This window comes from Nyctibius grandis, chromosome 10, assembly GCF_013368605.1.
Source record: "Nyctibius grandis isolate bNycGra1 chromosome 10, bNycGra1.pri, whole genome shotgun sequence".
NCBI lineage: Eukaryota > Metazoa > Chordata > Aves > Nyctibiiformes > Nyctibiidae > Nyctibius > Nyctibius grandis.
In genome coordinates, this window is record NC_090667.1 from 24,823,800 (window position 1) to 25,336,760 (window position 512,961).

General features: G+C 54.4%; 37 protein-coding genes and 1 long non-coding RNA gene across 55 annotated transcripts; 25 read left to right on the top strand and 13 right to left on the bottom strand.

The window, feature by feature from the left end:
• The first annotated feature begins 6,741 nt into the window (after window positions 1–6,741).
• PLXNB1 (plexin B1) lies at window positions 6,742–55,891 on the top strand. The gene is given in 39 exon segments (XM_068408614.1): window positions 6,742–6,765; window positions 6,767–6,881; window positions 6,884–7,050; window positions 7,053–7,877; window positions 12,489–12,671; window positions 13,097–13,225; window positions 15,051–15,151; window positions 15,826–15,958; window positions 16,664–16,820; window positions 19,711–19,819; window positions 19,913–20,021; window positions 20,296–21,156; window positions 21,586–21,711; window positions 22,830–22,952; window positions 23,942–24,035; window positions 24,281–24,447; window positions 25,500–25,651; window positions 27,554–27,659; window positions 36,271–36,407; window positions 37,041–37,217; window positions 37,415–37,583; window positions 38,727–38,969; window positions 40,316–40,492; window positions 40,816–40,964; window positions 41,353–41,453; window positions 42,271–42,488; window positions 42,687–42,865; window positions 43,608–43,674; window positions 44,257–44,403; window positions 44,886–45,063; window positions 46,594–46,697; window positions 47,393–47,477; window positions 48,203–48,369; window positions 49,439–49,599; window positions 49,848–49,995; window positions 50,705–50,769; window positions 50,860–50,935; window positions 51,311–51,385; window positions 51,915–55,891. Coding segments are annotated over 39 exon segments (6,609 nt in total). The 3' UTR covers window positions 52,020–55,891.
• Window positions 55,892–57,527: 1,636 nt separating this feature from the next.
• Window positions 57,528–69,589, top strand: LOC137668115 (SRSF protein kinase 3-like). The gene is made up of 12 exons (XM_068409409.1): window positions 57,528–57,568; window positions 59,915–60,041; window positions 60,208–60,316; window positions 60,807–60,894; window positions 62,812–62,899; window positions 63,151–63,257; window positions 65,412–65,574; window positions 66,782–66,864; window positions 67,298–67,405; window positions 67,827–67,896; window positions 67,982–68,074; window positions 69,339–69,589. The coding sequence occupies exons 2-12, from the start codon at window positions 59,996–59,998 to the stop codon at window positions 69,524–69,526; spliced, it is 1,143 nt and encodes a 380-aa protein (XP_068265510.1). The 5' UTR covers window positions 57,528–57,568; window positions 59,915–59,995; the 3' UTR covers window positions 69,527–69,589.
• Window positions 69,590–71,189: 1,600 nt separating this feature from the next.
• Window positions 71,190–140,744, top strand: SETD5 (SET domain containing 5). The gene is made up of 24 exons (XM_068408955.1): window positions 71,190–71,351; window positions 97,655–97,829; window positions 101,583–101,688; window positions 102,547–102,758; window positions 103,079–103,137; window positions 103,545–103,732; window positions 104,778–104,816; window positions 106,338–106,580; window positions 112,045–112,193; window positions 112,520–112,637; window positions 113,071–113,180; window positions 113,466–113,712; window positions 113,921–114,001; window positions 116,316–116,579; window positions 117,471–117,791; window positions 119,390–119,632; window positions 123,230–123,359; window positions 124,574–124,827; window positions 127,337–127,393; window positions 128,857–129,324; window positions 131,117–131,403; window positions 134,424–134,557; window positions 138,269–138,342; window positions 138,534–140,744. The coding sequence occupies exons 2-24, from the start codon at window positions 97,759–97,761 to the stop codon at window positions 139,125–139,127; spliced, it is 4,449 nt and encodes a 1,482-aa protein (XP_068265056.1). The 5' UTR covers window positions 71,190–71,351; window positions 97,655–97,758; the 3' UTR covers window positions 139,128–140,744.
• A 1,448-nt stretch (window positions 140,745–142,192) lies between these two features.
• On the bottom strand, window positions 142,193–153,360 carry LHFPL4 (LHFPL tetraspan subfamily member 4). Of its 2 annotated transcripts, none has more exons than XM_068409026.1 (4): window positions 152,955–153,360; window positions 144,419–144,655; window positions 144,300–144,316; window positions 142,193–143,493 (listed from the first exon to the last, which is right to left on the bottom strand). In XM_068409026.1, exons 1-4 carry the CDS (start codon window positions 153,358–153,360, stop codon window positions 143,320–143,322), a joined length of 834 nt encoding a protein of 277 aa, XP_068265127.1. In that variant the 3' UTR covers window positions 142,193–143,319. The 2 variants fall into 2 exon arrangements, with proteins under 2 accessions (XP_068265127.1, XP_068265128.1); XM_068409027.1 differs by having other exon boundaries at window positions 143,416–144,045.
• Window positions 153,361–154,984: 1,624 nt separating this feature from the next.
• Window positions 154,985–187,411, top strand: MTMR14 (myotubularin related protein 14). Of its 2 annotated transcripts, XM_068408944.1 has the most exons (19): window positions 154,985–155,136; window positions 155,210–155,349; window positions 160,493–160,601; window positions 161,639–161,714; window positions 161,946–162,006; window positions 162,569–162,691; window positions 163,220–163,293; window positions 165,810–165,880; window positions 166,487–166,561; window positions 168,998–169,064; window positions 169,830–169,915; window positions 170,217–170,293; window positions 170,545–170,581; window positions 172,044–172,114; window positions 172,745–172,794; window positions 173,015–173,153; window positions 175,874–176,050; window positions 183,650–183,805; window positions 187,045–187,411. In XM_068408944.1, the coding sequence occupies exons 1-19, from the start codon at window positions 155,017–155,019 to the stop codon at window positions 187,220–187,222; spliced, it is 1,887 nt and encodes a 628-aa protein (XP_068265045.1). In that variant the 5' UTR covers window positions 154,985–155,016; the 3' UTR covers window positions 187,223–187,411. The 2 variants fall into 2 exon arrangements, with proteins under 2 accessions (XP_068265045.1, XP_068265047.1); XM_068408946.1 differs by lacking the exon at window positions 183,650–183,805.
• A 430-nt stretch (window positions 187,412–187,841) lies between these two features.
• CPNE9 (copine family member 9) lies at window positions 187,842–194,900 on the top strand. Its single transcript, XM_068409730.1, has 21 exons — window positions 187,842–187,919; window positions 189,483–189,523; window positions 189,645–189,691; window positions 189,960–190,063; window positions 190,278–190,317; window positions 190,483–190,485; window positions 190,904–190,980; window positions 191,191–191,254; window positions 191,371–191,474; window positions 191,556–191,660; window positions 192,043–192,084; window positions 192,194–192,269; window positions 192,346–192,399; window positions 192,516–192,577; window positions 192,859–192,905; window positions 192,982–193,163; window positions 193,333–193,460; window positions 193,579–193,681; window positions 193,759–193,816; window positions 193,960–194,033; window positions 194,149–194,900. The coding sequence occupies exons 1-21, from the start codon at window positions 187,843–187,845 to the stop codon at window positions 194,299–194,301; spliced, it is 1,641 nt and encodes a 546-aa protein (XP_068265831.1). The 5' UTR covers window position 187,842; the 3' UTR covers window positions 194,302–194,900.
• Window positions 194,901–195,405: 505 nt separating this feature from the next.
• On the top strand, window positions 195,406–208,862 carry BRPF1 (bromodomain and PHD finger containing 1). Of its 5 annotated transcripts, none has more exons than XM_068409726.1 (13): window positions 195,406–196,142; window positions 197,892–198,851; window positions 201,261–201,417; window positions 202,531–202,662; window positions 202,986–203,132; window positions 204,062–204,374; window positions 204,989–205,303; window positions 206,551–206,838; window positions 206,944–207,091; window positions 207,652–207,788; window positions 207,876–207,994; window positions 208,114–208,268; window positions 208,358–208,862. In XM_068409726.1, the coding sequence occupies exons 1-13, from the start codon at window positions 195,547–195,549 to the stop codon at window positions 208,539–208,541; spliced, it is 3,651 nt and encodes a 1,216-aa protein (XP_068265827.1). In that variant the 5' UTR covers window positions 195,406–195,546; the 3' UTR covers window positions 208,542–208,862. The 5 variants fall into 5 exon arrangements, with proteins under 5 accessions (XP_068265827.1, XP_068265828.1, XP_068265829.1 ...); XM_068409727.1 differs by having other exon boundaries at window positions 204,992–205,303; XM_068409728.1 differs by having other exon boundaries at window positions 202,986–203,114.
• Window positions 208,863–208,990: 128 nt separating this feature from the next.
• On the top strand, window positions 208,991–211,189 carry OGG1 (8-oxoguanine DNA glycosylase). Of its 4 annotated transcripts, none has more exons than XM_068409236.1 (8): window positions 208,991–209,020; window positions 209,406–209,544; window positions 209,627–209,889; window positions 209,956–210,135; window positions 210,221–210,399; window positions 210,473–210,620; window positions 210,695–210,744; window positions 210,832–211,189. In XM_068409236.1, exons 2-8 carry the CDS (start codon window positions 209,435–209,437, stop codon window positions 210,934–210,936), a joined length of 1,035 nt encoding a protein of 344 aa, XP_068265337.1. In that variant the 5' UTR covers window positions 208,991–209,020; window positions 209,406–209,434; the 3' UTR covers window positions 210,937–211,189. The 4 variants fall into 4 exon arrangements, with proteins under 4 accessions (XP_068265337.1, XP_068265334.1, XP_068265335.1 ...); XM_068409233.1 differs by lacking the exon at window positions 208,991–209,020 and adding an exon at window positions 209,021–209,101; XM_068409234.1 differs by lacking the exon at window positions 208,991–209,020 and adding an exon at window positions 209,021–209,101 and having other exon boundaries at window positions 210,473–210,614.
• Window positions 211,141–214,765, bottom strand: CAMK1 (calcium/calmodulin dependent protein kinase I). The gene is made up of 12 exons (XM_068409237.1): window positions 214,680–214,765; window positions 214,261–214,374; window positions 213,372–213,503; window positions 213,069–213,143; window positions 212,839–212,977; window positions 212,621–212,747; window positions 212,459–212,534; window positions 212,250–212,362; window positions 212,056–212,134; window positions 211,873–211,960; window positions 211,645–211,771; window positions 211,141–211,569 (listed from the first exon to the last, which is right to left on the bottom strand). Exons 2-12 carry the CDS (start codon window positions 214,344–214,346, stop codon window positions 211,514–211,516), a joined length of 1,098 nt encoding a protein of 365 aa, XP_068265338.1. The 5' UTR covers window positions 214,347–214,374; window positions 214,680–214,765; the 3' UTR covers window positions 211,141–211,513.
• A 239-nt stretch (window positions 214,766–215,004) lies between these two features.
• TADA3 (transcriptional adaptor 3) lies at window positions 215,005–217,987 on the bottom strand. Its single transcript, XM_068409232.1, has 8 exons — window positions 217,425–217,987; window positions 217,070–217,320; window positions 216,827–216,932; window positions 216,537–216,678; window positions 216,268–216,371; window positions 216,060–216,169; window positions 215,747–215,932; window positions 215,005–215,672 (listed from the first exon to the last, which is right to left on the bottom strand). Exons 1-8 carry the CDS (start codon window positions 217,629–217,631, stop codon window positions 215,480–215,482), a joined length of 1,299 nt encoding a protein of 432 aa, XP_068265333.1. The 5' UTR covers window positions 217,632–217,987; the 3' UTR covers window positions 215,005–215,479.
• A 206-nt stretch (window positions 217,988–218,193) lies between these two features.
• Window positions 218,194–220,294, top strand: ARPC4 (actin related protein 2/3 complex subunit 4). Its single transcript, XM_068409238.1, has 6 exons — window positions 218,194–218,441; window positions 218,596–218,714; window positions 219,154–219,265; window positions 219,346–219,441; window positions 219,580–219,750; window positions 220,114–220,294. Exons 1-6 carry the CDS (start codon window positions 218,439–218,441, stop codon window positions 220,117–220,119), a joined length of 507 nt encoding a protein of 168 aa, XP_068265339.1. The 5' UTR covers window positions 218,194–218,438; the 3' UTR covers window positions 220,120–220,294.
• Window positions 220,295–220,541: 247 nt separating this feature from the next.
• On the top strand, window positions 220,542–224,612 carry TTLL3 (tubulin tyrosine ligase like 3). The gene is made up of 11 exons (XM_068408340.1): window positions 220,542–221,003; window positions 221,077–221,195; window positions 221,315–221,665; window positions 221,813–221,941; window positions 222,024–222,138; window positions 222,253–222,360; window positions 222,505–222,742; window positions 222,818–222,966; window positions 223,041–223,287; window positions 223,366–223,801; window positions 223,875–224,612. Exons 1-11 carry the CDS (start codon window positions 220,580–220,582, stop codon window positions 224,610–224,612), a joined length of 3,054 nt encoding a protein of 1,017 aa, XP_068264441.1. The 5' UTR covers window positions 220,542–220,579.
• Window positions 224,613–224,983: 371 nt separating this feature from the next.
• Window positions 224,984–226,856, bottom strand: RPUSD3 (RNA pseudouridine synthase D3). Its single transcript, XM_068408341.1, has 9 exons — window positions 226,792–226,856; window positions 226,392–226,459; window positions 226,271–226,315; window positions 226,076–226,172; window positions 225,885–225,992; window positions 225,731–225,815; window positions 225,532–225,658; window positions 225,315–225,454; window positions 224,984–225,232 (listed from the first exon to the last, which is right to left on the bottom strand). The coding sequence occupies exons 1-9, from the start codon at window positions 226,854–226,856 to the stop codon at window positions 225,053–225,055; spliced, it is 915 nt and encodes a 304-aa protein (XP_068264442.1). The 3' UTR covers window positions 224,984–225,052.
• A 37-nt stretch (window positions 226,857–226,893) lies between these two features.
• Window positions 226,894–228,175, top strand: JAGN1 (jagunal homolog 1). Of its 2 annotated transcripts, none has more exons than XM_068409432.1 (3): window positions 226,894–227,016; window positions 227,267–227,373; window positions 227,478–228,175. In XM_068409432.1, exons 2-3 carry the CDS (start codon window positions 227,285–227,287, stop codon window positions 227,938–227,940), a joined length of 552 nt encoding a protein of 183 aa, XP_068265533.1. In that variant the 5' UTR covers window positions 226,894–227,016; window positions 227,267–227,284; the 3' UTR covers window positions 227,941–228,175. The 2 variants fall into 2 exon arrangements, with proteins under 2 accessions (XP_068265533.1, XP_068265534.1); XM_068409433.1 differs by having other exon boundaries at window positions 227,271–227,373.
• Window positions 228,176–228,285: 110 nt separating this feature from the next.
• On the top strand, window positions 228,286–232,769 carry IL17RE (interleukin 17 receptor E). Its single transcript, XM_068409055.1, has 16 exons — window positions 228,286–228,403; window positions 228,486–228,501; window positions 228,994–229,149; window positions 229,242–229,348; window positions 229,422–229,545; window positions 229,618–229,757; window positions 229,844–229,912; window positions 230,027–230,093; window positions 230,175–230,362; window positions 230,534–230,581; window positions 230,687–230,732; window positions 230,850–230,998; window positions 231,072–231,140; window positions 231,229–231,280; window positions 231,357–231,458; window positions 231,676–232,769. Exons 1-16 carry the CDS (start codon window positions 228,305–228,307, stop codon window positions 232,242–232,244), a joined length of 2,001 nt encoding a protein of 666 aa, XP_068265156.1. The 5' UTR covers window positions 228,286–228,304; the 3' UTR covers window positions 232,245–232,769.
• A 328-nt stretch (window positions 232,770–233,097) lies between these two features.
• IL17RC (interleukin 17 receptor C) lies at window positions 233,098–237,146 on the top strand. Of its 2 annotated transcripts, none has more exons than XM_068408898.1 (17): window positions 233,098–233,284; window positions 233,359–233,380; window positions 233,460–233,824; window positions 234,014–234,125; window positions 234,195–234,239; window positions 234,386–234,525; window positions 234,723–234,782; window positions 234,943–234,997; window positions 235,097–235,281; window positions 235,362–235,412; window positions 235,496–235,541; window positions 235,651–235,766; window positions 235,845–235,913; window positions 235,983–236,040; window positions 236,185–236,280; window positions 236,360–236,398; window positions 236,873–237,146. In XM_068408898.1, the coding sequence occupies exons 1-17, from the start codon at window positions 233,183–233,185 to the stop codon at window positions 237,136–237,138; spliced, it is 1,827 nt and encodes a 608-aa protein (XP_068264999.1). In that variant the 5' UTR covers window positions 233,098–233,182; the 3' UTR covers window positions 237,139–237,146. The 2 variants fall into 2 exon arrangements, with proteins under 2 accessions (XP_068264999.1, XP_068264998.1); XM_068408897.1 differs by having other exon boundaries at window positions 233,100–233,284; window positions 236,531–237,146.
• A 921-nt stretch (window positions 237,147–238,067) lies between these two features.
• On the top strand, window positions 238,068–241,519 carry CRELD1 (cysteine rich with EGF like domains 1). Its single transcript, XM_068408772.1, has 10 exons — window positions 238,068–238,268; window positions 238,710–238,792; window positions 238,896–239,006; window positions 239,081–239,172; window positions 239,276–239,452; window positions 239,581–239,676; window positions 239,788–239,871; window positions 240,002–240,097; window positions 240,181–240,324; window positions 240,436–241,519. Exons 1-10 carry the CDS (start codon window positions 238,068–238,070, stop codon window positions 240,654–240,656), a joined length of 1,305 nt encoding a protein of 434 aa, XP_068264873.1. The 3' UTR covers window positions 240,657–241,519.
• Window positions 241,520–241,676: 157 nt separating this feature from the next.
• On the bottom strand, window positions 241,677–245,761 carry PRRT3 (proline rich transmembrane protein 3). Its single transcript, XM_068409682.1, is given in 7 exon segments — window positions 241,677–243,421; window positions 243,880–244,020; window positions 244,106–245,245; window positions 245,248–245,521; window positions 245,524–245,684; window positions 245,687–245,716; window positions 245,719–245,761. Coding segments are annotated over 7 exon segments (3,534 nt in total).
• A 4,273-nt stretch (window positions 245,762–250,034) lies between these two features.
• Window positions 250,035–271,209, bottom strand: IHO1 (interactor of HORMAD1 1). Its single transcript, XM_068409724.1, has 7 exons — window positions 271,154–271,209; window positions 264,106–264,265; window positions 262,595–262,752; window positions 260,723–260,771; window positions 259,983–260,070; window positions 252,071–252,174; window positions 250,035–251,357 (listed from the first exon to the last, which is right to left on the bottom strand). The coding sequence occupies exons 1-7, from the start codon at window positions 271,207–271,209 to the stop codon at window positions 250,035–250,037; spliced, it is 1,938 nt and encodes a 645-aa protein (XP_068265825.1).
• A 4,502-nt stretch (window positions 271,210–275,711) lies between these two features.
• KLHDC8B (kelch domain containing 8B) lies at window positions 275,712–279,387 on the bottom strand. The gene is made up of 5 exons (XM_068409228.1): window positions 279,015–279,387; window positions 277,988–278,152; window positions 277,547–277,771; window positions 277,197–277,298; window positions 275,712–276,343 (listed from the first exon to the last, which is right to left on the bottom strand). The coding sequence occupies exons 1-5, from the start codon at window positions 279,385–279,387 to the stop codon at window positions 276,147–276,149; spliced, it is 1,062 nt and encodes a 353-aa protein (XP_068265329.1). The 3' UTR covers window positions 275,712–276,146.
• Window positions 279,388–280,739: 1,352 nt separating this feature from the next.
• LOC137668181 (uncharacterized) lies at window positions 280,740–284,852 on the bottom strand. The gene is made up of 5 exons (XM_068409501.1): window positions 284,690–284,852; window positions 284,228–284,613; window positions 283,479–283,639; window positions 282,941–283,073; window positions 280,740–281,357 (listed from the first exon to the last, which is right to left on the bottom strand). Exons 1-5 carry the CDS (start codon window positions 284,850–284,852, stop codon window positions 281,151–281,153), a joined length of 1,050 nt encoding a protein of 349 aa, XP_068265602.1. The 3' UTR covers window positions 280,740–281,150.
• Window positions 284,853–285,142: 290 nt separating this feature from the next.
• CCDC71 (coiled-coil domain containing 71) lies at window positions 285,143–295,676 on the top strand. Of its 2 annotated transcripts, none has more exons than XM_068409446.1 (2): window positions 285,143–285,222; window positions 287,769–295,676. In XM_068409446.1, exon 2 carries the CDS (start codon window positions 287,830–287,832, stop codon window positions 289,024–289,026), a length of 1,197 nt encoding a protein of 398 aa, XP_068265547.1. In that variant the 5' UTR covers window positions 285,143–285,222; window positions 287,769–287,829; the 3' UTR covers window positions 289,027–295,676. The 2 variants fall into 2 exon arrangements, with proteins under 2 accessions (XP_068265547.1, XP_068265548.1); XM_068409447.1 differs by having other exon boundaries at window positions 285,163–285,222; window positions 287,776–295,676.
• Window positions 295,677–298,267: 2,591 nt separating this feature from the next.
• On the top strand, window positions 298,268–313,276 carry LOC137667558 (laminin subunit beta-2-like). The gene is given in 36 exon segments (XM_068408342.1): window positions 298,268–298,281; window positions 299,632–299,681; window positions 300,275–300,450; window positions 300,544–300,667; window positions 300,785–300,858; window positions 300,947–301,135; window positions 301,215–301,278; window positions 301,355–301,560; window positions 301,642–301,762; window positions 302,090–302,278; window positions 302,387–302,566; window positions 302,960–303,072; window positions 303,207–303,286; window positions 303,555–303,711; window positions 303,921–303,977; window positions 303,979–304,074; window positions 304,183–304,341; window positions 304,418–304,539; window positions 304,907–305,027; window positions 305,545–305,737; window positions 306,003–306,146; window positions 306,658–306,889; window positions 307,498–307,661; window positions 307,753–307,977; window positions 308,413–308,627; window positions 308,714–308,810; window positions 309,365–309,743; window positions 309,827–310,011; window positions 310,086–310,315; window positions 310,430–310,633; window positions 311,353–311,497; window positions 311,583–311,794; window positions 311,885–312,022; window positions 312,342–312,518; window positions 312,611–312,767; window positions 312,945–313,276. Coding segments are annotated over 36 exon segments (5,523 nt in total). The 3' UTR covers window positions 313,079–313,276.
• A 146-nt stretch (window positions 313,277–313,422) lies between these two features.
• LOC137668278 (laminin subunit beta-2-like) lies at window positions 313,423–323,965 on the top strand. The gene is given in 34 exon segments (XM_068409681.1): window positions 313,423–313,726; window positions 313,879–314,042; window positions 314,139–314,274; window positions 314,456–314,529; window positions 314,637–314,825; window positions 314,901–314,964; window positions 315,894–316,096; window positions 316,183–316,303; window positions 316,606–316,794; window positions 316,881–316,993; window positions 316,996–317,062; window positions 317,139–317,251; window positions 317,379–317,458; window positions 317,537–317,672; window positions 317,827–317,982; window positions 318,094–318,221; window positions 318,304–318,421; window positions 318,535–318,727; window positions 318,800–318,943; window positions 319,059–319,290; window positions 319,366–319,529; window positions 319,608–319,832; window positions 320,377–320,591; window positions 320,673–320,769; window positions 320,838–321,210; window positions 321,282–321,466; window positions 321,543–321,784; window positions 321,852–322,055; window positions 322,144–322,288; window positions 322,694–322,901; window positions 322,984–323,125; window positions 323,216–323,392; window positions 323,468–323,627; window positions 323,704–323,965. Coding segments are annotated over 34 exon segments (5,337 nt in total). The 5' UTR covers window positions 313,423–313,683; the 3' UTR covers window positions 323,841–323,965.
• A 500-nt stretch (window positions 323,966–324,465) lies between these two features.
• Window positions 324,466–344,311, top strand: USP19 (ubiquitin specific peptidase 19). The gene is given in 28 exon segments (XM_068409455.1): window positions 324,466–324,575; window positions 328,471–328,715; window positions 330,563–330,616; window positions 331,716–331,844; window positions 332,406–332,539; window positions 332,876–333,283; window positions 333,612–333,879; window positions 334,013–334,169; window positions 334,275–334,346; window positions 334,857–334,972; window positions 335,294–335,508; window positions 335,823–336,024; window positions 336,111–336,157; window positions 336,159–336,245; window positions 336,422–336,580; window positions 336,659–336,769; window positions 336,934–337,044; window positions 337,200–337,301; window positions 337,641–337,781; window positions 337,934–338,052; window positions 338,278–338,415; window positions 338,505–338,869; window positions 339,505–339,615; window positions 340,127–340,343; window positions 340,652–340,804; window positions 340,918–341,081; window positions 341,162–341,340; window positions 343,180–344,311. Coding segments are annotated over 27 exon segments (4,302 nt in total). The 5' UTR covers window positions 324,466–324,575; window positions 328,471–328,606; the 3' UTR covers window positions 343,414–344,311.
• Window positions 344,312–346,947: 2,636 nt separating this feature from the next.
• Window positions 346,948–353,202, top strand: SLC6A8 (solute carrier family 6 member 8). Its single transcript, XM_068408560.1, has 14 exons — window positions 346,948–347,233; window positions 347,525–347,743; window positions 348,123–348,254; window positions 349,084–349,357; window positions 349,435–349,567; window positions 349,834–349,968; window positions 350,059–350,162; window positions 350,246–350,370; window positions 350,455–350,567; window positions 350,647–350,784; window positions 351,256–351,358; window positions 351,438–351,538; window positions 351,738–351,908; window positions 352,696–353,202. The coding sequence occupies exons 1-14, from the start codon at window positions 347,140–347,142 to the stop codon at window positions 352,825–352,827; spliced, it is 1,974 nt and encodes a 657-aa protein (XP_068264661.1). The 5' UTR covers window positions 346,948–347,139; the 3' UTR covers window positions 352,828–353,202.
• A 117-nt stretch (window positions 353,203–353,319) lies between these two features.
• Window positions 353,320–355,720, top strand: LOC137668021 (epidermal differentiation-specific protein-like). Its single transcript, XM_068409291.1, has one exon. The coding sequence runs from the start codon at window positions 354,471–354,473 to the stop codon at window positions 355,527–355,529; it is 1,059 nt and encodes a 352-aa protein (XP_068265392.1). The 5' UTR covers window positions 353,320–354,470; the 3' UTR covers window positions 355,530–355,720.
• A 940-nt stretch (window positions 355,721–356,660) lies between these two features.
• On the top strand, window positions 356,661–362,921 carry QARS1 (glutaminyl-tRNA synthetase 1). Its single transcript, XM_068408849.1, has 24 exons — window positions 356,661–356,832; window positions 357,068–357,215; window positions 357,297–357,406; window positions 357,513–357,588; window positions 357,881–357,945; window positions 358,161–358,214; window positions 358,405–358,462; window positions 358,585–358,656; window positions 358,826–358,911; window positions 359,156–359,242; window positions 359,363–359,462; window positions 359,586–359,664; window positions 359,788–359,896; window positions 359,979–360,109; window positions 360,237–360,329; window positions 360,501–360,638; window positions 360,712–360,799; window positions 360,879–361,022; window positions 361,094–361,198; window positions 361,575–361,667; window positions 361,945–362,072; window positions 362,270–362,336; window positions 362,530–362,655; window positions 362,754–362,921. The coding sequence occupies exons 1-24, from the start codon at window positions 356,686–356,688 to the stop codon at window positions 362,802–362,804; spliced, it is 2,355 nt and encodes a 784-aa protein (XP_068264950.1). The 5' UTR covers window positions 356,661–356,685; the 3' UTR covers window positions 362,805–362,921.
• A 946-nt stretch (window positions 362,922–363,867) lies between these two features.
• On the top strand, window positions 363,868–388,781 carry QRICH1 (glutamine rich 1). 2 transcript variants are annotated; one of them, XM_068409737.1, is made up of 11 exons: window positions 363,868–363,963; window positions 365,047–365,155; window positions 368,734–369,063; window positions 377,888–378,907; window positions 382,477–382,654; window positions 383,274–383,428; window positions 384,218–384,332; window positions 385,651–385,759; window positions 386,108–386,259; window positions 386,967–387,057; window positions 387,849–388,781. In XM_068409737.1, the coding sequence occupies exons 3-11, from the start codon at window positions 368,755–368,757 to the stop codon at window positions 388,039–388,041; spliced, it is 2,322 nt and encodes a 773-aa protein (XP_068265838.1). In that variant the 5' UTR covers window positions 363,868–363,963; window positions 365,047–365,155; window positions 368,734–368,754; the 3' UTR covers window positions 388,042–388,781. The 2 variants fall into 2 exon arrangements, with proteins under 2 accessions (XP_068265838.1, XP_068265839.1); XM_068409738.1 differs by having other exon boundaries at window positions 365,095–365,155.
• Window positions 388,558–394,561, bottom strand: LOC137668309 (uncharacterized). 2 transcript variants are annotated; one of them, XR_011048916.1, is made up of 3 exons: window positions 394,094–394,561; window positions 392,350–392,614; window positions 388,558–389,487 (listed from the first exon to the last, which is right to left on the bottom strand). It is a non-coding gene; the product is annotated as an uncharacterized lncRNA (long non-coding RNA). The 2 variants fall into 2 exon arrangements; XR_011048917.1 differs by having other exon boundaries at window positions 392,267–392,614.
• Window positions 394,562–395,143: 582 nt separating this feature from the next.
• IMPDH2 (inosine monophosphate dehydrogenase 2) lies at window positions 395,144–409,399 on the top strand. Of its 2 annotated transcripts, XM_068408535.1 has the most exons (15): window positions 395,144–395,284; window positions 395,387–395,435; window positions 395,522–395,623; window positions 395,968–396,042; window positions 397,603–397,809; window positions 399,968–400,055; window positions 400,657–400,856; window positions 401,961–402,051; window positions 402,792–402,887; window positions 404,280–404,351; window positions 406,590–406,733; window positions 406,952–407,096; window positions 407,182–407,325; window positions 407,706–407,789; window positions 408,114–409,399. In XM_068408535.1, exons 1-15 carry the CDS (start codon window positions 395,187–395,189, stop codon window positions 408,133–408,135), a joined length of 1,617 nt encoding a protein of 538 aa, XP_068264636.1. In that variant the 5' UTR covers window positions 395,144–395,186; the 3' UTR covers window positions 408,136–409,399. The 2 variants fall into 2 exon arrangements, with proteins under 2 accessions (XP_068264636.1, XP_068264637.1); XM_068408536.1 differs by lacking the exon at window positions 404,280–404,351.
• NDUFAF3 (NADH:ubiquinone oxidoreductase complex assembly factor 3) lies at window positions 409,322–411,143 on the bottom strand. The gene is made up of 5 exons (XM_068408538.1): window positions 411,083–411,143; window positions 410,606–410,798; window positions 410,449–410,515; window positions 409,990–410,090; window positions 409,322–409,794 (listed from the first exon to the last, which is right to left on the bottom strand). Exons 1-5 carry the CDS (start codon window positions 411,136–411,138, stop codon window positions 409,699–409,701), a joined length of 513 nt encoding a protein of 170 aa, XP_068264639.1. The 5' UTR covers window positions 411,139–411,143; the 3' UTR covers window positions 409,322–409,698.
• A 4,089-nt stretch (window positions 411,144–415,232) lies between these two features.
• On the top strand, window positions 415,233–419,922 carry DALRD3 (DALR anticodon binding domain containing 3). Its single transcript, XM_068409480.1, has 13 exons — window positions 415,233–415,577; window positions 415,701–415,990; window positions 416,069–416,343; window positions 416,588–416,646; window positions 416,745–416,867; window positions 417,188–417,258; window positions 417,793–417,851; window positions 418,194–418,276; window positions 418,378–418,501; window positions 418,618–418,676; window positions 418,787–418,900; window positions 419,097–419,165; window positions 419,403–419,922. The coding sequence occupies exons 1-13, from the start codon at window positions 415,248–415,250 to the stop codon at window positions 419,520–419,522; spliced, it is 1,776 nt and encodes a 591-aa protein (XP_068265581.1). The 5' UTR covers window positions 415,233–415,247; the 3' UTR covers window positions 419,523–419,922.
• On the bottom strand, window positions 419,840–424,865 carry WDR6 (WD repeat domain 6). The gene is made up of 6 exons (XM_068409479.1): window positions 424,794–424,865; window positions 422,325–424,719; window positions 421,883–421,978; window positions 421,577–421,693; window positions 421,257–421,375; window positions 419,840–421,136 (listed from the first exon to the last, which is right to left on the bottom strand). Exons 1-6 carry the CDS (start codon window positions 424,858–424,860, stop codon window positions 420,646–420,648), a joined length of 3,285 nt encoding a protein of 1,094 aa, XP_068265580.1. The 5' UTR covers window positions 424,861–424,865; the 3' UTR covers window positions 419,840–420,645.
• Window positions 424,866–425,093: 228 nt separating this feature from the next.
• Window positions 425,094–442,894, bottom strand: P4HTM (prolyl 4-hydroxylase, transmembrane). Its single transcript, XM_068409000.1, has 9 exons — window positions 442,631–442,894; window positions 442,478–442,559; window positions 433,004–433,194; window positions 431,856–431,952; window positions 429,598–429,760; window positions 427,794–427,979; window positions 427,296–427,386; window positions 426,626–426,749; window positions 425,094–425,318 (listed from the first exon to the last, which is right to left on the bottom strand). The coding sequence occupies exons 1-9, from the start codon at window positions 442,892–442,894 to the stop codon at window positions 425,101–425,103; spliced, it is 1,416 nt and encodes a 471-aa protein (XP_068265101.1). The 3' UTR covers window positions 425,094–425,100.
• On the top strand, window positions 435,335–438,754 carry LOC137668204 (secreted frizzled-related protein 5-like). Its single transcript, XM_068409544.1, has 4 exons — window positions 435,335–435,660; window positions 436,403–436,575; window positions 437,478–437,567; window positions 438,420–438,754. The coding sequence occupies exons 1-4, from the start codon at window positions 435,335–435,337 to the stop codon at window positions 438,752–438,754; spliced, it is 924 nt and encodes a 307-aa protein (XP_068265645.1).
• Window positions 442,895–445,482: 2,588 nt separating the features above from the next.
• Window positions 445,483–478,446, bottom strand: ARIH2 (ariadne RBR E3 ubiquitin protein ligase 2). Of its 3 annotated transcripts, XM_068409626.1 has the most exons (16): window positions 477,882–478,446; window positions 475,841–475,891; window positions 473,532–473,878; window positions 460,602–460,669; window positions 458,818–458,881; window positions 456,322–456,469; window positions 455,486–455,607; window positions 454,455–454,564; window positions 453,308–453,425; window positions 451,775–451,825; window positions 451,651–451,672; window positions 449,972–450,123; window positions 448,770–448,913; window positions 448,352–448,420; window positions 447,329–447,412; window positions 445,483–446,854 (listed from the first exon to the last, which is right to left on the bottom strand). In XM_068409626.1, the coding sequence occupies exons 3-16, from the start codon at window positions 473,778–473,780 to the stop codon at window positions 446,783–446,785; spliced, it is 1,473 nt and encodes a 490-aa protein (XP_068265727.1). In that variant the 5' UTR covers window positions 473,781–473,878; window positions 475,841–475,891; window positions 477,882–478,446; the 3' UTR covers window positions 445,483–446,782. The 3 variants fall into 3 exon arrangements, with proteins under 3 accessions (XP_068265727.1, XP_068265726.1, XP_068265728.1); XM_068409625.1 differs by lacking the exon at window positions 475,841–475,891; XM_068409627.1 differs by lacking the exons at window positions 473,532–473,878; window positions 475,841–475,891; window positions 477,882–478,446 and adding an exon at window positions 471,904–471,909 and having other exon boundaries at window positions 460,602–460,671.
• On the top strand, window positions 478,215–489,196 carry SLC25A20 (solute carrier family 25 member 20). The gene is made up of 9 exons (XM_068409628.1): window positions 478,215–478,517; window positions 479,481–479,573; window positions 481,481–481,608; window positions 483,799–483,889; window positions 484,870–484,987; window positions 486,176–486,248; window positions 486,820–486,929; window positions 488,402–488,526; window positions 489,050–489,196. Exons 1-9 carry the CDS (start codon window positions 478,413–478,415, stop codon window positions 489,110–489,112), a joined length of 906 nt encoding a protein of 301 aa, XP_068265729.1. The 5' UTR covers window positions 478,215–478,412; the 3' UTR covers window positions 489,113–489,196.
• The last annotated feature ends 23,765 nt before the right edge of the window (window positions 489,197–512,961 follow it).

The following is a 512,961-nucleotide window of genomic DNA, read 5'->3' on the forward strand; positions in this document are numbered from 1 at the left end:
CTACACATTAAAGGCTAGAGAATGGGATTATTTTTTTTTTTTAACGAGTTGCCTGGAAGAATATCTGAGTCACTGATGGTATTCAACTGGATACAAACTTGACATGTAATGTGGCAGCTAGAAGAGCAAGAGGTTCTTGGGCAGGTGAATGGAGGGCTGGTGGGTCAAACTGGAGAAAGTAATATTTGCTCTGTGTGCATCATTAGAAAGCCAACGTAAAAGCCTGTCCGGGTCAGGTGCTGTGAAAAGGGGATGCTCATCCAGGTCAGGTACCTTAAAAAAAGGATGCTGACAAACTGGAAAGGGCTCAGAGAGCTACAAGAAAAATTAATTATTTCTGACTGAGGAGGCTCAGACCAGCTGATGTATCCATCCAAAGGATTACACGTGGCTGCAATCTGTGATTCAGGAAGGCCCAAAGCTGGCAGGATGTACAGGGGAAGGATTGCCTTATGCTTGTCTGCCCTTATACTTCTTCATAGGCATCTGATATTGTCTGTTGCTGGAGCCAGGGTTTCTGTGTAGGTGGACCTCTGTCTGAGTTAGAATAGCTGTCAATATCTTCTTGCCCAAGGAGGATTAAGAAGAAGGATTAGTTTTCAAACTGTTCATACAAAAAGTGACTAGAAGCTTCTTTGACTTGGGAGATCCTGTGACAAGCCAAGTTAGACAAAATGACAGGGCATTTTACTTGGGGTAAATTACCCTTGGGGATCAACTTGCTGAGTTAAGGTGGTAGTTTCTGTAATTTAGGAGCCCTAGGAAAAAATTCTGCTTTCACTGTGAGACTTTAATCAGGAGCTCATGGGCTTGGAGATTGCTTAGTGGTGTTCTGTGAGTTGATTACGCAGAAAGTTGGAGCAGAACCTAAAGGACTCTAATCTTCAAATGTGTAACACTGGCAGGAAGTTATCCTTTGGTTGTGTTAAGATACTAAGAAACTAACAGCTGACTTGATTTACCCTTTTAAAAATGTATAAACAACATGGTACTTGAGTTCACATTTTGTTAGTGTTTGAGAGGATGGTAAAGTGAAAAGTAAACCCTCAATTTACAGTGACAGAATATCTATGAAGAAAGTTTCTTTTAACAGCAAGCAGCTTGTGGTTGCTTTATGGTCCTTGTAAATGTTTGTGTAGTTTGTCTTGATTTATAAAAAATTCACTATTTAACATTGTGTTAATCATTAACTCTTCATTAACCATTTGCACTGGAAGCTTAAAGTAGTGTTTATAACACGTTTTCACGTGTGCAAGAGAAAAGATCGGTTGTGCTAGAGCTATTATGGGGAAATATCTGTCCACTACCATTAATCAATTCCCATACGGCTAAAATTAATATTTAGGTACGCCCAGGGGTGAAGGAGCGCTTTCGACAGTGTTTCCAAAGAACCCTAACAATGCACAAGCATCATTTAAATGGCAATAGTATCACAAAGTTGACAAAGTATTTTGTGCAACATTGTTTTAGTGTAACTTCTTCAACCCCTATCCAGAAAAGTACGTTGTAATGGTCAGTGGTAACTATCAAGGGTTTAGAAAACATAGTTCTCACAACTGTTTATCTAATAATGCTGTTAATTCTGAAAGTGCAGGTTTTCTGCCACCTTCCCTCGTGGTTTCAGATTTGATATTTTGTCTTTAGAGGTTTTCTTTTTAAGTTATTTTGACCTCAACTTTGGTGTTCCTCACGTCTGGTATAACAGAGCTCCCTTGTCTGTGCCACTCCGGCTCCGACAGGATGGCTTGGACTTGGGATTCTCCTTGGGCTCAGTTCTATTTGGAAAACAGAGGTTTGTGTTCATCTCTGCTGAAGCTGCTTGCTGCAAGTGTTCTTAAACAGCAGAGCAGGGAACTGGCCTGGCAGTAGTAAATAAGACTCCAAAAAAGCTGTATTTATTTAAAGGGAATGTCATCTTTCACAGCAGGAAACAGCAAGTCTCTGTTGAGCATATGATACTGAGAAGGGGGGCTGTAATTCAGGGCTTTTGTGCAGAAAACACAGCAGTGGTCATCTTGCTGCTGCTGGGTGATTTGAATGTGCTGGAACGTAAGGTTCATCGTACAGCTGGAAGAATTATGCTTATAATTTTTAAATCTTTCAGTGCTCTCACTGTGGGTTGGCTCTGCAAATGATATGGTGGAAATTGCAGGTGCAAATTTCAGGGACTGACTTTTTTCCAAGCGTAATTCTGCTGGGATTGATGGTGAGGAAGAAATCTAGCCTAGAAGTTGGAACATTGTCTGACCTCTCCGTGTTTGGGGGATAGGATGTGGTATTAGGGAAATAATCTGTGAGGATTGTAATAATCTTTACGTGTTGATATGCTGCTAAAACGCGTCCAAATGAGTTCTGGGTTTGTTTCTTTAATAAATGAGTAAAGTCTCTGAGAGAGATACGTGAGGTCAGAGAGGTAAAAATAGTCCTACAGAAAACACGGTCTTATTTCAAATTTCAAGTAACAAAATAGTGCCATTGCTTCCACGTTATTGGTTGTTGTTTTGTGGATGTGATATAAATATTCTGTGGCAGAACTGACTAATCCTCTAGCCCTTCTGTTGTGATCCAGATTAAATAAGTGAAACTCAGAAGTATCATTTGGATATTAATATTTTACAGTGCGTTAGAGGCAATGTTCAGAGTATTGTCTGTCTGGAGCATTTTCCTATTTAATGGGAATTCATCAAAAAAAGGGAATATTTAAAAATAATCTTTAAGCCTTGGCAGTTGCCTTCAGCATTAATTAAAGGCTACACACTTCTAGTGCAATCTGTCTGTAACAGCTGTGTCATACACTAGCAGTGAGCACAGGAAGCAGAACGGTTCAGTAATCCATAAAGAGCTCAGTAGTGTAGCTTGTCATGAAACCATCAGATTTAAATGTAGGTTATCCTCCTCCTTCCTGTCCTCCCACAGAGGTTGTGATGGGCTTAACTGAAGAGCAAGAACTAAAAAAGGCAGTGATGCCCATGTTTGAGAAACAACTTGGAAAATTAAATCAGAAGACGCTGCTGGCTTTTTATCTCAGTTTTCACGTAGAATGGGAATGCTTCTAACTGCTGATAGCCTCACAGACTCATGCTTATTTCTAATGTGTGTTTGCTCACCTAGCAATAAATACAAGTTCATTTGCTAATGGCTCTTCAGCAAAGAGCAACAAAGAGTACTATATTCGATGTTTACCCATTGCTCAGAGCGATTAGAATCAGCTTGCAGAACATGCTGTACTACCTTTTATTTTTTTTTGTCTTCTCAGCTGCCCTCTGTTTTCCCAGAGTCGTGAGGACTAGATAGGAGCTTCTTACCTGGAACATCTTTGAGGACTAGCTCTTAACAAAGTGACTTCTAGGGGGATATTGGTGAGTGAAAGAATAATAGCTTCAGGTCAGAGATTTGACCACAGCAGGATCTGCTTTTGATTGTGATCTGCTGGAATGAAGGGCTAGTTGCTTTTCTATCTCTCTTCCACTACAGGCACTCCAACAGGCAAAATGCTTTCAGTGAAATATTAGGGATAGATTCAACTACAGATCAGAAAGCTTGTAAAAAGGTCTGCGTCACTAGAGTGGTGTCATGTGCTGGGTTTTGAGTTCAACCACTGGTGGCATGTATGAGCGTTAGTTCTGCCCTAGCAGCTGTCAGGGATGGCACATGGTGGACAGAGCAGAGTCTTTGCAGCTTGTAGGCATGACCTCTAGCCACAAAGCCACTATTTCAGAACTCATAACTTCCAAAGACACATGCCGATTTTACTGTGTAAGTATGGGCATAGGAAGGTTGCATGAGCTAGAAAGAAGATTAGAGATTCCTGTAAGTGGTGTAGTGTAATGATGTCTTGTGATCCTCAGCTGCTTCCAGATCAAAGACTCTCTTCTCCATGTCAGTGTGGCTCTGTCACAACATAGTCAAGCCCCTGCTGTTGGATCGTCATCAGCCTGTTGTCTTGTTTGGAGGCATTTTAAGCTTTGAAACTGAGGAGACTGCAGACAGAGTTGCACAACAAGCCATCATGATGGCTGCATGATGGTTGTGCAGAGGTACTAAGGCAGTTGTGTGATTAAGAAGTTCCTTGAATAAAGTTTTTGCCAATAAAAATGGTGAGAATGCATAAAAATAACTCAGATGTTGAAGCTGGGGCAAGATATCCTCTACTGATATAAACCTGAGGTGATATAGTTAAGTTACAGCCCTATCCTTCAGTCTTCATGTATCTACTTGCCAGCTTTATAAATACCCCTCATCACGCTTCACAGATAACATCTCCTGTGTGATAAGGACCTCTGTCAAGTGCTACAACGCACTCTCTCAGCACCCTGGCAGGAGACTCCAAGGCTAGTTCAGGGCTGTTTGTGACTCTGGGGGAAGGAGAGTGTGTTAGTAGCACTGAGAGCAGAAAACACTAAGTGTCCATTATCAGGGCAAACAAAAGCCCTAGTGTGCACGTAACCTAAACACAGTGCTGGTCCGGTGTGAATCAGCGGCTGTGTGCTCTGGGGGAAAGCTGCCAGCCCAGAGCCAGCATTCCTGCGTGTGGGTATATCCTGACAGTCCTACGTGCTTACCTACAATAACCGTGTGAAGCGGAGCTTTTCCAGAGCTTCACAAAGCCTATATTTAATAATGTGTTGTATTTATAATACCTTCCATCCGCTGGATTTCACAAGTAGACTAATCCTCTCAGCTGGTCATTTGGTAGAGCAAAGATGCCTGGTTTACTGACAAGGGAGCTGGAAAGCGGACTTTTGTGGGCGTTTTTTTTGCAATAGCAGTGAAATAAAAGATGTATCTAGAGTCTTACAGTTGTTGTTCTCACTATTGCTACTGTGTTTTCTGCATACTGTGTGCTGGATGTTGTACAGAACGAGTGTAAGACACAGTTTGTATGGTGAGAAGTTTGTGCCCTAAATTGGGTAAGTCCTGCAGCAAATGCTGGGGTAGTCTTCTCTTGAGATGCTGCAGATCTTTTTTCACCTCTGTGCTCTAAGCGCTTCTGGACTAACAGCACTTTGAGCTTACCAAGAAGATCCAGGAGGGATGATGCTGTAGGAGGGAAGTGACGATAGTTTTCTTAGCTTTAGCTACAAAATTAACATGAACCCTGAGGAGCTGAGTTGCCAAAATGAGCACAGCAGATTACTGTCCGGTTCTGTAGGAGATACTGCACCCATCAGCTCTGTTGAGCCTCTGGCCCAGCTTGGCATCTGGGTAGCTGTATGTAGCTTTTATACCTTGTCTGCAAGAGGGAGGGAAGGGAGTAGATTCACAGCTGCATCACCACCTACTTCTCAATTCAAATAAAGTGGTACTCATAGTAAATTATGAGTACTTGCAGCTGCTGCCCTTTCTCTGTGGGGAAAGCATTAATCTAAATGTTGCAGGTACTTATTACCACATTTCCACCATGCTGTGGGATTCCCCATGCTGTTCAGGACAGTTTTTCCCATCTTTGGCATGGCTTGGGTGGGTCATGGTGGATTTCAAGAGGGGTTGATCTAAAGATCCTCTGGAGAGGAGCAGAGCAGGTCTAGTGGTTCCCTGGGTCTGTCCAACACCCACCCTATCTGGCCTTGCCTGCACTTTGGGCCATGGGACAGGTAAGGAATGGAGCATTGTCCACAGAGCAAGTATGTTTAGATTGCCTTTTTACAGTACTGGTAGAGGTGCTGTGGAGAGATAAGTGCCAGCAAGAGACCGCTCCCTCAAAGAGTGCAGTAACAAGCAGGCAGGATAAGGTGGTCTCCCCCTCACCTGGACATGCTGCATCTGCCCAAGGAGATGGGGGCCCACGAGGGCTGGCTTCACAGGATGGAAGCAGACTGGTGGCCCCAGGGGGGTGTCTGGGAGCTGCTATGACTGACTCTCTGGAGGCGGAATCCTGGCATCAGAGCAGAGCAGTCCTGCTTGGGTGGGCCATGCTCAGTGGCAGAGATGGCATGGGAAGGTTCCTTCTGAAGCACTAGTGGAAGAGCCTTAGACCTGAAAGAGGCTGTTGATAGCCATAAGTGATAAGAAAGAGAAGGATTAATTATGATATCTAGATCAAATACAGAGCAAAGGGGTTATTAGTTTGCTCTGAATTGGATCCCAGCTACAGTTTATTTAAACAATGGTCCTGCAGGTTGTGTTTGTCTTGGACAGTGGTTTGTTTTACTGTGGTATTGCTCGTTAACAACGGATGTGATGTGCTGGCTGCTGTAGGAATGTGGTCCTGTCCTGGAGAACTTCCAGTGTAGCATCATAGGAAAGAGCTGTGCAGGAGTCTGGTTAAACATGGCTTTTTCTGATGTTACAACAACAGTGATCAGCTTCACTGCTTGAAACACCTTCTGTCCCTGGATTGATGAATCTTGTGCTTTGAACTGTTTCTTCAGCAAGTTCAGTACAAGTCCTGGGCTTGGGAAGAGAAGCTTTCCCCAGTACCACCTAGCAGTCTCTGGGAAAGCCCTCAAGAACATTACGTGCAGTATTGCAGCTTCTCCTGAAGATGCTGTGCGTGTCATCTCAGTGTGGAGGTGATTGAGAAAGTCCTGATACTGCTGCAGGCCACTTTCTGTTGGTGTTTCTGCAAATGTCCTGTGTTGGCTCTTTGTGTCTAGTTCTCTGCTTTCTATGGTTATTCATGTCCGCTTTGCCCACTTCTCATAATAAGAGTGCTGTTGAAGGATTTTGATGAGTGTTAATCTTCACTCTTGGTTTACAAGGAGTTATAACAGCTTTTCCTCTCTTGCAGAGTGGTTTACCATGCCTCTGGGAACATTCCTCCTTTCCTGTTCTGTGTTTCTTGGGAGCAGCGATTCCACGGGGACTGCAGTATGTCACATTCTCACGCATGCTACAAAATTCCCTCCACCTGTCTATGGACATGGAATCCGGGACCATTTACTTGGGGCCACCAACTTTCTCTTTCAGCTGACATCTGACCTGCTGCTGAAGAACATCGTTCAGACTGGACCAGTGCTGGACAGTAAAGATTGCCTCCCCCCAGTCTCAAAGCTGGAGTGCCCTCAGGCACACCACACTGACAATCACAACAAAGCTGCTGCTGGTGAATTGCGGTGCAGAAGGAGCTCATTGTGTGTGGCAGCGTGCACCAGGGAATCTGTGAGAAGAGGAGCCTCACGTCCATCGACCACATCCTCTTCCGACCAGAGAGCCCTGGTGACACTCCAGTATGTTGCTGCAATGATCCCAATATCACCACTGTGGGACTCATAGCATACTCAAAGGATGAGGTTCCCTTGCTGTTTGTGGGACGAGGGTACACTAGCCGAGGAGTTGGCGGAGGGATTCCTCCCATCACTACCCGGAATCTCAGGGCCCATGGAGGGGATATTCAAGCAACAGACTCTCACTCCATTTTCTCCTATGAAGAAACAGCAAAACTGGCTGTGGGCCGGCTCTCTGAGTACAACCACCATTTCATTAAATCCTTCACTTATCGCTCAAGCGTCTATTTCTTGTTCTACCGTCGGGACCTCAAGTCTCAGTCACGTGAGTACAAGACCTACATCTCGCGGATCTGCCTGGATGACTCTCATTATTACTCATATGTGGAGTTACCTCTGCTCTGCCAGAGCAAAGCCAATACGTACAGCCTCCTGCAAGCAGCCTATGTCACCCGGCCGGGAAAAGACCTGGCCCAGGGGCAGCTGGACACCGAGGGAGAAGTGCTGTTTGCAGCCTTCTCTGCCTGGCAGGCTTCTTCTGGCAAAGTGAGCGAGGAGTCTGCACTCTGTGTCTACGCAATGGAGGAGGTGGATCGCCTGACTAACTGGACTAGGGATGTTTGCTACATGAGAGATGGGAAGTCGGAAGAAGGGACAGAAGTGGCATATATTGAATACGATGTTAGTTCCAACTGTGTCCAGCTGCCAGCGGTAAGTGGCTTTGCACCTTTGCTAGGGTAGAGTCATCTGCCAGCGTGTTTTTTGTAGTTGCTTTGTGTTCCTGAACTCAGCCCGTTTCCCACAGATGGACATTGAAATCTGTTTGGGTTAAAAGCCTTTGAGCTCAAGCTGTTTCTTTGCTACTGCAGCGATGCGATGCAAGAACCGTTGCGTCCTGTTTAAGTACAGTCTGTCCTCATTGCTGCTGCAGCTCTCTGCCCTCTGGCAGGTTTCCTTGCAGAGGGAGATGGGACTGTGTGTGGAAATGAAGAGGCGCATCTGGTGTGACCTGGCCCTAAGGCCTGTCGCATGGCAATACCAGGCAAGAGCACTGAAGCTGCAGTTCAGGTTTGTTCTTTATCGACATCTTCATCTCCTGGTCTGCACTGCAGGGAAGGAGAGGAGTATGTGCATGTGCATCTGTGTGTTGGGAAGGGAATTTCAGGGGTGTGCTGGGTCCCCGTTGCTTACAGTGAGGTGCGTCTCACAACAGCTGCCTGCAAGGGCACCCAGGAACAAAAAAGGACAGAAGCAAAACCAAGTTTCAACAAAATCCGAATTTCCTATATACTGTGTTAGTCCTGCAGGATTTTGTGCCCAAGGAGGACCTTTTCCTAACCTGGCTTTTCTTTGTCTCCAGAGCTGTAAGAGGTGATAATCCTTCTTTAAATTCTATGACAAAGGCACGATGGGATGTTGCAGGTTAAAAATGTGAACTAAAGTGGCTGTGACCCTGAATTCTTGCAGTCTGTCAGCCACGTTGGCTGGTGCTGCGATATCGGGGACGGTGACAAAAACACAGAGCAGCAGCGTTCTCCTGGGGCGGTGCTGGATGCAGCGTCCTGGCATGAGGCTCTGTGGTTGAGAGTAGCCTGTTTTCACTAAGGGCGTTGCTAGTCCTTAGCAGAACAGCATGTTATCTTGGGTCTTCCTTCTACAGAACAGGCTGTCCAGATAATTGCTCTTTGTAGCACAAAGCTGGGAAGAGGCAAAGTGGTACCACAGAGCTTTGTGAGTCTCTGGGTTTGGATGTGTGATCCAAAACTAGTCTTAAAATTATGGTTTTCCTTTCAGTAGCTAAAGCTGATTGTAGAATACTTGTGGGACAAGGGAAGGGTAACGAGCAGGCTTGGTGCAGGATGAATATAAGGTCAGGAGGAGTATGTAAGAGTTGGGAAGCAAGAGACTGCCCAGCTTGAAGTCCTGCTTTTCCTTGTATCTCTAAGCAATGCCCCCATGTGTCCTTTGAAGGGCTGCATGAAAGGGATTGTCACAGGTGATTTTTAGGGCAGCTTGGCGGAGTTAAATGTCAAACTGGTGTGAGTACTTTAGAAAAATCCTTTGTTCAAAACCACGTAGAGGCCCCCTGTACCGTTTGATCCAGTGGAGAAGCGAGTGCCCAGGATGGAAAAAAAGGCTAGTCTCTGCTATGTGATTCCTGGCGCGTGACCCTAGGGTCCAGCTGCACAGTTTGGCACTAGTGGGCTGACTAAAGTGTGGCATCTTATTAACCAAGTGTGTCTAATGATATGTAAATGTCCCTAACAAACTTCATCCTTCACCATTCAGTACATGGTAGCGGTTGTCGTTAAGATTGTATCTAACACCACGTAAGGGTCTGTGCCAGCTCCAGCCTTCTCCATTCAGTGCTGAGTGGAAGCGGCTGTCAATGAACGTTTTATGCAGGAACAGCTTTAACTCGGTTTCAATGGTGGCAAGCTTGTGCTGTATGTAAGGATAATGCTCATTAATTTCACGTTTTTCTGCCTCCCAACCCGCCTCTGCACAAGGTATTGCTCTTTACCCTAGTTAGCACTTGCCTCTGATTTTAGCCCATCAAGAAGAGGCTAAGATTGAGTTTTACAGTTCAATATGATCTCTTCAGCTGGAAAAAAAATGCTTGTTTTTATAAGAATTTTTATAAGAATTTATAAGAACCAGTTCATTTGTTCTAGCGTGCTAGAGATCTGTTAGTCTTGAGACACAGGAGTCTATGTAGATGCTGTTAGTGACTTGATAATTGGAAGTGTGAAACATGTTTCTGCAAGGCTTGGGAAGGCTGCATATCTTCTGTGGGTGTAGTTTTCAAGGTATGTAACTTGTCCTTTTGCACCAAGCTTTCAGTCCTCTTCATGCATAGGTACAGATTTGTCGTGTTGTTGCTTCTAACCAGAATTCACAGCAGCAGCTTCATCCGAACTTGCTGCATCACACTGGATGATCCCTGAAGTGTATTTTCTGCCACGTTGCCAAGATGTCATCCACTGAAAACAATTCAAACAGCTTCTACGTAAACTCATATAAGCACTTTATACAATTATCATGGTCTTAATCCTGTAGAATGGAACAAGTTTCAGCTCTTGACTGTGATTAACTACGCTGCGGACTGTCACTGCGAGGCCGCAGGTGGGCTGTGCCTGTGCGGGGAGAACTTGCACAGGTCATGTTGGTTTATGGGAGGTAAATGGTGAAGAGACTTGCCCTTGGCATCACATATAGGCAACGGCAGTGCTGAGCACAACTGGGGTACAACGACTTCTGACCTGTATGCATTTTTTTTTAAGCAAACTTTCAAAAAGCGGCCTCAGCAGTGAGGTCATTGGGCTCCAGGGTTTGTCTAAATTGATACAAAGGTTGCCAAAGATAGCTGGAATCCCATTCAAAATAAACAGTTGATGCTTTTGAGTATGGGAATTTGTCTGTGACCCGCTTCATAATAAACCTTATAGGAACTGGACAACTGGAGAAATAAAAATCTCTAAGTTACAAGAAGGTGGCTGGAAGAAGCTTAAGAATCAAGCGACAGAGCTGATAAGAAAAATACATCTGTCACTAAAAATGAATGATAGCTTGGAAGATGGTAAAAACTAACAATCATTAAAAGTTGTAACCTCCTCTGAGGCTGTAAGTCAGAGCCTTACACCTGGTATGCAGAAAATCACTTGAATTAGTATTTGAAAGGAAAACAATAAAACATCAGAATAAAAGTAGTGCTGCTCTAACTAGCATGGTTTCTTACGTGGAACTGCCATGTCAAGCCTTGCTTGCTTGTTACAGCAGTAATACATTTGAGAAGTGAATAGAAGTCAGCAGGTTAAATATATTTTACTGTGGAATTTCCATGGACTTTGTCAAAGCTCCTGATCACTTTTAGTTTCTCCGGGAAGCAATCAAGTTTAAAACAAATCAAAACAAACCCAAACAGACAAATGGGAGGAGAGGGGGGGGGAAAAAGGTTTTCCACAGTGTTGGCGAGGGGTGATGAGCGGATGCCTCAAGAATGCCACGTTGTGCTGTTATCACTGACCTCCAGCGGGAGCAGCTCCGTTGCCTGGTGCCGGATGGTACTGTGCAGCTCCGTGCTGCCAAATGCAAAGCCACGGCCGTCAGGCAGAAGGAATACAGGAATACGTAACCCTGCTCAAGAGGAGTCTGAATTCAACCACGTTGCCCGAGGGAAGAGAGGGAGCTGGAGTCGTGAACTGCGCAGTTACTGGCTCTGCTCCACACACAGCTTCGTAAGAGTAATGAGGGTGAAAATGTTATCCATAAGGGATTTCATGATGCAAATCATTAGTTTACACAAGCCACTAATCGATAAAAAATGGTAGTTTTAATAGGAATTGTTAGGTGAACAATCCTGCATTCAGTCTCCAAGTGGATACTGTAAAATCAACGTGGACACAGAACAAGGTGCCAGGAAAGAGAGAAAGCAACAGAGAAACTATCCTAGACACGACTGGGTTTGTTACTTAAGAAAAAGATGAATCATAATGGAATATCTTCTCTCTACACACACAAATAGTAAATAAGTTGGCAGCTTTCATTCCCTTTCCTTTAGAATTCAGTAAGTGGAGGTTTGGTGGGACTGGGAGGGATCTCACTGGAACAGAAGGATGACTGTTTTTGCACAGTGCTGTGGAGTTAATGTTCAGGAATCTCGCAAGACTCAGAAGAATTGAAGCAGTGTGCAGAGATGAGTCTTGTTTTGACGTTTTTGTGCATCTCTGGTTGTTTGCGCTCTGTGATTTTTTTATTTTTTTTTTTACGTGTAGTTAGTAAGCTCTTTGGAGCAGGTTGTGCTCCACCCTGTGTTTATGTATGTCCCGGTGCTTTGAGATTCTACTTCAGGCTTAGAATTTGTAGGTGATACCACAAAACTATGCTAATTGCTGGAGGCGACCAGGTGGTTTTGCACTGGAAGCAGGAATTCTCATCTTTTTGTTTTGTTCTGAAAAAATACAATGAATCTTCCCCAAAGCTGTATCATGGCAGTGCAGAGCCCGTAATGTTTTTTTGAGAACTTAAGAGTTTAGTAGAGTTTCGATGCATTTCATTACTGATTATGGATGGACTTGCCAAAATGTCTGCAGGATTCTGTGAGGGTACAAACAGCCAATGTACCTAAACTAATTATTAAAAGCTGATTTTTTTTTACTCTCAGTCAAAAAGCTTAGAAGGGTTCAAAGCTGAATTCACTGCTGGGGCACCTGCTTAAGGAATTTGGGTGGAAGGGGATGGCGGGAAGTGTTAAAGGTGTCAATGTTCCTTGTATCCATATTTTTTTACTGATTTCCCTGTTCTTTCCAATCCCCAAAAAAGGACACCCTGTATGCATACCCCTGTGGCTCTGACCACACTCCCAGCCCCATGGCCAGCTGGGTACCATTGGAAGCATCCCCCCTCCTGGAGAAAACAGAGGCCCGTCTGACAGCTGTGGCAGTGAATGTGGAAGATGGCCATACCATTGCTTTTCTGGGAGACAGCAGAGGGAGGCTGCACAAGGTATGATCTGGATGTGACAGGAAGCAAAGAGAATAAAACTAATCAGGGATGCTCAGGTGGAAGGGGGAAAAAAGGCAATTTCTCTTGTCCCTTGGGAAATGAGGTTCCTACTAAAGATCATTACTATCAAATGGTCTCTTCTCATACTGTACTCACTGTTGAGAACATGAATGCCCCGAACAGCGGTCACATTGCCTTTGGTTACCTCTGTGCTGTGCCAGCATCAATGTTGGTGCATCCTGCATGGCTTCCACAGGTATTGCTGGGCACATGCTTCATGTGGCTGAAGTCACTGCATTGAGATTTTGGTGGGAGGTTGAAATCCTCGCACACAGCAGTGGTTCCAGCTTGTTCCTGATGTAGGACTAGTGCCCCCAACTCCTGCTGTGATACTTTGCCTGCATACAACTGTGAATCTCTTGCAGGTGTACTTAGGAGCAACGGGAGATGTGCATATATATGCTTCTCTAGTTATCCAGTTAAATAGCATGGTGAGTGGAGACCTGCTGTTTGACCAGTTGCAGGAGCATCTCTTTGTCATGACCCAGTCAATGGTAAGAACAATAAAATCCCTTCTACAGAAGAGCTGAAAGCATTTGAGGTCCAGACAAACCACTGACGGGAGTGGGGGAGGCAGAGGAACACTGTGTATAGCTAAGCCTGTGCTGGGCAGGAGCTGCCTGCCAGTCTGGCTTACAGGGATGGGGACTGGCCTTTTACAAAAGCCGGAGGAAGTGTGGAAGAAGTCTTGTTACCCTAAACCGTGGCCTGTTTGCATGTGCATTTCCCTAAGTCAGTCGGGCTGTATCAGCAGTGATGGAGGAACGTGAACTGCAGTCTATAAAAGGCTGGTCCCTTGGCATGAAGACAAGGGACTGCAAATTCCCAGGTTCCTCTGTGTTGAGCAGGAACTGTTTGGACAACAGTTTGCATGTCCATCTGAGCAGAAGAATGTGAGCCTTCTGGGTTCACAAGTAATGTGACTTGTCTTGGTTTTGCAAAAGATTAAAAAATGAAAAGGGAGGTTTTGTGTAATTAAAACCATGGCACTTCCTCTGTTTTTAATCAGTTAAAAGATTAAGCTTTTCTTCTGTAGGCATGTAACCTACAAAAAGCAGAAATGTGTGGGAAATGTCTTCAGATAGCAGAGGTGTGCTCTGACCAGGTAAATAATAAGTCTTGCAGATGAAATCAAGCTGCGTAAGGAACCATGCGAGGCACCTTTCCCTCTCTTCCTGCTTTCTGTAACTGTTTGTGCCTAGTGGCAGTTGGAGGAGAAGAGGCATTGTCATGCCTCAGGCTCATAGGGTATTGGTGTCTGCTGAGTAGGAAATCCAGCTATGGATACTTTATTTGAGAGGATTTGTACACCACCACTCATATCAGCTTCTTGAGCTGGAAAGAAAAGGATCCTCCTAGCAAAGGAAAAAGCAGCCCTTGAGTTAGTCTGAAGGAAAGAACAAACAAAAAATGAGAGCGTGCTGGAAAACCACCACTTCCCTTCACATCCCCCCCCAGTGCACTTTGAGATACTCAGAAATTTTGTAACACTTCAAAGGAGGAGTTGAAATCTGTGCGTGGAAGAAGATTAGGGAAATCTGAAATATAGCCTTAACAGTAATTGTTCTGTCAATTAAAAAATGCAAATTACATCATGTACTTAGCAAAAGTAATAGGTCGGGGATTAGAAGTTGGTATTTTAAAGTAACTGACAGTGTAGTAGCTGAAGTGTAGTATTGGATTAAAGAGAGGGCAAGAGGCTGAAATCAGCAAGGATAGTAAGTTAAAGCAGAAGTGTTTTGCAAGTAAGACTTACCCCCAGATGGCAGAAGGTTTTTGTTTCACCTTGATCAAAGCTTCTTGGTGTACTTTCAGTCAAAATGGTAGTTCTGCCAGACAGAGGGGGGCAATAGTGCAGATGCATTCAGAGGCCTCGGCTGGAGCTGCTATCTCCAGCTTCAGTCACCTGTATGTCAAGAGAGATGATCTCCCATGACAGAGTCCAGAAAAGCGAAAGAGTGAATGGTATTCAGTCTGCTAGTCCTTGATCCATTTTGTGAAAATATAATTTTATCACTAAATAAAGTCTCCTTCTTACCAAAAGTGTCACAGGTAGCCCGTTAATAGCAATACACTTTGCTTGCCTCAGTGCCTCTGTACAGCCTGATGTTTAGATGTCCTTCACCAGTATGTGAAATGGCCATTTAGATGCGGTCTGGAAACCTGTTCCTTTTTTTCTTTATTTTTATGCAGGATTGGAGATTAAGAAGTTGTTTCAGTGAGTATGCAGATGATGGGACTTGCTAGTTAGGCAGAAGAAGCCATAGACCTGGGGCCTGTGTTGTGTGTGCTGTTTTCACTGAGTTCTTTCTCTGACAGGTGGCAAAGGTTCCCATAGTGGAATGTTCTCTGTACTTGGACTGTGAATCCTGTCTGGCACTGAAAGATCCCTACTGTGGCTGGTGTGTCCTTCAGGGGCGGTAAGATAGATCCCTGTTCATCTGCAAGGATTTTGGAGTGATAGTGTTTAGGGATTATCTCCACTTATTCTCTTCCTTATGTCTGTGTGTCTGGATTTAGTTTATTTTTAGTTCCTTTATGGGATATTCTAACTTACTATTCCTCTGTCTGCCTCTCTAAAACACCGCCAGCAGTCACAGTTGCACACAAGGGCATCTTTCCATTGCTTTTTGAGTCTTTGGTCACCACTTGCGATGCTCCTATCCAGTGGATTTCAGCCTGGTTTTAGTGTGACTGCAGCTCAAACTACCTCATTTCAAATGTAGAGAAACAATCTTATCTCTTCTTCTGGTGTCACTCTCTTATTAGCACTCTTTTTCACTTCTTGCTCCCCTACTGATGTTGCTTAATGAGACATGGTTTATTCCAGCATGTCTGCCTGTTTGCTGGCTCTGCCTCCTGTAGAATGCCATAGGAACTAGTTTATGACCCTTGAAGCCCAAAAAGTGCCTACCCATCTATATGCTGGCAACAGTTCATCCTATTATTGAAGGTGCTGGGAAGCTGGGACTTCCATGGCAGCTTCCCCAGGACTCTAGCAAGGCTTCAGACAGCCAGTGTCGGCTTGGAAGCCAAATGTGTCGTGCTAGGGCTGCACAGATCTCTCATAGGGCTTCTTGCTATTTCCCTGCAGGTGCAGCCGTCGCTCTGAGTGCTTGCGGTCCAGGTTGAGTGAGCAGTGGCTCTGGAGCTTTAACTCTACACAGCAGTGTCTGTCTGTCCAGTCACTAACTCCAGCCAATATCAGCAGAGAGGAAAAGAGAAATGTGAGTGGTGATGATCCTCTGATGATGCTCAAGCATGGAGAAAGTCCCCTGCAAACTCACAAGTCACAAGATATCGTGTTGATTTCAGTGGAGTACTGAATCACTGAGCCTTCAAGCACATGTTGTCAGCCTCACATAAGGCACTTAACAGCTTGGCTGTACCAGGAGATAATTTCAGTGTTTTTTTCCCCATAAAAATAAATGTCATTGCCTGCTAAGAGTTGCTGGGTATTCTTGAGTATTTGAGGGCTGTTTGCGTGGGGTCCCTCCTTGGCTTAGTATCTATAAGGTGCCCATGTCTATGGTTTCACAGTGTTTCTGACACTTGCTGTCAGGAAGATCTGAAAGAAGCTACCCAAAATTATGGCTTCAGTCCAGCATTGAGAGCTGGCAGAAAAGCTAAGCAGGTGCCGCAGTGTTTTGAAGTCTGTCATTGTGTCAGGAGGTGGCAAGAACCTGTCTTTTCCTAGAGACTTGGGCAGAGGGGGAAGTTGCCAATTGCTTGGTGGCTGCCAAGTTCGGTTTGGGAATGGCAAGGGATGATGAATGGAACAGTCAGTCTTAGGAGGCATTACAGGAAAATGTGTGTATATGTAGATAACTACTTTATGGGGCTCTTTGAAAAAATAGAACCAGAAAATTAGATTAAATAAAGAAGAATGTGTTAGAGAGCAAATTATTTACTGGATATTATTGAATTGGTAGATATTCCTGGCTATCTCGGACTTAGCTTCTCTGCGTGAGGAAGAATTTTACTCATGTTATTTTGAAGATTACGAAAGCCCAGCAGTTCTGACAGAGTCAGGAATCATGTGTCCTTCTCCAGATCCCAGCCAAGCACCAGCTTTGCCAACAGGAGCAGGTCAGTGAAATGCTTTAAATGGAGCATGATAGCTCTGATAACATTGTTGGGGAAAAGTACGTTGTAGGTCCATCGGATTGCCAGGATTAACAGCCATGAATGTACGTGGTCTGTCAGCAGGTGTTCATTTCATTCTGTCATAATATCTGTTTGCTTTCTACTTGTGTGTCACACACATCCTATGCTATTTTGGGCTGTTGCCAAATTCCAATGCCAAATTCTGGTAGTTGGAAAGAAGATCCCACTTGACAGGTTGTATGCAAACCTGAATATGATCTGAAATGCACTCCTGGAGTGGCGGCTGGTTTGGCAGTTTTATCATAAATCTGGAGAGAGAACTCTCTTAAATACTGCTTTATTATTTAAATGAAACAAAATGCAAACCTCCTCAAAATCCACATAGTAGTGGGAGAAGGAAGTACATGTAAGGAAAGGCAAGAAGACACCCACAGTCCTTAAAGCTAGAAATGAATCTGCAATGTGGCATAATCTCAGAAAATACATAGCCTTCTATTACCATGAAAAATAACTAGCTGAGTATTGCTAATTGGCCACTCTAAAGAACCTGGAAAGTTCTCAGTTCATAGTCTTTGCATTGGATTTCACCCAGCCTGTCAGTGTGAGCTCTGATGAGCTGATCTCTTCAAAGAGCTTGTTCATCTGAAGTAAAAGGCAGGTGCCGGTTGGGAAGCTTTCCACACGATTCACCTAAATGGCTAAACAGATTTTCTGTGCAAGTATGCAGCTGGCTAATAGGTCTGAAGCAATCTCCATGGACATAACATGACAGCAGAACCCAGCTAACACACTCATTCAATCTCAAACTCCTTCATTTCTCAATATTATTTACAATATTATTATATCTGTTGGCTTTCACACTGCCTTAGTCTGGAACAAACTGACCAGGTCTCCGTTCAGGGTGGTCAGGCACAGAGGGAAAGGGCTTCATGTGCTACCGCTGCTGGCAGTGGGCAGGGTTGGCTTCCCTGTTGAGTTCTGCAAATGTGAACCTGAATTTAAGTACAGTTGTGAAAAATCAGTGTAGATAAAGCCACAGTCTAGTTCTCATTATTCCAGGCTTCAGATATTCTTACTGACTCCTTTGTAAGTCAGTCTTGCTTTTATTTCGAGACTCCACAGATGCTTTACCTATGTTACTTTCACATTGCATCTCTGAGGCTTAACAAGTTGCTTCTGTTTTCCAGCCTAAACTTGCTCATGGATGGTTTGTGTCCGTTTGATCTATTTGTGTTGTCCTTTTGCTTCCACAGCTCTTCTCCCACTCAGTGAACTATGGCCGGGCGTTCTTAGCACAGACTTTCCACGTGTTAACTGTGCCAACTTCTTCTTTGTGTTCTTTTGTTACTCAGACTTCCTCTCTCCTTCACTGTATTGCTAGCCCTTCTTTGCTTGGCTTCTGTGCTCTGCTAAGATTAATTTGAAGCTGGTAACCAGAATCATACGCTGTTTTTTTTTTTTTTTTTAAATGAGGTCTCATCAGGGACTTAGATACCAGCACTTTCCTATTCCTACTTATAATACTTTTCCCAGATCGCTAAAATATTTGCCTTTTTTTCAGCTTTGTTTTAAAGGTTGCATACCAGCTCATCTGTCACTTTAAGCTGTTGAGCTCCAAACTGATAGCAGAAACCCTTGTTCTCAATTTGCAAGCACTCGACCTCATCTTCTGTACTGTTGAACAGCATTATTGGCAGTCACGGGAAACAATGGCCTTTTTGGAGAAAAGAATATTTATAAATATGGTGTCATAACCCTGAAATCCTGGGAGGTGTTAGCCCTTCCACCACTGCCAAATGCAATCACCTCTATGATGGTGAGGGGAGTTGACAGTGCTGCTGTGACTCCTGCCTCCAGCTGCATACTATACCCTTCTTTTCTCCTAATTGTGGGTTTTCATACACACCTCATCATCAGCTGTTTTACTAGCATACTACTTCACTTGTCAGCCTATCAGGAAGCCAGCTTAGGCCTGACTGATCCTCCACCAGACATGTTAATTGCTTTGTTGTGAATAGAGCTTGCTTGCAAGAGGAGGTCTGAATTCTGTGAGAGGGACGATGGACAAGCTTCTTGTTACTTATTTTTATAGCAAACTGTCTTGGAGAAATGGCAGCTCCTGGAGTTGAGCAGAGCATGCAATGTTTCCGTTATTTGGAGAACTAATGCCCAACTCTGGGGTTGAGGGCATTTGTCTGGAACAAGATTAATTAGCTGGTTTAGTACTGTCATATGCAAAATATCTCCTTCAGGCTCATGCTATCAGCTGCAGTAAGTTTTGACCATCTCTGCAGTTATTTGGTCTATCAGAAAACAGTGGTAGTCTCTTCCCAAAGAGAACTGGGGTGTCCTGAGGCTTGCAGTTGACATGAGACCTGGATTTAAAGCAGATAAGCCTTCAGTCATTGCAAGTGAGATTACAAGTCTTGTAAAGCTCTTCACTGACTCACTTCTCAGTCTGGACATAGAACAAAGGTCTCGAGGTGAAGGCAGTATGTGATGGGCGTGTCAGTTCTAAGGATTTGGTTTTCCTTTGGATGACAAAGGAAGACAATCAGCTTTGAGCCTGGAATGTTACGTCTTCCTCTAATACAGAGATGACAGTGGAATTATAGCAGATAAAGATGGAGGGATCTTCAGACTAGTCTTCCTTCCCATGGGTTGGCAAGAGCTGTCATAAACTACTCCTGACAAACTCGTCCAACCTGTCTTTGATGTCTGTAGGATAATCCACTGATTGAGATGCTAGAAGCATGGAAGGGAATCTGTCTCTGTGTTTGACAGTGTCTTTCCTAGAGCTTGCTGTGTCTCTTAAGAATATGGCAGACTTATAGTTGCTCCATTTCTAAGAAATTTTTATTTTAATTTTCAGATCATGTCACCATAAAGCTCGTAGTGCGTTTCCATGACATCTTCATTGCTTCTGTGGACTTCTCTTTCTATGACTGTGCTGCAGTGGCCCTGCTGTGGAAATCGGCACCGTGAGCACCTGCTTTTTCTTGTCTGTAGTTACAGGGAGGGTGGCTGTCCCTTCCTGGGTTGTCTTAGCAGCTGCTTTTCTATCATTGTTCCAGGTGCCAGAAGTGTGTGAGCAGTCTCTGGGGATGTAACTGGTGCATCCAGCAGCACCTCTGCACCCACAAAGCAGCCTGTGAGGAAGGAACTATTATCTACAATGAAAGGGTACGTCTCCTACTCAGTCCCAGACCTCCCTCTGAGTGGAGGCAAGTGCAGGCATCTCTGGGAAGAGGGAATGTTGCTAGATCTTCTGCAGTGTAAGCACTCCTCAGTCCTATCCCAAGATAAGGTGACATGAGATGTAGTGCTCATTGAAATCCAGAGGGTGAAGCAGCCTCGTGTGAACACTGCTGTGGGAAGTGTTCCAAGTTTTTCTGCTTGGGTTTTCTTCTTTTTGTTTCTTTCTCTCTTCTCACCCCACCATGTTGTTTTTCTCTAGGCCCAGATCCCAACCTCAAGTGTGTTTCCTTCTTCGGCAGCTCCCCTCACCAAGTCCTCTACCACAGCCCCAACTGTGGCCACAAAACCTGTCACTCCCGCCGTGCGTGTGGTACCGAGCACTGTGCCCCCCACAGAACCCAACTACGTCACGCTCTCTGCAGCCTCGGATATGACAACTGAGCCTACAGATACCCTCAGCTACACGTACTTGACTCTCTCAACCGAAGCAGCCTCTCTCCAGGCCATCACAGAATCCCCTCTACCACCACCAGCAGACAACCCTGCTGTCACTGTGCCAGAGACAACATCTCCCGCTGCATCTGTCCTCACCAGCACATCCAAAAATGTGGATCATGCAGCCTTGCCCACCGAAGGACCAGCCACTGCCCAGGAGCCACAGCACACCGACCCACCCACCACCCTAGTGGGTAGCCCTCTGCTCACATCTGCAGCATCAGTGACACCTTCCCCTCATGTTACCAGTTTCAAGTGGCCTCTGAGTTCTTTTCCTACCACAGAGGCACTGACATCTGCCATCCCATCTTTCCAGACCCCCAGCCAGGTGCCGGGGGGTCCTGCTGCCTCTGATGACTCTCCCGAGTTGCTGGGAACTGAACTACCTGCTTCAAACCTCCCGCCGTCAGCTCCCCCAGACTGGCTGATGGGGGAAGGCACAGAGCTCCAGGACACAGAGGACTGGATGGATTTGCTGCAGGCTGAGAATGACACATCTTCCTTCTCTGCTTCTACTCTTCTGTCGGGTGATGGTGATTCTTCAGAGAGGGATGTCGCTGACTTTCCCAGGATCCTCCACCCTGACCTCGACTATCAGTATGATGCCCCTGAGTTTTGGGAGGAGGTAAGTTGCTGGGCTTTGGAAACCACACTCTAAGGCTGAAACACTTTGAAATTTTGATACAGATTGTTGATCTGGTATTTCAGCACACAGGAGAGGCTGTGCCCTCTGAGAGTGTAGAAGCTGACAGCTGTAATGTGTGGAGTGAGAAGTGGCAGCCTGAGGAAGAAAAAGGTGTGCAAGGTTCCTAGGTCTTGTAGAAATGCTCCTGGCCTGAAGGTGGCAGCTGCTGTGATGACCAGCGTATTCACAGCTTTCTGCTCTTCACCTCTTTGGGCTCTTGCATTGCTGTCTTGTAACTTCATGGTAAAGAAGCACAGCTGTGTCTTTGTTCAGGCAGGGCTTGTTCCTCTGTTGGCATGTTAGGCTTTGATTCCCTGTATCAGAGCCATGGAGGTCTCTCTCTCTCTGAAGACCTGTGTTTGTTTTCAGAATGAAGAGCTTAGCTGGGGTCCAGATGCATGTCCCTGTGTGCAAGGAATCCAGGGATCTTCGCTGTTTCCAGTCAACGTGGCAAGGAAGATAACCCTGGTGGGAAGGAACTTCCACCTCTATCAGGTAGTTAGCTCAGTGCCATCAGCATTGAGAAACTGTATTAGTGCAGAGCACTGTTTGGCCAATCTGTCCACTGGACTGCTAAAAATACATGTAGGACACAGTTGTGGCTCTGCCTAGGTTCCTCCTGTTTGCAGAAACCCCTAGAGGAATGACCTACTTCTGTGAATGAGGAATTACATAGCTGGATTTATTGGTGAGTAGGAGGTCAGCCAGAGCAAGGGAGAGTACAGGTGTGCACCAACCTGCTGGAGAAGATCTGCATGCGTTTGGATTAAGTTGCACCTGTGCTGCGCTGTAGATGGTAGTTCTTGGAATAATGTCCTGCTGAATCTCTGCTGATTGTTTTTGTCTCCGTAAGCCAAAGATAAGTCATCTGTTCCCTTTCCTTTCTGGCATGCTCATGTTAATGTGGCTATTCCTGTCATACCTGAAACTTCTGCAATGGGGAAAACCACCCTTGAAAGCTATGTTTCTTGGGTGTGTCTCTGATAAAAATTCTATTTGCTTCTCAAGACAGAAGACTGATTTAGTAAGCTTTTACAAACAACCGCCTCAGAACATGCAGCCCACAGACTAATTGTTACTTTCTGTGTTAAACCTGATATACTGCACTGCTCGGAAGAGCAGCACTGGTTACAGATGCATATCCATCTTTTTTACAGGAAGTGTCTAAGCAATTCAGTGGAAGATTTACAAGAGAGAGAGAGAAGGAAAATACACTTAGTGTTTTTTGAGGTGCACTGCCCTAATCTGTGCACTCCACTCCTCATTTCCAAGCTAGTGTTTCATAGAGACATACAGGCATAACTTCACAGTCCCACTGTTTTTTCTTTAATTCCTCCTCCTGTGCTGAGTTCTCCCTGCACTGATATGCACATGCTTCTTTCTAGGTGTTTTGTTTTGTGTTGATTTACCTTTTGTACATGGAGGCAATGACAGCATAGAGAGCCCTTGAATATAGCGTAGAGTTGGCATAACAAAAGGAATGAGAGGAGCACGCTGCTTGCACAGTTAGGGGCCTCATAAAAGGTACTGAATTGGAGAGGCAGGAGTACACTGTTGTGTAGTGGGAAGCTCCATGTAGCTGAGAAATGATGCCATATGTATCTTCTCTGCAGGACCAGCAGTGGGACTATGAGTGTGTCCTGAATTTAGAGGGGAGGACAGTGGTGATGGATGCTTATGTGGAAGGAGAAGAAACAAACCAGTCCCTCTGTTATATCACCTGCCAGATGAACCAGGTGAGTGCTTGGGATACGATGCCGTTTCAGATTTCACACTGGTGCTGTTTTTGCTCAGCAAAACAGTAGGCTGGAGGGCAAGCTCTTTGGGGAAAAGAGCATATTTTGCAAATATTTGTAGAATATTTAGCGTTACGGGGCCCTCATCTGTGATGCTGATGCCTGGCGGTACTGGTATCTTCAACGTGCAGAAAAATTGTGCAGTCTGAGCCACACGAGCCATTGCTGCCTTTGCTGTAGTACAGGGTGATGCTGTCTCTGAATCACCACTCATTGCAACCTGCCAGGACAGTGCCACTTCTGCTTTAGTTTGAGGCACTGTTGTTCATGGTTCTCTGAATCGTGACTTCTTCTGTGATGGTGGTTCTTCTGAGAAAAGAAAAATACTGTTAATACCAATTTTGTTCTTAGTGGTGGACGCAAGCCTGTGGATTGTGAGATTAACAGGCAAAATTAAAACAGCCATGTAAATTTCTGGATGATGTGTGGATTTTACTTAGAGCAAGATTTGCAAGCAGAGGCTGTATTTTTAGTTCACAAACTCATATAGTTAAGGGAGAGAAACAACATAGGCTCTTGTGCACCTGAGCCCTGCAGACCAAGTGTAGTCCTGCATCTTGAGCTCTAGTGGAATTGCAGAAAAGCCAGCTTGGGCAGTTTTCTGAGCAGGTGGCTTGTGGATAGGAATTAGCCATTTAGAAATGCAGGTAGGAAGTTAGACGAGTATTGCCGTGAGCGCACGTTTGTTTTCAGTGTTCGTCCTAGTGAACCAATGCCTGCTGCTCTTTCTAGAGCAGAATTGTGGCTGCGTGAACCAGTGAGGACAGGGCTGTGCTGCCATGCTGCCTTGTCTGCATTCACGGGAATCTCCGTATAGACTGTATATGCCGGTGCACTATGCAGGACAGATGCTGATGCTTTTTGCCCATTCAGCTGGCTTGTTTGTGCCTCAGTTAAGTCCTTTGTCTTGATGGTCTTTGTCTTTGCAGTACAGTTACACAGCACCTCAACTTGAATTCAATGCTGTGGTGTTCGTGCAGAGGCGGCGACACCTTCGAGTGGACAGTGCTGCAGATCTTCACGGTAGGAGTGCAACACCTCCCCAGCAAAAAGACAGCAGATGAGGTGGAAAAGAAATCTTCCAATGAGGCTTTTTGCATCTGTAGTAGTCCTGTCACAGGGAAAATAAGGAAAACATGCAGCCTCATTTCTGTTGTTTGTCACAGGGGAGGGAGGAGGAGAGGGTTCTGTGCAAGATGCCGAGTTGCTGGATTATTCTGTGCCCTAGGGGACATTTGCAGGTGCCTCTGAATATTTCTCCTTTGCAGTGACTTTTTACAACTGCTCTGTGGGACACACTGACTGTAGCCGCTGCCAAACAGCTGACTCAAAGTACAACTGTGTGTGGTGTGGAGGTGACAACCCCAGCTGTATCTTCAGGGGCTCCTGCAAGGAAGAGATAGAAGACCTGTGTCCAGCACCTCTCATTCACTCTGTGAGTAATTTGCTCGCTAGTGTACTGCACCCGGGCAAGGAGGGCTCCATTCTCCAGTTGAAATCAAAGGGCTGTGAACTCAGAGTGTGAACAGTGCAGCTCAATAATGCATTGGCCATCTGAAGAGCAAGTTAGTCCTATTCGACTGTGATCCCTCAGTGTTGTGAGTATGCTAGACTAGTGTGCTGGGCTTTCAGTCTGCTGATAGAGAACAGTAGGGAAAGATGCATTTGTATCTGATGTGAGCTGAAACTGGCATGCCAGAAGGAGCAGAATCATTCAGGAGCTGGGAAAGGGTCCACAGATTGGATCTGCCAACTGTCCCGAGCCAGACTCTGAAACAGGTTGGCCCAACTGAGCCTGGGGCAAAGGAGGGCAAAACCTAATGATAACGGCACAGCAAGGATGGGAAAGGCATGACAGGTTCCTGGAATTAATTATTTTTGTCTGTTTATTTTAAATGTTTCTTGCTAACTGCCACATGACGAGTGTCTGTAGCCATGTGTCCCTTTTGCTGTCAGCTTGTCCTCCCTCCAGTGGCACACAACATCCATGTGCTGCATCTTGTCTTAGTTTATCTTGGATGCTGCTCAGGGACAGAGCTTTGACGTTTGTGCAGCATGCAATTCATTGTCGTATGGATGCTGAGGGGGGAATGGCGCTTGCTGCTTCAGTACTAGTAACATGTATTGGCTTGTGCGTTCCCACTCTTCAGCAGAAATGCCCTGTGGAGTGGCCAGCATGTTGATGACAAGGCAAAGCAGGGCAGTTCTTGCCTTAGAAGTCTATAGTGGATTATCACGTGTGGGGGGGGACTGCTGGCAAGAGAGGTATGGGAAAGAAGGCTCTGACAGTGGTGTTCTTTATGGCCTTTCTTCTGATGAGGGTGCAACCTGGTACTAGCCCAAGCCAGTAAAAGGAATCCATAGCAGTGACCCGACCAGGCAGAGTTTGTAATGGGGCAGCTGAAGGGCCCTGTGCTGTAGATCAGTTGCCAGACTGCAGAGGTCTGAGATACTGTGACATTTACACATGCGCGGATGTCTTTGCAGGTGTACCCCCTGTCTGGACCAGTGGAAGGTGGCACTAGAATCACCATCACTGGCTCAAACCTCGGGCAGAAACATCAAGACATTGCAGAAACTGTCACTGTTGCAGGAATTCCCTGTGCCGTAGATGCTCAAGAGTATGAGATCTCTAGCAGGTAGAGTATCTGTGAAACCTCCTCCCAGAGGCAGGTGCTGGCTTTTCCCTTGGCTGTTGACACCAGCCTGAGATGTCATTGCCTTTGCTGTAGCAGGTACTGAGCCTTGCCCTCTCCCCAGGGAGTGCCCCTGAGTGAGGTCGCTGTCTGATTAGTTACTCAGGCAGTGACTTTAGAGAGATAAGGTTGTGTACAAGGCCATGGCCAAACAGTGCTGCTGTATACCGACCACGCTGCCAGTACAGAGCCTGCAGGGCAGCCAGACCAGGGAGTCACAGGCTCGGAACCATGCAGTTTCATGGGTGTCTCTCCCAGCCACAGGATGATTTCAATAAAGTGAAGGACATGGCTTGTGCAAGTGTTAGTGCTAGGAAAATATCCTGACCATGTTAACACAGGGTGAGGATGGGAACACGTGGTTGGAGGTACGGCACAGATTCTTACCTCTGCTTGAGTGGGCACACCCCTAGACTGTCATTCTTCACTTGCCAGCCAGACTTCCACCTCCCAGGAACAAACCCAACGAAAGGACACTCTCAACCAGGGACAGACCAGGGAGTCCTGGTGGGCCCTATACCACACTTCTGGTGGCTAGAAGTGCCTGGCAGGTCACAACACAATGCTTCTAAAAGTAGTGGCTAGGAGGAGGGTGATAAGCAGAAGGACCTGTCCTGCTGAATCCAGGTAATGTCAGTGATAGAGAACTGGGTAGCTGGTGTGTCCAGCCAGGGCAGAACCTATAACAAGGCAGTGTAGTCAGGTGTTGAGAGGTGTGATGGGGGTAGCTAGGAAACAAGGAGAAAGGCATATTTGTGTAGTTGGCCTGTGGCAGGGCAGGTAGGTGGGAGCCTTGGACAAGGGAGGGAGAGGAGCCAAGCAACCAGCAGGAGAAGAGGAGAGCAATTGTGAGTAACCTCTAATCAGAGCTATCACAAACCCATTTTTCCATTCCATGGTAGCAGTAGTTGTAGCACCCTTCCCTCTGGGAGCCAGGTAAGATCCTGCTGGGAAATGGCCTGCTGTGTTGAGCAGTGTTGTCCTGTCCGTGTGCCTTGTTTGTCTGGATCCATCTGCTTTCTGTTTTCATGCTAGAATTAGAGCATAATCTTTCTGGGGTTAGCACTGTCTTTGTTCTGTATCTGTAAATCACCTGGCATCACAGGGTCCTGGCTTGGGACTGCACTGCCTGAGTTCAAATTCCTGAGCCTTTTTGGTTGAGGGGATATAGATGTGAACCTGGAACCCACTCCTGAGCAAGGCCCAGGCAAAATTAATCTCCTACTGTGTAGGAAGGCTGGGAAGTCTCCTGCAGAGAAGTTTTTCTGTTAGCAAATCAGTGTTGTAACATGGGATTCCTCGCTGCCCTGTTCTAAGTACAACCTGACTTCTCACCTTGTCAGCATCTCCCATACCAGGTTATGGCTGGGAAGAATGGGTGGTGCAGATCAGGGGAACTGGCTGGTCCCAGAGGCCACTGGCTGAAGACCAGTGCCAGCTAAACCTACAGCCTTGAGCTTCCTTCTGCATCAGACCCAGTGCTAATGTGTGGATTGACCACTGCTAGCTTGGGGACTCTCCAGATGTGACTAATTTGATCAGCTCTGGACAACAGCAGAGTCCTTGGACTCTTCGCGTACTTGTGATACAGTGGGCTTCATCCTGTCTGTCCCAGAAAGAATAATCTTGGATAGGATGAGCCTGTTTTGAACCACCCCCTGCTTTTTTCTGCTGCACCTAATCCAGCTTTTAGAAGTGTTTCTCAATGTTCGGTTGTATATTCTGAGCATGTGATAAAGCTGAAAGGAGGGAGCTGTGGCTGCCAGCTGGTTTTAGGACACGATGCAATGGATTCATCTCATCTGCTCTTCCATGGCGTGACACTGTTCTTGGCTTGCCCTGCAGTATCGTGTGCGTCACTGGCGGGAGCTGGACAGAGAGATTTGGGCACATTGTGGTGGAAGTGCCTGGAGGAGGACGTGGAGTTTCTGGGCATATTTTCACCTATCAGGTAACGTAACTATCGCTTCTTCAATACCTCCCCCTGTTCTTCCAGTATCTCTGTTAAATGGCTGTCTACTGCATGAACGTATGGGACTTTACCGGGCACTTGCTGCTGGTATTTTTATCTGATTTTTCTGGTGTTTGTGTTGTGTGCGTTGGGCTTTTTTTGATTTTGTTCTGGTTTTTTTTTCTTTTTCCAACCCCATTTTGATTATAAGAACAGCTGTACTGGGTAATACTAAAGATTCTGTAGTCTAATGGTTTTTCTTTTTGGACAATGGTAACTATTAAATGCTTAAAGAAAGAGGAAAAATACAGAGTATCTTTCTGATTTGGAGATTTTTTTTTTATTGATGACTTAACATCTTACTAAGACTTCTGACTTTCCTTTTATTAATTTGCAAATTGCTGCTTGAACAGACTTTTAGCTTCTGACCTTCAGCAGCTAGTGGCAGTAAGTCCAAAGTTACCATGCATTGTATGGAAAAATGTTTCCTATTCTTTTTAAACATGCTTCTGGTAACTTTTTGATATCTTAAACCCAGCAACTATGAAATAATATTTAAGTAGTTTTTCGATACAATTGCTCACTTTTCATCCTTGCTGTGCAACTTACAAGTTACGTACCTAGTTGCATGTCTCCCTCTCCCATGGGAAGGGGAAAGAGATGCCTGAAAAGTCTTGGGCTATTCCATTTCTGACTGTATAGAACCATTTTATATACTGGATTATGCTTGTTGCTCTTCTCTTGGTTTTGGTTCTGTTATTGCCATTTTGAGGCAGAGTGATGAGAACTGCATACTGTGTTCAAGATGTGAGTGCAAAAGGAATTTTTACTGTCGCATAAAAATCTTTTTTCTTAATTTCCTTCCCACTAATTCCTACCACTTGGGGTGTTTTTGTTGAGATCTGTGCTTACAGCTGGTAGAGTTGTTCTAGGTACCAAAGCACTCTTGAATGGGCAGGAGCCATTTTGAAACTCACAACTGCGTACCTGTGCTTGGATTGCTTTTTTGCTCTGGTCTCCTGGCTCCTTCTCACTTTATGTATCTGGTTCTTCATTTATCAGCAGTGACTTACTTGTGCCACTTTGCCTGGTTCCTCTAAGTTTTGCTGCAGCTCCTCACTGGTACTAAGTTTTTGTTACTCTGAATAATTTGTCAAATTTCATTTCCCTTTCCCAGGTCACCTACAAGTATGTTTAACAGCACAGGTCTCAACACAGATTCTCAGGGCTCCCTGCTGGTAATCTCTTCAGCTACTAGACAAACAGACTATTTATTTGCTACCTTGTTTTTCCTAACCTGAGTTATTAATCCAGTGTCACGGTTTAAAGCTGGGCCAGCTATTAACCAGGTGGCAGATGCTCTCTGTTAACCCTCTCCCCCCCCCCCCCAAGGGAAAGGGAAAGGGAAAAGGGAGAGAGACTTATGGGTTGGAAAGTTAAAACAGTTTTAATAAACTAGAATAATGAAAAAGAATATAATAACAATAATAATAGAAATAACCAAATATATACAAATATGTACAAAACCAAGATCAAGAGCTTGGAAATCCTCCTCAGGCAGAGTTGCTCCCCCCAGTACAGGCAGAGGGGAAAAGGCAGTACCTCCCCCCAGCACAGACAGAGAGCAAAATGCAGTAGCTCCACCCAGCACGGGCAGAGGGCAAAATGCAATAGCTCCACTGCCATCACACCTGCAGGCTTTTAACTGGAGATTTGGCAAAGCTGGTACCAATCAGTGGGAGACAGGAGGGCCCCTCCCTCCTGGGCCCCACCTCCAGGAGGCAGTGGGTTAGTGATAAACAGGAAAGTGAGAATGACATGTATGGGATGGAATACCTTGCTGGTCAATCCTGGGGCACCTGCCCCGTCCACTACTCCCTGCAGGTACAACCCCCTTCGGCTCTTTACTCGTAAGCAGTGACCTTGGGTTCTCTAAGACTATTTGGCCTGGTTTGAGCCAAACCAGGACATTCCACCCCTTATTCCATACCATTCATGTCATACTCAGATCACCACTACCTTTTCATTTTCAAATATATATATACATATCACTAGTCTATGATTCATCTTTATGCAAAAAGTCCATCAAGTTCATTTGGTTCAGGATTGTGGGTTTGCATCTGGTTAGCAGTCTCTCAGCAGTCTTTCTGGCTAGCAGTCTCTCTTTTGTCATGGTTCGTGCCCACGGGTTGCAGGTTAAAGATGTCAGACTCGAGGAGGTTACTGGACGCCACTTGATGAAGCTAGCTCCGGTCGCATCACCACTGTCTTAACCTAAAAGACACTTATGCAGCAACAACATACAGTTCAAAATTAAGTAGTCTCACCCAGAATCAGATCACCTTCAGGGACACATCGGACTTCACCATCTTGCAACATCACCCACCAAGTACATCCAGGTCCCTGAGCAAAAGCAATCCCACGAATGGGTTTACCTTTGCCCGTTACAGGAAGAATCCAGACAGTTTTTCCCAATAGATTCCTTTCATGCACCACAGGGACTTTATCTCCTTCTACTGTATGTAGAAGGTCTGACTGAGCAGGGCCAGCTCGATTGATAGATCCCCTGGTGTTAACTAACCAGGTAGCTTGTGCCAGATGTTTATCCCAGTTTTTAAAGGTTCCACCCCCCATTGCTTTCAGGGTAGTTTTTAACAGCCCATTATACCGTTCAATTTTCCCAGAGGCTGGTGCATGATAGGGGATGTGATATACCCATTCAATGCCATGCTCTTTGGCCCAGTTGTCTGTGAGACTGTTTTTGAAATGAGTCCCATTGTCCGACTCAATTCTCTCTGGCGTGCCATGTCGCCACAAGATTTGCTTTTCGAGGCCCAGAATAGTGTTCCGGGCAGTGGCATGGGGCACAGAGTATGTTTCCAACCATCCGGTGGTCGCCTCCACCATGGTAAGCACATAGCGTTTACCCTGGCGGGTTTGAGGGAGTGTGATATAGTCAATTTGCCAGGCCTCCCCATATTTATATTTCAACCACCGCCCCCCATACCACAAAGGTTTTAACCGTTTGGCTTGCTTAATTGCGGCGCATGTTTCACAATCATGGATAACCTGTGCAATAGAGTCCATGGTTAAGTCCACCCCTCGGTCACGAGCCCATCTGTATGTTGCATCTCTCCCTTGATGACCTGAAGTGTCATGAGCCCACCGAGCTAAAAATAGTTCACCTTTGTGTTCCCAGTCCAAATCTATTTGGAACACTTTAGCAGCTTGATCCGCTTGTTGGTTGTTTCGATGTTCCTCAGTTGCCCGACTTTTAGGTACGTGAGCATCTACATGACGTGCCTTCACGACTAGTTTCTCTAGCCGAGCAGCAATATCTTGCCACAATTTAGCAGCCCAAATAGGTTTCCCTTTGCGCTGCCAGTTGCTTTGCTTCCACTGCTTTAACCACCCCCACAAGGCATTTGCCACCATCCATGAGTCAGTATAAAGATACAGCCTTGGCCACTTTTCTCGTTTAGCAATGTCTAAAGCCAGCTGGATGGCTTTTACTTCTGCAAATTGACTTGATTCACCTTGTCCTTCTGTGGCTTCTGTGACTCGTCGTATAGGACTCCATACAGCAGCTTTCCACTTCCGATGCTTTCCTACAAGACGGCAGGATCCATCGGTGAACAGGGCATACTGCTTCTCACCCTCTGGTAGTTCATTATATGGTGGGGCTTCTTCAGCACGTGTCACCTCCTTTTCTGGTGGCATTCCGAAGTCTTTGCCTTCTGGCCAGTCCATGATTACTTCTAAGATTCCTGGGCGATTAGGGTTTCCTATTCGAGCCCTCTGCGTAATTAATGCAATCCATTTACTCCACGTCGCATCAGTTGCATGATGGGTAGTGGGAACCTTACCCTTGAACATCCAGCCTAGTACTGGTAGTCGAGGTGCTAGGAGAAGTTGTGCTTCAGTACCAATTACCTCTGAAGCAGCTCTAACTCCTTCATATGCTGCCAGTATCTCTTTTTCAGTTGGAGTGTAATTGGCCTCGGAGCCCTTGTATCCTCGACTCCAAAATCCTAGGGGTCGACCTCGAGTCTCCCCTGGCACTTTCTGCCAGAGGCTCCAGGTAGGACCATTGTCCCCAGCTGCGGTGTAGAGCACATTTTTAACATCTTGTCCCATACGGACTGGTCCAAGGGCTACTGCATGCACAATCTCTTGTTTAATCTGTTCAAAAGCCTGTCGTTGTTCAGGGCCCCACTGAAAATCATTCTTCTTTCTGGTCACTTGATAAAGAGGGCGTACAATCTGGCTGTAATCTGGAATATGCATTCTCCAGAAACCCACAACACCTAAGAAGGCTTGTGTTTCCTTTTTGTTAGTTGGTGCGGACATTGCTGTTATTTTGTTGATCACCTCTATCGGGATCTGGCGACGCCCATCTTGCCATTTAATCCCTAAAAACTGGATCTCCCGGGCAGGTCCCTTGACCTTGCCCCTTTTTATGGCAAAACCAGCTTTCAGAAGAATTTGGATTATTTTCTCCCCTTTGTCAAAAACTTCTGCTGATGTATCACCCCACACAATGATGTCATCAATGTATTGCAAATGTTCTGGAGCTCCACCCTTTTCTAGTGCAGTCTGGATCAGTCCATGGCAAATAGTAGGACTGTGTTTCCACCCCTGGGGCAGTCGATTCCAGGTATACTGGATACCTCTCCAGGTAAAAGCAAACTGTGGCCTGCACTTTGGTGCCAAAGGAATAGAGAAAAAGGCATTAGCAATGTCTATGGTGGCGTACCACTTGGCTGCCTTTGACTCCAGTTCGTATTGAAGTTCTAGCATGTCTGGCACAGCAGCACTCAGCGGTGGCGTAACTTCATTTAGGCCACGATAGTCCACAGTTAATCTCCATTCTCCATCAGACTTTCGCACTGGCCATATAGGACTATTAAAGGGTGAGCGAGTCTTGGTAATCACTCCTTGATTTTCTAATTGTCTAATCAGTTTATGAATGGGGATCAGGGAGTCTCGATTGGTGCGATATTGTCGTCGGTGCACCGTGGTAGTAGCAATTGGCACCTGTTGTTCTTCAACCTTCAGCAACCCCACAACAGAAGGATCTTCTGAGAGGCCAGGCAAGGTAGACAGCTGTTTAATGTCCTCAGTCTCTACAGCTGCTATACCAAAGGCCCATCTGTACCCTTTTGGGTCCTTAAAATACCCTCTCTTGAGGTAGTCTATGCCAAGGATGCACGGAGCATCTGGGCCAGTCACAATGGGGTGCTTTTTCCATTCATTTTTAGTTAGGCTCACTTCGGCCTCCAATACAGATAACACTTGAGATCCTCCTGTTACTCCTGAAATGCTGATAGATTCTGCCCCTTTATGATCCGATGGCATTAGGGTGCACTGTGCACCAGTGTCTACCAGGGCTCGATACCTTTGTGGTTTTAATGTGCCAGGCCATCGAATCCACACAGTCCAATAAATCCGGTTGTCCCTCTCCTCCACCTGGCTGGAGGCAGGGCCCCCCTAATTAAGAAATGGATTCATGCTGCTCACAGGGACTGGACCTTCATTTCTCCTATTCACACTTGGGAAAAAGTGATTTGAGGCCCATCTCCCCTGACTGGGGTCCTGCTCACTGGTAACTGGAGCAGCCATCCTCCTAGAAAAATTCTCTCTGGTATTTCTTTTAGCTTGCAACTCACGTACTCGTGCCTGTAGGGTACTGGTAGGTTGTCCATGCCATCTGCTCATGTCCTCCCCATAACCACGCAGGGCAAACCACAGGATACCTCGTGATGTGTTCCTTTTCCTTTGAGCTGGTCCTGTAGGAGAACGTTTTCTCTTAACAGCTGCAACGCGCGCCTGTGTAGGTAGAGAGTCAAGTTTATTCTCGATCATGGACAGTTTGTCTGACAGTTGTTTAAATGAGTCCTTGTTCTCCTTAGTCAGTTTTTCCACAGCCGAGATGCGTGCCTGCAGTGGGGAAGAAATACTATCTTCATACTGTCGCATACAGTTAGCCATTTCGCCCACACTAGATCGTGCCATAGCATCTTCTCCCCATACTAATATTGACAATGTATGGGTATATGTCGGTGGAGCATTCTTCACAACCTTCCGGAACATGGATCGGTTGCATTCCACTTCATCAGGATCTACAGGATCTACAATGTCCCGTGGGTGTCTATAAATGATCTCTTGCACAGCCAGTTCTCTAAGGTAGTTAATACCTTTTTCTATAGTGGTCCATTTGCTTAGGTGGCTCATAACATCATCTTTATAGGGATACCTGCTCTTTACAGCTGACAAGAGTCGCCTCCAGAGACTGACAGTGTTTGACTTTCTTGCGAGCGCTTTATCAATACCACCATCTCTGGACAGGGATCCCAACTGTCTGGCTTCTCTGCCATCCAATTGCATGCTGTCTGCCCCATTATCCCAGCATCGGAGCAACCAGGTAATAATAGGTTCACTGTCATAACGGCTGAAGTCTTTCCTTATATTTCTCAGGTCCTTCAGGGATAAGGAGTGGTAGGTTATCTCTACGTCCGAGTCCTCTTGTGATAGTTCTGCTTTAGAAGGGCCTTTCTTCTGTGATGGGTCTGCTTTAAAAGGACAATCAAGGGAACCCCCATCTGTGTCGGGCCCTAACTCTGCCTGAGAAGGGCCCTCACCTGGGTCATATGATGGCTCTGTCTTAGAAGGCTCTGAGTCATCATCCTTCTCTTCACGAGCTGATTTCTTTTGGTATTTCTTCCTGGTTACAGGAGCAATTGGTACAGATTCGATAGATGCTGGGGTCTGAGTAGATGCAGTGGCTGTCGTGGGAGTGCTGAGAGTCTGAGTAGCTGCAGTGGCCATCTTGGGGGGTGTAGCAGCTGTGGTACAGGCTGCCAAGGTTTCAGTGGGTTGAGTGGCTGTAGCAGCAGTACACACTGTAGGATCTGAGGTGGCTGCATAACACCTACAACTGTCCCTGCATCGATATTTAATCTTATCCCACATCAGAAACACATTCAGGACAACCAAAAATAAAAACATGCCACCTAGACAGCACCATCCTAATTTCGCAAAATCTAGTGGAATCAGCTTGGCAGAAAAGGAGAAGGTGCTATTTCCCAAAGTAAAACTGGAAGTGTAATCATTAACAGAATCAGCTAAAGGACGCTTGGAGCGTGCAGATGAAGTTGCTGCTACTGATTCGCGATTAAAGCTGCCCATCATTGTGTCATAGAGATAAGAGATCGGAATATTAACTGCCCAGTTTATCACAGCATAAATCAGTATCAAACCCCATACCAAAACAATACATTTCGACCAGCACCCACTGCTAAACTGCATGTAAACATTCATAAGAAGCAAGCAATAACACAGTGCCCACGGCAGGTAAGGCATCATTGCAATACTCAACTGTGAAAGAAACTCCATAAAAAGATGAGATAACACAGCATTCAAAAATGACATCACCATCTTCACTATCTGTTTTAACTTTCCAACCCCTCATAAATCTCAAAGGAAGAAATGTGATATTCTCTCAGCTGAGCTCTCTGTGTCTCCTCCCACCAGAGCCAGGATTCAACTTATCAGAGTAACCTGTTGGAGCTTCTCTCGAGCCCCACGTTGGGCGCCAATAAATCTGTCACGGTTTAAAGCTGGGCCAGCTATTAACCAGGTGGCAGATGCTCTCTGTTAACCCTCTCCCCCCCCCCCCCAAGGGAAAGGGAAAGGGAAAAGGGAGAGAGACTTATGGGTTGGAAAGTTAAAACAGTTTTAATAAACTAGAATAATGAAAAAGAATATAATAACAATAATAATAGAAATAACCAAATATATACAAATATGTACAAAACCAAGATCAAGAGCTTGGAAATCCTCCTCAGGCAGAGTTGCTCCCCCCAGTACAGGCAGAGGGGAAAAGGCAGTACCTCCCCCCAGCACAGACAGAGAGCAAAATGCAGTAGCTCCACCCAGCACGGGCAGAGGGCAAAATGCAATAGCTCCACTGCCATCACACCTGCAGGCTTTTAACTGGAGATTTGGCAAAGCTGGTACCAATCAGTGGGAGACAGGAGGGCCCCTCCCTCCTGGGCCCCACCTCCAGGAGGCAGTGGGTTAGTGATAAACAGGAAAGTGAGAATGACATGTATGGGATGGAATACCTTGCTGGTCAATCCTGGGGCACCTGCCTCGTCCACTACTCCCTGCAGGTACAACCCCCTTCGGCTCTTTACTCGTAAGCAGTGACCTTGGGTTCTCTAAGACTATTTGGCCTGGTTTGAGCCAAACCAGGACATCCAGTTACTGATGTGAACAATCCCTTTGAACTGTTAATCCTTGGGTTTGTGTGTGAGGCTCACAGCTCTGCTGTTTGTAGCATCCATCTGCCTTTTGCAGTCCGTGGAAAGACTGGTCCCCAATTCGTGGTTCTTGCTGATGTGATTGATCCCTCCGCTGTTGCCTCTGCTCCGTAAGGTAGCTGCTGGAGCCTAGCTGGGGCCTGCCTGTGATTGGGATCTACAGCTTCTATTTTCAGAGCGCTGGAGGTCACTGAACATGTTCTGCTGTTACCTTGCCTTATCTTTTGAGGTCCTTGTCACTCACCTCCTCTTTTTTTTTTCTTTTTTTTTTTTTTCCCCTATTCTAGAACCCAGAGCTGAAATCCATTGTTCCAACTCAGGGGCCCAAAGCAGGAGGAACCTGCCTTACCCTTCTGGGCTCAAAGCTGCTGACTGGGCATCCTAGTGAGATCAGTGTCCTGCTTGGAGACCTCCCTTGCCACATGTAAGATCAGAGCCTGCCTATGTGCTGCCTGTGCACTGCCCTGAGTCCTTCCAAGAGCCCTGCAGGGTGTGATGCTGCCTGGCTCAGCCCTTAGCACAGGCTGTTGGAGCTCTGCTCTCCTCTGTTCTAGGAGATCCTCCCCTTGAGGGTCACGGCAGCAACCTCGACCATCTTACATTCCTGCCCACGTTCCCTTGGACGTGAACAGTGCCATATGGCCTCTGTTCTGCATGTCTCTTGGCAGGACTGTACCCCATCTTGACAGCTCTGCTTTTACTGATGGGGAACTGCAGTTGGCTCCTGCAAACTAACGCTAAGAGCTGCTTGTTCTCTTGCATCCTCGGACACACACACCTGACAGCACTGCTGGTGAGAAGGTGCACGTGCCTTGGTAGCATGCTTTCTCTTCAGTCTGCACAGTGGCTGTACCTGCTTTTTGTCCATGTGCTGCTCACTGGCAACTGCCGGGCAATTATTACTTGCTTAGACAAGGCACAAGACCTTTCAGCATTAAATTTAGGAAAACAACAGAAGAGGTTTGCAGACTGTCTGCAAAGAGCAAGGCATAGTACTATAAAATCTGTCTCTGCAGTGGCTGTGTTAATCCCTTCTTCTCTATTCTATCTCTCCAAGCCTCTCTGAGATGACTGAGGATCAGTTGGCATGCCAGACAAGTCCCAGCAATGTGTCCGCAGAACTCCCAGTCACCATCAAATACGGGGACCAAGAGCGGAGACTGGAAGGATCCCTCTTCAAATATACTCTGGATCCCAACATCACTTTTGCAGAGCCACCTAAAAGCTTCCTCAGGTAGAAAGACTGAGTGCACCTTCCCCAGGGCTGTGTGCTGGGGCAGGTACTACAGAACCACTGACATCTGTTTGTTGAGTTGCGCTTTGGAGTAAAGCCAGGCTTGTAGGAATGAGCATAAGCAGAAGGGTGGGAGCATGGGCAAGACAGAGCAAATGAATAATAGGAGGGTGAGATCAGCTACTTTTCTCTTTCAGTGGAGGGAGAGTGCTCAGAGTTCATGGCTACAACTTGGATGTTGTACAGAAACCGAAGATTCGAGTTACAGTTTCTCCATCTGAACGCCGGCGCCGAGGACTGGGACGATGGCGCAGAATCATCCCAGACAACGAGTGCCCTGAGGATGCTCTGTGCAGCGTCCAGCAGGTAGCATGGCAAAGTGCTCAGTGGAGCTGAGGGTGCATAAGGGTTGATGTGTTGTTCTGGAGAGGTGGACCTTCTGCCCATAGGGCTTTTCCCCCCGCCTTGCCGTTATCTGCTTGGATCGTACCAACAGTCTTGGCCAACTGGAAGTGTTCTCTGCCAGACTGAGAGGTTAAGCACTTTCACAAGCATCTCCATGAGTTGAGTCTGCCTCTGCTTAGAGATGTGCAGGACTTGTGATGTGGGACAGAAACAGCAGGGCAGCAGCATGGAGATAAAGAAGTGTACAGCTGAGCCAGAGAGCTTGCGTGGCTCAGCATGTCCATGCTCCAGACTCTTCCTTTTGCATAGTTCAGTCCATCTCTGTAGTCCCTGGGCTCTCTTTCACTCTCAGGTACAAAACCAGGCAGGGTTCAGTGACATTACCAGTTCCACCAACATTTTCTGCTCTACTGCTGCCAGTGTCCTGAGATGGGTCACTACAGAGGTATTGATGTGACCATCAAGGTCACAGAGCATGCAGCAGGATTTGCAGAGATCAAGGGTGTTTGGCAGCTAAAGTACAAGAAGGATTTGCATTATTAGTGCAAATGATGGAGGGCTTCCTGTACAAAACTGGGAGAATATGCTCCTGATGCATGTGCATCAGTAATAGCTGGGTTTGCCCGTGTTCTTAGGAAGGTATTTGTGGCTGTAGGGGAGAAAAAAAAATTGACTCTAATGCTTTCACCAAATGTATAAAACATGTTGAACCGGACAAAGGAACACTTCTTTCACAGAAACATTCAGGCTAGGAAATCAGCCTTGCTTCAAAGATCTTTGGTCCTGTTCTGTCAGAGCAGGGAGATCTAAAGCTGATGTTTCTCCAGAATTTGCTGCTGGGGGGCTGTCAGAGCTGATTCCCACTGCTGAGACCTAGGTACCTGCAACAAAACCAGGGCTGTGAAAACTTTCTTTAAAAGAATGTGGGGAATTCCTCAGATCTTGGACTTTTCCCTCTACAACTAAGCAGAGTTCCTCTGGCATTGCTCCAGATGAGAGGAATGCAGACTGGCCCCAGATTGCTCAGGGCTGGGAAGTGTTGCAAAGCTGCAGGAGAAGCATTAGCATTTCACTACTGACACTTTTTTTGCCTTTTGCATTTAGTTTGAAGAACCATGTCTCGTTAACTCCTCCTACCTGATCCTGTGCAAAACTCCAGCCATTAACCTGCTGTTGCGGAGTGTCCGTATCAAACTGGAATTTATTCTGGATAATCTGAGCTTTGATTTCAACTCATTGCATCCCATGCCCTTCTCTTATGAAGTCAACCCCATCCTAAAACCACTGAATGCTGAAGACCCTGCCAAACCATATCGTCACAAGCCAGGAAGCGTCATCTCTGTGGAGGTAACACAAAAACTAGTTGGAAATAATGTTCCTTGTACAAAGTTGTTTCTAACCTAAGTGTTTTAAATTGGTGTCATGCAGCATCTGAGGTTTTAAAGCATTTGGCAGGCTTACAGCCTGTCATAGCACACCTACTTCAGCCTATGAGAAATGGTACATAAGAAGAGGAAAAGGAGTGCATCAAAAAAGCCTCTTGAGTCCATAAATCATTGTTAAGGGCTTGTGGAAACTTCCGTGCTTTTCTATTTTTAATCCTAATAAACTATTTGTGTATGAGACATTAGTATGAAATAAACCCCACATCCTATTCTCAGCTGCCAGCTTTTTCATAACTTAAGATTCCTCTAGAAGTAACTTAGGAGTAAAAGAATCCTGGCAGTAGGGAAGGCCTGTTACTAGGTGGAGGTAGGAAAATCACTCTTTAAAGATGTTGTGGAAGGGCAGAGTGGCTAATGGTTTTTTCTGCACACGTGAGAAAAATCTCTGAGGTATTTCTTTTGTATGGAAAGGTACTTTCTGGTCCAGTACTCATTAAGAAAGTTAATGACTGCAGCTGGAGATGCACTTTCTCCACTTGTTCTTTTTTCACATATGAGTAAAAACTGTGAGAACGCACTAGTCTAGAAATGTCTAGGCTGCTGCTATTGGGATCTGAATGCATCTTGGAGAAGTAGGGCAATTTGAGAAGCCTGAAAGAGAACTAACAAGGTGCAAGCTTTCGAAGAGCAAGGAGGTTGATCTACCAACCTGTCAGGATACCCTGACAGAGCTGCGGGCAAAAGCATGAAACCGCTGCTGCAGGATTCAGCTTAGAAAGCATTGAAACATAAAAATGTAATTAACATCAGTCAGCATGGTTTTATTAAAAAGAAAAGGTCTTAATCCCCCAAAATTAAAGCAGATTTGTGTAGCAGATAAGAACAATAGCATAAATGCGTTACACCTTTGAAAGGCATTGATTGACTCACCTGAGTGCTTAGGTTGACTGACATGAGACACTGCCTATTTAAATAAACACACATCACATGGATGTATCTGCACATGCACACAGAGTGAAGAGTTGGGCTTAGTCGTACTGTGGCTGAAGAGCCTTAAGACGACAGGCTATTTATAACTGTAATTATGCAGCATGGTACGGGTCCTAAAGCTATAATTTAAATCGTATGCAAGGGAATTTTTTAGCTTACAAAATGAACTTCTGCAGCCAATGCAGATGCGAGCCTAGTCAGAGAAGAAAAAAGGCTGCTTTCATCCTATGGTGTTGGTCTCCTCCATCTTCTCTGGAGCCATCGAAATGCAGAGTTGTTTTGTCCCTGATTTGATGTGCTGTTCCACACCTGTTTCAGGGGGAAAATCTAGATCTGGCTATTTCCAAGGATGAAGTTATGGCCATGATTGGGGAAGGAATCTGTGTGGTGAAGACACTAACAAGGCATCATCTCTACTGTGAGCCTCCCTCTGAGCAGCCAGCTCCACGGCACCGCACGAAGCGGGAGGGCACAGACTTGCTCCCAGAGTTCACGGTAGGGAAGCAACGGGAGTACTGCGGGAAATCCTGTTGTTTGAAGCACAAGCAAGAAGTAGTGGTGGAAGCAGGGGGTGGGAAGGGAAGTGAAAGAAAGGCAGAAGCCCTGGTGGGAGACAGGGGAGATACCAGGGGTGGCAAGGAGCTGCTCTTGTTCTCTACTCTACCCTTATGTGCCAAACATTGCCTGAAAGCAGATGGTATAGCTGGATTCAGGAGTTGTTGCTAGAGAGCTGTATGCCACCTGTACCCATTCTGGAGAAGCCCTGTGGCTTTGCATTGCTGCACTGAGCTTACGTCGTGGCACATGCTTTCTTACAGGTACAGATGGGAAACCTGAACTTCCTTCTGGGCCGAGTGCAGTATGACACAGAAAGCCAGCTCACCTTCCCACTGGAGGCACAGATTGGTTTGGGTGTCGGTGCGTCCTTTGTGGCACTGATTGTTCTGGTCATCGTGTTCATATACAGGTGAGAAACTCTGGCATTGTATGAAGCCTTTAAGTTCCTCTACAACATTATTCAGTGCGTGTGGCCAAGTGTGTACATCTTGGGCCTAAACAAGGTCCCAGTTTTCTTTATTTTGTGCCAAACTCTGAGCCCCTGGTATTGTTGGATGTGTGAGGCATGTTGCACCTCCTGGTCACAGCCTGCACTGTGGTTCATTCAGAGCCCCCCACCTAATGGGTGCTCCAAGAGACATGTCTAGTTTACAGAACACTGTTTGGTATCCTGTAAAGATGTTCAGCAGAAATCACCTTAACGCCAATTGCCCTGGAGTCTTTGGCAGCAACACAAAGGTTGGCAAGGACAATACTTGGGCTAGGGCCACTGGGAACAGTTCTGCTTCTTATTGCAGGAGGAAGAGCAAACAGGCTCTCAGGGATTACAAGAAAGTTCAAATCCAGCTGGAAAATCTGGAAACAAGTGTTCGGGACAGATGCAAAAAGGAATTCACAGGTGAGTCACAGAGCTCCTAGGTTCTTGCAGCTTCAGGGAAGCTTGGAGAACCACTCTCAGCCCTACCTCTCTTTCCCTTCCTGCATACTTGTTTGGGTAGCTCAGAGCAGGCAATAACTTTATCCTGTGCTAATGTGTTGAAACAGATAGCCAAGTTCTTCCATCTTTAATTCTTCTCTTTAATTCAGAGCACAGTGATCTATACTGACCCCTCTGATTCTCCAGTTCATCCTCCAGACTCAGATGAAGAGCTAAAGGTCAAGACAGTGCACTTGGAAAGACCTTAAGGACAGCTAGTCCTGTCTGTGTAGGGCAAGTTGAATTACACCCCATATTTGGGCCTGCAAACCTTGTACTTCAGCTGCTTACAGCAGTGAACCCTTATTGGGAGACCTGGGGTTCTAAAACTGCATGTGACTCAGACTGTGATCTCCAACTAATGTGGGAAGCAGTGAGGAACCAGGAGTTCTCTGATACTCTGTCTCTGATGTAGGTAATGCCTGTAACCACAGATCTGTGCTGAACAGTGCCTTCCTCTTTAGAAAGCTGGAAGCCAGCCCTCAACTGTAAATGAGAATAATCACCAAATTCACCTTCTGGTTCCTCCCCAAGCCTGGAAGCTTCCTAAAGCAGTTTCTCCCAGTGCCTAGTCTAGTTTTAAATGTTCTAGGAGTGGGATCCCAATGTGCCTCTTCCTGACAGACAACATTCTTCCTCAGTCCCATCCTGCTGGCCCTAGTCTTGCATTCACCTCATGCTCTGCACAGTCAGTTTTGTCATCATGTAGTCAACCTCATGGGTATTTCCTTTCCCTCAGACCTGATGACTGAGATGATGGACCTCACAAGTGACCTTGTGGGCACAGGAATCCCCTTCTTGGACTACAAGTCCTATGCAGAGCGCATTTTCTTCCCGGGCCACCGTGAGTCACCACTGCAAAGGGACCTGGACATCCCTGAGTGCCGGCGGCAAACTGTGGAGCAGGGCTTGGTCCAGCTCTCCAACCTGCTCAACAGCAAGCTCTTCCTCACCAAGGTATTGTCCCTCTCGCTGCTTGCAGGCTGCTCTGGGGTCAGGGCCATGTCAGGTGCAGCTGGTGGCAGGAAGCGGGCAGTGTGTGTTAAAGTTGGTTCCTGAATAGCTCCCTGCAGCACTGCTGCTTCCCAGAGCCAGCAGCTGTGACTGCCTTGTTTTCAGCAGATTCACACACTGGCTTCTCTCTCCTCCCACCAGTTCATCCACACTCTGGAAATCCAGCGCACTTTCTCCCCAAGAGACCGGGCCTATGTGGCATCATTGCTCACTGTGTCACTGCATGGGAAGCTGGAGTACTTCACTGACATCCTTAAAACGCTCCTGAATGACCTTGTGGAGCAGTATGTGGCCAAGAACCCCAAGCTGATGCTGCGGAGGTGAGTGAGCCAGCCATGGTTCCGCTGCTAGCTACCCGAGGAGACAGAGCCTTTGTGTCCAGCTGGAAAACTCTGAAACTCCTGTGAGCAGGATAACATCATGGCATGGGCTGCAGCTGTAAGACCAGCGTGTGTCCAAAAAACATGCATCAAACTGGAGGAAGCAGTAACAATGATACCCCTCTCTCCAGTCAGCAATTGGCAGGGATTATAGCAGTAAAGGTGCAGAAAGAGCAGGAAGATGGAGTTGCCCACCCCAAATTCCTCTTCTTTTGAAGCTGCTGTACATTAACTCTCTCCTTGTGTTCAGGTACTAGGGCTTTGCCAAGTCTGCTAATCTCACTTTGCTTTTTAGAGGTCCCTGGGCTTGCAGTCATGCCAAGTTTGGAAGCTAAACTGAAATATCTCCTGTGTTTGGATCCCCATTAGCCTCCTGTCTGGTCCATCCTTCTGATCTGGACAGATTTCCCTTGTTTGAGACCTACTAGAGGCTTTCCTCTGTCCCCTGCTTGCTTGTCTCTCTACTTCTGTAATTTGGTGCCTCCTTCAGGCTGAAAAGTGCCTCAAATAAGTGGTATCAAAAGCATTAACCTTACTGGTCTCTAAAGTCCTTTCTTCCCCCCTCTCACTCGATCCTGTATCATCATTTAGTGTGCCCTTTTCTCAAGGGGAGCGATCTTTATGTCCAAATCCCTCCCTACTCTGCACCGTATTCCTGTGACCAACTCATGCTCTCTTTCAGGACAGAAACAGTGGTAGAGAAGCTGTTAACCAACTGGATGTCCATCTGCCTGTATGCATTTGTTAGGGTGAGCTCTTTGTCCCTTTGTGGTGTAGAGGGGCCGAAAGAGGGGAGACAGCCACAGCTTTGCTCTGTGCCTCGCTCATAGCTGACAGAGTGCCAGAGTTATCCCCGTTTCAGGGTGGGGAATGGGAGAGCTGGGCTGCTCACTGGGGAGAGGTATGCGTGAATCAGCGTTAATACCACTCGGTGTTTCCAGGATGTTTCGCCAGATCGTGGAGGGCTCAGTGTAGCTCCTTTATCCTGAGACACGCTGGCCATAGGCTGATCTGCGCATGGGGAGGACAGATTCTGATCTAATTCCTTTCCTGGAGAGGGGGTGGCAAGGAGAGTCTCTCAGATCAGTGATGCGAAGGCAGGGCGATGCCTTGGTCTTGTGCATCCACCTGGTGTTGGCCCATGCTCTTTCCCTGTGCATGGAGCAGGAGCTGTCAGCAGAGGCTCTGTCTTTGCCTGCTGTGGCTTAACTTGTGGTATCCTCAGTCCTGCTCCTCCTCTGCTTGGGTGTCCGTGTTTCCAAGCCCTTGGGCTCTGCTGGGAGGAGCAAGCTGAATTTCTCTCAGGTGAAACTCCTTCCTTTCTGTGCCAGGATTCTGTTGGGGAGCCCCTTTACATGCTGTTTCGAGGAATCAAGCACCAGGTGGACAAAGGGCCAGTCGACTGGGTGACAGGGAAAGCCAAATATACCCTGAATGACAATCGCCTTTTGAGAGAGGACCTAGAGTATCGGACTCTGGTAAGCACCAAATCTTTTGTTCCCTCTGGGCTCTCCGATGTGACAGGGCTGAATGTCTCTGCTCCCATTATTGAAGCAGAAGTGCAGCATCCTGCTGCTGTCTCCTGGGAGCCAGGTTCATCCCAGCAGCACAACTCCACACGTGAGCAGGAGCTCTGGTAAATCAGGCACTTTTACCCTAGGCTGATAGGAGCCATCACCACAGTAATCTGGTGTATGTGCTGTGCCCTGTGTCTAGAAATAAGGGGGTGAAATTGCTGATGGCACATCGAAGCCCTTCCCCAATGCTGTTGAACTTGCTTCCAGCTCTTGACAGGAGACTGAGAACATGGTGTTTAATATCTGTGATGTTTTCTTTTCTAAAACTCTTCCAGTGAAAGGACTAGCTGTTAACGTGCCCTAATGCCAACCATCGAAGGTGTAAATGTGCCAGATGTAATCTTACCAGCTGAGTAGCTGTGACCTTTTCTTTTCTTCCCCAGACCTTAAATGCTTTGACACAAGCAGGAGTAGCTGCAGGAGGGGCAGAGGACTCCCAAGGGATTTCTGCGAAAGTGTTAGACTGTGACACCATAACACAGGTGAAGGAGAAAATCCTAGATCAGATCTATAAAGGGACGCCATACTGTCACCGACCAGACCCAGACACCCTGGACCTCGGTGAGCAGCACTCCTTGGTGCCAAAACTCAGTGAGGAAGTGGAAGAGTGGTCGTTTGCTATCTGTGCACAGCACCCTGGCATGCATGACGTTTGTCATTCTCTGCTGAGCGTGCAGAGTCACTGACCGAGGATCTTGCACTCTGGCTGGACCCAACAGGGCATGAGGCAGGAAAGAGGCTAACAGCGAGAGGCAGAGGTGGGAAAGCAGCAGCTGGGTCCAGCCCCTTCCATTTCATGGTGTTCTTTGCCAGACTTGGATGAGGGCAATGGCTTGGGCAAGGGGACACAGGAAAAAAAACCCATGGAGAACATGTAGGCGGGGAGGATGATTTGAGTGCCGTGCAGAGATGCTATAGTCATAGACTGGCTCTTCCTGCCAGTGCAGTCCATGGCAGCATCTCAGTAATGTATGTCAGGGAGGGTTTTGCCCATAGTGGTTAATGAAAGGTAGGACTTAACGTTGTGGGGGAAACCACTCAGTTTTCCATCTTCTTCATTCTTTGGCTGTTGCTGAATAGTGGTGACATTTATAGATGAGCAGGTATTGGGGCAATAGCAGGTAATAACGACTATGGGTGCATATTTGTGGTTGGAATCACCTGCTTGAAGGGGCACAATCTGACAGAATTCATAGGAACTTGGTAAGTGTCAGGTGAGAGACCTCGGTGGCCAGGCAGCCGCCTGCCCTGTGCTCTAGGAGACTGTCCTGTGGCTGCAGGACTCTGTTATAGGTACTGGCTCAGATTATGCTGTCTGTGAAACAGCACAGATAAAGGTTGACCAGGATCAGCAGGTGTGTAACAAGGGATATGGCAGGTCAAAGCAAGGCAGTGATCTCACAGGTGCTGTGCTCTGAGGCAGGACCACTACTAGAACCAGATTTTGCTGTTCACTCTCAAGGAGAATGTGGAAATAACAGGGACAAATGCAAAGAACTTAGAATTGTCCTGGGGATGGAAAGCAAACCTTGAAAGGGTTTAAGAGCTTAACATCTTCAGCTTGTTGAAGAGAAGGCTGATGGGCGACTTGATGCCTTTATAAATGGAGAAAAATATCTGACATTAAAGGCTTTCTGGCCTTAAGTTCTGAGAGGCTGCAGACTTTTCTGTTAATCCTCTTCCTTCAACGTGGTGGATAGACTGAATTGGCAAATCATGCCCCTTTTATTCAGGACAGTCAAACCTGAAGTGGTCTCTGAAAAGCTGCAGAAGAAAATGTTAGTTATTTGGTAACTGGGTAAAAAACTCAGTGCCAGTAGGTGCAAAGGATTTATGTGCAGAAAATTAATCCTGGGTGTTTCCATACACAGATGATTTGGATGCATGCATCACAACAGTGTGTCCATGGGAACTTTCTCCTATTCCCTGACTGTTGGGCTGATGAACTCCCAGCCCTCCCATGATGCTGATGTAGCTTGAGCATTAGTCTTCTCTGGCATAGAGTTCCACTAGTTCAGATTGAAGCGCAACAGACTTCAGGGATGCCTCAACAGTTTATCTTTTCATTTTTCTGTGTTTTAATGGCTGTAGAGTGGAGATCAGGGCTGGCAGGTCATCTGATACTGTCTGATGAGGATGTGACATCTGTTGTTCAGGGAACTTGGAAACGCCTGAACACTCTTCAGCATTACAAGGTCAGAACTCAGTCTACCATTGCCTTGTCTCCCCTCTCCACACTGTTACACTCTCCACTCCCTCTTCTCACACTGTTACACTCTTATTTGTGGCTCTGGCTCCTGGTGGATCACTGTCAAAAGATTGGAGATTTCTTGCAGCAGCATACTCAGATTAACAGCATGCTGTGGCCTGCACTCTGACTTCAACAAGCATAGCCCTCTCCTCAACCTGTACCTGAGACGTGGGCAGGTGCAAAGCTTGGGAGGAGACACATGAGTTCATGCCTGGTGGCTGTTGCAATGAAGGTGGTGCTGCTAGATCTGTTAATATTCCAGTCCAAACCTGTTAGCAGGTGATGGCACACTGATCCGCAGATAGCTTCAAGGAAAGGAAAGAGGGTTTTTTTTTTAGCTACCTTGCACCAATGTGTCATATCTTGCACCAATATGCCATATCTTGCTGCAACATGTTCTAGATATGAATGACCTCCGTCCCTGAGTGTTATCATCTTCATTGTCCTCTGCACATCAGTTTAATTGGTACAAACAAGATTCTCCCACCATCAGGAAAGGCAGTGATTGTGCCCCAAAATCCCTGTTCCTATCCCTATTTCTAGCAACGGTACAGTCTGTTTTGGTCTACAAGCGTTTGCCTGTTGTGCTGATGAGAAACATGCCATTTGTCTTGAATGCTGATTTTTGCTTGTGTGCAGGTGCCTGATGGAGCAACAGTAGCACTGGTGCCACGCTTGACCAAGCACATCCACAGGGAGAACCAGGATTATATCCCAGGAGAGAGTGAGTTTGATGTCCCGTTCTCATAAAATGATTTTATAGCATTTGCCAGTTAGTGGGGCAAGACTCTTGCCACAGCCCCAGCTTTCTGGTGCTACAGAAGGCTGATGGGTGATTTAGACCCTCGTAGGATTGTCAGGAAATAGAAAACCTGGGCAGATGAGATGAGAGAAAAGCAAAAGAGTGTAAAAGCAGAGGATAGTGAGGCTGGGCATGACAAATGCAGGATAAGCACAGTTCTCTCATTCTGACTCTAGGGGAGAGTGCAGTCTGCAACTTGTAGGAATGTACTAACCTCAGGTGCTGAGCAAGGCCTGAGGGTGGTGATGGGACCCCAGGCAGTTACCTCACTGCCTGGCACAGTGAACAGCTCCATGGATATTCCTGTGGCATGAAAGGCACAGGCTGCAGCTTAACACGTTCAAATTGGACGTGGAAAAAAAACTTCAGCAAAAGGGTGGTGCAGCCCTGGAGCAGACCATTGGGGTGGTGGGGGATCTCTGTCTGGGGAAGTTTACAAGACCTTGAAGGTTTTGGGTGGACAAAGGCCACCTGATGTAGTACTAGCAACAGTTGTGCTCTGTGCAGAAGGCTGGACAGAGGCCTCCAGAGGTTCCTTCCCATTTGTGTTTCTAACATACTGTGAAGTCTTGCTTCCTTGGGGCTCACCTGGCCAAGCTCTACTGTGACAGAACCGACACTCACGTCTAAACAATTGCTTGGTTTAGAAACACCAATGCTGGAGGATGCCGATGAAGGTGGGATCAAACTTTGGCACCTGGTAAAACCAACAGAAGAGCCAGAGCTTCCCAAGCATCGGCGTGGGAGCTTAAGAGATCGGGAGCGAGCCAAGGCAATCCCGGAGATCTATCTGACACGTCTGCTCTCAATGAAGGTGAGAAGCAGCACAGACTGTGTTGTGCTTGGGATCCTGCCTTCCTCCATATCCCCCGGCAGATTGTAGGGATATGTATGAAGATGAAGAGCCCCTTTGCCTGGGTTGATGCATGTGCTGGTTGTTTCCCCTCCAATCCCAGCACTGCAGTGCCAGACTTATACTCCTACTAATGGGTTAAGTTTTGCAGAGCCTCTGGGAGAGTGAGAAGTGGTTTTATCCCTGTGTCCACCCCATATTTGTCTTTGTGTGTCCCACAGAAAAAAGCAGGTACCCTGTGCTTCACAGCAGTTTCTTTGGCAGCAGTGTCCACTGGGCTGCCATGTCTGCTCACCTTCCACGCCACCCAGGGCCAAGCAGATAGGACTGACCTGTTACCTGCTGCAGCAAGGTGATGCTAATAGTACACACCAGCCATGTACAGATTCAGCTGCAGTCATAAATCAGGCATAGCACCTGCTGACATTCTCCTTTTTGCTTTATTCCAGTGTCATTGTTTAAAAATTGACCCAGAAACTTGTCTCTCTGCTTTGTTCTCAAGAAAGGATCAGCTTTTGGCATCCAGGTTCCCCAGCAATGCCCCACTTGCAGTAGTACCATTCCTCAAGGGACAGCCCAGGCACTTTGCCAGGCAGTGCCTGTGTTCTGCCTACATTTACTGAACTTCCTCTTGCTGCAGAGCAAACCCCTTCTCCTTGTCCCTGTCCGGCTGAACCCAGCTGCTGGCAGCCAGCAGCCCCCCTCCCCTAGGCAGTCTCTGCGGTTCAGTGCCATTCCATCACGTCACAAGCTCCCTCCCCTGTAGCCATCCCCCTTAGCTGCAGTGGCTCTGAGTATATCTGACTCCCCTCCGTGTTTTGCTTTGTTCATGAGCTTCTCCTGTCCTCAGTTCTGAAACTGCTGGGGCCTCCTTTCTCTGTTGCTGCTGCTCCCTGCAGTGGAGGGGAGGTAGCTTTGAGGGGAGGGGAGGTTGCTGAGCAGGAGAGAGGGTAACCTCTCATCTGCGTGAGGCTTGGGCTCTCCGCTGTCCTCTGCCTGTGCTGACTCTGTCCTGCTCGGCTTTCCACAGGGCACTCTGCAGAAGTTTGTGGATGACTTGTTCCAGGTGATCCTCAGTACCAACCGCCCTGTCCCCCTGGCAGTCAAATATTTCTTTGACCTGTTGGATGAGCAGGCAATACACCACGGGATCGCAGACCCTGAGACCATCCACATCTGGAAGACAAACAGGTATGGTGTTCCCGTGGGCCCCAGGGGAGGCACTGCTATGCTGTCTAGAGCTGATCGCTTGCAAAGTGACAACCACCTTTGCCTACTGAGGAGCAGCAAAATGGGAGTGCAAGGCAGCAGAGCATGGTGTGAAAAGCTGGTTTTGCTGGGAGGGCAAAGCTGGAAGATGTGGTAACGTGCAGAATATCTTTAAGCACCGTAGCTGCTACCTTTGCTGATACCCTGTTGCACTTCTGTCTTCTCAACAGCCTGCCCCTGCGCTTCTGGATCAACATCATCAAGAATCCCCAGTTTGTTTTTGATGTGCAGACATCAGATAATGTAGATGCTGTTCTCCTGGTCATTGCGCAGACCTTCATGGACTCCTGTACAATAGCTGACCATAAGTTAGGGCGGGTAAGTACAGAGGGAGAAGGGAGCATGGCTGGCACAGATAGCTGAGCAGTGCTGCCTCAGGAAGGCAATAATGTTTGTGTAGCACCACTGGGACAGCAAGCCAGGCCCATCCTTGCTCCCTTGTGCCACTGGAGAGTGATGGGGACTCCTGGGAAGAGAGGAAGGAGGAGCTGATTTTGTCTAGCATACAGAAGTCATTGAGGGGTGCTTTTTATTTACAGCTTACAGCTACTTGGGGGACAGAGCTAAACTCTAGTTGGCTGTGGCAGATGGTGTAAGTCCCAAGATGCATCTTGGGAGATTCAGGTTGGCCATTAGAAAAACTTTTTACCACCATTACCTGCCCCATGCTGAGGGTGGAACAGTCCTGCACAGGTCACCAGCAATGGGATGAGTGGATCTCTGGAGGATTTCAGGAATCAGCTGTGCAAAGCCATAGCCAATGTGATCTCATACTGGTCATCACCCAGCTCCAGGTGGAAGGCTGGACTAGGGATCCCAGAGGTCCCTTCATCAGCACGTCTCACAGTTCCTCAGACTGCATTACTAGAAGGGAGCGTGGTATTTGAAGTGCCTCTCCATGCAGAGGACAAAATTCCTGATCCTGAATGAATGACAGAAAATAGCGGTGATGGTGTTACCTGCTAAGGTTAGTCCACAGCATGATGAAGGAGCTTTTTGTAATCAATTCTGGTTTTGGATGTTCAAGGACTCTCCGATCAATAAGCTGCTCTATGCCCGGGACATTCCTCGCTACAAGCAGATGGTGGAAAGGTAAGCAATGAATGTGAGGAGTCATTGTTTAAGCAGTAAGAAGGAGGCTGGGAGGAACAATATGCTAATCGCCTGTGTACCACTGTGTAGGTATTATGCGGACATTCGTCAGACCATCTCTGCCAGCGACCAGGAGATGAACTCTGCCCTGGCTGAGCTATCACGGGTAAATAAAATTACTTCAGAAGTCACCCTGGCCCGTCACCTGTGCATCTACCAAAGTTAGTAATGCAAAGATGAGACACTCCAGCTGAGTGCGCGGTCCTGCTCAGACATACTGACCGTTCCCAGTAGCCACTCTGCTTTGTGGCACCACCAGGAGCGCGAGGGCCTGCCCAGCTAGCGCTGAAGAGAAAAGGGTAGTCAAGGACTCAGGGCAAGGAGTACGTGTGAGTTTTCCTTTGCTAGGAACCATTGGTGAATTCCCTTTCCTGTTGCTTTGTGCAACAGGCGCATTTCCTAGTGAGCTGTGAGGACGCAGAATTTAGAAGAACAATTGTCAGGTGTCTCACGGTTTTGACTAACATCCTCTCTTATTCAGAATTACTCAGGTGACCTCAATTCCCTGGTGGCTCTACATGAATTGTACAAATACATCAATAAGTACTATGACCAGGTGAGTGCGTGTTTCCAGCAGGTTTGAACATGCCCTTCTCCTTTTACCATCCAACCAAAAAACCTCCAAAAATTAATAATTAAGAGCAGCCAGACTACTACAACGCTCTGTGTTGTTTCATTGGCGTGTGTAACTTCCATGTCATAAATTTGCTTTATTCTTATCAAAGAGGGAGGGAGGAAATCACAAAAAAGGGCCTCTCTCTAACTTGGAGGCTGTTGGGATTTCATGTGCACTTCTTTTTTTTGACTCTGGTACCCAAATACGCTACTTAAAAATGAAATGCAGTTAGTTTAGATCATTTACTAAAGATACCATTTTCAGGTGAGAAGTTTAGCATTCTTTTTGCACTGTGAAGTTTATAAGTTATTAGGAGAAATCTAGAATACTTATTTTATGGTTAATAGGAGATGAATTACTATGTGCCCACTGGATTCCAGCTTGGGCTTCTCCACTGTGCATGGAGCTGAGCTGGTTGAGTGTGTTGGGTGCTGGAGAAAGGCTGCCAGTGAGCTCTGTCTTGTTGCAGATCATCACTGCCTTGGAAGAAGACCCAACGGCACAGAAGATGCAGCTCGGATACAGACTACAACAGATTGCAGCAGCTGTGGAGAATAAAGTCACCGATTTGTGACAGGCGCAGACAGACTGCTCTCCCCTGGCTGAATGGGGACAGTGCTCGTCCTTGCTGTACACAGGGTGTCCTGCTGCCATTGGAACCAGACTCTCCACGGAACCCGCGGGTGACATGAACAGGGATGGCCAAGGCAGTACAAAGTACAAGCGTCCTTGCATCTCAGAGAATATTTTTTTACAGTTTTTTCTTTTTAAAATCAAAACAAAACAAAAAAACCCAAACTTTGGTTTTCCTCTGGCAGACTGTCTGGGGGACCACACAAGTCCTTCCTACAGATGTTACGTGAATGTGCCAAGTTGCCAAACAACGTTGTTGAAGAGCCAGGTGCCAATGCCGAGCACCGTGTCTGTGGAGTCCTCGGCCTTGCTCGGACGCCCTTGCCAGCGCTGGAGACTCCCCTGCTGCAGCTGCTCATTTCAGCGGGGATGCAGGACGCTTTCCCCAGGCTGACAGCTGTGCTAACCTCTGTCCCTGGCTAGCGAGCACTCCTGCCGTATCCCACCGGAGAAACTTCCTTGCAGCAATGTCCCCACTGGTTCCACATGTTGGATGTAGAAAGGAGAGCACCCGATGGTGAAGGTCTCCTGTTCCCCAGTGTTCTGGTCTCTGACAGCTCGTGCACGACACCTGCTTGGATGTAATGTGTTCACCAGCATGCACGTTTGCCCAGGGGCCTACTGTAAACGGACAGCACCCCTCACCCTTTCCCTCAGGACAAGTTCGGCATGTGAGAGTCGCTGCCTGGCTCGCCCCAGTCTCTGCTGACCCAGCTCGGGATCCATCTTCCTGGTTCCTTGTGGTCAGAGGGTGCCCTGCTCTTTGGAAAAGCACAACAAATGCCTTGTGCCACTTCCCCTTCCTCCGGTGTCTAGCTGTTCTGCTGCTCTGAACTGGACTTGTAAATACCCTCAGAAAGTTAATGTATTTAAATGCTAAAGGAGAATGTTTAATTTTGTGGCTCTGAGACAAAGCTTTTCTTGGAGAAGCATCTCTGTGCACTTCTACTGACGAACGTCTGTCAGCACTGGAGCAAAGTTTTCTCCACTGCTTTGTCTGCAGGGATAACTCATAGGTGTCTCCCTTGTCGTAACAGCAGTTTGCTTTTCCCCGCAGTTTGGTTCAAGGCTTAGCTCTGGGTTCTTCTGTTAGGCTTGCCTCACACCTTACTCACAGTTTCACTTCCCAAACTCTCCTGTCGTGGTACGTAGCAGGGTGATCTGGCGAGCTGTGAAGCCACGAAGCACAGCTGCGTTGTTCCCGAGGAGCATCGGGTGTCCTGCAAGTGGGAGTGATTCATGCAAGGAAGGAGAGGCTGGAGCAGGCACAAGCACAGTTAATTCCCAGCTGTCCCTGGGCAGTTCCTCGCTGCTCCCTCCTGGAGAGCGCTCGGGAGGGCTCCTGCGCCTTGTGAACAGTCCGCTGCCCTTCTGGGAGCGAATTCCTCTTTTTAAGGGTGCCCTACTCGTTCTCACCCCCTGCTGCTAATTCCACGCTGATGTCCTGCGTGCCCGGGGCAGGTAGACATGTCTGACTCCTCTGGCACTTCCCTGAGGGTGGGGATTGTGTGGGCCAGGAGGAACCAGAGCTAAACCAGGGCAGGATCGTGTCCCTACCTCTCTTTACATTGCATATAGCAGTAACTCCAGGCCTATCAGATCGGCCCTGTGGCTTTGTGTGAGTGCTGCACAGTTGCAAAACTGTTCTGTGAGCAATATAACAACAAGCTAATGTGGCCTCTCCTCCTACGAAGGCAGCTCTCCCCTGCGGCCCTCTCTCAGCAGTATTCCCAGGTACTCTGTGTGCCCAGAGCACAGCCAACATCCCTGTGCCACCTCCCGCTCCTGTCCTGCTGCACGGAGCCGCAGGCTCTCCTGATCACCCATTTCTATGAAACTTCTGGGAACTTAGCATCTCTGAAACATCTGTCTCCACCAAATCTGATTAAATCAGCCCCAAAAAAAGCTGGGTGGAGGGAAGGACTGGCAGATGGGAAAAAGGAGATACAATGCACGTTTGTAAAGCCCATTCCCTCAGGAGCTGCAGGAGGTGATTCCTTAGTTTGGGGCAGGTGCAGGTAGCTGAAGGAATGACGAGTAGTGGCAGAGTAGGGTTGTCTCCTTATGCATCAATGGGTGGACTTTCTGCTCCAGGCAGCAAGACGTAGTTTGTGGCCTCCAACTTGCTGAGTGTCTGCCAGGAGCCCCAGGTTCTCTGCTGTGGATTTACGGCTCTGCAGACCGTTAATGTCTGCCCCTATTTTTGCAGAATTATCTCTGCGCTCTCCCAGAACAGCGTGGCTTGGGGCTTAATTCTGGATCCACCTCACATCGGCAAAGGGAGGGAGACTTGGTGGCTCTCCTGGAATCGTAGTGACAAGAGTCCAGGTGCCTGCTGAGAGCGTAGCCCCTGCCCAGGTGGGTGCCTTAGGCCGTGGGGTAAGTGGGCTCCACATCCTCTTTGCTCCTCAGTGGTGCTCCTGGGTGTCGGCAGTGATCTGCTTTGAGTGTATCTGTGACAGTCTGCGCTTGTTAGGGCAATAATCAAGACTTAAAAATAGAGCTAAACAGAGGTGAGTGACTTACTGAACATCTTGAGCTTGTTCTTGCGTAGCTGGACAGGAGGCACTGCCCAGCGCAGGAGCAGCGAGGGTGGGAAGCTGGTAGCGCCTGTCTCTTCCCATTGGTCTGTCCTTGGTGGTGTAGATACCAGCGTGCTCCTCCCCTCGCGGGGATCGACTCCGGTGTTCAGGCACAGCCCTTCTTCTCTCCGTCCACGCCCCTCTCCTGTGGCAAAATCCGTTACTACGACAGGGTTCTGTTGCATTTAAATTTGCACAAAACAGCTTTTAGTATAAAATTCCCTAGTGCAGGGAAGACTTATTTATTTCTCACCATCCTTCCAAGTTTCTTCCCGTCTCTGCCTGATTCCATGACCAGCTTGTCAGACACTCCGGAGACGGCCGTTCCTTCTCGAGGACGGGGAATCCTCTCTGGATGTTCCTGATTTCTCACAGGTAGCAAGTTCTGCGGGCACCAGCCGAGTGCCCTGCCCCAGTGACCGTCCCCCTTCTGCGAGACGTGAGTGCAGCGAGGGGATGTCGCTGCTTTAATCGAAAGGTGACGCTCCTGAATGGCAGGTATTAAGATTAATTTAGTGCTGCGGTCAGAGAAAGAAACTTGCTTCTATCATGGTCTGGATGAAATGCCGAGAACTTGTCAGTATTAAGATAAATATCTGTTAGTGTGTTTGAATGTTTCCCCTGTTGGCACGACTAAGAGCAGCTGGCACCCACGCGATGTAGATGTGCGAGCGCACGCTTTCATCTGTCTGGTGGCAAATTTAGGCTGTACCTGGAAGCTTTTTTTTTTTTGTAGAAATGATGGCTAATTTTTTTTTTTAAATGAAAATAGAGGGTTCTCGGATGCTGCTGCCTCGGTGGAATGCCATTTCTTTTTCAGGGTGTGCCCCGGTTGCAGCGAGATGCTGCTTTTTTGGTGCCTTTCTTGGCAGGATGATTGTTTTGGTTTCCAGAACACCCAGTGCGTTTGCTCTAATAGCCTTTCTCCTGGTCCTCTGTCCTGGTGACTCTGCCCTCTCCCAGCCTTGTGACTTGGTGTCCCTCTCTCTGTTATGGTATGGCCTGACCTGCATTTATGCCCTGCCACACCTTGAGTTCTGCTCAGAGCACCCGAGGTACTGTCTTTCTCAAATTGGAATTAATAATTAATATAAAAAGCTTGAAAAAAAAGTCTGAATTTTGTTACATAGTGTAATAACTGTTTGTAGATACTGTTCTGAGATGTAGGAATCTATTGGTGATATAAGAGGCTTTGTCTGTAAATAATCAGTTTAGAGTCCAAATGATTTTAATAAAGAGAATTCTTACACAATAATTCAATAAATTTTAATATACAACCTGTGTGTCATGCTCGTGTTGCATGATGATGTAATTGCCCAGAATCTATTTGCCTCTTTTTCCTCTGAAGTGGAAACTCTGCACTCCTGAGCACCAGGAGCTGGGTGCTGTGCTGGGAGTGTGGGGCTTTTCCCTCCTGCCCCGTCCTCCGAGTCTGGGAGATCCCGACTGAATCGCTTTGAGGTGACCTTGTGCCACCTTCCCCGGCCCTTCCTAGGCCGTGGCACTTCTGCATTTTCCCGAGCTCAAACACCATCCCTGCCCCGGGAGAGAGGAACCGCCTTCCACAGCCCTTCACCTCCCCTGCGGCAGGAGCGGGGCTGGAAGGGGGGACACAGCTGTGGCCTCTTATGGCTCTGGTTGTGGTTGCCCACGGTGAGAGCCGGTTTATGTCGATGGCTGTTGTCCACCAGTGTGAGGCAGGAACCAGCGTTCCTAAATTAGCAACACAACTTAATTCTTAACCTAATTGCTCAGTTCTCCCCAGCTGGCTCCTGGCCCATCTATCCTGTCTTTCTCACTCAGCACCCAGCTGCGTGCAGCCTCTGCCCCCTCCCCTGTTATTTTTGGTGCGGGGAATGCAGGTGAGAGGAGAGGGGCGCAGACAAGGGGAGAAGGGCTCCGGGAGGCCCTGACCCTCCTTTGGCAGCCTGGATCTGCAGCAGAGCTGCTGCTAGGCAGGGTTAACCCTTTGCTTTGGGGCTGGGGCTCTGCAGTCTCAGCAGGGAAACCTGAGCTGTACAACAGCAGGGCCCCAGCGAGGGGGAGGCCGGCGCTCGCCCCGCTCTGGTGTGAGGCTGCAGCACTTGGCAGCAGGGAAAAATGTGATTGTGACTGTGTGTGGCCATCGGCTCCTCAGTGTCGCGTGGGTGCTGGGGTGCCCAGGTCCCACCTTGGTGGGGCAGGGCTGCAGGGAGGATGCTGCTGTCATGGTTGTTCCCCACAAAAAGGGGATGGAGGACACGTGGGCTCCGTGGTCACCAGCACCACGCTGCACTTGTGTCTGGCTGCCTGCAGCGCTGCTGGGGGAGGCTGAGGTGCCTCGGGATGGGCAGCATGGCACAGGGGTGGGCTTGGGGAGCCTGTCCCTCTGCCACACACGGGTTGGGGATGGCTGTGCCAGGCAGGAGACGGTGCCACAGCAGTGAGGCTGGGCCAAAGTCCTGCTGACACGCTGCCAGGAGCAGTGGGAAGTGCCAGGCAGCCCCACGGTTTCTGGGTCTGGGGACAGTGGAGCAGAGGAGAAGGATTTCTCTGTTTCCATCTCAGCAGAGCTGTGAGTTTCCCTCTATAAATAGTTGCTGTGGAGACTGGAGCTGCAGCAGGCTGATGGACCTGCTGCCAGGGAAGCCGGGAGAGGCCGGCAGTAAAGTGAATCCACCGCAGCTGTCCTGGGTCTCCTGCTATCCCAAAGCCAAGGTTGTTCCCAGAAGCGGTGCTGTGATCCGATACCCTGCCCCGCTCCTCACCACGTCCATCCAGCGATGCAGAAGAGTTTGGTCTGCTCAAGGACACCCACCCGGGCACGCAGACTAAAAGGAGAGCAGGACCAGCTGGTATCTCACTTCGGGGAGCTCCAGCATGAGCCAGATGAGGGACGGAGCGGTGTGCCCTGCCTGCGAGCTGCACGGTGAGTCTGCGCAGGGCCCCAGGGCTTTTACGCTGCATGTTGCGACTTGCGGGGATGCTGTGCTCAGCAAGGGCTTGCCAGGTCTGTGTGCGTGCAGAAGGTGAAGGTGTGCGTTGCTCTGGTGAGCTCTGGACTCCAGAGGTCCGGGTGCTATAAGGCATGACTGGTGGTGGGCAGCTCCGTACGCCGTTCCGTGCAGGTCGGGTGGGGTTGTCCAGGCAAGAGGTGAAGCACCGCTCCTTGCCCATGGCCCTCGCAGACCAGGCAGGACCGGTGTGGTTTTGGGGTGAAGTTGTCTGGCCTGGCCCAGACCTGCAGCACGCCAGTAGGTTCTGCACAACATAGCTTTGAATGACAAAAGCAAAATGACAGTAGTTTTTAAGGTAAAGACGTCAAGCGATGAAGGACTTTAAAGCATTGATTGTCCTTTATCACAAAGCTTAGAAAAGTACATTTCTCTCTCCTGTACCAAGTTGCATAGCAACGCTCCTCATCCTTTGCCAGTGCATCCAATCTAACGGGGTGGATGGAGGTAGTTTCACACGCCTAAGGACAAGGACAAGCAAGAAGGACACCAGGGCCCGGTGAGCTGCCCAAAAGCTCCGTCAGCCCCAGCGCTAGGATGGGTTTTACACTATGAGTCTGTCTTTGGGTCCTACTTCCCCACCGAAGTCTCCTATGTCCATAACAATCCACCTCAGGACGGTGCAGTTGAACTCCCATCTCCGCACACGCCTGACTTTTCCTTTGGCGGGTGAATGGGGAGCGACATTATAACATCTTTACGGCTGTTGCCCGGCTCTCGGATCAGCCCATGCTGTCCCAGTGATGGGAATGAAGAGGACTGGGGCAGGCTCTGGGGGTGCAGGAGCTCGTGAGGTTACTGAGGTGCTCAGTCTGTGCACAAATAAGGAGAATTTTGATCTCACCTCTGTTTCATAGCTAAGACATTAGCAAGTGTTTGCTGAAAAGAGCGGCCGTACAGATGTGCAGCATCCTGGAGGTTTATGCCTTAAAGAGGCTGATTCTGACCAGCGTAAATGCCATGGTTAGAGGTGTAAAAATATAAGGAGGGGGAGGGATTTTGAGCTCCTTTCAGACTGCTGTACGGGCTGGGGTGAACGGAGCAATGTCCGCTTTGGCAGTTCGGGCTGTCCCTGACAGGATCGGAGTCTGGAGCCCAGTCTGACCCTTCGCACGGTGCGGGAGCTCACTGGGTGCCCAAAGGCAGGCTGCGTCTCTGGCTGCTGGGCTGGGAGAGGAGCATCCGCATGTGGAGAGAAACCTTTGTCTTTTGAGGAGGTCACACCTCTGTCTCAGCACCTGGAAGATGTTACTGTCCCAGAACAACTCCCCGTGCCGTGGCTCCCGCTGCCACCACCACCGCCAGCCCGCTGTAACTATTTCTGAAAATCCTCCAGTGCAGATGAGCTCGTAGCTTTAGCGACCTGATTGGGAGGATTTAAAGGTCAATATTTATACCCGTGCTAATGGTCTATTGGGATTATCATCACCTGTCGCAAGCTCTGGCAACGCACGTTAGCCTGAAGCTTCGGCCGTACAGCAAGTGACATTTCCAGCTGACGAACGTCTGGGCTGGGAGTACCCCAGCCCCGGCAGCTCACATGTATATTTCCATTAGCAACACGGGCTCTGGGCGGCTATTTCAGGTGGCCGGTGCTGAAGCCAATTCTATGCCAGTGCTGCAGGGCGGGGGGACAGCAGGTGCATCAGTCTGTCTGCACCATCTGGGTGTTTGTACCTCGGGCTGTCATAGTAACAACCCCCGGGCACAGCCTCCCCCTCCACCACAGCCTCTCGCACGGGTGACACGGGACAGTCAGTGATAAACCTGTGCTCCGGCCCAGGGCTGAGCTGTGAACAGACGTGCAGCACGGCAGTGTCCAAAATGCGGGTTCTGCTTCGCACCCAGCTGCAGCATGAGGCTCCTCCTGCCAGCGAAAGCCCAGACGTGCCCCCTCCTCAGCCGGGACGGGGAGCGGGTGCTTTCCCTGGCCATGGGAGGGAATCCCGCAGCCCCTGCTAAGCCCCAGAAATTCCACACTGTGCACAGGGAAACCAGAGACACCCACCTGGCCTCAGCCCTGGCCCGGCCACATACCACCACAATCCCTGCCCAGCCCCAGCCTGCCAGCTTCCCTCTTCTGAACCCTTAAAATAATCCCTGTCTCTGTGAAGTGCCAAAAGCGTTTGTACCAGCCCAGCTCCAGGGGCTGACGAAGCGGATGGGAAGGAAAGGGGCGAGGGGAGAGCAGGGGCAGAGGAGCGAATCGATGTGCGCAGCGGGGGTACGGCTGCCCTGCAGCTCTCCAACACTTTTTAAAGGAGAAAAGTGCTGAAGATCCCACAGCCTGGTTCCCCACTGCCTCCATCCCCTCGTGCCAGGACCTGCTGTGACGCTGGGCCATGGAGGAGCGGGTGCAGGAGGAGGTGCTGGCAGCCCAGCACACAGGTCAGTCCTCGGGCACACGGAGATCATGCCAGGCTCTTCCCAGGCCAGAGGTGGCCACCGGGACCTGTCTGGCTGTTCCTCCTGGAGGATGGCTGTCCTCAGCTGCTCTTTCAGTCCAGGAGCATCTAGGGATGTCAGTAATGTCTCTTATCGATGGTCCCCGCAGGAGGCCACCACCCCGTGCGGGATGGAGAGGTGTTCAACACACGATACCAGGCTCTGCGCAAGCTGGGCTGCGGCGCCTTTGCCACCGTCTGGCTGTGCCAGGACATGAGGTGAGGGGCTGACCAGCTTTCGGAGAGGTGGGAAGGGGTGGCTGATCTCCTGGGCAGGACTTGCCCCTCTCGCAGAAGCAATAGAGCGCAGCTGCCTGCCCCGGAGCACATCGGCATCCCCTGAGCACATGGTAAACCTGGCAGGGAGACTGGTGGGGTGCGACAAGCAGAGCTGGTCCCTGGAAACCAAAGAACATAAATGAGGTGGAATCAGCCCTTGCTCAGCATTTGCTCTTCTCATTTAGATCCTGCAGTATCTATGCTCTGCCTTTTTCTCCCCAGTTCCTTGCTGGTCTCTCGGCCAGCAGCGCTGACAGATGCCGGCAGCATCGCAGGGGAGGATGCCCATGGGGCTGGCACACGGGGCTGGGTGCAGGAGGGCAGCACCCTCCCCACGCAGCCCAGGGCTGGGTGACTGGGTGAAGGGGAGGTGCTGCTGGTTAGGGCTGCGCTGGCGTGCATTGGCTGGCAGCTGTGATTCCTTTCCCAGGAGGAAGAAACACGTAGCTGTGAAGGTCCTGAAAAGCAGGGAGAGCTTTGCTGAGGCTGCCCAGGATGAGGTCGCGCTCCTCCGCTGCGTACGTACATTCTGGGGTTCTGGGCTTTGCTCCGTGGGGATGGCCACTGGGTTCAGGGCTGAGTATCAGCCTCATCGTCCCTTCTCCCTCCAGGTCTCAGTCCGAGGAGCTAGGTGGGGAACAGAAAGAAAACCCCAAAAGTTAGGTAATTCATGGAAATCACCTTGGCTTGGTGCTGGCCTCTGAAATGGGCACCTTCTCCTTCCTCCTCTTGTCCTGGGACATGCTGGCTGTGTCCTACTTGCCCTGTCAGCCCGTTTCTTTCTGCTGAGACTGAAATCCAGTAAATAGGAGGAACCTGCAGAAAGATAAAGTGAATAACCAACAGCAAAGAGTGGGAATGTTGTTCTTCAGCAGGAGATGGGAGTGTGTCCACTGTATCTGTGTCATTCCCAGCTCAAAGGGCATTGCATCACAACACTGATACTGAAGTAAAAGGAAATATCTGCAAAAAAAAAAAAAAAGCAGGATGTAGCAAAAAATATAATAAACCTCTGAAGTCAGAAAGCTTTCTCCTGCCTTTGCTAACGGATGTGCTAAGTAGGTGCCTGTATCTGGGTCTCAGCTAGTTGCCTTTGAAGGTGGCTTGACCTGCTAGTTCTAGAAAGCTCATGGTTACAATTCTTCAAGTTTGCCTAAATACAAAGTTACATCAACTTTAGATGAGTAAAAGCCATTAAATTTTGCATTTCAAATTACTCGGAGGCCTTTCTCCAACAGGTTTCAGAACGGTTTAGGGCACACCTGTAGATCTGTAGGCCCTGTCCAAAGGGACATGAGCCAGACTCAGTGATGCAAGAGCAAGTACCAAGTGGCACTCATTTCACGTAATCACAGGGCTGCTTTCCTATGCATCAGCACAATCCTGCGTACAGACTGAGCCTTATCCTTGATTTATTACTAATTCTCTCTGAAAGACACACCTCCCGTTCAGCAGAACGCAGCTGGTTCCCAGGGCCGTTCCCACCAGCGCAGGGCAGTGGGTGCCTGTGGAGCTGCCGGCAGAGGCTATCTGGTCTGCCCGGCTCCCAGGGCTGCTCACCTCCGCCGTGCCAGCACAAACCTCCCGGCGCTGGTGCAGGTGGGTCTGGCAGCTGCACAACGCGCCAAACCAAAATCCCGACAGTTACGGCTGTGAAGAGAAAACACCTCCCAAGTGCTAGGTTTGATGCCCCCTGGTTCCTGTACAAAAGACGTATGCTCATGCCCGCTGCCACCACTCTGTGTCTTATAGATCTCTGCAGTACTTGCCCATGACCAACCCTTTTTCAGCCCAAAGAGACCTATTTCGCTGGGTTCCTCCAGACCTGGAAGCTGCTCTCTACCCGAGTAGGACAGGTAGCCTTTGAGTGCCTGAAGACAAACCACAAGGTCTCTGCTTCTCTGCAACCTCTTGCGAGAAATTGTGGAAGGGAAGGTGTGGATTTTAAAAGGCAACGTCCCAGCCTGCTACTCAGCCCAGGAGGAAAAGGGCCATCCCCTCTCTGAGGACAAGGAGCAGAGGCTGCAGAAGGGCAAAGGAAACAGCCATTCCTTCTGGGAGCAGGGAGCTGTGGTCTTGGGGGAATCCCCTTCCAGCAAAAGCAGGAGCACTTTCTGGGCCTGCATGGGGTAGAATGAGCGGTGGGAAGTGTGCTAGACACTATTAGCAGGATCGGTTTGAGTTATTTGGACATTGTGAGGGTGATGGTCCCACCTGGTCAAGAGCTAGACAACATACAGAAACTCATTCCTTGGTAACAGACTCTGCTTGTGTGTTTGGAGCCTGGTTTTCCTGATGCTGTTTTTGTGGGATTTGTCATGAAGTGCCAACTCCTGGAAGAGAAAGTCTGTAGAACGGGATAAAACAGGTGCAAGATGTCCTTGTGCGTATATATATGTCTCTAATTGCAGCTTTCTTGTAATCCTCCCCCTCAGGTGAGCAGTATGAAGAAGAAGGACCGGGCAGGAGAAAACATTGTCTGTTTGTTAGACGACTTCAGAATGATCGGAGAGAACGGCTTCCATATCCTTCTGCTGAAGTGCTGCAGCTCTGGCTCAGCAAAGCCTGGGCTTGCCTGGGAGAGTCACAGGATGGTGTAGAACCGAGCACTGTGCTCCTGTGAGGAGGATGAGCAGGGCAGTAACTGGACCGGGGCACAGGGAGGTGGCTGGAGGGAAGAGGTTGAATAAGGAGACACTTGGCTGCTCTGGTGAAGGGCAAAAGGATGGTGGCAGCATTTTCTCTCTGTTAATGAATCCCTGACTCTTTCCCACATGTGTGCTTGGTATTTGAGGCGCTGGGTCCTTCCCTGCGGTGTCTGATGGGTAACTACGCAGCCCAGGGACTGCCTTTGCCTTTTGTGAAGAAGTCTTTACAGCAGGTGAGAACTGAGCTGGGACTGGGTGAGGGCACCAAGGGAGGGTTGGCTGGGGAACATGCCGTTGTCTTCATCCGGGGGTCATCTGCCATGAACTCCATGACTGCATCTGCAAAGAAAGGGACAACACAGAGTGAGTGCTCAAGACATGCTTTTTTTTCCTTTTAAGGCAAACAGTAACTATTTCTTTTGGGTATAAGGAGAGAAAACATTAAATAAAATGCAGAGCGGGAAGTCATCACATTCCCACGAATACAGGGGCACTGTGCGTTACTGCCCAAGCCTGCAGTGTCATCAGTCAGGACCCCCACTAGCCTGCAGCCCTGCACCAGGGATTCAGGGGTGGCACGTGTATTCCCACTATCTCAGTAATCACTGCATTCTCCATCAGTTCCGCTGCTCCCAGGAGTAGCTGGGGATGGAAGAGCCTGCCATAGTTAATGCTTCCTGTGGGCACACCGTGTACCGCTCTGCCCTCCCGCTGCCCTGAGAAACCCCTGCTGGCATTCGCCTCGGCATCCAGCCGCGGGTAGCACTGGCAGGTCCAGCAGCTTTCTGCACGGCACCACCGAAGGCTGCTCGAGGTCTCCCCCAGCGCTGATGTCCTTCCAGGGCTTTCTAAATTGCGGGTTCGGTTGGCTGGTCCTCCACCCACGCTGAGGTTTCCCTGCTCAGAGCCAACTCTTCCTCCATCCCCTCTAAGGATGTGGTGTGCTGATCAAACAGATCGTGAAAACTGAGTTCCTCCTGCGTTGGCTGGGAATAGCTGAGGAATGGGAAACCTGAGTGAGGCCTCGGAACAGTTAAAATCACATTTTGCCTCTTATGCGGAGATTTATCAGAAGTCTGCACGCCTGTCAAGAGGAAGATTTGCTGCCCCGATTCCTGTGCCCTTCTAGGGACACTAAGAAAGAAAACCGCTTCCTCCTCCATCCTGTTTTCTGGAATAGCCTCTTCTGCCTCGAAAGAAGCTCCACTAACTCCTGAATAAGTTACACAAAAATGTAGTGGCGTTAGTCCCTGTGCCCTATCTCACACCCGAGCCTTTTGCTTGATCCTTTCCCTTATCTGCTTTGATTGTAAAATCTCAGAATCTTTTTTCCCCCTTCAGAACAGCACCAGGGCAGTATTTACTTCTGATTCATTCCAGTTTAGCTATTTAAATCTTTCCTTGTGTTTCACAGTTACCATTTAAGGTTGGTATTTCCTCGGGGCCGGTGTTCATCCCAGAATAGAATTTGATAATAACAGAGAATATTTGCCAGCCCTTTATGACTGACCAGAGTGTTTAAAAAAAAGTTACAAACCTCACAGCAGCGTTTTCGCTGTTATTGATTTCTGATAGCAGCTCTTTCTCTCTGGTAGGCGTTGTTTATCTCTCCCCCATGACAGGCCAGACTCCCTGCTCCATCGTAAGCTGTTCTTCCCCTACATGGCTCTCCTGCGCTGCCCCTAAGGCCTCTCTACACGCACTCGCTCATCGCCTCTCCCTCCTTCTGTCTGGGTTACGCTGCACCTCCTTTTCTTTCCTTGTACGATGGGATGCCCTCCCATGCCATGTCACTCTCTAACCAGCCCCCAACCTCCTCTCAAACGATGATCAGCAGGAAGCTGTGGTGGTCCGAGGATGTAACAGCCATACGAGTGTTTTTTCGGCAGAAAGTTCAGCTTTGTGGTCGTAATCCCTCCTCGTAGCCCTGTCCTCTTTCCATCCCTCCCAGCTTGCCCATCCATGCGGATATCTCTGTGTTTTCACGCCGCTTTCTGCTGCGTGTCACCCCCACCTCCCTTAGACAGCCCCTTCCCTGCCGGGCTCCCCAGGACCCCCCTCGCTTGGCATGCTGGGCACAGGGGGCTCCGGCACCCGCTTCTCCTCCATTGTACAACGAAACCCCTTGTACCCGCTCCCACGGGGCCACCCCAGCCAATGTCACTGCGCTGCTGGCTGCACCTCCAGCTTGGCACAGGGCGCTCACCACACAGAAACAATTCACTGCAGAGTTATCATCAGCTCCCCCTTCCTTCAACACCAGAACGTCCACAGCTTGCGTTATCTACCGCGCCTGACTGCTGTGAGTGCAGTGGGAGTGGGGCAGGGAAGGCGGTGGGGACCCTCGTGCTGCTGGCGCTGAGGTGACTCGCCGGCTGCTCGCCCAGGTGCTGGCAGGGCTGCACTTCCTGCACAGGCGCTGCCGCATCATCCACGCCGACATCAAGCCGGAGAACGTCTTGCTGTACGGACGTGACAAAAGCCTCCAAAGGCTCCTGCCTGATATGCTTGGCTGCAGCCAGAGAACAGATCTGAGGCTAAAGGGACCAGGTGAGCACTCCAGGGTTTTTTTTTTAATGAGAAAAGGGACTTACATGTTTATTGCCATGAGGGAAACAGAGAGGCAGCAGGTACAGATATCTTAGGAGAAGTTCCCATCTCCTGCAATGGCCAGTACAAACCAGCACAGCCAGCTTTTGCTGCTGAGAGGCCTCTCCTACCTCTGCTGAATACAAACATCAGGCTGAGCAGCTACAAGCTACTCAAGGCACCTACAGAAACGTGGTCTTGCAGGTAGGTCTGTGTGGAGGACAACTACAAGCGACAGGCATCTGTTAACAGCCCCAGCACAACCTCGGAGCTCATCCTTACAGCTTTAGGTACAGGATCGTCCCCTCGTGTCTGGTGTTTTCAGCCACTGAGAGGTTTACATACAAAACGGTTTGATGAGAAAGCTGTACGACACTTCTGCTCTTTATTTCCCATATTTCTGAGGTTTGTGGGAGGCTTGTATGTACTGCTAATCTTCAAGGCCCTTTGAGACATAATCTATTCGCAGAGAATGGTGTGCATATAGAATAGGACACAGGGCTGGAGAGTTTCTCGAGAGATCAGCTCATCTCCCAGCAATGAGACCCTTTATATTTCCCTCGCACAATGTTCTCCCATGAGTATTTCTCCCATGACGGTGCTGTTTTGTCTCTCAAACTCTGGGGCAATGGGGGAATGCTAAATTAGTGACTGAGTCTTGCTTGGAGCAGAAAGGCACAATATTAGGCATAGACTGACAGCTCACTGCAGAGCAGTAAACCAAAAATTACCCTTTTCCGGGGTCATGTGAAAATGTCACCTTTCCGGTGCTCACCAAGCAGGCTGTGCCCAAGGTCCGTGACAGCCAGGGTGGCTGAAGGCTGAGGAGGCATTACAGATGTTTTGTGTCTGACTAGTGCTGGTAGGATGTGATTTCCTCCAAGCCCACAGTAACCTCAGCGCTAGAGGAACCTTGCAGCAGGACAGGAGCACAGGGTCACACCGCTTCACCCCAAGCTACTGTCCTCCCAAACGTCCTCTTAGGTTTTTGACTGGATAGCAGCTCTTCCTTTGTGTTTCCTCAAAAAACAGAGGTGGTGATAAAAAGCAGTTTAGGACCTTTTAGGTTGAAAAACCTTAAAGGCAGGTATACATCCCTCTCCTGTGGTAGGTGATGCATACCTGTTGGTTTGGAAAGACCTGCTTTCTCTCTGTCCTTTCCACCTAGGTGATCTTGGCAACCAAGTGGAAGAATCCGATTTAATGAGCATAGAAGTGAAAATTGCAGATCTGGGCAGCGCGTGCTGGACAGTGAGTCTGCTCTGAGTCTCCATCCCGTGACGACGCGGGATTGCTGTTTGCCTCTTTCCATCCCACCCTTGGCCGCCTGTCCTTTTACAACTGAACAGCTATTTTGGTGTGCTGAAGAGATGCCGATTTGGGGGGTGTTATATTTGGCACTCCCAGCTCAGAGCTGGGCCCTCGACTCCTGGACACACTGTCAACTTTGGACGTTTCTTCAGCTTGCAGTTAGTCCCTACAGTCAGAAACTCAAAACCACGTTCAGTGTGAAATGTTGGGAGATAAAATCACCCTGGTGTCAGCAGGGCTGAGAATGTGCCTGCCATGCCCTGCGCAGTGTAGTACACGTACTCGGTTCTGCCCCGCAGTGTCCTTCTCACTGCGCAGGAAGCCTGTGACCCATTTAGGGACATTAACCAAAGGGAGTTTGTTTCTGTTTCAGTACAAGCCTTTTTCCAAGGAGATACAGACCCAGCCATACCGTGCCCTGGAAGTGCTTCTTGGATTAGACTATGGCACTCCTGCGGATATCTGGAGCACGGGCTGCCTGGTAGGAGTGGGGACAATGCTGTGTGTGCGTGGGAAGTGACTGACACTAACGGTGTCTGCTGGAGCAGCCACCTATACCTGCTGCATAGGGAGCAAGACTTCGTTGCAGAGGAGAAAGGGGCTGTGTGCACTCATTCACTTTGGATTGAAAGTGTGCTGCTGATAAAAATCACTCTTACTTAGTTTAAGCTATAAGGCAATTCACATTCCATGTATGTTAACTCATAGGCTTGACTGAGCCGGGCACATACTGCTTTTCAAAGGTGCTGTTTCACCACGGTATGGATCAAAGCAATGTGAATACTTCCATATTTTAGGATCAGTTTTGTGTCATAGGAAGGGAAATGGGTACTATCAGAGTTAACAGGGAAAAAAAAACCTCTGGATCAGTTAGTGAATTAACAATGCTCCTCCATTTCTAGGCATTTGAAATGGCAACCGGTGAGCGTCTATTCGATCCTCAACCTGGGAAATATTTCTCCAGAGACGATGGTAAGGCTCCATCAGTTTTATTCATTTCACTGACAGAAGTGTCACAATCTTTGTATCTGGATGTGTTTTCCCTCCCTCTGTCTAGATCACGTTGCTCGTATTATTGAACTCCTGGGAAGAATTCCTCCTCGAGTTGCTTTCTCCTGGAACAAGTCAACAAAATTTTTCAGCAGGCCAGGTAAGAACGGGAATAAGGGAGTTTACTCTAAAAACCACTGTGGATCTCTGACACACTTCTACTCAGCTCACACAGTTTTCACCCCAAAAGTTATGTTACACAACACAGGCTACAAGCAGGGACAGAAGTGGAGATTAGATAAAGAGCAGTGACCTTTCCTGCCCTTGCCCACCTTTCTAACCCAGGAGAGTTCCAGGGATGAATGCAAAATCCTGAAAAATTATCATAGCAAACACCCAATGGGGACAACATCTCCATTCTTTCTCCTTTGGATTTGGAGAGAACAGGAATACGGACGGGAAATAGCTACATGGCAGGAAGGCTGAACAGAGTGCGTAACTGGCTGGATTTCACCCGCTCACTGGCAGAGAACAAGGATGACCAGGAATGGGACGCTCATATCCTTCCAGCATGGCTGCTGTATTTACTCTTCTGACCCAACTATAACGTCTCTTCTGTTTCATTCTCCCCAGTTCCTTTCCCTTTGACTCATTAGGTTTGAAATCCTTGTCTTTGACTTCAAGGCATCGCATGACTCCATCGTCCTACAATTTAGTCTATCACCCTCTTTCTCTGCTCTCACGCTCAGCAGCCACACAGCCTCAGCCTACCCACAATTCATTCCATGTCAAGTGCTAGTCCCACACTGTAGTTCAACAAGCACCTCCCAGCCCCTTCACATCCTTTGCTCACACTTATTCCTTCTGTGGTGCTCAAAAGAAATGAGTCAAAACTAGTTCTCGTTCTATGTTCATTCTGTGTGAACCCAACTGGCCTGACCACAACATGCCTAACCTGAATCACTACATTTACACCAGGTACTCCTGGGGACAAGGACAGCTTCCTGGTCTGTACTGGCACTCTTCTGAGCCCCATGAAGCCAGTAGGCACAAAACGAATTAAACATTCGTATCTTGTGAGCTCTGGCACTGAAATGGCCCCCTGCATTTGGTGTTGCACGTGGACAAGGTGGAGGGAATAAGCAGCAATGGCTTTGGCAGGGCTATTCTGGGAACACTTCATTCGCTCTTGGCGTGTTCTCTAAGAAGTACTCAGGAAGGGGGAGACACCAAACGCTAGCTTGGAAAGATGATTTCTGAGAAACACCAAGGGGCAGGGCAGGTGCAGCTTAGAGAGAGGCAGCTTCAGAGGCGAAGGAAGGGCTCCTTCAGGGTGCTTTGGATGAACTGTATGAGGCGAGGAGCGGCAGCCTCTCGGTCTCGCAAGTGTAATTCTGGCTCTGTGCTTACGCTGTCTTTGCCAGGTGCTCTCCTGCGGATCTCCAGGCTCGCCCCCCGCAGCCTCCACAGCATCCTGGCGGACAGACACAACTGGACAAAGCACCAGGCCGCCCCCTTCGCCAGCTTCCTCCTGCCCGCGCTGCAGTACGCGCCCGAGCGCCGCGCCACAGCCGCCCAGTGCCTGCAGCACGCCTGGCTGTGCTCCCCGTGACCGGCGCCGCGGGGGGACCCCCGGCCCTGACCGCCACCTCCCGGAGCCGCCTCTCCCACCCCCCCCCCCAGCCCCGCGCTGCCCCGGAGCTCCGCGGGCCCCGCTCCGGCCCTGCCGGCTGCTAGGGCGGGGGGCGGCGGGCGCTGCGCACAAGATGGCGGCGGGGCCGGGCCGGGCCGGCCCTCAGGCGCCGGCGGCTCCTCAGCCGCCCGCCACCCGCGGTACGCGGCGCGGCACTGCCGAGCGGCCCCGGCAGCGGGGCGGTGGCCGCCGCCCCTCCTTTGCACAGCCTCCAGCTTTGTCCCGCAGCTCCTCCCGCACTCGGGCTCCATTCGCCTTCCTTATAAACGTCCCTTTAGTTGGTGTAGTCCGCGCGCAGTGTTAATTGGCAGCGGTAATTAACGTCCTACAGCCTCCAAGTCTGTAAGGCTGTTTAAGCGCGGGGGGAAGGGCAGGCAGGGCTCTGCCTGTGCCTGGCCTTCCCTGCGGAGCGCCTGTTCCCCGGCAGCGGGCGGGACGGCTGCCCTGCCTTCCCCCGGGAGGACGGCCGGAAGCTCCGGAGGCCCGTCCCGCGGAGCAGCGGCGGGTGCGCTCCGCCTGTCTTAACGGAGAGGCGGCCCACGGCCACCGGCACAAGCACCCAACCCGGTTCCGCAGCGTCCTGCCTGCCCGGCTCAGCGGGGCTCGGCCTCCTGCCGCCGCCCCTCCCGCGGAGAGGCCGCTCCTCCGCCTCACGCCGCCGGCCCCGCGCCCTTTGTCTGGGGCTCCGGGGACGGGAGAATCAGCCGGCCCTGGACTCCAGCGGTGTGCGGGCAGCCCTCTCTGCTGGCCCCGGCCCGTGACGGGGCGCGGAAGGCGGCGGTCCCGGCGCATCGTACCCCAGCCTCGCCTCAGGAGGGCCCGCCGGTCGGAGGGGGAGGGCAGCCGCCGGAGCAGAGCAGCTCCGTGGCGCGGCACCCGCGCTCCGCGAGGCCTGAGGGGGAGGCGGCGGGGGGCCGTGGCGGCGGGCTGCCTGCCCGGGGGGCGCCGTGGCGGCGGGCTGCCTGCCCGAGCCCCCCTGACGGGACCCCGGCCCCGCGGCCGCCCCCTCCCCCCGCGGCGCGGACGTGCCGAGCTGCAGGCCCCGCGCCCGCGCCGCCGCGCACGCGCTCTCTGCCCCCTTCCCCTCCCCGGGCCCGCGCATGCGCGGCGCAGCGGCGGCTGCCGCCCAGGAATCCCGGCCGCCCGCGCCGCCCCTTCATTCTGCCACGTGTCCCGAGGCGGGAGTTACCCCGCGAGGAGCGGCGCCTCGGCGGGGGCGGTGCCGGGCCCCGCCGGCCCCGCCCCTCGGCACGTAGCGCGGCTCGGCCGGCAGGCACTGTCGCAGCCCGCCCGGCTGCACCGCGTCGATGCTGGCGGCCGCCCCCCCGACCGACTGGCAGCTCCGTGCGCCAATGGGACGCCAGGACCGTGGGGCGAGCGGCGGGGCGGATGCTCAGCTCCCAATGAGGCGGGGGCCGGGCGGCGAGGTCACCAATGGCAAGCGTGAGCGGGTGGGGCGTTGGCGGCGGCGGGCGCCCCGGCGGGGCGGGACGTAGTGCCGTGGCAGCCAACGGGGAGCGGGAGTGGGCGTGCCCGGGGCGCCCCTGGCGCCGGCGCCGGGGATCCCCGTGCGCCCAGCACCGTTTCCGCCCGGCCCGGGGAGAAGCCGCCGCTACTGCTGCCAGGGGGAGGGGCTGGCGCCGCAGCCGCCGCCGAGGGCTCGCTCCCGCCGGCTGCCCAGGAGACGCCGTGGCGCTGAGCCGGGCCTAGTGCCGCGCGAGGGCCCGGGGAACGGGCCGTCCAGGTAGGCGCGGACGGGCGGGGACCGGCCGTGCCCGGCGGCGGGGCCGGCGGGAGGGAATGCTGGGGCGGGCGTGGGGGGTTCCCGGCGTGGGCCGCGGCCCGGCGCTCCGCCCTGTCCTGCCTTGGGGGCCCGGGCGTCACGGTCCGGCCGCGGTGGTGGGGCAGCGGCCCGGGAAGCCCAGCCCGACCCGACCCAGGCTGGCCTGGCCCGGCCCGGCCCGGCCCGGTGGCGCGGACTATCATGGCGGTCCCGGTGGTGCGCGCCCGACCGCGGCGGCCGGGCTCGGGCCGGTGGTAGCAGACCGGTGCGGGGCCGGGACTGGGGCCGGGCTTTGTCGGTGGAGGCGAGCGGCGGGGAAGCCCTGCTGTACGCTGCCCTCCTCCGCTCCCCATTTTTCCCCTTATTGTCCCGGGGGGCCCCGGGGGTCGTTGTCCGTCTTGGGGCAGCCTCCTCCGGGCCGCCGCTGCCTGCCCCCGCCGCCGCTGCCCGCCCTGAGCCGCTGGCCCCTCCGGGCCCCGGGGGAGGCGGTGTTTGACCTGCATTTTCTGCTTTCTCATGGTGCCCGTGCGGCGTCTTCCCTCGTAGCCCCCCGGGGGTTGCTGCAGCGCGGATTCTCCTGCATTTCCTCGTCCGTCACGCGTGGCCGCTGCCGGGTGGGTTCCCGGCCGCCCTGCCCGCGCCCCGGCCCCGCTCCGACCCCCGCCGCCTTCTCTCCGACGGCACCGGCAAGGTCACTTGTCTCCCGGCGTCTCGTCCTTGGGTGCCGGTGACCGGAGTTCACCGCCGGGTCGGGCGGGGAAGCGGCGGCGGGCAGCGTCTCGCCGTCCCCGGGGGGAGGGAAGGAGCTGAGGTGCGAGGCCGCGTGTGGCCCGGTGGAAGCGGGGAAATGGGTGTAGCAGCAGCGGCGGGGGGGGGGGGGGGGGGGGGGTGTTCACAGCCGCTTCCCGGCCCTGTCCCCGCGCTCCTCGGCCCGAAACTAAGATCCCCGGGTGGGCCTTTTACCTGGGGGGGTGGATTTCTGCGGGTCTGTGGAGGGCCCGGGGTGCTGCAGGGCTGCGGTGGCTGCTGCGGGCTCTGGCCATGATGTAATGGGAGCACTGAAGGTATGGCCGGGCCGGGGCGAGGGGGCCAGTGCCTTTCCTTGTGCGAAGGATGCAGCTGGGTCTCGAAGGGCTCGATGGTGGGGTGTGATGGTGTGCCGGTGCATTGTGGATTTCAGACGGTTCCCCCTCACCCTGACTGGGTGTTACTGCCATAAGGCAAAACCTAAACCCAGAAACGGAATTTAATATTTCTTCAGTAGAAATAGGAGATTCCCCTTTTCACTGGGATAGGAAATACTAGGATTTTTTTTTTTCACCTTCTTGTGGTTGACCCAGGAAGTCATCTTGTCGCCAGCCGTCTGGCTTTTTTGCTCTAGAGGTGCAGGGAGGAGGGTGTTGCTTTGCTCTGGATCCTGTGGGTAAGCGTTGAAGGCAGTGACAGCAGCTGCTGTTGGCTCTGGTTGCTATGAGAGAAGCTTCAGTAGACTTGGCTGCTATCTCCAGGGAGGGACAGCAGAGCAGCCTCCATTAGTATGGTGGTGGAGAGATGGCTGGCTCACATTCAGCAAAGGGCTTTACTTTTCAGGCTGTTTCCACAGGTCCAAAGCAGAAGCGGGAGTATGTTTTGGTCCGGTAAGACAAAAACCTACAAGGTGGGTTTCATTGTTGTTCTTGAGTTAATGGAATTGCCTTAAAATGTGGGCTGGAAACCCCGAGTTACCCTTTCCAGATATTTTGGTCTGTGTGAAAAGTAGGACAGCGAGAATTGATATGATCTTCCTGTTAAGTGAAGGCTGCAGTTGTGTCTCTTTTGAACTCTGGTCTCCTTTCCAGCCAGTAACAGAGCCAGATGCTTTTCTTATTGTTTGTATGTCTCCTTCCTCCCCTTCCATCGCCTGGGCCCCACTTGCCTTATTGACTGGAATTTCTGCTGTGTGCAGTGGGTGTGTGCAGCAGACACCAGCCTGCTAGTGCTGAGGAGGGATTTTCCATTCACAGACCAGGGAACAGTCAAAATAAAGGCCTGGCTCAACTTTGGGACTGCAAACAGAAAGGGGGGAGAGGAGTTTCCCCTCTGCTGCAGAGTAAAATTTATCCTCTGCCCTTCTTAGGCAGTTGTACGTCAAAATGTATAGAAAATGCTGCTCTGCTGTGGAATAGGGAGGTGAAACCTCCTGTGAATAATGAGGAAGATTCTTTCAGTTGACTCAAATGCTTGATGAAGGAACAGTTTGCAGGAGGCCATTTTTGACGTGACTATGTATTGTGGAATCTGCCAGCTTCTATCCCCACACTCTGTCTACTTGACTGCAATAGCTTCCTTTTTTTTATTATTTTAAGGAAGAATGAGTGCCTTTCTTATCTGCCTAACTAACCGTTTGGCACTGGCAACTGTCTGTATGATATTGTATTGTTGACTTGGAGCTATTGGTGTATTCCAGGGCATTTGTTAAAGATGAAGCTGTTAGTTGAGGTATGCAGTATGGGAAATGAGAATACATTAGCATTAGAAAACAACTGCCATCTTTGTAAGCTAATACCTATAATGGGGAGCCCCTTGCCTGAGTTAGTGAACTCAGAATTACTGTGAGCTTGAAGCAAAAATTGCAGGACCAAAACAATGTTAGAGAGATTAAAATATGCCCTTAAATCCACTTGACTGGCAGCAATGATGTGGTAGATGCCAAACTCCAAGTAGCTCTTACATTTGAGGATCTGTAGCACCCAAATTGTTTCACAAGGTGGGGTGAGCAACTTTTAACCCACCTAAAATGCATCCATCACTGGGGCTGAACATGGTACCTGCTGCCTAGCACGGAGTGACATGACAACAGTCACAAACTTAGGATTTTGTGAGTATGAAAACTAGCTCCTCACCAAATGCCTTACTGCCCCTTAGTCTTTGTTTACAGCCTCTCTCTACGTTGTTTACAGTCTCTCTGTATGTTATAATAGAGAATTAATCCGCTGCCTCGCATCCTGTTGGGTACCTGGCCCGGCTTTGACAAGGCCCTGGCTTTTCGGTTTACTGTCATATCCCAAGTGACCTGAAAGTAATATTCCTTAGCTAATGTTGTCTGCGATTTCACCAACCCAAGGTGAGGCAGTGGAATCCCACGTACATTTAAATCCCTTTTCAGAAAGAGGACTCGGTTACAGCCAGATCTGATTTTGAAAAGTAATAGGTCAAAGTTGGAAAAACCCGTAGGAAAGAGATGGCACTGAACTGGCATCTCAGAATGTGCAAAAGTTTATGCTCTTTTTCTGGGAGGGGAATCCAACAACAACTGCTGATTTAAATTTTCCAGATGTTCCCTAAAGTAAAAAATATAATTTTTAATTCAAACTTCAGGTGTGAAGCATACAAAGGAGAACTAAATGTGTGATGTTCCAGACATGTAATTTATTAGTCTGACCGGTCTATTCTTTCCCATTTTGGGTGATCACACTTCTACAAACTTGTTTTGAATGATGTGATGAGATATAAAATTGTTTCTATCTATTCTGGCAATAGTAAAACAAACCTAATGAGTGTTCAGATGTTTGAAACTTCAAAAATCATTGTTATCATGGCAGTATTACTGTATTGCAGATGCACATTTGTGTTCTTACTCTGGTGCTCCTTGTGTGTGTAACTGTGAAATCTTGCCAGTGAAGTCTTGTGTTATGTGCAGTGTATAAGAAAGGTTGCAATAGGCAAAGTTTTTTTTATATATACAAGATGTAGTAGCAGTACTTGAGTTGAAAGCATTAAATGTATGTTTAAGTGTATAGCATGTGAGATACTAAATCTCAGTTACCCCTATGAAACTTAAGCTGCTATTTGATTTTAAAATAAACTTTGCATTTTACTTGTCTGTGTAGTTTTTTTCTGTTCCAAATTAAATACATTTTAAAAAGAGCTATGGATGTTAAAGCTGTTACAGATTCTACAGCCAGTCTTTGGCTTCCACGACTGACTTGCGGCAAGAGTTAGTGCACAGTTAAGTTTGCACTTATATTGTTAGAGATTTTTTGTGTAAATCTGTCTTAGCCTAAACTTTTTGCTTATTTTGATCATGGAAAAAGCCGCAGACTGTAATGCAGCAAGAGTTCAACATCTTGAAACTGTGGGAGGGAGTTGAGGGGTTTTTCCCACTTTTTCCTTAATTCCTTGTTGAAGTTGCTGGGGGTTTCATGGGGTTTGTGTGTTGTTTTTTGGTTTGTTTTTTTTTTTTTTTTTTTCCACAGGATTTGCTATTTTGGTGGCAATTTTCCAGTATTCCTGTAGCAAATCAGCCAAGCGATGGCCCCTGTCCCTGCTGAGCAGGGAGAATGTGCAGTGCTCCTGGCCTCCCTGCTGAGCTCACGCAGGGGTGGGACTTGCTAAGCTGCTGAAATCGCAGCTAATGCTCACTGAGCATGCTGAGAAACAGTTTTTCAACTGCTCCTAGTTTAAATTTTTTTTTCTTCTATAATTAGTAAAGATGCTCTTTGTCTCGGAGGATGTTCTACGCGACAAATCAGGAGATTCTTGTTCATCGTCCCCCTTCCCCCCTGCCTGAGCTAGTGGTGAAGTATTATTTTCCTGTAACAAAAATAGCTAAAGGGATTTTTCCCTCACTTCATCTGATGAGTCTGAACTTGAAAAGCTGTAGCCCAAAAGAAGAAATCTGCAGCACATAATAGCCCTAATGCTAGTTTTTGTTGCCACAAGCCCTATAGGAGTGTCAGTATTGTTGTTTAAATTGTAAATCTGCAACCTTCTGATCCTTAAATCTAATTTAAATGCTTAAACAGTAGAACAAACAAATTATATTTTTAAATAATAAATTTGAGAAAGAAAAGCTTTCTCGGTGAGTTTTATTTTCCCCCTACCAAACACACACACACACAAAACCCAATTATTTTAATGAGCAATATGAGAAATACTCAGCAAAGTGTACTGATGTGCTCAGACTTCAAGGTGGAAAAATGTGGGAGGACTTGTCAGCAGTTTGAGTGGCAAGCTTTTAGCGAGCAGGAGAAGTAATTTCTTTTGTGGTCAGGAATCTAATAGTCCCACATTCACCAAACATGAAGGAAAAAGGGGGAACATAGAGGGAGGAACACAGAAGAGTGGCGCTGAGAAATAGTCAGGAATTTGGCTTTTAGAGTGAAGTTTGGAAGTGATCTGTTGTTTATGCTAAACTTTAATCCTTATAAACTTGATAACGTAGACAGGTCTTGCATTCCTCCCAAAGGGTCACGGAAGGGCTAAGTTTAGCAAAGGGGAGGTATCCCAAGCAGGCAGTTTTCAAGGCAGCAAACTTTTTTGCTTATTCATCCCGTTCTAAACAAGCTTAGTTATTTTTTTAAGTTACAAGAAGCCTTTTGAGACAGAATGTGAGTTAGTTTTAAAACCAAAATGCTTAAGCCTGAAAATATTTCTAAGTAATTTCAGAGTAGAAAGGTCATGGTGCTTTTGATGTGTTCATATTTAGAGAGTGATTACAATTGCAGTCATACACATTGACAAGAAGATATTGTCTGGATTTGGTAGCTGCTCATTTAGTGACTCAGGCTTATTCCTGTTGTCCTTCCGGAGCTCATACCAGGGTTTTCTTCTGCAGCCTTGTTGATTTACAGGACAAAACTTTTTCAGAGACCGTGCCAGCAGCCCAGAAAGCAGTTTGAGATTTTGATACTGAGAAGAATCCTCTTGACTTTGAAGTGAGCAGTTTGAAATGCAAGTTGTTGATAGGGAAGGATTGTGCAACCCCGACATCAAACTTTTTAACAGAACATGCCTGCTGCTGATGATTCAGTAACAGGAAAAAAAAAAATAGGGTGCAGCTTAGAGTTCTAGTTCGTCGGTGTCAGATAATGCAGCCTCTTGGTTTTGCATAGACTTTGAAACATGAAAATAAGTGGCTGGAGGATTTTTGAGGATTGTGTTGCATGGAAATATTTGGATAAGGAAGCCTGTGTAAGATAGCGTTGCTCAGAGTGGAGATGGGAAAGACGCAGCTTGCTTCTGGGAGCAGAATGTGGGAGCTGCAGAGGTGATAGCTGGTGGGAGGATGGGACTGGGAAGACTGAGACTGCTCGTCACAGCTCCAGGGAGTGCAGAGAATGGGAGCAGAGGAGTATTTTTCAGTGTGGCCCTATTTCCCAGCAGTGCTTCTGCCCAAATGACATCCTTCTGACAATGCCCTTGGTCCCTCTGTAGGACTAATACCCCTTCAAGAGGCCAGTGTGGAAGCTGCTCCCAAGGAGCAATTCTCAAATGTTTTTATGGGAGAGAGTGAGGAGGTGAGAATATATCCTTGCTTGTAGGCAGGAAGGAATACACTGGGAAAAGTTTGAGAACCAGTGATTTAGGAAACTGCAGTGCCCTGGGGGTTCAGCGTGGAGTCCTTAAAATAGTTAGCATGTCTCAACCTGAGTTGCAGTATCAATTATAGATACTTGGAAGAATATATGAGCCTTTTGCATTCATGTGGCCTTTAACTAAAGACACTAAAACAAATTATTTCCTGTGTTTTGGTGGCATTAGGTTGGAATAACTTATAATCATGCTGCAAGAATGCTTTCAGTAATGTGGCTGTAGATTAACTTTTGCCACAGCAAAGATCTGGAAGCTTCCTGTATGAATACAGCTGAAGTGAACCTTTGAAGAAAAGACGACTGCTTGATCAAGTTAAGTAGGCTCTGTAGAGGAGACTGGCTTTCTGATTCAAAGTTCTCTTGCAGTTTCATGAATTTCAAGGATGTTGGGGTTCAAGATGGCCTGGAGGTTAATAGGGAACGAGGATACTTGTAGGGTGAAAGTCAGGTTCTGAGCTTGCCACAAACTGGCTTTGTTGTGCAGTTCGAATACCCACCTCAGGGTTTGCTCGTATATGGAAATGTGTGTGTTAAACTGGAATGGGTGTTGGTGACGCACTGTATATTCTTTGCACAACTTTGTGCAGCTTTTTGGTGCACAGTAGTGATACGGTTCCATGGCAAGTCAAGCTGACCTGACATGCTGCTGCCGCAGTCCTGCTCTCCTCCGCACCATCACTTTTGCCTCTGTTCTGGCCCACGCCTGTCCCAGTAGTGAAGGATTCAGGAAGGCTACCATGGCGAAAGCAAGTGCATTTCCTTTTTGGAAGTAAGAGTTTTCTGCTGGCTTCTGCCTGAACTGCTTGACTGTGGGGTCAGGTTAGCACCAGTGCAGAAAGGGCTGGGGAGGCTGCGCTGAAGCTGCGCCAGCTGAAGTCAGCTCGAAAGTATTGCAGAACTGCACCCTGCGAGTGAGGTTACTCCGGGTGAAGTTACACGAGACAGCTGAGTACATCCAACAGCTCTGCTGCTGAATGGGGGAAGTTTTGCTCCCCCTTCCTCTCCCACCCAACGGGGAGTTCTGCCTTTTCTGTTTGCCAGCTCTGGTTCTTACTGGATCCCTTTTCTGAACTCCTTCAGCTTGCTAACCCAGCAGAAAGCTATTTTCTGGGGTTATTTTATGTTTTGTTTTTTGCTGGATTCTTTTTTTGCCAAGATAGTGAACTGAATTGGCTCACCAAGAGATTTGTCAAGCATCCAGAGCCCTCACAAAATAAATAGGAGAGAGCATATGGGTGGAAGTGCAGAGGATGTGGTGGGGACCAGAGAAGGGGAGCAGGGTCTCTGCCTTTTGGTGGCAGCACGTGGTGCGGCCAGCTCAGGCTGTCCTCTGGAACTTCACGCTCCTTTTAAAGGAGAGCGAGCTACCGTCCGCTGTGTGGTGAGCGATCTGTGACATACTGTGCGGCTGTGCCCTTGGTCGCTGTGCATGGAGCGCTTTCTTTAGACAAACCTTTAGTTCCCCGCTTGAAAATTGGCTATGTAGTCTCTCCTTCGTGTGCTCGGGAAGCTGGTCAGAGATGAGTGTTAATGTAGTCTTGATCTGTGATGGTGGAATAGTGTTACAACCTAGGCATGGTGCTTAACTGTTTAAAAATAGCAAATTCTTGTAGGTACACTTTTGCAGAAAGTAAATACAGCAGAAAGCTGGAGTGATGTCTCGTTTTGGAAGATGGCAAAACATTAATTAGTATACAAGTATTACGAACCTGTGTAAGTAAATGCACCACACAATGTTCTGTATCCTTTTTTTTTCACCTGGCAATTAGAAAGTCTTTATTTTGCATTTACTTGCCAGTCATTATGGCTTGTGAGATATCGAGGCATGCAGAAAATTCTGAATTACTGAAGATACGTTGTCAATCAAATGTATAAAAAAATACAGTAGTAAAAAAATCATGGCATGAATTCCACATAACTTTGCTGAAAATATGTATAGACATGAGTGCAACTGAAACAACGCAAAAATTCAATTCAGCCAAGGCCAGTTGCAGCAGAAACTTGAACCCTATTTCTCTAATATGGAAAACTTGGTTATAGCAGCATATATTTGAAATAGAGCAATTGTCTGTGTACTGCAAATCCCGGTGTGTGCTGCTCTGTTCACTGTGAGCTGAGGCTTTTAGTTTTGTACCTAGTGAGACTATTTGGTCTAGTAGAACTTGAAGCAGCATTTTGTCTATTTGTGTTTGAATAAAATTATTTAAATGTTAACATGTCATGACATCTCCAAATGCATATTGCTGTGCAAAAAATTCATGTTGGGTGTGAGCAGTATGTCTCGTAAGCAAGAAACCTCATCTGTTGTGAGGATAATCTTTTATTTAATGAAAACCTTTGCAAATAGCCCCAAATCAATCACTTTCCAATAAAGGAACTAAGCAGATTGTATTTGTTGTCTTATGCTTCACAGCTGATAGCAGTTGTCCTGACTTTGCAGTGTGGTAGCTGAATACCTAGGTGAGCAGTATGGTGATGTGTAGGTAGAGTTCCGAAGTACTTCATCTGAGCTGTTGTGTCCACTCCCTGCCTGTGCTCCCGGATAGGTACCCGGGGTTGGGACACATCCTTTATCTGACAGTGGCTGGGCAGAAGGTGGAAAGTTTTACTAAGTAATCAGCGTTGTGTTTTGGGGTATGCCATCCCAAACCTGTCTCTTTAGATAAGTGTCTTGTCAGTAGGAAGATCTCTGCTGAGTTTAAAACTACGACTTTTGAGATATATAAAGGAAATACCTTAATGCTGTCCCGCAATGGTCCTGTTTGGAGAGGCTGTTCTTGGGTGCTCTGCCTGAGGTGGGAGGCGCTTGGATGCCGAAGTCCCAAGCTGACAGCATCCTTTACACACCTATGGAAATCACTGTTAGTGCTGCTAGAAGAGCGGTGCTCGTTGCCTTTCCAGCTTAGCTCCTGAAACACTTGGAGCACAGTGTGGGACAGTCAGAGACATTCAAGAAGCCGAGTGCAGAAGTGCTTCCATCTGGCAGCACAAGTCCACTGTTTGGTGGATTCTCTTTGGACACTGTGGGTTCAGAGTATTGTTTAGGAAAAGTTCAGCTATAGAATTTGTAAGATCAAAAATTCACAACTTGGAAAAAGACTTTCCCCACAAGCTGCCAGAGAATGTAAGAGTGAAATTAATGTGTCACAGTTCCTATTTCCTGCTCCTGTATTTCAGGTCGTACATATGCAGATAGAAGTAGTGAAGGATAAAGCACTAGCATATTCTGAAAGTGAGAATATACATTGAAACCTGCAGTCATTAGTTAGGCCTTCCTTGGGCACAGCTTGGGACTGTCAGCTTGAAACTGGTCAGCAGAAATTTGTTGAATTGCACGTGGACAAGAGGACCTTGAAGGAGCAGGGAGAATGAAATGGCATGTCCAAATGTTGATGTAGATTCTCTGGGTTTTGCAGAACTACATGAAAATGTAACCAGGATCCTTGCACGGAAATGGTTTGGCTGAAAATTCCTTCCTTTTTTTTAAAACCGTATCACACAGCTGAGATGGATGGGGGTGATTTAGGAGCAGGCTGTTCTTGGGAGCAAAGTTTGTAGCTTTCTGTTGCTCTTCCAGTGTCAGAGTTTAAGGCGTCACTCCTTTTTGTGAGCGATAATGAAGTAGGCTGTTCCCAGGAGAGTCACTGTGTTGGGGTAACATTTGCAAGGAATTCTGATATTTTCAGTTTTATGTGAGGAGAAGGTTGTGAGGGAGGAAATAAATGGCCTTGACACATGTTTGAAAAATGATGGAAACTTTTCAGCATTTTGTAAAACAAAATTACCTAAGTTGTTAAGAAAGGTGGTTGTTACTGAAATGGTATGTGGGTTTAAAATGTAAAAATTCATCTTGAACAATGGGACTTGCTATGGAGTTCAGATAATCTATCCAGTTAAACTGATCATCCCTGCTTTTTGGGAGGCTGCTGCTTCTCACCCGGGATGTGTGCGTGGGTCCTTAGCTTGTGCCGATTGTGAATGAAACAAGTGAAACGGCCAGTGATGTAATTTTTTTTCAGGTGTTTTTTCCACCCAAAAGTTCTGCCCAAAAGTTCTGCAATTCTGCCAGGGCAGTTTGTCCCCAGTCCTGTTCTGGTTAAATTATTGATTTAGCTCTAGGTTCCATGTGCATGGCTCTGAACACTGTGTGGCATCTCAGAAGTAGGATTCTGATTTTACTGACAAGAAAATTAAGGCACAAAAAAGAGATTAGCTTGCATAGGACATCTTATAGGCAGTGTGGAGGTAAAACGTGGTTTGTTGGGGTTTTTTTTGACTCCTGGTCTAGTGGTGTGAATTACTTCTCTTGGGCTTTTTTAGGTAGCTGTCTCACCCATGCCAGTCCTCGCCTCTGCCCACGTGTTCATCTTCTGTAGTGGTGTGTTGCTTCAGTATATACTTTTGCTTTCAGTAAAGCAATCAGTGGTTTTAACACTGATGTTAATAGGTGTGGTGAGGAGTACATTGTGCAGTGGGTGCCGGTGAAAAATCTCCTGTATGAGTTGTTGATGGGGAAGCTGGTAGTATGAGCCAGGGTGTTTTTCCTGCTTGTTTTCACTAGCATTCTAATGCTCTGAGATTGGGTTAAGAACAGTGTTGTAGCCACCGGAACTGATACACTGGGTGAGGGGGCCTTCAGAGTATCTTTGCAAACTGTGTTTGGATGCTTAGTGCACACAAAGTCTATCTGCATTATTCAGGAAGATAATTCCTGTCTGTGCCGTTTTCCTCCTGTGTTGAGATCATTCTCCTATCCAACTGTTACCCAGCTGAGGTCTTGATAGTTCTCAGGTTTTCCATAATGACAAAATCAAATTAGCCCTACGATGACTGGTGCGTGTGAAATTCCTCCCGGTTAAAGCTTGTAGCCCTGAATATTGTTTGGCTATTTTTTTTCTTGGGAGAATTCAGCGTCTTGTGTTTGAAAGGGAAAGGAGAAAAGATGCAGATTAGGAAACACTGCTGTTTAAGGTAGAGGGAGGAGCGCATAGCTTTCTTCTAGAACATAATCTGTCCAGCTGTGACTTAGTCATCTTCAGTCTTACATAAAATGCGTCCAATCTAAATAGTTGAGCATCTCCCTCCTGAATGCGGCAAACCAGTGTCTTTTATGCTTATGTGAAGCTGTAACAGGCGCAAGCCATCTTCATAGGAGTGCCTTCCTACTTGTGGACCTGCAGCATCCATCATGCTGTCAAGCCTCATTTACTCATGTGATGGAATTTTTTTTTTTTTTATTCTGTTCCACAATTTTTCCAGGTTTAAAGAGGTTCCTTGCTGTTGGCAGGGAATACAGCACTGATAATCCCAAACAGGAGAGCAGAGAACGTAATGTGAGAACAAGAGTGACTCTCCAGAGTCAGACTGAAGGTTTTATTCATCTCTGACAGGGCCAAAAATTGATCCTTAGGGAAGAATGTAAGGTGAGAGGATCACAGGATCTTGGCTAACATCTCTAATTTCAGTGTAGTAGTTCATGCTGTTTCATTAAATACAGCCCTGCTCTCAGTCGCTTTGACTTCATGTAGCTATTCTTTAAGGAAAGGGAGGTAACTTGACTATTATGACATGCTTTTGTATAGATAAATATATGTCCACATTAATCCTTTGTTTATATAATTATGAGTTTTTTGGAGGGGTGGGGAGATTCTTTTTAGTGACTGAAGCAGGAACTGGTAAGCTTTGTACAGGCTCAACTGGCCTGTGTGAGTTGAAAGATACTCTGTGCTAGTTGAGGGATGATGGACATCCTTACTTAGGTAGTCAAGGAAACAGATCCTGTGAGCGTGTTGTTAAATAAACGTGTTGATAAAGGTAGGTGCTGACAAATCTTACCACTGAGGATGTGGAAGATAACATTTAAAATTATATCAATACATTTGCCACTAATACATGTTTCATGAAACTGTGGGGAAGCTAACATCTTAAGTCACTTATGAATGCAGTGGAAGAACATTCTTCTTCAGAGGGGTAGTTAGAGCAGCAGCTTCACTTGGGTAGTTAGAAGCATTCTTCAGAGGCTTCTGAGAAAGTGTTTGATGTAGTTTTAGTTTTTTTTAAAAAAGTTTTACACTTTTTTCATAAGATCTACAAATGTGCTGTGCTCGCTGTGAAGACTTAATGGCTTGGGTGGATGCTGCCTGGGGACCTCTGGGCTGCAGTGTGTTGCATGATTTTAAATTTCCCCCAAAGAATTGTGGTCAATCCATACGCTGTTTTTAAGGCTGTGCTTGACAGACATGGTCTAGCTCGTTTGTAAGCTGCGATGCCAAGCGTAGAAATGACTAGGTGAGATTTTCCAGTCTTTATTAGGTGGGAAGTCAGATCATCAGAAGGTTATTTTTGGCCTTAAAACGCATAGTTACGCAAACGCTTAGTGGCCCTGGAGAAGAAATGAGCAATGCTGTGAGCAACCTGATCCAAGTTGGCCGTGCTTTGGGGGGAGGAGGGGGTTTCACTCAGTTAACCTCCAGTGGTCCCTTCCAACCTGGATTCTTCTGTAGTTCTGTGGAAGTTGGACTGGGTATAGGAGGTGTGGGGGGCGTGCCTGTTTTGGGTGGAGAGGTCAAGAGTTAAGAGGAGGAAGGCAGGGTACTCTGACGCTAGAAATGGTTGTGCTGGAGAAACTGCATTAACAGTGGAGATCTGAAATATCTGGGATTGTAACTTGGAAAGGACACACCTAGCTTTATAGAAGGTTGTGAGATGAAATCAGCTTTTAATTTACTGCTCTTTAAAATCTTCTTATCTGGATAGCATAAAATATTTGATAAAGCTTCTGTCAGAGAGGCACTAGTGGGATAATAAAGTGTGTTTAGGGAGCTATGGATTGTTTTGCAACGTTTCAACAGAAGATATGAATCCATCCAGTTGCAAGGTGATGCATTTGTTATCAAAACTGCAAACCCACCTATACATTGTGAAACAGCATTTTGGAAAGCAGTAGCTCAAAGGACTTCAGGGTCTTTACAGCTGGTTGCCTCTACATGGTACTTGGGCCAGTATTTTCTCTAAAAGGATTATTGTGATTCTTGGGCATATTGAGGAGAAAAAAAAAAAGTGGGGGAAAGGAATGTGAAGCAAAAATAAGTAATCTTATAAATACAGCAACGTTGAGACTGATACTGGAATTGAATTTTGGTTTTTATGCTTCAAGAAGAATGCCAGTGTATTTGGAGAGAATTCAAAGGACAGCTGCAGAAATGATCCAGGGACTGGAAAATAAGCCTCATGATGTGAGGCTTAAAGGAGCTCAACTTACTCAGCTTATTGAAAAGACAATTGAGAGAGGACTTGATCTTTCTCTAAAAGGACTGGAGAGATTTGCTGACAAAGGCATAGCAGTATCAACTGAAGTTAGACCAATTCAATCTTGAAGTACAGTTTCTTAGCAATGATAATAATTAAACATCTGAATGGGTTACAGGGAAGGGGAAAGGAGCTAACGTTCATCTTAGCCTTTTAAAATAGGCTGAACTTGTATCTTTCTAGAGAAAATATATTGTGTGTTTTTTTTTTTTTTTTTTAATGATGATAATACTCCTTTCCTGACACTGGAGTTTAAGAATCTTTAAAGATTTCATACCCTGATCAGTTGGCACAAGTTCAGATACATGCACTCGCAATCAAAGCTGAGATCATGAAATTAAGATGAAATTAGAGGAGGAATAGTTAACCTGGTGCTAGAATACTGCCTTGCATAAGAGACATAAGATGTGAAGGGAACTCTGAAATTTAATGCTTTGTGGCTTGCATCGTTGGAACTCAGTTCTTTCCCATACTGCGTTGCTTCAGATGTTTAAGATATGGTTAAGGCTTTCTGAAAGCCTCTACAGAGAAGCCCTGATGTAACTGTGTACACTCACTGTATTCAGATGAGCATTTCTGAATTCCAGTTGACCGCAGCAGAAGTCTGTAAATCTTTTTCATCCTTTTTTAGAAACAGCATTAAAAAAATTGCACAATGGCAATATGATTGCAATTCCTCTGAAAGGCAAACTAAGCACAAGCTCTCCTAGTAGGTTTCATTCTTAAATTAATGTAGGATATTCTCTGTCTGTCAAGTTAACTGGACTTAGGTGGAAAGTTTATTTGTGTTTGAAACAATATTAAGTAATTGTCAGAAGCAGTATTCTAATGGCACTTTTTTGCTGTTTTTTTTTTTTGCCTTTTTTTTTTTTGCCATCCAAATGAGAATACTTCAGCGATTCTGCTCCTCCCTCACTTTGTAAATTCACCTGGGGAATTCAGTGACTCAGTTTGGTAATGGCTCAGATCGTGCTTCTACTTTTTATTTGCGTCTGTCCGTTCCACCACTCCCTTGATGGCTGCTGAGTTTCTGCATTTCCATAGATTACCTTGTTCCAGATGCCTTTGCAGACATGCAGAGCTCTTAAATTCCCTTCTGATAGCTCTCAAAATCTGCTGCTTTGTGCAGGTAGAGCTCTCCTGGTCGGCCCTGCCTGCGTGCACGCTCGCCCTTGCCTGTGCAGAGGAGGACGTGGAGCTACCTGGGCTGCTCTCGCCTCTTCTCCTGCATGGCTGCATTCCTGCCTCTCCTTTCCTCCTCCGGGTCCGGCCAGGGAGGAGCCCTATCGCTCTCAGCTCTGCAGCTGTGCAGTAAGGAAACGCTTCTGTGTCTTAAGGAAGAAGAGGCAGCTCCAAACTCTGTAGCTTTTCGAACATCGAGCGTATCAATTTGTCACATAAATCGAGCTGTTTCTGAGGTGGGAAGGAGGTTGTCTAGCAACTGCAAGTTTCCTTGCTTAGGGCTAAAGGGATAGCAAACTGCAGAAACGTGTTGGGGCACTACACAGTGTAAAGCAAAGGCCTCCAGCTTCGAGATGTAGTGCAGCAATCCCTGCTACTCACCTTGTCCAGACAGTCCTGTCTGTCTTAACCTGCAGAAGCGACTCGCAGCAAGTGCTACACACAAAAGAGGCTGTGAAGGCTTAGCAGTAATCTGCCCCCTTCCTTTTGTTCCCTCTCTGCCATATCATCGCTCCCCTCTCCCCAGCATCGGGAGGCTGATGGAGCCGACCTGCCGGAGGGTTGTCAGCGTCTTCAGCGTGTGCAGCTCTCGCATTTCAACCTCTTAGTTTCATTGTGTGGTTGTACGTACCTGTGCTTAGTTGCATTTGTGATAATTGTGAAAACATCCTCAATGTATTACTCTGCTCATAATTCAACATTCAAAAAAACCCAGTGGTTGTGGTAGGAGATAGCATTTCATTATTGATGTTTTACAGAACCACTTGCTCAGCATTGCTTTCGTGTGAGCTCCACAATGAGCGCTCCTGGCCAACTGTTTGATGTCAGTACTCCTGTGTTACCACCCACATGCAGTTAAGGTGGTTGGTTACACTGCTGTGCATTCATAGAGCAGCTCTTCTCAAAGGAAGAACTTACTGATTTATCTGCAAGTCACCAGAAATAAATCTGGTATAAGTGACTTTTGTCTTTATTCAATCACCTGTTGCAGGTTTGTGACTGCTGATTTCTGGTCATCTGCATTTACTTTGAAAACGTGTTTGACTGGATTATCCACTTTTCGTTTTGTTAACAAAAAATGGGCTAGTCAAAAAAGTGACCATGGCTCTCAGCGCTGTCTGTACCGCTGAGCTTTGCATTTCTTGCCAGCAGTTACGAAGCAGGTATTTGGGAGCTTCCTAAAGAAGTGTCACACCTTCTTCTCTGTGATTGTGAGAGCAAGTCTTTGATTATCTTTTTTTACCAAAAACTTATCAAAGTAACATATCAAAACTTACATTCCTTAAAGTTTGATTGTCCATTATGTTGTTTGCTGATGGCTTATTCTGTAAATCTGACTGCTGCAACATTGTAATTGGGTGAACATCCACCATGCATGGAGGATCCAACATGCAGAGCCGGCCATGCCGTGCTGCCGTGTCGGTAGTACCTGCATTTTGGGATCAGCACATATCTTGCCAGTGCCAAAATACAATATAACATGAGATGTAAGCAAGCCAGAAAAGTGAACCACTGTGAAGAACATCTCTTGAGCAAAATTCAGCATCAGCAAGTGGGTAGAAGCCCCAGAAGGGGAAATAAGGGGTTTTGGCTGATATGCTGCGTTTGGGCCTTCATTATTGCTCTCCACCACTGTCCTAGTGTCTCTGCTCACTAACAGGTTTTATGCTGGGAAAAGTAGATCTGCAGGAAAAGTGTGAATTTTCTAGGGGTCCAAGAACCATCTTAAATGACCAGGAGTGCCACTGGGCACTGGTGCCTGGGCAAAGTGCCACAGTCAATGGCATTTCCTACAAAGGCATCGTTGAGAAGGGGATGTGGTGGGGCAGTGCAAGCAGGCTGAGCTTTGAAACCTGCCACAATGCTGGGAGATTGCTGAAATCCTTATTAACAGTGTAAAATTCCCTGGATTTTAATGCTTCTCAGTGATCACATAGCTCAATTCGTAAATGTATCCGACTGTCTCGCTGTGTGCGGTGCAGGTTGCAGGTGTTTTCGTAGCTGGGTTTTCCACTCGAAGCGTGTCAGACAAACCGGTGTTTGTTGGGACGTGGCACACGAGCATTACATAAGCTTGGAGTAACTTCCTTACAACACAGAGAAAAATGTATTTGCACGTTCTCGAGCCCAGGCGCAAGGCTGCAAAACTCACCGGTCGCAAACCGCAGAGGCCCGGCTGGAGCGGGAGGGCACTCGGTGATGGTGTGAGCCGAGGGGGAAGGGTCAGAACAAGCCCTGTAATGGAAAGCAAGGCTGAACCTTCGCTTGGGAGCCATGGCTCCATAATTGCCACACGGTGTGGTGTTGCCATGGCTGCCTGGGCTCTCCGTGCGTGGTTTCCTGGTGTGTGAGAGCGGGGCCGAGGCTGCCGGCGAGCGGAGAGCTGCCGTACGTGTTTGGGGAGCTCAGGCGTGCGCTGGCAGGCTGCGGTGACGGGAGGATCCCCGGCTGGGAGATCTGAGGCTTTGAGCTCAGTCTCTCCCTCATCTCTTCCCTCCAACAGATCAGAGGACGAGCTGTGGTTTTTGCAGGACTTTAAAACCCCCTTTTACTTCTTTCTCGCTATCGTAAGGTCCTTAGTTCCACCTGAAGCTGTGGTCGCGCTAGGAGCGAGGTAGCAATGTGAAATGGAGGATCCTGGGGAGCATGGAGGGAGGCCTGGGGGGGCTCGCCGAGCCTGGATGGGCTTTGGTGTGTTTTGATCCGAGATCCTTTGGCTGCATTGCCATCTGCATAGCCTGTGAATAGTTTTCTCTGGCACAGACCTTGTTCCTCAGTGTTGCATCATCTCTGGGAGAAAGGCCAGGTCCGGAGCCCCAGCACAAAGGCTTTCTGAAGCCGATGAAGCTTGTTCTGTGTGTGGAGCGTCTCTCTCCTTCCTGTCGTCCTTTCCACGGGATTCCTGCAGCGGCCTCCGTCCGAGAGCCCCTTCGTCAACAGCTGCTTTATCTCCGCCGCTTCCTGCACACCTGGCTGATGCAATGTCTGCCTTGGAAGCCACTGCCGGAGTCTCCTCTGGAGCTGGCTTGTTTGCCCGGGCTGGGAGTGGCCAGGCAGGCAGCCTTCGTCACGTGGGGGCCTTAAATAGATGTATAAAGGACGTACAGCCAGACCTACAAGGCAGGGAGTATTTAGTGGGATTACGGAGAAATCTTTTTTCCAGTTCTAGGACTGGAGGTTGCAATCCTACTCCTGGCAACTTGTTTGTGGTTAGCCTTCCACTGGTTGCAGCTTCGGGACGCTGCTCCGTGCCAGTAAATTCTGCTGATTCCCCTTCTATATTCAGCGACTTCCCGTGACTCTGGACTGTCCGAATTCTCATGGGAACTGTAACTCTCTGGGTTTGGATTTGATCCTAGTTATTGCCCTTTATTGCTCTGTTTCCCTCTGACCTTGCATGTGGTATAGGGTTTTCTCTGAAATCCCTTCAAAACACAATTTCAAGGTCTAGAGGTGGTGGGTTTGTTTGGTTTTTTTGGGGGGGGGTGGTGGGGGGGTGGGTGTTGTTTGACAGCCTTTTTATTTAGGGTTTGTCTACTTAGGAAAGTTTAATAGTTACACAGGTACAACCATTCATGTGAATATTATTACGTACACAAGCAACAAAATCGAGAACAAAGAACACTCTGGTCTGCTAGGATTAAACCAGTGTCATTTACATTATTTAAATTAATCTTGAGTCTTATTTTAACTGTAGCCATTTTCTGGTGTAGGGAGGCCTCTGAAATTGAATCTGGAAACGTATGGATTTATATGGACAAGGTGTGGCAGACTGAGCAGTGGTGCTTTCCAGTGATGCTATTCCCAGCTGTCTGCTCTGCCCCGTTGCAGAAATTGGTTGCCCCTATAACCGTATCTAAAAGGGAATATATATTTTACCTGCTTCTGCTTTTAATCCAGTCTTCTTGGCATCAGCTGCACTTGATGAGACACGGCAACTTTTCCTTCCTGCCAGCTCTTTTGGCAAAGGCTTAGAGGGGACAGTCACAGCAGTAACATCAGCTGCCACAGCTGGATTCCCTGGAAGTTAGTTGTCAAGCCCTTAATCTCAAAATGCTGGTTCTGAACCTTTTTGTTTGCAATTTCTTATTTTTGTGACGTACAGGCATTTGACTGTTCTCCTTCACCCCATGGGAAAATAGAGCAGCTATCTCAGAGTATAGAACCGGCACAGCAATTAGGATGTGTTCCCCTCACTACAGGACGGTGTACCCCCACAACTGTCCCAAATCAAAAGTTTGTAGAGCTGAAAGAAGAGAGGGGTGGTTTTCCTCTTTGCAGTTTAATTTACTTTAGTAATTTTTGTATCATCATTTCTGTGGGGTATCACGTATGGTTCTTTCTTCTCTTGTATTGCTGTATATCTTTCAGGAAAGAATAGAAAACGGTATTTGCAAAAATAAAACTTTTTAGGGGGTCACCTTCCTTTCATTTTTGAAAATATCATTTTAAATGCTTCAGTATTTGAAGAATTTGTCATCTTCAACGACTTGTTATGCTGTGAGGTAGAGGCAATGTAAAACAATGTTTTTAGCGTAGAAATGGGCAAAGAATTATTCTTTCTGAGTCTGTGGGATTTTTCTGAATTTCTCCACTATTACCATTATTTTTTATTTTGATGATTAACATTTTTAAGGTGTTAGCATTTCATATAGGTTGCTAGATTTTTCAAAATATTGTCTTGTGAAGTTTTCTTGAAGATTTCCTCTGTTTATGGCCCTTAAAGTTATGAGGACTTTGATATGAAGTTCTCTGTTGCAATAGTCCTTTTCCCTTTACACTGAGGTTGTTATTCCTTTAAAACATCTCTATCACCATCCTGCTCAGCAGACTGTATGTGCAGACCACGCAAATGCAGCTAGGTCCCTTCTCATCAGGCTGGGGTACAGGCAAAGTTTCCTGGTCTCTGCCTGCCACCTCTCCATAAACATACTTCAGAATAGTTTGGTCTACCACGAACCACTGCTCCTCTGTAATTTGCTTCCCCTTTCTAATTTGGCATGTATTTGTTTATGGAATTATCCTTACGTATGACTCTTCAACCAATTTCAAATCAATTTAAATTAAACTTTCCAGTAAGGTTCCATGATGCAAATTAGATGTTTTAAGAAAGTCCAAACAAACCCTTGTCTGACGTCTCCACCTCCAGAGTGTATTGGACTGTAAAGAATGCAGTTGAATCCTCCAGTAGAAGGTATTTCTGGAAGAAAAATCTTATCTGCCTTTCCTTTATCTCTTATTAAACTTTTCTCCTGTTTCTTATCGTAATACCTGAAATTCTTAGTCATTCCAAAAGAAAACACTGGGGTTTTTTTGTCTGCAAAACAGAGGTTTTGCATAACTTCTTGACTGCTGAAGCAGCAGCAAAGTTTTGAGGTTATTCTTTTTCCGTTCCTGAGTAATCTCCACAGTCTTGGGTCAGTTGCTGAGAATACTTGACTATGCATTTTGTAATTTCTCTGCTTGATGGTTTAATTTCTTTCAGTTGCTCACTGTCATCATTTGTAGTCCCTTAGGGTGTAGTTTGCAGAGGAGTTTAACTAAAATTGATGTTTTCTTCATCAGATAAAATGCTGGAATCTCATGGATGGACATGATGAAAATTGCCTTAAAATAGCTTAAACCTTGTTTAAGTAAATTTAATCAAAAGATTTTTAGTTTCCAGCTGTTAAACTGATTTTGATAAAATTTGGTAAACTTGCTTGTACCTCAGTTTTAAACGTGGCTTACATAGCCTTCATGGAACTGCTTTATCACACTGACTTCAGCTAAACAGGCGTATTCAGAGATGTGTGTTGAGGTAGTTTCTAGCGCTTCCATAAAGCACTTGAAGAATACTGGGAATGGTTAATATGATTTCATATCTTGTACGGAACAACATGACTGATGCACAGGCGCACGGATACCAAAAGCTGTTTGAAATCACCCGTGTCCTAAAAGCAGCAGCCTTGCCTTTCCCCGATCCTTGACTCCGGGTCTTGTACAGCATGGTGAGCAGAATCAGGCCTCGCTGGGTTGTTGCTATTTGACACACTTAATGATTTTAAAATGTTGTTATATTTGTTCTAAGAGCTTGTCAGCGCTTTATTACAGTTCTCTGGATCCCAGGGAGCAAGATGAACTCTGAACCGACTGTATACATACAAGCATTTCTTTTTGCATATGGTTACTTATGTATAAAACAGGAGAGAGTCTTAAGAAGACTCTTAAGACAGATAAGTCTTTAACCATTGCACTGTGTTTGTCAATAATTTGGTTATCACAGTATGCATACGTAGCTAGTAATGAATACTTGTGTTGCCTGTTATTTTGATCCTTTCTGTTGTGGAAGAGGACTGAGCTCTCCCAGACCCCATGGGGTGGATGCGTTGCTTTGTCAGTCAGCTAGCAGGTGCTGTATGGTACTAATGATAATAGTAAATACGTCAATATTTCATTTTTTAAAACTGGCACAGTTGTTTCCTTGCTGCTTAGTGAACCCAGCTTGTTTTCAGAGCAGAGCTAAGCATTTGTGTTGGTGAGGCACAACTCAGTCTCAAAACTCAGACTTTTAGGGGACTGTATGTTTCAGAATAAGTTGGAGCTCAATGGCTTAAGGATGTGTCCGCTCTGCCACCGCCTCTGTGTAGGTGTCCTTACAGAACAGCGTGTCTGAAATTCTGGGAATTTGATGCTTTTTTGAGCTAGCCTTTTGAAACGCAAAAACCCTTGATCTGATCCTGTTTGCACTAAAGGTGCTTGCCCTTCTGTGAGGGTCTGCCCTCGACGTGAGGTGCATGGGTGTGCTGGAAAGAACGGACAGTGCTTGTGCGGTCTCAGGTGGACTGCACGTGTATTTGGGTGGCACCAGCTGATGAGTTGGGACGTTTCCAGTATGGTAGTTTAAGCACTTCATGTTTACATTAGATGTCCCATAGATTTTGGCTATTCTGAAATTTCCAGGGCAAAAGATGGATGAATAGGATCCATAAGCATGCTAACACTTTTTATGCTGCTCCACTTGCAGAGGGGTTTGCTACTGATGCAGACGACAGCGTAAGTATGAACTGATCAGAATTTGCTGGCTCTGTCCCAGATGAGGTTGATGGAGAGGATGCCAAGGAAGGCTGCATGGCAGAGCTGCTATTTCCAGTTTGCTCCCAGCTCTGGCTTGTGGCAGCGTGAGATGCTGGAGAAAAACATACTTTGAATTTGACATGACTGGTAATGGCTTGGGAGCTTAAAGACGTGCAGCTCGTGGTATTACATATGGAGCTCATCCTGTACAGGTGACCTGCAGGCCTGTTGCTGAGCACGGAGAAGAGGATAGCGGTTATCATTTGGACACTAGGAGTCCTGGGTTGTCAAAAGTCTTGGGTCCACGTCCCGTTTTGGGAATTTAGTAACTGGAGTTGTTGGGAGGTGTGGGGAGTGGTAAAACAAGGGGCTGGTTGTCCTTTGCTCTCTGCAAACAAGAGAGATGTGAGAAGTGGCCTTGATCAGTGCAGGTAGAGGGGATTTCCCCATCCTCCCTGGCCTGTCACACGTGTTGAAGTTGCATATAATCAGAAAAGACTTTTTTCGGTTTGTCCGCAATATGTTTTGTACCAGCGTTACCTTCTTACCACTCTTGGCAATGCATGAGGCACTGGATGCTCATTGTTAAAATATTTCAAGTGCTCTGTAGACGTAGACTCACAGACCTGCACAGGCACTGCAGAGAAATGGGCCGGATCTCTCTGTCCTCCCCCTGCTTGGTAACTGCTTTCCCCTTGAGTCTGTGACCATGGGAGGGTGCAGGGGAGTGCTCTCTCCCTCCCTGAGATTGTATAGCACCACCTGAGCAGCACCAAATGGTGATGGAGTCTGGGCATCTGAATTTTAAGTAACACTTAGTCTGTAAGGCTGTGCCCACAGTTTTTGTCCGGGGGTGAATTTTTCATGGCTCTCACAAATATTTTGTAGAGTCTGTCACCAAGCGTTGCACACCACAGGCACCCAGAGGTGTCTGTGAGACCAGGACACTAGTGAAAACGGGAACAACCACATCTTGAAGGGGAAGCTCTAGTGAGCTGTTTGACCGTGCGTGATTGTCCCTGTTAGTACTGACAAGTATTAACACCACAAGTAATGAAAAGAGTTTCCAGCAGTAAATTTTCTGCATCTGCTTTATTTGTACCATGGACGGCAGTGGTTGTGGAAGTCGGCCAATGCAGCGCTGCGGCTGTTGCATCCTAAACAGAATTTCGAAAATTAAATTCACTGTTATAGCAGGTGTTGCCTAACCTTCGCTTGGTCAGCTTAGATTTATCACAGTCCTTTCCGTCGATGCAGGATGTTACCTGAAATAATCGAGGACCATATATTTACATTTTAGCTAAGGCAACCACTTAGGGTTTTGGTCTGAAGGTGGGCGAGACCCTTGGTGTGTGACCTGTACTGAGAGAGAATCAGCACAGGCTGTGCAGGTGGATGCTCATCTGGGCTGTTTTGATGATGTTGGGCAAGACCAGGTGTCTTTGTACTGGTGTGACTGGTTAAGGAGGCAGGACTGTAGATGCCAAATGTGGGAAGAGAAGTATATCTTTAAATCCTGCATTTTCAAAACCAGCTAAGTATTATTTACCTGCTAGGCCATCAAAATTCCTGCTTCCATTTGATTTCAAGAAGAATTGTATCATAAGGGAGATAGGTTTGTGCTGTGGTCTGAAGCTCATCAAATTTGCATTATGACTTTGAATTTTAGGAAAACTTCTTCCTGTGGCACTGGAGAGAACTTGGTGCGACATTTTTCTCCGATACAGCTGTATATTTTTGGGGGGAGAAGTAGGAAGGAGCTTGGGGATTGTATATACAGGAAATCAGCCAGTTCAATGGATGAACCTTTTGATCTCAACCCCAGTGTTTTCTGTGCAGGCTAATGTTTTGGGTGTTACCAGGCCAAGTTTCATGAAGACCAGATGGCAGTCTAGCCCGAAGCTGATGTGGTCTTGGACAACACTTGAGATTGGTCTCAGCAATTCATTTTGAATGTTACGTTGTCAGAGTTGAAAGTACACATAAAACAGAAGCAAGAAACAGCAAAATCTGAGCGCGGGTGATGGTTGGGCAAGTACTGCTGGGTCAACACAAAAGCGACTGAACTAGAATTCGCCTTGTCTAACCTTTCTGTTTGGTATTTCACATTTCTCCAGTAATCTCTTTCCCAAAAGTGGGAGTTACTGTTGTACCGAAACAGTCTGGTGTTTGTACAGCATTGATGGAAAGATGGTTTCCTATGAGAAGTGGCTGAAAACTTGTCCCCGTTGCCCCGGGACTGACCAGATATCCTGTGACTCTCGAGTCCAGAAGCTGCACTTGAAATCCGGCGGTTCTGCTGACTCACAAGCAGGCAGGAGGCTGGAATTTGTCCTGATGAAATCTCGGGCTGCTGCCAGCTGGATATGGTCATGGCAAAGGCAAGAGATCAATAGGGGGAAAAAAAAAAAATCTAAGCAAGTATTTAAAAAAATATGGCAAAAAAAAAAAGTTTTCTATGTCCCTTAAAAGGGAAGAGTGCTTCAGATACTGAGAAACTCTTCCTATTTCTTTTAGCCTCATGCCAGAGTTTTATGTGACTCTGGTTTGAAGCAGGGATTGATGTCCGTAGCTTTTAGCTGTATTTTAGCAGCAGTTTATCTCATCTGGTGTCAGTGTAGAAATCACAATTGTCACAAGCATGAGAAAGGGTAAACGAGACACTTCCTAAAGGTACTTTTATTTTTCTTTTTATTTTTTCCAGAAAACACACTCAAGGACACCTGCTCTGTCTTGGGTTTGAGCTGCGTGTCAGCTGGGTCCTGCCTGTTTTCTCTTTCATCTCTCACCTCCCCGCGAGACTGTTGCTTTGGGGCATAACAGGGAATTGCCACACAGCACTTAGAAATCTTTACGTGCTACTTCAGTAATTCACTGTATGGCTGTCGTACTATCAGAAAGATTTCTCTTAGGGACATATACTGAAGAAGGAAAATACTTCCTTGTGCTAGGAGAAGTGGCCTGCCTTTTAAGACAGGAAAAGGCAATATAGCATGTGGCTAAACGTTCTGATTCTCTCACTCTTCCTTCATTTGCCCTTGTAGTGAGTGTGTGGTTTTGTGTTTCTGGGGTTTTTTTGTGTGTTAAACAATGGCTGGACTATGGTGTCCAAAGGCAGTTCCCTGTGAGAAATTCACTACCCACAGGAAAACTTGGCTCGCGGCCCCGCTGTAGCCCAGGAGGGTTTGCTGGCAGAGCCCCGAGATGCCGGGGAGCATGTGACGGCCGGCCGCGAGCGCAGGCTGGCTCAGCCGCGCTGCCGGCGCCGGGGAAAGGCTGCGGGAAGTTGTCCAAGGCCGCCCTGAAAGTGTAACGTGCGGAGAGGATGGCTAAATTGTCACTGGTTTGCTTTGATTTTGGAGCTACCTTTGCCGTGTGCTGAAGTACAGCCTTTCTCTGTGTTGTGGGGGTTTTCTTTAGAGCTGCGTGGAATAATAGCTTCTTTATGAACGTCTGTGTTATTGAGGTTATTTGCATAACGAGGACCTGATCCCATTTCACCTCCGTCCGCCATCTGACCCTTGGAAGTTCGCGTTTTATCGTCGATTTTGCTCGCTGCCTTCGGGAGGGAAGGTGGAGCCTGGGTGCAGGCTTCCCTGCGGCCCCGGCATGGCCGGCGGCTGCGCTCCGCGACGCCGCCGTGACTCACCCCGGCTCCCCGCGCGAGCCAATGGCCCCGCCGTGCTTCTCGTCGGAGCGGCCTATGCGCGAGCGCCCGGACGTCTGACGTGGCTCTGCCGCGGGGAGGTGTCAGCTGGGATTTCGGAAAGTCGGGGCTCGCTGCGGCGGGGCTCGCCGGACTGAGTAATCGGTGCAGAATCCAGGATGGGCCCCGCTCGCCGTCAGTGGCACGGGGATGGCTGCTCTGCCACCCGCGCCGTGCGCCCGGTGAACGCAAATACAAGCTGATCTCGAGCAAGAGGTCTCAGCTCAGTCCACCTCAGCTCTGTCCCATTGTCCTCCCAGACGGGGCTTTGCCTGCACCTTGTTTGGGGAAGGAGTTAGGAAATGCTGATGAAGGGCTGTGGGTGATAGGTGACAGCTGCTGCTTATACGGAGAAGGAGCTAATAGATTGCTTATCTGATAATTAGGCCTAAGTTTAGTTGGGGGAGGGGGGAACTATCATTATCGGCTTTATGGTAGAGCAGCTCATTGCATGTCAGTCCAAGACTGTGGAAAAAAAACCCCGCACCATACTACTACCAACTACCTTCTCCCTGGCCCCACATATGAAAATGAAGTAAAAATTATGTGGCATGTCACCGATGGAAATCTATTTCTGCTTTTCTTTTGCTGTGAAAGCCTTCTTGAGGAGCGACCTCATCCTGTAACGGAGATGCAATGCTTTGTTTCTACCCCGGTAGGTTTCCCCATGTCCGTGACGTGTTGGCCGAGGCTCTGCGGCTCCTCTCCGCCCTCGGAGCGGCCAGTCGCTGCCCTCTGGACTCCGTGATCCCCGACGGGCGTCATGAGCATTGCAATCCCTCTGGGAGTCACCACACCAGATACGTCCTACTCCGACATGGCTGCAGGATCGGAGTGAGTGTTACCCCATGGAGGAGGAGAAGGAGGAGGGGAGGGTGTCAGAGGGCTGCCCTGGAGCGGGGCTGCAGGGTCGGTGCCAGTGCTTTCTCCACTCAGGAGAAAGGGGGTGCTGGTCCGCTGGCTGTGTGAGAGGTGAATGCAGAGACAGGCTCTGAGTGTTTAACAAATGCAGTGTTACAGAAGTTGGTAAGTTTGACACGGGAGATGGGGAAAAGGAGAATTCCAACAGTGTGAGGCACTCAACCATGGGTTTTATATCAGCTTGGCTAGTAAGTCTATACTCAAGCGCAGGCTGTTGTGCATTTGCTGTACCCATACTTGACGTTGGCAAGGTACAAGCCAGCTCCTTTTCCAAAAGCTGTGTTACCTGAGGGGTCAGTGTGCTGAGCCTCCCTCTCAGTAGAACCTACTAGCTCAGACTCAGTACCAATCTTACATGACTTATTTCTGGACCCCTTTGGAGCTTGGCCAGAGATGTGAGACAGCATCAGCCTGCATAGACACCTTTATTTTGTTTCTGCCCCTGAGCAGGTTCCAAGAAGCACACCTCAGTGGGCAATCCTTCAGGGTCCCCCACACAGGACCCTGAGCAGGGCTCTCACCATAGTCCCATCTCAGGCCTGTTGGAGGGGACTTAACATTTCTTTTAAAATACTGCTTCTGCAGGAGTCAGGAACATTTCAAATCTAGAAAATATTGCATTGTGATCTTTTCTTAAAACCCTTGTTAGAATGATGTCATCTTGGATGAGTACTATGTTTTTGTCGGGGGCGAGAGGGAGGGCTCAAGTTATTTCTGGGTGCTTCTACCTCCTGCTTTCCTGCATCCTTCTTTGAAATACAGACTGTAGCATCTCTTTACAAAAATTTACAAAGGGCGTTTTGGAGATAGATTTCCCCCATGTATTATTTAAAGGTAACTACTGTGCAAATACCTGTGTGTCAGATTGATCGGTGTAGAACACATATTGCTACAGACTCCATTAATTTTGAGCTGTAAGAGCAGTGGGCTAGGGTATGAATCGTTGTTTTTCCCTTCCATCTTGCCCTGATTTGACTACGCATAGAGTTTGACTACACAGTCCCACTCTCTGCAAGGCTGCTAATGCTCTTTTTTGTCTGTCTTGGCACTGGCCCCGTTGTAGGCATTCTTCTTCATGATGCTTTGTTCCATCCTAAAGCCCATAGTTTTACATGTTGTTTTTAAACAGGGAGTCAGAATCTAGCAAGTCACTCATCTGCAGTGGGTATATGATCCTTCACTTTTCAAGATTTAACATTCAGCATTGCTTGTCACCATGCTTCTCCCACACCAGCACTTTAAAGACTCAACATGCAGGAATTTTAAACTGTTTATGACAGGAGAAAGAGTGCTAAATAGTTCACTCACGAACTAGGCACTTTGCTTTGAGAGCTGAGCATCTGAGCATGGTAGAGAGGAGAGGCAGATATATCTACACACGTCCCTTGTAACATTTAAATATCAAAAAGACTGTCTGTAGATCTTCTGCAAAGCATTTTCTTTTTCTCTGTTTGTAAGAAATTTGTAGGTCCAACTTGAGGCTAGGCTGGGGTGCTTTGAAAAAAAGGCTTTTGAAGATTTCTGAATTGGTTTCTCTGTTTTCTGAAAACTGGGAATGCCAGGACTTTGTTCTCCAGGCTTTGCATTGATGCACTGTTACTTACTGCTGAAGTGTCCTTCGTGAGTCTGTTCAAAGTTAAGACTATCCTCCACTTCTCCTTTGAAACTCTAGTTTGATGCATGAAGTCTAGGGTACCTGAGCTTCTTGTCTCTTATAAGGGCTTGATTTCAAAGATATTCATCATGAAGGCAGTGGGAAGGTAAAAGGAGAACTAGCTGGCCCTCTTTTCAGGCTGAGCTTTAGCATCTTCCCCTGGCCGCTGATGGTGCTGAAGGGTGTTTGTGTTCATCTGAGCGTGACATGGAGGCTGCAGAGCAGTTTTGCTGTGTTAGTCTGGCTGCGTATTGGAAGTTGTTGAAGGTCCTTGGCGGGCTGCAGCTGAGGAAGCATGGGCCCCAGCGTTGTTGCCCCTGGATACCGTTGCACCAACAATCTTGAAGTTTTATTGCTCATGCTCACAGCAGCATTGCTGGTATTCCAGGCTGACTGCAGCTAGGAATGTGGGTGACTTGGACAGAGGACAGATCTGCTGCTTAGGCTCTTCTCCTTCTAATATTGTTTCTGAAAATACAAGCAAGGCTGGAGCAAGCTCTGCACAGTGCCTTTTATTAAGAAATACATCCTCTGAGAGGTATCGTCATGTATATCTCCTGCTTTTGGCAATTTAGCTGGATGTAGTTACATTGAAAATGAACTGTCCTGTCATGCACCTAAATCCTGAGCTACAGAAGTGGTGTTTGCATAGTTTAAGGTCTTCTACTTTCTGCAGTTCTTTGTAGAATAAATTATTGCTCCTTTATGTTGTAAAGACAGATCCACCTTACTCCAGAATAAGCCAGAAGCTCAGAAGGTTAGTGCGTTAGAGAGTATATCAGGTTTAGTGCCAGGGTGGGGCAAACTTCAGTGCAGCAGAGATTTCAAGAGCTAATAGGAAGTCCAAAGGGCACAGGGGTTAGTGTTCTGGGGTGGTGCCTAAACACTGCCCCACGGGTGACCACTGGCCGTTGGTGTTTGAGCACTGCCTGATTCACACTGACAATGTAGGACCCACTGAGAATTTTGTAAGATCTCACCAGAGCAGCAGAGGTCCAAGGTAAAGTTTTCCTTTCCCGTATTTTTCTTTCCTGCTTGCTCAGCTCCCTGCTAAAATTTTGAAGAAGATTGCAGCTACAGACATGATTCAGTAATACTCTGCTGTATTCCGGTATGGGCCCTACTTTGAATCTGTGCGGAGGTTAGCTGACTTGCATCTACTGCTTGCAGCAGACAGTGTGTTTCCTTGCTAGTATTCTGTCTGTAGCCTCATTATCTAATATTCCCTGCATTGAATTGCAGCTGTCCCTTCTCTGAGTAGGGTTTCTGCAGCTTTCTGCTAAGGGCTATATACCTTTCACTTTTAGCTGATTTTTTTCACCACCATGTGGTGGAAGAGCGCATTGTACCTCAGCAGCAGATCTCCTGTTCAGCACATTGCACACCATGTTGCTGCATAGAAGGCACAGGGCGAATCTGATTTGTCTGTGGCCACTGTCTGTCCAGGTCATGAATTTTTTTGCCTCTTTGTAACAGGAATCTCTAACTCCTGGTCTTTGCTGTCAAGGTAGCTGCAGGTTTTATGCAGACTTTATCACAGGACGTTGGACTTGGCTAACAATTTGTGTTGGAGGGAGAGAAAAGCACAGATGCAGGGAAAGCTGCTTAGCTGCTGTCTGAAATAAGCTGTTGCAGAGATATCATGGCAGTACTGTTCAGTGGCTTTGAGATTAGGCTGGCTGCGTTCAGATGTGAATGCTGAACTAGACCCAACTTCCTCAACTATAAGGAAACTGAGCTTCTTACATGCTAATTATCTTTTTAACTTCCCAGATTGAGACCCAGTTTAATGAGTTATCCAGGGTGGCCCTTACTCAGTTGCCTCCCTCTATTGAAAGCAGGTTCATCCTGTAAAACTTCTGCACACATGATGCCTGGTGAAGCACATAGCACCTTGATTTCATGAAGTTTCTTCATTTTGAGCTCATGTGTTGAGTAGAAAAGAGCAGTGAAATACTGGCACTAAAAAAAAATGATGTATTGATGGGTTTTACTTCTGGCCCTTTCTGCAGCCCAGAGTCTGTGGAAGCTAGTCCAGCTGTCAGTGAGAAGAATGTGTACTCCAGCCACGGCTATGGGGCCACCCAGAAACACAGCTATCGCGGGCTGCCTTACGCAGTGAGTACTCTCTCTGCAGTGAATCAGCTCTTTACTGTCTCCTTTACTCTTTTCTCCTTGTTCCATAGTTCTTTGCCTGTTAAGCCTCAGGAGTTTTGGCTTATTTATTAGGGAACACTGAGTTACAGCTGAGTTCTGACATACATTTTGCATTTTTGTGTTTGTTTGTGAAGTCTTGCATACTCTATAGGAAGCTTTATTAGTGTTCTAGGTGACAGATTTTTAACTAAATGAAGTATATGAATGAAGTGTGAATATATGATATTTTCCTGGTGGTAATTTTATGCCCCGTTTGGTTTATTGTGCACTATTTGTACTTGTTTCAACTGCACAGATTTTCATATTGGTAACTTATGAGAAACAAGCAACAGTCAGGAAGAGTGGGAGTGTGGCTTGAAACTGTGGGATGAGCAGGATGTCACAGAATCATTGAGATTGGAAGGGGCCTCTTGAGATTATGTAATCCAACCCCCCGATCAAGCTGACTCTGCTTGAGCAGGTTGCCCAGGACCGTTTCCAGTTGAGTTTTGAATATCTCAACAGGCGGAAACTCCACAGCGTCTCCAGGCAACCAGTTCCAGTGTCTGACCACTGATGTCATCTCAGATTATTACCAGTATAACAGTTAATGTTGAAATAGCCTAGTAGTTTTCATAGGTTTTGAATTTAGTTCGTTGGTGCAGAAGAAAGCCGTTTGCATCTTTCAAAGCTGTTGCTTTACTTTCTTGGTAGGTTGAAGAATTCAGACTACTGTTTTACACCAGTTGTTAAATAATAACCTGGGAACTGTGGATTTGGGACAGTTTCTAGGCGTCATATCTTCACATTAAAAGTAGTACTGCAAATACTTGTTTTCAGGATCATAATTACGGAGCCCCTCCTCCTCCAACGCCGCCAGCCTCTCCTCCTGTCCAGACCATTATACCTCGTGCAGAATTGAACGGCCTGCACTCGCCTGATGAGGAGAACTCTGGGGACAGCGAGAGCTCCTCAGAAGGAGAATCGATTCCCGCTTGGTGCCACTGCAGTGTCTCCCAAGATGGTTTCCTCCTCAAGTGTGAAAAGTGCAGGTAAGCTTTGGTGCAGTGCAGATATGGACTGCTTCTCGTGTTGACTTCTCATACCGAACCGTGTCACGTTTGGGCTGTGGGACAGACTTCCTTTTGCTAACTGGAGCGTTCTTCCCAGTGCTTTACCTAGTATTGACCCTCCTCCTTTGCGTTGTCAGCCTGACAAGTGTTGGTGGCACCAGGAGTGGAGATGAGGATGTTAAATCGATGTTCTTATCATCCTGGGCCCCACTGAGGGCACGCATCTTGTGACATCCTGTTGAATTTCAAGTGACTTTACTCCTACAAACCAGCTTCAATTGTGCATTCTCCTTTGGCAGAGGAATGAGCAGGGGGAAGGTGATCAGACTCCGCCGCCGGAAGCAGGACAACGTGTCAGGTGAGCCTGAGGTTGTAATTCTGATAATAGTGACTTTTGCTTTCTTTCTACAAGACGTTTGTCTTTTGGCTGCTGTAATCATCTAACTGTGATCAGTGCCTGCTAATGTTCTTTGCCTCCCAGCCACTGGGATTTTCTCCTCTCCTCTGCCTCACCTTGGTTAGCTCTTGGGAAAATCAGATTATCTTGTGAACAGAAAAGGGAAATGTTCATCAGTGCCATTCTGTGGGATATCAGAAGTTTGGGAGACCTGTTCCCACTTTGAGTGTGAAAACTGAGGTGGTATAGTTTTCTCAGGGAAGAGCTATGCAGAGTCATCAAGTCATCTTGATGAAAATGGGCATAAGGGTAAGCTGTTCTCTCTGGGATGAATAAAAACATTGCTAAGGAAGCACTCCTCTGTCTAGGTGGGGACAGCAGTGCAACCGAGAGCTGGGATGAAGAGCTATCTCCCTCTACAGTGCTGTACACAGCTACGCAGCACACCCCTACAAGCATCACGCTGACTGTCAACCGTGTCCGTAGAAGCAAACCTAAGAAGAGGAAGAGGAGTACAGAAAAAGCTCGCACTGCTCCGAAGGCCAAAAAGATCAAGGTATGTAGAGTGAGGCAAGGTTGCTGCAGTTCCTGCTGAATGCTGTGTGGTTTATTGTTGAGAGCAGGTTGACAAGCTGGCAGTAGACAAGAAACTTTTGTCCTGTAAGGAATTGCTCTTTCTGCTGTAATAATGTGACACTTTGTATTTGTGACCTGCTAGAGTACGTGGCTGTTCGTTTAAAAATTACCTTACGGAAACTCCACCCTTATTTCCCAATGCTGTCCATTCATGCTCAGAGCTTGGACTCACATATTCTCCCTTCTGCTCCATTAGGATTTGGGGAAGTAGCTTTTGGAGTCTGTCTGTTTGTGGCAAAGGGGCAGTCTGTGAATGCAATGAAAAACCAAGGGGGCGTGGCATTTCTTAGCAGGCTGTGTTAAGGAATCTGGGCTGCAAAGCTTCTTGGCACTGTTCTTCAGGGACATAGATGGTACCTGTGTGGAAATCTATGTAGGTAGTGATGAACATTTGTTGAGGGATGACTTTACTGTCTTTTTTGTGAGGATTTGAGGACTGAAATAATTTTGGGTTGCTTATATTGGAATGCAAGTTTGTGAGCAGCTGGTTCTTTCCCATCATGTGCAAGCTTTACCATGATTTTCCCCAGGCTAGGTTTCCCTTGAAGTTCTTCTGGTAGGCACTGATTAAATAAAAGGCTGAGAGCAAGGACCCACGTGAGGTCTTCAGGTTTTCTGTTGTGAACCAGCTTGATTCTGGTGCTGGTCCTTTCTTTTGTCAAAGCAAGTGGTGTTAGTTGGGACAGTTGGTTTTGATCTTGAGATTTTTACTAAGTGTGAGGCAGGCCTTTTTAGTTCAGAAATCCTGGCCATCAAGCTTTGCAGCAGTTTCCACTGGATTTGCATTGCGGAGCCTTTTTGTTCAAGTCCATTGCTACTTGTGTAGATCTTCCTGTAATTCTTGCTGTCTTTTGTTAAGGGTTGGTCTGTTGGAGTAAGATCTAGTGTGGTTCTGGGACACTAATTCTGAGGAAAGGTTATATAATACTTTTTGTTTTTTCTCTCTCTCCTTGTTCGGGGGACAGGCATTTCGAGAGGGCTCACGAAAGTCTCTGAGGATGAAGGTGAGTGGAACTGAGAAGCCTCTGTGATGGTGGTGGGTATTTTTTTCCGCTGTAACTTTGCGCCTCTCTTGGTTTGCCTGGGGAATTTTTGATTGTGGGACCAGCCTCAGAATAATCCCAAGCCTTACCATGCACTGCAAACAGGCCTGTTCAAAAGATATCACAGGGATTGCCCCTTGAACCTTGCTTTTGCTTCAGATATCTCTGTCACTTTCTGTAAGCTAATGTCATCCAGTTGCAAGAGATATGACTGCTTCATGACACCTGGGAGTGGGGTGTTTGATGTAAGGAATGTAGAAGTGGTTGTAGCCACTCTCTGTGAGGTCAGTTACCACTTGATTGCATCAAAGATATTTTAAGCTTGGGCATCAAAGTAGCACACAAGGTTAATGTTGGGTGTCCCTAGCAGTGTTACCTTTATTCTCTCAACACCCTCTTACTAGGGATGGGTGGGATGATACAGTTATGTCTGCCTTTCTGCAGTATTGGTAGGTGTGGCTGTCTGATAGAAAGTTTATTTGGCAAAAAAATAGGCTTGCACTTAGAGCTAAACATGTTCCTAGAAACACCAGAGTTGCCTTAAAGTTCATTCAGTTCCACCTGACCCCAGTACTGTAGCTGACAGTGCCTCCTAGCAGGTGGGTCAGAGGAAATAGCACAATCCTGTGGTATATCTGTCTGTATGCACCTGTCTTCGTAGTACTCAAGTGCCTTGAGAGGGTAAAAATGCATGACAACTCTTAATACTTTTAATATAAATGATGAAAATAGTGATTGTTCTTCAGTGGTCCTTGTCACTAATACCTCAATGTCACATGTGTGTCAGTCCGTTATGAAGCCAGTTAAGTTACTGACTTCTGGAATATCATTTGTTGAATTACTTCAACTATGGTCAAGTAATGAATGAAGCTGCTTTTTTTCCCTCCCTTACAAGATGGTATGAACAAATTACCTGATTTTGCCCTCTCTGCTTTACACTGCTTAGGACTTGCAGTTTTAACCCTCCAAGTATTAGCTTATGCTTTACATTCAGTTTCTCGAAACCTTGGTGACCATTTAGCTAGAGGGTTCAGAAGTATTTTGGGATCAGTCACTGCAAAGATTGAGATGCAATCTAGCATTATGTTGGACATGAGTGGGTTGACTGTAGGACAAGCCTACATGAGATTTATTTACCTTTGTGGTGTTCTGTTCCTTTGCTTTTTTTAATCTACTTAATTATGTTTCCAGAGTGAATTAAAAAAACTTTTTCTGGCCATGTACTAGCTTAATTTTCTTGTATGTAACAGTGCCAAATACCAGCTCTCAAGAGGTCTTAGTCTTGCACAGAGTTCTCCGTAGATTCCTAAGTGACACTTGTACAATGTTTGGGCAGATGCAGGTTCTGAAAAAGGTGTCCTCATAACTGACGCTTTCTTAGCTTGGAATAGATTTGCCTTTTTTGTTGCATATTACATGCTCAGAGCACTGTGGGTAGTTTTTCCCGTTGTGTGCTGGCCGTTCACCCTTTGCTGTTTGCAGAATTCCCCGTCTGAAGCGCACGCCTTGGATGAAAACACAGCTGAAGGGTGGGAGAATCGAATACGACTCTGGACAGATCAGTACGAAGAAGCCTTTACTAACCAGTACAGCGCTGATGTACAGAACTTGTTGGAGCGTCACCTAAACTCTAATAAAGAATATGTGGGCAAAACTGCTATGCTAGACACAATCAACAAAACGGAGCTGGCCTGCAATAATACTGTCATTGGGTCCCAGATGCAGGTAAGAACCATTGTGACAGAAGTGGGGTAGGTCAGGTCCTCTGGTTTCTAGACATAAGACGTGGGCATGGGTGAGCAATGTTGTAGCTGGTCATGTAATTTCAGACCAATAGACACAGATATGTTATAAAAGGGAGCAGAAGAGATACCACTACCAAGACAGATTCAGAAACACTCGCATTCAACTAAACCAGTGTTGCTAAGCTGTCCAGTTCTGGGCCCCTCAGTTCAAGAAGGACAGGGAACTGCTAGAGAGAGTCCAGCGCAGAGCCACGAAGATGATTAAGGGAGTGGAACATCTCCCTTATGAGGAGAGGCTGAGGGAGCTGGGTCTCTTTAGCTTAGAGAAGAGGAGACTGAGGGGTGACCTCATTAATGTTTTTAAATATGTAAAGGGCAAGTGTCATGAGGATGGAGCCAGGCTCTTCTCAGTGACATCCCTTGACAGGACAAGGGGCAATGGGTGCAAGCTGGAACACAGGAGGTTCCACATAAATATGAGGAAAAACTTCTTTATGGTGAGGGTGACCGAACACTGGAACAGGCTGCCCAGAGAGGTTGTGGAGTCTCCTTCTCTGGAGACATTCAAAACCCGCCTGGACGCGTTCCTGTGTGATAAGGTCTAGGCAATCCTGCTCCGGCAGGGGGATTGGACTAGATGATCTTTCGAGGTCCCTTCCAATCCCTAACATTCTGTGATTCTGTGATATTTTGTACAGTTCTGTGACATGGTTCACAGGTATTTTACCATAAATGCTTTTGGTCACTGAATGGCTTGAGGCAGAACCAGATCTATCACTTGCTGGAGATGGGAAATTTCCTGCTTTCCAGTTGAGTTTTTCTGTCATTTTGTTTTGGTTTGTTTTTTTTTTTTTTCCCCTTTAGCTCATGTTCTGTGGAAAGCTATTTTAAAGAACCTTTCAACATTATTTCAATATTTGGGATGATTATTTGGGCTCTGGTAACTTCCAAATACTGCACAACTACAACTGATTTTAGGGAACTGTCTCTCCCTAACTTTTCTCTTTAGAGATATGCAATGATGGGTGTCTTGCCAGCTTTATGGAGTGCATGTAGACAAGGAGAAACAGGAAATAGATGTGTTTGTGTGGTGTATGTCCTGCCTGCTACTCTTCTCAGCTGATGTTTCATCTGGTCCATGCATTATTGAACAGTGAGCAGCATTCCTACTCAGTTCAGGCTTTGTGGGGCTGCCTTGTCCAGGAGAATGGAGATAGGGCTGCCTTGTCCAGGAGAATGGAGATAGGGCTGCCTTGTCCAGGAGAATGGAGATTGGTGCAGCTGAAAAGGATGGGCTCCCACACAGATGTGGGGCCTTTCTTCTGTAGAAGGGGAGCAGAGTCAGAAACCTGAATATCAGGTATATGTTTGTGCTTGAATCACTCTTGTTTGTATCAGCTGACTCACCGCTCTGTGAAGTTCACGTGCTCCCTCCCACTTTTTTCTCTGCTTTCATGTAGGTGAAGCACATCAGGCAGAGGACAGATATTGCCAGTAAGGGAGAGTGCAGAAAGAGGACTTTGGACCCAACTTTCTTCCACTCTTACCTCTAGTTCTGCAATAATAAGACTTCTGTGGGGGTTGGGAAGAAACACTTCTACTTGGCTATGTGAGTAGCCTTCCTAGAGAGAGCAACTGAGAGAAATATAGGGAAGAAAAAGTTCTGCTTCTCTAGAAGCCTTAGTATTTTCTGAGTCTAAATGTAAACTCTTCTATCCCCTTCACATGAGTTTAGGAAAAGTCCTGAAATAAATAATAAAACATATGCTGTTTCTTTTTATCACCTTCATAGAGTACAGCAGGACAGATGATTATAAAAGATACCATACATAAATGTGCTTGTTCTTGTCATGCTGTCTTGCCCTCTCCCTTCCCTGCACAGACATAGGTTTTCCCACAGGGAAAAGTGGCCAGCATTCCAAACCAGAAGACCCCAAATGCGATATATCCCAAAGAAACAGAAAGATAGAAAGTTACAAAACTTCATAGAGAGCTGCAGTTATTCTAAACAAGCTGTAGGTAGGTACCTGTCGTTGCGCATGCTGGGAAAGTATAAAGGGACATAGTAGCTTTGTAGTTCCTCTTGGATACTGAGGAAAGACCAGGTGTCTGTCTGGCCTTCTGCTTCTCAGCCCTTATGTCCTTGTTTTCTCTGTTCAGCAGATGGCTGGGAATGTTGGGAGGAGGATAGCCTGCACAGGCGTGGAGTGCGTGATCTCTCATCCTGTGCTTTATATTTTTGTTCCACTCATTTGTCTCATCTTTATTAGACAAACAGAGAAGGCTTCTTGGTTTGCATCAGTTGTCTTTTAACTAGATATCATTACTGGATGTAAAAATAGCTTTTCTGGGAGATAAGGAAGTAGGTACTTTGAGCTAGAAGAAAAATTAGGGAGGTCATGTCAATATGCAGATAGCAGCTGTGTGTAGATGGTGGGTATTGTAACTGCTCTATTTGGCCATGAAGACTGGAGAGGGGAGAAAGGAATAAAACCAAAATGTTTTATATGCCCTGCATACTCTCACAGTTGAGAGAGTTTTTTGGCCTGAGTAAACAATGATGCAAGTGTATACTTTAAAAAAAGAGAGAGAGAGAAGGAGGAAATGTGACCTAAAAGCTTCCCCAAGCCAGGAGGAGTAGGGAAAATTGTGTTGTTATACATGCAGGACATGGGATTTTGGTCATTGGAATGTTTTGGATAAACCAATTCTCAACTGTCCTAATGATGCAAATATGAAGCTGTTCAGTGTCACGGATAAAATCATCTTAGTGCTGGCTACTGCCAGATGCTTGACAAACTGAAAGCTGTGAATCACTTTTCTGCCTGCTGTTGCCAAACCAAACCCAGGGTCAGTATTTGCCCTTTGTTGCCTCTGATAATCGCTGACTTGAGCTCAAACCCCTGATTGATTTCACATTCTGAAGTGAAGAGCAAAAGGGCCTTTATAAAATAAAGCCACTGAGTATTATGCAGATGTTGCTCTGCAAACATACCAGAACAGTTTTGTCTGATTAGCAGTCAGCAGTCCCTGGCCTATGACATGAATAAAATCATTTGTTCGTTTCACACATGATAGCATGGCAGCTAATCCTCTTCATATTTCTAAATTCAGAGAACGAAAACAAGCTGAGCTAGGGTCTTAGCAGAAAAGCTGTGAGATCATTCCTCTTTTACCCAACTCAGATAATTGTTAAGTGTTACTGATGCAGAGCTTCTCTTTCCTTCATGGGCTCTCTTCTCTTCCCACCACCTCACCTTATCCCAGCTGCGTTCCCCAAGCTGTTTTCCAGCATCAGGTGCACAGTAATACAAGTCAGTCGTGGGCCAAAGCAGAGAGTGAAGGCTGCCAGACATTAACTCGCATCTCTGAAAGATACTAAGAGAATTTGATATTGTAGTAGAATAATTCAGGTTGGGAGGAACCACTGAAGGTCATCTGGTCCAGTCCTCCTGTGTAGAGCCAGCTTAGATGAGAAACTGATAATAACAGCAAACAAGTGGTAGTAGAGAAACAAAATTACTCAACTGGAGACAAGCTTGTGTCTCAGTCCTAATTTATCTACGAACTTCAGATGCTTTCTCCTTATCTCCTGTCACACACTAACAAATCTAGTCCCATTTATTTATTCTGTGTTACCACAGTTAGATAGTACAAAGTGTATCCAATTTTTCTAAAATAATTTAGCCACTACTCCCAGCAATGTAAACAGTCTTATCCTACAGTTCACTTGTGTCATGGGTTTGTTGATCAGAAATTGGGGCCAACAGTGTGGCTTCTTAGTCTGGAAATAACATGTTTCTTTTATGCCAGTTCAGTAGACTTGCGGAATCCTCTGTGAGCTGCTATCAGGACCTGAGATACGAAGAGATAAACGACACCCTGCAAGGCTTTTCAGTCTCCAATACATACATGCAGGTTTTTCCAATTGCCAGCAGATACAGTGGTATGAAAAAGAGATATACCTCATAGGCATGATAAATGTAGCACTGGATATATCTCTAAGAGGAGATGTGGAATAGCAAGACCATTACTCCGATCTGCATAGGTTTCAAACGAATATTCTTATAAGGCTATCTTTATCTTGGACCTGAGTGAGAGAAGTCAACAAATAGATCTATCTTTAGTGGCTGATCCAAGATCTGCAGTGTAATGTCATAGTTAAACAGTGAAAGTCATCATCTTCCCAAAGAGGTTTAATTCAGAGCACATACAAGATTGCTACAGAAAAAAATCCGTGGTTCAATACTTTCACATGGTCAGTATGGAGAGTTTCGTTTGGTTCCCGGTGCAGTGCTGCCTTAAGGCATTAACTTTATTTTCACAAGGCTAGAACGTCATGTGTTCTGTCGTTGTCCACACTGAGACCCTTCTTAAGCTAATGTGGTTTTTTTATCCGTTTCAGCAGACTGCTCAGTAGCTGTTTCTAACGAGAGACTTTTATCAGGAAAAGCTAGGAGCTTGCTTCTAATAAAATCTTGTGGTTTACTTCTAATTTAGATAGATAACTCTCATTATTACTGAAGTAAGAACACTTTTGCCTCAGTTCACTCCAGAAAAGTATCAAAACCCAGGTCCTTATGCACAGTGAATAGCATGCTTAGGAAAGAGCAGGCACAGCTCTTGCAGTGAGGCAGCAAACCATCTTCATGTAATTTTTACTTGAAGAGAGGTATAACCTGTTAAGCAAGGAAAGTACTTTGTTTTTATGGAAGAAGTCTTTCCTATGCCCTAACGCTTATAATATCTGTTATTCTGTAAAATGTGTCATCTTTGAATGTCTGTGCTTAAAGAAAGTTGTCGTTTCATACTGTCAAAACACATTGTTGTGAAAATCCATTATAATAGAGCTGCAGACTTTAACATAAAGAAGATTCAGTAAACTGTCACTACTTAGTTAAGAATGTATTTCTTCATTTTAAAAAAATAAAATCCACAGCACTAGTTGAACAGGCAGATGAAGGGAAGTTTCTGGATGGAGATAGAAATTGCCAGCTTAAGTCTTTGGCTTCTTAGCTGGAATTTACCATCCTCTGCAGAAGGAAAAGCTTGTGTTTTTTCCTGTGAACGTGTGACAACCCACAATTTAGGGAAGATTTGAGTTGTTCTGGCTGTGAAAGTGGCCATAATTGCAGAGCAGTTCCCTGTTAGCAGCAACTGACAGGTCTGGTTGTGCCTCATAGCTGCAAGACTGAAGTACTTGGTCTGATAGATTTGTGAGACTTACTGTTGAAGGAAAGGAATAAATATTCTTTGCTTTTGATAAATATTATCAAAGTCATTTGTCATTAGTAAACTGTTACAGAATAAACAATATATTCGCCTGGCAGAGTTTCTGCATGTTGCTACTAGAGTAATGTTTCTTTTCATATAGGTAAAATACTCTTCATGAGTTAGAGGCCTTTGGTTTGAATTCTCATATTTTGCTCTGTTTTTTGTTACAGCTGCAGCTGGGAAGGGTGACTCGGGTTCAGAAGCACCGGAAGATCCTGAGGGCAGCAAGAGACTTGGCACTAGATACCCTTATAATTGAGTATCGAGGGAAGGTTATGTTACGGCAGCAATTCGAGGTCAATGGGCATTTCTTCAAAAAGTAAGAGTACTATGAAGTGATTAGTATGAGAGCATCATGGCACAGAGAGACTAGTGTCTCTATGGGATAATGCACACTTAAAGGGCCCTTGTCAGCTGTGCCATCCATAGAAAATGTGAAATCAAATATACAACCTCAGCTTGATGCTCTGCTTGTGGACCAAAACCCTCTGAAGTAGATCTGTTAAACTGTGATGATGGAAGTGCATAAGTGTCCAGAGCAATAGCACTGATGGAAGCGCTGCTTCCAGTGAAGTGAGGGATACCTGTTGTAAGTGCCGTGGGGATTGGGTGTTTTGGGATTGAGACGTTCTGTTACTTCTCCAGGCCATATCCCTTTGTGCTGTTCTACTCCAAGTTCAATGGCGTTGAAATGTGTGTTGATGCCCGCACCTTTGGTAATGATGCCAGGTTCATCAGGCGTTCCTGCACTCCAAATGCAGAGGTAAATTCTCTCTTCACCATCACTGTAATTGCAAATACATGTTTTACACAGGCTTAGTGCATTCCCTTTTTATGCATATACAAACTTAAAATGCAGTAAATGGGGTAAATTTTCTGCATCTCCCACTGTTGATGGTTTATACTTGGAAGATGAGAAAGTTTGGGAACATGAGTTTTTTCTTTGGAAGGAAAAGGTTTCTTTTATGTCTTTCCTTGGGCTGCAGAATGTTAGTTAGGGTAAGCAGGTGGTAGGAAGTGTAAGTGGAAAAGCACAGGATAAGACAAGAGCAGTGAAACAGGCTTTTCCCTGTGGAGGATTTAGGATAATTATTCATGGAATACATGAGAGCTACTTTGCAGAAGGAGGCTTCCCTCTTGGAAGTAAGAAGTGCAGCTTGTGGAGATGTTAGTTTCTCTCTACTTTGTTTAACAAGGTTCGTCATGTGATTGCTGATGGGATGATCCACCTGTGTATCTATGCGGTTGCCACCATTGCCAAGGACACAGAGGTTACCATCGCCTTTGACTATGAGTACAACATCTGGTGAGTCCTTCACCTCGCCCAGGAGTTCTCCACTGCCCTCCTGGACTGGACATCTTCCTCCAGCCCTTTCCTCGCATTCTACATTTTGCTCCGTTTTCTACTGAATTGCATTTTCCGGCTATTCTGTCCAGTTCTGCTGGCATATTCTCCAATAGAGGCCATAAGGTAGCCTGCTGTCCTTGCTTTGGCACGTGGTGAGATGTTTAGTAGGAGATGCATTGAATGTCTCTGTGCAAGGGTTGAGAAATGAAGAGTGACACGAATTATGTTTGTGTTTTGGAGCAGCAACTATAAAGTGGACTGTGCGTGTCACAAGGGGAACCGGAATTGCCCTGTGCAGAAACGTAGCCCAAATGCTGCAGAACACCTACCTCCACCTGTTTTAGGCACACTGATTGGGGCAGAAACACGCCGGCGAAAAGCCCGTCGAAAGGAACTAGAAATGGAACAGCAGAGCATTGCATCGGACGAGAACAGCAGTCAACAAACAGAGGAAGTTACTGAGGGACCTGCAGCAGTCAGTGACAATGAGGTAAAACTCTTGACGCTTCGTTATATGTATTGTCATCATTCAGTGGAGTGGAATCTGATCCAATACAGCACTGGGAGTCTTCAGAACAGAAACTGCAGGAGGCCTTTTTGAACCTTTAGCACGCACCTTAGGTTACAATGGGAATCTTGGCAATTTTAAAACAGTACCAGATTTTGTTTGACATACTAAGTCTGGGCTTGTCTTTCAGGTGGCAGAGAAGGAGGAGAAACAAGAAGGGGAGAAAGAGGAGCCCGCAGATGAACAGGGAGCCTTGGTGCACAACCGACGGGCAAGTACCTCTCAGTCTGAGTATCGTCCCCTTTAGGACTTGCTTCGTGCAGTGGCCAGCAGGTCCAATTGGTTATTTCACTTGTTTCAACACAACTGCCAACTGTCAGTGGTCTTCAGTAATTTGATTTAAAAACAAACAAACAATAAAAAAAAAAAAAAAACCACAAAAAAAAAAAACCACCCCCAAAAACTAGATTGACTCCACATCACAGGATTTATGTTAAGTACTGCAGGTTAGAAGGTACAGGACAGTATTGTTTCCTGGTTGAAAGGCTTAACTGTTACTTTCAGGGCTGTTCTATAGCCTAAAACATACCATTAACAAGACAATCAGCACCAGGTTCAAAAAAAGGTAATTGCACCCTTTTTATGTTCCTGCTGCCCTTCCTTATTGCCAGTACAAGAATTTATGGAGCCACATGATGAACCAGAACCTGATTCTTGTTAAAACTTGACTATTTTGCTGGGTTAGATTTGTTAACGTATCTCTGTTCCCTGTATGGGTTCATAAACATGTTGCCATGTGGGAAAAGGGCAGGATCAAGTGGCAAAAGTTGGTAGACCACCAAGAGCACTATTGGCAAAAGTCAATGAAATTTGCTATATTCTTTATTAGGAAATCCCTTTGTGCTCCCAAATCATTGTTGTCTTAATTAGTCATCTTGATCAAAATATTTCTTGATGCTCTTGGATCTTTAATAACACAGTCCCTTCTCAGCCTTCTTCTGTACTGAGTAGAGCTGGGGGGGGTTTTTGTGCCTCTTACAGCACCTGGGATTGTTTTCTGGATTAGAAGGTTTTATGCATCTGAATGGAGCTGTTCTGGCTTTACTTAATTCATGGATTGATTTTTTTTTTTTTTTTTTTTAATAAAATCAAACAAACAACAACAAACATAACAACAATGAACCAACAAAAAAAAAAAAAACAAGGAAGAGAAAGTGCTCCCGTTCTTCTCCCAGCCAACAAATGTCTTAGAGCTAGGAGTTTCCTGTCTTTCCATTGTTCACCAAATACCTTAATCACCCTTCTTTCTCTAATTGGAGATAGGGATCTTCCATGTGTAAATTTCCTAGGAATGCTTTAAATGTTAAGATAGCACAGCAAATTGCAGAGCAGAGGGCCATCCAGCAGAGAGATCCTTGGATTATCTCATGGATTTTTTAGAAGAGGAGAGATAAAGCAGTCAGTTTCTACTGGAGTTTGAATAAGAGCAGTCCTCCATCAGGCTGGCCTTAAGCTTGGAGGGGAGATTTCATTTTAGTGCAGGGAAGCTGATCTCTTTCCGGGACAGTATAGTTCAAGAAGACTAAGTGAAGTGTTAGTTTCCAATCAGCCTGTAAGCCCAGTTCCTGTATGTTTCACCAGTTAATCTCCTTTAATGAGATTGTTTTCTATACTTGGCACCAGGTGAATACCTATAGCTGTAGTTTTCCCAGTCTCTCATTTTTTTTTATGTAGTGAATATTTTTGAACAAAAACCTGTGAAGTCCAGTGATTGAGTACTGCTGTGTGCATCAAGATACTTTCTCCTCCGTGACAAGTCTCAGAAGGCACTTAACCCCACTTCTTAAAATTCACTTTATTCAGCCTGGTTTTTGCCAGTCGCTGCAGCATTATTGTACTGGGCCTTTTACATACATAATTAACAATTATTTCTGACACAGCTAGGTGATTAGATTTCCTGTCCTTTCTGGTTACCTGATAAATACCTTTGGTTTGTCTCTCTGTTCTCTCTTGTTCTGTTTTTCTTATCTGCTATGTAAGCTGCTTAGACAAGAGCTCTTATTTTTGAGCTGGGTGATCTCGTAACATCGGGGAAGGAATGAACCTGGATCATTTCAGTCAGTTTGTGTGGTGTGTTATACTTGCTGCAAATTACTGGTTCACTTCTGTTGCCTCTGTTTCTGTTTGCTTCTAACACTTGGTCATTAGCGAGTAGCTACACTTGTTTCCAGGTTGTCTCTTCACTCTATTCTTTCTTTCTTGCATTTTTTAATTATTCAAAATTATGCTTTTCCTTGTGGCCATTTTATAAATATAACTCAGTAGTATCTAAGTGGTCCTATTTAAGAACAAAGTCTAGTTCTTCTAGTTACTCTATGAACACATGATTATGTTGTTGTTATTCCGGGAAATTTGCCATGTTGAAAAATGCAATTATCTGAAAAGAACTGCTTCTCTCTGTCTGCTTTCTGGCTTTTATCATTGCTATTTGGCAGTTGTTCTCCTTCCTGTGCTGCATCCCATATCTGTTCTTGCCTCCTCCTCTCTATTTGCAGTGCTGATTTAAATTTACTCTTGTATTCTAGTCCCGAGAAGACAGGAAGGTAGAAGCCATCATGCACATGTTTGAAAACTTGGAAAAGAGAAAGAGGAGACGAGAGCAACCATCAGACCGTAACAGTACTGATGCTGAAATCAACATCAATTCTGAGGCTCCTGAGCTGGAGGAAGTAAAAACAGAGACTCCTGAAACTGAAGATGGAAGTTCAGCACTGAGTGCTGCTGCTCCAGATGTTTCGAACAGTAACAGCAGTACCGGGGTGAACACACGACGGTCTTCACAAGTAGTGGTAAGATGAAGATAGGACTGTTTAATAGCTGGTACCAAGCTTAGATGCAGCATATCTGATCTTAAGATCATTCAGGCTGGGAGGAACTTCCCAGGGTCTCTCAATCCATTCTGTGTCAAGCAGGGTCAGCTCTGAGGTCAGACTAGGTTGGCTGGGGTTTTACCCAGTCTTGTCTTGAATATCTCCAAGGATGGAGATAGCACAGCCCCTCTGGGAAACCCCTTCCAATTCATGACTGTTCTCATAGTGAAAAAATTTTGCCTCGTATCTGGTCTGAACCTCTCATTTCAGTGTATGTACCTTCTTTTTTTGTCTTCCCATTATGCGCTGCTGTATCTTCTCGATGGCCTCAGTTTGGATTTAGGAAGACTGCTGTTAGGTCCCCCTAAGTCTTCTCTTTGGGCTGAACAAGCCCAGCTCCTTCACCCAGTGGGCCCTTTCTGTACTGGTGTGAGCTTAATTTGTATGCGTAGCTGCAGTGATTGAGGAATTCTTTCACTTTTTCTGTGGTTTTTTTTTTGGCTCAGTCTGCTTTGAATGCATGTGTTCCTGTTATATGGCAGGGCCAAGATTCTTTACTGGAATGATACATGTCAGCTCAGATCAGGAGTAAGAATAGTCACCTTGAGACAAGTAGCAAGTTTCGTACTGCTGCTTTCTCCCTTAAGACCAGTATTCTGGTTGACCCTTTAAGAACACAGCAGGCAAAATGATAAAGTGCCAGTGTTTTAGAAGAGTCCCCAAAGCCATCTCATGAGCCAACATAAACAGGGTCCAACCAGATTTTGTGAGTTGGGTAATGTCAATAAATAAACCTCAATCCTTGATCCTGTATGCAGAGTAAAGGAATACTCTTAGAGGTGCTTGGACTAATGACAGTTTATATTGTAGGATGCTGTCCCTGAAAAAACAGTTACTAAGCCAGCTCCAGCAAAACCCTCCAGGCCCCGACCAAAAAGTCGCTTCTCTCGATACCGGACCAGTTCAGCACAAAGACTGAGAAGGCAGAAACAAGCCAGTTCCCAGCAAGCTGAACTCGCACAGGCTGTCCCAGAGGAAGGAAGCACTGCCAGCTTGGTAACCACAACAGATGTCAGCAATATGGAAGGTCCGGGAGAAGGCAGACAGTTGACAGGATCTGACCCAACTGCTGTCCTGGCTGCAGGATCTCAGTCTAATCGAGCTGCAGTAAAGTACCCCAAAACTAAAAAGGTAAAATGTGATAAAGTACTCAAATTGGAGAGGGGAAAAAAGAGGTTTTGTGTGGCCTTTGGGGAAAAGTTAGCTCAGGGGAAGCAGTTCTTTAAAATAATTGGAATTATGTGACTTTTTATTTACTGTATTGTTCTATAGTGGCTAAGAGCCCTCATCATGGTTCAGAACCTGACTGCTGAGCCCTGTGCACACAAAGGCCAGAAAAAGAAATTAGCTGGTCTTTACAGCAAGTCTACATACACCTTAGATACCGACAGGGTGGTACAGGTGCAACAGGAAGGGTCTCACTTTTGGGCACGGCAAAGAGTTTAGAAAGAGGCAAATGATACAGCTTTGTGTAAGGGGGGGAAAAATTGCTTCCAGCTTGAGGGGTCCTGGGAGAGAAGGGTTGGAGGGGCTTGGCAACATAAGGAATTGGGTGATGGAGTCTGAGCCCTGGGTGAGGGAAGCGAAAAGCAAATGTTTCAGTACTGGTGTGGAGGCCAATGAGAGGCTTGGGAGATGGCTGGCAAAGGCCATGAGGACAACAAACTGTGTTGTTTTTGCAGGGGGACAAGGTGCTAACAGAAAGATGAGGAGAGCTAATGTTTGGATCTGTGTGCAGTAAGCTAGCAAAAGCTTTTGGCAGCAGCATGCAAAAGTGGTTGTTACAACTCTGATGGGGTAGCTGGCGTTCAAAAGCTAGATGCTGATAGCTTGGAAAAGAGCACTAGCTTTTGGGCCTGAAAGAAAGGATGTTTATTAGAGAAGGTTGGATGCATATGATCTCAAGAAGTTTTCTGCGTATTCCTAGTGTCTTGGGAGCAAGGAGAAAAAGACTGTCAACCAAGAAAGTTACCTTAAATCAAGTAGCATAGAGGTGTAGTGAGACTTGCTTAAAAAAAACAACACAACAAAACCACCTTGAAATAACCAGGGTGTTGCATTTTGTGAAGGATAGTAAAACAAAGGTTCTCCTGTGTACGCCAGCAAGAGAACGAAGAGAGAAAAGTGGCGCCATTCTGTAGTATAGGTTAGCTAGAATTTAAAAAATAAGTTTAGAATGGCATAAAAATGTGTTTGGGGTGGGAATCGGTGGCAGTATCTTTTTGGGATGGAGTGGGATGGCAGGCTGGGGGGTATTTGTTTAGGACAAAGTAGAAGAGGTTAGCTGTCAGCTTAGAATTGAAGACCAAGAGAATGTGACTGCGGACTATGATGTACAAGCTGGGAGAAACTTGTAAGGGAAAGGAGGAAAAATTGCAGAAGCTAGTGGGCAACTGCCACATACTGGGCATAAATTAGCCATTAATACATTTAGGCTTGCGGCTAGAAACTAGTTTTGAACAACGTGATCATGTTTTGGGAGGACCTTCTAATAAGATTAATGGAGCATAAAATCGAGCTACTTCTGTAAAACTGGATTAGCTGTTGTGCCTGCAACAGATGAGAATGGGGTTTGATGCAGGAAGTCCTGGCTGTGTTCCTTCCTGCTGAGGAGGAGGGAGGTTTTATCATTCGGGCTGACCTGAGCATTGCTTACCCATACGCCTTTGTGCTGTATTGCCTTTCTTCTTCACCTATTGTTGCATTAACATCTGTGTTTTCTCCTTCAGTATCTTGTTACCGAATGGCTGAATGACAAGGCAGAAAAGCAGGAGTGCCCTATCGAATGCCCTCTGCGCATTACTACAGACCCAACAGTTTTGGCAACTACCCTAAATATGTTGCCAGGGCTCATCCACTCCCCGCTAATTTGTACCACACCTAAACACTACATTCGTTTTGGTTCACCTTTCAACCCTGAGAGACGTCGAAGGCCCTTTCTGTTGGATGGAATTTACAGCTCCTGTAAAAAGGTATGTTTGCTCACATCTTACCTTCAGGGGTTATATGCTCATCCAGCTCTTACTGGCGCCCTTGTAAAGTTGTGTCCTCTTAGAGCCTGTCTCCGTGTATTGCTGCTGAGCTGGCCTTGCCTGGTGTGTCAGTGCAGTCCCCAGGCTATGTCTGCTGACCCTCTCTTCGCTGGGGTTCAGTTTTCATCCTTGCCTTTTACCATGGTAGAAGAACTGTTCTGTGACTCTCCTCTTAGAAACACGTACTTTCAAATCTGCAGTGGCTGTTTATTATCCAGCATATGCGATTCAAGGAGTTTTAATTGTTGCCCTTAGAATGTTTATGTTACTACTTTCACAGTCAGAGGATGGTTGGCATTGTGGAGATAGGACAGTGTTGCAAAAGACCTCAGGAATACAGTGCCTCAGTCAAGATCCATTGTCTTTGGAGAGCCTTTGTTGTTTAGCAAAACTTTGAGTTTGCCTGTTCACAAGAGCAAGCCCGCAGCTCTTTGTTTGGGATCATAGACTGTCTATCTACAACAGATACTTGCGGCCGTGCAGGAAGCCTGAACTGAGCCCAGCTGAAGACTTCATTCTTCCAGAGATGGTATGTAGCTAGTGAATGCTAGCATTTATCCATCTGCAGGGAAACAGTAGTTCAGGTTAGTTAGCTCAGTCAGATTTCTATCAGAATCAGTCTTGCATTATCACTTGTCAGCTTTGCTCAGAGGCTCTTCCAGTTCCTGTGTGATTCCCTGAGAACAATTTTATGGAAATCTTTTCTGATCTTCTAGTCTTGGTAGCTTTCAAAGTCAGGTACCATGTCCTGGTTTCTCTGCCTTCCTTTGAGGCAGTTTTTCCAGAGAGAAGCTTTGGACTTTGCTGTTTCCACCTTCAGCCAGTTTGTTGTCATGCCCTAACAGGCACCTACTAAAAGAAGCTAAGGTCATTCTTGGGTATTTCCTTCATAGGTAAAGCTCTTGATGGTTCATATACACTCGTATGAACAAAACCATACTTGTTTCCCTGTGCCTGGGCAATCTCCCCATGCATCTTTAAGCTGAGAACTGCAAGGTTCGAGCTGCTTTTTTGAACCTTAACAGTGTCTTTGAGCCTCATGGAAGAGAGAAGCATCCAGAGCAAAACTGGCAGAGTAATTCTGAGTTCTCTGGTGGGTGCATTTGCTGTACAACTAGCCAGCAAGCTCACAATTTGGTGAAAACTGTTGTCATGGAACAAGTCTTCCAATCTCTTTCTACCTTTGGCTATTTTCTAGTCATGATAATTCTCACTGCTGGAGAGGGAATGGACTAGTCTCACTATGGATGACTTCCATTTAGTCCGCATCTTCCCTGAAGTTGAGTGTCCAAAATTGGATGTTGTGTTGCAGCTGGGGAATTTTCAAAGCAGAAAGTTGCTCCGTGTCTTGTAGCCTATACCATTTTGTGCATCCCAGTATGATGACTGAGTTTTCTTTGACAGGTTGATTTAGACTTCAGTTCATGATTTGCTATGTTTGGTAGAACAACCATTAGTTCTCTAGCCTGTGATTTTTAGAAATGATTGTTTCTGGCTTTATATGGTACTTTGTTCTAGCCTGTGCTGAGTCGTGTCCTGTTCTTCCCCATCCATTTCCCAAGTTTAGTAGGAAAATCTTGAATATTGTCTTCTAGCATGTTCTTGTTTCTCCCAGGTTGGAATCATCTGAAAACTTAGGTACGCTGCCTGCTCCATTATCTAAATAATAAAATAGTGAAAACTTCTGTGTCCAGAACAGATGTTGCAGAAAGTAATTTGTTAGGTTTCTACTTTTTGAAAGTAAATAATCAAGAACTGTTCTAGTCAGGGATTTCATGCACTTTGTTAGGAGTTCCTCAGCTTTTTAATGGAAAATGCTTGGTAGCATTCAATGTTTTTATCGCTAACAGTCTGGAGATGTAGAAAAAGTCTGCTTCTCGTGTTCAGGAATGTTTAGAAAACTCTCACAGGGAAGACCTCCTTTTAGCCAGCTGAGGTCTGGAAACGGTCCAGAACGTGATGACATTGCTCTCTCAAGACCTGATCTTTCTGTCATCTCTGCTTCTGACTACTCAGTCAGGAAGGTTGATTTATAAAGGCTGTTGAAATAGATCCCATATTTTCTTGGATTGTCAGCAGGCCTCTTCCTTAAACTACTGAGGACTGTGCCAAAAAACCTCAGCTGATGATCTCAGTTTGCATCCAAAGCATGCCAATGTCTGAACCTCGCAAGGAAACTGAACTGTATAACCTGCTCACATTAATCACATGTTGCACAGTGACTTGGCTGTCAGATCGGATGCCGCATTTGAGGTAGCAGTGCTCCAGGCTGGCTGGCGCTTCTCACTTTTCCTGGTGGCCGCAATGGAATCCATTGAGTTATATATGAACAGAGAAGAAGCATCTGCTGTACAGTAGTGAAGGCCATCAAAACAGATCCTGTCACCTGCTCTTCATCCTCGCATTGAAGTTTTCACGTTGAGGGTTGTGGCCGCTGAGTTTCTGATGCGCTTTCACGATAGCTTTGAGGAATCGTAAGACATATACGTGTGTATCTAATGGGGTACATGTTGCTGGCATGCGGATGAACTGTGGATTACTGAAAGGTAAACTTATGATTTTAAACCCCTCTGGGAAAAGAAAAGGCTGGTAAAGTGAGTCCCTTGGGTAAACTACACACATGCAAATTACCGTTTGTTTTTTTTCAGCAGTTTGCTCTCATTTTACTGAATCACCTGAGTGTTTTCCCTTATATTGTGGCAGTTATTTTTTATAGTAAAGTAAGCAAAGGTTTCCTGCCTGCCATCAGGAGTCATTTTGTGTCAAGATATGGGGCTAGCACACCCACTGCAGCTGCTGATTTGCTGAGACTTCCATTCATGTTCACTTGCAGATGCGAAACATTCAGTATTGTCCGTGTTCAGAAGACCACTGTGACTTTTATGTCTTTTATTAGTAGCTGAAAAAAGATTTGCCTTTATTATTCTTTTCTTGGTTTAGTCCCCTTTAAAACTGCTGCTTGCATTTTGTCAGATTTTTTTGTTCTCTTGTCTCTGTCAGCAAGCACAGTAGTGGAAGAATTATGTGATTAAACTCAGCCATTTCTCTGCTGGAATTGTGAGAGCAGAATCTGTGTTAAGCTCTAATATGCCTTAGTGGAGCAGGGGGCCAGGGTGTTTGCGCTCCTGGGCAAGAAACAGCTTTTTTGCAAAAAAGGGTTTTAAGATAGTTCATTGTATTTATCTCCCTTTTCTTTTAATTAAGATTGCTTTTAATAGTTTTTAGCTGCCAGTTTTGCATTTTATCTATTTATAATTTGCTCTTTACTTATCTTTGTGTTATTGCTGAAGACTGCTGATCCCCAGAATACATCTCATCAAGAGCACATAGGCAGCCCCATCACAGTAGGTGCTAGACTCAGTGCTAACAGCCGTGTTCTAATGGGTTCCTGTCTGAGCGCACACGGAGGAGGTAATATCAGTGTTCTGAGCAGTCTGCCCTGCTGCACAGAAGTGTAGGAGTTTGAGTGCATCCTGCAAGATTACAGAGAAAGTACTGGAGGGCTTGCACGTTTCATGTAGTCTCGTTCTGTTTCAGCGCTGGATCAAACAAGCCCTAGAAGAGGGGATGACTCAGACCTCACCAGCTCCGCAAGAGAACAGAACTCAGTGTCTATACCAAAGTAACGAGAGCAGCAGTTCTTCCAGCATCTGCAAAGATGACACGGGTAAGTGCTCAGCACCATCAGGGCAGTGTGGGTGCTTGAGTGAAACTGGGGAAGCTGCTGAATAACAAAGGCAGCTGTACAGGATGACATCTTAATGTGTACTGATGCTTGATGGTGCAGCTTTATGGCAGGTGAGAATGTTGCTTTGCCATTTGTTCAAATTTCTGCAGACCCATTCTAGCTTGAGCATGTGTAAAGTTTCTCAGTATTTTCCTGAGAAAAGATAATCACTTTATCTTGCATCATCACCCTCAGTGCCTTGTGATCATTTGTCCAATAGAGGGGGGAAAAAAAGAGTATAATATCATCTCTTTTCAGCAGGATGCTGTTAGATGGACAACTAAATATCTGCTGACTATAGGAAGATATAGCAAAGTCTCACAGGCACGTATGTAATAAGCGAATTATTGAGTAAGTCTCAAAGATGGAGAAGCTAAAATCTGTGAGTAAAGCAGCAGAATGGTTAAATATTGTGTCTGAATCTTTCTACAGAGAAAGGGGGTGAAGATCTGCCTAGTCAGGGACCAGTTTTCCAAGGACAACAGACAGGAAGCTAGACAACATACAAATAATACAGAATTGCTTATCGAAAAGTTAGATGAATAGGAAATGGACAGAATGCCAGAACCAATAAATGCACATCCCTGAGCAAGACCTGAAGAAGCAAACAATAGAACTGCAGAATTTACTGAATAATTTTTTTTTTTTTAACTGAGCATCAAAAAAGATATTATTTTGAATAGGGCTAAGCCTGAGGGAAAGGCATTAATCCTTTGTGGGAGTGAAATGTGTTTGGGCTGTATTGATTTAGCCTATAGGGAACTATTAGGTTCAGGTAATGATAACTGTGCTGCTTGTGGTTTGTTCATAGCAGTGACATGTCCTCTGACCCCTCTCCTCCACTCCCCTCACCTCTTTTTATCCCTTCCTGTCTTCCTTTCCCCAGCTCCCTCTTGTGCTTACTTTTAGTTGAAATATTTCCTTCCCGTGTTCCCAGTATGTTCCTGACTATGTATTGTTCTGTTATCAGTATCTAGACATGTCTCAAGACTAGTATAGAAGTACTTCAGAGGTACTTCATTTTTAAGAATCTTTCATAGTCACATCGGAGACTCATGGGCTCCATTTGGGCTGGGAGCAGGGGGAAGGAGACAGTGTGTGATTTGCACATGGTTAATGGTTCAGCCCTGTCCTCAGCTCAGTTTGTTTTTCAGACTTAGTGAGTCCCCTGAAGAAATGGAAGTCTCGCTACTTGATGGAGCAGAATGTTAAGAAGTTGCTGAGGCCGCTGTCTCCCATCACCCCTCCACCTCCCATCCCTTCAGTTCCTGGCTCAGTGAGCCCACAGCTGGCTACACCCTGCTCATCGCTGCCAGGAGAGGAGGAGAGTCGCAACGGTTATGGCATGATGTTCTCACCAATTCCTTCTCTGGCTGCTAGTCGCTGCAATACTCCACTACAGTTTGAGGTAAATCTGACCAGGTACTGGGCATGGTAAGAAGAGAGGAACTGGAATTTTTGCAGCACTAGGGACACCTTCCTTTCTGAGTATGTGGCTATATTCCTGAGCAGCATCACAGTGTCAGACTCAGGTGCACTGCTACCTTTCTCTTCTGCTCCACTTCTGGCCAAATCTCCTTCTCTGTTAAATGTCAAACCTTGCCGCAGCCCAGCCTCCCCTCACTTCGTAGCTATCAGTAGCATTAGTCTAATTCTTTTCTCCATTTCTCCACAGCAGCTCCCAAATTTTGCAGGCTTTCCAGTGTTCTTTAATCATGTTCCCCCTTCAGATCTCTGTGCCAATGTGGTTTCCAATCCCTGCCTCTTCCAAAGAGTGCAACAGTGCTCCAATTCGCAAAGGCTGTCTGACGTCCTCGTCTCCTCTTTACCTAAACAGCTTTCAGTAACCCCAAGTATGGTAGAAATACTTTACATCAGCTTCCACGATAACCTTTGGTTTTCCTTTCCCTTGATTGGGTAGAAGGAAAATACCTTATATGTTTGATTTCAGTATAGTTTCCTTTTGCAAAAATTTGCAGAAGTACTGAGCAGGCTGTGTAGGTGGTTCCCCTTGCTTTAAACTCTGTGGGAGAGTTATCAGCATCCATCCAGCTGGGACCTTCCACTTCCACTTTGTGTTACTGCTCTGTGCCTGCAAATAGGGATCTGTTTGCACTTTTAGTTTTATTTTCTAGTATTGCATATTTTCATTTTAAAAAAAAAGGAACTCTTCAGGCTGGATGCTCACACTCTGCCAGTTAAAGCCATTAAAAAAAAATGTGCAGTGTCAGTCTGCTCCATACTAGGGACTGTTTTGCAAGAATCCCTCATCTGTGTTGCAACAGGGCAAACAGTCCTTTGTGGTATTTTTAGCTTAGTGTGCTTTTGAGTATTTTCTTAGAGCGTCCTGTCTTGTAAGCTGTCTGAGAGGCAGATCTGTAGAGGTTAGCAGGGAAGATTGTGGAGCATTGAGGTGAGAGATGAAAGACTCTTTCAGTCACAGAGCTCGCTTTGCTCTGGTTGAGATGGCAGATCAGGGCCGTGTTGCCATGGACCTCCACAGTCTAGTCACTGATTCCCTGTCCCACTTTAGCGTTAGTTACTCCTGTTGCCATGTGTAAGACATGGGAAGCCTGGATTTCACTGGGCATCTATACTTTACTTGCCCCTTTCGCCTTTTTTCCCCTTGAGAAGAGTCTAACAGCTCAGTAGACCATAGGCTTCTTTGTTCAAACTTTCGTATTTCCCTCAATGCAGCTCATTCATAATATCGCTATTTTAATGTCATGTCTGTTTCATTTAGTTATCATCAATTCTGACTTGAGTGAATACATCTCCCCATGTATAAAGCTTTATACTTCAGTCCTGTGATGCTCTGAGAACAATAGAAAGATTCTTCCATCAGTTCACAAGCTTCCTCAAGTGAGCAGAAGATGTCACTTGGCAGCTTGGCTTGCTGGGGAATACATTTTTGAAAGCTGTGGATTTTAAGAAACTTCCTTCTTGATTAATTTCCTAGCTGCTCTCTGAAGAGCTTGTGTCATAAGCTTCAGAAGCTCTGGTTGGTTGGGTTTTTACAGACTTGAGGTTTTCCAGACTCAGTTTTGGGACTTTTTAGATTGGAAACATAAATTGGAGGATGCTTAGCCCCTCCCATATGCATAGGGGTGACTAGAAGTGTGATGACATGCACCTGCTTTTTCTGTGGAGTTTGTCAGAAGCTTTTTTTAGCTAAGAAGTTTCTGAGATTCCTCAGTTTTCTGAGTGTTTCTGCTTTGCAGAGAGCAGTGACTCCTGCCATATTTCTCTGATGGCTACGTACCTCTGGGAAACCTTCTTCCTTTCTGATTCTATTTTAGGCCTGCTCAGTAGCATGGAAAGGAAAGTGTTTGGGAAGGAGGCTTTAACCGTGCCATCACATGCATACGCTGCCTTCCACTGATAGGTGCTCAGATGACATTTCATAAAGCTGACCATTCACACCTATTCTGTTTAGCTGGAAAGGTGGCCCACAGTGGATTGAAGGAGACATTTTTGTTTTCTAGTATAATGTCTGTGAAAGTTCACTATAGTGTTTGGGGGACCTTAGTTTACTTTTTGGGCAAAACCAGGCTTTCCATCTCTCCCATGTTCTCAGACTAAATGCCATAAATGGCTTTATATTTCATGGTGCAAACTGTCTGACAGCATCAGAAATATAAAGAATGAGATGCTTCTTTTCTTAACATTTATGTGCTCTGTTTTGGGTACTAAGTTATAGCATGAAACACAGTAACCCAGTCCTGTCTTTGTGCTTCCAGAAAGCTTTAGAAACCACTTAACCGACAGAGTTACCATCTGGGCTGGGACGAGTTCCTGGGATAGTCTTTGTTTAGAATAGCTGGTGCTAACCTCTGTGCTTGTTTTTTTAATTGATTTTTATTTTGCTGCTTGACTTTTTAAGTAGGTGAATAACAAGATGCTTTTCCCTCCTCTAGAACGTATCCTCCCCTGAGAGTTCCCCTGCGCATAGGCCTGAGTCCATGTCACCCGAGGTAGTTATCACACCATCTCGATTGCATTTGAGGCCGGGACCGTGTGTGCATTTGAGGCCGTGGTGGGAGAGGAGGGGTGGGAAGTGGCGAGGCAAGTGGGAGTAAGGGTGGAACATCAGTCACAATAAGGCTGAGGAGAGTTTTCAGGATTATCACAAGACAGCAAATGAATTGAGGACTGGAATTTATCATTCACTTGTCGACACTGGTGGGAAACAGGCAGTGTGAAGGCCTGGTACGTCTCAGCTACTGAGGCGAAGGCAAGAGGCCTGGGGACCGTGGAAAAACCTTAATCAACTTCAGCCCCGGCTGAGGCTGATAAGTGGTGTGTGATATTTACTCAGTAGCAGCAAAATGACTACTGGGGAAGAAAAGGGAAAGCATTCCCTAGGAGTCTTGACTTATGAGTATACAGTGGGGCACCTGACCTGCTCTCTTCAGCCTTGATTTATCACCTGTCCCCTTGCAGACTTAAAATGTTGAGGGCATGCCAGAAAGCAGTATTTTGTTTACCTACTGGCCTGTTGTAAAATATGAGGTGAAGTACCTTGCTCAGAGACTGTTTCATAGTAGAAAATACGCACTCATCTCCAATGTGGTGGATTACTTGGGGCTGTAATACAGCAGAGGAAAAATGCTCAGCAGCAGCAGGAGGGCAGAGCTGGTGCCTGGTGCTGCTGTGTTTTTCCCTTAGCACTGTAGTCCTGCAAAGAGGATGAAATCATGTCAGTTATGCTCATTGTCTGAGAACCTGACATACTATCGTGGTGAAGGAGATGATTATGCCATTGCCCTGGAGGCCTTTTGGCACTTAAAGTCAATAAATGGATATACCATTGTGTCAGTGCCTAGTGCTCCAGAAACTGTGACAGTGCAAAGATGGTTTTGTCAGAGAATGTACAATGTAGAAATGTTGGATGAATTAAATGAATGTGCTATTGTTAGAGATTGCTGAAGCTCACAATAAGTGAAAACAAATGGCTTGGAGGTTCTGGGCATTTTATTGTTAGGAAGTTAGTAGTGGCTGACTTGGGACAGTGAAGAACTTGGCTAATAAAACAGCAAATGGACAGCAAATCTTTTGTGTTCTCTCCCCATAATGAACCTAGCTAGTATTATGTGTTAACATCAACTTTGGGACATATGAATTGAAAATGCTGGGTTTTCTTCATTTACTGCCCAGGATAGTGCTGAGCCTTATCCTCTTCATGCAGTAAGATTGCTAAAGGGGAAAGGGCACCTTGTACTGGACAGCTAAACTGGTGTTATTTAGTCTCAGTCATTCCCCTGTAGAATGAACAGAACAGTGCAGGGAGGAACCAAAGGGGTAATCAGAAAGGAACTGGAAAGCAGTAAGATAGCATTGCACAGAGTACTTTCTGACTTAAATTTCTCTCCCCACCCTTGCCTGACCCTTTTCCTGACATCCCACCCCCCTCCTATATCCTTCTCGGATTTTCCAGCTCTGCCTCAGGTCCGACCTGGATTTGAAGAGTGGGTACCTGGATTCCGGTGCAAACACCTGTCCAGAACGACCATCGCTGCTCAGCTTTGGATCCTCTGATCTAGCTCCACAACCCTCCATAAACTCTACTTCAGAGATGAACTTCCCAGGGAAAAGTGGAGAAGCACAGATGCTGCTACGAAGCTCTGATCAGGCTTTTCGGACAGAGTTTAATTTAATGTATGCCTTCTCCCCCTTGAACGCTATGCCACGTGTGGATGGGTTGTTGCGGGGATCTGCTCCTTTGGGAGAGAGGAAGCCAATGAATTCGGAAGCAGGATGCTGCAGCTCTCATGCCGAAGGATATTTCAGCAGACACGAGTCAGGGCTGCTTAAAGAGACAGTGCATGGATCCATGTCTCCCTGCAGTGAGAGGGCTTGTGAAGGCGTCAGATCTGCTCCCCAGAATCCACCACAAAGGAAGAAGGCAAGTGTTCTTGTAAAAGAAACTCTTAAGATTGCAGGAACCTGCGCAGGAACAGTCGGCACCACAGGAAAGACTTACAGGGAGAATGAAGAGAGCAGAATACAACTAAAATGTAGGCTGGGCAAGTAACCCAGGCATCCAGTGCCTGGATGAAAACAGTCTAAAAGTTGTTAAAAGAGAGTGAGCTACCCTTTAGGCAAGGTTTTGATGTGAGTGGTGAAAGAAAAGGACCACAGTGAAAATACCTCTTCTGGGAGCACAGAAAGGAGAGCACGATGCTCACAGCTTTCATAAACAGTTGTTAAACAGAGACAAGACCCAGTGCAATAACGCAGTGCAACTGTACTGGTTGGTGGAGGTGTTAATTTATCAGGATTAAAAAGGTCTTTACTAGGAAAGAGGGTCTAATGTTTCAAAAGAAAATGCAGGCTGCTAATTAGAAGGTATTAGAACGTTTCCATTACTATGGAAACATAGTAACATTGTAAGAGAAGTAGATGAAGGTTATTACTTAAATTTTAGCTCTCTGAAACTAAAAACACAGGAATATTGTTTAAAGAAAGCAAATGCCTATCAGTTTCTAATAGCAGGCCAGTGACCCTCGTGGGACTAAAACTGAGTGAAAATGACAAATCAGGCATTGCTGTGATAAAACTGGGTATTCGTGGGACAAATAAACGTACGCTTCTATAGATGTGTATTGATGCCTTTTCCTGTACTTGGATTTTTCTTTTTTTTTTTTTACTGCAAGTGTGGTAACTCAGATCACTTGTATAAGTGTCCAGCTGGATGGAATACCTTATTTCCATTCCATTTGTGGAGGGTTTTGATTTTTTCCTTTGGTTTTCTTTTAAAGTTACACTTATCTTAAAACCTTCATATGTTGGCTTACTTTTGGAAATACCCTGTTCAAAGCCTTCTGTACAGGCATTGAATCATGGTTGAAGAATTCTTCAGCAGAGCTGCCTTCCGTGAGTACTTCGTGGGGTCTGTGCCTCATAATAACTCTTAAGGGAAGGCACAGTGAAAGGTATGTGCTCAGCTGGAAATGCTTGTGTATTTTTGGTTCTGCTGTCCCTGTGTTATGAGACTGTGTTATCTGGGACCTTTTGGTCTGTGCCTCTGACAAATCTGAGACTGCTTTGCACAAAATACACTATACCTTTGCTGAAAGTAATTTATTTAGGTGTTAGTGCTGGAAGGTTGCAATACTGTCTGCTGAACCACCATAGCAGGAACCTGCTCCAAGCAGGTTAAAATTCTGTGTGAGGCTTTAAGAAGTTTTTAGCATTAATGTGGCTGAACTAGTACAGGTGAAGAGGACTCTGAAGATACCAGTTCTGTGAAGGAAGCTATTATTCTCTGATTTTGAGATGTGCAGATACTGATACACATTTTATATAATGTCACAGACCAGAGAGAGGGAGTGAAGGGTGTTGAGAGGAGGATAATAGAGGCTTGATGGTTGAATATGCAAGCATAGACTGAAGTAGTGTGAAATTCCAGATTATTAGAGAAGCAAACTAGCTGGATATTTCCACTGAAGTATTGGTCATAAAGAGTAAAATGTGACCATGTGAGCATGGCAGTCTGAGTGATCCAAATTTGTACCACTTAACTCTTTTTCCAGAGTGCTTGCAGATTCAGGAAGATTTTATAATCCAAATATACCTTTTAAAGTTTTATCTGCAAACCCAGAGAAACAGATTTTTAAAATGGTGTGTGGGCGTGTTCCTCACCCTATCCTAGTCCATTGCGTTCCCTGACTCATGGCTGTATTTTTCTCTCCCAGGTATCTCTACTAGAATACCGCAAGCGGAAACAAGAAGCCAAGGAGGGAGGCGACTCAGTGCGAAGTACAGGGACTCCTACCCGACAGGGCAGCAGCGGTTCTGTGACTGACACAGATGGCAACAGTCTGCTGGGCTCTGTAGTACGAACCCCGTCCTCCCCACAAAGTGGCTTCTCCCCTTCTCATCCCTCCCTGCCTCATGTAGAGGACATCAGCCCACCAGACTCGAGGGGGGCTAGTTCCTCAACATCACTCAGCAAATCCCAGGAGAACATCAGCAATAGGTGGTGAGTGTTATCCTTCCAAGCAAGCCTGAGATTGCTCTCCAGAGAGGGATGAAACTCTCTAGGGGGCATTTCCATAACAATAAGTGCAGTTGGATGGATTCAGTGGGTCTCTTGGCATTGTTCTCTTTTGTAATTGCTAAACAACCGTGAAGGATACCAGCAGCCTTCTCAGCCAGCCCTTTAGTTCTTGGTTTAGATATCAAAAATCTGTCTTGAAAGATATGAAGTTAAACAGTTGTCTCTCTCTTCCACCAGTTTGCTTTTAGCGTCTCAGGTTTGAAGGTCTTGCTCTTGCTATGAGAATTTAATCCAGGTCTTTTCTCGCTGAACCTCCACTCTGGACATGTGTGATACTAAGTCAGCTCCTATTCAGAAGGAAAGCTAACAGAGCCCTCTGCAAGTTTGCATGTGAGAAGCAGGGACAGTGAAATGACTCCAGCTTCCCCGGTACCTTGCGCATATAGCTTGAAGAGCAGTTACCAAACTGCAGTCAGTGGCTTGCCAAAGACATGGAAAAAACACCTTTATTGTGTTACCGTGAGAAGGTTTGCTAAGGGGAAAGGCTGGTCTTCAAAAACTTGAATCTGATAGTAATGTCTGGTCCAAAAAATTAAGTACTGCAGCACTGAAATGCGGAGAGTGGCGTTATGGTGTCAATGCAGTGATGGTTGGGGTGTTCTGCTGATTGGAGCTACGTAGTACACTGGCTCTGCTGCTTTGTATTCAAGCTCTGTTCATGCACACCACAGGCATGAACACGAAAGGCGTACCTTTCGTCATGCTGATGCACCACGTATGCAGCTGTGTCACTGCTCATGTAATGGCAGGGGGATGGCAAGCGAGGAGAGGCTAAGCAATGCTGAAGGCAGTGAAAAGTGTGAAGTCTATGTTGAAAGTGCTTGAGAAACATTGTTTTGGGTGAATTTGCAGGAATAATAAGATCTGTTTTCTTTCCTTTTTCATCGCTCTTCAAGCACAGATTAACAGAAATCATTTGTCTTCTACCTCTCTGACAGTACTGTGTCCAGCAGATGTTGGGACTGGCCACAGCTGAGGCAGTCAGCTGATGATTAGTTTATAATCATTATTTTTTAATCAAATATTGTCTGTGCAAGTGTTAATATCCCGTGCCCTTCTCCTCCTGTGCCACTTCCTTCTGCCTGCAAAAGAGTGAAAGAAAAACCTAGCTGAATAAAAAAAACTAGTTCGGGGTGAGGTGTCAGTGTGGCAACCTTGCTCTAGTACTGTGTTTTATATTCTGTGAGCTTCATCTGCTCCTCAGCAGGTGCTCTGGCTTCAGTTTCTCACGTGGTTTCATGAGTAAGTATTGTGTGGGAATAAAGATCGTATTGTTACGGGACACTGGATATAAAGTTGAAACTATGCTGATACGTTCTGAAATGGCATTAAGCAGATTTGCCGCCTTTTAAATTCTTGTTCTTCTGTGTTGTAATGGGACAGGCTAACAAACGTACAGTCACCTTCTACTTTTAAAAATATATGTTAGAAACTGCATGCTACTGAGTTAAAGTTGTGACCCAGTTTCATCTTTGAGTGCTTACATTTCGGATACATTTCCAGACATTCATAATAATATAATATTAGGGACAGAAGAAAATGGTGGGAACTAAAATTACATGCCTTAATTTCTAGAGTTGTCCAGATTTTTGCTGAATTCTACAATACTTGCCAATAGCTTTCATTTAAAAAAAAATAAGTTTCTGTCTCTTTCAGTTGCCAAGATACAGCCATCACAATGTAAACAGATGTGCTGCTGCCCAGTAAACCCAGCCTTGCAGAAAACTGTCTCCAGCAAAACAATAGCAGCAACGAAGGTGTGAATTCACCCCCTCACCCCATTCACCTCCATGAGGTGTGAACTCTGGCCCCTTCTCCCTTCTGCTTCATTGAGGGGTGAACTTCAATGTCTGGGCTATTTATCTTAAAAAAAAAAAAAAAAAAAAAAAAAAAAAAAAAAAAAAGGCAAGCTAATGTAAAGCACAGTTTTTAATATATCTTTAAAAAGAAAAAAAAATAAATACAGAAGCCTGTTAATATGGTGTTAAGCTGCATACTTACATGGTGTGCAGTGCATTTAATATTATACTAAATATTTAAATGCAGGCATCTTTAAGGCGCATGTTCTTCAGCGTGTAGGGTAAAGGCATTGCGAATCCCTGATCAAGGTGCTACTATCTTATAGATTAAAACACATATTTCTAAAGAGATTTTGATGGTCCTGTGCATGGTGGATTGAATATTGACCCAGGGGGCTGGGGTTTGTCTGTGGCTCTGTTGTTCTTCTACAGATTGGCTTTAGGAAAGCCACTTCACCTCTGTTTTTCACCCTCAGACTAGACACTTGTAACATATAATGGAGCAAGATCTAGCACCAATCTTGAGCACAGAGTTTTCACATTACAAAATAAATGGGACAAAGTAGCATTAATGGGCCAAATGGCCAAGCTAGCTCTGCTCCAGGAACGTTGCATTGTCTGACTGTACTATCTTGACACTGTATTATTATAAAGGTATTGGGTTTGCTTCTTTTTAGTTTGAATAAAAGTAATCTGTGCACAATAACTGCATCTAATTTTAAAACAACACCAGGATTTTAAAAATGCTGTTGAATCTTGAGATCATTTTCTGGGAGAAGGTATCCTGTAATCAGGTGATTTGCTGAACTGGATGTGTGTAGCATGTTTCTGATAAGAGTAAAGATTTTGTATTTCTGAGTGGTAGCCAGTGACTGGCAGTCTGAAATCCCACAGGAGACTATTTACGTTGAAAAAGCAGTTCAGAAGTTTATTCCTCATCTGTCTAGAGAGCTGGTGGTCTCTGATCCCTCCCTTCTATATAGGGGTTTGCATTTGCACTACCATCATACCAGTCAATTTAAGCAGAAACTTAAACCTGTTTTGTGGTTATACCAAGGACCCCGCAGCCCCCTTGTGCGTTGGTCACGTTGCTCTCACCTGCGTAATAGCGATCCTCAGCTGTTACCTGGGTTTTTGTTGCAGGATGGTCCCAACGTCGGTGGAGAGGCTTCGAGAGGGCCGAGGCATGCTTGAGAAGGTGCTGCGAAGTGGCGCAAAGGTATCCCAGAGAACTGAATCCTCACCTTCCTGTGACGGTGCTGTCGAGAGAGATGCAGGTAGGAAGACAGAACTTTTGAACTCGTGGTTGGTTGGAGATGATGGGCTCAGAAAACTTTGCAAACTTATCTATGAAGTTAGTTGCACCTTCATCTTTAACATTACTGATGCCTTACAAGAGCCTTCTGCAAACCATACCTTATTGTTATTTAGATATTGCGTGAGCCTCTACCCCTCTTCTGTTAGACCTGGAAGACCTCCAGGTTTCTCCAGGGTTGGTATTCAAAACTACCTGCAGCTTGGCTCTGGCAGGAACAGCTTCTTTGTACTTGGACAGATGGGTTAGGCAGCATTGCCTCGATTGCCCCTATGTACTGGGGATGAAAGTGCTATCATTTGATAATTCTAGTTGACTGAACATCCAGATAAATGTATTATCACACTAAAATGCAGGTGTAGGCTTTAGGCAGTGCTAAGAACTAATTCAGCTTCCAAGCCTTACTTCGGCTCTTTTTGAAGTTACTTGATTCCTCGAGTTGTGATATTTGTCAGTTCTGTGAAATGCACCGCTTCACTGAGATGAAGTCCATTCTATGTTGATGTTCCTTTCTTTGAATAAAGTGTTGTCCTTGCCAAGTAGCATGTAGGATCAGTGAGTATTTGTAACCTGACCTGCAATTATACCCCTCTTTTATCCATCTGTGGTCTCAAGGTGAGTTGTGACTTTCTGAGAGATGGGCAGATCACTTCATCATTGCCTAATTTCTCAGCTGTGAAATGAAGTTATTTTTCTTTGATTTATTTTGCAGTCTCTGTTGAACATGGTTGTTTTTCTCTAACAGATTGTGCCCTCAGAACCCTGCTCACACTTGGAACTTAGAGCGATGGATCCTCACATTTAAATAACTTAGTCTGTGTGTTACCATCAGTCCCTGCTTCCTCATAGCTGAGAGCTGTGGTTAGAGTCTCCTGGCTGATATGGTTACAGTAGGGATCTGAATCTTCCTGGAAGGCAGAACCAAGTCAAGTGATATTTTAGACATGGAAAGACTAGAGCCTCTAACCCAAGCTAGCACTGAGCGCTCTTTGGGTAATTCAGCAGCAACAGCAACTTTTGCCTTTGAGGTATCTCATTTCTGAGCATTTTAGGGCGAGTAGATATTTGCTTCACTCCAAATCAGACTTTTTCCCCAGTTGCAGTAAGGTGTATTTGGGAGCACTTTCTGCGAACTGGCCTCTCATGTGGGGTTTTGCTGTCTTTGTACACCTAAGCACATCTCCTCTCAATGTCTTCTCTTCATGTAGTCTTGAGAGCAAATCTTCTACCCTATTAATAATGTCACTGGTTTCATGGGACCCCGCTGGGAGCTTCTGTCCTGTCTTTCTCATACGAATGGAAGTGGCTTTCCCGATGGTTATTTTTCAGAAGGGGAGGCAAAATCCAGATTTGCAACAGGCTTTTTGCCCCCTGTAATCTTTATGGCTCTGTCTCTTCAGCCTCACCCAAGAGTTAGGCTGGAGTTAGACTGTCAGCTGCTTTGATCCTTTCTTCCTCCTTGTTACATAAAACCCATCCCACTCCAGGTTGAGAAAACTTAGTGCTGTAGCTGACAAAAGTCTTTTTGTCTCTTTCGTCTGAGTGCAGTGAAGTATTTTTTTCTTCTTTTGCATACTGCGGCAGTTTCTTCAGTAGCTTGTTTAGATTCTGTGAGCCACCTTCCCTCCCCCAGTTGCTGCTCTGCTTCTTAGTGACACAAATGAGTGGCTGAGTCCCTGCCGTTCCTGGTATCACCTGTAGGAGTTGTGAAAATACGCATTTACTTGATGCTGTAACAGATAATATGGGGGGAACTAAAAATCCCAAACTTGGATGGTTTGCTGATGGGCATGTAGGAATGAAATGGAATTTGTGTGCAGCTGCTCTCAGTTAAATTTGCCACTTCATATATGCATTAGGTTGACACAGGCCAAGAAAAGCAGTCCTTCCTTGTGCAGGTATTAAGAAATGGGGGAGGGAAATGTTGGCTGTATCTTTTAAGTTTACATAAAGTAAATTTAGGAAGGTTATAGTTTATTCACCCTTTGTAATTTAGAATCTTTCAATAGTCCTTAATTTGTCCATTTTTTTTCTGTGAACAGGCACTGCCAGTAAATTGTGCAGCCCTGACCTTTTAATAAACAATTTCTTCCAGAAATCTTTAGATTATTCTTCTCATTCTCGTACTCAACTTCTGTTAATCACAACTTTCTCCTGGGTTGAACAGTTAGTCTCTTCTGTGCATGACTTGCTTAACAAAACATCCCCAGTTTTGCCTTTCTGCAGTGCAGTACTTGGAATGTCACCTGCAGCAAACAGCTACTTGATGCATCAAATGTAGTTTCAGAAAAAGGAAGGCGGCACAGGACACGTGCTGAAAGCTTCACACCCTGGTCTCTGTGGAGGTCTTGTGCCCTGAGGAAGGCTTCTGAGCCTCAACAGCAGACAAGACAACTCCATCCAGATTCCTGTTTAGCTGAGCCAGCAACTGGGTTGTAGCACAGGGAGGACAACCGCAGCAAAGCCACGGGCACTGCTGACACCGATGCTCGTGCCAGTACGTCTGGTGCAAAGCCAGACCTGTCTGGCAGAAGTACAGAGCAGACTAAGGCAGCGTGTCCTGTTTCATGACTGAGACACGTCTGTCACATAGATCTGATACTAATACCAACACTGTTCCGCCAAGGAATTTCAAACGCGGCTGCTGAGAATCCCTGAGATGTTGCAGCCAAACAGCTCTGTCTCATTAGAGTGCAAGATAACTCTAATGTGAAACCTTCTAGTCCCGCCAGTTTCTCTCCCTCCTAAAGAAAGCATGAATGCCAGCTGAACCCCACAGTTACAGTAGTAGCAACTGAAAAACATGTGGCAAAGTGGCTGGGTCGCTTGCAGTAAGTACTTCTTGCCTACCCCAGTTCAGGTTCAGTTGTTTGGTAGGACAAGAAGCTCACATATCCTCTAAGATACGGGTGCTAGAAGGGCTTGCTCTGTCAAGAAGCAGCTTATTCCTCTTGATCTCTCACATAGCTAGGGTGGATCATCGTGTACTGTGCTGCTGTTACCCCTCAAACCACGTTCATCATCTTGGCCTGTTTCTGAAATTGGCATTTCCAAGGTCTAAGAGTAACTCTGTTGGGAGCAGCTCAGTTGACCTGTAAAGCATAATCCCCAAAATGGCAGCAGGGGTACTGGCAGCCCTGGCAGCATGGGACCTCAGTCTTCAGCAGTGTCTGGATCTGCCTCTGAGTAAAACCTGCAGCAGGATCCTGCTGACAGCCATCTAAGAAGGGACAGTTTTATCTCCCCAGCTGTAGCCTGTGTGGATTCCTATGACCAAGGCTGAGTGGAGAATTGCTGGGTCCTTAGAAACCATCTTCTACCTTCTGGAAAGCCACGGGAGCCCAGGCTGTGCCTGTGCTGTGTCACCAGGTGCGGCCGTTCAGATAGGCTGGTCCCAGGCAGGTGAGCTTTGTGCGAAACCAGAGCGAGCTGGGGTGAGGGATGCGGCAGCTCCTGACTGTGTGGCTGATTTATGCATGTTCAGGTTTTCCAGTTGCCTTTTGCTAGGGTTCTTCAGCTCCTGTAACACTGATGGCTGCAGAAGCCGCTCTTGTCTCAGCTGTAGCTGGGTGCAGAACAAGGTGGCTGGGGTGTGCGCAGGTGTCATTTGAGAGGGAACTGCTGTGGCCTCAGTCCAGAGGGTGAAGTTTAACGTCTTGCCTGTACATTGCAGACACAGCAGGAGGAGACACTCCAGAAGCCCAAAAAGGACCGGCAGTTTACAGTCCTTCTCGATACAGCTACCAGGTAAATTCTTTCATAAATTGTCTGCCCATTCTGAAATAAAGCTTTTAACAGGATTAGGGGGGAAACTGGGTTTGGCTGCCAGTTATTCCCAGTCCTGCTACACTAAGCACCTTTGGCATGAGAAGGAGGTAGGAAATGAGGCAGTCAGGCTGACATGCCTTGTCTTTTTTTTTTCCCCCCACCTTGTTCAGCTCCTGCAGTCCGACAGTCCCCAGGCAGAATCGCAGACCCTTCTCCAGCAGAGTTCCTCCCCCTACAGAGGACACCTCACTCCATCGCCTGGGTACAGCTATCGAGCAGCAGCACAGAGGACAGGACACAGCCTCTCTCATGGGTCCTCGGAAACGTCCCTCTCCTCCACCTCGTACTCCAGCCCTGCCCACTCGGTCTCCACAGACTCCTCTGCCCTGTTTGCAGGGAATTCGGGGTATTACAGCAGCCAGCAGCACTCTGGCAGCAGCAGCCTCCTGAAGAAGAGCTGCCCTGCTGCTGCCAGCCCAGCACAGCAGACGGCTGCGGACTCTCTTTCCTCCGAGTCAGGCTCCCAGCCCTGCACAGGCGCGTCGGGCTCCACCTCCGCTTCCCACAGTGCTAGGTCACTACAGTCAGACTTGCGGACTATCAGTCTGCCGAATTCTGGGCAGTCTGTTCTCTACCAGGGCTCCCGGGGGGCAGTGATTTCCAATGCACAACACTATCCGCACCGCGGGGGAAGCAGTGTCCATCAGTACAGACTTCAGCAGCTTCAAGGTTCTGGAGTAAAGACTCAAACGGGACTTTCCTAGGGCTGCCTGGACTCCAGGAGGACAAAACTGCCCATAGCTCCTTCCAGTCACCTCTGGAAGTGGCTCCTGGGCCAGTGTTGGGAGCTCGCACCTGATGCTGGGGTGCCAGGGGTCAGAGGCTGAGGTCTGAAATGGCACGGGTGAGGTTTGTGAGCAGTATTGGCCTCTGGCCTCGTAGGGGAACGCAGATTTCTCTTGAGGCGGAGACTGTAGCAAAGCTGTTCCCTGACACGTGGGTACATTGCAAAAAAAAAAAAAAAAAAAAAGCAAATGGTTCAAGTGCAATGACTGTGGTGCAGCCTCTGTCTCTCGTCCGTGCCCATGGCCATAGTCACTCATGCAGGACGGACATCTTTTTGAACACGAAAGCAGTTTAAAGAAAACATTGGGGGAAGTTGAACTCCAATCCCAAAGCTCTCCTTATAGGTCAGGTTCTGGGTGCGTTCTGGGGAGGGCTTTAATCCGTTACGATCATTCCAGTCACAAGCAGACGAGCGCACGCGGCCGCCTCGGGGCCCGGGTCATGACTGCCGCGGACGGAGCTTTTTTCCAGGACAACAGTCTCCGCAAATGTGAACTAGCACGGGGAGGGGGTTGGAGCGTGTGTGCCTGTCGCTGTGAAGGGCCTGGGGTGCACTGTCGTGCGCTGCTCTGACGGGGCGCGATCGCCGCGTCCTCGCAGGGCTGCGAACGGGAGCGTTGCTGCCCCGTGCCACCGCCCTGGGGGGTCTGTGGCTGCCAGTGCGCGGACACGCTGGGTGCGACCGGGGGCCCGATAAGCAAAGTGATGCAGCGGCGAGCGGGGGCCGAGGGGCGGGGGGCTGCAGGGCCGAGGGGGTTAGGTGCTTGGTGGGGACCCCCGTGCGTGCCGAGCCGGAGGCTCTCGGCGCAGCGCTGCGCGGGGTGCCGTCCCCAGCAGAGCCGGCCCAGACACGGTGTGCTGTCTGTTCAATTCCATACGATTGCCAGCTTCTTTCTCACTTGTTTACTGTAATATCGGGCGTGTTTTTATTTATCTAATTTTATATTCAGTTATAACCATAGTAGGTTAGCTAATATACGACAGGTGTCATCCCTGGTGCTGCAGTGGAACTTCTCCTTTCTCTCGGATAACATAATGCTGTGAGTCTGTCTCCCCTGTCTTTTCAGATGCACAGTCTTCTTCCTTTTTTTTTTAGGACTGTTACAGGTTTCTCTAATTCACAGTTGAAATCAGGTGTTTGTTCAACCTAGGGGAGACTTTTAAAATACTGAAACAAAGAGTAACTTTTCTCACACTGTCTGGCTGTGAGCGTGTTGGGATGGAACTTGTCACCCCGCAGCTGGGTGTCTGTATACTGTATAAAATAGGTGTAAACTTCACTTGGCTTAGCCCTGGGGGTGCAGCCTCCCCTTTTCGTGCTCTGAACAAGCACGGGGCAGGCGGGCTCTGCCCTGCCGGGCGGCAGGAGGGGGCCGGGGGGAGCCCTGCCTGGGGCTCCAGCACCTTCGGGCGCAGCAGGGGAGCAGGAGGGAGGGACCCTGGAAAGCTCTTGGCAAAGTGGGGGCTGTAGCTTCTTACTCTAGTGGAGTTTTTACACCATGCTGTAACATTTGAACTTTCACAAGAGATGTAATAATTTTGATAATAAAAATACTTAACTTGAAAAACAGTATTTTTTAAAGTCTCTTTCTGTTTCCTTACCAGCTGTAGCACTGGTGCCCCGGTCATGGGGCGAAGGGGGGGCGTGTGTTGATGTCCCTTCCCCGTTCCCCGCAGGGAACCCTGCCGGAGCAGCCCTGCTGCTTTTTTTGCCGGCGTTCTGGGTGAAGGCAGGGGCTGCTCTGGGAGCCGCAGTTCCTGAGGGAGGGGAGATTCCCCCAGCTCCCTCGCCGGGGTCCTGAGATTGCAGCTGTGCTGCTGCTCTTCTCACTCGAGCCTGTTTGGGGAGGAGATGGGGTGGAGGATGTCCCCTGCACTACTACACCTTCTTCAAAACCTGCTTTCTGGTGTGCTGGTGCCCAGGGCTTTTTGAACACCACTTGCCTGTTCCTTGGGGAGCCTGAGATGGGCTGGGCCCAGAGCAGGGCATGCCAGGGCTGCTCCTCAAAGCTGGCACGTCCAAGGAGCCCAACACCGCCGGTGTTTGACCACCCTCAGCGTGAGAACGTTCCCCCTGGCACCTTGTGGGACTGTGTCTGTTGTGGCTTGTCCTGTCCATGTGCATTCCCCAAGGAGTCTGGCTCCAGCTCCCCTACGCCTTCCCCCCAAAGCAGCTGCGGGCAGCCAACAACTCCCCTTCTCTCCCAGAGGCTGAACATGCCGTCCCTCGGCCTCCGCTGTGCCCTGTGCCTGCACGGGGCTCGCCCCGCCACGAGCGTGTCCCGTACCGGGGAGGCCAGAGCTGGACGAAGCTCTCCGGCTGAACCAGAGGCCAGGCACAGCCCGGCAAGCGCTGCCCCTCCTCTGCCCAAGCGCGCTGTGGGACCCACGGGACACTGAGTTGTTTTTTCATCAAGACGCAGGAATTTGCTGAATTTCAGGAGGCTCCTACTGGCCTGTGTCAGCTGACAGACCCCATCCGTGGGGCGCCGAGGCTCCGCAGCCCTGGGGGGCCTTGGAGGGGCAGAAGGGGAGGGGGCTGAAGCGCCCCTAGGGATAGACAGGACCCCCACCCCACCTCCTGCCTCGCCACGGGGCGGGACAGACCCATTCCCTGGGGACCCGCTCTGGCCAGTGCCCGCCTCGCGTGGCAGCCTGCGCGGACAGAGGCTCGGCCCCATGGGGCGCAGGGTGGGCTCCCCACGCTCCCTTCCCTGCCGTGGCTCTGACGCCCACCCGGCCACTCTCCCCGCCCGGTGTGGCCGTGCCATGGCCGGTGCCCATGCAGGGTCCTTCGACACCCTCCTCGCAAACCCTCTCGTCTTCACCAGCCGTGCCCAGGGGAGCCCGTCCACCCCCCCACACCACAGGGCTCCAAGCTCGTCTGGTTTGAATTATATTTTTCAATAAGGTTTTGTGAAACACTGTATCAAACTTTGTACTAAAATACAGATATATTACAGCTACTGTATTCCTTTCTCCACTGATTTTCTTCCTTTGTTTTTCCATTTCAGCCGGCAACAGCACTCACAAGCTGGCAAGACCCGGGCGCTGCTGGGGCCGGGGGGGCTCCTGCCGGCCCCGCTCCAGGGAGGCGGCTGCCGGAGGGACGCGGGCGCTGCCAGAGGGACGCGGGCACTGCCGGGCTTGTGGCTGGCAGAGGCCGTTGGCAGAAGGAGCGGCGGCACACACTGTCCTGAGTGACTGTGGCTCCCGGTGGGTGTTTGGCACAGCTCCGTCCCTCGCCGCCGCCCCGCAGGGCCTCAGGGCACGACTTACCAGCTGCCGCCAGCCCCGGGCGCCCCGGCTCACTGGGCGGTGGTCCCTGCGGAGCCCTTCGTCGCCATCCCCAGCAGCCTCCACGCGCCGTGGCCCTGCTCCGTGGCGGCTCCTCTGCCCTGGGCTGCCCGTTGTGGGGCCGTGGTCCCGCTCTGCTCCCTGTGCCCAGCTCAGCCCTGCTCCCAGGCCTTGCCCACCGCCTGGGTCCAGCCCTGCCAGGGCCCCCGCGAGCCCCCGGCCCGTTGCTCCCAGGGAGCTGGGGACTCTGCAAACAGCCCCCGGCTACTCGCACTGAGACGCGGCCAGTGCTGAGGACTTTATTGCATTGCAAGGGCTGCGGCGACCCGAGCCCCCCCGCGGCCGGGACCCGGGGAAGCCCACACACATCGGTCTGGCCAGCAGAGCCGCAGCCGGGCCGTGCCCACCCATGCCAGGTAGGGTGCTGGGGGTGTTGGTGCCGGCTCTCGCGGGTGTGTGCGACTGAGGCTGGGTCGTGCATGGAGGCTGCTGGGCTCAGCGCTGCCCTGGGCAGCTGCCGCCAGCTCCCTGCGAGCCATCACCACGGGCCAGCGACGTGCAGCCAGGGGACATGGCCAGGATGCCGGGGTTGGCACAGGAGTGCTTGGGTCCCCCCCGGCCACGCCATGTAGCAGGGAGAGCCTTGCCGTCACCAGTGGAGATAAAGCACCGTATGGGGATGGGGAGGGAAGGCATTTGGCAAGAGCCTGTGGCCGGCTTGGGGAAGGGGCTGGCAGGTGGGGGGGGGGGTCCTCCTGCGCCCGCCCGGGGGGTTTTGCATGTTCAGCTGCTCCCACTTACCAGGGCTTACATTCAGCGGTGGCGTGAGTCAGGTGTCCCGGCGGCAGCGGCAGCGAGGCCCCTGCGGTCCCCGTGCTGGGTGGGCAGCGAGCGGCAGCCTGCGGCCCTGGCCACACACCGGGAAACACCATGTCCTGGGGCCAGGCTGCCGGGGCGGGGGGGCGAGGGGGCTTGAGTCACTTTACCCTGTTTAGAGAATATGATTTTACACATAAAAGGAGGAGTTGGGCCCCGTCCTGGCCACTGGGTCCCCCGGCCGTGGAGACAGGATGACGGAGCTGTACAAAATGGGAGCAGGAAGGGGGCTGGGGCCCGGAGCAGCCGGCGCGGGGTGTCTCTGGGCACACGGTTCGGGGGGAGGCGGCAGGTCGGGCGTCCTGGGGATGTAGAAATCTGTTAAAAACTCTGAGACTGTTTTTTCCTTGAAACAAAACCGCAGCTGGATGCTGTTCTCGAACGAAGCAGGTTTGGGGCGTCCTCCCCTGGCGACGGCCCGTGGGCAGTGGGGGGTGCGGAGCTGGTGGGGGGCGTGGGATGGCGGTGCCGGCGTGGACATAGAGGTGGCCATGGATGCGGCGGGTGGCCAGCACGTCCCCAGCGTGGGCGGCGGGGCCCGGGGGGGCGGCGCAGGACGCTGCGTGGCCGCTGGCAGCAGATGAAGGGCAGGACGGGGAGGGAGCGCCCAGGCTGCCGGCCGTGGCAAGAGGGTCCTGCTGCGGGCACTCGGCCTTATATCCTCTGCGGGGAGAGCACAGCGGGTTGGGGCTGGCATCGGGCAGGCCTGGCTCCACCGTGCCACCAGCACATGCCATCCATATGTCTGTCCCCACCCCTGCTGCCTCCCTTCCCCATTGTCCCCTTGTCCCCACTGCCCCGTGCAGGCAGGACCTCCTCATCCCATCCCACCCCACACGGGGCCACCCAGCACGGTCACACCCAGACACGCCGCACGGTCAGGGCTGGGGGACGGGACGGTGACACTCAGGACTTACCGCAGTGCCGACAAAATCTGTGGAAACAGAAGAAAGGGTGTCAGGCAGGGCGGGGGCTCGGCAGCCCGCCGGGCTATTCCCACCCGGGTTCCCCCCCAGGGCCGTGGCGTGGGGCTCACCTTTGCTCTCTGTCTTGAGCTCCTCGTGCAGCAGGTCGTTCTGCCGGTTGCCGAGGACGAAGGCCAGGAAGGAGAGGATGAGGGCGTTGAGGATGCCGATGATGGCCAGGATGTAAGCCCAGCGCACGGAGCAGTCGCCCAGGGAGTACTTCCCCGTCTTCTCCCCGCACATGTCCCGTATGGTCTCTGCATCCCAGCCGTCGGGAAAGATCATGCAGCCCAGCACCAGGCAGAGCGCTGCATGGGAGAGGAGGGGGGGAGCGTCAGAGGGGGTACGGGGGTGGCAGTGCCAGGCGCTGAGTCCCCCGCTCGGTGCACGAGTGCAGCCTGTGTCTGCCTTGGCCCCACGACAGCCGGGCAGCACGGCGGGTGACAGCCACTGCTGCCCCAAACCCGGCCCATGCACAAATGAGGACTTCAAGGGGCTTGGTTTCTTCGAGCACCAGCCACAGGACCAGTGGTTCTCCACGGGCTTCCCTCATCACCACAGGCTCCCTGCGTGTGGGCAGGAGCTACCGGTGCGCTGCGGGCAGGGGTGCTGCCTGCCAAGAGGGTCATCGTTCCCAGGAGCACCCACATCCGACCACTGAGCTCCCCGGGGACTCGCCGGCTCAGCGTGCCTCCGTCCCGCACGCCCCGTGCCAAGCAGGCAGACATCAGGGAGCACCGGGATGAACCAGAAGGGAAACGCCGAGACAAAGCCCGCAACTGCCAAGGTAGGGAGGCGACGCTTTCTCTAACTACAGCCAGTACAAAAGCTCCTCACCCCATATCAGCTGGGAAGGCTAAAAATATTACAATGATGTAGAGAAGCTGGGCTGTGCTGTGAGTATTTTTGTCCTGGGTTAGGAAAGAACTTGGGGGCTTGTGCCCACGAGTGACAAAGTGCTTCCCCGTCCCTTATTGCTGGAGGCACAGCAAACACCCTGCTGGGCATGGGGACGGGCAGCCAGTGGTCTGGCTGGTGAGCTCTCGGAGTGCCAACATGAGCTTTTAACTGCTCTGGGTAGGGAAGGGAAGTCCCAGGAGAGGGGGGGTAAGCGAGCGCAGGGCTGGCGCAGGGCATCACTAGGGCTCAGCCCTCACATCCTGATGAGCTGTGCCAACGGCTCTCCCCAGGAAAGGGCAGGGACACGGAGGCGAGTCCGCACACCAACACGTAATACCCCCCGCCAGCTGCTGCCTGGTCTCTGCCTCTTCCATCCGCATTACAAACCTGCTTAGTAAAAGCATCTGCAGACACAGGCAGGCTCTGCCAGCTGAGTTACGACTGTACACAGCCCCGGTGCCACCCCGGCACCGCGTGGCCGCGCAGCGTGGGGCACGGTGAGGAGCCAGCAAGCTGGCATCTCCAGCACATCGTCACAGGGACACCCAGCCAAGCACGGCAGCGTCTGGGGGAACTCCCTGCCCGCTGGGACCACACCAACCCAAAACCATCCCCAGTTTTGGGAAGTAAGGAAGGAAGGAAACCCATAATTGGCACCGGCGCTGTGCACTGCACTCTAAGTGGTGAGCAGTGACCCGGGCACCTCGACACGCTCTAACTCAGCTGAGTTATTGTACAACCAAGGAGGAGCGGCAGACCTGTGCCAGGGGCTCTTCCCAGGAAAGCAGAAATGCCAAGAGGATTTTAGGACTCTGCTGAGCTCCTGGTGTGGGGCAGCTGTGAAAAAAGCCCCGGTGCTCTGCAGCCGTCCCCAGCAAGGTGGTGATTTTACCCCGCAGCGCTGGTCAGGCTGACGTGACCCAGCCTGGAAATGGGCACAGTTGTAACAGCTCTCCCGAAATCGATGAGGAGGAGAGGCACGAGCGCGCGGTGAGGCTGGGGAAAAGCACAGCAAGCAGCAAGGCGAGCGCTCCAGCTGCCTGGGTGGGCAGCAGCCCTCAGCGACAGCCCCTCTCAGCCCAGAACAGAACAGGGCCAAGCTCCAGGGCAGCAGGACAAGGCAAATTTAGGTTAAAACAAATCAGGTGCCAATTTTACCTGCACCAGCAAGGGCTCAGGCGGGGTCCCAGCTTTCATGCACGGCCCTCACTCAGTCCTTCGCAGGAGCGGAGTGGCAGCCCCTGGGTCTTTCCCTGGACTCTATAAGCATCGGTATTTTCTCTGCATTTTGAGCATTTATTTGGGCTCTGGGTGGATCTGGCTGCCCGGGTGAAGCAGGAGCTCGCCAAGAGCTCACTGCTCTGCACACACCGCAGGCGCAGGGGTGAGGGTCTCCCAGGACACCAGCAGGTCCCAAACACGGCAGGACGGGGCAGTGACGCAGGAGGCAGTGGATTAACGTGCTGAAGGGCTACGGCACGCGCGGCGGACACGGGAGAGAGGGTTTAAGGCGAAAGCAGAGAGCAGGAAAAACACAGAGCATGTGAGCCATGGGTGCAGCGGGTTGTCACAGCGATGGCCACTGCCAGGACAACTGGGGCTGGCCCTGGCCTGTGTCTGCCTGCCCTGGTTCTTCCTCTTCCCATATGCCCGCTCTGCGCTGGCAGTGGGGCGAGGGCAGCCTGTGCCCTGGCCCGCGGAGCAGCTCCAGGAGCTCTGCCTGAGCTCTCACAGCCCCCGTTTCCCAGAGAGAATTAAACTACAAATTTACTGCCAGGGCAAAGGAGCATTCCTGAGCCACCATGTGCACCCGAACACCTCTGCTCGAGGGTGGCCGGCCGCTTCCCACCCACCACCCGCTGCCGTGCGGCTCCCCGGGAAGTGGCCATGGCGGGGCCGTGCCACCGAGGGCAGGTCCCCTCCCAGCGAAGAGCAGCCCAGTGCTCTCGTCTTCCTGTCTGTCCTACGTGTTCCCGGCAGCAAGCCGAGTCCTCTGCTCTGTCACAAGCAATTCTCTTTTCCACGTGTCCCCAGGCTGCCTGATGTCCTGGAAACCCCATCCCGTGCCTGCAGCAAGGAGCGACACTGAAGTGCAGAGCAAGAGCACGGAGGGGATCCCCGCACGGTCGACAGGCCTCGGTGCTGCCCTTTTCAACGCGCCCCTCGCAGCAGGACTGAGGGGCGCCAGGACGGGGCTCTGCCACCCGCCCCTCTGCCCACAGCACCGTTCTGCCAGCACCTGCCTCCAAACAAACACAGCCCCCCCGCCCTCCCTAAAAATAGAAATCCCTCTAAAGGCAGCATGCTCGGGACGGCAAACACCGGCCATTTACACAGACAGGAGCTCCCTTACGGCGTTTTGCTCCACAGGCTCTTTCCGAGCCAAAAAATCAGCGGGATTCAGAATAGAGTTACGAGTTTGTATGAATCAGAACTGACAGGTACTTTATCTGGAACAACAGTCGAGGGCTGTAAGCCCCGGGACATGAGTGGCTCCGAAATGCCCGGCTCAGCCCCTCGCCGCGGGTCCACGGGCACAGTAACAGCCGCTCCGGGAGGGCTACGCTGCCGTCCAAAGCCGGGGGCTGGAGGCTGCGGAGCACAAGGCGCTGGATGGATGCAAGGGCTGCACTGCGTCGCTGCTCCTGTCCCCGCTGCACGACAGGAGTGCCAGGGGAAGGAGAGGGAAGAACTTCAGGAAAGCTTTTTTTGAGGCCAGAAGCTGGTAATTCAGCAAATGCAGGTTTTTTGCAGTGATGTCTTCTTTTTCCTGCAAGGTCGGCGGGTGGAAGTGGTTCACCTGGAAGGTCGCATGTTGGCAATATTTCTCCCTTGGGCAGAGAAAGGGCTTGAGGCTACTTCATCCTCGTTCCCAGTTCCGCTCCTAGCTGGTTTGGAGCAGCGGTATCCATCTCTCATTTCTTCGTTAAGAATTTCAATGAATGACTTTTATATCCATGATGACAATTTCTTTTTGAAACCTCAAACTCTCCCCGAGAGGAGCTGGCTCTCCAGCAAGTCCCAGTCGGGAAGACGAGCCCATCCTGACGTGGCTCAGCAAAGCCACCGCATCGCTGCCAGCACTGAGGAGTGTTCTGGGGCTGCGGCGTTCACTCGGGCCGGACCCTGCTCTCCCTTCGGGCTGCAGCCACACCACCACACCCCGCAGCGCAGCCCTGCTCAGCCCAGCGGTTGGCAACAGGTTTCCTCACCACTCCTCTCCATGGATGTGCCGAAACGATGCCGTGCAGCTGCACTGTGTGAGGGGCCTCCACGCAGATGGTGGCAAACGCAGCTCAGGTGCAGAACATGAAGCCGCTGATGAAGGCTTTGCCTCTGCTCCCGGTTCACACGCTGGTGGGTGGGGAGGGCCCATCCAAAAGGTGAGCATAGCTCCAAAGGGGGCCTCCCAAAGGAGAAAAGGGCTGAGATGGATATGCATTACCACATCCTCCATCGGCCAAGGTGCCTGGACACGGCATAATTAACTACAAAGTGCCGCTGATAAAGACAAACCTCAGCCTCGTGGCCAACAACACGGCCCTGGGTGGAAAGGCACCCTGTGTGTCCTATTGTGCCTGGCCTAAGGCAGCTGGAAGGTCTCAGCACACCAACTGCTGGACTTGAAGCGCAGGGAAACACCTTCAAACATGGCCAGTCACTTCCTCCACGTAAGGGGGACTTTGTGCCTCTTTTGACCCTCGGCAGACTGTAAGTACAATCCGAATTCCCCCTGAGAACAGAGCCCCAGACCTGCTTGGAGTGACCATCCTCACGGGAGGCATGTGGGTGTGGTGCCACGCAGAGGTGGCTGGGGTGTCTCGCTCCAGCATTAGTGCCAGACACCAGGACAACTTTGTTCAAAGCTCAGAGGTAACTCACGGGGTGACCGTGTCTTATGTTACAGCAGAGAATTAGGGCATCGGAGGCAATGCTCAGGCTCCTGGGCAGCCTCCTCAGTGCGTGGTGGTGGTGGTCTGCTCCTGTGTGCTGGTCCCTGGCAGACGACTGCCGTGTGGTCGCTGGAATGGAGGCATCCACAAAATCAGCCCAGCTGTCTTCATCTCGCTCCTGTACCTGCCCTCCAACGGAGTGTGGATGAGAGGGATCACCCACGTAGCCCATTTCTCTTCAAGTAAGCATCACCCCGTGGGAATTCCTGAAGGAGCTCCTCTGCTAATTTTGAGGACTGGGGTGGCATGAGGGTGCTGTCAGTCATACTGTGGTTGGCGTGCTCATGTTAAAGGCCCATTTCTGGTTTTATAACAGAAGGATTTAGCAAAATCTCCAGTTTTGCGTTACTGGGATTTCGAACAGGGCAGATGGCTACGTTTCTATTTGCGACAAAGCGGAGTCTTTCCTCTTAATTAGATCCAGTTTCCTCCTAGGGGGGCAGTAGCTTTTGAGCTGGAGCTTTCTGTGAAGCTCTAATTAAACCCTTCCTTGATTGTCGTCCACTAATTAGACATTGACGATTTAAACTTTTTTTTTTCCTGAAAGACATCCTGAATTCCTGATCCTCCTCCCCCACCTTCCTGCTCTTGATTTTCCTCCTCTGAATGGCCCATTCAGGCCCTCGCTCAGCAGCCCTGTATTCTGCACTGGCCATCCCATAGGGACGGGGTGGACCCACCTCTGCCCCATCTCTCTGCCTTTCACCTTCCTTACCTGGTTTTCACTAGTGAGACCATGAAACTTTGGGCCTCGCTGTTGCTTCTGCCGTAGTGCCGCAAGTCCTCCTGCAGCTAACACCTCACCGAGGCAGGAGGAATGCCTTTCCCTTCTCCGTCCCTCCAAGCCCTCTACTCTGGCACAACCCTCTGACCTCCCAGGCGGGTGAATCTCCAAAGCTTGCCATCACGCTGTGCCGGAGCCCGCGTTGGGCCACATCCCTGCCCTACCCACGGGATTTGGCCCATGTTGTCCTCTCCACGGGTCACGGCAGCTTCTTCTCCATGCGCAAGATAACACATCCACCTGCGGCTGCTCTGACATGCCCAGGGAAGTTCAGCGCTGCCCAGTCTCCCCCCCCAAGACAAGGCTCCCTCTTGCCGGGACACACCACCCCACCACCTCTGTGTCCTGGCCCTCCCTGATGGTGACACCAGCCTCTCCTCCAGGACAGAAGCGCTCTCATGCTGCCCCGTCCCAGGGCAGGGTGGAGGGCCAGTCTCTGTTAATGCCGCCTTGGACTTTCCCCGACACAGAAAGGCCGCGTAGCCGTGCTGCTCTGGGACAGCTCTGAGCCAAGCCTGGGCCAGCTGGGGCCAGGACAGCCAGCCCATGGCCCCAGCAAGCCCCGCACTCGGGGTTCTCACAAGCGCAGTTGTGAGCAACACAAGTGTAGCCACAAGGTGCAAAGTGTGAGCAGGAGCAAGTCCCAGGGCAAGGCAAGGGTACCTAGAGGTGACAGCAGCAGGGTGCTGCTGTGGCCACCCAAGCCTGAGCTGGGACAGGCCAGGAGGCACCAGGGAGGATGCCCAGGGCTGCCTTCCGTGCAGCACCCTCCGCCACGCAGCTCCCTGCGCAGCAGAAGCACTTGGCCCAGGCACTCCAAGCCACTTGATTAAGCTGCTGACAATCAGGAGGATTTGGGCTCTGAGCTTGCCTTAAACCGGTAGATCTTCAGGACAGGGAAAATTAAAGATGAAGGAATTTCCCAATAAGCCAAGGCAGCTCCAGGTCTGGCTGTGGTCCTGATCTGGGTGAAGAGAGGTCAGGTCTTCCAGCCCAAGCCAGCTGCCAGGGAGAGTGCCAGGCTAGCTGCAAGCCCCTAGCCTGGGGGACTGTATCTTCCCACATCAACAACTGGGGCCCTTCTCTCGGGGAGGGGGCAGACTGGGGTCCTTTCATTAAGAATATGGGGGGCTCTGGGCCCTTGTGGTGGAAGCTCTGGGTCTATTCACACTTTCTATGCAGTGGGGAGTAATACAATGTCTTTCCACACATGGTAAAACTGGAGAGAGAAGGGTCCTGCTATCGGGCAAAGCTCAGCATCTCTTCTCAGGGTCTTTCTCCCAAAAGGACAAGACCCTCTGTGAGGACAGCTTGGAGGCCTGTGCACAAGGGGATCCTTGAGATCCTTCTCAATACACGCAGCAGGTCCCCTTCTGGGGAAAAGTTTGGGTTATGGTATGGTGTCCCTCTGAGGAGTGCGTCTATGAGGGTGTTGGGGTACATCTATAGGAGGGTTTCTTTCATGAAGGGAACTAAGGAGGATCTATAGACAGGGCCACTTTTGGGGCGGAGGACAGGGCTTGAGCCTGTGGGGGGAAGGACTGGGCTTGAGCCTGGGGTCGCTTCTGAGGAGACATCAAGGTAAATGTACAGCGTTGCTCTGTGGGAAGCGCTGTATTTGGTGTCTCTACGCGGAGAGCTGGGGAAGGGCTGCCCTCACAGCCCTTTCATGATGGCGGAGGGAGGGGGCCTGGGCACAGCATCTCTTTAAAGGGGAGCTGGAGGGTCTGTCTGTGCTCAGGCGTCTTTACAGAGCTGGAGGCTCCATGCATGGGCTCCTGCCAGTGATACGGGGTCCCTTCAGGGGCTGGGGGTTCCCCTAAAGTGGGCATCCCCTGGGGGCGGGCTGCTCAGAGATGCCCTTGGGGCTGAGTTGACAGGGAGACTAGTCCCTCATGTGGGGTGCCCCACGGGATCAGGGTCCCCAGGGGGCTGGCTGCAGATCCAGAGTGTCTGAGGGCATCCTGGCTGGTCCTTGACTCTGTAGGATAGTCTTTGTTGTAGGGTGTCCCAAAGCTGGTACCTGACTGGGGTGCCCCGAGGCTGGTCCCTGGCCCAGGGTGTCCCAGGCTGCTCCAAGGCCAGTGCCTGGCCAGGCTGTCCTGGGTGCTCCAGGCTGCCCAGGTGCCCCAGGGCTGGTGCCTGTTCTGGGGTCCCCTGAGGTTGGTCCCTGATTCAGCTTTCCCACGGTGTCCCAAGGAGCCCTGTAGTTCCCTGCGGTCAGATCTGGCCTGGGGAGCCCCAGGTGCCAGTGCCCAGAACAGGTGCCCATTCTTGGTACTCTGTCAGTGCTAGTGCCTGGCCTGGGTGACCCAGGAAGCCCTGGGGACACTTCTTGGCTGGAATACCCTATGGCCCTGCAGTGCTTGTACCCTGCCCAGCTTTCTTGAACAACCCTGGTGTTCCCTGTGGACAGCCTCTGCCCAGGGAGCTGCAGGTGCCAGTGCCTAGAGCTGGTACCTGTTCCTGGTGCTCTGTTGGTGCTGGTGCCTGGCCTGGGTGTCCCAGGAAGCCCTGGGGCATGCTGGGGCCCGTTCCTGGCTGGGATGTCCTATGGATCCACAGCACTTGTACCCAGCCCAGTTTCTCAGGCAACCCTGGTGTTCCTTGTGACCAGGAGCCCTGATACCACTGCCTGGGGGAGCCCTGGGTGCCAGTGCCGCGAGCTGGTGCCCATTCCTGGTACTCTGTCAGTGCTAGTGCCTGGCCTGGGTGTCCCAGGAAGCCCTGGGGCTGGTTCCCAGAACCATGGCCCCGCAGTGCTTGGACCCAGCCCAGCTTCCTCGAGCAACCTTGGTGTTCCCTGTGGGCCAGGGGCCCTGCTACCCGTGCCTGGGGCTCCCCAGCGCCCGCTTGGTGCTGCTGTCCTGGCAAACCCCACGCCCCCCCCCCCGCCCGTTCCCCACCCCAATGCCCGGAGAAGACCCGTTGGGGGCCGGGGCCGGTCGCGGGGCCGGTGCCGGTGGGTACCTGCCAGCAGCTGCATCCAGGCGCAGATCTTGTAGACGGTGGCGGTGTTGCAGAAGAAGAAGAGGGCGAAGCAGGTGATGCAGCCCAGCGTCAGCACCATGGAGAGCAGCACGAAGAAGGCCGCCGCCTGGAAGGCGCCCGAGGGGATGGTGCTGAAGTCGGTGAAGGAGCCGCGGCACGACAGCTCCCGGCCCGCCAGCCCGCTGCCCACGCAGTAGTGGAACAGCCCGAAGTACCCGGGCTTGGGCGTGTTGACGCTGTCGCCCACCCAGTAGGGCTGGATGAAGACCACCACGTTGATGATGGCGAAGCAGATGGTGAAGATGGCCCAGAGCACGCCGATGGCGCGCGAGTTCCGCACGTAGTTGTCATGGTAGAGCTTGGAGGCTTCCTGCGAGGGCAGCATCCTGCCGGCCGCCGCGCTGCCGGAGGGGGCGCGGGGGGGAGCCCGCCGGGGGCTGGGGAGGGGGGGGCTTGGGGCAGGGGAGGTGGGGGGGGGAGGCCGCGGCCTAGGCGCGCCCGCGGGCTGCCGGCCCCTGCGCCACCCGCGCCGCCATCTTGGCTGCCGCCTCTGCGCCCCGCGCGCGCCCCCGCCGCGCGCGCGCGCGTGGGGCGCGCGTCCCCCCGCCACTGCGGAGCCGAGCCGAGGCCGAGCCGCGCCCGCCGCGCGCGCCCCGCGGGGATCGGGCCGCTTCGGTCGCCTTCGGCTCCGCCCGCCGAGGGGGCAGCGGCGGCGCTCGGAGCGAGGCTCGGCGGCGTTCGGCCCGCGCCCCCGCGGCTCGGCTCGGTTCGGAACGCGCTCGGCAGCGTTCGGCCCGGCTCGGGCCGCCTCGGCAAGATTAGAAGCGGGTCGGTAAGGCAGGGCTGGGGCGGTGGCGTGCCCGCTCCGGTACCCAGGCGCACCGGCGCCGCTCCCTGGCCTGCCCCCGCCCGGTGGCGGCTGCTCAGCCCCGCCGTGCCGCGCAGGGCTCGCACGGGGCAGTGCCTGGGCACGGCCCCGGCCCCCCGAGGCCGCTCCGGTTAATGCCAGCGGGTACACGCGTGGGCACGTTTGGCTGAAGCGGGCCCGCGGGGAGGGCGTTCATTCCTCCGGCTCCTCCGCGACACCGGGGGAGACCGGCGGGTGGGCGGAAGAGCCCCCCAGGCGGGCAGCAGACCGTCCCGACCCACTCGGTGGGGCCGGAGCAAGCAAGTGACCGCCGGCGTGGGCTGCACGGGCACTGGGAGCAGCAGGGCCCGATCCAGCACCTTCCGTGTGCCCTGACGGCGGCAGTCAGGGTGCCCCGCGTTAGCTGCGGCTATTGCTGAACTCGGCTCTCGTGAAACGCTCCAGAGGCCTCGTTCGCTTCCAAGTCTCGTCAAAGTTCGCAGCTGATTTGCAAGTCAGACATACACAGGTGAAAAAAACCCTCTGTATTCCCCTGCAAGGGCAGAGGAGCCGCCTGCCGTGTGCCGATAACCCCGGTACGGGCTGGCTGTGCCTGCGCGACGGCGGGTCACCGTCCCCGCTCCCATCCGAGGCACCCGAGCCACTGCCGCTCCCAGGCACGGTCACACCCCGAGAGGGGCTGGTTTAATTAACACCCGTGTCGCGATTCTTTATGAAGGGCAGCGCCACAGTCAGCCCCGCTCCGCGGCGCCTGCCAGAGCCTGCCCCGTCTCTCTGCGGGCCTAAACGTGGTTTATCCGAAGCCCCGGCGTCCCCCGGCTCGCTGCAGCCCCGGTACTGGGCAGCACTGCGCGCCCCCGAGGGTTGCCCCACGCCTGCGGTGCCTTGGCCGTGCCCAGCCCTTGCGCAGGGCCCCCACTTCAGGATCGCACCGAGAGCCAGGCGGCTCCTCACCCGCCGGGGGCTCTGCGGGGCCGCTCGCTGTCCGGCGAGCCCGGTGGTCCCGGGGCGCAGCCAGAGGGAGCGCGTCGCATCTCGATGACGCCCGCGGGCGGGCGGAAGGGGCGTGGCGCATGCCCGGCTGTGATTGGCCGGTTGGGCGGAAGTGGCGGCGGCGGCCGGAAGCGGCGGGCGGGGCCGGGCCATGGGCCGGCAGCGGTGAGCGGCGCGGGGATGGCGGCGGCCCGCGGCTGCCCCCCGGCGGGCTCCGGGGACCGCGCCCTGGCCGAGCTGCTGCTGGAGTTCTCCCGGGCACAGTACCGCGCCAAGGACGGCGGCGGCGCCGCCGCTAAGGTGAGGGCGCCGGGGCTGAGGGGGCCGGTGGCCGGTGGCGGTGCGGCGGGCGCTGACCGGTGGCTGTGCGCAGGTGGAGCGGATCGAGCGGCGGTGCCTGGAGCTCTTCGGCCGCGACTACCGCTACAGCGTGATCCCCAACGCGCACGGCGAGATCTGCGCTCACTACCCGCGGCACATCGTCCTCCTGGAACGCGACGCTGGCCGCGACCCGTAAGGCCCCCGGTTCCCCCGTCCCGCACGGCTGACAGCCGGTGGAGGCCGCTCCGCGTTTTGCCGCAGGGAGCTTCCGCGCCTGCCGGCAGCCGCTGCCGCGCCGGGGCTCCCGCCGGCTGGGGAAGCCCCGCTAGGCTGCGCTGTGGCTAATTATAGCCGGCGGCGTCAGCCGCTCCCGGGGCTCCCCTCGCTGCGCGTCGCTGCCGAGCTCCCGTGGGGCTCCGCCGAGCTCGCCAAGCCTCTTGGGCTTCCTTGGTGAAAGCTGCGAAGCTAAAGCTGTAACTTGAGGGGTGCGAAGGAAACGGGGTGCTCCGGGGCAGGCCGGCTCCGCTGTGTGCTGTCCTCGAGTAGGTCCTAACGATTGCTGTGCTGCAGCTCGCCCAGAGCCTCAAAGAGCTCGTGTTCCGGAGCGGGGCTGTGCGATGCGCTCCCTGTCTTGATGAAGTGCCCGTGGTCTTGCTGGAAGGCCTCTGATTAGAAAACGTTAGTCTGGAAAGCATTTCAGGGCAGAGGGGTGCTGCTAGGGGCTGGACAGACAAGACAATCTCGACAGAAATAGTCTGCCCCCACCATGGTTCGTGGGTCAGTGGGCGCTGAGGTTTAGTGAGTTAAGGGGGAAACGCTCGCTGAGGTTTAGTGCAAGTCTAAGCCAACACGTTTCTGGACTTTGACCCACAAGCTCAGAATCACGTTAGTCTCGTTTCTGGCTGAGTGTTAGCTGCTCCCTGCATCTGTAATAACAGCCTCTCATTTTTTATTTTCTCTTCCAACAAAACACAAAGCAGTTTTGCAGTCTTAACGGTGACTACGATAAGAGTAACATGTTCAAAAGGACAGTGGTCACCAAGTTCGCCTCACGTGTCCAGCTGCTTTGCCTGCAGAAGGCAAACTGTCAGCAGCTGTGCTGACAGGTGGGTGGGTGCTGTAGGAGGGGGTCTTTGGAAAACAGCCACGACTCATTGTCAGGTGGAAGAATTTCTGCTTAACGGTTAGAGCAGATTAGAAAAGATTAAACCCTTTGCTGAAGAAAAAGGGAAACTGAAGCTGTAAATGTAACTAGAAGTGTCTTTAGGGAAGAGAAACCGAATGCTTCTGCTTTTCCTGTTCTTGCAAGAGGAAAGAACGCTTAATTTTTCTGACAAGTGTTCAAAACAAGTACACTGACACTCCGTGCCCCATTTTCTTCCGGGACTTTTGCAAGCCAGCAGTGGCAATTAACATTTTAAATACTGTTCTTTCCGAGTCTTGATTTGCTGTCCCAGAGAGTCACGGAAGCAGACTACCCTTCATCATCCCTCCCCTCCTGATTTCTGGGGGGATCATCTCTGTAAAAGCTGCTAAGTAATTTTTAGACAAATCCAGTTTTTAGTTTCATCGTTGTATTCTATGGAATCAATATGAAATAGAGACTTGCACCTCTTGTGTTACAGAACACAAGAACCTCTTCCAGTGAACGGGACACTCCCTCTAGGACCGAGTGTCTTTGGCTGCCTTTCATCCTTGTAATGTTCTTAGTCAGCTGGTAAGGTCTCCTTGAAGTGTGCAGTACACTTCACACCTCTGAGAATACCAAGGTTTTTTGGAAGCAGTTCTTGCTTATGCGAACTCCGCACTGCCCCATCGGTTCTGCTGGTACAGCTGCTTCTGAAGCCATGCGGGGAACCAGCAAAAAACGGGTATTTTTAACCCAGATCAGTTTCATGATCCTGTGGCTGGGCAGCTGGGGGAAGAAAGGATGTTGCTTCATCAAAGTTTGCTAACAATGCTCTGAAATCCAGGCAGGTGCAGGAGGAATATGGTGTGGTTTTGGCCTGTATGCTCCTTCGTCAGGTGCTGCTCTCAAGGAGCCACAGAAAGCAGAGCATGTCTGACAGCCAGGAGTGCCTTCCCCATGCTTGGAAATCTCTGATGTCCCCCAGGAAGGAGCAGGCAGATGCTGCAGGCAATGGAATCGGGGAGATGCGCTCAGTTCTTCACTCACTGTCTTGGAGTTACTGTGACTGTGCTTAATGAAAACGTCCAGATCTCAGACACAGGCCATGTCTTTGGTTTCACCTGACGATCCTGTGTCTGCACTCTAAACAAATTGATCCCAGTTGCACAGAATCTAACAACGTGAGAGGAACGCTTTGGTTCCAGTGCTGTTGTGGCTACCCAAAGAGAAGCATCTCTGCTTCAGGCCTGTGTAAAATATAGTTGCTAAAACAGTTGTTTGCTCTTACAGGAAATGTTTCCCTTGCATTTCAAATGATTAATTCAGGTTTGGGGTCTGATTTTGGGGGGAGAGTGGACGGGGAGTTAATACAGAGGTATGGTTACTCAGCAGTATCTTTGGGAAAACAAACTTCTGAAGAAAAGAAAACCCCAAAACACCTGAAAGTCCAAAAATATAAAGAGTTAAGATACACATCATTCCTTCCACCCCATTCTCTACCTTGTGCCAAGCAGCCTTAATAATGTTCTTTCACACTGCTGCTGAAGAGTGCTCTCTTTTCTGAACCTTTTCCAGTAGATTTTACTCCTACCTATGCTGTGTTTAATGACTTGTCCCTGTAAGAGCATTGCAGCTGTTCTTCGGAGCAGCCTTTCCCCTTACTGCAGTAGTCTCGGTACAACTATGTTTACTTACCATATTTATCTCTAGCTCATGTTTGTCTCTAGCTTTGCTGATGATGGTTCTTGAGACAAGAAGATCTGAGAGCCCTGTTTGTAGCACAGCCCTGATGGATAGCAGAGTGGGTCTCTACGGTGCATGAGCGGGCGCGGGAACCTGGGAGAGGGGCTTATCCTTCTGTGTCCCCAGTGGGGCACTGGGCTTCCCGCTCGCTCCGGGTCCCAGGTCCCTGCCAAGCAGCTCAGACTCGTTCCCCGGTGCTGCGATGGCTCTCCGGGGAAGCGCAGTTTATGTGCTGGGAGGTGAAACCTGTTGGTTTGTCTCAGCTCCTGGGAATGTGCTTCACTTGTAATTTCTGATCTTCCCGGCATTTGATTTTTGCTGAATCCCATCTTCTGGACTTAGAAGCAGTGCCACAGAGCTATGCTGGTAACACTGCCTTAAAGTTCTTGTTTCCCTCTGTGTTTGCTTTTGCAAAGGAAACATAAAGACAGCTGGAGCACAGTGCAGGATGTGTCTCTTAATTGCGTGCATTCATTTAAAAACAACCCCACAGCCAAATCTGTACGTCAGAACCTCTCAGGGTTTCAAAATAATTTGGTGTTGGGAATTATACACGAAGGCATCTCTTCTCAAACTGCTCCCGGGCCGTTCCTGCCGCGTGTGTTACTCACGTGCTCTCTGAGGAGGGGAGCAGATTGCAAAGCAGAGCTCTTGGCTGTTTGCAGCGACAGCGATGAGCGGAGTTTGGGCTGCGTTGGTCGGACGCGTGCTTCTCTTGCCTGCACGCAATCTCATGTACTCCCATGTAAAGTGTTAGCGTTTTCCTGTCTTTGCACTTAGCACCCACTTGTCCACAACGTTTGAAGAAGGTTGGCTTGGGTTCTTGTTCTTTAAATTCTGGTGTATATCAAAGCTCTTTGGAGCTGGACAGCCAAAATAGTTGTGTATGTAAGGAAACACGGGAAAAATCTTAAGCCTCCACTATGAATTCTGAGAATTGAATCCTTTTAAAAAAAAATTGTAGGATTTGAAGGTCTCATTTGCGGTTTCCCTGCTTCCACTGGCACCACCTTGTATAATCTTTTCCATAAACAGATCAATTTCTATGTTAATAATAGATAAATTTTTTTAGTCCTTCCAGAATGGCAGCTGCAGGTAGGTTGTTTCACATTCCTGCTGATTCTGAAGCTTAGCAACTTTCTTTTAACCTCCAGCATAAAGGTTCTTAGGCCAGCATTGTCCTTCGCCTTTGAGTTCTTCTCCCTCTCCATTGTAAGTTCTCTCCTTCACCTTGATGCATATATTGTGTCCTCACTTTATCTTTGTCTGCTCTGCCAATCAGTCCATGGTGGTTTCTCTTGCAGCATAGACTGTCCCCTGTCCATCCTGATCATCTTGCTGTGTCTTTTCAGGCATGAGTAGATCACTAGAATCAGATGCCTTATCTCAGCTGACATCTTGTGCTCTGCATGGTAATGCTGGTACTTCTCCATCCCACTGAAGAGCTTCCTGTGATCTTACTTGTCCCTCTTTCCAGACTTACCGTGTTGATAATGTATGAGCATCCAGAGATCAACCAGTTCATCTAGGCTCTTCTACTGAGCTCCACTACTGGAAAGGGCTAACTGGAAGTTCTTGTTAATCATCTCTAAGTGCATGGCTGTGCAGTTTTGTATGTCCAGACTTCATCTGGTTTCTATTATCTCAGTCTGGATGCTTCTCCAATTCTTTGTGGAAACTTGAGTCCTCCCTGCATTGACCGTTCCTGCTGAAGGTCTGTGTAGTTCAGAGGTCAGTTTGGATTCCCATCAAATGTAGACTGGTACTTGGACAAATTGCAGCAATTTTAACTTCTTTCCAAAATGTCTCCAGCTTGGAACACATTTCTGTTTTAACTTTAACCAGAAAACCAAACAAAATTTAGTTATGCAGATGCAGCTGACATTAATCTAAGTACCCTGCTCAACCTGTTAGCTGATCTACAGACAGTTGTCTAATTACCCGGCAACACAAATGCTCAAGTGACCAGAACTAAGGTTTGTTGAGTGTTCAAGTGTTGATTCTCTATTTTATTTATTTTTCCTTGCAAAATTATCACTCTGATAGTGTGTTCACTCTGATGGTAGTGCTGAGTTGCTTTTTGATGGAAAGGTGGTGGGGAGGAAAGCAGAACATGTAGTTTTGTAGACTCTTGCTTACTCTGGTAGTCCTTCATTAGTAATCCACGTGTTAGTCTGTAGCAGACCATTCTGATGGTACTCATACTGCCAGCTCCTGAAGATGCTTGCTGTTGTGTGCTGTGCAGCTGGTCTTTCAAAATCAAGGAAAGGAGACAGAAAAGCATCCATGCCTGTGGTATAGCAGCAGAAGCAATTCTTAAAGAAGCGTCCTCTTGCTTACTAACTTCAGAGCTGGCTTCTAGGTGAAAGGAATGGGGATTATAGCCCAGGGTGTCTGTAGCAGCTTTGCTGAAAGACATGTGAGAAGATGCTCTGTATACTGAACCAAATCTCTGTCCACTAGGTTTGAGAGCACTGTGCAGGTTGGCAAACTGCAGGACCTTATCAACCGAAGTAAGATGGCGAGGTGTAGAGGACGATTTGTTTGCCCAGTCATTCTGTACAAGGGAAAGGTAAAGCTTCGTGGGTTACCTGTCTTAACTTAGAAAATGACCTTTCTGCCTGCTGTATAACTGTGCAGCCACGTCTTCAGTTGGTGTCACCTTTCCAAATGCTGTGAAAATCTGTTCTTAGGTACGAGCAGGCAGCCTGGAGTCGTAGGTAGCATTTGCTGTCTAGGCTGCATAAATCATCTGTGGGGACTTCAGGCTATTTTACCCTGCCATGTCATGAGCATTGCACCAAAGAGCTAACATTTTCTCTGTATGTATGTCCCTTCTGAAGGACCAAAGATATTTGGTCTTTGCGAGGGGAAAGACAATTATTGTCACTTTCTGCCCCTTGCTCTTCCCAGCAGTGAGCTCCCTTTGAATAACTTTTCTCTCTGAAGAGCAGTTTCCCTTGTCTGTTCCCTGGGGAGGCCAGATTGCATAAATGGTCTTATGAATGTGTGGGCTTGTCTGCGAGCGAATCTGTAAGAAAGTGAAATTAGATTAATTTGTGTGTGGATTACTTAAACTGTATTGAAGCCCTGTAGGAGTAGTCTCATTTAGAATGTAAGTAGCTTAATTCAGTTTTCTTAGTTCAATTTAGAAATGCTGTATGAATAGCAAAGTCATACCTGTGACAATTTTAATCTAGCTTGACTGAAGCCGTCGTGAGCTGAACCTGCTGACCTTTTTCTGCAGGAGTGAACTGCCCGGAGTCGTACTGGGACCATCCATAATCTTAACCACAGAAATGTGGAAATAAGGCTCAAGCAGGGTGTTAACAGAGCATGGACGTCGCTAACTTGGCAGGAATTGACTGTATTAGTGAATTGGAGAACTGGAGATGAAAATGTGATTTAAAACTAGCTACAGATAAAGGCACTTGGGAGTTTGATGTGTTTGGAGAACTTGATCTGGACCAGGGTTGCAGGGGAGACTGCTGAGAGGCGATAGCTGTAGGTACCAGCCGTGGCTGTGTAACGTGACAGCAAATGGGCCAGAGACCTGATAAGGGAAAGACTCTGGGAGCGTGTGTGGTTAATAACAAAATCTTCCTCCAGCATATCTGCAGATCAGCAACGCTGGCCGGCTGGGGAGAGCTCTATGGGCGCACTGGCTACAACTATATCTTCTCAGGTGAGTGAGGAGCCGTTTGTTGCTGTCTGCCTGGTAAGGCTGGTGAGTGCTGGGACAGTGACCTACACACGAGAGCAAGCTCTTCCTGAGAGCCGATGCAGAGCTCTAGCATGGACCTGCTTGTATCAGGCCCTGTATCATAGAGCAAAGACTGAAATCTCGTGTCCATCTTGTCAGATTGGGAATTGAGTTGGTTTACACAGACTTCAGTTCTTAATGCCTTCCTTGCAGGAGGTTCTGATGATGCTTGGGCAGATGCAGAAGACATTTCAGAGGAAGATTCTGCACTTAGGTTTGTATGCATCAATGGGGTGGGGAAAAGGGAGTTTGGACCAAAGCTGACTGGCTCAGCCACTCATTTCTGCTCTTTCCTAGGCTGGGCTTTGGGTACAGGCTTGACACCGTCATCAAGCTCAGTGTCTTACTTTCCTTGCTTTTGAAAAATTGTCTCGAATGCTAATGGCTGGCTGAAGCCAGTGCAACTGCAGCATGCTAATTTCTCGCTAGAAGGAAGGGCTGGAGACAGGAATATATAGAGCCATTTTAAAAGGTGTTTGAATTACACAGATGTGTTTACTTCATCAAAAAAGTACATCTCCAGGCTGGAGAAATTGTTCTGTATCTTACATGCTTGTTGCAGAACAGAGTGAGATGTGGGGAGGGACCCTAAGCACAAAGTTTACAGTTTCAGTTCATTGCAGAGTCTGACTCTGACCTGTGGAGACAAGGCTCGTGCTGTGTGGCTTATGGCTAGAAGCGGTTCAGGGAAGAACTGTGGCAGTATTGTGCAGAGAATCAGCTCAACGTGGTCAGTCTTCCATGCTCATCTTGCTTTGCCTTGTTCTGTCCTGCAGAAATGCAGATTCCCAGCTGTTTGACAAGGTCAGAGGGCATGACATCAAGCTGCTTCGGTACCTGTCTGTCCGATATATCTGTGACCTGATGGTGGAAAACAAGAAGGTGAAGTTTGGCTTGAAGTGAGTCTGGGTTCATTTGTTTTTCTGCAGGCTTTGGATTGCAGCTAGTGTAGCCCTTACCTGTGAATGCTGTTGGGCGTGCACTCAGCATCCTGGGAGCAGTCCCTGGAAGAGTCCTACAGCAGGATCAGTTAGTTGATGCTGTAAAGAGAAGCCCAAGGTTTTAGGGCAGAGAAAGCTGTATCAGTGGGCAAGATAGCTGCTTTCATCTGTCCTCTGCAGTCTGAGTAGTTTTTCTCTGTAGAGCTTGAGGTAATGTGACAGTCACACCTTCAGGAAGGAGAGGGTAAAGGAGCCCTCTGCTTGTGTATAGGAACAGAGGGAGATGTTTCTCCTGGCATTTCTCTCAGAGGAAAACTTTAGTGGTTTTGGCCTATACCTGTTTGGATGTGTTGAGTAAGTTCTGCCCCTGCTCACTCCTGAGTCAAGTCATTGTGCAGGGAGATATGACAGGTAGCTTTTTGGGTGCTAGTTTCTCCGTGAAAAATACTCTACATATGTCTGCTGTTTTCCTCTTGTCCTGTGCAGTGTGACGTCTTCTGAGAAGGTGGACAAAGCTCAACGTTACGCTGATTTCACGCTTCTCTCCATCCCATATCCAGGTACAGGACTGATGTCCAGAGGGACTCCCAAGGGACAGGTGACAATCCGTTTCTGGGGACTGGGAACTACCTTTGTGTGTATGTGTGGTGAAATGACTGTGGTTTGCTGAATGTTTCCTGTGCTCCCTCTGGAGAGAAGCTCTTTTAAACTGAGAACAGTGCAACGAATCTGGATGCTCTGGCGATGTGAGTCAGCATTAGGCACTCTTTGAGGTGGCAAAATAATTTCTCAGCTGTTCTAATGAATTCAAGCACAAAGAAAAAGTCCCAGAGGTGGAGCTGGGGTTAAGATGGCTTTTGACACCCCTGCAACTCCAAACTACTGCTTGATGAAAATATGTATCTTGCTCTGTGTTACGTAAAACCCCAATTCTTAAGAGTATTTTCTAGTCCTAGTGTTCCAGAGCACTGCTGTAAGATATTCTCAGTGCTAAGCAGAACTGTTAACCTGAGCCTGCAATGTATGACTGAGAGACAGACCACTCCAGCCTGTCTCCCTGGCTATATTAGTCCCTGTGCCTAGCAACCACCGCTGGGTCACTTGCTGCACTCTTAAAGATGAGCTGAATATTGCTGCCTGCCTGCTGATGTCAGGCTCAGTGGTAGGATTGGATGTGAGACTGCTGTGCTTGAGGTCTGTCTGCAAGACATTGCACACAAAGAAAGGGAGAGGAGGAAAAAAAACCCAACAAAACTGTTGTGGATGATCCAAACCCAAACTGTTCCATGATTACTTGATGTTGCCCTTAAGCATATTTTTTTTAGAGAGTTTTGTTTCTTTCATACAAGAATTAGTGACAATTCAGAGAAGCTGCATTAAGATTTCTATCGAGTTTGCCCTGCAGATTGCACAAGCATACAGAGAAATAAGAGTATTGCAGGTTTCTGTAGAATGTGGCACAGGTATACATTGCTGCTGTATGCCTCACCAAACTTAGACCATGGGAGAGACAGTGTACACAGGTCTTTTGTAGGGTTTGTAAAGAATGAGGAAGAAGTGACTCTATAGAGTTAAGCTGTAGAGTTGTTGCTATAAGGTGATTCTATAGAGTTAAACTGTAGAGTTGATACTGTATGGGGATCTGCATATTGTGTGCAATATTCAGTGATGGTCCTTCCTCTTCTGCCATCTGGGACAGCTGCTCTCTTTTAGCAGCTCTTCACTGCCACATTAGAGGTAAACCTTATAAAACTGGAAGTTCTCCCTGCAGATGTTGCCTGATTTCAGCAGTGCTGGTCCAGAGGGGAATGTTGTTCTGGTAAATCTAAGACATAAGCATCTAAGGATCAGCAACCCCTTTAGTGACCACCCAAATGGCATGATACGTTCTTATGGATGTTCCCAGGTTTGCATTGAAAGAATTTCTGTTTTGTAATTTGTGTCTCAAGTTATTCTGAGATCCTGTTGTCTTAGGTGAGCGAAGCAGTGTCCAGACATGACTGCCTAGGTGAAAGACTTGTGTTAAGATGGGGTATCTGTAGAAGCTTTTGTGCTCTTCAGTGATGAAACCCTCTTTTCCATTTGACAGGTAGTTGATGTTTGTAGTTGCCAATCCTTACTGCCATAATCCTCCATCCTTTGCTTTAAGCCATTGTTTAATTGGAGTTAAATCTCAACTGACAGATTGCTTCCTGACTGCATGTTTTCGAGGGCTAGTCCTGTCCTTGCACAAAGTTGGGGTTTTTTTTGCCATTGGAGTTGCTTGTGACTTGCAGGGTAGGAATTGTTGCCTGTGTTGTGTCTGGCAGAGGGGTGTCTCGGTAATGTGGGCAGCGTGGCGCTGCTGGGGCATACACAGGACGTTGGGAGAGGTGTTTTGTGTAGCCTGCAGCCAGCCGCAGTGCTAATGGTGCTGCTCAGCTGTGACTAAGTGACTGCAGTTTGCAGCAGAGACTTCAAATACTTGTTTGAGAAGAACAAAGCCAAAGGACAAACTTGAGGAGGGGAGGGCTTGGAGGAAACCTTAGAAGTGGTTATGTACCTGCTTTCTTCAGATAGGGCTGCTCTTGTATTTGAAGAGGAGACTTAAATGTGAGAGAAATCACAGCTGCCTCTGACAGAGCCCTTTCTTGTTACCTGCAGCAGATGCCCTGTGAAAATTGGCTTTCCCCAGGGCTCTGCCAACACCTCCTTTTGCAGGTTCCTTCTCACTCAGCGTGTCAGGCTGATGCCTTAGATCTGTGCAAAAGTCAGTGGCCCTGGAAAGCATAGTTCCTTGGTGAAACCTCTTGTTTGGGAAAGAATGAAATCAGTCCCTCAAACTCCACATTTGCTGTGTGTTTGGAGTTTGCCCTTTGCTGTGTGAGCATGTTCACTGCTGAGTGCTCTGGGTTGATGCTGCTGGGAGGCCGTGCTGCACACTGTACTCATGATTACTGCGCCTCTCTTCCCGCAGGCAGCAGTTTTGATTGGTGCTCTGGAGCCCGGGGCTGCCAGCACTTTCGGTCCCACAGGGCACTTCAGTTGTTAGATAACAGTTAGCTGAACAGTTGTTGATTATCTCTTTTTCTTGCAGGCTGTGAATTTTTTAAGGAGTACAAAGATCGGGATTATACAGCTGAAGGTCTCATATTTAACTGGAAACAGGTACATGGATGTTACAAAATGGAAAGCTGTGGGCTTTACTGGACTTAAGTCTTGCCTCAGAGTTCCTGAGTGATGGTGTATACATCGTGTGCTTATTTCTGATCATAAAGAGGAATCCAACAGGATAAACAAAACAGATAGTGAATGTACTAAATTATTCAATGTAAAATCCATATGTAAAATAAATGAATCCTTATCCTGAAGTCCAGGATGCTTGACCTCTCATGGGGGTGTGGGTTGCTCTCCTGGTTTTGACTTTGATATCTTATTGATAGCCTCTGTTCTCAGTTCTGTCTTCATATTGTGTCTCCCGCTGAGGGAGATAGCTGAGGGAGTGGAACAGCCCTACAGGAATTCAGAAACTAACATGCCTTGTCCCTGACTTTCACTGTTGGGAGCACAGAAAAGCTCCTCTTGTCCACTAGTCCTTCTAAGCAGCTAGGAGTTAATTCTTACCACTGCAGGTTTTTGCATCCAAAGATGCTTTGCCAAGATGTTTTCTTGTAGATGCACCATTTGGCATTTGTTGTTTTTTGTTTTTTTCTGTAACTTGCTGCCTTCAGGTCATGGCTTTTCTCTGACCCATTGTGTTTGGGTTTTTTGCAGGATTATGTAGATGCTCCATTAAGCATCCCGGTCTCTCTGACCCAGTCTCTCAATATCGATTGGAGCGAGTACCAGGTGAGCAAAGCAGGTGTCTCTGTGGGAGGTCAGAGGTTCATTGAGGAAGGATTAGTAAAGATTTGAAGTTTGACTTGCTCATGTTGCTGTAATCTGGCTTACTTCATACCATCCCAGTGGGAGCGAGACTGCTTACTTAACTGCTCAGAATGGCTGTGGAAATCCTCTACCCAAGAGCCCCATGGCTTGGTGTGTCCCGAGGCAGCTGACTGTAACATCAGATCTTTTTCTGTAGCTTGCGTAAAGCTTGCAGTGCATTAGGGAGATATGTCACTAACAAAAGTAAGGAACATGCCGGGAAAGGGAAAGCAGTATTACTTGCTCGTAATCTTAGCTAGGCATGTGCCTACAGTGGGCAGACTTCCTTGGCCATGGAGAGTCTTGAGAAAGGTCAGTCTTCCCTTACGTGAGCAGTAGCCAAGTGACCAACCTTCTTCGTGGGTGTGCAAGGTGCCTGTCCTATGAAAGAAGAGTAGAAAATCCTAGTTGACCACAGCACGTCTCCATTCCTTATTACTGTGACAGCATCGCAAATAATAATTGAACTCTTATGTTTGCCCAAGCTTTGAGGTTTACCTTTGTTTGTTCATACCAGGAAGCATCGCTTTATACTGCTGATTAGTGTGCTCCATTTCACACACCGGTGGACCTACCAATCCCCCCAGGTTTTGTGACAGTTGACTGTGCTGGAGCGTGTCACGCTCCTATGCTCAAGTTCCAGCTCCTATGTGGCTGGAAGCACCACAGAACTAGTAGAGCTCCCCGTGCTGGGCCAGTGTTTGTCAGTCAGCGATGTAAATAATGTTTAAGTGCCAGCATAAGCAGAATCACAGAAAAGTAGCTTGCAGTGTTGAAGCAGAACTAATGGGACCACAGCTTGTTTATGGCTAGAAACTTGTTCACTAGAATACAGAGCAGCCAGTATTTTAAAAAGGATATTAAAAATTTAAGAGGTTGTAATAAATAGATGCAGAAATGATCTGAGGACTGGAGAAGGTGCTTCACTTAAAGCTAAAGTTCTCAGTCTGTCTGGCTAATCACAAGGGTGATGGAGGGTTGACTTGATTAATGTTTAAGTACATTTGCAGGAAGAAATACTAATTCTAAAGCACTCGAATCTGGGGAAGAAAAGCTGCACAGGAAGCAGTGTCTGCAGTCTGAAATCAGACCTTCAAATAAGAAAAAGCAGTCTTGCATGTTATTTTTTAGGATGATCCGTTGGAACACACTGCCAAAGGAGAAATGAGCTGTCACCCCTAGTTGAGGTGCTTCTCTGGGCAGAGATGTTGCCAAGTGCAAGCTTCAGGCTGTATGTGGGGCAACTAAACAAAACTTTCTGGTTTGTGGTATAGAAAGATCAGACGGGTGATCAGGTGATTCCTTCTGGCGTAAGCACAAGATCGGATTGAATTGGGCAGACAGAAGACTTTGGAAGGATGTGTTTTTCTGCACCAGGCTCAGTGTGTCCCCCATTTCCTTACCCTTTTGTTGCTGTGCAGGCTTCACAGCAGGGCAATATGTTCCTCAACAGTATTCTTAAGTGTCGTTACATGGACACGTGCACGCATGCAAGCACAGAGCAAGTGTTCTGTTGCTGGGGGTCAGATGTCCCTTATACCACTAACACTGTCACAATGAAACGTGTCCCTCTCCTTGCCTTTTCCTTACCAGTGCTATCCCATTTTCCTTGAGCTAGTCCTGGCTCTGATCAGACTGCTGAAATTCCCTGCATCTTCTCAAGATCAAGAGTGGCACGCTTGAGCTGCTTGTCATGTTTTTCACCTGCATTTCTTGTAGTGCTGGAAGGTCTCTGAGTTCAGAGCCCTTCTGTGATACTGCTGTTACTTGGGTATTACTGCAGAAGTCCAGTGCTCGTGTGGAGCAGCTGGGAGTGGCTCCACAGGCAGCCTGCTGGGGCCATTTACAAGGGCCAGAGAGTTTTGGGCAGAGCACTTGGGTTGTGGGAACGGGCTGCTGACCTTGGCCTGCTCACCCTATCATGCTACTCACATCACGTACACAGCTGTAACATGGCTGCTGAGCCGTTTGGTAAAGTGCACGCGTGCGGGGGGCTGGAGAACTGGGTCAGCGCTCCACAGGTGTTTGCTGCCTCAGGTTAGTCTCTCTGAGCGTGATCTGCTTGGAGCTTTGGGGCTGCAGGCAAGCAGGATCTGTGCCAGCTAGGCAGACAGGAGAGATGGCCTTTTATTTATTACTTTTTTCTTGACTGGTCTCTTGTCCCAGAGTGTGTTTTGCAGGGGGTGGGGGGAGTAGTTAGAGCACCCAGCGAGTCTCGCTCTGAGGAATGGCCACAGGGTTATATCTGCTTTGCTGTTGTTCTGCATAGAGAAGCCAAGAGCATGGTGGGCTCTGAACTGCAGAGCAGGCCTTTGCTGTGGGCAGACACTCACCATCAACATTTCTCTTTCTGCATAGAGCTGGGACCTCGTGCAACAGACACAGAATTACCTGAAGCTGCTGATCTCCATCATCAATAGTGATGGTAACGTAAACTCCTTGCTCCCAGTGGCCTAACTGGAACAGTTGCTTTCTCTGGAAGAACAGCTGATGGTATTAGTGCCACTGTGGATCAGTTCCCAATACAGAAGAGTTGCTTTGTAGAGAGTTTCACTTCTCTCTCTTCAAAACAGGGTGGTGGTCCTAGCATCGCAGGGCTCCAGCTCCCCTCTTAGAGAGGGACCTGCTGATCCCTTGAAGACCCTCTCTTCCCAGGTGTGGAAGGATATCTGAAAGCTTTAAAGCTGAGGAGAACAAATGTTTGTTCCCCTCCTTGTTAACTGTTGCTCTTTATTTGCTGAATGTCTGTGTTTTGTCCCCCAAACCCAGGGTCTCATTAGGTGCCTGTTTAAGAGCCCCTTCCACCCTCTGTCATCCTCTGTTCAGTTGGAGCAGGTTTCTCTCTGATGTGGGGATAGATTGTGATAGTGGGTTGCAACTGCGTAGGTATATGTTCACCACAGTGATGGTCATACCTAGTGACTTCATGTCCTGAGCAGCTGTCAGGGCTAGGACAGCACATCAGCTGGGGCTGCTGACAACCCAGGACACTCTGAGCAATTTTTTGGCTGCTGTATTCAAGACAAAATGTTCTGGCCTGGTGGCTGAGCTCTGCTCTTGAGCCCAGGCTGTGGGGATGGAGAGTAGCTTGTCGCTACAGATTTGCCATAAAGAAAAGCCATTGCTGTCGTTACAACATCCTTTTTTTTTTTTTTTTTTTCTTTCTGCTTCCTACCCCAACCTGGAACAGATGACAGTGGGCTCCTGGTGCACTGTATATCTGGCTGGGATCGAACTCCTCTCTTCATCTCCTTACTGCGCCTCTCCTTATGGGCTGTGAGTACCTGTCTGACCTGCTCTGCTTCTGGGGGTGATTGCTTGGAGGGTGAGTGACTGTGTCACCAGGAGGTGGTGGTGGAGCAGTTAATGTTCCTTTTTACTATCTTGGCTTCAGAGAGGGTGTGGGTTGGCTTTGGTGTGGAGCCCAACATGCTGTCCTGCCATCAGGCATGGTATCACAGGCAGGTGGAGCAAGCTGGGCATCCTGGATCACCAGGACTGTTTTCAGTAGATCATCAGTTCCCAAGTCCTGATCCCCAGGGCTGCTGCCTGAAAGCTGTTCTCATTTGCTTTGCAGGATGGGCTGATCCACGCGTCCCTGGAACCGTCTGAGATTCTCTACCTAACAGTGGCCTATGACTGGTTTCTTTTCGGGTAGGCACACTTAAGTTTTACTTACATATGCATCCTTGCGCAGCAGGGGAGAAGCCTTCAAGGGGTCATCTTTGGTGTTTCCTCACAACCAAAGGTGGATGTTGGGGCAGCTCGCAGTGAGCTGTGCCAAGAGGGGCTGATGCCTCTTTTTGCCTGGAGGCTCAGGCATCTGGCCATTCCGTGACAGCTTGTGTTCTTCTGATGGTTCTGGCTTCCAGCCTGTGACTGAGCTTCCCCTGCTCTCTTTCCAGGCACATGTTAGCCGATCGACTCAGTAAAGGAGAAGAGGTGAGTGTCTGGTCTGGGGCAGTGGCTGAGCACTGCTTTATGTTCTCCCTTGTTTATGGTAGCAGCATTCACTGCCTGCTTCTGGTAATCTCAGTGGTCTGGCTGGCCTCTAAAAAGGTTGTTCAGGTGCTGGAAATACGAGGTAGGAGCCTTGCCCCGTCACTTCCTGATGCATAAGGTGTGGGAATGCTTTTCTCTCAGGCTACAGTTTGGTTGGTGGGTGTCAGTCCTGGTGGTTCCCCTGCTGTGCCATTAGTGTTGAGGCCCCTGGTGAAGGGGTGCTGGGATTTGCTATTCAGCTCAGCAGTGAGAAGGGGTGCTTAAGGCTTGTGATTCCTGGGAGATTGGAAATAAAGCTGTGTGGTCTTGTGTGCTTGTCCTGAGTGCCAGCCCTCCTGCCTGGGTGCTGCAGCTGCATGTGGCTTGCATGTCATCGTGGGCTTGTGGAGCAGCTTGTGCTGGTTCTGGTGTGGGTATTTGGTGGGGTGTATCTGTGGGTGCACAGATGGGTCTGGGAGGCAGTTAAGATTACTGGAACTAATTCTCTTCAAATCTTTCACTGTTTAACAACAAAAACTGGTTGCTCTGACTATAGTTGCAATACACTGCAGTATCATTTTTGGACAGTGATCAAGAGGTGGGGAGTATGTCTAACCCTGTTGCTAATCCCCTGCTCCTCAGACTCTCACCTCACTTGGGAATCCCCTGCTGCTGAACAGCAGAGCCGGGACCCTGGCCTATTTTCCATCTTTCAGGGGTCCAGGACCCCTGTATTAGTATCATTCCTCCCATTCACTCCTTTCCCAGAGCTCTGCTGGCTCGAGCTCTGCTCTGGTGCCTGCTTGGCTGAGGGCAGAGTCGGTAGCTGGAACAGGAGAGGGGCTGCATGCCTGCCTCCAGCACTCCCTGCTCCCGCTGTGGGAGGAGAGGGGCTCAGCTCTGCGCAGGAGGGTGGGGTGGCAGCAGCACAGTGGGGTGAATGCCACAGAGCAGACTGGTGCATGGCGGGGCATGAACTTGGGACCGCAGATGCTGCAGGTACCACATGCTTCCAGGTGTGCTACAGCTGTGGTGCTGAGGTGGAGCATGCGGCTCTAACCCTGCTAGTCCTGCTGGGTTTGCTGCTTACCTGGGCGCATAAGCATCAGCTGGGGGCCGTTTCTTTTCCAGTCGGCACTGATGGCATAAGTACCTGCCGTGTGCTTGTGGCATGTGTGCAAGGCATTGATAAGGAGACTTGTACACCTTCCCTTCTGGGCCTCCCTGTGGCAGGGAACAGAGGGTCGGTTTAATGTGTAAGAGAAGGCCAAGGATGGGATGGTGGCAACCCGTGGCGCATTGGAGGCTGGTAGCTGCAGATTTCTTGCTATCTCCTTCCTGCCAGCACCTCCTCACCGAGATAAGAGGCTGCATGGAGCCTCGGGTTCATTCCTGAACCGCTTTTCTCTCTCCCTTTGCTCAGATTTTCTTTTTCTGCTTCAATTTTCTGAAGCACATCACCTCTGAGGAGTTCTCTGCTGTGAAGTCGCAGAGGTAAGGAGCCTATGCCTGCTGCTGCATGGGCTGCAGAGCCAGGGAGCTTGTTAGTGCTGTTCCTTTGGGGAGATGGAAGCCCTGGTGTCCTGGCCCAGTTTTCTTTAATTTATTCTGCACTCTGAAGGCTGCAAAATGGGGCCGAGGCCTGTGAGGTGCCATATTGTGCTCTGAAAAACCGTCCATACTGAAATGTGCTCTCTGCTTAATGACTGTCCATGGCTGCTTTAGCACGGATGAACCCAGAGATGTGTGCTCTGGCTCAAGGCTTTGCAGGGAGCTCCACCAGGTGCTGCTGGGGGGGAGCAGGGTGGCTACTTTTTAACAGACCACTAAACATTAACCCCTTCCTGTTTCAGGAGGGGTGGAAAGAAACAAAGCCCACCCTGGAGGCTCTGAATAAGCCCATGTCTGCCCGCAGCCTGTGGCCACCTCTCAAAGCACAGGGTGTGTGGGCTGGGACTGTTAGGAGGGTCGGATACTGTACACCAGCCCCATCCCCTCCCCTCTACCCCTGCACAGCTAAATCCCCACTGCTCTGGTCCGCTGTGTGCTACAGAGATCTGGCTATGGCCAGCCTCCACACAGCCCTGAAGCATGGCTTAGGTAACCTTGTCTGTCTTTCCCCAGAAGGAAGAGTTTGCCACCTGGCTTCACCCTGGAAGAGATCTGCATGCTCAGTGAGTGCTACTGCTGAGCATCAGCACCCCTGGGTGCTGGTAATGGTAGATCCCTTGGGGGCTTGGGTTCCCAGCATCAAGGTGACTACAAATGGGTTTGCTTCCCTTGGGGCCTCGAAAGAATGTGGCCCCAGGGCATGTGGGAAGTGTATTGTTTAAAGGGAGAGAAAGTGAGCGAGACCCAGCTGATCTTCAGGTAGCTCTGTTTTCTTTTCTCTAGAGCAGAGAGACCGAGGCAGCACCACAAGTCTGAGCAGCGATTTCTCCCTGGGGATGGAAAGCTCCCCTGGAGCAGCTGGGAGCTTCACCTATGAAGCAGTGGAGCTGATGCCAGCAGGAGCACAGGCTCAGGCAGCATGGTGAGGAGATAACCGCTCAGTGGGCTGCAGAACAAAAGGGGCAGGCTTTGAGCACAGTAGAAAAGGTACCTCTGAAGTCCCTCACCCTCCAGGTCTGCTCGCTGTGGCACGGGTTCCTTACAGTGGAGGGAGGAATTTGACTGTCACAGGCTTTGCTGCAACTTGTGCTACAGAACTTCTGCACCAAAAATTTGATACCCCACCATGTTAAAGATTGTCAGGCTTCTGTGGGGATGCTCCTCTGAAGTTTGTCCCCTGATGGCAGTAAAGCAGCTTTGTTTCTTTTTTACCAGTTTCACTGTTAATCCAGAATGGATTTCATTACTTAAAAGATGGTTCCAAACTACTAGAAAAATGACATTTGGCAGCGGCCTCCCCAGGGAAAAGTGGAGACAAAGTTTAGCTGCCCTAAAATGAAGCTTAATTTATGGAAGAGATTATACAGGGGAGTGTCTGCAGTTAGTGGTAGGTGGGCTGGGTGACCAAGAATCCCCTCTAATAGCACGAGGTGTGTGAGCTGAAAGCAGGTTGCTGACTGCAGCGCTGTTTAGAGATACTTCTGGGGGAGAATATTAAATTCTCAGTGCTTCCTATTGATAGAGGGTCACATAGGACTCGCCTAGGGATGCAGGTGGCTGTCTAGGAGTGGGGACCGGGGAAGGTGTCTGGCCACTGCTGCTCTGGGACGGGCGTTGTGCTTGCTTTTGGAGTTTCTGGTGCAGTTTGGGGATTTCGGAACCTTGCTGTAGGGTTGCCCCTCTTAGTTTAATTTTTGTCTCCTCTCCCTCAGCACATGTGAAGATGCTATTTTATATTGCAATTATTTTAAATTAAATCTGGGTTGTGCTGGAGGCAGTTGGAAGTCCTCTGGGACTGAGCCTGCAGCCATGCTGGTGGCAGCAGCCTTTCTAAAGCACATTGTGATTCAGTTTATAAAATGCTGAAGAGGGGAAGAGAGAATCCTCCTGCAGAGTCACAAAATGGAGGTGGGGAGTCCCAAACTGCGTTTGCCAAGTGAGCAGCACAGAGTCCTCTTTAACACACAGCCTAGCTATCCGCAGCAAAGTGCCTGCAGCAAGTGGAGAACAACTTTCCACTTGCCTGGCTGCAGGGTAGTAAACCAGCAGCATTACCATTGCTCTGAGTGCTTAGGACATACAGACTAGATCCTGAAGCACAAAACGTGCATGTGATTTTCACAAGATGCGAAGTGGCCAGAGCATGCTGGAAGAGATCTGCTGCCCTTGTGAGTATCAGGGCTTGATTTTGTGACCTGTTTTCTAGCTCTGGTTTACTTTCATTCCTGTTGGAGACATCAGGCTGAGTCGGGGTTAGCTGCAGCTACCATGGTGATCATTGAGGCCCACGCTGTGGGCATGAGCTTGGGGAAGGGAAGGCTGTGAGCCTTGCCATGAGTGCTTAGCGAGGGTCTTGCTGCAGGCTGTTCTGGCTGTGTAGTCTGGAGAACAGGTAGGACTTGCTACAAGCTGGGTGAGCTGGGCTGTGCATAGTGTGAGGAGGGAGAGGAGGAGGTGTACTTCATTGTGTTGTCCTGAAAACGCATGACCTTGAGGTCTCCTTGCAGGGAGAGGCATTTGGTTTTTAGCTGTACAAGCCTGTCTGCAGGCTATGCTTGGAGATGTTGGCAGCTATGATAACATGAGATGAATAATATTTGAGAGAGGCTGTGGTGTGATGTTTGAGGGTGGACACACTTCAAGAAGTGAAGAGAGGATATCATGCTTCTCCCTGTACAATAAGCCTGTCTTTAGCTGCGCTTGCTGACAGTGCTCAAGATTTCAGTCAAAGCTGAGGTACCCTTCCAGATTCCAGGAGGACCAGCATCTTTTCTTCTTGAGTTTGTTTACTTTAGACTTTTCCTTTTCACTTGTGTACATAAGGAGGTCTTTGTCCAATTCACTGTGATTTTGGAAGGGGAAAAATTCTTGGGACTCTTCCAGAAAAAGAAATGATGCAAGAAAGAAAATCATCTGAACATGGAGCAGCAGTGACATGAATTAGTTCCAAATATGTGTGCCTGTTTGGCATGTAGCTGGATGGTACTGTGAGCTAAGGCCTGATGCAGCAATGGACAGTGAATTGTGCCTGAGGCTGAATGTGCTGGCTAGAAAAGAAGCCAGAGCAGTTTTGGGCTGTCAGCACAGACAGGGAAAGGGCTGAAATGCACCTACAGCTGGAATGATTGTCAGCTCTGAGCACGTGGTCAGAAGTGTGGTCAGTGGTGCCTGAAGGGAATCACTAAAAGGTAAAATAGCACTGGCATCATGTCCCTGTCACCCTCATCAGTGCACACCAACGCCCACCTGGGCTGAGCTCCTCGTCTGACACGCTCTGTAGAGTTTAGAGCAGATTGAAATGGTCTTTCCCTGCTGGGAGGCCCCTTGCTTGAGGCATTTTTACAGCTAGACTAAACAAAGCAACTGCTGTATGTGTGTGGGCTGATGCATTCTCCTGTCTCTGATTTCCAGGTCACGTGGATGGTGATCTATAAAAGAATGGGCTAAGATGGATTGAGCTCAGTGTACCCCCGTCCCTGAGTGGTTACCCGTGACTCATGGTTCCTTGGGAGGGAGGAGGGCACGTTCAGTGGGAACAAGAGCTTGTAGCTACTGGGGTATAATCCAGCCTGTTGTGGAAAGGCTTCCTAGTTAGAGTACGTGGGAAAGCCAGCTTTCTCACCCCAGTCCTCCATCCTACAGGAGGAAGAGTTGTGCATCATCACCACAGGCCATGCTCTGGAGCAGGGCACAGCCGTCCGAAGACAGGCTGCCTTCCACAGGGATGGCTGAAGTCAAGTCCTCCAGCTCCTCCTCATCAACCCATTCTGATAACTTCCTGAGGATTGGGAGCAGCCCACTGGAAGTGCCCAGATCCAGGTGAGATGGGACAGAGCAGAGCATCTCTCAGCAAAGTGGGTGTCTGGTAAAGGGAGTGCGAGGCTGCACTTGTGTGGCCCTGAGAACCCTGGAGCACATCAGTTTGCATCTACAAACAGGCCTCAGGAGGCCTGTTTCTCTCTAGCCTGACTTTTTGTGAAATGCTGGCCGTTAAACATAGAAACTCCTGCCTCAGCCCGTTTAGAGGAGTGAGGAACTGTGCCGATAACAGCTGTCTGTTCTGCCTGTCCTCTGCGCATGCCTCAACTCCATGAGCTGTGGCATCTCTGCATCCTGCATGCTTGGAGTTCACAGCACTTTCTCTGTCAAATGTATCCTCAGGGGTTTGAAATGGCTGTGCTGTGTGGGGAAGGAAGCCTTTCAAACCAAGCAGACCCCACTCTGCATCTATCTTGTCCCCCTTTCCACCTGCTGACCTTCCTGACACTGCAGGGTGGAAAAACTCTGGGTGCTGGTGGCAAGCAGAGGTAGAGTCTGCTGGGGGCAAGCTGCGAGCACTGTGCCAGCACAAAGGATTTCACCCGGAAGGCCGTGTGTTCCCGCTGGGCAACCGGGGAATGGGGACACTGGACCTGAGCCTAATCTCATCCCATAACAAAGGATATTCTGGCACCCTTGTGGAGTCTGGTGCTGTGCTAGGGCAAAGCAGAGCAGTGAGCGAAGCTAGGGAAGAAAGAACAGAGCCTGTGGAGCAAACACCATGTGTTTAGGGCGACAGGGGATAAAGAGGCTCTTAGATAAGAGGTTGCTGTTAACAGCATCAAACACTTGTGTAGTCTCTGCAGGTTTTCCAATGAGTCTTTTTCTAGTGATTACCTTCAGAAACAGCCAGCAGCCAAATTTTAGTTCTCTCTCATCGCATGGAAAATAAAATGACAAACAAGTAAAGCACTGAAAATTTATAAGACTTTCTTACCAAGTTTCTACATTCCAGAGAAGAATCACTGGCTGACAGTTTTCGTAAATGATGCGAACTGCTCTCCCTGTGGGGAGAGAGATCAATAGGATGTTCTTGAGTTGTTGCTGGGGCCCACCTCTACATTCTCTGTAAGATGAAACAAATCTCCCAAGAAGAGGACAAAATACAGGAGAAAAAGCAGCTTGTGTTGGGGGCTGCTTTTGTTCACGGCCGTAATGCCACAATTCCAGTGTGTGGTCTCATGCCATTCCCAAGACCTAACAGGCTGTTCAGTGCGGGCTTGCAGCAGTGCTGTGGAAGAAGCTGTTTGTAATGCTTCAGCCAGACTCTGCTCTGTGAGAGCGAAGAGGAGACCCAGAGTGGGCAGAACAGCACCGCAGGAAGGAGCTGATCACACAATCCCTAGGATTTGCGTTCCAGGGGCTCTAAGTTGGTAAAGCCAGCAATTATCTTTCCTCTGGCTGTGTCTGGATGAGGTATCTATAAGCTTTTGGATGATTAGTGCCCATTGGTGTCTGGTGTTCAGAACTGGCACTCTCAGGGCTTGAGGCAGCAGGCAGGTGTGGTAGGGAAGCTTGTTACTCCCAGGCCAGAGTAATAACCTGAGAAGGAGTTGCAGTATTCTGTCATTGTAAAGAGGTAAATGTTCTGTGAATTCATCTATAAACGTTTCTTTGTGACCTTTATGATAGCTTCTACCACAGCACAAAGCCTTCATAACCCTTCAACCCAGCAAAGTTGCATCAGTCGACCCCCAATCCCTGTTAACTTTTGTGAACAAGATTGGGCTGTGGAAAAAAGTGCATGAGGGGGGAATAGGGGATAAAAGGGGAGCAAAGTCCTTGCACAGCCTGAAACCAAGAGGATAGGAGAAGGGAATCAGTTGTGAGGCCAAAGCAGTGAAGTCAGCTACATGCAAAGATGGTTTGTCTGCTACACTCCCGTTGGCTAGAGACTGTCTATGCTCTCCATCTCTGGGGTCACCTGGGCTTGCCCTGCTCCTCTTGCTGTGCAGGCTGGAGGAAGTAAGCCTAGAGACCCTGCAGGCAGTGGGTGGAATTGTGAAGGCAAGGGCTGAACTGAGCTTCTCTTTCAAACCCAGTCTCCTGGCACATTCATGCTCCTTTGCCTCCTAGTCCATTGCCAGATCAGCCAGCCTGTGGTCTGTGCCCTGTGTGCCTTCCCTGGGGTAACACTGGGAGCAGCTCTGCTAGCAAAGGACTTGAGCAATGTGTTAACCTTGTCACACACTGACATGGCTTGCACTTTTTGGGGCCTGAACATGGTACATTTTGTCACCAAAGAAAGGGCTTATATCACTCCACTTGGCTTTGGTCTCCCCGCTTGGACTATGTTAGTCTGAATTTGTCAGGTTATGGATATCACAGTACATTCAGCCACTATTTTCCATCCTGAAGGAAAGGAGGACTCCCATTTTGGATGGAGAAGGAGTGTATCTGTGATGGAAGGAAGAGGTAAATTCTCTCCCTTCACCCCTGAAAAATGGTGGGACTAGGATGGAAAGGCTGGAGCACAGAGACTGATCATGATGCCAAAAATACCTTTATCTCTCCAGTGCTACTGGCAGGTTAACACCAAGGCTCTTAAGATGAAGAAACTACTGTACTTGACTTCCTAATCCTCTGGTTGTGTGGCCATAGCAACAAAACACTTAACCACTGCAGCAGCAGTTGAGGAAAAATGGTTGCTTGTAAAATGCCAGCAGGCACCCTTCAGGTAGTTCACGTAAACAGCCCAGTCCGTGTGCTGGTAGGCAGGGGAGCTCTGGAGGGAACGGGAAGGCAAGTTGGCAGAGAGTCACAAATGGGAGCCAAGCCCCTCTCCTGGACAGGCCGTGTCAGCAGTCTGCTGCTGCCATCACCTCACCAGCCCGTCTTCTGGGTCCTGCTCTGACCCAGAAATCCTGGGTACCCGTAAATCCTGGGATGGTTCCTGTTAGGCAAAGCAGTACAAAGGCAAATTCCTAGCAGTCTTTCTAGCTTATCCCAGCATGATGGTAAGATCACATCTGCTGAGGGCAAACATGCATGAAGATACTGCACAGGTTATTTGCAGAGTAGGACAAGGTGCTGCATGTTCTACAAACTGAGAGCTCTGAGCATGGCAGGCAGCGTGCATTAACTCGAACTCCCTGTGTATGAGCGGGTAGCAGCTTGCAAACCATGTTCTGTGCTTACATTTGACACTAATAGTCTAAGCGTCCCATGACGCTGCAGGAAAACCCTGTATCTGTGTCAGGGATTTAGCGTGTGTGCACAGAGCACTAATGTGGATTAGCAGCTGGATAATCTTTGGTTGAATGTGCTTTTGCTAAGTCCATTAAACATAACCCAAAGTACTGTGATCTGAAGAGTAGAGATCTACAGGAGGTAAATCACAGAGGATCTGCCTTGGTCAACAGCCACAGAGAACTCCCTCACGTAAAGGGCTGCAGACGTGTGGGTCTGCTTCAGGTGTGGGTCTGGAGGGAGTGCAGCGGGCACAGAGAGGGACAGAGAAGCTGCTGCCCCTTGGCTTGGGGTGTTTTGTTGGTAGTGATCAGCCTGTTTGTGCAGTGTGTGGTTTGCTCCTTACAGCCGCCTGGCTTGGAAGCTGTATCTGCGCTGGGACAACTTGGGATAGTGACCACAGCAGGCAGGACTTGTTTACAGGAATGTTTTCTGGAATTATTGCACGGTTATGCCACAAAATGGGCTTGCCGTGCTGCAACCAAAAACGGTTGTGCTCGCAGGGGACTGGCTGCTCAGGCTCTCACGGCGCTAACGCAGCCGGGATTCAGCCCAGGCTTGCAGTACAGCTCTCTGCCAAGTCCTCCTTGCCAGCACTTCCCACGCAAAGGTGGAAAAGGCTGCCCTTTACTGCAGGTTGCCACAGTCTGCCTGCTACAGTACCTACTTAACGCTTCAATTTGAGGCATGGAGCATATGCTGGCAAATGATCTGCTTCCCAAATAGTCCTAGGTGTGTAGAAATATGGCAGGTGAGCACAGGGCAGGATGAGAGCCTAGCTGCTGGGCACTTGGCACTCATTGCAGTTACGTATTAAGGAAGGGAAGGATCCCTGGCTGTTGCTCTGCCTCCAGTGTTGGCTGTCCTCTGGTAGGTGAGTGTCCGTGTGCTCTGAAATACTCTCATCTTGTGCAGCATGTTGCATGGGAAGCACTGACCTAATTAGAAGGAACCGTTCCAGACTAGGAGTTGCCAGTTTATGGCCTGCTAGAGGTCCTTCCTTGTGTGAAGGAACAGCTTGCAGCTCATCTCTGTTTTGCTAATCTAATTTTGTTAATCTTGCACTTTTGAGGGAGTTTCTTCCCACTCGTGGACCTGAAGAGGTGGGTGTGTGAAGCTCACTTTCATTCTCGTTCTGACTGCCATTAGATGTCTGTGGCAGAGACAGTGGCTTGAAGACTTGCTGTATCTCATCTCCCCTAACTGTGGTCATCCAGCAGCTTCCCAAGACCCTCCGCGCTGCCCTTGCAGCCAGCCAGCCTCTGGCATGGCTGTGATGTGTTGTCAACCTGTTATTCTTACAGGCCTGGGGACTGGTCCTGGTGTCCCAGCAGCCCCAGCTTGCTCTGGGGCCTGAAGCCCTTTTTGGGCCTCTGCAGCAAGACTTTACAAAGAGCCTTCAGGGGCAGAAATAACAGGAAGGCTTTCACCTCTAGCATTGACTAGATTGCACTGGGATACAGTCACCCTAGAGGTCTGGTCTTGGTCTCAAACCAAGCTCAGCTTTTAAGAAGCTCTGCTGCCCTTGCAGTGCAAACCTAAGAATTCCCATGCCCTGCCTGTCTCACTCAGCCTTGGCCCCTGCTGTCTCTCGAGGCTGTTCAAGATACTTGTTGGTTGTGACACTTCCTCGGGAGCCATCCTTGAGGTGTTGGGGATAGAGGGGAAAGTCTGCCATGGTATCTTAGCTCTGCTGGCTGGGCTCAGATATCTAAGCCAGGAGAGAGATGACCTGGACTCGTTGCAGAGTCAATCAGTTTATTCAATTAATTGACAATCGTTTATTCTGCTGCCTGGAGGCAAGACACAGAATTGGCTGCCTTGAACTCCTAGACTCCTGTGCTGTTGGGTTAGATGTAACTTGACTAAGTTTGCACAGCTGCTTGACAGGGTCGGGGACCCCAGGAAGGGTTGGAGAGCTAGAGAGGCACTGAGAGTCGGTCTTGCGGGAGGTACACGATGCTTTTATCAGCCTGTCCAAGAAAGGATTCAAGAGGTGACTTGATCCACCTCCAAGAGGTAGTGGAAGATCAGACTAATCTTAGCTGACAACCGTAGAAGGTGGCCAGCAGCTGGAAGCTGAGGCCACACACTCAAAGCAGGAAACAATTTTCTGCTGACCTTCTTTAGCACAGACTCATCTGGCCAGTGTGGTTGATGATACTGGGCAGAGGGACACTTTTACTGTCCCTGGGGCCCTGGATCATGTCTTATTCCTTCACTTGCCACACGGGCACAGTCTCCTAGGCAGGCCCCTGGTACTGCTCTCCCTTTGCAAGAACTGCAGAGCTCTGCTCAGTTCTCTTCACCTTCCCCTGGAGATCCTGCCATAGCCCAAGACTTCCTCTGCCATCCAGACTTGCCCTCTTCAAAACCTTCATGTCTGCCTGGCCCCAAACCTATCCGCTGTTCAGCAACTCATTACTTTTCTGACAGAATCATGTCCCCGTGTACTTTCAGCCCAAGCCTGTTGCCTGTAGACCTCTTTATTGCTTTGGCTCCAATTCTTGTCACTGCATGCGACACTCCTGTTTTTCGTGTCTGGCTGTGCTGCAGTCTCAGGGTGGTGACATCCTCCTCTTCCCTCAGCACTGAAGCAGTGTTCTTCTGAGCTTCTCCCTGGCTTCCTGCACTGTTACCAGTGTGCTTCCAGCATGGCACCATGCTCTGGGCCCAGACACTCTGCCTGCTCTCCTTCATGCTGACTTCCTTGGCTTTATCTTCCAAAGGCAGGGAGAGGGGTAGATGTCACTGAACAGCTGCTGCCTTTCCCTTATGAATTCCTTGCATCTCAGGGAAGGTTATCACTGTCTGATCTCCAGAAGGTCTTTCTAAGAGTACATGCTGCAGTTCTGCTTTCAGTGAAGTGCCCTCCTTCTTACTGCAGTGTTACGTGCTCTAGGAAAAACACCTTTTTGCAAGAAGGGGTTGTCCCAATGCTTAAACATTCGCAGCACCTCTCTGAGCCTCACTCCGCAGTTCATCGAGCAGCCAAAGAACAAGAGCTGTGCAGGGCAGGTGAAGATCTGCTCCTTCCATTTTCTGCTGTGATGCCCTTCCAGAGCCTGAACTTCCAGACAGTGGTGTTACCCCCAAACTGCAGCTGCGGGAATGACAGCACTGTGATGGGAAGCTGCCATGCAAGGAGCTGTGTGACTTCCCCTTCTCTGCTCATGCAGCCAGCTCAGGACCACGTTTCAGACTTCTTAAACTTGTCTGTATTGATCAGAGTAGCTAAATGGCAGGCTTGGAATTAGATTAAGATTGCAAATAGGTTTCCTGCTGTGCATCTCCCTGCACCCTCGCCTTCCAGTCTCACTGAGGTCCTCCTTGCTGTGGGAGATCCTGTCTTTCTAGCTGTTCTCCTGGTCTCTTGGGGAGCAGCTGCAGTGCGCCACTGCTATTCTTAGCTGTGAGGACAGTGTGCAAGTACCTGGCCTGGCAGAGCTGGAGCTGGTGCACTGCTATCTGCCCAGCAGATCTCGGATAAATTATCCAGGAGATCTTGGTAGTGTGTAATTGAGTAGCTCTGCCACAGGCTGTGCTTCCAGCTATGTACACTCTGCCGTGCAGCGGGGCGCAGTAATTGCTTGCTCCCCGTACGCTGAGGGCTCTGGGTTCATCTCAAGTGATTATGCCCTCTTCTCCGAGACTTTGGAGGGACTCCTCAGATTCATTTATCAGATTTGATGCTTCCTCCTTTCCTGGTGGGAGGCTGCATACATCAAACAATTATCCTCCCTTGGCTATTTTTCCTGTCCTAAAGATGTTTTGCCACCTGGTTTCTGGCGCAGTCCGTTCTTCTAACGCAGGAATGAAAAGATCTTCAGATGCTGGGTGGCAGTGGGTGCCCTGGGGATGTCTTGAGCTCTGTTCAGATCTGGTGTTAATGCCTCGGGAGTGATCTGCTTTCTAACGGCTGCCAGACCAAGGATCTCAAAGTCTTTCTCAGCACTAACCGAGTCACAACCTCAATTCTCCATCAGGCCTTGCTGCTGCCCTGGGGTGTGCTAACAGCTACAACAAGTGGCAGGAGGATGCCCCTTGTACAGCACGGTGTCCACACCCGTGAGGGATTCGGGGCAGGACGTGCCATTGCATCTTGCTAACGGGTTTCGCAGTCCTGCATGGCCATCTGCTTCTTGCTGGCTCTGTCCTGTCTGGCTCCCGGTGCACTCCTGCTGCTCTGTCGGCCCCGGCCAGCTTGGCTCTGCCTTCGCTTTCAAAGGAAAGGCTTGGCCTGGGGCCCAGCCAGACCTGCATGTTGCACCCGGGTCCCCAGAGTGTCAAAGCTGCTGGCGCAGGCGCTGCTGGCAGTCAGCCCGGCGGGTCCCTGGCACCAGCGTTCGTGAAAGGCCTGTGGCTGAATGACCTGACTGATGGCGCCGTCTCCCTCTCTCTCTGCCCCAGATCGGCGGACCCTTCTCTGCCCGGATCTTCCGTTTCCACAGACTTTGGCAGCTGGCAGATGGTGACAGGGTGTGGCAGTATTCGGGAGCAGGCAATCCTGAGCGCAGACGCCTCTCTCCCTTGCAGTTTCCCGGATGAGTTCCCTAGCACTTGCCTGTAAGTGTCTCAAACGCAGGATCTCTCCTTGGGTCTCTCGGCTGGCTCTGAGCGCTGGAACTTTATCACCCTGGCACTTTCAAAGACGCTTGGGAGCCCATAACAAGCTGTCCCGTCTTCGCTGCCTTGATGCTTTCCATCCACACACTCAGTCACTGAGTACTCTTTGCTTATGCTGAAGTCAGAAAGAAACCAGCGTTTTCTCTGTTTAATGACGGGGGGCTCTTTGCTTTCTGTAGGAAGAAGAGGCTTTTCTCTCTTCCCTGAAGACTCTGAATTTGGGCATAATTGAATGCATTTGAGGATGCATGCTTGTCAGGACAGGACTGGTAACCCAGATTTTCTTGCTTTTGGATCTTGCTCATCTCCATCTCCCCGCTGGGGTCAGATCCTTGCTGCAGTAAGAGAGAGGCTTTCCTTCTGTGACCCCGATTTTGTCTGACCACGCACAGCATCATTTGCAGGTGCTGCGTCTGGCAAGTGCAGAGCAGCAGAGACCCTGCATCTTGCCGTATAAAATGGCTGGGAGGCAAATGTTCCTCCCCGAATAGAAAGCCACCTCTGTGGAAGCTTGAAACACCAGACATTGCTGTTAGAGGAGAACCTTGGCTTGTGCCTTTAGGCTGTGAACTCTCAATAAAGAAACTGAAATGGCAGATGAGGGGCTGCTGCAAGCTAGCTGTGCTGGAGCTGCGCTGCCAAACGCTTGTGGGCCCTTACTGAGATCTGGGTACGTGCTTTGGAGGCAGAGGGCAAGTGATGTGAAAACCAACGTCTCATGAGACAGGCTGGCTGCTTGGGCTCGCCTTCTCATGCGGCTGTGTGCTGTGCTGCTGGGCAGAGCAGCTGCCTCCAAGTTATGAGGAAGCTACAAGACCCATGAATTTTCAGATCAAAGAATCACAAGAGTTGTCGGACATGGCCTGGCTGGGATTTGCTCTCCTCCTTTTGTGAGGACACGCTGAGCTGCTCCTGCAGTTGTTTGGAGATGGGTGAGAGAACAGAAGGGGCTGAGGGATGGGTATCTGAATTAGTGACTGCCTTACTGTGCCCTCAGCCTGGCTGTGCTTGGTGGCTGCTAATCACCAGCGAGTTGTTGCTGCCCTTGGAGTTGGATCTAACGTCGGAATAGTGAATTCAGTAGAGAGAAGTGTGAAGTTGAGCTCTGAATCTGCCAGTGCTGAGACTGTTGGCTTGTGCCATTTGGAGTCTGGCTGCTTGGGACAGCCGGGTTCAAAGGGAGGGGAACAGCAGTGGTGCTTCTGCCTTGGGTGTACAGCAGGTGCTGCGAGTGCTGTGCCCTGTTCAGCTCTTCACTGGAGCTGTGCGGTGCTCGGGGCTGGGGACCGCTCGACTGCGGGTGCTGGGACCAGGTGCTCTTTGGAAGGGATGAAGAGTTCCCAAGGATGTTGTGTTGAGCTTGACCCAGGGCTTCCACTCTCTCCCTACTCTGCATCAGCTCTGTTTGCTCAGGAGCCCATTGTGGTTTTCTCACAGTTTTTCACAGCCCAGCACAGTATGAGTTTTGGGAAAATTAAATTCCATTTAAGTTCCCACTTTACATCTCGGCTGGCAGCAGCTCGATGAAGGTATGCTTTTCACAGCCTGCTTGTGCTTGTGTGGGGCTTGTCAGGGCTTCCTTCGAGCTGGGGCTTTGACAGCCTCCTCTCATCCCGCACCCCAGGCTGCAGCCTGGGCGGGCTGTAGGAGGTGTAGCGGGGCAGAGCACCGTGGGTTTGGCAGGGAAGCGCGACCTGCCTCCCTGCTTGAGCTGCTCAGAGTGAAATGGTGCAGCCCGTCTACCGGGCTTGGCGTTGGCAGTGGCCGGCCACTTCACCCCGCACCTTGGAGTGTCTCACTCTGTGAAATAAACCTAAGGGTCTAAAATCTGCCCTGTGAAGAGGTGCGAGAGACAGAAGACACAGGACCTAACTGCTGCACGCCCTCGCTTCCCCTGTGTGTGACACTTAACATCGCTGTACTCGTGTGCAAGTAAGTCCTGCTTCCGTGTAGCTTACTTTAACGCTGGCAGGTTTGCGAGTTCCACGGCCTAATTAGGTTGCCAAAAAAGCATCTTTTAAATGTGTTTAGATACGATGCCTTTTTCCTTTGCCCTCTGGCTTCTCTTTGTTATCACACACTGTAAACAGCGGCCCGGGTGGCTGCCTCGGCATCGCTCGCTGTTTATAGGCCTCCCACCATATCCTCTTGCTGCCGTTTCCGGACCGAAGCTGTTGGCTGTGGGTGGTTAACACTTCCATTCAAATGAGCTGCGCCAATTTATAGCCTGCCTGGGCGCTGGAGAGATTAAAGAGAATTTTTTATGGGGAAGGTTTGCGCTGTGCCCTTGGAGTGACCTTTGAGGAACGTCTTATTCTCTCTGGGAACCACCGGCACATCGTAGAGGTGCCGCAGCGAGGACCGTTTCAGGCCCGAGTGCTTGGAACAAGTGCCTCTGTCTTGCTTTCCCCTGCTCCCTTGGCTGAAATATCACCTTCCCTCCTCTCTCTTTCCCCCACCCCTAACCAGGTGTGTGGATCAGCTGGAGAGGTCCCGGGAGAAGCGGTGCCCTACTCTGCAGGCAGCCCTTCTGCTTACAGAGAGCAGCGGGGCTGGGGAGCGGAAGTAAAACACCACTGAGTTCTCCTCTTTCCACGGCTGGAGCACTCCTTGGGGCTTTTGTCACCTTGTCTGCCCCCAAAGCTGTCTGTGCTGGCACAAGCACGAGGGGCTGGGGCCGGTGGACGGGAGGGATGGTCGCAAATATGTTGGAAGCGACTGTCCAGGCACGGCACCCAGGGCCAGGCTCCGTCTGGGAAGGCTGTGCGAGGAGGGGAGGGAGCTGGCGTGGGCGCTGACATCAGCCAGTACCCGCTTGGTGAAAGGAGCACTTTCTGTATGAACCACGGCCTTGTGAGCACCCTGGTGCTGGGAGAAACTGGGGGGGTGAAGGGGGAGACCTAGGGGAGAGCGGGAGGCTGGGGCTGCGAGGGGCTCTGAGAGAGAGCGTTGGGTTGGGTTGGGTAAGGAGGCGGCAGCACAAGCTGCTGTAGCTGGAGCCTTTTGGGCCTGGCACCATGTCGCCCTTGACTGCTGGAGCCAGCTGAGCACCACGGCCCCGCTGGTGCCATGGACAGAGCCCCAGCCCTGCTGCCACCCTCCTGCCCCGCCTCGGGAGCAAGAGCTGGGATGGGGAGAGGGATGGCTGCAGTCGCTGACCTCCCGCTTCTCTCTCCTAGGCTGGTGTCGGCGAGCGACCGCGAGTCCCGGCTGGAAGAAGTGCGTTCCGCCTTTCTGGCCAGCTACAGCCGGACCATCGGCCTGAAGGCCGTGCCCCCCAGCCCCTCGGGGGCCATCGGCGGCCTCCTCGAGCAGTTTGTGCGGGGTGTGGGACTGAGAGGCAGCAGCACGCTCTGAGGGTGGCATTCCCCGACCGCAGGCTGGAGAACCGGGGCTGGGGGGTCCCCTTGGCTGAGCCCCGGGACCCCCTTTCCCGGTGTGGGCACCCACAGCACCCAGTGCCCGCTGTTGCCCACTCCTGCCTGGGGCTGGGGGAGCGCGGGGGGTTCCACCGAGTCTCTGCAGTAAAGACACACGAGCTGTGCCCTTTCCTGCCTCCTCGCTGGGCTGCGGGAGTGGGGGGAGCCGGGGGGCGGCGGGGGGGAGCCGGGCAGCGGGAGCCGCTGGCTATAAATAGCCCGGCCCACGCTCCGGGAGGGGCGGCACCGAAATAGCACCGAGCCGGGACCGGGGAGGGGGAAAGCACCCGGCGGGGCGGGAGCCGGGCTGAGCCTCTGCCGCGCCGGGCTGGGGCGCGGAGCCGAGCCCGCGCCCCCGGACGGCAGGTCCCGGTGGGGCCGAGCCCCCGCCGCGCCGGTCCCCGGGGCCGAGCCGTCGCGGGTCGGGCCGGTGCCCGGTGCCGAGCCCCGCGGTGCCCGGGGCGGCGCTGCCGTGCCGTGCCGTGCCCGCCCCCGGGCGCGCCCGCCTCGGCGGCGCGGGAGGAGGCGGCGCGGAGCAGCGGCGGCGCCCGGGCGGGGATGGCGTCTCCGGGAGCGCTGGAGCCGGCGGCCGGCAGCGTGCCGGGCACCAAGGTGGAGCTCACCGTGTCCTGCCGGTGAGCCGGGAGCGGGGCGGGGGAGCGGCGCCCGGACACGGGAGGGTGCGAACGGCGCGGGGACGCGCCGCGGGGTGCCCGTGTCCCGCGGCACCCGGTGCCCACCGGTCAGCCCCCGGCCCCGGGAGGGTGGGCTGCGGGTCCCCCTCGCTGCCCGGGCACCGCTCGGTGCCACGGCGTGTGCCCGACTGCTCGGCTGCCACCCGTGGGGAGAGGTCCCGTCCCCTCCGTGGGGTCCCGGGGGACGCTGGCACCGGGCACGGCTCCGCGGCACAGCTGCTTGGGGGACCCGCTGCCCCTACCCAGGGCTGGGGCACGGGATGGCCCCGCTCAGGGTGATGCTGTGGGGCACAGGGTGATGCTGGCAGGGTGCGGAGTGATGCTGTGGGGCGCAGGGTGATGCTGTGGGGTGCAGGGTGCTGGTGCTGGCTGCAGGCAGGCTGCCCGGCTCTGCCCAGCTCCGTGAGCCCCGTGGGAGGCAGCAGGGCCAGGAGTGGGTCAGCGTTGGCCCATGGCGGGACGGGGGCTGCGGGAGAGGTGCTGCTCGGTGCCTCCGGCTCCTGGCGGGGTCCCCGGGGCAAGAGGCGGCTGCTGAGACGATCTGTCGGCGGCTAAATATAGCCCAGCAATGGCACCGCTGCCCTCGCTGTCCGCAGCCGGGGGGTCCTGCCCGCAGGGACCGGCAGCAGCGGCCCCCTGGGCAGCAGCAGCCCCCACGCTGGGGGGCTCAGGGAAGACCTGCAGCCAGCCCCGCGAAGCCCCCTGCCTGGCTGGGCAGCACCAACGTGTCCCCAAGCCCTGCAAACTCCAGTCTGGGCCAGGGGCTGCCGTGTCCCCTCCCTGCAGCTGAGCCCCTGCCAGCCCCTCTGGGCAGCGGGCAGAGGGGCTGCGGGGCCGTGGGGCCTGGCAGCTCCAGGCAGGGGCTGGGGATCGCTCCTGGAGGTGGCCCAGGGCAGGGGCAGGCATTGGCTTCGCAGCTCCCCAAGGGCTCAGCCCTGTCCATGGGGGAGCCCTGGGGGTGTCTCCCCTGTGCCCCTGTCCCTGTGCTGGGGCCAGGGGAGCTGGCTGACCCCACAGCCCCCGGCCATGCCCCTGCCCACCCAGTGTGGGTGTGGGAAGGATCCCAGTGGAGCTGGTCGCAGCCCCCAGCACTTTCCAGTGACACACCGTTCAAAGGAAGACGATCAATTGCTCGGCCAGCAGCTGCATCGGGGACACGGAGCTGGTCCCCATCGGCTCCCAGCCCCTGCTCTGAGTGTCTCCTTTCTCCTCACTTCTGCGCCCCGCCATTAGCTGCGCTCCCGCTGCTGCTAAATGGGTTCCCTGTCATGTTCAATCACCGTCAGCGCCGGAGATGCTGCTCCCCGCTCGCCCCGCTGTCCCGACGAACCCCGTGGTGGGAGCCAGCGCATTCACCTGGGGTGCCAGGGCTCTCGGCCCTGGGTGCCAGCATGGCCTTCTGGCGGGGTGCTGTCCCATGATCGGGGGGCAGGACATGGGGATGTGCTGTGGGGCTGGGTGGGTGGCACCAAGGGTGGCTCATGCCTGGCTCCGTCCCCCCAGGAACCTGCTGGACATGGACACCTTCTCCAAGTCTGACCCAGGTGGGTGGTGGGGCCGGGCAGGGGGCACGGCACGGGCATGGCACAGCACGGGCATGGCATGGCACGGCACAGGCATGGCACAGCACGGCACGGCAGCCTGGCTCTGCTCCTCTCTCCACAGTGGTGGTCCTCTTCGTGCAGGGCTCCGGGAGCAGCGAGTGGAAAGAGGTGAGCGCAGCCCCTCTCTCCGGGTCCCTGGGGATGCTCCCAGCCCCGTGCCGGGGGTGCTGCAGCCCCCAACGCCCCTGCTCCTGGCTAATCCCCAGCTGGGTTAAACGGGCCCATATGGCCACCCACGTCCACGCTAATGATCCCTCTGCGCCCGCACTAATGATCCGGCCCCGCCGGCAGCACTAATCCCCCCGCCGGGATTAGTGCCGGGGCAGCTGCGGTGGGGAGGGGTCCCGGGGGGCCGCCTTCACCCCTCTCTCCGCAGTTTGGGCGCACCGAGGTGATTGACAACACCCTGAACCCCGACTTCGTCCGCAAGTTCGTCCTCGACTACTACTTCGAGGAGAAGCAAAACCTCCGCTTCGATGTGTGAGTGGGGCGGCTGGGGAAGGGCTCAGCCCCGGCTCAGGGTGGAACAAAGCACCGAGTCGGTAATAAATCACAATAATAAATAATGGTAATAAATAATGATAATAAATAAGGATAATAAATAAGGATACAGCGGCAAAAAGCACAGACAGGTGGGGGGGAGCGGGGCTGCATGCCGGGCCACTGGCTCAGGGCTCTGCTCTCCCATCACCAGCTACAACGTGGACTCCAAGAGCTGCTCCGTTTTAAAGCAGGTGAGCGCAGCCCCGGGGACACGCGGTGACGCCCTGGGGTGACGCCGCAGTGGGGCACCCTGAGGCCGTGCCCCGTGCGGGTGCTGTCAGGGGGGGCAGGTGCTCACAGCCTCAGGGGGGCTCTAACCCGCTCTCCATCTCTCCGTGCCCCATGGGGACTGGCAGAAGGTAGGTGCCCGCCACGCACCAGCCCCTGCTCTGCCCTGGGAACCTGCTCCATGGGGGTGCTGGTGGGGCAGGGCACAGGATGGGGCCAGGATGCACTGCGGGGGTGGCTTTGGGGGTGCAGGATGGGCCCAGGGCACATAGGGTGGCTCTGGAGGGATGGGTCCAGGACACGTGGGGTGGCTCTTGGGGGGCACAAGGTGGGTTCAGAGCACATGGAGTGGGCACCTGGGGTGGTCCTGGGGGTGCAGGATGGGTCCTGGGCAAGGAGGTAGCTCTTGGGGCACAGGGTGGGTCCAGGGTACTTGGCAGGATGGCAGCAGGTCCCGTGGGTGCACTGGGAGGACGAAGGGTGGGTGTGGGTGGTGGGGGGCCATGGCAGGAGCCCCCGGGGTCTCATGGTGCTGTGCTCGGGGTGCAGGACTTCCTGGGGCAGGCGTTCGTGGCGCTGGGAGAGGTGATCGGGTCCCAGCGGGGCCGCCTGGAGAGAGCCCTCACGTGAGTCACGCCCTGTGGCCAGGCGAGGGGGGGGTCCTGTACGATGTCCCCAGCCACTCGCCTCCCGGGACCCCTCCCTGCACGTCCCCTGCTGGGGACACCGGCCACGCTGCTGAGCGCCAGCCGTGGGGCATGAGCCCCAACCCCAACCCCACCTCCTGCTCCTGTCCCGTCCTCGTCCCCGAGCTGACCTGGCACCTCTGCTCCCAGGGGGGTCCCAGGGAAGCGGTGTGGGACCATCCTGCTGCTGGCCGAGGAGCTGAGCAACTGCCGGGTGAGCGCCCGTGTCCCGGCAGCGGCGAGGTGGGGGCTGCACGGTGCCCCCCGGCATGGGCAGCTGCTGGGGCCAGGGGTGAGGAGGCGGCCGGTGGTGACTGTCCCTGTCCCCAGGACATTGTCACGATGCAGCTGTGCGCCAACAAGCTGGACAAGAAGGACTTCTTCGGAAAATCCGACCCCTTCCTCGTCTTCTACCGCAGCAATGAGGACGGCACGTGAGCATGGGGGCCCGAGTGGGGCGGGCGGGGTGCCGGGGTCACCGTACGGCGTGCCCCGACCCTGCCCTGTCCCCACAGCTTCACCATCTGCCATAAGACGGAGGTGGTGAAGAACACGCTCAACCCGGTGTGGCAGCCCTTCACCATCCCCGTGCGCGCCCTCTGCAACGGCGACTACGACCGGTACGGGGATGGGAACGGGGACGGGGACCAGGGCAGCACGGTGGGGATGGTGACAGGGGTGGCCGTGGAGCCAGAGCAGCTCCTTCCCGGGTTTGGCCCCGCAGCAGCAGGCAGCTCAGAACTGGGTCCTTATGGGTTTTTTTATTTTTTCCTTTTTTGCAACCCAAATTACATAAAGGCATCCCCCTCCTTGCCAGGGCCCCCGCCGTGACCCAAATTTCCCGCTTCCCTCCCGGCGAAGACGCGGGCCAGGCAGGCGGGGCGGCTCTGCCGGCAGCTGGCAGCTCCCTGCCGGGGCGGGCTGCGGGGCTGGGTGTCCCCAAACCGGGGGGACAGGGGCGGCCATACCAGCAGCTCACCCTCTGCCTGCCTTCGCTTTCAGGACGGTGAAGATAGACGTGTACGACTGGGACCGGGACGGGAGGTGAGGCCGTGCCCGTGGGGTGGCAGGGGACATTGAGGTGCCGCCGCCACTTCTCAGGGTGCCCCTCACCGGGGTGCCCGGCCATGCCGACCCCGCGCTCCTCCCGCAGCCACGACTTCATCGGGGAGTTTGCCACCAGCTACCGGGAGCTCTCCCGAGCACAGAGCCAGTTCACGGTGTACGAGGTAGGGTGGGGGGCCGGGACAGGGGACTGGGGGGGCCACCCCCCACACCAGGGCCGACCCACGGCTGCACCCGCAGGTGCTGAACCCCAGGAAGAAATGCAAGAAGAAGAAATACGTGAACTCTGGCACTGTGAGTGGGGCTGGGGCGCTCCTGGGGGTCCTGCCTGTGGGGGGCCGGGTCTGACCCCTCCACTGTGCCTGCTGGGGTGTGGGGGGGTCCGGGTCTGACCCCCCCCATGCCCGCAGGTGACACTGCTCTCCTTCTCCGTCGAGTCCGAGTTCACCTTCGTTGACTACATCCGGGGCGGGTGAGTGGGGGGACGGGTGCCCCCCGGCTCCCCGAGACCCTCCATGGGCGAGGGTCTTGGGGCGAGGACAGCGGTGATGGTGCAGGTGCAGCTTGGGGGTGACGAGGGAGCAGCGGGGCTGGGGAGGGGGTGCAGGACAGCAGTCCTGGGCTGTGGGACGCTGGCTGGGGAAGGGGGGGCCCAGGCCATGGGTCTGGGGGGGGGACATGCCACGCCGTGGGGCTGGAAGACGGCGTCCCTGCGCTGTGGGGCCGGCAGCCTCCCTCGCTCTCCCCCCCAAGGACGCAGCTGAATTTCACCGTCGCCATCGACTTCACGGCCTCCAACGGTGAGTGCGGCCGGTGCGGCGGGGGGTCCCCGTCGGTGCGGCCACGGGGCGGGTGCCGACGGGCGCTGTGCCACAGGGATGCCGTCGCAGCCCACCTCGCTGCACTACGCGAGCCCCTACCAGCTGAGCGCCTACGCCCTGGCGCTGAAGGCGGTGGGGGAGATCATCCAGGACTACGACAGCGACAAGCTCTTCCCCGCCTACGGCTTCGGTGCCAAACTCCCACCCGACGGCAAGATCTCGCACCAGTTCCCCCTGGTGCGCCCCGGGGTGGGGGGGGAACACCGGGGTGGGGGTGCCCACAGCAGCTTGGCAGTGAGGGGGCAGCAGCCGTCCTGGCTGCATCCTGCCCCAACCTCCCGCAGCCAGGGTGGGGGGGACAGCAGGAGCCGTGTTCCTCCTCCAAGCACCCGTCCCCGTCCCCCAGAACAACAACGCAGAGAACCCCAGCTGTGCCGGCATCGAGGGCGTGCTGGAGTCCTACCTCCAGAGCCTGCGCACTGTCCAGCTCTACGGTCCCACCAACTTCGCCCCCATCATCAACCAGGTGGCTGGGTGAGCGCCGGGAGACTCTGTCCCCCTTGCTGTCCCCAAATGCCACCGGTCCCACAGCGGGGCCGGCTGACCCACACCGGTGGGGCTGCTAGAGGGACCCCATCCCTTGTCCCCATAGAACGGCTGCCCAGGTGACCGATGGCTCACAGTACCACGTCCTCCTCATCATCACCGACGGCGTCATCTCTGACATGCTGCAGACCAAGGAAGCCATCGTCACTGTGAGTGCACCCTCATCACCATGAGTTCACCCCATGCCGGGTGCTGCCCCAGCTGCCACCCTGCCTCTGCTCCACAGGCTTCTGCCTTGCCCATGTCCATCATCATCGTGGGAGTGGGTCCAGCTGAGTTTGAGGGTGAGTTGGGGCTTGGGGACACCAGGGAAGGGGGAAGGAAACGCCGTCCCTTCCTCTGGGACGTGTCCCGGAGGAAGGGACGGCGTTTCCATCCCTGGTGGCCACCCTACCGAGGCTTGGTGACACCAGCTGTCATCCCCCAGCCATGGAGGAGCTGGACGGTGATGAGGTACGGGTGTCTTCCCGGGGACGCTACGCTGAGAGGGACATCGTACAGGTAACACCGACATTGAGCCCAGTCCCACCACAGGCGAGAGATGCTCAGCCCCTCGCTGACCCCCGCAGCCGCAGGGTTGTTTCCAACCGGGCTGCAAACTTCTTTTCCCTCGAAGTTTGTGCCATTTCGGGATTATGTGGACGACTCGGGAAACCAGGTGCTGAGCATGGCCCGCCTGGCCAAGGATGTGCTGGCTGAGATCCCCGAGCAGCTGCTCTCCTACATGAAGACCCGCGACATCAAGCCTCGCCAGGCAGACCCCCAGTAGCTCCTACATGGGCCGTGGGGCAGGCCGGTGGGGCGAGGACATGTGTCACCTTTCTTCTGCTGGTGGCCAGGGCTTGGCCGTGGAGATGTGGCCATCTCAAGGGTGATATCAGCTGCTGCGACTGGTGAACGGGGCTGGGACCCTACTCTTCTGGCAGCAAGACCATGGGGCTGGACGTCCCCAGCTGCCCCCTGGCCAGCAGCAATGCCCTGGCACAGTGGGGCTGGGTCGGGCTGTGTGGTCCCTCAGCCATGGCAGCACGGGCAGGAACAGTGCCGGGGTACGGGCTGTTGCGGGGCCATGGTGTGTCCCCCGGGGAGGGCAGCCTGGCTCCCTTCCCCGGGCAGGAGGCTGACCCGGGGGCTGGGTGCATGCCGGGGGTCCCTGCCCCGCCAGCTCCTTGGGGCAGGGGGCTTCACCCCGCTCCTGCCTGCACCCCACTCCTGCCTGCACCCTGCTCCTGCCTGCACCCGCTGCTCCGGCTGCGCTGCCCCACAGCCAGCCCCGCTGCCCTCTGCAGGGCCTGGCCCCACAGCCCGGGGGTCCCGCAGCCCGGGGGGGTCCCGCAGCCGGGAAGGTCCCGCAGCCCGGGGGTCCCGCAGCCGGGGGGTGCCGGGGCGGAGCGGCGGGGGGCAGGCGGGGTCTGTACGGCATTACCGACTGTAAATAAACTGCTCCAACCGGGCCTGCTGCCGTGCTGGGGCCGGGGGGGCCGGGGGGGCCGGGGCGGGGCTCCCGGGCCGCGGCGGCGGCTGCGCCTGTGATTCGCAGCGGCAGATTCGCCTCGGGCGCGCGGCCCGGCCCGGCCCCCGCCCGCCTTCCCGGGGCCTCCCCGTAGCCTTCCCGTCCCCGCCGCCTTCTCTCCGCCCTCCGCCGCCCCCGCCGCCGTCCCCGCCCCGCTGCCCCCGCCGGGCCCCGGCCGTGCCGAATGTGCGGTTGCTAAGGGCGGCGGGGCGCTTTACCCAGCGGCCGCCCCGCGCCTGGCGCCGCCGCAGCCTCCATTGTTGCGGCCCGGCCCGGGCCCGCCGCCGCCGCCGCCGCCGCCGCCGCCCATGGAGCCACCGCCCGCACCCGCCCGCTGAGAGCGGCCCCGGGGCTGGTGAGTGCGGCCGGAGGGAGGGGAAGGCGGGCGGGCCAGCGGGGAGGGGGCGGCGGGGCGGGGGCCCGGCCTGGCCCGGCCTGAGCCCCCCTCGGCCCCCCTCGGCCCCTCAGCCCCCCCTCGGCCCCCCTCAGCCCCCCGACGCCATGGGCGTAGACTTCGACGTGAAGACCTTCTGCCACAACCTGCGGGCCACCAAACCCCCGTACGAGTGTCCGGTGGGCACCTGCCGCAAGATCTACAAGAGCTACAGCGGGATCGAGTACCACCTCTACCACTATGACCACGACAACCCCCCCCCGCCCCAGCACACCCCCCTGCGCAAGCACAAGAAGAAGGGGCGCCAGGCCCGCGCCGCCAACAAGCAGTCGCCCAGCCCCTCCGAGACCTCCCAGTCGCCAGGACGTGAGGTGATGACCTATGCCCAGGCCCAACGCATGGTGGAGGTGGACCTCCACGGCCGCGTCCATCGCATCAGCATCTTCGATAACCTCGACGTGGTGTCCGAGGACGAGGAGGTTCCCGAGGAGGTCCCCGAGAACGGGAGCAATAAGGAGAACACGGAGACCCAGAGCGTCCCGCCCAAATCCGGCAAGCACAAGAACAAGGAGAAGCGCAAGGACTCCAACCACCATCACCACAATGCCTCGGCCGGCACCACCCCCAAGCTCCCCGAGGTGGTGTACCGGGAGCTGGAGCAGGACACCCCCGATGCCCCACCTCGCCCCACCTCTTATTACAGGTATTGTCTGTGGCCGGGGTGCGAGGAGGCTCCTGCCCTGGGTCTGGAGGCAGAATTAGCCACGCTCTGTGCAGGTGGCTTGCGGGTGGCTCGTGGAAATGGCCTCTGTCTGCCTCTCCCAGGTCCCATGGAGCTGGCCGTGCCGTGGCTTCAGGCTCTCAGAGCTCTGTCTGGCGTCGTGCACTGGTTTTGAGGGGTCCATGCTCCTGCAGAGCTCTCAGTTGCTGCTTAGGTCATTGCCAGCAGTTGCATTGCTGCGCTTTTTCCTTGCTGGGACAGCACATATAATCATAACAAAACCCGAATGTGTCCTCCTGCCTCTGTACTGCTCTTCGGAGGTGTGCTGGGGTAGCTCTAGAGGCCCCCAGCACTGAGTTGTATCTGTAAATGTGTCTGGTTGCGGGCGTAGTTCTCTTTGTTGTCCTACGGGTTTCCATGAGTGGTTTGGCAAGTGTAGCGGCCCAAAATAATACCTCAAGCAGGGAGTTAATACTGAACCAAAGTAATGCTTGAGTGGCCACCCTGGCCATCCTAGTCGCCACTCGCCCTGAGAATCTGGCACCGCATTCCAGGGACGGGATAACGACATTATTTTGTGTCAGGGCGTTAGAAGAGGAACCTCCCCCTGAGGTGCCTGCGGTGCCGCTCGCTGCGATGGTGGGGGGTGGTTGCCGTCAGTCGCTGGAGCAGCAGCCTCAGGGTTCCAGCTCTTTGCTTACTAAATAACAACCCCTCAGCCGCAACTCGGAGTGAAAGAGAAGAGGGCGCAGCCGCTCTCGCCAGAATTAATGAAACGTGGTGCCTCTGTGCCTAGTTGCTGTTGTGTCTTGGGCATAAGGCCGCTGCCTCCAGAGCATCTGGCACCTGCTTGGTGGCTCGTGCAGGCTCTTGCCTGATGAGTCTCCAGGGCCCGTATATCGCCCATTAGATGAGTGTTATTTTGTCTGTGTCGTGCCCAACACGCTGTTGTGCCGCTGCGCTGCTCGGGGTGCAGCAGCACCTCCCGCTTCTGCACCTTCCTGCCTTCACAGAATCACAGAATCACAGAATCACAGAATGTCAGGGATTGGAAGGGACCTCGAAAGATCATCTAGTCCAATCCCCCTGCCGGAGCAGGATTACCTAGACCATATCACACAGGAACGCGTCCAGGCGGGTTTTGAATGTCTCCAGAGAAGGAGACTCCACAACCTCTCTGGGCAGCCTGTTCCAGTGTTCGGTCACCCTCACCGTAAAGAAGTTTTCCTCATATTTATGTGGAACCTCCTGTGTTCCAGCTTGCACCCATTGCCCCTTGTCCTGTCAAGGGATGTCACTGAGAAGAGCCTGGCTCCATCCTCATGACACTTGCCCTTTGCATATTTATAAACATTAATGAGGTCACCCCTCAGTCTCCTCTTCTCTAAGCTAAAGAGACCCAGCTCCCTCAGCCTCTCCTCATAAGGGAGATGTTCCACTCCCTTAATCATCTTCGTGGCTCTGCGCTGGACTCTCTCTAGCAGTTCCCTGTCCTTCTTGAACTGAGGGGCCCAGAACTGGACACAATATTCCAGATGCGGCCTCACCAGGGCAGAGTAGAGGGGGAGGAGAACCTCTCTCGACCTGCCTTGTCCCTGTTTTTTTTATTTTGATTTACAGCTTGGCTGTAGCATTTAAACGTTCCCTCAGCCACGTGGCTGTGGGATTTAGGGTTCAGCAGCTCCGAGACCCCACCAGCCATGCCCTTACCCTCCTGTGCTGTCCTTCCAGGTACATCGAGAAGTCGGCAGAGGAGCTGGATGAGGAGGTGGAGTACGACATGGACGAGGAAGATTACATCTGGCTGGACATCATGAACGAGCGGCGGAAGACCGAAGGCGTGAGTCCCATTCCCCAGGAGATCTTTGAGTACCTGATGGACCGGCTGGAGAAGGAGTCCTACTTCGAGAGCCACAACAAGGGGGATCCGAACGCCTTGGTGGATGAGGATGCCGTCTGTTGCATCTGCAACGACGGGGAGTGTCAGAACAGCAATGTCATCCTCTTCTGCGACATGTGCAACCTGGCTGTGCACCAGGAGTGCTACGGGGTGCCCTACATCCCGGAGGGACAGTGGCTCTGCAGACGGTGCCTGCAGTCGCCCTCGCGAGCCGTGGACTGCGCCCTCTGCCCCAACAAGGGGGGGGCTTTCAAGCAGACGGACGACGGGCGCTGGGCACACGTGGTCTGTGCCCTCTGGATCCCGGAGGTGTGCTTTGCCAACACGGTCTTCCTGGAGCCCATCGACAGCATCGAGCACATCCCGCCCGCCCGCTGGAAGCTGACCTGTTACATCTGCAAGCAGCGCGGCTCCGGGGCTTGCATCCAGTGTCACAAAGCCAACTGCTACACCGCCTTCCACGTCACCTGCGCCCAGCAGGCCGGGCTGTACATGAAGATGGAGCCCGTCCGGGAGATGGGGGCCAACGGTACCTCCTTCAGCGTGCGCAAAACCGCCTACTGCGACATCCACACGCCGCCGGGCTCCGTGCGCAGGCTTCCCGCCCTCTCCCACAGCGAGGGGGAAGAGGAGGACGAGGAGGAGGAGGAGGAGGGGAAGGGCTGGAGCTCCGAGAAAGTCAAAAAAGCAAAGGCCAAGTCTAGGATCAAGATGAAGAAGGCACGGAAGATCCTGGCAGAGAAACGAGCTGCAGCGCCCGTGGTTTCTGTGCCCTGCATCCCCCCACACAGGTACGACCCGCTGGCCTCCCTTGACCATGGAGAAATTTCTCCCTTTCTCTGTGCGTCATGTCCTGCTTTCCACGTGGGCGTTACCTTGTTCCTCTCTTAGCTTTTCGCACAGGTACTTCTCGCGTTGCTCTCGCAGAGGGCTGTTGGTGGTTTCCTCTGGGAGTCCTGCAGAGAGGCAGGGCGATGCGCTGCCCCGCAAAGGTGTCTGGGCCCTCACCAGGGCAGGAAGTAGCTGCTGTTAGCGTAACGGCAGAGAACGAACTTGGCCGGACGCGTCAGGAAGCAGCTGGGGGTTCCCAGCGCTCCTTTCCTGTTGTGCTGACATCAGGCGCTGGACTAAACCAGGGAGGGAGGAGGGGGCTGCTCTCCTTTCTGCCGAGGTTTGTTTTCTCCTGGGGCTGTGCTGGGGAAAAGAGGGAAATATGGGAGCGATTCAGGCCTGGGAAGTGGGCTAATCCCAGGGGTTGTTTTGGCTCTGGAGCAGAGAGGTCTCGTGTTGGGATCCCTGTGCCCTGCTGAGCACAGCTCATGCATCCCAGCAACCTCTTACCCCTTGCTGGGCTTCCTCAGCGTCTTGTGCCGGTCGCAGGCAGCGGCTCTGCCCCAGTGCTGCCTGTCGGAACGGGGCCAGGCAGGAGCGGGGTGCAGAAAGGCTCTGCACAGCTGCCTGCCGGGGTGGCTGGAGGAGAGCAGGACTCCTGCCTGCAGAGGGTCACGACTGGCGTGAGGGTGGCTTCGCAGCACGAGGGCAGTGCAGGCGCTGTCGGGAAGGTGCTCGAGGCCTTGCCAGGGGTGGTGTTTCTGTAGCATCCTGACCCCGAGGGCCCACGGGAAGGTGCAAACACCCACTAGTCACTGGTGTAACCCCCATGTGTCTCGCTCTGCTGTGTGCAAATTCTGCAACAAGAACATCTAAGAGCCTTGCCAGAATCTGTCCGTGTAGTTTGTAACTCTGGGTGTCCTCGGCAGCATGCAAAAGCACACAGAAGCATCTTAGGGTGGTTTTGGATCTTGCCATCGCCCTGCAGCAGGCATCACATGGTTGAAGCGCAGGTTGGGCACGGAAGCGTTTGCCTTCGTGGTTGTGAACCACCACCCCGGAGCTGCCGAGCTCTCCTCCTCCCCGCAGCAGGAGCTGTGCCGGGGATGTAACCCCCTGACACCCCAGTGCCGTACCTGCCGGGCTGTGACGGCGCAGGGACATGGGACCACCTCTTCCCCGCGGACCCTCGAGACTATCTCCCATGCGGTCGGAGGGGAGCACGCAAAAGCCGTGGGCTTTGCTCTCTGGGCCGCGTTCTGGTGACTTGTGGAGGCAGGTCTCTGCTACATGGCTGCTGGCTTTTCGCCATGGTCTGTTTGTGGCGTAACCTTATGTTTTTGCTCACTTGGGTTTGCTCTATAGCTGGAGCCTCTTTTCTTCTGTGTGGACGCGTGGGCAGGCGGTTTGTAGGCTCTTGCTGCTATTGTTGCGCTCGCAGAGAAACCCACACTGAGCTAGAAGCTGTTAACCTCTCCCCAGGCCTTCCTGTTGGGATTAATTATTCTTCAAGGGCTGTTGCCAGAATGCCAAATGTCTTCCTGTGGGAGCTGTGCTTGGCCAGCGCCGGCACACGAGGCTGCTCTCCCCAGCCTCTTCAGCTGAGGCTGATGCAGATCACGTCATCCCCTGCGAAGAGCTGTCCCGGTGAGACGTGGAGGTGCTGGGGTTCATCTCTTTGTCTCCCAGCTAGCAGGGCGTCTCTGGCTTTGCTGAATAAGTCTGTCCCAGCCCCTCCAGGCTTTCTGCTGTTGTAGAGAGTAGGAAAATCCCTTCTGTGGTTTTTTGGGCTGTTTAGGGTGCTCCTTCATTAGCTCGGATGGAGCTCTGTTGTGCTCGTGCCTCCTGGTCCCTCCTCCCGCTTTGCCAGGTTTGGTCAAGTTACGGGCTCCCTAGGGCTCGAGTTTGTCTGTGCTAAGGTTTGGCCAGGGCCTTTGTCACCGTGAGTGGCCCTCAGCCAGGTAAGTAATGGTTTTGGGATAGCAGCACCGTAACGCTCGTGGTCTCGGGGACTGTGGGAGCTGTTGAAGGTCCGGCCCCCACTGTGGCTGTGTTGTGCCCTGGCCTGGCGCAGCCTGCCTCAGGCTTTTGCCCAAAAGTTGGCAGGAGGTAGAAAGGAAAAGCCTGTTCTGGAGAGGAAAGGCTGGATATTTCCTGGCATCCTCTGTTGTGGCTGACTCGGGGGAGCGGCTGCGCTGCGTGACTCGGTGTTACAGAAATTCCTGCCACGGGGAAGGGTGTTCCCTGCCTGAGGAGCTTCTCAGCTGCTCTTGAGTGGCCTTGCTGCTATGTCCTCCCGGCCAGGGCTTCTCCTGTGGCAGACAGGCTTGCCTTGTTGATGGGGTCTGTGGTTCCTCTCCCTTCTTCAGGCTCAGTAAGATCACAAACCGTTTAACCATCCAGAGGAAGAGCCAGTTCATGCAGAGGCTGCACAGCTACTGGACTCTGAAGAGACAGTCCCGCAACGGTGTCCCTCTGCTCCGCCGCCTTCAGACACACTTGCAGTCACAAAGAAACTGCGATCAGGTAAGGGCTGCTCGTTGGGGTGCCGCAGGGAACCCTGCCTGCACACGCATGCTTCCTGCGCCTTCGGAGCTGTGGGCTCAAAGCCTTTGCTGCATGTGAGGAGGGAGCCCGGGGTACGAGCTGCCGGATGAGGAAAGGGCAGCCCCTACTGCTTGTGCTGCTTCACCTTCTCCTCCACTCTCGGTGTGCAGAGATTCGCCAGGCAGCGCCGCCGTTGGCAGCCTGCCACGGGAAGGGAATCCTGCCCTCTCGTGCTGCCGCGCGGAAGTTAGCTCCTTCCTCGTGCCCGTGTTCAGGCGGTGGCGATGGCAAACCTGTCAGAAATGGATCTAGTCTGAGGCTGCTGTGTCAGCGAGTGTTGAGAGAGATGGCTGGAGATCTCCAGAAACACTCTGGAAGGAACCAAGGCCTTGCTTCCAGTTTCTGAAACGGCTCCAGGAGTGTTCCCTGTGGATGCTGCTTCCAGCCCACTGTCTGCCTCAGCCCTTAGTCAGTGCTTCACAGATGTGAAGTCTCTGGTGCCAGAGAGGAAGATTTTTCTTCTGGCTCTCCGTGTGAGCTCTAAATCTTTCTTTCTGAGCCCTGTGAAGACTGTGACTGGGCAGGGGTTTCTCCTGCCTTTGCCCCCTTCTCATTTTTATTTACTGGAGAAGAGTTGAGACTGCTTCTGCTCTTCTTTGGCTGTGCCAGAATAAAAGTCGGCATTTTTTGGTGCTCCAGAAGTGAAAGCAGCCAGAGCCATGTTCCCTTTTTGCCCTGTAGCCGTTTGCCGGAGCTCTGAGCAGCAGCACAGACCTGGTATTGTTGATCTGTGCTCTTGGGCAGCTGCAGGCAGTCAGCTGTGTTAGGAAGAGTATTTCCAGAGGCCTGGGATGTCTGTCTCCTGCCATCTGAAGGGCTTGGTGACCGAGGAGCAGGTATTCAGCTCTGTCCAGAGGTCGGACTGTTTCTGAGTCACCCAGGCGGGTTGTAGGTTACAACAAGGGACCTTCGCTGAACCAGCGGGTCAGGCGTGCCGGTTCCCTTTGCCAGGGAGGAGCTCCAGCACACGGTCAGGAAGGTGGAGATGGGAACACTTCTCCTGTCGGCTCATGGTCTCTGATGTTCCTGCAGAGAGACACTGAGGATAAGAACTGGGCCCTGAAGGAGCAGCTGAAGTCATGGCAGCGCCTCCGCCATGACCTAGAGCGTGCACGCTTGCTGGTGGAGCTGATACGCAAGCGGGAGAAGCTCAAGAGAGAGACGGTAACGATTGTGTGCCCCTCTTTGGGGAGCTGCTGGGGTGGGCATGAGCAGGGGCTCTTTAGAGTGCTGTAGGGCGGGTGCCAGGGTCCCCTCAGCTGTGCTGCGCCCTGCACTGGTGGCTCTGAGCACAGGTGGCTGGTCTGCGAGGCTGAGGTGGGACGGGCAGCTGCTGGAGCCGGCGTTACACCCCCAGAGAAGGGGGTGAGGTGCAGTCCCTGCCCCTCGCGCTGTCCTGCAGGACTGCACCGCTGCTCCCTGGGGACCGTCCCTGCTGCCTGGCTGCTGGGCAGGGGGCTCAGCCCCACTCTGTTCCTCTGTTTCAGATCAAAGTGCAGCAGGTGGCACTGGAAATGCAGCTGACCCCCTTCCTCATCCTCCTCCGCAAGACGCTTGAGCAGCTGCAGGAGAAAGACACGGGCAACATCTTCAGCGAGCCGGTCCCTCTGTCTGAGGTAACAGAAATCTACGAAGTAAGAACCCCCTCCCCCAGATTTCTACTTCGCTCAAACTTGTCCCTTGCTCGTGCCAAGGGCTGCCCAGGGCGCTCTCTGGCCTGGAAGCTCCCCTGGGCCCCCTGGTGCTGGCTCGCACATCCCAGCACCACTCACCCAAGGGGGGTGCGCAGCGATGCCCCTCCTGGGTGAGCTGAGTGCAGACCAGCCGAGCTGGTGCCAGCCAGGAGCGCAGCACTCAGCTCTTTGTGCGTGTTGCTGGTGACTGCCCAGTGTCTGTGAGCGGCTGGGGAGTCCCGCTGGGAGAGGCAGAATGCCGGCACACTCGTACCTGTGCTCTCGTGCAGGCCTCTGCTAGTGACAGACTGAGCACAGCACAGACACGGGTCTGACCCTCAGACTGTCACTGCTGGGGGCAAGGGAAGTGATTCCTGAGACCGTCACCGAGTCCTCGCCCGGGGAGGTGGGGAAAGGCCTGCACGGCTCTGGCAGCGGGTCGGCATGGAGGTGTTTCGGCAGAGTTGGGGAAGGCTGCACGGTCCCACGTGTGGCCATTGCTGTCGCTTGGATGGTTGTTTTACTTGTCTGCGCTCACCCTCAGACAGGGGCTGCGCTTGCGGCTTCTTCCCCCAGGGAATGCCGTGTAGCATACTGGATCCCAGCTGCCCGCAGACAGGAGGAGAGGACGGGATGCTGGCACGGGTGCTGGAGCTGTAAAAACGCTTCAGCGTGCGTATCTGCTCTAGCAGGTTGAGCACAGCACATGGGCTCCCTGGGCCGGAGGCGTTAACTGTTCCTCAAGCTGCCAAAGCAGACGGCGTTCCCCGATGTGCATTTGGGCGGAACACAGGGAGCGATACCTGATTCCTCTAACAACCGTTTTCTTGGAGCAGGTAACGACAGCCGATGGCTTCTGGGCTCTTAGCTTTGCCTCTTTCCTCGTGCAGGTCCCAGACTACCTGGATCACATCAAGAAGCCGATGGATTTTCAGACAATGAAACAAAACCTGGAAGCCTATCGCTATCTGAATTTTGACGACTTTGAGGAGGATTTCAACCTGATCATCAACAACTGTTTGAAATACAATGCCAAAGACACAATCTTCTACCGGGCAGCCATCCGTCTGCGGGAGCAGGGAGGCGCCGTGCTCCGGCAGGCTCGCCGGCAGGCGGAGAAGATGGGCATTGACTTTGAGACAGGCATGCACTTCCCCCACTGCGTGACGGTGGAAGAGGCTCAGGTCCAAGACATCGAGGACGGTGGGTACTCATCCCCTGTCCCGGGGCAGTCGGAGGTAAAGCCTGGGCAGAGACAGGGCACCTGGGGGGTCCGTTCGAGCTGCCTCCCCTGGGAGGTTCAGCTGGATGCCTGGGCTGCGTGTGCCCGCTCTCCGGAGAGCTGGGGGCTTTGCCAGCCCCATCAGGCCGGTTCTAGGCAGTGGCTTGTCTGTGTGTCCTGCCAGTCCCTTGGTCCCTTGTCATCCTCTTGGTCAGGGCAGGGGGCTGCCCGGGACGTACCTACCGTGGTTAGTGCCAGGGGTACCGTCACTTGCCCTGTCCCCCTTTGACTCTTGTTTTTCCTGTTACAACCCCCTTCCTTTTTCCTGCTGTGTCCTTTCCCCAGCCGATGGGAATCCTGGTATTCTCCAAGCTGCTGGTCAGCCTGCCTTCCCCAGCAGCCCCAGCTGGCTTACTTCACACAGGGCTACTTCTCCAGCTCTGTTAGGGTAACTTCCCATGTTCACAGGTGTTTGGTACCATGTGAGCTACTTCCCTCCTGCAGGGAACCTGGATTGCCTTGTGCCCTTTCAGGTAGAGGAGCTCCAAAGAGTTCCCGATTTCTTTCATCCTCGTGCTCGTCTTTGTTCCCCCAGAAGACGTGCGGTTGCTGCTCTCGGAGAATCAGAAGCACCTGCCCTTGGAGGAGCAGCTGAAGATCCTGCTGGAGCGGCTGGATGAGGTCAACGCTGGCAAGCAGAGCATCGGACGGTCCCGCCGGGCCAAGATGATCAAGAAGGAGATCACAGTCCTACGGCGGAAACTGGCTCACCCGCGGGACCTGGGCCGAGATGGGCTGGAGCGGCACGGCTCCTCTGCCAGGGGCGTCCTGCAGTCGCACAACCCCTGCGAGAAGGACCTGCAGACAGACAGCGCTGCGGAAGAGAGCAGCAGCCAGGAGACTGGCAAAGGTACCGGTCCCTCCGGAATACTGCCGGTTTTGGGGAGCGGCGGAGAACCGCCTCTGGATGGGCCGGCTGGGGGAGAGGCCGCCCTGCCAGGTGCCCCCGAGGCAGGAGGGATGCGCAGGCAGCTCCCCGCACACGCCTCGCCCTTCGTTCCCCCTTAGGAGCGGGGCAGATGGCCTCTCAGGGGCAGCCCCTTATCCCCAGTTCCCCTGCGAGGGTCCCGCGTCTCCTGTTGTGCCTCCCGTAGGGGTGGGTGTGGAGCACAATGTCTGCGCCTCCCCGGGCTCCCTCCCGGCGTGCCCGTCTGAGGACAGTACCTCGCTGGGCAGTTTGGAGTGAGCCGTGCCAGCCAGGCCGGGGGGGTCGGCAGCCAAAGGAGGCCACCTCCTGCACCGGAACAGCCGCAGCCTGGTGTGCGTTTGCCTCGGGGAGCGTTGGCAGGTCGCTGGTGGTGGCAGCTGCGGTCAGCTCACCCGGTGAGCTCGCCTCCCGTGCGGGCCAGGAGCTGGGTGTCGTTCCAGAGCCTGAGAGTCCCAGCTGTGTGATGTGGGGCGTGAGATGGATTGTTTCCTCCTGCCAGGCCCTGCTGGCTCTGCCGTGCTGCCGGGTTTCTCCAGGGGCATTCCGGGGCTGGCTGTCTTCGGTGCCCCTTCCTGCTTGGGGGCACAGGAGGGAGTTGCAGCAGCACTGACTGCCGAGCTCCAAACGCCCTCCCGGGGCTGGGGGCCGAATGGGGACCAGCCGCCAGCTCCCTGCTCTCCTGGATGGAGATGCTGAGCCGGGCTCCATGGGGAGCACAGCCCAAGCTCCAGGCAGAGCTACTGGGTGTCACGGGGGTTTGCCACCTCTGCATCCCCGGCCTGCCCCCCTGAGCACTGGGAAAAGCAGGCTCTGCCACACGCAGGCAGCGTTTTAGGGCCTTTGTCTTTCAAGGGTGCAGTGGAGCTTCTCAGCTGCTGCATGTCATGGGAAAGGTTTGTTCCTGCTTGCTTCCTCTTCTTGACTTCTGTTTCATTGAGGTTGCCTGGGAGAAAGGAGGGTGTCCCTGGCTGGTGGAGTGTTCTTTGAAGTCCCCATCTAGCTTCTACTGTCAGCAGACTGGATAGACTGACCCTGAGGGCACAGGCATGACAAAGCTTGGGTTGGATTCCCAAGATAATGTTCCCGTTAAATGACACTGTTCCTTGCTGCTGTGTGGTCCCTGCCAGGTCCCGCGGGCTGCAGCCCACTCCTTCTCCTCCCTCTTCCAGGTCTGGGTCCCAATTCTTCTTCCACCCCAGCACACGAAGTTGGCAGGAGGACCTCAGTGCTCTTCTCCAAGAAGAACCCTAAAACTGCAGGCCCTCCAAAGCGTCCAGGACGCCCCCCGAAGAATCGAGACAGCCAGATCGCTCCCGGGCATGGGAACAGCCCCATCGGCCCCCCCCAGCTCCCAATAATAGGGTCCTCCCAGCGGCAGAGGAAGCGAGGGCGAAGCCCGCGCCCCAGCTCCAGCTCGGACAGCGACAGTGACAAGTCCCACGAAGACCCTCCCATGGGTGGGTGCGGCAGCTCCCCTGCGCAGCCGGGCGGCGGTGGCCGTGCCGGGAGGGCACGGTGGGGTCCCGCGTGGTTGTGACGCTTTTCTGGGGGGTGTTTTGCAGACCTGCCAGCCAACGGTTTCAGCAGCGGGAACCAGCCCGTGAAGAAGAGCTTCCTGGTGTACCGCAACGACTGCAACCTTCCCCGGAGCAGCTCCGACTCCGAGTCCAGCAGCAGCAGCAGCAGCAGCGCAGCCTCGGACCGCACCAGGTACGGTGCCCGGCTCCCACGGCGCTGCCCAAGGCCGCAGTGGGTGTCTCTCAGCCTTGAGCTGCCGGGCGAGGAGCGTGTTTTGTGGCTCCCGTTGGTTCACCCTCCTGCGGCCTGGCTGCCGTTAACTAAACGCTAGAAAGCTGCGGGTTTTGTGCCTTTTTTTAATGTAAAACCTAAGGGGTGTGTGCAGCGCCCAGTGCTGCCCGGCCGAGGGCTAGCAGGGAGGGTGAACCAGGGAATTCCCTCTTGGAGCGGCGGCTGCTCCAGCATCGGCCCTTCCAGTGGCCGACCCCAGCAGGCTCCTGCCTGCGGCTCCGAGTCAGATCCGTGCATGGCTTCCGCGTGCTCCCGGGTGAAACCGGGTGAGGGTCCGGCCGGCGCCCCGGCAGAACCACCGTCTCGCCTTGCTTCCTGGCACCTCTGCCCAGTCCTCCCCAGTGCTGAGGCCGGCGGCTGGAGCCCACGAGCCCCGTGTCCCGCCAGGCTGGCCCTCTCAAAAGCAGTTTCTGGCAGCTTAACGTGGCTCCCACCAACAGCCCTGCTCCCTCTCTCCGCAGCACGACGCCCTCCAAGCAGGGCCGGGGGAAGCCCTCCTTCTCCCGAGTGAACTTCCCGGAGGACAGCAGCGAGGACACATCGGGGACAGAGAATGAGTCCTACTCCGTGGGCGCGGGGCGAGGCGTGGGGCACGGCAGTAAGTACCGCGGCGGTGCAGCCGCACGCCCGGCTGGCGCCGTGGCCCGCAGGGGGACGCAGCTGACTCCCCTCTCCTCCGGCACAGTGGTGCGCAAGGGCATGGGGCGCGGCGCGGGATGGCTCTCCGAGGACGAGGATTCCTCCCTGGATGCCCTGGACCTGGTGTGGGCCAAGTGCCGGGGGTACCCCTCCTACCCGGCGCTGGTGAGTACCACCCCCTGCATGCTCCTGGGGCCCCCCAAAACCCCTCGCCCCCTCCCACAGAGCGGCATTTGGGGGTCCCCGTTCCCCTCTCAGCCCTCCCTCCCGGGCTCTTTCGGCAGATCATTGACCCCAAGATGCCGCGGGAAGGCATGTTCCACCACGGCGTCCCCATCCCCGTGCCCCCCCTGGAGGTGCTGAAGCTGGGGGAGCAGATGACTCAGGAAGCGCGCGAGCACCTCTACCTTGTCCTCTTCTTCGACAACAAGCGCACTTGGTAAGGCCCGGGGGCTTTGGGGAGACGGGGGGGAGGGTGGCCGGAGACGATTGTAACCCTCAAACGAGGTGGCCCCCCGCTCCCCGCAGGCAGTGGTTACCCCGCACGAAGCTGGTGCCTCTGGGGGTGAACCAGGACCTGGACAAGGAGAAGATGCTGGAGGGCCGCAAGTCCAACATCCGCAAGTCGGTGCAGATCGCCTACCACCGCGCCATGCAGCACCGCAACAAGGTGCAGGGCGAGCAGAGCAGCGACTCCAGCGAGAGCGACTGAGCCGCCCCCGCCGCCACCGGCCGCCCCCCCGCCACCGGCCGCTCCCCCCACCCCAATCTCAGGGCTAACGGGGCTCGGGGACGCCCCCTCGTGCAGCTGGTCTGCACCCACCGGGGGACGGGGACCGGGAGGGGGGCGGCCGGCCCCCCCGTGCCCCCCCTCCCTCTCACACTCCCGGTGCCCGCCCCGCCCGCCGCTCCCCGGGATGTTCTGGCCGCCGGGGCGGCCCCTCCGCCCCCTTCCCCGTGCTGCCCCCCCCCCCAGCCCCGGGCCCAGCCCCCGGCCGGCCCCGCGCTCGGACGTTGTTTGTATTTATTTTGAAGGAAGAAAAAAAAAAATCTATTGATTCTTAGAAAATAAAACCTCCGCTGCGGGGCGGGGGGGCGGGAGCAAGGCGGGCACGTACCGGCGGCCCCGGGCGAGCTTCCGGGGCGGGCGGGCGCGGCCGGAAGTTGGGCCAGAGCGTCGCCGGCGGGCGGGTGGGCGCTCTGCGTGCGCGGGCGGGAACTCTATGGTGGGGGAGCGGCGGGGCCGCCGTGCGGGGCCGGGCGAGGTGTGGGGTGAGCTGTGGGGCGAGGGCTGGGGCTGGGGCTGTGCGGCATGGGGCGAGGTGTGGGGCTGGGTAGGGGACTGGCTGGGTAAGGGGGTGGCCGGGAGCACCGTGCGTGGGGCTGGGTGTGGGTCTCGGTTAGGGGCCCAGGCAGGGGCTGTGGGGCAGGGCTGTGGGGTGACTGTGGGGGGCGCGGGGAGGAGCGGGGCCCCGCAGCAGCCCTGGGGGCAGAGGTGGGTTTTGGGGTGTCGTGGCGGAGGCAGGGCTGGGGAGCTGGGCCGGGGGCACCTGACCCCACCGCCTCCGCGGGGCAGGGGCAGGCAGCCGGCCCCCCGTGGCCCCCATGAAGCTGCGGGACGCCCCGTCGGCCTGCCCGTCCCTGTGGCGGTCCCTGCCCTGCCCGCCGGCCGAGCTGCGCCTGGACCTGGTGCTGTCGTCGGGACAGACCTTCAGGTGAGCCCGCCCGGGGGTCCCGGATCCCTGCGGCCGAGCCCGGCGGGGTCAGGGCCGGCCTCGACGCCCCGGTGTGCGGCAGGTGGTGGGAGAGCAGCCCCGGGGCCTGGACGGGGGTGCTGGGGGGGCGCGTCTGGACGCTGAGGCAGGAGCGGGGCCGGCTCTGGTACACGGTGTACGGCGAGGAGGAGGACGGGTGTCCCGCTGGGGCGGCAACGCCAGACGGTGCCGAGACGGACCAGATCCTGCGCGACTACTTCCAGCTGGATGTGGGGCTGGGGGCCCTGTACCGCGCCTGGGGGGCGGCCGACCCCCTCTTCCGCAAGGTGGCCGACGACTTCCCAGGTGAGGTGGCCACAGGGGAGGGTCGCGGTGCCCACCCGGCATCCCCTCACCGCATCCCATCGGCAGGGGTGCGGGTGCTGCGGCAGGACCCCGTCGAGTGCCTCCTCTCCTTCATCTGCACCTCCAACAACCACATCTCCCGCATCACCGCCATGATCGACCGCCTCTGCCGAGCCTTCGGCCGCCGCCTCTGCTGCCTCGACGCCCGGCCCGTCCACGCCTTCCCCTCCCTCTCGGCGCTCGCAGGTCCACCATTGCCCCACCACTGCCATCGCCACCCCGCCATGGCCTCGCCAGTGCCCACGCATGTCCCTCCGCTGTCCCCCCGCAGGCGCTGACGCCGAGGCCCGGCTGCGGGCGCTGGGATTCGGGTACCGGGCCAAGTTTGTCAGCGGCAGCGCACGGGCTGTCGCCGAGGGGATCGGTGCCGAGGGGCTGTGCCGGCTGCGCGCCGCGCCCTACGCAGAGGCCAGGAGAGTGCTGTGTGCCCTGCCCGGTGTGGGCGCCAAGGTGGGTGCCGGGATGGGGTGGGGACAAGGAGCGGGGAGTGGTGGCAGGGGCTGACGGTGCCGCCTGGCCGCAGGTTGCCGACTGTGTCTGCCTGATGGCGCTGGACAAGGCAGAGGCGGTGCCGGTGGACACCCACGTCTGGCGCATCGCACAGCAGCGGTACGGCGCAGCGGTGGGCGGCAGGAGCCTGACCCCCCGGGCCCACCAGGAGATCGGTGAGGGTAGGGCTGGGCCCAGACAGGGGAACCCCCGGGGACAGTGACCCCCGGTGCTGGCGCTCACCCTCTCTCCGCAGGCGACTTCTTCCGGGGGCTCTGGGGCCCCCGCGCTGGCTGGGCGCAGGCGGTGAGTACCCCCCTCCCAGGCACCCCAGGGCTTGGTCCTTGCCCCCCACCCCGGCCATGCCCACCCCATCATCTCTCCCCACGCCAGGTTCTCTTCTGCGCCGACCTCCGCAAGGGCCAGGAGCCAGCCGGCAGCCGGGATCAGGCTGGAGGAGTGCGAGGACGGGACAGCCATGGGGATGGGCCACCCTAGGGACACCCCAGGAGAAACAGAGACCCCGGGTCAGCAGCTGGGGGGGGATCACGGCACCTGCTCCCAGCCTGGGAGGCACAGGGCTGCGGGCAGCTGCCTGTCCCCTGCCCGCTGGGTGCCTGGAGGGAGCTAGTGCCTGGGGCAGCGAGGCTGGGAGGGGGCCAGGGCTGTGTCCGGCCCCCCCCAGGGCAGAGCCGAGCCAAGTGGTGTTGGCCTCTCACCTTTATTACAAGCAATAAAATAGAAACATCCATTTGGAAAATTTTCCTTGAACATGCTGGGGGGGGTGGGCAGTGTCAGGGCAGGCGTGGGGGGGATGGAGGGGGGTGTGGGAGGGGGCCCAGGATGCAGCCCCAAGCTGGGGGGGCCCTGGGGGCTGCCCCTGCCCCGCTGCAGAGCTCTGCCACGAGCCTGCGGTGGGGGGCAGCCCCACACGCCTGGGGCAAGCAGGGCAGGGTTCCCCCACACTGTCCCCACCCTGCTCTGGCACTGCAGGGCCCCCCCCACCCCACGCTGTGCCCAGGCAAGGGCCGGACCCCCCCCAGCCCCCCCCGGATGCAGCCAGGGGGGGCCGTGCTCAGTCGGGTGGGAGGTGCTGAGCTCTGCTCATGGACGGGTGCCCACAGTCTGACCCTGCGAGGAGGAGCAGGGTAAGAGCCTGGCAGCAGCCCTGGGACATATGGGATGGGACGGGGGGTCAGGACTCACCATTGCTGGTGCCCTCCCCCAGCTGCTCGCCGGGGCTGGTTGGAGTCGTCTGCCCAGGGCCCTCCTGGCTGGTGCCCAGCTGCAGCTTCCTCATGTGTCTCACCACTGCTGTGGCGTTGAAGGCTTGCTGCTGGCCCCACAGAGTCCGTCACCTGGCATGAAGTGCCTGGGGGGGGCCCCCTACACCCCCTGCAATCCCCTGCATCCCCCCCGGCACCCCACACTCACCTTCCACTTGCTCTTCGCAAAGTTCTTCTTGATCTGCTCGCTCACCGACTGGTAGATGTTTTTATTCAGGGCTGTGTCCCCGGCGATCCTGGGGCGGGAGTGGGGTCAGCGCGGGTCCCCTCTGCCCCACAGCTGCCGTGGGGTGAGCCAGAGTGGGGGCAGACAGCAGCAGGGCCCCCTTACCAGGGATGCTGCAGGGCTTGCTCGCAGGTGAAGCGCTTGCGGGGGTCCTTCTCCATCAGGTGCTGGATGAAGTCCTTGGCTGGGACGGGGCACAGAGCAGCCGTGAGCACCGGTGCCTGCTGCCAGCCCCCCCCGGGTACCGTGACACCGCGCCGCCGTCCCGGCCCCCACCGCCCTGGTGGTCCCCGGCTCACCCGAGTCTGAGATGTCGTCCCAGTAGGGCGAGTCGAACTCATACTCGGCCCGCAGGATCTGCTCGAAGAGCTTGGCGTCGTTCTCGTCGTAGAAAGGGGGGTAACCGCAGAGCCTGGGGGGGCAGCGGGGAGGGGGAGGCTGGCCCCGGGTGGCCCTGAGGGGTCTGGACCCACGCGGAGGGGAGGGGGGCGGGAGGGGGGGTACGTACAGGATGTATGCGATGACCCCGATGGACCAGCAATCCACTGCCTTGCTGTAGGGCTTCTGCGCCAGCACCTCGGGGGCTGGGGGGGATGGCAGGGGTAAGGGGGGACCCCAACCCCGGGGCTGGGACCCCATCCCCGCAGCCGGGGTGGTGGCAGGCGCTCACCCACGTAGCCGGGGGTGCCGCAGGCCGTGGACATGACGGTGCCGCAGCCCTCGATCTTCGACAGCCCGAAGTCACTGATCATGATCTTGGAGTCCTCGTCCAGGCTGTAATAGAGCAGGTTCTCGGGCTGCGGGGAGCGGGGCGTCAGGGAGGGGTGACGCCAGGGTCCCCACCACCACGATGGGGGACAGTGCATGTCCCCCCCCGCCACCGCTCACCTTCAGGTCGCGGTGGACGATGCCCATGTCGTGCAGGTACTTGACAGCGTCGAGGACCTGCCGGATCAGGGCGCTGGCGTCTCGCTCGGTGTAGAAGCCCTTCTCCACGATACGGTCGAAGAGCTCCCCGCCGGAGACCCTGCGGGGCCGGGCAGCACCGGTCAGCATGGACCCCCCCAGGACCCCCTCGGACCTCCTGGACCCCCTAGGGCCCCTCCGACGTCACTCACAGCTGCATGATGAGGTAGAGGTGGGTGCTGCTCTCGTAGAAGTCATCCAAGGCCACGATGTTGGGGTGCTTGATCCTGTGGGACGGAGGCGTGGGGGGGGTGAGGGGGCTCCTGGCGGCCCCCCCACCTCGGCCCCCACCGGACAGGGAGCAGCCGGGCTCGGCCCCGTGGGTCATCACGCGCCGCCGGCTATTTTGGGCGCTGCCGATAACACCCGGCGATGGGTGCCGGCAGCGGGGAGCTGTGTGGGAGCTGGGGTGGTGCAGAGCGGGACCCCCACCCCGGCGCTGGGACAGCCCCTACTTGTGGAGGACAGCGATCTCGTTCTCGATGCTGGTCTCCTTCCCCTCCAGCGCCTTCTTGGTGATGCACTTGATGGCCACCAGCTTCTGCGTCGCCTTCTCCTCCGCCAGGACCACCTCGGAGAAGGCCCCCCTGGGTGGGAGGGGGGCGAGGGGTGAGTGGGGCAACGGGTGCCGCCGGCCAGGGCCGCCGCCTGCCGCGATTGCCATGGCGACGGGCAGAAAGTACAGCTATTTATAGGAGAAAAGCGAGCGGGAGCCGCCCGCGGGGATGGCCGGACATGGGGCCCTGGGTCCCCCGGCCCTCCCGCCACAGTTGCATCAAACCCTTATCGGGGGGACATCAGCCATGGCACCGCCGGCAGCCGGGGCTGAGCTGTGCCGGGGCTGAGCCCCCCAGTGGGTTTGGGCAGCCCCGGTACCCCGCAGCACCCAGGGTGAGCAGGAGGCCGGGGTGGCCGGCAGGGGCCGGGGCAGAGCCCAGGTGGGGCAGGTGGAGAGCAGCGTGCCCGCGCCCGCCGGCCCTAAGCCTTGCCGTAATTAACCCGCTAATCCAGCCTGAGCGCCTTATGGCGTCGGGGCACCACCGGGCACCCCTCTGCCAGCCAGGAGAGCACCACGGAGCACCCTTGGCGCGGCAACCAGCACAGCCAGGAGGGTTGCCGGCACGGGGAAACGGGCCAGTGGAAGGTGGCAAGCAGGGCAGGTGGCATGGCAAACCCTTGCCCTCGTGTGCCAGCCCGGCGCTGGCCCCCGCCTTGGGCCAATATTTGAGCTGGCGCGGTTCCACGCAGCGGATTTGGCAAAGCCGGAGGGCCGGATCCGGCACCCGCGAGTGGGTTGTCACCGGTGGGTGGGTGTGTGTCCCCCACCTCATCCCTCTCACTCACGTGCCCAAGACCTCTCGGAAATCATAGATGCGCCGAATGTCCTCGGTTCTCTTCTTCCAGCTGGGCCCATCCTTCCCTAGCGGCATCGTGCCCTGCGGGGCCACCCGCTCCCACCTGTGACACGCGTGGGGAGGGGACAGGGAGTCAGCCGTGGGGAGGGGGGGCCGCCATGTCCCGTGGGGGGGGGGGGAGGACATTAGGATGCCAAGGGGGACGTGGTGATGGGGACAAACCTTTGCTCCAACCCCCCCCCCCAACCACCCCCCGCGTCCCATGGAGGGGACACGCGTTGGGACCCCCTCCCGGTGCCCGCCCGCCCCGCGCCCGCCCGGGGGGCGGGCGGGCACCGGGAGGGGGCAAGGGACACGTGTGGGCACCGTCTCCACGCGCGGGCACGCGGCCCCCCGCCCCGCCCTTACCGACAACGTTACGGTGCCCCCGGGCCCCCCGCACCGGAGCAGCGGCGACTCCTCCCGGGCGCGGCGCCGCCGGCCAGAGCTGACGTCACGGGGAGGGGCGGGGCCACGGCCCAGCGCCGCCCGGAGGGGCCGGGCGGCGGGGTCGGGGGGGCACACGCGTGGGGACGCGGGGCGGGGGGCGACGCGAAGCGCGTCCGTGGTGGGGATGCGAAGGGGGCTGGTCCCTTGGGTAGACACGAGTGGGGCACCCCTACAGTGCAGGGCAGCCCCGGTACGTCCCAACCCCCCCCACCCACGGCGTCCCCGAAGCCACCACACCACCACCTGCACCAGGGTCCGTTTATTGCCCGCGCACGGCACGCAAACCACGGGTACACGGAGAGCCCGGCTGTTCCCACACCCCCTTCCCCTCCCAGCCCATGGAGGGGGGAGAGGGGACTGTGGGAGCCACCACAGGAGCCACCACATCCACCCTGCTCCGCGGTGGCCCGGCTGATGTCACCCTCCCAGAATAACCGGGTGAGGGAGACGGGAGCAGAAGCCATCAACCACGGTGGGGGGCCGTTCCCGGGAGGGACCCCCTGCACCTCCACAGGGTCCCCAGCCTGGGTGGGTGACAGTCCCATGCAGAGAGGGGACAGCAGCAAGGACCTGTGGCCAAGCAGGCCCAGGGCATGTGGAGGGCTGCACCCCCTCCGTAGGGCAAGCGCTGGCATGCTGGCACCCTGTGGTGACAGCGGCACAGCCACCACCCCTGGCTGCTGAGGTCCATGGTGGAGGGGGCGGTCCTCAGCCCCCCGCTACCCGTCCAGCAGCTTGAGGATGCTCTCCCGCTCCTTCAGGGTCTTCCAGGCCTGGTCCTTCTCCTTCTTGGTGGGCGTGCGCTTCTTCTGCCGGGCGGCCATGATCTTGCGGAAGGCGTCCATCACCTCGTTGTCGGCCATGCGGACGCGCTGCCGCAGCTCCTGCCGGTGCAGCTCCTCCTTGGCCAGCCTGTGGGGGGGACACGGGGGTGTCAGTCCCCACTGAGCAGCCCCCCATCCGCACCCGTCCCTGCCCACGCTCACCGCAGCAGCTCGTGCTTCTTGGCGCGGTTGTGGGCGCTGAGGGCCTTCAGCTCGGCCTGCCTCTTGCGCAGCTCGGCCAGCACCTCGTCCTCCGAGTCCTCGGCCGGCCGGTCCTCCGACTCCAGCAGGCCCTGGGCCACCAGCTCCTCCTTGATCCGCCCCTCCAGAGACTTGGTGTGAGGGACACTGCCAGGGCGCAGAGCGGTTGCTGCCCACCACACCCCTTTGCTCCCCACCGAGTCACCAGGGCAGGGAAGCCGCTGGCATGTTCGGCGTCCCCGTGGGCAGCGCCGGGGCCACCTCAGCAGCTCACCTGAAGGGCTTGTTCTGGCTGCGGGGAGACGTGCCAGCACCATCAGCTCCCGAGTCCTTGCCGGCGATCTCAGGGATGGGGGAGTCCTCAACGGGGGAGATGATGTTCTCCTAACGACAGGAGCACGAGACAAGGGTCACTGTGCCTGGCCACGGCGACGCTGCCCCATGGAGCCCGTCCACCACACAGCCCCACGGAGCCCCCTCACCTCCACGAGGGCCTGCAGGAGACGCTGCGTCAGGGGCCCAAAGGGACACCCGTCCTCCGGCTGCTCATGCTGGGCCTCTGACTTCTTCAGCAGGGCATCGACGTCTGGGAGGAAGCGGGAGGGGGAAAAAACCCCAAACACACAGAGGTGAGTGGCGGGGCAGGGCAGGCTCTACCCCGGGGGCATGGGGCGAGGGGCCAGGGCTCGGCTCTGCTGGGCACAGGTGCTCGCAGCCCCTCCGAGCAGGGGTGGGTGGGGGACAGGGGCACCTTTGGTGTCCAGCTCAGTCAGCGGCCCCAGGACACCTTTCTTCTTGTCAGCAGCAGCTGCCGCCCGGGCTCCATCCTTCTGCTCCTCCAGCAGGTCCTCCTGGGCCCAGCGCTGGGAGTAATGCTTCCCCAGGGGCGGGATCTGCAAGAGCAGGGCTCAGCACAGCTCCCAGAGCCCCCCACCTCGCCTCCCGCCTGGCACCACAGCATCATCCCAGCGGGAACGCTCGTTGAGAGGGCCGGGAGGGATCGGGGAGAGAGGGTAGGGGATGGGCTCAGGAGTGTTTCACCTTGTAATGCTCAGCCTCATCCTCTGGCGGCTTGAGCAGCTCCTCCAGGACTCTGACCTCCTCGTTGGTGAGATCAGCACAGTATGGCTCCACCGATGCCCAGAACCTGCGAGGAGCGATGAGCTGTGAGGGAGAGCTGCTGTGGCAGCTGACACCCACCCCCCTCTTCCCCAGGGCACCTCTTCCCTCAGGTGCTGCAAGGAAGGAGACGGATGCTCCCAATGCCCCACGACACCCACGCACCTGTTGGGAGCATCGTTTTTGGGAATGCGGGGCACGTCAATGGGATCATCCTGGAACTCGTATTCCTGGATCTTGGGCTGCAGGTTCTTGGATTTGGGCCGGCCGGGGCCAGGCCCGGTCCCATGGCCCCCTTTGCCTTCCAGCTTCTGCTTCTTGGGCTTCCCGTGTTTGACAGAGGTGCCCACATCGTGGTCCTTGCTCAGCTTCAGGAACCGCCGGTCACCCTTCTTGTCCTGCCAGTCCGTCAGGATCTGGAAGAGAGCGATGCCTCGTTGGGTCCCGCACCCGGCGCTGGGCAGGGACGGAGTGAAGGCAGAAAGGAGTGGGATGGGGAAGGACCCTATGGCTGCGGCACCTGGGTCTCGGCCTCCAGGACGCGGAGGCGGCGGCTGGCGGAGGAGAGCAGCGTCTCCAGCTCCAGCTGCAGCGTGTCGAGCTCCTCGATGCCGATGCCATCGTCCTCCGAGCGGGCCAGAACGGCCGTGTACCGCGGGCACACCTTCACGTGGTCCACAGACTTGAAGTCGTGGAACTGCAGCGGGCAGTCCTTCAGCTCGCTCATGGCGGCGGGGACCGGGCACCCCGGGGGGGACCAGGGGGGCTCTGGGGGAACCGAGGGGGGCACGGGGGAACCGGGGGGCTGTGGGGGAACCGGGGACAGGGGAAGCTGAGAGGAAAGGGAGCAGAGCGGGGGGTTACGGGGAGCCGGGGGGCACCGGGGCGCTGAGGGGAACCGGAGAGGGGATCACCGGGGCGCTGAGGGGAACCGGAGGGGGGATCACCGGGGCGCTGAGGGGAACAAGCCAGTGGGCGGCACCGGGGCGCTGAGGGACACCGGGGAGCTCTGCACCGGGGCGCTGCGGAGGCCGCGGGAGGCGCGGAGGGCGCGGGCGGGGCAGTGGGTGCCGCGGGCGGGCGGCGCCGCGGGGCGGGGGCGGCGGGAGCGCCGCGGGGCCGGGCCGGGCCTAGGCCGCTCGCCCCTTCCGGCCCCCGTAGGCGGTGGCCGCCCCGCCCTGCGCTCTCCCATTGGCCCAGCCGAGCCCAGTGCCCGCCGCTCATTGGTCCGGCCCGCTCTCCATCTCCCTTCCCTAATATGGAAGCGATGACAGGATCGTACCAAGCACAGTGAGTCGCGGGGGGGCCGTGCGGGATCCCGCCGCCGCCGTGGGCCACCGTCGCCACCGCTGCTCCCCAGAACTGTCGCATCCTCGCTCTGTACCGCAGCGAGGTCACTCCACCGCCGCTCGGGCCTTGGACGCGGGGCGGGAGCCTCCCGTCGCCCCCCTCTGGCCGCAATAGGAGGTCCCGCGCATCCCGGAAGAGGGGACGGGCCACTTCCGCCTGCCGGGACCGGACCGCAGCCGCCACCATGGTAGGGCGGGGGGCGCCGGGCCGGGGGGGGGGCGGCAGCCGCCGCCGGGGATGAGGGGGCCGGGGCGAGCGGGGCCGGGGGGGCAGGAGCTGTGGGTTGGCGGTGGGAGGCGGCGGAGCCCGTGCCGGGGTCTGACGCCGCCGTGTCCCCGCAGACCGCCACGCTGCGCCCGTACCTGAACGCGGTGCGCGCCACGCTGCAGGCCGCGCTGTGCCTGGAGAACTTCTCCTCGCAGGTGGTGGAGCGGCACAACAAGCCCGAGGTGGAAGTCAGGTACGGGGGCGGGAGGGGAGGGGGAGGGCACCGGTTGAGCCGGGCTGCCTGCCCTGGGGGCCGCTGGCCGGTCCCTGCCGCTGTGCTGCCGGTCGCTGCCGGTTCGCCGGGCAATGGAGGTCCCCTGCAGTACTGCTGCCGCTGCTCGGCACTGGCCGGAGGGGCTGTGCTGCCGGGCGGCCCTCCGCACCCGCCGCCCCGTGGTCACAGGGCTGGTGGCGGCAGAGAGCCGAGGAGCCGCGGGGAGGAGGGGGATCCAGCTGGGAGCCCAAGGAGGGTCCATCCACCTCGGGGACAGACACCTCCGGGGGGCAGAAGGCGTCCTGTAACAGCGTGAAGCAAAACCTCCACGTCTCTGTGATCCCTGCGGCTCTGCATCCCCATTTCTGACCAGTAAATGCTTCCTTCTGAGTCAGTCCTGCCCGCCCTCTGCCCGCAGGAGCAGCAAAGAGCTGCTGTTGCAGCCAGTGATCATCAGCAGAAATGAGAAGGAGAAGGTCCTCATCGAGGGCTCCATTAACTCTGTGCGTGTCAGCATCGCAGTGAAGCAGGTGAGGTGGGGGGCACGGGCAGCAGGCTGGCAGCTCGCATCTGGCGTGGGGGAAGCCTCACTTCCCTCTTCTCTCCCCAGGCCGATGAGATTGAGAAGATCTTGTGCCACAAATTCATGCGCTTCATGATGATGAGGGCTGAGAACTTCTTCATTCTGCGCAGGAAGCCCGTGGAGGTGAGGTGACAGGGAGGGGGCAGAGCAGCTCCCAGCTCTGCTCTTTGTACCAGGGGAACACCAGTGTGAAACTGGGATGCAAGGTCACGTGCTGGGTGGACTGGGCGCTCATCCCCAGGGCACTTCTCTCTTCCTCAGGGCTACGACATCAGTTTCTTGATCACAAACTTCCACACGGAGCAGATGTACAAGCACAAGCTGGTGGACTTTGTCATCCACTTCATGGAGGAGATCGACAAGGAGATCAGCGAGATGAAGCTCTCCGTCAACGCCAGGGCCCGCATCGTGGCAGAGGAGTTCCTCAAGAATGTGAGGCTCTGAACCGGGAGGAGACGGGTCCCTTATTTTGGGAGCGGGGTGGGGGCTCCAGCCTGGTGTGTCCCTCATTCCCAGAAGCCCCCAGTCCCATCTGTGGGGACAGCTGGGGTGCTCTGCCCAGGGAAGAGTGGAGGGGAGGATGCCCGGGGAGCTCACACCCTCTTTGCTCATGAAGTGCCAGCTTTGAGACCCCCCAGAGCGCACTCAGGGACGGGCAGCAGCCGGGGGGGACGTGGCCCTTTCGGTGGCTGCTGCGATGGGACGCGCGGTCCCCGGGCGAGGCAGCGGGAGAAGCTGAGCACAGAGCTCCATGAGCTGGGGACTGACGGCCGCGTGTCTTCTCTCGCCCCTCAGTTTTAGGCCGTGGTGCAGGACCCTGTGGCTCCCCGACGCTTGTGCCCGCCGGGCACCCTGCCTGCTCCTGCTCCTGCTCCACTCCCCCGTGGACGGCCGGGCTGTGCCGGGAGCAGCCCCAAGTGGCCCTGCTCGCTGCCGCTGTCTCGTCTCGTTTTTTAAACAGTCTTGTTTGCTGTAACCGCTGCCTCTGCCTCCTCCCTCCATCTCTCCTGCCCACCGCACCGGGGGGCCTGGTGGGAGGGGGCGGGGCCTGGTGGGAGGGGGCAGGGCCTGGTGGGGCACCATAGCAACGGCAAACCCTGAGGGTGCGGGCAGGGTGTGCGAAGAGGGGGGGGTATGGGAGGGTTTGAGGGGGGGCTGGGGGTGGTCTCTGGGTGTGGGGTATGAAAGGGTTTGTGAGGGAGTGCAGGGGGCCAGGAGGGGGCTGTAGGCAGGGGGGTGTGGGCAGAGGGGGGGCCTGCAAATGTGGCACTGGGGGTCTGGTGTTTGTCCCTCCCACTTCAGGGTGGTGGAGCCAGTGTGGCGGCTGGGCCCCGGGCTCTGCCATCACAATGGTGCTGGCGTTGGGGGACTGCATCCTGTGCCGGACCCCCCCACCTCTGTCCCCAGCAGGGCAAGGGGACAGGGGACCCGCTTGGTGCCTGGGGGAGGCAGAGCCTCCCCCAGTTCCCCTCGCTCTCAGGCCGCCGTGGGACAGTGCCACAGGGAGAGCAGCACCGTGGGCACACAGATCCCCAGCCAGGGGCAGCGTGTGGCTGGGGGGGCCGCAGCCGGAGCAGGAGGGGAGCAGGTCGTCTCTAGGAGGACACAGGGCACCGGCATGAGGCTCGACCAGTCGGTGCACCCTGTGTCAGGGACCCCTGGCTTGGTCAGGCAGAGGCAGGCAGGTAGGCGCCTTCCCCCCCTCCCTGCCTGCCACGTGAGGTGGGGACGTGGGGTCAGCTGGGGCTGTCCTGACAGGGCAGGCAGCACCTGCCACCGCCGGCCACCACAGCCGCCACCGCCGCAGCGGCCACCGCCCCTTGCTCGACCGTGAGCAGCTCAGAAGGGCCAGGCTGCACGTGGAGAGGGCCATCAAGGTGAGGGGCCTGTCTTCACACCCCCCAACATGCCGCACACGTGCATTCATGGCTCGGGGTGGGAGCTGAGCCGGAGGGACCAGGGCTGGGGCAGGCTGAGCCCTTGCGTCCCTCCCCAGGAGAAGAAGATCTTTGTGGTGCAGGGCCCCTACCCCGTCATGCGCAGCCTGCTGCGGGCACGGGGCTGGGTGGAGAAGAAGCTCCCCAGGGCAGGCAGACAACCAGTGCAGCGTCATGACAGCCTGGAGATGCAGCTGTGGGAGGAAGAGGAGGAGGAAGAGGGAGGGGAGGGTGCTGAGCAGGGGGAGGCAGTGCTGGACACCCAGCCAGGGTCGGCATGCTGCGGGGCACAGCCTTCCCTGGGGACCCCAGAGCACCCACGCTCCCCGTGGCCACCTGAGGAGGAGGAGGAGGAAGAGAAGGAGGAAGAACAAAGGGATGAGGACCCCGATGGCATCCATAACTTCATGGTTAGCCGAGAGAGCCATGGCTGAGCTCTGCCGCAGCCCCCAGCCCCCTTCCCCGGAACCCCCAGGTGCAGGGCACAGCCTGGGGCAGGGGACGAGGGTGGGATGAGGAGTCCAAGCCTCACCCCGGCCCCCCGTTCCCCCCTGCAGTCCCACCTGGTGCAGGACCAGGTGCCGTACTTCATCTGGACCAACCACCTTGGTGCCATCGACTGCCAGATGCTGCGGCAAGACCAGGTGGTGAACCACTACGCCCAGGCGGGCGCCTTCGCCACCAAGGTGGGAGCCTGGAGCCCCCGGGGGGGGGGACACAACACAGGTGGAGGGGGTCAGTTGGGGACTGCCACCCTTCTCTAAACAGGAGGGGCTGTGCCTCAACCTGCGAAACCTGCCCTGGGTCCACCAAGCTGACCCCGACACCTTCTTCCCCCGGTGCTACCGGCTGGGGGCTGTGGACGAGCGGCAAGCCTTCATCGGTGAGCTCGGGGCCCGTGCGACCCCATGGGGGGCCATCGCCCTCCTGCTCCGCCGTGCTCCCAGTCCGCCCGTGTCCTGCGTGGGGCCGGGCAGGGACGATGCCTCTTTTGCAGAGGATTTCCGCCTGACAGCAGCTCGCAGCCTGCTCAAGGTGGCCCTGGAGAGGGCAGGGGACACACCAGCGGGGACGGAGCAGCCCCTGAAATCCGGCAAGGGGCCAGGTGAGTGTGGGGAGCTGGGCTGGGGGTTGGGGAGGAGTTTGGGGTCAGGGACATGTCTGGCGGCTGAGCCTCTGCTCGGCGCTGTGGCTTGGGACCCCCCACTCCCTCCTGCCAGCCCACCTTATGGGTGCTCTGTCCCCCCAGCCCACCCCCGTGCACCCAAAGCCACTCGTCCCACAGGGAACCATGTCCCTCACCCCATGCCATCCACAGTGGGGCCAGGGCCCCTCCTGCCCCCCCAGCTGGTGGAGCAGGCCCTGCAGGTCTGTGGGCAGCACCTGGGCAGCCTGGGGCACGAGGACATCGACGGGGACCCCCCATTCCCCCGCATGACAGGCACCGACTGGGACCGCTTCCTACGGGACTACTACCGCGTGGTGCAGTGAGTGCAGAGCAGGAGGGGGGGACACACGCCTCGGCAGAGCTGGCGCTGAGCCCCCCACGTCTCCCCCCACAGTGAGGGTGCTGGGCTGGCGCTGAGCGGGGCGCAGCAGGAGCGGTGCCGGGCCCTGCTGCGGGGCCTGGCGGGGCGCCTGCCCCAGCTCGCCGTGGAGGGCGACCGCAACGTCTGGATCCTCAAGCCCGGCGCCAAATCCCGCGGCAGGGGTAAGGCTAGGGGGAAGCGGGGGGACACGGGCTCCCCGCCAAGGAGGGGGTCCCACCCTCGCTGCGTCCCCCAGGCATCGTCTGCACGACGCAGCTGGAGGAGGTGCTGCAGCTGGCACAGCGCTGCATGGCACCCTCGGTGCGGCCGGGTGAGTGGGTGGTGCAGAAGTACGTGGAGCGGCTGCTGCTCGTCTTCGGTACCAAATTCGACATCCGGCAATGGATCCTGGTGACCAACTGGAACCCGCTGACCGTCTGGTTTTACCGCGACAGCTACCTGCGCTTCTGCTCCCAGCCTTTCTCCCTGCGCCACCTGGACCCGTGAGTGTCCCCCGCCCCGGCACCCCACATCCTGCACCCTGGCACCCCGCTGACCCGGCCCTGCTCTCCCCACCCCAGCGCCCGGCACCTCTGCAATGTCTCCATCCAGAAGCGGTACCCGCTGGCACAGGGCTGGCACCCCCGGCTGCCCCTCGACCGGATCTGGTCCTGCCGGCAGCTCCAGGCGTACCTGGCGCAGGTGGGGCGGGCAGAAGCCTGGCACCAGGTGATGGTGCCCGGCATGAAGGCGGCGGTGCTGGGCGCCCTGCGCAGCGCCCAGGACCTGGTGGTGTCCCGCAAGAGCAGCTTCGAGCTCTACGGGGCTGACTTTGTCTTCGGGGAGGATTGCCAACCCTGGCTGCTGGAGATCAACGTCAGCCCCACCATGGCCCCCTCCTCAGCAGTGACCAGCCGGCTCTGCGCCAGCGTCCAGCGGGATGTGCTGCGGGTGGTCATCGACCGTAGGGACGACCCCACCTGCCCCACCGGCGCCTTCGAGCTCATCTACAAGGAGGTGGGCTGGGGGCTGTGGGGCTGGCACCCCCTGGGCACCCCGAGCCCCCACTCCCCTCCATGTCCTCCCGCAGGCCGTCGTGCCCACGCCGCTGTACACGGGGCTGAAGCTGATGGTGGAAGGCCGCTCCCTGCGGAAGCGCCGGCCGGCACAGCATCATTCCCACCGCCAGCTCCCCCCCCCTCCGCCCAGCACCCCCCAGCCCCCTGCGCCCCCTGGCCCGTGGGGCAGAGCCACCAAGGTCCCCCAGCTGGGAGCACCGCGGGGGAGGCTGGCTCCTCTGGGGCGACGGAGCTGTCGCGGCCCCGCCGCCTCTACCCCCCGGGCACCACCGCACCCCCCGGGCACCACCGCACCCCCCGGGGTGCTGGGCCGGGGGCTGCTGCAGCTCGGCCGCCTGCATGGGCAGCCCCAGGCAGCTCTGCCCCAGCTCCGTGTCCATCCCCCGGCCAGGATCTCCACCCTGCCACCCCGGGGAGCACCGGCTGGCAGCCCCTGGGGACCCATGGGCCGGTCCCCCTCCTTCCCTCCTGTTGAGGCGCTGCGCCTACCTGCGCTGGCACCCAGCGCCCGGACCCTACGGCCCTGCCCGGGGCAGCCCGGCCCCGCTGCGGGGAGCAGGCATGCGGTGGCTCCCAGGGGGACACAGAAGAGCTGTGACACTGAAGGACACCCAGGGAGGGCCAGCACCCTGCCTGTCCCAGCCGGAGCAACGCGGTGGCATCCAGCTCCCCCCCACCCCAGCTGGACCCCATTTCCGGGTGGGGGCACCCAGCCCACCCCGCTCAGGGGCTGTAAAACACGTCTGTGACAGGGAGCCTGGTGTGTCCCTCTGTGTGCGGGAGGGTGCGGGCACGGCCGGGGCTGAACCGGGACAGGGCTGCAGGCAGGAACAGGGGCCACCGTGGCACCTCCTCAGCCGGGGACGGGGGACGGGGGCGGGGGGCGGGGCAGGAAAAGACGACTCCACTCCTGCCTGTTGCGGTCGGGTGTGCCAGAGCCATGGTGATGACACCGCTGCGCCCCAGCACTGGGAACCAGGTCCGGCACAGGGGCAGCGGCAGGGCTGTTGTCACCGGCTCTACTGAACTGGGCGGGGCTAGTGCCCCCCACAATGCCGTGGGGACAGGGGGAGGACGTATCCCCTGTGTGCCAAGAAATGGAACAGGCACGGAGCCACCCTGGTGGCAGGCGGGGATTTAATGGGGAGTCAGAGGGGAGAGGGTTGAGGCGGGGGTCCCTCCACGGGTGCTAGGGCTCCTGGTGCCCGGGCAGCCCCAGGCGCTGCAGGGTGCGCAGGAAGGGGGGTGGCGGGGGGGCCGTGAGCGGGCCCTGGGGCAGCGCCAGCTGCTGCAGGTGAAGGTGGAGCGGGAGGCGGCGGAGCTGCTGCGGGGAGAGCCCCAGCCGGGACAGCAGCTCCTCGTGCAGCTCCTGCAATGACGGGGGGCAGCTCAGCAGGGTCACAGGGGCCGTGCTGAGCCCCCCCACCCCAGCACCCACCCTGCCCACGTACCTGTGTGCGGGCCGGGGCGGCCTCGGGGGGCAGGAGGAAGGGCACCCCCAGCACCCTGCCCACGCGGGGGGAGTGCTGGTGGTCGCCCAGGGCCGGGCACAGCAGCAGCGTCAGGTGCACCGGGAGCTGCTCTGGGAAGGCTGGGGAGGCACGGCAGGGGGGTGGTGGGACCACACCGGCAGTGGGGGGCACAGGGGGGGTGTGGAGGGTCACTCACCTGTCCTGGGCTGGAGCTGGAGCAGGGCGCAACCCCCTGCGGCGCCCAGCACCCGGTACCGCGTCAGGGTGCTCTTCACCTCCTTCCTGGCCAGGCTGCGGCGCCCGGGGGCCGACACCGGCACCACCTGTGGTGGCACAGCCCTCAGCACTCCCCGGGACACCCTCCCCGCACCCCCAGGCCCCCGGCACCCCCTTACCACGGCGGTGTCACCCTGACGCTGCCAGCGCAGCCCGGTGCGGATCTCACCCTCCGCCTCCGCTGGGACCCCTACAGTGACGGCGCTGCGGGGAAAGGGGGTGAGGAGGCGGTGGGTGCCCCCATGCTGGCACCGTGGGGTGCCAGGGACTCACCGGTACGTGGTGGGGTACTGGCCGCTCCGGCGGGCATCAGCAAAGAACCGCTGGAGCTGCTCGGTGGCGCGGTGACAGCTGGAGAGGAGGACGAGGCCGGAGCACTCCCTGGGGGGTGCAGCAGCTCTGAGCCCTGCGGGGGGCTGCCACCCCCTGACCTCCCCCAGCACCCCGACACCCCCCAGCCGTACCTGGCGGGAGCCTTCACCACGTGGAGCTCTGCGGGGAGGCCCAGGCGCCGTCTCAGCGCCGGCAGCAGCGCCGCCAGGCTCAGCTCCCCGGGGTGCCCTGGGGAGGGGGGGGGTCAGCACCCACTGGGCCCCCCCCAGCCAGACACACCCCCCCCCGCCCCGTGACGGACCCCCCGCGCCCCGCCCCGCACTCACCCAGGACGGGCAGGCCGGGGGGCTTGCTCAGCGCCAGCAGGGCTCCTGCCGAGGGGACAGGTCAGGATGTGGCCCCTCCCCACTCTGCCCCCCCCCACGCCCCTACCCACCGCCCCGGTACCTTCCCGGTGCACCACGGAGGCCTCCAGCAGCCCCAGTGTCTCCTCGGGACCCAGCGGCCGCCCCCACCTGCGGGGATGGAGTGGGCGGGGGACACGAGTGGGACACTCCCGTGGCGGTGGGACCGCCCACTCCCACCCACCCACCCTGCATGTCCCCGCAGTCCCACGCGTGCCCCCAGATCTGATCCCACACTCCCACTGTCCCGCATCCCACGCGTGTCCCTGCGCCCCCAGCCCCTCGGTGCTCCCGCATGCGCACGCCGACGCGTGTCCCCACTCCCTACGCACCCCATAACCTCTCCGCACCCACCCCCATGTACCCCCACACTTCCCCGCGCCCACGGGTGGGCACCCCACGTGCACACGCGTGCGCGCTCCCGCGCCCCCACGAACACGCACCCCCGCGCGTGGCCCCGCGCCCCCACGCGCGCCAGCCCGCGCGCAGCTGCGCCCCCGCCCGCCATGACGGCACTGCGCCTGCGCGGAGGCGGGGCCGGGGGAGCGCACCCCCGCCGCGGCCATAGAGCCGAGCCTCCGGGCGCGCAGAGCGGCCGCCCGGTCCCTCAGAGCCGGCGGCCGCGGCCATAGACAGGCGGAAGCGCGGGCAGAGCGTCCCGCTGGCAGGTGGGGCGCGGCGGGCCGGGGGCGTCACCTGCGGGGGTGCCCCGGGGCTGTCCCGGGGGGGCCGGGCGGGGGCAGCGCGGCCACGGGAAGGGGGTCCCGGGGCTGTCACGGGGCCTGTCACTGGGGGAGGGAGGGAGGCTCGGGGGGGTCCCCGGGGGGCTGGAGCCTGCGGCTGCGGGCGGGGGCCGGTGCTGCGCCTGGGGCGCGGGGGGCTACGGCCCCGTGGCCGCCTCACGCTGTGCCTCCGCAGGCAGCTTGTGCCGGTGCTATGGCTTCCCGCGGGGGTCCCCGCGCCGCCGGCACCGACGGCAGCGACTTCCAGCACCGGGAGCGCGTGGCCTCGCACTACCAGATGAGGTAGGTGTCCCGCCGCCGCGGGGACCCGGCCGCCTCCCCGGGGCTCAGAGGCGGGGTGCCGCGTCCCCCCGGCAGGCCCCGACAGCCCAGTGCTCTCTCCTCAGCGTGGCTCTCAAGTCGGAGATCAAGAAGCTGATCTACACACACGTGGGCATCTGGCTGCTGCTGCTGGCCCAGATGTGCGTGGGGCACCTCAAGCTGCTGCCCCATGACCAGGTGGCCATGCCCTACCAGTGGCAGTACCCCTACCTGCTCAGCATCCTGCCCTCCCTCCTCGGCCTCCTCTCCTTCCCCCGCAACAACATCAGCTACCTGGTGCTCTCCATGATCAGCACTGGCCTTTTCTCCATGGCTCCTCTCATCTACGGGGCCATGGAGATGTTCCCCATGGCGCAGCAGCTCTACCGGCACGGCAAAGCTTACCGCTTCATCTTCGGCTTCTCCGCTGTCTCTGTCATGTACCTGGTGGTGGTGGTGGCCGCCCAGGTGCACGGCTGGCAGCTCTACTACAGCAAGAAGCTGCTGGACTCCTGGTTCACCAGCACGCAGGAGAAGAAGAAGAAATGAGCGGGGACGAGTGGGCTCTGGGAGGGCTGGAGCTTTGCAGCCAGGCCCCGTGGGGCGGCGCAGGCGCAGCTCCGGTGGGTGGGGGTCCACGGGGACCAAACGTGCGTGTCTGAGCCACGCCACGGCTCTGTGCTTGTGTGCAGGGGGAGCGGCTCCCGGGCCGTGAAGGGTCCCTGCCGCCCCCCTTCCTTCCTCTGCGTGTTGCTCTGTGGAAATAAAGCACCCTTCGCGCTCCCACGCGTGTCTGCGCCGCAGGAAGCGCCGCCTGGCAGCGCGGGGGGGGGGGGGGCGCGACGGGGCCGCATGTGCCGGCGGAGGAATGCGGCGGGGCCGGGGCGGGGCGGGGAACGGCGGCGGCTCGGCCATGGGGCGCCCGGTGCTGCTCGTCGCTGCCGCCGCGTTGCTGCTGCTGCTGGCCGGGACCGGGGCCGCCGTCACCCGCCTCCGGGTCTCCGCAAACTTCGTGAGCGCCGGGGCGGGGGGGTGCGACGGGGGGAGGCGGGGGGCGGGCGGCGCCGCGCTCACCCCCGTGTCTTTGCTTGCAGGAGTGCTGGGCCACCGGTGAGTAGCGGCGGGGCCGGGATCGGGGCAGGGCTGCGAGTGCGGGGCTCCCCCCGCCCGCGGCTACCGCGTCCTGGAGGGCGGGGGGGCTCCTTCCTGCGTGGGGCTCCCCCTTCCCGGGGCTCCCCCTTCCGAGGACTCCCGGTCCCCGGGGCTCCTGGTGTGCAGGGCTCCCCGGTCCCCGGGGCTCCCCCCTTCCCGGGGCTCTCCAGTTCTGAGGACTCCCTGTCCCCGGGGCTCCCCGGTCCCTGGGGCTCCTCCCCTCCCACGGCTCCCCCCTTCCGAGGACTCCGTGTCCCCGGGGCTCCCGGTGTGCAGAGCTCCCCCCGCCCGGGACTCCCGGTCCCCGGGGCTCTTCCCTTCCGAGGACTCCCGGGGCTCGTGGTCCGCGGGGCTCCCCCCGCCCGGGACTGCCGGTCCCCGGGGCTCCCAGTGCGGACGGTCGGCGGGACCCCAGCGCACCGCCGCCCCTTTCTGCTCTCCCCCCGCCAGCCGACAGCTCGCTGAGCCGCCCCCGGTGCCGCCGGCCGGCCCGGCCCGGGCCCCCGCTGCCGCCGCCCGCCCTGGCGCTGGGCCGGGCCCGGCTGTGCCTGCCCCGGCAGCCGTGCCAGCCCTGCCTGCGGGTGCGCCTGGCCCTCCCCGCCGCAGGTACGGGCAGGGGCGGTGGGGCCGGGCACCCCCCGGTGGGGATGGGGCTCGTCCTCCCACCCGTGTCAGCAGCCCACGCTGGTTTCCCACAGAGCTCGGTGGTGTCCGTGGGCTGCAGCTCAACTTCCTGGAGCTGGGCTCCAACCGGGCCGGCTGGCTGCAGGTGTGGCGGCGGCACCGGGCGCCGGGCAGCTCGCCGGTGAGTCCAGGGTGGACCGTGGGGGACGGACACCGGAGCCGTGGGTGCCCCGCTGACCCCGCGCTCCCTGCAGTGGCAGGTGCAGTTCGACTGCTTCCCGGCCGAGAGCGGGCAGCAGGTCCTCGTCACCCTCCGCACCATCCCCGACCGAGGCTTGGCCCTCAGCCGCAGCCGCCTGGTTGCCATCGAGCTGCCCGGTGAGGATGGGAGGGACCCGGGGGGTGTCCCGGGGGGACACCGGCACCGGCTGACACCCACCTGCTCCGCAGGGCCCGTCTTCACCCACGCCTGGGTCCCCGAGGCTCGGGTCATCGAGGTGTGGGTGCCCGAGGGCCCTGCCCTGATGGTGCGGCTGTGCCACCAGCTGGCCCTGGAGTGCGAGGAGCTGCCCCGGCCCTTCCACCGCCAGGTAACAGCACTGGCCACCCCCCGCCGCCCCCATGCCGGGCTGGGGGCCGCACTTCCCGCCAGCTGACACTACCCCTGTGCCCGCAGGTGCTGGTGCTGGGCGGCCACCACGTCTCGCTGCCGTACGAGTTCCTGGTGCCCTGCCTGTGCATCGAGGTGCGTCACCCTCCCCGGCAGCTGCCGAGCCCCTCACCCTGCCTGTCTGCCCGAGCAACGAGGCGGGGCTGGTGGGGCACATCCTGCCCTGACCACCTCGCTCTCCTCCCCCAGGCCTCCTACCCCCACCATGACAGCCCGCGCAGCAAGCGCTGCCCCTTCCGTGACCAGCCAGCCGCCTGTGAGTGCCCGCAGGGAGGGAAGCCGGGTCCCCGGGGCCCCCCCAGCCATGTCCCCAGCCCGCTGACACGCTGCCCCGCAGATGGCCCTGAGCTGTGGTCCTCGGTGCGCTTCCATGACTACAGCGCCAGCAGCAAGGACCAGATGGCGATGGTGCTGAGCGCCAGCTGCCCCCTGCGCCCACAGGCCACCCTGTGCTGGAGGGAGGTGGCGGCCGAGACTGCACCCTGCCATGGCATCCCCAACTCCACGGCCAGTGAGGAGGAGCAGGTGAAGGGTCCTGGTCTTGGGGTCCCACGAGGCACCAGCCTGGAGGGGTGCAGGGCTGTGCCCCTGGCCGGAGCACCCACCAGACCCCAGAGTCCCCTGAGGGCAGCAGACACTGGTGTGCCCGTGGGCTGTGTGGGTCGGGGATGGTGACGCGTTCTCTGCCCATTCCAGGCGTACACACTGGACAAGGTGGATGTGCACCCCCAGCTCTGCTTCCGGGTAAGCCCCCACGGGCAGGTGGGCACCGCCTGGGAAGGGGCTGGGGGGCAGTGGAGGGCGATGGCAGCTCACCCAGCCCCTCCGCTGACCCCCGTTCCCCCCCAGTTCTCCTATGGGAACAGCAGCCACGTGGAGTGTCCACACCGGTCAGGTGAGCCCCGGGGCGGGGGGCACCCCTGGGCTGAGCACAGCCCTGCCCGGGGGTCCCTTGCACCCCTCATCCTCTCGGGCACCACGTGAGCCCCCCCTCTCTCTCTGGTGGCCTCAGAGACCGCCTGGAACGTCTCAGTGAGTGTCCGGGGGCTGCAGCTGCGCCTGCGCCTCACCTCCGGCATCCCCGCGGCCTTCAGCGCAGCCCTCTGCCAGCGCCGGGGTGGGCAGTGTGAGCCCAAGGCCCCCCTCTACACCGTCACACAGGTGAGGGGCGCAGGGCTGGGGGGGGACATGGGGGGGACCCACCTGCGCTGACCCAGCCCTTTGTGCTTTGCAGCCGGAGGGCTCAGCCCCGGGGGAGCTGGCGCTGCTGCTGCCAGTGCAGGTCCTGGGCAGCTGCGTACTGGTAAGGTGACCCCCACGCCAGTGCCAGCACCTGCACCGCGGGAGGGACCCCAACCTGGCCCCCCCCCCTCACCCAGCCCCTTCCCCAGGTGTGGCGCTCGGACGTGCGCTTTGCTCGGAAGCAGCTGCTCTGCCCCGATGGTGAGTGGGGGTCCCGGGGGGATGGTGGGGGGTGGCAGGGGTGGGCAGACACCTCCCCTCACTGCCCCTCTCCCAGTCTCCCACAGGCACTTTGGGCTGCTGGGGCTGGCGCTGGCGCTGGGGCTGGTTGTGACCGTGCTGCTCCTCAACTGCCGCAGCACCTGGAGGCCGGCCGACGGTGAGGGGCACCCTGGGGAGCTGCGGGGTGGGGGGGGGGCAGTGGCCACGGTGGCTCTGAGGCTGGGCTGCCAGGGGGTGCCGGTTCCCTGGGCTGCAGAGAGTCCTGGGGCGGTATGGTGGATGGTTGGATGCCCTTGGGGGATGCTGGGCTGTCCCCAAGGGATGCCAGGGGGGCTCAGGGCAGGGCTGTCACCGCTGTCCCTTCCATCCCGCAGGTGCCCCGGGCGGGCGCCCCGTGCTGCTGCTGTACTCGCCGGACTCGGAGGAGCACCTGGGGCTGGTGTGCGCCCTGGCCGAGCGGCTGCGCGCGGGGCTGGGCTGCGACGTGCGCCTGGACCTGTGGGAAGCGGGCGGCGTGGGGCGGGTGGGGGTCCTGCCCTGGCTCTACGCCCAGCGGGGCCGCGTGGGCCGCCAGCGTGGCACTGTCCTCCTCCTCTGGAGCCGGGGCAGCACCCGGCTCTTCCGCCGGTGGCGGGTAGGGGTGGCCGATGGGACCCCCGGCGATGCCCACGACATCTTCGGGGCGGCCATGGCCTGCCTGCACGGGGAGCTGGGGGCGGTGGGCCATGGCGGTGGCTGGGTGCTGGCCTATTTCAGCCGGCTCTGCAGCCCCCGCGATGTCCCCCGGCCACTCCGGCCCCTGCCCACCTACCGCCTGCCCCGGCAGCTGCCCGGGCTGCTGGGTGCCCTGCGGGGCAGCCCCCCGACCCCCCGCCGCTGCCGGGGCAGGGCAGAGGGGCTCCTGCACCGGCTGCTGGAGGTGAGGGCAGCCGCTGGCACCTGAGGGCTTGTGCCGAGGCTGAGCTGGGCATTGCTACGGGGCCGGCGGGGCTGGGTGCAGCCCCTGGTGAGGGCAGGGGGCCCTGTTGCGGAGGTGTGGGGCTCAGCTGAGTGTGCTGACCGCGGCGACAGGAGGGGTGCCTGCAGGGTGCCCATGGTTGCCCCGGGCAGGGGCTGTGGGTACCGTGGTAGACCAAGCAGGGCTGGCACTGGCTATGGGACATGCCATGGGGGCAAGTGTCTGGCGGGGTCCCTGGAGCTGGGAGTGGTGGTGCTGTCCCGGGCAGGGGCAGCTTTATTTCCACACAGGGACCTGCTCCGGAGGAGAGCCGGGACGCCACGGAGGCCCCTTGGGACGCCAGAGCCGGGCGAGGGGCCGTGGTGGCGCTGGAAGGAGCCGGGCGGTGTGGGGGGGTCCCTGCCCTGCCCGGGCACGGGGGGCCGGGTGCTGGGCACAGCCCGTCCCGGCTCCCGCGCTGTCAGCGGGACCTGCTCGGGGTGGAAGCAATAAAGGCTCCGTTTCACCCTGCCCCGCCGTCCGTGTGCTGAGCCGGGGCCCGGCCGGTGGCCCCGGGGGAGTGGGGGCCGCCCGGTGCCCCCCTACAGCACGGGGGGGCGGTGCGGGGACGCCCCAGCCCGTCCCGGTACGCCCGCACCGCGTCCCGCAGCCGCCGCCGGCTCCCCGGGGCTGCCCTGGTCCCCGCGGGGCCCCGAGCCCTCCCGGCGGGGCCGGGGCGACGGGCCCGGCCGTGGGTCGGTGCGGGAGCGGGGAGGCCCCACCCCGGGGCGGTCGCCGGGGCCGCGCTAGGACCCGGGTGTCCGGGATCGGAGCAGGAAGCGGGAGCGGGCGGCGGCGGCGGCGGCGGGGCCCGGGGAGCCTGGAGCGGGGCCGTCGGGAGCGGGCGGCGTGGGGCCGGGGCACCCCGCGGCCCCGGCCCCGCCATGCGGGCACTGCGGGGGCTGCCGGTGCTGGTGCCGGTGCTGGTGGTGCTGGGGGCGGCGGGCGGGCGCGGGCCGCCCCGCGACACCCTGGCCTGCACCCAGGTGGGTCGGCGTGGCCGGGACGCGGGCGGCCGGGCACCCCGCACCGCCCCCCGCCTGACCCCCGCCGTCCGCAGGGCCTCGCCTGCCGCCTCCTGGGTAAGTGCCACCGCCACGGCCCGCGGCCCACCCGGGGCGTGGGACCCCGCACCCACGGCCGCCGTCCGTCTCCCCCCAGACAGCGACGTGCTGTGCGGGACGGAGCCGTCGGGGCCCGGCCTCGGGCTGGCCCTGGCTCGGCTGCGGCTGGAGCCGGCGCTGCGCTGCACGGGGCCCACGGCCTGCTCGCCCTGCCTGGCAGCACGCCTGCGCCTGGCCCTGCCGCCGGGCACTGGCGAGCCCCACCACCCCGCGCCCACGGGCACCCCCGGGGCGGAGGACAGCGGTGAGGGGGGATGGTGGTCACCGGTGGACAGGGCCACCTCGTCCCAGCCCAGCGTCACCGGGCTGCTGCTGCTCTCCGGGCACACCTATGCCTCCTCCCGCTGTGTGGCTGTGGAGGTCCGGGCACCCCTGGTCCCCGCGCTGCCTGGCCGACCCCTGGTACGTAGTTGCGCGGCGCTGGGGTGTCCCCGACACCGGCAGACCCCCGGCACCGCGGTGCATGGGGATGCAGGTGCTGGCACCAGCGCATCTGCATGGCGCGGTGGTCCTGTTCCCTGTGCCCTGGGTGGGGTGGGTGCCGGCGGTGCCGGTGCCTCGCCGCAGCGCGGTGGTGGTTTTCCTGCCCAGGGCTGGGTGACCTTCCGGTGCTTCGAGGCGCCGCTGGGCTCCGAGCTCCACGTCACGGCGTACACCAACTCACGCAGCCGCCGGAGGCTGAGCCAGTGGCAGCGGGTGCCAGGTGAGCCCCCGGCGTGCCCCGCTGCGGCGTCCCCGTACCCCCCTGCCCACTGACCTCCTGTCTCCACAGACTGCTCGTGGCCCGCAGCACAGGCTGCCGTCCCCCAGTGCCAAGGTAGGTGCTGGCGTCCCCTTGGCGCACGTCCGCTGGGGAGAGCTGGGTGGTGAATGCTGGGGGAGAGGGTGATCCCTGGGATGCTGTGCCCTGTGCCGTGGTGCTGGGCGGATGGTGCCAGGTGCCCTGAGCTGCCTCCGGTGCAGTGCCCAGGCTGCAGATCTCCTCGGGGCCAAAGGAGGTGGTCGTGGAGGTGCAGGGGGCCGCAGCGGAGCACAGCTACACCCTCCGGCTCTACCACAACCAGAGCCACGGTGCTGGCGGGCCGGGGCGCGCGGTGACCACGGTGAGTATGAACCCCCTCCCTGACCCCCCAACCCTGGCTGGGCTTCGGCCGCTCCCCCCCCGCCCCCGGGAAGCCATGTCTGTGTTACAGGCAGGGTGCTGGGAGCAGGTCCCCCGGGAGCGGGACCCCCTGGGCTGGGTGACCCCACCGGGGGGCGATTTGCCACGGGGTGACCCACGTCTGGTTGCCGGTGGCAGAGCAGCCCCATGAACTACAGCCTGCTGGCCGACGAGGTCCTGCCCTGCCTCTGCCTGCAGGTGGGCGCCTGGCCAGGCAACACGGCGGTGGCAGGGCTGCCACCAAAGCAGGGGGGCTCTGGGTACCGTGTGCCCCCTCGGGCATCCTGAAGGGGCCAGCTGGGTCATTGTCACAGCATGGACACCCCAAATCCTTTTCTCTTCTCTCTTCCCCCCACAGGTCTGGCCGGAGACTCAGGACCCGCCACGGGCCACCCTGTGCCCCTTCACCCATGGTACCCGTGCTGTGGGGCTGGGGCTGGGGGGGGCCGGGACACAGGGGGACCCAAGGGGACACCCCTCGGGCTGACACCCCTCTCCTGGTGCTGCCGCAGATGCCAAGGCCTGGGAGCGGCTGTGGGCACGCAGCCGGCTGGTGCTGCACGCCACGGGGCAGGCGCTGACCTGCTCCCTCTCAGCCCCTTGCGACCTCCCGGCCCAGCTGGTGCCATGCTGGCAGCCGGCACCCGCCGGGCCCTGCCAAGCCCTGCCCGGCCTGCAGCAGCCCGCTGTGGGGCAGGTGAGTGGGGCTCCGTGGGGCGCCGGGGGCATGGGAGGAGAGTGCAGGTGGCACTGATGGAACATCCCTTCCACCCACAGGGACCCCAGGAGTTTGGGGGACTGCGGCTGCATCCCAACCTCTGTGTGCAGGTAGGACACTCTTCTGCCCCACAGCTGCCCCACGGCTGCCCCACAGGCAGCCCCAGGCGCTGCTAACCCGCTCTCTGGGGCAGGTGTGGAGCGGCGGGCAGGTCCGGCTGACCCAGTGCCTGCGGGACCGTGAGTACTGCTGGGGTGGGAGGGCAGGGGCAGCCCGGGGGTCTGGCTGGGGGGTGGGTCCCCCCTGGCCTCCCCTTGCCACCCCCACAGCCCCCTGGCACACCCCCAGGAGCGCTGCCTGGCCACCCCGATGACCTCCTGCTGCTGGAGCACAGAGGGGGGAACGCCTCGCTGTGTGCCCTGGAGCGGGGCACCTGCACGCCCCTCGCCAGCTTCGCCAGCACGGTAAGGGGCAGGGACCCCCGCGTCCCGGCAGCAGCGGCACCGGCGGCACAGCCGGCTCAGCCCCTGCCGCTGTTGCAGGGAGCCGGGCACCCCGGGCTGCTGGAGCAGGAGCTGCGGCGGGACGTGGCGTCAGGGCAGTGCAGGCAGGTGAGTGCAGGCAGCCGGTGGGCAGCAGGTGAGGACCCAGCAGCGTGTGACATGTCCCTGTGCCCACAGATCTGGCACCCTGAAAACGGCACCAGCGTCACGCTCTGGGCCTGTCCCCTGCACAAGTGTGAGTGTTCCCGGCTGTGCCGGGGGAGAGGGGTGCCAGTGTGGGGCTGAGGGAGGGCACCCACCCCGTGGAGCCACCGGGCAGGCGCCGGGGACCATCGGTGGGTGCCGGGTGCCCTCGGTGGATGCTCACCCCTGCCCGCAGACCTGCGTGCCCGCTGGGTGCTGGCGTGGATGGGGGTGCTGCTGGGGGCCACCTGCCTCCTGCTCCTGCTCCTGCTGAAGAAGGAGGATGTGAAAGGTGAGCAGTGCCCATCTGGGGTCTGTGCCCAGCCCGGGACCCCCCCAGGACCCCACCTCACTGCCTCTCCTCCCTGCAGGCTGGATGAAGTCCCTGAGGGCTGGCTATGGCTCCGAGGGTGAGTGTGGGGCAAGCCTGGGGTCTTGGGAGGGGGCGCAGGGATGTCCCTGCTCGCTTCCCACCATGACTGCCCCACAGGATGGGCACAGGGGTTCCCAGGGTGGGTTCAGGCACTGACGATACCCCCCAGGCCCACTGCGAGGCCGGCGGGCGCTGCTGGTGCACGCGGCGGAGCCGGTGGCAGAGCGGGCGGCGTGTGCCTTGATGGCAGCTCTGCGCCCGCTGGGGCTGGCGGTGGCGGTGGCACCGGGAGGTGGCAGCGGGGTTGCAGCATGGGGGCCGCTGCCCTGGCTTCACGCCCAGCACCGGCGGGCGCTGCGTGATGGTGACACCATCATCCTCCTCCTCTCTCCGGCGGCTGTGGCTGCCACACGCCAGTGGGACACTGGGGCCGGGGTTGTGCCGGGGGCCGGGGACGCTGAAAGCATCCCCGGCCCCCGGCACGGCCCCGGCCCCGATGATGTCCCCACAGCAGCACCCTGCGAGGCGTTCGCAGCGGCTCTGTCCTGTGCTGTGCCAGCGCTGGCAGCAGGCAACGGGTGTTACGTGGTGGCCCGGCTCGAGGCCTTGGTGCCAGCGGTGCCGCCAGTGCTGCGGGCAGCCCCTGCCTTCGCGCTGCCCAGCGAGACATGGGGTTTCTTGCGGGCGCTGGCGGGACGGGGTCGGTGGTGGGGCCGGTGGCCGGAGCCGTACGTGGCGGCGGTGGCCGAGGGGCTGCGGCGGGCGGTGGGGGAATAAAGCGGTGACGGTGCCTTTGCCAAGGATGAGTCCAGTCCCTGTGGTGTGGGGGGGGGAGTGGGGACTGGGATGGATTGGTGAGGGGTGATGGGGGGTAAGGAGGGGGTTTGGGGGGCAGGAAGGGGGTCTGGTCTGGTTGGGGGGTGAAGGGGAACTGGGCTGGTTGGGTTGGAGGGTGGGTGGGAAACTGGACCAGTTCAGGTGGGGTGATGGGGAACTGGGCCAGTTCAGGGGTACAAGGGGGAATTGGACCAGTTTGATGGGGTGAAGGGGAAGCTGAGCCAGTTTGGGGTGGGGGTGAGGGGGAACTGGAACAGTTTGGAGGGGGATGAGGGGGAACTGGACCAGTTCGGGGAGGATGAGGGGTACTGGGCCAGTTCAGGTGAGGTGATGGGGAACCGGGCCAGTTCAGGGGTATGAGGGGGAATTGGACCAGTTTGGGGGGATGAGGGGGAACTGGATCGGTTCGGGGGCGGGGGGGTGAGGGGGAACTGGGACAGTTTGGGGTGGGGATGAGGGGGAACTGGACCAGTTCAGGGAGGATGAGGGGAAACTGGGCAAACCCGGGGGGATGAGAGGGAGCTGGACCAGTTTGGGTGGAGAGGGAAGGTGACCTGGACTGGTTTGGCTGGGGAGGGTGATGGGAACCGGCCCAGGCGAGCCGGGGGGTGAGGGGCTCTCCCGGGCCGGGCGGGAGCGGGGCCGGTGCGTTCCGGGAATCCCCGGCCACGGCCCATCCGCGCTCCGCCCGCCCCCGCACCGGGTGCCCTTGGCCGCGGCCCCTTTAACGCGCGGGGTGGCGGGGCCCGGCGGGCGGCGCGGATTGGCTGGGAGCGGGGGGGCGGGCGGCGGCGGGAGCGCTGCCATTGGCGGAGGCGGCGGGCGCTGAGTCAGCGGGGGCGGCCCACGTGGTGCGGGCGGGGCGGAGGATGGGGCCGCGGCGGCGCCCGGCGGCCGCGGAGCTGCCGGCCCGGCGGGGGGGGGCCGCGCTGGGGGGGGCTCTGCTGGGGGCCGCGCTCCTCGGGGGGGTCCTGCTGGGCCCCGCCCGCGCCGATCCGGACCGGGACCGCGACGGGGAGGGGGCCGAGCCCTGCCGAGCCTGCCGCGGCCTGGCCGAGAGCTTCAGCAGGGTGCGGGGGGGGGGACAGGGGGTGATGGGGCCTGGGAGGGTGTGGGGTGACACAGTCCCTGCTGCGGGGGGAGCTGAGTGCGGGGGGGGTAGTGGCGTGGGGGGGGCCACGGGTGACAGGCGTGGGGGACATGGTGGCCCGGCACAGGGTGATGCGGTCTGGGGGGGGTGACAGGCGAGCAGGGACAAAGCGGGTCCTGGGGGGGTGATGGGGCCAGAGGCTCGGGGAGCACGGGCTGGGGGGGGCGAGGAGGGGGCCTGGGGGGACACAGGTGAGGTGGGGGGCACTGCCCACAGCATTCCTAGGGAGGGGAGGGGTCCCCGGGGGCACAGCGGTGGGGCTCTGGGGAGGGGAGAGGGTGGCAGGTCCCTAGGGGTGATCCTACAGGGGCGGGGGATCATGGGGGGGTCCCATGGCTGCGCCGCCCCCCCACATGCCCAGGGCCTGGAGCGGACAGAGCACGAGGGCTTCGGCGGGGGCAACACGGCCTGGGAGGAGGAGAAGCTGGCCAAGTATCAGCACAGGTGGGTGCCCCCCAGGCAGGGGGGAGGTCTGGGGGGGGAGGGGGGGGGCTCAGCTGCTCCTGGGGGACACACCCCCGCACTGACCCCCCCCCCGTCCCCGCAGCGAGACCCGTCTGCTGGAGGTGCTGGAGGGTGTCTGCGCCCCCTCGGACTTCACCTGCCACCAGCTGCTGGAGCAGAGCGAGGAGCACGTGGAGCGGTGGTGGTTCCACGAGTGAGTCTGGGGACGGGGACGCGGGGGGACAGGGGGATGGCAGGGGGCTGAGCACCGTGTCCCCCCCTCCCCAGGCGGCAGCAGCACCCCGACTTCTTCCAATGGCTGTGCATGGACAGGCTGGCACTCTGCTGCCCGCCCGGCACCTACGGCCCCGACTGCCGGCGTGAGTAGCTGTGGTGTGAGCGCTGTGCTGGTGGGGCTGGAGGAGCCCCCTGCCATGCCACCCCCCGCCCAGGCTGCCAGCCGGCTGGTCTCTCCCTGCACAGCCTGCGCCGGTGGGCCCCGGCAGCCCTGCAGCGGCAACGGGCGATGTGACGGCGACGGCACGCGCCGCGGCACCGGCCTGTGCGTCTGCAGCCCGGGCTACGGCGGCCCCTTCTGCGCCGAGTGCGGTGACGGCTACTATGAGGCCTCGCGGAACAAGAGCCAGCTGGTGTGTGCCGGTAGGTAGGGGTCTGGCATGGTGGGGAGGGGGGCTGTGTGGCTGGGGGTCTGCCCTGGTGCTGCCTTGGCACTGGGTGCCGGCAGCTGCCCCCTGCCTGCGCCCATGCCCGCTCTCCGCTGCCTGCAGAGTGCTACCGGGCGTGCGGGCGCTGCACAGGGCCGGAGGACTCCAGCTGCCTTCGCTGCAAGAGGGGCTGGGTGCTGCACGAGCACCGCTGCATCGGTGAGGGCCGCGGGGGGGGTGGGGGGACAGCAGGCGAGCTCGGGGCCACAGCGGGGCTGCGACCCAGGAGCTGGGGCTCAGCGGGGCCGTCTCGCCTCCCTTCTCCCCCAGATATTGACGAGTGCGGCACGGAGATGGCACACTGCCGAGCCAACCAGTTCTGCGTCAACACAGAGGGCTCCTACGAGTGCCGAGGTCAGGCGGAGGTGGGGGGCGCTTCTGTGTGGGTGGCTCCCCCCTGCTCGGGGCCGCCCCCCCTTCCCAGGCTGCTGGCTGGGCTGGGAAGGGGCTCCGATGGTGACCCCGGCTCCTCTCCCCGTGGCAGACTGCTCCACAGCCTGCATCGGCTGCATGGGCGCCGGGCCAGCTCGCTGCAAGAAATGCAACAAGGGCTACTGGCGGGACGGAGCCAAGTGCCTGGGTGAGTGGCTCCTGTGGGCTGGGGGGTGGCTGTGTCCCCTCCCTGCTGCCCGAGCCCTGCCCGAGCCCTGCCTGTCCCCACAGACGTGGATGAGTGTGCCAGCGCCGAGGAGCCGGTGTGCACGGGGGCGCAGGAGGTGTGTGAGAACACGGAGGGCAGCTACCGCTGCGTCTGCGCCCACGGCCACGTCCGGCGGGACGGGCACTGCGTGGAGGACAAGCCCCCCGGTACGGCCTGATGTGGTGGCGGGGGCGTGCACGGGCTGTGGGCAGGGGTGTGGGGGCAGGGGGGGGCTCTGCCCGCCCGGCCATGCCCACCCACGAGCGCTGCCCTTGCAGACGCCCCAGAAAAGGGCTTCTTCGATGACGTGACGGAGGACGAGGTGGTGGTGCTACAGCAGATGTTCTTTGGTGTGATGATCTGTGCCCTCGCCACGCTGGCTGCCAAGGGTGACATGGTCTTCACTGCCATCTTCATCGGCGCTGTGGCTGCCATGGCCGGCTACTGGCTCTCCGACCGCAGTGACCGCGTCCTCGATGGCTTCATGAAGGGCAGATAGCTCTGGGGCTGCCAGGCACAGGTTCAGCTTGAGGTGCAGGGTACCCACCCCCCCCTGTCACCCAGGGGCTGGCTGCCGAGGCCGGATCCTGCGCGCGGTGCTGTGCCCTGCATGCGTCCCCCAGCCCCGTTAGTGCAGGGTCTCACCTTCCCCCTGCAGAACAAGCCGGGGGTCCTGGTCCCTGGGGGCTCCCACACAGCCCCCACACAGCCCCCCTGTCCGGCGCGGTGATGCCCAACGGTACGGCGCTGGGCGAGGGGCACAGCATGCTGCCCCGGCCCCGCATGTGCTGGAGGAGAGGCCTGGCACCATGGCGGGTGGGGGGGTGTGGGGGCAGGTCGGGGGGTTCTCTGGCATCGCCAGGTGCCGGGGCAGTGATGCTGGCAGAGCTCGGCCCGGTTGCCTGCCCAGCGAATGTCCCTTGGGCTGGGGGCTGCCGGCCCCGTGGGACCTTGTGTCCCCCACCCTGTGAGACCGTTCCCTGGGGGGCTGTGGGGGGCTGGGTCCCCCCTCTGCCCTGCGCCGTGGGGCTGGGACAGCTGCCACCCTGCTCCTCTCCCATCCTCCCTGCATCCCTGGGCAGAGCCCATCTCTTCCCCTCCCAGGCTGGGGGTCCAGGGGCTCCCGCGGGGTAGGGGGCCAGGGGACGCTGTGCCGGCGAGGGGACCCTGCCAGATGCATGAGCGTGGCTGTTGCATTTGTCTGTGGTTTGTCCGTCCGGGTGTGCCCGTCTGTCCGTGTGTCCGTATCTCAGGAAATAAAGCTCTGCACACCCAGCTTGGCTGCTCGGGGCAGGGAGCCGGGGATGCTGCTGCCCACCACTGCCTCCGCACGCCATCAGGGCCACCTGCTCCCAACATCCACTTTATTTCTCTGGTTTGGCACAAATCGAGCTGGCCCAGCTCAGCTCCCCGCTCCTTCCCGGCCCTGCAGGGGTGCAGGATGAGGCCCCCGGACCCGCACGCTGGGCTCGTCCCCCTGCACTCCCCCAGTCTCTGCCTGGCCCCACGTCTCCCCGGCTCAGAGCTCGATGGTGTCGCTGGAGAGGCTGCGGGCGTCCGCCGCCCTGCCGAGGGCCGGGAAGGCGCGGGGGCCCTCCCGCTCCCAGCCAGGGGGCACGGCGGGCACCAGGAGGGGGGCTCGGCTGGGTGCCTCGTCCAGGGGCAGGCTGTCGGGCGAGGACAGCCCGTGGCGCCAGGGGTTCCAGCTGATCTTCAGCGAGCTGCTCTCCAGCGAGCTGGCCGAGGCGGTGACAGTGATGGTGACAGTGCCGGGGGGCTGCCGGGGGCCGGGCAGCTCCGTCAGCGAGCTGCAGCGTGCCATGCGACCCGGGCCGGGGGTCTCGGCGGGGGCCAGGGAGGTGCCGGAGCCGCGGCGGGGGCGGCCGAAGAGGCTGTCGCACAGGAGGTGCCGGCGGCAGAGCGCCTGGTCGATGCTGCGGCGCAGGTCGATGGGGGACGGCGGGCGGAAGGCCAGCTCCCCCAGTGAGGGCGACGAGCCCTGCTCGAAGGCGGCGCAGGAGCGGGCAGCCACCGCGTTGGGGCACTTGGGGCTGAGCCCTGGCACCGCGGCGGTGGCGGCGGCGGCCGCCCAGGCCTCGTTGCTGTCCTTGAGCGCCCGCAGGGGCACCTGCTCCGCCGGGTTGCGGATGAGGCTCTTGGAGATGTCGCTGGCGGGTCCTCGCTCCGTGCCAGTGCTGCCGGTGCCGCTGCCGGCCCAGTCGTAGCAGTTGTTGGGGTACTCGGGTGCCTCGGCTTTGCGGCCGGAGCAGAAGTACCGCAGTGCCTTGGCCCAGCACGAGTGGCCGGCGGGGCTCCGGCGGCGGCACCGGCAGCACAGTGGCTCAGCGGCAGCCGCCAGCAGCGCCAGGGCCGTGCCCAGCTCGCCGACCCGCAGCCAGAGCTGTGCCGCCCAGCCGGACCGGGAGAAGCGCCCGGGGGTGCCCAGGACCCCCCGCAGCCACAGGGCGCTGTAGAGCTGCAGCCCGCAGACCGGCAGCCCCGCCACTGCCGCCGCCAGCAGCGCCCGGGCCCCCCGCCGCGGCCCCGGACCCCCGCCGCCCCCTGGTCCCTCCCGGGGGGCCCGCAGCACCCGCCAGCACCCCCAGAGCCCCCCCAGCAGCAGCAGGGTCCCGGCCCCACAGCCCAGCGCCTGCAGCCCCAGCGCGGCGGCGGGACCCAGCCGTGGCGGGAGCAGGTCGGCGGCCCCCAGCACCGCGCTCTGCAGGGCGGCGGCAGCCCCCAGCGCTGGCAGCCCCCGGAGCCGGGCCGGCAGCAGCCGGAGCTGGGCCAGGCGCTGGAGCCGCTGGAGCAGGAGGGCGAAGGCGCAGAGCAGGACGGGGAACGGGGCCGTGCTGAGCAGCAGCAGGGCCCGGGGGGGCAGGCGGCCCCGCGCCCCAAAGGGGTCCAGCAGCAGAAAGGTGGCCCGCAGCAGGCAGGCGGCCAACAGCAGCCCATGGGCCCCTAAAACGTGGGGCAGGTGCGGAGGACGCAGGGCGGCCGCCCCCGCCAACCCAGCCAGGCAGCCCAGCGCCAGCAGCAGGAAGATGGCGGCCGCCCCATAGATGTGGGTCTCCCAGGCGAAGCCCAGCCAGCGCCGCAGCTCGGCCCAGTGCAGCCCTGTCCCGTTGGCCCCCAGTGCCGGGGGGCGGCTGGGCTGCAGCGTGGATGGATGCCGGGTGGCTGGCTGCGGTGTCACCCGTGCCTGCCGCCACGTGGCCGAGGGGGCTGCAGTGCCATGGGTGGGGGGCTGCGTCCCCAGGGTGTCTGCGGGCATGAAGGAGGGGGACAGTCAGTGGGGAGTGTGGGGGATCCCACGCACACAGCTTGGTGACACCCGGCCCCACCTGCGCCCCATGGCCGGGACACATCGGGCACAGCACACCGGCACTGCGGGGGGGTGCCTGGTGTCAGCCAGGGCTGTGCCCACTGGTACCTCCTGGGGGTCTCCGGCAGGACCCGCGGTGCAGGGGGTGGCACGGACCCTGTCACATCCCTGATCCGTGCCGCCCCCCCCCCCCCCATCCCCCGGGCACTCAGCACTAATCTTAGAAGATTAGGGCCGTCGCCGGGCACAATCCTGATTGAAGGTGTCACCGCGTCCCAGCTGGGTGGCCGAAGATAGCTGCCATCCCCCCCTGCCAGCCCTGACACCCCGGGGATGGGCTCCCACAGCATCCCCACCAGGGACCGACTGGATGGGCTCCATCACAGCCCTGCATCACCTGAGCGCCTGGTCCCAGGTGTCCCCGTTGCAGGATGCGCCGTCAGCCGTGGGGCAGCCTCGGTGGTGTTCGGGGTACTCACAGGGCCCACGGCGCCCCGGACCCGCTGTGGGGAGCCGACGTCCTCCTCAGGCAGCAGCCCTGTGAGAGAGGGCAGAGCCAGGCACTGGCACCCATGGGGGTTTGGTCCCCATGGAGGGGTCCCCCACACTGTGCTGGCTCCTACCTGTGCTGGGGGTGCCCGGAGGGGCTGTGCTGGAGGCAGGCAGCGGCACAGGGCTGGTGCTGAGGGCAGCCCCCGTGGTGTGCTGGGGTCCCTGCTGCCCCGTTGGCCTGGCATCCGTGCGAGGGGCCGCATCCCCGGGGCTGGCAGTGGCGTGGCTGTGCGGAGCCCTCCGGGTGCTGCGCTGGTGGGCCGGGAACACCCGGGTCCAGGGCTCAGCCAGCCCCAGGATGGTGGAGCTGGGCAGAGCTGGGGAGGGGCTGGGGGGCCCCGCCGGGTCCCCCTGTCTGCCCACTGGCCACATGGAGCTGAGGCTGGTGTGGGGACCCTGGGGTGGCCCCGTGCCTGTGGGGTGGGGGACAGGGACCGTGCCCAGCGGGACCGGCTGGCTGCTGGCCAGAGTAAGCTGTGCGCCCTGAGGGACACCCGGGGCTGCCGTGGGTCCCCCTGCCACTGACAGTCCTACTGCGTGGGCGTCTGCTGTCCCCGTTCCCGCTGCCGGCATGGGGGTCAGGGCGATGGTGGACACGGTCGGACGAGGGCCAGGGGTGCTGGCTGGCCCGGTGGCACTCTGCCCTGCCCAGGGCGGCCCTGGGGAGCCTGCCTCCGTGTCTGTGGGCACCTCGGGGCCCAGTGTCCCCAGCGCAAAGCTGTGGGGCAGCCAGGTTCCCCCTCGGGCGCTGTCCTGGCCTTCGGCCTCGTGGCCTCGCCAGGTGACGATGGGCTCCTCCGCCACGGCCAGGGCATCACCGCCGTCCTGCCAGGCCCCAGTCCCAGCGCCTGCCACCGTGGTCTCCGTCCCCTGGGAAGCCCCGGTGGCATCTCCCACCTGCAGTGGTGGGGACCAGCGCACAGGGCTGCCGCCCGCCCTGTGCTCTCTCCCGGGGGCCCCGGTGCCGCTCGACTCCCCCGACGCCTCCCAGGCAGGGCCGTACAGGGGGTCCCTGCCCCTCTGAAGGGTCCCACCTGGGGACAGCCCCGCTGGCAGCTTCCCCCGGGCCCTGGCCGGGGTCCCAGCAGCCAGGAGCAGCCCCCAGGTGACGAGCCGCGCTGCAGCCATGGTGAGTGCCCAGCCAGCCCTGTGCCCTGCGGGGATGGGGGGCTCAGTGAGCCGGGACCCCCGCGGCTGCCCCGTGGGCATCATGCCACCGGCTGGGCTGGCCCTGGGCCCTGTTCCCAGCTGTCCCTGTCTGCGGCAGTTCCTGGCTGTCCCCTGGTCCCAGCTGGCCCTATTCCTGCTGTCCCCAGCCCCGGTGTCCCTGCTGCCAGTGGCCCCATTCCCAGCTTTCCCCTTCCCAGCGTCCCCGGTGCTGGCGGTCTCCATCCCGGTGTCCCCGGTGCCAGTGGGACTTGGTGTAGTGGTCCCTATCCCAAGCATCCCCGGTGTCCGTCCCCTCCCTGGTGCCCCCCACGGGGTCCCCGCTGCCGGCGGCCCCTCTCCGGCGCGCACCCTTCACCTTGCCGCGTCCCCGCCTGCATCCCGGGGATGCTCGGCCCGGCGCTCCCCGCCGCCGCCGCCGCCGCCGCCGCACACGCGGCTCAGCCCCGCCGGGCCCGGAACGGGGCCGGAACCGCGGTGCGGGTGCGGGAGCCGGTGGGGTTGCGCTGTGGGGCCGCGGCCGGTGCGGGAGCAGAGCGGGGCCGTTGCGGCCGGTGCATCCCGCGGATCCCGCCCGGAGCGCGCCGAGCCGGCCGCGCTGCTCGGGGCTCGGTGCCCGGTGCCCGGGCCGCGGTGCGGCCAGCCCCCTCCCGCCGCCCGCCGCACCCGGGAGGCCCCGGTGCCGGCCCCAGCCCCCCCGCTGACCTGCCGGTGCTGGTGCCGGTGCGGGCCGGGCTCTGCGGCGGAGCGGGCGGCAGCGGCAGCCGGTCACGCGCCGCCCCGAGCCGCGGGCACGCGGGCGGGAGCGGGGGGCGGCCGGGCTGGGCCGGGCCGGGGCTGCCGTGCGGGGACGGGGCAGGGCGGGTCCCGTGGGGGGTCGGTGGGACTGGAACACCCGCAGGGTCCCGGGAAGGTGGGTCGGTGGGTGGCCCGGCACCCCCCGGCCCCGCGCCTGCCCCGCACCTCCCGCCAGCCCGGCACGGGGCCCGCCGCACGGGGCCATGGGGCCCTGCCAAGGTGCAGGTAATTAATGAGCTAATTGTCCCGCTGGAGAGCTGCCCCCTGCCAGGGCTTGGGCGGCGGCGGCACGGCCGCGCTGCCACGAAGTCGCACCGGCTCCGGGCTCTGCCCCACACGGTAACGTTCCCCGGCTCCCTGCCCACACCCCGGTTCCCTGCCCGCTCCCCGGCTCCCTCACTGCACCCCGGCTCCCCCACTGCACCCCGGCTCCCCGCCCACACCCCGGCTCCCCGCCCACACCCCGGCTCCTTCACCGCACCCCGGCTCCCTGCCCGCTCCCCGGCTCCCTGCCCGCTCCCCAGCTCCCTGCCCTCACCCCAGCTCCCTGCCCGCTCCCCAGCTCCCTGCCCACTCCCCGGCTCCCTGCCCACTCCCCGGCTCCCTGCCCGCACCCCGGCTCTCTGCCCGCACCCCAGCTCCCTGCCCGTACCCCGGCTCCCTCCAGCCGTACCTGAGCTGCCGCAGCCTTGACAAACCCCTGTCACCGCCATCGCTCTCCTCTTGCCCAGACCAGCAGGGACATGTGGCACCTCAGGTCCCCATGGCAGCGCTGTGCCGGCAGCAGCACACAGTGCCCCTCTCCAGCTCCCTGCCACCTCTCCATCGCCAGGGTGTCATGCCCAGGCTGGGCTCACTGCGGGCCCACGGGGCATTTCTGGGCCCTGGTCCACCCCTCTGTGCCGCCGGCGGGGCTGCGGCAGCCAGCTGAGCACACGGGCCGGGAATTTGGGCAATGCCGGCGCGCCGGCCCCCACAAAGCAGGCAGGGCAGGCAGCTAATCTGGGGATTAGTGTTGGGGAGGCCACGTGGGGGGAGAGCCGGGCAGAGGCAGAGCTCCGGGGGGAGGCTGGCGAGCCTGCGCCACGCTGGGCACCGCCAGCACCGGGCTGTGCCGTGGCCGGTCAGTCTCACCCTGCGGACAGGGTGGCTGCGGTGCTGAGGTGGGGCCGTGGGGAGGGACCCGGCTGTGCCCCACACACCGCAGTCATCGGGGCGCCTCGAGCATGAGGCACGGGTGCAGCAGCCACCTCCACGTCCCCGGTGCCGTCAGCGGTTTCCTCCTCTGCCAAAAGTGACTCACTGGCAGATGAAAAGATGAGCGCCCCGCTTCGTGCTGCCGCAGCGGCCGCCTGCCTGCGCAGCCAGGGACGCCGGGCAGAGGATGCCACCTGCGCTCTCACACCCCTGTGCCTGCTGGCCACTCTTTGGCCACTGTCCTTCCCCTTCTCCCGGGCTCTTCTCCAAGGCAGCAGGACAAAACTCCAGTTTAGGAGAAAATCGCCCCAATTAAGTGCCCACAAGCAGCCTGGAGTCCAGCTTTGCGTTTTTGTGACCACAGCGTGGGTTGTACGGTGCTGCCCTGTGCCCTCTGCAGCCCCCTTGGCTGTACTGCCGGGGGGACCAGCCCCGGCATCTTCCCCAGGGACCTTTGGTGAAGGGTGGGATGAGACCCCACAAACGCAGGTGCCGGCAGCCCCACGGTGGCAAAGGCCAGGAGAAGCCGCACGTGCAGAGCCCGGCATGTCTGGTGGCGTGGCTGGCTCCGGCAGGGAGGCAGAGGCGGCGAGATCGGCGGCCGTGTGCTGAGAGTACGGGCTGGGAGACGGGACCCGCTCCGTTGGGGTGCCAGCGCGGTGCCTGCGGGAAGGCTGCTGCGTCACACAGGACTGCGGTGGCTGCTGGCTGGGGTTGCCGGCCCCGGCACAGAGCCGGCAGCACGCACACTTCCATTTTTGTCTGGCGAGGCTGGGAGAGGAGTCGCCATCGTCAGGGCCATATTGGGACAAATATTCTCGCTGGCAGTGAAAACCCCGGCGGAGACCCTGAGCGGGAACGGGCGAGGGGCTGGTCCGTGGGGGCCAGGGTGGCACCCCAGGGCTCTCCCCCGCTCCCCCAGGGAGGTGGCCGGTGCGAGGGTAAGCACGGCTAGCTGCCGTTGCCGTTACAACTCCTTTCTCTGGGGATTTGGTTCGCGACCCCGCTGTGTGTCATCGTGTGTGTGCGGTGGGGTGCTGCGGGGGGGTCCCCAGGGCAGCCCTGCATTGTACCCCATGGACAGGTGCTCCATCCTCGGGGTGCCGGCGAGCCAGGGCCTGCTCCGGCTCGGCACAGGGCTCACGGCAGACACCTCCAGAGGTCCCTCCAAGCTCAGCCATGCGCTGCCGAGCTCGCTGCGCTGCAGCCAGGGTGAGCCCAGGCCAGCGGCTGCACAGGGGCCTGTGCCTGTCCCCGCTGACCCCGAAACGCGGGGGGCAGCGAGACCCATGGAGCAGCGAGCCCCGCGGAGCAGGTTCTGTCCAGCCACGGCCGTGCTGGTGACACTGGGGAGGCAGGTACAGGGGGGCAACGCGAAATGAATGGCCGCTGCTGCAGGCAGCCATCACACAGCCCCTCCGCCGACCCAGGGGGTCCCACGGCTCTGGGGGCTCCACAGTGCCGCCCCCGCCCCCACCTTCTCCTTGCTAATTAACGTCACCGAACCAATGTTAAGCTGCAAGGGCAGAGGTTTCGTTCTTTAAACATCAAAGAGGAGCTGAAAAAACGAATCCTCCCAGTTCCATGGTGCAGAGGAGTTAAACAGCTAGAGAGCAGCCGCCTGCTGACCCGCTGGAACAGGGCATGGCCCCTCCCGAAAAACCAATACAAAGACTCGGGGCTTTTGTGAGGGAACAATGAGTTTATTAAAGCCAGGCAAAAGGGATCCCAGTCTTCCCCCTCGGGAGGACAAAGCTGGACCGGGTTGATTTGTGGCAATTGACCTGTTTTGTCAACACTGAGATGCTGCTTCTGCCAGTAACAGATCAAAAATCAAACGTGATTCAAACATCTGGAGCAGTGGAAGCGGATAGTCACAGCTGGGCACCCCGGAACTGGGGCTGCCCAACGATCTCACTGCTGTATACACCAGATCAGGTGAGCAGGAGGGTCCATTCTGACTTGGAAATTCTGGAGTGACTCCGAACTAGAGAGGTGCAGGTTCCTAAAGGATGAGAACTATCCACCAGTGACTTCACCTGCTGAATTTGAACGTCACATTTTTTGGCTTCTGTTTGAAAATGACTAACCTTGAAAAGAGTATGTTAGGGAACTGCTTGATTAGTTAAAGAGACACAAATAAAGTAGAAACTAAATAATTTCCTGCAGTTCCTGAAACCAAGAAATTTCAGCCTAAAAGGAAAAGAAATGCAATAGTCAATAAACGTGAGATGTTGGGACTCTGCTTTCCTCAGCTAAACTTGTCACTGTCCAAAGCTCACAAACAACTCCTGGGACAAATCTGAACCTTATTGAAACCAACCAGAACAACACTCCCGCTGCCTAGGGAGCTAAAACACTGAACTTACAGACATACAAACCAACACAGAGACTACGAGTAAGAAACAGAGTAAAGCCTCCAGTCGCAGCGACATTATTACATCTATCTCGTTGCAAAGTTTCAAGTAGATCTCAGCACTAAATCTGACTGAGCTGCCCGTCTGTGCTCTGCCAACCCTCTCCTCTCCAGTGAACGTCTCTGCGGATCCCGCAGGTACTTCTCTGCTGCCTAAATACAACAGTGATTGGAGACCGTGGCATCTCTGCTGGGAGCGGGGAGGTAAAGGAATACGGATGCCATCAGCTTTCCAAGCCATGGGAGGGCTTCCCCTCAGATCCCCCGTAGTCCCTGACGATATATTGTACCGGGCAATAAGACATTCAAACATCCAGGCATGAGCCTTGTCTCTGACCAAGCAGGTAACACACCTAGAGAAATAAGCTGCAACTGAGATGTCCAAGCCTGCGCTGAGGACTCCGAACACGAAACAAACCCCTTCAATCGGAATAATCGCTATCAAAAACTAAAGAGCAACAGGCAGAGTTCTGCTGAGCCAGCATATTGACAGGACGTGGTTTCTCAGAGGCTGCAGGGCTTCGGAGACTGAAGCAGCTCATCTGGTTTTCACCTGTTGTGCTGCACAGGGAAAACACGTTCTCCTGGGGAGAGGAATCCCAGAGATTCCTTTTTACACTGGCAACATTCACTCTTTTTTTAATTTCCGAACTTCTCCTTCTTTTTTCTGCAAGTTGTTGCAGGCTTTTATGGGAGCACGGCACTGGTGGGAAACTCTTCGTAAGCCTTGGCTGAGCACTGCTGAGGACCTGCTGATGGCGAGCTGCAGAAACTGGGTTAGAGCTTCCTAAGTTGAGAGCAACCGTGTATTTGGGAAAGCAATTTTTTCTGGAGCTTTCTAACTCGGTAATCCCGTTTGCCTTCCTTTGCTTCAGCCCAGCGCCAGCACATCGAAACATCTCGCCTTTTCTCGTAGTGGGGCACGTTTTCTTCCTCCCCATCGCTTTATTCCAGGGGATCCTTCCTGGCCTCTGTTTTGCTCTGCTCCCTACAGCTGCGTTCTCCACCTCATGGTCTGTGGCCCAGTTACCGTCTCCTTGATCAGGCACATCTTTTCTTACAGAAAGGTGGCAAACTTGAGGCTGCCTCTGTTGTGACGGTGTCATGAGATTAAACCCTCGAGCATCTCTCCGCACCGCCTTCCTCAGCGGAGTCGGTAGAGGCACCTCCTGAGGTACAGAACAGTTTTTCTTCTGACTATCCCCCAAAAAGTGACTGTTAGCGCAGCACATGCAAGGATGGTTAGCACAGCTCTGTGTTTCTAAACCGTATTTCGCATCCCGCAAAGAGGTGTTTTCACTACCGGACACTGCTGTAGCCATGGGGCTGACTTTCCCTCCCGAAGCTGTGTTTAGGTCACCCTGAGCTGTGCCATCCTCGGTGACCCGGTTCCTCCCAGGGGAGTCTCCGTGCTGCCCCCCTACTCCCACGCAGGGGGGCTGAGACAGACCGGAGGAGCTGCAAACCCCCCTGCTTTGGCAGCGCAGCCAGCACGCATTTTCCTCACCCAGAACGCAGTGCTGGCATGGGCCAGGGGAGGTCTGGGAAGAGTTATCTGTCATGTGAGGGGGGAGTCTGGCACTGGAAATGAATGTGTGCAGCTCAGCTAAGGTGTTGGGGAGTTTCAAGAAGTCTAGTTTTTCACACAGCTTCAGGTGCTGATCACTCAGCTGAGCTGGCAGCGACTCCAGACCCTCCTTCAGCAGCTGGACACTGGATTTCACATCTGAAATCTCCATGTCTTTCTGGGAAGACAGCAAGCAGAGAAGAAGCAATAAGCAACACATTAAAAGGTTCAATAATAGTATTCGAACAAGAAACTATGAGGTACTATGTATCAGTTAGATCCCGTAAGTTGGGTATCGACCCAAAGATCAGCAATTTATATCCCTCTGTGTAATATGTATTCTCAAACTGTCCCACAGAAGCGAGAGGTTTGGGATTGGGGCGCACCCCTAACCCACTGTGCTGCCCCCTCTCCCAGGAGCGCTGCCTTTTCACGCACTGGCATGACCCCTCCTTGCTGAAAGCAGCTGTTGCAGCACAGCCTTTGGAGAAACCAGACCCGTCTGGGAGGTCTCTGACAGTTCATTCTTTTGTTTCTGACACCCACTTGTTCTTTTTTGACCTCTTTTTTCCTCTCCCTGCAAAACCATCCAGCTGCACGTCTGTGAGACACTCTTCTCTTGCAGGCATGTGAGGGCACTGTTGGGCTCCCTGCTTACTGACCAGGGTTTCATCAGAGCTTACAGCACCACTAGCCAGCGCTTGGGTAAGCATCCGTCACTATCTGGCCTAGAATTAGCATTTTAATATGCCTTTCCCTCTTCATTATAACAGGAGCAGTCTACTTCATAATCCGGCATTTGAAGGCAATTTAATATTCAGTTAATATTTTGAAGAAGTGGGAGAAATTCAGAACGAAGATTCAGAATAAAAGATTTATTTCTGCACTTACGGCTGCCAGTCTCCTCTCCATCTCCAGCAGCGCCTGCTCCATTTGGCTTTTATCTGTCAGGGCTTTCAGCACTGAGCCACAGTGACTTTGAAGAGCATCTTGCACTAAACAGGGAAATCAATAAAAAACACATTTGGTCTTTCATTTGTAAATGTGAATAAAGTACTATCAATACTATTGCTACTTTCACCACAGCTTGGCATCAAATACTTCACTGTGCTGTGCAACCCTAGTGATTCCCCTGCTGAGATCTCCCCAAGCCCCAAGCAATGAGCAATAGGGTAGATGTTTAACACAAAGCACTTGCAATTTATAAGATGCTGCATATAGGTTTTGCAGGGATAAAATTTATGGAATCACTTTTCTGTTGCATTCTGTTTCAGTTTGGGGCCAGCTGTGGTGTGGTGATCAAGGCCATTAGCAGTGAAAGCCAGGGCAGCTGCCCCAGGCTGGCCCACAGGTGTGTTCTATAACATTGATGTCACGTTCACTATAAATGGGAAAGTTTGCTGGGGAGGAGGCTGCTCTTTGCCTTCCTTTTCCCTTGTGATCCCTGGAGGGACTTGCTACCCATCTATAAGATAAGTATAATTTTGTATCTTTTGTATTAGTACTGATATTGATTTTCTTATTTTATTAAATCTGTTTAAATTTCAACCCATGAGTCTCCCTCCTTTTCCCAATTCCCTTTCTCTTTTGGGGAGGGGATACTGGGTGATAGAACAACTGGTTATTGTTTAGCCCTGGGTGCGGGCTAAAGAGAGACAGCCAAACCTTATTTACTGTGCTCTATTAATAAGGCAGCTGGAAACGAAAAGCTATGCAAAGCTGCAGAACTCGGTTGGCTCGATGCAAGGAAGGCTGAGGCTGAGTTGCCTGCCAACTTCACAACAGGCATGGCCAGGGGAGAGGGATCCCAAGAGAGCTAACCCACCCCAGTGTAACTGCCCCTCTTCCGTAACCAGCTGGTGGTAAACGAGAGCTTGAATGTGTGATGGGAAGAATAGTAGTGCTGATAACAGGAAGGAGATGCAGGAGATCCATGGCTAAGAACTACAACCAGAGATGAAATGCACAGGGGGCTAGTAACCGAAGGAAAGCTGCCTGAAGGGATAAGGGGAAATTCTGAAGGAGTGTGCAAAGAACTGGGATGTCCGGTGCTGGGCATGGGAAGAAATGGGGACAGAAACCGTCTGAAGCAGCAGCTGTGCTTAGTGCTCCGCAGCTGCAGCTGGAATCCTGGAAGGTACTGGGGGCCCTGGCAGTGTCCTTTGGGGGCATAGACCCCTGGGAGGGCTTTAAATTAGAGCAAGATGCTCTTGGCTTCAGTTAGTCTTGTTGAAACACTGATTAAAAAATCAGAATTTTTGTTATGTGATTGGACAATAATGTAACTCCCCCATGCAGCTGCAATTATTCTTACAGGAACCACTGCTGCCCCTAATACACTACAGCATGGGAACGCAGCCTGCAGCGTATGTGGACATGAAATATCCTTGGCATTCTTATGGAAGTCTTCCTTTAAAATCATAAATTAGGATGGAGAGAAAGAGCTGTTTGCTAAATGTGTCTGGTCTTTGCAGCGAGCAGCGCAGGACGGTGTGTACAGATGATGAGGCTGGGGCAGAATGTTGGCGGGTCTGAACAAAACAGGATGCAAAGCACTGCTGCTAAAACAAAGCGTTGCCAAGCCAAGGGGCCGGGAGGGCTGAAACTCTGGAGTCCTGGACTTAGCACTGCACACCCGAGAAAAATCAGAATAAAGCCTATGTCCCAACAAGTGGCTACAAGAGCTCTGTAATTAATTAATCCTCTTTTGCTATAGATCCAATGCGTTTGACTTTGGTGTCGGTTGAGCTGAGAGCCCAGCTGAAGCTGTTCCCGCACGTGGGGTGTTTATCTCGGCTCTTCAGGGCAGCACCTCTTGCCCCAGCGAGGTGTGCTCACAGGCTGCAGAGCCTCAGAGCACTCGGGATCTCCGCTCCTCCTGCCCAGCTATTTTCATTAAGCTTGCAGGGACTTAATTACCTTGGTGAGCTGTGCCCTGCTGTCAGAGTCTAGATGGAATTGGTCAAAGAGTTAAAAACTGTTAGGGAGAGGCAGGCAGAAAGTGATTGTAGAGGCTTTGTTTCTGTAAAAAACAGGGACATTTTAAAAAGGTACATTTGGGAAGGAAGAAGAAAAGAGATCTGAGCAATTATGGGCTTACTCATTTGTTCTCATATTGTGCAAGGCTTTAGAAGAGACCTTAAGGAAAAGCATACTCAAAGACATGGAAGGAAATGGAATAAAATGGAACAAGATTTTATAAAAGGTGGATTGTGCCTGGCTAGGTGACTACTTAGACAAAGGCAATGCAGTGGCCTTTCTGTAGCTTCAAAGCTTTTCAGTGGAAGTTGTCATGCAATATGAAAAAAGCTGAGGAAAAATAAGTGGATAAGCCTCAATTAAAGGGAAAACATCAGCTCTTGAGAGGAGTGGCATGAGGGGACAAGGCGGCTCTGGAAGGTGCTCCTCAAGACCTGCTTAAAATCTGCCATAGTCACCTGGGTGCAAAAGCCAGCGAGCATTTAGGTAATCAGCAGGTGACACAAAGATGCAAATGCCAGCACCAGGGGCTACAGGTGAGACAGGGCAGCATGGCGTGTGCAAGCTCTGGCTGATGGGAACTGCTGGGCACCCTGGGGTGGTTGGAAGCCACACACAGTCCCAGCTGTCCGTGTGCAAGGAAAAAGAGATTGAACTGGGACACGTGTGGAGAAAAGCTACAAGACGATTAAGTGCTTAGGTGGTAATCTCTTATGAAAGCAGATTGAAAGCATTTGGCTTATTTGGCCATGCGAACCAGAGGTGTCCAGTGGCATGGGACTGGAGGTGCTGCTCCAGGGGTCGGGTGCCTGGTGAGAGCTGCCTCCCAGCAGCAGGGAACCCCCGTGCCAGGCTGTGTTTTTATCTTTATTTGCCTTCCTCCGAAGGAGCAATGCTTGGGCACAGCGCACGCTGCTGTCATTTGGGAGAAGGAACCCTGCAGTTGCCATGTCCACGAGTCTTCCTCACACGCATGGAGTTAAACCACCTCCTGGACCTGGGCTCGGGGGGAATGTGTCAATTTTTTCAGGACGCCCATCACCACAGGGCTTTGCCTTGTTCTTTGTAGGAGCGTGGCTGATTTCTGAGGATTATCTGCACATATTTCAGCTAATAAGCACTCTGCTCTTACAGGCAATTTGGTTGTCCCTGCTCTCTCACTGCTGTTTTTAAGCTTTTAGTCTTTTGCTCTGACAGATTTAGACTTTTTTACAAACCACCAGGGGAAAGCTGTGGCTTGCAGCATGGGTTTGTAACGGTGGAGTGAATGTTTGAGTGGGCCTTTTAGACTTTGCATCTCCCTGGTTAGACCTAAGGGCTACGTGCAATCTGAGAGCAGGTTTTGGGGAGCCTGCCAGCCCCTGCCTGGCCTGCAAGCCTATAAAGAGGAGGAAAGTAGCTGTGACTCAAGGAGGAAACTACTTTCAAGTCACTTCATCACCTTCCATCTCTACATAGAGAGGATGTAGGAAGGTCAGCATCAGCAAGCTTACCTCGGCTTGCTGCTCTTCCCCATGTGCTTAATTTTAGTTCAGAATTATTTTAAAAACTTTCTGATTTCCCCTAGTCTGTCTGTTCTTATACAACATGGTATCCTCAGTCTAAAAATAGCACTGCATCCACTGGGCTTGTGATCTGCACATACATTTGACTCAGCACAGCACGCTGCAGGCAAGCAACCAACAGGCAGTCTTTGAACGTGTTTCATTTGTACATGTAGGAGTATTTTGCGGAAAAAAACCACCCTTAGTACAGAGGAGGGGCAGTCTCCTTCCCTCTCTGGCTTCCATACCAGAGGAGTGTTCAGACTTGTCAAACACTATTAAAGAAAATAAAAATGAGTGTTCATCTAGACTTAAAAAAAAAAAAATAGGCATTGAGAAGGCCAAACTAGATCAGATCAAGGATCCTGTTAGTCAAGCCTCTTGTCTTTGAAAATAATCAAGAATTGCTGCTTTAGAGAAAGTTTTCTTCAAACAAACCCTGCAGCAGATCATTATTGAATAACTTGATCACAGAGGAAAAATCTTTACTCGATTAATGTGTGGCTTATGCAGAGACTTGTCTGTCTTAAGGTATTTTACTCTAAACAAAGCAGTTTTACAACCTGGAACATCACTGTTTTGATTTGCCATACCATTGTCTTTGGATGCTAGTGGTTTACATTAATAACATAAGGAATGTGAAATCTGGCATGAGATAAAAGGCTGTAGGACCTCGGGGTAGGTCTGCCACCCTGTGCTCAGAGGGTTCCCCACAAATCAGCCTGCACGCAGGTGCAGCTGCACTCCCAACAGCTGAAAACTACAGTCTGAGCAGCCGAGGGAGGGAGTGTCAGCCTCCCAGGCGAGGAATATTAAACAGCAACTGCTTCTGATGCCTATCTATCATCTTCTATGCCACTCATCCTGAGATTGGCACTGACAGCGCAGAGGCTTTAAATAACACTTTTGAGGGAGGTTGGTCCCCCTGCACTCAGGTTCAGTAGGGGAAATAGGAGGTGGTATAAACCTGGTGAGACACGAGCAGGGATACAGCTTTGGAGCTCAGCGGAGTGCTGTGTTTTGTCCCTGGGCAGTAACTGAGCTGTGCCAACGGGTGAGACATTTGGGCTGTCACAGCTGCATCCTGCTTGGACATACCCCGAGTAGTCAGCTGGCAGGTTTGTGCCTGTTTAGCTTGGGTCCCCTTCTGCAGCACGGCAGAAGACCTCTGCATCAGGGGACTGGGGAATGAGTTGCCCCCGATCTCAGCCTGCTCTATGGCAGATAGTGCCCAAAGCCCTGAAGTGTGATGTTGAGGGGTTTCAGTAGTCACCAAGACAACCGCACATCCTCTTGCCATCCATGCCGAGGTGTTTTGGAGTCTGGTTAAGTCCCTCATGGCAATAACTTTCATTGCCAGTCACTGCGCAGCTAGTGAGCAGCTGCATGGGAAAGGAGTTTCCTTCATCTGTTTTAAACATTTTGACTTTTCACTCTCTACAAATGCAGAATGTAAGGGGACTGTCTGGGTGTCCCAGTCCAGACCATACTGTTCACAGCAAACAAGCTCACATCACACAGTTATAAACACAGTGAATTCCCCTAGAAACCTTGCCAGCAACTACTGGGCCTGGGCAGTCTCGAAGCAGTGCAGCGTTGTGCTTGAAGTGTCGAAGCAGTCTTGTGGTTGAAAACTGCCTGCCAGGCACTGGATTTTGACAGAGAATTGCATCAGCTTGTACCTCTGTAAGGGACATCTTGCACGTTATTTGTCACCCTTGCTGGCAGGAGGGGCAGAGGGCTGCCTGTGCTATACTGGCTGGCAATATGCTTCTCATTTACTATGGTGTGTGTGGAGGATATGGCTGTTAGGTGTTGTGACAGCTGGAGCTACCAGATACCAGGAAAGCAAAGCAGTTCAGGGAGGGCTAAGCTGTGAAAATTGGGATTTGTATTAAAAAAATAGAAAGTTTTGATAGAAGCGTGGGTATATAAATGAAAACAAGAAAAATATAAAAAGAAACGAGTTACAGGAGCTGAAACCAGAAAGAAAGAGCAAACGATGAGTGGGCCAGTCAACCAGAGAAACTCCATATAAGGTGGAAGAACTGGGGACATAGGCTCTGCTTGCCTCTTTACATCCCTGTGCACAGCACACTGAGATGTGTGCAAGGAATAGAGCAGCTCTGCCTCTGTGGAAGATGCTCAAGCAAATGTTATCTCATCTCCAGTGCCAGACACAGCTCTATCCGCTGTGTGCAAGCACATATGGACAAACAAAACATTTTTTTATCTTACCACATAGAGCATGCCAGCCCAGCAGCATTTGGTAATGCTTTGGAAATACATTTTGAAAAATATTTTCTGTTTTGTTCTCGCCCAGGGGCTATGTAGACTGAGCCAAATGTGCTTGCTACCCACCACTATAAATGAGGCCTGTGATACTTCTTATATGCCTTTAATGAAGACAGGCTTGATTTCAGGTTCCACCTTTCTTTGCTTTTCAGAGCTGTTTGAATGTCCTGGTGTACTACTTCTCCCTTTGAAGAGAGGCTCTTCATCATCTGCTTTCCTCTCCTACATGTGAAATCCTCCACTGCCAAGGATTTAACATGTCTCTACCATGTCACCCACGTCCCAAGGTATTGTATCATCAGCCACTGGCATTCTGTGCTTTATCAGATCTGAATTTAGCTCTTTAGCACCTGAGTTTAGGAATTTTATACCAGTTTTTCATGGAAATATTGCCTCAGTTGGGATCTTTTCAAGGCACTAGTGCAAGTATTTATTCAGTGGGAACTTAATTATCCATCACTGTGATACCAGTCAAATGACAGTGTTTAACAGCAATTAACCAGTGACAGATGAAACTCCCAGAAATGCCAAAAGAAAAACATTGTGGAGCATGTGATGATTTTCATTACGTAGTCAACATTCTGCAGCATGATACATTAGAGAAAGTGCCAATTTTTCTTTTCAATTACATTGAAAATCTAGCAGCAGGCACCTCTGGGAGGTTTCTCATTTCATTCAAGGCACATTTATTTAAAACGGGTATGGAGAAGAAACAGGACAGCTGAGCAAATGATATGGAATGAAGAGGGGGAATTGTGAACAATAGATTTGATTTTCAGTGCCATGACAACAATTTCTGTGCAAGAGGTATACGAAATTAAGCAAAGTCGTGCTGCAGAGTGGACAAGTTGAGGCACTGAAGTAATTAGGGGATGGGCAAATGCATGATAGGAAGCTGCTTGTGCTGGCCAAAGCAGACGGGTTCTTGCTTACATTAAGGTCCCACCAAGAGCAATTGCCAAGCACAGCAAGGGAGTGTTCTTAGTATAACAAGATTGGTATTTCAAACGTACTGTCACGGCCTCTCAAAGAATGCACCAGACTCCACTTTTTGCCTGAGAGGTCTGTGTTGACTTAAAGGATGTCTGTCAAAGCTGTGCTTCATGGAAGCCCCATTTTACTGCACAGTAATTATAGTGCTTTTGTGAAGGTCTGCTGCCTTGAACTCACAAGGTACAACTCACTGCACATTTCTTGCATGTATCAAAGCTGGCTTCTTGTCCTTGCACAGAGCAGGGCAAGCACAGAGCAGAATCCTGACAGGGTGTTGATAAAAAATAATGCCAGCATTAAAAATTAATGGACTTCAAAGGCTCAGATCTAAGCCAAATTAGAAACAATTTCTCTGAAGCACTGTCCCTCAGTAAAGACTGCTGTGACTAGCCATTTCAGAGATGGAGCAGTTCAAAAGTATTTTACATTATTGGCTTTTTGCAGAGGTCATCTTTTTAGCATCGCAAAAGTGTGCTTCAGTATGTGCTGCTTACTTAAGAAATGAGCAGTACTAGTTTTGCTCATATCTAATATATAATCACTTCAAACATAGAGGAGAGATGGAAGACTTCAAACTAACATGAAAATCTGAGAAAGCCTTAAAAACTGAAACTGGATACTCAGGATATAAATATCTAAGTTATTTTTACTGTGTATTCCATTAGTGCTCCAGATATAGTCTAAAAATTATCATACTCCAGGCAGAACACAAAAACATACAGGTGCATTTATCTACACGTGCATGGCATCTAACCATGCAACACCACACTTCTTTGACACAGGAGAGCAGAGAAAAGGAGAATATAACAGAGTAAAAATGGAAAAATAGACCAGTCCATACCATGGATAAGCCTTACTTGCTCTTCTGCTTTAGGAAGAGCAGCTGTGAGTGTCATGACTTGCCTAGTTCCCCCCACCTTGGAGACAACACACTGACATTCGACAGTTTGACTGTGCCCTCTGCTGTTAACTGCATTACAGAAAGGACTTACGGGTCTTGGAAATGGTGTCTAGGTGAGCCAAAATGGATTTGTTTCTTGAATCAAACATTTCTCCAAACTTGTCCAAGAATGCTTGCAGCTGCAAAAAACGAAGGTAAATGAGAAAATTAATACATTGCCCTTTATTTGTTTACAAAAACACAGCCCCAAATGCCACAGAACAACGGCTGCAGATTGTGGAATGGAAGAGCCTGAAAATGGTTATTTATCTGTCGCTTGAAACAGTTTGTCCAGCTGTTGTTTGCAACCCCAAAGGAGATCTGGAATGGCTCAAAAGACTCATGAAATGTTGCAGAAGTCTTAAAAGATTTTCAAGTAGAGATACTAATCTGTAAAAAAAGCATTCATAATAACATTAATCAAATTAATTATAAAAGTGTTAGGGGAGAGACCACATTGACTTATTCCCAAGAGTAGACTACTTTCTTCAGGCAGAAGGAAAAAAGAATTGATGTTTGCAGACAGCCATTACAGCCTGTTCTCGCTGCTGAGACCCAGAGAAATTCCACTGCTCACTCTTAGGCAAGGCCCTACAGACTTTGACCCTAATGACAGGCCACAAAGACAGTGGTATATGCAAAAAAAATGACAATTGTTGGTTTAAAGTATTCGAATGCTCAAGGTAAACAGTGTAATAATTCAAATAACAGCACAGTAAATGAGAGAAGGGGAATGCTCTGTAGCATTTCTAACTCTTCACTATTCTGCACTCTGAATCTGAATTAACTTACCCCTTGAAGCCTGTCTTTGATACTGGAAATAAAGGTGCTTAAAACCTCACTAAAATGAAAAAAACAACAAGTATCAGACAGACATGTAAGTTACTGAAACAGACAGATGTTGAAAAGATCACTGTAAACACGAGACATGAAAGGCTGCAAGGCATAGCCTAGTGTGGTATGTAAGCACAGAAATTTGCTTACTTCAGGGGGCATAGACCTTTGAAGTCACCTTACTTGTTTTAGGAAAGCATGGATTCTGCTGTGTAGGCTAAGGAAAAAAAAATATATGCATACATATATGTATATCACATATGTGAAATTTTTTTTTTTTTAACTCTCCCATTTTTGGCCTAGCATTTGTGCCTCTCTCGAAAGTTTTAGTTGGCATTTACACAACTGTCCCTTAGCTGCTGGGGTGTTACCACTACACTATCTGCTCCGGAAGGACCCAGCCTGGGCGGAGGTGATGTGCCAGTTGCTGGGATACGTGTGTATTGTCTTTGGACTAAAATAACTGGGAAAAATATGGGAAAAGCTTCAGCATCAACAAAGCTCAAGCCAGGAAGAACAAATACTGCAAATCCTTTTCTCTGGAGATTACGCCTGTGGTTTCTGTAATCCATCCTTTTAAGCTGAGCGAGCCTATCAGGACCAGGCTATATTCATGATTCACCTATCAAACCAAAATGCAAGGAGAGCTGCTAAGCAAAGTGATAATCTATTTCCTCTCTGAAGATTTGGGTCATTTTAAATCAATCGTTTAGTGATCCAAATTGCAGCAACCAAAAATGTGGAGGCCAGGTAGAGCCTAGTTATGAGAATTAAGCAGGGCTTCTGAAATCTTTTTGGCTTATGGAAAGAAAGATATTAATTTTATTAGTCAAACTTGTGGGGGATACAAATGGATAAATTATACATTTTTCTTTGTAAAGATAATATAGCTGTTTCTATAAACAGGCTTCTAATCTGCGAGTGAGTCTGGAGTGTAGGAAGGAGCATAATTCATTTAAAGAAGAAATAAAGGATAATTAAGATTTCTGCCTAAACATTTAAAACTGTTCAGTTCTCATAATTCACTTACAAAAACCCTCCTCTTCTCTAATAGGCACCAGAGAATCAAATTTTGCCTTATCAGAAGCATAGTGCCCATTGCAAAAGGGAAAGAGATACATAGTCTGATTTGATCAAAGGCTTCTAATAAAAATGTGTTTCACTTTGATGTTACATTACAAAATGCACAGCGCTAAGAGCTATTTATAGGTGCACTGGGGAGTTTGCCATCTTTCAATTTTGAGCTTGAAATGGTTAGCTCGTTCCTTAAAGTCCTTTAGGACATACACGTACAGTTAATTCTTAACATCTGACAAAGAGCAGATGCAAATTACACTTGTCTGTTGCCGAAACCACAAAATATAAACAATCTTGTATACAAGTAAAATACTAGAGATGATAGGTGCAGGTTTGTGAAGGTGTAATCACTGCATCTTCCACTGCACACACATATGCTTGGCAATCTCCTCAGAGTCCCTTTGATTGGTTCCAACACAGTATATAGAATTTTGAGAAAGATGGGCTTTCACAGAGAACCAATACAGAAAAACCCCTGCTGATTAGATAAAGAAGGACAAAGGTAAATTCAGGCTAGAGTTTTGTTGTTCCTTGTGGCTTATGGCTGAGTGTGTTACATAAATCCCATTGCAAATAAACCCTAGTCTCTTATCCCGTGACTCTTTCCAATGAGAGATTATTTAAAATCTGAAAAGATACTTTTCTTGGAGAAATGCACAGCTATGTCATGTATTATTTTTAAGAGGGGAAGAAGGAGCTGCAGGGAGTGATAACCACCAGCACAGAAAGAATTTCCAATGGATGTCTACATACCGATCATATTTGTCCTTTATTTTGTTCTTGTTCACTTCAAAATTTTCCAAGACATTTTTCACTCTTCCTGCGCCTAAATTAAGTGAAACTTTTTCTCTTGTATCTTCATCAAATAACTGTGGTTTTGTCTGGTATTTGGTAAAAACACTGGGCTCGCTCTATTGCACAAAAGAGAGAGAAAAGTTGAAGTATAAAAATAACCAGAACATTAATTAGAAAAACACATTTGCGTAGCAAGTGCTTTGCAGACAGAGAGCACAGTGATTGGACGTGACAGATTAGACTGGATGAGGAGATTAAGAATTTCATGAGATTATGGCTCACTTAGTGTGCCTAGTTAGGTCAGCTCCCCCTGGAACTGAGATCCAGCCCGAATCCCTCCAGACCCAGGCTTTTCTCTCATCTTGAGGATTTTCTGTTGGTTGCGATCATCAGGTGTGCAGATTTTTTTCCTGTACACTCAATACAGAGACTATAAATGAATTCCAGTGTTCCTGGAATTGTGGGAAAGTTAAAGATGTCAGTGGGAGTTCCCTGTGCAGGAATCTAAAGAAAATCCTATTGAATTTCCTCGTGGATGACATTGTTTTGCTGCCAACTAGCAACATCACCAGACTGTAGATGAGTTTTTCCACATGCTTCAATATACATTTCAGAACAATAAATTTAATATTAATATGAAAGCTGTAAAGACCTTCTTCATTCTACAAACTTTCCAGGCTCTGTGTGACCAAAATGGAAATGCCTTTTCCTTAAAACATAAGAAAATGCAAATTCCATTAACTTTTCCTCTTTCATCGTGAAAAGTGAATTTCCTTTTTTGGTTGTTTGATGAGAAGCTGCTGCAGTTAATGGACAAGATCCTTGGCAAAATGCATAGGACAGCAGATAGGATCTGGAACTAGAGGACAGCTGAGCTGGCACCATTGCTCTTTCCTAATCTTTGGTCTCAGGTGCCGTTATTCAGATCTGGTGGTCTCTGTTAGTGCTGCAGGAACTATTTTAGTGAGGCTGCTAACATCAGAAACCACATAGGAGAAAGATTTTCAGCATTGAAGCTCTTCATCCAAAATCATTCAAACATCTGCCATAACAACAACACAGCAAGGTAATTTTCAGTCCATGGAAGTAAATACTGACTACCTCTGTCATTCTTGCAGCAAGCTAATGAAGAGAAACACAGTATTTTTCAAAGAGGAATAGATGTAATGTTCTACCTTAGCTAGGTGTTCTAAAGATATTAGCTTGAGAATAATTTCATATTAGTAATGAAAAAAACGTGATTAAAGAAAATAATACCTATCAATAATAATTTATAGTAATCTGTTATAAATACTAGGTTTTCTGCTGCCCAGGCTGCTACTTTGTCTAGTCACAGTAAATATGTATATGTACCAAGAAGATAACTTGATTTCAGCATTTGCAAATGTTACCACCTGATTTCAGCATTTTCCATTAACTTTGCATGGCGGCTGTGTGCCTGCACAGGGCTGAACGAGAGCGAGACTCACGTCCTGGGAGTTGTGCTGTCCCAGCTGCGTGCCCAGCTCCAGCGGCGCCGCTGCCAACTGCACGTTCTCCGGGCAGAACTGGGAGCCGAAGAGCAGCTGAGAATCACTCAAACTCGAGTAGTCGCTAGGAGCGCTGCTCCGGATGGAAAACTTATTAGGCCTGAAATGGAGCAGAGCGGGTTGTGAATGAGGCTCGAGCAATTAAAAAGCCAAACAGAAGTCCCTACACGACCTGTTGGAACTGTTCAAGCGTTGCCCGCCCCAACATGCTCATTTTCACTCTCCACTCGGAGGGTGCTGTCCCTATAACTGGATAAAGTTTAACAGCGTTTTGGCTACACAACGCCAGCTGGCTTGTCTTAAACTGTGGCATCCATACAAACACAGTGTAGTAGCTCTGCATTCACCTAGCAGGGGTGAAGGTGTTTCTCCAGCATGTCCTGCAGACAGAAGACCAAAAGTAGGACTGGCCACCTAACTCAGTTCATCCTACCTGCCTAGTCAGTCAGTCCTATTTTAAGGGACACCTTGGGGTTTGCTCCTAGCAAGCGCCAGGTCTCTCCCTTTTCACTACTCTGGATAACAATTTCCGTTATAAATCAGATGCTGCTGGGCTTATTTGGAAGGCAGTTCCAACAGAGTAAACCTTTCTGACTGATAGCTGACATTTCCTGGGCATTTATTCTCCAGATGCCTTAAGTCTGACACACTGGAACAACAAATAAATAGACAGCATACGGCTGGACAAACTGATCTGAATTGTTAGAAATATTTCAAACATAATAACATGCTACTCAAAAGTTCTCTTGTTTCCCCTGAGCATTGCCCAAATAAACCTTTTCCAGCTAGCCTTGACTTTGTGCTGTGTTGCTCTGTTTCTACTCCTCTCCAGAGACACGGCTTGTACTGCTTTATGGATGAGGATCGTGGCACAGTACCACCTTCCCTCAGACAAGGGTTTCCCTGCACAGCTGCACTGCTTCTCATGCTGTTGGAGGCTGGCTTCAATTTTTTCCTAGCAAAGATACAGACTTTTTTCATTTTCACATGATCACTATTCCACCATTCCACATCCACAAGGTCTGACAGAGTGCTTAGGCTAGGTCCAAACATAAGAAAATCTGGGCCAGGTTTATACTCTCAGTTCTTGCTGTTTTTTAAGCTATCAAAATGGAGAGATGCGTTGCTGCCTTTGGAACTGGGAATTACAGACCAAAATTAATGAAAAAGACTCTTGTGCAGGGTTTTCCTTCCACATCAAATCATATAAGTAAAGCAGGAGGAACAGGAGATTAATTCATGTGTGTGACAAAAGATCATCACCCCAACACTTATTAGCAGTGATGTGCTCAGTTAATCCCCAGTTTTGGAAGGACCCCAAACATCATACACACAACAGGGAAGGGATTTAGTAGCAGTACTTGAACTGCTCAGTCTCCCTCTTCATTATTTAGTGGTGTCAGTGACAATATCGTATTAATACTTTTGGCTTTGAACTCACCGAGCACACTGAGCTGCAGGCAAAAATAGATGAGGTATGGGTTTCTGGATTCTCAAAAAGCCTGATAAATCTCTCTGAATTCAAAACTTCTCCCTCTATCTGTCTCTGGACCCCAAATCTGAGAGGACTTTATGAGCCAAGTGACTTTCTAGGCTCGCTCTGCACTGACGCTATGACCAAGGGTGGCTGTCGGCTGCTCGGGAGCCTAATTTTTCGATCTTAAGTCCACAGCCTCAGTGGTTGGTTTAGGAATGATGGTACTTCTGCAAATTAGGGGGGAGATGAAAGAGATGTCTGTCTTGAAGACACTCATTCGCCTGAGCAATGCATTTCTTTCTCCCTTGCTTAACACTGCTGGTAATTAATTTACTAAGAAGACCACCTGGGCAAGACATCAGCCTGGCCACACTTGGCCCAGGCCTATCCCTGATGGTGAGATCAGACAACTGTGATCAGAGCTGTGATCAGATCCACTATCAGGCAGCCACAGCTCTTCTAACCGCCTGAGCATTCCCTTCAGGACACCTGAGCTGCAGGGATGCATGCTCCGTCCCAAATATAAACCCTTCCTTATAAACAGCGAGGAAACATCCTAGATATTTAATCCCGGTTAGAAGTCCCTCCTAGGTGATGCAACAGTTTACCTCAGGAGAATTTTTAGCTTTCTGCTAACATGAGCCATTCCCTGCGTCGTTCATATGTTTGTGCCCATAGTGTTCCCATGGTATTGGCACTAGCATGTGTGTCCAAAGCAAAATCAGCTTTAGATATGTAAGACAAGTGCCATTGTAAGGTCTTGTCAGCTCCAAAAAATGCTAAATCATCCTCTGTTGACCGATGGAACGATTTCTTTTTCCCACCTAACTTTATGCAAGGTGTTGCAGTATCAGCAGCTCCAACCCTTTCTGTAATATGAGTGTGATCTAAAAAATCCGCAGCCCTCTGCATATCTGGGGAGCCAGCTAGCTCTTCGCTGTCTCAGCTTCCCTGTTGTCAGTGGGAATTCCGCCTCCGCAGGAGAAGCTAGATCTTGTGGGAGCCTCTTCCATTTTCCTAAGTTCCAGTTTCCACTTCCAAATATTTTAGCACAACCATCTGCAAATGTTCACCTTTCATTCAAAGGTTCTGCCTTGCCCCCAAGCAGCTGCTGGATACAACGCCCCAAGAGAAACACAGCATGCGATAAATACCCTCTTCTTGTGTTTCCTAGATGTTTCCAGGGTCATTGACAAGCTGAAAATTCATAACTATAAATTGTCATAGGCCTTATCGGTCTTTTTTAAAATCGTTAATTTTTACTCTGTTGTTTGGATCCATCCTTACGCGCCAACACCAAGGTTTACGCGTCAGTTGGAAAAGCAAACGGAGTCTTCTACAATTTGCAAAATAACATCTATCTGCAGTGCTGCTGTAAGTGATTTTATTTGGTCCTGTCATCCCCACCGAGCCTGTGCCAACATCCCTCTTCTTCCTGAGCACTGTGGGTGAAGCTCAGTTACGCCTTCCTGACACATTTCTTCAAAGTGTGGTAAAGCTCTTTCCCGAAGAAGAGATTCTTTTTCTCCTGGTAGTCATCTTGAGTAGGACCAATGTCAAAGTTCCTCTTCTCCTGATTCCCCTCCAGAAAATCTCCCAGCCCTTTCTGCTCCTCCTCATTTAGTGACCAGGGCTGCATCACAACAAATCCAGTCGAAATTCTGGGAGTTGCTATTCACCTGCTCTTCTTCCTGGCTTTAGCCTGTATCTATAGGAACTGTCTCGAGCTCTGCTATGCTGCTGTCATCGCCACTGTTTGCTGCCTGCCAATGTGTTCTGCAAATGAGCAAGGATCAGTGCTGGCTTTGGGTGCAGGGGAACTTCAGCATCCAGGGGCCTGGAGGAATTTACAACAAGGAGTTTTAGCTGCTGTTGTCACTTTCAGCCATTTGCCATCTCTTTGCTGGGAATGGCCACAGCATAAAATTATTATTCTGCTTTCTGTCCTCTGGAACGGCATGACCTGCTTGCTGCAAACCATTTGGGCCATATCCTAAAAGAAATTCCTACAAACAGGTTTTGGCACTAGCCCTAATGCATTAACCACCACGAAATCCCTCTCAGTTATTCGGCTCAGACACTGCCTCCAGTTTCCAGATTTTGGGCTCAAGGTCCTTCTGGTTTTGTTTTAATTCCTCAAGGTCATTTTTACTATCTATGAGCCACTCCATTATTCATTCGGCTGTGATTCAATAGTGCCCAGACGTTCCTCACCTTGGAAATCGTGTTAGCCCTTTGTCCTGAGCCGCTCGCCATCACAGGGCCTTTCCTTAGGGGGAGATTGGGATTTCCGCGGAGCAGCCCTGTTTACTTACACAAATGTATCCCCGACCATATTAAGACCCAGACATCTGGAGTCAGGGGTTTTTTTGCCCCCCTCAGTCTGAAGCCATCTTCCAGCCTGTACTTACAGACCTCATTTCTCATTCCTCCCAGGCTTGAGATTTTTACGGCTGCTCTGTTGGTCTTTCTCTTGGCAGTCTCCTTCATTTTCTGCTTATTCTGGGACCGTAAGGCGACTTCAAAATATGTGGCCCTGCTATGTGGGATGGAATTTCATGGGATAATGGATCGAGTGAGGTTGTTAAATTTGGAAGTTTTTTCTCAACAGCAGAAATAACCACAGAGAGCAGTGGCCCAAGTAGATCTTAACTTACAGCATCTCTTTTGAATGTCTTTAATATTTTCATCTTATATCGGCCTTACACAACTTCTGGCAGGTTTTCTGCTTCTGATGTCTTTGGAACTAGGTATGTTAGTAGCTTTCATGCCTTTAGCAAGTTACTGCTTTTCTCACAGAATAAGAAAATTCTCTTCAATTTAAAATCATAATATGTTGGTTTCTATTTTTCTATTTTTTTATTGTCTTTCATTTCTTGAAGGTCACCTTCTCATTTTCAGTGGTCATCTTTACCATGCCAGGCTGGTACTGGTCCTTCTCGCATCTGATCTGGTAGCTGGTACACATTTGTTCTGAGCTTCAACATGAGGTCTAAATAATCTCTATGCCTCAGGCAAGTATTTAAGCCTTTTGGCAGTCCAGTTTAATTTCTTTTTAATGAGCTTCCTTATTACTATATCAGTGTCTTTTTTGAAATTAAACAGTTGTGGATTTTTTGGCTTTTGTTGCTCTTGCAGAGATGCTGACTCCAGTTCACCACCATCACTCTTACGGTAGCACTACAAGAGTAATACCCTGGACTTGTGCGCAGCTCAGGGCCAAGGCACGACGCGTCTCTTCCCTTGGGAGTTCCCTGGCCGAGGCAGGTGTTTATGGCATCTGAAAATGTACTTTCAGCATCACGCCCCGGTGATGCTTATCCAGTTGATAAAAGGCTGATTGAAGCATCCCTGCTTTTGCGGCAGCTGTTCTCACATCCTCTGCGATCTTTCTTTGCCTGCCCTTCTGGCTGGGCAGGCAGCAGTGCTTCTCTAACGCGACACTTTCCCTAGTTAAGTCTGGCATTTCAATCCACACAAATTGTATCATTTGTTGATACACTTAAATTGAGTCTAAGCTTTCTCTACCATATAGCTGTCATTCTATCCGCATGATAAATAATTGGCACCCTGATATTACAGTGCCCAACTAGATAATCTGCCATCTCCTTCATATCTAGGATCTCCATTGTGTCAATATTCGTACATAAAACCAGGAAAAACAGGGACTTTGGTTCCCCAACCCTATTTCTCAGGCTGCTAGTGGTTATGAAGAAGCACATGTGCTTACAACAGGGAGATAACGAATAAAACCCAGAGCAATCTTGGGCTTGTGCAGAACCGCTGCTGTGAGGATATTATGTCACCAGAGCTCTGCATTTCCTAGGGACCTGGTGGCAGCTGCTCTCAGAAGGAACGCTCTGACTCAAACTTGCAAAGAACTCACAGCGTGATTCATACCCTGCCTAGATTATATGCTGATTTTACATTTCATTTTCAGAGCTCCCTGAAAGACAGGATTCTGGGGATTATACAGTATACCCCGCTGTGGTGAGAAAGGTTTCTAGAAACAGAAGTGAGCCAGGAAAATGTAATAAACATCTTTCCCCCTATTTCAAATACACACACACAAGCACACGCTCCTAGGACTGACTTTTTTTTTCCTTTAGAAAAAGTTAATTCGCCACCTGAGAACCTTCTCCCCTTAACTCCCCCAAAAACCCAGCTGCATTTTTCAGTAACATTTTATGCCCGATTTGACCCTTTTGAACTCACTTGCAAAACATACGGAATGCTGAGGAGTGGGTGTTAAAATCTTGCCTGTGTTTTCCTCCTGCATTAATAAATGAGTGAAAAGGGAAGACTGTAGCTGACAGATACTTTGTAAGAGGAAGGAATTCAAACGATCCCTTTCCAAACAGGCACCTGTGCTTCTTCCGTTTATTTTCTTTCCTATTCCATGACTCCACAGAACTATTTATATGTATATAAAAAAAAAATATATATTTTATATGTATTCTTTAAATTTCCCCTGCTCAGTCTCTGACCAGAATGAAAGTCACAGATTTTCAAACTACTCGGAAGTAACTTCTTGAAAACAAAATTAAAAAAAAAAGAAATCTGCAGGTACCAAGAAGACAACAGAACTATGCAATGCCTATTTATAAAGACAAAACCATGGCAGATATAAACATGTTTTTCCCTGAATTAGCTCCCCTTCGACCCCTGCATTTGTGCAAAATTCAATTAATTCATATATATATGACAAGTATTTTTATAATGGGCAAGGAAATTACTACTGTGTTTTCATTATCATCCATCATTATGGTAACATCAGGCCAAAGAGACAGTATGACTAAAACTGTGAATTTGAACAACCGTAAGTTATGTAAGTGGGTTATTTAACTAGCAGAGGCTCAGGGGACCAAATTCATCAATTAGCTTCTCGAGAGTCAAACAAGGGATAAATCTTGCTCTGTTTTTTTAGCCATGTGATGCAAAAGGTGATGCTCTGCTGTAAAAAAAGCAGCCTGTCTTAGGTATTTGCTCTCCAGACGTTTACAAACAAATAATATTTGCTGTTTCACTAGACATTGTAGATGTGGGGAGTTCTAGCTGCTCTTTGACTTCTGCTGGGGAAAAAATTAAGCCATGTGTATAAATGCAGGATATGGAATAATTCTAGAGTTACATAATGTGTAATAATATTTCAAATCACGATTCATTTTGTCTACCCTCTGCACAAGACGAGGGGGAACATTTAACTTACCTAATTAGATGGAGACAGGCCACAGGACTTCCCCAAATAAATGCCAAATAAACAGAAAACAGCTTTCAGCTAACACTGGTTTTTAAATTCCCGGCAATGGTGGATCTATGGCAGGATGGGAGCAATGCAGGCACAAACAGGATCACGGAGTGGGCTAATTAACCACTATTAACCAGATAGCAATTAACCATAGATCAATTTCAGATGTGTTTCACCCCATCACCGTCAAACACACAAAGTGTTTAATTTTATAGACAATTTCCTCACAGATCTCTCCTCCCCGCCCCACGGCCCAGGCTCACCCGGAGGCTGTCGGTGTGCTCAGCATCTCCTTGATATTCCAGACGTTAAAATTCATGGTTTTTCACAGCTGACACCCTCTCTGGGAGCTCCCGGCCCTCACCATGGCCCCTGCATGCACGGCCTCTGCCCCTGCCTCTCCTACCCCCACGGCAGCCATGCTGGCAGGAGGAAAATGGAGAGAGACAGATCAGCCCCGCTCGGGGGGAGTGTGTCCCTGTGCCCCCTTGCTGTGGGGAGAGCCTGGGGGCCACGGCCCTGCAGGCCGAGGGCAGGCCCGGCCGACATGGCCACCTCAGGGCTGGGCCTGGTGCCTCCCCACAGGCCTGGGGTGTGGCCGCCTGCCTGGCCTGCCTGCCCCACTGCAACCTGGGGGTCCCGGCCCCATGGCCTGGGGCTGGGGGTCCCTGGATCTCACCCTGGGCTGGGGGTCCTGGCCTCATGGCCCGGGGCTGGGGGTCCCTGGGGTCACCTCAGGGCTGAGGGTCCCTGGATCTCACCCCGGGGCTGGGGGTCCTTGTACCTCACCCTGGGGCTGGCAGTCCTTGGATCTCACCCTGGGGTGGTGGATCCCAGGATCTCACCCTGGGGCTGGGTGTCCCTGGATCTCACCCTAGGGTGGTGGATCCCAGGATCTCACCCCGGGGCCGGGGGTCCCAGGGTCTCACCCTGGAGCTGGTGGGTCCCAGGATCTCACCCTGGGGTGCTGGATCCCAGGATCAGCCCCAGCTCCGATCTCTCCCTGGGCCGCCCATGGGCAGACTGTGCCCCTCTGCCTGGGAGCAGACCCCCAGGCACACAGGGCCATCACGGGGCAGGGGGAGGAAGAGGAGGCTCAGAGCCTGGCATGCCAAGGGCTGCTCCCATGGGAGCACGTCAGCCATGGCACCCATGTACTTCATGTCCAGAGGCTGTGTGGTCTCTCGTGTAAATACCTCTTGCAGAAATCAAGAATGATTTAATTTCACCCATTAGAAGTATGACAAAAATAACCCGTCATCTAAACACTCCCTGGAGAAAGATTCTCAAATATGGTTTTACTGGAATTTTTCCCTTGTGCTCCTGTACCCTCCGTCTTCAGGAATGGAAAATGGGCACGCTTACTTGCCTATTTTTTTCCTTCTTTAATTCAAAACAATTTCAATACTAGTTAAAATGTTTGGTTGCCAGTTCTGAAGATACTTGGTAAGCACTAAACCACTGTAGAAATAAGGTTGATATAGATTCATGGATAGATTAGGGGAACTACTCACATTCCCCTTTATGCTCTCTTAGCTTTAGTATTAAAGGCATCCTGGAGCTCAGAGGTGTCAAAATAATGGCTTTCTTGATGTATATATCTGGCTTCCTAATCAAATCTCACAGAAATAAAGCTTTCACTTAAAAAAAAAGTAATTCTGGACTTTTACCCATAAAAAACTTCTTGGAGTGACTTTGCTGCATTGTTTTTGCTTGTCACTACAGCACCAGGGCGGGTATAAATAGCTCGGATTTATCACGGCAGCTTGTTAACTCTCAGCTGCACGATGAGCCTCTAACGGGTTGATTTTCTAAGACTGGAGTGGGGAATCGCAGCCTGGATCGTGCTCCTGCTTCAGGGATGGGATAATGGCTGGGCTGTCCAAGGCAGCTGTGGGCTGGAAGGCAAACCTTCCTCCAGAGAGCCATGCTGACGGGAACATTAACGTTTATTGCGCTTGTTGAGTAAATAAAAGCCTCGTTCTGCTCCTGAACTGCTTGCAGCTCCATGATACAGCCCAGTGCATGGCACTGCTGCCAAGAGCCTTGCTGTGCATCCAGGTCCTGTATGGCCCTGCATCATAAATGGTGTTTTTCCATAATTTTATTACTCATAATTGGAAAGTTGGCCCAGAACCCCCTTCAGCAGAGACTGTAGAGCCCTGTACCCATTTACAGCACTTCTACTGCCCTTAGGAAAGGATTTGCCACTGCTTTGCACACCGGCGATAAGGCTCAGCATGTTATTTTAGGTTATTATACAGAGCTACTCCTATTTCTGGTGTGGCTGGAGCTTTTTGGTTTGAGTGTCTACCAAGTTTGCGGAACACGATAAATGAGATTTTTGTATTTCCATCTCTCCTGACAACGGAAAGAAATTTTTATAAGGAAACACATTTTTTTTAATTATAGGTCTGACAGCTACCTCCAGTTCCAATCTCCCCCATCCATAATGTGCTCCGGGGAGATTAGCCACGTTGCCAGGCGCTGGCTCGTAGCGCTCCTTATATCTGAAGTAACAGACTGTACTTCTAGCATTAGGGAGTGTGGCCAGATACTTGAAGCCTTTCATTTAGTAAAAATTAGGAGAAGCTGCCAGGAGACAGACAGTAATGTATTTGGTACGTCCCTCAACTTTTTTCCCTTTATAGTGCATTTCATTAGAAACTCACGGGAGCTCATTAGTTAATAACGTGTCGGTCTCCAAGCGTGGTCAGGACCATCATCCCTTTGCCTGAAGATTTCTCCATCCATCCAGAGATGTCCTTGGCCATCATCCTGGATGCTCTCCCCCACTCGTTCGGATGGGATCCTGGTCCTGCTCCCAAAGGCAGAGATAGAAAAGAATGAGAAATCCACACTTTCAGGAGAGGTCATAGGTTTCTGTTTGCCTTGGGTGGAACAGCCAAGCCAAACGGCGCTGCGGTGGGTCAATGTGCTGGGCAATTGCATGCACGAGGCAAGGTGCTGCTGAGAAAGGGGCAAACCCCTTGTGCTACAGGGACCACTGGCCACATTGGGCTGGGCACTGGCACTGCTGGAAACACTGCTGCAGCAGGGACATGCAACAGCAAGAGGCTCCAGAGCTGCAGCTTCCCCCTCTGGCATCTCCTGGCTCTTGCCTTGAACTGGGTAAAAGCAGCACCGGGCACCCTGTCATTAGCAGGGAAAGCTGTGAAGTTGGCACGCAGGGATGTCAATTTGCTGGTGACTCAGTGTCTGATTTATCCCGTCGGTGCGATGCTCCTGCGGGAAAAGCTTATTAATCAGGTCTGTGTTTCCAATGCAGCTCCATGATTTAGGGTCCCCTGTGACTAAAGTTGTGGTGAGAGTGAAGTTATGATGTGCCTCGGTGGCTTCCAGAAGGGGCTGGCAGGCTGGGAGAGGTACCCCAGCCCGCATCACCGAGGAGTCTGTCACCTCCCAGGACCCCAGGAAGGGAAAGCCCACCGGGGCTGAGCGCAGGTCAGGGAGGGCTGTGAAAATGGGGCGCTGCTGCAATATTCACAGGAGAATGCGGGAGCCACGTTGTGCCCAGAGGAGGGGGCCCCTCTATTCAGCCCCCCCCGGCACAGCACAACTCACTGACCTTCCCGTCTGCCGGCGCATCCCCCCCAGGTACAGCTCAATCACCAATTCGGGGCTCCCTGTTGATGCTGGCTCTGGCACAGCGGTGGTTTCTATGGCAACTCCAGAGGCGGATGCAGGGATGGCTTCAGCTGAGGTACCACCAACCCAGGTATCCCAGGATATTCTTCCCAAAATGCAAGCAAACAGCCACACAGTACGCCGGGACAGACCCCACGATCACTGCACCGGGCGGGCAGTGGAGGCGATGGGGCAATGACACCAAAAATATCTTGCAAATGCTCTTCTCTGAATCATTTCCAACTTTCCCCACGCTGCGACACCCCCGGCAGACGGCACAGCCTGCCCCAGCCGTGCGCCGGATGCTCCCATGCTCTGCCGGGATCCGGCCTCCCGTCTCTCCGGCCCTGCTGCCCATCCGAGGATCACGCCGGCTGTCTTCTCCGAAAGGTCAGGCATCCGCGCTTGATATTTACCCGGACCTGCGAGATCTTTCTGATGTCAGATCAGTGAGAGATCGAATCCCTCGCCTGTGTCTGCAACTGCCGCTCTGTGCCTTGGGGCACGTGACTCTGCATGGAGCAAAGACCAACGAGGCTCAGGAGAGCCCACGGCACCGGGCAATGGGGGTCTTGCTGTGCACCCCCGAACATCGCCCACAAACACCGCCGGCACGGAGCTTACCTTCCCTTCCCAGTGCTGGCAAGCGGGAGATGCGGTGTTCCTGACGGTGTTCCTGCCCGGGGGAGATGGACACAGCTGGATCTGGCTCTCCCAGGCGCCAGACCATGCTCCATCCTTTGAGACAGGGTTGTGCTGCTGGATGGGTCCCAGGAGTCCCGGCATCATTAGGCATCTCATGTTATTTCTCAGCATCCTGGCAGCCCTTGCCATTCCCTGCCCTCTCTCGCACCCCATCTCTCTCCAACAAAGCCCCTCTCCTGCTGCTGCCTTCACCCCCCGCAGCCCCTTTACCCACAGCGGAGGCCGAGCAGGAGCAAGGCTGTGCCAAGGCAGGGCAGCCGCCGCTCAGCTCTCCCTCTCCAAAAGGAGGGCCAGATCCCTACATAATGTTGCTCTGCTTACCCTGGCAGGGGAGAAAGGAGCAAGAGCCGTCCCTGCCCCATGACACGGGGTCCTGCCAGGCTCTCCCTTGGGAGGGGGCTTCCCGACAGGCTGCGGCACATCCCTGCCCGGAGCAGGATAACCAGGGATGACACAACTCCAGCGGGATAAAATTCCACGTGTTTCATTTATTCGAGGTGCTACGTCACCTCCTAGGCACTGAGCTACAGGGCACCTCTGTGCTACATGAGACATCAACTGGGTCTACGACGACACAGCACTCACTGCTACACACATGGCACGGACACGCCGCGGCACGGATGGGGCCAGACGGGGCAGCATGGCCAGTGATAGTCCTGCCGCCGCCTCTCCCTCCGCACCACCGCCCGCAGCCCTCCCACCAGGCAGGATTTAGCCCCAGGCTCCGCTGCCGCAGCGGTGCAGGAGCCGGGAGGGGTTTCTGAAGCCGGGCGAGAAACCACAGCTGCTCCGGCACCTGCATCACGGGACGGCGGCTCCCCGGAGCCAGGTCACCCACGCACGGGCGCGTGCACACCCTGTCCCCGTCTTCAGGCACTTGGTGCTTGGTCCCCAGGGCCCTGCTCAGGACACCTCGCGCAGGCACAGAGCCTCGACGGCGCCGCTGGGGCCCTGGGCCACCCCGCCGATGACGAAGAGCAGGCTGGGCGCTGGGCAGCTGGAGCAGGAGCAGCGGCCGGTGGGCATGGGCGGCAGCGGCTCCCACTTCTTCCGCAAGAGGCTGAACCCTTCCACCGAGTCCAGCGGGCAGGACTGGTTCCCTGCGGGAGAAGGGATGGCATCAACCCCCCTGCAGCCCTCCACGCACCCCAGGCTCTGCCTTTCCCCCTTCACATGCCTTCGACACCCCCCAGACGGAGCCCCCAGTGGTGGCTGGTCCCCGAGCTCTGGGCTGTGGGGGCTCTTTGATCCCAGAGGCAATTAGCAGGGGCACAAGAGGATTAGTGACGTTCCCACGGGGAGGGCTGCCGGCACCGATGGTGCACCGCTGGCTCTGCCCCCGCGCTGGCACCCTGCAGCCAACGCTGGGGGATAAGGGAGGGCAGCTCCAGCCATGGCAGGGCTCAGAAGCACCGCCATGCCGTAGGGATCCAGCCAGCACCGCTTGCCTGCCCCATCACCTCCTCCTGCCCTGCGGCAGGAGGTCCAGCTCGCCCCGGGTGAGCTCGGTGGGGTCTGGCAGCCCTCACTGCAGGGCTGGGGGAGCTGCGGCCGGCGCTGGGCTCCCCAGGCTGGGCTCCCCGGGCAGCCCTCCCCGCTGCTGAGTGACAGCACTAACCTTTCCCCAGCTCTCTCAGGAGAGGGATGTGGTGCTGCAGCCCTGCGCAGCGGGGCTGAGCTGGCGTGGGCTGTGCGAGCCTGGCACGCTGCACGTGAGCTGGGGATAGCCTGGCTGGGGGGTGAAAGGGGCAAGTGGCTCAGTGGGGGCAGCCTGTGGGGCAGGGCAGTAGGGTCCCCCCAGCACTTGGGGGGCAGAGGAGGGACACGGCTGCAGATGGTGTTGCAGTACCCCCATAGTTTTGCAGAGCCGACCTCCCTGCAGCCGCGCAGGTCACTCATGCGCCACAAAGGATGGGGACAGGAACACAGCCACGTGCCACCCCCCAGCCTTACCAAGGCCGCCAATGGCCACCACTCTTCCTCCCAGGCAGCCGGCCACGAAGTCAGCTCTCTTCTCTCTCATGCGGACAGCGCGGCTCGGCTTGCTCCACACACCTGGGGGCGAGAGGGTGTGAGCATCGCCCGCAGGGCTCCTCTCCACACATGGAGGCCAGGACACCCCTGGGCTAACGGCTCCCCGAGGCCAGGGAGCACAGGGCAGGACTCGCCACAGGTGCAAGGGGTTGATGCTCAGAGCTTGGATGAACCGTGTCCCTCTGGCACAGACACCAACGCCAAGACCCAGGGAGACATCCTGGACCTGCAGGGAATGCTCCCACCCCATCCAGGGACACGGAGCTCACCCTGCACGGGGTCAAACATCTCCACAGTGTTGACGAAGTGGGGACGGGAGTAGAAGTTGTGGGGCCCCGGCTGCTGCAGCCCCCCCAGGCTGAAGATGACACCGTCAGCCATGGCGCAGGCGGCGAAGGCGCGGCGGCTGGGCACGCTGGGGTAGCGCGTCCAGCTCCTTGTCTCCAGGTCGAAGGCCTCGAAGGCAGTGACGGGCAGCTTGCCCTGCCGGCCCCCTGCACATAGAGCAGACGCTGTGGCTGCCGGTGCCCCGAGCCAGCACCATCGGTGGGCTTAGCAAGCAGGATGGGGCTGGCCGGCTGCAGTGCCGGGGCAGGAGGGCAACACGGAGCCACCCTGGGGTGCACCAGGTCACCCCCCAGCCCGGGGAGGCAGCGGAGGGAGAGGGCAGGGGTGCGGGGGGATGCTCGGCTCGCCTCAGTGGCACCTACCCAGGATGAAGATCTTGTTGCCCTGCAGGAAGGCAGAGGCCCCGTAGCAGGGGGTGGGCATGGAGGGCAGGGGCTGCCAGTAGTCCTTCGCTGGCTCGTAGACGCGGACCAGTGCCTGGGGAGAGGTGTCTGCACCCATTCCCCCCAGCGCGTACACAGCCCCGTCTGCAAAAGAGACGGCAGTGAGCTTGGGGATCATGGGCAGCATCGTGGGGCTCGGAGCCCCCTCGTGCCCTCCAGGGCAGGCAGCACAGGCGCTGCTGAGCCCCACAGCCAGCCGCTGCTCCGGGGTGGCCAGGGAACGGTGATTATGGCCAGGCCTGAGCCCAGCAGTGCCCTGACCCCACTGGGACCCCCTCGCCCCGCTCTCCACCCCATCCATCAGGCACGGAGTGGAGCACAAGGCCATCGGCTCTGATTATTCTCAGCAATACCATCTCCCTGGAGACACCATGGCAACACAGCCATGCTGCCAAATCCTGCTCCCGCTCCCGGCATGGCCGGCACCCTGCCTGCTCCCACCGCTGCCCTGCCAGCCCCTCTGCCCTGCCCACCCCGCTGCAGCCCGGGGCCATGCCACAGTGTCCCCAGTCAGGGAGCAGACACAGGCACCACGTATGGGGACCAACCCCGGCTCCCGGTGTGAGGGCTGCCGGGCTGTGCCAAGGCTCGGAGGCTGCTCAGCAAAGTTTGGGCAGGAGTCACAACATGTTCGACGTACAGCATGCTGAGCCGCGCTGGAGCAGGGTGCTCGGCCGCCCCGGCACAGCTCCCAGCCAGGGCAGCTGGGGAAGGCTCCCATGCCTGGAGGGGTTCTGCATCACCCAGCCCCAGGCTGAAACAGGGCTGCTGGGGCAGGAGCATGACCCTGCCGTTAAGTGGCAAGTTCAGCTGCTGGGTAAAAGCCTCCTGCTGCATCCCATGCAGCAGTGGGATTTAAATCCCACCTGAGCATCCCCAAGCCCTGCATCCCCGCTTCTCCAGACGGTAGAGGTACCCGCAGCCAAGCCCCAGCCCCAGCCCTCACCTCTCTGCACGGCTGAGATGCCCATGGAGGGCTGAGCCAGCGCCGCCTTCTTCTCCCACTTGCCTTCATCCACATGGTAAACCTCGACAGAGGCGAGGGGACTCTGTGCCGCATCCACGCCGCCCACCACCAGGATCTGCTTGCCCAGGGCAAGGGCGGCGGCACCGGCCCGTGGCGTGGGCAGTGGTGGGAGCACGGTCCAGCGCTGGGCCGGGAGGTCGAGCACCTCGGCAGCACCCAGGGCTCTCCCGCCACCTCCGCAGCCGCCCAGAACGAAGAGCTGCCCGTCGCGGTGCGCGGCGCTGCAGTACACGCGCCGCGTGGGCATGGCGGGGAAGGCGGCCCACGCGAAGGCGCCCGCGCCCGCCGCCATGGGCCGGCTCAGCCGCCCCGGGGGTCCCCGGGCCCCGGCCCTGCCGTGCCACCCATCCGGCCTGGCTCGGTGCTGGCCCGGCGCTGCCCACCGCCTCCTGCGGGGAGAGCACCCCAGTCAGTGCCCGGGCACCCACCACTCCCCCTGGCCCCAGCGAGCCAACTCCCCTCGGCGGCGCGGCAGCCCCCCGCTCCCCAGGGCTCCTCGTCCGCACCCACCGGGGCTCCCGCACCATGGGCTCCCGGTGCACAGCCCGCACCCACCGGGGCTCCCGCACCATGGGTTCCCGGTGCACAGCCCGCACCCACCAGGGCTCCCACTCCCCGGGGTTCCCGGACCCCGGGCTCCCGGTACACAGCTCGCACCCGCTGGGGCTCCCACTCCCCAAGGTTCCCGGACCCCGGGCTCCCGGTGCACAGCCCGCACCCACCGGGGCTCCCACTGCCCCGGGCTCTCTGCCCGCACCCGCCCGGGCTCCCGGTGCACAGCCCGTACCCCGCCGAGGCTCTCGCTCCCCGGGGCTCCCGGTGCACAGCCCGGACCCCCCGAGGCTCCTGCTCCCGGCACACCGCCCACACCCCCGGGGCTCCCCGGGCTCCCGCTGCACCGCCCGCACCCCCCGGCCCACCGGTCCCGGGCTCCCCGCCGCCGGGAGCGGGGCAGGGCCGGCGGCCGCGCTCACCCCTCCGCCCGCTCCGCCGCTCTCCCCGCTGCTCCGTGCCGCCGCCCGCGCCGGGCCCGCCCGCTGCCGGTGGGGGCGGCGCCGCGCCCGCCCCGGCCCCCCCGCTCCCCCCTGCCCGGCCCTCCCGGGGCCCTCGGGGCTGCCGGTCCCCCGTGCCCCTGCCCCCTTCACCCCGCCGGGAAGGAGCCGCTGCAGGACGAGGGGCCGGAGAGACCCCCCGGCTCTGTGCTCCCCAGCCACATGCTGCCGGTGCCGGAGCTGCCCCCACACCGGGCTCATGGAGCCCCGGTGGCACCGGCTGCACAGGCCTGAGAAGCCACGGTCCCGCTGTGGAGAGGACACCCAGCCCGGGGCTGCCGGGGACACAGCACGACCATGCCGGGGTCTCTCAGCAGCATCAGGAAGGTGCCCGCGGGTCCCAAACCCACTACTGTCACCTTCATCCCCAAACCCACCACTGTCACCTTCATCCCCAAACCCACCACTGTCACCTTCATCCCCAAACCCACTACTGTCACCTTCATCCCCAAACCCACCACTGTCACCTTCATCCCCACTTGGCCAAGCCCCGCAAAGGAACACGCTGGGAAAGGCACTTTCCACCTGCCAGCACAGGCAGGGCCAAGGGCAGGCAGGAAACTCACACCAGAAACAAGCTAGGAAGGTTTGCTTTAAAAACAGGCAGAAGGGACGCGGCATCGCTAACTCTGCCGGGGAGAGCACCGCGGCACAGACGGCACCCAGGCGTGCCGTCGGTAACACTGCGCTGACCCCGGCACCTGCTCCGCACCAGCCGCCCGTGTGGGAACACTGCGTGGCTGCCAGCATCGCCCCTGCCCCACCAGCCAGGCTCCCCATGGCGCGGCTGAGGAAAGGAAAGCCGTTTCCTCCACGGTTCCCGTCACACGTGCTCCCAGGACGTTGGTGCTCGGGCATGGAGGCTCTTGGTAGGACCGAGCGGCCACGTCATGCATCAGTGAGGGGACAGCTCGAAGCAGGAGCCCAGCTTGGGGGTTCGCTGGCACGCAGCAGGAAGCAGGGGGTGTCCCAGTCCAGAGCCCCTCGGTCCTGTGAGGTGGCGTCACTGTCCGTCCCACCGCCGGCTCGGGGTGTCCCTCTCCGTGCAGGCCAGGTAGCGGTCGTAGTTCTCCTCGCACCGCCTCACACAGCGCAGGAAATAGTCCTCGTCGGCGATAGCCTCCAGCAGGTCGGTCTGCACCAGGCAAACATTGTACAGCTCCACGGTGGGAGCGCGCCTGGGGCTGCTGCTGCCCCGCTCCGAAAACACCTGCAGGGAACGAGCAGCGCGCAGAAGCACTTGCACCCTCCGCGGGCAGCAGTGCCAGGGCCGTGCCCGGCCCCAGCACAGAGCCTGGCAGCAGCACTCGTGCCCTGCGCTGTGCCCTGCCCTCCTCCTCGGCCAGCTGCCTCCACGCTGGCTGCGGGTCGGTGGCAGAGGGCAGGGGCTCCCATCTCCGCTCCAGTGGTAGCAGATGAAGTTTCTCCAGATTTCCCATCCCTCCCACGAGGCCCCTTTGGCTTTGAACCAGCTCGTCACACATGTGGTTGGGCCTCCCCTAAGGAACAGGCCGCACCACGCAGCTGGAAGAAAATGGCTCTGTGGTGTGGCCGACCCCAGGAAAACCTCTGCCAACAGCTCTTCCTTCAGCTGCCACAGCCCGTTGCACAGGAGGGAACAAGGGCTTCACTTTCTAATCTCAACCATGGCTCTGCCTAAGCCCACGTGGCAATTTGTTTCCCTCCCAGCACTGCTCTGTCACTGTCACTGACACCAGGACAGCCCTGCAGAGCCGGTGACACAAGAGGAGGGGAAGCTGGCGCCCAACCTGCCGATCCTGGCTGCAGGACAGCAGAGTCCCAGCAGCGGGGATGAGCCCTGTGGGAGGGATGCCCGGCTGCTGCCCAGACCCCAGCGAGGTCTGCCACCACCATAACCTCATCCCACCTGTCTGATCCGGTGTGGGGAGAGCCCCGGGACAAGCCGAACAGCCTGACTGACCAGCCGTGCCAGCTACAGATGGCGAAAGAAGGAACTCCTTGATCAGGGAAACAGCCTGAGGCTGACAAGCAGCGAGCAGAGCCACACAGGCCACGCTCCGGCTGCCGCAGACACGCCGGCAGCAGCTGCTGTGCACAGGGGCCTCGGGCTCTCAGCAGAGCCGTCCGCATTAATTCACCTGAACCTGGCACGGCACAGTCCCAAGCCTATTCCCGACAGGTCTGCTCCGGGCAGTGACGACTCCTGCCACCAGCTACGAGCTGAGCGCTTGTATGGCAGGGAACAGCCAACGAGCATCCCATCCCTCGCCACTCCCCGGCTGCCCAGCAAACATCGTGGACCATTCACCGGCTGCCACAGGTTTCCCCCCCGGCACTGTCTCCTCCCGGATGGAAACAGGCAGGCGTCCAGGCTTGCCTGTGGAGCTGTGGCTCTTGTTTGAGCATCGACAGTTGTCCAACTGCCAGGCACATTTCTGTCTGCATAAATGTTCCCTTCTCCAAGCGCCCTCCACCACAAACACTGCCCTTCCAACACGGTGCCACAGATATGCCGCAGCCACATGCCGAGGCTGGCTGGCTTGCTGCCGGTGCCACCGGGAGCGGGGCTGACTCACTCCGGTGGAGCAGAGGCGCTCGGCAGCGAGCACAGGCAGTCAGCACCCGCTGACGGTTGATCTCACCCTCCCTGCGGGCAGCCCCACGCATCGCTGCCATCGACACTGGTGGCGTGGGGTGCAGTGACACCACGACTACGCCTTGATCCCCCTTTGCAGGCTCACGCTCATGGAAAGGGGACAAAATATGCCTGACCCTCACCGGGGACAGCCCCAGGGGCCTTCAGCTGCCTACCTGGGGATGAACGATGGTGTCCGCATCGTCCAGCCGGATGTTGTCGTCGATGAAGATGTGGTGAACGCCAGGATCGTAGGGGTCGATCCACAGAGGCTTCCCACCCTGGGAAGAGAACTGATTTATGGCCCACCTGAAAGAGCAAGCGGGACAAGGAACAGTCAGGGGAGGGAGAGCACGACAGCTCTCGGGTAAAGGCAGGCGAGGCTGCACTGCGGGCTCAGGGCAACCCTGTGAGCTGGGGAAGTGGGACAGAGACCGTCCTGTCCCTCTGCCTGCTGCTGCCGCTCAGGAAAGAGAAGCATTTTGCAGCAAGGTGACAAACCAGGGGGTGTTTGGAGAAAAGCAGGAGGTACACCAGGGGACGGAGACAGGAGGAAAGATGCAAGAGCCCCCTCAGGCTGCCCATGGGCAAAATGGGGAGCATGTAAGGAACAAAGACCTCAAAACTAGGAGCTATTTCAGACTGGGAGAAGTTCAGAGAACCATGGGAGAGGAGAAAATGCCCAATCTGCTTCCTCAGTGCCCTGCTTCTCACCAGTCAAAGTGGTCTTGGAAGCCTCCAATTCCTTCAAAGGAGCTGAAGTAGTCGTAAAGCTTTCTTCCACCTTCACGGGTGGCCAGCCGCTCTGCTCCCTTTGTCAGCACCACCTCTCGCTTGCTGCAGCGTATCTGGCCAGGGGTGAGGTCCACAGGGAGCTGCAGGAGCACAGAGAGCAGGAGAGGAAACGTTTCCAAAGCAGACAGGTTGTTTCATGCATTGGCAGAGACAACAAGCAATGGGGTGGAGACTCCCCACCACCATGTGGGAAGACGGAGCTGGGGAGAAGACAAGAGGAGGCGTGGAAACCCCCAACCAAAAATCATCCCCTCCCCTGGGATGGAAAGGAATGACCTCCCAGCTGCACACTGCCACCGCCACCCTTTCAATCTCTGCTCCCTGTCAACACTCTGAGGAACAACTGAAGCGGCTTCTGCAGCTCGTTCCCAGCGTTCCTGCCAGGGGGTGAGCATGGCTGCCATCGGCACTGCTGCAGCGTCCCCCCTCCGGGAGAAGGGATGCTCTGTCCAAGCCGGGATATCCTGAGAGGAGACCTTTCCCACGCAGGATCTGCACGCACACGTGCTCTCCCCTGGCTAAGAGCTTCTTCGCCAGAAGCTGGCTGTGCTTCCTCTCCGCAAAAGCCGGAGCTTTTAAAAGCGGGATATCTCGAGAGCAGCCTGGCGTGGGGAGCTCCGTGCGGGCCATCCGGCTGCCCCTCTCCAGCGCCCCGGGGTGCCACTCACCGCCACATCCCGCAGGGTGGGGAACTGGGGGTGCTGCCCGGCCAGGGCGCAGCGGACGGCCCGCAGGGCGCGGGGCAGGTCGGTGCCGAAGGTCCTGAAGACGACGGCGAAGGCCCTCCCCTCCCGATGCAGGGTGTCCAGGAGGTGGAAGAAGGCGGGCAGGATCAGGTGGTAGCGCTTGCTGGGGTCCCCCGGTACCGAGAGGACGTCGTGCGGCCGGCCCGGCCACTCCAGCAGTTGCAGGTGACGGGCGTGGAGGTCGCCGAAGCACCGGCCCGGGCCCGCCGCGGTGAAGGCGGGGTCCCGGCCGTGGCGGCTGTAGTAGCTGAGGGCGCCGGGGCAGGGGGGGCGCAGGGAGGGGCGATCGCTCGCCCACTGCCACTCGCCTGCAAGAGAGGAGGGTGCTCAGCTGCCCCCGCCGCCGCCCGCCCGGCCCCCGCAGGCCCCGGCCCCGGCGCTCACCGGCGGCCCCGACGCGGCCCCAGGTGACGGTGCTGAGGAAGGCGTTGAGCGCCGCGCTCGGGCCCTGCCCCGACACCGCGTCCGCCGCCACCACCGTGTTGTTCAGGTCCACGTGCAGCACCAGCCGCCGCCGCCGCTGCCGCCGCCCGGCCCCGCCGCTCATCGCCCCGGAACCGGCCCCGCCACCGGAACCGGCCCCGGCCGCGCCGCCGTTACCTGGAGACGGCGCCGCTTCCGCCCGCGCCGCTTCCGGCGGGCGGCGCCCTCTGCCGGCCCGGGCCTGCGCCGCGGGGCACCGCCCGCCGCCGGCGGCCGCCGTTGCCATAGACACGGCGAACGCGGCGGGGGCGGGGGCGTGGCCGGGGCGCCGCGGGAGGGGGGCGTGGCCGCTCCTCTCCATGGGGTGGGCGCGGCCCCGGTCCGCGGCCAGGGGGACGGGAAGCGGAAGCGGGCGGGGCTTCCGGCGCTCCGCGGGCGGCCATGTTGGAGCGGCGGTCGCGGCGCGACGGCGGGTGCGGGTCTGGCGGCGGCCGGTAGGTTGGGGCCGGCGGTGCCCGGGCCCCGCGCTCCCGGGCGAGGGCGCTGCCGAGCCGCCCGGCGGGGCGGCCTCCGGGCGCTGGAAGGCGGAGCCGCGGCGCTGAGGGCCCCGCCCCGGCCCCCGCCCCCCTCCCGGGCCCCGGAGCCGGCGCGGGCCGAGCAGGGGGGCCGCACCCGCTGTCTGCACCAATCACCTCCCCGCAGGGTGGGCACCGGCCCCGGGCGGCTCTCCCTGCCCCGGGGCCCCTCCGGCCGGCAGGCCGAGGGCGCTCGGACAGGGCTCCTGCCGGCCCCTCTTTACCGGGCCGGGCCGAGCCTGAGGAGGGGTGTGCGAGGGACGGGCGCTCGGGAAGGGGCGTCTCCTCCACCGAAGGGTGGGCCAGGAGGAGAGGTTGAGCCGGGGGGCTGCCCGCCCCGGGGGCCCCCACCGAACCCGCCTTGGGTCTCCACGCCAGCCTCCGTCTCCCCAGGCTGCCCCTGCCCTGCATCTTGGCCCTGCCAGCAGCCAGCTTCCCCTCCGGTGCACCCGGAGAAGCACTGCAGAGCCCGTTCCTCGAGCTCCACTCCCGGACAGCCGGGCCTGGCATCGCTGGAGCGTTGCGTGAGGGTCCTGCCAGTGCTGTGCTTGCCCCCATGCCAGGACTGCTGTGGGCCTGTGGCCCCACAGCCCTGTAGCTGGGGCATGTCTCCTGGTAGTGTGTCAAGTGAACGAACTTGCTGTTGGGAGGACAGACTGGGGATGTGCCTGCTTGTGGCCGGCTTTCGCTCCTTCTGCAACTTGCACTGCACAAACCAGGACCAGGCGGATGGATGTTGAGATGTTCTGTCCCCGATGAGATGTCACAGCTTCTCCGTTCAACATCAGAATATCCCTTAAGGTGTCCCGGCTCTTCCCGGGCTTGCTGCAGCCTGAAGATGATGCATTTTGCAGCCTGTTGAGAGCACGTTCTTAGTTGTGCTTCTCCATTGGCTTCTTCCCCCTCTACCAGCTCGGGATTAAGCTTTACAGCTTCACTGGCTTTGCTGCGCCTGCTACCGCTTGTTCATTTTGGAGGTGGCAAATCTCACTGCTGGCCGTTGACGCCAGCCGCTGCTCTGTCGGAGCACTTCCCTGCCTGCCTCCCCTCCTCCGTGGGAGATCCCCCGCCTGTCACAGAGCAACTGCATTATCCTCTTCCAAATCCCTCTTCTGCCGTGACGTCTGCAGAACACTTGACTGAGATTAGTCTGTCATGCGGAGGCTCTTACCCCCCCCGCTGACCTATGCTTTCCCTTCCGCAGCTGCTTTTGGCTCTGGCTCTTCCCTGCTTGTGCAGCCGGTGGCAGCACGGGGCGCCGGTCTGGGGCTGGCACTCCTGGGCTCAGGTGAAACCAGAGTTCTGGGAGGAACGACAGACACGGAGTAGTTCCTTGCTCTGTCTGCTCAGGCACTAACTTTTCCATCACAGCTTTCTTGCCTGCACACTGCCCTCTCCAATAGTGTCTCCAACACCACCTGTATTTCCCTGGAAAGGATTTTTCACTGAATCCTCCTTATTATTTTGAGAGGTATCAACAAAGCTGAAGATTTTATAACTTCTCGGTGCAGCATCCAGCTGCGGAGCTGGCCAGGTCGTCAGCTCAGTGTGAGAGGATCAGAGTTCTCCCAGGTGCATCACAAAGTCCTGCCTGCACTGCTCTTCGGTGCCTGTATTTTTTATTTAAAGCAATAATTAGTGCTTTTGTCGTGGGCAGACAGCTGTGTAGTGATCCGAGCATGATCTGAGTGTTGTCCCTCTGGCCGTTGTACACTTGGCCCAGGTGACTTGTGTTTCCTTCGTGCCGCCCTGCTTGAGTTTCCTGCTTCCTCCTCACTTGGCAGCGAGTGCCCTTGGATCAACACCAGTTTGCTGTGACGGTAACTTGCAGACCGTTGTTCAAACAAAGGAACAGCAAGGAGCGGTGTTGCCTTGCCACAGCGTTCGGCACCAGTGGAGCACAACCGAAATAGCCGCCGGCTCTGCTGGCAGGTCTTTGGGAGGATGATGCCACTTTGGCAGGGATTCAGAATCAATTTCTGAGCAGAATCAATTAGGCAGCTGGAAAATCGAACGTGACGCTGGGACAGATTTGAGGTGCTCAGGCTGCTTAGTGTTGAGATGGCTCGATTGTGCGCAGGGAGAGGGGTCAGTGAAAGGCTGCTTTACCAAGGGAAAAGGAGGTCTGGTTACCTGAAGCCTGGGGCGTGTCAAACTCAACTCAAACTGGAAACGAGCTGCAGGTTTCACTGAGAAATTGGAACCCTTTGTCTTGGGATAGGTCAGTTGGGATTGCCTGAAATCTTTGTTTAGGTTTGAGGATATTTCTGAGAGATGTTTGTTTTACTTCAGAGATAAATCAGTGATGGGATTTTCTTGATGATGCTTCTAACTTGGGTTATGCCCAGAATCTGACCCAGCGTTTGTGAGTAGCCACACCTGGGCTTAATGGTTGCAGGTCCTCACTTAAAAATGCAAGATGATTTCAGTTGCTGTAATCTAACTATCTTCTCTCTCCTTTTGAGGTGTCAGGGGTTGTTTTTCCAGTAATTTGGACCTTTTTGAAGTGTGCGCTTGCCTAATGCCATGAATATTGCAGTGAACAATGTGGAAGAAAAAGCTGTCCATTCCTGGTCAAGAATTGCCTCTGCAGGACAGAAGGTGCTGGAGGAAGCCCTCCGAGTCTTCAACCCGATGTCCAAGGACCTTTCGGACACAGAGACCCAGCTGGTGGCCTTCATTCAGGGTCTGAAGGAGGAGGGCTACCAGCCCACAATTCTGAGGAGTAAGGATGTGTATGGGTACAGCTCGTGCACGGCAGACACACCTAGCCAGACAAAAGAGGGCACCCCGCACAACTGCCCCAACGCCACCACCGAGTCCACTAAGAGCCCATCTCGAAACACCGCAGCCGTGCCAAAGGTGGCTGCTTCGCCCACCGGTGTTCCGGTGAACTCTTCGAAAGTCTCCGCTCAGCCCATCTATAAAGGGGATTCCACAAATCTCCTCTTGAGCTCCTGGAAGCAGACAAGATCCAGCACGTCCAAGGCTGCAGCAGTGGGCTTCCCTGCAAGCATGTATCCTGACGTGTATCCAGCTATGAGACTGTCGGTGGTTCTGGAAGCTCTGGTGCCGCTGAAAACTACCGCGGCCTGTTTGGAGTCCAAGTACACACAAGGACGTCTTGGGATCTCACCCTCAGACCTTAAACTCCTCAAGGCATCACGTCCGCCGAGGCAGTTTTCTTCAGGCAAGACCACTAAAATAACAGAAGGTAAGAGAAACAAGCGTTTGGTAAAGAAAGCACCGGATTCTGCCGCCCTCGCTTTAAATCTTCTGAAGGGACCAAAGGGTGGAGTACTGCAGGAGAGCAACGCGTGCAAAGCCTCGGGAGTCCTCAACGGGAGAGTCACAGGCAGCTCGTCCCAGGGCTGCACTGCAGTGCCGCAGTCCAGGACCTTGAAAATCAACGATAAGGAACCTCTGGTGGGAAAAACAGAGTGGAAGGACAGCAGCACTTACCAGGAGCGCGTTGGGCAGAAGAGGAAAAGACCTGTGGAGGCAAGAGAAGCGCCGCAGAGGAAGAAAGCAAATACCATTCCTGTCCGAAATAAATCTCGACGGCCTCGGAGCACTTTGAACCTGCTGAAATTCCGGGCCATCAAGGTGGGCAACTCTTCTTCTGACGATGAAGTGAGGAGGAGAGCACAAAAGATTCTTAGAGTCAACCTGTCCCCCGTGATCCGAATTCAGCCCTTGTCCCACTCTCAGAGTGTTCCCTGAATTTATTCACTTGGTCACTTTTTTTTTGTAAGTAAGTAAATATGAGCCTGGCACCAGAGTGTGGAGAAGTTTAAGAGCAACTCTGGATCTCTGGTGCCCGGTGACGGTATGTCGACTAACCTGCGGACGGAGCAGCTGGCTCTGGCGCTGTTTCTGGCTGTCTACCACTGCTGCAGAACTGACTGCAGAAAAACAAAACCCCGTTTGGGAACGTGGGCCAGTGACTCTGGCCCGCAGCGAGCTGAGCAGGTTGGAGGGCTCGCTTCCCCCAGGTGCTCTTCTGAACGTGGCAGGCTGCAGGGGGAGAACACAGGACTTCCTCATGACGTTGATGCACTGTGATATTGCTCTTTTTCAAGCTGTACATTTACTGGTTTTATTTTGATCGAATTTTATAACTTTATTATCTATATATCTATATATCCATATATGTGCATACGGCCCAGGAGCTGTGGGACGACGCACTTCCTCCATCCCTCTGGGATTGGATTCGATAGCTTTTGTTCCCCCTTCCCTTCAGCCGGTCTTTTGTTCAAAGGTGCCAGGATTTCTTTGTGATTCAGTGTTGTGACAGTCTCTTCTGGGCCTTCTTGAGCAGCTCAGAGGCAGGCAGAGTTCTAGCCACTTCTTTGTCTCCAGAAATGCCAAGCAATTTGGAGAACGACCAGCTGATAGATGACTATGGTTTTAATCATGTTTTCGGTATTACCTCTGCGTAAGAGTGGGGGAGTGTTACGGGGTTGTTGCCTGCAAATCTGCCTGACCTCTCTAGGTGCCTCCTCTGTTTGTTGGTAGCAGAAGCTCTGAGCTCATGGTAGGGGTTTGCCTCCAAAGAGCGATTCCTCCTCAGCACCCGGTGTTGCTCCTCTCTCCTGTACCCCAGGTGCAAACGTAGAACATGTACTGTGACTGTTAGAGCCGAAGGGCTGGAGCTGTTAATAAGAATTGCATAAAGTGTCCTGCCCACCACGGAACAGTTGCTGGATGTTTCAGGAGCAGGTTCTAGGTGCTGGTAGAGAAGACACAGGCTGTGTCTGAATGTATTAGATCCATCTTGCTGGTCCCAGAGCTCAGTGGGATATTTGAGCCTGAATTAAAGCAGAGAAGTGGAAAGGTTGAGGGTATATGCCAGCAGTTAAACATAGAGAGTTTCTCTGTCAGTTTGTCGGGGTGAAGCAGTAGGAGGGGAGACCAGCACCGTGTTGTGATGAGTGACAGCTTTGCTGTGTCCTCTGGGATGTTGCGAGAAGGTGTGTGGCAGGTGTGAAAGCTCCCGGCGCGCAGGCTGTGCCCGTCCCCAGGAGGCACTGCAGAACTGCGGATGGGCTGCGTTAGCCTTTGGGCGCCGGGGCACGCTGCGAGACGTGGAGGCAGCCTGCCTGCCTGGGTCTGCTCTCCGCAGGAAAGGATCCGCAAGCTCTGGGAGAAACATGCGTTGGAGCGGTCGGTGCTGCAGCTGTCACCGGGGAGGGATGGCCTCTGTGAGACCATCTGCGTTGGGATACTGCAAAAGCAGAACCTGGTGGCTCGGGGAGAGGGTGCAGCATCACGCCAGGCAGGGGCCCAGCTCTGTACGCTGCTGTACCTTCAGATCTCTGCGGCAGCGGGCCGGTAATCCACTCATTCTCTCACCAGCTCAAAATATCAGTTGTCTGACCTAGTAATCTCTGTGGACATTAGCTGAAGGGATGAGCTCCCCTGTGAAGCCCCAGCTCCTTACGTTTCAGCCCCTCCCTAGCACCTGGCTGGATTTCAGCACTTTGTAAAAGGGGTCAACATCTGATCCCCGGCTCAGAGAGGAAAACCGCGGCACGGAGAGGAGAGAGGAGGTCCATGAGGGAGTGAAGCTGGGCATCCCGAGGCAGAGCCGGGGTTCTCCCTCCTCGCCCAGGTAGAGCAGGGTGGAAGTTCTCCCTTGGGGGGTGATGGCAGGCTCTGAATCACACGCTCGGGTTCTGCATGGTTTTACTGTGCGCATCTGAGCTGCTGTCAGGGATCATAACTTGCAGTGTTTGAGACTGACCTGTGAATGCCGCTGGTTGGCTGCAGAGGAGGAGGAAATATTTTCTACTTTTGTGTTTTAAAATGCCCTGGCAGAGACTTCCCTGCCCTGACATGATGCTGGATGAACAGGGACCCTCCATCACTGTTAACCAGCCAAAAATTGCTTTGTCCCTTTTGTTCCCATCCTTCGGACCTTTCTCATTCCCACGCTCTCAAATGCCAGGTCTTGAAGTCTTGCGCTGGAGTTTCTCTTTTTGGCTCTTTCCCGAGGAGGGCTCTGAACTCCTGCCTGCGGTATCGCTGTCTGACAGGCTGCTCGGCGGCTTCCCCTGTTCCCAGCCCCATATAAGGGCACCAAGAGCTGTCTCTGGAGCGGCGCAGACATCCCAGATGAGCGCCTGGCCGCCGGTGGGAAAAACAACCGTGCATCAACAAGGCTGAATTCGGGTCGAGGTTGCTTTTCCTCCAGCCTGAGCAGGAAGCTGGGCACCTGAGGCCAGCTTACCGGGCCACATCCCTCCTCCTCGCTGTGTTTCTTCCTCCAGCTGTGCTGCTTCCTGCCCCCCCACTCTCCTCCGTCACCTCTTGTTTTTCACAGCTTGGGCCTTTGCCTGTCAAGGACTTGGCTTGTGCTGTGGCTTAACGCATCCAGCAGAACACGCTGCCTTAGTGCTGCCATGCCTTTCCAGGCACTGAGCTGAGTTCTGCAAATGCTTGGTGGTGACAGCTCGCCCGCTTGTCCTTCCCAGGCCACCAGCAAGAGGTCGTCTGCTCTGCAGGCAGAGGCAAGCGTTAGAAACGCTTCTGTGTCACTGAGGCTCCTGCCAGGGCAGGGAGCACCCTATACCTCTGTGCTCAGGGATGTGCCTGTCACAGCCCAGTCTCTGTCAGCTCTTCTGCACATCTCTAACAGACCGCAGGGCCCCCGAGCAGCTGGGCAGTGCTGGAGCCCGGTTCTCTGCCCTCCTGGTGTCTCCTCTTCCCCCTCGCAGGTGATTTGGGAACTCGGCCGGAAGGATTGCAGCTTGTTATTCACGGAGGGGCTTTACAGCCCCTGGTGCCAATGTCGGCAAGTGCTGCCTGTCGGCTCTTCCCAGGGAAGCTGGTGCTGGCAGACGGGGTGCCTGCAGCCTGCTGGTGGTGGGCTCTGCCGTCCTTCATCTCGTGGCCAGGTGCAGGTGCTCCTGGTGCCCCAGGCCTTCGACACTGATGTGCTGGAGGCTGCAGAAGGGACTGTGCTCTGGACGCTGCTGTCTGATGTTTGAGGAAGATGAAGGGTCTGATCGAACCAGACCTGACTAAGACCTGGTCTAACCAGAGATCTCCCTCCAGAGGTCCCTTCCACCCCATGTTATTCTTTGACAGCAGAGTAACACTCGCCTCCCAGGGACCTGCACCACAGTAACTGGCAGGGCACCTAGAAATGCTTTGCCTGGAGTGCTGTGGTCTCTGCCGAGCGGGCTATATGCAGGTTGTTCAGACCTGTTTCTGTATTAGTCACTTTGAATTCATCCAAGTGCCTAACCTGGCCTGTGCTCTTCCTGGGCACCGTGACAGCCGAGAGCTTTGGAGGCTCTCTTAGGAATGCTTTTACCGCATGGATTTGTGCCACTGTCACTTCGGGAAATGATTCAGCCAGCGGTCAAAGGGCTGTTCTGACTGAGTTTGTGGAAATCATTTCTCCTTTTATTCAGCTGCCAAGAAGCGAGAGTTTACGCTTCGCCTCCACCAGACAAGGTCCTTCAGCTTCCTGCATGTTTCAGATGTCCCTCAGCGAGGTCCGTGGGGAGAGCAGCGTGTCCGGCAGGCAGCTGAAGGGGAAGCTGACATCAGATACCAGTTGAAATCACGTTGTTGATTGGTAGAAATGTTTTGAAGCTCATGTCCACTGTGATCAGATTTCACCTTCTGTCACTACTTTCAGTTGGAGAAGTTTTTCCTTGGCCTCTTCCCTGCAAGCCATGTAGCGTGGAGCTGCCACGTCCAAACTGTTTGCGTCCCCCCCAGAGCCAGCTGCCATAGCGATCCGTGTACAGAATTTCTTAAGCACTTTTCTGCAAAATTGGAAGGGATTATTTTGTTACTCCAGTTTTGTAGCCCGCTAGTGGTATTTCAGTTCAAGGAGGAGGTGTGCTCTGTGGAGTGTTGTGAGCGCTCGTGTAGCTGGATGCTTCTCAGACCAGGGCATCACCCGCCCAGCCTGCAGCAGTCCCGCTCACGGGGCCGGGGGGCGGTGGGCTGAGACCCCTCGTTGCCCGGTGTTTCCTTGCACAGAGTTCAGCCAGTGGCCGGCTAAGAGCATCGCGGGGGAGTTGGGAGCAGAACAGCCTGGGTGGGTGATGCTGCGCACTGGGCGCCGTGGCCCTGCTCCGCAGCTGCCCCCCTTTCTGCCACCCTGTCCTCCGGTCCCCCCTTGTACACCAGCAATGCTTCTCCATGGGTGGAGCTGGTGGAAGTGCCCCGGCTCCAGCTGTGGCAGGAGGGGCTGGAGGGGATTTAGGTTTGAGGCTTGAGGGCAGAATTTGGGCCCTTTCAGCTGTGACTTGTGCTGTGTTCGTGGCCAGACCTTGCCAGCGTGCTGGGGGGTGCAGCCACTCCAGCTGCTCTCCCCTTGAGTCCAAGTTCCCTGCCCTGTCTGGGAGCTGGGCCTTTGGCCATGGCACAAGGGACGCCTGGGGACGGAGAGCAGGTTTGTCTCAGCTGCAGCTGGACAGTGTGACGTGAGCTGGGCAGCTTGCCGGGCGGGGGGGCAGATTTAGGTGGGAGGATCCTTGTTTTGGCCGTGGTTGGCAGGATTGGTGCCTAGCTGTGTGGGGCACCTCAAGCAGGTTGGTTGGTTTGTGTGGAAGGGACAGTTTCTGTTTCAGACTTCAAAATGGCACTGGCCTGTTTGCTGCTGTGGTCAGATGGGGATGGCTCTCTGGGAGCTGAAGTGGGCTGAGGAGAGGAGAGCTGTTCTGGGGCACCTCGCACCTTCTTGACGGTGCTGCAGCCCTCGGCTTTGCAAGCTGGGTAGGCTGGCACCATCTGTGGAGAGGGGCAGCAGGGCAGGTTGCTCCCAGGCCCTTGCATTTGTGGCTCTGTGCTAGAGAGCACCATGCTCGGGTTTCCCTCTCCTTGCAGCCCACTCCGGCCTGGAGCTGTGTGCTGTTAGGAAGGTGCCACGTGCCTCGCTGGCTGGTGGAGCAGAGACCTAGTCCCAGAAGGCAGGAGAGGCAGCCCCGAGTGTCGAGTGAATGCTGTCTGTAGATGTGACTGTGCTCATGCTCTCAGCTTGGCCAGCTGCTGCCTCCAAAGCCGTGGTGCTGAGGCCAGACCCTGCAGTTTGCTTAGGAAGAGCGAGGAGGTCTGGTGAAAAAGCGAGAAGCTGAGATTAGGGGGAACCAAAGCCACCAGCAGTGCCTGGCTGTCCAGTTTCTGCTTCTGCTGCAGGAGGAGATCTGCAAACAGAGGAGCCAGGTCTGTGGAGTATCCTACCAGCAGCACTGCCTCCGCTCTGTCCCTGCTTGGCTGAGGGGGCCTGTCCTGCCCGCTCCAGCAGCACTCCCCAGGCACTGGTGCTGCAGGCTCTGGGGCACGGCCGAGGGGTGCCCTTTTGGAGCAGGTGCCCCTCCTAACCCTTGGTTTCCATCCTTCATCGGTGGCACAGTCTGGCCCTGCCCTGGTGGCTGCGGGGAAGGTAAGCCGCTCCCCAGCTTGCAGAGCTGCCCCTGTGAGTGCTGACAAGTACCCTCTGGATGCCCTCACAGAGCGGGTACTGATTCCTCCGGTGAGCATCCGAAATACCTTCCCCTGCGGGGACAATTAGGCTTTGCCCTGGGGAGTCCCTTAAAGGCTTTATTATCATCTGGGACTCTCACCGTGTTGTCTTAATTAGCCCGTTCCCTTCCTGTTGCTACAGGCAGCCCCTGTGAGAGTCTGGTGATTCCCACAGGCGCAGTCAGGCACATGGTGCTGTTTGAAAAGAGAAGGTGCTGCCCCCAGAAATACCCCCCTCCTGCCCGGCTCCGCCACGCTGCCCAGGCCTGGGACGGGGCGAACCGAGCGTCAGCGTTCGTGGCGAGGAAGGTGCGATGTGTGTCGCCGGCCCCTCCTCCCAGTTCCCGGTGCAGCCCTCCTGAGGAGCAGCATTCCCCAAGCAGAGGCACCGCAGCGGGGGCTCTGGGTGGGCACTGCCCGGCCCCTCGCACTCGTCTCTGCCAACCATCATCTCTAAGAGAGCCGTCTCCACGCTGCAGCGTGACCGGTGCTGCCAACTCAGCCTCGGGCATCCCCCAGTGTTCAGGGGTCCTGAGCAACGGCCGGGGAGCAGCGACTGCACCCCGCAGGAGGGCGAGCCACAAACTTTTGTACGGTGAATTTACAATGACTGACCATCTTGTTCTTGAGTGAACTTTTTACTGTTTCATTTGTGTAGAATGTTTCCGAAGCTCTATTAATATTTAATGTTTAATATGAGGCTGGGCTGCTCCACACTCAGTGTTGTATATTTTGGAATGCCATTGTTTAGTGAAAAGACAGTGTTAGTATTATTCCGCTCTTCGGAGGGAACGGGACAAAAACCAGACTGTCTTTTTTTTCATAAATGAAGTGAACTTTTTGGTATGAAGTCCTAGCAGGTGTCCAGCCCTTCATTAAATGGTGTTCAGAACCGCTCGGCGTGTCCAGCTTTTCTTTGAGCCCTGCCAGACTGCTCCTCCCAGCCCCGGGTGAGCTCTGCGGAATGGCGTCTTCTGTGTGCCTGGGGCACGCTCAGCTGGAGACCACCACCACCTCTTCCTCTGCAGTCCCCCCAGTGAGGTTTGGGGTTACCCAAGCCCCATTAAAGAACACCTCACTCGGGATGGGAAATGCTCCAGTTGAGTGCCACTGGTGCTGAACTGGTGTAAACTGGCGTAAATCCGCATTCCAGGTTAGTTCCTAGAAACAGGCCGGGTCAGCGCCGTGCTGGCAGGTGCTCTGCCGGCTCCTGCCTGCCTGCCCACCCTCCGGCTTCTCTCGGGATCTGCCTGTTCTGCAGACGGGACCCTGTGGCCGGCTAATTCAACAGAAACGCCCTTGTTCACTTGCACAGAATCCAGACCCGGTTTGTGCCACGGGGCCGTCGGTGCACTGACCCGGCACTAACGATGGTGGGACCGTGGCCTCGGGCAGACACCAGCTCCGGTGCTGGAGCTTGTTCCTCGGGAAGGGAAGTGGTTAAGTGGTTCTCCTCGCTGAGGATGTTCAGGGAAGCATTGGCCACCCGCTGAGTGCACTGAAGTCCGTCCAAGCGGGGCTGGCCAGGCATGAGAGGCTGCCCCAGGAGCTCGGGGGGCTCTGCCGAGGCTTGGGGGGCCCCTTCGCTGTGTCCCCCCAAAGCAGTGAGTGCTGACGGTTCCCACTGCTGCCCCTCTGAGCTGGTCTGTCTGCTCAAGGCAGCGAGAGCGCTCTGATCGCTGCTGAAAGGTGCTGGTGGAGCCGAGGCCACGGGTGCCTGCGGGAGCAGGGGGTGCTCGGCAGCTTTGAAACACCGGTGACGGTGACGGGGGCTGCGGCAGAGCTGCTGGCAGATCTCCAGACAGCGGAGCTGCCCCCAGCTGTGTCATCTGCCCGGGCAGACATGGGCCACCCCCACGCTTTGGGCTGTGGGGCGGCTGAGGGGATGGCAGCTCAGGGTGGGAAGTCGGAGCAGCCTTAGGGGAGCCAGGAGGAGCCTGGACGTGGGCTGGGGACACCTCACTTGTCCCTCAGATCCCGCTGAGGATCCCTCTCTCCCTCCCGCTGTTACCTTGCTTTCCAAGGCCAGAGATCCTGTTACAGTCGCCTTTATCAGGCCACTTTGGATCTTCTCGGAGCAGAACAGGTTTGCTTGGCAAGATCGCTGCGGTACAGACACGCTGGCCGGTGCTGATGGCTCCTTATCAGCTCATCTCCTGCCAGCTCTCCGTGTGAGAAGGTGCTGGTGCCCAGCCGCCACCCCGCGCTGCCGGAGCCTCGCCGGGCACAGCCCTGCCCTTCCTCCGGGTTTCCCAGCGCCTGCTGCGAGCAGGGCTGTGGGGAGCTGGCAGGGCTCTGCCCACAGCATCCCTCGCCCCATGGAGACATGTGGGACCAGCCTGTGCTGTATCGGGGTGTCTCTGGGGGTGAGGGTTTTGGCATCCCCCTGGCCAGCAGCCCGGGGAGCTGCTGCTTTGTCTGCCCGTGACCTTGCTCGCCGGCGGGCGGCCAGAGCGCGGCCTTGGCGTGGAGAGCACACGGCTCCTCTTCCTTCCTTCGGCCTTGGCTAATAAAAGGCACCATCCCTGCGTGACAGTGGGGTCTCTGTCGAGCCCGGCCACGGCACACGACCGTGCTCCCCGCGGGGCTCCGGGGCTGCCGGCTGAGCGCCCAGCCCAGCCGGTCCAAGGGATCCCAGGCAGCACTGACCAGCACAGGGTGAGTGGGGCCCTGGCTCCGGGCACGGTGGTGCCCACGGTGCCAGCACTGGGGGGAGCAGGATCGATCTGATCGGGTGCCGGGGGAGCGCGGCTGGCTGCCGTGCCGCCCCAGGGCTCCCGGTACCTCTGCCGGAGACGTGCCCTGGATAGGCACAGACGAGCCCGCGCCCTGCAGGGCGAGTCCCGGCCAGGTGCCTGTCTCGGCAACGCCACGTGCCGCATGACCGGGCATGGCAGCCCTGCGGGGATGCCATGTGCCAGCTCCCAGCCAGCCTGGGCACAGGGCACCGCTGTGCCACGCGTGGGCCACCGCTGGCTTGTACCTGGCCTCTGCCTCACCTTGGCTAAAGCTGGCTGCGGGCAGGTCCCTCCTCTCGCCTGGCACGGCTGCCGGAGGAGGAGACAGGCGCCGGCCGCCCTCCCCCAGGAACAGCAGCCGAGCCCAGCCCCAGCCCAGTGAGGCCGACTGGCCGACTCCGCAGCCCACCGGGGCCACCGCCACCTGCCCGGCTCGCCCAGCCCTGCGGGCACAGGTAGGAGCTGGCGTGTTGGTGGGGAGCCCTGGGCACGGCACAGCCCCAGGCACATGGCACAGCCCTTGGCACACGGTGCACCCCGGGGCACAGGCCAGGTGCCGACAACCGGCATGAGGCAGCACACAAGGACGGGGCTGTGGGGTCCCTCGGGAGAGACGAGCTGGGTCCCCCTGTGCCCGCAGTGCACTTCCTGGGGCTGGCGTGTGCCGGACTTTGCCCAGGCAGCTGCGGCGGTGGGGAGGGCCGGGTCCCTTGGGAGGGACGTGCCCGGATGGCGGCATCATGGCTGTGCCCAGGCAAGCTCCCGGCGGGGCACATGCCCGGTGCGGCTCCACCCTGTAACCGAGCTGTGCCAGTAACCCCGCCATGGGGCATCCCCAGCTGGGGCACAAAGTGGTGCCACAGCCCCCGCGCAGCCGTGCCGGCGTTAGACGCCCGTGCCGCCCTGCGCGCCCCACTGCAAGCGGCGGCAGGCGCGTTCCTGCCGCACCGTGCCGGGAGCCTGGGGAGCGCGGCGCCGGTGCCTCCCCGGCCCACGAGGCGCCCTTTTGTTCGCCAGCGGGGCCCGCTGTGCCACCCGGGGGCCGGGGCGTGCCCGGGCTGCCGACGCCTGGCTGGCCTGGCCTCCGCGGGGGCCTCCAGGCAGAAGGAATCGGCAGTGACATTCCCGTAGCCTGGAGACCGCCGTCCCTTTCAGCGTGCAGCCTATTTGAATAAGAATCATGCACGGGGAAGGGGGGCCGCTGGCTGCCGCCATCCCATCGCCGCCATCCCATCGCCGCCCTCGCCCCAGCTCACTGCCTGCCCAGCCCGGGGGGCAGCGGGTCACGCGCCGCCCTTGCCTCTTGCCTTGGCCGCGCCGGACGCCGCAGGACGCCAGGTAACCGAGGGGCTTGTGGGACTCGGGGACCCCCGCATCGGCACGCGGCCCCACACCGCCTTGCCCACCGCCTTGGCGTGGCTTCGAGCGGGGCCGGTGGTGGGGCAGAGTGGTGGCTTCCCCCACTGCCCCGAGCCCCCCTGCCCCGGGCTGGCTCCTGCGCGGGGACAGGAAAGATGTGTTTGGGCAGCGCCGGGGCCAGGCTGTGATCCAGCGAGGCTGGAGCGGGCGGTACCGGGAGAGGAGGAAGCACAAAAGGCAGCTCCAGCCTAAAATTAACAGCGGGACCCTGGCCAGCGGCAGGGACGCCCTGGCCCAGCTGGCTCCGGCACTCCTGGCCCCCCTCCCCGGCTGGCCCTGGCCTGGCGCTGGGACCCCCCAGGGACACCAGTGACGCTCGCAGGTCTGGATCCGCCCAGGGGCTGTCCTGAGCAGGGCAGGATGGGGCACGGCACAGCCTGCGTGGGGTCTGGGGGTGCACGGCGTGGCCGTGTGCCTGCATCTGTGTGCCACAGCACCCCGGAGCCATGCGGGGCTGGGGCATGGCCATGGGGGTGGGTTCTGGGTGCCACCCCAGGGAACTTTGGGACCCCACTGTCCCACCCAGCCCCACTTCCCAGTGCTGTCCCCTGGGTGCACGGCCATGCCGGAGCTGGGTGGGTGCACCCCGGGGTGCACGGCCAGTCTGGAGCCGGGAAAGGCCATGTCCTGGCCACTCTGTGCCATACCCCGTGCCCTGCCGCAGCGCCGTCTCTGTGTCCCCCAGGCAGAGCCCGTGGCTGCCCATGGACCTCCTGGCACTCGCTGTCCTGCTGGGTAAGCGCTGGCCTCAGTGGGGCACCGTGTGTGGCTGGGCACCCTGCGCACCTGCGATGCCGGGGGCTGCGGTGGTCCTGGGACCCCGGCCCGGGTGGAGGGTGCTGGGCAGCAGAGGCGGTGGCGATGGCGATGCTCCCTGACCGGCAGCAGCCAGGGCCTGACCGCCGCAAATCCCAGCGGGGAATGCGGGCTGCGCTGAGCCCCGGCGGGATTAGCAAGCGCCTGACCAGGCTCCCGGCTCCCCCTGGTACCGCCCGGCACCCCGGGGGCTGCCTGGCCCCCTGGGAGCACAGGCAGCTGGCCCCTGCCTGGCCTCTCCAGCCCCACGGCCACCAGCCCCCCGCTCACCCCCGCTGCCCGCCCAGCCCCGCTCCCTGCGCCCCGGTCACGGGGCCGCGGTGCTGCTGCCAGCACCTTTCTGGGTCACGGACCTTCGTGCTGCATCAGTGGGTCGGGACGCGGAGACAGGACAGGATGGGACAGCTGGGGGTGGGGAGGGTGCCGGGCAGGCATCGGGGTGCATGGGGGGGGTACGGGGTGCCTGGGGGCCCTGGCGCAGCCCCCAGCCCGTGCCCTCATGCTCCCTGCAGTGGGGGTGCCAGCGGCGAGGGGCTCGCAGGACCCTGACCCGAGCCACAGCTGTGCCTGCGGCAGCTGCTACCCGGCCACTGGGAACCTGCTGGTGGGGCGAGCCCCCCGCCTCAGTGCCACCTCCACCTGCGGGCTGGCCGGGCCCCAGGAGTACTGCATCGTCAGCCACCTCCAGGTGAGCCCCCCGGCCCTGGCACAGCCCCGGCACAGCCGGGCACCGGCACAGCCTCCAGCCGCCCGTCCCTGACAGTGCTGCTCCCTGGGACAGGACTCGGAGAAATGCTTCACCTGCGACTCACGGGACCCGTCCCTGCCCGAGAGCCACCGCATCGAGAACGTCATCTACCTAAGTGGCCCCCACGGCCAGCGGACATGGTGGCAGTCGGAGAACGGTGAGGCCGGGGCGGCAGCGGGGCTGCCCCCATGTGCATGTACCTGGGGGCTGCGTGGCCATGGAACCCGGGGGGAGCCTTCCCAGGCCTCGGCCATCACCTCTCTGTGCCCCCCAGGCGTGGAGCATGTCAGCATCCGCCTAGACCTGGAGGGCGAGTTCCACTTCACCCACCTCATCATGAAGTTTAAGGTGCCTGGGATGGGGTGGGATGGGGTGGGACGGGACGGACCCGTGGGGGCTGCCGGGCCGGCCCCCGTCCCAGCTGAGTGTCCCGCAGACCTTCCGCCCCGCGGCCATGCTGGTGGAGCGCTCGGCCAACTTCGGGCGCAGCTGGAAGGTCTACCGCTACTTTGCCTACAACTGCTCCAAGCTCTTCCCCGGCGTCCCTGGCCAGCCCTCGGGGCTGGTGGATGAGGTGCTGTGTGACCAGCGCTACTCCGAGATCGAGCCCTCCAGCCACGGGGAGGTGTGTGGGGCCGGGGTGGCACAGAGGGGGGTCGGTGGGTCTGGGGGGCCTGGGCTCATCCACCCCTTCCTCCCCTCAGGTCATCTTCAAGGTGCTGGACCCCTCCATCCCCGTGGCGGATCCCTACAGCCCGGACATCCAGGGTGCGTGGCCAGGGGTGCCAGGGCCATGGGGCTGGAGGGCTGCAGGGTGGGTGCTGACAGTGCCACCCCGCCCCAGACCTGCTGCGTGTCACCAACCTGCGGGTGAACCTCACCAAGCTGCACACGCTGGGGGACAACCTGCTGGACACGCGCCAGGAGGTGCTGCACAAGTACTACTACGCCGTGGATGAGCTGGTGCTGCGCGGGAGCTGCTTCTGCCACGGCCACGCCGCCCACTGCGCCCCGGCGCCTGGCGCCCTGGCGTCCTCCATCCCCGGCATGGTGAGGCTCACGCAGCCGCCGGCACGGCACAGTGCCCCATGGGACCTGTTGGCCACGCTGAGCCAGGTGCTCCCCCCACAGATCCACGGGCGCTGCGTCTGCGAGCACCACACGCAGGGGATGAACTGCGAGCGCTGCCAGGACTTCTACCACGACCTGCCCTGGCGCCCGGCCGAGGGCTCCAGCACCAACGCCTGCCGCCGTGAGTGCCCCATGCCGGCATCAGCTCCAGGCACAGAGATCCCAGTGCCGGGGCTGGCAGGCTGCACCATGCCAGGGGCTTTGGGGTGCTGCACACTGGGATGTGGTTGGATGGGGACTGGCATCCTGCAGACCAGCTGTGGGCGGTTTGGGGTGCTGCAGGCTGTAGTTTGGGGTTGGGGTGCTGCAGGCTGTATTTGGGGAGGTTTGGGGTTGGGGTGCTGCATACCGGGGTAAGGGGAGTTGGGGCTGGGGAGGTTTGGCACTGGGGGTGCTGCCAGGTGGGGCTTTGGGTGCCGCATGCCACCCCGCGGTGCCGTCCTCGCAGGCTGCGACTGCAACGAGCACTCACAGCGGTGCCACTTTGACATGGCCGTCTTCCTGGCCACGGGCAACACCAGCGGGGCCGTGTGTGACGGCTGCCAGCACAACACCATGGGCCGCCGCTGCCACCTCTGCAAGCCATTCTACTACCGGCACCCCCGCTCCGACATCCGCGCCCCCACCGCCTGCGCCCGTGAGTGCCCTTGGACCCCAGCCCCATGGCTCCCAGTGCCACCAGCCCTGGCCCCATGGCTCCCAGTGCCACCAGCCCTAGCTCCCCATGGTCTCTCTCTCTCGGCAGCATGTGACTGTGACCCAGCGGGCTCGCAGGATGGAGGCACCTGCGACGGGCACACGGACGTGGCACTGGGCATGATCGCGGGGCAGTGCCGCTGCAAGGAGAACGTGGCCGGTCCCCGCTGTGACCGCTGCCGGCACGGCGCCTACGGCCTCAGCCACGACGACCCGCAGGGCTGCCAGCGTGAGCTGGGACCCAGGGATGGGCACAGGATGATGTGGGGTGGAGGGATGGGGATGGAGGGCTGGAGGTAGAGAGATATGGGATGGAGGGATGAGGATGGAGGGATGAGGATGGAGGGATGTGGGATGGAAGGGTGATGGAGGGATGTGGATGGAGGGATGAGGATGGAGGGATGTGGGATGGAAGGGCGATGGAGGGGTAGGGATGGAGGAATGGAGGTAGAGGGATGTGGGACAGAGGGGTGGGGATGGAGGGATGTGGGATGGAGGGATGGGGATGGAGGGGTGGGGGATGTAAGGACACAGGATGGGGAGGGAGGGCTATGAACCGGTGGGCCGTGGTGCCATGTGGCAGCCCCTCACGTGTGGGCGTGCGTGCGTGTGTGGGGGGCAGCGTGCAGGTGTGACCCACGGGGGACGGTGGCGGGCAGCTCCCCCTGCGACGCCATCAGCGGGGACTGCTACTGCAAACGCTTTGTGGCTGGGCGCTCCTGCAGCCAGTGCGTGGTGAGTGCCCCCAGCCTGCCCCACAGCCTGCCCCACACCACACTCCGTGCCCCTGACTCTCCCCAGCCCCATGGCAACCCCCGGGGCCAGGCTGGCCCTACACCTGCCCCACGCCCCCCCCCGTCTCACTGCAGCCCGAGTTCTGGGGCCTGAGCTACGACGTCGGGGGCTGCCGGCCCTGCGCCTGCGACTTCGGGGGAGCCTACAACAACCGGTGGGGCCCAGCACAGCGCCCGGCGGGGCACAGGGACAGGGGAGCAGGAGTGGGGACAGGGCCGGGGGTCAAGCACAGAGGGAGGGAGGGATGGGGACATCGGTGGAGGGATGGGGACAGGGCTGGAGAGACAGAGGGGGCTGGGATGGAGGGATGGAGGGGGAGATCTCCATCCCCTGAGATGGAGGGATGGGGACAGGGATGGAGGCATGGGTGAGGACAGAGACAGACAGAAGGACAGACAAAGGGACAAGACGGTCACCCCCAGGTGCTCTATGGAGGATGGGGCTTGTCCCTGCCGTCCCCACCTCATGGGGCGGCAGTGTGACCAGGTACAGCCCGGCTTCTTCTGTGCCCCCCTCGACTACTACACCTATGAGGCTGAGCAGGCCACCGGCCATGGCCACGGCCACCCCCAGCTCCCGGTGAGTCTCCTCAAGGGGTCCCTGCGCTCCCAGCCCGGGCTTGTGCATGGCTGTCGCTGTGCACCATGCTCCATGCATGGCTGTCACCGTGCTCCATGCATGGCTGTCACCCTGTCCTGCACGTGGCTGTCACTGTGCCCTGTGCACGGCTGTCCCCGTGCACGGCTGTCCCCGTGCATGGCGCCCGTACCCTGACCCCATCCCCACAGGGCACTGTCCGGGCTGAGGTGCCCCAGGACTGCCTGGAGTACGACACCGGGGAGCTGGGGGGGGCGGAGGGGACGCCCACGGCACCAGCGCAGCCCCCCCCATGCCCCCCAGCCCCGTGCCCCCTCACGCCGCAGCCGCCAGCAGCCCCCCAAGGTGAGCCCCGGGGGGGTGGGATGGGGCATGGCGGGGCGCTGTGGGGCAGGGGTGGCCGGGGGGCAGAGCCGTGGGGCCGGGGCTGAGCCATGCCGGTGCCCTGCCCAGCCGGACGTGGAGGAGGTGGTACGGGACGGCACTGGGCGCATGGTGACATGGACGGGCTCGGGGTTCGCCCGGGTGCGGGACGGGGCTGGCCTGACCTTCCTCGTGAACGACGTGCCCTACCCCATGGACTACGAGCTGCTGCTGCGCTACGAGCCCGAGGTGAGTGCGGCCACGGCCATGGCCACGGCGCGTACGGCAAGGCACAGCCCTGACACCGGCTCGCCTGTCACCGCAGTCAGCCGAGGACTGGGAGGCCGTGGTCAGCGTCAGCTCCCGGGCGCTGCCCACCAGCCCTCGCTGCGGGAACCTGCTGCCCTCCGAGCAGATGTACCGCGAGAGCCTGCCCCACAGCCAGAGGTGGGATGGGTGGGGTGGGGTGGGGATGGGGATGAGGATGAGGATGGGGTGGGATGAGGATGGGGATGGGGATGAGGATGGGATGGGGTGGGATGAGGATGGGGATGGGGATGAGGATGGGGTGGGAATGGGATGGGATGAAAATGAGGAAGGGGATGGGGACAGGGATCAGGACAGGGCAGGGACAAGGACAGTGCTGCCACACGCCCAGAACTGAGGGATGGGATGGAAACAGGGACAGTCCTGCCACCCAGGTGAGGGACGGGGAAAGGGACAGGGACAAGGAGGGTGGCTGGGTGCTGCTGCTGTCCCCTGGCTGTCCCTGTGGCCTTGGGGTGCCCCTGCCTCGATGCCTGCCTCTGCACAGGTATGTGCTGCTGTCCCGGCCCTTCTGCTTTGAGCCCAGCACCCCCTACGAGGTGACCATACGGCTCCAACGGGCTGGTGTCACCCAGCGTCACCCCGGTGCCTTCATCCTCATCGACTCGGTGAGGGGGGTCCCACTGCACCCCACGCCTGGGGCTTGGCAGGGGTGGGGTGATGGGCAGGGACAGGGGACCACAGGCTGAGGTGGGCAGCGATGTCCTGGGGCTGCACTTGGGGTGAGGTGGGGATGGGATGGGAATGGGAATGGGGATGAGAATGGGGATGGGAAAGGAGCTAGGGATGACAAAGGGAAAGGGGATGGGAATGAGGATTGGGATGGGATGGGAATGGGGATGGGGATGAGGATGAGGATGGAAATATCAGTTGGACTGGGGATGTTGATGGAGTCGGGGCTGATCTTGGGGATGGGGATAAGGATGCCTGTGGGGATGGCAGTTTGGATGGGAATATGGGTGGAGCTGGGGCTGTTGATGGGGCCGGGGAGGTCGAGCCCCCAGCAGGGTTGGGGCTGCCCCGGGGCCGATGGATCTGGCCCAGGAGCAGGGCCCAGGTCCATGGCAGGGGGTGGCTGTGACCCCCCAGCCCCATCTGCTCTCCCCCTCCCACTGCCCGGCGCAGCTGGTGCTCCTGCCACGGGTATCGGAGCTGCCCGGCTTCCACGGGGCGGAGGCGGCAGCTGCGGTGCGCCAAGAGGAGCTGGAGCGTTACCGGTGCCTGGAGGCATTTCGTATGGCCCCCCCGCCCCCCCTGGCCCAGGCCTGCGCCCGCCTGGTCTGCAGCGTCTCGGCCCTGCTGCACGACGGGGCACTGCGTGAGTGGGGCACCCACCAGGGATGGGGTCCTGCCCGGGGCAGCGGGTGAGCGTGGGGCCGTGCCCGGTGCAGAGGGTCGGGATGGGGCCATGCCCGTGGCTGGGTGGGCAGGGGTACCCAGGGCAGGGGTACCCAGGGCAGGGGTCAGGATCAGACCATCCCCAGGGCAGGGGAGGGCAGGGGAGTGGTGGCAGGGTGCGGGCAGGGTGCTGGCAGGGCGCAGGCAGGGCAGACCCCGCCCCATGCTAGCCCTGCTGCCCGCAGCCTGCCAGTGCGACCCGCAGGGCTCCCGCAGCAGCGAGTGCCAGGTGCAGGGAGGGCAGTGCGAGTGCAAGCCCCACGTCCTCGGCCGGCGCTGCGACCGCTGCACCCCCGGCAGCTACGGCTTCGGACCCCTGGGCTGCAGCCGTGAGTATCGGGATCTGTGCCCACCGGGCGTCCCTGTCCCTCCCGTCTGTCTGTCCGTCCAGCCGTCAGAGCCCTGTTCGCTGCCCATCTGCCTATTCACTTGTCTGTCTGTCCATCTGTCCGTCCATGTGTTCATTTCAGCCCTGCCGTCCTGCAGCCCATGGGTTGGGTCCCAGTTCCCCCTCTGTCCATCTGTCTTTCCATCCATCCATCCATCCAGTCAGCCAGCCATCCCTCCCTCCATCTCTCCATCATCCATCTATCCATCCATCCTTCCGTCCATCCCTCCATCCATCCCTCCCTCCATCCATCTGAGCCTGGGCTGGGCACTGCCCTGCCTTGCACTCACTCTGTCCATCCGCCCATCCGTCTGCCCACCCACGTGTCCACGTGAGCCCTCCTGTGCTGCAGCCCATGGGTTGGCATGCCCTGGGTGCTGGTCCTCCATCTGTCTGTCTGTCTGTCCATCCTTATGTCCCACATCCCTGACCCGAGCCGTGCCATCCCACAGCCTGTGCCTGCTCTCCAGAGGGCTCGATGTCACAGCTATGCGATGCGGTGAGCGGGCAGTGCCAGTGCCAGCCTGGCGCCGTGGGCCGGCAGTGTGACCAGTGCCAGCCCGGCCACTGGGGCTTCCCCGCCTGCCAGCCCTGCCAGTGCAACGGGCACGCCGAGGAGTGCGACCCCGGGACGGGCAGCTGCCTGCACTGCCGCGACCACACGGACGGACGGCACTGCGAGAGGTGGGCCTGATCGGAGGGGAGGGGGTGGGATGGCATGGCATGGCATGGGGTGGGAAGGGATGGATGAGATGGGATAGTATGGGATATCATGGGATGGGAGAGTGGGATGGGATATGATGGGATGGATGAGATGGGATGGGATTGGATAGGATGGGCTGGGCTGGGCTGGGCTGGGTTAGATGGGATATGATGGGATGGATGAGATGGACTATAATGGCATGGTGTGGATGAGATGGGATGGTGTGATGGGCTACGATGGGATGAGGTGGGATGGGTTGGGATGGATGAGATGGGATATGATGGGATGGATGAGATGGAATGGTATGGGATATGATGGGATGGGTGGGATGGGATATGATGGCATGGATGAGATGGGATGGTGGGATGGGCTATGATGGGATGGGTTAGGATGGGATGGATTGGGATAGGGTGGATGAGGTGGGATGGGATGGGTGGGATGGGATGGGATATGATGGGATGAAATTGGATGGGATAGTGGGGTGGGATATGATGGGATGGATGGGATGGGATGGGATGGGATGGGATGGGATGGGATGGGATGGGATGGGATGGGATGGACCCCCGGGGCACTCACCTCATCCTCGCAGGTGCCAGGACGGTTACTACGGGGACCCAGTGCTGGGCTCAGGGCAGCAGTGCCGGCCCTGCCCCTGCCCCGGCTACCCCGGCACACGGCACTACCACGGGAACGCCTGCCACGCCGATGAGGAGACCCACCACATCATCTGCCTCTGCGCGCCTGGATATGCCGGTGAGGGGCAGGGCGGGCGCCATGCAGCAGGGACCCCCTGGCACCAGGGCTGTGGGACCCCGGCACCCACAGCCCCCTCCCCTCCTTGCAGGGCCCCGCTGTGACCGCTGCTCCCCTGGCTACTTTGGGGCGCCGGAGATGGAGGGGGGTGCGTGCCGGCCCTGCCAGTGCAACAACAACATCGACGCCAGTGACCCCGGGGCCTGCGACCCCCGCACGGGGCACTGCCTGCGCTGCCTGTACCACACTGCCGGGCCCCACTGCGCCCACTGCCAGCCCGGCTACTACGGCAATGCCCTGCAGCGCAGCTGCCGGCGTGAGTGGAGCGGGGGGCTGTGCCGGGGCGGGGGGTCAGGCTGTGCCGGGGCTGGGGCTGTGCAAGGGTTCGCAGGCGGTTATGGGGTGATGCAAGGGGTGGGGGTGAGGATTGGGGCTGCACTGGGGTGTGGGGGGATTGGGGTTGTGTATGGAGAGGGTGGGTTGGTCAGGTTTGGGGGTGTCTGGGGCTGGGTGGGGTCAGGGCCAGGTGGGGTTTGGGGCTATGAGGGGATTGGGGCTGTGCCCAGGGTTGGGGCTGGGCAGGGGACAGGGATCGAGGTCAGGGTGGTGGGATTTGAGGGGGGCGGTTTGGGGCTGTGCATGGGTTTGGGGCCAGGCAGGGTATTTGGGGTGCCAGGGCCAGGTGCCAGGAGGGCATCGCCTAGGCGGGGGGTACGGGCTGAGCCCCACGCGGTCGCCCACCCGCCCGCAGGCTGCGGCTGTGACCCGCGGGGAACCCTGGCCTCCCACTGCACCACCGGCACCTGCGCCTGCGACCGCGGCACGGGCGCCTGCGCCTGCCGGCCCAACGTCGTGGGCAAGAGCTGCGACCACTGCGCACCCCACTTCTGGAGCCTGGGGGGGCCAGGGGGCTGCGAGCCCTGCGGCTGCCACCCCACACGTGCCCTGCACCCCGCCTGCGATGCGGTGAGACCCCCGGCACCCCGGCACAGCCCCGCTGCCCTCCCGGCGCCGGGCGAGCCGCCTGGCTGAGCACACAGCTCTCGCTGCAGGTGACGGGGCAGTGCCAGTGCCGGCCCGGCTTCGGGGGCCGCGTCTGCTCCCAGTGCCAGGAGCATCACTGGGGAGACCCCGAGCAGGAGTGCCGAGGTGGGGGCATGTCCCAGGGATCGGGGGCACAGGGGCTCTGGGGACATGGGGTGTCTGGGGACATGGGGGAATGGGGGGTCTTGGGGGGACATGGGGTCACTGAGGGACCCTGGGTGCATGGTGGGACTCTAGGGACATGGGGGAACCCTGGGGAAATGGGGGACCCCTGGGGACATAAGGGACCCTGGGGACACCATAGGAGACTCTGAACATGGGGAGCCTGGGGAGACAGTGGGACACTGGCGACACAGGGGACTCTGGGGACTCAGGAGATCCTGGGGACATGGTGAGATTATGGGGACTTGATGGGACCCTTCAGACACGGGTGACCCTGGAGTCATAGTGGGATGCTGGGGACATTGAAGACCCTGGGGACATGGTGGATCTGTGGGGATATCGGGACTCAGGGGACCCTGGGGACGTGGTGGGATTGTGGGGATATAGGTGACCCTGGGACCACAGGGGGACACAGTGGGACGCTGGGGACATGGTGGCACTCTGGGGACATAGCGGTCCCTGGGGAGGCCAGGACACGGTGCCGCCTGTCTTCGCAGCCTGCGAGTGCGAGCCGCTGGGCGCCGAGAGCCCGCAGTGCGATCAGGCCAGCGGGCAGTGCCGGTGCCGGCCGGGCTTCGGGGGGCTGCGCTGCGACCGCTGCCAGCGGGGCTACCAGGAGGCCTTCCCCCGCTGCTCGCCCTGCCACCCCTGCTTCGGGCGCTGGGACCCGGCGCTGGGCAGCCTGCGGGACGGGCTGCGGCGCCTGGGGGAGCAGGCGCGGGTGCTGCGGGACGGGGGGTCCATGCCCCGGCTCAGCCCCCGCCGCCTGCGGGTGCTGGAGGAGGCCCTGGGGCGCGTGGAGTGGTTGCTGGGCGAGGGGGGCAGCCCTGGCAGCCCCCTCCTCAACGGGCTGCCCGGATGGCTGGATGGCACCAGGCAAGTGTGAGCGGTGGGCTCAGGGTGGGGGCACCCCCCTTTTGTCACCCAAAAAACCTTGAGACTCCTTTCCCCCTTCAAAGGATGGAGCTGGATGACTTCTGGAAGCAGCTCCAAGAGCTGGAGCAACATCTGGATCAGCTGGCACAGGCAGATGTGCGGCACCGCGACTGGCTAGCCGGGCTGACCCGTGAGCTCGGGGGTCTCAACCGAACCGCCTCGCACCTCCAAATCCTCCTCGGCACTGTGGCAGCAGCTGGATTCAGCGGTAAGAGCATCCGTCGAGGATTGGGGGGTTTGGTGGCAACCATCCTGGCTGCACCCTGACACCGGCACCCGCAGAGTCTTACCGCAGCATCCTGGCGTCGGCGGAGGGCTCGCGGCAGGCGTCAGCGGTGGCCAACGGCACAGCCGGCGAGCTGAGCGAGGCGCAGGCGACGCGGCGGGCGGCCGAGCGGGCGCTGCGGCAGCGGGGCGATGCTTTCCGCCGTGGCACGGCCGCGGCACGGAAATCCTTGAGGGAGACGCAGAAACGGGTGATGGGACTCAGCGTCACCAGAATCAATGAGAAGGTGAGAGTGAGACCGGCGGGGAACAAATAGGCGCATGGGGGGAGACCCCCGTGCCGGGGCGGTCTCCCCCCATGCAGTGGTGAGCTGCCATTTCCACCGTTGGCATCACCACAGGTTTGTGGGGTGCCTGGTGACCGGAGCTGCGATCAAGCGCCTTGCGGAGGAGCCTTGTGCCGGGACAGCGTGGGGACACGGCACTGCGGTGGCACGGGGTGCACGGGGGCACTGCCCGTGTCGGCTCGAGCCCTGAGCAGTGCCCGTAACGCCTCGCAGCAGCTGGAGGTGGCCTTGGGGCAGCTGGGGGTTGTGGCGCAGAAGGTAGGGGTGGTGGCTCCATGGCACTTTGTGGTGTCCCCCTTGTGTCCCCTTTGCATGTCCCGCTTGTGCCCTTTCCATACCACTTTGGTGTCCCCTTGTACATTCCACTTGCGCCTTTTTCGTGCCACTTCAATGTCCCCTTCTGTGTCCCACGGATGCCTTTTTCATGCCCCCTTGCATGGCCCTTTGAGCGTCCTGCTTGTACCCTTTCCATGCCAGTTCGGTGTCCCCTTCCATGACCCTCTCTGTGCCCTTTCCATGCCCCCTTTTCATGTCCCCTTGTACATCCTGCTTGTGCCCTTTCCGTGCCACTTTGATGTCCCCTTACATGTCCCACTCATGGCCTTTCCATGTCCCTTTGCATGTCCCCTTGCACATCCCACTTGTGCCCTTTCCATATCCCCAAGTATGTCATCCCCTGTATGTCCCTCTTATGCCTCTTCATAAATACCCCTTGTGCCACTTATGTGCCCCCTTGGGCCACTGCTGCACCCCCTTGCTCACCCCCTTTACCTCCCCTTGCACACCCCTTCCGTGCCCCCTTGTACCCTGTTGCACACCCCCTCGTGTCCCCTTGCATGCCCCCCGTGCCCCTTTGCACACCCCATCACACTCCCTTGCATGCCCCCACCTTGTCCCCGTGCATGTCCCCTCGTACCCCCTGCCCGCCCCCTCCCCGGGGCTGCCCCCTGCCCCCCACTCAGCCCCGTGCCCCCCAGACGCAGGAGGTGCAGGAGCTGGCACGGGGGGCACGGAGCCGGGCGGAGGAGGCGCTGGGGCGCTCGCAGGCCGCCCGCAGCCGCGCGGAGAAGGCGACAGCCCAGCTGCGGGACTTCATCCGCCGCATCAAGGCCTTCCTGGCAGGTACCGCCAGCACGGGGTGGGCACACGGGCACGGCAGGGGTCCGCACGCCCACGCCGAGCCCACCCCACTCCCGTGTTCCTGCAGAGGAGGGAGCTGACCCAGGCAGCATCGAGCTGGTGGCCCGGCAGGTGCTGAACATCTCCCTGCCCAGCAGCCCCGGCCGGATCCAGGAGCTGCTGCGGGAGATGCGGGAGAGCATCGGCCAGCTGGAGGGAGTGGACGCGGTGCTGAACAGCACGGCACAGGGGCTGGCTGCGGCACGGGTGCTGCTGGCGCGGGGACGGGACGCCAGGCAAGTGGTGGGGGACATGCCAGGGTGGGCAAGGGGTGGGGGTCCACCCTGCAGTGCTGACAGGGGCTGTAGCTGCCCGTGCTGCCGCAGGGAGCAAGCGAAGGGCGTGAGGGACGAGCTGGCAGGGACGCAGCGAGCACTGGAGGCGGCGCGGGCGCAGGTGACGGCGGCGGGGAGCACCCTGCGGAGCACCAGGGATACCATCCGGGCGGCCGAGAACAGAGCCAAGGAGGTGAGGGGCACCAGGGCGGTGGGCACGCCTGGGCTGCGGGAGCAGGGCCAACGCCGCTGGCATGGCTGGGGAGCAGGGATGGTGCTTGGGGTATGCTGGGGACAATGGGTTCGGTGCTGTGAGGGCACTGGGAGCAACGGGGTTGGTGCCATAGAGAGTACGGGTGATGCCATGGGCACACCAAGGGCAGCGAGGCTGGTGCCAGGGGGATGTGGATGGCGTGGGGCGGGTGCTGTGGGTTTGCCAAGGCGGTGGGGCTGGTGGGGTGGGCGCGGCGGGTCGCTGTGCGTGGCAGCAGCCGGTGCCCGTGCCTGCCCAGGTGGAGCGCAGGTTGCAGGCACTGGAGGGGAAGGAGACGCGGGCGCAGCGGCGGCTGCGGGAGCTGGCACAGCGCGTCGCCGCCCTGCAGGAGCGGGGCCGGGATGCCCGCCGCGTGGCCCAGCAAGCCAGGGACGGGGCGCAGCGTGCCACCACTGCCTCGGGGACGCTCAGCCAGGTGAGCCCCAGCCCTGCCCGGCCACGGCGCGGCACCGAGGGCGGACAGGGTGCCGAGGGGGGCTCAGCTTCGCCGTGCCCTTGTGCCACCAGGACCTGGCGCGCGTGACACAGCGCTACGTGGTGCTGAAGGGCCGGGTGAGCGGGCTGGCCGGGGTGTCCGGCGGGGCCCTGCGGCGTGTGACGCAGCTGACGGCGGAGGCCCAGGACCTCCTGGACAAGGCCAGCAGCAGCAAGAGGAAGCTGGAAGGTGAGGCGGGAGCCTGGGGGGGGGGCATTCCCCGCCACCCCGACCCCGCTCGGTGCCCACCTCCCCGTGCATGTCCCCCCTCATCCCCCTGGGCACATGCTGCTCGGTGCCTCGAGGGTGGTGCAGGCTGGGTGACACGGTGAGGGGCTGCACCCCGACCGTGCCCCCGTCCCGCAGAGCTGGAGCAGCACTTCGGGGCCAACGAGCGGGCGATGGCGGCGAAGGCGACGCGACTGCAGGCGTTGGAGCAGCGAGTCTGGGGGCTGCTGGAGGAGATCCGGGAGAGGGCCAACGCCTACGCCACCTGCTAGGGACCGCCGGCGGGGCCGGGGGCTGGCACCCGGGGGCCGGTCCTGCCCCGCAGCCCCCGGCCCCCGCAGCCGGGCGGTCCCGGGGGCTGGCACCCGGGGGCCGGTCCTGCCCCGCAGCCCCCAGCCCCCGCAGCCCGGCGGTCCCGTCCGCTCCGCGGGCGCCTGTAGCGCGGCCGCGCCTGCAAATAAAGTCCTGAACAGCGGCTGCCGGTGTCCGGTGCCTGCCCGCCGCCTCCCGCCTGCCCGCCCGCGCTCCCCGCTCCGGCCGGGATCCGCCCCGCGCTTTCCGCGCAGCCCCGAGCGCTGCGCCCGCCGCCCAGCTCGGAGGGGGGGGACGGGAACGGGAACCGGCGGGGCGGGACGGGAACGGGACGGGGACGGCCGGGCACCTGCCGAGCGCCCCCTCTGCTCGCCCTCCGCGCTCCCCCTGCGCCTCCTTTGCGCCCCCTTTGCTCCCCCTCTGTCCCCCCTTTGCGCCCCCTTTGTGCCCCCTCTCCTCGCCCTTTGCGCTCCTCCTGCGCCCCCTTTGCGCGCCCCTTGCGCCCCCTCTGCGCCCCCTTTGCCCCCCCTCTGCGCGCCCCTTGCGCCCCGGTTGCGCCCCCGCCATGCGCAGCCCCGGCGCCCTCCTGCTGCTGCCGCTCCTGGCCGGTGAGTCCGCGACCCTCCCCCGCCGTCCCCTCCCCGCAGCGGGGCCCGGTGGGTGCCCGGCCCCGGCCCGGCCCCGCCGCCCCGTTTCCGGGTGGCCGCGGAAGGGGCCCCGCGCCCCCCGGCAGCGCCCTCAGCCGCCCGCTGCCCCGCAGGGCTGGGGGGGGCCCCGGCCCCCGATCCCCCCCAGGGCTGTGCCCGCGGCAGCTGCTACCCGGCCACCGGGGACCTGCTGGTGGGGCGAGCCCCCCGCCTCAGTGCCACCTCCACCTGCGGGCTGCGCCGGCCCCAGCCCTACTGCATCGTCAGCCACCTCCAGGTGAGCAGGACGGGGATGGGATGGGGACCGGGGGACTGGATGGGAACGGGGGGGCCAGGCTGGGGATGGGGACACCGCTGAGCCCCCCGCTCGCAGGAGGAGAAGAAGTGCTTCACCTGTGACTCGCGGCGGCCCTACGATGCCCGCGCCAATGCCAACAGCCATCGCATTGAGAACGTGGTCACCACCTTCGCCCCCCGCCCCAAGAAAGCCTGGTGGCAGTCCGAGAACGGTGAGCGGCGGGCGGGGGCGGTGGGGTGTCCCCGGGGGCTCTCCTTCCCGTCCTCCCACGCCGAGGAAGTGTGACTCAGCCGGCGGCTGCGGCCGCGCCCCTGGAGCGTGGCCGGGTTGGGGGGACGAGCCCCAGGGACCCGCGGGTGGGTGCTCCCCGCAGTCACGCGTGCCATCCCCAGGTGTGGAGCATGTCAGCATCCAGCTGGACCTGGAGGCCGAGTTCCACTTCACCCACCTCATCATGACCTTCAAGGTGGGTCCTGGCACGTGGGTACCTGGGATGGGACAGGAGGGGACAGTAGGGGATGGGGCCCGCGGGGGCTGCGGGGCCGGCCCCCGTCCCAGCTGGGTGTCCCACAGACCTTCCGCCCCGCGGCCATGCTGGTGGAGCGCTCGGCCGACTTCGGGCGCAGCTGGAAGGTCTACCGCTACTTCGCCTACGACTGCGCCGCCGCCTTCCCCCACGTCCCCCGTGGACCCCCACACCGCGTCGACGACGTCGTCTGCGAGTCCCGCTACTCTGACATCGAACCCTCCACCGAGGGGGAGGTGAGGCCCCGGTGGTGCCACAGGAGGGTCAGGGGGCCCCCTGCTCTCCCCTCACCGCCCTGCCTTCCCCCCCAGGTGATCTACCGGGTGCTGGACCCCGCCATCCCCATCCGGGACCCCTACAGCCCCGCCATCCAGAGTGAGTCGCCCGCCCCGGGCTCCTGCCTGGCTGCTCTATTTTGGGCGCAGCTATTTTGGCCGCTCGCTCCCTGCTCTGAGCCCCATGGCGGGGTCAGGGCCAGATCCAGCCCGTGGAGGCTCGGGCCCCTCCTGCACCCCTCTCCCTGGGAGCAGCTAAAGGTTGGGGTGCACTGGGGCAAGTGAAGGGGGATGGCTGGGCCAGGGCTGTGCCGGAGCCAAGCAGCAGCCATGGTGCAGGATGGTGTCGGTGACGGGCAGCGGAGCTGGGCTGGGCGCAGGATGCAGCGGGTTAATCACCCAGGGCTAAATTTAGGCTGGGAGCAGGAGGGGAGGAATCTGCGGGGCAGGGCTGCTGGGAAGCTGCAGTCCCGGGGGAGCCGTCCTGTCCTGCCGGGGCCCCCCGGCTGCACCCACCAGGCACAGCTGTCCTCCGGACACAGCCCCCGGTGGCGAGTGCCCCACCACCCCAAAAGGTGCCCTGGCGCAGGGCGCTTGTTCTGTGCTGGTGGGGTCCCAGCCTGCATCTGCTGGGGGGCCCTGCAGAGCCCTAGCCCGTGCACGGCCTGACCCGGCACAACCACGTGCGTGGGAGCCGAACCGCCGCAGCTGCCTACAGCCCAGCCTGGCCTTGTGCAGCCGCGAGCGCGTGAGCCAAACCACGCACAGCCCTGTGCCCACAACTCGTGCCACAGAAAGCCACGCGCAGCCCAGCCCGGTGGCATGCAGCCCGGCACAGACACCCCGTGCCACGCACAGCCCGGACCAACTGCGGGCAGGCGAGCCAAGCCGAGCCGTGCCAGGCTCTGCCAAAGCCACCCACGGCCCCTGTGGCCGTGCACAGCCCACCCCAGCCGTGCACGGTAGAGCCAAGCCACACATGGACAAGCCTGGCCACCCCATGCCAACGTGGGTCTCTCCTCTCCACAGACCTGCTGCGCGTCACCAACCTGCGGGTGAACCTCACCAAGCTGCATACGCTGGGGGACAACCTGCTGGACACGCGCCGGGAGATCCGGGAGAAGTACTACTACGCGCTGTATGAGCTGGTGCTGCGCGGGAACTGCTTCTGCTACGGGCACGCCTCCGAGTGCGCCCCACTCAGCGGGGCCGCGGCCACCACCGATGGCATGGTAGGCGAGCTGGCCCCATGTGCCCTGCCGGAGGCAGGGGGCTGTGCTGCCCGGTCCCGCAGCCCCTCACCGTGGTGTCCCGGCAGGTGCACGGGCGCTGCGTCTGCAAGCACCACACGCAGGGGCTGAACTGCGAGCGCTGCCAGGACTTCTACCATGACCTGCCCTGGCGCCCAGCCGAGGGCTCCAGCACCAACGCCTGCCGCCGTGAGTGCCCTGCGCCGGCACCAGCTCCTGGCACAGAGATCCCAGTGCCGGGGCTGGCAGGCTGCACCATGCCAGGGGCTTTGGGGTGCTGCACACTGGGATGTGGTTGGATGGGGACTGGCATCCTGCAGACCAGCTGTGGAGGGTTTGGGGTGCTGCAGGCTGTAGTTTGGGGAGGTTTGGGGTTGGGGTGCTGCATACTGGTGTAAGGGGAGTTGGGGCTGGGAAGGTTTGGCACTGGGGGATGCTGCCAGGTGGGGGTTTGGGGTGCTGCATGCCGCCCCGCGGTGCCGTCCTCGCAGGCTGCGACTGCAACGAGCACTCGCGGCGGTGCCACTTCGACATGGCCGTCTTCCTGGCCACGGGCAACACCAGCGGGGCCGTGTGTGACAGCTGCCAGCACAACACCATGGGCCGCCGCTGCCACCTCTGCAAGCCCTTCTACTACAAGGACCCCAGCAAGGACCTGCGGGACCCTGCAGTGTGCCGAGGTCGGTGCCGGGGGGTGCGCGGTGCGGGACAGGCTGCGTGGGGCTGGACAGGGGGGTCGGGGTGCTGACCCTGCCTGCACCCCCAGCCTGCGACTGCGACCCCGAGGGCTCTCTGGACGGGGGGCTGTGCGATGGCGCCGACGACCCGGCCCGGGGGCTGATTGCGGGGCAGTGCCGCTGCAAGGAGCACGTGGCCGGTCCCCCGCTGCGACCGCTTGCAAACCCGGCTTCTTCGGCCTCAGCGCCGCCAACCCGCGGGGCTGCCAGCGTAGGTACCGGGGCGGCACCCGCCGCGGCTGGGCGCGTCGCTCGGCCCCACCGGACGCTGCTGCCTCTCTGCGCAGGGTGCCAGTGCGACCCCCGCGGCACGGTGGCCGAGGACAGCCGGTGTGACCCCGCCAGCGGCGAGTGCTTCTGCAAGCGGCTGGTGACCGGGCGCAGCTGCGACCAGTGCCTGGTGAGTGGGGACGTGCTCGGGGCCCGTGCGTGGTGCTTGGGGCTGTGCACGGCGCTCAAAGCCACGTATGGTGCTCCAGGCCGTGGCACCGCAGCCAGGCGCTCCCTGACACCCTTGTCCTCTCCAGCCCGAGCACTGGGGGCTGAGCCATGACCTCCCAGGCTGCCGGCCGTGCGACTGCGACGTGGGAGGTGCCCGTGACAACCTGTGAGTCTTTGCGGGGATGCAGGGGGGCGAGGGGCATCTGTGCCGGCATCGGGGCTGATGGTGTCGCTGGGGTTCCAGGTGTGCCATGGAGACGGGGCAGTGCCGGTGCCGCAGCCATGTGGTGGGACGACAGTGCGGCCAGGTGGAGCCCGGCTTCTACAGCATCAACCTCGACCATTACACCTACGAGGCCGAGGATGCTCGGCTGCATCAGGTGAGGGACAAAGGTGTCCCTGGGGGGGGGACATCAGGCAGAGCAGGGCAGCGGGTGGCTTTTTGCAGGATCCCCAAGCCCCAATGGGGCAGAGCGGTGCCTGCTGGCCAAGGCCATTTTTGGGGTCCCATCTCACAACCCCACCTTGCACCAGGGCTCAGCGGTGGAGCGTGAGCTCCCCACGAACCACCCGGCTTCATGGACGGGGACGGGCTTTGCCCGCGTGCTGGAGGGCGGCTGGGTGGAGTTTCACGTGAACGATGTGCCTTTCTCCACCGAGTACTACGTGATCATCCGCTACGAGCCCCAGGTGAGCACTGGACGGTGAAGCCGACGGTGGGATTTATTGCCAAATCGGGAGGTGGCGGTGGGGAGGGATGCCCGGTGAGGCTTTTTGGCACAGCTCCTTCTCCGCCGGCAGCACCCGGAGCCCTGGCAGGAGGTGAGGGTGAGGGTGCTGCGCCCCAGCCCCGTCTCGGCCAGCAGCCCTTGCGGAAACACCATCCCGGCCGACGACCAGCTCTCCACCAGCCTCCCCTCCGGTGCCAGGTGAGCGCCTCGCTGGGACCGGGCTGTGCCGAGGCTCACAGGAGGCACCCAGCTGCCCGTGCTCTGCTTTGCCCCCCACCAGGTACGTGGTGCTGCCCCAGCCCATCTGTCTGGAGCGGGGCGTCTCCTACACCCTCCGCCTGGAGCTGGGCTGTGCTGGTGCTCGGCAGGATCCCACTGCCAGCGTGCTCATCGATTCGGTGAGGGGCGGCCAGGCAGCGGGAATTGGGACGGCAACCCTTTGGGGGGCAGGATGCATCCGTAGGGGACACAGGGAGACAGGCGTGACGTCCCACTGACTTGCCCCCCGCAGCTGGTGCTCCTGCCCCGTTACTCCTCGCTGGAGATGTTCATCGCGGGCGACCGTGGCTCCATGGAGCGCCGCGAGACCTTCGAGCGGTACCGCTGCGCCCAGCCCTTCCACGCCGCAGGGCCCTCGCCCGTGGCCGAGCCCTGCTCCAGCCTCCTGCACAGCCTCTCGGCCGTCCTGCACGACGGGGCGCTGCGTGAGTACGGCCCTGTGCCCCGTCCCGTGCCCCGTGGCAGCCACCGCTGCTCACCCCGCTCTCTGCCTGCAGCCTGCCTCTGCGACCCCCAGGGCTCGCTCAGCGCCGAGTGCCGGCCCCAGGGTGGGCAGTGCCGGTGCAAGCCCAACGTGGTGGGACGGCGCTGCCACCGCTGCTCCCCGGGAACCTTTGGCTTCGGGCCGGGTGGGTGCCGAGGTGAGTGCCGCTGGCCGTGCCAGCCCGGCATGGAGAGGAGCCCGGGCACCCCAGGGCTGGGGAGGGCTGGTCCCTCCATGCCGGGGGCAGACGCCGTGGGTGCTGTGCCTTCCAGCGTGCCAGTGCAGCAGCGAGGGGTCGGTGAGCACCGTCTGCCACAGCTCCACGGGGCAGTGCCCCTGCCGCGAGGGTGCCCACGGCCCGCGCTGCGACCGCTGCCAGCCCGGCCACTGGGGCTTCCCCGCGTGCCGGCCCTGCCAGTGCAACGGGCACGCCGAGGAGTGCGACCCCCAGACGGGCGCCTGCTTGCGCTGCCGGGACCACACGGACGGCGAGAGGTGCCAGAGGTAAGCGGGGCACACACCCGGAGCGGGGCAGGGTGCCGCCAGCAGCCCCGGCCCCCGCTGACCGTCTGCCCGCAGGTGTGCAGCCGGGCACTTTGGGAACCCGGCGCTGGGCTCCGGGCAGCACTGCCGGCCCTGCCCCTGCCCCGAGGGGCCCGGCAGCCCCCGCCACTTCGCCGCCTCCTGCTACCAGGACAGCCGCTCCCGGCAGGTCGTCTGCCACTGCAGCCCTGGGTACACAGGTAGGTGCCTGCTGCAGCGCGCTCGGTGCCCTCAGGGTCCCCCGTACCCAGGCACTGCCCAGCGCCCTGTGCCAGCAGGTCCCCGATGTGACGAGTGTGCCCCCGGGTACTACGGGGACCCGCTGCAGCCTGGCGGGCGCTGCGTGCCCTGCCAGTGCCACAACAACATTGACGTGATGGACCCGGAGGCGTGCGACCGGCGCACGGGACACTGCCTGCGCTGCCTCTACAACACAGCGGGGCCACACTGCGCCGAGTGCCAGCCCGGCTACTACGGGGATGCCACGCGGCACAGCTGCAGACGTGAGTACCCACGGCCACGCCAAGACCTGCCTCCACAGCCCGGCATGTCCCTGGGGACCACGTGCGCCCATGGTTGCCCTTGCTCGTGCACAGCGCTGTGGGGTCCCTGCAGCCCTGCCCTGCTCTGGGCTGTCTCCTCTGCCCAGCCCCGGTACTGCGGCCCCATCCCTGTCGTTGTCCCCATCCCATGCCTGTTCCTGTCCCTGTTGTCATCCCATCCCCACTGCCACCCTGGCTGTCACCATCCCATCCTCATCCCATCTTTATCCTGACCCTGTCCCATCTCCATCCTGTCCCCATCAGTGGTCCTCATGGTGTTCCCATCCCACCTCCATCCTGTCCCTACCCCATCCCTGCCCAATCTCTGTCTCCATCCTGTCTCCACCCTCACCCATCGCCATCCCCATCCTGTCCCTGCCTGTGTCCCCATCCCATCCCAATCTCATCCCCATCCCATCCCCGTTCTCATCCTGTCCCCATCCTCTCTCAACCCACCCATCCCTGTCCCCATCCCCATCCCCACTCAGCACCCGCCTGGTTCCAGGTTGCTCCTGCAATGCGCTGGGCACCAACCCCAGCACCTGCGGGCCCCAGCAGTGCCAGTGTGACGGACGCAGCGGGCAGTGCCACTGCCTGCCCCACGTGGAGGGCCAGAGCTGCGACCGCTGCAGCCTCAACTTCTGGAACCTGGGCAGCGGGCAGGGCTGCCAGCCCTGCGCCTGCCACCCCCAGCATGCCCTGACGCCCGCCTGCAACCAGGTGGGACGGGGCGCGGGAGGCTGGAATGGGGCTGGGGGTGTGCTGCAGCTGAGCTAGCCTCGGCCGCGCTGTGTGTTTCAGATCACGGGGCAGTGCCAGTGCCGGCCGGGCTTCGGGGGCCGCACCTGCACCGACTGCCAGGAGCACCACTGGGGCGACCCGCGGCAGCAGTGCCGAGGTGAGAGCCGGTGCCGGTGGGGGGTCTGCGGTGAGCCCTGCGGTGCCCTGACCCCGCTCTCTCCACAGCCTGTGACTGCGACCCCCGCGGCGTGGCCAGCACCCAGTGCCACCGCGGCAGCGGCCACTGCGACTGTCGGCCCGGCATCTCAGGCATCCGCTGCGACCAGTGCGCCCGGGGCTTCGCTGGCGCCTTCCCTGCCTGCCAGCCCTGCCACCCCTGCTTCGGGGACTGGGACCGGGTGGTGCAGGACCTGGCTACCCGCACCCGGGCGCTGGCGCAGCGGGCCAGCCTCCTGCAGCACACGGGGGCTGCCGGCGCCTTCGAGGGCACCTTCCGCCGGCTGGAGCAGAGCCTGGCCACCGTGCGTGATGTGGTGGCCACCCGCAACGCCACCGCCGCCACCGCCGCCCACCTGACGCACGCCACAGAGGGGCTGCGGTGAGCACCCGGCACAGGGCACGGCCCCCAGGGTGTCCCTGGGAGTGGGTTGTTACCCCCTTCCCTTGCAGGCGACAAATTGAGGAGGCGACAGAGAGGCTGACGCGGGTGGAGGGGGAACTGACGGCCGCCCAGGACGCCAACTTCAACGCCAGCCACGTGCTGGGCGCGGTGGACCGGGGAGCCCGCGCCCTCAACCACAGCCTGCAGGACCTGGAGCAGCGGCTGCACGCCCTCAAGACCTCCAATTTCCTCGGTGAGCCACGCCGCAGAGCCGGGCCGGGATGGCGGGGCCATGGCCGGGGGTCTGACGGTGCCCCTGCCACCCCCAGGTGCCTACGACAGCATCCGCCAGTCCCACGGGGAGTCACGGGAGGCTGAGCGTCGGGTGGACACCTCCACCCGCGTTGTGCCCAGCCCCGTCAGCACCTCGGCGGCCACCCGGCGCCGCGCTGAGCAGCTCCTGGCCAGCCGGCGGGACGACTTCAACCGCCAAAACGCGGCCAGCCGGCGGGCGCTGATGGACCTGGCGGCGAGGGCGCGGGTGCTGAGCCTGCACCCACTCAACGAGAAGGTGGGACGCGGGGAGGGGACCGGGGAGACGGTGCCTGGAGCCGCCCTGAGCCCCCGCTGCCTTGCAGGTCTGCGGTGCGGCGGGCGATGTGCCCTGTGCTGAGAGCCCCTGCGGGGGAGCTGGGTGCCGGGACGAGGATGGGGCACGGCGCTGCGGGGGTCTGAGCTGCACCGGGGCCGTGTCCACGGCTGACAGCGCGCTGGACCGGGCACGCCATGCCCAGGAGGAGCTGCGGCAGGCCGCCAGCGACGTGGCCCAGCTGTCCCACAGGGTACGTGGCACACGGACGCTGGTGGGAGCAGGTGGCATGGCCGTGCCCCCCAGCCCTGGGATGGCACTGAGTGTCTGCCCCTGCCCAGGTGGCCGAGGCCAAGGGGAAGGCAGATGAAGCCCGGCTGCAGGCGCAGGCAGTGCTGGACAAGGCGAACCAGACCAGAGCCCGCGTGGAGAGCTCCAACAAGGAGCTGCGGGAGCTCATCAGCCACGTCAAGGCCTTCCTGAGCCGTGAGTGCCAGCGTGCCAGGGGGGCTGGCTGCTCCTGCCTGGTGCTGCGTGGCTCTGCACTTGCACTGCACCTGCACCACACCTCACCGACCCTGCACCGCACTGCACCAACCCTGCACCGCACCTGCAGCACACTGCTCTGACCCTGCACCGCGCGGCACTGCATGGTCCCTGCACTGCACATGGGCTGTACCGCCCTGGCACTGCGCTGCCCCGGTACCATGCCACACAGCCCCTGCCCCACACTGCGCTGCACGGTCCCTGTTCCGCCCCGACCATCCCCTGCTCCCCTGCCCTGCCCCATGGACCCTCCCCATGGCTCCCCCCTGCCCTCCACCGCCCCTCAGTCCACCTGTCCCCTGTGCCCCGGGTGCGGCAGGGGACACTGATGGCTCCCGCCCACAGAGGAGGGGGCCGACCCCGAGAGCATCGAGGTGGTAGCCAGCCGGGTGCTGGAGCTGTCGCTCCCTGCCGCGCCGGCCCAGATCCAGCGCCTGGCCGAGGAGATCAAGGCGCGGGTGCGCAGCCTGGCCAGCGTGGACACCATCCTGGAGCAGACAGCTGGTGATGTGCGCCAGGCCAGGCAGCTGCTGCAGGACGCCCAGCGGGCCAGGTGAGCCCGGGGACGTGGGGACGCAGCCCCCCGGGGACCCCCAGCCCGGGCTGGTGCTGAGGCCATGCCGCCCCGGCCGCAGGTCGCGGGCAGAGGGGGTGCGGGGCACGGCCGAGGCAGTGCGGCAGGCACTGGAGGAGGCGCAGCGAGCCCAGGGCATGGCCGAGCAGGCGCTGCACCGCGCCACCGGTGACATCCAGCACACCGAGAGAGCCCTGGGCACGGTAAGGACCCCAGTCCCCATGACCTCAGCCCCACAGGGATGGGCAGGGCAGCACCCTGACCGTGCCCGTCCCCCATGCCACCGACCCCAGATGCAGGCCCAGACAGCGAACACAGAGCAGTGGCTGGCAGGCGCCATGGGGCGGATCGGGCTCCTGGACAGACAGACAGACGCCCTGAAGGTGAAACGTGCCAACAACAGCCTGGCAGCCACGCGTGCCCAGGAGGCAGCTGGTGCCGCGCGGGACCGAGCTGGCGAGGCCAAGCAGGTGGGTGAGCGGGGGGCATGGGGGTCTGTCGGGGGTCCCACGGGGGTCCCACTGACCAGCCCCACTGCCCGGCAGGTGCTGGAGGGACCACTGCGGGATCGGTACCGGACAGCACAGGAGCTGGTGCAGCACCGGGCTCAGGGAGCACGGCAGGCGGGCAGCCGGGCCCAGCAGCTGCGGGACGAGGCTGCCAGGCTGCTGCAGGACACCCAGGGCAAGCTGCAGCGGCTGCGAGGTGAGGCCGAGGCAGTGGGTCGGGGGGTGATGGTGGCGGGGGGCCGGGCTGACCCGTGTCCCCCCTGTCCCCGCAGCGCTGGAGGAGGCGTACGAGCGAAACGAGCGAGTGCTGGACGCCAAGGCGGCCCAGCTGGGTGGGCTGGAGGCCAGGATGAGGGAGGTGCTGGCCACCATCAACCAGCAGGTCCAGATCTACAACACCTGCCAGTGATCCCCCTGAGGGGCCCAGACCCCCCAGCACCCTCCCCGCTGCCCAGCCTCCGCCTGCCCCCGGAGCGGTGGGCTGGGTGGGGGCCGCGGGGCACCCCCCTGTGTGAATAAAGTTACAGAGCAAGACCGCCTCGCCCCCACCCCGTGCCGTGGGCCCCCGTGTCTGCCTGGGTGGCTCCACCGTGGCCTCCCCGAGCCCTTGGGGTGGGAGCCACTTGCTGCCTGCCCCTGCCAGCCCCTGTGTGTGGAGCACTGTGTGGCTGGTGGACAGGCTGTGGGGCCAGGGACCGGCTGTGGGGACAGGGGACGCTGCAGGGGACACACTGTGGGACCAGCAGCGGTCCCGGGGCACACACCGGGCCGGGCCCGGTACAGCCGCTGCGGCGCCGCCCGGCCCGTTGCCATGGGAACGCCCCCGCAGCCCCGCGCGGGCTCGCGCCCTTGCCCGCCCTTGGGGGCGGATCGCCCCTGAGGCGCCGTGATGACGTCAGGGCGGGCGTCGTTACCATGGCGCTGCGGGGCGGGGCGCCGAGAGAAGGGAGGGAACGAGCCAGCGGCCGGTCTCGCCTGGCGTCACGTGACCACGCCCCCCACCCCCCCCGACGGCGCGCTCCCGCGTCACGTGGGCTCGTCCGCCGGCTTCCGGAAGTGCGTCACGGGCTCGGGCCTGTCTCCTGTGTCGGCCCGCTCGGAACTTCGGCTGGAAACAAAACCGACCGGAGCGGCGGGCGGGGCCGTGAGTGCGGGGCGGGGCGGGCCGGGCCGGCGGCGGCGGGGCCCGGCGGGGCGGGGAGCGGCGGCCGGGGCCTGCGCGGGGTGAGGGCCGCAGCCGCGGCGGCGGGAGGCCGGGATGCGGCCCGGGGGCGGGGAGCGAGGCGGTGTGAGGGGGGGGCAGCGGGAGAGGGGCCCGAGGGGAGGGGGCTTGGCGTGGGGCAGGAGCCGGGGGCGGCGGCGCGGGGGGCACGGCGGGCCGGGCCGGGCGCGGCAGGCTCAGGCGGGAGCCGCGGGGCTGGGCCGCTGCCTGCCGTCCGCTGCCCTGCCGGGGCCGGGGGGCCTCGGGCCGTTGTGCAGAAGCGCCGTTCCCCGTCCCTTTCCCCTCTCTGAGCGCCTGAGGCCGGGCAGCAGCGCAAGGAGAGGCCATGGGCCCGCCGCCGGCTGCTGTCTGATCAGAGGCATCTTCCCCAGAGACTGGTCAGGGCCTGGGGGGGAGCTGGGCTCGCTGCTGTCACAGCGCTTTGGGGACACGGTGATTTCCACAAGGGTTGGAAATGATGCGTGTGGCAGTGCTGGGCTGGCGTCTGCCCCAGCTCTGTTCTTGTCCCGGCTCAGCCTGTGTGTCAGGCACGCCGAGAAACCGAAGTGAGAGATGAGCTTGAGTCTTGAGATTTCTGATCCCTCAGGGGGACAAGGAGCAGAAGGTGGCAAAAGTATTTGTGTGGACAGGGGAAGTGTTTCTGTTGGCTGCATTCAGGACATGAAGGACCTAAAAGTCGTGGAAGGATGCGGCTGGGGGACAGCCATCACAGCTACCCCAGTAAAGGCCTTTGGGCAATGAGGGTGGTTGCTGCAGGCAAGAACCAGGGCGCTTGTTCCTGCCAAGTGCTGAATGTGCCCCAAACACGGCAGGGGCAAATTGCGCCTTGTTGTGCATCTTCTGCTGCCATCCCCAAGCATTTATACTAGCCCGGTCTGGCGCTGCCATGGGAAGGGACAACGCTTCTTCCCGGCCCCTTGCTCCCATTCCTGAGTTCTCCCTTTCCTCTAGCCAGTGAAAGTGTTTGTGCAGCCCCAGCATGAACTGGGTTGGGGAAGTGCTCGAGGGTGAGACAGGCTTGGCAGAAAGCAGTTTCGCTCTGGCTGGCGTCTTGATCCAGTACGCACTGCAGCCACATGGGTGCTCGCACCGGCACAAAGGCTGGGAGAGCAGAGGGCAAAGAGGCACCTCCTCTCTCAGCAGCACGGCCAGGCTTTCCTGGCTGGGAGAAGGATTGAGGAAGGTTTTGTATGAGCGGCCAGCCCATCGGGTGCTTCTCGGAGCTACGCCTGGCATCCAGCCAGGGCGGGCTTTCACCATCCCTTCCCTACGGTGCCGACGTTAGCGGTGCCAAAACCTCCGGGACCCTGGACACCTGAGGGCTGAATGTCCCACCTGGCTGCACATTTCCTGATGGCAGAGAGGCAGAAAGTCTCGGGGGTTAGAACAGATGAATGGGAATAACCTGTGCTTTGTCTGCACTCCTCTGAAACCCCACAGTGCCTGCAGCGGCCTCGGGCTGGCTTCGGTCTGGCAGCTGGAGCTGGGCAGAGCCCCAGCCCCACTCGGTTCCCGCCTGCCGTTAGAAATGACTGTCGGCAAAGCGCTTGAGGGACCTGAGCCCTCGGTGAAGCGCGAGAGCAGCAGGCTTCTCCCATGGGAGTGACAGCAGACACACAGCCCTGGCTTTCCCCCTCACCCCTTCTTGGGAGGATGATGATCCTTTCTGAGCCCTCCAGGACCCCGTTCAGAGCTTGCTGTCACCCTGCCCCACAGTTACCCTGTGCCACCCCTGCAGAGGCGCAGGAAGGAGGTGATGGAGCCTAGCCTGGCCCTGCACGAAGCAGTCGCTGCTTCTCATCTCCCGCTCCTTGTGGGGTTTTCACCCTAGAGGCAAAAGAAATTCAGCAAAAAACACTTTTCCTGCATTTGGCGAGCCCAGGTCAGCTTCCACAGTGCTGGGAAGCACCTGTAGCTGACCTGTTTTGGTGTTGGTGGGGACTGGAACTGAGCAGTGCCATGTGGCTGGCAGCAGCGGCCTGCTGGCATCGGAGCCATCGGAGCCTTGTGACCCATGGCCACATTTGCTGCTGTGAGGGGCCCTTCCCATTCCCGCTGCAGCCAGAGGTGCTGCTGCGTCCCAGGGACACCCAGTGTGTGTAGCAGCTTGAGGATGGCACTGCTCTCCTCCCACACTCTTTCAAGCTTTCGGGGGCTGATGCTGGGCCCTGCTCAGTGTCCTTGTCTCCATGTCGTTTCGGGCCCCTCCACCACGGGTGGCAGGAGTCGCCTGTGCCAGGCAGCCAGGCTGGGCTCGGCGCTCGAGCTTTTCGCTTGGCTTTGGTGGCTCTTGGTTACAAGGGCGGGTTGGCCTGAACAGAAACGGTTTGGGCGCAGCGCCTGTCGTGAGGCTGGCTTTGCCAGAGCTGGGGGCAGGCAGGACTGCTTTGCTCTCTGGGGCCCCTTGCAGTTTGTGGCTATGACTCCACCTTTGTGGCTACTTGTTGCCCGGAACATTTCTAGAACACAAACACCCCAGCAATGTGGGGCAGGCAGCACAGAGCTGCCAGCGTGCTCCCTCCAACTGAGCGCTTCTCTTGGAGCTGCCTCCTGCCCTGGGCCGTGCCGGAGCGGAGCTGTGGGGTCTGTGCTTGGTACATGGGTGGGGGCAGGACGAGGTGTTCCTGAGGGCACGTCTCGCTGAAGATGGCAGGCTCGGTGGAGCTGTGCTAGACCAAGATGCTGTCGGGCTCAGCTGTGTCCTCAGACGGCAGCAGGGCCACAGGGTGAGGGATGAGGTGTGAATCTGCACGGGGAGCTGCTGCCAGCACCTGGGGGCGGGCAGGATCCGTGCGGCTGGGCCTGCTCCTCCACAGCACAGCCCTGCAGACAGGCGAGCACTACTGGGGTCAGAGTGTAGCCAGGACAGCGAGGGAGGAAGCTCTCCCAGCTCTCTGCTTTCACCACCTCCACCGAGGCACCTGAAGCGGGACTGTTCCAGCTCTCCTCTATCGAAGCTGTAAACACCCGAGGGCGAAACTGGAGAGTGAAACTGAGACCAGCTCTTTGGCCAGCAGCTCCCAAACCCTGTAGGGGGGCTGGCTTTGCCTGGGAGGACATGTCTAAGGGAGCAGGGGCGAGCACCCTGCCCTCTCCCCGGGGTAGAGGTGTCCTGTTTCCAGGCCTGGCCCCGCTGGCGCTGTCTGTAAACCCGCAGGGAGATGAATCCGCAAGGTGCAGCCGTGCTGGTTAATCTCCCAGCTGGTGGGCGGAGCGGGAGGAACTCTCCTCTTGCCAGGGAGCTCCCTTCTCGTCTGTCACAGGAGACTGTCCCGGGCCTGCTCCTGCTTCTCCCCTTTCTTCCTTCTTAGGGCGTTACTTGCTCCCATTCCTGGCCTCTTACATGGGGCACTGTTTGACTGAAATAGCTGCCGCCCCGAGCCATGGGGCCAGCTGCCCTAGTTGACCCCAGGGGCTCGGTTTTGCGGATCAGGGCCTCCCTGTGTCCTTGCCCTTAGCTCTGCCTCTGGGTGTCGTTAGCACTGGCGGCTCCTCTGGGCTGGCGTTGCTGTAGTGGGAGCCATGAGTGTGACAATTGCTTTCCAGGTTTTTAATGTGTGCCACATATGGAAGACCCCTGGGTGTATCTTGGGAGCTCTGACAAGCCCATGCTTTTGGCAGTAAGCGTTGTAACAGCTGCGATGAGGTAGGTTTCCTCGCCGAGCACTGCGTGGGGCTGCCCATAAACACCACAGTGGAGGTCATGTGAGGGCACTGGCCCTGGGAGGGCCAGGCGCTGGGGCAAAGAGTGGATCCTGATGCTGTTGGGCCTTCTCCACCTGCTCCTCCTGCCACATTCACTCTCTCCTCTCTTTAGGCCACTAGTTCCTTGCCAGAGAGTTTGACCACAGAGAGTCGCCAAGATAGCTGGGCCAGGAAGAAAACGTCGCACCCCTGACCCAGACTCCATTACCGACCCCGGCGGGCCGTTTGTGTCCTCCAAACGGCTGAAAATGTCCAGCAGCACCAATGCCCCTGGCCAGAGGAGAGTGTCTCGGGGCTTGGACGATGCCACCAACAAGAAGAAGCAGAAGGATCGAGCCAACCAGGAGAGCAAGGAAGGTGAGAGCCCCTCGTCAGCGCTGCGGCGAGCAGGCCCCTGGTTTCTCAGCCCCGCGGGGTGGGAGCCTCGCAGCCATCTGCTGCAGGATAAGCAGATTTAACTAATCGCTTCCTGCAGCTGATGGTAACCCGTGTGATGTGGGATCCTCCTTGGCACAGCGTCCTCCCTGGGCCTGTAACCTCCTTCCTTCGGGTGCTACGCAGCCCCAGCTATACGAGGAAGGTCGGACTTGTGGCTTTGGTAGCTTAAGGCTGGAGTTGGCCTTGGTGGTTGTTTCGAGACTCTGCTTTTGGCTAGGGCTGAGCTGCCCAGATCCAAACGGAGTGGGACTGAAGCCTGTAGATGCTTTTGCAGCTGGAGGTGATGCTGCTTCCCCATCAGTTTGCAGAGGCCAGATGCTGCAAGGCAGTGACTGGGTACTGACAGCACCAGCCGAGTGCAGGGCCTGAGGGTGGGGCTGGTGCTTTAGCTTCTGTGTCAGGGCAAGGTGTGGCTCAAGTGGAATAGTTACTGTGGAGTAATTCCCTCCCTAGCTGCTCTGTATCTGATGATGAAAACGATGCTTCAGGTGCAGGCTGTGGTGCTGGGCAGGGAATGCTTGTGGGCAGGATGCAGGCAAGGGTTCCTCCGGCAGCCCTGCTGCCCTGGAAAATTGCTTGATTTCTCTGCCTGCTCCGTTATGACTGGTGTAGCCTCACAATCACAGGTTGTTTTATAGGCCAAGGTAAACAAGCACTTGCTGAGGTCTGTGCTGGAACAGGCAGCTGCAGTCCCCAGTGTGAAACCCCACGGTACAGAGAGCGCAGCGTTGCGACTTCTCTCACGTGGGAGGTGTGCTGTATCTCCGGCAAGGCCTGACCCTCCACGCCGTCTGACGCGGGGGGCTCCTGCCTTCCTGGGGGCTGCGGTGCGGCCGTGCTGCCTCCGTCCCCTCTGTGCAGGGGTGACGAGGGGCTGGAGCAAGCTGTAGAGCCTCCAGGCAGTGCTGCTGCAGCGCTTCTCACGCTGCCAGCCCCACCGGCACCTTTACACCAGCGACCACGGTGGTCAGCAGAGATTTCCTACTGGTTCGTAGCTGGTCAAGGGAGGCAGTACCACCCTTTGAGCACTCTGGGGTGGAGACCACTGCTCCCATTGCTGCTGTTTCTCTGCTTCAGGACAAGGTGCTGTTGCTTTGAGCCCCTTGCCTGGCAGAGCTCACTGCCCTGTGGGGGCGGAGCAGGCCCTGAGATGCTTCTGGCTGTCGGAGGTAATCCTGTGAAGAGCAGGGATTAGGTGTCAGGTCGGTTTGGTTCCCCAGCCTGATCTGGAAGGAGGTTTTGGCCGCGGACGTTGGCAGCTTGTGCAGGAATGGGAATGTTAAAGTGCAGCTGGGCCGCGTGGTTCTCTCGTTACAGCAGAATGGGTTTGAGCACAACCAAACAGGAGATTCTCCCGGTCACATCAAGGCAGGACTCCTCTGTACGGCTGGAGGCTGAGGGCCTGGTGCGCTGAGCAGGGGCACACAGCCTGGTTATTGCAAGCTCTACACTGAAACATGCCTCAAAGCAGCGCTGTCTGTGTGGTGCAGTGATGTTGTGTTGGTTTTACTGTGATGCTGGTTAGACTGGGATGTGGTGGTGTGGCCCAGAGCAGCTGTCCTGGGGGCTGACCTGTGGCTCCAGGGAAGGGAGAGGTGTGAGGAAGCAGGGGAGAGAAAGGAGCAGCACATGCAGGATGAAAGGCCTGGGCAGAGGTTCAGGGGAGAAGGAGCTGATGTGTGAAATTTTGGGCATTAGCGTGCCAGCCCATGGTCTGATGTGACACAATGACAGACCTGCCCACGCTCTGCTTCTCTGCCCACCAGTGTCTCGCCCTGAGCTCGAGCAGGCTGAGACCGTCCAGGAGGACTCAAAGGAGGGTAAGTGGAGGTGTGCGCTGGCTGTCAGTGCATGGCAGTGGAGTGCCCTTGCTGAGGGATCTGAAGCTCTCACCTTGTCGTTGTCCCATGCTCCGGCATTGAGCAGAACTAACCTGAGCGCTCCCTCGCCTCAGCGTTTATCTGAGCAGGATGTGGCCTTCCCAGGGGCAGAGAAGGGTGCATGTGGTGGGGAAGGGCTGTCTACAAGGAAGAGGCCCTGGGCACGTCTGACTCCGGGTGTCACAGTGCCCCAGAGCACAGCCCTGGGACGCCTTGCCGCCAGCATCTGTCCTGCTTGTTTCTGAGCAGGGAGCCATGCTGGGCTGGGAAGATCCCAAGCTGTGTCATCCAGCGGGCACAGTTGGCTGGTTTCTGCCTTGGTCCAGGTCTGCTTGGAGGACAGAGTAGGACATCCTCGTGTCACAGAGAGTAGAATGAACCTGACTGAAATTAAGGTGATGGAAGTCACTTTTTTTGTCTTGAAGACTTCAGGACACCACAGGGCCAGAGCTGGAATCTGTCAGGCACCTGATGGAGGTTCTGCCTGCAGTGGAGTGACGCTGCTGCACTGTTTTCTCTCTGGGTGCAGCGTGCTCGCCCAGCTGGCGGGTCTGCCCGTGTTTCAGCCGTGTTGGCAGTGCTCACCAGGCAGGAGTACAGTGCTTTGGTGATTGTAACTGGGCTGCTTGGTTTGCATATGCAAAGGGGAAGTGGAAATTTCTGATTGTGGTCAGAGTCCACTTGAATCCCCCAGAGTAATTCTGTGGCTTCCTCGTTCACTGGGAAAGCACCAATTGCTTTGTAGTTGGCAGGAGCCATCCTTTCTTCCCAGCCGCCGCCGCTGCACGTGACGGGGCCGAGAGCAGCGCTGACGTTCTGATCTCTCTGGTTCCCACCGGGATTCACCTGCCCTGCCGCAACATGTGCTCGTGTTTGTGGCCTGTCTGATGAGAGCAGGTTGCGAGCATCCCGTTTAATTGGCATGATCTGTGTCCCCTGCGTTGATCTCCTTGAACCAAGCGTGTGTTCCCTAGCCAAGGAGTGGGCACCGCAGGCTTGTGCCCCAGTGAGTGGGTGACACCTCCCTCCCTCTTCCTAGAGCTGTTGCTGGACTGGAAGCAGAACGCTGACGAGATCATCGTCAAGCTGAACTTGGGCAGTGGAGCTCTGAAGGTGGAGGATGTGGATGCTGCTTTCACTGACACGGACTGTGTGGTCAAACTACCAGGTATGTGGAGCAGAGCAACTGCTGCAGGCTGTTTGTTCAGGGAGGCTTGGCGCATCTCTGGGATAGACGTGGGGCTGATCCAGTCAGGCGTAAAACCTTTCCTTCAGAGGCAATGCCCTGCTGTCAGCTGGCACAGCTGCAGCCAGCAGGCAGGGCTGATACAAGAGTGGTGTAAAAGAAGGGTGTAGAGCTGGGGAGGGCAGGATCTGGCCTCTGTGCCAAGTGAACAAGTGCCTGCTGCCGCACTAGTGCGTCCCTGTCCCCTGCTTGCTGGGATGACTGAGTCGGCCCTGGGTATCCCTTGGAAAAGTGACAGTGCCTCTGAGGGCAGGAAGGCCCAGGGCCTTCCCTCTGGGACGGAGGCCAGCCAGATGTACAAAGCAAATCCAGGGATCTGGCGTTACCCTGAAGGCTCCAGGGATATGGTGGCAGCCTGCCTGCAGCCTCCCTGGCTCTGGATGAGTGCTCCCTTGATCCTTGGGACAGGTGAAAGCAGGCTGTGGGTTAGCAGCAGCGGCTGCCTGGAGCACTGCCTGAGGTGCGGTCCCCCTCTGCTTGCAGATGGGCGCCAGTGGAGCTGTCAGTTCTATGAGGAGATTGAGAGCTCCTGCAGCAAGGTCCAGTGCAAGAAGGGCAACTTTCTACAGCTTGTGCTTCAGAAGAAGATCCCACTCCATACCTGGTCTTCGCTTCTGGTGAGGAGGGGAGGATCTGCCTTTTGGGGGAGCTTACGGAGCCTGGGGGAGCTGGGGTGAGGGTTTCACTCCCTGCTCTTGAGCTGCCCTTGCCCAGGGAGCAATGTAGGGTGTGTCCTGCATCTGTGCTGCATGAGGGCAGTGAGTCAGCCGCCTCTGTCCCAGGGAGGGGGGTGTCATCATACCCCTGTTCCTGCCTGCCACATAGCCTCCAGGTTCTGGAGCAGAGCCCCAGTACGCTCTGGGAAGGCGGGAGTGATGGTGAAGGGGTGGCAAAGAGTGTGAGAGGTGCTGCTGCCTGGCTGCCTTCCCACTGTGCTGCCCTGCTTTTCACAGAAGAGAAGGAAAGACGGATCCAAAGAGCTGGCCAAAGGGGCCACATGCTGGGAGAACGGGAAGGAGAAGGCTGCTTCTGCAGAGCTGGCGCCTGAAGAGCCGAGGGCTGAAGGCACAGAGCCACCGAGGTCCCGGCGGGAGCCCTCCAACCCTAAGCGCGCTCCAGGAAGAAGCGAGGCCCTGGGAGGGAAAAGCCCAGCCAGCCCAGGGACGCCGAGCGGCCCCAGCGCCAAGCGGGCGGTATACCTCAAAGCGGCTCCCACTGAAGAGGAGCCGAATGCCAGAGTCACTGGGAGCGTGGAGCCCAGCAAAGGGCACAGCGGGAGGACAGGCACCCGCCGCAATGGCAGAGCCAGCCAGGTCGATGTGCCCACGGCCCTCACGGACCTCGCACCGCCGCTGGAGAAGGTACCCGAGGACCCAGCTGAATGGGGCACCCCTGCGTAGGGGATGCTGCTCACACAGGGACCCATCCCTGCGGTTGAGATGGGCTCTGGGGTCCTGTGGGTAGTGCTGAGGGCTGGCGTGGGGCTGGCTGTGGTGGAGGAGGGGGCAACATGAGGGCCTTGCAGTCGCTGGGCTGTGGTAATGACGGGGCTGAGCTGAGCATGGGATGTGTGGGGCAAGTGGGCGGTGTGGGGCTGCATCTGTCTGGCTGGCAGGAGTCACAGTGGGTGGGCCAGGGCAGCTAGGGTGGACGGTGTCTGTTTTTCACCTTGTCCCTCTGTCTTGAAAGGCTGTGGTTTTGGCCAAGGAGACTGTTCCTGTGGAGATGCCACCTCTCGCAGCTACCACAGAGGTGTTCCCCCACCGTGTTGCCACCTGTGTGGAGAAGAGAGTCCTGCAGCCAGGCAGCCCTGCTGAGGCCTTGCGGGGCCGGGACTGCACGCCTGTCCTGGGAGAGAGCTCTAAGGCCATCCCAGCGGCCACCCCTCCCCTGGGCAGAGATGGTGAGAAGAGAGACTGGTCCAAGGACGACGTGGCTCTGGAAGCAGCGGCTGATGGTGAGTGGCTGGAGCCCAGGGGTTGGCCTGGTTGGGAAGGTCCCTCTGCTCAGGACCTCTCCTGGGTCAGCCTGCAGCGATGCCTTGACATGCAAGGAAGGTGACATCTCTCTCCATGGCTTTCCTTGCTCAGAGCCAGAGCCTTTTGTGAGCCTGAGTTTTGTCAAGAATGACTCGTACGAGAAGGGCAATGACCTGGTGGTGGTGCACGTCTACGTGAAGGAGATCCACAAGGAGACATCCAAGGTGTTGTTCCGGGAACAAGACTTCACGCTGGTGTTCCAGACAAGGTACAGGCATGCCTCGGGATGGTGCCAGGCTGCTGTGGAGCTCCTGGCTGCGGCCAGGCTACTTGTTTGTTCACTTCTTCTCACTTGCTTCCAATTTCTTTGCAGCGACACAAACTTCCTTCGCCTCCATCCTGGCTGTGGGCCCCACACGGTGTTCCGGTGGCAGGTGAAGCTCAGGTATGGCTCCCGTCCTTCTAGTCCACACCAGGGCAAGGGAACTGAGAGCGCAGAGCTGGAGCAGGAGCCGGTCCCGGCTGGCGGGTCTGCGGGGAATGCTCACTTCTGCACCTGGGAGTCTCCTTACGCCATGCGGCACCAAAGTCCCAAGCCTGGGCTGCCTTGGCTCTGTGTGGTGGCTTGCAGGGGAGGAAATCCCGGTGCCTCCTTACCCGCAGTTTCCTCCCAGCCTGTTGTAGAGCTCTTGGGGACAGAGCCAGACCAGCCTGTGTACACTTTGTGGAGGGATGTCCAGCGGGAGGGGGCATGGGGAGCCAAGCAGAATGGGTCTGCCAGGAAAGGGGCCCTCTGTGTGCTCAGTGTGTCCAGGCTTGAGGGTTTCCACCCTGCTTTGCCAGGTCCACCTTGGGATCGGTGCTAGCCAGGTCCCTACTGCCTGGAGGCCATGGTCCTGCCTTGCAGAGCCTTGGCCATGTCTGGGGCACCCCTGACTTGCTGCATATCTTGCAGGAACCTTATTGAGCCAGACCAGTGCACATACAACTTCACGGTGTCTCGCATCGACGTCTGCCTGAAGAAACGCCAGAGCCAGCGCTGGGGGGGGCTGGAAGCTCCAGCCACACGAGGTCTGCACCCTACCTTCTTGTCTTGCCTGCCTGCTGCACCCCAGCGAGGCACAGGCCCTCCTCACCGCCGGCAGCAGCCGGATGGTGCTGGATCCTCCGGCGCGGGGTTGTGGGGAAGGGAGAGGGTCTGAGCGGGTGCAGAAAGGAGGGGTGTAGGGCAGGGCAAGCCAAGGACTAGGGGAAGGGCACTGCTGTTCGCCTTGCTCATGGGGAAGAGGGGTAGGAGGGAGCCTGTGTGTGAGCATGGACCGAGCGGCTCAGCCCTGCCGTGGGCAACGCATGGTGCTGCTAACCACAGGCCCACCCTTCCCCCTTTTTAAGGTGCAGTGGGTGGTGCAAAGGTTGCCATGCCTACAGGCCCTACCCCTCTGGACAAGAACCCCCCGGGCAGTAACCAGCACCCCCTGTCCAGCAAGGAGGAGGCCCGAGCCAGCGACAAAGAGAAGCCGCGCGTGGAAGATGGGGGTCTGGATGGCGTGGCAGCCCGTACGGCCCCGGAGCATGTGGCAGTGAAGCAAGAGCCACATATCCCCTCAGTGAGTGGGGACACACTGGATTTGACCTGGGTGGGGGGAAAGGAGGGCCCACTTGTCTTTCTCATGGGACCCCACCTCCTTGGTGTTGCTTGGGGACCGGCAAACTGTTCCTGGAGGAGGAGGCAGCGCTCATCAGTCATAGCTGGCACGACTAGGGGCAGCGGTTGGCCTGTCTGTCCCAGTCCTGGTGGGAGATGGCGTGATGGCTCCAGCCCAGCCACATCTGAGGGGTGCCTTGGGCTTTTGGGTTCCCCTGGTGTTTGCAGAGAGACCCCTCGAGCGCAGCACCCTCACACCCACCTCTGCTTTGGCAGCCCAAACCAACATGCATGGTGCCACCAATGACACACAGCCCCGTGAGCACTGAGAGCGTGGAGGATGATGAGGATGAGGACGAAAAGAAGAAGGTGTGCCTGCCTGGCTTCACGGGGCTGGTGAACCTGGGCAACACCTGCTTCATGAACAGCGTCATCCAGTCCCTGTCCAACACCCGGGAGCTGCGTGACTACTTCCATGGTGAGCCCACGCCAGGAGCCTGGCAGAGCCCTGCCGCTCGGGCGGTACAGCCAGCGGCCACTCTTGCTCTCCTGTGTCTCTTACAGATCGGTCCTTTGAGTCGGAAATCAACTACAACAACCCGCTGGGGACAGGGGGGACGCCTGGCCATCGGCTTTGCCATGCTGCTGCGAGCGCTGTGGAAGGGCACACACCATGCCTTCCAGCCCTCTAAATTGAAGGTAGGGCCGCAGGCACCAGTGCAGGAGCTGCTGTGGGTCCCCAGCACTCCTCTGTGGGCACCTGGCTGCCCTGGCTAGTGCCGCTGAGATGTACGTGGGTGTGGGTGGGTGCAACCAGGCTTTGTGCGTGGGACGGGGGGGCTGCTGGCCAGCCCTGACTACTGTGCTCCCCCCAGGCAATCGTGGCCAGCAAGGCCAGCCAGTTCACTGGCTACGCCCAGCACGATGCTCAGGAGTTCATGGCCTTCCTGCTCGATGGCCTGCACGAGGACCTCAACCGGATCCAGAACAAGCCCTACACAGAAACTGTTGACTCAGATGGGAGGCCCGATGAGGTGAGGATGTCCCTCCCCAGGGGAGAGCAGCCCTGGCCTGGGTGGTTTAGCGCAGTGCTAAGCCCTATCTTCCCACAGGTGGTAGCGGAGGAAGCCTGGCAGCGACACAAGATGAGGAATGACTCTTTTATTGTGGACCTCTTCCAGGGCCAGTACAAATCCAAGCTGGTGTGCCCAGTGTGTTCCAAGGTAGGGCAGCCCTGGAGGCTCTGTTTCTGCCCTGGTTGTGCAGCAGGACTCCTGACCCTCAGAGGGCACAGGGCAGGGCCAGATCTTGGGTCCGCTGGGGCTGCTGCCCCGCTGATCTTGGCCACAAGCACTTCCTGCAGCTGAATGTGCCCTCGCGTTTGCAGGTGTCCATCACCTTCGACCCCTTCCTGTACCTCCCCGTGCCCCTCCCACAGAAGCAGAAGGTGCTGACTGTCTACTACTTTGCGAAGGAGCCGCACAAGAAACCCATCAAGGTAAAAGACACCATCTGCTTTGGGGAGGTAGCCTGAGAAGGCTCCTGGAGGTGCCCCAGGCAGCTGGTCATGTGCTAAGGGGCTAAGCCTTGTGTTAAGCAAGGGCCCGTGTGCTTTGGTGTGATGTGACTGATGTGGCACTTTCTTGGTGGCAGTTCCTTGTGAGTATCAGCAAGGAGAACTCCAGTGCCATGGAGGTGCTGGACTCGGTGGCCCACAGCGTGCGTGTGAAACCAGAGAACCTGCGCCTGGCAGAGGTGAGAGTGCTCAAGCTGAGAAGCAAGCTGTGGGCTGCCCTTGTGGGTGCCCTGGCTCCCACAGCTCTGCAGGGAATATGGCCACTGACAATCGCTTGCCCGTATCCAACATGTGCCTGGGGTAGATTTTGTCTGTGGGTGGCAGTGTCTTGCACAGGGTGCTGCCGGGCAGAGCCCTGCTCAGGAGTGGGGCAAGGGATGTCCATCCTCCTCTGGTGGGGTGGTGAGCTGAGCCCAGCGTCCCTGGGGTGCTGTGGAGGGGCTGAGGTCTGTGGCTTTCTGAGGAGAGGAAGCGTGGGGCAGCCTGCACACAGCCCCGCTCCACTGCTTTCCCGGCAGGTGATCAAGAATCGCTTCCACCGCATGTTCCTGCCATCCAACTCGCTGGACACTGTCTCCCCCACGGACTTGCTGCTCTGCTTTGAGGTGCTGTCCCCAGAGCTGGCCAAGGAGCGGGTGGTGGAGCTGCAGGTCCAGCAGGTAAGAGGGGATATTGGGACTACTGGGAGGCGTGCAGGGAGGGGGAGAGCTGCACGCAAGGGTGACCAGCTGCAGTGAGCATGGATGCCTGCCGAGGCTGCCTTGTCCTGCCCAGGTGCTCTTCCCTGCCTCATGGGTCCTTTCTCCTGCAGCGTCCGCAGGTGCCCAGCGGCCCTGTCGCTAAGTGTGCAGCCTGCCAGAAGAAGCAGCTGTCGGAGGATGAGAAGCTCAAGCGCTGCACGAGGTGCTATCGAGTCGGTTACTGCAACGTGTGAGTTGGCTTGGTGCCTGGCAGGGAGGGAGGGTCTCCTGCCTTGACAGGCTGGATGGGAGAGCTCAGCCCACCTGGAGGAGGTGGGATGGGCCTGGCCTTTGGGAGGGAGCCAGTCTGGCTCACGGCACTCCCCTTGTCCCCAACACACCCCTGCAGCCCTGCCACACTCCTGCCTGGGGTGGTTGCGGATGCTGGGTTCAGCAGGGCCTGTATGTGTTACAGGGTATGTCAGAAAACACACTGGCCAGACCACAAGGCTTTGTGCCGCCCCGAGAACATCGGTTTCCCCTTCCTCATCAGCGTGCCGGAGTCCCGCCTCACCTACGCCCGCCTGGCCCAGCTGCTGGAGGGCTACGCAAGGTGAGGGTCCAGGGAAGGGGGGTGCTTCTGCACCAGAGCTGAGCTCAGCCCTGTGCCTGGCCGGCTCTGACTGCCACCTCCATGCCCAGGTACTCAGTCAGCGTGTTCCAGCCTCCATTCCAGCTGGGCCGGATGTCACCGGAGCAGGGGCTGCAGCCTCTGCTCCCGGACAAGCTGGAGCCCCTGGCCAAGAGCAGCTGTGCAGCAGCCACCTCTGCCCCCGAGCTGGGGGATGGGGACAGAGCTTCCAGCCTCCTGCAGGAGCCCCCGCTGTCTCCAGCTGTGCCTGAGCTGCGCCTGGAGCTGGGGGACACCGGCACTGTCCGGAGCAAGGTCCTGGCAGCCAGGAGTTCCCTTCTGAGCTTGGATTCGGGCTTCTCCGAGCACATGGAGTCGCACGGTGACGGCTGCTGCGAGAAGGAGCCGTCCTACGAGAGAGCCCTGAAGCCAGAAGGTAAGAGGTGCTGCGGTGCTAACCGCGTCTGTGCCAGGAACCTGGGCAGCCCCAAGACAAAACAGGAGCCATTCTCCCTCGGTGGGGTGACCTCCCACCACAGCATCTCTTCCCTCTGGAGACCCTTGGGGACATAGACGAGGCCCTGGGAGTGGTGTTTTGGTGGTGCTGCCCCACCTGACATGCCTCCCTGCCCACGCTCTGCCTTGCCCTGACTAGGAAAGAGGCTGGAGTGTTGTGGGAGGTGTGGGAAGGCAGGGGCTGGCAGAAGCCTCCGAGTCCCGTGGGAGGGCAGAGCCTGGCGCGGGCTGAGCCCCTCGGGGCTGTGAGCGCAGCGTTTCCCTCGCTCTGACTCAACTGCACGGGAGCAGCCTCGCGCTCGGCTGCCTGGCTGTCACGTTTCCAGACACTCGTCTCAGGATGGCAGCAATGTGCAGCGAAGGGGCAAGGCAGGCAGAGGAGCGCAGTTTGCCAGGGGCAGGCGCCTGCTAAAAATAGTCAAGGACACAGGGCACGTGGTTGTGTCCCGGCAAGGCCGTAGCATGTGAGGTGGGGGTGGGGGCACTGCAAATTCTTGGCCCCTACGCAGGGCAGACAGGCAGTGCCACGACAGATCTGTCCCTGCCTGTCCACAGCTGCCATCCCTGGGTACCAGCACACTCCAGACTCGCTGAGTGCCCGCGCCACGCAGTTCTACATCAACAAGATCGACGCTGCCAACCGAGAGCACAAGCTAGAAGATAAAGGTGAGCCCAGAGCTCTGGAAAGCACCACCTTCATCCCTCACGGCCTCTGGCAGGGTGGTGGATCTGCCTGGCACGAGGTGAACCCAGATGTGACGGTGGCCCCAGGCTGGACAGTGAAAGCTGTGTCTGGCACAGGGGAGGGGAGGGCGCTGCTGCACAGAGCTGCTACCGGGAAGCTCTTGGGAATTACATTCCAGCTCTCCTCAGCAAACAGACCAATTCCCTTCAGCCTCCTGCATCCACAGAGGGGCTGTGATCTCTGTGTCACCTCTTGTCTGAATGGGGTGCCCACATCCAGTGCTGGTTATGTAGGCGCTGCCAAGAAAGGCTGTGCCAGCCTTGCCCATTGCTGGTGAGGGGGCTCTGCTGCCCTGGGGTGGTGAACCTGGCCGTGGGGCACTTGTCCCTTCCTGGCAGCCCTGCGTGATCACTATATTGAGGTCCTAACCCCAGCAAGGTGGCCTGGCCCAGCCTGATGGGGCAGGTGTGTGAGGTGTGCCCCTCTTCGCAGGTGATGCCCCCCTGGAGCTGACAGACGACTGCTCCCTCGCCCTGGTGTGGAAGAACAACGAACGCCTCAAAGAGTTTGTGTTGGTGGAGTCCAAGGAGCTGGAGTGCGTGGAGGACCCGGGCTCGGCCAGCGAAGCAGCACGGGCTGGCCACTTCACCCTGGAGCAGTGCCTCAATCTCTTCACCAAGCCCGAAGTCCTGGCCCCGGAGGAAGCGTGGTGAGGAAGGGGGCAGGGTGGGTTCCAGCCTGTGGGCCCAGGCAGCAGCGGGGGTTTCCCAGGAGCTGCCCAGGCCTGCGTGCTGTTTCTTCTGGCAGCCAGAAGTGTCGGGCTGGGGAGGGAGGGAGGCCATAAGCCAGCTGGGAGCAATGCCAGCGCTCTGCAGGACTCTGCTGGCCTGCCCCTAGCAGGGGAGGCTGAGACCTCCCGCATCCCCTCTGCCAGCCCCACGTGTGAGGGGGCCTTGGGGCTGGGCTGCGAGACCTGAGGCTCTCCCCACGCCGGTAACGAGCATGCTCTTCCCCCAGGTACTGCCCCAAGTGCAAGCAGCACCGCGAGGCCTCCAAGCAGCTGATGCTGTGGCGTCTGCCCAACGTCCTCATCATCCAGCTCAAGCGGTTCTCCTTCCGCAGCTTTATTTGGAGGGACAAGATCAACGACATGGTGGACTTCCCCGTCCGGTGAGAGCCTGAGGGATGAAGTGCCTGTGTTGGCAGTGCCTGTGCTGCCCTGCAGCCCGGCCTCTCCCTGCCTCATGCTGACCCTCCCTGGCTGTCCCCGTGTCTCTCCCCAGGAGCCTGGACCTGAGCAAGTTCTGCATCGGCCGGAAGGGCGAGCAGCAGCTGCCCATGTACGACCTGTACGCTGTGATCAACCACTACGGAGGCATGATTGGGGGGCACTACACGGCGTACGCCCGCCTGCCCAACGACAAGAACAGCCATCGCAGCGACGTGGGTGAGGATCTGCCACCCTCGCCGCCCCCCTGCTCCCGCAGCCGCGGCCTGGCTGCTTGCTTAACCCTCCTCTCTTCTCAGGCTGGCGGCTCTTCGATGACAGCACAGTCACTACCGTGGACGAGAGCCAGGTGGTAACCAGATACGCGTATGTCCTCTTCTACCGCCGGAGGAACTCTCCTGTGGAGAGACCCCTGCCAGGGCACCCCCCAGACCACCGAGCCGAGCGCACCCCCTCTACGGAAGCTGCTGCCAGCCAGGTGAGAGCTCGCGTCCCTTTCGGCACTGTGGGAGCCTCAGAGCCTTGAAACGTGCCCACGCGCGGGGCCTGGCCCGCCTCTGCCAGCGCCCACGGAGCCTGGCACAGCTGCGGTGCGGTGCCTGCCCCTCTTCAACGCCAAAGAGCTTGCGCCAGCCAGGTGTTGGGGCCTGTCTTGCCCTGTTTTCACTGTGAGCTTGGGATGGTCCCTGCCCTGAGGGACCCCATCAGGGTCATGAGGTTCCCGTCAGCAGGGGCGTAGTCTGGTGGGAGGAAGCAGGAGGGGGCCTGGCCTCACCGGGGTCTGCACCAGAGGAAAGCTGTGAGCGGTGCAGGAGGAGCTGGCTGTGCCGGGGAGCGGTGAGAGCCTGCTCCTCCGCAGCCGCTCTCGAGGCAGGGTGGGGGACGCTTTCTGCTGGGGCCCGGCTCAGGGCCAAGCTAGGTGCAAAAAAGGCAAATGCCAGCGCTGAGCCAGAGGCCTGGCAGCCTCCGCAGGGTGCTGACGAGAAACCTGCCAGCACGAGCTCTGCTGCCGGGCTGCCCGGGAGGGAGGGGGGTGGGCCAGCCGGCGGGGTGCTTCTGGCATGCACCAGCGGGGAACGGTTGGGCTGATCTTTGCGTGAACATGGGACATGAAGGCCCAGGCTGGGGCGCGGCGCAGCGCCCACCTGGCCAGCCCCCCCCCGTCACTGCGCCGCAGCCCTTCCCTCCGTGCTCAGCCCCCCCCCCCCGGCCCCGCAGGGTCTGAGGACGATGCTCGGCTCAGCTCTAGCACGGCCACACGCGTGTGCCCCATGAGGCCTTTCTGGCCCGGCCTCCTGGCCCGTCTGGCTTGTGCAGTCCTTGGCCGGGCGCTGGTTAGGCGGCCGGGCGCTGGTTAGGCGCCCCGGCTCTGCCGTCAGCTGGGGACAGGAGCTGCCTGTCTGGGGCCAGGGGCTGTCCGGTGCATTGGTGTCCGCCTGCCTGGGCTGGTCCCGTCCCAGGGGGCTGCGCATGTCCTGGAGCAGCCCTGCTGCTCCTGGCCGTGGCCTGGGCACCAGGACGGCTGCGCTGCTCGTCCTGCGCCGGCGGTGGGAGCCTTCAGGGCCCGGGCGGCGCGGAGGCTCGCCGTGCACCCCGCCGTACGCCCCACAGCGCCGGGGTTCGTCGGGCCCCTGGCAGCGCCGGATCCCCCGCAGCCATGGGGCGTGTTGGATCCCGCCGGGGCTCAGCAGGTCCCCGAGCACCTCGGACCACCCGCACCCTCCTGGGCACTGGGTGCCCCCCCAGAGACCTGCGCCCTGCTCGGCTGCTCTGTGTGATCACCGGCACTGCGATGGGCCGGGCTGTGATTGGCTGCCTGCGGATCATCCTCGTGGAAGCTGGGCTACGATTGGCTGTTGGAGCATCCCCACCCACCAAAGCAGAGCTGTGACTGGCTGCGCCGTGACCGCGCCTCCTGCTCCCGCCGCGCCGCCTGGCTCTGGATTGGCTGTCATCTGAAGGATCCTGTTGGGATCACAGAAGCTGGGCTGTGATTGGCTCTGCCTGCCCCCCTCGCCATCTGGACCCACCAATGGCAGCGCATCGGCTCCACCGGGATCTGGCCACCCGCTCCGCTCCCCGCAGCCCCGCGAAGACCCTGCCCTGCCCACGCTCCCTCCCGCAGAGCCCGGCTGCGCCCCACGCACCGCAGCCCCCCAGGAGCCACGGGGGTGGGCGCGACCGCGACGGTGCTGCATGGGGAGGCGGGCTGGCTGGGCATGGGGCTGGGCTCGCAGGCAGCCGCCTGGCCCGGGGGATGGCGAGGGGTGTTGCCCGTTGTGTTCTTCAAGTGCTGACGCAGGTTTCCACATCGCAGGCTTCTCTGATCTGGCAGGAACTGGAGGCTGAAGAACAAGAGCTGCAGCTCGAGGTGCCCCAAAGGCCTGCAAGAAACTCCTGGAGGCCCCGTGGCCAGAAGCGGAGTCCGGGCACCCCCCAGCACCCAGACGAAGGCTGCGTCAGATACTTTGTCCTGGCCACCACGGCCGCAATCGTGGCTCTCTTCCTGAACGTCTTCTACCCGCTCATTTACCAGACCCGCTGGAGATAGGCACGGGCACGCGGCCAGCTGCGGGAGCAGGGCCGCCGGGGCACACGCCGTCCTAGGACACTACGCGACGAAGACGTCGGGCAGCAGGACACAAACTGCCAGGAAGGACTTGCCGAGGGAAGTGTGGGGCCGTTGGCTCCTGCCTGTCTGCTCTGGCATCTCCCGTGCCAGCTGGCAGGGCTGCGTGGCCAGCCCGCTGCCTTGCCAAGGCACAGCCCGGAACCGGGAGCCCCTCTGCCCTCCCTCACCCCTGCTGGGAGCGGGGCAGACCTCATGGCTACCTGCTGCTCAGGAAGGAATGTTGCCACTGCACCGTGGCTGGGGCCTGGGAGCCCCCCGGGAATATCGACTGCCTCTGCTTGGCTCCCACGAAAGAAGCGGAGACCTGCGGGAGGCTGCAGCCAGGGCAGGATGCACTGACACGTGTCCTGGTCCGGCCGCCTCTCCCAGCTGTGCTGCTATGGGAGCCTTGTGCTCCCCGGGGCTGGCGTGACCCGTGGCTCCTGGGCCAGCCCCGACCCTCCTGCTAGCCTCCCGCTGAGCCTCCTGGTACCAGCCACCTGTACTGGGGCCGAACAGGCTTGTCACCTAGGGCTTGTGTGCTTCCCTGCTGAGGCAGAGGCTCGGCCCTGCTGCAGCTCTTCTCCGCTGGGCAGCTGCTGGGGAGCCTGGTGATCTGGGCTGGGGTGCCCAGGGTGAGCACCCGCCTGTGGGGCATGCGGGCTGTCCCCACTCGGCCCCAGCTGCCTGCATCCGAGGGGGCCTGGTCTCTGCTGGGGGAGCGTGGTGCGGTGCCTTGTTTGCGAGGGGACCGGCTGCCTGTGCCGCGGGAGAGGCGTGGGGCTGGGAGTGCAGGCAGGACCTCGGTGTGTTAATAAAGGCAGGTTTTCCAAAGAGATGCAGCATCTCTGTCCTGAGTGATGGGACCCCCACACAGGGGCAGGGCCTCCGCGCTGGAGCTGGTGACCTTCCTGTGCCTGAGATGACTCTCTCGCCCAGCCGGCATGGGGACCGGGCCCCGGGCTCTGCCGGGTGCCTGGTGCACCCTGGTGCACAGGCTGGGCTCCCGCTCCCCAGCCATGGGGCAGCAGCCCCGGCAGGGCACGTGCAGGGCTGGAGGAGCCCGGCGGGGCCAGCGGTGCGCGGTCCCGTGGGGCTGGGACACGGGCTGCAGCTCCAGCGGTGTCTGACATTGAGACGTGTTGCCCTTGGCTGAGCGTGGCTCCAACTGCTCTGGTGTGTTTGGGTGCGGGAGGTGACTTCAGAGCCCTGTGACTTCCTTTTCCGTCTCCGCCGCTGTCCCGCCGGCGGTGCCCTTGGCTGCCTCGGGAAGGATGCTTGGCAGGGAAGGGGCTCAATGGCGTTTCTGGCTGGGGCTTGAGCCGGACAGCGAGGAGCCCAGGGCTCCCCCCACCTCGGTCCCGCACCCCTCTTGCACGTGTGCCACGGTGTCCTCCCTGCCAAGCAGGTCCCAGCCGGGGAGCCCGGTGAGGCTGTGCCGCGGTCATGAGGTGCCTGTCCTGGAACAGTCGCCTCATTGTCTGCAGCCCCAGGGCTCGGCGGCTTCCCCCGCTCGCCCACGGCGCTGGCCTCGTGGGGCTGAGTCAGTGCCCGGCGCCGGTGGGGTGACCTCTGCCCTGGCTGGCACTGGCACCGTGGGGTTGGGGCCCACAAGCTGCTGCCTGCACCTGCCTCCTCGCCCTCCCCGGAGGTGGGTGGCCGGCAGCGAGGCCCAGGCAAGGCGCTCTCGGCCCTGGAAATCCCCCCTGGTCCTGCGCTGCTCCCCAGAGCCCAGCAGGCGCTGGCAGCCTGCCCCGTGGCTTGCCACTGGCTGCCCGGGCTGGCTGGGCGCCCGTGCCGGGGCTCTGCTCAGACCGGCCCTGGCCGCGGCAGCCCCGGGGCCACGAGTGCCGGGCGGGGGAGAGGCGGCAGCGCCGGGGCCGGGCTGAGCGTGCTGCAGCCTGGCTCTCCTCAGGCGGGCAGGTGGGGGCTGCCGCAGGGGGCCCTGGGCACGCTGCCTTCCCCCTGCCCTGCTCCCGGGGGCTGGCACCAGCTGCTGCTCTCCAGGCCACGGGCCGCACACAGCGTGTGGGGTCCCTACTCCGCGGGGCCCTGTCCCCCCAGGCGCCCTACGGTCCCCCAGGAGTGGGGAGGGAGAAGATGGGTGGGCTTGGCACTGGTCTCCCTCTCGTGCCCCTGGTCTCCCTCTGACACCCGCCTTCTGCTTGCAGGGACTGCCCCCGGTGCCGTTCGGATCCGGCCTGGCCCCCGAAGGACCCCCGGCGCTGGCTGCGGAAGGCCTCCCCGAGCGCTTCGCCAGCCCCACCGAGCGCCCGGCTCCCTCCTACAGCAGCATGGAAGAAGTCGACTAGGGCGTTGCGGGGCGCCTGCCCTGGGGGGTGCGGGCCGGGCCAGGCAGCGGGGTGGGGGGGGACGGGGGGTTGGGGTTTGTTCTGCGCTCATTAAACTCGCTGAACTCCTCTCGCCTCCGCTGCCTGCTGTCCTCTGGGCCCCTCTGGTGTCTGGTGACCCCCCCCAGGGCACCGTGTACCCCGGTGTGCTGTTGAGGGCCCCAGCACCCTGCTTCCCTGCGTGCCCTCGTGCCCCATGTCCCCTGCTGTGCTGCGGTACCCAGCTCACCCTCCAGCTCCATGTCCCCTGCTGTCCCCCTGTGCTCCCTGCAGCCCCGTGCCCCCCGCAGCTCCCCTGGCACTTGGTGCACCCTGCAGCTCGCTGTCCCTGCCGGGCTCTGCTGCCCGCAGGGTGCCCCTGGTGTGACTTGGTGCTCGCTGTCCCCTGATGTCCCACAGTGCTGGGTGTTTCTTGGTGCACCCTACAGCAGCGGGGGGGACACCCAGAGTCCCCTGGTGCCCCCAGTGCCCACTGCCTCTCCGTGCGCTCTGCTGCCAGCTGCACCTTGTCACCTGGTGTCCACCAGCACAGTCCTGCCAACACAGTGCCCGGTGTCCCCCGGTGTGCCCCGGTACCGATGTGGCAGGAGGGCAAGTCCCGGTGCCGGCTGGTGTGGCAGGACTGCAAGTCCCGGTGCTCTAGTGCCCGGTATCCCATGGTGACGCCTCGTTCCCAGGTGCCTCGCAACGCACCCTCTGTCCCGCTGCCCCCGCCTCGCCCCGGTGCCGGTGCGGCGGGACTGCAAGTCCCGGTGCTCTAGTGCCCGGTATCCCATGGTGACACCTCGTTCCCCGGTGCCCCGCAACGCACCCTCTGTCCCGCTGCCCCGGCCTCACTCTGGTGCCGGTGCGGCGGGACTCCAAGTCCCGGTGCTCTAGTGCCCGGTATCCCATGGTGACGCCTCGTTCCACAGTGACCCCCGGTGCCACGCAACGCACCCTTTGTGCCGCTGCCCCCGCCTCGCCCCGGTGCCGGTGCGGCGGGACTGCAAGTCCCGTCAAGCCGCGGGCGGGCGGCGCGTCCAATGGGGCTCGGGGGGCGGCGCGGCCGGTCTCTGCCTCCGCCGCCGCCCGGTGCCGCGGCGCAGAGAGCCCCGGAGCGGCCGCGCGGCGCCGGCCCCGCAGCCCGGCTCTGAGCCGCCCGCCCGGCCCGGCCCGCCCCGCCGCGCCCCGCCGCCCTCAATGAGGTTCTTCCGACTCACCTTCAAGTGCTTCGTGGATTGCTTCTGAGCCCCCCCCACACCCCACCCCACCACCCCTCCCCACGGCCACGGAGCCGCCCCCGACCCGCCCCCGCTCCCCGTCCCCCCGCGACATGCCCCCCGTCCCCGCCGACACGGCCGCCCCGCAGCCGCCCGCCGCCCCGCGACGCGACACCACCGCCGCTGCTGCCCCCGCCGCGGGCTCCGGTAAGCGGGGAGAGCTGGGGAGGGATGGGGCTGGGGATGGAGGAAGGGGGGGGGGGGGGGGCACCCACGGCCACGCGCGATCGCGGCGCGCCCCCTCCTGCCGCCGCGGGGTGAGTCACCGTTCTGCATTGTGACGTCACGCGCCGGCCTGACATCTGACGTCACGCCCCCACTCGCGGAGAGGGGCGCGGAGGGAGAGGGGGGCGCGGGGGAACCAGAGGTCCCCCTCTCCCTCCGCGCCCCCACGAGCGTGCGTGATGGCAGCGTGGGCCCCCCCTCGTATCTCGCCAGAGGGCCGTGGGGAGGCGGAGGGCGCAGAGCCGCCCGCGGCGGGCGAGGAGCGGGCGGTGACGGCACTGCTGGTGGGACCCCCCGGCCCCCCAAAAGCGGCCGCCCCCGAGCGGGAGACATGGACCCGGCAGATGGATTTCATCATGTCCTGCGTGGGGTTCGCCGTGGGGCTGGGCAACGTCTGGCGCTTCCCCTACCTGTGCTACAAGAACGGCGGAGGTGAGCCCCACGGCGTGGGGGGGGGCACCCCACGGCGCGTGGGAGCACCCCGCTCCCCACCCCATACCGTGTGTATGGCGGGGAGGTCACCCCACGGTGGTCATCCCGCACCTTCCGGGGGCAAGGGGCCATCCGCGGGGCTCGTGGGCCACCCCACGGGTGTCCGGTGTCACCCGCGGGGGTGGGGGTCCGTGGGGAGCCCCCCGCCACCTGCCCGCCCTGACCTACATCGGCGGCGCGGCGAGGGGAGGGCGCGGAGGCGCCTTCGCCATTCGCTGCGCCCGGGCGGGCGGTGCGGGGAGGGAAGGGGGGGCCCGGGGGGGGCCGGGGCGGGCGGCAGCATCTGAACCGGCCCCGTGTGCCCCCCCCCCGGCTCCAGGCGTCTTCCTCATCCCCTACCTGCTTATCGTCTTCGTGGGCGGCATCCCTGTCTTCTTCCTGGAGGTGGCCCTGGGGCAGTTCATGAAGCAGGGGGGCATCGCCACCTGGAACATCGCCCCCCTCTTCAAGGGTAACGCCGCGCCCTGCCCGCGCCCTGCCCGCGGCCCCAGCACCCTGCGTCCTGCCCGGGGGCCCCCCGTGCCATACGTGGGGCTGGCAGCACCCTGCCATGCCGGCACCCTGCCTGGGGCACTGGCTGCCCGCAGCCTGCCAGGGCCGGCGGCACCCTGCCCACGCCCTGCCTGCTCCCGTGCACCTTGCCCGCGTCCCGCTGCCGCCCTGCACCCCAGCCAAGGGTGGCAGCTGCCTGCGCCCGTGTCCCATGGCACCCGGCGCTGCCCTGCCCGACCCTGCCTGCTCCCCGTGGCTCCCTGCCTGCCTGCTGCCCTCTGCCCCAGGGGCTGCCGGCGTCCTGGGGGCTGCGGGATCCCCACCTCAGCAGTGTCCTGCTGGCTTTCCTGAGCCACACCAGCTCCCCCTGTCCCATCCAGCTGGGTGCTGCCAGCTCCCCCTGTCCCATCCCCACCACCTCCCCCCGTCCCCTGGGGCTGCCAGCTCCCCCTGTCCCATCCCCACCACCTCCCCCCGTCCCCTGGGGCTGCCAGCTCCCCTGTCCCATCCCCACCACCTCCCCCCGTCCCCTGGGGCTGCCAGCTCCCCCTGTCCCATCCCCACCACCTCCCCACGTCCCCTGGGGCTGCCAGCTCCCCTGTCCCATCCCCACCAGCTCCCCCCTGTCCTACCCAGGGCTGCCAGCTCCCTGCGTCCCAACCAGCACCCCATGTCCTGCCCCATCCTTGCCAGCACCCCCCGTCCCACCCCAGGCCACCGGCTCCCCCACTCTGCTGGGCTGTGGGTGCCCACGGGTGCCCGTGGGCTCTGATCTCCCCGTGCCACAGGTCTGGGCCTAGCCTCCATGGTGATCGTCTTCTTCTGCAACACCTACTACATCATGATCCTGGTGTGGGGGCTCTTCTACCTGGTGCACTCGCTGACGGACACCCTGCCCTGGGCCACCTGCGGCCACGCCTGGAACACCGAGCAGTGCACTGAGCTCTTCCACATTGAACTCTGCCGCAACAGCAGTGCCAACGCCAGCACCGGCACTGGGCCCTTCAACCTCAGCTGCGCCGACCTGGACAACAAGCGCTCTCCCGTCATCGAGTTTTGGGAGTGAGTGTGGGGACCAGGGGGACCTCACCCGAGGGCCATGAGGTTGCGTCGGTGCTCAGCACGGCCCCGCTCTGCAGGAACAAGGTGCTGCGGCTGTCAGGGGACCTCAGCGAGCCGGGGGAGATGAACTGGCAGATGATCCTCTGCTTGGTCGCCACCTGGGTCATCGTCTACTTCTGCATCTGGAAGGGCGTCAAGACGACTGGGAAGGTGATGCTGCAGGGGGACGCATCGGGGCCACCAGGATGTGGGAATGGGACCATGGCACACGGCGCTGCTGGTTCCTGCCCTCCCACACCACAGCCCACGGGGCTGCGGGACCCCCCATCACACATCTGTCTGGGAGGTGCCACCAGCCGCTGGGGACCTCCCCAGGTTCTGGCCTCGCTGGAACACCAGCAGCGCGTGATGGAGAGCCCCAGCCCTGCCCCGCGCCCTGGCCTGGGGGGGTCTCACCGGCACCTGCTCCCCTGCAGATCGTCTACTTCACGGCGCTCTTCCCCTACGTGGTCCTCATCCTGCTGCTGGTCCACGGAGTGACGCTCCCTGGGGCGCTGGGCGGCATCGTCTACTACCTGAAGCCAGACTGGTCCAAGCTGGCCGAGGCGCAGGTGGGGGCGGTGGGGAGGGCAGGAGGGGACTGGGGGCTGGGTACCCCCCGACACCCTCCCCACGCCCCGACGCCCTCCCTCGCACCCCAGGTCTGGATCGACGCTGGAACCCAGATCTTCTTCTCCTACGCCATCGGGCTGGGTGCCCTGACCGCGCTGGGCAGCTACAACCGCTTCCACAACAACTGCTACAGGTAGGGCGGTGCTGGCTGTGGGGCGTCCCCCCGGCGTGTCCCCCGGCGTCCCCGCGGTGCCCCCTGACGCGCTGTCCCCGCAGGGACGCCTACATCCTGGCCGTGATCAACAGCTCCACCAGCTTCTTCGCCGGCTTCGTCGTCTTCTCCGTGCTGGGCTTCATGGCTTCCGAGCAAGGAGTGGACATCTCCAAGGTGGCCGAGTCCGGTGAGTGCCGGGCGGCAGGTGCCCACTGCACCGTGTCCCCTGTGTCCCCCCTGTGGTGGCACCGCTGACCCTGCTCTCCCGCAGGCCCTGGGCTGGCTTTCATCGCCTACCCCAAAGCCGTGACGCTGATGCCCTTGTCTCCGCTCTGGGCCACGCTCTTCTTCTTCATGCTCCTCGTGCTGGGGCTGGACAGCCAGGTGTAGTGGCGGGCAGGGGGACAGGGACAGGGAGGGGACAAAGTGGCATGTCCCCGCTGAGCCCCGCTCTCTGCCATAGTTTGTTGGTGTGGAGGGTTTCATCACGGGCATCCTGGACCTGTTCCCCCAGCAGGGGGCCGGCTTGCTGCGCCGCGAGCTCACCGCCGCGCTCTGCTGCATCGTCTGCTGCCTCATCGACCTCTCCATGGTCACGCAGGTGGGGGACGTGGCAGGGACACCGGCCAGCCAGCCAGCCCCACGCTGGGCACCCGTACCTGTCCCCGGGACATCACCTCGCACGGGGTCCCAGCGTGGGGTGGGAGCTCCCTGGGGCTGCTGCACCCACAGCAGCGGGATGTGCCCGTGGTGGGGGGGTGCCAGTGGCTGTGGAGGTCCCCATGCCACAGGGGTGCCAGTGGCTGTGGGGGTGCCCATGGCCGTGGAGGTTCCCTTGCCACGGTAGTGCCCATGGCCATGGGGGTGCCCATGCCACAGGGATGCCAGTGGCCGTGGAGGTCCCCATGGCTGTGGGGGGTGCCTGTCATCGTGGAGGTGCTGTGGGAGCACAGGGTGCTCATGGTATGCGGGGTGTCCATGCCAGGTGTGGCACCGGTGCTGTCAAGGCTGTGCCCGTGCCAGCATGGGGCTGCCGGCACAGCCCCGGTGACACGCGATGCCGTCCCCGCAGGGCGGCATGTATGTGTTCCAGCTCTTTGACAACTACTCGGCCAGCGGGATCACGCTGCTGTGGCAGGCCTTCTGGGAGTGCGTGGTCATCGCCTGGGTCTATGGTGAGGCTGGGGGACATGGCGGGGACACAACGGGACGTGGGTGCCCGACAGGGCCCAGCTGACGCCCTTCTCCCCGCAGGCGCCGACCGCTTCATGGACGACGTGGCCCGCATGATCGGCTACCGGCCCCTGCCCTTCATGAAGTGGTGCTGGGCCGTGGTGACGCCGCTGGTCTGCGTGGTGAGGGGGTCACGCCGCGTGGGGACACACGCGTGTCCCGCACCCCGTGCTGCGGGCACCGGGCTCCCCCAGGCGGCTGCTGCGGGCACGGCAGCCACGGGGCAACACGCGTGTCGGGGGCACGGGGTGACACGCGTGGGGGGTCTGGGGCTGGCAGCCCCCTGCCCCACAGGACCTCACCCCCCCCATCTCCACCCAGGGCATCTTCGTGTTCCACGTGGTGAACTACAAGCCGCTGACCTACAACAAGACGTACGTGTACCCGTGGTGGGGGGACGCCATCGGCTGGCTCCTGGCACTCTCCTCCATGCTCTGCATCCCCTGCACCGTCCTCTACAAGCTCCTGCGCTGCAAAGGCTCCCTGCGCGAGGTGAGGGCGGCGCGGCGGGGGCCCTCCGTCCTCCGTCCTCACCCCATCTCTGCCATCCTTGTCCCTGTCCCCCTCTCAGTCCCATCTCCATCCCCATTCGAATCCCAGCGCTGTCCACATTGCCGGCTCAGTCCCATCCCCAGCCAAATCCCGTCCCTGTCCCCATCACTGTCTCATTCCCATCCAAATCCCGTTCCTGTCCCCATCCCTGTCTCACTCCCAACCTCACCTGAATCCCGTCCTTGCTCACATCACTGTCTCAGTCCCACCCCCATCCGAATCCTGTCCCTGTCCCCATCCCGATCACTAACTCCCAGCCAAATCCCATCCCTGTCCCCATCACTGTCTCAATCCTGTCCCTCTCTCACCCCTGTCCCTCTCTCAATCCCATATCAATCCCTTCCTGGTCGTAGTCTCACCCCATCCCCATCCAAGTCCCATTCCTGTCCCCATCGCTCTCACTCTCATCCAAATCCCTCCCTGTCCCCATCGCTGTCACACGCCCAGCCTCACCCAAATCCCATCCTTGCTGACGTCGCTGTCTTAATCCCGTCACCACCTAGTCCCATCCCTGTCCCCTGTTCCCATGCTATCCCTCTCCCTCTCTCAATCCCGTTTCAATCCCCTCCCTGTCCCAGTCTGACCTCCATCCCCATCCAAATCCCACCCCTGTCCCCGCCTGAGTCCCATCCCCAGCCCATCCCTGCGCACTGGGGGATGCACCGTGCCGGGTCAGGGGTGGCCCCTGGTGCTGCCGTCCCTGGGTGCTGACACGGCGTCCCCGCAGCGCTGGCAGCTCCTGACCACTCCGATCTGGGGCCACCACCACCTGGAGTACCTGACGCCCGAGGCAGAAGCCAAGCTGCTGGCCCCGGAGCCCCCCAAGGAGAAGACGACGCTCTTTGAGAGTGTGATCTGAGCGTGGGGAGGGTCGCGCTGCTCCCGCCCGCCATAGCAATAATGCCAGCACCGCCTCCCACCCACGCTGCCCCGTGCCCCCCGCGCCGCCCCGGCCCACCAGCCTCGCCGCAGCGGGGGTGCATGACTGCGAGGCGGGGGTCTGCGGGGGCCGCGGGGCCGGGGCGGCTGCGGGGAGCAGGAGGGGTCCCCGGCACGGGGAAGCCCGGGGGGCCAGCGGGGAGGCTGCGGGCCGGGGGAGCGAGCGGGACAGCCCTTCCCCGGCCCCCGCCTGCGGCCCCCGCGGCCCCCCCGCTCATTAACCGCTTCCTGTAGCGTTTGTCTGGTGTAACCCCGACCGCCCCGACATCTGGCAATAAACTGGGAGACCCTGGCAGCCCCGGCACCGCGCGTGGGGGAGCGGGGCACCAGCAGCGGGCAGCGGCGGGGGCGAGATGAGGGGTGGCACCTGCCTGCAGGGGACAGGGGCTGGGGGTGACAGGGCTCAGGGACACCTGGGTTCCTCTCGTGGGGTGGCTGGGGGGGACAGGCTGCGGGAGCAGCGGGGTCTCCGTCCCCCTCCGTGGCAGGATACGGGTGGAGGTGGAGGTGGTGGAGTCACCTTCTCTGGATGTGTTTAAGAAAAGACTGGACATGGCACTTAGTGCCATGGTCTAGTTGACAGGGTGGTGTCAGGGCAACGGTTGGACTCGATGATCCCTGAGGTCTCTTCCAGCCTGGTTGATTCTGTGATTCTGTGATTCTGTGGGTGCCTGCCAGCTGCACCAAACCCAGTTTCAGGCCAGCTCCAATCCGTGCCATGGGGACCCGTGTGGTGCCCCGAGGAAGCCCCTGGCACGCTGTGCTCAGGGTGGCTGCCAGCCACCCCCGTGCCCTGGCCAGGTGTTGGGTACCCACTGTGCCCACCCGTCATCCTCCAGGAGCACCGTGGCCACCCCGGGTGGTCCGCGGCTGTCCTGCCTGTGGAGGGACAATGGGGGAGGAGTGCCACCACCTGCCCCAGCCATCCTTGGGCACGGGGCTGCGGCAGCGGTGCAATGCCAGGGTGCCCGTGTCCTGGCCTCGAGGTGCCGCAGGGGCTTGGCTCGGGGTGCTGGCTCACCCCGCCACGATACCCTTTCACCCCGCCGGGGCGAGCCGGCAGTTCCTGCCCCACCGGCAACACACACCATAATTAGCGCGGGCAGGACGGAAGCATCACCGATAATTGGCGGTGACTCGTTAGCGCTGGAGCGCCGCGTGCCCGGGGCGCGGCAGGACTTTCCGGCAGGGCTGGTCTAGGGAACGGGGCTGTCACCCCGGCGTCCCGGCTGCCATGCAGCCGTGTGGGGCCTGGCCGGCTCCCCGCCGCCGGAGCGGGGCCGGGGCTGGGCGCGGGGGCGAGCACCGTCATCGCCTTCGCTTCGTGTCACAGCACGCCCCGGCTCCACCACCCCCTCGTAAAAGGCACGGCCACGGGCCGGCTTTGGGGCACTGCCGGCACAGACGGTGAGAGCACGGGGATCGTGCAGAGGGCCAGGGAGGAAAGGGGGTGCTGGGGGGCCCCTTTTCTGGCCAGGCTTTCCCCACGCGACCCACACGCAACCCCACACGAGGGGACACGCCGCGCGTTGTGCCCTCGCAGGGGTGGGCGCCCGCAGCACCATGAACCGGATCACGGTGTACGAGCGTGCCAACTTCGAGGGGCTGAGCCGGGAATTCACCTGTGACGTGCCCGACCTGCACGAGCTGGATTTCGGGGACTGCATCGCCTCCCTGAAGGTGGAGGGGCAGCCCTGGATCGCCTACACAGACCCCAAGTACGAGGGGGAGCCGCATGCCTTCGAGGAGGGCGAGTACCCCTCCGTAGGGCGCCCCAACAGCTTCTCAGCGCTGCGCCTCGTGCACCACGACCTGGGGGACCCTCAGATCACCCTCTACGAGCGCCCCAACTTCCAAGGAGCCTGCAAGGTGGTGACAGAGGAGACCAACTTGGCGTACGGGTACTTCAACGACCGAGTGGCCTCTCACGTGGTGCAGCGAGGCGTTTGGCTGCTCTACCAGCACCCTGGACGGGGCGGTTGGCACTGCCTGGCATGGCCCGGTGAGCGTCTCGCCGACTACAAACCCGACCTGAACTTCCAAGCTCGGCTGTCCCACCTACGCCCGCTGCGACCTGGGCAGCCCCAGGTCTCGGCACGTCTCCTCTGGGAGCAGAAGCGGGTGGAGGCGGAGCGGGAGGTGCTGGTGGATGAGATTGAAGGGGTAAATGAGACGGACTCGGAGCAGGTGCTGGCAGCCAGCAGCAGCCGGGAGTACGCCACGACGCTCTGGCAGAGCTTCCACTTCAGCAACGCCACCAGCCTCAAAGCCGGGCTCTCCTTCACCTTGACCGTGGAAGCCTCGAACGTCTTCACGGTTCAGAAAGGACGCAGCGAATCCAGCACCCGCCGGGAACGCGTTGAGGTGCAGCTGCCAGCGAAGATCCCCCCGCGCACGGCGCTCAGCATCCAGGTCTTGCGGAAGGAGGTGACGCTTTCCGTCCCGGTCCTGCTCACCATCACCCAGAATGAAACCGTCCGGACGGAGATGGGTGAATACCGCAGCGTTTCGGGTACCAACATCAGCGCTCACTATAGCTTGAAGCCTCTGCCTGCTGCAGGCAGGGAGCAGGCAGCCACTGAGGGGACGGAGACGGTGCCGGGCACCAGGACGGAGCTATAGCTATAGCCCGGCACCGTCTCCGTCCCCTCAGCAGTGTGGGACCCTTGGGGACACCCACACTGCCTACCTGGCTTGCCCGTGGAGGATCCACAAGCCACCTTGCCCAGCCACATCGAGTGGCTCTGAGCCGGGAGGACTTGACGGTGCCTCGTCCCGCCAGGTGTTACCAAATAAATCCCCTTCCCCAAACAGCTCGGATCTGCCACTACCGGGGCTGGGACGGGAACGGGCTGGGGGCACGCTGGGCTGGGGGGGAGACACAGGGCTGGGGGGACATCGGGCTGGGGGGGGGGACACAATGGGCTGGAGGGACATCAGGCTGGGAGGTGGGGACACGGGGCTGCGGGGACAACAGGCGGGGGGGGGGACACGGGGCTAGGGGGACATCGGGGTGGGGGGACACCGGGCTGGGGGGGGACGCTGAGCTGGAGGGGGGGGACACAGGACTGGGGGGACACCGGGCTGGGGGTACACGGGGCTGGGGGGACATCGGGGTGGGGGGACACCGGGCTGGGGGGGGGACACGGGGCTGCGGGGACATCGGGCTGTGAGGGGACACTGAGATAGGTGGACACCGGTCTGGGAGAGGGGGACACGGGGCTGGGGGGACACCGGGCGGGGGGGGGGACACCGGCTGGGGGGGACACACACTGGGATGGGGGGGGACACATGGGGCTGGGGGAGCCAGGGGACACGGGGCCCGTCGCAGGCACCGTCCTCGGGGGAGGCGGGGACACGGGACGGGGCGAAGCTGCCGCCGGGGCTGCGGGAGCCGCCGGGCTCACAGCGAGATACCGGCGCCGGTGGGAGCGGGCTACGGCGGCCGGGTGAGGACAAAGAACGGGGGGCGAACGGGGGGGGCGGGCGGGGCCTGGCACGGGCAGCGGCCCCGCCTCCGGCCCCGCCTCCAGCCACGCCCCCCACGTGGCTCCGGCCGCCGATGGGCTCTTTAAATGATGCAACCGGCCGCCGGCTTGGCCCCGCCCCCTGAGCACCTATTCGCTGGGCCGGCGCCGAGCGCCTCCATCCCATTCGCCGAGACGGGCCCCTCTCACTGCCGATTGGTTCGACGTGTGCCGGTGACACGCCCTCCCTGCTCTGATTGGCTGGGCGTGGCCCCGCCCTCTCCGCGGGCGGTGGCGGCGGCGGCAGCAGCATGGCGGCGGCGGCGGGGGCCATGGCGGCGGAGGAGGCGGAGGAGGCGCTGGGGCTCTTCACCGGCATCGGCCTCAGCGAGGCCAAAGCACGCGAGACGCTGCGCAACGGGGCGCTCAGCGCGCTGCTCCGCCGGGCCGTGCTGCAGGTGCGCCCGCCGCGGGCCCCCCCCGGTCCCCGGTGCGGCGGCGTCACCCCCCGGGACCCCGCCCCCTCCCCGGGACCCCGCCCCCTCCCCGGGACCCCCCCTCCCGGGCCCCACCTCCCCCCGGCCCCGCCGAGCGACCTCGGTCCTTGGCACTCCCCGCCCCTCGCACCGGGGCCGCCGCTTCGCCGGGGCTCAGCCTCGGGCCGGCCCTGACGCTTCCCCGGGGCGGCGGCAGGCTCGGAGCGCGCTGGGCCCGGCCCTGGACAAAGCCACCGGGACGCTACTGTACAACGCGGCCGCCCGCCTCAGGGACCCGAAGCACCTCGGCTTCCTCGTCGGCTACATCGCCCGCAGGGAGATCCTCACCGACCTGCAGCTCAGCGGTACCGGGCGGCCCCGGGACCCCCGGCCCCGGCGGAGACGGGAGGGCCCCGCTCCTCACCCCCCCTCCTCTCTGTCCCCAGCCGCCCTGGAGTACGTGAGGAGCCACCCCCTGGAGCCGCTGGACGTGGGGGACTTCGAGCGGGCCTGCGGCGTGGGGGTGTGCGTCACCCCCGAGCAGATCGAGGAGGCGGTGAGTGGGGACGGGGCTGGGGACGCGGGCCGGGCCGGGCCGGGCTGGGCCGGGCTGGCAGCCCCTGGCATCACGCTCACCCCCGCGTCCCTGCCCCACTGCCCAGGTGGAGGCCGTGATCGGCGAGCACCGGGCAGAGCTGCTGGCCGAGCGCTACCACTTCAACATGGGGCTGCTGATGGGTGAGTGGGGGGCACCGGCGCAGCCCCCGCCTGGCACTCCTGCTCCCCTGCGTCCTGAGAGCCAGCCCTTTGCCGTGTGCCACCCTGGCCCCGGCTGCCACAGCCCACCCGGCACAGGGGAGGTGTCCAGCCACGTCCCCCACGTGGGCAGGGCTGTGGGTGGCAGCCGTCTGTGGTACCAGGGGTGGCCTTGGGGCTCCAGCCACTGGCCGCGGCATCCTGCATCAGCGGCCCCGGCTGAAGCCCCTGGGGCTGGGCCGTGCCCCTCGCCCACGGGGTGCCCTGTCCACAGGGGAGGCGCGGAGCCGGCTGCGGTGGGCGGACGGGAAGACCATCAAGAACGAGGTGGACCTGCAGGTGGGTGTGAGGGCAGCGGGTCGGGCGCTGCATGGGGTGGTGTCCCCTATCGGTGCCGTGCCCGGTGCAGGACCTGCTGGCCTGTCCCATGGGAGGGCCCAGCACTGGGGACAGCCTGCCCCGGCCAGGGTGGAGGGTGACTCTGAACCGGGCCACCTCCAGGCCTTGGGGTGCCGGGAGCCTTTTCTACTCCTGTCTCTGTCTCTTTTCCCCAGGTACTGCATTTGCTGGGGCCAAAGACAGAAGCTGACCTGGAAAAAAAAACAATGGTGAGGGGGAGGCTGGGACCTGGGATGGTGTTTCCCTGCTGAGTGTCCAGGTGGGATCCCAAATAGGGATCTGGGCCCAGCCACCACCATGGGCATGGGTCTGAGGGAGCGCTGGAGGCAGCAGGCTGGGCCAGGAGGGGAAGGTGTGTGCTGGGGCCAGGCTCTCAGGATGCTGTGTTGGTCCCTGCAGGCTGCGAAGGCCCGGCCAGCCCCAGCGGAGAAGCAGAAGGCGGCTGTGGTGGAGAACGGTAAGAGACGGTCATCCTGCGGGCAGCTTCCCCAGCCCCTCGGTTCCTGGCTGGGACCTGCCTCCGAGCTGGGCCCTGGGAGCTGCGGTCTGGCCGCTGCTCAGCCCCGTCTCTCCCCACAGGCGAGGTGGGCACGGAGACACGGTCGCTGCTGGAGCAGCTGCGGGGAGAAGCCCTCAAGTTCCACAAGCCAGGTGAGTGCGAGGAGCCGCTGCCATGTGCGGGGTCACTCCGCCGGCTCTGTGCCCAGCCCCGGCTCTCCATGCTGCGGAGGACCAGCCTGGCCACGCATCCTTCGCTGCCAGCTGCTGGGCTTGGCTCGGTTTGGGTGGTGCTACAGTCCTGAGCTTCCTCTACCTGCAGGAGAGAACTACAAGACGGAGGGCTACGTGGTGACGCCCAACACCATGGCCCTGCTGAAGCAGCACCTGGCAATCACGGGTGGGCAGGTGAGGCCGCGTCCCCCAGCCCAGCGGCTGCCTGCAAGGGTGGCACTGCCGTGCCAGGCTCCAGCCGGGTGGGTGGGGTGGCTGGGAGGACACACAGCTCACCGGGGACACGGCCAGAGGTGACACCCACATGGCATGGTGGAGCTCTGTGGGATCATTGGGGGCTCATGTCAGCGCCCCCGCTGTCAGGAAGCCGGGAGGGTCTCCTGCTGAAGGACAGAGGTGTCCCCTTTGTCCCCTGCAGGTGCGGACACGGTTCCCTCCTGAGCCCAATGGGATCCTGCACATTGGCCATGCCAAGGCCATCAACTTCAACTTTGGCTACGCCAAGGTGAGAAGCACCAAGCCCCGCTGGCAGCTCCCCCCAGCCCCGCCTCCCCACACTGCTTGGCCACTGGCCTGGCCCTGCAGTCCGCTGGGCAGCGGGTGCTCACTGTCCCCCCATCCCCAGGCCAACGGTGGTGTGTGCTTCCTGCGCTATGACGACACCAACCCCGAGAAGGAGGAGGAGAAGTACTTCACGGCCATCCGGGAGATGGTGGAGTGGCTGGGTATGGGTCGGGCTGGGGAGGGCAGGATCAGGCCAGGTGCTGCTGGGGACATGCCTGCATGCAGGTCCTGCTGCCGGGCCCTGGGGGTGCCTCCAACCCGCTCTGTTTTCCCCGTCCCCACAGGCTACCAGCCCTATGCAGTGACCCACGCGTCAGATTACTTTGACCAGCTCTACACCTGGGCCCTGGAGCTCATCCACAGGTGAGCGTGCCAGGGCGGTATGGATGCACTGGGGCGGTGCGGGGGTCCTGTGCCATGGGCGAGGCTCCCCCTTGCCCAGGGGATGGGCCACTCATGGCTGGTGATGGCATTTCCCCTTCGTAGGGGCCAGGCATACGTCTGCCATCAGAAGGTCGAGGAGATCAAGGGCCACAACCCACCGCCCTCGCCGTGGCGGGACCGGCCCGCGGAGGAGTCGCTCCGGCTCTTCGAGGTACTCCTGGCTGGGGACAGGCACTGTGTGCCCGTGGCGACCGGGTCTGTGGCTCAGCTGACAGCTTCCCCCTGCTCCACAGGACATGCGGAAAGGCAAGTTTGGGGAGGGGGAGGCCACGCTGCGGATGAAGCTGATGATGGAGGACGGGAAGATGGACCCTGTCGCCTACCGTGTCAAGTTCACCCCGCACCACCGCACCGGAGACAAGTGGTAGGGGGGGCCTGCAGCGTCCTGGCAGGGGTGTCAGGGGTGGGTCTGTGTCTCCTGGGGGCGGGGAGGTGTCGGGAGGGGAGCGGTACCGGGCTCTGCCGCAGGGCTGACTGCATCTGCCTTGCAGGTGCATCTACCCCACGTACGACTACACACACTGCCTCTGCGACTCCATCGAGCACATCACGCACTCCCTCTGCACCAAGGAGTTCCAGGCCAGGTGAGCGCTGTGCACGGCACGGCCCAGGTCTGGGCTGGACCTGGTGGGGCAGCTCTGCCAGAGAGCAGCTGGCCATGTACCGGCGGCTGCCAGAGCGCTGGGTCACAGGGTGTCCGTGGGACTGCGGGTGGCGTGAGGCTGAGCCGGGCTGTGCCCGCATCTCCCTTGCAGGCGCTCCTCCTACTTCTGGCTGTGCAACGCGCTGGATGTCTACTGCCCCGTGCAGTGGGAGTACGGGCGCCTGAACCTGCTCTACACGGTCGTCTCCAAGAGGAAGATCATCCGGCTGGTGGAGACGGGTGCCGTGAGGTAGGAGCGGGGCCAGCAGCCGGGGTGGCTCTTGCCTGGGGCACGCCTGGCTGTCACACCGGTGTTTTCTCAGGGACTGGGATGACCCGCGGCTCTTCACGCTGACAGCCCTGCGCCGGCGAGGCTTCCCCCCCGAGGCCATCAACAACTTCTGTGCCCGGGTAGGTGTTGGGGACAGAATGGGAGGGGGCAGGTGGGTGTGTCCCCCAGCTGGTGTGGTGACAGCAGGCTGTCCTGCAGGTCGGTGTGACGGTGGCCCAGGCGACGATGGAGCCACATCTGCTGGAGGCGTGTGCACGGGAGGTGCTGAACGAGCAGGCCCCCCGCGCCATGGCCGTACTGGAGCCCCTCAAGGTCACCATCACCAACTTCCCTGCCCCAAAGGTGAGACTGACGCAGGCTGGGGTGGGAGTGGGGGTCCCCAGGGTCAGCGTTCACCCCCTCCTCCTCCCCAGGCACTTGAGGTCCCTGTGCCCAACTTTCCAGCTGATGAGAGACGGGGTTTTCACAAAGTGCCCTTCCAGCCCACCGTCTACATCGAGGAGACGGACTTCAGGGAGGTGAGCCGGGCCCGCCGGGCCATACTGCCCTTGCCCCCAGGAGCTCCGGCTCGGGCAGCGGGAGCCTGGCAGCACTGGGAGCAGTGCTGGTGCTGCACGGGGCACAGGCGGGTGTCAGACACCTGACCGCGACTCCCAAACATGCCGGCAGCTCTGACAGGTGCCAGAGAAATGCCTGCTGGCCTTGGCCTCGCCAGGACGTGTCCAACCAACGGTGCCCATACCTGGCCTGTGCGCTGGGGCAGCAACATGGGAGTTCAAGCAGGGACAGCGGGAGTGGGTGAGGGGATGCAGTCATGGGGACTTCGAGACATGCTGGAGGGGGAACCTGCTGCCCATGCTGGGACCCTTCGTGCAGCCCTGATCTCTCTCACAGGAGGCGGACAAGGGCTACAAGCGCCTGGCCCCCGGGCAGCCGGTGGGGCTGCGCCACGCTGGCTACGTCATCGCGGTCCAGAACATCATCAAGGTGGGTGGCTCTGGGCACTGGTGACACGAGGTTGGGCCGCAGGATGTCAGGACGTGGCCATGCCCCACCAGGGAAGGGCAGCGATGGGCATCTCAGGCCAGGGGCTGTGGGTGCAGGCTGCCCGTGTGGCAGCTCCCTGCCAGCCCTGTGCCTCACGCAGCAGGGAGCAGGGTGGCCCTGAGTTGGGGGGCAGGCGGTTCGGCCCCAGGGCTGCCCTGTGGGATGGGGCTGCTGCCTGTGCGCTGCCTGATGGCTCAGCTCATCTCCTCTCCTCCAGGACGCCAGCGGGCGCGTGATCGAGCTGGAGGTGACCTGCACCAAGTCGGACGTGGCGGAGAAGCCCAAAGCCTTCATCCACTGGGTGTCGGAGCCGCTGGTGTGCGAAGTGCGGCTCTACGAGCGGCTGTGAGTACTCGGCTGCCCGCAGAGGCGCAAGCACAAGCTCAGCAGTGCAGGAGCGGCCGCGTGGCTGTGCACCAGCAGGCTCTGCTGGGCTGTGCCCAGCTCCTTGGTGGGTGAGATGCTGCATAGCCCCACAGCTGCCACAGGGCACCATGTCCCCTCGCCTGGTGGCTTTGGGATGAGACTCTGTCTCATGGCAGGTTTTTACACAAAAATCCCGAGGACCCGTCGGAGGTGCCTGGTGGCTTTCTGAGTGACCTCAACCCTGTGAGTAGTGGCAGGAGCTGGGGTTACAGTCCTGGGGGGAGCTGGGGACACCCTGCACCCACTGCCATGTGACCCCTACCCTTCTCTGGGCAGGGCCCTGCTGTGACCCGGGGGGGAGAGGGGCTGGGGGGAGCAGGGCTGTGGAGGGGGCAGAGGGCCCGGGGGTGCTGGCTGAGCTGTCTCCCCCTGCCAGGACTCCCTGCACGTGGTCCACAACGCCCTGGTCGACAGCTCCGTCCTCTCCGCCCGGCCCTTCGACAAGTTCCAGTTTGAGCGGCTGGGCTACTTCTCCGTGGACCCCGACAGCGCGGAGGGGAAGGTGAGCCCTGGGGAGGGGGCAGCGGGGCTCCCTCTGCCTGCCCTAGGGCACCCCCTGTGCGCCATGGGGCACTGAGCTGACCCTCTGCCCTTCCCCAGATGGTGTTCAACCGGACGGTGACACTGAAGGAGGACCCCGGCAAGGCCTGAGGGACCCACCACCACCGCCCTGCCGTGGTGCTGCTTCCCCGGGGGTCCCCATGCACCCCCAGCACCACCGTGCCTTGGCGCAGCATCGCCTCAATAAACGCAGCATCCCAGCCCTGTCCTGCGCTGTCACTGCCTCCTGTCCCCCTTGCTCAGCCTTGGGGTGGGCGGGGGGGGGGTGGTGTCTCCCCTGTTCCTGGGGGATCCAGGTCTGCACCTACCCCCCCGTGCAGGGCTGGTGCCCCTGCGGGAGCTGCAGCTCCCCCTGGCCGGGACGGTGAGGCCGGGCTGGGGTTGAGGGTGCCGGGGGGGACGGAGGGGGGTCCCCAGGGCGTGCGGGGTTGAGGGTGTCGGGGGGACGGAGGGGGGTCCCCAGGGCGGGTGCGGGCGGGGCGCGCACGCTGTGTACAAACACGGCCCCAGGGCCGTGCCCACTTAAGGTGGACTCGAGTGGGGTGGCCCCTACCCGGCCCCGGGCTGGGGGTCAGGGGGCTGCCCCCCGCGGGACCGGCGTGGCCCCCGTGCCCTGAGCCGTGTGACCGGGGGTCCGGTCCCGCCGCGGGTGGGGGGAGGCTCTGCGCGGCCCCAGGAGCCACCTTAAGCGGCAGCGGGGCCGGGGAGGCCGCGCCGAGCACATGGGCACGTTAAAGCAGCCCCGGCTCGGCCCCACGCTGCAGGGCACCCTTCGCCCCCCACGGGGGACGCTTCGCCCCGCGGTCCCGCCCGGGGGCAGGGGCAAGGCACGGCCCCCGCCGGCACCGGCCGCGGAGGCCCCAGCGCCCTCCCCGGGGAGCGCCCGCACTGGGGGTCTTGCCGGCCCGTGGGCCCCACGGCCGCGACCGGCGGCTGTTCTTCCACCCCCGCCCCCGTCGGGGTCATCGCCCCTCGTGTGTCCCGGGCCCACTCCCGTCCTCCTCCCGCGGAGGGCGCCCCCCGGCGGCCGCCCCCTCCCCGCCGGGGCGCGGCCCCTTTAAGGCGCGGGGCGGGCCCGCGTGCTGAACTCTCGCGGGACTTGGGGGCCGCGCTCTCGCGAGGCTGAGGCCATGCGCTGATTGGCTGCGGGGGGTTGAATGTAAGATGGCGCCCAGGGAGCTGTGAGGGGAAAAGACTCGGGGCCGAGGCGGCGGCGGCGGCGCGAGGCGACGGCGGCAGCGGGGCCGGGGTGAGGCGGGGCCGGGCCGGGCTACGCCGCGGCGCAGCGGGGCCGCCGGGCCGAGGGGGTGCGCGGTGCGGCGGGGCCGGGCGGGGCCTCCCGTCGGGCGCGGGGGGGGAGGCGGCGGCGGCGGCGGTTCCGGGGGCGGCGCGGGCCCGGCGGGGAGGGGGAGGGGAGGGAGCGGCCCCGCCTGCCGGGCGCGCGCACCCCCGCCTGCCGGGCGCGCGCACCCCCCGCCCGCGGGGACGCGCGCAGCTTGACCGTGCACGCGCGGGGCGCACCCCCTGCTCGCCCCCCTCCTCAGGCGCGTCCCCGCCCCCACGGGGCGGCCCCTTCCCCGCGCGGGCACGGGCGGCGGAAGGCGCGGTCTCCGCCCCTGCGCGGCGCGGCCCTCGGCGGCCGCCGTCCCCGGCGGAGCCCCCAACATGGCTCCTGCGGCGCGGGGGGGGCGGGGGGCGGCGCGGCGCCTCCCGCCGGCCCGGGCCTGGCCGCTCCGCCGGGGAACAAAGGCGGCGGGGAGCGGCCCGGGCAGCGCTGGGCTCCCCGCGGGCGGGGGCCGGCCGTGCCGCGGGAGGAGGCCCCGCGGGCCCCGCGTCCCCCCGCTCGAGCAGGGCAGAGGCTGGGCCGCCACCGATGATCTCAGGGGCTAAATATGGAGCTTCGGCTCGTCTGGGCTGGGTGGCGGGGCGCTCTGTGCCGTTCCCGTCTGTCCCGGGCCTCCGGGCAGCGTCGGGCCGCGGCCGCTCGGCCGGGAACACCTGCGGGGGGAGCAGGGGGGACCTCTGGATCCGGTTACTGCTGCTGCTGCCTTGTTCTAAGTTCTGCTCTCCAGTAAATCCGGTGTCACCGGCTGCGCCGCGCCTGTCACCGCACGGTGCGAGCGCTCTGCGCCCTGTGACAGATGTGCTCACACTCGCTCTAGTAACACTTCCCAGGCTGAGGGATACAATGGTTAGGAATTGGGCATCTCGAAATTCTTCAGGAGGAGCTGCTAGCTGCGTGGATGATCGTATCTTTCTTTCCTGTTTTTTTTTCTTTTTTTTTTTTTCTCTTAATGGAATACATATTAAAAATAAAATGGCTTTAATAAAGAAAGAGGAACTGGGGATGGAAAGGGCTTCTTTGTTCTGTCTTCTCCAGAACGTTACAAGTCTAAGAGCTCAGGACAAGAGCAGCAGAAATACATGCAACATGGTGACTGGTGAGTCCAGATTGTCCACATGCTGCAAGTTGTGTGTGTGTTTTCAGTAACCTCAGTCTAAGTTTTATGAACTAACCGTATGTGCTCATGATCCTCAAAGAGTTTCTTGAACTTATTTCCTGGAAAAAATGCAGTTGTGCTGAACAGGGAGGAATTACTTCCCTTTATCAGAGAAAGCTTATTGCCTGGATGCCCTTTTTTTTTATTTTAAAATGCAGTATTAAAAACATGCTGCTGAGATCTAGAGAGGATGGGTGTTTGCTGTTTCTAATGTGTGTCTACGGGATAAATGGAGTACGTAAATTACTATGTTTTAATAACTAACAGTAAAAGTGGCAACTGCAGCAGCAAGCTCTGTGTGTTGCCCTACAAAAGCCTGTTGAATCATACTTGAGCCTTCAAGAGGTTTTCTGTCATAAATGCAGGTGGGTTTAGTTTTAATAAATAAAATTTCTGGGAGTAGAGTGTTCCTTTCCTGAATCTTCATCTAGACCTGGTGCCTGTACTGCTGCATAGGGTTCTGTGAAGTGCAGTTTTGAGGAACTCAATGCTTTTAGTCAAATAACCCCAAGAAGCATTCAAGCTGAGAGGAATGACTCTGAGAGAAACTTAGTCCAGACTGCAGTGTTACCTGTGGTGTCTTTAGCTCTTTTCTGATTGCCAGAGTTGGAGAGCTGTAGAGAAAACCAAAGGAAGATCCTGCTGCTGTTCTGGAGCAGGAGCAAGTACTGTGTGGCACAGTGGGGTTCTGATCCATGGCTGGGACTTTAAGTGCTGCAGTGGCTCAGATGAGTGTTTCACTGTTTTAGGTGTTAGTGGCTCTCAGTGTAGTAACTTCAGGCAAATATAAAGGAAGATTTTTCCATGCTAGAAGAGAGGAAAAGAGAGCTTCCTTGTGACAGGGGAAGATTCACTAGTAGGGGAAGACTGGCCTAGTAGGTTCTTGATTTTGATGCTTTCTAAAAAGAACTGATTAAGATGGAGCAGCCGAGCAGGGTCAAGGATTTGTATCTAAGGAATTAATGCTCTGTTTGTTCTGCTTTATGGTGGTTGGAAGAGGTAGGTGACGATTTGGTGGTGGACCTCTTCTTGATCTTTGGGCCTGCTGCTTGTGTGTCTGGGTTTCTGGTGGCTTCTGGTCTCTGCTACACAGGAGCAAGATGTGCCTGTGAGCAGCTCTTGATAGAAGAGCTGGAGTTCCAAAAGTAAAAGTGAGGGCTAATGGATAGCTGCTGTTGAAAACAGTGTCCCTGCTGACCTCCCCATTCTCTCCCTTGACAAGATTAACAGAGGTGAATAGCTATTCCCTGAGCCGTTCCAACATAGTAAGCACCAATGCAGGAGCAAGGAAGAAGGCAGGACCTTTGCTGAGACGTGAGCCCATCCTATTCAGCAGCAGCTAGCTGTCAAAGAGCATATAATCTCAAAGAGCACCTGTAGTGTTCATGTCTGGGTTCCCAGCGTGGCATCCTTGAGGCTTATTCCTCAGAAGAGTCATCCCTATGAAAGCTGTGTCTGCTAGTGCACCTCAAAGTGGACATGCAGAATGACCGTGCTCTTCTGAAAGCCTCTCTCTAGTATTGAAGTCAAATATTTGCAAGTTCCAAGTAGAAAATTGGAACAAGTTAATTGCTCAAAATCTGTTTTCCAGCTTCAGAGTATGTAACGGAGCCTCTTGCAATTAGATGCAAGATGCAGTCGAGCGTGCCTGGTGCAGGGCCTGTTTGAGTCACTGAGAATGCTTTAACAAGGTTGGTCTGTATTGCTGTCACCCTGGACATTCGGTCACCTACAAAAGGGTTAATAATGTGTCCTTAGAGGTTTGGAGTGGTGGCTCCTCCAGGAAACCTCACTCAGAAACTAAGTGAATAGTCTTACTGGCTTGAAAATGTGTCAGATCAGAATCTCTGAAAGGCAGGAGAATTGTTTTTCTGTCCAGCTGTGGGCTCTACAGGAGCTTCTGTACGCTGATTTTTACAGAGGGGTTGGATTTGCTAAGTGAACACTGTTAGCTGGTGCTTTTTACTAAACATTGGTGCATGTGTTAAGAATATTTTCTGTAGTAATCTCATACAGCAACAAATGTTATTAAATAACTCCAGAAACTACAGATACAGCGCAAGTTGCCTCACGTGCGTTCCTCTTACCTTTGATACTCGTTCTTTCTCCTGTGAGCCTGGTCCAATGCACTAGCCATGAACCTCCTCCATGTAAACAAAAACTTCTGTGTTCAGACTGCTGTCACATAACAGTAAAGAGTGGTTAGAATTTGCAGGAGCTCCCACTGATTTTGGTGGGAATTGGAGCCGGACTGTTGGAATATACTTGGGCACCACCGAGAGCCTAGAGCTGACTCCCATTTTCAGGCAGGCTGTTGCAGTCTTATGTTCAACCACATATTTCTGTGTTGGTTCCACTTCGTTAAAGGATAGTAAAATTATTTAAAAGGTTCTGCTTTTGTGCCTATTCTCTTTAGAACTACAGTCATAATGTATCTGTAGTGATGTTTGTCCCTTTTTTCTCCTTGCTACAGCTTGGTCTAGTAGTACTGAATCACCTCTTCTAGTCCTAATCTTGTGCTGTTTCACATCTTTTCACAACCATCTCAGTATCTGGTAGTGTTACAGCTCAAATCTATTTCTCCTTTATCAAGACTAATTAGTGCCTTAGAAACAAGTAGGATACTCACTGCAGAGCAATTTGTGGGTTTAAACAAGATAAGTCAATAAGGGAAGAATGCTGTCAGAGTATACCCTAGAGCTTTCTAATGCTCTCAGGTGGAGTCATCTTTTTTGTTGTGTTTTTTTTTTTTCCTTGCTTTCACTTCTCCCTGATCATCTGATTTCTTTTTCTGTCTCTCTTTTGTCTTCATGCACGGCATGTTTCATGTTAACCTCTCCCTGTATTAAAAGGACATCAAGAACTGATGCTGCTGTTGCCTTTGTCATTTCCAGAGCTCTGCTTCTCCATGCTTGTAGTTCCCAGTTTGAGGAATCTCTTCATTCCAGCACTCTCCTTTGGCTTGCTATGTTTGAATCGATAAGGCTATCATAGTCCTAATAGCAGTGGGCTGAATGCTGCATCTGGTGCTCTTCCGTTGTGCTTCCCATTAGCTGCCTAGAATAGCACTGCATGGCCTGATAGAACATACTGCTCAGTTCTCCCACCTCTGTGGCTGCAAAGCAGGGCCACAGATACTGATTTCTAAGCTTCTCTCACTAATACTGCGTGCTGCAAATGAATGAAATGCGTGACTTGATTTCATCTGTTGTGGGACTCGCCTGGTCTGGGTGAAGTACAATGCTAGAAGACGTTACATGGCAGTGAGCTCTTTGAATAGTACCACAGTTACACCTGGTTATTGTTCAGACTTCCCTGAGCTGCTAAGGGTTAATCTGAGAAATGTGTAGTAGCACAAGATGCCTCGTAAAACTAAAGCATCTGTCTCGGGCATCTGGCTGTGCATGTCTGCTAGTTTTGATATGGTACTCTGTATGAGATATTAGTTACTGGAATTGGGAATATCCTTGCATCAAAGGAGAGCTGTAGTTAAGACTTTAACTTTCTCTTTCCTTAAGGAACCCTAAGGACCTTGCAATATGAATAATTCTCTGGAGAACACCATTTCCTTTGAAGAATACATCCGTGTGAAGGCGCGAACGATCCCCCAGCACAGGATGAAGGAGTTTCTGGACTCCCTTGCTTCCAAGGGGCCGGAAGCTCTGCAGGAGTTTCAGCAGACGGCCACCACCACAATGGTGTATCAGCAGGGTGGCAACTGCATTTACACGGACAGCACAGAGGTGGCTGGGTCTTTGCTTGAACTTGCTTGTCCTGTGACAACCAGTGTCCAGCAGCAAACTCAGCCAGAGCAGCAAATACAGGTTCAGCAACCCCAGCAAGTCCAGGTAAGCATCTTAAATATTCTCTAAATGTATGTATGACCTGCTAAACCATGGAGTAGTGTTCAGAACCAGTTACTATCTAACCTGAAACCACAGGCAAGCGCTTAAGAAGCAGGGCCAATTAACTTTATATAGAACAGCACTGTTTCCCTTTCGTTTAAGGAATTGGGTAGTAAATTTTTCTTTTGACTGTGCCTCCATTGAGCCCCGCTGCAGGAGGAGTAGCATACATAGCAATGTAATGGTGTAACCTACTGGAGAAATGGTTGACAGTTCTGGCATGTACACAGCTCCCTGCAGCCTTTGCACTCTGTGTGAAGCTGCTATAAATACCTCCCCCCTCTGCTGGTCTTGCTTTATCTGGTTGTTCCAGGTCTTTGTGGCATCTAACTTGCCTTCAGAATTTTTTAATAAATCAATAATCTTTAAATGATTTTGCTTGAACATTCTAGAAGTTGTAGTTCTTGAACTGATTTTTAAGTCAAGGGGAAAATGCGGGGACATCAACTTACGTTATGAACCAGAGGAAGGTACCTTTCAGGAAAGGAACTCTAAAAGATGCATGCGTGTCAAGTTAGATTATCCCTTTGCCCAGTGGAAGGAGTCTTTTCCAATTCTAGTAGGTATTACAGTAATTTATATTAAGTATTAAATGAGCAAATCCGGTACCAGGGATCAGGGGGGTGGAAACCAACCAAAATTATAACTTAGGATAACTGATTTGGTCCTCAAACACTTTTCTGAAATTGAAGAGTTTATAGGTGGCAGGGCGTTCACTAAGGTTCTCTTATGATATGTCTCCAAACAGCTGAACTCTCTCTACAGCTGTAATTCTGATACACTTCAGATTTGAATCTTTCTGCCTTTTGTAGCATGAGTGTAAAGTTGTGAGCTTTCCTCTTTTGCAACAAATGAGGGTATGGAGACACAAATTATTTGAGATAAGGTAGTGTGAACTTGCTGCAGTGCAGTAGACTTGGGCTAACAGCTCACCCGTGTGCTTTTATCCTACAGCAAAGGCAAACTTGCCTTTTTTCACTTGGTAACTCATCTCCAATTACTCTCTCTATTGAGTAAAGGAATACTTAACTGAGACTTCTGTAACCTGTTGCCCTACAGTACCTAGTGTCGCAAGGCTTTTGAAGAATAAAAGCCTCTAGTCTCACAGACATGACTTGGATTTCTGCATCAGACTGTTAAAACTGATCAAGGGTGCTTTTGGTTCTGCCAGCGAGCACGTTTTTCGGGAGAAGTTCACTAGAAGAACTAGGAGGGTTGGCTTTTTTGAGTGCCTCAGCCTTGAAGATGTTCAAGGCCCCCTAAGCAGTTGTAAAAGTCAGAAGGAATCTCTCTCTCTCTCTTTTTTTTTTTTCCCTTCTTCCCTCCTGCTGCTGCCTCCTTTCAGAACTAGTCAAAGTTCAGGCTTGACCCTTGCAAGCCTTCTAGTAACAGAGATAGGGAGGGAGGTCATATATCATACGCTCCAGAGAAAAATAATCTCCTGACCTTCTTGAAAATAACCATAGAGTTGCTGCTAGAGACCCGTCCCTGTTTTTTAAGCTGAATGGCCTGCACCCTGAGGAGTATGAAAAGTATCTGGTGTAAGTCAAGATTTCAAGAGCTTTCCTAAAGAAAGTTGTCTACTCTCTCCCCGCCTTGTTCTTGTTGTGACTGTGCTTTAAAGTATCTGCTTTCACATCCCTCCTACAGATCATCAGTAGTGTTTGTGTTGCCTACCCTGCTGCTCACTTTACGGTGTTACAAGCCCCCAGAACACTTAAGCCGCACAACTGGTACTAGATATGGCTGCAGCTTGTTGTGCATCAGCAGTGCACCGGGGTTCATGTGTACTTGAGCAGCTAGCTCGGAATTATCTTGAAGTGAATGAATTAGCCTTACTTTTTTGCAAGGACAGGGTGGAGAGGAATGACTTTACCCTTTTGCGAGAGTGTTTTTCTGTCTTTCAAGATTTCTTATTGAGACATGATTTATGTTAAGCCCATGATTTAGCGTTTACCTGTTTCCAGACTGTCACTGTGGCAGCAGCAGTAGCAGAGCACAGTGTCTGAACCAAGCTGAATTTTGTTGTCACTCTGGGGTGACAGTGTTCCACCAGAGCAGTGCACCTGATCCAGCTGGCTCGCTTTGCTAAAATACTGCTTGTGTTGTATTATGAGAAATTTTGGTCATCCGCTGAAGCCTCTTAGCTTTTGATCAAATTTATGTCATCCCAGTACTTGACTTGATAATCTGTTTAGTTCTTGCTAATCCAATTGCAAATCAGTGGAAGACCCTTTGAATGACTGCGCTCATGTCTGGCAGTGTGACAGTGGTGCTGAAGGTGACTAATAATATGACCAGTCAGATGACCTCACGGTTGCAGGTGCTGATGACAACCTTATGATCATAAAGATAGACAGACGCTGCTCAGGTTTCATCCTGGATTTTATTTGCTGTGAACAACCACAGTGCATAACTGCTTGCTGCTTTTATTTATCCTGGCAAAAATAAAAACTTCTTCCTGTTTGAAGAAGTTGCCAACTTAGGATTTTCTTGCCTAAAAAGTTCAACAAACTGTTGCCAAATGTTTATTTTAAAGGCTGAGTGGATGCAGTGGTTGGGTTATATACTAGGCAGTGCTACAGTACGAGTGTCTCGGAGCTCCTTCAGTGCCCAGTATCACAGCGGTGCCGTTAGCGATCTTAAAGAGTTTAGTATGTCAAGTTGTCATACCCTGTGCTGCATCGGGGATGGTTGTGAAGGGCTGTGTTTTGCTCCAGTCAAGTATGAGTTTTATCAGCTCTGCCTTTGGGGGTATTGTTGCTGGTTGGTCTTGTGCATTGAGGCCGTTGAATTGATGATTGATGATGCCAGTGAGGAGTTAGCACTGACCTGCTTACTGAATATGGTATTTCTGCAGAGGCCAGTGGACTCCTGTGCTGCTTCCTCTTCCGCAAGGAGATTTAACTGAAAGAATATCAGAGGACGGAAAGTATCTTTGCTTAGCATGTGTACAGTGCATGTGGGGAAGATACTCAGTTTCAGCTTTTTATTAAGACAGTCTGATGGCTAGGTGGCAAGAGCTTCTTGGACAGGGCTTGAGGAGAGGATGCTGCAGGTGAGCAAGATCGCAGAACTGTGTAGGGAATGGTTAAACACCTGTGTAAGAGGTCTTTCAGTTAAGGCTTATGCCTTTCTAATTGCTCAATTCCTTATGTGTCTGCTGTTCATCTTTTTTCAGTCTTCCCCCAGTCTATTCTGTAACTTCAGACCATTGTAGGAAGCTGGGTGTTATTAATGATATGAGGCAGGGAGAGATGCCCTTAAGTAGCTCAGAGGAGAATCTTATCTCTGGCTCTGCGTAGGATACACCTTTCCTTCACTTCTGATGGATGTGGCTTGCCCGTGCCCCAGTCTGGGTTCTGAAGTTTAACCTGGAGGTAGGGCTCCTATTCACTTACCTTTGAAAAGCATCCCAATAAGATATTAGTGTAGCAGCTAGTATTAATTAGCGTTTGCTAGGGCTGTGTGTGCTGCTTCAAAGAATGGTTATAGTCAAGAGTGGTGTTTTCAAGGTAACACCTTCTTGTATCTGGAAGCAGGTTCCTCTTTGAGAGGTAAGCTGTTTGTTTTCCCTCGTTCACATGTTTTAACTGTCTTAGGCCTAAATCCTGCCCTAGTGCCCTGCTTGACAACATAATCTTGATATTGTAACTGTTCAAACACATGCAAGGCCTAATTTGGCCCGTGGAATTCTCTCTCTGATGTTGATAAATGAGCAGAGGAAAAACCTGGAGTGAGAATCTGTCTGGCAGTTGTTCTGAAAAGCTGACTTGTACACACCCCGTAGACCTTGTTTACTTAGAGAGATAGCAAAGGACTTCCTGTAAAGTAGTTGAATAACAAGTTCCAACATTTCCTGCTACTTCAGTGATCAGTATTTTCACCTGCTCTGTACTTCAGATCTGTTTTGTACTTGTATGTGCGCTTTCTGGTGTAACGTTAGAAGGAACTCTTTATTACAGTGTTAGTTTTTAATGCTGGAGTCGCTTTAGCTCAAGACTGTTGTTGCGGGAAGTGTGTTTTAAGCCTTCTTTCCTTAAATTAGGCTAAAAAAATAATTGAGATTGCTCTTCACAGAATGACAGAATGGTTAAGGGTTGGAAGGGACCTCTGGAGATCATCTAGTCCAACCCCCTGCCAAAGCAGGTTCACCTAGAGCATGTTGCACGGGGCTGCGTCTAGGTGGGTTTTGAATATCTCCAGAGAAGGAGATTCCACAACCTCCCTGGGCAGCTCTTCTGCTCCTGCTCTCACTAACTTTTTGTCCAAGTGTTTGACTTCTGTCAGTGTGCTCACGTGTGGAAGTCTGACGTGCACCTACATTACTTCTGGGGGGGATTTGGAGCATACTTCCCACGGCAAATTTGACACCTGCCCCCACTTACCTCTCCTAGATTTGCAGCCTGTCATTTGGGATTACCTTCAGATGAAACTAAGCTGTAAGATGCAGTCTTGTTGTGCCTAGTTGTTTGTCTAGCTTCGCTAGTGGGCAGGACTAAAGTTTGAATAATCTTCTGGAATGTATAGTGTGTTCTTCAGTCTTGCTCTTGGTGTATCCTGCTACTTGCTAGTGTAAACGTAGCTTCAGAAACCAAGACGTGTTTGTGAAAAGAGGCATTTAAGAGCTTGTCAGGTGCTCTAGGGCAAGCTAGATACCAGAAAATCCATGCAGGCAAGAGTTGGTATGCGTGCTCATTTGGAGTTAGGTTTTAGGAAATATTAGGTAATCCAGTCAGTCCACAGATGAGATTTTCTTTGCTTGGGAATTCTTTCAGCTTAATTGTTTCAGAACTGCAGTTCTGTGGTCTTATTCCTTGTTGGGCAGAGAATCTGCCCAGGGCAAGCATGTTATGAATCCTACTTGAAAGTTTGTTGGAGTTAGTCTGTCAACCATGAGGAAAAAAAACTTGTGGGAACCAGGCTTCAGCTGTTCTTATGCTTATGGAGTTATTTATTTTCTCTTTGCATGTGCTCGGTTCTAGACAGAATATGTGTTTGAGCTTAATGTGGCAGATTTCCTTTAAGGGTGTCTTAGAAATTTAGTTCTGCCCTCCTGTTATGATGCAGGGCTGACTTCTAACGCATTTGAATCTCTAGTCAGCTAGTACTTGGTCCAACTTGTAGCTATTTTATGGTAAAAAGGCATTTCTCTGTGTGATGGTAGCCTGCTGGGAAGTGATTCTTTTCATGCTGTTAGATCCAAACTTCTGACAATAAGCAGTTTTTCAATACTGGTAACTTGGCATGTTCCTCTCTTGCACCAGTATAACCCAGGAGTTCCCTGCATAACATGTTCTCACTTTAATCTTCAGCATAAGGTGAAGATTTAAAGTCCTCCCTGTTGGTCTTGGCCTGTAAATTTAAAGCATTCCTCTTTGTACAGTCTTTTTAAAAGTCAGCCACTGGTGATGTTTAGTGTAATTCTTTGTCCTTTTTTTCTCAGGTAGCAAGTTAGACAATGAGGTCAACGTAAGAAGCTCTGGTCTCAGACTGGGTTGAAGTCTGTAAATCTGAAATGAATGCTTGTAGCACTCATGGGTACAACCTACTTGGAAATAGGGAGGGGTCTACTGCAAAATACGGTTGTTAAAAATGGATGTGTAATTCACAAGGGATGCGTAATGCATGGTAGGTAGAGCTCCAATGTTCTTTTAAATCGGAGCAATCTCTAGTCAGAAGCATGATGTCTGCAGTTTGTAGCATGGGGAACTTCCAGTGATGCTGGAGTCTGGCTTCTTAATCTTGTTTGGGTCTGGACTCATTCTTTGTGTGTTAACAATAACACTGTGTGAACTCTAAAGCAGTAGTAAGACATCCTAGTTGTAGGGGTTAGGATTGAGTCCTGGGGGAGTATCATAGGGTCTCGGGTCATGATTGCTCATCTGCTGAAAGTGATGGAAGTTGCATGTGACTTTCAGAGACAGTAGGCTGAGGCTCTGAAATGTTCTAATGGTCCAGAGCTGCGCCAGAGGAGGTTTAGATGGGACATTAGGAACCATTTCTTTACTGAGAGGGTGGTCAAACACTGGAATGGGCTTCCTAGAGAGGTGGTCAATACCTCAAGCCTGTCAGTGTTTAAGGGGCATTTGGACAATGTCCTTAATAACATACTTCAGCTTTTGGTCAGCTCTGAAGTGGTCAGGCAGTTGGACTAGATGATCATTGTAGGGCCCTTCCAGCTGAAAGAGTCTGTTCTATCAAAGTGGAAGGAAGAAAATGCTGTCTTGTCGGGTCTGTTCTTAGACCATGCCTCTTTTGTTGACAACGCTTCTTGCTTAAACCTATTCCATTACCTTTCTAATTGCACTTATGTTTCAGTGCAGGAGCAGACTCTCAATTCTTACTGCTAGCAAAAAAAATAGTCTTTGTATATGTTACAGCAGTAACAGGAACTATAATGTAAAATTTTGTATGGGAAGAAGGTTTGGGGTACTTTTTAAGGTGGTCTCATTCAGCCTGTGCAGATTCTGAAAACACACTGCAGAAGTACAGGGTGAATGACACATTTCCCTCTTTCTGTGACACAATTATGAATCCGAGTAGATAAAGCAAATGTTTCTTGTGTGAAACTGAAGATATATCACTGCAATAATGCATCTTAGTTTGTCTGGTCTTGGGCCTTTGCCTTGCAGGTAATCTTTTGAACAAGCACTTAAACTAATACTAAGGACTGTAGTAGTGATTTTTGAAGTTGGATATTTTGGAGAATACTTACTTGCCTTAGAGGTGTAATTGAAACTGGCTTTCTTAAGCTGAACTCTTAACGGGGAACTGCCTGGGCCTGTTTGCCCAAGGCGGTACTCATACTGTAGGGCAGTATGAGAAGAGTATCAAATGCAACTAAAGCAGCATCCCATCAGTGTCTTCATCTTTTGCAATTAACTGCCTGATCAAATCACTTATTGATGCAGCTTTTTAAACTGTCATGCTGACACAAGGTCATATGTTGCTTGTTACCTTGCAGGATATTATTATAGAAAGTCCACGTCATCTGGATTACAGTAGACTGCATATAGCTCCCAGCAGGAACCTGTAAAATTCCCTATTCTTCCTGGAAATAGAATTAGTTCTTTACAGGAGGTGACTTATAAAACTGGTCTGCAAGTGGTGCATTTTGCTACCCACTTTTTTCCTCAGCAACTCTTAGTTGGCTGCAAATGAATCCTTAACATTTTTTAAGACGACTTAGAAGTGATGTTGGGAAGTGAGATTTTGTGTAGCTGCTCAGTGCAGACCTGTGTGGTAGTGTTCTTTTTGGTATTGTCAGGCTGGCTAGTGTGGCGTCTCTGTGCAAATGCTACGTTAGTTGACTGACTCTAGAAAGTGAGGTAGAAAAGCATGAGAGAACATGAGTAGGAAGACCTAGTTTTGCAACTAAATAAATCTGTGTTGGCTTCAAGCTTCATATGGCCCTCATAGGTGCCACTAATGAAGCTCTACATCTCTCAGTTGGATTTGAAAGGAGAGGTTGAGTAATTAATTCCCTCCCTTAAGATACAGTGTTAAGGAAGCCTGGAGAAGCAGATGGTCATGGAAACCTGGGAGATATCACTTCTAGGACAAGGCACATGCAACAAAGTGGCTGTGTAAATGTGGGGGTCAAAGTGGTGAAGTGTCTGGAGGAGGAGAGCAGACCTCACTTGGTGCTCTGGGAGTAAAGATACCAGCTGGGTTGGGTTCGAGGCCTGGAGTGGGAAGTCGTTGAGACCTGAGCTTTGTGTTGGGGGCTACCTCTGACTCCTAGCTTTTAAGTCTGCTCCTGGACTACTGCTAGATAGTGTGACAGACCTTGGACAAATGAGCATTGATGTGAGAGGATGTGATTTATTTTTCATTTTTTTTTCCCTGAAATAAAAGGAACTGTGTTTGGATCCAAGTCTTAACATATTTTGTCCATGTTATTCAGCATTGTTTAAGTGCGTGAGCTGGAGAATACAACTGAGTACTTTGGACAATAAATGGAATTAAATGGAATAAGTAAATAATGAAAAAAGAATTGGTTTTAATTATCACTGTCAAAGAAACACTTCTGTAGTTTAAAACACAAATGCGGCGGTGTTGCCCCTTAGCACATGACAAAAATTCAGGTTGAACTTGCAACTTTGTGTTGACACCCGCTCATGTAGCGTTACTATTAGCAGTCGGTTTCAAAATAATATTTCTGTGCTTTATGTGGAAAGAGCCAAGTGCTGGTTTCAACTTACCCATATTTCTTACTGCCTGTCACTGGCAAGTGATCCTGCGGCCATTTAGGGGACTGGGGTTGAAAGCAGTAAAACAATCTTCAGAGCTTACTAAGAATGAGCCAAGCTCCTGCATTTTGTAGCAAGATAAACTTAACATCAGAATTGTAATGTGCGTGACCTTAAAGCCTTGCTATTGCAAGGCCTGTTCTGAAATAACATTTTAGCAATGCAGATAGCTCTGAAGACTCTTCTGGCTTCCAGGGATGCAATCTATTGGCTTGAGCCCACAGAGCTTTGAGGACGGAGGTGTAGCTCACGCGCTGTTTTGTCTGTGCTGAGAAGCGTGGTCATGTGCGACGCTGAGCAAATACATCATCTCCCATATCGCTGTTATTACCCAGCACTTCTAGAGTAACTTGGTTTCATTTTCCTGACATCTTTATTAATGGATTAATATATGGAATCATAAAACTGAGCATAAAAGACCTGGAGTATAGACCTCCAGTGATGGACCATCTCTGTTGGTGGCCCCCCGGTTAAATCACTGTCACTTAACTGCTGAATTGATGTCGTTGCAGGTTCAGGTCCAGGTCCAGCAGTCACCGCAGCAGGTCTCCGCCCAGCAGCTCTCTCCACAGCTCACTGTCCATCAGGCTTCGGAGCAACCAATACAGGTCCAAGTGCAGATCCAAGGCCAGGCGCAGCAGCAGGCATCCCAGACAATACAGAGCCAATCTCTTCAGAGCCCCAGCCCATCTCAGCTGCAGGCAGCTCAAATCCAAGTGCAGCATGTGCAGACTGCCCAGCAGATCCAGGCAGCGGAGATACAGGAGGAACACATACAACACCAGCAGATCCAGGCCCAGCTGGTGGCAGGACAGGCCATTACTGGTGGCCAGCAGATACAGATCCAAACAGTTGGGGCACTGTCACCTCCACCTTCTCAACAAGGCTCTCCACGAGAGGGAGAGCGGCGGATCAGCACTGCTAGTGTCCTTCAGCCAGTGAAGAAACGTAAAGTGGATATGCCAATTACTGTATCGTATGCTATTTCGGGGCAGCCAGTTGCCACAGTGCTGGCTATTCCTCAGGGCCAGCAGCAAAGTTACGTCTCTTTAAGGCCAGACTTGTTAACAGTGGACAGTGCCCACCTGTACAGTGCCACTGGGACCATTACTAGCCCCACCGGAGAGACTTGGACCATCCCTGTTTACTCTGCTCAACCACGTGGTGACCTTCAGCAACAAAACATAACCCACATCGCCATCCCTCAGGAGGCCTACAATGCCGTCCACGTCAGTGGCTCGCCAACGACACTGGCTACCGTGAAGCTGGAAGATGACAAGGATAAGATGGTGGGAAGTACTTCAGTAGTGAAGAACTCTCACGAGGAAGTGGTGCAGACTCTTGCTAATTCGCTCTTTCCAGCACAGTTTATGAATGGCAACATCCACATTCCAGTGGCAGTGCAGGCTGTGGCGGGGACGTACCAGAATACAGCACAGACAGTGCACATATGGGACCCGCAGCAGCAACAGCAGCAGCCCACGCCCCAAGAGCAGGGGCAGCAGCAGCAGCAGCTACAAGTCACTTGCTCAGTAAGTTAAAACTGCTTCTCGGTCTCAGTCCGTGATTAACAACTTTTAGATGTTGTGGAGAGGGAGGATGGCAGCAGACAGCTGGTATCTAGGAAGCAGAGGTGCATCTGTCCCAGCAGCCTGGGCGTGATGTAGGGCATTTGACTGCTGATAGGTGTAGGACTGTGCTGTGTTAGTGTTGGTACATAATTATAGCATTCAAAACTTACCAAAAGAAAGTACAGTCTTGATCTTCGTTGTGTAAATTAATAGGTACTTGTAGTACAAATTAATAGATACATGCTCGTTGCTAGCTTCTTCATGGCAGATACTCCGAGGTCGGCACTCTTCTCCTGACCTGTTCTAGGTGTTGCAGTGGACAGGCAGGGATGATTGCAGTGAAATTAAAGTGTGCAAATATGCTAGTCACCTAGTGATCAGTTACTTTGTGTTACGCAGCACGTGGAGCCCACAGCAGATCCAGTGCCTGGGTAAAATGTTGAAATCTGACTAGTTGTGAGCGAACTTCATACACAGGTGTACCTCTCTGTAACACCCTGTCCTGCTTCTGGTAAATGCCTGGTGTGCAAGAGCCCAGTAACAAGCAGTGGCAAGCAGGCATCTCTTCATAGTGCTTGGCAAACCTGGCAGCCAAATGTGTTGCTGTTTGTTTTTTTTAAAGGCTTTGTTGCTAACTTTAAGCCCTAGATTATTTTGAATTTGCTTTTAAAACTTGAATAAATAGAGCTGTTAAATGGCCTCTCTTATATGTGCAATGGATGTAATTTCTCTTTTATTACCCAAAAGTGAAAAGCGATTGATCTGTCAGAGCCTGTTTTTGCTGAATGGAATGAGGACAAAAATACCCAAGTCTGCTAGCATAAATGTTGTTATAAATTCTTTCCAGTTTATAAATAACACTCTTGGCTTTATAAAGGCGTATGTGCCCTCTACTTTATCAGTAAGCACTGAGACAACGAGGATTACTTTCTGTAGTGATGTCTGATTGTTTCTGAGTTGATTGTGGGCTATAGCCTGCGCAGGTCTTCACTGAAAAGGGTTCCCTACATCTCTAGATAACTTTCAGGTGCTGGATACCCTCTTTTATAAAGCTGTGCTTTAAGCTACAGCTTATGGTCTTGTAATGCATAGGGTTTTGTTTGGTTGGGTGGGGTTTTTTTTGTTTTCTCATGTTCAAAGAGCCTTCTGTAGCTCATCTTTTCTCTGACTTCAGAGATCACTTCGTCGCTTTCAGCTACTTGAACAAACTAAGTTGATAGAACTTCTTGCCTTTCTGCTAACCAGGATTTTTAGACTTATATATGAGCCATTTTCTTGGGATCCTGAGGTATTAACTCCGTGATTTCTTTAATAGTTACTTGTAAAGCTTCTGACACTGTGTATTCCTGTGCACAGTGGTCTGCAATTCTTGGGTATCAGACACTTTTCTGATCCCAGTTCTCTGGAGTACTGGGTGTGCATTAGCCCCTAAATACAGAGGCAAGTCCAGGAGGGATGTGTTCTTCCTCTAAAAGGGCAAAAAAGCTACTATAGGTGAACATCTAACTTTTGGGGGTTGTCCCTCTGCCAACTGTGAGACTGAAAAGGAATTTTCCTGCTTGCCCCCACTGTCCTCTGGCATTGTGCTGCTGTGGGATCTGGGAAAGCTGCAGCTATTCTGCTCTATTTGTGAAACATGTAAGTTAAGAAGCAACTGCCAGTTCAGCCTGTGTGCCTGCCTTCTCTCTGGACAAGGTGTCTGCGAGGTCAGAGCAGAAGATTGCCCCTTAGGTTGGGCTGACAGAGGTGGCTGGCTCTGGAAAGCTTTCTGTTCTCTGGAGACTAACAGAGAGAGCGGAGGCTCACTCCTAGCTCCTACAAAGACAAGGTGTCAGTTCACCCTTGGACTCCTGTCCTCTTTAAGACAGAGGCTTGCTTGAGAACTTAAACTGCCTTGATAAAAGCTGGGCCTTTTTAGTCACAGTCTGCAGCTGCAGCTGTAGTAGATGCTGCTGGTGACACAGGGGCAGTAAGCAAAGAGCTGTTAAGAGCTGATGGGAAAAAAGGAAAACCAACCAGAGGCAGTTAGAAAGCTCCAGTCTGAGGCACTTGCAGGCTTTGCCTCTTCAGCTGTTTGGGTTTTTTTTGTTATGCTAAGTAAGGTACAGGTATTACTAAAGTCTCTATGCCGTTTTCATTATTGTCTCTAGAACTGTCAGAGCAGCTTTCAGTGATGATTGACACTGGGCAATTTCAAAGGAGAAGTTACTTCATTATAACAAAGCCTTGCTTTTTGGGGTGGCGCTTAAGAAGGAGAAAGCAAAACTGTTTTGATGTAGGAGTTGCTATCTCTGAAACATTCAGGGTGCCAATGAGAGTTTGACTAAGGGCTGTAAAGCTTCAAGTTAATCTCCTTAATTGAGGTTGCCATAAGACTTTCTGTGGCATGGGATTGAGAAGCTGTATTGAAGAATTCAGAGTGAGTGCAGCTGGAAGGCTCACTGCTCGTTCTGGATAGGTGCTATCGGTTGCCTGTAAAATAAGTTTCAGTTTGAGGTAGTAATTCTTGGTGACTTAAGGTCCTGCTGCAAAGTAAGCTTCCAAAGGGTCTGGAGACCTCTTAAGTCTACAGCAATTCATACAGTAGCTCTTCAAAGAACAGTAGCTAGTCTGCATTAGCAGTGTTTGGTGGTTTGAGAGCATTTCATTACAACTGAATTAATGTTTTGATGCTGGTGGTCTAGTCTGTTATCACTTTATACCTCTTACAAATGAATTAATCTTACCAGCTGTTGGCGATAAGAACAGAGCATATCTATTCTGTCTGCCTGTTATGTACTGAATAGTGAAGAGAGCCTGCCCTTGATGGGCAAGGGTGGGGAGGGGTGCTAGCAGCGTACAACAAACAAGCATACCCAGAACCTTGCTCAGGGCAGTCTAGGTTTGGAGCAGCAGTGGTTGGTAAAGCTGATGGCGCCTTGCTGTTCTTCCCTGCCAGGGGCTGGCGGTCTCTCTAGCTGCCGTGTACATGAGGGTCCTTGGGCCGCTCTTGTAGTGAGGTGATGGACTTTAGTGGTGGTTCAGAGTGACAAGTTAGCTGAAGCCAAGAAAAATGCATTGGAGCAAACAGAGCTTCAGAATCGATAGTTATCTGTTTCGGTGTTCGAGGGGAGACCAGAAGTCTGTTGTTGAGAGGACTTTAGCCCTGTGAGGATCCTTGCCTTTGAATGTACTGGCTGGCTTCTTAATGGTATTGCAGCAAGAACAGCTGATGGCTGTTAGGTCTCCTGTGATGTTCTGCAGGACTTCTAAATGCATCGAACTGCAAGTTGTGTGTATTTGCTAAAGGGATTATAGATATGTCCATTCACACTAAAAGTGTTCTTGGAGAGGCAAATACTCTGCTGTGAGCAGCAATTCAGGCTAGAAAAGTTGTGTTCCTTAGATTAATTTATTGTTAAGAGAGGAGTGTTGCAAAAGGCTCATATCCTGGGGCTAGAGGTAGTGTGGCATTACTTGATTTATTTATTTGTTTGTTTAACTGTCGCATATCGAAATGTATAAATAAACTGAAATGTTTTCTTTCATAGGCTCAAACTGTTCAGGTTGCTGAAGTTGAACCCCAGCCACAGCCACAGACTTCACCTGAACTTCTACTTCCAAACTCTCTGAAGCCAGAAGAAGGGCTTGAAGTGTGGAAAAGCTGGGCACAGACCAAGAATGCAGAGCTGGAAAAAGAAGCGCAAAATAGGCTAGCACCTATTGGAAGTAAGTGTCATGACAACGTGGCCTTTCTTCCCCTTCGAGGAGGATTAGGAGTGACTAAAATGTTAGCTGTTTACCACTCTGGAAAACACTTCTGTTTAATCAGTGATTGTTTTTAAATTTAAACTTTGATTTACAGTAGTAATTATTGCATACTCCCTCTGCCACAGGGCATGTTCCAAGGGAGGTGTTAGCTCTACGCTGAGCCAACTTGAGCACCTAGGCTGGTAGCAGTAGAAAAGGGCACTATATGACTGTGGTGCATGGACGAACAAAATGGCTGTGAATCCCAGCCAAGCTGGTAGCGCAGTCACGGAGCTGCTGTCTTCCTGTTGCTGCAGGGCAGCATTTCATTGTGGACACGGTAAAAGAAGGCAATAGTCATGCAGTTGGCAGGGCAGAGAGTCTTCCTGTCGGATTCTTGCCTGTTTATCTTTTAGTGGATCTGACAGCCTAAGTTCTTGATTTATTTCAGCTTGCGTTATTATACTGGGAGAATGAGGTGGTACTGGGTCTGCCAGACGGTGTGGCAAAGCTGGACATGTGAGAAATCATTCCTGAAAGATTGGGAAATAATATGGCTTTATGGCTTAAATAATATGGCTTTGTTTTGTTTTTCCAGGGCGTCAGCTGCTGAGGTTCCAGGAAGATCTCATCTCTTCAGCTGTGGCTGAGCTGAATTATGGCCTATGCTTAATGACACGAGAAGCTCGAAATGGTGATGGTGAACCCTATGATCCAGATGTGCTCTACTATATCTTCCTGTGTATTCAGAAGGTAGGGGGAGGACAGCTATATGCGCAGCAGAGCCGTGCATGTTGTCAGCGTGTATAGGGAGGATTCTCTGTTACAAAAATGGAGACTGTGGCTTCTATTAAGGTTCCCAACAATTTCAGAAGAAAAAAGTCTCTTTGCTTTAAAAAAAAAAATCAGATTAAATGTAGTTAGTGTGCAGCAATGCTTTCACCTACTGAGTTAAGTTTGTGAAGAATTGTTAATAACTGAGTTTAGTATCATGGTGAGAATAAAAAATCATTTTAGTTTTTTTGGCAGGGGAGCAGGATTGGATGATGTTTGAGGAAGTTGTCAATGTCAAAACTTGATTTAGTCGAAGCTTTAACAGGCAAGAACTTAGCTTTGTGTGGTGTGGGAAGTCTGAGCTGGTAATACTAGTGTGCTTTCTGGAAGAGCTGCAGGAACAGAGCTAAACTCTGATAGGAGAATTGGGCATCTCTCTCATTAACCTGAAACAATAGTGTCCAAAGGACAGTCATGTGGAATAACTTCCAGTGAACACACCTGAAATAAAAGGTGAATCCAACCAGCTTTACTTTCTAAGATGGTTTTTACTTTCTGTTGTAGCATTCCCATGATAGTAACTGAGATTACCTACTCTGTACTGGCCTTGGTGCAAGGGTCCTCACTCTTCTGAGTAGAATGTATTAGTCTTCAGTGCTATGCTGTAAAATGCTTGACTAACTGGGTATGTGGGCTCTTAGGGTAAGGTCTGGTCTGAGGAATATACTCGCTACCGCTGTACTGCACTGTGTTGTGAATCTCTTACAGTATCTCTTTGAAAATGGGCGAGTAGATGACATCTTCTCAGATCTCTACTATATTCGGTTCACTGAATGGCTGCATGAAGTTCTCAAGGACGTACAGCCCCGCGTTTCCCCTCTTGGTAAGAACTTCTGTTTAAGAACTTTAAAACTTTCCAGAGTTTGGAATGTTTAAACTGAACTACAGCATGAGCGTAGCCTGAATAGAAACTCTTTCGAAGTACTTGATGTCCCTAGGACAGCTCATACTGATCAGGGAGAAAAACGTTGTGTCTGCAGTGGGGTTATTGCACGCATTCAGCTCTAGCCCTGATTGTCGTTGAGGATTATTTGTCTATCATTGTCACCCATCAGAAAGCAGATTGTTGGGACTTCGTAGTGTCATGAGATTGCCTTACTTGGAAGCCAGATGATCCTTGATCTGAATTAAGGTTCCTCATCTGAAGTACTAATACATCTTGCCTCCAATATGTATTCTTACTTTGGGAGATAATACAGCACTGTCATGTTGCCTTGTGGCCAGATCGGTATGGTCTGCAGGACGAACTAAGTGTCAAAGAAAAAAAGCAATGTGCAATTAGAGCCTCGGATGCTGCAATTAAATGCAGCTCATCTCAACCCTGTGTTTAGAAGATTAAGGCAGCAGGGGTAGGGGGAGCAGTTTCAGAAGAGACACATTTTGACAGAGTTGCGTATGAGAACTAGATTAAGAATTGCATTTTCAGAGCACAGAAACCTGGTTTCTCATTACTTCATTCCCTTTGATCTGATTAGATGTCAGTGAAGGAGCTATTGCTTGTGTTCAGAAAAGTAGCTGATGTTACAGGCTAGATGGCTAAGTAGCACCGTGAGTTTTGGAATCCTTTTGTTTCCGCTCTGGCTGTTTGATCTGTGCTTTGTCATTCCACAAGCCCCGGAGTTCATACTGCTGTCTATTTTTCTGTTTATCTGTGTATTTGGAGTATAGTATTTCTCTTCTACACAAAGGAAAAAAAATCTGAGAACCAAAGGATTACTCATGTGTCCAAATACATCACTTGGCACTGTGTGCTGACTAAAGCTGCGCACAGGGCCAAGAGCTGATTTGTTACACTGCCCTGCCTGCTCTCACATGTTATTGGATTAGGAGCATCTGCATTGGAGTCAAGCCATTAATTAAAAGCTGTTTAAGTGCGTATTTATTTCTCACTGGGCTGGGATGTATAGGCGTATTGCAGAAGCATACTCTCCGCAACTAGAGGCTGACGTATGTATACAAGTATTTCCTAACTGTACATGCTATTTAAAAAATTATTTGCACAGTAGTGAATCTTGACATCAGTGAGGATTTCCTCCTTCTCCCCTTAAGTTTTATATGTTCTCCAATACAGACTATAAAATGCTGCCTATGTTCCTGCTGTGACTGTCTCCTGGCATGATGCTGACTTCTAATTATTGCAGGTTATGTCCTCTCCAGTCACGTAACAGAAGAGATGCTGTGGGAGTGTAAGCAGCTAGGAGCTCACTCCCCTTCCACCTTGCTCACTACACTGATGTTTTTTAATACAAAGTAAGTACTTAGGTCTTTGGGAATCTTGGGGAGTAAAAGAACTTCAAACGCCTTGACAGGGTTGGTAGGAAACTGCTGCACTGGATTAGGGTGAAATCATGAATTTGGAATGGTTGCACACAGAGCCCTCCTGCAGCCCCAGCAGGCAAGGATGCAGTTACAACAAGGAAATGAGCTGGCGGAGGGGAAACTGAACTTGGGGCTGTTGCATGCTTTGCTGCTGGAACGGTCTTTAATTCAGTGTTTGAGCTTCAGATGGCTCATGATGAGTAAAGAAAACTACCTCACTGTTGTGACTGTATCCTTTACTTGCCTCTGAATGTCCCGTGTTCTCTTCTTGCTGCTCAGATACTTCCTGTTGAAAACAGTAGACCAGCACATGAAGCTGGCCTTCTCCAAGGTGTTGAGGCAGACCAAGAAGAACCCTTCTAATCCCAAGGATAAAAGTACAAGCATCCGCTATCTGAAGGCTGCTGCCATGCACCAGACAGGACAGAAAGGTAGTGTCTCAAAGTTTTCTTTGGGAATATTTACTTACTGGGCTTGACGGAGGTGGATGAACCTGGAGATGTCTGCAGGCAGGGCCACGAGAACCCAAGGCTCTGCCAGTTACCTTCAGCCTAGCAGCATGAATTTTCTGTGCATTCTGTCTGAGAGAGCATAGTACCTTCTAATAATAAGCCTGGGGATGTACCTTACCTGAAGCATACAGGACTCATACAAGAGCTAAGGATAACTTTTTCTTGTTACTTTTGTTTTTTACGGGCAAAGGGGCTATTGGGTGTAAGTGCTTATGAACAGAGGGAGAAACTTCTTTGGGAGGGCTTCTCTTATCTTGACTCATGTGAACCCATGTAGAATCCATATGTAAGTACAATCTGTCCTTTCAAAAGTGCAGACACAGGATTTAGCTGAGGCATTGCAGTCTCAGTAGTGAGATTCTGCTCATTTTGGGCACAGGTAGAGGAGAAATGGAAAGAAGGATATGGGTGGGTTGTGTTCTTCAGTAGCCTTGGGATAAAGCCAGCTCTCCATGTAATGCTTTGAGTGTTTATAACCAGGTGCCTCTGCCCTGGAACAGCTCTGTGTCTCTGCCAGCTCTTGCATGGTGACAAGGTGCTTTGGAGTGCTGAGGCTGTATGGCACTGCTCGGTTTGCTGTACTTATGCAGAGTGTCTGACATACTTCTGGGGGGGCTGGTTTGTAGTTACAGATGACATGTATGCAGAGCAGACTGAGAATCCAGAGAACCCCCTGAGGTGCCCGATAAAGCTGTATGACTTCTACCTCTTCAAATGGTGAGAGCTCTTGGTCATGTGTATGGTTGCTTGTCTTCTGTGACTGTTAAGCTGCATCTTGTAGCTGGCCTAGTTTTCAGGGCTGTGTTTTATTGCTGGCACAGTTTCTATATTTGCATAAGTTTACTGAAACGGGGAGGGGCGTTGCTGTGAGAGGGTGGGATTTACTCTGATGGCACATAAATTGAACTTCTATGGTATTTAAAGAGACAAATCCTGATTTGTGAACTGGCTGCTCTTAATCTCATACCCACTCCGGAGGTTTGCTGTGATGGCATGAGCTTGCTGTTCTGCCTGTGACTCGCAAGTAAGTCATCTGGAAGCATCCGCTACTTGAGATGAGATTAGGGTCCTGTTCAAATTGGCTTCTGAACAAAAATGACGCCTTGCTATGGAGATTGAAGGGAGCCTCAAAGGACTCGCCTCTAAATTATGATGATTCTGGTAATTAATGTAAACATTCCTCTGCACAGACGGGTCTGTAGCTAGCCTGGATGTGAAAATACCCCGACCTTGCTTCACTTTGAAAGACCCCTGAAGCCGTGTGTGTGTTTATACTTACCAGTGTGAAATAAAATTACTTTCTTGTAGTCATCACCATGGCTTTTTAACCTTGGCATAGCCAAAAAACTTTGGGACCACTGTTGCCCCTAGATGTAACTCTGTACCTTCATGTCTCATCAGCCAGATGTTTGCGATCAGGAATTGTGGACCCTGGGGTGAGGACAGTGGCGGTCTCTCCCTCCCAGGACATTCTGTTAGTCTGGTTGTTTCTGATCTTCCTCACACAGCCCCCAGAGTGTGAAAGGCCGGAATGACACCTTTTACTTGACACCGGAGCCAGTGGTGGCCCCCAACAGCCCTATCTGGTATTCCATCCAGCCGATCAGCAGAGAGCAGATGGAGCAGATGCTCACCCGGATCCTGGTGATACGAGAGATTCAGGAAGCTCTTGCCGTGGCTAATGCCAGCACCATGCACTAAGGCATCCTTCTTGGCTCAGAAGGGGTGGGGTGGGGTGATGGGGGAGGGACAAGCAATGATAAATTGTACAGACTTTTACACTAAAGGAGATGCCTAAGTTTTTGGTTTTTTATTGGTGTAGTTATGAAGCCCTTTTAGGCTTCTTCTCTTTAAAAGAATCTAAAGGAAAACCTACCCATTGTGTATCCTACCCAACACACCAAACTGTTGGAACCATTGGAGGCTGCATATCCCCTGCGAGCTGGGAGCTGTGGAAAGCTGCTGGTTGACTCTGTTTTTTTATGATGTAGAAAACATGAACTACAGGATTGGCCTGGATGGCTGGGGCCTCTGTCTCCTTGGAGCACGTGCAGCCCAGAGGGCACAGAATGATGGATGGACCTGCTCAGCCAGTGGAGGAGAGGCAGGCATCTTCTTTTCTTGTGCTTGGACGTTAATTTGCTGTTATCTTGGAAGGAAGAGGAGAGAGTGAACTGCAGTTGTGATTTATACAAAAAAAAAGAAAAAAAACAATGATTTCTATTCAGACCTTTAAGTGACATTTTTAGATGTTAAAAGTACAAACTTTACCACACTCTTCTTTTTTGGCCTAACATTGAGGCCTTAAACCTTGAGGCTCCTGTGCCTGATGGAATTCTTGTAACATACACTTGTGTATCATATAAAGATACCACCCTGTTTCTCTTTATGTATTCTTACTCTAGTTGTTTATTAAGAATGACGAGCACGTCTTTTCAACATGCCATTGAACAGTGTGTCTTTATTTGGGGAAGAGTGAGCTGTGAGGGTGGGGGGGTCATTATACAAAGATCAGTATGCAAACTGGTTGTTTTCATCCCTGTTTGTGCTTTCCAGCTCGACCCCGCTGGACTTCTTTCACCCCTACAAATTAGAAAGGTAGAAGGGGATTAACTTCTGTTGAAGGACCTGAATGTCTGCTTGCTGATGGAAGCTCAGTGTCAGGCTAGGAACATGGGATCTGTGAGACCAGATCAGACTGTCAGTCTGTCCTAATGTTCTGTGGCCAGCCTGTGAGGCTTCACCCCTAGGCAAATTCCCCCTCTGCCCACCTTTACAAACGCATCACACCGACGGCATGATGGAGGGGTGCTGGAGGGAAAAGGCCTTCCAGGAGCAGCACATGGCTTACTCCTGCCATTTAACAGCCTTTTCACACTTTTTAACACAGCTGTGTAGCTTCTGGCATTGTTCATGATCATAAACCCCAGCCCTGTAGCCTTGCCTTGCTGCATCTTAAATGGCTGCTGTATTTTATATCATTAACAAATAGTCTGCTCTTTTGAAGCCAGCAGGTAGCCAACTGTGCTTGAAATGGGAGATCACTCTAGCCAGGCTTGGTATTTGTGCCACCAGCTTCTTGGATGCGGCGAGATGACTCTGCTTCTTGAACTTGTCTTCCCTGCTTCTCCATCTCATGTCCCTTCCCTGTTCCAAAATAGATAGATACATATTTAAATATATATTACAGTAAAAGAACTTAAACTTGTGTACAGGCAAGCAATTTTTCTGAAGCTTCTGTTGGCCAGCACCTGTATGTATTGAGAAGGAAGGTCGGCCCTCTCTGTCAGTTGTGCACAGTGTAAATGATGAGAGTAGCCATAATGTTCCCTGTCTTTGTGCTCTTGAGCAGCGTTGAGGTGTTCAGGCTTAAAGAGACTTCAACCCTCTGATGCTTCTTATTGACTGTTCAGGAGCAAGCAGATGTGCTTGAGTTGGTTGTCAGTATGAGCAGTTTGTTCCCTGTGTAGGACTGTCTGCTCAAATAAGTGCAGAGAGGTGAAGTAGCAATGCACTGTTGTTTACTGGTACCTGTACTCTAAAGTAGACTCCTAGCTCAGTGTCTGCCCTCAGAGTTATGACAGGGGAAAATAGCCCGGGGCTGGTGCCCAGAATCCCAGTGGGTAAGTTGGGAAGATGGTGCCCGGGTGGTGTGTAGTGCTGGCAACACGTACCCTCAGCTCAGTTCAGCTGTTGGGAGCCAGCAGTTGCTTTGTGGTAGGGTGGCTGTTGGGCTCGCTAATACTGCTTCAGCTGTTGGAAGCCTGTAATCCCTTCACCATATCTTAGTGACTGGAATGTCCGTCTCTGGCCCTAATTTAAGTATTTAAGGACATGGTTAGGGGCAAGGTCCCACTGCTTCAAGCAGCTGGGTGTGCTTGTTGCTCAGGATGCCCAACAGGCCTGCACAGAGTGGATTTATCATTCTTTTCAGCAGTTTGTCCTGTCTTCTGAACAGAGTTGCAAAGATGTGAAAGTAACTGCAGACACCTGTGCTCGAGTCCCGGTGTGTGCTCTGCAATACTGCATGGGAAGCTAGCTCCAGCATGCCTGCACCTCTGTGAGCCTGCTGCTTTGTCTGTCTCCATCAGAAATGCAGTGGGTGTTGAAGTCATCTGCCAGATCCCCAGTGTACAGGTCGCTTCATTAGGTGGCTTTAGGAGTCACCTCTAAATTGCCAGAAGCTGGAATAACTTGACAGAATATTAGGGCAGTTCCAGGTTAGGGGTGAACAGATACTTCAGCTGAGCTTTCTGGGGAAACAGAACTCCCTGTTACCTTAAAATTCTAGATTGTGCACCTTCCTTACTACCCTTAACTGCAGGATGATCTAAAATCTTTGTAGGGGAAGAGTTCTCCTTGATCTTGGAGTTATTACCGCTTAAGAGCAGGGGAACTTGGCACGTGGTGAGTGGTGGAGATCTCCTACTGATTGGTTTTGTCCTGACAGACTGAAGTGTTTCCATTATTTTCTCATTGTTTGGACATACATAGGAGAGGGATTTGCTGATGCAGAAGTGGACTGCTGTACTGTTCTGTACTGTCTCATCAGAATGTCCACTGTGTTAACTTCATTCCCTATTTTTAGAGACAATCGATATACTGTGACTTAAGGATTATTTTCCTGGACCTGGCTTCTAGTCTGTCTCTCTGGAGCTAGTTTAAAAGGTACAGTATTTCTAGAATATAAATACTATGTTCTTTGATAGTGAAGAACATGATCTGCTCCCTTTTAGGGGCTCATAGGAAGACATGTGCACAGAGTAGCACAGAAGAGTGCTGTGGCTTAGGGTTGCTATCCAAGTTCTGGGAAATGTTCCCAGTCAAACATGTAAAATAGCTTTTTAACACTTTCCTATAACCAGCTTGACTGCTGCTTAAAGGGCATTCCCCCTCTGCTCCGAGAGTGCCAAACTTGCTAGCTCTTGTATGCGTGTATATATGAAACGAGAACTCTCCATGCCCTATGCCTTGTATGAGACAGGCTGAAAATGCATCGATCTCTAAATAAATAAAACTGAGAAAATACCGAGTTACATAGAGACCCTGCGTTGTTGGTTTGAAACTGTGCCCATCTTGTCTCTGTGGTATGAAAGGAACCATAGAAAGCAGAGCATGACTGACTGTTGTAAAGCACCTCACATTCTGACATGAGACTCGCGTGTTGTCCTCTCTCTTGACACTAATAGCGTTGCTTTCCTAAGGAAACTTGTAGCCTCTTACACACTTGTCCACGGCACCATTCAATTTTCATTTACTTTCAAGAGTTTAAGCATTTCCTCTAAGTGGTAATGGCTGAAGCAGCAGAGAGCAGACTCGAGGGTGGTTCTCCACTCCTGTCTAGAGGAGCAAGTACAGGGAGTAGTCTAAGTAACTTGACAGGGTGCTCATCTGTTGGCTGCTTCACCCCTAGAGATCTCCTGGATTTTAGGTGGGACACAAGGTCTGAAGCAGTTCCTGAACTGTTCTGCCTTGGACCCATGAAAAAAGACTTAAACTAATCCCTGAATAAGATTCTTCTTCTGCACCATTGTTCCTTGGGCAGAAATTAAGACAGTCTTGTTCTCAACTGCACCAGGCCTACTCTCTGCCTTGGTGTACTGAGAAGGGATTGGGCCATCTTCAGGCCTCCTGCGCCGTGGCAAGAACAGATGCAAAAGTGGTAGAAAAGAGCCCTCTGAGCATACGTGGGGTGGAGGACTTGCCGATACTCTAGTCGCTCATCCTCTGCTACACACTGATTGACTCTGCGTAGTCCAACCAAACTGCATTCTCATCCAAGTTTAATAGTGACTTACCTGCAGTTAGTGTTTGGACTCTTAAGTCACTGTTAAAGTGGGATATAAACTGTCTTCCACCCTCGATGGGGCTTTTCTCCCCATGTTCTTGCTGGGGTTGCTCCTCTCAAATACTACAGGGAACGTACCTTATCCCGATGTTTCAGCCTGTTCCGTTTCACTGGTGCCAATGCATAGGAAAGAGCCCTTCTCAGCTCGAGCATCTTCCTACCTTAAGGAGCATCTCAAATCTTCTTCCAGAAGTCTCACTGACATGCTGCCCCAAAGTCTCTGAAGCGATTGCTGTGTCCCCTACTTGTTGGTTCCCTTCATTGCGTGGCTGCAGCTCAGCTCTCGGCACTGCAGTCGCTTTGCCTGTATAACCTTGCGCACGGCAGCCACGTTTGCCTGCTTCTCCGTTCTTGTTTGAGCTCATCAGAATGGGGAGGCAGATTGAACTCACAGCAGCAATAAACCGCGTCTAGAACTCGAGGGAACTGCAGGAGAGAACGAGGTGGAGGGAATGTCTCAGAAAGGCAGGGTCCCGTTGCAGCCCAGAGCCTTGCTTGATAATGAGTGTGCAGCCTATATGCAAAATACGTCTTGCCTGTCCCTCCTGTGTTGACCCTGGTCTAAACAGCACATGTGATTGGCATCCTGCAAAGTGACCTTCAGAACTCTCCAGTAGCTTTGCCCCGTGAGTAACTCACACTACAAATCATTTTAAAGAGATGCACTCAACTATTTTTTTAATTTAATTTTACTCTTATATTCTCTGCTCTTTGTAATCTGCTTGGAAATAAAATGTTTTTCCCTGCAGCCTTTGTTGTAGTCTGTTTGAGAACCATTAAACTTTGCCTGGTGTTTCTGTTGGAACAGAAGCCAACTTGCCTGTTTACTGCTGTGCCTGTGCTCTAGCGTTAACAGCAGAGACCGGTGTGTGCCTCCCAGGTAGGCTTAGCAAACCTTTGTTAGCGCTGTCCTTATTTTAAATAAAGGGTAGAGAGATCTGTTAAACTGATCTTGGTCTGGCACAACGCCTCCCGTTCTGCTGATCCTGTGACTCGAGCGTGCATGTCCTTGGCAGCGGCGTTTTCCTTTGGAAGGCTGCGTTTCTGAACCCTGCCTCGGGATGAGTATCTTGGTGCCTTTACCGGTTACTGCTTTCGGTGCTGTGAGCCTAGACGCTTCATTTACTGCCAAGGACAGTGCTTTTCTTACAGCTCCCTACCCCAAGCAAACTGCAAACACTGGGAAATCAGTGCCTGGATAGGTAAAAGCAACTCTTAGCTGAGAATCAACCCAGGAATTCTGTAAAGAAGTAAAACCAGGCTGAAACGCAATCTTTTAAAGCAGGCTGTCAGGGAACGGGAATTGAAACCCTGTGAAGTTCAGAGCGTGGCACAACGGCAGGCACCGTTAACACGTGGCTGTAGGAGGGAGCTGGCGTTGATGTTGGCGTTCGCAGTAATAGCAACAGGATCACTACCACTCTCTTGGCTTAAGGTTTTAAGTGGCGTTGTGGATCCTTGTCGCTGGCTCTGAGCTATGCGGGAGCTACCTTTTCTTAGTTAAGTGAGGGCCCCTGGAAGCCACACATCCCCTTCCTCGCAGCAAAGGGAACATCCCTGCGCTGAGGCGTGCACCTTCCTTTCCTGCTACAAACAAAACCACCATCTGATGGGAAGCAATTGTAACTTAGAAACTGCAACCTCTATTCTGTGCGGGTTACTGCTGCTGAGACCAAGCAAGCCACCCGAGAGTCCTACTTCTGGCCATAGCATCGTTCACTCATTAGGGGTTTTTTCCGCCCCTCTGTGTAAAAGTCAACGTTAGTATCTACCAAAGCCTAGCTTAAATGGTCTCTCTCTAAAACAGAGAGCCTGTCATACAAGAGCAGGGTGAGAAGGGTCTGGTTGTCTCGTTTCCCTGGTGCTCTGAGGCCAGATCTGGTACCTCATGACAAGCAAACCAACCATCAGAGGAGGAGGTTGTTCTGTAGCCCGCAGTACAGGAACTTCTCATGATGCCCAAATGGTTCTGCAGGGAGGGGAACGTCTCGTCCTGGAAAGAGCCGGTCGCAGGTTCCTGCAGCTCTCCTCCAAGGCAGATCTGTGTTTGTGCCTGTTCCTCTCCTGCAGGCACAGTCCTCCCTACACCTGCTACTGCTCTTCTGCGAAATCCTCCCTCCAGGAAGGTGCTACGCCGAGACCCCCCAGTGCGCAGTGTGGTGCAGCAATCCTCTTCACAGCGTCCATGTGTATGGCCTGGCCTGGTGGCTTTGGGAAGAGGGGGCTTCCCTGAGGCTCGCGCCCAGCTGGGACCACCTCCGATCCTGCCTCAGCTCTATTCCCTCTCTCCTTCGTGCCTGTCGTTCCCCTCCCGTTGCCAGACCGTTGCCTCACTCCTGCCTTTTGACTTTCATCCTTCTCACAGATCACTTTGACTTACAAAGTTCCTTCGGATTCTGCTGGTGTGATCCAGCCCTGCATCCACCACGGCTCCAATAAGCACCTTCTCGTCTTCCCGCTGCAGCTGCTGGCGTGTTTAGTGTTGGACTCGACACCCGCCACGGGCAGCGTCTCCGTGGGAGCCACCCACGGCCGCTCGTGTTTAGGGTGTTCTCTAAGCGCGTGTCGCGCCCCACGGGCCGTGCCGGTGTCAGCACAGCCGGGGGGTGTCACACAGGGCTGCACCGGGCCATACCCCGGCCCTCTCCTCACCGCTCCCTTCCAACGCACTGAACCGGCTGCACGGCTCGAGCAAACGAAGGCCCGCGGTGACCCGTGGCGACCGGGCTGGACGCGGACGCGCCCGGTGCTGGGGGCCCCTTCTGCCGCGGGCAGGAGGCACTGCGGGCGGCCGAGAGCGGCTACGACCAGCGGGGCAGCGCCGGGCCCGGGCGGGAGGGGGCGAGGGCGGCGTCCGGCCCCACCCGGCGGCCGCTCTGGGCCGCGCTCTCGCTGGGCGGGCGCCGCCTTGAGCCTTCGCGGCCGCCGTCGGGGCGCGCGTGCGGTCGGGGGCGCGCGGGGCGGCGCGGCGGGCACGCGGCGGCGGCGGGCCGGCGCCATGGCGGACTACCTCATCAGCGGCGGCACCGGCTACGTGCCCGACGACGGGCTCACGGCGCAGCAGCTCTTCAGCTGCGGCGATGGGCTCACCTACAAGTGAGTGCGGCGGGGGCCGGGGGCCGGGGGCGCCGCGGGGGCCGGGGGGCGCGGGGCCGGTGCGATGCGATCGCTGACGCGTCTCCCCTCGTTACCCCCCAGTGACTTCCTCATCCTCCCGGGGTACATCGACTTCACGGCGGACCAGGTGGTGAGTGGCCGGGGCGGGGGAGCGGGCCGGGGGCCGGTACCGGTGCCGCCGCTCACCCCCCGCCCCGCCGCCTGCCTCCCCGCCAGGACCTGACCTCGGCGCTGACCAAGAGGATCACCCTGAAGACCCCGCTGGTCTCCTCCCCCATGGACACGGTCACCGAGGCCGGCATGGCCATCGCCATGGCGGTGAGTGCGGCCCCGCGGGGCGGACACGGCCTGCCGCCGCCCCGGGCGGGTCCCCTGTGCTGCCGGTACCGGGGTGCTGGTGGCCGTGCTGCTGAGGCACACGCGTGCCTGCTCTGGGGTCCCCTAAACGCCCCGGAGAGCCGCCCGCAGCTTCCTCGGGGCCAGGCTGTGCCTCGTGTGTCTCCCTGGGCTGCGGGCAGGCACCCCGCTCGTCCCCCGCGTTGCCCCACTGGCCCCCGAGGGTGGCCGGGCTGGTCCAGCTCTCCGTGCCCAGCCGCTGGATCCGGCCGGGGAAGGGCCGGGTGGTTTTTGTAGCGACTTAACAGCCGCGTTTGTGTTCCCAGCTGACGGGGGGAATTGGGTTCATCCACCACAACTGCACCCCGGAGTTCCAGGCCAACGAAGTGCGGAAGGTGAAGGTGAGCGGCTGGAGCGATGGCGGCGAACCGCGCTCGCAGGGCGCTTGGTGGAGGTGGGCGGTGGGGTTTGGCCCTGACAAAGGAGCTGCAAGAGGAGGCCGTGAGAGCGTGCCGCATCTCAGCGCTTCAGGGCAGGGCGCTGCCGTGGTGGCCTGCGCAAACCTCTTGCTGTGTGTTAGGCCCAGTGCCACGCGCAGCCTGGGCTTCAAGGGCTGCCAGGCCTCCTGCTGTGGGAATGTTCCCCATAATTTCAGGAAGGAGGTTAGCCTGGGAACTCGTGGGAATCGTAATGCTACTTGGGTGAGCCTTGGTGCTGGTTTGGGAGTCACAGAATCACAGAATCAATCGGGTTGGAAGAGACCTCTGGGATCATCGAGTCCAACCATTGCCCTGACACCACCATGTCAACTAGACCATGGCACTAAGTGCCATGTCCAGGCTTTTCTTAAACACATCCAGAGATGGTGACTCCACCACCTCCCTGGGCAGCCCCTTCCAATGTCTAATGACCCTTTCTGAGAAGAAATGCTTCCTAATGTCCAACCTGAACCTCCCCTGGCGAAGCTTGAGGCTGTGTCCTCTTGTCCTATCGCTAGTTGCCTGAGAGAAGAGGCCAACTCCCACTCCGCTACAACCTCCCTTCAGGTAGTTGTAGACTACAATAAGGTCACCTCTGAGCCTCCTCTTCTCCAGGCTAAACAACCCCAGCTCCCTCAGCCGTTCCTCATAGGTCAGACCCTCCAGACCCTTCACCAGCTTGGTCGCCCTCCTCTGGACTCACTCCAACACCTCCACATCTTTCTTGAAGTGCGGGGCCCAGAACTGGACACAGTATTCAACGTGCGGCCTCACCAGTGCCGAGTACAGAGGGACCATCACTTCCCTAGACCGGCTGGCTACACTATTCCCAATGGAGGCCAGGATGCCATTGGCCTTCTTGGCCACCTGGGCACACTGCTGGCTCATGTTTAGCCGGCTGTCGATCAGCACCCCCAGGTCTCTTTCTGCCGGGCCGCTTTCTAACCACTCTTCCCCCAGCCTGTAGCGCTGCATGGGGTTGTTGTGGCCGAAGTGTAAGACCCGGCCCTTGTTCTTGTTGAACCTCCTGCCATTGGTCTCGGCCCATCTGTCTAACCTGTCCAGATCCCTCTGTAGGGCCTTCCTACCCTCCAGCAGATCAACACTCCCACCCAGCTTGGTGTCATCTGCAGATTTACTGAGGGTGCACTCAATCCCTACGTGTAGATCATCTATAAAGATATTGAACAGCACCGGCCCCAGAACTGAGCCCTGGGGGACACCGCTAGTGACCGGCCGCCAGTTGGACTTTGCCCCATTCACCACGACTCTCTGGGCTCGGCCATCCAGCCAGTTTTTAACCCATCGAAGAGTCCACCCATCCAAGCCCTGGGCAGCCAGTCATCCTGTCCATGAGCACGTGGCCACGTTGGGTGGTTGCAGACCTTTGTGAGCGGCGGCAGTAACCACCAGGCACGTGTCCGGCCTCTGCTCGGTTTGGCGGTGCCGCTTAGGCTGGCTGCTGAATCTGCTTCTTTTCAGAAATACGAGCAAGGATTCATCACAGACCCCGTGGTGCTGAGCCCCAACGACCGAGTGCGAGATGTGTTTGAAGCGAAAGCTCGTCACGGATTCTGTGGGATTCCCATCACGGACAACGGGAAGATGGGGGGCAAGCTGGTTGGGATCATTTCATCTCGAGATATTGATTTCCTGAAAGAGTCGGAGCATGACTTGCCTCTCGGCGAGGTGAGAAGGGCGTGTGAGCAGCCGATGGATGCTAGCGTTGCGTTAGGAAGCAGCATGGCTTGTGATAAAGGGAAGGGTGAGTGCGTGGCTGTGAGGATGCTGCACCAGCTGGAGGGGACAGCTCCACGTTAGCTCTGCGGGTTCATCTTTAACTTTGTGTCCAGGGGAAGGTGTCTCCTTCATTTACGCTCTCTCTGCGACTCCTGCAGTGCAGACACAAGAGAGTGGCCGTGCAGTCAGCATTTCCATGACCCCTCATGTGGGGTTATCTTTGTTGTGGAAGCCACCCTCTCTGCAGCTGGTGCTCTGCTCTGGTTCAGTCATTAATTCCTGGTGTTCCTGGCCGCTGCTGTGATCCCACGTAGTGTGCGGGCGCTGGCCAGGGCTGTGGCAGCTGCGCTGTGCCCAGCAAGCCCTCCGAGTGCTGGTCTTCCTTTTCCGGACTGCCCTTCCCTGCATGCCTCATCTAGGCTACTTGCTCTTTAAAATACCCCCTGAACGTGGAGACTGGCAGTTCAGCCTTTATAACGCTACACTCTGAAACTCCCCTCGTACAGGAGGACGCTCTCTGCAGTGCCGGTGTTGATTCCTGGTGGTGGTGGTGTCCCTGTTACACGAGCTGTGTAACCAGAGATCTGCGGCGCTGTCAGGTTACACCACTGGTGCCTCTCGGCCAGGCTCTGCTCCTGAGTCACGACTATTTTTAGCTCTTGCTGACCAAACCTGGTATCACATGCTCATCCCTGTTTGGTTTGAAATCGCCTATAAATACCATACCTGTAACAAGAATCTGAAACAAGGAGTAGGTTATAGCAGTGCACATGGCCCTTTGAAGCGATGCTGGCCCGTGCAGAGGAGTCAGATAAGAATCTTCTCTCATCCTGCACATGGATCATTCAGCACTGCAGACTTGGAAGCTTGCTGCTGTTAGCGTTTGGTGCTTGCCTCTGTCACCAGGCAAGGCAAAGGAGGTGAATGGTCTAGATCTCTCCCCTCTCGCTGTCCAGCAGTCATCTTGCTGAGCTGTTCGGTGCCATCCAGTTAAACACACAGGTCTCCTGTAGCTCGGAAAGCTTGTGGATCCCACAGGTGTAGGGAGTGTGTTGGGATACATCTGTGATTCCTCAGGCTTTTCCTGAGGTGGAGGATCTGTCACACACAGGATTTTGGGTGGATGTAGGTGAGGTGAACCTCTTTCCTGATGCAAAATGTCTGTTCTTATGGTATAACTAACTAAAACATTCCCTCTTTTCTTTGTTGTGTGCAACTAATGTACCTTCCTTGAGGGTTAGAGTGTTCCCCTTTGGCTTTGCCTGGCCTTCTCAAATAACCTTTTATGCAAAAATCCCACGTGAAGTTTGTGACCGCAGAGCGCTGCAAGTGGGAAGGGACCTCGAGGTCTCTTGTCAAGCTTGAGGCATGTTCAGCTGCAGCAGGTTGCGTGGGGCTGGTCTGCGTCTCCCAGGATGGAGAGATTTCACTGCCTCTCTGGGCTGCTCTTCCAGCTTTTGACCACTGTTGCAGTGAAAGCTTTTTCCTGTATACCATATCAGATGTTCCCATGTTCCAGCTTGTGTCCCTTGCCCCTTGCCTTCCCGCTGTGTTTTGGTGCTTGTTTGTCAAGAGTGAGCGTGGGTGAGCGTGTTTGTTTGGATCAAAGCGACTCCTTTGCCCCGTTGACCTTGCCAGCAGCAGCGGTGGCTTGTTCTGAGCAGAGCCCTTCCAGAGCCTGTGTGCTGGGTATCGCTGCCTGAAAACGAGCTTGGGGGTAGCGTTTCAGCCAGAACAGCATGGGGCTGCGGAGGTGTCTCCAGCCCTTATTTGCCTGCGCTCTATTAAAAGGGAGGACTCTTTGGGTGACATCCCAAACAAGGGTCATCTGAGAGTCATCCCTTGCTTCTGGGTGCTCTCCCTCGGCTTGCTGAGGCCCTCTGCCATCTCCTGTTTTCACTACACCGATGGGCTTGGGGGCTGATGGCCTTTGCTTGCATGGGGACGGCGCGTTGGAGGCTGTTCCTGTGTGTTTCTGGAGGCGTGTTGCTGTGGGCTCCTTTGTCTGCAGAGCCCTCACACGCATTCTACGTGGGCAGAGGGGTGTGGTATTTTCAGATCAGTGCGAAGGAGTTCTTGTGACTTTTTATCTTCTCCCTCCCACTAGATTATGACAAAGCGGGAGGATCTTGTTGTGGCCCCGGCTGGCGTAATGTTGAAAGAAGCGAATGAAATTCTGCAAAGGAGTAAAAAAGGTACCTGTGAATGTCTGTGGCATGAGGGAGCGCGGGGGGAGCAGCAGTGGGTGAACGTGGGCACGCGTCCGTGCGTGGGTGGAACGTGGGAGGGCTGTGTTCCAGCACAGGGAGAGGACGGTGAGGAGAGAGTGCCTGCAGCCCTCTGCCAGGGTACAGAGTTCACGTGCGTTCATCTCAGAGCTGTTTGAAGCTGAGGGATTCTTGGCAGCCCAGGAGCTGAGGAGCGCCTGGCTGTCCGGCCACACGACTTCAGTTTTCTATCCTGGCCTTCACGTTTTGCCATTCAGTTCAGCTCTGTTAGGGTTTGGTAGTTTGACTTTAACATGGTGTCATGGGTCTGATTGTTACAAAAGATGCACTTTATCTATGGTCAGTGTGACTATACCAAGTCCTTCTCCCGTCCTGCAAACTCCTTGCTCCATTGCCCGAGCCAGGGCTGCTGGCATCCGTGGCCGAGTGATATTTGGTAACACACCTCTTTGAGTCTCACCTTGTGCCAGTCACTGCCTGCCTGATGCTCCCGGTCTGCCACGCTGCTCCAGGCTAACGTCTGCCTCCTGCAGAAATCTGCAGTGACGTTCTTGCTGTTTGTTTCAAGGCAAGCTGCCGATTGTTAATGAAGATGACGAGCTGGTGGCTATAATTGCCCGCACCGACCTCAAGAAGAACCGGGACTACCCTCTGGCTTCTAAGGATTCCAAGAAGCAGCTGCTCTGTGGTGCCGCTATCGGGACCCATGAAGATGACAAGTACCGGCTGGACCTGCTGGTGCAGGCTGGCGTGGATGCCGTAGTGCTGGTGAGGCACCCACAGGCGTCGCGTTGGCCTGGGGGGTTTGGGTGGGCTGAAGGGAATCTCTCTGACAGCAGGGCAGCAGCATGGCACTTACTGTCTTCATTACAGGTCCTTTTCTGTTAGAATATGGCAATTTGTTGAGCTCTCAGTCTCGTTCAGGCTGGAGTCCTCAAATAAGAGGGGTTCCTCTTGCCTGGGAACTTTTTTGGCCTGAAGGGAGTATGTAGGGTGCATCAAAATCCTGAAGGCTGAGAAGAGAAACACTGTCAGTTAATACAGAGTCTTCTACAAATGCTTCTTGCACTCTGCCGCCGTCCTCTCTGATGTTCCTAACTAGTTTTGAATATTTGGCTTCTTACAGTTTCCCTTCAGCTGTTTGGTGTTTGTTATTGTGCTGTTCTCTTGACCGCCTGGTGTTCAGGGGTGCTCACCCCAGAGCTGCTCTGCTCGTCTCCCCTTCTGGCCTGGAAGCTTTTGGGCAGAGCCATCACTGCCTGTATTTGCACGTTGTTTTCTCATTGATCGTTAGCTTGTGAGTCCACCGTGCTCTGAGGGCATGGCTGAGCAGCGTGGCTGCTGGAAATGTTTAACAGGCACCACGAGTTGGCCGGGTCACGGAGACTGGCATCAGTCTCCATGAGTTGACCAGGGCCTGAGCAGGCGGTGGTCAACATCTGGTATTTCGGCTGCTCTGCTGCGCAGCAGGGAGAGGTGCATCCCCCTGTCAGCCTTTCTGGGTTTCACAAGGAACATTCACCATTTCACCTGTAGTTCGAGGCAGGGCTGACGGCGTCCTGGTGGTAGAGCCAGACGGTTCTTACCCACAGCCAGATCTGCTGCTTGTTGCTTACTGTAGAAGCCACAGGGTTTAAACATGAAGGATTACTGAAGTCTTTACGGTAAACTGCCTTGCACAGGGAAGGTACGTTATTGTCTTGGCAGCAGCTTCTCCTCTGGTTCCGTGCTTAATTTGAGGAGTCATTTTGCCCACTCAGCCAGCTTAGCAGAGACCCCCGCAAGCAGAGTGAAGATCTGAGGCTCTTCCGGGGCTGTCTTTGTAATCTTTTGCAGAAATTCTGGTTGAAAATGGTTTTCTTTCTGTTGCAGGATTCCTCTCAGGGGAACTCCATCTTCCAGATTAATATGATAAAATATATTAAGGAGAAATACCCCAACCTACAAGTTATTGGAGGAAACGGTAGGCATGCCTTGAAGACTGTTTTTGTCTTTAAATTACATTTGTTTCTTAGTCACAGAGGGAGCTGCAGGGTTGTGAATAGAACAGTCGTCTTGGTAAATGTCTGTGGACTTAAAATGGTTTCCTCTGGCTTGTGGAGCAGAGCAAGACCACTCTGCAGACACAGGGCAGTACCCTGCTGCTGCCACAGCTGCAAATATTTTGAAACCTTTGTTCTGCAGCACAGTGCACTACAGTCCCCTGTAGCCTGTTACGCATTAGCTTCTTCTACACACCAGTTTAAGATTGTGGGTAATAATAATAACGAATATTGCTTAATGTGGACATCTAATGGAAATTTTCCCTGCCTCTTGACAGCAGAGTTCAGCAGTCCTTGTCTTTACCTGGCTGGTGTGTTACTGGTGCTGCTGTTAGCCCTTGCTCTGCCCTCCCTACCTGCTGTGGCCCAAAGAGTGCTGGGCACCACGCGGTGACCTCGGCTGCCTCAGCCTTTGGGTGTGAGCGTGTTGCAGAGTAGCCTAAAGGCCCAGTGTCATCTCACCCACTGGGGACAGCTGGGACAGAAACTCACGGCTGCTTTTGCAGAGAGGCCTGGTAGCAGTGGACACCCAGGCCTGGCTCTGACACGGGCCGGTGCCCCCGGTAGGAAATGTTTGCAGCCACGGGGGGAGCAGCGGGGGAGAGCGGTGTTGCATGTAAATGTGCTTGTCTCTCTTCAAACCAGTTTCTGCTCCCCACAGTTGTGACCGCTGCTCAGGCCAAGAACCTCATTGACGCAGGGGTCGATGCCCTGAGAGTCGGGATGGGCAGTGGCTCCATCTGCATCACACAGGAAGGTGAGAGGGATCAGCCATCTCCTAAACAGGCTGAAGACATCTGTTTGATAGAGATTCCCTGCTGAAAAGCAGCATAGCTGGGATGGACTTCTCCTGTTGTAAGGGCAGTGTCCAACAGCAAGCCATCTTTCACCCCCTTCGTCCAGGACGTTCTCATCACCCGGGTCAAACCTTTGGGGTGGCAGCAGCAGCAAAGGCATTTCCCAGTACTGACCGGGACTGAGTAGAGCAGGTGTGGCATGCGCGGCTTGGCCCGAGAGGAGCCGCTGGCTTGGTGTGGGATGGGGCTGACGGGCAGCTCTGCAGGGAGAGGGGCTTACTGGGTCCCCAGTGCTGACAGGTGAAGTGCACTGGGCTGTCTGTGCTCCCCTTCCCTCTGGCAGCAGTTTGCTTGATGCTTGAGTAGTGGTCTGCTGGGCTCGATGCCTTTCTGCAGTTTCCAGGCCGAAATGGGATTTCAGGCCGTTGCCTCTGCAGTTAGCTGGAGCTTGTGTGGGGCAGAGGCTGGGTCATCCTTAGCTAAAAGATGGAGAGGGGTGTCCCCAGGGCGTGGAGAAAGGCTGCCTTGAGGACAGGCTCAGTCCTCGTGTTTTGAACGTGGCAGGTGAGGTGCAGAGAGGTGGTGCAAGGCACTGCAGCCCACAAACACAGCCCTTCTCCGCTTTGCTCCTTGGTCCTTGCCACGGGAGGCAGCAAGAGGGTGGCTGATGGCTGGAGGTGCTGCGTTAGCTCTGCCGATTCCAGCGTGGAGCCTTCGAGCAGCCCTGGGGCGAGGCTGCGCTCCTGCTTTGCCTGCTGTGGGAGCGCTGGCTGCCAGGGGTTTCCCAGTCAGGGCAGTGTGTCTGATGACCTTACTAGGGAGGCTGTGGTGTCCTTGGGCTGATGGTTCCATAGCCAGAGCAGAACCAGGACGTACATGTCCTGCTCTGGCTCCGAGGCAGAGGACCTGCCGAGGCGTGCTCCGTTCTGCAGCGTGGTGAACATCTCCAGAGGGTGCCTCTCGCAGCTGCTGCGGGAGGTGGGGTTGGGTGTTGGTTTTGGGGAAGGAACAGAGCAGAGGTAGAATGTGGTGCTTCACAGGAGATGTGGTTGCAAAACCCTTAACAGCAGCTCCCTAGGTTTTTGGCCCTCTTAGGGCAAGAACTCTGGCTGTTTGGGTTAGGGGGGGGGTCACCTCTCTGGATGGCTGCTGGGGTAGGGCGAGCATCTGCTGTGCACAGCCAGGCCTGGCTGGCTTGGGGCTGGCCTCTGGCTTGGCTCAGGCAAGGAAGGGTTTGCAAGGTCAGCTCTGTCCCACACCGTATGCTCTGCTTAGTAGCAGGTCACTGCTGGGGTCCTTTGTTCTGCTGCTGTTCTTCTGTCTCTAAAATGTGTGTGTTTGTTTTTGTTTAGCTGCTCCAAAGATCCCTCCAGACCTAAAGTCCCACAGCCCCAAATGCCCTTCTACTGTCACGGGCACCTATAGTAAGTCACTTGCCCTGTTCCCAACCCTAATTATGTGTCTTGAAGCAGGACCCTGATTTGGCTGCACATGGCCCTACTGCTTGTTTGAGAATAATTTAGCTGTAGATGCACTTGGGGTTTTGTGGCTTTGGATACTGGTTTTGAATCTGAAATGGAAGCTGAGAAGCCTTTCTGAATTCCTAAAGCAGGGTCTGAATTGTCAAAGCTGAGGGCACTCAGGCTTGTCCACCCTCCACACCAGAATCCAGTTTAGGAGCCTGAGCTTTCTGGCTGCATCTTCTGGATCTCTAGCTGGGCGTGCCCCTGCTGATCCAGTGCTGGGAGGTGACCCCTGAGCAGTCCTCAGTCCTGCTCTACATCTGGCCCCAGTTGTGGGGAAGTTGTACACGGGCTGAGCTTCACTCGGAGCTGGCTTCCCTGGGGTTACAGAGGGACTGACCTGCGTACGGCCACCTTGGCAGCTGCGTACCAGAACCACATCTTTCCCCACTGACGCCTGATCCTTGTGTGGAGAGAAAGGGCTCTTCCCCTGCCCAGCACAGGGTGCAGCTTCGTCTGCTCTGTACTTCTCTGATGCTGCCGGATCGAGCAGCCATCCGAGGCGAGCCTTGGGTTTTCCCATTTCTCCTAGTTTTTACGTACCTCAAAGGGAAAGAGGTTTCTGTTGAAGATCCTGGAAGGTTTTCTCTAGCAGCTGATCTTGTAGGGCCACCCTTTGCAGATACGCTAAAACAGACAACCCCTCACCCCGACCATTCGGCATGTGCATGCTCTGAACCCTGCTTTGGAAGCCTGCGCTCTGAAGCTGTGGCACTGGGCACTGGGACAGTCAGAACGGTGCGATGCTCCCAGGGGCCCTGAGCCAAGCCGTTCCATAAAGGGCTGGTCTCTGTGGCCACTTTTGAGATTTCTGCAGGCCCTGCACTGCCTATGGCACAATCCTGTAGACACAGGGCTCTAGACCCTCCAAAATCAGGTGCTTCTCTCCACAGAACTCTTCCTTGCAGCATTTTGCAGCCGCAACGTGGCCTTTTAGCAGTGCAGTACCGAGCGAGACCATCTCTTTAAGACTAACTGCATTCATGTTACAGCTGGCAGACTCTCCCTGGCTGGCTGAGCCCTAGCTTAACGCCAAGTTTTGGTCGATTAAAATCAGTTCTTCCATGATCTTGGACTCGAGTCTGGCTTCCCTCTCTCAGCAGCTGCTGCTGAGCACTGGAAGCAGAGCAACTGCAGGCTCCCGGCCTTGGCAGACCTCTGCCAGGGACGTGTGCTGCCAGCGCTGCTGCCAGGCAGGCTAAACCACACCTGGAGTTCACGCTCCTACGTACTAATCCTGCATGGCCATCATCTTACCCAGTGCATCGGACTAACTGTGACTGGAGAAAAGGCTTCCAGTTAATTGTGGGGAAGGGAAGCCTCCCTGAGACAAGCTTATTTCAGCGTTCTTGCATGCCCGTGGCTGACAAATGCGTTTCGAGACGTGCCCTGTGCTGGTTTTCCCCTTGCGTGACAGGAAGCCTCTAACGGCTAGCGACCGGGAAGAGCAGGTAAACCCAAAGCTAGTAACTCCCTCCCCATGGGGCAGCTAAACTTGACAGGATCCTTGCTACCTTGCAGGGCAGAAATATAAATTATTTCCCGTAACCCATCGAATCATCCTGCCCCTTTCCTTTTCCACTGCTGCATGTGTGTTCGTGTGTGCAGATGTATATATATATATATATAAAAGTATATCTATGCATATATATATATACACATACCAGCTCTCTCCCAGCCAGCTGCCTTTCCGTGCAAGCAGCACATCATACAGCTGCTGGGTGTACAGAGGAGGGGTCTGGCACTGCTAGGAGGGAGCGAGCGGTGGGACGTGGCTATGTGCCAGGGATGCTCTGGAGAGGGACTTGTGGAGTCTGCTCTGCCTCCTGCCCAAGCTCCCGCACGTCTGCTGCACACCGGGACGAGACGCGGGTCTCAGCTGGTCCCAGGCATTCGGTCACAGACCCCAGTGCCAAGGTCACCCACAGCTTTTTGGAGTGGAGGGCTGTGAGGATGTCCCAGCAGCCATCTCCTGGGCATCCGCTTCTCTTGCAACTCGGCCTAGGGAAGGAGCATCCAGGGACTTGTGCGTTCCCGAGTGCTGGAGCATGTGTGTGCTGGAAGCCTAAAGGGCCTGCTGGGGAGGCAACGCGCTGCTGCGTGGGAGCTGACCCCTCCTCTGCTCTCTCCCCACCTCAGTGCTGGCATGCGGCCGCCCCCAGGCCACGGCGGTGTACAAGGTGTCCGAGTACGCCAGGAGATTCGGCGTCCCCGTGATTGCAGATGGAGGGATCCAGACGGTTGGGCACATCGCAAAGGCCCTCGCGCTCGGGGCGTCCACGGGTGAGCAGCGCATCGGGCGGCCGGGTCATGCGTGTTGTAGGGAGCCTCCTGGGAAGGGTTCCCCTGTGGCGGTTGGGTCTGGGCACGAGGGCGTGTACCTGCAGGTGGCTGGGGGCACGGGGGGTCCAGCACAGCGCTGTGCCCAAGGACCCTGAAGGGTTTAGTGGCCACAGCCTTCCTGCTGCTGACGTGCTGCTCTTGATGATCTCTTGTGCCAGTGATGATGGGCTCTCTCCTGGCCGCCACCACGGAGGCCCCAGGGGAATACTTCTTCTCGGATGGAATTAGGCTGAAGAAGTACCGCGGGATGGGTTCACTAGATGCCATGGACAAGAACTTGGGCAGCCAGAACCGGTATTTTAGGTAAGAGATGGTGCTTTGGGGCAGCAGATCAAGCTTTTAGGGCTTCTCTGCTTCACAAACTTCCTTGATTTGTGCTCCCATGCAGCGAGACGGACAAAATCAAAGTGGCCCAGGGGGTCTCCGGCGCAGTGCAGGACAAGGGCTCTATCCACAAGTTCATTCCGTACCTGATTGCTGGGATCCAGCATTCCTGCCAGGATATTGGTGCCAAGAGCCTGACCCAAGTCCGGTGAGTGCTTCCCTTCGCTTCTGCTCTGGTTAGGCCACAGTGCTGCCTTTTGGGGTCTCTGGGCAAGCTGTACCCGTGCTGCGGTGTGTTCTGCGTAGTCTGACCTCGCTGTACCCCTCTTCCCTTGTCTCCTGTGGGCTCTGCATCATAGATTTGCCAGCCCCAGGGACGCAGGAGCATGGTCTCCTGTGGTATATACTGTTTGTTGGGCCTGAAATGTTGGGGTCACCTTACTCTGCCTGGCTCTTGGGAGCATAGCAAAGACTGTTCTGGCTGCAGCTGGAGGAACCAGTGTCCCTTGTCCCAGCTGCTCCAGCTGAATGTGTGCCAGAGCTTCCCTGCGCCCTGGCTGGCTCGTGATGGGTGTCCTTTCCCCTCAGAGCCATGATGTACTCGGGAGAGCTCAAGTTTGAGAAGAGGACGACGTCTGCCCAGGTGGAAGGAGGGGTGCATGGCCTCCACTCGTAAGTGCTGCTGGCAGGACCCCTGTCTCCCTGGGGTGGGTGTAGGGGGAGTTAAGTGCTGCTGTCCTGTGGCAACCCAGCACGCTGCTGGCTTCACCTCCTGCCACGTAGCTGGGCTGAGCTGCAGCCTGTTGTCTCGCCTGGGCCACCACTCCTCTCGCAGCAGGGCATGAGCAGACGAGCTGCTTGCTGCCAGTGTGCTGGGGCTCTTCTCCACCATGGGCTGGGGGCCAGGCCAGGAGCCGTTCCTAACGGCACCTTTGGTCCTTGCCCTGGTCAGGCGGGTCAGTAAAAGGGCTCTCTGGTTTGCTGCTCCCCTCACAGGTATGAGAAGCGCCTCTTCTGAAGGAGGTCCACCTGTCTGTCATTGTGCCACTCAGCCCTGTGCCACCCTGCGCGGGAGCTGCTCTTGCTGCAGAAGTGCCATTACTCTGTGGGCTGCCTGGACCTCCGTGTGTCCCTTGGCTGCTTCATCGCCACCTGAGAGGGCCCACCCCCCTGCCCGGGAGCAGTGATCTCGGGCTGGCACCTGGAGCCTTGCACGTTATCCATGTTTTACAATAAAAGAGGAAAAGATGTGCTGTTGGTGTCAGCCCGGAGCCCCTCCTCCTTCTGTGCTGCCCTTGGTCTCCTTCCCTGGCGCTCTCCTTCGCTTCCTGCACCCTCTCAGGAGCAGCTGATGGCCCCCAGAAGGGACACTGCGAGTGAGGGGGAACAGGGAGGGGACAGACCCTTGACAGGGCTGAGTGGATAATGTGGGGTGTTTAAAAAAAAACAAAAAACAAACAAACAAAAAAAAAACAACAAAAAAAACCCACCTTCCCAAGAACAGAAAACAAGTTGCTGGCGGGCAAGAAAGCAAATGGATTTTACAGGGCCATTAGCTACTGCTGGGAGCTGCCCAACACAGCAGCAGCCATGAGGCTGCCGCACACCCCTGTGCCCGGTCTGGCTGCTGCAAGGATAAGCATGGAGGTGCACAGACACCCACCCACCCGCCCTGGGAAATTCTCTGCTGCAGCTGCATAAGCACACCAGGCCCTTGCATCTGTATCTTCCTGTGCTTTTTTTTGCCTTTTGCCTTCCCTTTGCTTCTGCCCCTAAACATCCCATACTGTCCCCCCCAAGCGCAGATGCTCGTCCCCACGTTGCCCCAGCAGCTGCCCCTCCTTGGGCTGGTCGGGGCGGGTGGTAGGGATCGCTTGCACAGGCTTCACGTCCTGTTTGTTTGCCAGAAGGCATGTGGGCAATGACCTTGGGAGGGCACAACTGAGAGCTCAGGGGCTTATAAAGGAGCCAGGGTTTGCGTTTCTGCGTGCCTGGGCCCTGCAACCCTCCCCTGCATGGCCAGGTTACCCGTGCTTGCAACACCACCAGCTGCCAAAGGTATTTTACATGTGTATCGGCCCCCCCACATGCAAATGTCACTCCTGCTGAAGAGCGTGTGTTTACCATCGGTGCATGTTTACCATCGGTGTTTTCTGTCTTCGTTGTTGACTGGAAAAAAAAAAAACCACACCACAACACTCCGCAACATGGCAATGTCAAATCAGATTTACATGTGCTAAAACCAGAGCCTTGAATTACAACATCCTTGTGTCAGTGTCAAACATTCATTAACTCAGCGGGCTCGTTAAGCAAAGCTAGCCCACGGGCTGCCTCGAGGCTGGGAACCCCCGATGGGTTTACAGCCTGGCTCTGCTGTGTGTTAAACAACACGCAACTGCCTCGTCCTTCCAATTTACGTCTGTTTTCCTTCTGGAGCCCCAAACGTGCCCGGGACGTGCAGCTCACCCCGCCCCAGCCGGGCTCTGACAGCTTAGTCCAAAGCGTTTCTCCGCCTGGAGTGGTGACCGCCGGGGGCTCCAGGCAGGGACGAGGACGGGTGCTCAGCCCGTGGCAGGCAGCACTACATCCCCGTGTAGGTGCCCCGCGGAGGGATGAGCCCAGCAGCTGCCACCCGCTTCTCACTTATTAGGAAGTTGAAGGTTGCGCATGCGTTTGGCTGTGAAATAGAAAAGGGAGCGAGTGAAGCCCCAGGCCTCGGGCAGGAGATGCAGCCTGTCCCCACGGGGCACACGACACCCTCCCTCCTGCCCGTCCCTGGGCAGGCAGAGGCCCGAAGGGACACTCCTATGGCCACCACCCTCCCTGTCACTGGGTGCTGCCCGTGCACACCCCTCCTCACCCCCCTCCTCACCGTGTCCTGCACCTCCACTGCGATCCCACACTCGCGCATCTGCTTCAGCACGGCGGGGTGGAGCCGCTCCACCCTGTCCCCTGTGCCCAGCACCAGGATCTCTGCAACCAGGACATGACTGCAGGCAAGGGCAGGGCTGCCTCCGCCCAGACCTGCCCTCCCTGTGGGGACCAACAGCTTCCCCACAGCTGCCCCTACAGATGTCCAAACAGGAGGAACCTGCCCCGCTGCGCCCCTCCTGCCCCGCTGTGCCCCTCCTGCCCCGCTGTGCCCCTCCAGCTGCTGCCGCAGAGCAGAAGGATGCCAGAGAGCAGCTCCTTCCCCAGAATGCTGGCAGGGCGCTGTGGGGTGGGCTGGGGCAGAGCTGTGCTGGCCCCAAAGGGCAGCCGGGCCCCGGCACAGCTCAGGAGCCAGCTCGGGCAGGCTGTGACAGCGCAGGGCCCCGGCTGCCCCACGTACCTATTTGGGGCTCCAGCAGCCGGAACAGCGACAGACTCTCACGCGAGATGTCCTTGTAGGAACCAACCTGGGGGGACACCGAGGGCACTGAGCGGGACAGACCCTCCCCAGCGCGGGCGGGGGCCGAGCAGGCCCTGCCCCACCGCCGGGCACTCACGTTCCACTGGAGGATGGCGCGGGGCAGGATGGCGCAGGGCCCCACCACCAGGTCCCCGCTGACGGTGAAGCCGCGGTTGGTGTAGCCCTCGACGAACATGATGTTGGGGGACTCCGGCTCCAGCACCGTCAGCCGCGTCCGCTGGTAGAGCTCGTCGTCTGCCGGTGTGAGGCGGTGAGCCCGGTACGGCGCCCTGCGGGGACGGGGGGCGGCTCGGACACGTGGGGCCCACGGACACCCCACAGTGAGACCCACAACCGCCCCATGTGCACCCCACAGCCACCCCCCAGCAGCCCCACAGCCGCCCCCCGGGCACTCCCCTGCAGCCCCACAGAGATCCCCACGGGCACCCTAGAGCCGCCCCCCGGTAGCCCCAGGGCCGCCGCCCCCGGGGCCACACAGCCGCCTCCCCTGCCCGGCCGCAGGGGACAGCCATGGCCATGGCCATGGCGCTGGTGCCGGTGCCGGTGCCCGTACCCGCCCGCCGCCCGCAGCGCCGCCGGTCCCAGCCGCCGCAGCGCCGCCGCCGCCATCGCCGCGCCGCCACCGGAAGCACAGAGCAGCCCCGCCCCGTCGCCGCGCCCCCCCCGTCCCGCTCGCGCCCCCTGGCGGCTGCCGCCGCTGAGCGGGCTGGGACAGCGGCACCGGGGGCGGGAGCGGGGCCGGCCCGGGGCCCCCCGGGGCTCCCACCTCCCGCGGGGGGGCGGCGGGGCGCGACGGACACACACACACACGCACACACCCCCCCAAACACCACCCCCCCCCTCCGGGAGGGCCGGGCCCGCCCCGACCCGGTGCGCCCGGAGTGAAACCGAAAGCGGCGGCGGGGCGGGGAGCGGCGCGGCGGGTGCGGGGCGCAGCTGGCACCGCGGGCGGCCTTGCCCCGGCGGCGCGGGGGTCCCGCCCGGGGCGCCCCGATCCCCGCCGCCGGGAGGGCCGCGCACCGGCCCGGGCTGCTGCGCCGGAGGCTGCGGGGCCGGAGGTGAGAGGGGAGCGGGCGGCTCCCGGCCCCGGGGCGTCGCCACCCCGCGGGCGGCCGGGCCGGGCGGCGGGAGGGAGCGGGACCGGAGCTCGGCTGAGCTCCTGGCCCGCAGCCGCGGGGCGCCCGCCGGTCCCTGCGCCCGACCCGGCCGGTGTCCCGGGGCTGCCCCGGGCTCCCTCGGGCTCCCTGCTGCGCCCCCGACGCGGCTCTGCCCGGGTCCTGTGCCCCGGCACGATGTGCCCTGTGGGGGGGGTCGGCCGTACCAGCCGGGGCCGAGCCCCCCGGGCTGCTGCCGTGATGTCCCCGCCCCGAGCACTGCAAGCTCCTCCGTGCCACCTCGGTGGGGCCGGTGGCAGTGGGTGGCTGGGGACTGGGGGCTCCGGGGGGAGGCCCTGGGGCTGGGGACCCACGTCCCCACCCTGTGACACCCCCCCGGGGCCAGCCAGAGCCCCGACACCCGCAGGGGTTACTGGGAAGCTCCCTGGCATCAGCGATGGGACCTTTCCTGCCGCCGTGCCATGCCGTGCCATGCCATGCCATGCCGCGCTGGGGTGGGCAGTGCCAGGAATCCCCAGCACCCCACAGACAGGCACCCTCGGTCGATGGCAGGGTGCCGGGTCCCCCTTGGCGAGCACCACGTGAGCATCGTGTGGAGCCAGTGGGGTTCCCCACCCGGTTTCACTTCCCCCCACGGCGGGTGCCGAGGGCCTCCTCGCCAGGGGCCGGGTGGCAGAGGGCTGGCGGCACTGGCAGCAGCGGGGGCCATGCCGTGCCGTGCCGTGCGGCCTCCGGGCGCAGGTGCCGGGGTGGGTGCCCTCCCTCGAGGGCGGCTCAGGTTTCCGGGCCCCGCGGGGGCTGCTGGGCTGGCACCAGATGCTCCAGCCCCACCGGCGCTTTGTTCGGAGCCGTTTCCTTTTGGCTCGGCCGCGCCGCCCTCCCCTTGGCACCCGGCCCACGGCGCGGGGGGAGCCCGCGGCACAACCCCAGCCTCTGCCGGCACCCCCAGCCACAACCAGCCCAGCTGCGGCCCCTGCGCAGCTCCTCCGCCCTGGTGCCTGGCGGTAAGTGGCCCTCTCCCCCCTTGGCCTGCCGGGCACCCCAGGGTCGGGGTGGCATGGCGGTGGCCCCCGTGCCCGTCCCTCCGCGGCGCCGGCGCGGGCAACGGAATCCCAAAAGCAGCTGTCCCCGCTGTGCCCAGCTGCCCTGGGGTTTCGTTACCCGCGCTGCCGCCCCCGCCTCGCCCCACGCGCCCCCCCACCCCACTGCCCGCTGCCGCCCCACGCTGGGCCAGGCACTGGGCAGGAGCCGCTTGCCCCACTCCAACCCCTCCGTGGGGCTGGGGCAGCCCGTGGGGGCCACACCGGGAGAAGGGGGGTGTGGGGATGGGGGACCTCCGGTGCCCAGCCCTGCGGCTCAGCCCCCAGTGCCGGAGCTGGGGGCTCTCCGGCAGCCTCATGCACCCGATGGCTAAAAATAGCAGCTTGTTTCCTGGGGACTAACCGCCGGGGCGAGCGTGCCGAGCAGTGGCCCCAGCTGCTGGCCACAGCGTGCATGTAGCCACCTGCGCCGGGGCGGCACAGGTCACGAGATGCTGTGCGAGCTTCCTGCCGCCGCCGGCCCGCGCCAGGCTCTCCCTGGCCCCCCGCAGCCCCCCAGTGCCGGCAGGGGCGAGCAGTGCCCGGGCAGGATCCATCCCCCGGAGAGAGACAGCTTTGGAATGACACGATCACTCCCGCTGAGCAGGCAGCCACAGAGCCATCGGGGATGTCGTGTCTGTCCAAAGCTCTTTCGGCGCCTCCGAGCTCCCCACCCCCTCCAGGGCCGCCACGCTGCCAGGCCTCACGTCAGCTGCCTGCGGGGACCCCCGGCGCTCTGGGGATGGGGACAGATCCAGCCTGGCCCCCACCCTGAGCGGTGACACAAGGTCCAAGTGTGCTCCCAGCCCGTGCTGGTGTCCCCCCTCCCAGGCCGGCCGGGCAGGGGTCCCGGGCGGCTCCTGCCCTGCGGACAGTCAGCAGTTGGTCTGGTGTGAGCAGCGATTCTCAGATCACCTCTTGGCTGTGGGTGGTGCAGGGAGCACCCCACCACGGCACGGCCCTGCACTGCTGGCAGGGGGGGGACACAGCTGCCCCCCCATCTCCACTCCTGCCCTGCGGCTGTGGGTTCGCACTGGCTGCGGGCTGCAGCCCTGGGGCGTCAGAGCTGCCCCAAAACGAGCTGCTGCGTTCCCGGCAGGGCTCGTGCTGCCAGGATCTGCCCTCGCCCTGGCCCCGCTGCGCACACAAGCCCCAGAGGAACCGGTTTGGGCCCTCTGTGCAGAGCGGCCCCCCCGGGCCCGTGGGGAGGGCGGGAAGGGAAGGGCAGGCAGGGAGGTCCCCAGCTCCTGGGGACACGTGCTCCCTGCCGCTGCGGGGGGGGGGTTCAGTGCTTCCTGCATACCCGCTCCCCACCAAGCAGACCTGCTGGCATGGGGCTGGGGGGGTGTATGGGGCCCTTGCCTCTGTCGCCAGATCAGAGCTGGCTCTGACCGCAGCCCGGGAGGGGAGCCATAGCCCCCGCTGCCTGCCTGCACTGCTCAGGGAGCGGGCAGCAGCACGGGCCCTCCGCTCTTTCAAATCTGCACTTGAGACACCACCACCATGGAGGAGCTCAGCTCTGCAGATGTAATCAAGACCATGATGGCGCCATCTAATAGTTTCCACCTCCTTCCTGCTGAGGCTGATGAGCAAGACGCTTTGCTGATGTGCTAGGAGGGCAGCTCCGTGCACCCACCCTTCCCCCTGGGGCCAGTGGAGCAGCCATAGCTGGGGCAGCGCGCAGGCTCTAAGGAGGGCATGCACCCAGAGCTGCTCGTCGCCCAGCTGCGATGGCAAACTGTGCCTTGGAAGTGCTGATGGTGCTTCTCAACCATCTTGTCACATGCCAGCCAAGGGGGCAAGGCTGAACTGGCAAGCCTGGGTCTGCCAGTCGCTCTGTGCCCACAGCCAGGGTCTGTCCTATGCCCTCTGGTCCACCCAAAACCACCTGCCTGGCGTTGCCAAACCCACCCCCAGGGCCCCTCGCTGCCCTGTGGCCCCCAGGGACAGCCTGGGCCTCGCAGCTGGGCTGTGCCGTGCCCGCGGCTCAGCTGCACTCACTGCCCCGGGCAGCCCATCTCCCCCGCAGCAGCGGCGGCAGCCTGGGCCTGCCCAGTGCCGGCACAGCCCCTGGCGCTCCCACTTCCACTCGGCTGCCTGTGGTTTCGGTTCTGGGTCCCTCCAGCACCCGGGGACAGGCAGGAGCAGCCCTGAGGGGGCTGGGGAGCAGTGTCCCCTCCTCTGCGGGCTGGAGCAGCCCTCCGTCCCCAATCCAGGGGTGTGGGGGGAGCCCCAGCAGCCTCTGCCGGGCCCTGCCGGTGATTGCCCCCTCGGCCTCTCCTCAGGGTGCCACCGACGGCCCTGCTGTGGCCACGCCGTGCTGGGGGGAGACTGTGCGGGGGCCTGTGAGGGGCTGGGGCCCCCGTAGAGGCCTTTGCGGAGGTTGGCAGTGCCTGAGCACGCACTGCCGCCGGCCCCGGGCCCCGCACACTCCCTCCCGGCCCGCCGGGCCCCACCGCCCCGCCACACCCAGCATGGCGGCCCTCGCTGCCCGCCACACCCAGCATGGCGGCCCCGCCCCAAGATGGCCGCCCTGCCCCTCCGACCCGCCCACACCCAAGATGGCCGCCCGGGAGCGCCGCGCGCCGCGCCCAACATGGCGGCCGCCTGCAGCCTGCGAGAGGCGGGGCGGGCGAGCGGGCCGGTGATGTCACTTCCGGGCGGAAGCGGCGGCCGGGCTGCCATGGAGACGGGCGAGGGCCGGCCGGGGGTGGCGGCGACGCTGCGGGCGCTGAACGGGGCGCTGGGGCGGCCCGCCGGGCTCTGGGTGAAGGAGAGCGGCGCCCGCAACCTGCGGCACCGGGACTTCCTGGCGCCGCGGGCCGCGCTGAGCGCCGCCTTCCCCGAGGGGCAGGTAGGCCGCGGGCGGGGCGGGTAGGCCTTGGGGTCGGGGCCTGCGCGGAGGGGGCGGAGCCTGGGGCGGGGCCCGCGCCGGGCCACGTGCAGGCAGGGGAACTGACGCCTTGTCGCCCGGCAGGTGCCTGATGACGTCATGGCGGGCGTGACGTCACTGTGCGGCCCGGGGGTGCTGGCGGTGCGGGGCTGCCAGGCCACACCGGCGGGGCTGGCGGTGCAGCTGCGACGGCCCGAGGCTTTCGGGCGGCTGCTGGGCCCCGCAGCCGGGCCGGCTCCCCCCGCGGCGGCGGCGCGGGGCGGGTGCGTGGTGCTGCACTGCCCGGCCCTGAGCGGCCCCCAGGCCCTGCGGCCCCGCCACCTCCGGCCCCTGCTGCTCACCGACCACCTGGCCCAGCTGCTGCGCGCACAGGGGTGAGTGCCTCGCCCCCCGCCCGGACACCCCGCCGCCCAGCCCCGCGCTGCCAGCTCCCGCATCTCCCTCTCTCGCAGGGTTGGTGTCCACCTGGTCCCTGTCCTGGCCGAGGAGGGGAGCCGGGAGGTCCTGCGGCAGCTCCGCGTCGACTGGCCCTCCGGCTCCGGCGGCTTGGCCCTCCCTGACGCCGTCTCGGCCTTGAAGCGAGCGCTGGGCCAGTCGCCCTGTGCCGCAGCCTGTGAGCTGGGCACAGCCGCGCTGCCTGAGGATGTCATCTGTAAAGTGCACCTGAGGAGCTTCGTGGAGCGGCAGGGCTTGGTGGGCTACGACCCCAATCTGGACATCCTTCTCGGTGAGCCTCACGTGTACAGCAGCTCTAGTGTGACAGCGGGGGAGCGAATGGCTGCAAACAGGCCTGTTTCCTTTATTTTCCGGTTGTTTTTACAGAAAGTAAGGAGGTTTTAGATCCAAATTTCCTTTTCCTCTTACTCCCCTTCAGTATGATTTGAGCCAGAAATGCAGACAGCCTGGGGCAGGATGGTGGGGGGTGGTGGTGAACCCCCGTGTCCTGCTCTGAGTGTCCTTCCTTCTTCCAGTGACGGAGGGGAAGCTGCGGGCCCTGGCTGAGCTGCAGCAAGCCGTTCTGCAGTGCATGGTGAGTAACCCTGCGGCCCTGCCTGCCTCTCGCTTTCCAGACGTCCTTCCCTTCTGTCACACGATGGCATTTGAGCTCCCTGCTGTGCTCTGCTGCAGGCTGGAGGCCAAGGCAGCTGCTGCAGCATCGTGCATGTGGTGAGCTGTGAGGAGGAATTCCAGCAGCAGCAGCTGGATCTGCTCTGGAGGATGTTGGATCCAGGAGCCCACACGGCTTTGCAGGTGAGGAACCTCCCACCCTCCTCACTGTGTGCCCCAGCATCCCTGCGCTCAGCCAGCCTCCTTCAATGCCTGCAGCGAATGCTGAGGCCCAGCCTTGCCCCCTCTGAGGCTTCCCTCTCCCTTGGCAGCCCCCCCGCGCTCTGGTCCAGGCGGTGGAGCAGCCTCTCTCCCCGTGGGATTTCAGCACTAAAGGAGGGGCAGGAGAGGACTGCGGGGACGCAGCTAGAACAGGGCTGGTTTTGTCCCAGTTCTCCTGCACTGCGTTTCAGTAGAGCTTCTGAGTCTTTGACCCCAGCCCTGGTCTCTCCTCTCTCTTTCAGAAACACCTTGTCTGTGGGCCAGTGAAGGTGACAAACCCCTCATCGCCCATGGGGGCAGACCAGTACTTCCAGTAAGTTGGTGTGTAGCGAGGCGCCCGCAGCGATGCTCGTCTGCCAAGGCTCCCTGCGCTCTGCCCAGCCCCGGGGGCACCCAGGCAGCCACGCTGCAGCGCTGAGCGAGCTGATGGCGCACAGAGTTCTGTGCATTCCCTCCATTCTGCTCTTCCGTGGCCTCAGGGCTGTTTTGAGAGGAAGGAGGAGAGGCAGCGGCAGGAGCTGGGCACGGTGGCAGCGCAGGGTGGTGTCTCCCTGCCTTCACCCATTAGCAGACAGCCCTGGGAGGGGTGGGGGGTGGCCCTTTCTGAGCCAAAAGGCACAGCTTGTACCAGCGCAGCGGCTTCCTTGTGGACCTCTCCAGGCAGCGGCAGAAGGGGCTGGCCGCAGCGTGGCTGTCCCTGCCCAGCTCCTGGAGGTTTTGTACCGCTTTTGCTTGGCTGGGTTGCTGCTGCAGCTGGGATGCCCCGAGCAGCCCGAAGGCTCAGGGAGCCCTGGGGAGCCAGCTCAGCCCAGGGGTGGTGGCTGTGAGTGTCCGTGTTTCCTCCCAGGCTCCGAAAGCGCCAGATGTACGAAGCCTCCGTGATGAAGTACGGGGACCTTGCGCAAGGTGAGGGTTTGCTCTGCTGCTCCATCCCCATCTCCATGGCTCCCAGGAACCTCCCCCCTCGCCGCTGTGCCTGCAGCCAGCGGGGCTCTCCCCTGCATCCTGCTCCTTCCCTCCGTGATGGAGCCAGGTGCTGACCTTGCTTGGGGGGAGGCATCTAAACTGCCATGTGGGTCACGGGCACAGAACAGCACCTGCGGGTGGGGGCCAGGGCTGGGGCAGTGTGGTGGTCCCCAGCTTCCACTGGAGCCCCCTGGCCCCAGGGCTGGGTTCTGCCTGGGCACTGGGGTGACAGTACATGGGAATGGAGCAAGCTGTGCGTGATGCCACCTGCATTCTCCACAGATGAGGCCTGGACTGAGGTGATTGATACCCTCACGGTGGCTGCCATCAGGTTTGAGATGCTGAGCACTGCTCACCGGAGCCAGGTAGGACAGCGGTCTGCGCAGAGCCGGGGCAGGCAAGCTGTGGGAGTAGTGGAGCCGCTCTGTGCTGAGCAGCCCAGACTGCAGCTTCCCCCTGCCCTCAGATCACCCTGGACCTGGAGGACAGCAGCATCTCCACAAAGGGAACCAAGAGCGGTGCCTTCGTGATGTACAACTGTGCCCGGCTGGCCACGCTCTTCGACACCTACCAGCGGGCTGTGGAGCGGGGTGAGCACCAGCCCCGCGACCCTCCTTTAACAAACAGCCACTCCTGGGCTCTTCCTCACACCTGGAGCCACAGGGGCTTCTCTGGGCACAACAACAGTCTCCCACCTCCTTTCCAGGTACCTACCCACCTCTGCCACCAGCATCAGAACTGAACTTCTCCTGCCTGCGGGAAGAGGCGAGTGCTGAGAAGGGGAACGCGGGGACCTGTGTGCCCTCAGCTCCCGTGATGGATGCTGCTGGCCCAGGAGTATCCGTCCCCCTCCGACACAACTAATCCTTACACAGGGTGAATGGCTCCTGCTCTTCAACTATCTCCTGCCCTTCCCTGAAGTCCTAGAGCAGGCAGCACAGCTGCCTGCACCCACCAAGGGGATCCGTATCACAGCCAACACAGAGACAGTAAGTGCCACGTGCCATAGCACCCATGGGTGCTGCTCCAACAGTCCCAGCCCAGGGCAAGGCCCACATGCCAGCAGGGTGCTGCCCAACAGCGAGCGACGCAAGGGCAGTGCCAAGGGAGGAGACCACTTGGGGTGGGGAAGGGCCCAAGATGGGCTGGACCCCACCGTGCCAGCAGCAGCTCTTTGTCTCGCAGGTGTGCAAGTTCCTGATCCAGCTCAGCATGGATTTCAGCTCCTACTACAACCGGATCCACATCCTGGGGGTGAGTTGGATGTCCCGGGCCTGCAGGCTGGCGGCCCTGCAGCCCTTCCCGGGGCTGGACTGCAGCTGTGGGGCAGCTGTGGGGGCAGGGGGCTCCGGGGCGCCAGCAGTGTGCTGCACCCCACACCAGCCCCTCAAGGATGCGTACACCGGGCGCAGAGGCAGCAGTGCCTCTAGGGCCAGCCTGTCGAGGGGCACTATGGCCACCAGCCCCACATCGGTGCCTTTCTCCCCGCAGGAGCCGTTCCCTCACCTCTTCGACCAGATGTTTGCCCGCCTCCAACTGCTGGGAGCAGTGAGGGATGTGTTCCACAGCGCGCTGGCCACGCTGCACCTCCCTCCTCTCAGCCAGATCTGAGCCACCACTGAAGAGCCGTGCCATGGTGTGACAGGCACCAGGACACCGCACCACGCTGGGAAGGACAGGGCACGTCATCCCTGGCAGGGCAAGGGGCTGCCCCACCATCAGGCAGGGAGTCAGGGCGTGCTTCAGCCCCACACAGGAGCTTCCCCACCCACTGCCCGCGCAGTTGGGGGGTTTGGTTACTGCACCCCGCGGCTGTGCCTGGAGTGGGAGACGGGCCCACGCCAGCAGAAGGGAGGACAGTGGGGACCAGTCACCACAAAGCCAGGCACCAACCTCGCCTTCCTCAAAGCCGTTTATTGAAGGTTGCTTCCTGCTGGCAGGGAGCTCCTGAGGCTCAAGGCTCCTGGCAGGCCCCAGATACCGGGGTCCAATACACTTTTTGCTGGACAAATGCGCCTGTGTGTGTGTGTGTCTGACCCCAACAGCACACCTTGCCCCACACGGGGCTGGGGCCACATGCAGATCTTTGTCTTTCCCTGTACTCTGACGGCGCTGGGTCCTGCTGCTGCGCAGGAACAACCCCTCAGCGTGAGGCAGCACTGAAGGGCTGCTCTGGGCAGGGGTGGGTGGCCAGGCCCAGGCTGGCACAGCACGTGTGCTGCAGGGGATCAGTGTCCCCACTTGTTTCAGCACAGTCCCCAGCACTGCAGGGTCAGGGCTGTCACACGGGGCCCTGTCCCAGGGAGCACGAGGCTGCAGCACCTGACCAGTCTTGGCCTCCTGCTGCCCTCAAGCTCCCAGGGCTGGGTGCAGGGCTCAGCACCCTCCCGAGCAGGTTCCTCTCTGGGACCAGGGCTGGAAAGCCTGGACATGGGTCCCTGACACCTCAGGGAGGAGGAACTTCTCCTGGGCAGGGTGGGCTGACGACTCCACTCCTTTATTGCCCGGGGAGCCACAGGCTTGTCCAGGAGGTGTTATATCTGCCTTCTCCCCTGAGACCACCAGCCTTAAGCACCCCAGATGTGTCTGTGCTGTCCTCAAAGGAGCCGAGCACACCCATCCCCTCAAGAGGGGACACATCAGCACGCAGGCTGGGACAGGGGCTGTGGTGACAGGCAGACCACACAGGCAGGGTGTCCCCCCCAGGCAGGGGGTGTGCCACACGCCTGCCCCGTTACTGGGGAGCCTCCAGCGGAGGGGGCTCGGGGGGGGCCGTGCCGTGCAGCATCTCCAGGCCCTGCCCGCAGAGCACGCAGCAGTACCGCAGCCCCCCCCCGGCCTCCACCAGCTCCCAGCAGTCCAGCTCGGCCAGGTCGGGCACGTGGAAGAAGGTGGTGCTGAGCTCGTGCAGCCCGGCCGGGCCCCGGCGCCACAGTGTCAGGCGCTGGTCCACCGAGGCGGAGAGCAGCAGGTCCGGCCGCAGCACGCGGATCCCCGTCACGTGGGCAGCGTGGGCGCAGGGCCTGGCCACCCGCTCCAGGATGCGCAGGCAGGTCCCTGCCGCCGCCTCGCCCCCGCCCAGGGCCACCTCCAGCAGGCAGACGCTGATGGAGCCGTCGTCGCTGCCGCTGGCCACCAGGTACCGTCCCTCCGGCGTCTCGCGGATGTGGAGGCTGTTCACACCACAGCTGTGGGCTACGATGGTGAGCAGCGGGGCGTCCAGGGCTGGGAAAACAGGCTGGGTCAGGAGAGCGACACTCACCTTGGCCCGAGGGAGCAGAGGAGCCACCAGCACGGCCCCCTCGGGAGGGAGAGAAGAGCAGAGCTGCCGGCAGCTGCACCCACCCAGGGGCCGCATCTGTCCCTCTGCCCGGTGCAGGGCGTCCGTTGCGTCTGTGATGGGGCCGGTGATGTCCCAGAAGGCGACGCTGCCGTCGGTGGCTGCGCTGCACAGGAGGTGCCTCCTAGAATGGAGGTGTTGGGGGAGCCTCCGTCCGCAGCCCTGCGACAGGCAGCCCCGAGGGTCCCCACCAAGATCCGGGGAAGCGGCAGAACAGGATCGGTATTTCCTTTCCCTCCGCCCGCTGAGCTGCCGGCTGCCATCCCTGTGAGGACAAACGCTTCTCCCCAGAGCCCCGCCGGTCACAGCACTGCTCAGGGCTCACCTCTCCCCTCCCGCCCGCGCGTGCAGGAACGCCTCCACCTTCAGCACACAGCGCTCGTGGTGAAATGACTCCGCCACCAGCACCAGCTTCCGAGCAGCCTCCAGCAGCCCAAAGACCCTGCGTGGGAGCAGAGGGCAGTTGGCCATAGAAGAAGGGGGTTCCCAGCGCCGCTGTCCCTACTTTCCACCATGTGCCCTATCCTGCTCCTGGCCGGCCACGTCCACAACACCGGCCTCCCCCACGGAGCCTGCTCTGCTCCCAGCCCCAGCTCTGTTCTCCCTGCCAAGCCCCACAACAGCTCCTCACCGAACTGATCCATCGCTGCAAGCAGCAGCCAGGAACTTCCAGGATGTCAGCAGCTGCTCGGAGCTGGTCCCGGGCACGACTGAGAGGGACATATACCTGCAGCAAACACACGATGCTCACCAACACCTTGGTGACACCCGCAGCCACGGGGAGGCGGGTGGCCCAGCAGGGCAGGCTGAGCCCAGAGCAGGACGCAGCTCTGAGCACTCAGAAGAGACAGGAGGGAAGACCGAGCCTTTCCCTAAGCCCAAAAGCCCCTTAAGGCCCAGCCGTTGGGCACAGGACACCAGGGACGCGTGCCTAAAGCCAAGGCAGCTCCTTCTGCCTCAGCCAAGCCCACAGCCACGCAGAGCGCGTGTGCCAGCAGAGGCCAGTGTGGTTCCCAGCGCCCTCCTGGACCGCAGTCACTGCTAACCCTGCCTTGGCAGTCCCCGAGCATCACCTTGTCTCCGGGTCCATCTTGATGAGCTTGTGCCTGTTCTTCTTCCGCTCCCAGTGCTCGTCCAGCTGGTGGGAGGCCACGTGGATGACCTGGCAGGTCACGGCGCTCTCGGAGGCTGGGTCCCTGGCACACAGCAGCCGGTAGCACTCGATCCGTGCCCGGCCGCCCGCAGAGAAGAGCAGGGTGGACAAGCCCTCGTCACCAGGTCCCACGGGGCCGGCCAGCGCCAGCGCCCTCACGCTGGAGTTGTGGTCGCTGAGCCGGGCGAGGGGCACAGCCGCCCGGGAGCGCTCGCTGAGCGCCAGGACGCAGACCGTGGTGTCCTCGCTGCCGGTGACAAAGATGTTAATGGCGGCGTGGCCGGGCACCTCCATGGCCCCCAGGTGCCGCACGCAGGTGATCTCCCGGCCGTGCAGGGACGCCAGGAGCACCTGCTGCTCGCAGGGCTTGGCCTCGCAGTGGTACAGCATCACGTCCCCGCACTTGACGAAGGCGAAGGCCTCGGGGCTGCTGCAGTAGCTCCAGGAGCGGTGCCCCCCGCCGCAGGGGATGCAGTGGAGGTTGTCGCCGGTCCTGGTGCTCCGCACCACGAAGTTGTCAGCGTGAAAGCCCAGCACGAGCAGGTCCCCATCTGGGGTGAAGCGCAGCTCCTCGATCCACTGCAGCCCTTTGCGGGGCCTGTGCTTGCACAGCACCTCCAGGCGCTGGCCCTGCAGGCCGAGCTGGCGGTAGCAGCCGTCCCGACCGGTGCTGTAAATGTAGCCCCCATGGCAGGTCACCGAGGTAACCCCCGTCTTCCCGTGGAGCCCGAAGAGTACAGACAGCGGGGCCTCAAGGGGACGAGCCCCTTTGTGTGACAAGCAGGAGAGCTCCGTCTCGCTGCCGGAGTCCTCGCTGACCGAGTTGGTGTCGCCATTGGTGCTGCTGGTGCTTTCCACAACCTGCCCCGGGGACTCGCTGCAAGGGAAGAGGAGGAGGGAGCCCCGGCGGTCCCCGCAGAGCAGGAGCCCCCCCTGGGGCAGGAAGGCCGCGCAGGTGTGCCAGCGCTGCTTGCAGGGGGGCAGCAGGTAGCGTCCCATGAGCCGCGCCCAGGGTGCCCTCCCGGGGCAGTGGGTGACGTCCAGCCAGAGCATCTCCCCGTCGGGCCCGGAGGCCAGGAGGGCGGCGGTGTCGGGGGGCAGCCCGGGGCGGGGGACCCAGCCCAGCCCGCGCACAGCCCCCTCGAACGGCTGCAGCTCGGCGGCGGCCCCGGGGCAGCCCAAGGCGAAAAGGAGGAGGCGCCCGTCGCCGCCAGCCAGGGCACAGAGCGCCTCGTCCCCGCCGGGCAGGGGGGCGGCCGCCAGCACCCCTCGGGGCCCGCCGGCGGCGGGGGGCAGCACCGGCACCCACCGCCCCGCCGCCGCCTCGTACACTGCCAGCCCGCCCGCCTCGCCCAGCGCCAGCACCCGCCGCGGCCCCACCAGCAGCACAGCCCGCGGCCGCACCGGGGCTCCCAGCGCCGCCGCCGGGGCCGGGGCCGCCCGCCGGGGCCGCCAGAGCCGGACGCCGCCGTCGTCGCCGCCCGTGGCGATGCAGCCGCCGGCGGGGCGCAGGGCCAGGGCGCGCAGGGCCCCGCGGTGCCCCCGCCGCTCCCGCCGCACGCCTCCGCCGCCGTCCCACTCCAGGCAGGCGCCGTCCTCCCCGGCGCTCACCGGGCCCGGTCCCCGCAGGGCCACGGCGGCCACCCGCGCTCTGTGCCCGTAGCACACCAGCAGGCAGGAGCCCGCCTCGTCGCTGCCGCCCAGCTCGCCCACGGCCCAGAGCCGCACGCTGCGGTCCTCGGAGGCGGAGGCGAGCAGCCCCCGCGGCGCCGCGTAGCAGAGTGCCAGCACGGCGCCCTGGTGCCCGAGCAGCCGCCGCCGCGGGGCCGCCGCCGCCGCCGCCCGCCACACCACCACGGCCCCCGCCGCCGTGCCGGCCGCCAGCGCCAGCCGGGCCCAGCCCGTGCCCGCCAGCGCGGCGCAGCGCAGCGCCCCGGCCCCGCCGCAGCTCGCCCGCTGCAGCCAGCGCCCGCCGCCCCGCCACTCGTACAGCGCCACGGTCCCGCCGCCCAACGCCAGTGCCAGCCGCCCGCCCGCCGCCCACCGCGCCTCCCACACCCGCGCCCCTACCTCCCGCGCCGCCCCGCCGCCGCACGCCGCCAGCCGCGCCCCCTCGCCCGGCCCGCCGCGCCGCACCGCCAGCACCGCCAGCCAGCGCCCGCCGAAGGCCGCCACGCGCACCGCCGCCCCGCCGGCGGGGCCGGGCTCGGCCCGCAACCCCTGCACGGTGGCCTCACGCAGCACGCTCCGCCGCCCCGCCGCCGCCGCCGGCCCGCCGCCGCTCAGCCGGAACGCCGCCACCTCCGGACCCGTGCCTGCGGGACACCGCGTCAGCCGCTGCCGCCGGCCCCGCCGCCCGCCCCGCTCCCGGTGCCGGTACCGCGCTCACCCGCCAACAGCACGTCCCCCGCGAACTCCAGCGCCGTCACCGGCGCCACCAGCGCCACCGACTCCATCTTGGCAGCGCCACCGCCCCGCCCGCCGCTCATTGGCCGGGCCCCGCGCGCCGCCGCTGCTCCCGCCGCTCATTGGCCAGGCGCCGCCGCCCCGCCCCGCGCACGCGGAGGCGCTGCCCGTCTCTCCACGCTTTATTGGCGCGCCACGCGGCCCCGCCGCGCACGTGGCCCGCGGCCCCGCCCCCCCGCCCAGCGCGGGAAAAGGCCCCGCGGCCCGCGGCCCCCCCGCGCCCCCCGGCCCTACAGCTCCAGGTGCACCCCGCTGTAGGCCTTATCCACTGTCCACTCGCCCGGGGCCGCGGCCGCGGCCCCCCCGTAACGCTCCATCTCCTGCTGGAACTGCAGCTGCCGCCGGCGGTTGGGGTCCACGTTGATCCAGTTGTTGGCGATCCACTTGGTGCCTTGGGTGACCAGGCAGCCCCCGTGCAGGGCGAAGTCGTCCAGCTCCCCCACCCAGCCTGCGGAGAGAAAAAGCCCTGTGAGGAGGTGGCGAGGAGTGCTGAGCACAGGCAGGCACAGCCGGGACCGCACAGGGAGGCACGGCCAGGGGACACCAACACCAGCCATCCCGCCCACAGCTCCTGCTTGGATTTTAGCTCAGCTACATCTCACAGGAGCTGGCTCCTCCTGGCACCCCTCCCTCTTAGTGCTACTGCACCCTAGCACCTACGAGGAGCTCGCCAGGGCAGGCTCCCCCCGTGCAAAACGCTCACTGCCTCCGTGTCTCCCCCTGCCCCAGGGGGCTCTCGCATTCTGCATCACAGCTGCTGTTTTTCTCTTCCCCAAAGGGAAGGCTGGCACAGAAGAGATGGGTGCTGCTGCTGGAAGGTCCGTGGAAGTCAGAAGCTCAAGGCCATATTAGAGATTGCATTTCAGCAGTTCTAAATGATCCCCTCTTTACAGAGGTCCCACGGTTTTTCTGTGGCAGACTTGCATCAGCGGCCGCCTTCCATTTAGGAACAATTTGCTCATAAAAAACACAACAGGGCTCTTCTTACAGGAGAGTGATGGTCTTGATATTATCATCCAACAGCCCGAACGCTGGTTTTATGACCTCCTCTGTGGATTTTCTAGAGATGGAAACACGGGCTGTTCCCAGGGGAGCTGGGATGCCATACTCCTTCCTCCCACCACAGCTCAAAATCTGCCATGGAAACACTCTGGAGCCATACTCACCAGCAGGCTGGAAGATTCATGTCAATCCCCCAGCCTGGCTGTCAGGGAAAACCACGCTGCGCTTCATGAGAAAAACAGCCCCAAGGACACATAGCATCAGGCTGCGGCTGAGCTATAAAGCAGGAGCCCGCTCCAAGCACGGCCGAGCCTTGCGCGGGGCGGGCCATGCCTCCCTGTGCTGCAGAGCTGATGGCCCTGCCTTTGTCTACCTCCCCTCCCCACCCCTTTGGGCAACACCACATCAGTGAAACAGTTTGAATTGCAGACCAAGTTCCAGCAGGAGTTTCAGCTCGCACAGCGGGACGGGAGGCAGCTGGCGATGGCTAGTGCAGCCAAGGTCTTTGTTTGCTAGCTAGTCCTGTCCCCCACAGCCACCAGGAGCCACTGACCTACTGCCTGTAAACAAAGGCCTTTCAGAGTCAGGAAGCTCCTACCCAGCTGGTGACAAGTAGACTCCACAGTTCCCACTAGCAGGCAGCTACCACCCTTTGGCTCTCTTCTGAGCTCCCAGCCGCCGCTAAAAGAAGACGGCTGTCACCTCCCGCAGTCCTACCCCTCTCAAGAGCCGCGTCTTGAAACGGGACCGTACCTTCTCCATCTGACAGGTAGTTGTACCAGAAGACAGCAGTGCCTTGCTGAGGTTTCACTCGCAAATTGCCCTTGTCACAGTTTTTCCGAGTATCTCGCAGGTCAACATCATTCTGGATCAAAGACTGGCAAGAAACCACAGAGAAGGTGTCGCAAACGGGGCTGGAACGAAGCACGCGCACTGGGCTGCCGCTGCTGCCAGCCATCGTCCTGCCCTTTGCCTGGACACCCCACAGGGACAGCTCAAGGCTGACGCTGGGCAGGGCAGGGCTTTCACAACCCACTCGGAGCAGCCAGTTTCAGCCCCCTGAAGGTCCATGACCTGTTTCTGAGCAGCCGCCCATTTCTTAACACGTTGCCTGACAGGAGCACAACATACCTGCTAAGACTTAGTCTGAGGAAACCTGCCCAGCCAGAAGCTAGCAGGATCTGTGTTATGGCAGCAAGGCCAACAGACCGCTCCTCACACCTGTGAGTGGGGAGAGGTGCAGCTCTCAAAGCCCCGTGCCTCTTCCCTTGGCCTCAGAGGGACACAGCTTCCTCATGTTCTAGCTACGAAGGCTAACATCCACCAGCCTCACGCAGCGGACCCTGTCTGCAGCCACAGCAAACAGGCATTCAAAGAGGGACTGAAAATCCCCCAGGGTGACACGCAGGTGCGATTCATTTACCATCTCTTCGTACGTCCTGTTATCAGCGACAGGAAAGACTGTTTCGCCTCCCCCAGTCACATTGTTCAGGTAGAACAGCACTGTCACGTACCTGTAAGACAGAGTGGCTGTCAGGGGACACAAGTGGAACAGGAGGAGGCACACAGGGGCTGTCTGCACCCTGCCCCTCCACCATACATGTGGTTCCTCCAAGACACCTCAGCTTTTCTCCAAGGACAAGACAAGGACAACAAATAAGTTCCCCACCTGCAACAGGTAGGGATTTAGCCTCTGAGGGTGCATCTCTAGCCTCTGGGGGGGATGGCCCAGCCACTCTGCAGAATCACTCTGCCCTCCTCCTCGCACCAGCTCCATGGACTTGCAGGACTCACCCACCTCCCTCATCAGACCCCTTCATGCCAACAATCTGCGAGCCCACAACCTGGGCACCGAGTCATGCAAGGTGAGGCGAAACAGCTCTCCACACCTCTCTCTAATGCATTCCAGATTGTGCCTTACCGGCAGGAGGTCTCAAAGGGAGCGCTTTCATTGGCGACCAGCTTGGTGTGGCTGCAGGCAGTCTCAGGGAAGACGGGGCCGCTGTCCATGTGGGCATGGTAGTGCCCTCCTTGGTCGTACCGCACGACCTGGAGGGGCTCGCTGTGCTCCACGATCTCGGGGGGCAAGCGAGTCAGGCGCATGACCCTGGGGAAGGGGAGAGCAGAGCAGGTGAGAGGAAAGCACCATCACCCCTGTCAGCCGCTCCTCCCAAGCACCGAATAAATCCAGAGAAAGATAAGCCCCTTCCCCAACAGACCGGAGAGATGCATGGGCTGCAGCAAGCACACCAAGAGATAACCAGGTCCTTACAGATCTGTTGGACCATCAGCATCAGCTCAGAAAGTCCCCGTCAAGGTTAATAAAAAAACCCGAAAACCGAAGGGTGCATCTCCAGCAGGACTGCTCTCAGGAAGACTCTGCTTGCTCAGCAAGATCCCTCCTGTGTGTGTCTCTGGAGCCTTCATGTGCCATCTCATCGCTTCTCTGGACTCCTGCACACCACCTACAGACCTCGGGGACAGTTAGCAAAGCACAGGGCCCCTGCTGAGAGTGAACGAGAGACTAGCTCTCGCAATATTCTTGTCACCTAACTCACCTTTCCCTGTTGCCTTTTCAGCAGCCTCCCCCCAGGGCAGAGGGGCACAGGAAGTGATCAAGGAGACCGGAGCCCTCCTGCTCTGGGATTTTTCCGCTGCTACATCTGAGATCATCCCCAAGGCAAGCAGGTACCTCTCGAGACCTGCCAAAGAACACTCAGAGCTCTGAGAATCCAGACTGGTGAAGCCCTCGGGGCTGGCGCAAGGGGAACGCGGCACCCAGGCAGGATGTCAAAGCCCCTCCAGGCGCCACACGGTCCCAGGGAGAACTGTAACAGCCTCCGTCAGCGCCATGTCTTCACGTCCTCGTAACAGTGGCCAGCTGAAGAGCATAAAAGCAGTATGCCGATGCCTGTGCGCGCTGGCTAGCTGCACGGAGAAGGTGGCAGCCACAGTCTGCTCTAATCAAGGCAATGTGAGACCCCATTCTCCCGCTGGAATGCACTGAAGAAAAGGAGTGGCCAACAGCCGTTTTCAAGCCTCGGGACAGATTTTACCCACCCACGTTCTGGGCAAGGACCAGCACCACAAGAACAAGAGAGTCTCCAGCCAATTATCTGAAACTCACCACAGCTAAACTATTTGGACTGCCTGCTGGGTTTCAACGCTTCCCAGTACCAAATCTGAGATGAAGGGAAAGGCAAGAGGTTCTCCCGTCTGCTGTGAGCTGCCCTGCAACACGTGTGCTCGGAGGATTAAACTAACTCGGCTTACTTGAGGTGACATTGTACTTGTTAAAAAGTCAGCTCTGAACAGCTAAGACAGATTTCAGTGAAATGCATGAGTAACTAAAGCAAATGACAGTAACTACTGGCATCCAGACAGCATTGGAAACAGGCAGTTTCTCCTAGTAAGCTCATTTACTAATTAGAATGAATTATTTCGTATAATGCCAAGTCTTCTTGGTTTTATAGGGCTGTTCCCAAAAGTGAATGGAGATGCTGAAAGGTTTGATTTTTCTTTTTCCTTTTCCACGGGACAATACAAATTCTTGTTCTAATGAAAACCTCCTCTCCCATTTTGTGTCTGTGTTCATCGCTCTTTATACTCCAAAGATTTTCATGCAATTAGGAAGTGTGAATATTAGCAAGTCTACCGCTGCCTGTCCCAGCACAGGTGGTCCTCGTGCCTACCCAAACCTGACCGCCTGGCTGCCCGGCCCTTACCTTTCCCGGATGGCTCTCATGACCTGGTGAGCCCCCTCCCCCTGGTACAGCCAGGTGTGCTGGCTGTTGCGCACCAAGTCACTCATCTTCACTTTCTGGCTTCCCATGTACTTGTGGAAATCACGGATATTCAGTTGTTTGAACTCCTCCAAACTCAGCACGCCTACGGGAAGAGAGGAAAAGCTGGCTGACTCGGGTGTAGGGAACAGGTCTTGGCATCCTGCACTCGGAGAAACCACCAGCTGAGGGCACTGCAGAAACTGCCTTCCCCAAACAAACCCCATCCAGGGCCCACCACTGCACCCACCGCAGGCTGCACCCCGTATGTGTGGGATTACAGACCCCAGCAACGCTCCCACCTTTAGCTGAGTAGAGGGCGGACAGCAACCTGCAAAAGTGAACCGTTAGGTGCTGTGCAGGGTCAGCACTGGGACAGGCAAAGTACAATTTTGAACTTTAAAAAGCTCCTAAAACACACAGACCAATCCATCAAAAGAGAGAAATAGCCGCTACAGTTCTAACATATGCAATGCCATGGTTAAAAAGCCTGCGCCACCTCATGCCTTGGGGCTTCTTACTTAGATATTTAAATAGACACATTTAAGACCAGAGTGGGACACCTCAGACCACATTTTCTACAAGACCTCGCACGGTAATTTAAAAAAGCCAAGGCCCAAACAACCCATACGTTCTTCTGCATTTGTGTAATTGCAAAACATGAGCAAAAAATACAACAGAGTATGATCTTGCTTAAGTAGAAATAACAGAGAAGTGAGAGGTAAAAAGGTTTCTACTAAAACAGGTATTTCTTGTTTGCGTTCAGCTGGGCAAGGGATGGACTTTTGCCTTTGTCAGCTTCAGAAAAATCCTCACATTTGTTGTTTCCCCTTCCTGAAGAAGAAGGAAGCCCTGCACTGGGGACCAGGTCTCTGGGACCAGAGCACGCAGAGCGCTGCACTGGGCTGCCCGGCAGCCAGCACGCATCGTGGGCTGCGAGCAGAGCTCGCTCAGGCAGCAAACCCAGCGCTGCTGCGGTGCCAGCTTTGCTCCCCGGGCACACAGCACCCTCTGGCAGGAGGAAGGACCAGCCACCAGGGTCAGCCTGGGATGATTCCTCAGGTGCCAGTGGTCGTGACAAAATTATCCACACCATTATTATTTCTAGCGTCTCTCTGTCCCCACTTCCCCTTACTCCACACAGTCTTTGATGATGCAGTGCCACATCCAGGTTGTGACCTGGTCTCTCGGTGCCACGTACCGATCTAACAACACAGGAAGCAGCACTGTGGAAGCAAGGTCCTGCCAAGACAACTTTAACAGGACCTTCCATTTGTTAATGTCTGGAACAGTGGAAAAGCCACTGATGACTCAGTCATATGCTCCTACCCCTGCCAAGAATGCCACCGGCTGGAGGAGCTGGGCACAGGGTGCCCTCTGGATATTTAGGCATTCACATGGGTACTGCTTCAACTCCAAAGCAGCTCCTCCTGGGCAGCTCTCAACGCCAGGTCACTGGAAGAGAGCATGCAGAGCCTGTGCATTCACTTAATTTGATTAGGAAATGGAAAGTTGCTTAATTGAGGCCACTCTAATTAGAGCAGAAGTTACAGTGCACATCCGACCAGCGGGAGCCCTTGGGAGACTGGGGGCAGGAGGGGCAGAAGTGGCCTCATGGAACAGAGAGAGTTTGCAGCAGCAGAGAGGGGTGTCAGCAGCAAAGGCTGACCAACAAGACCACCCCTGCATTCACTTATTCTGCCCTCCCTTGCCAGTGATGCGGTGCTCCCAGCCTGCTGCAGAAATCTCCCTGAAAACGGGGTGGGGGAGTGGAGGGTGCACCTTAAAACCTGCAGCCCAGCTAACAAGAGCTACATAGTCATGCCAGAGCAGTCTCTCAGACCACGGGAGAAGAAACACACCCTGAAGGTCCTGTTACAGCTGGGTACAAACCAAGGCAGGTCTGACAGGGGACGGGGAGCGGAGAGTTGTGTTCTGGTGCTGCTTCTGCAAGATCCAAGACCAGCCGGTGGAACTAGTCTGCTGCTAGAGTGGCGATGAAGGGGCAGGAGTGCTGTGATAAGAGCTATACACTGATTTTACTCTTCTGCGAAGGTCTCTAAAGCAGTGTTATTTTCCTTTGAAGAACACAGCTAGAGACACAGGCCTGGGCAGGGACATGGCTCTTGCTCTGCCCCGCATGGCTGTGCAAGGTGTCCAGCGTGCTGGGGGCGAAGGGATTCCTGTGGAGCTGCTCTTACCGTTCCCATCAGGATCGGCCTTGACTGCAGTGTACATCTCCCGGATGTTTTCAGGGGTCATCCACCTGCCGTTCCCAAGCCGGGTGTGGGTCAACACCTGAAATTCATAAACGGATCAACACCAGGCACTGGTTTCTTGCACTAACGAAACCCTACAAATTCCCTGCGTGAGGCCTGGCCGGCTCTGCTCTGCAGAGCATCAGCCAGCCAGGCGTCAGCACGTCCCTGCAGAGGGAAGCCTGCAGTGAGAATCATCTGGCAGCCACACACAGTGTGTGGCTGATGAGTGCTGTTATTTCCAGTTTAGGTCATGGCAAATGACTGCTGGGGCTCGATTAACCAGTCATGAGATGGAGGGGGCACAGCTCTTTCTCTTGAAGGGAAAGTAAAGCTACCGATGATAAATGTGAAGGCTTTTACTTGTCTGAGATAAGGGCTTGGAACAAAATGCTTCCACTCCACATGGACAGAGAGAAGCAATATCCTGGAGAGCTTTCTGCAAGCTCTGAAATCCAGAGAGAGGAGCCTTGCCCTGGCTTGCCACTGGTGCAGTTCCCCACGCTCCACAACGCTTGCTGCCCGCAGGACAGTACACATCCCCAGACCCACCTGAAATGGAGCCTGGGGAGAGACATCTTTGAGCTGCCAGCGCCTGCCCTGGTGCACCCTGCCGTACAGGGCAAGGGTGCTGAAGAGCTGTGGACAAGGTGCTCATTGTCCCTCACCAGGGTCATTAATAGGGGTGGCTTTGCTGATGTCTGGTCAATGGAGCACAGTTAGTGCCCTCAGGATGCGCAAAGCAGTGCTTATGCCACAAACTCACTTCCCTGGGACACCCAGCAAGAGGAAACCCATAGCACAAGGAACATTTTACCCAGCATATTCAAAACACACATCTCCTGCCAAGGAGCGTTGCTACCTCCCAATAGGGGAGGTGTACTGCTGCACATTTGCCCAGAAACTTCCATGCTGAAGGCCACCACAAGCCTTGAGGCATAAAATTAAGCAAATATGGATCGGTATATACTGGGGTCTGGCCCCATCCAAGCACATGAGCAATGAAGAGACCATCTGAGGAGGGGACCAGCCAGAGGGGACCAGCCAGAGGGTCCCCCAGCAAACCTCCCCTGGTCCATCCCACACTCTACCTCTTTGAGCTGCAGCTGCCCATCCTGATTGTGGTCCAGCAGATTGAAAATGTCCATCTGGCTGATCTCTATCATTTCCATGGCTTCCTCGTAGTCATCTGTTGGTAGGATCTGGCTCTTCTGCAGCCCCTTCAGCTGTGCCAGATGGACGATGAGCTTGCACTCCTCCTCTGTCAGGAAGTTGGGAATTTCTGCAGCAAAAGTGTGAGCAGCAACAGAGACTAAGGAACTGCTACAGTGGGACCCCACACCGATGGCAGGCCACTCAGAAGGGGGAAAAAAAAAAAGGTGGGGGGGCAATTTAGAAACTGTGTAAGTTTGGGACATTCAAACATATCCAGCCTTCTACCAGAAGAGCTCTCAAAGAGCACACGCCACACACCTGAGCTGCTGGAGGCAGGTATTTTTACAGCAGCAGTTCCTAAATGTTTGGATCCAGGGGTCAAGCCCTTAAACTCTCTCGCAGATACCACAATGGACAAAGGAGTGAACAAACACATGCATATCACCGCATATTATCACTTCAAAGGTGACATGTGGATCACAGTCTGGGAACTGCTGTGCTACACAAAGGCAGGGCAAAAGCTCTGCGGTGGGCAGTGACGACGGCCAGGGTCTCAGGCTTCCTTGCTCTCACGTAGAGAGGACAGCACTGTGCACAAAACCAAACGCCTTTCAGGGGAACTCGGCACAGTGCTCTACTATGAAACTCAAACAGCAAGGAGACAACCACCAAACTTATTCCCACTCATTCCCTTGATCCCCCACTAAAAATGGCCTCCAAATGCAGTATTAAAGGGGAAGACACTGCACGCGGCGGATGCCACGCTCCATACCCAGGCAGCATCCCGGTATCACCAGCTTTCCCTTGCAGCACACCACCAGCAGCAATCAGGCAATACCAGGATCCCGAGCAAATTTAAATGCAGAGAAACCCACCAATGACCATGAGGCTAAGAGATTTCTAGCTGCACGGTGCACTGGGCATGCACTTGTGAAGCGCTGGAGAGGTCCCGTCCCACAGCACAGTCACACCGTGGCCCAGCAGGTTGAGAAGGTCCTTCTGGCTGATGTCTGTCAGTGCTACGGGGGGGATCTTGTTACCAGCTGCTGAGACTTTTGAAGAGGGAAAGAAAAACCACCAAAGCAAGACAGGTTTAAGTGCTCCTAGGCCCCAGGTCCTGCTCTCCAAATCGCAGCCCACTAGAGCTCCTGCAGGTATGTGCCAAGGACACTTTATGTCTCCGCTATAGCAGCAATCCTCAAAGGGGGGGAAAAAAAAGTTAATTACTTCCATGACCTTAAATCAACCCTATCAGCTCAAACTGTCAATAAGCAGTTGGCTTCTTGCTAAGTACAGACCAGAACTAGTCCGATGTTCCTGGGAAGCCCCAGAAACACAATGCAGCTGGGTGTACCCGTAACACCCTCCAAGGAAACAATTTCTGCCCCAGGCAGCGCAGGGTCCTCGTGCCAGACGATGCTTCAGAGCCGGAGCTTCCGCTGGCCGGTTTGAACCTCATGGCACGGCACCAGGTCCGAATGAACCGTGTGTGCTGGCAAGCAACACCCCCAGTATTTCCAGTTCCCCCAACTGGGCTACAATAATGACGGCTTCTGTAATCTTAATTACGTGCTGGAGGAAGGACAATCCTGCTCTTCAGCGGGAGTAATGGGATTTCGTAATGAAGCGAAGATTCTGTTAACCGGAAAGCGTGCTCTGTCACGCAGGTTGCAGGGTGAGGGGGGTCCAGCTAAGCACTGCCAATCCCGTCTGCAAACAACCTGACTCCACAGCTGCAAATTAGTTCCTCTCTACCCTCAGCTCTCCGAAACGGTTAACTTCTGGCTGTGAGACCATCCTATCTCCCTGCCCGCTCAACAATAGATCCAGCTAAACAAATGCCTCCTAATTGACTTTGAGCAACACTTGATTGCTTTTACAAAAAACAAAAGAGAGGAAAACATTGGGGTTTATGAAATAATGACTAATCCTGGAGCAAGAGAAAGGGGATGGGCTGGAGCACTGGTGTCAAACAGAGATTCAATCTCGTCTGAAAGAGCCCCAAGACACATGGGCCAAGTCATTCATCCCTCCCCAACTGCCCTCATTTCCACACCTGCTGATCTAAGCCAAACCCCTGCTAAAATCCAAACAATCGGGGCCGCTGGCAAACGAAAATTGGAGCATTGTCTTTCCCATGAGGGCTCTGAAAGGGCCGCACTTAATAAGGATGGACTGACAGAGAGGTGGCTCGTAGGCTATAAAAGGCGTCCCACAGTCGGGAGCAGCTCAGTCCGGGGCACGCCGCCCACTCGCTCACTCTGAGCATGGTCACAGTCCACCGCAGGCACCCTTCGAGGTCGGGCGGCCCATGGCTCCTGGGTCTCCTGGTGCGCCTGTTGCTCTGGGGCTCTCCAGGAGCCCGGGCGAACTACCTGAGGAGATCTTCCAGCTGCACGCCCATTCCACACCGCATGGCCTTGTGCTACGACATCGGCTACTCCGAGATGAGGATTCCCAACCTGCTGGAGCACGAGACCATGCCAGAAGTGATCCAGCAGTCTTCCAGCTGGCTGCCCTTGCTGGCCAGGGAGTGCCACCCAGACGCTAGGATTTTCCTCTGCTCCCTCTTTGCACCAATCTGCTTGGACAGGTAAGATGTTTTTATAAGTTATTTCAGCTGTAGCAAATAACACTCCCCAAGAGCGCAAATACATTTGCCTCCCGAGAGAAAGCGCATGAAATCTCAGGACAGTCCCCGAGAAGCCGTGCTGCCCCTCTTGGTGAGGGGCAATTGGATTACCCAGCAGGGATCTTCCCGCTGAAAATGAAACAGGAGCATTTAATCTTGCAGGAGCAGAAACATTATGTTCCCTCCTCTGGATTTTCCTGCTCTTCCACCTCAGGCACCGCTGCCGTCTCCCCCGGCTGCCCCTCGCACACCGCAGTAGCTGCTGGCACCCACCGGTTTCACCTCCCACCCCCCCTGCCGCCCCCTTCCTGGCTCCTGCCCCAACCACGCAGGGGCTTCCTCAGCCCGACAGTGCCAGCATCAGAGAGAAATCCTCAGTTTTGAGGTGCAGCCGTCAAAGGACAGAGCTGCTAAGGAGGTCGGGTATCTAATTAGGCACCTGTAAAGGTAAGCAGCCCTTGCACAGCAAGAGAAGATCCCTGGGTGGGGGGAAAGGGCTTCTGGCAGCAGCCCGTATCGAACGGCCTCATCCCTCCCATCCTTAGAAAGTTGTCATTTGCTTCCTGGGCATGAATGTTCAAAAGACATCAAAGACCCCAAAATAGCTGTGCTAGCACTACAGCATCCAACACAGCCCTGTGCAGCAACATTACGGTGCCAGGGCTCAGCCCTGAGCCTGCTGCAATCCCCATCCCCTCCCCAGGCTCATCTACCCCTGCCGCAGCCTGTGCGAAGCCGTCAAGAGAAGCTGCGCCCCCGTTATGGCTTGTTACGGCTACCCCTGGCCTGAAATCCTGAACTGCAACAAGTTCCCTGCGGATCACGAACTGTGCATCGCGGCAGTCTCCACAGATGAAAATTCCTCAAGCAGGAGAAGTAAGGGTTTTCTTTTTCCTTGTGTGTTTTCCCATGTGTAAGACTGAAAGCTCAAAAGGCCTATGCCTTCTTTGTGTTCCTATTGCTTCTGGTTTTAAGCTGTATTTAAAAAAAATTATTCAGAAATCTTAGTTTTGTTCTCTCTGGGAACTCCATCGTGTCTAGAAAACTAGCATAAAGTTGACTGCAGCTTGTTCCCCTCTCTACTGTATTCATTGGCTCCCCGGGTGCCATCAGACCACACGGGGTTTGGGGCAGGGGGAAGAAATCGCTGTAAAAGCCTCATGCTCAGGCACAGCTTGTGTGCAGGCTCCAGGCGGCGAGATGTGCTTCCAGCAGAGCTAAGGAGCTGCAGCCCTCATCCTCCAGCTGTGTCCAGGGTTTAAATAAACATGCAAAAAGAAATGTTTTGCAAGCCGCCTCTTTAAACATTAGGAAACATCACAAAGGGCCATAAGCCTCTGCAGACATGAGTTACACAAGAAAAAAATCTTTAAGACTGAAAGGCTAAATTACTGATGAACACTGGGGGAGATTCAAGAGCAGTTAAGAGGAGAACAGACGCCTCATTTCAGCATCACTGGATGGAGTCTGGCCTTACCAATGGCTTTACTGTTTCATCCAAACTAGGAGATCTTCATTAAGCATTTTCACTGCTGCTTTAACACGCAGCAACACACACAAGCCTAAACAAAGCACGACAAGCAGCGTCTGCCCCTGCCACAGAAAAGAGAGCTTCACATTTCCCACCCTGGCAGCCTCAGCTGTCTCTCCAGGGACTGGGTAGCTCGGGAGGAAGCACCACTCAGAAACAGCAAGCCATCGCTCGCAGATCTCCAAACTGCATTATGCCTTTCCCAGTGAAGCTTGACAAGGGTGTTATAACCAAACTTCTGTTGCAGCAGTGCCCCGAGCCAGCTGCAAGGACTGCGAGCTTGAGGAGGCCAGCACTGCCAGGGAGATCCTGGAAAACCTCTGCGCCAACGATTTTGGTGAGTAACCCCCCTCCTCCTCTCAGCTGCTGCTGTTCCCTCCAGCAGCCAGGTAGCGGCACGGACAGAAAACGGCTTTGCCATAACAAACTGACTTGGAGGAACTGCAGCTTTTACAGCAGATCACAGAGATTTTCAGGTCCCAACTTACCCGTCACGTAGCAGGAGGGCCCAGCTCCAGGCAGCACTGAAGGTGAAGACCTACTTTATTTCTGTGGGGTCTGATTTGGTTTTGGTCTGTGCCTGCTAAACACAAGCACTACTCTGGTTTTCCCTTGGAGATCAACATTTCAGTCAATGCTCATAAAAACCTTCAGCAAACTCCACATTAGCTATTTCAAACTTCAATACCGTTGTTCTAGTAACACGACTCTCCCTCTCCTAGCCCAAGCAGGTGGCAGCACTGGCTCTGCACAGTCAGCTGGCATGAAGTTTTCATGATACTGTCCTGAATTCAGGCACACAACCTTCATGGAGAAAAACAAAAGTTAAAAATCCTGGGCAGCTGGCAGTCATGTCACCTCATGAAATGCCAGCTCAGAGAAAAGTCGAGTAATTTGCATGAGACCAGGACTTTGATGCATCCGGTTGCTTGTGCCTCTGCTTCCCACAGGCGTTCTGCCCACGCAGCGGTGCTGATGCACCTTCCTTGAGAAAAGCAGAGTGAGAATGGTGTTTGGAAACTAACCTCAAGTGAGAACTTTTACAAGTTCACTGGAATTACATGAGCTTGGATGGATGTGTCACCACACTACAGAAACAGCATGAGATCCTCACGATGGCTGGGTGTTTAAGTAGGTAAAAGCTAGGAAAAGTAAACAGAACTAACAGCTCTTTTTCCAACCCCCGCAGCAGTGAAAATCCGAATCCTGAGGAAGAACATGACCACCACCATCTCGGACTTCGACCTGGACCCCTCCAGGGTGGAGGTCCTGAAGCACGGCCCACTCCTCAGAACCGAAATCCCCGCCAGGCTCCAGCAGTGGCTGGACATAGATGCTACCTGTGTCCACAACATCATGAGAGGCACTCACGCAGGGGTCTTCGTCGTAAGCGGCGAAGCACAGAGTGACAAAGTGGTGGTGAACAAGGCCTACGCCTGGCAGAAGAAGAACAGGAACCTGCACCAGGCAGTGCGGAGGTGGAAACATCACCGCTGCCCTGAACAGGCGGCCCAGAAGGTCTGAAAAATCTCAATTCCAACAGTAAGAAACTGCTCCCTTCCCTATGGCTAGAAAACTCCTTTCCCTGCAGTTGGTGTTTTGGAGATGTACAATGTTTTTAGGTGATTCAAAGCATAGTCCACAGATAGGGCCTCACTACACATCGCTGTTTTACTGAGACAGAGCTCAAGGATGCAGATTTAAGATACTCCTCTTGCCAGGCTCTGCAGATCCAGAACTTGCAAGGGGACAGCTTTGTGTCGGATCCAACGTCACAACAAAACTGAACTGAACTCTGCAGGTGAGCACAAACTAGAAGAGACCTTTAATAACAGTTCCTTCTAGTTCTCATCAAAGTTGATAATCATTTCAGTCTTCGTTATTTGACTCTCAGACATTGATGCTGTCCAAGTGCCTGTTTGCTTTTGGTCCATGGAGGTTACTTGAAAGCCTCCCTGACTGCGAAGAGATGCTTTTTATGTAATGGAGCAAATACTTTACTTTTGAACAACCCAAGGTAAATTAAGGGTGGGAGGAATCCACACAGGCAATGCCTGGTCCTTCAAAAAATGGATGCTAAACTCCGCTCTGGAGCAGTCACTCAGGCTGTCCCTTCAGCTTGCTGCACTGAGAGTTGATGAGCACCAGCACAGGTACAAGGAAACAGCCATTCTCGAGCAGGAAAGGCACAGAGCAAAGATAGCTGAGGGTTCCTGCGTAACAGGGCAAACAATTTTTTAACATCAGAAATGCAGTTTGGATCAGAAGATTCTGGTAACTGGGGAACTACCGAAGATATTGCAAGAGCCTTGAGAAAGCAGAGCAGGAGTGGGACATCAGCTGTTTAAACCTCTGCTTTGGTGGGCAACGGCAGCTTTTCCTGGGACTCGGAGGTAAGCCCCGACCACAGCACAGCAGGAGATACTTGCAGTTCTGATATGGGGGGGGAAGAAATGTTACACACCCGTCTGGCCTTCCCCCTGCATGCAAGGAAGACAGAAAGGGTGGCAAAACCCGGTCTCACCAAGTTCTCTGCATCTCACTCTCTCACCCAAGCAAGCAAGCAGGGACCGTAATTCCCTCTGGGATAAGCACAGCTGTAGGTCTACGCTCCAGATCACAGAGCAGAAAACAGCAAATCCTCAAATGAGAAAACAAGTCAGATTTCTACTGCCTAACACAGCACTGTCTGTGGAAAGTTCTCTACACTGGGTTAAACTTGGGACTGATACAAGGGGAAAAACGCGTTCGGCCTTGTTCATGACGCCTGCAGTCTTGGCTGTGGGGAGAGCCACCCGGTTTGATGGAGACACATTGCCTCCCTGTGCTCATAAAGCACACCAGCAACCCGCGATGAGACCTCCTCTTCAGCTGTAGTGTGGGCTGAGACGAGCGCTCAGACACTCGCATGGAAATTCAGCTGTGCCCTGACATTTGCGCAGCGATTACTTCTATTCCCCGAGGCTTCAAAGAAAAACACAGCGAGATTTCCTATTTTTATTCCTCCTCGCTGCCTTGTCTTGCAAACTGCCGCCCAACCCACAGCATCCGCTGCCAGGTGGTCCCTGCAATGGCACTATCTTCTGAACAGACTGCGTTTGGGAAACACAACAGAACACATAAAAAGCTCCGAAGGTTGAAAAGGCTTTGTCTGATATTTGTTTTCCATTAATAGGATTATTTGATTACTAGTGTTTCCTAACTAAAAAGTGCACAGATGGTCTGACTTACAAGCTTTAGAAATGACGTCTCGTAGCCAGAGGGGGAAAAAAATAGGGCAGGGACTTTTTCATAGCTCCATCAAACACGCTTGGGTTCAATGCAGATGCCTTACCCACATTAAAAAACAAACCGCAAGTTCCCCTGTGGTGCTCAGCACCATGCCCCAAAGCACAGAGCTCACATCAAATCCTTAACGAGCCGTCCACTGCTGCAGTCCCCCTACAGCCTGCTCTGCTGAAAGCCAAGATCACAGACCAGCCGCTTATCTCCTTACATTAGCTCTCGCATGCCGCAACACTCTGCGTTAAGTAAATTCAGAAATTCAAGAGTCCTTCTTTGCTAGCGACTTCTCGGTTTGTCTAACGCAACCAAGTTAAATACACGCTTCCACTAATTTAAACCACAGAGATGCAATAAATTAGTCTTTTTAAACCAGTTGATTTAGATTGGTACTGTTTACATAGATAGAGAAGTCTCTGGAAGTCTTTTAAAGTCAGAGCTGGCTCCTGGCAGGTTCATCCGGGAGATAAGAGCTGTCTTGCGACTTGGAGTTTCTAAATGAGGAACTCCTTATCGGAGGACAAAGGAGAAGAGACTCACATGGCATCTCAAATGTTGAATGTCCGTGATACCATCCTCAGGGAGCAAAGCCTGCCTCGGAACCGATGGAGGTGCTGGAGTGACAGGTTAAAAGTTGTGGGATTAGTGCTGCCGGGACCAACCTGACTTTTATCAACTTCAGCACCTTCCTTGCAGACCAGGATCAACTCTTGTACTTCAGCGGCACAGGCAGGGCAGAGAAGGTGGAAACAGGAGTTTTCCTGAGCAAAAACCAGAGTGATTGCCCCAGACCGTAGTTCTGGTAATGATGTCAGTTTTGTGATCACTATGGGGTATCAGTTCCAGGTTGGTGTGTCTGTTTACTGACTGTCAGGCAGAAATCCACTTAGAAATTGGCAAACCATGCGTACCACGTGTAGAAATGACAAAAGAACGTTGTAGATTTCTTCCAGATACTTATTGCATTAAAGGAGTTTAATAAGAAGCCTATCTGATTTATGGGCAGACTTTCAGTATGTACAATCTACCTGGAATCAGAAAAAAACCCCTCTTACATCGAGACTCTCCACGCTCTCTTTTCAGAGACAACAGGTTTTCTCTGACTTTTTTTTAGGAATTTTGTAATCACCTGTCCCAAAAAATTAATTTGTATATTCTCAGTGGATTTCCAGAACACAGAGTTCAATTAATGAGACTACCAGTCACATCAAAAATCACAGAAAGGTAAAGGTTTTAAAATATCTGTAAGACGGACGTCGTGTGGTTGTGTATCAGAGCAGCCAGGAATAAAGATAAATCTAGAACAGGACGCAAAATGGTGGAAGACATTAAGTCTATCAATCCTGTTATTCATTTCCTCAGCACTGAAGCACCAACACTAAATTGCTTTATCATCATTTATTACCAAAAGTTCGGGGATCTCTTGTCCCTTCCTAATACTGAGCAGCTTCTTCGAGGTCCTCTTCAGCGATCTTCTGTCTATTCAGGGTATTTTAAAGATAATCTGAAAAACCTGGAAAGGTTAATCTTCCCAATTCTCCTAAGTGCGCTGTCCGGAACACGTAACCCCTGTGAATACCGTATCCAAATACCTTAAACCAAATCACGCTCTGTTTAGCGCAGCCCCAAGGAGAAGCGGCGCAGGGAGGAGAAGCCAACACGCAAGAAGTCATTTTCCCCCGAGTGGGTGTTAGACAGCGGCGGCTGTGAAACAGACCCCCGGCTGCTGTCAGACGGTGCCGCACCCCCCCCCGCCGGGGCAGCGGAAACCTGCCAGCCCTGCCTGCCGGTGCCGGGCACCGCTCCGCAGCCCCGGCACCGGGTGACGGGACAGCCCCGGGGTAGGCGCCGAGCCGCCTGCCCGCTACCGGCGCGCCCGGGGCCGGCAGCAGCGCGGGCCGCTCTCCGCCGCAGCCGTGCCGGCGGGGAGGAGGCCGGGCGGGGGGCAGCGGGGCCGGTACTCACCGAAGAGGAGCGGCTTGAGGCTGAGGGTGCGCACGGCGTGGACCCTGCCGGGCACCAGCTCCACCCGCTGCGTGTGGCCCACCTGCGGGGAGAGCAGCGGTGAGCGGCGGCGCGGCCCCGGCCCCGGCCCCAGCACCCCCGGCGCGGCCTTGCCTTGATGCCCTCGAGGCGCGGGAGGGCGCGGGCGGGCGTCGGCGGCGGTGGCGGCGGCTGGGGGGAGGCGGACGGCCCGCCGGCCTCACCGGCGCTGAGGTGCACGAAGAGCAGCAGCCCCAGCACGTTGAGGACGTAGAGGTGGGCGAAGACCATGAGGACGAGGAAGTAGGGCCGCGAGCAGACGGGCCGCGGGCGGCCCCCGGGCGGGCCGGGCAGCGGGGGACCGTCCGCCCGCGCTGCCGCCGGCGCCGCCGCCGCCATCGCGCCCCGGCGCCGCCAGGCCTGGCGGCGTCACCACGGCAACCGCTCGGCGTGCTGCGTCACCGCGCAGCGGGGCGGGGCCAGGGCGGCGGGCGGGGCCAGAGGAGCGGGCGTGGCGCTGGCGCGAAGGAGCGGGCGGGGCGGCGGGCGCTGCCCGCTCCCGCCCCCAAGAAGAGCCGGGACACCTCCGCAGTTAGAAAGTCACAATTTATTTCAAATAAACCAAGGGCACACACCTCCGGCAACCGTCTCCCGGGCGGTTTCTGCCGCCCCTGCCCCTCTCTAGTGCCCGCGAAGAAAAGCGAGGGGTAGCAGCAGCTTTGCGGACCGCCCAGCCCCTGGCAGGGGTACACCGCAGCCCCCCCTCAACACTGCCCCAAAACCTGAACCAGACGGGGGCGAGGAAAGGAATTCCCAGAACAAGTGCCTCATTTAAAAATAAAGTTCTATTTTTTTCACCCGCTTAAAAAGTCTTAAAATTTAGAAGTGCAAGACTATAGTACAGAAACCTCCTGCTGCCCCGGTCCCCAATGGGCACAGCGTGTTGCCAGTGCGCAGGGCAGCAGTCATGCAGTTTACATCATCAGTAGAAAATTTTTTTGTTACAGTCTGGGAAGCCTGAGGACTATGAGAGATGAGGCAGCCAATGCACTAACACAGGCAAAGCTGAAATAAAAGAGTATCGGATGCAAGGATGGAGAGGTGTCAGGCTGGCGCAGGAACTGGAAACGAGTGGAAAAAGAAAAAAAAAAAGAGGGCAAACATTCCACATCTGTAGCAGTAATGCACCAAAGGGAAACTTGTACCTCAAAACAGCTCCTGAGCCACTTCCTATTCACCTACGTTCATATAACCTTGCTGACTCGAACAGGGCCGTGTACCTATCAGAGGGGAAAAAACTGGCCTTGTGTTTTGGTGTCAAGAACTCCTGTTCCCTTCCTGTCACCTGCCTCTCAAGCAGGGCCAGTCACTTTACTTGAAGAGCCAACAGTCCCTGTGCTCTGCAGGTTTCGCCTTGGAGTCTACGACTTTCTGTACGACAGCGATACAGAAGTCACCCTGCCTGGGCTGCAAAAGCAAGTCCTGCTGTTTTCCCAGAGAGTATAGAAATAGGATCTGCGCGTACAAACCAGGACTTTTACCACCTTCAGAAAGGGTGTTTTGTTTTCTTTTAAAATCAATAGAACTGCTGACAAAGATCTAGTTTCAGAAAATTTGAAAGAATTTGCACTGTGCAATATGTATTACTGTTCCTCAGCCAAGCATCTCAGCAGTCTGTTCAGGAAGTTTGGCCGCAGCTACATGGTCTAGCTTGTCTACAAACAAGGATTCATAGCAAAGCATTTTGTGGGGGCATGGGAGAGGGAGGAGACAAAACCCCATTCTCATCTAGCTCAAAGCTGGACAATTATGTAACAGAAGTGAGAGTTCTTTGGGATTAGGAAACTCCACATACCTGTTCTGCAAAGAGATTAGGTGTTATGCTAGTTACATTTAGACAACAAGAACACCAGCTTTTATCCTAGTTAGTACTTTGCACATTACATTTTTAAAGAACAGTTTAAACATTGGTTCTATGCACTGCAAACTGCTGGGTCTCAGCAAGCCTTCCCCCACGCCTTCCCTTCCCCTGGGTCCAGTGTGCCTAGACTTTGACAATCATTTGGGAAGGGGAAAAGAAGGGACTGACTTCTAGAATGTATCATGAGGAGGGCACAAAGAGGCTGCTGCTGGGAGCAGAGGAGGGAATGAAGTCAGGAGACAGTGGCTGGAGCAAGGACCTATCTACCTCTATGGCTCCAGCCTAGAGAGAAGCCAGAACAGGACAGAGCAGGAACACAAGGAGCCATGGTTACTGAGATCTCTCGCACAGCAAGCAGCACAGCTCCCAGAAACCACGGACTCCTTCCCTGCCCCGCTCCCTGGCTCCAGCCACCTCTCGGCAACTCTGCTCCACCCTCAGCCACTTCTGTTGTAACCCCCACTCCACTGCCAGCAGCTCCTCGGCAGTATGGTCCCCCATTCCCTGAGGATGCATCCCACACCAGGGAAGGGAGGGAGGAAGGAAAAGGCCTCTCAGTTTGAAAATTTCCACTGTGTACAACAAGCATGGCCACAGGATCAGCTCCTACGACAGCTACTCTTTTAAAGTGATGTATCTCTCTTGTTAAAATCCATCTGCCAATTATACGTGCTGCAAATACTTGGCTCACATGTCTCAGGTACATGAAGAAGGCTCCAACAGCAGAGTTAGCTTATTCTGACATGCAGGAATTTAGCACTTTCCCCCCCTCTCCAGTTTAATCTTTGTCAAGTGACATTATATAAGAGCAATAGAGTATATGGGGATGTATCAAAGGCAGCACTTCCACATACAGCATGGAAGAGAATCCCATGAGTTCCCCACAGAGGCAAAGATTTCCTCAGATCAGACTCCAGCTCCACCTTACAAGTTGCAGACAACATGTTCCTGGTGCATGTGACATATACACCTGTGAAATCCTGGCATGTGGCCTTGCTTCCTGTAGCAAACAGGCAAGATCAGCATTTAAGTAACCTTTTTCATGTTAACCCCTACCAAGATGAACTAGGTTTTCGTATTTTTATTTTAGTGTATATTTTACATTAGAAAAAAGAATGTTAATAAAAAAGCTCCACATGCTCCTAACAATCAATTTTCTGATAAGTCCCCACCAGTATCAATACTAATATACAAATAAATTAAATTTTGCTAGTTAATTTTCTGCCTGGCTTGGTGCAGGCTTTGCACAAGCAGCGCACCTGTATTCAAGTGCCTGTCCTCATTGCTGACATGTGCCAGGGAGTGTGTTGTACATAATATTTCATCCTCACAACGTAGTGGCGTTTAGTCTCATCTTGACAAATGGGATCAAATTTTCTCAGCTATGTTACCCAGCAGGCACAAATAATCATTACCAGACTGCATGGCACTGTTATAACATGGATTGTTTCACTCTGCAAAAACCCTAAGCCTTGATTAATAACTGTATGCTACTATTCCCTCATCAGTCACTTTGGCAATACAACACCCTCCCCACAAAAACAAGTAAAGCAAAAATCTATATGGAAGACCTAAAATTCATCAAATGCAGAATCTGACCTGACTCAAGGCATATCCCTCGGTGTTAACCTGGTCTCTCCCCTACAATTCCTCTGTTTGCTTTTGTTTGTGTAGCAGGATTTGCACAGCTGATTTACAAGAAAAGAGATGTCACATGTAATCATACTAAATCAGGGCCTCTGCTGGTACTGTCGGGTCAGACACAGCAGAAGCCACTCTTAACACCAGCCAGTCTCCTTGTGCAATGCCAATGCTACAATGCCCTGGTTAAAGGAGCATCAGGAAATCTAGCTGAGATATTTTGTAACCTCCTTCAGTGCCTAGGAGGATTTTGGGGTCAGAGGAAGGGAGAGGTAGAGGGGGAAAAGCTCATTAAATTTACAAGCAGATTAAGGAAAAACACTCCACTGCCAATTTATTTTTAAAAAGGGTTGTGTGTTATTCTAAGGTTTGTCTGTATAATTGTACAACCGTTGAAAATTACATAAATTGTAATGATCTAATACTATTAACAGCCATTCAGAGAAAAAACTCCCTCCCCTTCTGAAACCATCAAGGGCAGGAGGGAAATGTCCCAGGAAATATGCCAATCTGAACTCTGGCCTCTAGCCTGGCAGAAGCAGAAAAAGAAAGATAAGAGAACAAACTGGACTAAGATGTGGTGTTTGCATGTGTCTGACTTGCAAGGGGAGGGGTGGCTTTGTCCTTGGCCGTGTTGTCCCAGAGGCAGTGCCTGCTTATCCCGGTGAAGCTGCCATCACTTCACTCGCTGCTCTCACCCCTGCACTTCGTCACTTCCTCCTGTCTTATGTGTCATGGAAATCCTTCAGCAGGGTCCTCCGTCTCTGCTCTGCTATGTGCATCTGATTCTCTAAGTCCTGGTAAAACAGAAGGTAGAAACTGTTAGCCTGAACTCCCCAGAGAAGAGCTCATTTTCTTCAGGGAGAGACTAAGCTCCAGCCTGAGAAGCACCAACCTTCACACTTCACACGCACTCCGGATCACAAGACTGCAGCTCCTTTTCCTTTTGACGTGGGCTGCCTCTGCAGTTACCTAGCTCCTGCTTTGTCTAAAAAGCTATGCGCTTAAGGAATCTGCTCTTCACTGGAGGGCTACATGCAGCTTCCTCCAGAGCTTTGTTGGTCCCATTTCAGTTTGCAGGACCCACTGCAGCCCTCCCTCCTCTCCCGTAAGGCAGTGAGCACTCCACTTCTACAACATCTGCTGGCTAAAGGTGAGTTTCTGGATCTAGTTTCTCAGAACCCTCACTTGACTGCCTTAGTGCTCCTGCAGAAGCATTAAGCCCAACAAACAAGATCTGGCCAGCAGGCTCAAGCAAGCAGAACACTCACCCCTCTGTCATAGCTGTCTGCTCGCTCCACCTTCCATGAGAGATTTTCAATTTCAGCTTCCAGCTGGGCCTGCTGGTATTCAAACTGCAAAGAGCAAAATTAGAGACAGCAACAAGAAACTAGTTTAGTGGAGCAGTTTCATACCACACACTTACACTTGAGGAGCAGACAGATGCGTTCTGCTGACAGCTGTGCTGGCAGTGTAGGTTTGTGCCTCCTCCTTCAGCTACACAGCATCACCCCCTTCCAGGAGTTTCTTGTGTAAGCACTCCCCAACCTGCATCACTCAAAATTAACCCAGTCAGCCTAAAAACACTGCAAGTGACAAATATCGCCTAACTTGTCTCATTTTGCCACAAACAGGTCAGGAAATGCTCTTGTGAGTAGCTCTGCAGGCAGAGCAGAGGGACTGTTAACCACTGCTGGGAGTAGTAACTTATTCCACTGGCACAGGCAGATCCAGAAGAGAACATCTGTCCGCAGCCTCAGAGAATACATGTGATGCTACAGGAAGAGACTGGACAACAGGTTTTAGTGAACAACTGAGTCAACGAAACAACCTCTTCAGTCAATTCAGGGCTATTTTTGGACATGTCCAGTGCAAGGGATGCTCGAAGCCAGCAAGGAACTTACAGTAGGAATAAAAAGCAAAGCTACACCCTGATTCAAGGCTGGAAAAGCTATCCTCCAGCAGCTCTTCACATGAAATACGGCCCATAGCACTGTGGTAAGTCTTACCAAGGAACAAACGCACACTTCAAGCCTCAAAACATTCTGGATAAATTGCTTGTTAGTGAAAGTGCAGTGAAGTGCCCTGGGAAAATAATGTAATGTATCAGAGGACTGAGCTGCTGGTCAACTCAAAGTAAAGAAGAAAGGCGTAAAACCACCTATTATTTGTCCTGTCCTTAACTCAAACTCAGGACTAATATTTCAGACACTGCCAAGCTCTGGAATCCAGCCCAGCATGCTGCCAGCTACACCCCAAAAAGCTATCAGCAAAAAAAGGGCAAAACATCTTACCAGCTTTTTTCTGGGACCAGATTCCATGTAGTAGGCATATGGATATGTGTACTGCAGGGTGTAACGACACTGTCCGGGAGTGGGAGGGAGAGAGAGAAAAGAAGGACAAGAGTCTCAGACGTGGAAGTCAACACAGTCCCATCTGCATGACCACTACAGGCTAGAAGCTACCTTCTGACGAGGGTGACCGGACCCTTCATGGTGGAATTCCCTACACCTTCCTTGGCAGAGCTTGTGCAGTTAAAGTATAACTTCACAGAGGCCACTTCCAGATGATTTTTGACTAGTTTATGTTCTAGGCCAGAGGTACTGTCCCACATACCCACAACCCCTAAATTCCCCTCCTCGCTTGGTGCTGTGAGTTTAGCATTCTCGTGTGTGTTCTCTTCTCTGTGCCAAACAAGCCACAACTACCCACCTTTGCAAGTAGTTTTGCAGCATTTTGTAGGTATTGCCAGTCTATCCACGTTCCCAAGTTGTTCATAACCCTTTCTTGGATTTTCTCCTGGATTCGTTGGTACGTCTGTGCCTCCAGCTGCAGGCTTTTATTGTGATTCTCCCACTGCAAGGGGTGGGGAGATGGGGAAAGAAAAAAATGACATGAGACCAGAATACCGCTGCTGTAAAAGCACAAGCTCTAGCAAGCAGAAATTGAAGTGGGGCAGGAGTCCAGCAAGGCAAGACATGCTGTGGGCAAGAATGGCAAGGCAGCGCCTCCAGTAACAAGTGCTGGAGGCTGCATACAACAAACCGACAGCAGCAAAGAGCAAACCCAGCTCCTCAGACTGGGAATGCCTCCTGGTTGCACAATGACCTTGTGTCTAACAAGATGGAAAGTAATGGTGATTCCCCTACTTAAATGATTTCTATAGAAAGGTCAAGAGTTTAAATTAACATTTAGCATGGCTCAGCAAACTCCAACATCCATGTGCACATTGCAAGCGTGGCTATTTCCCACAGACTGTTGGTCTGGAAGCCAGGAATGAACACATTTATTTTATCACACGACTTGGTTCATGGTGTGAAGAATAAACTCATTTTAATGGGGAAACAAGTGAAATGCATCAGCATTGAACCTCTACCACGTTCTCTTCTAGAGATGCTGCTCTAGAATTGCACTGTATGGCCAGGTGCATCGAGCCTGCTGTGTGGACAGAGATGCTCTGACTGCAACTTTAAAAAATTATTACACAAAAATTGAGGAAAACTTTGGCAGAGTCAATGCAGTATTGAACATGGCAGAGTTTATTTACTCTTTGTCTCTATAAAGACATACTGCAAGGAACTGAAGCTCCCCGATCCTGGAAGGAAATGATTGGAGCAATATCTATCTACTGCAGCAGCACTCAGCCTACAGGAAAACAGTACAGTGGCACACAGGTAATACTGATTTTCTCTAGCATGAGGAAATACAGGAGCGAATATGCTTTGCTTTGGGTACGACATTATTGGTTTGGATGACTCACAGGGCAGGATTTTGAGCAAAAAACAACAGGGCCTGAAAATTCTGCACGGATTCTCTTTGGGCAGATTCTTGCACGGATTGCTGGCAACGACCTTTGCACCAGGCAGGGAGCATTAAAAGGCTACAGCAGCTCTGGCCAAGGAGATGTCTCCTACCCTCTCAAAATAGAACAAGTACTTCTTAAGGGCCTCCCTGGCCTGTGCTTGCTGACTCTGGTTTACAATATCAGGATTCTCTTTGTACCGACTGCATTCGTAGTACTCGCTGCCGTGAGTCTTCCAGTCTCCCAGACACATCCAGCAGAAGTCTGCAGAAAACAGCGAAAAACCCACTGTGATGAACAGAAAAAAACTTCTGAGAAAGAAAAGCTTCAGGAGACACAGCCCATCTGTTTTCAGATATTTCTGCTAAGCCAAGAAATGTATACATTTTGTATCATCTTGCATAATGGAACACAATAGTGAGCCAAAAATACCAGCCTGTCTTGAAGATTTTCACTGTACAGACTCCCGTGCAACTACGGAAAGTAAATCCTGAAGTGCTGCATCCTGTACACCAAGACCAATGGGCAGAACTGTACTTGTGCTCTGCTCAGGCTGTCGCTCTAGATTAAAGAAGAGGCAGGTTGCAGTCTTATTTGTGAGTTGCATCCTCCCCACCACTGGCATACTGCCCCATGCGGACCTCTAGCTGAATAAAATATGAACAATCAAATCCAAAAGTGAAATAACTCATGCAAAAGAAAGTCTGCCCTCAGTTCTCTTGAGAAGGGAACTACCCAGGTAACTTCAGGTATCAGTGGTTTATGACACTTCACATTAGGAGCCACTGAACTGGGAAGAAAGAGGAGGAAAGAGAGCAATAGCAAAACCCGCCTGACAGTTTCCTGATTTCAGAGCAAGGCTGTGAGTGTTCTGCTGGGAAGGAAAAAAGATGGAGATTAAGTTGCTACAACAGGAATCACTTCTATGTTACTCATAATAAGAGACCGAAATTTGTATTTCCAAAGTTCACTAGCCTTCTCGAGCGTTAGTCACCATGGTACCTTGGCACTTGCCTGCTCACCCTTGTCACAGAGCTCCATCAAATCAGTCCAGTGCTGCTGAGGACCCCAAAGCAAAGGAAATGAGAGAGGACAGTAATCTTTAATCATCTTCCAAATAAGGTTCTGATATTATAATATTTCCTGGTGGCACACTTAACTTAGAAGGCTGAATACAAACTATCTTGCTCCAAGGCAACAGAAATTAGCTCTGCCATGAAAAGGTAAGTGCAAGAACACACTGTCATTTTGTAGGACCACAAAATTAGCCGAAGACATTCAGCCTCCTAATTGCACAGGGGTGGACTGAGAAGCGCACAGATAATGTTACGCAGAACAATTCACAGCTCCTGCAGTTTCATCTGAGCGGAAGCTCATTATTTCCATCACTAAGCAGGAAGACTTAAGCTGATCTGAGTCAATGGCTCAGTTCTGCCAGTATTTTCAGCTGATGACAAATACAATTACATGGAAATTAATAGTCTCCTCTGAGATGGGTTCCAGTGTTAATATTATTGCAGAGATGGAGACTTCTCTATACAATGGATAATATCAAGGAGATGGAGCCCAACCAGAACCAAATCAGAATCCAGCTGAGATCACAGCCAGCAAAAAAAAAAAAAATAAAGCTATCACATACACGTCTGTAATTAATATCCTGTTCACCTTTTACTAGGGGGAAAAAAATATTTCAGTCAATATTCACAATTTGTCTTCATATCACAAAACAAGAGAAGTGAACATCATCGCTAACAAACATTGCAGAGAAAACTGTTTCCAAATCCTACTTACCATGCTTGCATTTGGAGCATTGCTGAAAAAGAAGAGACAGGAGGCACTGGTTAGTGGAAAGTGTGGAAAAAAAAAAAATCTGCTTAGAACAAGGAAGGTCTGACGTGTTCAGGGAATTGCTTACCATGTGATTGCAGCCTCCGTTCTTTTCGATACAGATATTGCACTTGGGACACTGGGGAAACAGAAGCATTTGTTAGATCCAGCTCTGTCTCTAGCAGCCTTCTGAAGAATGACACCACTTGTGTGATTATTCCCCTCCTGCTTTTTTTTTTTTAAATATACATACTCATATATGAGAATAATAACATATATACACCCTGTCTCCCACCAACTCCTGACAGGTCCATTTAAAAAGGAGGCAGACAGGCAAAGCCAGGGAAGTTACACCGCAGCACTGGACTGCTTGCTCAAGAAAACAAGTTTGGTGGTGTTACTCCTTGTAAAACTAAAGGACTCACTGAGTCACCATTTAGCAGTTGCTCAGGCACAGGGACATAATTAGATCACATATGACGGTAGCTTCCATAGCTACTTAGACTATAAGATAATCAGCACTGTATCCTGCCTTCAGCAGCCATTAACAGATGACAAGTTAGCTAGCTGCAGAGAATCTGGCTGACCAGTGAGAGCTGCACACTTCTTTGCTCCATCAGCAGTCCACTGATGCCCTGGAGTGTCCAGTTCAGTTACATTTTTTGGGTCGCACAGGTACAAAGAAGGAAGTGAGTTTTGCTGCTTTTTATAAATTTTAATGGCAGGCAAAATGTATGCCAGGACAATGCTCCATGTAACAGAACTGTATTTCTACAAAAGAGCATAGCAGAAACAATGCCATCACATGTTGACACCTTCTCCAGAGAAAGAAGGGAATTCACGATCTCTCGTCTAGCTAAATGCTCACTTTCCTAACACAACTGAAGCTTGCAGCTAATAGTACTGTCACAACTGTCATTGGCTATGGTAGAACAAGTGCCAGCTAAGAACTGTTTTGAAGTCAGGCCACAAAATCCCCAAAAGACATTAAAAGTTCCAATCTGCAGACAGCTAATCTAGAGGACAAAGGTAGTATATCTATAACTTTTAAAGATAATTCTATAGGTAGACTAGAGGGCACAATATGTAATACTATTTCTTTTTCTTGGGTTTAAATTTACTAGAAGTACTTCAATGTCTAATTTACAGACTTCATCTACCCCATTTTGCTGTCCTTGCCAAACCAAGACTTTATCTCCCTCACCTTCCCGTTCACAGTATTGCACAGAGTTGTTCAGGTTTAAACACCACTAGTGCCTTATTTGGTACTGACTCCACACTTACTACACTCTCTCCTTCCATTTTAAATACATCTCCACGGATTATTTCAAAGTAGCCATAATCCTTTTGCCTGTGGGAGGGCAGCACACCTGGCTGCCAAAGACACTCACACCAGGTCTGGAATAAGGACCACCAGGTCCTTGCCGCAGAAGGGCAGCTGGACTTCCCAGACAAAGAGCTCCCAAGACATTCAGTTGTGTTATATCACAGTCCCTAGGGAGCTGTGAGAATTTGCAGTCTGTGAAAAAGCAGCACACAATGCTACATATGTATAGAATTGCATCTTGCTTCCCAGGCAGGACTAGAGGACACGAAAAAAAATGCAGGTGTTTGTCCTTACATCTTTAGTGTGAGCACTGATGTAGTTGGCTGTTTCGGAGTCATCTGCACACTTGGTGAGCCATTTCCGAATGGTAGCACAGTCTGTGGGTGCGTGGTACATCTGCCGACACTTAAAGCTTAATAGGGGGAAAGAAAAAAAGAAAGAAAAAAAAAAAGAGACATATCGATTTCCAAGGAGGTGACTCAAGAACTGAGGTTTTCCTGACGACCAAGATCTAGTAGGCCAGGTGAGGGTAAGGGATGCAAATGCACATGTGTGTTACTAGAGTGCAAAGACCAAGGCTGAACTCCAATAAACCCCCAACCCTTGTGCAGAAACAGGTGTCAGGATGAGAGTGAACTGAGGCCTTCTGTGACACATACCTCTCTAGAGTCTACCTATGTCTGCTCTAACATGACTGCAGAAGCCTGGGGCATTCCAGTGCCTTTACAAGAAGCCTGATTCCAGTGGTAGATATCAGGCACCTGCACTAGCATAACCTTACCAGCCCCAGGTGAGTAAGGGCCATTTGCAGGAGATACCTGTAAGCTGGGTCTCCAAACCAGTTGTATTGTGCTCCACAGACATTCTCAACAGCACTGATTCTGGAGACCCAGGAGCAGAAGACACTCCAGCAGCCCTGCAAGCTATCTTTTTTTTCTGGTCCCATAAACATTTGAAGTCAGACAAGGGACATTAGCTTTTCTATTCAGCAGAAATTTATTCTCACATGACCCTCAAAACACACCAGACGCTCTGGGAGTCAAATACTTGTAATAAACTTAAAAACTCAATACCAGCAGATAGCAGCGAGGCCTCCTCATCCATTACCGGAATCTCTACCAGTCACTATGTCTGTACCAAAATTTGTAACCTAGCCAAAATATGAGAACGGAAGATTTGTAATCCCTTCATTACTTAAGCTCTGCATTCCCTGGTTGTCTGAACATCCAACTCCCAAGGAGTTTAGGGAGCAAGGGGAGGGCTGACCACCTGCAAAAGTCAGACCCCAAGTGTCCAATTACTCATGCTAACTCAAGTTACAAACAACTCTAGCAAAGCATTTGAGATGCTTCTACACACTGAACCTGTTGGCAAGAAAATGGAGTAGCTCTGAGGACAGCATACATTTTCCCCGTGATCTTTAACCTTCTCTGTTTCTTACCAGAAGACCTCATTGCAACGATTGCACTGCACTCGCCGGGCTTTTGGCTCTTGTACCTGTATGACCATAGGGCAATCTGCACCAGGACACAGCTGCAGCTGATAATGGCTCTGTGAATATAACAAGGTGGTAAGATCGGCAGTGGGTGCAGAAGAGCATTATCTTTATCTGTTCAAGTTTAACCACTCCTATCCTCCAAAATACACAAGTCAATATTTCTTGTTGAAAAAGACAGTGAAAATTGTCACCAGATCTTAGCTAACAGAGCAGACAAACCTCTTGCACATTAGGAAAGGGAGTGTTAGTTACAGCTTCTCTACAACATGGAATTCAAATGGAGGGTTACAGACCAAGTAAGCACAGCAACACAACCATAAGACTCCACCAAGACAGTTTTACTCCATTTGAGCTCTTTCCCCATCCTCTCCTTATACCCCAGAATGTACTCAGCTGCTCTCCTGTGGTGGCTCTTTCCTCCCAAAGGGTGTCTTATTGAAGAGAGGTCACACCACTCTTTTGCCACTCTTTTGTACTACTTTGCCGCTGCTTGAGTGTTCCCAGTCTGTTTCCAGTTACCAGAATACTTCCTGCACATGTAACCCTTACAATCTCTGCTTTAATTTCCAAAAACCTCACACAAAATTTACTGAGCAAGCCAGCTCAGTTGGGCTACACTAAGTGCCTTATTTTTCAGAACCTAAAATATCTATGCAAGAACAAAAAGGACTTTAAAACTCAGACTAAAGTTTGAAGTTCTCAGCTGCAACACTCTGGGAATTCTGCTTCAGGAAAAGAGCCAAGCACCAGCTAAGGAGTCACTGGGTGACCTTACAGTAGAATTTACTTTGGCAACCTGCTAGAGCATTTTGTCAGTGAAGCTGTCCTACAGGAACAGCCACATCATGTTTATCAGGGACAATTTTGCTGCAGTTACTGCATTTCTAATCAAAGATGCAAGACACTTCAAACAAAATTTCTGCAAGCCATTGGTGAATTGACCCAGGGTATTTTAAAATTGAAGAAACCAATACCTCCACATAGTCCCTGAAGAGGTAGCGCCTGTATTTGTCTTTCAGCTCTTCACTAGGCAGCAATGGAAACACAAAGTCTTCTGGTGTCCGAAGTAGGCAGTCCTGAGCCATGCAGGAGACCCCTGAGAAGAGAAAGCAACATTTTAGCACAGCACAACTTACACTAAGGAGTGAACGCACAGAGAGCATTCAACACAGTTTCCTAGGTGCCATCTGTTGTTGTGGCAATAGGAACACAACTGTGAAACAAATCTATCAGGGCTGCTGAAAAGCTGAAGCCCAACTGTCTTCACCGAAAGATGACAGTGCACATGTGCATCCAAGACCAGTAAGTGCTTCAACCAGTATTCACAAGGTCAGATACTTAAAGTAGAAAATTGCATTTTACTACCATGCCAGCATGAAGGACAGGCTAGGAAAAGCCCAAAGCAACTCTGGCAACTACTGGCTTCTCTACCCAACACAAATGGAACAGATGTTTGCATCCACAAGCACTCCAGGGGCAGCGCAACGACACATCACCAGAGATGCAAACTCAAAATGCAGCAGATCTGCAGTTCCTAACTTGTTACAGCCATGCTCTTGAGATAAGGACAGAAAAGCAGCGAACGGATCTATGGACTTGCATGTTTTGTTAGGCAGGAGTAGCACTCTCCTGGTGGTATGCCAACACTAACCAGGGATTCAGGTAAGACCATTAGTTCAAGTTTGTCACAAATACTCATTCCATGCTCCGCTTTCTCACTACTGAGACATTTTAGACAATTCAGCCAATCATCATCATAATGGCCAACGTGGCAAATACAGATCCAGTACCATACCCGCCTTGAACTCACCGACGCCGACACCATCCTTGACAAGCACTGTACAATGCTGCTCCCAACAGCTGCGACAGAACTGGTGCTGACAAGCCAGAGAGAGCAAGTTCTCCTTCCGGACAAACTGCATGCACACCGCACAGTGATGGGAGGAATGTACCATTGCCTGGGAGAGAGACAAATCAGCATTACGGTGAAAGTATCCCAGCTCTCCCAGAGTATTCTCACCTCATCCACAGGCACCTGCACCACCTTCATTGTGACAATGGTCTCAGGTGAGCTCCAGGCCAGAACAGGTTCATAAGCAGCCAGTGTGTTGGGGTGCTGCACTGCCCTGACAGTCAGTCCTTCTCATGAACCTCTTTAATCTCAGGGAGCACACCAGACTGACAGTCAATGAACAGCTCCTGCCTCTAATCTAGTGCTACCCAGAACTCTCCTTTACTTTTCTGGTTCTTCCTCTTGCCTTGTTTGAAAAATGAGGAAATACATCATTGTGTTAGTCCTTCCCTGAATTTACTGATATTCTTTGTTAGCTGGTCAGACTCTATCATTGTTCCACAGGCCCTGGAGAGCAGCTATAGCTGGAAGTGAGCTTAGCATTGCTCTTTTACAGGACAATGATTTTAGGTGAGGGCAAGCAACTGAAGATGCAGCATATAAAGTCTTTATACAGAGAGGAGGAGGAGTTCACAGACCATCATCTCACACCTTTTATCTTCTGCCTATGCTACATTTGGCAAAGCAGTCATCATCCCTTCAGCTTAAAAGGATTAGAGGGTTTGTTTCAAGTCCGGCATAATTCTGCTATTGCTTCACCAAAGCACTAGGAAGCAGTCTGGATCTCCCCTTGGGTAGCACAGAACTAATCCCTAGACAACAGATCCAGCCTCTAACACATTTCAGCTCACCCTCGGGACCTGAAGAACTAGGTCTAGCACAACACCATCCAACTGCTAACAGCCTTGTAGAGCCTTGCTTTTATGTTTCTATTTCCCCTTTCACTGAGAAGTCATATGATCACTTTCTATCTACTTAAACCTTCGCTACTCTTTGAGAAGCTTGTGCAAAACAGCCCTCAGCTTCCATGCCCAGCTCTGCATGCCAGAGACACAGAAGAGCAGCAGCATGATACCCAGCACATGACCAACAGAGCTTGTTTTATAGCATGAACAAATGAAAAGGAAATAAAGCGACTTTGTTCTAATCAGCCTCACTTATGGACCAGAACAAGATTCACCAAGTCTGCAACTGCATTGATTGCCTGCATCAACTGCTCAGCTCGAGCAGCAAGCATATTGCCTCAAACCTTTGCAAGCTGTCCTTCTGAGCTTACCACTATAGCTTCTCCCTATAGGCTCAGTTGCTCTACAGTATGAGCATCTGCCCCCAAAATATCATCATTCTGCATTAGGAGCTGAAGCACAGAGCAACTTGCCCTAGCACACACAAAGAGACTGTAATGAATTGGCTACCAAACCAAGTTTGCCAAGATTTAAACTAACCTTTTAACTGTAGTATCTTTCTTCCCAAAATGAAATCACCATTGCAGTGGAGAGTACTTAAGTGACAGCTGATACAAGATTCAGACAAATCTCAAAATACATGGACTTATCTGCAGGTATGTCAAATACCAAAGATTTTTTTTTTCTGGACTCTAGGCTGCTAGTTTATTTTGAGTCCATGAAGCTTACTCCTGTCAGCTGTTTTAGCATTTTCACTCTCTGCTAGTTGCAAGTCAGCTCAGATGCCAAATCAGGATTTTAAAATCTCCCCTCCCCCCAACTCAAAGAGTGTTTCTCCGCTGTAATAGTTTATCACTCAAAATCTGACACATGGCAATGTGTTCCTGGGGTAACTGTGGATTGTACCAAGACACCCACTGTGAATGAAACCTGTAAACATGCAACAGGAAGTTTCTATTTAAAGTGGGGAAAAAAAAAAAAGTGTCTAAAGACCTGTGTATCCCCTGCTGCAAAAAACAACCCATTGGTTCAAGTATCACTGCTGACTAGCTCAGCAGCAACATCACTTGGAGATTTGGCTTAAGCATCCCTGAGCAGAGCACTGCAGCAAACAGTCATCTCAGGAAAAAAAACCACCTGTGTCTCTCTTCCAGCCACAGACAAGCTCTGTTCACTCTGTGCAGCCAGAGCTTCCATTTAGTGTCTTTTATAGAGAGAGCCGAATTGAAAGAGGTGGCCAAGCCCATGCACTCTGCTCCTTCCACTGTGTACCATCACTCATGCCAAAAAAAAATGAGCTTAATGTTCTTGAGGCAAGTAATTCTTGAACACTACCTGCAAGACAATAGCAAAGCTGCTATTTAAATGTTAGACACCTCTTGAATGCATTCTCATTTAAAAAGTAAACCCGGCACTGAGTTAGGGTGTTGCACCTGAGCTTGCAAAGGGTTAATATGGGACAGACTATGCCATTAGTAATGCAATCCTACGATGAGGTGGGTCAGAGGTGTCTGCCAAGGGAACAGACCAAAATAGTTAGCATACTTACATGTTTGGATGAGGTGGGCTGAACTCGGGCGTCTACTAGCAATTGGGCAGCATTAGACTTGTGTCTGAAAAGGCAATTGAAGAATGAGCAAATCAATTTCTGAATACATTTTGCTTTGTTAAATTGATCCTTCTCACCTGAATAAATAATAGGCTCTGTGCAAATGGTAGGGTAGGTTTCAACAAGCAAAGTGGAAATGTGTCCTGTGTGAGGCTCCTTCACATAGTGAGCTGAACTCTCATCAACAAAACTTCATGAGAGTTTCTTCAAAATCAGAAACATGAACAATACTTCACCCCGTTATGGATTAATATTTCCCTCATACTCCTTGATGAATATTTTTATATAACTCTCCCTCCCCCAAAAAATTATTTTTGAAGCTAAGACTTTCTATCCATACTGCTAGAGCAGTCCTAAGCCAGTGCCCATAAGACACTCCAGTGAGGCTCCTGTCTCCTGTTCCTTTATAAAATCAAGCTATCCTGGTTAGATCTCTTTGACTCTAGTCTATTATCTAGTCAAGTATTTACTCTGTGACAGATTATCACCCTTTACATATGAAGCTGTCTATCAGCAGCCTTAGAATTAAACATGTTTTGCTGTTTGTGATTTCCATTGCAGAGGAATGTTTATATCTCCAGTAAAAAAAATCACTAGTGAATTCAGAAATAGCAGCATCACTGTTGTGACTGTGCTGTAAATCCTCCCTCCCCACTAGCATTTTTAATTCATATTAGAGATTTTTCATTTGATAACATAATTTTGTACCAAGACAGAAGTCTGAGGATCAGATCAGCTGGAGAACAACTTGCAAAGTCACAGCTTTAGAAGTAAACCTTTCCCAAATTCCTCTTGTTTAAATCTCATCAATTGACCTGCAAAATCACCCTCAGCTGCTATGCAGGAATCTCACCCTCCACATTCCCCAGAGAAAAGCTTTCACAGGATGCATAGCAACCAACGAACGAGACAGTTATCAAAGATGCTGCAGCAATATCCATACATGAGATGCATTTCCCATATGTTCTCTGGATGAAGTTGCTGGCTACAGGGCCAAAAATGGCATGGCAGAATGAGTCAGACTGATGTGCTCTCTATTTTCAGACAATGTTCAGTTCTGAGCCAGTATTTTCTGGAGGGGCTGCCAGACAGCAATGCCTCCTGACACACTTCCCGTATATGTTTGGTCAGAGTCCGAACCCTCCTTCTGAAATCAGCTGGAGGACTTCATTACAGTGACACTGACCAAGTGACAAAGGGGCTGCACTTCTCAGTTCTCTCACACCATCTTCTGCTCTCCAAATTCTAGTCAGCTTGGAAAAAACCATAACTTATGTTCAGAAGGAGCAAAAACTTCAATGTGAATGTACCACTAAAGAATACATCAGCATCGGCTCAGTGCTCCTTTATGATTTATGGCTCATATGTTCAACACAGAACATATGTTATCTTTCTGTTTGTTAAAATAAGTCAATATAGATGCAGCACTCTCAATCTGTTATCTCAAAGTTTAAGCTAAATGCGTCTACAGGGTTCCCAGCATGACAGTAATTCCTCAGACTGAAAGGCATTCGCCACTACAACCCTCTCCCTGTTTACAAATTTCTTACAGGCAATGCAGCCTCAACAAAAGTGTTTTTCCTCTGCTCCCTGGAATGGACTGTGTGGCCTGCTTTCATGTTCAAAGATGCCTGTTGAAAAGACACCTATGGATCACCCTGAGCATTCTTGCAAAGCAAGGGGGAAAAGCACTGAGCACAGAAGAGAGAAGACTATTTACTTACCTTTCCAAAATCTCTGAGATTTGCCAGTGGAAACTAACTAATACTAGCTTTGCAACAGCATGTGATACCTAGGTGGAAAATAAAAAAAAAAAAGTCAAGTTAGGCATATTTTGAGGCCACACTTCTGCTTAGGACTACGATCTTCTTATAAGACTAATGTACAAGCTCAGTAAAATATCCGAGCAATACTCAATTCCCATTTACTAAATACAATGTTCAGAGCCAGCGCATCTGCAATATACAGGTTGGAATGAAGCATGGGTGTACCCAAACTAACTCACATACTTAGTCACAACAGCACAGAGAGGAAGGAATCAAGAATTCACTGGATTAGCTTATCTGCTCATAGAAGCCCCACATCCAGTCCTGACTCTGGTCACCACTTGAGAGGCCCAGACCAGTCTGGGATCAGGGCCCTTGCTAAGTGTGCAAAGTAGGCACCATGGGGCAGACAGATACCACTTACTGAGCTGGAGAACCAGTAACAAGCTGCAAACACAGGCATGCTGTGACAGCAAAGGGCAGGGGAAAAAAAAAAAAAACATTTTCCCAAGGCTTCACTGTAGAGAAGAAAGTCATATGCCGGACTGGAATACGAAGATGGAAAGCTACTGTGACAGGGACTATTTCCATGCAAAGTTGCTTGCATTACGTGGACTCCTGGCAAGCACTAGCACAGTCTGCGCTAGCCTGAGCACCGTCTAGAATACTGCAACATGACATTTAAAGTCATGTTACAAGGGCACAAGCAAACAAGTTCTCCTTTGCTTCTGTGTATTAGTTTATTTCAGAAGAAAACAGACTGGTCTGCTAGCACAAAAAGGCTCGTACCCACCAAGACCACAGGCATCTGCTGAGCTGCTGGACCTTCAGCCTTCCTCTTGACCCCTTCATGCCTTTATCAGGCCCACAGAGTTCAAACAAAGCAGGTCTCCTACAAACAAGACACCTCTTCCAGAAGGATTCAGAAGGCTCACGACCCCTGCCTCGTCACCCGTCTCTGTGCTAGGAAGTACCTGGGCAAGCCCAGTGGTCTGCACATTCTGCATTCAGACAGCCTCTGATGTTAAAGGGCTCTACCTCCTGCACTCCAAGACAAGCTATCACCACAGTGCCTCTCTTTCTACTATACATATAGAAAACACAACTCCTTCTGTCCCAGCTGCAGGAAGAGCTCCTTTTCTTTCCTACAGAAGCTGCCAGTCCCAAACATCAGCTGAAAAGCCATAAAGCCTTCTTGAATCCTGCTACAGGTGAATCACAGGATCCGATGTACTGGTAATACAGATACACAGCAACCCCAACAGAACCCTGGAAGGAAAAACAAGCAATGGTCACTCTTTTTACAAAACAGACAGGCTCTGCACACCTAGGGGCAGCATATTCATTGCTCTTCTAAATCTACCCCACTGAAGAGGTGCAGTTTCACAACACAACTGACCTATTCCTGCCACATGATACTGCCCCAGCTCTGCACTGGCATTTATCGGCACTGGACGGTTGGTTCAGCAAGCTAAACCAATGTAGCACCAATACACAATGCAGTCGGGGTTTTTAAACTGCTCCTGCCCATCCCTATTTTCTGATTTGCCCACTTCGCTGGCCACTAAGAAATCCCAATAAAAAAAAGAGTAATTTTCAATGTTCAGATAATAATTTTTCTAGAACTGAAGCATTAGCTCACGCTGTGTAAGATCTGGTATGTCACCTTCCTCGACTTCACCAGCGATGTGACCCCCAGAAAACAAAGGCTGCCCAGGCAGTGCTGCCCTCCCTCCCAGCGCAGAAGCCTGTGATTCGATGGAGCGTGGCACACAGGGCTGCTGCTGACAACACATACAGTCTGCTCCAGTTTGTACGGAAGAAGTGCCACTGCCAGCCTTGGATGGGTTGTTATCTTAAGCCCCCAGGCTGGCAGACCCAGACAGACACCTTTGAATTGCTTGTACAAGGAAGACATCTGCATTTTGTGTTTGTAAAACAAACAAGCATCAGGAATGTGGTCTCTGCAAGACTGGCTTCCTGCAAATGCAAACCACATGCTAATGAATCATTCTCTAACAGCAATTAAATTATTTCTCAGTAGCAGTAAGGAAGAACTACCATCCTGACAAAAAAAACAAACCACCAGACTTAAATGGGAAGTTCATCTGTAACATATGAAAATGAGTATTCTTCAGTTGGATTTTCAGAGCCTGAGGTGTACGATCCATTGCACCATCATGACTCCATGAAGTTACTTGTTCGCAGAGGAGGAAACAAGTACATTCAAGAATGAAGATGTATAGAAAGAGAAATACAAACACTAGCATTTCTGAAATCTAACAAAACTACCCTAACAGAATCAAATGCTTTTGAGTCAAATTATTTGTCAGGCAAAATCTGGAATTAATGCTCCAGAAAGATGCCAAATTAACAGATCTAGAAGAATAATAAAGCTTCTGTGACCATCCTATTTTTCTCCAACTGCAAGCACTGACTGGACCAGCTGTAGTGCTAATTTGATTACTTTCATCATAAAAGCACCCAAGAATAAAACATTTTCAATTCATGAAGCCAGGTTCATGACATGAGTCCAGTTTCATAAAAGCCCTGAAGCAGAAAAATTTTTGATACTACCTGACTGGAGTGCATGCGATCTTGCAAACAAGAAGTCCCAGAGTCAGCCAGTTGCAGCAACGTACCCACAGTCTGCTTGGCATGGAAGTACTAGTTCTTACACGTTAAAGACAGATAACATTCAAACTGTGAGAAAGAAAGATGGGAGAGGAGCAGATAACTGATGAGGCTGGGGCCTTGCCCGTTGAGTGGAGTCTCACCATATGACAATCTACGTCCTGCTCACCAACAGCAAGGCTGGTAATTCAGAAGGCAAATGTGAATACCATCAGGGGCCAACACTGCTGGAGAGATTCAAGGAAACAAGCGCGAGAAGAAAAACAAGTGTTTAACAAAAGCCTGCTTCTATTGGCTAGCAGTGCTCTCCAGCCTCTTCAATGACGGTACAGTTACAATGAGTGAATGATTGTACCAAGTCAGCCAGTTCTTCCACAGTAACACCCCAGAATAATTGAAGTATTTCTTTGTAAGCAGGAGCCAAAACATGCTGAGCACAGAAAAATACCACTACAATCAGAAGTTTGGTCCATATGTACATAATTCATTATCTTACAGTACTGGAGAAGCAATGTACAGAAGCTGATACTGCTGGCTGAACTGCTCAGTTAACAGACATCGATGCCCCCTCTGTACACACCCACTGCAGCCACGCAGCTTAGGAAATAAGCCTTCGTTGCTGTTCAGGCACACTATCCAATACAGCATTTCCCGGACAGTCAGAAGTTTCACACAATGAAAGATCTCACACTTATAAAGCATTTCAGGAAGAGCTATGATTCAGTCCCCGGGTGCCACAAGAATCTCAGGTTATCCAAGAACAATAATGCTTTGTCTCAGACATAAAACAAATTTAAAAAGATGCCTTTGATAAACTGCCAGCTTTGTTTACACTTTCCTATTCTCGTTTCAGAATAATAAGACCCAAAAAAGACAGTGAGATAGCCCACTCAGTGTCTTGCTGGCAGCAGGTCATTTCAGTAAAATACTTCTACAGACCACAGTGCAGAAGTGAATGCATATTCTAGATGCTGCACTTCTATTTTAGTTTTTGTCTGCAACTGATAAATTGTGCCAATGCTTCTACATAATTTGACTTCTCCAGAACTCTTCTAGCTGTGATTAAATTTATTAAAGTTTAGAAGATGAAAGCTGAAAGCAGTAGTCATGCTAAAAAATGTCTGTCTTTCCCTCATTCTCATTTCTCCGTTTTCTCACCATCAGCTTAAAACTTTAAGATCAAAGATCAGCTCAGTCCAAATCTGAACTTTGAAAATTTCCAACTGATGACCATGCTTCTTCATGATGGAGCATCAAAGCTGAACAGAGAGGATCTCATCCAATCTCCAATTTCCAGCTTCATGTTCAAACAGGAAGTTGGTCACCTCAGAAGCCTCTTCCAAACCTCCATCAGCTTAACTCTGACTTACCAGTGAGAGAGGCTGCTGACTGCCAGAAATGGGCACCAAACACTAATGTCTATCACTGCACTGGAAAAGGGGTGCAGTGTCTATGCATACAGGAAGGGTGCCGAGAGGAAGTTGCTCTGCGTAAGGGAAAGACTCTACAGGAGTTGTAAAAAGAAGTCTAAAAAATTTACACAGCGCTGGACAAAATTAGATTCTGAAAGTAGAACAAAGAAGTAATGCCATCGCATTAAACACATCTATTCATTTTCTGGAAGAGAGCACAGTATTTTTTTTTCTTATTATTATTTCTATCTCCATTTATCTCCTGGGTTCTGTACTCTCCAAGATAAGCAAAACACTCACACTTCTGAAGTGTGAGAGAGTCTGGCACTCTCTAGGACAAGACAATATCGAAAGAATTTGCAAAGAAGCTCTGCAGGTACCTGGCTGGGTTTGCAGAGCTCTAAGACAACTATGTTTCAACTTGCTTCCCCAGATAAGCTATGTTGATTGAAGAGCTGAAGTTTCATCTCTCTACAGCAGAAAATCTTTTGAACCGTGCCACTTTGACAGTTGCTAATTCAGACAGAAATGTTTCCTAAAAGCTAGAAAACCACCGTCTTTTGTAGAGCTTATATTCTACAGAAATTGCTCATGCATATTTATGTTGCATGCATATCTCATGAGTTCATTTCACTTTTCTCCAAGGGATGGCCTATTTTTTGGAGGTGTGTTTCAATCCTTACTTTTGCAGAGAGATAGTATCAAGAATTTAAAACAAGAATCACGACATGATTCTCAGAGATTCAATTCAGAATGAGTTGCAGATATTATGATCTCGTTGGAGCTGAGATCCCGTGGCTTTGCACCAAGCTGACAACTCATGTTAGATCAGGGTTGCACTGAAATGTCTGGCCGAGATGAACACAAACCTGGCATAAATGCACGCAGCTTCCATTTCCTGCGTTTCCCTTCATCAAAAGTTTTTTATATAAGTAGATTTAAGCAAATAGGATTAATCTTGAGAACCATTTCTTTTAATCCACCAATATTTTGTTAGTTCTCCAAGGAAAAAGATGAAATTGGGAAGATACCAGTTTGTGTGTTGCATCAAAACTTCTAAAAAACACACTCAAATTCTTTACAACAGTGAAAACACCCAGAGCAAGAGCCTCTGAAATTGTTGCTGTTGGTGAGCAATGATGGGCAAAATAGAGACTGAACTGAGTTCACAGTAGAGAACAGTAACACCTTAGTAAGAAACCATACTTTGTAACAAATAACTTTGTTGAAGAAAAGAATACCTTTAGACATGCTTTACTTAAGGATACTGAGGTGAAGAAAATGGAAAAAATACTATTTTACACTCATTCCTCTTTTGGAAAGTAGATCTGACTCCCTCCATGCCCCACTGGAAAAACTATCTGACTGTCCTGTTTTTACTGGAGGATTCCTCAGAAAACTGCAGAAATATTAGGAATTAAAAAGAAATTTTTGTTGCCTTTTAGGGCAACAAAAAAGTTTTTTTTGGACCACGTTTGCTCCTTTGCTTTGATCTACCCCTTTTTAAGCAGACTTCCAATATGCAATCCTGGTAGAAAACTTGTGAGGTTGCAGGGGCTTGAGCTGTGATTAACATCACCTGCCATAAACACCCCAAGTGTTCAAAGTCTTGCAGCAAAGTCCTCTGTATCTCTTACAGGTTTCTGAGCATTAGAACGCTGTTTTCAAAACCGAACTCAAATTAATTTATCAGAAGAAAAAAGTTACAACAAAATCAGATATCCTGCTTTTTTTTCTGGCTTCAGTCAAGCTTAAAAAAAATGTGAGGAAAATCCCTCTGTCTTTAGGTTTCACTCACAGTATTGCTTACAATTTGTCTGACATTTCAGCCCCTCTCCTGATTAGAGAGTGCAGGCTGCACTGGGGAAAGAAATGCAATTTATAGTCTGTAGCTGCAGTCTTGATACCATGGAAAGGTCTTGACAAACAGCACTACACGAGCTTTGCTTCATCACAGGGTGGTTTTAATCTGCACCCCGTCACTCATCTTCTGGCATGCAGAGACCTGGTGTCAGTCTGCAAGATTAGAAGCGTATTCAGGAGGCAGGACACAGTTTGGGAATGACAAATACTGCTGGTGTTATACACACAGTTTGTGAAGCCATCAGTGCACAACCTAGTTGGCCACATACTGAAGAAAGGGGGTCTCGGGTTAAATTCTAACTCCTTCTCCACACTTATAAATTGCTTTAATCCATCCGCTCTCCTACACAGGACAGCAACAATTGCAGCTGCAGCTGCCAACAAACAAGATCAGTGGGACTCAGCTAGGAAATCTCAACATACGTATTTCTCAAGCTGTTAGGCTATTCTTTCTGAGGAGATTCAGAAACAAATTAAAAAGAAAAAAAAAAGGAAAAAAGACTTAAGCAAGATGGTATGCCAGAAGGCATTATTACAAAATAGCTACGAGATTCCTTCTTTGAAAGATTTAGAGTGAAAGAAATGCAGCAAGAAAGCTGTAAGATGGCACACAGATAGAAGATGGACATGAAACTCCCCAAATATACTCACTGGAGTTATTCTTTCCAACCTAACGTTGTCACTGAGAGCATCAGCGCCCAGTGCACACTGCACGGCGTTCCCTGCGTGCTATGAAAACCCCCAGCAACACACCCCACTGCTGCACTCAGCTCAACCTATGACCAGGTGCTTTCCCAGCAAAACACAGAAGAAGTGGACAATTCCTCTGGTTGACAGAAAGGAGGATGCAGAAGATGCTCGGGGGTGAAGTGAAGGGCAGGTAATAACCTAAATCCACACGATCGTGACTGGTGGCTCAGGACACAGGGCAGCCTACTCAAACTGGAAAGCACTGGTGCGTGCACACAGCCACCACGCACACACAGAGCCCAGGGCTTAGGTGGTGCAGTTCAGTCCCAAATAACATAGTCCTTTACTTGACAATCCCAGCTTCAAGGGCATTTTTCTTTTGTTATAAAAAGATGAAGAGGAGGAACATCTGCTTTGTAAAACAGTGTTTCACAGTACACAACGTAGCTCATTTCTGCTGTGCCATCCTTAATAGGACCAGCACACAAATTTGGCAATGCACTTCAGCTGCTTCATGCTGCTCCTGTGATCGCGTTGTCCAGCTGTAAGTTTGCAACATGAAACAGTTACTGAAAGATTGTTTCCGCATTTTTAATGACTGGTGTCTTGCTCCTACCTCCCACCAAGATCATACTCATCAACAGCTGTGAACTGATTTTTTTGCTCACTGCAGTCATACTGGCTGTAAGATACACTTAAGGCGTGAATCACAAAGAAATGTGTGGGCTATAATCACCCTCCACATTTGTAGCTCATTTTTCCAGTCAAGTTGAGAATTTCGGCAGTCCTGGGCAATAAGGAACAAAACTGATTTCTCTCCTCAAATGACTTCATGAAGTTGTTACAAGGTTGCAAGGCCTGGGCTCTTGCCACCAAAAAAAAAAAGACCTGTAGAAGCCAAAATAAAACATACACTGAAGACAGTTACAGACTTACTCATGTCCTCTTGATGTTTAACATACTACTAAAATACAGGCATTGTGAACCTGGTAGGCAACAACACAGCTTGCATATAGCAGAACTTCCAGGATCTTTCCCGTTGGGAACAAAAAGCAGGTAAAGGACAAAGGCATGTCTCAAATGTGTGTGCTCCTAAGGGTTACAACTTCAGAGTGGATCCCCCACATAATGCTGGCTTGATGTTAAAACAGAACATGGTACAGATATAAACCTGCATGTCCTGACTAATCTGGGGTTCACAGGTACTTCGAAATAGTGCGTTATCATTGCCAAACAGCACCATTGGGGTTCTGTGGAGGAGTTAAATTTGCCTGTCAGGGTCTACCATTTATAATAAATTATATTTAAACATTTACTAACTGTTTACTAATATACACTAATATTTACTAATGTTGGTTCTTAAGGACACTAACTTTGAGTGTAAAGTTTCCAAACTCTGTTCTTATGTACGTGCATTTTAATATTTCAAGGGGCTTTAATACCTCTCCTGTACTTGAGGTATTTGGGTACAGCTAGTCTTTTATCACTGCCATTTTATGTTGCATATAAGTTTCGTGAAGTCCTTATGCCATCAAAAAGGATGACTACGCAGCACTGCAGGTTTGTTCAGATAAGCACCTCACACCACGTACTTGGTCACGTTTGCACAGCAATACGGGGAGGCACACACCTCTTGGCATCTGGCTCTTTATGGACTTTTTGTGATCACGTTGAACAGGCATACCGTGAGCACCAACTCCTCTGGGTAGAGCTGCTCGTACAGGCTGCCAGTCTCCGCGCACATGACTCTGGATCTGCTAAAGATGGTATTTGAAAAGGACCGCTGCCAGCGTTCACCAAGCAGCTCTACAAACTCACTGTTCTGTGTCAGCGCAATTTGAGCGCATGGAACAGTTTCAGAGGGCTGTGTTTTTATGAGCAAATACTAATTTGGCTGCGCTAAAAGACATGACATCAATAAGGTGAGCAAGAATATATGAAAAACCGGTTTATCTCTGAAAGATCAGTAGTGACAACATGGATTAATAGATTCAGAACTATGTCATGACATCAAATACTTTTTGCATCTACCAAGTTTTAGTCTTCAAGGGACACGGCTAAAAAAGCACATCATAAGCTGTTATTTCAAGGAGCAAGGGAAGTAAGCTTTTTGTTGTCTGGTAAATATTAGCAGATTACTCACATCAGCGAACTGAAAATTATAAGTTCTTTAGTTTTACAATTCCTTTGGTTTTAGTGGAAAGACTACATCAGCATCAATTGTCTGTAAAACACACAACTATCTTTCCTTGTTACCTTGTATGTACAGAAATATCTCAGCTTCCTCATGACTAACAATCAGCTTCTAAAAAGACCTAAAGTCAACGTAACATTTTTTCATAAATTGTAATTGCAATTGTTTTATCTGGCGGTTTATATCACCAGTTTAAAAAAAAATGGTAAAAACTAGAAAGACCCATCTCATCACTGAAACAGAGAAACTACTGCCAGTTATTTAGAACATCACAGATATTCCAGACTTGTACGGAGACCCTCAGCAGAGCCAGGAAGTGTCATTCACAAACAAACACAATATGACATCATCACACACTTAACTGCTTGCCAGTGACAGGGTCAACTTTGTTTGTACAACTGTTCAGTATCGCACTGTTTGTATGCATGTACTGATACTGCCACTCCAGGACCCACAATCACTCAATGACGATTGACAGAATTATCTTGCAAACAAACTTATTGCTATACAATTTTAATTCCTTATTTCTGAAATATACTGGATTTTACAATTATAGCTACTTTTTTAAAAGAACTGTTGTAAATTCCTTTGCTGGTCTGGAGGCAATACATGCCGTTCTGCTTTCAAGAGTATTGTCCTTAACAAGTGTTGACTGTTGGTCAAGTGACCTTCTGAGGAATTAAAAGTGATCTTCAATTCACAGGCCTTTTGGTCAGAGAATCAGTTTTGGATAACATTACTTTGAGATTTTCTTGTGGCATGTTTCAACAGAGATAGCGCCTGTCCTAATTTTAGTCAGGGTATTAACTGAACCCTCCACAAACAGACCTCCAGGTTAACAGCACTAACCAAGGAGCAAACATTTCCTCCTCTTCTTGGAAAGCAACGACCTACTCACAGCTCTTACTAAAACCAAAATGACAAGAAACTTTCAGAATACCACTTACAAAGTCCCTCTAGCTTCTGTATGGTTCTGGGATAACCACTGCTGTAGTTGCAGGCCTGCCACACAGCACAGCTGGTTGTATCTGCTGCTACCTTGTTTGTTCTCATTTTTCTACTCAGAATTCCCCACCTGATAAAAAGCAAGTAAGAAGAATTCAAGGTAAAAGTTTCCTACGACAGTAAGAGATACAAGGGCATACATGTCAACATACATGTCAACCTACATGTTGAATTTCATGCTTTTATCAGACTTAAGATTTTAACTTATTCTTGTCTCTAATTGGGGTAGATAAAAACAAGTGTTTTGTTGAAGAGACCGTCTCTTTTGATGTTGCATTCAAACTTTTAAACATATGCAGGGTGCTCACACCTGACCTGAAGTTGGCCAGCCAGTGCAGTTTGTTCTGTTGTCTGTTTAGCTTCAGTAGGAGTGAGAACAAGGTCAGCTGTAACTCACGAAGAATGAAAAAAGGTAGACAAGAGGGTTTCCAAGGAAGATCACCCTTTACCTTGGTGCTTTTAAGAAAATAGGAATTCAACAATCAGCCTGAAGTAGCTGAACAAAACAGTTTAAAAAACAAGCGTTGAGGGTTAATGAGCAGAGCAAATTAAATATTTATTTAGATTGTTATTAGCTAGTAAGCACAGATTGCAAGTATGAGGACATAAAGCTCAGAATACCTGTTTTGGGTTTTAAAAGCGTGTAGATAATATATCACAAAGGAAAAACACACTCAATACACCCCTCCTCCCCAATTTAACCTTCAGAAACTGATTCACCTAATGACAATATAGAGTGGCAGAACATTGAAAGATGGCTTTGAGCCCATTTGTTGAATTCCTTTTTTCTTTGCTTTAGGGAATTCTATTAGTATATTCATTTCTTGTGATAGCAAATTGCTCAGACACCATGTCAGGCATTGCCTTCATTGTACCTCCTGAAGAGAGTCTTTAATTTACCTTCATCCTTCCCTGTCAGGGGCAACCACTCTGCTTTAAATATGAGCTAATGCTGAAAAGCACTACATAACCACTCACTATCACAAGGGAAAGGAGATGAAATCAACAAAAATGAACTAGCATGCTCAAAAAGAACAATCACCATTATCCAAAAAACCCAAGACGTTATGAAAGATGGTCTTCTAAAGGAAAAAAAAAAGTTTTTAGAGCTCAAGCAAATCCGAGGAAAGAAGTTAACCCAGTTCTTACAAAAGTCTGTCCCTGTTTATTCATATCCATTAAGTCAATGGAAAATAATGACAACAAATAGTTCAACATATTCTATTCAATTTCCTTCTTCTCTATGCTTGTTAATTTAACACAAATTCTTTCCACTCCAGTTTGTCTCAGAAAACTAACAAAATGACAAGTTTCCTTGGGGGAAGAGAGTAGAAAGAAGAAACAGGGTTGCTGAAGTATTGTAAGAAAGGATGCCAGGAAACAAAAAGCACATGCTGCAGATATACAACAGATTTCCAAGAGAAGTGCAATTCTAGCACCACCGTTGCTAGTGAACAAAGAGTTAATGTGGCACTTCAAGAGCTGAAGACTCAGTGTGTGGCTTACAAGATCACAGTTTTTCAGGTTTCTACCCAGATTTATTTTTATCTTCTCATGCACAAACCAAAATGTATAGCACTTCATTTTTAAGCAAGTACACAGGCATATTCTTGATATAAAAGGAATCTAACGTATTCTCTCCTTGAGTCATATTTCGGGCCAGATTTGAGCTAGCAGGTTGGTATTATCAGGTCAACTATAATATTTGCGCAATGAGACCTTCATAAACCACCCTTTTGAAGGGTGCTCCATTTGAAGGCAAAAAGTAAGGAGCAGAAAAGCCATTCTAAATCTTTATGTAAACGAAGAGCAATCGACAGCTGGATCAAAAGTGCTGACCAATATTCTCATTTGTTCTTTTCTTTTGCCTCCCTTTCCTGCAATCTGTGGGGAACAGCAGGCATTCAGAGCTTGAACTGCACATTTTGAAGAAATCATAGACATGAGTTTGGCAGTCAAGAAAGAGTAAAACTTCATTTTCTGAGGTGATGAATGCTGGGAACAAGCACAATAGATGGCAAAATCAGCTAGAGATGCAGCAAAAAGTATGACTGCACTTTAGAGTCTATTGTTTATACCCTTTATAGTTCTCAGGCTTTATGGTTACCCTATTTCTACAGGACACGCTGATGGGCAAATAAGGATCACGAGACACCTCTCATTTTTTTAAATTAGGTTCAATTCAGAGCTAATGAATAGAAATCAAAATCTATCCAACATGGGGTTTTTTATATGCTGCCGTCACCTGTCCTGCTTTCAGGGGTTGTTCCTGGGAAGAACAAGCACTGGAGACCTGGTATAAAGTAGATGCATTGGTAATTGCAACTCAGTGTCAACATCTAGAGCTTAGAAAACTGCTTTCCTCTGACCTGCGCTGGGACCAAAACACATTGACAAGGCAGAGAGGGAACCTCCTCTTATTACTAGTCTGCAGTACAGTAATCAGTTGCACAAAGAGAAAGAAAACTTCACAGAAGTCTTATTGAGCATAATATCACAGAGCTGACTTGGAGTGTGACTCTTCTGTGATGAATTAGTCACTACAAGAGCTGGCAAGTTCATTGTACTTTAATTGCTGTCACTGCAACAGCAGGGTTAACACCTAGCATGACAGCTGATCTGTCTTTTTGAAAGCCTGTGATTATTCTCTCAGAACCAACAAAGAAAGGTGTTTTTGTTAGAATTACAGAGTTTTAGCATGTCTTCCTATCTGTCAGTTATCTTCTCAAACACAAGTGTACCAATCTGCACCATTTATGATTTGGTTTGTTTCTTTTCTATGCGCCCTCTTTGCATTGTGTTAATGCAAAGAGTTATAACTCACGAATTTTGGTCATGAAGCTCATCTCTGTCAAAAAAAAATTGTAAGAATCAACATTCAGTAAAGAAGATTTTTCAGGGCCCAGAACCAGTATGCAACAACTGTAAACCTTTGAGTCAGTTTTGAACCAGGGACCTTCAATAATGTTCCTCCAACCCCCCACGACAGTAATGTTGCCACAGCTTTTATTTCAAACTGTATGCTCAGCATTTGCCTTTTTGATCACAGACTTACTTTACACCTGTGTAAATGTAGAAACCTTTCCTCACCTTTAATGTGGCAGCCAAGCTGGCCATGTGTTCATTCAGAGTGCTCTCCGACTCCTTGTAAGTCAGGCAGGTGAACTGATATTCCTCTGGATCAAAGGCATCTGCTCCCTGCTGCTCCACGTCGTTAGCTACCCCATCATAATAATCCTCAATATCCCCAGGATCCTCATCCTCTTCCTCTTCCTCGCAATTAGGGTCATAATCCTCTTCATTGCTGTCAGAGCCCTGGCTGTTCATGTCCACGGACATCTTAATGCCCTGTCAAACCGCAGACCAGGAAAGCAATTGCAGCTTCTTTTTCTCCTCCAAACTTTATCGTTCTTTTGATTTCATCTGAGCTCTGTCTCCTAAGGGGGGAAAAACAATTTTTTCTGTTGCCTAAGAAATTGTAAGAGATGCCACACCAACATCATACAGGTGATCAAACAGCCAGGAACAGACTGACCCACCAGTCCAGCTAAAGAAGATTCTGCTGTGCAGGTCCCTGGTTTGGATCCACTGCGACTCTTGCACCTGCAAAGCCAAGGCTGCTCTTACAGGCGAGGTCTAAAACCTTGGAGATCGGCTTATTACATTGCATCCCAGCCCCCAGTGTGGGCCCTGACAGTTTTGACTTTTGGAGAGTGGCTGCATAACCTTCACTACAGATCTTTTCAGAGATACAACTAAATTTATGACATTACATTTTTACCAACAGCCTGAAGTGCTGCAGAAAAGCATTATATGCATTTCATCAACAGGAAAAAACACAAACCGTTTAACTATGACCACAGAAATGCAACCTGTGACACGCTGTACAAGTCTGTATTGCTTCAGAACCACAGCCATTAAGTGGGACTTTGGAAAATAAAACAAGCAACAGATCTCTCACACCCAGTTTAACAGTCTTCAACACCATCTCCAAAGAAATGGTGAAATTAGTTAATCCCTTTAAGTAGGTTCTACTGGAGGTGGCTTGGGCCTTACCTCTGAGGGGGAAAATAATATTAATTCTTTCATTTTATGACCTTCTCAGTATATACTTTTTACCTTCTGAATGTAGAAATTTATGCTCAAGTGTTGACAGCTGCTATTCAAGAAGAATAAGAACAGCCAATTTTTTTTTTCTTTTTCACATTCTCACTGGTATCAGAGAAGTCACATATTTGACTTCACTTATCTGAACTACAAACCTGCTTGTGTAACTAAACCGTATGAATTCGAGTTCTAAGAGGTTTAGCAGTAAAGCACATATCAACCTTGAATTATGATCATCTCATATTTAGTCACAAATTTACATTTAACCAAATAATTCAGTTTCAAGAGAGAATATATTAAATATAAAATACTCAAAACAATGCTGTAACCAAATTTTACATATAAAAATATATACATAAAATCAAAGTATTTTCCACAAGCAGCACGTATTGGGTTTCTTACATGTTTACATTTTGCATTACTATGTTGTTAGCTCTCTTACTCAACGATATTCCCACAGTATCACAATTTATAGCTGCTGGGGAAACCATAATCAAGCTTTGAGAATTCTGACTTTAGAGCACAGGAAATCTTAACCATAAATTTTCATTATTTTTCCTCAACTCATCTGTTTTCTGTTTCCAGTAACCTGACCAGGCAGCACAGAATAACCAGGAAGAGATGTGATGTACAATTAATTTGAGGGGCTGCAGTGATTTCAGCAGATAGAAACCTCCAGTGAGAGAGGATGAAGGCTAGCAGCTAATTATATTATCCCCTGAATTCTGGTCTCCATTCCTTTCATTTGCCTTTTGATTCCTTAGCTATCCACAACGTGAGGAGCACACAAATATTTTATAGCACTGCTTCTCACAGAATTTCAGAGAGCAGAGGCATCATCTCTCCATATTGGAAGGAGACAGATGTGAAATCTGATTTGACAGACATAAGGCAAACCTATATTGTCCTTCCCTGCCTCCCTCCCTCTACCCTGCTTAATGATTCAGTTCTGAGCTTAATCTGTATCAACACTGACCTTTTGCATAAAAGTAGTAACGGATCTTTACTTTTTAAACCTTATGTTGAAGCAATAACTTATTTGAGAATCTAAACTCGCTGTGAGCATTCCGACAGAGACATCAATAGCTCAGCGTGCAACAGCTTCTTTCAGCCAACCTCAGAGCACCGCAAAACCCGAGCAAGTTTCACCAGTCAGGGAACTGCTCAAACTCACTCAGATCATCCCACGCTCTAGAGACAGAAAAAAAGCCCCCAACACTGGGTCCATTTGGTATCCCAACACATAGTGAATCACGTCCAAGCAACGACCCAGTACCTCAGCGGTTACATACCAGTCGCTGGGGAGGAGGCTCAGAAGAGTGCGGAGACGTTTCTCTGTGCCACTATTTGAACAACAAACAGAGGAACTGTTTGCATGGACAAATGGGATATATCAAGCAGAAAACAGTCTGCAGACTGGATGACTTTTGTGACTCCTGTCACAACATTCTAGGAAAGAGCTCATTTACAGTGTAACTGAACGTCACATGGACATGCGTGAAGAGAGAAGAAGGCTAAGGCACAAGCTCTGTGGACAAAGCAAAGCAGGGTACTAGGAAAATGAGGAACAGGCATTACCTAACGCTCAGCCTAATGCCCTCATTCATGACCAAATTACAAGCCCTCTGAATACAAACCTGAGACAAGACACAGCTAATACTTCATAGCACTAGTTTTTATGACAATAAAGATGTTAATCTCAAAAAAGTTCAAAAAACCAAAGAGTATTTAGATTAAAGAATGACCATAATCCTAAAAATCAGATTATAAAATTTTAAACCGTATTTAGATCGCTTTCATACCCAAGGGAGGATGAGGTCCTTCTTTACCACCTTCATCCAAGATACTCCCTCATCTTCACTAACACTGATACAAGTTAATCCCCTCTCCTCTTCCAGCCTCCTTGCAGGAGCTCGTACCCACACCCACCCCTATGCCCTGCTACATATCAGCTCCAACAGAGAAGCCCTCTTCCTGACTCCTGCTTTGTAACACAATTCTTCTTAACAAGGTCTTTTGAAACAAAATGCCTTCAAATATGCCACCATCAGTCTCCCTCTGACCTCACTACTGTCAGACACAGTGAATTAAGTGATCCCACCTCATATCTTGTCCCACTACATCATTCTGTTCTGGTTTCTTTTGCCCTCTGTGTCTACCTCTGTTGGATTTCTCCCATAAGTCTTTTGGAGGATGCTCCTCCTCTTTTTCTGTTGATATTGCACAGCAATTCGAGACAGCTTTTTCTTCTTTCACTTCTTTATTTATAATTTCAAAACAGAGACAGCGTAACTCAAGTCTGCCTCCTGAACTACTTATCCATGTAAACTCTAAATGGGCTGACAGACTCTCTTTTTTCTGAAACCATCTACAACCCCAGCTCCACACCGGCTATCAATGTTAATTGCATCTTTGTTCATGTCGCTCAAACCTGTAATCTGTGGATGATCCTCAGTTGCTTCTTCACTCTCGCAGTGTGCATTCCTTGCGTTTCCTTCTCCACTGAGTTTTTAGATAGGATTCTTTCATCTCAAGAGTGAGAAACTAGAACAACATCCCCCATCCTTTTCACCACAGATGACTCTGCAGAGACCTCCTTACAGCCATATCACACATCCCCCATCAATCTGCACACTCTGTTCCCACTTCCCAGCCTTTGTTCAGACTATCACGACTGCCTTGTCCTTCCCAACTCATCTAATCCATTTCATTCCTGCCTTTTCTAATCTATCATCACTTTTAAGAAGCTATTTTACACATACCTACACAAGCCTTCCTTCCACGGTAACTCTGGGCTTGGGCAGAAAGGTACCCAGTTCATTTAAATTACCTCAGGTCCGTTTCTTTTGTAATGCGTGCAAGGCCAAATCCCCCCCAGCCAGCACCCGGCATACTTGGAGGAGGAAAGCCCAGGAAAACTGGGGGAGAGAAGGGAGCCGTGGAGGAACAGCCCGAACGGTGGCGGGGCGAGGAGGGAGCCCCAGCACAGCCCACTCGCAGCCCGTGCCTAGCACCGGCCTGAGAGCTCAGGGGCTGCAGCTTCTCCCCCGGGCAGACCGAACTCGGCACCGGCTCCGGGGCGGGGCGCTACCGGGCGCTAAACTGAGCAGAAGTTACAGAGAAGCGGCACGGCGTCCCTCACGCGGGGCTCATCCCGCCCCGGGACCTGCCGCGCCGCCCGGGCCCCCGCCGCCTCCCGCTGAGGGACACGGGCCCGGCAGGCGGCGGCACTCGCCGGGCGCCCCCAGCTCCCCGGCACCGCGGCACAGGCCGCCCCACCGGGAGCCCCCCGCCGCCTCGCCCCCGCAGCGTGGCCCAGCCGCTTGCACTCACCGGGCGCCGCGGAGCGCGGGGGAGGCAGGGAGCGGCGCCCCGGGCTCCTCCTGCCGGGCCGCCACTGCCTGCACGCCGGAAGCACCGGCCTCCGCGTGGCGCCACTTCCGCCGGGCGGGGCCGGAGCCGCTGCCGGGCCGGGCCGGACCGAACCACTGCGCTGGGACGGGGGTGGGAAACAACGGAACCACTGGGAGGAGGGGGGTGTTGGGCCGGCGGCGCGGTACCGCCCCAAAGCGCCGGCTCAGCACCCTCCGGAGCCGCTGGCGGCCGCGCGGCCCGGCCCCGGCCGGTGCCAGCGCCCGACGACAGCGCCCGGCACCGCGGCGGGGGAAGGGCCCGGCACCGCCGCCCCCGCACCGCCGCGGGCAGGGGCCGCCACTGTCCCGGCCTGCCCCGCGCTCACCTCCCCCAGTATCCCGGCGTGCCGCGCGGCCCGGCACTGGGGTAAAGGTCGCGGGGCGGAGGGGGCGGCACTGGCTCGGCGGGGACGCAGCGGCCCGGGCCCGTTCCTCACCCGCCACCGCCGCCATGGCGGAGCAGCCGCAGCCCATCAGCCCCGTGAAGAACTTCTTCGCTGGCGGCTTCGGCGGCGTCTGCCTGGTGTTCGTGGGGCACCCGCTGGACACCATCAAGGTGAGGCGGCGGGAACGGGGTGGGCGGCCGGGGCCCGGTGCCGTGCGGTCCGGGGCAACCGAGGGGGACTGCGCTTCCCGACGGGGAACAGCGGGGCTTCCCGGCGGGGAGGCGGGCTGTGGCGGGACTACAGGTCCCGAGGGGCACCGCGGGGGGCCAGGGGAAGACAACACTTCCCGGCGTGCACCGCGGGGGAGGCGGGGCTTAGTGTCCCGGCGTGCCTGGCCGGGCAGGCCGGCCGTGCGGCGTGGCGCCCCCTGGCGGCGTGGCGGAGTCCCGTCAGCGACCGGTTTATAGTGAAAATAAGAGAAAAAGAGCGTCGGTGCCCGCGGCGCCGGCAGGAGCCGAGAGCCCGAGCTGCGCCGCTGAGCTCCGAGCTGCGCGGGAGCTCCCAGCGCCATGGGGAGGCCGGAGGGACCCTGTGTGGGGGAACAGACCGGCGTCCAGAAGGAGAGAGGGCCCACTCGCGAGGGAGCGGAGCGGTGACACAGCGTTAGCTCTCAGGTGTCGAGGTGGGGTTATTGCCCCGACGGCATCCCAGCAATTAACGATTAAATACTTTAAAATTCAATCTCTTCTCTTCTGCAAAGGGCTAAAGTGATGTTTCACTTTCTTCACCAAAAGGGTTGTCGAGCATCGGAACAGGCTGCCCAGGGGACTGGTGGAGTCACCGTCCCTGGAGCTATTTAAAAGCCGTGTAGATGTGGTGCTGAGGGACATGGGTTAGTGGTGGACTTGGCAGTGCCAGGTTAACGGTTAGACTCGATGATCTTAAAGGTCCTTTCCAACCAAAACAATTCTGTGATTCTATTCTATTCTATGATTCCATGTTAATCTCTCTACCAATATCATAAAGTCTGGTCACAAAACTCACTCCATAATAGTCATATAGAGGTGTTCTCTGAATCAAAGTTTAGCTAGTAATATTTAATAAATTAATGGTTTCCTGTCCTGTCTTACTAGGTCAGACTGCAAACCCAGCCTAAGCCGCAGCCTGGTCAGCCTCCGCTCTATTCTGGGACCTTTGACTGCTTCAGAAAGACTCTTGTTGGAGAGGTACCGTGTTAGCATGTCATCTGCGATGCCTGCCAAAAATATCAGTTGTTCCTGTACGTCGCAGGAATGGAATCGTGTGGGAATGTTGCCCCCTGGAGACTATACAATTCTTGGGTTATCAGTTAAATTGATTCTAATTAAAATTTTTAAGCAGATTACAAAACTTGGGGAATAGTTAGAATCCACATGCTCCAGGTGCATGTCTCTCTGTTTTGTTAAGACATGCTTTTGGTTCAAAATATCATGATATTAGTATCTGAATTTACAGCTGGAGTGAATGTTGGCAGTTGTTTGCTGGCTTTGTTGTTGTAGTTGGTGCTATTTGGAGTTGTCTCTAGAAATCCTAAAATAGGCAATGGCATTTGTTGATACAAGCAGTACTTTTACGTTCTTCTGTAATGTATTATGATAGATTTTTTTCTTTTTTTTGGAGAACAGAGGGTCAATTATAGTAGTTTTGTTCAATCTTCTTCGGAAGGTGGACAGTGGTTTTCGCTCCTGAATCAGCCGTATCATGTGATTGAACTATAGTCTATTTTGCTTTTAGAAAGGCACGCAGCCTTGCTTTAAGGACTTTAAGTGACATAGAATCCCGTTTTCTGCTTCGTAAGTTTTCCCAGCAGCTATTACCATTTGGAAACAGTGGCTATAAAGCCCCTGTTTGTTTACTAGTCTGAAGTCTAATTTCTACCCACTGGATCTTGTTAGGTAAGTCCCTGTTAAATGGAAGATCTGTCTCATATCTGAAATCTACTTTCATGATGGTATTAACAGGTTGTTATATAACGTAAGTAAATCTTGCTTCCCTAGTCTCTCCCACAAAGCGCTGAAATGCTTTGCTAGCTCTGAATCCCTTGCGGTTTTTAACACCCCTGCTGAAGCACGGACGTCAGAGCTGAACCATAATAATAGCCTTGTAATGTGAAGTTCAAAAGTAATGCTGCCTCTCTACTCCTACTCAATGCTCATCAGTTTCTATAAGGAAAACTAAACCTCTCTGCCAAGGCCTTTTGTTTCCAGCTGCTCATGGGAAGATTGAGCAGGAGTGACTGATCTTTGCCAGCCAGATACAATTTCATTACAGAGTCAGTTGTACCTGTAAGTGTACAGACACCTACTGGGAGACACTGATTTATTTGGGGGTGGGGAGGAAGGGGTGGGCAGACCAGCAAGTATTTAATTTGTACATCTAGCCTTTATGTAGAAAGATAACTCTCCTTTTTATTAGAAAAAGTTCCATTCAAAGGCAAGATACATGAAATAAATGCTACTGCTGGGGTCTGCATTAGAATTTTTCCACGTGTGTAGTCTGATGAAGGGAAACGTCAGGAATGTAAAGTTGTATGGTGAAAAAGTTTTGATGTAGGGAAGGAAAGAAAAAATAATTTGCTCTTGAACTCCTTCCAAATTGAGTTCGTGTGAGGAGTGAAGTAGTTCAGGTTAGTCTGCCTGGCTCTCCCTTTATATAAAGAGTGAATTCGATTCAGACTCAGTGTCAGGATTTTACACTGCTGCGTTTGATGACTTATTAATAAAGCACATGTGCTTTTTTTGTGTGTATCTGAGAGAGAAGGCTTTTGACATAATCTATTAGGACTGTTGTTCAGGTGGCTTTTAACTTAACTTCCTCATACTTGAGATGTAAGTACAGGATGAACAGTATTGGAACAGAAGGGTATAAGTGGTGCCAGTGTTTTCCAGGAAGGATAGCTGCCCTCTGCAACAGGCCCTGAGCCTCAGCTAAACATGTATAATTGCAAATGAATAATAGACCCTGTTATTTCTCTGATTAATTTGACTGTCTGACTGATACTATCCTGTTTTGTGGCCTTTCGCTTCTCAATAAGTTGAAATGTGTGCAAAGTCTATGCAAAACTAAGCAATTCTTGTGATAACGTTTCTTGCAGGGAGTCCGAGGCTTATATAAAGGAATGGCAGCTCCTATTGTCGGAGTGACACCCATGTTTGCTGTGTGCTTCTTTGGATTTGGCTTGGGAAAAAGGCTCCAACAGAGAAAACCTGATGACATTTTGACGTGAGTTGCCGAGTTAATCAGACAGTTGGGAAGGGCACCTTAAGGCTCTTGCAGCCTGCTGTATTGTCACACATTGAGCTGTGTAAATTTGTCTCTTTTCCTAGGTTATAAATATAGTTCTGAAAAATAAAACACTCGTGTGTTTTAATGCTTCTGGAAGCATGGGACAGATAGCACAGGCTAAAAACAGACTGTGTGTGGGCAGGTGCTATGCAATTCCCTTTCTACACAAGAAAGAGCCATTAAGGAACAATTCCGTTTCAGATGAGTACAGTGCGAGTTATATAACGACTGCCTGTCAACAGTCTCGCTATTAACAGAAACTATGGGAGAAATTAATTCATGGTCAAGCAGTCTTGACAACATTCACAGTCCTGATTCTCTTTTCCCTGTTAGTTGTGACTCTTGCTGTGTCCTTATGTTAGGATATAATAACAGCCATAGAAATGTTTTATTATTAATTTCTGAAAAGAGGTGTTTATGAGCAACCCTCCTCTCAGGCACGTCTAACCTTCTGGAAAAGAGATGGGAAGCTAAGAAAGCTTGTTGTGGCTTTCTCCAACCTAACTTATGCATGAAGAAAGCGCCCCCCCATGAAGTACTCCCTTGCTGAATTGTGATTTATAGGGCTACAGGAACAGAACTGTAGCTTAGCAACATTTTATTCTATTATTCGTGCAATATGTTGGAGCTCTGTCAGAAAGCAGGAGTCCATTGTGTTGAGCCAAGAGTGGTGGGGTGGGGAGGTGCAGTTTCTGTTGGAACCTTGCCTGCACAGCACTAGCCACTGCCCTGACACGGAGTGAGCTCCCTCTGCTCGGGTTGCTCAGAGGGAGGCAGTGCTGAGATGCTGGGGCACTGCTAGCTTACCCTCCAGTTTACCACAGTAGTGTCCTCATGCAGACAAGGCTGAAGGGTAAGACCAGGGGAAGAGTAAGGAGTGGACAATACAAGGTAACAAATGGGCTGTGGCCTTATTTCCAGCAGCCAAAGGATCTGGAAGGGATCTTCAGTGTTTTGTGTTTTATACACATCATACCAAACGGAAGTTTTAAGGAGCAAGCTGGAGCCTGACAGCGTAGTCTTTTGAGTCTTTATGCAGAACTCCTTCCAAGCAGAGGGAGGGAGAGACAGAACAAAGGTCAAGAAATAGATGGTGGAACTGTCATTGTGCCCAACTGTGCTGTACCTTAGGCACAGACTTTGCACGGTAAGATACAGTGTGCCTGGGATGTGAGGCCCAAAAAGAAAGGTCAGACTCTTAGCAACATGATTATGGGTCTAGAGGCAGACAGGATGGCAGTGGTTCCCCATGTTGATTTTTAAGGGATGTTTTGGAAGGAAGGAGATGGAGAGAAACTTGAGGAGCCTGTTCTATCTTTTCTGGGGATGAATAATCCCAAAGTGAGTTAGAAAACTCAAAGCTTAGTTTGAGCAGGAGGTGCATGTGAAGTGGTAAGGGAGGTCTGAAGGGTCTGTAAGATCTAATGGGAATTAAGAGCAAAGAAAGGTGTAAGAATTGGAAAACCTGAATGGAGTGCCATCTCTTGGGCAAGTGGAGAGAAGTGGGAGGTGTAGCATATAATTAAATTGAGATATTAGGTCACCTTACTAGAGAACGTAGCAGGATGTTGGATGTAAAAATAAGTTTGTGATGGAGAAAATCAGTCTGTTAAAGGGATTTCTGTCATGGAGACCTTGCCACATGAAAGCAGGTGCAGAATGTGTGAGATGATGGCAGGTTGGTAGGACAGACTCAACGACAGCAGAGGCTGAAGGAGTGAGGGACTGAGAGGTTACAGAAAGGAGGCTCCTAATATGCATGGAAGCTGGGGTCACTGAGAAGAGTGTGGGAGACTGGAGGAGGAAGAGACTGTTGAGTATGAAAATCAATGGGGAGTGCTGTAGCAAAAAATGCAAGAACAAGGAATATTAGCAAATACAATGGATGTGAAGAGCTGAGTTATGGTTGCTGTGGGAACCAGGGCTTTGAATCCTAGAGACCTTAAATGTTTAGCTCTAATTATGCATTGATGAGGCATTTCTGCACTGATCAAAAGCAGTGGATGCATTTCTAGTTCCGCTGCCCACCTTGTGTGGAACAGCACAATCTGGAGATAGAGGGGTCTTTCTGCCCTTCGTTCCTACGTACTGTGCTGTGTTAGGGTCTCTTCTGTTTCCTCGGGGCAGATATCCTCAGCTGTTTGCTGCTGGCATGTTGTCGGGAGTGTTCACAACAGTAATCATGGCTCCAGGAGAGAGAATCAAGTGCCTTTTACAGGTAAGGCATTGGATGGTGGTGATGGGAATTTAATTGTAGGGGTCTTGTCTTTCCATACCAGGATCTTCTTTAGTTAGTGCATTTACTCTGTTCTGTTTTTTGACAGGACTGAGACAACTGTCATTTAATGCAACTGTGTCACGAAGAAGCGTTATACAAACTCACCGTGACAGTATAAGTACATACAGTGTTCATTGCTCTAGTCGTTTTACAGAGCACAAGCCTTATGCTATGTGGCATTATATGAGGCATCAGTGGATGCCTCAGTCCACTTCCAAGTATGGAAAAGTCCAGTTTTTCAGAATGAAACTTTTTCTAAAAAAATGCAAAGCTACTAGATCATAAGACTCTTTCTAGTGTAAAGGTTTTCTGTTACCTTGACAGGTTCCCAATACATAACTGAGGAATGCATTTCAAAATATATGAAATAGTTTTCTAATGTTTGGGTGATTGTTCACTCTACACTTTCTCCAGGGCTTTTAAAGCACTGTTGGAAAATGTAAACCTGAACAAATGAAAATACTGTCTTTAGCAGAGATGGGAGGCTTTGCTTATTTCCGACGATGCTGAACTCCGTTAGTATGGTGATGGGTGGTCACCTGTTAGTTCTGACAGACGTGATATTATCATGGAAGCTTTTATACACATACAAATTGTTTGAATTTCACTAAACTCTTCGAAGGCTACTTTTTGTCAGTGCAAATGTGGAATTACCTGAGAGACCTGAGTAGTTTCAAACTTACACTATGGAAAAATAAGGGAGAATCTAGTGACTGCACAGAACAGTAAACATATCCTCAGCTTGAACATGAGAGAGCTGTTTGAGGAAGTGACGCAGAAGTTTCATATGCAGGAGTGCCTGTGGAGCGAGTACGTGCGCTTTCCTCTCTGGAAACATGCATGTGGCTTTCTGTTAGCTGAATGATTGTTCACCAGCCAGAAACCTTCACTAGTCAGAAACTGTCACTTTAATCCTTCAGATCCAGGCAGCTACAGGTGAAACTAAATACAATGGCCCTTTGGACTGTGCCAAACAGCTGTACTGCGAGGCTGGGATTCGTGGCGTGTACAAGGGGACAGTGCTCACCCTCATGAGAGGTAACTGATGGAGATGTTCTGATGCTTTTTCTGCGTGGGGTACTTTAAGATAAGGAGCCTGACATAGTATCATAGAACTCACTGTCCCTTTAGCCAATTGGAGATGCTGTGTCACCCTTTTTTCTTTTTTTGCAGTCTTCAGAGCTACTCCAGTGCCTCAAAGGGACTGAGAAATAAACATGAGATTCTCAGTGAGTGAGGAAGAGATTAGATGACAAGGATCAGAGGGATATAGGAAGTAATTAAGATCTGAGAAGCCAAGAGGAATGAGAGACTTCAGGAGAGGAGCAGAGAGAACAAAGAGCAAAGAAAAATACAGAAGTGGGCTTTTTTTCTTTTCTTTTAGTTTTTTTTCTGCCTTGGGAGAAAGATTGTGACTGTTGCTGTGTAATGCTGACTGCTTTAAAAGATGTGATTGCAGCAGTTATGCTTTCTACCTGCTTGAATGTGGGTTATTTTGGACTGGAATGTCATGACCCCTCTCAACAACAACAACAAAGTAATTCTGCCAGACATTGAATCCTGTACGTGTTTTGATACTTTCTCCTTTGAAAAGTGTTAGATTGTTCCTTGTACTGGGACAATGTTTTCCAAGGATAACCTGAAATTTCTGTATTTTGATATCTCAGTTTAGAAATTTGTTCTGTCCTCTGCTTCTCACAGTAGTGTACAGCTAGCAATGTAGCTCTGGCAGTGTCCCTAGCCAGAGGCTGGTTCTCCAGTTTAGGCATGAGCTAAGAATGGGCTGCAGGAGTAACTTAAAAAAACCCCAAACAAACCCCATCAACTACAAAAAAAACCCCAAAATAGAATCATTAGAACAAGTAGTGTGCAAAAACTCTTGAAGTCCCTGAACTGCTCTGATCTGCTTTGCAGCAATTAAAGCTTAGAACTGTCTCATCAGCTTAATGGCCAGCAGGCAGGTTCCAGTCTAATTTGAAAGGCTGCTGACAGAAGTGCTCGAGAACAGATATTTTCCCAGTTCTTGCCTTTAGCACCTGCTGTCCCTGCGAAAGTTCAGGCTCCTCTCTGTCTAGAGCAACAGAAGATTTTATTTTGTTTATAGAGGAGGTTCAGAAAAGGAATCTGGATGTACTTAGTGGTGTTGCTGAGCTGACATGGGGCTGCTGTGCCTCTAGGCTTCATTTTGTTTCCCACTACTCACAGTCTTTGTTGTTTACCCACTAGACGTCCCAGCCAGCGGAATGTACTTCATGACGTACGAATGGCTGAAGAACATTCTGACCCCTGAGGGAAAGAGGTTAGTGAAATCTCACAGTCATCGTTTTCTAGACTTCCCAGATTAAACACTACTGATTATCTCCCCAGTTACGAAGAGGTTTAGAGCAGAATCATCAAAACAAATTTTAAAAAAAAAAAAGGTCGCTCCGCTTGTGAGTTCAGCTGTTTTGGTCTGGGGTTAACTGACAATTAAAATGGTATTCTGAGTTTCTCTTAGATTCTAGCATTGGATGTTAAGGAATACTTAAAAGTAAGTCTATTCGCTTTCACCCCTGTGTGTGCACAAAGAGCTGGGAGAGTTTTGTTGTTGGGTTGGTTTGTTTTTTTCCCCTAGAGCATTTATCTATGTGCTGCTGAATGAAAAGGTTTGACATTTAGGGTGGAGTTAGTACATTTTGCCCACAGGGCTCCAATTCTTGGAAATCTTGCTCAGATGCTGCATTTTCTCTGTGTCTGCAGCATTGTGCTGCCTTCTGACTGTCAGCCAGGCTGCCTCTTTGATTGTCACCTTAGCCAAAACAGATGAGTTTTTACTGTTGCTTTTTTTTTTTTTCTTTTTTTCCTCCCACCCCACCTGAATCCTGACACAGTGTGAGTGACCTCAGTGTGCCTAGGATCCTCTTTGCTGGGGGCCTGGCTGGGATCTTCAACTGGGCAGTTGCCATTCCACCAGACGTGCTAAAATCCCGTTTCCAGACTGGTGAGTTGCATGCCAGCTTCTCACGGCCGCACTCAGTGCAGTGCTCCTGGGAGTGGGCTGGGCAGTGATGGAAGATGCCATCTGAGCATGGCATCTGGGAGGTAGCATGTCTTGAGCGCTGCTTGAGACAAGTGCATGAAAAAAACAAGTGTGTTCCTAGTTTTTTAGTTGGTTTCCTTGCAAATTTTTGGCAAATCAGGCTGCACTTCTCTGGTTCTGCCTCCCTGCTAATATAATGATCCTGATTTGAGATACCTGTTTTGAAACCTAAGCATAGAAGTCATAATAATAGGATGACTTGTCATGGCTATTTATTACAAATGTAATTATTTGAGGGGTTTTGTTATTTCACTTCAGACATAGTTGTATAAATCGTAGCCTGTGCTATCTGAAATTTACAGTAACTGGGCGTGCTTTGCCAAGAGCATTTCTTTTAGACTAGCAGATCTGCTCTTAAGTATCTGTGGCATAGTTATAGTGAGGATGGCCCCGGGCCTTGAGCTTTAACGAAGTTTGACAGGGTTTTCCTTGGTGTCTCTGGGAGTTCTAGTCAAAGAATAATTTTGTTAAGGCTCCTCATATTCTCTGTGTGTGGATTCAGTGTTGCACAGGATGAACAGTAATGATTTTTCCTGAGTCACAGATCATGATAATCTAGTGCAGGAAATGTCTTTTGTTTTTCTCTGAATAATGGCTGCTGTGGTTGTTTGATATCGTACCAAGGGCTGAGTGTGAAATACATTACAGCTTTGCATCCTTGTGCCACTGAGCCAATCTGCAACGCCGCTGTATAGACGCTGTGGGTTAATGGTGGTTCTGTTAACTGGGTTGGTTTGTGGAGTACTTGTTCAGAGGGCTGGCAGAGGCAGTACTTGCCAGAGAAGCGTCAGGAGAAGGAAGAACTTATTCTTTGAATAAAATAACTTTTTAAAAACACCTCAGCAAATCTGTGTAAATGCACAGGCATTAAAACAGCCTGTGCTTTTCACTAGAAGTTTGTTGCTATTCTTGGCTGTGCAAGTGATAGGATCCCTTTCTGTTTCTTATAAACAAACTTCATCGATTTGTATACCTGACCTTCCTGTCTCCTAATTGCAGCTCTTGGGAGAGCTGTGATCAGTGGCGCAAGTAACAGCTCAGACATCCAACCCTGACAAAAGTTATTCTCCTTTCTTCCTCACCCCTCAATGACTTGATTAGGTAAATTCTTTGTGGTGATGGTGAGCACCTACCTTCTGCTTACTGAGTCTTTAGTAGAGTGTCCTTTTTGTTTGCTTGCTTTTGACTGAAATAGGTAAGTTTTCCAAGCAGATCGTTTCACAACATAGCTTAAGCAGTGCTTGGATTCTGGTGCCACCTAGGTGGTATAGCAATATGAACCTGTTGAAAACCCTGGGCTGTTACATACGCCACATCTTCAGCATTTGTGACTGTCACACAGCTTTAGCAAATGTGTTTTGTATCCCTTTCAGCTCCTCCAGGAAAGTACCCAAATGGCTTTAGAGATGTGCTGAGAGAACTCGTCAGAGAGGAAGGAGTTGCATCTCTGTATAAGGGCTTCACAGCTGTAATGATCAGGGCGTTTCCCGCTAACGCGGTGAGTAAATTGCAATTCCAGGTGGGTTTTGGGGACCTGGCCACTCATGGTGAATATTTGCAGTCTGTAGAGGAGGTGACTGGCTGCTTGCTGTTGTACCATTTCAGTGAGATTCTTGTCACTGGAGATACTGTTGGCTGTTGGTGTCCAGTTCTAAAAATGTACCTAAATCTAGGGGGAACGAAAAGTAAACCTTCCTTCAAAGCTTTGCATGAAAGCCCTTTGTTGACTCATTCTGATGGTATTTCTTGTCTGATCATATATCCACCAGTAGAAGACAAAAATGGGTGGATAATTTCGGACTGGCTTTCCCTTCAATAAATAATGAGCCGACAGAGTAGAAGTTCTGCCTTTGTGTGGAGGGATATAGTAGAATTCTTGCCTCTGGTCCAAGACCTTTTTTTGTTCTCTTCCTCCTTCCACATCGGCCACATCAGGTGTTTATAGTGCTGCATTTCAAAAGCCTCGTTTGGAATAGGTTTTTAGAATCCTTATTTGTTCTGTATGTTCTCTCTTTTTCCAGGCATGTTTTCTTGGTTTTGAAGTTGCTATGAAGTTTCTTAACTGGATTGTACCAGGTCTATGAAGACTAGGAAGTCTTTGGAAATTAGAGAGGAGAAGGAAGAGAGTGCAAGTCTGCCTCAAAGGAATAAATGAATGATCACTTGAAGTTTCAGGAATGATTGCTTGCCTAATACCTTTTTGCCTTCCTCACATTCTTTAGGTGGTGCTATGTGCCATTCAGAAATGTAAGCCGTAGCTCTGAAACAGAGTTGACGAGGAGTTAGAGGTGATACACCTGTCTTCTGAGCCAATGTACCACAGCAGTAAAGCAGCTAACAGACAGCTGTCACTATTACACACACTACCTTAAGTACTTCCTCATGGAAGAAGGGGACACATTAAAATGTAATTCTTTATTTACTGAAGAAACATGCAGCTATTAATGCTGAAAAATTTCCGTAAAATAATTGTTTGGCAGTGTGTACTTAACTCTCAGGGCATGAGTTAGCAGCTGCACACACTAGTATCTGCCAGCAATGTCAGGTAGTGTTCTCATCTCTTGTAGTTTTTTAGTTGTGGCTATTTCTATGTTGACAGTGGTTTTAATCTTACATGCATGTAACACAGCAAACACCGAACTAAGCAAGGGAGGCCAGAGCTGCGTTTCGGTGGGCTGAGGGGTGTTACAGATACCGTATCGGATCTTGCACACTGATATTTTCTTTGGAACTAGGAGGAAAAATGAATTATGCCTAATGTTTGTACTAAGCTTTACTGAGGCAGCCAGTGGGGAAGCGTGTTTGATTAACCTGAACTTTTCTCTGAAATCCCTTTCTGTCCCACTGAAGATATCCCAAATGCGATTTCAAAAGTACAGCATGATTCATAGGAACCCAGGATATATTTGATTTTTCAGATGCTCTGTCCTGGGATTCAATCCCTGACATTGACCTGAGAAAATTTAACAGCACTTCCAAGAACGCAATTTCTCTGACACAAGGGGGATACATGAAGGGGACGCTGGCTCTGCAGTCTCGTCTAACTTTATTCTTGCTCCTGTTCCTTGGTTTTCTCTTAGTATTGTTAAACATAATCACATTTTCATTTGAAAATGACTAATGCTAAGAAGCAAAAAGCAACTTTAATTTCTTTTGGTTTTGATGCAGTGTTATTGGAACTCAATAAAGCTAGCTGCTGCTTGGCTAGAATGTTTGCTTCGGTTCATTTACTTTTTGCATGGTCATGCATGGTTAGTGTTGCAAAAGTTTTCCAATTCTTAGTTCTGAGATGTGGTTGGGAAAGAAGTGCCGTGCTGTCTTTAATTGTTAACCCCTTGCCTTTTAGCTTTTGGGTTTCTGACATGAGCTGTGGAAATGAATGTTCTGCACTTCACATGTTTGTCATACAAGTCTTGTTAAGCACTGTGTTGCGGACACAACTTTTTAACTATAAAGCCAGACACTAAATAACACATCTTGCTTGTGGAAGGTATTTTATGTTTTCCAGGGAGAGGCCTGGACACACATAGAGGGGAGCTTAGGGAAAGCATCTACTGCTTTGGTTCCCTAGCTGCTCTGGCCACCTTTCTGACTTCTGTGCTTGGGTTGTGATGCTTAGAAGCAACTTTCAGGTTTAAGAAGTGTTATAAAGCTGATTTTTTTTCCCTTCCCTTTTACTTATGTGTTCCAGAAATACTGACACTTCTTGGCAGGGACGGACGTGTGTGCACAGGCGCTCTGCACCTCCTCTCTTAAAATTCCCGACACTGATGCTTAACGCTGCCTATTCCAGCTGCCCTGTCAAATGCATCCTGTTATGCTCCTAATCTCCCAGGAAGCTGGGAAGAACCAAAGCATAATCATCCTGGTTGTCAGTGCTGTTCGTGATTGGTCTATGATGCAGTTGCCCAGCAGATGGCTGTCGGGGACTGTCAGCAAGATGGACAAACCTGCAGGTCCAAAGGCAAGGTCAGAGGCAAGGCAGCCAGCACACCAGCTGCTGCTGGCAGCCACTGCCTCTGTTTGTGGCAGCTGCAACTTTCCGAGTTCAGCTGCAAAAGTTTCATGTCTCTGTCAGGAGAGACAGGCAGCTGGAAGGCAGGAGCCTCTTCTCCCCATCTGTCCTGTTGGGGACGACTGTGATCCTCCGGGCTTGGTGGTGAGCTGTGTGTTGTAGTTAGTGCCCCCTCCCGTCCCAGTCCTATTAGTCTGGAGTGCTGCAGGCTGCAGAAAACATTTAATTCTTGGAAACCGAATCAAGGACTAGTAACGCCCTGGATTCAATTGCTGGGGTTAAGAGCACAGCTCTTCCATTAGGGCACAGAGGAACCTTCTCTTAGTCTGTGTGCTGGCCTCTTGCTTGATGCTCCAGCACTTACCTTGGCTTGCTGTCACCAGCTCAGGCTTGCCTGTCTGTGGCCTTAAGCAGTATCTGCTCTCAAAGACTGAGATATTCCCTGTGCTCTCTAATACTTCAGTTGTTACTAGTAACTGCAAACTATCTTCCTTCTGCCAAACTATCCTTTTTAATACTTTTTTATTTTAAAGCATTTCAGATCCTTTTTCCACTTTCAATTATCCTAATTATATTCTCCCCAGCCTGAAGTTTTTGCAGAGCTTTGTGTTCTGCATGATAAAATCCCGGCTGTTCAACATGCTTGATTTAATTTCATGCTTTTAGATAAGTAAAATATGGAAGAAGGCAATCAGGCTGCTCATGTCTCTCAAGATCCTGCCACACGAAATTTGCCAAATCCTTGCCCCCTAGTGTGTGCAACCTCAGAATGAAAGAGGGATTTTAGCACAGGTACAGTTTCCTGCACACTGAGGACTCTCTTGCTTTCAGAAGCCCAAATTTGCATTCAAATGTTATTTTCTAATTGCCCAGCTTCCTGTGGGAATCAAGGTAGCATATGTACAGGTTAATGGTACACAGCAGCAACTGGTACGCTGGGTCTCCGTACCCATCAGTAGATGACGTTTGTCTTTATGCTTCTTGTGCTGGTAATATATGTTTTTTCTATATCAAAATCAGTGTAGAGTTCCACAAAACTGTGGTTCTGTACATCTTCCTGGCCCATCCTGGTTTGATGCAAATGATTTTTCCAGTGGTGATTCAACGTGCCTGGAAGTATTGCAGAAGTAATCCATGATACATGAATCTTCCATGCTTGCATTTCTTTGCCCATTGTGTGCAAGTGGCTTTTGTGTTTACTCAGCGTTGCTATATTGACAGAAAGGTCCTTGGAATACCCCTGACAAGTCAGCCTTGATCAAATTTGACTAATTAAAGGAAGCTGCCTGTGGGAGGATTACTACAGACTCTCCAGTTTGGAAAGGACGTTGCATGGTAGACCTTACAAATGGTGAGTAATGGGAAGAGGGTGCATTTACTCATATTTCTCACAATACAAGACATACAGTGTGTCCAGTGAAGTTATCAAGCAATATTTAAAATAAAAATACTTTTTATATATTGTGTACAATTAAGCTATATAGGTTGTTGCCACAGAATGCAAAGTGCTTTAAAAAAAATCATAGAAGAACAGTTCATCAAGAACTGCTGAAAACTGATATGGCTACGAAGTCTTGAAGAAGAAGTTCCTGAATTGCAGGTTGACAGGAACTGGGAGACCGTGCGAGGGAAGCCACACCACATGCTTTATTTCTTGTGTTCTTTCCCTAAGCATCTGCTGCTGGCCACTGTCAGGCAGCAGAATAGACAGACCTCCGATCTGATCTTTGATAGTTTGGCTGCTGTTCTTCTTACGATATGATGGGCAAAACCCTGACTTGTTCTGTGGGGTCTGCACACAGGAGGATGGGCCAGCCATGTACGTTCTCAATAACAGTGTACACTAGGACACAGCACCAGTTACAGCTCTGCACATGCCCAGTTGGCCTCTAATGGTTCATTTCTGCATTTTCATGTTGTTCTTACTATCTGCTGCCTCTTAGTTAAGAGGACTCCTATGTCAATAGATTGTTTCTGCAGGTGAGGGACCAGCCTTGTGCACAGCCTGAGGAAAGTGGCTTTCACCACTGTACAGTTCACAGGATGACAGAGGAGTTGAGGTTGGAAGGCATCTCTGGAGATGGTCTGGTCCAGCTCCCCTGCTCAAAGTAGGGTCCACTAGAGCAGGCTGCCCAGGACCGTGTCCAGTCAGGTTTTTAATATCTCCTAGAAACTCCACAGCCCCTTGGAACAACCTGCTCTGGTGTGCCATCACCTTCACAGCAAAACAGGTTCTCTCTTATGTTAAAGTGGAATTTCCTGTATTTCAATTTGTGCCCATCGCTTGTCAGTGGACACCACTAAGATGAGTCTGGCTCCATCTCTTTTTAAAATCCCTCCCGTCAGGTATCCATACACATTGGTAAGGTCCTCCCAGAGCCTTCTCTTCTCCAGGCGGAACAATTATGGCTCTCTTGGCCTCTTCTCATATTGCAGATGCTCCAATCCCTTCATCATCTTTGTGGTGCTTTGCTGGACTGCTCTGGTATGTCCATATCTCTGTTGTACCGGAGAGCCCAGGACTGGACCCAGCACTCCAGATGTGGCCTCACCAGGGCTGAGTGGAGGGGAAGGATCACCTCATCTGCTGGCAATGCCCTTGCTAAAGCAGCCCAGCAGGCTGGCGGCCTTCTTTGCCACAAGGACATGTTAGTGGCCCATGTTCAACCTTTTCTTCACCAGGACTTTCATGGAATTTGCTTCAAAGCTGCTTCCCAGCTGGTTGGCCCCTCCAGCATGCACTGGTGCATTATGTTATCCCTCCCCAGGAGCAGGATTTTGTACTTCCCCTTGACAAACGTGATTCCTGTTGGTCCAGCTCTCCAGCCCATTGAGGGCTCTCTGAATGGTGGCACAACCCTGTGGTGTACCAACCACTTCTGGCTTGGCATCATCTGGAAACTTGCTGAGGGTGCACTCCGTCCCATCCCCAAGGTCATTAATGAAGATGTTACACAGTAGTGGCCCCGGTACTCACCCGGGGGTACACCACTGGTGACTGGCCTCCTCACTAGTCACCTGGACTTCATGCTGCTGATCCAACCCTCAGAGCCCAGCAGCTCAGCCACTTTTCAGTTCACTGATCTAATCTGTACTTCATCAGTGAGTCCGGGGGGATGTCACGGGAGACAGCACTGAAAGCATTGCCAAAGCCAAGATAAACACCCTCCACTGCTCTCCCCTCATCCACTGAGCCAGTCACCTCACCATCGATCACTTTCCTGCTGGTCTCAAGGGCCTGGTATTGCCAAGGCAGCTGTCAAAGAAATACCTCAATAAACTGGTGGCTGGCATTTTGGAGCTGTCCTTGAGCAAATGATCTTTCACCATTGCCAGAACAGTCCCTTCCAGCAGCTTGCAGCCCCTGGGCAGGAATGCACCTCAGATATGCAGTGTGGGATGGTTCTCCACATGACATCTTGCTTCCAACCGTAACGCATGACTGTGCTGCTTGCTTGTACAGGCCACGGACAAAAATGCCTGCTGAGTCAGCGGCAAGAAGCCACATACACCGTGGCACTGAGCTGCTGCCATCGGGCGTGTTCTGCACCAAAGGGCTTCAATAACGCTGCTCAACTGTGCCCGTTTGAAAATAGGCGCAGCCGCCCTGGCAGCTGTCTGCTGGGGACTTCTGCTCCTGACCCAGAGGACGGCAGGGAGACGCCTGCCTTGCAGCCAGGGGCTTCCCGCTGGGGAGGACTGTAGGGATTGCTGGGATTCCTGTCTCTTCCCTGGGATTCCTGCCTCTTCCCCGCTCTCCGGGATGCATTTCGGGTGACCCGACCGCATGCGGCTATGCTCATTCCTAATGGCAGCTCAGTGGCTGTGGACGTGGCTCTGTCTGACCCTCGCTTACACCGTGCTTTGTCCTTCTGCCCAGTAGACCCTGCCCTGAGAAAGCTGCCCAGTGAAGGAGAGGGAACGGGCTGCCTGATGCTGGATGCTTGAAACGGAAAACCGTTTCTAATTCAGGGAGATTTGTGTATAAAACTGAGGACACTTTCCATTACCTCAATGTTTTAGAATAGTTCCGCAAGTGTATCTCAAACCTAGTAAAAATGTAAACCTCAAGTACAGATTGGACAGGGTTTTTACTAACATGTCTCTGAATTCAGATACTTTAGTTTAAGCTCAGACAGTTCAGTTTAAGCAATTTACGATGCATAGGTTCTCCGCAGGCTTACTGGAAGCCTGGCTATAAAGATCAGTATCAAAGTCACAGCAATCGGCTGTAGATAAGCTTCACTTCCCTTTGCAGGTGACAATTTGAAGGTAGATTTGCTGATGTACATGACGCTGTTGCTAACCCTCGGCAGTGCCAAGTGGCAGCCTGCGGTGTTTATCCGTGCAAGGGGCTGACTTCCCCTCCTCATCGGAGACCCCAGCTCGGGCTTCTCCCGCAGCGGCACGGCTGCTCTGGGTCTGAGAGAAGTTGTGCACGAGCTCTGGATACCAAAGTAAATTTTGAGCTGCCTGGGTATGGATTCCCCAAGGCTGAAAGCATATCCTAGCTGCAACATTTCTTCTTGGTACTATTTCCTAATACTGTTTCCTAATAGTTATTTATTGCTGGCAGCTGCTTGCTCCTTCCTCTCTCCACTCACACCATCAAAAAAGTCTAAACTGCAATTTAGCCTTGAATATTTGTCCTGGTAGACTGAAGGCACGGAAATCAATTCTCTGTCCCTTCCCATCTTTAATCCCTACGCAGATTTCAGCAGAACCAGCTGAAATGCTGAAAAGGTGTAAAATTACAGCGAGTCCTCCTGCTCAGGTCAAGCCCATGTGATTCAGAAAAGCTCCCGACTGCCTGCACAGACAAATCCTAAAAAAATACTTCCCTCTGAAACATAATCCTCCCGCTCATCCCCCTCCGCCTCCGCTCACCCCTGACTCCCCATCAATCACTGCCAGGCAATTATCTGCTTCGTTTACTGCCTCCTGGCCGGAGCCAAAGTTCAGGAACTGGCAGTTAATGGCAGGAGATCACTCGTCGGAGGGAACTCGCTGTTCTCCCAACCCGGCCACCCATTTCCCAGCAGTGTCAGGCGTGCTCAGCTGCAAGACACAGCGAGCTTCTGCAGGGTGGCTGAACCCTGGCTCTAACAGCAGAGCCTTCTCCTGGAAAGGAGCCTGAAGCTGCAGCGGGCAGGAGGTCGGAGCAGGGTCTCCATGTGCTCCACCAGCACCCTGGGAAACGGGCTGGCACCTGCTGCTGCTGGGATGGGGAAGGTGTGTGGATAGAGAGCCCTGGGCAGCCCTGCTGCACTCTGTCCTTGCCCACCACCCCAGCAGTTCCAGGTGGAGGAAGCTGGGCTGTCCCAGATCCACCCTACCGCTGTTCAGCAAAAGCAGCATCGGGACGGCAAAGTTCAATTTCTTCGGGGCTGGGGAGGCGCCTGGAGGTGGTTCTGCTTCTGCCAGGGGCACCATGGGTGAGGCACGGTGACATGGTGCTGGTGTGAACTGTCTGTCTCTCCTGAGATGAGTAAATCCTTGTGACATGGACGAGTTCTCTCATGTGCTGATGATAAATTGTTGGGGTTTTCCCCATTTTCCTCCCTATGTGTCCAGCTAAGGGGATGAAGCACCCATCTCCCACATCCTGTGTGTCCCAAAGGCACAGAGTCACTCCTGGCATTTGCAGATCAAAGTCTGTTCTTCCAGGATAATCTGCCTACCCACATTTTCCAACAGTATGGTCTGAAGATATTTCTTTAAGAAATTTGCAAATAAAAGGAAAAATTTGCCTTTTATTTTTGTTTCCTAATCAACTAGAATTTATTAAGGCTAAGGTTACTCTTTCTGGGAAAGATAAAAACACTGGTGTCACTTAAACCTTGTCTTGTGAGAAATAATAACAAATTATTATCTTCATCTGTTCTGAAATAATTTGTGACTTTCTGGGCCCTTCTCCTTTGGGTCCTTTTCCAAGCTGATGATTTATTCAACCTCTCCTCGTACAAAGCCACGATCCTCTTTTCCCCCTTTTTTGTATTTCTTCTAGTTCTGCATCTCATTTTTGATGAAAAATGTATTCTAGGTCATAGTTTCTATACAGCCATATTGATATTTTCTGTTTTATTATCTATTATTTTCCCCTGGGCACTAGCACAGTTGGTTAATTACAATTGATATTGTTTTCTAAATAAACTGAAAAGTTTCTTTATTGAGTAGTTGGCTAATACTCTGTCTTCTATAGGTTATTCTATAATTAAAACCCTCTGGTCCACCATTTCTGGTAAATTTGAATTATCTGGAAAAAAACCCCAACCCTTTACTAAATTCACAGGGCATTCTTTGCTGAAGGTGGTGTACACACTGGAAAAGGATGGGGTTTTTAATTTAATCCATGTAGCCTACCAACATTTACACCATCAATAAACAAGTACTGTTTTCCTGAGCAAAAGACTGCCCAGCCCTTTCTTTATCCTGACTCCGTCGGTAGTAGTGGTAACATCGACAATGCCCTGCCCACTGCATTTAGAGTGTCTTCTTCTTACTTCATGTCCCTTTTATTCACACTTCAGCTCACTTGCTAAAGCTTTGCTCAGCATAATGGTAAGATCTTGAAGAGAGGTGTCCACGCAAGATGCTCATCTTGATCTTTATGGTTAGTTTTAGTTGTTAAAGGAGCTGTTTATCATATTAGTCATATGGCTGTTCTAGAGTCTCCGAAATGCGATTGCTAGGAAACTTGCAATCTGTTAAATGTTTGCTCACACATATTTTCTGAAGGAAGATCTTTGGCAGCTGTGTGTCACTCTGGAAATTTGCCACAGTTCAACTTCAAAGGGGAGGATCTTCCCAAAATCACTGGTTTCCTGGGATGTTTGTGCTCGGGAGTGTCAGGACTAACTGCGGTGCCGGCCTCGCCTGGGTGACTGTGGCAATGAGAACGGGAAATCTAACTTCATCACGTACACAGACGCTTTCAATGGACATCAAGAATAACTCTGAGATTCATAAACTCGTAGATCCACAGAACATATGGCCAAAGAGCTGTCACATAGTGACCCCCAGCCCCAAGGCAGCTTTGCTCAAGCTCTGCCTGCATCATTTAATGACAGAGAGGACAAGGAGGAAGGTTCACCTGGATGGAGGGGACTCTGCCCACAAGTTCTGCCCAGCTCTCCAGAGCCTTTTCTGTGTCAAATGACAACAGAAACCTCTCTCGGTGATGTGATGTGGCACCAGGAATGGCTGCAAGTCCTTCACGGGTTATACCTGGCATCTTCCCAGCCTCTGCAAAGCCAGTCTGATCTCAGTTTGTTTAAACCCAGTTAACAGATTACAGCTTGTGTGGCCAGAGACGTGAACACCTTGGGATTCAGCAGGGATATCTGACTCTAGCAGAACTCGGCACTTCCTAAGACACCATAAAGGGCTACAAGAGAACCACGGGGTTACATTTTTCGGGGAAAAAAAGACTCATTTTCACGAGGAAGCTCATTGCACACAGGATGCAAACCCAAGTGCCTCTCAAACAATTTTAAATACTTGCTAGAATCCAGCTGAGAAGGCACAATCTCTTGTGCTCTTGATAGGTTTTACATCAGGCTTTTTTTTTTATTTTCTGGGATGTCTTCTTTTCTTATTCTTTATACATTTAATTAATGTGAGAGTTCATAAATTGTTTCATGTAGGGTTTTTTTTGTTTTACTTCAGAGTATCTATCTCAAGTATAAAGGCTTTTTTAATAAGTAAACAGCACAAGCAGTACATGTTTTGCTACGATGTGTAACTATCTTGCTGAAAACTCTGGTGCTCCTGAATTCCTACAAATTTAAACCAATGGTCCTTTCCTTACCACTTGATTTTTTCATAAAACATCAGATTTTTCTGTCATATGCCATGAAATTCAACTTAAATCAATTCTAAATATACTTTTTTTAAAAAAATTGTGATCTTAAGAATTTGATTACTATTTAATATTTTAGCTATTCCTGATCACTCCTTTTTTTCCAAGACCTTCTTTGCCCTAAATACTGCTTAAGTAACTTCTTTTCAGAAAAAAAAATTATATATAAAAAGAGGTTTCCATTTGCTGAAAGCACGGAGCAATCTTCCTTAATTTCTCTAACTTGTTCCAGCGACCAGAGTATTTATTTCCAAAGAGTGTCTCTCCAAAGGGAGACGACTTCTGGCAATCAAATATGGCTTTTAAGGCTTGTTCATGATTTTTCTCCTCTTCCAGCAGCTCTTCCCTAATCGGTTTCAATATGAATTTAGAGATGAACGAGAAATCTGTTATTCTACATATGTCCCAAGTGAAATATAATCTCATTTCCCTGAGGGCAGTTCTTCTCAGCAGTCTGGGAGCCTGAATTGCTGATACAGTGAGTGCTTCCTGCCTTCTCTATTTTACCTTCTTTATTGGGTCTTTTCCTGTAAAAATATATACCGGTCAAAATTCCAACAAGAATTTGACCTTTCCCAAAGTACTGGCCTATTTTAAAGTGCATTTTAAATTATTTGCTTTTGACTACGAGCAGAAGTTGAACCCTGTGATAGGGTCCCGCCATGAGCCCTGCTGACCCCCAGACAGACCCCAACCGCGGCGAGGCTCTCGGCTTGTGCTTGGCTGCCATCCCCGGCAGCTCCCGGCTCCCCTTCCCTGGGGAAGCCGCGGGCCCTCACTGCGCCCAGACACACTCCCACTGTGTGGGCACCCAGCCCCTATTTTGCTCATCACTGAAGCTCTTCAGGAGGATCCTTTCTGTTTCATTTAACCTCCTCTTTCCCGAGCTCATTGTCTCCGTATGTTTCTGCAATGAGGACAGGCTCTTCCCATTAAACCAACCTTCCCGCAGCTTTCTCCCTAAGCACCAGCACTGTCACTGTGCCACGGTTCATACTCACTAACTCCCAAGAAATCCTCCCATATAACCTTTTGGTTATTCCTCACATATTCAAATCCTCTGTTTTAGCTGCACTTTTGCTGCTGCAAGAACATTTTCCATTCTTTTGTCCTTTTTTCCCCTTCACTTTCCACCCCTCTTGGGTTTCACATTTGCCATAGCTTTTTTCAGCAGCTAATTATTGGCTTCTCTCCCTGGACGATTCTTCTGTGTGTCTGAGACTTGGATTTTGATCCCAAGCAACTGGAATACATTTTCCCCTTGTTTAAAGCCTCTCTGTAGGTAAAAACAATTTTGCAAATGGAAAAAAGATTTAAATCAGTATTCTTTCTGTAACACATTTCTCTCCTTTTGAGCACTGCTTTGATTTCCACAGTACTTCTTTTAAAGTTTGGCAGCAAGGTCTTGAGAAAATAGCAGCTCATTGCTTTTGAGATAAACTCTTATCTTTTTTATAATTTAATATCCCTGTCACTAAGTGGTAAATCTCCCCGTCAGTCTCTGTGCCTGTTACGTAGCCGAGGAAGCAGCAACACTTACCCTGTCAGCTCCTAGGACAGCTCTGATTAAACAACTTTGCAATTAAAGTGTTTACATATTACAGCCTTTTTCCCTCCTTCCTCATTTCAGGCTATTTCATCAATCAACTGTCTTCTCATTGACTGTTTTTTCTGGAGCTCTCCGGCACTGCCACGCAGCTCAGGCTCATGAGGTTTCTCCTTGGTCTGGTCAAACACCATCTCTCACTGTGAGCATCCTGAACTGCCTCCCCACGCCGCCTGCCCGAGCCCTCGTCCTGGGAGTCGGGTCGGTCAACTCATCCTTCTCTGCACCTTCCAGCCCTTTCTTGTCTTTGCTGTTCATTTCAGCCTGAGGCCAACCAAAATTGCAAGCTCTAAACACCCTTTTCAATAAGACATTTTTAATTTTCAGAATTCTTTGGCAGCAAATCTTTTCGTAACACCCTGTGATGAACTTTAAAGGGGTTGATGGATAGGTTTGGAGTGTAAATGAAGTGAGTTTACGTTGCGGTACAAAGCTGAACAAAAAGTAAACTGCTAAAATAGCTAAATCAAAAAAAAAAAAGTAAATTTCTGAGCCAAGCCCCATTTTGATGTTGCCTCTTCAAATCTAGTAATTGCATAAGGGTGTTTTCAGATACGGAGAAATCATCCAGCCATTGAGGGGAAAAGCGAAGCAAGCACAGTCTGACCGGGCTGTCAAACATACAAAGGAAACCAAGAGGAAACACTGTGCTTTTAACTTTGATCGGGTTTTGGTACTTGCAGTGCTGTTTGTAATGGCCGTGTTCCTTCAGATGGAGATGGCTCAGCGGGAAAATGTTGTCAAATGGAAACTGCAGAGTGTTCGGTGCAGAACTGCTGCTGATCTGCTCTGGGATGCACTCGGCTGTCAGAAAACGCTATGTTCCCACTTGCCTTTATCTCAAAGAGTTCAAATGCTCAGAGGCAGCGAGGAGATTGAGTGAGACAGGCCATAATTACATTCTTTTTTCTCGTATCATTAAATATGAACAAAGGAACAACTGCAATGCATATCCCCTGCACCGAGATCCTCCTGCAAACACAGAGCCGAACTTCGCCAGCAATCTTCCCGTTTCATCGGCAAACCTGTGTTCTGCACATTAAAGATTGCTGAGGATGACAAGAGAAATAAACTCCACAAAATCGGAAGAAGGACCTGCCTGAGCTCAGCCAGACAGGGGGCTTGATTAATAATTCGAAATAATACTTTGAACACTAAATGGTCTTTTATGTTCCTCTAAGCAGTAGTATAAATCTAGGCTGAATCTTTTTCAGCAGGTTTGCATTAGTTGTGGCTCAGAAAAAACAGTCACCTTTAAAGGGGTGTGAAGAAAGGGAGGAAGCACGTTTTTTTTCTGCATGTTGCCTCTATATTCTTGCTGACAGCAAATTAAACTTCAAGGAACTGACATGGCTGCTGTGCGTTTGGAAGGGAACCCCCCTCTGCACAACTGCAGATAACGTGGAGCATCAGTGTGGGGACTGAGCAGCTTTGAGGTGACATCAGAGTCATAAAGGTGTCGGTTTGGGATGCATTTCTGGCTGTCATTTTTCAGTTTCTCAGTGTGCTGAAGTGAACAAAAGACAAGTCTCTTCCCCAAGGCAGTCTGAATTTAAGTATACGGTGAAACACAGCAGATGAATCCCTCCAAGAGGAGGGAGCATGTGGTACCATGCTGGTCCCTGTGCCCCAGCCCTCTCTGCAGATGTTTCTGGAGAGCACTGCCCAGCTGTGGTGGAGAGACACGGAAAACCACTGACACGTCTGTTTGAGACGGGGATGGGGGCGACGCTGGCAGAAAGACTGCTGACAGACTTGGCTGAAGACGGGTTGTAAGGGATGTTGATAGAGAAGATAAGAAATGTGATTGATGCGGGGGGAGGAGAAGACAGACTGAGAAGCTCACAGAAAAGTAGAGTGGTGGAAATGATGAGCCGGGAAAGTGGCAGAGTTTATTCCGGACGAGACTGGAACAAGATTGTATCCACAGAAGCCAGAAAAAGAGCTGGTGTGGTTGAGCCACAGCATAAAGGAGGGACTGGATATGTGATTCAGCTGGGAGAGGGTAAGGAAAGGATGGATCTTTCCTAGATGCGAAAGGAAAATGTGACTCCCAAGGCCACTGATGCAATTATCAGAGTCATTGAGAAAAAACAGCAAGAGGTCAGGGAAAGCAGCATCCTTTCAAGGCTAAATGATGCAAAACCGCACACTGAGAAATGTTTCTCACAGTTCAGGAATGCTTTGTAAACACAATTAACCATAGCTTTGGTTGTGAGAATAAAGACAGTTAATGTCTTGCAGAAAATGCACAAAGAATGGCCCAGAGAGAGGTAAGGCCAATATCAAGAATACGAGGATAAATCAAGTAGCAGAGTTGTAGCTGTAAGTACAGGCAATGTTTACTTAAAACCAGATATGTTAACATCATTGAGACACAGCACTGCAGCATATGGTAACGTCTCCAGGGGCGCAAAGCAACACTAGACCCCCTGAAGCAGCCTCTGCTCTTCTGCAAGAATCAGTGTAAGGCTTAAGAAAAAGCAAAGCGCAGCTAGCACACAAAACCAGGACACACAGCCTTGTGTTCAAGAGGCGCTGTTTATTCAAGGGCTAATTACAGTAAGCAAGAGGCTTCTTAATCCAACAGTGTAAAGGGAGAAAAGATTCCTACAAGAACGGGCAAATGGCAAGGAAATTACCTGTCGTCTTGTGTAAATTCTTCTGTCCTTTACCATCTTCCTGCTTCTCCAATTGCCCTTCGAGTGCTGTGGATAACTGATGTCCATGCATCAAACTTTGAACCCCCTCATCTTACTCGCAGTTTCACAGACGGCTCTAGCGAAGTCCACAGACCAGGTTCGGTGCAGATCTCCATGAACACGGTTGTGATAAAGGGTCTACGGGCTCTTGAAAACTTGTCAGTGTTTTCCCACGGGTTGGGTCGGTAGCCGGGCCGCCTGCAGGCACACAAGTAGGAGGCTCCGTGCCTCACTGTACTAACACAGGCATTTGCCTATGTAAATTGATCTTTAATCCGTTGCCTACATGACACTCTACTGAATGGGACACAGTGTAGTGCAGCACCGGACTACCCTGGACGCAACGTACAGGATTACCTCCATTCATAGCTGCATTGTATAACAAGAGACAACTATTTCTGATGTTGAATATGTCTGCAGGTCCTGATTATACAAACCAAGAAGGGTGGCCTCAGCACTTGCTACTTTCAGCTAATCCCCTCCAGCTGACATTGTCTTTTCTGCCATCTTATTTTAACACACCAACTGGTGAGCTCCTTCTGGCAGTAACCTTCTCTCATTACCTGTGAAGAACCACGCACACCGGTCACCTTCTCCCAATCCAGACCCAGAATGTGAGCGCATGGTCCTACACTCATCAGGTATTCCACCTCTGCTCATTCACGTAGCCTGAAGGCCAGGGCTGCCCTGCTTTTTGGGGAGCAGCTGCTTTAAGACAATTTGATCTACCCGTGTCTGCCCGCCCGATGTCACCGAGGCAACGCATTCCCCAGGGACGTGGGATGTGTTGCCATGGCAATGCGAAGCTCTCAGCTGCAGCCGCTGCCTCCTTCCATTGACATCGTGGAGGGAAAATTTGGGCTTGCTGCAAACACCGAGTCCTACCGGGGATGAAAAGTTGGGGTGGCTGAAGGATCATGGCAAGGACGGATACAAATGTACATTTGTAACCCTAATTATAAAGCAGCTGCATATTAAAGGCTTTGGTGCTGCTGCAGCAGCTTTGCCGGTGCTCGCACTAATGCACTGCTCTGAATGAAATTATTTGTGTCACATTCCTTCATTGCTCACGATCACATGTTTTGCTTTATAGTTAAACTATGAATAATCTAAGCAGGATATATTTTCATGATGCTTTCACTCCTATTCTGGATGTATTGATTCAGCAGGTTCTTTCAATGCAGACTCTCTGACAGTTGGGCTAATGTAACGAGTATTTTTAAATAACAGAACACTGAAAGGAGAAAGAAGGAAAATATTTGACTGTCCATAAAAACTGATGACAGCTCCTTTTCCAGAAATTGTGGGAAATATTGTATCATCCTCCTCTGACCTTCACAGAAAAAGTTCAAGGCTGTTCTAGATCTTTTTCAGCAGAAGTTTCCTATTGCTCCACGGCAAAGATTTATTATTTGCCCATTAGTAGCTTCCACCAGCCAGCAAGGACAGGACTCCGCTATGTCAGTTATCGCCAAACCAAGAGAGAGCTCTTCTAGAGCTTATGAGATATTGAGGAAAGGCTGGAAAAGGATGGATCATAGAACAATGCCAAGAAATGATGGAGTCCACGAGTCCTTGGAGCCACAGTCAGTCATGGACAGGAGCCGTGCCCGGTGTGCATCCTTGGACCTGTCCTGTTCTGCTGAAGCTGCAACACTTACACAAATGTTAGGGCAACAAATCTTGTTAACCTTTCATAACATAATTTATTTGGAATAACCACTTTTGAAAACAGATAACAATGGAAATGATCAAAATATGAACCTACAGGGAGTTTTCAGAGTAGGGAAGGACTTTTCCACATCAGTGTAGGACCAAGCATGGGTGGGGCTGTGATTCTAGCGTAGCTCCTCTGTGCACTACCCCAACATAAGTACTTCAGGCTGGCTGAAGGAGCAGGAGGAAGTACTGCGAAGGTGGAGCTGCTTATGGAGCAAAGTGTACAGTAACGACATGACTAATTGCTCAGTGACACCACTCAAGATTTTGCAAAAGAACAACAAATTCTTTTGTAAAAACTTGGAATTTCTACAGCATAAATAAATAAATATGAAAATAACTCCTGTCATCATTGTAAAAATAGATAAAGACAGTTATTTATTAAATAGCTTTTAGTGATATAATGGAGTGTAAAAAAGAGGTTTCTATCATTGAAAAAGACTTGTTTAATTAAAGAAAATTAGAATAATGCCTGACTACAAAGTACAATACTTCGTAGGATCTGTATTGAATATTTATTGGTTCACAATTGCTTGTATGCTCTGAGGAAAGAGATAGAAATTATTTTGTAGGTATTTACAGGATAACTTTTAAAAGGATAATATTTTTGAACTGCAAGGCATTGAAAGGGTTTCTGGAGCCATTCAGAACACAGACACCTACAGATGTAATGGGTATCATATTTTGATATTAGGTGTAGGGAGACACCTGTGTTTTCACCGTCAGTCTCAAATACTGTCTGACCTGGTATTATCAATAACAGGTCTTAATAACTACACAAGGAAAAAATCTTTAAATATTTAGAGACAAATACTGCCAGCATGGCTGTGAGGAATCTAAAGATCTTTCTGTATGGACACTAGATGTCAATGGAGAGACACTTCAAACCAGCTGCAACAAAAGGCTGTGCCCCTGCATTCTCTAAAAACAGATTCTTCTTTTCCTCTTTTTCTACTACATCTCTTTTGGGCTGATAGCCTTGGGAATTAAAGTCACCAAAAAAACCTCAGAAGAGGCACTGTACGTGGAACACCCATCCAATTACTTTCCGATACAGACATGATTTAAGTTGTAGTTGAAGGCAGCAAGCATTTTTCAGCCCTACAAACCAATCAGTATTTTACTAAGACTGGCAGTGAGGGATCTAAACATGGTGAGGTGGCCTTGTAGTCCTCCACCTTGGATGCTGAGACCACCTGTTTCCTTGAATGAAGACATACAAGCTGCAGTCAAACATCAAATACTTTTATAAAACTTAAGAACCTAAACTGAGTTGGAAAAAGTAGCCTCCAAGTAAGAAGTTTCACGTCCCCATTAGCCTCCCCTGAGATATATAATCCACTATCAACATTTTTATAATGTATTCACAGCATGTGAAGAATGACAGAAAAATGCAATTGGAACTGCTCACTGATTTTCCCTGAAAACTGGTTAACTGAGCTGCATGCTGTGCTGTACATTTAATTAAAACAAGTGCTAACAGCGGTAATAGAGCTCATAAAAGGGTTTTCAGAGTGAAATATAAAATGTTGGGGATTTGGTGGATAAAGCTCATTTATTACTGCTGTAATTTGCATTTAATACTGCAATTTTAGTACTTGGAATTAGTCAACACACTGCTGAGCTGGTAAAATGAACCCCTCATGTACCACCCATCTCAGAACTGCCCCGTGTACGTGTACGGCAGTTCCGTGCGTGGGGTGGATCTGTGGGCACCAAAGGGCAGGGGCAGGGACATAAACACTGGGAACAGTGAAATGTGTTAATGGCTTGTTTCTTGCAGTTACCATAAAACGAGGCCAAAGAGCAAAGCTGTTGTGATTCCTGACTTGGCAAGGGATCAAGTGCTGCAAGAGGAGGGAGAGAGACAGGCTCAGTCTGGAAGGAGGCTCGAGGTGCCCCTCCGGGGGAGATAAGCCAGATGGGCCAAGGGATAGATTATAGATTTGGGGTAAACCCCAGAGGTGAAGTTTTGGGAATGGCAATGGTTATTTGACGAGAAGCTAGTGAAGATATATGACAAATGGGAAAATGCCAAGGTGTGAGAAATGGTTAATAACGTTCAACAGACAAAGGTGACAACAGAAGATGTGAAAGCAGGAGCTGTAGCAATAGTGAGAGAGCGATACGTGCCTGGAGTGCTCCGTGGGACGGGTACTGGCAGGTCAGGACCGCATTACAGAAATGCTGATAACCCGAACTGCGTCAGGTGGAAATGTGAGAAGATAGGGAGGGAAGGGACAAGTGTGTACATACAGTAAAAGACAACCTCAGATTTGCAAGCAAAGGCTCAAGGAAGAAATGAACTCTAGAGCTCTTTGTGGGACACACCCCTTAACTTCAACAAACTTCTGTTTGAGCAGGTTCTGCTGGAAAACGCGGATAGAAATTGATGCTTTGGATTCAGATTAGTCTTTGAACAACAGGGAGGTTAATTTTCTGTCTTCTCTTAAAGAAAACAACCTAAAATCCTTTTACCTTTATTTAGTAGCAATGCCTGTGTCCTGTAATGCTGACATAGCCATTCCAGCAGGGTCAGGGCTCTCTGGTGTGTGACTGGCTACCACGGGACATGCACAAAGGTCTATCCCCACCAGCTCCCTCTGCCCAGAACTCACACCAACCTCTCCGGTGAAGTTCTTCACATAATATTTTCAGTGCTGGGGACAGAAACTGAAGTAGAACCAAAACAGGTACAGTTTTCACTTCGTATGCAAGAGCACCAAATGATTAGCTAAGTTCTTATTTGAATCCCTGCTTACACATCGGAGTGCCGTTGCTTAGGGCTTCTCTGACGTGGAAACCATAAAATTTACATCTGCTATGTAGTGTTGCTCATGGTAGTTTAAACAACATCGTCATCCCACATGTCTTATGTCACAGAGACTACTTTTATCTAGATTCATACACGTGCCATTTTACGTCATAAGTATGACATGACTGATATTCAGAGATATTTCTTTTTACATCTAGGTAACGTCTAGGACAACTGTTTTACAAAATCAGGTATTCTAAAATTTATGTTTTCTACTGCCTGAAAAATTGTAATTGTTACCAACAGAATCAGTGTTTCCTGTGTTCATGAACTGAATTATGCCAATGAAAATCTGGACGTTTATACAGATGTTTCTCCTAACTCAACACTTTGAGATTTATCAACAAATGCAGCAAAGTGTCTTCCCAAGAATTATCTGAAATATTTTTGATGGACTAAAGGTAGTGGCAAATTAACATATTTCAGCTGACACCACTATTTAAATCTATTTATTCAAAAGGCTGATTTTTTCCTCCTGTCTTTGTACTAGTGATAGACAGTGCCGTATCACTCATTGAAATACACAATACTCAAGCTACTCACTCTAAAAGCTAACAAGAAAAATAGATACTGAATCTTGCTTACTGCCACAAGCAAACTGGCTCGTTAGAGTACCAAAGCTTTGGTTTCTGAGGTTTAGTACCTTCCTAAGAAGAAAACCAAACAGAGGCAGGACAAGCAGTTTTATCTTGCGCACTGTGTGGAAGGATCTCTGCGTCCTGGTAGCCAAACCAAGGATCATGCTGTCTTTTGTTAGTATTACTTCCCCTGCTAAAACAAAAACTCAGAAGTTCTGTGTACATTATGCACCAAGTTATATGATGTCTATGCACATTTACAGTGACAGGAGCAAGCAGTAGGTAGAAAAACAAAGTTTGAACGTTAAACATAGAAAATTTAAAATACGAAACTCAGCATAGGTTTTTTACAATGAGGGTGGTCAGCCACTGGAGAAACAGACCAAGGGAAGTGGGAATTTTTTCATCTTTTTATGGGCTAAAATGAACACTGGATACCTTCAGTTCATTATGATAGGGCAGCCAAAAAACCCCACGGAAATGTGTTAGAGAACAAAACTGACAGCATCGTTTTTCTGCTGTGTCAAACCACAGTGAGCCCACGTTTTGAGATGTGGAGACCAGACCTGCCCGCAGCGCTCATGAAAGGCACTGTGAAGCTGAGCATGTACAGAAAGAGCATTAGATGTGATCCTGGGTTGAGGCAGCTGCCTTTGGAGGAGAGACTGGTAAGACTGTGAGACCTTAATCTGGAGAAGGCTGAAGCAAGATAAGATCGAGGTTTATGAAATCACAAAGTAGCAAATAAAACACACACAGAACCATAATTCACCAAAATCCTACAATACTGGGAGCAGGGGGCATTTGGTACGTCTGGGAGGAGTGTTTCAAAACTGAGGAAAGAGAAGTGCTGCTTTATCTAACAGGTATTTAACTTCTAGAACTTGCTGCCGTGAGACACCGTGGAAGTGCATTACACTTGAGGTTCAAAACAAGATGTCTCGTCATAAACAGCAGTCCTCGAACTGGAAATGGTAGGAAATAGCCAGGGATGTACTCTCTGACATCCTTAACGGAACAACTGGAGATGCCAGAGGACTACCCAGGGACCAGGCTGCAGACAGCAATCAGGCTTACGTGTCCTCCTGGAGCAGAATCTCCTCCTGTCCTGCCTGAGACAGGGACAAACCCTGGTCACCGGGTTCAGCACACAGGGGGATGTGGAAAACGCGATGTCCTGAGGTTTACAATGTTTTGCGTAAGATTATCAAACAGTTCTGTTTGTCCTCAACTCTACAGCTCCATGATGTTGGATGGAGGGCTTTAAAAATCTGCAGTGAACTCAAGCAGTTACCAGGCAGGAAACATGGGAAAATAGCTGGAACTGACAAATAATTCAAAACCAAAGCAACCATTGAATTTCAAAGCCACTGCTGAATCTACTCCTCATCAGTTCACGCTTTTTGTGCCAGAAGCATCCCGCAGCACTGAACTCCACAACTCAGCAGGGCAAGGGCAGGATTCCCCTTCGTTTGCAGGCGGCGCTGAACCTGGCCCAGGGAGGGCTGCTCTGGGACATGCCTGACTCGAGAGGGCTTGCTAGTGTGTCACATGCAACAGCATGCAAAAGCTGTACTCAGGGTAATTAGTCTCACTTCCCTTAAACAGGAGATTGTGTTTTCTAACACCAACCATTAGAATATTTAGTGTTTTCTTGCATTATCCTCGTACTGAATTACTTGCAGCGAATTCGAAGGCAAGTGTAATTAATCCAAGATGTACATATGTTTATATAGTGTCTGAGCTCTGGCTGGTGCTGACAGGTTTATGAGAAGTAAATTATTACTTGTTCTAAAAGGATTTATTTTACTTTTTAAGGAGCCAGTCTGGAGGTTTAATCTGATTATTTTTCCCCAGTGCAAGACTACACAGACCATTTTGCTTTTTTGCTTGCAACTTCACTGCTCCTGCCAGTAGGACAAGCACTGAAGCTCCATCCCAGTTTCACTAAGGGTGCATCAAAGTCACATAGCACTGGGTAAGATGGGCAGAGTGAAGAGAGGAAACCTCAACACTTGGGAGCACAGACACACGATAAACATGGGAATAGCTTTCAGATACTAAGAAATTATTAGGAGAAAATAAGATACTGAAAAATATATATATTTTGATAGGAATACTGTGGGCCCCAGCTTCATCAGTTACACAAGTCTTATCCAATTCCATACTGGGAGCTGAATACACCATGAAGCCAGTGGAAAGAAATTGCATTGGTCATGCTGCATGAATTAAAAATGTTATTATAAAGGGGATCAAATTAAGGCTGTAAGTGCATTTCCTAATTTATTTTCTACCATTCTTTTAATGTGGATGCTTATTATAGTAATAATTTAAAAAGTTATGCAAATTGAGGGTGAAAGAAAGCATTTCATGAGCTATATGTATGCACAGCAGGCAGTATTACAATTAACTTGATCATATACAAGTCTCTTGCATATACGTGCCATCAATTCTGATGCTCGCAAAATAAAAAGGTATATAAAGAAATGGGATAAACTGTGGTGTAAGCAAGCCAGCTTGAAAATGTGCTTCATGTGACCTTGGATGCTTTTTATTTTGTCTGCTGACCTTCAGAAAGAGGCTAAACAGACCTCTGCTGTTTGCTTTCCTCTGAAGCTGATTAGTTAGGTGTGGACATATAAATATCAGAAGACTAACACAATGTAGCTCTTCAGAAACTTAACAATATTTACTGGTAACACATTTTCTCGTATAAATAACCAGATTTATATCCACAGGCACAAATGAGAGAAAATTATCAACAAACATTAAAAGCTAATACAAGAGCTGACTGATGCCAAAAGCAGGCAGTTGTCAGGTGGCTGGCTGTCGTGCAAGACAGTGGGAAAGAAAAATAAGTGTATTCCCTTGGAATTAGCTTTCTTTCTTCCTCTGACCCTACTTGCCAATGCTTTTTATTAATATTTTGTTTTTTAATTTTTACAGCATTTTAAAAATTTAATTTTTACCTCTTCACCACCAGTAATATCTTCAGCACCCAGCTGGCAAAGGAAAGATCTCATCAGAAGTCTTAATTTTGTGGGGGACTCCAAATGCAGTTTTCTCACAGATCTGAACCATTTTCCTGTACCAGTTCTATCAGTAGTTAAAGCATAGACATTGAGCAGTGAAACGTGCCTTGTATTGTTTGAGACCATCACAAAGGTTATATGGTAGGTGTGGTAAATGAAAATCAGTATCAATTATCTTTCAAGAAAAGGGATACAGCAATTGTTGTGCCTGTGGAAAATAATAAAAATGAAGAGAAACGGCTTCATACGACATCTCCCCATAAACTGATGAGATGTGGCAAATCTACCTCCTCTGCTTGTCTTTATTTGTTTATTTTGTATGGATGCAAGATTTAATCTTACCCTGCATACAAATACAGGAGCTGTATTACAGAGAACACCTTTTACCAGAGAGGCTGGGTGCTGTCATAAGTGCCACGAGATTTCCAGCTGGCCTCCCTCACTGAGAATAAAGTCATTAAAAGCATTGAATGGGGTGTTCTGGGATCCGCTGTTGTGTCCTCCGTGCAACGGCGATGAACAGACTATGCATGGCAGTGCGGTGAGAACCATCCGGATCAGCGAGGGGACCCTTTGGCACACGAGCAAACAAAACCAAAACACGCAGTAAATTGCCTCAGCCAATTCTGGGCTTCTGAGTGAAATTTTGTATTTTCAATACAAGTTGATTTCTGCCCTTTTATTGTTGAAACAAAAGAAGAATTTAATAAAAATATTTACACTGACAACAGCAGTGGCGTCACTAAGCCAGCATCCCCGTTCCCCTCGTCTCATGTTCGCACAGGCCTGTTTTCTTCCAAGACCAGCTTTCCAGCAACGTCAAACCTTAAGGGCCGGCGGCTCCACACCGCGCAGCCCGTCGCCTGCCCCTGGGCATCTGCCAAACCTCCCTTGTACACACACACAGAGAACGGGTTTTGTACGAAGAATACAAGCAAAAATCTGCATGAAGCACATTTAACAACATACGAATAGGTATCTCCGAAGATCACACACATAAGCAATTAACGAGATGTTTCTTTTCTGAAATCCTTCGTGTTTTAACGCTCTTGGGCATTCAGTATGAAGCAGATCAACACTACTGCCACCATTTCACAGGTGATGACACTATGGCTTTACACGGCTTTTACCAAAAGGTGTGAAGACCTGCACGCTGCTTCTCTTGCGCTCACTAGTTTTAAGAATATTTCTTTAATGACTTAATTCTCACAAGAAACTGGAAGGGTTGGAGGGCCTAAATCTAATTAATCTAATTCCAACTGAGAGTTGGATCAAGATTTACATTGGATCCGATCAAGACCACAGAAAACCTCCTTCTCCCACTCCTGGGGGAGCTTTGAAACACCCTCACAGACATCGTGAGGGAAGAAAAGAAGAAATTAGTGTGCGGGGTCACTGATGTGAAATAAAAGAAGAAAAAAAAAAGAACTGCGCACAGCCAGCTCTGGGCAGCCCCGGCGCCGGCTGACGGGAGGTGAGGACTTGCGGGGTGCCCACGGCCGCCCTCCGCCGCCCCCCACACCCACGCACCCAGCGCTGTCCCACCGGTTTGCGGAAGGCAAACGCGGAAGGCACCGCGCACCGGCCCGGGCAGCGCCGCGGAAG

Bases quoted from the DNA above. Each gene is read 5' to 3' on its own strand.
- LOC137668115 (XM_068409409.1), top strand. From the start codon at position 59,996: ATGGAGGAGCGGGTGCAGGAGGAGGTGCTGGCAGCCCAGCACACAG. The intron at 60,895-62,811 runs GTACGTACATTC...CCTCCCCCTCAG, and splicing joins AGGTCGCGCTCCTCCGCTGC to GTGAGCAGTATGAAGAAGAA. The intron at 66,865-67,297 runs GTGAGTCTGCTC...TTTCTGTTTCAG, and splicing joins TGGGCAGCGCGTGCTGGACA to TACAAGCCTTTTTCCAAGGA.
- SETD5 (XM_068408955.1), top strand. From the start codon at position 97,759: ATGAGCATTGCAATCCCTCTGGGAGTCACCACACCAGATACGTCCTAC. The intron at 123,360-124,573 runs GTAAGTGCTCAG...TTTGTTTTTCAG, and splicing joins CATCTGCAAAGATGACACGG to ACTTAGTGAGTCCCCTGAAG. The intron at 138,343-138,533 runs GTAAATTCTTTC...CACCTTGTTCAG, and splicing joins CTTCTCGATACAGCTACCAG to CTCCTGCAGTCCGACAGTCC.
- LHFPL4 (XM_068409026.1), bottom strand. From the start codon at position 153,360: ATGCTGCCCTCGCAGGAAGCCTCCAAGCTCTACCATGACAACTACGTG. The intron at 144,656-152,954 runs GTACCCACCGGC...TCTCCCATGCAG, and splicing joins CTGGATGCAGCTGCTGGCAG to CGCTCTGCCTGGTGCTGGGC.
- MTMR14 (XM_068408944.1), top strand. From the start codon at position 155,017: ATGGCGGCGGCCCGCGGCTGCCCCCCGGCGGGCTCCGGGGACCGCGCC. The intron at 165,881-166,486 runs GTACATGGATGT...GGTTTTTTGCAG, and splicing joins TCATATTTAACTGGAAACAG to GATTATGTAGATGCTCCATT. The intron at 172,795-173,014 runs GTGAGTGCTACT...TCTTTTCTCTAG, and splicing joins GGAAGAGATCTGCATGCTCA to AGCAGAGAGACCGAGGCAGC.
- CPNE9 (XM_068409730.1), top strand. From the start codon at position 187,843: ATGGCGTCTCCGGGAGCGCTGGAGCCGGCGGCCGGCAGCGTGCCGGGC. The intron at 192,400-192,515 runs GTGAGTGGGGCT...CCATGCCCGCAG, and splicing joins AATACGTGAACTCTGGCACT to GTGACACTGCTCTCCTTCTC. The intron at 193,164-193,332 runs GTGCGCCCCGGG...CCCGTCCCCCAG, and splicing joins TCTCGCACCAGTTCCCCCTG to AACAACAACGCAGAGAACCC.
- BRPF1 (XM_068409725.1), top strand. From the start codon at position 195,547: ATGGGCGTAGACTTCGACGTGAAGACCTTCTGCCACAACCTGCGGGCC. The intron at 196,143-197,891 runs GTATTGTCTGTG...CTGTCCTTCCAG, and splicing joins CGCCCCACCTCTTATTACAG to GTACATCGAGAAGTCGGCAG. The intron at 198,852-201,260 runs GTACGACCCGCT...TCCCTTCTTCAG, and splicing joins CCCTGCATCCCCCCACACAG to GCTCAGTAAGATCACAAACC.
- OGG1 (XM_068409233.1), top strand. From the start codon at position 209,053: ATGGTGGGGGAGCGGCGGGGCCGCCGTGCGGGGCCGGGCGAGGTGTGG. The intron at 210,400-210,472 runs GTGGGTGCCGGG...GCCTGGCCGCAG, and splicing joins TGCCCGGTGTGGGCGCCAAG to GTTGCCGACTGTGTCTGCCT. The intron at 210,745-210,831 runs GTGAGTACCCCC...TCCCCACGCCAG, and splicing joins GCGCTGGCTGGGCGCAGGCG to GTTCTCTTCTGCGCCGACCT.
- CAMK1 (XM_068409237.1), bottom strand. From the start codon at position 214,346: ATGCCGCTAGGGAAGGATGGGCCCAGCTGGAAGAAGAGAACCGAGGAC. The intron at 213,504-214,260 runs GTGAGTGAGAGG...CCTCCCACCCAG, and splicing joins TTCCGAGAGGTCTTGGGCAC to GGGGGCCTTCTCCGAGGTGG. The intron at 212,363-212,458 runs GTACGTACCCCC...CTGCCCCCCCAG, and splicing joins GGGGTCATCGCATACATCCT to GCTCTGCGGTTACCCCCCTT.
- TADA3 (XM_068409232.1), bottom strand. From the start codon at position 217,631: ATGAGCGAGCTGAAGGACTGCCCGCTGCAGTTCCACGACTTCAAGTCT. The intron at 217,321-217,424 runs GTGCCGCAGCCA...GCTCTCTTCCAG, and splicing joins TCCTGGAGGCCGAGACCCAG to ATCCTGACGGACTGGCAGGA. The intron at 216,679-216,826 runs GTGAAACACTCC...CTGCTCTTGCAG, and splicing joins ATGAGGCTGAGCATTACAAG to ATCCCGCCCCTGGGGAAGCA.
- ARPC4 (XM_068409238.1), top strand. The intron at 218,715-219,153 runs GTACGGGGGCGG...CTCTGCCCGCAG, and splicing joins AAGCCCGAGGTGGAAGTCAG to GAGCAGCAAAGAGCTGCTGT. The intron at 219,266-219,345 runs GTGAGGTGGGGG...TTCTCTCCCCAG, and splicing joins TCAGCATCGCAGTGAAGCAG to GCCGATGAGATTGAGAAGAT.
- TTLL3 (XM_068408340.1), top strand. From the start codon at position 220,580: ATGTGGCACTGGGGGTCTGGTGTTTGTCCCTCCCACTTCAGGGTGGTG. The intron at 221,004-221,076 runs GTAGGCGCCTTC...CTGTCCTGACAG, and splicing joins GGTCAGGCAGAGGCAGGCAG to GGCAGGCAGCACCTGCCACC. The intron at 222,743-222,817 runs GTGAGTGCAGAG...CTCCCCCCACAG, and splicing joins GACTACTACCGCGTGGTGCA to TGAGGGTGCTGGGCTGGCGC.
- RPUSD3 (XM_068408341.1), bottom strand. From the start codon at position 226,856: ATGGCGGGCGGGGGCGCAGCTGCGCGCGGGCTGGCGCGCGTGGGGGCG. The intron at 225,993-226,075 runs GTACGGCTGGGG...TGCACCCCCCAG, and splicing joins GTGGTGAAGGCTCCCGCCAG to GGAGTGCTCCGGCCTCGTCC. The intron at 225,659-225,730 runs GTAAGGGGGTGC...GTGCCACCACAG, and splicing joins GTCAGGGTGACACCGCCGTG to GTGGTGCCGGTGTCGGCCCC.
- JAGN1 (XM_068409432.1), top strand. From the start codon at position 227,285: ATGGCTTCCCGCGGGGGTCCCCGCGCCGCCGGCACCGACGGCAGCGAC. The intron at 227,374-227,477 runs GTAGGTGTCCCG...CTCTCTCCTCAG, and splicing joins GCCTCGCACTACCAGATGAG to CGTGGCTCTCAAGTCGGAGA.
- IL17RE (XM_068409055.1), top strand. From the start codon at position 228,305: ATGGGGCGCCCGGTGCTGCTCGTCGCTGCCGCCGCGTTGCTGCTGCTG. The intron at 229,349-229,421 runs GTGAGTCCAGGG...CGCTCCCTGCAG, and splicing joins GGGCGCCGGGCAGCTCGCCG to TGGCAGGTGCAGTTCGACTG. The intron at 231,459-231,675 runs GTGAGGGGCACC...TCCATCCCGCAG, and splicing joins CACCTGGAGGCCGGCCGACG to GTGCCCCGGGCGGGCGCCCC.
- IL17RC (XM_068408897.1), top strand. From the start codon at position 233,183: ATGCGGGCACTGCGGGGGCTGCCGGTGCTGGTGCCGGTGCTGGTGGTG. The intron at 233,825-234,013 runs GTACGTAGTTGC...TTTCCTGCCCAG, and splicing joins CGCTGCCTGGCCGACCCCTG to GGCTGGGTGACCTTCCGGTG. The intron at 235,767-235,844 runs GTAAGGGGCAGG...CCGCTGTTGCAG, and splicing joins TCGCCAGCTTCGCCAGCACG to GGAGCCGGGCACCCCGGGCT.
- CRELD1 (XM_068408772.1), top strand. From the start codon at position 238,068: ATGGGGCCGCGGCGGCGCCCGGCGGCCGCGGAGCTGCCGGCCCGGCGG. The intron at 240,098-240,180 runs GTGAGTGGCTCC...CTGTCCCCACAG, and splicing joins GGACGGAGCCAAGTGCCTGG to ACGTGGATGAGTGTGCCAGC. The intron at 240,325-240,435 runs GTACGGCCTGAT...CTGCCCTTGCAG, and splicing joins CGTGGAGGACAAGCCCCCCG to ACGCCCCAGAAAAGGGCTTC.
- IHO1 (XM_068409724.1), bottom strand. From the start codon at position 271,209: ATGAATTTTAACGTCTGGAATATCAAGGAGATGCTGAGCACACCGACA. The intron at 264,266-271,153 runs GTGAGCCTGGGC...GCTCCATTTCAG, and splicing joins AGCACACCGACAGCCTCCGG to GCCTAATAAGTTTTCCATCC. The intron at 260,071-260,722 runs GTAAGTTAATTC...CGTTTTTTGCAG, and splicing joins TCAAAGACAGGCTTCAAGGG to CTGCAAGCATTCTTGGACAA.
- KLHDC8B (XM_068409228.1), bottom strand. From the start codon at position 279,387: ATGGCGGCGGGCGCGGGCGCCTTCGCGTGGGCCGCCTTCCCCGCCATG. The intron at 277,772-277,987 runs GTAGGTGCCACT...CTCTATGTGCAG, and splicing joins CAACAAGATCTTCATCCTGG to GGGGCCGGCAGGGCAAGCTG. The intron at 277,299-277,546 runs GTGAGCTCCGTG...TCTCGCCCCCAG, and splicing joins GATGTTTGACCCCGTGCAGG to GTGTGTGGAGCAAGCCGAGC.
- LOC137668181 (XM_068409501.1), bottom strand. From the start codon at position 284,852: ATGAGCGGCGGGGCCGGGCGGCGGCAGCGGCGGCGGCGGCTGGTGCTG. The intron at 283,640-284,227 runs GTGAGTGGCACC...GTGCTCCTGCAG, and splicing joins CCACCCTGCGGGATGTGGCG to CTCCCTGTGGACCTCACCCC. The intron at 283,074-283,478 runs GTGAGAAGCAGG...TTGCTCTTTCAG, and splicing joins TTCCAAGACCACTTTGACTG to GTGGGCCATAAATCAGTTCT.
- CCDC71 (XM_068409446.1), top strand. From the start codon at position 287,830: ATGAATATTGCAGTGAACAATGTGGAAGAAAAAGCTGTCCATTCCTGG.
- SLC6A8 (XM_068408560.1), top strand. From the start codon at position 347,140: ATGCCCCCCGTCCCCGCCGACACGGCCGCCCCGCAGCCGCCCGCCGCC. The intron at 347,234-347,524 runs GTAAGCGGGGAG...GTATCTCGCCAG, and splicing joins TGCCCCCGCCGCGGGCTCCG to AGGGCCGTGGGGAGGCGGAG. The intron at 349,568-349,833 runs GTGATGCTGCAG...GCTCCCCTGCAG, and splicing joins GCGTCAAGACGACTGGGAAG to ATCGTCTACTTCACGGCGCT.
- LOC137668021 (XM_068409291.1), top strand. From the start codon at position 354,471: ATGAACCGGATCACGGTGTACGAGCGTGCCAACTTCGAGGGGCTGAGC.
- QARS1 (XM_068408849.1), top strand. From the start codon at position 356,686: ATGGCGGCGGCGGCGGGGGCCATGGCGGCGGAGGAGGCGGAGGAGGCG. The intron at 358,463-358,584 runs GTAAGAGACGGT...CTCTCCCCACAG, and splicing joins GGCGGCTGTGGTGGAGAACG to GCGAGGTGGGCACGGAGACA. The intron at 359,897-359,978 runs GTACTCCTGGCT...CCTGCTCCACAG, and splicing joins AGTCGCTCCGGCTCTTCGAG to GACATGCGGAAAGGCAAGTT.
- QRICH1 (XM_068409737.1), top strand. From the start codon at position 368,755: ATGAATAATTCTCTGGAGAACACCATTTCCTTTGAAGAATACATCCGT. The intron at 382,655-383,273 runs GTAAGTGTCATG...TTGTTTTTCCAG, and splicing joins TAGGCTAGCACCTATTGGAA to GGCGTCAGCTGCTGAGGTTC. The intron at 383,429-384,217 runs GTAGGGGGAGGA...AATCTCTTACAG, and splicing joins TCTTCCTGTGTATTCAGAAG to TATCTCTTTGAAAATGGGCG.
- IMPDH2 (XM_068408535.1), top strand. From the start codon at position 395,187: ATGGCGGACTACCTCATCAGCGGCGGCACCGGCTACGTGCCCGACGAC. The intron at 402,052-402,791 runs GTAGGCATGCCT...TGCTCCCCACAG, and splicing joins ACAAGTTATTGGAGGAAACG to TTGTGACCGCTGCTCAGGCC. The intron at 407,326-407,705 runs GTGAGTGCTTCC...CTTTCCCCTCAG, and splicing joins AAGAGCCTGACCCAAGTCCG to AGCCATGATGTACTCGGGAG.
- NDUFAF3 (XM_068408538.1), bottom strand. From the start codon at position 411,138: ATGGCGGCGGCGGCGCTGCGGCGGCTGGGACCGGCGGCGCTGCGGGCG. The intron at 410,516-410,605 runs GTGAGTGCCCGG...GTGTCCCCCCAG, and splicing joins GCGCCATCCTCCAGTGGAAC to GTTGGTTCCTACAAGGACAT. The intron at 410,091-410,448 runs GTACGTGGGGCA...TCCTGGTTGCAG, and splicing joins GCTGCTGGAGCCCCAAATAG to AGATCCTGGTGCTGGGCACA.
- DALRD3 (XM_068409480.1), top strand. From the start codon at position 415,248: ATGGCCGCCCTGCCCCTCCGACCCGCCCACACCCAAGATGGCCGCCCG. The intron at 416,344-416,587 runs GTGAGCCTCACG...TCCTTCTTCCAG, and splicing joins CAATCTGGACATCCTTCTCG to TGACGGAGGGGAAGCTGCGG. The intron at 417,259-417,792 runs GTAAGTTGGTGT...GTTTCCTCCCAG, and splicing joins GGGGCAGACCAGTACTTCCA to GCTCCGAAAGCGCCAGATGT.
- WDR6 (XM_068409479.1), bottom strand. From the start codon at position 424,860: ATGGAGTCGGTGGCGCTGGTGGCGCCGGTGACGGCGCTGGAGTTCGCG. The intron at 424,720-424,793 runs GTGAGCGCGGTA...GGTGTCCCGCAG, and splicing joins GGGGGACGTGCTGTTGGCGG to GCACGGGTCCGGAGGTGGCG. The intron at 421,979-422,324 runs GTGATGCTCGGG...TGTTTGCTGCAG, and splicing joins AAGATGGACCCGGAGACAAG to GTATATGTCCCTCTCAGTCG.
- LOC137668204 (XM_068409544.1), top strand. From the start codon at position 435,335: ATGGTCACAGTCCACCGCAGGCACCCTTCGAGGTCGGGCGGCCCATGG. The intron at 435,661-436,402 runs GTAAGATGTTTT...TCCCCTCCCCAG, and splicing joins GCACCAATCTGCTTGGACAG to GCTCATCTACCCCTGCCGCA. The intron at 437,568-438,419 runs GTGAGTAACCCC...CAACCCCCGCAG, and splicing joins CCTCTGCGCCAACGATTTTG to CAGTGAAAATCCGAATCCTG.
- P4HTM (XM_068409000.1), bottom strand. From the start codon at position 442,894: ATGGCGGCGGCGGCGCCGGCGGCAGCGCGGGCGGACGGTCCCCCGCTG. The intron at 433,195-442,477 runs GTGAGTACCGGC...CTTTTGCTGCAG, and splicing joins CCTCAAGCCGCTCCTCTTCG to AAATTCCCAACTTCCTGACA. The intron at 431,953-433,003 runs GTAGAGTGTGGG...TATGAATTTCAG, and splicing joins GGCAGCTGCAGCTCAAAGAG to GTGTTGACCCACACCCGGCT.
- ARIH2 (XM_068409625.1), bottom strand. From the start codon at position 473,780: ATGTCCGTGGACATGAACAGCCAGGGCTCTGACAGCAATGAAGAGGAT. The intron at 447,413-448,351 runs GTAAGATGTTTT...TGCTCTTTGCAG, and splicing joins CTGGTCCCAGAAAAAAGCTG to TTTGAATACCAGCAGGCCCA. The intron at 446,855-447,328 runs GTGAGTGTTCTG...CTGTTTTACCAG, and splicing joins CAGACAGCTATGACAGAGGG to GACTTAGAGAATCAGATGCA.
- SLC25A20 (XM_068409628.1), top strand. From the start codon at position 478,413: ATGGCGGAGCAGCCGCAGCCCATCAGCCCCGTGAAGAACTTCTTCGCT. The intron at 486,930-488,401 runs GTGAGTTGCATG...TATCCCTTTCAG, and splicing joins AAAATCCCGTTTCCAGACTG to CTCCTCCAGGAAAGTACCCA. The intron at 488,527-489,049 runs GTGAGTAAATTG...CTCTTTTTCCAG, and splicing joins GGGCGTTTCCCGCTAACGCG to GCATGTTTTCTTGGTTTTGA.